Raw genomic sequence first — 509,016 nt, 5'->3', positions numbered from 1 at the left:
TATAATTGCCTGTGCTGTGTTAGCCTCCTCTTATGTTATAAGCATGATAAAGTATCTAAAAATATACAAAAATGGGAAATTTGTACTTGGTTTTCTAAAGCATGAGGCTTCATAACATAATCCAAGTACCATCTGGAAATGCCTTATCCAGTGACTGGAAAATTTTCTGTGGCTGACCTCAAAAATATGAAATTATAGCCATATTCAGCCAAAAGTCTTCATCCTCCTAATTATTTGGGATGGTCTCATTGCATGGTACAGTTACTCCAGTCAGTCCACTAATTTCTAGTCTTTCTGAAAAAGAATTCCTTACCACTTAATCAGTTGACGCTAGTATCCTACAGTACTGCACATCAGCACTTTGTTAATGAGCCAGTCCATAACCCAATCCAGCCTACTAATTGTTTAGGGAAAGGACTCATTCTTGATGGAAATATGTTGTAGTTTAGGAAACAGCAGGAAAGGAAAAAAATAAACAGTGGCTATATTACCTGCCACTCCCCCCAAAAGAATTTCAGTTTTCCTTAGGGGAGCAATACGGGACTCATTCTTAGGAATGAAGGTAGCCAGCATTGAACAGGTGACATTCCTGTTTGGCTTTGCATGCATTTCTGTATAAATAAATGCATTTGACATAACAAAGCATTGTTCAGTATATAAAGCAGTTGATTCTGCCTAGCCCACTAAGCAATCTGAGGAAAGTGAGTTTAGTTGGGTGTTTTTTCCTCTCCTTACTGAATCTGTTTGGATTAAGAAAAGCTGTTTAATCACTAAAATATGTGTTCCATAACAAAGTCTGGATTGTGCATAAATTGTTCATTTCACTGTGCAAGCCTGGAACTAACTCCTGGGGCTTTTGGAAATCCCCACAAGGTGCTGCGCGCTTATTGTTTCTTCTGCAGAATTATTTTTCTAATGAAATCTAACATTGAAGAGATGCCAAAAACTGGCTATCCCCGATCTGCTTTCACATATGGCAGTGTCTTTCCAGCCAGTTAACCACCTCTGGACTGGGAAAGAATTGTAACAGCATGAATTCTCTATTTTCTTTGTTCTTGGCTATATATGCTTTGGTCCAGATCCTCTGCCTTGGCTAAACTGTACACTGTACAAGCTAGATTGGAAGAGGCAGGCAAAGATGACCAACAGCTGCAGCTCAGGCTGCTGCCCCTGCACTGAGAGCTGCCTAACTTATGCTGTCTGCTAATGGCCCCAAGAGGCCAAAGCAGAGCTAGGAATCAGTGCAATGTAAGAATGCTCAGGCACACCCCCTTTCTTTTAGCCAAGTCCCCCTTCCTTTGCTGTGCCAGCAGCAGGAAATGATGCAAGCATCTATAGCCCCCCAAAGGCTCCTCATTACCTGGAATGATTTTCTTTGGGCAGGATACCTTGGCTTTAAGACTGTGCTTGGATGGAACCTGCCCCAGCGTGGGTAGAGTAGACCTGGGAAGATACCACCCCCGTCCTCTGTTTGGAGCTAAGCCAAGAAATCTGGGCAGGAGAGGGAAGTAGTGGTGTCTGGAGATTAAAGAAGAGGTTGAAAGGGTGAACAATAGGGAATGGGGCCGTCACCAGGCCATGTGGCAGCTGGCTCGTCTGGGCCTTGAACCAGGGCAGGCAAGGTTCAGGGACGGAGGAGAGAACCTGGCCCAGGGCTGGTGAAGCACAGGTGTGAGAGAAGAGTACCAGATCTCTCACACATACCTTGTGTATTACCTTTCAAGAAAGGCTCTACTCTCACAAGTGGTGATTGACAGCTCCTGCCACCATACCTGGAGATAGCTCCAAGGCTCTATGATGACCAGTTTCAGTTCATGGGTCCTGCTCTAATTTTTTATAGTCTCCTGGAGGCTTCTGCTATGATGATTCTTCCTCTCAGCTTCTGGACACTAGTGTAAGCATGGAAAGAGCCAGCAACACCAAATGGGTTTGCAGCAATCTATGGCCCACTTACAAAGTCTCCAGGGACTTTGTCGTCTGCTTCTGAAATACGATCATCTCTCAAAGGTGTTTAACAATATACAGCTCAGCTACACAAAAAAGGAGGAGGAAATGAAGAATACTGTATTCAATGGAGACTGCAAGGAAACACTTAGGCTAGGCACAAAGCAATTAGTTTAACTGGAATATTGCCAAGATGTCAGGGTTAACACACTTGCTTTCTGGAAAAGTGCCATGGTATCTTTAAAGCCTTTTGTGGTCAACCCCTTGATTTAGTGTCACATCAGCATAAAAACATAGTGAAATGTCTACCATTGTGTGGGATATTAACCAGGAAGAGCCCAATCCTACATTCTTTCTTCTCACTGAAAGCAATTCTCAGGCACAGAATTAATGGGAGTTTTTGACTGAGTTACATATGCAGGATTAAGTCTACCATTTTCATTCATTGAGCTAGCTCCAATCCAAAAAAGTAATCATGATCCACAACCAAAAACTGAACTTGTACAGAAATTTGAATAAGCAGCCTTAAACTAGCTTAAGGAAGACAGCAAACAGAACAGATTTGTGGGAGAACAAATTATCTTCTTTCTTTAATTGTTTTTTAAAAATAAATTAAGAGTTCATGTTATCAAGACAATGTACTGCAATGTTGCTCTCCAAATACAGTATAAGACTATTTGTCTGAAGTTCATTATTTGGGGTTGACCAACTCAATATGTAACTTTAGCAATCACAAAACTGAATCAGAGATATCCCAACTCATCCAACAAACTTGAGTGGTCGTGTGCGGTGAAATCTAAAGTCATACTGGTACACATGATATAAATGCTTCTTCACTTACTTAACAATATGTTCATCTTTGTGACTAGAACTGTAAGCTTGTTTTATTTAAAAATAAACTCCAACATAACTTTTTAATAAGGTGCAACACATAGACTGCTTTCTACAATTAAAAAACAAAGCAAAACAATACTCATTAGTATGTAGTCATTCCAACACAGAATTAAATGGGATCTTCTACAATGCTTGAATGGTCTTATTTTCTGCTTCACCAAAACAAAAAGATTAGCAGTTATTATTACAGTGACAGTCAAATAAGGGACTGGGGCATGTTAGCTTTGTCCTGTTCTTTAACAGGAGGCCTCCTGGTGCAGAACACTTCACATACATGTCAGAAGCTAAGCCTAACTCAACACAGTCCATGCATAACAAATGTGTAATACTGAACTTGCATCATTCATCATCAAAGGTTTTATTCACCCATTTGGTTTGACATCAGCCTCAGTCCAATAGCTTGAAAGCAAGTATTGAACTGTAGTTACATACATTGAGTTATATACTACAGTAGCTTCCTCACTCTTAAATTAACCAAGCTCTGTGAAACTTTTTAGGTTCTGCAGAATTAATTAAATAATTAAGGCTGGGGTCTACTTCAGGGTTTGTCCAGTAACTTCTGAGATCAATGTTGATAAATGCAAAGTAATGCACATTGGAAAACATAATCCCAACTATATCTATAAAATGATGGGGTCTAAATTAGCTGTTACCATTCAAGAAAGAGATCTCGGAGTCATTGTGGAAAGTTCTCTGAAAACATCCACTCAATGTGCAGTCACAGTCAAAAAAGCAAACAGAATATTGGGCATCATTAAGAAAGGGATAGATAATAAGACAGAAAATATCATATTGCCTCTATATAAATCCAGGGTTTGCCCACATCTTGAATACTGTGTGCAGATGTGGTCGCCCCATCTCAAAAAAGATATATTGAAATTGGAAAAGATTCAGAAAAGGGCAACAAAAATGATTAGGGGTATGGAACGGCTTCCGTATGAGGAGAGATTAATGAGACTGAGACTTTTCAGCTTGGAAAAGCGACGACTGATGGGGGATATGACTGAGGGCTATAAAATCATGAGTGGTGTGGAGAAAGTAAATAAGGAAGTGTTGTTTACTCCTTCTCATAACACAAGAACTAGGGGTCACCAAATGAAATTAATAGGCAGAAGGTTTAAAATAAACAAAAGGAAGTATTTTTTCCACACAGCGCACAGTCAGTCTGTGGAACTCCTTGGTAGAGGATGTTGGGAAGGCCCAGACTATAACAGCATTCAAAAAAGAACCAGATAAGTTCATGGAGGATAGGTCCATTGATGGATATTAGCCAGGATGAGCAGGAATGGTATCGCTAGCCTCTGTTTGCCAGAAGCTGGGAACGGGTGACAGGGAATGGATCACTTGACGATTACCTGTTCTGTTCATTCCTTCAGGGGCACCTGGAATTGGCCATAGTTGCAAGACAGGATACTGGGCTAGATGGACCTTTTGGTCTGTCCAGGTATGGCCATTCTTATGCCTTTTGGGAATACTGTATGGACATAAAACATGATACCATAAAGGGCTTGTGCTATGGGCATTACGTAAGACATATTTTATAGCTGTGATAATCACACTGGGTGCCTGATGTTATCGGTGACAGTCTTCAAAGGCAGTCCTTGCCATGGACTCTGAAATTCTAATAAGACTCTAAAAATAGCCTCCTCTCTTTCAGAGATAGAGGGTGTAACTGATGACAGCATTTGGCCTTCTGCATTCAGACTATTACTGTCTACTAAAACAAAAAATACCTACATTCTGCATCCCACAGAGCACCAAAATAGGAAGGCTTTAGGACCAGGTTGACATCGTTACCCCAACATACTTGGCGTTGTTTCCTTTTAAACTTCACATTCTGGGGACATAAGTGACACAAGGTAACAACAACAATTGCTTTCTTGCACCCTTGTCCAAGCTTCGTGCTATGGAGGGTAGCAGCATGAATCCTGTACATGGTACAAGCAGCTTAAAGAGTGAGAAGCTCTGCTAGAAAATAAATATTTCAGCCATGCTATTGTAACCCACACACCTCCTGGGTGTGGTGTTGTGTCTCATTTAATGGCACCGAGACCACTTAGAGATTAATGAGTCTGTCACAGCCTTAGCTAATAGCCATGTGGCTTTTAGCTCATGCACTAGAGGCTCATGCATTTAGCTCCAGAGGTCCCAGGTTCAATCCTGCCTGCTGGAGACCAGGGTCTGTCAGTGTTACAAGTGACGGATCATCCAGGATTTCAACTGGAAAGTCTCTGAAGCTCAGAATGTGCTTCCTCAGCTAGGGGAAGTATGTAACCCAGACACCCCCTGGGTGTGCTGCTCTTTCCCATCTAATGGCACCAAGACCACTTACAAAGAGATTTGTGAGTCTGCTCTATAGCCTTAGCTAAAGGCCATGTGACTTTTGGCTCAGGCATTAAGTTCCAGAGGTCCAAGGTTCAATCCTGCCTGCTGCTGACTGGGGTCTGTCAGTATTACACTATATTAATTTAAGTGATTTCTTAGAAAGTGCAAACCATTGCCAGTGGAGGAATAAGGAATAAAGTGGAGCAGGGAAGAAATCACTGCAGAGCTTCATTTGTCTGTTTTTCTATTTACATGGCGGGAGATTGATTTTCAGTGAGAGTTGGGCACCTAATTGTCCTTTGTGCCTTTGAAAATCTTCCCTGTGAGCTTTTTACACTCTTTCCATAGTTATAGCAAACTACATCATAGTAAATATTACAGTACCAATTTGCCAATTTTTGCATAGAGAAATAATGAATCCATACAAATCAGTCTCTTCTTTTTAAAAATAACAGAAAAGAGCTGATTGACAAAACTGCTAAACTGAGTAAAACTGAATGGCTTAAAGCAGGAAACAAAGGACAGGATGTTTAAAGTGAACAAAAGTGTATTCTACAGCTTTAGTTCCACTACAGTCTCAATTAACTTTTACAAAAATAAATGAAGATGACAAACTTCTCAGTAAATAGGACGATTTTTTCCATGAAAATATTTTAGTATAATTCAATAGCAAATAAATAACCATGACATCAGTAACAAGTAAATCAACGTGAATCATACATGCTCGGTTATCTAGTTTGGAACACAAAGGTTTACAGCTGGTACTAACTTATTTATAAATATCTGCTAGTCTTCGCACCTGTCTAATAAGTTAGTGTGAATGTTGGTGTGTTCTCCAGTACTCCTGGCTTCTTGTCTTCAAACCATATCATTTAAACCTGTATCACTTCAAACCATATCACATATACCAGCAGAGCTGTTAGGAAACTCACTGAAGAAAGATAGCTTGATGTTTGCAGCTACAGAGAGTGTCTAACCTGGTTACCTGATTAAATAAGTCTCATCCTGCATTCAATCCTCTCTGATGTAGTTTCGTTTTGGGCCACTCCTCATACACTGTATTTTTCTCTTTAAACAAAACAAAATACCGTATGCAGCCTTTGTGTTAATCTAGGAGAGATTCCTTCAAGGTTATTTCTTCCCATCTTCTGTTACCAGTCTAGTTAAACATGATAGATTCAGGGTCCTGATTTGCCATTTGAGCCATATGTCTTAACACATCCTTTTTAGTTATGATGCCCAGCAGCCTTCTAGAAGAGAAGAAAGGAAGGAAAGGTGAATCATCTTATCTCTCATCTATATTTCCTGCTCTGATTCAGGGTCCTGTTTTGAAAGCTTCCATATGCAGCTGTAGATCTCCAGTTTGTTTTTAATCATCATTTTGGAAACTAAGCAAAACAAAAAACTATTCCCACCTAATGATGACCACCAAGACAATAAAAATCATGTCCATTATAAAAATGAAGTGCTTTGGTTCTCTTTATCTCCTTTTGTGGGGAATCTATTCCACACTGTGTTCAAGTGAGAACTGTAATTAATACAACACCATTTTGTTTGAGAAAATAATTAAATTCTATCAGAATAAAATTCACTCCCGAGCAGAGGGCCACCAGCATAAGATCCAGGCAACACAAAACCATTTAAACCATCTAATCAGGGGCTAAGTGGGGCCTATGACTTGTCCTGGCATTCTGCACAGGGCTGAATTTCAGGGTGTGTTCTTTTTAAAAATTCTGATGCCCTTATTCATCACGGCATAGCGCCTTACTCCCATTGACTTTAATGGAACTAAACAAGAAGTTACCATCCAATGGGAGTGAGGGTTTTGGAATCTGGCCCTTATTAAGCTATAACTAGCAATGCAAGTGCAGGTTTTGAGACATTTTTAATATTCAATATCTCACAACTCCTCAGGGGCCAGAATACCTCCCTTTCCAACTCTTGAAAATAGTTAGATACTGGACTTTGGAACCCCATCATTCTTAGAACCATTTGCCTTTCAATTCAATTGTAAAATGATATTTGTGGCTGATGCTTCAAGAACTGCTAGAGGTAGAAACCAAAACCAAAAGGTTCCAAGCCAGAGTGACTAATAGTAGGCACCTAAATCCATATTCCAAATCAGAGGCCTTATTTTCACAGATGTTGAGCACCCAGAACTGAAATTGACTGTGGATACTCAGCATCTGTGAAAAAGCAAGCAAGTTTTATTTAGGTGCCAAAACTTTAGGCAACCAGATTTATCAGGAATTGGGCCACTATATTATTCTGTTTATTCTGGTCACTAAAGCCCAGGCTAGACTGTGTCTCCAAAAGGTTTCAAAACCAGTTTGAGCTGATAGGAAAATTTCCCCAGTGCAGACAAAACTGTTGTTTCACACTTTTGATTCATTTTCTGTTCCTGATCATTTTTTGTCATCTGTCTCTCAGAGTTTTAACTCACTTTCCCTTGCTTTCAGACAAAACTGAGCAGATTTATTTTCCTCAGTTGTCATCCATATCATGCTTTTCATGAGCACTTCAGTCTGGCTAGAAGCCTAGGGACAAGCAAACCCTTTACAAAGAGTGATATTTTGCCAACTCTGCATTTGCGCTTGCTTAAAAACAAAATATATTGGGACATCAGACTGATAGTATCTGTATTTTATTGTCCCCTATCTTGGAAATGGCACCTAAATTATAATACACTACAGAGAAGGGAACATGGTCTGAGCATGAACTCAATGGCAGCCAACACATCTTTGCTTCTAATTCTAGCTCTGTCACTGATTTTTTCTGTTGCCTTGGGCAGCCACTTTACCTGTCTATCTTAGTTTTAGAGAAAATAATAATACGTACCCAGCTGACTTCATAGGCTGTTGAGATTTAGTTACTGTTTATAAATTCGTTTGAATACCAAAAGTGCTATATTTATTATAGCCACAGCAAAGCTGGTGTGGCACTTTCCTTCCCTTTAAGTACGTAATCTCGTTGGTTCATCTATATATATATATATATACCTACCCACTGCGTGTGACAAGACATTGTCTGAGTCCAAGTTTCCGAAAGATGTCTACCACCGTCTCCATTGGCGTGTGGTCAGTTACTGTGAAAGGGCTCAAATTGAGAATGCGCCGTAGCTTCAGTGGGTGAGGGCTGTTGGCTGGGAGCTCTGGTGGATCTTCAGTGAAATACATGATAGAATTGCTCACCACCCCATCCTGACGCTGTCTTGCGTTCTCTGGAGGACAAGGAGATCAGGCAAATGGCAGACCAAACTCATGTACATCCTCACTTGGAAATGAACAGTTACATTTGCTTTTAATATGCCAAGATATCAGAACATGGGATTACAGATCAAATCATTCTCATTTCACAGGGCCACCACAGTCATTCAAAGAATCCTATCCCAAATCAAATATAAAGACAGTCCCCGTCCCTTTTATTTTGCTTAGCATATCTTTACGAATATGCTATTTCTTCTCTTGGGATGTTCATTGTCGTCATTCTCCTTAAATTCAAATTTTTTACACTATTGGTTTTAGCAGGTAACACAATGCAGTCTCTGTATGAAATTCACCCAGGGCATCGAGGTATGGAAGATCTCCAAGATGATGGAAATGTGGAATTTCTGCTGTACATGTGCACCTGGATTTGGACATTGTGACTTCTACACCACCATAGAGGGGCAATCTGTGGGCATGGTTACTCGGTCTGTGCACTGATCCAGTGACAAACTCCCATTCAGGGTTTGTGTAGGAGACAGCCATTATTTCAGGATTGCTGAGCCACTACATGCCCTGCCCAGAGGTTGAGGGGCAGATTCTGTCTCCTGAGCCTCTGGATACTTCCTTACATAAAGATTGTTTACCTAGGCTTCATGGAAGGAGGTATGGTTCTGTCTTTAAGGAAAAGGAACAATAGCAGGGGGAAAGTGCTGAGCTAAATTAATTTGATCACCTCAGTTTTCTCAACTGTGCATATTTGCCCATGTTCCAAATCAAAACCTCTCACTGGCACCTTGATCAAGCTGTGAAGTGAAGTTTACTCCTGGCTTTTATGACTATTATTACAAGCCTGTTACTTAACATGTACCCCAGCCATCTGCTTTACAGTTATTGTTAAAGTGGAAATGGCTGGTTTCCTTTGCACTTTTCTCTTCACTGGCTGTTCTGCAGTGTATGGTGCTAACAACAGATGAGGTGAAATCTCAAGAATGATGATAGACACCTCCCTTCTCCCTAGTACAAACACATCTTAGGTTTTTTTTTTTTTTTTTTTTTTTTTTAAAGAAATCATAGCTAATTCTAGCCATTTTCCTTTTTGATTGATTCAGGTTGCTTCTGTTCTTGAGAGGCACAGGAAATTGGAGACAGTCAGTGCAAATATATATATTCTTGGAGCTCATTTCCATCAATCAAAGCGCAGAAACCTGCTCTGTGACTTGTAATGTGCATACAGTAATGATTTCCAACACATTCCCGCCACATTACTTTTCTCTTAAAGATCATTTTGTTGTAATATCACTGAAATCAGAACACTCCAGTTCACACCTAATATTACTGTGTCATGTGACTTTCAACCATCTGACCCCATATATTACACATCCTCCTGCAATTTACAGGAATTATGCTAATCTTGTCTTTTCTTGTCTTGATTTATACATCTGACTTTCAAAAGTGAATGTGCATGCACAGGTCTTTGATATATTATGTTCTGGGTTTACATCATCTAGCTGAAGGTGGTTCATTTAGTCTGACCTAGGTCAAGAAATGTTCCTCACATAACTAGCTGATTTATTCATGGTTCTTTATTTTCCCTCCTTTGCCTGTTGCTTCCTGTGTAGATAATGACATTTTGATTACTATTTTTCCAAAAGTACTACTCACCCCAAAATGACAATGACACTGGACAAAACTGATAAGCCCATGCTATTATTTTACTCCTGGATGTAAAATTTGTGTCTCTAGAGGCAGTACTTTTGCAAATGATACATTAACATTGATCTAAATTCAGTAGTAATAAATAGGGTAAAATTTATATATAGGGTATAATTGGGTTGGGAAGTTCGAGAGGCGATAAAATATAGTAATTGCACAGATATATTTCAGTCAGTGAGTGTACAAAACTTAATTCAAGGAGCAAAGCAGCCCCAAAGGAAGGGTGACTATATTTGCTGACTCCACTGAACCAGAGTAATCCACAGAAGATGACTCCTGTCAGATTTAAAGGTGAATTAGTCCCTCCAGATATGGAAATGGCCTCTCAGATCCAAGTTACACACATGAGCTTCAAATCCCAGCTTGTCTAACCTAGGTGGCACTTAAATCCCATACTGAGGATTTCCCTGTAGTGGAAAAGTGCACTGAGTTAGCCAACCTGTTAGTTATCTTGTTTGAACTAAAATGGTGTTCAACATTGTTTGCCCTGGTCCACAAGAATGGTTTAAAAACTTGTTAGCTAGTCACAGCTAGCCTTAGGTAATGCAAAATCAATGTGATTATACCATTTTTTTTATTAAAAGTGTGCATTTGTCTCCTTAGCTAGACAGACTTCCATTTGCCTCTCCTTCATCTTTCGCTACCAGAAGAGTAGCATTATTTCTTCAGGGTATAGCTACACTGGAGAAATGTGTCCCACGGTAAAATAAGTTAACTGTTTTAACTAACATGATGTGAAAAACAACTGTTGCCTTAGGTGTGGACAAGGTCAGTCGTATTTAAACGTGTATTAGGAGGTGGCCATTGATGCGGATAATGAGATATTGCCTGAGGGAAGTCCAGGGGACTGCACTAACATGGCTTTAGTCCTTTCTGCAGGAACTCTCTCAAAGTGCAGTGATAAGCACCAACACCCTCTGCCACCAGCATCCTCACTTGGAGGCTCAGTTCTCTTGCCAGCCTTATTCACATGCAGCCTAGCAGAATTAGTAAGACATCACATGCTCAAATGTCAACAGTATGCAGATGACATACAGCTCTATCTATCCTTTGTACTGTCATTAAGTTAGCTCAGTACTTGGCTGAGATCAGTTCATGGACAAAGAACATCTGGTTGAAGTTAAATCTGAAGATGATGGAGGTTATGTTGGTTGGCAGAGGAGTTTACAGCCACAGTGAAGTCTCCTGTGGTTGACAAAACACACCCACAAGGGTAAGCTCTTGGAGTTTAGGAGTGCTCTTGGATTCCTTACTGACATTAAGCTGTCACATAGTAGTGTTCACAATTGTGTTCTACAGCTGGCTAGAAGACTCCATCCAATCCTGCTGGCTGAAGACCTGGCCTCAGTAATATCTACTTTTGTTACTTCCAAATGGATTTCAGCCGTGCAATATTCCTGGCATACAACCCTAAGTCCTCAGTATAGAACACAGCAACACATCCCTTCAGTATTATGGGCCACCATGAACTCATCCAACCAGTCCTCTGCTCACTACACTAAATTCCCATTGAATACTGATTTATGTTCACGATCTCTAGTCTTACCCTCAACGTGCTCATGGGCCCAGTTTACGTAAAAAAAAACAAAACAAAAAACCCCAATCTGTCTGTAGCTCCAGAATGTGAACCACCGCAAACCTCATCACCTTCCCTTCCAAGTGCAAGCCTTGCCATCACTAATAGGCAGACATGGCACAGTGTATATGCATATAAACATAAAAATATGGAAAAATAAAATTAATAAAAAATGCCAGAAAACATGCAATTTTTTCCCTGTGGGAGGAAGAGATAAAGAAGGAGAAAACATGATGATTGTTATAGCACTTCATGCCCTCTGGAAGACTCTCCTATATCATGGTGCAGGGCATGAATAGAATAGAATCCTATTGAGCTATAAAATTTAAATCAGGATTTTGATTTATAAAAGACACACATTAAATCATATAGAATCACCATGTACCATGAAAATTAACAAGAGAGACAGTTTATTGCAAAACTGGTGAAATATGAGATCAGAATCAGTCATATGCTTTCGAAATAGTTGCCATTACTCCCCATTGCAGCCCACTCTCAGCAGAAATGGGGGGAAGCAGTCCTATATAGCCAAGAAGTCCTGACTGATTTTTAATCCTTGACTCACCCCAGGCCTACGAGAAGAGATTTTAATTAGAGCTCCCCGGAAACCACACATTTTTTCCTGTGGAAAATTTGGATTTCACAGAAACCATTTTCTGAGAGGAAAATATTTCAGTTGAAAAACGTGGACCAGCTTTAATTCTTAATTAACTCTGCACTAATAATAAAAAGCTTAGAGACAGGACCACACATCCATGTGCCTCCTTGCGAACAAACCAGCCTTGTTGCTGTTTAGCATCATCATCAAAAAGTATAATTCTCAGCTTTTTATACCCATTTCAGATGGTGTCTGATCTCTCTACTTTTAAATTAATGGGCCTGATCCTTTCCTGTTTGCAGCTTTGCTGGTCACTGATATTGGGGTCACATTAGTGCAACAGGCCTGAAATCCAGCATTGTAACTCACTGTACCCTCACTGCATGACAACATAAGGTACAAGACAGACAAGGGTCTGGCCCCGTGTATCTAATTTGTATTTTCAAGTTCTCACAAGGGAATTTAGGGAGTTGGGGATGGGCGGCACCTTAAAAATAGTTAGAAAGAAAATTATATAAACTGCAAATTTCGTACATTTTATAAAAAGTACCAACTCTTGGCCTTTATATCTTTTGCCAACTCTCTAACACTGGTGTATTTTGCCCTTCTGACCCTACCATATGGTGCATCTTTTGTATCTGCCAAAGGAAGTGACAGGCCAGAGGTAAAACAAAGATTTAAAGGGACACTGTCACAATTGTTGGCTTAATTATCCTGTAAATGACTTAACAATTGTCTCATATTGAAGTTATTACTTTGAGGATTCCTTCCTCATGATTTTTTAGGGGGTAGGGAAGAGAAGGGGTGGTGGTGGGGCTATTGAGTGATGCTATCCAAAAAAGAACATTCCCTTGAACTACTTGATTGTCTTTTACAGTTAGATGAGCCAGGTGCCTTATCGTTTGAGGTGTGTGCACTTGCCTATTTTTGATCATTGCAAAACTAGTCTGAATTCACAAATAGGGTTCCCAGGCATCTGGTTTTCGACAGGAACACACAGTCGAAAAGAGACCCTGGTGGCTCTGGTCGGCGGCACAGCGGGAGCCCGGAACTTTAAGGCAGGCTCCCTGCCTGTCCTAGCTCTGTGCAGCTCCCAGAAGTGGCCGCTAGATCCTTGCAACACCTAGATGCATGGGTGGCTAGGGAGGCTCCGCGTGCTGCCCCCACTGCCAGTGCCAACTTCACAGCTCCCATTGGCCAGGAGCTGTGACCAATGGGAGCTGAGGGGGTGGTGCCTGTGGGCACGAGCCAGTGCAGAGCCATCCTGGCCACCCATGCGCCTACGGGCTGCAGGGACCAGGTAGCCACTTCCTGGGAGCCATTGTAAGTGCCACCAGGACCCCGCACCTCCACACCCCAACCCCCTGCCCCAGCCCAGAGTCTCCTCCCACACCCAAACTCCCTCCTGGAGCCCGCACACACACCCCAACACCATGCCCCAGCCCAGAATCCCATCCTGCACCCAGACCCCTCATCCCCAGCCCCACCCTAGAGCCTGCACCGCTAGCTAGAGTCTGAACCCTCTCCAGCACTCCGAACCCCTTGGCCCCAGCTGGGAGCCCCCTCCCAAACCTTTCATTTCTGGCCCCGCCTGGAGCCTGCACCCCCATCCCAGAGTCTATCCCTCCCCCTGCACTCCAGCCCACTGCCCCAGCCCAGAGCCCCCTCCCGCATCCCAAACCCCTCATCTCCAGCCCCACCCCAGAGCCCACACCCTCAGCCATAGTCCTCACCCATCTCCCACACCCCAGCTCCCTGCCCCAGCCTGGTGAAAGTGAGTGGGGCAGAGAGCGAGCGACGGAGGGAGGGGGAATGGAGCGAGTGGCGGTGGGCCCTCAGAGAAGAGGCGGGGCCTTGGGGAAGGAGCGGGGCAGGGGTGTTCGGTTTTGTGTGATTAGAAAGTTGGCAATCCTATTCACAAATCATTTAAACCACCCACCTCTCAGTCATGCAGTTAAAAACAAACATAGTTGTAACTAAAGGGAAGGCTGCAATATGCATTATAGCTAAAAAACCGGGCTCTAGAATTATTCTCTCATCTGCTCCTTAACACCCACTCCCTATGCAGAATATGAATCCAATAATTTTTGAGTCTATGGCACTCTGTTAAACCTACAATGATGAAGTGGATTCCAAAGTAGGCACAAAGTTTTTCCATCCCTTCTGCTTAACATATATAATATGAAGCCATCTATCAGTTTTGGAGGAGGGGAGATGGGAAATCAAATTATAGACTGACACCTGATGGGAACAAGTAATTTAATTTTAGGTCTAATTTTACTTAGGGATAGATCCACAAAAGGACAAATTGAGAGACAAAGCTCTGAGAAATTAGGTATTACAAAGTTCAGTATTGCAACACTTACTTCCCTTTGTAAATCTAGGCTTTAGGTAGTATCCTTTTAAAAAGAGCAGCTTAAAATATAAAGAGTACATGGTTTACAGAGCAATTTTTGCTTCGTGAAAAAGTCCCTGTAAGCAGGAAAGGCTGTCACCAAAATAACTGTTATTTTTTATTTATAGATTTTATTTTCCAAAGAACTCAGGAGCTTCCCCTCCTCCACTCATCTGAAAAATCATACCACTGATCTTTCAGGTCACCAAGGTCTGCAAGATGTAAATGCTTACAAATTAGAATAACTATGATGTGATAACAGAAACTAACACAGTGTGGCACCAGCACTTTGCACATTGTTATGTAGTGGCTGGGGTTCACAGATATCTCTGGACTTTTACTGCTCAGAGTGACAAGAGATTTGGTTGGAGACTAGAGATGCTACTGACCATGGTCTGATTTGACTTTCACCAATTTGAAACTGGTTTAACTCCAACAGCTTTAACAGAGTTACTTCAGATTTACCTCAGCATAACTGAGTGAGGAATTAAACCCCAGAGGTTGGCCGAAGGTATGTTGTAGTGGGGAGGTTGCTTGGCATGGTTCTTATAAAGAAGGGTAGAAACAGCCTTCCACATCCTTTGGAGTAAACATTCAGTTTTGTTCTTATTTACTTATTCGTACATGCTTCACAGTATCATTAATACCCTTTACGTTCACATTAAAATCTATATTGTACTCTTTACTCACTTATTGCAAGAATCAGTTCCCGTCTCTGTGCAAAACCAATGAGACGCTCCGAGTCTTTGGAAACCACTACCGGAAAGCCATTGTAATCGGTCTCTTTGATTAATGTCTCCACATCTTCCACTGTCATACTATCCTGTGTCAGAACTGAGAGTGGAGGCTCACCACGCCTAGGCCTCATGACATCTGTTGCTAGTGTTCGGTGTGTGAACTCGTCCTTAGCATCCAGAAATGGGTAACCATTCAAATGGATGTGTGCCTCGTAGATCCCTTCTTTCCCAAAGGCATCTGCTACCCACTTGCTGGTCACAGCTGCAGCCATTAGAGGTACAATATACTCCAAGCCTCCAGTTAACTCAAACATAATAACCACCAGGGAGACAGTCATTCTGGTAACTCCACCTGCCAAGAAAAAGATCATTCAGGTTCCCCCCTAAAAAAAAAACAACAACAAAAATCTATAAATGTATCAACTCTTCGGGCTTTCTAGTATCTTATATGCATAAAACATGAAATTATTCAAACCCCTCACTGTGTGTCGTTCACTGAAAGTACAGGTTTCCATTTCATCTGCTGTAATTTTGAACAGAAAAGGTTACAGTGACATGCTCAACCCAAGTTTATTAGCATGTGAAAAGCAGATAATTACGGACTCTGGTACCTGCATGCTTGGCGATTACCTTAATTAAATAATCTGGCACAACAGTAAAGCACACACACGTCTGAACTATATTTGATACCTGACATACCAAAACTGGACTGGGGTCAATCTAAATGACTCGGCCAGTATTTCTGGGAAAAATCAGTGCTAAAGTGTAGGCATAACTACTGTAGACATGTTTAATTTCATTATTGACTTCTTCATTTATATAAAATTGATCATATTGAAGGTTTAATTTGAAAACATACTTGATTAAGGATTACACTCTTAAAAAAAAAAGCATTAAGGGAACTGTATTAAATGTAGCCCGCTCCTTGATCAACCTCTGTAAATTGCTTGTCATAATGTAAGCAGCTTCCATGAAATGTGTTCTTGTAGCTTTATTGTGATGCCTTCTGTATTTATAAATCAGTTCTAGCATCAACATTCTCCATTGTAGTTTCTTTGTGCCATTTTATAATCAGTTTACTGCTGCAGTTTACATTACAGGATATAAAGAATCATATAATCACAATATAACGATTATGTGTGTTTCTCCAGGTAATATGTCAGAAAAATAATTGTGATAATTTGATATTCTTAGATGTCCAAATACAGTGCCATTGTTTAGATTAGAGAAATAAGAAAATAGGTTATTAAAAGTTGGTTTTTATATAATGGCATGGGTAATGCTATGCAGTTACAATTATTACATAGCTAATTGTGGCTGTAAAAACAGAATATGATTGCCTGCTAATGGATGCACAGTAAAGAACTTTTCTTTAATATAAAGGCAAAATGTCTGCACTGATAAATTCTGTTTTGGAATGCTAAAGAAAAGCATAAAAAAGGACAAATGAGGCTGGTTTACTATTTCTGACATTAGGTTCCTACCATGACTGGTCTCACAAATAATCTTACTTATCAGCCAGTGCTCCTCTGGATGCAGCTTTCATTGGAAGCCTAGTCAATTACACTAAGGCCTGGTCTACACTTAAAATTTGCGGGCATAGCTATGAACATAGGGGTGTGAGAAATCATACCCAAACTAACATATCCATGCCAGCAAAAGCCGGAGTGCTAGACGCAGTTATACTGACACAGGAGTCTTTTTGTCAGAATAGCTTATTTTGTTTGGAGCGCTGGTATAAGCTATATCAGCAAAAGCATTCTTTTGCTTGTACAAGATACAGCTACATGAGAAGGTTTTGTTGTAGACAAGGCCTAATTCTGTGATATACGTCCATTACTGCATCGTCCAAATATCAAGCAGCAGTGGAAATTATGTAAGATACAGGTCAAATTAAAAATGAAAGAAGAAATAACATGCTTGGAGTTGATGTTTTCACATTTCCTTTCCATTTACAACTTGGCATTTGATGTACGAGATTTAGTTTATATCAATGGCCTTGCTTTAACAACTAGCATTTAGGACTGAATGGCAGTCCAATTGAAGTCAATAGCAAAATTCACATTGAATTCAAAGGAACTGGGCTTTGACCTATAATCAGGGATGAAAGACTGAATATAGCCTGTGTGACTGGTAATGGGATACAGACCTTTCACTTCCAGATCAATGATTTCAATTTGGGCAAAATTGGTAGTGACCAAAGATTGTTTTCCTTGGCTTAATAGTAGAATATTTTAAATCAGTGGGTAATTCCAGTTCAATTACAGTGGAAATCACAGCCATCACAAATGAGCAAGCCTCTTGGGAGGGATACCGTTTTCCTGCTCTTTATAAAAAAAAACTCATTTTCTTTTTATAACTCTCTCTCCACCCACCCCCATATTGTTTGCAACTGACATCCTTTTTGGCAGATTCAACAGAGAGGACTAAGTGTAACTGGGGGACAACTAGCTACCCCCTCTCCTCTAGACCATGTTTAAGGTACACTGGTGAAGCAATGTAAGGAAGAGTTCAGTGCTACTGCCTGTGCTGTGCCCTGTCGAATAATTTGTTTCCAGGATTGTCAGAGTGGCAAGCTTGCATGCTTCCATGAGCATGAAATTCTCTTAACAATTAAAAAAACCCACCGTACATCTGAAAAACATCTTGTAGCACATATACACATAAAAAATAAAGACCACCACTTACTGTACCTAGACATGCTGCAGCTCCCACCATAGCATAAAGCCCTGGGGTGACACAGTCTGCTCCTGGTCTACACCAGTTCCTGAAGATGATCCAGTCATGATGATGGTAGGCCAACTGCTCTACTCCAATTCCAACCATTCTACCAGCCATGGCTCCCACAGCCATGCTGGGAATAAAGAGGCCTGAAGGGATCTTAAATGAAAACAGACAAGTGACAGTTTTGACCAAAAGGTCTCAGCTATGCATGTAAGAAATATGGTACCAGAGTACCAACATCCCTTATCGGAGCCAGTGCCAGACCCCACAACTCTCTGGAAGTCTCAGTGGATCATCTCCTTGGTCTGAGATGGTCCTCTGCAAATACTGGAATTATACAGAAACTTAAAATGTAATATATAATTTAAATACTTGCTTATCTATTTTACCTAATCCTAGTTCCTGAATTCACACCAATTTTATTTCTCAATATTGGTATGAGCAATCTTCTTTTTTAAATTCAAAATTTGCACATTGCATAGTTTTAATTTCTCCTTTTCTGAAGGCGTAGCTTTTGTGTGCGTCATAAGTGGGGCTTTGGAGCTGTGCTCCGGCTCCGCTCCAGCTCCAGGCAAAAACCTGCAGCTCCACTGCCCTGGAGCTGCTCCGCGCTGCAGCTCCGGGCTCCGCTCCAAAGCTCGATCCTCAGTTCAAGCTTATTTTGCAAGATAGACTTTAATGGTTTTAGCTGAGCATATGGCACTAATACCATATTAAAGTCGGTGGCTCAGCAGAACTTGATTCATTTTGCTATGGACAGGTCCTAAATTAAACACTGAGAAAATAGCAGTTGGTTAGGTTAGCAAAATAATCAAACTTTTGGGTTTATTTCAATAGTTTCACCTTTTGGAAAAAAAACATGAATTTATTTATGTGAATGCGAGCTACTAGTTTGAACAGACAAATATATGTTTACAAATGGACCCCACCAACAACCATATAGCTACAACTTGCCTCTGCCCACTTTGTGCAGTTTGGGCTTGGATAAAATGGAATCTGGACCACAAACCCCGGTTTGTTTGGGGCGGAGGGGTGTTAAACCAAACCTTTGATTGATGTAGGTTCATCTTCAAACAGCACCTTTTTTCTTTTAGCCATTTGCTCTGATGTACTGAACTCTATTTCCCCTTTCTTTCTAAAAAGCAAAACTTGACAAACATAATGAGGGGAAAAAATAAAACAAACGAATAAAACCTGCACGGATGGAATATTACAGCTGAGCTTTTATTTAAAACGTTGCACATTTGCATAATCTCGTGAGCTTTTAAATGTAATAAATAGTCAGTAAATTCAAACTTATGGTTCCCACAATCAGTGCAACTTGGCTACACTGCACTGTATTAAGACAAGAATATACAGCAATATAAAATACTCCATATTTCGAGGGGGATGAATTTCAGTTGAAGTGGGAATCATGCTTTATTGACTTACTGGCAATAGTGAATTTAAATGCTCAGCAACAATACTGTATCTTTTTTTTAAACAAAGAAAAATCAAAGAAACCTAGCAGATACAACAAAGGTGCTCAATCCAATACGGTCTTCTTTGTATTCAATGCAAGTTGATGAGAAGCAGGGGACATGAGACATACAAAAACAGATAGCATGATACAGCTAAATTGAGTTACTCTGTATATTACAACGAAATAAAAACGCTGAATGAAAGACCATGAGATGGTTCTGTGATAGCATCTTACAATTCACCCCGACACCAGGAGTGTCTGTGGAACTCTTGCTAATTTCTGAATCTTTAGATGAATCTGTTGCCATCAAAGCAGAATCCTAATTAAGCCTTAATTTTCTATTGCCTTGTGCTTCAGAATTTGCACATTCTCATACACATCCCTGGTATTATGCCAGATGTATGTAACCTGAACACGACACTCTAAGCTCTAATATTAACCTGGTCTTGTCATGCAAAAGTCTAGCTTCAACACACAATATGGATTGCAGCAATGAACTTTACATACCCTCCAACTTACCTTCATGCCAAAAGTAAATATCGTGATGATAATTTTAAAAATCAGAGCCAGGGCCAGCTGCCACATTGCAGTGTAGACTCCAAAGCCAGCAGGTCTGTCAGGGATGTCATCTACAGGCCTGGTCATGTTTGGGTCATTAATATAGTCACAGAGTTGTGAGGACTCCAGAGCGCCACAGTCATTGAAAAGCTCAGAGATCAGCTCACTGGTGCTCCTCCGGGTATATGGATTAGGATAGGCGATGATGGCAGTGATAGCAGTTACCACAATTACCTCTAGGACCGGATACTTCCCAAGCCTGGTTGTTTTGCGCCTTCGGCACCATGCAATGTTGCAACGGATAAAGAGCGTCCCCCACAGACCTCCAAAGACCCCAAGCAGAATGAATGGGAAAAGTTCAGCCATATACCAGGGGGTGTGGTACTCCACATAAAAAAGAACCAGTCGGCTGTTTCCAAATGGATTGATGGACCTTAGAGTAAAGGCAGCCACAAGAGCAGCAAAAAATGACCTCCATAGAGTTTTCAGGGGAAAATAATAACTAACCTAAAACAAACAGAAACAGTGAATGCTTAACTGAGTGGGAGGTAAGGTGTTTGATTTAGTTACTCTCTTTTTTGTTGCACCACAGGCCCTACTGCAGAGGTGGGCAAACTACTGCCCACGGGCCACATCTGGCCTGCAGGACTATCCTGCCTGGCCCTTGAGCTCCCAGACTGGGAGGCTAGCCCCCCAGCCCCTCTCTTGTTATCCCCCTTCCCCTGCAGCCTCAGCTTGCCATGCTGCGAGCTCCTGCCGGGCAGCATGGCGGTGTGGCTGGCTCTGGCCATGCAGTGCAGCTGCCAGTCTTGCTGCTCGGAGTGGCATGGTAAGGGGACGGGGAGTGGGCGGTTGGATAGGGAGCTCGGGGTCCCGGGGGGCAATCAGGGGACAAGAAGCAGGGGGCAGTTGGATGAGGTGGAGGTTTGGGGGGGCAGTCAAGGGATAGGGAACAGGGCGTTGGATAGGGGGCGGGGTCCCGGGGGGCAGTTAACGGTGGGGGTCCTGGGAGGGGGTGGTCAGGGGACAAGGAGTGGGGATTTGGATGGGTCAGGGGTTCTGAGGGGGGCAGTCAGGGTGCAGGAAGTGGGAGGGGGCGGATAGGGGGCGAGGGCCAGGCTGTTTGGGGAGGCACAACCTTCCCTACCTGGCCCTCCATACAGTTTCGGAACCCCGCTGTGGCCCTCAGGCCAAAAAGTTTGCCCACCCCTGCCCTACTGCATTCCCTCTGTTGGTTAGTGTGACTTTACATACATGGGTGTGTCTGCGACCAGAACATGATCACACATCTGTAAGGAAAGGCATTTTCAGACTTGAGGAGGAAATTGCGAACAATGGAAAATGAACATCAAATGAATCATAAAGCAAGCTGTTGAACCATGATGTTTTAAACGGACACACTGGAGTTATGATCTCTAGACATGCTGTAGCAAGTTTCTGTAATCTTTTGTTAGAATGCTCAAGGCATACACCTTTTCTGTATGGAGTCAAATGCTGAACACACGCACAGCACAATCACACCTTTGGTTTTCTCCAGGAGACTATTACTCCTCTTCTGCCAACATTATGCTAATCTACAGGGTAACTTCTTATTGGTAACAATTACAGATTATTATATCCTTGTATATGGCAAAACAATATTGGGAAAATAAAAAGGATTCTTAAGGAAGGAATCAAGGGAAAGTATTTTTACTGATGCAAATGAATTCTGCAAACACATATCATGAAAATGAAACATAGCTGATTCACTGGTAGCTCTTACCTCTTCCAGGCTAAAAAGTACACCACCAATTGGAGCACCAAAAGCAACAGAGACTCCTGCAGCAGCTGCAGCTGAAAGCACCTGCAACACAAAGATTTGCATACAAGGCATGAGCCCTTTGAGTTGTTGTCATTTTGTTCCCCTTAAATATAGTCAATCTGAATCCAAAGCTCACCTCTCTCCTCTTTCCTTCATTCTTGCTGTACTTTGAGAAGAGGCTGCTGAAGAAGTTACCACAGCAACAAGCCACATGCACTAAAGGACCTTCTTTGCCGAGGCTGAGGCCCGAAGACACCACAAGAACCAAGGTGACTGTTTTGATTAAGAGTGTCCACTTCCCCAGGTAGCCCCTAATAATGAAACCACTCAGGATGGTTTTTATCTGGAAGGCAGGAAGAATAGGTTGAAGAACTAAAACTTCTGCAACTTCAATTTTGCAAAAATGACTTAACAACTATAGTAGACAAATCACTGCTTGAAAGAAGCCACTGATGCACTGAGCAAATGATTAAGACAACTTTTCTACAGTGATATCGTACTAGTGGTTAACATGAGTAGTGGGTAGACATGGCAACAATTTTACAAGCTAGTTAATGTGGGTGGACCCCGCCTCTGTGAAGTGAACAGGACGCTGCCCATGTGGATTGGCTGGCAGGATCAGGGCTTAAATGAGATGCAAATGAGCGTCACCAAAAAAACAAAATAATTATAGTGTGGGGCAGATTCCATAAATATTATATTTTTTGTTATTTCCAAAAATCCCATCACAGAAAAATATTACAGTGCCATGAAACTGAACCTTGCAGAGGTCTTGGTTTTAATAAGTTTCTCTTATTTTTTTTTAAATATGGATCAAATCTTGCCATATTTAAACAGACAAAGTCAACAGGCAGAAATCTGATTTGGAATTTACCTCTAAAACATGTCTAAACTGAAGGTAACTCTAGCATACACACATTACTTGTCACCATTCTTAGCAGTGATTTTTATTTTTCTATATCCTGTTCCAGCAATCCAGTCCAGTGGGACTAGACATGGGGCTGGCTTGGCATCTGAAGTGGCACAGTTTCTGATGGGAATTCCTTTAGTGACTTCAGTGTAAAAGGAATTGACTGAGCGTGTGCAAGCAACAGCAGTTTTAATGTGTCTTGTAGCCTTTTGAGAGGGAAGGAACTATGATTTACTATACGTTTGTACAGTGCCTACATTGCTAGAACACGACCTGGTTAGCTTATAGGCATTAAAGCAATATACATGTAAAATAATAATAAAAAATCCTTTACAAGATTATAGCATGAGTTGAGACCATCATGATTTTAAAAGTGAGAACCAACTAAGCTGTGTCAGTATAAGTACACACCATGCCAAGCTCCAGTTTACACGGATTGATATTCCCCCGCTTCCTTTTTTCCCTTTGTATTCTTCCCCAAAGATATAAAGCAATAAATCAATCTCTAAGCAAGTTTTCAAAAAGTATACTCAAATCAGTCTTGATATAAGGTTTTTGGCTTTGGTGTTTGTTGATTTTTAAACTTTTCAAAATTTTGCAAATAAAAAGTTTTTCATCAAAAAGTGGCCTTTTTTGACTTCTGACTTCATTATCAGAATTTTTATCCAAAATGTTATCAAAACCAGTAGACATTTTCATTTATTAAAATCCAGGTTTTCTGTAAGTGAAAATGTTTGATAATATTTTTATTTAAAAAATTAAAAAGTTATAACAAAAATTGGAAAAAAAAGAGCTTCATATTGACACCTGAGCAACAGAAACAATGTCAATATTTCAGGAGGGTTTTGCAATTATTTTTTCCAACCAGTTCCAGATTTTTGATTAATCAGTTTTAGATTTCTTGGGTTGCTCTCCTAGAGGTGAGGAAAGGGGCAAACAGATCTGTACATTGAATTAAATCTGAAGAATAAGGATAAGACTTTCAAAGACTGAAGCTTAAATTTAGACTCCAAAATCCATATGGAGGCTCTTAATAACCCAGCTGTTATTTAGCCCCCCCCCTTTTTAAGTGTCTGACATGTTTTATTAAAGTATTGAGTAACCTGTAGCTCTCCTTGATTTCAAGGACACTCATTTAAGAACCCAAATATGGATTTAGGGCCAAATTTTCAAAAGTGACTGGTGACTTTGGTTGCCTGAATTTTGGGCACCCAGCTTGACACACCTGATTTTCAGAAAATCAGATCCTTTAAAGGAATTCCAAATGGTTGGCCCCCCAAAATTGAGGAGCTCAAACTCACTAGTTACTTTGGAAAGCTTGGTCTTGAATCTTCCTCCCTTCCTTTTTTTTGCACCCCCCCCACCCCCTTAAATCTTGGCCTAAACTTTTATCTTCTCCCTTATAATTGGAACATGTAATTGCATCTGGTGGACTTCCAGGCAAATATTCATGTGTAACCCACTGATGAGTATGCACTATGACTCCCCCTCTGTGTCCAATCCACAGAGGATATGAATTATTACAGCCCAGTTAGGGAGCCTTGGATCTTTAGCTCAGGTTCTAGCAGTTCATGCTTTTAGCTCTGGGAGTATCCAGTTCAGTCCTTGGGTTGTTGACCAAAACAGCAGCCATTGCATATGCTTTTGAGTGGAGTCTAAGATGAAGAATTTAGACAGGAAACATGAACACAGCTTAGGCAAAAGGCATAATATAAAGACATGTCAGGTGGAAAAAAAATATTAAAATGCCTTGCTTTTGCTTGTTCATATGCCAAAGGCATAGCTATATGATGGCACAGGTCTAGAACATGAAATGATTTTTCAGGTTTTAAATATGCATCCATCTGGAAGAAACTCACCTCTGGAATCCCAGAACCACAGGCGTAAGGAGCAAACACCCTGACCAGGGAGACTGCCAGGAAAGCAAAAGATAGAGCCCACATAATGTACAGAAAATAGTTTAGAATGTAAGCACTTGCACCCTGGAAAAAAAACAGCAAAAACACTGTTAGACAAATGCAATGAAATAATCTTATGTTCCTATTAGGATTTGGAGTGGGGTGGAGCAGGTTCTGTTCAATTACTGCAACACTAGTGGTATGACTGAAGCTGCTTCTGCCTCAGTAAGTGTGAACGCTTGCACATTTTTGTGCTCCGCAAAGATACATAGATGCAGCATCTTAGTTTATTTAAACCAATCTACATGGTGTCTTTTGTGAGCTTCTCATGCACTGTACAAAATACCAAACTAAACACTTAAACAGTTGAATGAAAAGCTGAGCACATATACACAGTCCAAATAACATCAAGCAAACCTAGCACCGGGGCAAACCCAGTTACAGCAAGAAAAAAATACCCCAAAGGAGGGATTTGCAATGTACTTTAAAGTCAGCCAACGAGACACAGCGGTGGGCCTCTCTGACGATGCTGGCTGAGATTTTCAAAGCCGGGGATTTAGCAACACTTCTCCATTAATTTTAATAGAAGGGGCAAGACCAGAATCACCCTGGCTAATTGTAGGATGCAAAGTGATCAATCCAGTTCTGAGGGTTTAGATTATGAAGAGGCTCTCCATACTAACTCTGATTCCTTAAATTATATTCTTTGGTATATTAACAGCCAGTGCACTTCACAGAAGATGGGTATAACTGAATTCCTCATTCCTATCTGAAGGTATAAGGTAAAGGACACATTCTGCAGTGGTTGCGGCCTCCAAAGCAATTTGAAAGGATGCCCAATTATGAATGTATTACAGTCGTTTACCGTGGATGTGACAAAAGCATAAGCAATCATGCTGAGGCCTGTACTCAAGATAAAGAGATGGGCTTTCCCGACAGGATGGAGATGGTAATGGTAATAGCCACTCTAAATCACTGTTGTAACTACGGAGTGAGCAGCCAGTGGTTACCTCCAAGTTCCACACCCATCTCTAATGATGCCATTCTCCCTGGAATGGACATACAAAAACTGCCCAATGACAGGTTTCAGAGTAGCAGCCGTGTTAGTCTGTATTCGCAAAAAGAAAAGGAGTACTTGTGGCACCTTAGAGACTAACAAATTTATTAGAGCATAAGCTTTCGTGAGCTACAGCTCACTTCATCGGATGCATTTGGTGGAAAAAACAAACAGAGGAGAGATTTATATACACACACACAGAGAACATGAACCACACACCACACAACAGAACCACTAACCCAGGAACCTATCCTTGCAACAAAGCCCATTGCCAACTCTGTCCACATATCTATTCAGGGGATACCATCATAGGGCCTAATCACATCAGCCACACTATCAGAGGCTCGTTCACCTGCTCATCTACCAATGTGATATATGCCATCATGTGCCAGCAATGCCCCTCTGCCATGTACATTGGCCAAACTGGACAGTCTCTACGTAAAAGAATGAATGGACACAAATCAGACGTCAAGAATTATAACATTCAAAAACCAGTTGGAGAACACTTCAATCTCTCTGGTCACTCGATCACAGACCTAAGAGTGGCTATCCTTCAACAAAAAAGCTTCAAAAACAGACTCCAACGAGAGACTGCTGAATTGGAATTAATTTGCAAACTGGATACAATTAACTTAGGCTTGAATAGAGACTGGGAGTGGATGAGTCATTACACAAAGTAAAACTATTTCCCTATGGTATTTCTCCCCCCCACCCCACCCCCCACTGTTCCTCTGATATTCTTGTTAGCTGCTGGAATTAGCCTACCTTGCTTGTCACCATGAAAGGTTTTCCTCCTTTCCCCCCCCTGCTGCTGGTGATGGCTTATCTTAAGTGATCACTCTCCTTATAGTGTGTATGATAAACCCATTGTTTCATGTTCTCTGTGTGTGTATATAAATCTCTCCTCTGTTTTTTCCACCAAATGCATCCGATGAAGTGAGCTGTAGCTCACGAAAGCTTATGCTCTAATAAATTTGTTAGTCTCTAAGGTGCCACAAGTACTCCTTTTCTTTTTGAAAAACTCCCCAAGTTTTCCTCAAGATACTTTTCCCTACCCACAAGCATGATCTTGACCTTTTCTGGATTGAGTTTCCATTGGATGTGTCTCATCCAAATAGTAAAGCCATATAGACAGTCCAATAGCCAAAAAAGAGCCCATAATGGACTGATCCAATAGGAGGCATGGAGCTGTGATTTATCAGTCTAAAGATGACAATATGATGCACCTTTAAAGGTTCTCCCTCCACTGCCTGATGGTCCAGAACAGAGACAAGTGAAGTCTCTGTGAAGACTAGTAGTGTCCATAAGCTGTATTTCAAGTACTGAGAGTGCTTTTTCAGATTGCAGAGGATTAGGATGATACCATGCTGCATGTATGACCATCAAGGAAGTCTGTGTTAACTACTCCTATTCTGTTCCAGATCTCAATGCTAGAAAACCTATTTTCCAATCTTATGAATGACAAAGTAGGCAAGGTCAATGTGATGTTCCCCGTTTGCCAAACATGCCATAACAATAACTAACTCTAGCATATCCCTAGATATTTCTATCCAAATACGATATCAATGAGTTGCCTTGCTGATGACAGCAGAAGAGCAGAGTGTTATCAACCCCCATGACCCAAGACTTAAGTAATAAATTCCATACTTATCAAGGACACCCATCCATAGTCACAGTGGATTTTTAATTATTCCAACTGAAGAATGTTTATTTCATTTCCCCATGAATGTCTTCTCCCTAGTGCTTTCAACTAGAGACTCAATGGTAATATTCACTATTCCCTTAGAGCAGTGGTTCTCAACCAGCCATCCGGGACCCCCAAGGTGGCTGCAAACAGGTTTCAGGGGGTCTGCCAAGTAGGGCTGGCATTAGATTTGCTGGGGCCCAGGGCAGAAAGCTGAAGCCCTACTACATGGAGTTGAAGCCTAGAGGCACAAGCCCCTCCACCCTGAGCTGAAGCTGAAGCCTGAGCAACTTAGCTTTATGAGGCCCCCTGTGGCGTGGGGCTCTGGGGAGTTGCCCTGCTTGCTACCCCCTAATGCTTGTCCTTGCTTTTATATGCAGAAAAACAGTTGTTGTGACACAAGGGGGCCATGGAGATTTTTAATAGGACGGTGGAGGGCCTCAGAAAGAAAAATATTAACCCCTGCCTTAGAGGACAGTCTGAGTTTGCAGTCCCAGGGTTAGATTCTCATCTCAGCTACACTAGTGTGAATCTGCAGCAGCTCCAGCTCATCTGGTAAGAATTTGGCTCTAAAACATTGGGCTAAAGCAACTATTTTGCTTCTTAATTCAATTAAGCTGCACCATATTTGGTATAAAGACTCCAGATCTGATTTAGGTATTTGCTACAGACACACATACACATACTACATTATACTGGGTCAGACTACTGGGATCCCACTTTTTTTGCACAACTACATCTCTAGGGATAACATTCATCCTCACATTCTCCAAACATTTGACATATGAACATAAGAACGGCCATACTGGGTCAGGCCAAAGGTCCATCTAGCCTAGTATCCTGTCTGCCGACAGTAGCCAATGCCTGGTACCCCAGAGGGAATGAACAGAACAGGTAATAATCAAGTGATCCATTCCCTGTCGCCCATTCCCAGCTTCTGGCAAACAGAGGCTAGGGACACCATCCCTGTCCGTCCTGACTAATAGCCATTGATGGACCTATCCTCCATAAATTAGACACGTGATCACAGGCAAGATTGAGTTGTTTTTGGAACATTTACAGTCAAACTTTTGGAACTTTAAATAACAGTTTCTAAAGATTAATAAAGTCTTTCAGAAGGGAAGTACTAGTCATCCAGCCACTCCTTTAGCCACTATCACCAAGACCCTGATTCAGGAAGGCACTTACTCACATGCTGACATTTAAGCCTATGGGTCTACTGTTGGAGTCAACACTGTAGGCCAAAACAGATGGCTCCAGTGTATTACCAGAGGCAAGTTTAGTCTCCACAAGGAGGATGGTGCGTATCCTACTTTTACAGCGTCCTCTGCTGGCTGTTTAAAGGAATGGCACTGGAATAGGATAGTGGTTCTCAACCTGGGGTATGTGTATCCCTGGGGTATGCAGAGGTCTTCCAGGGGGTACATCAACTAATCTAAATATTTGCCTAGTTTTACAACAGGCTACATAGAAAACACTAGCAAAGTCAGTACAAACTAAAATTTCATACAGTGACTTGTTTATACTGCTCTATTTACTGTGCACTGAAATGTATGTATAATATTTATATTCCAATTGATTTATAATAATATGGTAAAAATAAGGAAGTAAGCAATCTTTCAGTAATAGTGCGCTATGACACTTTTGTATTTTTATGTCTGATTTTGTAAGCAAGCAGTTTTTAAGTGAACTTGGGGGTATGCAAGACAAATCAGACTCCTGAAAGGGGTACAGTAATCTGGATAGGTTGAAAGCTACTGGAATAGAAGAAGGAAAGAGCACAGGGTTGAATGGATGGCCAACACAGGTAACCTGTATAATAAAGAGTCGGGAAGAAAACATGGTCTGATGCATAGACTGATTTATTTTCATGTCTTCTCTAAATCAAATCTGCTTTTTGGGGGGAGGTTTCATAGAAATACTATAATTAAAACAATACTGACAGATCCCATAGGATGTGTCAGAATTCATAGTGGCAACATATTTAAGGGGCTGAAAGGAGCCATGATGCCCAAAACCACAGGGAAGAAATGATTTTGCAAACAATATCTATGTACATCTAGGGCTCCAAAATGTCAAATTCAGTTAGATATGATAAGCAGAGCCACAGCTGTGCATAAAATAGAAGAGTCTGAACACATTACATCTGGGAAAAATCCTCCAAGAACTTTTTATGTAAAATGTTCTGTGAATTGTTCCCTCTGTACACTCAAGGCAACCAGTTCTTTTCACTGTGCTTCTGTCTGTTGTCTGTCTTCTGCCAGGTGTAGTAATTTATGAATGGGAACAAAAATCTCTCCATGTACTGACTGTAATTAAATCAATCTTATTGTTCTTAGAAATTCTACAAGGCTTTGAGAAGCCTGCAGAGTTTGTATAGAGGTAGGACTGACTTTCTGATGTGTGTGTGTCCATTTCCTGTGGGGCCCTGGTGCCTGATTGGGATCTCTAGATGCTACCATAATATAACAACAACAATATTAATACAATTAGATCTACTGACTACAGTGAGATAGGGGAAGACTGCAGATCTTAGAAGCTCCGTTGTTCTGGGGGAGTCACCAGAATCAAGTCAAACTAATAGTTATTTTCACTGTAATCCGTAAGGATCAGAAACCTAGCTTGAATATGGTGAAAATATTAACTACGTGTTAACTAAAACACCCATCCAGCTGTTATGCTTAATGCAATGAACAACATACAGTACACCCGATTGTTGAGTTTCTGGTGCATATGGGGAAAACGAATATCCTTGAGGATGTTCTCTATTTACGTTCGCCAAGATATCAAGTGGTCTGCTGTGGATTTCCTCAAGACAGGGCCCATATAAATTATATGTTCCCCCCACTCCTCCATCCAGGGATTTTCTAATAATCTACAACTTCACTCCAGTTCAGCAATTTAGCCTGGGACAATGTTTATTTAATGTTACTAAGAAACAACTATCAGTCTATAAATACTGACTAAGACAGTTAAAATGCCATGCAAATTGCATTGCGTTGCATTGTGTATCACCCACTGTACAGGAGAGATTCTTGCTTGGTGTCAAACAGCGCGGCATGTACACACAAGTGCCAGTGATGTCAGTGAGACAACCCCTCTGGAAAATTAGGCCATGCATGTCCACAGACAGTGCAGTCCAGCTAAAACTAAAACAACAGCTTTGGGGTTACTGTTAAGAATGACCAACCTGTTGTTGTACAGCGATGACAGGGTTCTTAGAGAATGTATGGAATTCCAGGTTAAAATTCCACTGCTAAATTAAAGTGAAGGTTGTGGCATTCTCCCTCGTGTAGTCAAACCTTCTGTTTATTCCGCTAAATCCCTTAAGCCAAAGATGACTTATCCAGAAGCCCATAACAGTACATCCAAAACACTTTTTTCCTGAATGGATGAGATTGCAGCAAGCATCAGGTATTTTTTTAAAAATTGCTGGTGGAGGATACTCCCATACTCTGTTCTCCACACAGAGAGAGAGAGAAAGAGAGAGATTGGAGAAAGTCTTTTGAGCCGAAACTAATCAGGTCAAATTTTTTTCAGGTTGACCACAACCACATTTTTTAGCAAATAAATGACTTGTCTGAAAATTTTCACCCAGATCTAGTTATGAGGTAATTCTTTTATTCTAGTAAGGATGCAAATAAGAGATTTCCCCATTCTCACAGACTTTGTCTCTGCAACACACACACGAGACCTGGGGCTTATAACAGGCCAAGCAGAAAATTTTTGTGGGAACCCCTGGTAACAATATTGGCAGTTCATAACTCTACCTCGGGGGTTGGGGGACGGACTGTTTGAAGAGAATATCACAGAGTAGTGGGAGGGGGGAAGAATAATCTGGGAATGGTTAGTATTTCCCAGTCTACAGCCTAACCAGGTCTTGCATACCTCAGACTGGTTTACCAGAAGCTCGGACCATTTCTGCCACAGGGGACATTTGTCCCGGTCATCAAATGTGGTTTCATTAGATGTCCAGCAGCACTGCTCATGACTGTACCAGAATGCAGATAAGCAGACACCCTCTTTCAGATCTGTCATCCAGTCTACAGCTAAATCTATAACTCCAGCTAACGTGCCTTAAAAAAAGATCAGGAAATAAAAAATAAAATTAAGTGGAACACATATTAATCTAATTATATTGAAACAAAACACATGATCTGAAGGACCAGTTACAATATGAGCATAAAAATGGGCCAAATAATTAGACTGAACAGCTGCGAGTTAGTAGGGAGGAACTGAGCTTCTCCAAAAATGTCCTCTCTTCTTCTACATTTTACTGTGCAATGCTTCTTTTTAACAGCATAATTCTCATCTTGCCTCTGCCCCTGATAAAATGGGGCATCATATTCCAAATACAAACACAGGCCGCAATCCTGCAAGCTGATCCATGTCAGCATGCCATTTGACTGCTGGCATACCAGTGAAGTTAATGGGACTTCACACATGCAGAGAAATCAATGTATACATATCAGACTGCAGGATCAGGGAAATTGTTCCACATGTTAGATGAGAGGAGGGACGTGTGCGTTCGCATACATACACACACACGCATTTCTATTGGTCCCAGTACACAGATCTTTAAAATGAGCAATTTAAGTAATACAAATAATATAAGGCCCAATCCTGATTTACTGAATTTTATGATAGTTTAGTCATTAAGATCAATGGGATTATGATTTAGGCTTTGATGTAGATACCTTATAGTAATTTAAGCCCAAGAATAAAATGTCCTTAAAATACTTTCTTTATGAACTTCATCCTTCATTCCTGGAGCCAGCTTTTTCAAATAATTATACAGAGCAACAGTGACATCCAGTGGCCAAACGATGCTTGAGTATATGCCCTATGCTGTGGATTCCCAGAGAAGATCTTGACCTTCCTGTATAATTCCTACTCAAACATCATAATCTGCCATAGCTCTAGTATTGTGAAAACAGAGACGTCACCTTAGCACCAGTGCATTTGACTGTGCATAAGACTGTGAAAGCCTGACCACTGGTGTACAGTAGAACCTCAAAGTTACGAACACCAGAGTTACGAACTGCCTGGTCAACCACATACCTCATTTGGAACTGAAAGGATTCAATCAAGTAGCAGCAGAGACGGAGGTGTGGGGGGGAAGCAAATACAGTACAGTACTATGTTAAACATACAAAAAAATAAAGGGAAAGTTTAAAAAAGATTTGACAAGGTAAGGAAACTCTTTCCATGCTTGTTTCATTTAAATTAAGATGGTTCAAAGCAGCATCTTTCTTCTGCATAGTAAAGTTCAAAGCTGTATTACGTCAATGTTCAGTTGTAAACTTTTTGAGAGAAGAACCATAATGTTTTGTTCAGAGTTATGAATATTTCAGAGTTATGAACAGCCTCCATTCCCGAGCTGTTCGTATCTCTGACGGTCTACTGTGATTATTTTGGACTTATTCTACACTGATGTTTCCAGGTGCTGCTATTGAAAAACTATTAAAATTGTATTCAAAAGTTAAATTAGAAACAAACTCTTTAAAGACTACTGAAAGGTTCTGCAATAACTTCATAAGTACATAATTATTGTCACATCAGCAAGAGGGATAATACTTGTCACCACTATAAGGCCATATGACAACAATGAAGGATTTTATGTGATATGGGAAGAAACTCTCTCCAAACTGAAGGAGAACACAGATATGCCAATGAGAGGTACGTGAGATCATTAGAGAAGCAAAGGGGAAAGCTGGTGTAGCAATCCAAGTATCTGTTTTTGTAAAGAGTTAGTTTTTTGTTTTTGTTTGTTTGTTTTGGTTTGTTTTTTTGTGGCTTGTCATTTCTGGTTGCTCAAGTTTCTACAGAAACAGTGGGCCATATCCTGAGTTGGTGTAAATCACCATAACGCTACTGACCTCAATGTACCTAGCTAAGTGAGTTTTGCTGTAAGCTCTATGATTTTCTGAAAAATCTCCTACGGATCAGAATCTCTAACTGGTTCAAGCAAACACAAGACCTAGGATTGGCACAAGAAAATCTCTGCCTTGTCCAAAACGTGCAGAGTTCAGTCCCTACCTCATCCTCTGATGGACCTCCATATTTATTGACACTTCCCAAGCTTCGCGTAAGGTACATCTACCCTGCACCCTGCTTTTGGCAGCATGTCGAGTACATACACTATGCACACACCCCAGCATGAGTATAAATAGTAGTGTAGACTAAGGCACCGCTGCCTGCCCCCCACTCCCCAGAGCCTTTCACTGATACATGTAGCTACACATCTCAGTCTGGGTGCAGCCTGCTTTTTCACTGAGGCATGTAGCTACACATACCCTACATGCTGCTGCCCGTGGTGTGCAGTATAGACAGATCCTTAGTGAAGCCTTCCACCATGCCCAGTCAGGTAAATCAATATTCATGTCATTTCAAGGGTGGAGTAAATAAGGACTATATCAGGGGGTGGCCAAACTTACTGTCCCTCCAAGCCACATACGACAATCTTCAGAAATTCAAGAGCCAGGCCACACCTGCCTCAAGAGGTGCCTGATGAGGCTTGGGGCTTCAGCATGACCCCCTGTAGGTGCATCCTGCAGGGCTGAAGCCCCAAGACTCTTCTCCCTGCTGGGCAAAAGCCCCTACTCCACCACCCTGCTGCAAGGCAGAGGCCCCGAGCTCCCCCGCCCCAGTCTGATAGGTGAAGAATGGGAGGAAGAGGTCTCTGCCAGCCTCACTTTAATGGTAAAAGAGCTGCGTATGGTTTGTGAGCCTCACTTTGGCCACCCCCGGACTATAAGATTGTTTTTAACCTTATAAAGTGACTTGCCCAAGATCAAGAATGTTTGTGGCACAGCTGGGGACACATGTCCAGACCTCTGATGTGGTAGGCTCACATTTCATCCATTACACTATGGTGCCTCTGAGAAAACTGCATAGTTATGCTAGCTGTAAAATGAGGCTGCTGGGGTCAAGTGCTTTGAGATCTGCTAATAGATGAAAGTGCTACACATGTAGCATTATTTTTCAGACAAAAAAACAGACATGGAAAGACTGAATGACCTGCCTGGGCAGTACTATGGGCTAATAGGTTAGGTAGAGCCCTGTGAGCCAGAAAACCTTGTGCCTGGTTTCCATAAGTGCTGAAAACTCACCGCTCCAAGAAAGTCAATGGAGATGCAGCTGCTCGGAAATCTCAGAAAGTCAAGCTAGTTTAATTGACTTTCAGTGAGACTTAGGCTCCTAAGTGCCTAAATCGCTTTTGAAAATGGGACTTAGCATCTAGATCCCTTAGGCCTTGCAATGCTGAGTGAAACAACACCTAAACACCTTTAAAAATCAGGGCTTTCCCAAGGTCACACAGGAAATCTGTGGCAGAGCCTCTCAGGCTCCAGGCTAGTTCCCTAACCACTGGTCTTTTCTTTCTACTACATCAGGCCACCACCGTGATGAAGACGTGTGCAGAAGACAATCTTGACGGGTAGTCTGATGTGTTTGGACAGCATTGTTTGATAAAGGGGATACTGGAAGGCACATTTCCCTAGAAGGGCAGAATTAAATGTGTTGTGTGTTGTCTGTGGTGTACAGTAGTCAAAGAAGTGGTAAGGTGTATTTCTGTGAGTAGTTCATATCTATTAACTAAGCCCAACCTAACCACAACCTTTTCCCTAGCATAGGTGCACGATAACATATTTTATTTCGATGTAGCCAGTTGAGATAAAAGGTGTTAACCTTCATCCACATTAGGGAAAAGGGTAGAGTCAGTTAACATGTTAACTATCTCCAACCTAACCTCAACGTACCCATACGACATACCTGAAAGCCAACAATTCCATTTGGCATCATCTTTTGAGGTTTCAAAATGTTTTGGTTCCACATTGGAATGAGAGAGCGAACGAGCATATGTTTTCACTGTATAGCTGGGTAATTGGGGTACTGGCTTGGAATGTGGGGGAGACAGGTTCAAGTCCCTGATTCAGAGCAGAGCTTTTCATCCCAACTCAGGCAGAGCACTGACTTGAACATTTCCAAGGCTGGTACTCTAATCCCCAGGGGTGAGGGGTGTGGGTGTCTCATATCTCATATCTTCCCAACAAAAGTTTTATGTAAATTTATACATCTCCATGAAACAGCATATTTTGCCAAAATTTCACTTCAGCAAAAATGCTCCAGATAGCTTTAGCCATAATGTTCCAGAACAGCTTCCACTCACAGTTCTAAACACTGATATTAAATGTACTAACTTTACATTTGTTAAACCTGGAGATTCACACTAGTTTTGGTGAGAACATGGTGTGCAAAATTTGGCATCATGCTGTTTCCTAGCAGTCATCATCACATTGACATAACCGAGACAGCATAAAAATTATTCAAGGCTGCTGTTTTAATGGTTTAATGGTTTTAAAGGATGCTGTTTAATGTTTAACGGTAACATGAGAACAGTTTTCCAAACTGGAAGACAAGCTAAACTGAGCAGAAGACAGGAGCAACTCAGGAAATTAATGAATTTCCCATCTGAGTTTGTTGTTAAATATGTAATGTCTGTCTGGCTTATGAGCAGATCTGGAAGTCAGTCTGAAATTGGTTGTGTGAAATTGATTGTGTTTCCCCACTCCCCTTTTTAGGCATGTATAAAGAGATAAACTGGTCTACAATGTATCTAGTGCATTAGAGAACTATATTTTCATTGTACTCTAACTGTACTCTCCTCCTGCATCAAAATATCTATCCCTGGAATTAATTTCACAAGATCAAGAAAGGAACATGTGAATCAGAGGCAGAGATAGTCAAAACAGTTCATCAAGGGTAAGGCACTTCCACTCAGAGGCATGTTTTCAAAAGCAATACAAAAATCACATTACTTGTTAATAGCAATTTTTCTAGGTCAGCACTCAGTGTGAGACTTTCCAAGTGAAGCATTAAAACTGTGTGGGTGCATAACTGTCTCTTTATCTCATCCATCTCGAAAAGTTGGGGACCAGACAAAGTAAGTAAAACATAAGCAGATGGCTCTGCAGGAAGACAGAGAGAGAGTTCCAGACACAGCACTGCTGCTATTATGCACATACCTGCCAGAAGTCCTATGAGAAGCATTACAACCCATCCTGACCAGGCATCCAACAAACTCTTGATGAACTCCCATATGGATTCCTTACTTTTGCTTGTAATCTGAAAAAATACATACACTGATTCATAAGAGTCGGTTTTGTTGTGTCACATCTACAAGGCAAGACTCTTATTTGAACACAGATGGACTGAACACTAAAAAGACTGATTGTTTTTACAGAGCTCGGGATCAAGTTGTTTAAAGTGAATTTGTCCAACCTTAACAATTTTACTTATTATTTCAGCTCTAATCCACCAGATTCAATACGGTTTTTCTTTTTTTTTTTCATATTGACAGATGAAATCACGAGCAATGATAGGCAAATTATGACCATCTTTTTGTAGGTCCTGCTCAAGAACCCCTGGGTGCACAATAAGCTGAGATACAACAGTTTTGAAAACACTTTCCTGTTTTACGGATGGCTATAACTTGGGCTTTTGTTGATGAGTGCATTTGTGTTTGAGTTTGCATCTCTTACATAAAGTCATACCATTTTAGGCCTGAAGGCACCGTTAGATCATCTAGTCTGACCTTCTGTATATTACAGGATACCAACACCACCCACATGCTAAACCCAACAACTGAAATTAAACCAAAGGATGACAGCCCACTGGAGACTAGACTCTTGTGTGCCACCATGAAAGAACAGGAGGGAGTGAGATGGACCAATGCCCGAGGCCTCTGCAATGGCAGGAAATGGATTAAGTGAGATATTTCCAGGTAATTCTGGCAATTGACTTGTACCCCCGTGCTGCAGAGGAAGGTGAAAAAAACCCAATAGGCACTGCCAATCTAGCCTGCGGGAAAACTCTTTTCTAATATCACATATGGCAATCAATTAGACATGGAGCATGTGAGCAAGAACCAGCCAGCTAAGTACATGAGAGAGAACATTTTTGGTACCATTTCAGAGCCCTGGCCTATCCCCAGACAGGCCACCTCCTGATGCTTCAGAGGATGGAGATTAAAAAAAAATGCTTCCAAAATACATTTTGGGAGGGCAGAATCTCTTCCTGACCCTTGCCAGTGGCTTGCTGAAACCCTGATGCATGGGTAGAACATACACCAGAAGTGAGCCTCAGGGCTACTGAGCCCTATCCCCTTCCATCACTCATAAATTTGTCCATCTCTCTCAAGACTAGTTCAGTTGTTTGCTCCCCACAACTCCTACTGGGAGGCTGTTCCAAAGCCTCACCCCACCAGTGATTAGAAACCTTCTAATTTCCAGCCTGAAGTTGTTCCAGGACAGTTTATATCCATTTGTACTTCTATCAACATTGTCCTTTAACTTAAATAGCTCTTCACCTTGCCTGGTATTTATCCCCCTAATGAATGTATAGAGATCAATTATATCCCCTCCTAGCCTTCGTTTTACTAAACAATCCAAGCTCTTCCAGTCTCCTCTCACGAGATAGCACTTTGTACTATTGAATTTCATCCCATTTCTATCACTCCAGTCTTCAAGGTCATGCAGATCTTTTTATGTAATATTCCGATCCTCCTCTGTATTGACAATGCCTCCCAACTTTGTATCATCAGCAAATTTCATTAGCACACTCCTATTTCTTGTGCCAAGGTCATTAATAAAAATATTGAATAAGATTGGACCAAGGCTGATCCTCCAGGAACTCCACTAGTAACCTCCTTTCAGGCCGATAATTCATCTTTTAGCACCACCCATTGCCTGCTCTCCTTTAGTCAATTCTTATCCACCTTACAATGCTTGTATAGAGCCCTAATTTAAGAAATAATTTCCCATGTGGCCCAGTGTCAAATGCTTTACTGAAGTCCAAGTACCGGTATATTAGATCTACTGCATTTCCCATAGCTAAAAAATCAGTTATTTTGTCAAAGGAGGAAATCAGGTTAGTCTGGCCTGATCTACCTTTGGTAAAACCCTGTTACACTGCAACCCCTTTACCTCTATGACTTTAATTATTCTTTCCTTCATAATTTGTTCTGAAATCTTGTATACTACTGAGGTCAGACTAACATATCTATAATTGTCCAGATCACTGAAAAGATAAATTTATTACAAATCCTTGCAACTGGGCTAGCAATCTCACATGCTGGTTCTTTCAGTATTCTGAGGTGGGAATTGTCTGGCATGCCTGGATTTGAGCGCATTAAGTTCTTTCTGTTTTTCTTCCACCTCAGATGTGGTCGTTTCTATTTCTAGACACTCATTTCCATCAACCATACTGCATTCATACCCATGTTCCATATTATCATCATTATTGAAACCGAGACAAAATATTCATTTAATTTTGGGGCCATACCTTAATTATCTTTCAACTCCTTCCCATCCACACTGCATAGTGGCCCAACCTCAACCTTCCTTAGTCTACTTCTAGTTATAGAATTAAAAAACCTCATTATTTATTTTAATTTCCTTGGAAAGAACTCATTTAGCTTGACTTTTAGCAATTCTCTTTTTATTCTGGCATTTTTGAACCTCCGTAATGTTTTCTTTGTTGATTAACACCTTTTCCAGTTCCTTATAGGCTCTCTGCTTACTCCTAATACCCTTTCTGAGGGGATTATTTATCCAGGTGGGTCTACAACCTCTCTCCAAGTTTCTCCCCCTTACTTGGGATGCAAATTTCAGATAGTTTTTGTATAGTTGATTTGAAAAAATTCCAGCCCTCCTCCATATTTAAGCCCTTGAGCTCCTCAGTCCTGACATTTTTAAATAATTCCCTTAATTTCCCAAAGTTTGACCTTTTTAAATTAAAGATTATAGTTGACGACTTGGTTTTGATTTACCTTCCTATGTCTGTCGGTGTCACGTGATTTCTCTCTCAGCCAGTCAATGGTGTGGAAGTCCTCATATGTCCCAACATCAGGGAAAGGCTCATCCAGGAAATCCATCAGATTACCAGAACCATTCATGTCTCCTGCATTAACCATATTAGTACCTGTAGGAGGAAAAAACACAAATTTAGAAAATTCATGCACCATTTCCAGAACAAAATTATTCAGAAAACCCTCGACCCGCCACTACACACTCAATGCAAGATTGGTGGGAGCCTAAGACAACAGTTCTTGTTTAAAGGAGCTTAGTATGTATGAAAAGTAATGGTTTCTAAAGCCTGCATCAACAGAAAAAAATACATTCACCCTGAGCAAAATGTTTGCATAGAATTCCTAGTCCAGTAAACCAGGATGGTTTCAGAATTCAATTGAAATGGTGCACATCAGACCATGTCTGAAAAAGTAAGCATAGCCTTACAAACTAGCTGCTTGCAGGACACTTTATAGTCAAAGGGGCCACACTGGAAAATAAGTGGTGGTACTTACCTAGAATCCCAGCTCTATCTATCCATAATGGCAAAACAAAATGACACTCATAGCACATCATACAAATCTTCATAACATGATAATCACTCTGAAGATCTAGGGGATTTACTAGGATTGCCAGGTGTCTGGTTTTCAACTGGAATGCCTGGTTGAAAAGGGACCTTGGAGGCTCCGGTCAGCACCACTGAACAGGCCGTTAAAAGTCTGGTCGGTAGTGCAGTGGACCTAAGGCAGGGTCCCTGCCTGCTGTGGCTCTGCATGGCTCCCGGAAGCAGCGACATGCTCCTCTCCAGCTCCTAGGTGTAGAGGCAGCCAGGGGCTCTGCACGTGGCTCATGCCCCAAGCGCTGGCTCTGCAGCTCCCAATGGGAGCTGCAGGGGCGGTTCCTGCGGACAGGCAGTGCACAGAGCTGCTTGGCCATGCTTCTGCATAGGAGCTGGAGGGGGGACATGCCACTGCTTCCAGGAGCTGCTTGAGGTAAGTGCTGCAAGGAGCCTGCACCCCTGATCTCCTCCCGCACCACAACCCTCTGCCCCAGATCTGATCCCCCTCCCACCCTCAGAATCTCTCGGTTGCAGCCTTGAGCACCCTCCTACACCCCAAACCCCTCATCTCCAGCCCCACCCCAGAGTCTACACCCCCAGATAGAGATCTCACCCCCCTGCGCCCAATCCCCTACCCCAGCCCAGAGCCCTCTCCCACACCCTGAACCCCTCATTTCTAGCCCCATCCCTGAACCGCATGCCCAGCCCAGAACCCATACCCCCCAACCTCCTGCCTCAGCCCAGAGCTCTCCCCCACCATACTCCAACCCTCTTGACTCCACCTTCCAGCCTGGAGCCCCTTCCTGCACCCCAAACCCTCATCCCTGGCCCCACCCCAGAGCCCACACCCCCAACCAGAGCCCTCACTCCTTCCTGCATCCCAACCCACTGCCTCATCCCAGGCCCCTTCCTGCACCCTGAACTCCTCATTTCTGGCCTCACCCCAGAGCCTGTGCCACCAGGCAGAGCCCTCAACCTCTCCCAAACCCCAACCCCTAGCCATCCCGGTGAAAATGAGTGAGTGAGTGAGGGTGGGTGGGGAGAGCAAGCAACAAAGGGAGGGGGGATGGAGTGAGCGGAGGACGGGATCTCAGAGAAGGAATAGGACATGTGGTAGGGCAAGGGTGTTCGGTTTTGTGTGAGTAGAAAGTTGGCAGCCCTAGGAATTACAGAGAGGCCACCTGACTCCCGGATATAAGCGACAGGACTCACACAGCCCCCAGAAAACATTTAATGGTAAATACAGGGCTTGGGAGGAGGCTGCAGGGTAGAGGCTGCCCTGGAGGACTGTAAGCAGAGTGGATGGCTTCTTCAGCCCAGCTCTACAGAACTTTCACAGTTCTGGGCTGATGGTCTCAGTTTCCTTCAAAAGGCAGGGTTTTGCCATACTCATTATTACCAAGCCCTGAAAACCATATTTGGTTCATGTAAACCACACAAGCCAAGCATAAGGTGGTTCACACAGCACTACTCTCCCCAAGTACATATAAGATGCAAACTCTGTTGGAAATCCAGGTTCCTACGTGGCCACTCAGGTGATAGATCAAAAAAAGACTGCCCTTGCTCCTGATGAGGTCTGACAAGTGGTGGGGGTGGTACCAATTAAATAAACTGCTGTAGACACCAATTACAATTTACAAGGAAAAATTGGAGGTAAATATAGACTTTAAAGATCCTTAGGTAATCTGACCAGAGCAGTTCTGCAGCACTTAGAATTCCTTAGAAGAAAGAATGTCCTTTAGCTATAGATAGATATGGTTAATAAAATCCTAAACACCTTGAATCATACTATGCCATCAGACATCAACACACAAATCCCACATGTGTGTCAATGAGAGCTACACATGTGCAGGTAAAGACAGAATCTGGCCTCCATGAATTTCTTAGGAAATTTACTGATTCCTATAATTAAAACAGGCAAAAATGTGGCAGACCGGTCCCTGGTGCTGTGCTCAGCTCCTCCCAGTCCACTTGCTTATATTTTAAACTGTATTATTTTAATCCCTCTTTTTCTATCCCTTTAATTTTTTGTGGTAGGAACATACAGGACATAAGTACCAGAGCTCAGTTTTCTGAGTTTCTGTTCCTTTGAGCACTGCCAGTTAGGGACTTTTATACTAGATTGACAATCTGCTCTGACCAGACAACTGAAAAAAAAAAAAAAAGCATAATCTTACAGGGAGTGCAGCAGGTCACCATGACAAATTTATAGAAGGTCTTTTAAGTGCAGTAATTGCATAACCTTCCAAGCACCATGGCATATTTATCTGAAAATGAATCAACCTAGGGAGTCCAAAGCTTAGGAAGGACATGAAACCCAGACCAGGTGTCCAACATAGCAGTGCAATGCATGAATAATTTGCTGCTGGACTGGCTTTTTTAGTAAAAGTAGCAGTTAAAGAGTGACACTGAGAATAATGGCAGATAATCCAGCAGATGGCAAAGACTCTCCTGCACATACTTAACTCTTATCATCTTAATCTCTCTCAGGTACTTATATGCCCCCATCATCATAGTATCTGAGCACCTCACATTTTTTTAATGGATTTAGCCTCACTACACCCATTAGGTAATACCACTCTATTATCCCCATTTTACAGCTGGCAACCTGAGGCACAAAGAGTAAGCGACTTGCACAAGGTCACACATGACCTTGTGGCAGAGCTGGGAACTGAATCCAGTTCTTTAATGTCCCAGGCTAATGCCCTAATCACTGGACCATCCTTCCCGTCCTCATCCGACACTGATCACTTCATAACCAAAGACCATGTGTTTTGTGACTTGGTGATGACAGAGTACAATTTTGGATGTACATGACCTGCCACAGTTGTAAGGATGATAAACTGGATGAGACTCCAGTTGTAGATTTAAATGTGTTTTTGTTTTGTGATCACATTGTTGGCCAGGGTCAAATAGTTCCACGCCATTATTTACTGTTACCTGTAAATGTGTCTGGCTGCCAGAGATTCTCAGTGCTGTATGTCGATATCACACTCTCACAATGAACACACAGCTGTAAGTATTTAAAAAAAATGTTTTGCCCATTGTTTCAGCTAGTTCACCACATATAATCTAGTCATAGACAATCAGCACTCCATCTAACCTGCATGTCTATTTGCATTGCCTGAGTGCTGGCGAGTGTCATGGTTTCAGGTCCAGCTGCACCTCTGTCTCTTCCCAGTCTCTGTGAATGCATCCCCTCAGGAAGCAGGCTTTGTGCTTTTACTTTATCTGAGGGCAGAAGTCCACGGTTCTCTCCCTCTTAGACTGCACCCTGAGCTACAATGTGTATCAATTGTGCTTGCCCAGCCGGTCTGACTGGAGTTAGTGCCTGTGATTTTTCCCTTCAGGAGTCTGTGTACACAGTGACCCAATTACCTCCTTAAACCAAAGTATTGTTTATTTTGACAGTAGGAACAAAGCATAGACAAAAAGGATTTTAAAACAATAGTCTACATGCACGTAACTTATCTAAAGCCTGTGACGGTGACCGAGGTAGGCCTCGTTTCTTCAGATACCCTAGCTGGGTCCATATAGTACCTCCAAACAACTGCTCCTCTTGAGAGTGTGTTCCTTTTTAAATTATTATACTCTTTCTGATTTTCTGGTTTCCAGGCCTTTTCTTATCCAGGCATTATCTCTTAACAACCCTTCAGTGTTTGCTTAGGGGTGGCTTATCTTATTCTTTTCCCTCCCTGCTTGTTTTTCCTTACAGCTCTTATTAAACTAAACCAATATATTTATACACTGAACATCTCAATAACCACATCAACATACTGTAGTAATAAATTATTACAGCATAGAATCACAGAATATCAGGGTTGGAAGGGACCTCAGGAGGTCATCTAGTCCAACCCCTGTTCAAAGCAGGACCAATCCCCCATTTTTGCCCCAGATGAACCCCTCAAAGATTGAACTCTCAATCCTGCGTTTAGCAGGCCAATGCTCAAACCACTGAGCTATCCCTCCCTCCCAGCTCCACTTCCATCACAGCGAGACCATCAGACTCCAACAAAATGCTCTTAGATGTTTAGAGAAGAATGGTGGTCAGCCCATTCTCAGCATCACATCTTTCCTAAAGCGCGGCACCCAGAATTGAACACAATACTCCAGCGGAGGCCTCACCAGTGCCGAGTTGAGCGGGAAAATTATCTCTTGTCTCTTATGTATAACACTCCTGTTAACACACCCCAGAATTATATTAACCTGTTTCACAACTGTATCACATTGTTGACTCGGATTCAATTTGTGACCCACTATAACAGCTCGTTTTCAGCAGTACTACCACCGCACCACTCTCTCTCCATTTTGTAGTTGTGCATTTGTTTTTTTTCTTCCTAAGTACTTTGCACTTATTTTTATTGAATTTCATTTTACTGATTTCAGACCAATTCTCCTATTTGTAAAGGTCATTTTGTACTCTAATCCTGTCCTCCAAAGTATTTGCAAACCCTCGCAGCTTGGTATCATTTGCAAATTTTCTAAGCATACTCTTCACTCCATTATCCAAGTCATTAATGAAAATATTTATTGCACCAGACCCAGAACTGAACCCATGGGACCCAACTAGATACATCCTCCCAGTTTGACAGCGAACCATTGATAACTACTCTTTCAGTACAATCTTTCAACCACTTTTGAAGTCACCTTACAGAATTTCATGTAGATCACTTGTTGCATTCAGCTCTAAAAACAATCCATGAAGGAAATCTGCATGCTCCGATGAACTTCTAATCTCAATAAGTGCCTACTGTGAATTTGACTGGCAGCATTTCCCTGGGGATGTTCTGATAAACCAGACTATTTTTAATAATTAAAACAAATTTAAAAGTCAGAAGGCCCCATTATGTAAAGCTGACAAAGAAGAGGTCAGTGCCTACAAACAAGCAGACAGAATTCAAGACACCTGCATAGCAATGTTAAAAAGAGCATTCTGGGGGTTGATATGCAAATGAGCACATCAAATTCTGTATGTATTGTACTCATCATTTGTAAAATTTTGTTTTATAAAACCACATGGAATTTTTGAGTTTTAAGATGCTTTTCTGCACTCTTAAGTGGGTGAATTCATCTTTCTGTACTTCAGAAAAAGCCAATTGTATACTAAATTGCCATTTGGCTGGAGCAAAGTTTTACAGATGGGTGATAAAATTATGTTTAGAGTGGAAAATACTGACAAACTCTTAGCTTTGTAGCATTGTTACAATATGTGCTAATATAGAAACCACACACAGCTAGAAGGGACGTATCAGTGAAATGGTGTTCTAGATAGGATGGTGACTGATTTGATGCAAAGTATATTTGCTGTAGCAAGGACAGACTAGTGTCTTGCCGCCCAAAGCAAACTGAAAATCATATGGACTGGAAACAACTAGTTGAAAAGCCATCAAAGGAAAATGCTTGGCTGTAGCTTATTGCAACTAGATATGTTAGTTCCATGGTACATTCTCTTCATCCTGTTTTCTGTTTTAATTGGCCAAATCAGAGAGAAGCAGACAGTAGTTTTATTAATGAAATTCCAACAAGTTTCAAGTTACTTTCAACATATCACAATAACTCTATTCCTTATCTACCTACAATATTATTATCAACTACAGAAAAGTTACCTTTATGCTTTATTGCTTCAATTGTTATCTTATTCGTCTTAAAGATAATAATCTGGTTTTGCTGTATGGAATTTGTGCCCCTTGCAGATTTTGAGTCATCATTATCTTCAGTTAATTTTTGTGCTTTAACAAAAGAAAGAAATGAGACTGAGGGGAGAAGGGACCTGGCTGGTGAAGACTGAGGTGGCATTGTAAACTCCTGCTGTTTATATTTGTATGGATCTTCTTTTTTAAAACATCCAGAACCCTATCTTTGCCCTATGCCAAATGTGGCACTGTACTAATTGGCTATCATGCAGAGTTTGCCTTGGGATTTCTCCACGGTATGGTATGTTGTATTATCGAAGTAGATATTATTTGAAGTGAGATGGCTCGGCCCTTGGAATGGCCACTACAGCCAGAAATAATTGAGGAGACAGCCTCAATTATTTGGGTCTGTTGACACAAGATTCTGGAAACATCCAGTGTATGCAACTTCTTTTCTCCCAGCGTAGTGTAGGGCTCCAGGAAGAAAACAGATAGGATAATGGATTGATTTAGATAGAATTCTGAGACCACACTGGGGATGAACTTGGGGTGAAGTTTCAGCTCTACTTCATTCCGTGAAAGGTCATGTTGGGAGGGTCAGCATTTAAGTGCTTAAAGCTCATTCAGTCTCCTTGCTGAAGTGATATTCAGTAGAAAGAGAGTGTTCAGCCTGAGATGAAGTAAGGAGCATTCTGAAAGGGATTTGAATGGAGGCCTATGAGTCTCAAGAGGATGATGCTGAGGTCCCAGGAGCATGGTTCTCTAACCTGTGGGTATGTACATAACAGACTCTTGACGAACTTTGATACCGCCAGCGAGTGAAGATGGAGCATGACTGTATTGGTGGATGGCATCCTAAGATCATTGCAAACTTGATGGAGCAGAATGATTTGCCAGAGTGCTACAGATGCAGCAAGTAGTCGAAGATCCATAGTATCAAAGCATACGTGGCTATGCTAGGCCAGCCAAATTTAGAACCTCATCCATTTTGATAAATAAATCCCTCTGGTGGATGTCTTCCTGCTCTATAGCAGGATCTCTAGGACTTGCCTAGAGCAGTTCCTGTCCAAGGTACTTAATGAGCCAACACCCAGGCTGTCAGGTGCAGAGACTTTGGGTCTGTATAGCGTATCTGACAATAGTGCTGTGAGATCAAGCCTGTGCAGCGTGAGAACTAGATCAGCTGCGGAACAGACATATGCATCAGTTCCGTCAGCCAAAACTGTCTTACCTAGGATGGAGCTAAACGAAAAATTTCTTTTGATGTTGGAAATCATCCTGGGGATCAGGGGAATCACAGTGACAAGGCATAAAGGAGGTGTGGGCTCCACTGCAGAACGAAGGTGTTGGGCACTAAGCCTGGGCTCATGCCTCCTTTAGAGCAATAATTCTGGCACTTGGCATTAACCTCAGAGATAAACAGTCTGTCCTGGGAACCCCCAGCTATGGGATATTGGTTCTATGATGGATCTCTGTAGGGACAAGTTGTGACCAGTCACCGGTTGTCTGGACAGGAGGTCTGCCAGGTAGCTGCTAACTCCTGGGAGGGAAAGAGCATCTCTGCTATCCTGTGTGGTGACACGATATCCAGAGCTTGATGGCTTCCAGAGAGAGGGGAGATGAATGTACATTTCCATGCTTGTTTATGTAGTGCATTGCAGTCATGTTGTCTGTCAGGATCTGCACTATGGAGTTTTAGAAAACAGGCATACTAGCCTGATGGCTCTGAATTCCAGGACACTGATATGTACCAGACATCTTCAGGTCCCTTGCTGGGCTCAGATGTGTCTGTGATTAAAGACATTGAATAGAAAAAAAAGCAGGAAATGGCACACCTTCCACACACATTTTTGGGTTCCTTCCACCATTTCAGTTCTGCAATGATGTAAGGTGTAACCAAAATCTTCTTGCTCATTTGGTGTTTCACAGAGGTGTAGAATTGGGGCAGTCTCAGGTGAAGTCTGGCAAATGCAGTCATGTATGAGCATGATAACATTTGACCTACCAGCCCCAGACATGTCCATGCTATCATAATCAGGTTTGATTGTAGTCCAAGTAATAGTGACTGCATCAACAGGAACCAGTCTTTGGGAGATACGCTCCTGCCACAATGGAGTCAAACAAGGCTCCTATGAACTATCGTCTGTGATAGCATTAGAGACCATTTTTCATAGTTCACCAGGAGCTCTGAGAGAACAGGGAGAGGGTATATTCTAGGCTTGTTGCCATCTCCTGCAGGGATCTCCCTTGATCAGCCAATTGTCCAGGTAAGGATAGATGGGAGTGTCTTTCTTCCTGAGTTGTGCTGCTACTTCATGAAGACTTTCTGTGTCATGGAGTGTCTGGATGGCTGTATCTGGTACTGGGAATGATTTGTGTCCCACAATGAGTCTTAGGTGCTTCCTGTGAGTCAGGTGGATAGCTTTATGGAAATATGCATCCTCCAAATCAAAAGCCATTAACCAGTCAGCTGTAATGGCCAGTCAGGCCTGGTGGAAAGGAACAAGGTGATTCCCAAATGGGGGTGCAGGTTCCAGATTGACTCCAGTATGACTTGACACTCCAGTCAAATCTGCTGCCTCAGAAGGAGCTGGGTTAGACGAAGAGGCAGAAAACTGGCACTCCCTAGAGTACCTGGGCTTCTTTCTTTGTGGGTACTGTGACTATCGGCTTCAGGAGTAGGACAGTGTCCTCTGGTAATTCTGTGGTTTCCTATGGAGGGCGAATGGGTAAATCCCTGAGGACCGTAGTGTGGCCCTTGAGTCCTTGAGGGAGTAGAGTGCTGTTTGTTTTCTGTCTGAAGAGCTCCATATCCTGAAGGGTGGTCCTTTGTAATAGTCTGTATATCACCTGGTATGCCAGATACCTGGTGCCATGAGACCAGTTTCATAGTGACAGCTGTAGCCATCAACCTTGAGAACACATCAGATGCATCAATGGCTGCCTGTAGAGATGTTCTCATGACCAACTAACCCTCCTTCATGATCTCCTTTAACTTATCCCTGTTCCCTTGTAGGATATAAAATAGGAAGTGAGTGATCCTCTCCAAGTGAGGAAACTGTATTTGTTAAACAGAACCTGGTAGTTCACCTACCCAAAGCTACAGTGAGTACGACAAAATGTGCCTTATATCCAAAAAGATCAAATGTTTTGGGATTTCTGTCTGTACATGTTTCTTGTGTGGGTACTGATTTTTCCTCAGCTGCCAAAACAATCAGGGAACTTGGGTTTTGGAGTTCTGAAGTGCCCCTTTGGGGGTGCCTGATCTCTCTCTTCTGTTCCTTTAAAAGTGGGAGGAAGAATAGGGTTTTACATGCTCCTTTGCCCAGTTCCAGGATACACTGTTAATAGAGAGGGCAATTCTGGCTGATGTTATGTAGCACTCAAAATGTCAAAGAGTTGGTGAGACTTCTCTCATATAAATGTAGTCTCAATATCCAGGGTCTCCACAATATGGGACAGGAAGTCATGAAAAGCTTTCGAGTTGTCCATCCCAGTGTCAGGGATGGTGTCATTGCCTCATCTGGCAGTGAGGACCACTCCTTGGGTGGAGACAATGATGATGCAATTCTTCAGTCGCTTCTTGCTCCTGGGAGGTCCACATCTGATTTTGGCACAAACAGTCCAGTTAATGATGCCACTGGGGAATGGGATCTCCTCCTCTTTCTGGAAATGTGAGAGGGGGGATCTGCTCCTGGATTCATGAGATGTGGCCAAGATGGCATACCATGTGGGCACTGGCTTGGTTGTGGCTGGCCAACCCAATGCCACTCACATCCCATTTGGGGTGGAGCTGTAAATAACTGCTCCCTGGTGCTTTCTTTGAGGACAGAGAAGACAGATTTGTGCTTGACACCAGTGAGAGCGAGTACACTGGTGACAGTGAGGAAGGGTATATCTTCTCTTCAAAACAGTGGTGCCATAGGGTGATAAAATATCAAAGGCCATCTTCAGCACCAGTCGTCTCTTTGGCATAGGAAACATCTCTGGACATGATCCAGTGTCCTCCAGGTGTACTGAGGTCGGTGCCTGGTCTCTTGTTCTCTGTGGCATTCCTGCTCTGATCAAGAACTCAGATGCTCTGTACTTTGAGAAGTGATCTTGTGGGTCCTCCTTCGGGGACTTTCCTTCACATTAGATGCTATACTGAGCTCTGTCCAGATCTGTGAAAGAATGTCAACTTTACGTCTGAGCACAGATGCTGGCTTTACTCTCTGGGATGTCGGTGCCAAGTTCGTCCATACTGAGGTTTCCAGTGCTGAAGATTTCATTGATGTTGAGGTGACTGGTGTCCAAGTCACCAGCACTGGTTCTGCCAGTGCTTTCTTTGCCTTGTTTCCAGTGTCCAATCCTAGAGAATAATGTGTACTCAAAAGAGCACTGGCTGATGCTGATTTATCTCACCTTGATTGGGAAGTGATGGTCACCTCTGGGTCTGAAGCAATCCAAATGGACTGCACCTGCAGGCGTAGCTTGAGCCAAGCTTCCCCGGATTTGTGGATCCTGGAACAAAAGAACTTCACACAAAGCATATCTGACTGGGCAGAAAAGCCACTGTGCTCATCTTTGATAGGAATCAGTTCATAATAGGACAGGCAGGGTTTGGAGTCCACCATGGGGCATGGTGGCTGGCTTGAAGTGGCTGGACCCCTTTACAGCGGAGTTGCTGATAATGCCCTAATGAAGAGTGAAGGAAGATTTCTTCACAAAATTGGTGAAAAAAATATTTTAAAGACTAAGAGTAGTAGCAGGTTGAACACTTTTCAAGTTCTGTCTTGTTGCCATGGAGGAAGGGGGAGGGATTGTGGTGACTCTGTCCTTTATAACCTCACACTGGTGTACAAGGAGGCAGAGGGTGTATGTGCAGCCCTGACAGACACAGCTAGTCAAAAAAACAGATCTTGCATTCATGTGGCGCATACACACCTACACTGGAGTACATACTGACATATACTTGACAAAGAAAATGTCATTTCTGTATTTAATTTCTAATATTTTATGAACACCTTTAATACTTGCAGGTAAAGATACTTACTTTACTCTAACCTTCAAGTTATCATGATGATGAATTGGCCCACAACCCTGACACAAGAAATATGCCTTTCCCCTTTTAAAAAAATCTTTCCATAAACAACAACAAATATACAGACAGGAAAATGATGTTATAACAGCTACATGATGCTGCATCATTGTCAGTGCACTTGAAGGTAATTAAAAGGTTATGGAACATTCTTCTAAATATTAAAGAAAAGATAGTGAGTGATGATTTACAGGTTATGTTTAGCGTAGGCATGACTGAACCACTGGCATGTTAAACTGCATTTTAATCGTGTTTAAAAATACCCACAGGCAATTTAAAGCTGTTGGTTTTCAAAGTCATAAATGACCATATTGATTGATCTATTGACCTTCTGTATAAACTTAAAAAAATTAAAAGGTCATTTAATTAGAACAGTGCGCCCCCCAGGAAAACAGTACAAGCCTGTTTGGAAGCATGATATAGCATAAGAAAGTAGAGTCCAGTTAGATTGGAACAACCCAGGTTAAAAATAGGAGATTAAAACTAACAGTATTTTTATTATTATGCGTCTGGGACTATCAGATAGACCTCTTTCCTAAGGAGAAAACATACTGCTATATTCTACAGCAGTCACCTAAAACAGCAGCATCTCTACAGAGGGATGAAGCGGTTTGAAACATTACTTTAAAATATGGTGGTACGTTTGTATATGGGCTGGTTACCACATATAAAGGAGTCTCCTGCTATGATGCTGTGGGCCAGCTAAATGCAGTATATCTTTGATGTTTATTTTTACCCTGAATAATCTCCATGGAAAAAAACGTGAAGCTGAAGCAGTAATGAAAAAACACAGGGCATAGCATCATATGGGAGACATTCTGGAAGAAAGGAAAAACACATGGGATAATCACTGGGAACTTAAGGCACAAAGGGAAAGAACTGCTCCAGATTAAATCATGATCTCCAGCCATTAGCACTCAGGTATTCCACATATGGACAAAAGCATAGTGAGGGTAATAGAGCTGGTCTTAAGAACGAGCAAAGCAAGTGCCCACCTGGCACCTCGGAATCCATGGACACTCTGAAACTCACCCGCCAACACAATCTGCATCTTTGGCAGCATGAATGGATGGGGAGGCGGTCTCTCGCTGCCAGGCCTTCACTCTCCTTTGCCAATGGGAATGGAAGCAGCAAGAATTTATGGCCCGATTTCCTGCCTTCTAGCTATATAGTACTCCCCTTGCTAGGTGCCCTGTAAATCATAAGGCTGTCCCTGCTAATGCTAAAACACAGCCTCACCTGCGGTGGTAGCACCCACTATATTTAAGGTTGACTTCTAGCTTTTATCCTAAGCTTTCTCCCTGCATCTCCCCCATTTTCAGTTTAATTGTAAGTCATCTTTTTTCAAACAAATTCCTTTTGGTCTGAAATATGCTGTGTTTGGTCACATCTTGAGTTTTCTTGGAAAGTTTGAGCGAAATTGGTTCAGCTGTTGAATTATGTCAGAAGAAAAAAAAAAAAAAAAACCACTTTCCCCATATGTTCCAAGTGGAATTTTTGCATCCACATAACTCAAAATCAGCTCAAGCTAAAAATGCCAAAGTCAGTTTGTTTTGTTGTTCCTAGTGAGACTTAAAAGTCAGCCCAAGTCTGAAGAAAACTGGTTCTTTAGATCTCAACTTAATGTGCAAAGTCAGCAATTTCATACACAGATTTTAGTATTATTCTATTTGGGTTTTTCAGATTGTGTTATTCAAGCTTCTTAATAAAGAATGTCTCTCAGTTAACTTTTGTTCAATTCAGGGAAGAGAGCTCTGTGGTTTAGCATTAACTTCCTCCCTTTTGTCTTTTAAAGGAAACAGGGAAATTTAATTAAACAAAATCTGGAGATGATGCAATGTTGTGGTCGAGAAATGAACACTCAAAAGTCAGCTTTCAGAAGTCAATGGTGTGTTAGAAATCCTAACTCTTACATGATTCACATATATTATTTTCTAGTCTTGCTTTCTTCATTAAAATTGATTTTTATTCATTACTGTTTGGAAGAAACCATAAGTTTCAAAAGGTCTGCTTTTAAGCTCATTGATTTATATTGCTTTTAATTTAATACTCCAGTTGGCTCTCTCTGGAAAACTACCTCAGTTTGCATGGAATCCTCAACATCAGGATTCAGACACATGGGCTGAGCACAGTGGAGAAACTCACACTGCAAATCTCTGTACCATGAATAGAGAAACTCTGTTTCCAACATTGTTAGCCAGGAACCTTTAATTAAATTAACTTGATTCCTCCCTTTCCTATAGGATCTTTCTGAGTGTACTCTGTCTATTGCACATGAGTATTTTTTTATTCTTATGATAGATTTCCCGTGTCAACACCCACCAATCTGTAGCCAAAGAGTACAGATAGGAGTTGGTCAATGTCATTATTGAATCAGTTCTAAGCATTGTTTTTGAGCTATGTATGATGACTTCTGCCCTACTCAGACCACTGTCTCTCTCTCTGGACTGAGCTCACTGCTTCCATGAAGCTTCTATCCAAATGAGCCGTGGGTTGCAGTCCCCATTCTCACGAGTCACCTGCAAGAAAACTGCCTGCAATCCATGCAGTATACAGTAATCAAAATGGGGCTTGAAGAGGAAAGAGTTCCGGTTGACTCTCTTTATAGAAACAGATTTTGGTGTCATCCATCAACAGACTAGTGTGCTGAAGCCCAAGGATATTACTGATGAGAGGTAGAATGACCCCAGGACTTCTGCAGTCCAGAAACATAGGTGCTAGAACTAGGAGGGCTGGGGGTGCTGCCGCATCCCCTGACCTGAAGTGGTTTCAATTATACACAGGGTTTACAGTTTGGTTCAATGGCTCTCAGCAACCCCCCTAAAAAAAAATTGTTCCAGAGCCCGTCCAGAAATACCAAATTTGAAAATCATCCTTTTATATTTTAAACAAAAAAAAAAAATTGGTATCTGAACCTATGGCATGATTCATTTCGCTGAACAGCACTACACTTGTGGGTGCCCTACACAATAGCCAGGCTCATTTGAAAGCAAACAAGGATTTCAAGAATTATCATACTTAAGCCCTTCAAAATAAAGAGTACAACTGAACTTGGGCAGCAAATATTTTTTTTTATCAAAGAGAGGGGACTAATGGATACAGTCACAAAGGAAGTATTTCAAACTTAGCAGAGATGTGTTCTGGTGCAACCCAAGGTCCAGCGTGCTTCAGCAGCATCAGCCGGGGGAAATACAAGTTGTGGACTATAAACGTTGGCATGTTGGACAGCTTCCTGGTTCCTGGCAGGAAGTCCGCTCTGCCCTCCCAGCAGGAAGTTTCAGGACTGACTGAAACTGGGAGCACAAGGCAGACGAGCAGAGAAGAGGCTGCTGGACTGGAGTGCTGTTCTGTGTTTCTTTACAGAATAAAGACTTGTTCCTGGTGGTTTGTCTGAGTGGGCCTGGTCTGAGGAGAACACACACTGACACACAACGCAGCGCACACGGGGGAGCCTCAGGCCCAGTTTCCCAAAGTTGTGTAAAAAAGGGCACCAGGCCTTTTACTCTATCTTGAGCAACCTCCTAGTGAGCCAGTGAACAGGAGGGGGACTGCACTGGTCAAGAGACATGTCTCTGGGCAACATACTCGTCTTCATATTAATGTTAAAACAATTGCACCTTTGAGACTTTTTGAAAAGTAAATTTTTACCACCACCACCCCGGCCCCACATGGCTGTGGAGAAATGCTGTGGAGTCTGTGGCCCCTGAAGGCTTGCAAACCCAGAGGCACCCCCACACTATTTATTATTTTAAAAGCTTGTGATTTTCAAACAAATTCATGATTGTTGAATGCTGGGGCATAGCAACGGTAGGTCGGGGCTGTAGAACATATGGGCCACTGGCTACGTCTGGCCCCAAGGACCTTCTCTGCAGTTGGCAGCTCACCCTGCGCGCTGCTAGGGTCCCCAGCTTGCAGCTGCTTGCTTTTGCAGCTCGAGTGGCTGGAGCGAGTGGGCGGAACTGAGGAGGAAGGTCATGCCTGATTGGGCACAGGCAGCTGAGCTGCCGCCCCCTGCTGTTCAGCAGTGGCTCTTTGAGCAGCAGCCACTACTGCCACAGTGCTCCCAAGCCAGGGGTCCCAAGAAGAGGTGGTTTTCCAGCCTCCTCCTCAGGCCCTCTCCCACAGGGCTGTGCCTGGTCTCTCCTTAAATGCTTGCTGCTGCTTCTCCCTCCCCCATTTGGAATATGCCCAAAGTGAGTGGGGGAGGAAAGCGGCAGGGAAGTGCCCAAGGGAGGAGTAGGGGAAATTCTGCAAGTGTTGGGGAAAGAGAAAAAATTCACTATTAGGTTCGGGCGAGGGGTTACCTTATCAATGGACAGAGGAAAGGCGGTTTCATAAATGCATTCGCTTTTTAAAAATGCCCTCCTTTAAATGCAACATTTACCAGTCGGATGGCAAAGTTAGCCTCCCACTAGAGAACTTTTTACCCCCGGCCCAGGAGCTCTGAGTGAAAGGGCTCTTCAGCCCCCAGCACACAAGGAGTTTGACAGCCCTGCACTAGGTAGGCCACTGCTAGACTGTTCTGTTCTTTCACCTCTTCTAACAGAAACAGAGACAGGGAATGAACAGAGTGTTCAGCAAATCCTTTCTACTCAATCATGAGGAGACAACATGGGCCAGCGGCATGGCATTAGAGTGGGAGTCAGGGGCCTGGCTTCTATTGTTGCATCTCTCACTGACCTGCTGTATGACCTTAGGCAAGTCACTTCACCTCCTTTTTGGGTTCAGACTCATGATTTTTGAATGCTTAGGGATGACAACACTGAGCACTAGATCAGGGCTGTAAACATACGAGTCATTGGCCACACAGCCTCTGGGAGCTTACACTCCAGGTTTCTCTTCTTGCACCTGTTCCCTATCTGCAAGCAGAGGGAACCTTCCTTTGTGAAGCACTTTGAGGTCAAGAGGTGAGAACTGCTATACAAGAGCCGAGCATCATTCTATGGATTTTTTGCCAAGATCTGGAAGTTTTGCATTCGCCACGAGTCATTTCCCGGTCTGCAGTCCAGAAACATAGGTGCTGGAACTAGGAGGGCTAGGGGTGCTGCCGCATTCCCTGACTTTAAGTGATTTCCATTATACACAGGGTTTACAGTTTGGTTCAATGGCTCTCAGCACCCCCACTATAAAAATTGTTCCAGCGCCCCGTCCAGAAATACCAAATTTGAAAATTTTTAAAAAATGTTTTAACATAAAAAGTAATTGGTATCTGAACCTATGGCATGATTCATTTCTCTGAACAACAATACACTCGTGGGTGCCCTTCACAATAGCCAAACAATACGGCACAAGGAGAATCTAAGTGAATAGAAAGTGGAATTTAATGGCAATATTCTGCTTCTGTTATGCACACAAAACATCTGCATGGGTCACTGGGATAAAATGTACTTAGCTTGGTATCTTGTCATTTTGCTGGATGGAAAATGCTAACTCAGATCAGCCTTTACAGCTTTTGTTTCCACCAGATTTTGTTAATGAATTCAAGTGTTACCACTGGAAAAATAAATTAAAGTTCACCTTTAAAAGATCAGGGCTGAAGTCCTTGCACATTTTTCACACAGGCAAAACGCCACGCTAGTGGAAGCGAAGCACTATGGTCTATATTAAACAGGAACATATTAGTACAGTGTAAGTGTGAGAGAGAATTCACACAACTCTCTTGCTGAGATTTCAAGGAGTTTGGATGGATAAATTCAGTATTGGAAGCAACAGAATGCAGCCCTTAGTGCAATCTCGTTAATACGGCAATTGGAAATGTGTTTTCATTGCTTTTAGTGCCTACGTGTGGGAAAAATGAAAGATCTCTGGAGATGCTTTTTCTTTACCAGATTTGATTTTGTCTGAAATGTTTTTTTAAAAAAGGCTTATAGAGCTGAAGTCTCTAAGACACATCTGACCACATAGCTTTTAATGCTTTCTGGTATTTTAACCATTAGTGCTAGTGGTATATTAGTTCTTCCTTCACTAGGATGTACCATACATTTAAAAACATGACACAATCAGATTTCGCTCACATGGACGGACAGATGCAAATGCACACACACAAACATTTTTCATGGCATATCTTTTCTTTCATTTTCAATAGTGGGAAAAATATGTATGAAGGAAGGGAATTTCAAGCATCAAAAAACTTCCTGCATAATCTAATAATTAATTTGACCATCTCCCTGCTGCTGCTGCTGATTCATCACCTATTCTCTAGCAAAGAGACAATTATTCATCAAGGTTCTTACAAATGAGCGAAAGCAGGATAAATTCTCTTCTTTGACTGTCATGCTCGTAAGTGATTTTGATGTCGTCTCCTAAAACTCCCAGCGTTTGCCATTATTTTTAGTTTGCTACCAACAAAATACATTTTTAAAATCAACTAGAAAATAACAGAGTAGCAAACATCCCCCCCCACCCTGAATGATTTCTTTTCACGTATTTTCATTGTGTGCAATTACAGAAGAAAGGAAAAACACTGTGGAATTTAAAGTTTTGCTCTATCAGATGACAAAATCCTTGCAAACAAAAGCCATCTGACATCATGCAAATCAATTATGCAAGAAACTACTACACTAGGTCCTTAAAAATACTGTAGGCAAACAAATAAAAATCCTCTCCATTAAGATCTGCTAACCCCTAGCCCAATTTTCATTTTTTTTTTTTAACAGACTAGAGACATTTCATCTCTATACTAATTTGCTTTATGTGTGTGGGAAAACAGGGAACATAACCAAGACAATATTGCTATGCTTCTCTATATTGATCTAGGCTGATGGCTGCTACATAATTTGGCACTTACAAGAAGGGCCCATATTAGGATACAGGGCCCATTTCAGGACAATGGGCCTTCTTCAGCTTTAAAGCTCCATCTAGCAGCATTGCTGCTAGAGATGTCAGCCGGAAGAGCTGTAAAGTGCAAGGAAGCAGACAGACCCTGTACCTGCAAATCCTCTGCTTGCACAGAAACTGCTCTGCTCCATTTTCTAGTGCAAGATCTGCCTAACAGAGGTTGAGCTCTAGGATGACAACACAGAAAGAGACTGGCAAATTAGCTTTTGGAGAATTGTCTCTTACCTGCAAAGCAACATCATTTAGCCCAGTCCCACAGATTTTGATAGCATCCTTTCCTTACTGGTATGGCTGCAAAAGCAATGATGTCATGGGGAGGAAGCAGTTAGTCATGTGACTGCATCCTCCCACTCTAGGGTATCAGCTGGGGGGGGGGGGGGAGAGAGAGAGAGAGAGTCAGTTTGTAATCCTGCAGGAATCAGTTGAGGCAGTGAAAGCTCGATCACCCTTTTCTACACATATGTTGCGACTTACAAAGCTCTATTAATCAAAATGGATGACTAGCTATTTCATATCTAGGTTGCTTTTCTAAAAAGGGATTATGATTTTGTCATAGCAGTAATAAATTATTGTTAATGAAGAAAAGTTAACTATGAACTCACGTATCCATATGTTATGAGCACTATTTGTTTATTTCACAGCAATGCCCCCAAGGCCTCATTACATATTTCATAAAGGTGAAAAGTTACTAATCACTGTAGTTTGAAAATGGCACAAACCAGAAATTTCATAATCTCTCACTATCCTCTGACATGCTTCTCACCTTACTCCTTACCAAGTCTATCAAAAAATGCAGCTGCAAAAAACATCTTTTTCTCCCACCATTTCACACCTCATTATGTTGGATCATATTAAAGAAGTTCTGTATTAAAATCACAAATGAGTTTGATTCCCCATAATTTAAATTCCAGGGTATTACTAATTAAGAGGTCTCTTGATTTTTGGTACTGTTTCTCTCCCTCTATGTGTGAAACTTGCAAGCTGCTAATTGTGTTAGTACATCTTAAGACAGAGTCCGTTCTCAAAGCAATTCTTTGTAACAACTACTCGCACAGAGAGAGACTCAAAGTAATACTCTGTAACAACAGAAACAGCACACAGAGACTCCTCGCCCTTTTGTTGTATTCATCTCGCTTTGTTAACAATTGTGATTAAAATAGAGATAGAGGATGTATGTGGATGGATGCTTGGTGTGGATAATAACTGAATGATTAGGGAGGTGCCAGACTAAGAATCCAGTGTCCATCAGCTGAAAAAGGCGTCAAGTGGAAATAACCAGAGGATCCCCAGAGGGCAGACTGGAATCCACCCAACAGCCTAAAGGATGGGAGAACCAAAGAACAAGATAACATCTGGCAGCCCGGAGCCGTCAGGAATGTGCCATCTGCTGATTGATTCAGCAACAGCAAGATGAAGCAATTCCCATAGACTGGCATAGGAAGAAATTACTATAAAAATGGACTCTAGAAAGTGAGAACTTTGGGGTCTGATTCTGCAGACCAACTTCCAGGAGCATCAGATGTGCACCTGACAAGGCCCTGCTCCCTCCTCATGTCCAGGCCACCTGGCCAGTGGCTCGGCATGAGCAACTCTAAGGCTGGTAACTATGATAACAACCTTGAAGAATCTGTGTGTGTGTGTGAGAATAAATATGAAATTGAATGGAATGTTATAGCTATAACTGCTTACTACAATTCTTTCTGTATTCACAATAAATGTGGCATTTTGCCTTTTCCCTTTTAATAAGATCCTGCTGTTTTTTATTTTTTTGGTATAACAGTTGAACCCTTTAACTGACTCCCTTTATCTTTTGCATCATGTTCAAGCTTCCTATCCTTATCTCCAAAGTTCAATACCTCCCTCCAGCTATGTTCTGATCTCTTATTCTCCCATTTTCCTTGCCCATACCTAACCTCTCGTTTTTGTATTCTTCTCCTACTCATCTTTTTCCCCTCTCTTCCATGTTGCCCCTTGTACCTGAAATTGTTCTTTTTCTCTGTGCCACATGTTTACCCTCTTATTTGTCAAATTCCTGTTTAATTTTTTTCCATGGAATCTTTTACTGACAATTCACTTAAAATACATTAAATAGCTTAAAAAAACCCCAAAACAAAAAAACCCCAAAACCCACAATCTTCATTGCTCCAACTTTCAAATCATTGGTCATCCAGCAGATCATATTTAGAAACATTCTCTAAGGAAAAGTTTGGACTGAGTTTTACTCTAATTACAGTACTATTCTGAGCACACTGACAGTTCTCTAGTTCTAAACAAACTTTTTTGGTAAGAATTGTGTACGCTTCTAGATTTACCTTTCACAGTACATAGTTCCCAATGAAATTTTACAAAATATACTATATATACACATAATTGTGTAGAAGCACATTACCAATTTTTTTGTTTTATTATAGCATTACACTCACATTATTCATCCTCCCTTATTTGAATATAGCCTTAATGATCTTCAATGAAGACTTTCTCAATACCAAACAGGAGAGTAAACACAGCAACATTTAAGGTATTGTCTTAAGTATTGCACTTTTATTACAATATTCTCTTTGCATCCTCCACAAGTCTCTCACTCACTTGAAATATGCATTTTGAACTGGTCCTCAAGTCCACTAGTCGCCTCATGGTCAAAGCCTTCCTCAAAATCCACTTCTATTGTGATACCTATGAAAAATTAGCTACCTAACAATAGGTAGGCTAAAATAGTATGTTTGCTCTCAGGGAATCATTAGCAGGCTACAGAGGGGGCACACAGGGAGATTCACCCATACCTTTTTGGGTTGACAAAACAGTTCTGCAGCAGTTCTCTTTGCATTCATATAGAACATTTTGGGCAGGCCAAACAAATAGCCAGCAGGTCCATAACAATGTATACCCAACTGGGCCAAATCCTTAGGTAGGGACTGCATAGCAGGAGTTACTGTAAATAGCAAACTGGATTAGAGACTTCAGAATGGCTACACAGCTGCTCCAAATCTGGGCTCCAGGTTGAAAGAAGTGCCTGTCTCTCTGGTTTCTCATGCAGATCCTCTGACGTAAGCCCACTTACATGGACTTTGCATAAGAGTAGAGCTTGGCACTTAGTCTGCTGTGTGATGAAGTGAGCTGTATCTCACGAAAGCTTATGCTCTAATAAATTCGTTAGTCTCTAAGGTGCCACAAGTACTCCTTTTCTTTTTGCGAATACAGACTAACACGGCTGCTACTATGAAACCAGTCTGCTATGTGTGGGTTTTCTCAAACATTTTCATTGTATGGACCACATCTTAAGAGAGAGACTGGTTTATGATCCACCTCCCTGCACATGATCAGGCAGATCATCTCTCCCCCATCCTCATTTGTAATCATGAAAGAGTCCTGTGCCAATTAGAATCATAGAATCATAGAATATCAGGGTTGGAAGGGACCCCAGAAGGTCATCTAGTCCAACCCCCTGCTCAAAGCAGGACCAAGTCCCAGTTAAATCATCCTAGCCAGGGCTTTGTCAAGCCTGACTTTAAAAACCTCTAAGGAAGGAGATTCTACCACCTCCCTAGGTAACGCATTCCAGTGTTTCACCACCCTCTTAGTGAAAAAGTTTTTCCTAATATCCAATCTAAACCTCCCCCATTGCAACTTGAGACCATTACTCCTCGTTCTGTCATCTGCTACCATTGAGAACAGTCTAGAGCCATCCTCTTTGAAACCCCCTTTCAGGTAGTTGAAAGCAGCTATCAAATCCCCCCTCATTCTTCTCTTCTGCAGATTAAACAATCCCAGCTCCCTCAGCCTCTCCTCGTAAGTCATGTTACAATTACAACAATTGTGTCCATGGAAAAGTAGTAGTAGGAAAGTTTTTAGGGTAGGATGTTCAAAAGAGCTCAGTGCTATCCTGACTCTGATCTACCTGAAGGATTTAAGGGGCAAAATAACTAATTCACCATAAAAAATAAAATTCTACCAGCTAGATGCTTCTGTAGGTTACAAACACACATGCAGCTAAAATATCCTGTAAAAGCTTTAAACAATCTGCTCAATTTATAGTCTCATATTGAATGGTGAAAAAGCAGTAGTACTGTATACATAATGGTTTTTCCTTTTGGGGGTGGGGTGGGGGATAGTTTTGTTTTCCCTAGTACAAAAGTTCTTGAGTATTTTAAACCTTCTCCCTGTAAATGGAATCTTTTAAAATCTCTCCAGTCTTCTAATTGTGGGGTTCCTCTACACTTAAAAAGTATACTGGATTCGTAATGAACATAGTCTTCTTCCCTGGGATAAAATTTGGAATTTTGTTATCCTCAACAGGACCTATAGTTAACAACATACATAATCATCTAAGCCTTAGAAGAACCTTGTCATCGTTATTTAACACTTACCTTGAACTATCATCTTGCAATATATTTACCACTGTTTGGGTAAAAGAGATACATAAAACTTTGTTCTCATACCATGTTGCAATTCCAACATATCCCCTTTAATTTTGTTGTTGATCTTGATGGCAGCAATGAGTAAAGGCTAAAACTTCCTCACCCAGTAGAGAGGTTAAAAATAGTCTAGCTCTATTATACCCATAATGCCTTGTAAACAGTGAACTGAGAACAGCATACGTTCGGTGCTATAAATCTTCTCTGTGCTTATGCTGCCCATGGTTACACAGATACAATCAGGTCCCCACGCTTCTGCAGCATAGTGATCCACTGTCTTCCACATGTATTGTATATTCATTTTAAAATTGAATGCATATTCTTCTGAAGAAAATGTCCTAGTATGGCTTAGTAATAGGTCTGTCAAGCTAGGAATGGAACTCAAAAATTAACTTATACTGTAAATCTTGCTTTGTTTGAAGGGATTTCCATCTTGGAACTATGATGCTCAATAAGTTGTTAAAGAAGTAAAAGTAGTAGTAGTATGATGAAACTGTCTGCAGAGTACAAATTAAACCTTAGTAAGGAAATTTTGAACAGCCTTTTCTCTTCAGAGAAATTGCTCATCATAATACAAAAGTAGCAAATAAGCCCAGAAAAGATCTTAACCGTGAGCCTCTGATGCAGATGAGAAATTGTTTTCAAGGGGAGGTATTAGTGCTAAGGCTTCAGGACATTATTCCCATACATGGCACTCTGGATCCATTTCAAGCCTTCAGGGTAACCTTTCTGGACTGATTAGTTTACTATTAGATGAAAGTTTATTATAGTGATGTCATCTAAATAATGCTATACAGCCCACAAAATTGCTTTGTAAAGGTAATATTATAATGACCTATATGTAATTATTTCAAAAACATCTTGTATTGTGGCACATAACAAAGCTCTATTTGTATTTATAGTAAATTATTTTATTCTGTAAAAGAAATACTTTCCAAATAATACAAATGACACAATTGTACAAAACTGTGACAAAAACAAGAGAGATGAATACTGAATATTATAACTGATTACCACATCAAAAGAGTACTTGTTACAGCAGTCAATCTTGGACACTCAAAACATTCTGGTGATACTGTACCATTAAAAAAAAAACACAACAGGAACATTCGCCATTAGATACCGCACTGTTATTTCCTAGTCTAGGTATAGGACAAGTCTGTGACATCTCAGATATCACGGTGCGTACCTGTTGGTAAATATTGCCTTTTTAATGGCAATCACTGTAAAGGAGACAGATCTATTCCCTCTCACGCACTGGGACATTCAGGTAATGAGCACTGAAAGAGTTGGTGTTCTCAGACTTTCATCTCAACACAGACAATTCTTTCAATTGGTTTTTAGTTATTTATTTTAATAAGTATTTATTTTTGTTGGCTTATATTCTGTTCATTTTTTGAATCTCTCTTATTCAGGCTTGAGACCCTTATCTACAGCTATCAATACCACTGTGAAGAAAAGAGGCTTGAAGGCAGTTAGTATGATAAAGCCAAATATTCTTTTTTCATGCCAAACTGGATGAATAGGAAGCTTACAAACACTACGTCAGGTAAAAAGGAAAACAATTTAAAAACACAGTGTTTTTAAAAACAGTCTGTGTTACTAATAATGTTCAATTACTAATCTGTTTGGGTTTTTAATATAACATACTTTTGCTATTTATATTCTGCTTACTTTCTTCCACAGCTTGGACAATGAAAATAGACCCAGTCAGTTTAACTTTTAGGTTCTCATGCTCTTACATAATGCTACAGTACATGAAACTTAACACTGCAGGGAATGTTTACTTGTTTATAAAAATATAAATGAAAATCTACTGGTCAGAGATTTTGCAATTTTGTTAGCTTTTTACAAAACCTAAATTTGGGGCCAAATCTGTCCTGACGATGTCCCTTTAACCAAGAGAGACCCTGATTTTCACACTGGATGTTCCAACATTAGGTTAAATAAGTCTTGTGTGGGGTGCCCTTCGCTTTAGGTAATGCACATTAGAAAATATTAGAAACTGCCTATAGTAGCTCAGTAAGAAGCATTTTTACATACTTGCAAGATGCAAGGACACAAAACTGGCATTATCGGGAATTTAGGGTGACAGTCCCATGTTAAAGCAAATGGTAACAAATAAAATCATTCCTGGCCAAGTTGTAGCTGGCCCAGCTGCCAACCAAGTGAGCTATTTCTTCCAGAGGTATAAGCCCTGTTTCTGAAAAGCATCAGGAAAGCACTTACACATGTGCCTAACTCAAAGCACATGCTTAAAAAGCTATGCATGTGTTTAACCCACCCCCCCTTCTGAATAGAGATGCTTTCCAGAATATAGGAGTTAAGTACTTTCCTGAATGGGGCCACAACCTTTAAAACTACTCAGATGCTATATTCTTTTACTGGTTTTATTAATATGGGAAGCCCTCCTCCCCCCTTATTTCCATCTTTATTAAATCATAGCAAAACAAAGACCTGCCACCCTTTTCCTTCCCCCCGTTTAAATTGAGAATCTAATTAAAAATATAGATACATTAAACACAACTGAAATGAGAACAATCTATTAGTGCACAGTAAGAACATGCAAATTAGTTCTGCAATGTTGAATGGCATTTTTAATTAGTATTAAAAACATTGCAGGTGATAATATTTTGCTATAACACAGACAGTGCTAAAGAATACAATTTACATTATAGGATACAGATGGTAAAGCTGATAAAAGTGACAAATTTAGAACATAGTATTTTCATTTCAGGTATCAGAAACAAAACCAGCTCAATGGTTCCATTCTACTGTATGACAAATACTGAAGAACAAAATTTCAGTCTTAAAATACATTTTAAAGTAGGTATTTTCCTTCAAGGAAAAATGTGCTATAAATAAATTACAATACAGTGAATTTGCCTGAACTCACTTTGTTTCTGTCTTCCAGCCTTTAAATCAAATAAAACAGCATAAAAACTGTACACACTCTTAACAGGATAGCTGATCTTTTATAAAATAAGTTGTCTTCAGAGATGTCAATTTCACAACAAGGAAAAACCAAGCCTTGTTGCAGTCACTATTATAAAATATATATATATGTGTATGTGTGTGTGTGTGTGTATATATATATATATATATATATATATATATTTATTTATATATTTTTTCACTTTTACTTTTTTTACGTTTTTATTTTTTACAAAAGGTGTATATTAATAGTATTTTGCACAAACTTTTTAAAAGAAATTTAGCTAGTCTAATAATTTCATTAAAATAAAAACAGACAGATAAATACTTCATGTTTATAATGCAACCTGTTACACATCATCAGCTGGCAGAGGAGGTATGTTAATCCTTGGTCTTGTAAAAAATGCTATCTTCTCTCTGTCATTGAAAAAATAGAGATAAAATGTAGTCAAACAAATGCATATATATAGACTTCAAGAGACTGAATTTGTTTCAATCTTTATTTAGCTCATTAAATTCTTCAGGTCAAATATTTATTGAGGTGTTTATAAACATAGCAAACCAGACTCATTGTATAGGTATAATAAATTAATAATACTAAATACCACCTAGCCCTTTATATAGCACTTTTCATCAGTAGCTCTCAGTGCTTTGCAAAGGATATCAGCATCATAGACTCAGTCTTTTGGAAGAAACAAAAAACTAGTATCCAGCTATACTAGTTAAACACGATTGAACTAAATGGGGAATACAGACAAATTCCTCGACAATATAAAACACAGACACTATTACTTTTTGGATGAAAGCTGCTCCATAGTACACAGAACCACACAAGGCTCTACACATCAGCTAAGCCTTGCATAGTTCCTCTTCACTGGACAAAACTGCACTGTTTCAGATTTTACTGACAACACATACAGAAAGTAACAGACTATTTCTGGATACATTCATATCTAAAATAAGGAAATTCTTATTCTTTTCACTTTTTTATTCAGCAAACACCACAGACAGCAGATTAAATGTGATTAGAAACCATCCATGGTTTCATCTCTGCATACCGGCCCGTATATTTGATTTATTTCCTCCCTGCCTTGTGTTCCCCAATATGCAGGATTTAAGTTGGCTTCATTATTGCAGGAATTAGAGAGCTATCAAAAAACAACCCTGAAATTTCTGCTCTCCTGAGGTCCTGCCTGTCAGCCTAGGAGAAAGGGATTTTTGATAGCATCTCCTAAATGAAAAACTAAATTAAAGACCTGATTCATTTATTTTTCATTTAAGCCTTCCTGTTACCATTATAGCACAATTTTTCAATAATTACAATCAATAAAAAGTGATTCTAACCATCAAAGTGTTCTGTGAGCGTCTGCCTAATATGAAACACTAGCTGTGTTTTCCTACACAGTCATTGCATTGCAAGCATTTACTCTTAAACACTTTATGTCATGGAGTATACATATGAATATACAAAAACTGTTATTTTAATACTAACAGTCAGAAAAATCATCACCTGAAATGCATGTCAATATTTACCAAAGTCACTGGTAAGAAAGTTTAAAACTGTATATTTGACATCAGAACTATAAGCAGCAGCAATTGTAGAGGAGGAAGGGATGAGGAAGGATACAAAGCACAGAGATTTTTGGAAAGAGCAGTTGGGAAACAGGACTTCGGTTTGAATAGTAAGAACAAACAGTTCTGGGTACAATGCTATTTACTAGAGTACATATAGAACATTAACTAATTGACTGTGCATATAGGGATGCAACTGGTTCCTTGGAAAACTTAAACTATGTTAGCTTGGAGCCCAAAGAATATGGTGGTGTTAGTAGCTGCCCTAATTAGAATTATAGCCTAAAAATATGCGTACATAAATTTGGACATTCTCTTTCTGTACTACAGCATTTTTTTATTTGTACATTGGGTGATGGCGCTTCTTCACTTCCATTTTTAGTCTTCGTACCATGAATTGCTCAAAAGAAAAGCACTCTAATGAAGACAGGCCCACATCAATATATAAGTAAAGGTTAGATACATAGGACACTGCACAGTGAAGCTAGGTGGTTTGGAGCTACTATAGAAATACATTAGTACATTACAACCAACAGAGACCGGTAAAGATTAAACATGCAGCTATTTTCAATACAGATGTTATTGTTTACCTAAAAGTCTGCACCTGAATAGGCTCTTTCTGGTTTTGTCCACGCAGTAGGTATACTTCTTTGGATGCTTTCTTTAGCATTTTTTCAGCTACTTGTTCTTGGTGATGTTCAAATTTGGTCTGTCTTGTCTGAAAAAGTATTAAAACCAAACTAAAAATGAATAGCTGGAAACATATGGAAATGAAGACATCTGTTTAAATAATTTGCTTTCCCACTTCATCTCAATGAAACCAGCCAACACAAGGTCTGAAATAGCTAGACTCCCCAGAGCCACAGGACTGTTTCAGTCCTTATTGCTCCTGAGAAAGATGTGTTAAATTCCACGTAGTTTACTGTATTTCAAATGAGAAGTAAACTAGAGATTACGTCTGCTCTATGTGGGCACTGAAAATGCAATGGCAATTTTTTGTAGTTTGCCCCAGCATGCTTTGGTACACTTTCCTTTCCCATCAATGGGAATTACGGTATGCATGCACAGTAAGAAGAAATTATGCAGAACACTCATTTATGATAAAATATCAAATCAGTGGATATTCATCCAGAGGCCACGTGGGGAAAAATGCATTGTGATTCCCCTACTAAATATCTATAACTTACAGAAATATCAGAAAATGTTTTTAAAAATACCAGAAAAAATCAAACTTTTGATGGAGAGTTTTAATGTCTCAGACACATTAAACAGTTCCATCCTCTAGTAGTTTTCACCAATGTGGTATTCAATCCAATGAAATGATGTTTTCATGAGGGTAACAACAAGGGCATCCGGGGTGAAACTGTTTATTTGAAATCATGTAACATTATAAAGGTCCATTCATTTAACTTCAGCACTTCCAAGGTACACTTACAATCAAGCAGGCTTTAATCAAGGGTTCTGAGTATGCCCAACATTCAGCCCAAGAAACCATACCTGTCTCTCTGCTTCCTTCAACAAATTTCGGAATCGTTCGTCCCGAAGGACCCAGTGGGGAAGATCAGTTTGCCCTCTGAGTTGGGCATCTTCCAGACGTTGCTTCAACTCTCTCAAAACACATATCTCCTCATTCAGTTGTCTCTGTCTAGTTCGGGATGCCTGGAGATCCAGCTCCAGGTCTAGGGATGTCCTTGCCATAAGCTCAGCCAAAGAAGATCTACAGGACTGCTGGATTATTATAATTCAAATAAAACACACAACAGAGATGTTATTCAGAACATGTTCTATTGATATATTCTTAGCTGATTAAGGCAGACATTTCATGTATGTCTTTAGCTCTTCTGGCACAGGAAGTTTTGGAAATAACGTACCAATTTCACTCTGACAAGACTAAACATAGTTTGTATATCAGGTATAGTATTTCAATTCGTGTTTGATGATAGATCCAAATTTTGGTCTCAAAAAACTAACCACCTTTTCCTAGTAAGATGTCTTAGTCCATAAATATGTATAGGGTTGTGAACCAAGCGTTCTTGTTTACATACCTTCTCCTGCCATCATGAAATTCTTACTGTTAAATGATGACTACAGGAATAGCTTTCAGCAAAGGGTGATGTACAAACTACACCACTCAGGAGTAAACCCAAAATGCATTGTGACTCAGGAGACATATCCCAAGTAAAAATTCCTTCCAAGCTTCCTCCTTGCTCTGATGGTGGTAGCAATTTGCTACTCATCTCTTCCAGCAGTAAGTTACACCTTCCTCACTGGCTCAGCTGCACTGGCCAGAAAGTATGAGGGATGAAAACAAGGCTCCGTGCACTCCCTGCCCCCCTACTCTGGTAAGAGACTAAAGGGGCACTTAACCTTGCTTACTTCTGAATACCTAGGACCAAGGTCTAGGTGGACCACATAGGATTGTGAACGGGATTTCTAATTGGTCTCACTGCACTTTGTGGGTATGCAGCCAAGCACAGTCTTACCGATAGAGTTTTAACACACTGGATAATTAAACCAATCCATAATCAGAATTGATTTAAATTGGTCATTAGGTGACAAGCAAGTTTTTGCAGTTTTTCATAGATACTAAGGTCAGAAGGGACCATTCTGATCACCTAGTCCGACCTCCTGCACAACGCAGGACACAGAATCTCACCCACCAACTCCTACGAAAAACCTCACCTACGTCTGAGCTACTGAAGTCCTCAAATCGTGGTTTAAAGACTTCAAGGAGCAGAGAATCCTCCAGCAAGTGACCCGTGCCCCATGCTACAGAGGAAGGCGAAAAACCTCCAGGGCCTCTTCCAATCTGCCCTGGAGGAAAATTCCTTCCCAACCCCAAATATGGCGATCAGCTAAACCCTGAGCATATGGGCAAGATTCACCAGCCAGATACTACAGAATATTCTTTCCTGGGTAACTCAGATCCCATCCATCTAATATCCCATCTCAGGGGATTAGGCCTATTTACCATGAATATTTAAAGATCAATTAATTACCAAAATCACATTATCCCATCATACCATCTCCTCCATAAACTTATTGAGTAGAATCTTAAAGCCAGATAGATCTTTTGCCCCCACTGCTTCCCTTGGAAGGCTATTCCAAAACTTCACTCCTCTGATGGTTAGAAACCTTCGTCTAATTTCAAGTCTAAAAACTTCCTGGTGGCCAGTTTATACCCATTTGTTCTTGTGTCCACATTGGTGCTGAGCTGAAATAATTCCTCTCCCTCTCCTGTATTTATCCCTCTGATATATTTATAGAGAGCAATCATATCTCCCCTCAACCTTCTTTTAGTTAGGCTAAACAAGCCAAGCTCCTTAAGTCTCCTTTATAAGACAAGTTTTCCATTCCTCGGATCATCCTTCTCTGTACCTGCTCCAGTTTGAATTCATCCTTTTTAAACATGGGAGACCAGAACTGCACACAGTACTCCAGGTGAGGTCTCACCAGTGCCTTGTATAATGGTACTAAAACCTCCTTATCCCTACTGGAAATACCTCTCCTGATACATCCCAAAACCGCATTAGCTTTTTTCACAGCCATATCACATTGGCAGCTCATAGTCATCCTATGATCAACCAATACTCCAAGGTCCTTCTCCTCTTCCGTTACTTCTAATTGATGCGTCCCCAGCTTATAACTAAAATTCTTGTTATTAATCCCTAAATGCATAACCTTACACGTCTCACTATTAAATTTCATCCTATTACTATTACTCCAGTTTACAAGGTCATCCAGATCTTCCTGTATAATATCCCGATCCTTCTCTGAATTGGCAATACCTCCCAGCTTTGTATCATCTGCAAACTTTAGTAGCACACTCCCACTTTTTGTGCCAAGGTCAGTAATAAAAAGATTAAATAAGATTGGTCCCAAAACTGATCCCTGAGGAACTCCACTGGTAACCTCCCTCCAGCCTGACAGTTCACCTTTCAGTAGGACCCGTTGCAGTCTCCCCTTTAACCAATTCCTTATCCACCTTTTGATGTTCATATTTTTTTTGTCCCATCTTTTCCAATTTAACTAATAATTCCCCATGTGGCACGGTATCAAACGCCTTACTGAAATCCAGGTAAATTAGATCCACTGCGTTTCCTTTATCTAAAAAATCTGTTACTTTCTCAAACAAGGAGATCAGGTTGGTTTGGCATGATCTACCTTTTGTAAAACCATGTTGTATTTTGTCCCATTTACCATTGACTTCAATGTCCTTAACTAATTTCTCCTTCAAAATTTTTTCCAGGACCTTGCATACTACAGATGTCAAACTAACTGGCCTGTAGTTACCCGGATCACTTTTTTTTTCCCTTTCTTAAAAACAGGAACTATATTAGCAATTCTCCAATCATTCGGTACAACTCCTGAGTTTACAGATTCATTAAAAATTCTTGCTAATGGGCTTGCAATTTCAGGTGCCAATTCCTTTAATATTCTTGGATGAAGATTATCTGGGCCCCCCAATTTAGTCCCATTAAGCTGTTTGAGTTTCGCTTCTACCTCAGATATGGTAATATCTACCTCCATATCCTCATTAGCATTTGTCATGCTACCATTATCGCCAAGATCCTCTTTAGCCTTATTAAAGACTAAGGCAAAGTATTAGTTTAGATATTGGGCCATGCCTAGATTATCTTTAACCTCCACTCCATCCTCAGTGTTTAGCGGCCCCACTTCTTCTTTCTTAGTTTTCTTATTTATATTGCTATAGAACCTTTTACTATTGGTTTTAATTCCCTTTGCAAGGTCCAACTCTACTCGACTTTTAGCCTGTCTCACTTTATCCCTACATGTTCTGACCTCAATAAGGTAGCTTTCCTTGCTGATCCCTCCCATCTTCCACTCCCTGTATGCTTTCTGCTTCTTCTTAATCACCTCTCAAAGATGCTTGCTCATTCAGCTTGGTCTACAATTCCTGCCTATGAATTTTTTCCCCTTTCTTGGGATACAGGCTTCCGATAGCTTCTGCAGCTTTGATTTAAAGTAATCCCAGGCCTCCTCTACCTTTAGATCCATAAATTCTTCAGTCCAATCCACTTCCCTAACTAATTTCCTTAATTTTTGAAAGTCAGCCGTTTTGAAATCAAAAACTCTAGTTGCAGATTTATTTTTGTTAATCCTTCCGTTCAGTTTGAACTGAATTAGCTCATGATCACTTGAGCCACGATTATCCCCTACAACCATTTCTTCTATGAGGTCCTCGCTACTCACCAAAATTAAATCTAAAATGGCATCCCTTCTAGTCGGTTCAGCAACTACTTGATGAAGGAATCCATCAGCTATCGCATCTAGGAAAATCTGAGCCCTATTATTATTACTAGCACTGGTCCTCCAGTCTATATCTGGGAAGTTAAAGTCTCCCATGATCACGCAGTTTCCATTAGTATTTACTTTATTAAAAACATTAAAAAGGGCTCTATCCATATCCAAATTAGATGCCGGAGGTCTATAGCACACCCCAAGTACTATCGTAGGAGCTTTACTAGTTATCTTCCCCAATGTAATTTTTGCCCAGACGGACTCTGTCTTATCCATTGCATCGCTTCTTATTTCTTTACATTCTACCTCATCATTGATATACAATGCTACTCCACCACCTTTACCTTTGTTTCTGTCTTTCCTAAACAGCAAATACCCTTCAATACCTGTAGTCCAGTCATGACTACTATTCCACCATGTTTCTGTTATCCCTATAATATCTGGTTTCACTTCCTGCACCAGTAGCTCTAGTTCCTCCATTTTGTTACCTAGGCTCCTCGCATTGCTGTACAAACATCTTAATTTTTGCTGTTTGGCCTCGTTCACATTTTGTAACCTATTAGGCACAGTCATTCTACAGCCAGTATAACCTATTAGACTGGTATCCACACTGCCCTCGCTCCTTATATACATTCTCCTACCCACGGCTGTATACTTTCTTACTTCATCTTCTTCCCTCTCAATGCTAAAATCTGGCGTGGAGATTACCTGGACATCTCCCAACCATCTCCCCCAAATTCCTAGTTTAAAGGAATTTGGGGGAGATGGTTGGGAGATGTCCAGGTAATCTTCATGCCAGATTTTAGCATCGAGAGGGAAGAAAGTTGTTTATGACTGTATCTCAAATATCTGTTTTCTCCTAAAAAAAACCCCCAATTAATTTATTACATTACAGTATCAGATGCTTCATAAAAATTGTCTTAACATACACCTTTGAAATCCACATCAAAGTACTGCTGCTTCAGTTTGTAAAAAAGGTCTCAGCAGAGAAAAATCCACATGCTCATATACTGTAGTATACCTGCTTATAGCGCAAAGTACGCCTTTCCAATGTATTGCGGATGAAGGGTGATTTCCTTGGCAAGGTTGAACTGTCACTGTCACTACGATACAGCTGATTAGAAAAGATATTAAACATAAATGGACATTTATTCATGGTTGCTTTGGAATTACAAATGTTACAAGCTTTTTATTGGAAACAATGCTAGACAACAGAATACTTTTCTAGGACACTTGGGATTTACTTACATTAATGGACAAAAGTTTTCAGACTGCACCCTAAATTCATACTTGCCTTCACTTTAAAAAAATTCTGTTGTGCAGTTTCTGAACAATGTTTATTTGTTAAAAGACAGTGCACATGCTTCACTATGTTTCTTTTTAAATTGCCAACAGATTGTTGTGGTTAGCAAGAGTGATCTACCATCAAAAGTGGTTTATTATTGTGTATAACAAGCCAATCTTCTTAGCGTATTTGCAAGAACGTAGCATGTGACCAGGATTCATCACTGAATTTGGTCCGCTGGTTAGATCATTAGCTTTCCCAGCCAAAGGTGGGTACTGACAGGGAGCGCGACATGAACAGTGATCCATGCCAATGTAAGAGGCTGTTGGCCCCTTACTGAAAGTTAGTGGGGGGTTTTTTGCCCTCTCCCAGTATCAAAAGAAAGGGCCATTGAGAAATCAAGACCCTGAGACAGAAAATCCCCAGGGCCAATGCTCCAGGTCAGCCTGATTGACAAGGCAGGCCAGCCAATGAGGGAGTCGGGAGCCCGCGGTCCCGTCCCTCGGCGTGATCTTCCAGGAGCAGAGTGGGTCGAAGGTAAGGAGAGAGCAGCAGCCAGAGCCAGAGAGATCCAGAGAAGCAGCCCAGAGAGCAGAGCTGGAGGCAGAATAGCAGTCATGCTGAGGCAGAGTGGAGCTGCAAGTGGAGCAGTCCGGAGCCAGGTGCAGTGAGCAGCTGGAGAGAGTGAGGGGGGACCCTGGGCAGGGGGCACAGTGCAGGGAGACACCCGTGGCCAAGAGGCCTTGCAGGCTGGAATTGGGAGGGGATTGTAACCCCGACGGGGGCGATGCTGGGAAGAAGGGTCCTGCCACCTAGAGCCTGAGGGTGCGTGGCCACTCCGGAACAAGTGCATCACCACAGCACAGCCACGCCTAGGAAGGCAACCTTGGACATGTGAGGAACAGACTGAACTTCCCTGACATTCCAGAGATGGCTATTTGTGTTCCCCCGTACTCACAGGGTAGGATTATATGTTTTCCTTTAACCTTTCCCATATTTTTCCTAATTTTTTTTTTAAATTAGTTGCTATTTAATAAATTGTATTTGCTTTGAACTATTTGCAATGACCAGTGGGTCAGGGAAGCACCCAGTGCAGAGAGAGCATCCCGGTGTGGGACACTCTATCCCCGGTCCTAAGTGAGCACAACACGGTTGGGGGTCGAGCCCCCCAGGAAACCTGGGCCCAGCCTTGTTGGGGTTATGGGACTCTGCCGCACAGGAGAGTGGAAAGGGAGATAAGGCAGGCCTCTGTATAAAGGGAGTGGGAACGAGGACTCAGATCTTTTGCTTGCCAATTCCATCCCGGTGGTGTATGAGCCAGGAAAGTTCCCCACAATAGTGCGACTATTCCCCCACTTACACCAATATCACTAAATTACTAGTTTTTCAGATTCAGTGAGGTGCCTGCTATAAACAATATATATTAAAATAGCACCTAGCATTACATAGTGCTTCACTTTGGATAGAAATGTGCAGCAATTTTATCTGAGCCTCTTGCAGAATGAGATAACAATGCATTTTCAAGGCATGTCAAGTGGCTGCTATGCGAGTTATTTGTATTATAGTAGCAAGAAGGAATTCTGAACAAGGATCAGAACTCCACTATGTTAGACACCAAATAGACAAAAAACAAAGAGGAGTTATGTTATGGAAGTCAGCAGTATCTAGCATATGACCCTAAAAGACTATTCTATCATTTAATTCTTAGTATTTTATAGAGAAATAGGTTCCTATCCAATGATAATTTAATGCAATGCAGAATTTTTGGTTGAACTTTAAAAAAAATATAAATACTAATTCTTGTAAATATGATGTAAGTATTGAAAAAGCACACTTTAATACACTTTCTGCTTCTGAACGTAAAACCACAAAAAATTTCTACTCACTCTGCAAACATACTGACTTCGTGCTCCAGGTGAGAAGGTTTGTGATCGAACAATAGTGCTACTACGAACAAAAGCAGAACCACGGGGCCTTCGACAGGTTCTCTCTTTTGGAAGAATAGTGACTTCTTCTGGGAAGAGATCTTCTGTGTTAGTTTCTTTATCCACCTAGAATCACAGCCAAAAACAGTACTTTTACTCCAATGACCTCTTCTACAACAAAAGCAGAAAAACTTGTAAGTCATGATCTAGTTGTAATGAATATGTCCAGTGCATGAATCATCTCTCATTTAAAAAACCGTAATTCTAAAACCACACAATTCAAGATAGTGTGACTGATTTGCAAGTGCTAACAGCCTTTCTGCTGGGCCTTAAACCATCAGGAGATTAACATGTAGCATTCTATAGCCACATCACCAAATCTGCTGGACTGGACAGCTGCCTAAGTTCTTACCTCAATGAACGGAGAGAACTAAATCACTTTTCAGAAAATTGTGCCGATTCTCGGGAAGGGAGCAGCCCCACAACTAAGTCATTACAAAGGTAGGGAGAGGAGTCAAACACAAGGAACCCGGAGACTTTTTTTTGAGGATATCACAGAAAAACCTCAAAGCATTTGGAGATCCTGAGCATATATAAGCTTTGAACCCAGCCTCCAAACTTTTAGATGGCTCACTTAACTGTTCTGTATGACCCAACCACAATGTGACACTGAATGGTATACCACACTCTGACAGGGCAAGTTTCTCAGTACGTGTAAATAGATGCAGTTCCATTGACTTTCTGTGAGCTTCCAGAAGCTGATTTAAATGACGTACAGTCTTCACCACAACAAATTTGGTCTGAAAACCAGCTACGTTTATATTAACACAGTGAAAGCAAGGTAACAAACTTAACCTTTCAGTTTTTACATTTTAAAAATCTTCCACGAATGCTACATTGGTACGAGTATTTGCATTTGGGAATGGCCTTATCCAAAACACTTCTAGTACACACAGTTACTGAGTGTAGGTTTATACTCATTCATTATGCAGGAGCAAAAATATTTTACCTTACGAGTTGACAAAGTGATTCTGTTCAACAAGAAACTAGACAAGTATTCAATTATAGGAAGTAAAATTGAGAGACATGCAGTTTTCCCCCAAAAGTAACTAAAAGAATAAGTTTAACAACTCAATATAGATTATGATTTTCAGCATTGCAGACAACAATAGGTCAGGGTTCTTAATGCAGCTCTCATTTTATTTTCTGACCAAATGATACAAGTTCAGCTAGTGACAGTAATGCACAGTGCGCTAGGCATTTGCCAATCTTCAAGAGTACAGTGTTTTCTCTTCTTACCTTTAGGGGTGGAGGCTGCACTTTACCAGAACTGTATTGACCTGCCTGAACTGCAAACATATGTCGACGTAACGAATCGCCACAACATGCCTCTGGATAAGGTGGGCTTGTCTGAGTGCAATTACTACATCCACTGTCAACAGATTCTGCTTGCCAACTCCTAAGGACAGAACATTTCAAGGAACTTTTAAGAAATGTGATGGAACTGTGCAAAAATATGTGCTGTGTTAATGAATTTCAACATCCAAATTTTCAAGGATAATTTGCCTTTTAAAAAATTTTCTTCCTGCAGTTCTGATTCATTCCACTTGAATGAGGTGATTATCCTATTTGGACCTCTAAGGTACACAGACAAGCAATTAATTTCAGATCTTTCATGAAAGAACCAGTTTTTCTAGTCCTCCCAGAAAGTCACTTCCCAGCCTTGAAAAGAGCATTAAAATAAATAAAAGGATAAAATGCCTCTCAAACAACAAACTAACAACATGAAAAACAGTGATGTATAAAATAAAAGACTGCAAAGGTTGGATTATTTAGTTTGTAAAAGAGAAGAGCAATAGGAGCACTAACTGAAGGTATTCAAAATTATGAATACCATAAAGAAAGTGGCCAGTTCCTCTTTTTAAAATATCTCTTATAACATGAAAAGAAAGGAACTTTGTGTAATTAAAAGCAAGAAGAATACAGAACTCCTTGTTTATGAGGGCATTTTGTGATGTGATATTCAATTTCAAGACTCTGTATAAAGTGGCCAGCGGGAGGGTGGTATCAAATCTCGCTGTTTGTTTTCACACCACATGGCTAGTTTTGGAGGAACACTTTTTTTAAAAAATGGTTCAGGTCCATCTTTCTGGGACCTGCCCCTTTTCTTAAATAGATATAGCTATACCAGATCAGGCTGCTGGTACAGTTAATCTGATATAATGCCTCCAGCAGCAGATCCTTAGCCAGTTGGAGGTTGGACAATTCCTGGCGCTTGCAATGTACACCCGATAGTATGAGATTTGGTTGCCCATATCATTATCTTACCTTAAATAACTGCAAGTATTGTTACTAGATCTACAACTATGCAGTCACTTTTTAAAGTCCAGCCACAATGTTTTTTGCTGAGAATTTCTGCATCAATAAATACAGGTTGATCATACACTGTGTAATGAAATAGCCTCCCTCATGCAACTTTTATCTAAGACAATACAACCCTAACCTAAAAATATCTTTTTAATACAAGCCAAAGAAAAAAGAAAAATGAATAAGCAATATTTAAGGGCCTAAACTATCCTTGGCATCAGCAAAAGCTGTTTCTTTTTTTAAAAGTGGGTCATTCCAGGAGGTGAGACTGAAAAAGTACTTGCTATATGAAAGGAGATCCTAGTTTCGAAAATAAAGTTAAAAAGACTAACCTTTATGGTTAATCTGTTGGTAGGAAAGGTGAAAAATTTGTTTCTATAAGACAAAGCTAGTAATCTGCACAAGTTTTTGATGGGAAAACAGTAATACTAAAATAAGTTGTTCACTTACTGACTCTTGAGAAGTAAGATTCAGCTTTAAAGCAGCTTCACTGATCTAACTGGGATTCTCAGCCCATGTGTCCCTAAAGAAACTAAAAGGGCAAAGGTCGTACGGACCACTGACATATTGCCTGCTCCCAAGAGGAATTTCAACGTTGTCACGATGTGTTTCAAAACTGGACAACACTGGAACTCATACCACCTATCAGCTATGTTCTACACTCATATATAAAAGACAAACATCAAAGCATGTCAACATATTTAAGGTACTAACTTCTGAAATGCCCTTCTTTTAAAAGCCAGGGAAAAAATAGCAAAAATCTTCATTGTTGCATACAGCAAAGAAAGTCTGAATGCAGCAGCTAAAGACATCTTATCAGTATAGAGAAATCGACTGTGTCTTTCACTTGTAGAACATCTAGGGAACGTGCCACAAGGGATTAAAACTTTTATGTAGAATTTGTCCATGGGTATGATTCCCCATTCTGCACACCTGCTGCAGAATGTTGAGACCCATAAATCTGAATGGGAAGCAAATACTGTACCAAGTACTAACAACAGAAAAAGCTGTGTGAGCTTGTGAAACAGAAGCACGATCTCACGAGTTTGCCATCTGAAGTGCATGCCCAGATAAGTCATTCAAAACATACCAGACTGCACGTTGCACTTTAATTCTATTAAATTGCTTACCTTCATTTAGCAATGATTTGGGTTATCCAAAAGCTAGCTCTCTATTTTGAGGACAATTAAATGCAGTTTAACTTTACTCCATAACAATCTTCTTGGTATTCCCCTGTTCCCCAAACAGTATAGTAAATTTTGCCCTCTACTGCAAACAAAATCTTACCCCAATTTTTGAGTTGTGAGAAGTCCTCAGAACCAGATCTGGATGGATTACCTATTTCTAAAATGGGTTCTCTGGAAATTTCTAGGCTCCACCTCCTGTGTGTACTGATTTAGCAAAGTTGTGGGTGGTAGGGGGTGAAAGGATCCTGCTATACTAATATATGCCTGGAAAGAGAGTCATGGTTTAGCACTTTCTAGCTGCTGGTATCTCATCAGGACCACAAAAGAATTGAACAGATTAGTCTGCAATGATGTAAAAGCAGAATGGAGCTGAAAAATAAAAGAACTAGCAGGTTAAATAGCAATTCTGGTATGAAGGTCCTTAAATCTGAATGGCTGTCTAAGAAACAGAGGATTAAAGTTGGAACAAGCCTGCAGTCAAGAAAAGTGGTAACAATTCAAGAAAAAAAGTACTCCTTTTGTTAGAATACAGAATCTCAGAGAAGTAGGACTCCATAGCAGCTAGGAGAGAGGGTGGGTCATGGAATCCACATGGACAACACATCTCAAAGAACCACAGTTATCGTAGGGTAAGTAACCATTATTTGTTCTTCGAATGATTGTCCATATAGATTCTATTCTTGGTGATTAACAAGTATCTGTTTGTTTGGAGACCTACTTAACAGTGACTGTGAGACAGCCCTTCCAAAAACATGCATCTGATTTGGAGGCTTCTACCAAATAGTGTCTTGTAGAGGCATGGACCAAACTCCATATAGTGCCCTACAAATTTCATGTACAGGGACATTGTTCAAACAGGCAGCAGAACGTGCCTGAGCACTAGTGGAATAAACTCTAATATGATCAGGCGGATCTAACCTAGCTAACTCCTAGCATGTCCTTATGCAGTTGGAGATCCACTTAGATAACCTCTGTAAGGATATAGGATATCCTTTAGCTCTACTTGCAAAGATGACAGATAGTCTAAGTATGTTCCTGAATGATTTTGTCCTGTCAATATAAAGAGACAGTGCTCTTACTACATCTAGTATGTAAAGGCTGGCTTCCTCTGGGGCTAAGTGAGACATGGGAGGTGAATGGATTGGTTTATATGAAACACTGAGACAACTTTGGGCAGTAACTTGGAATGAGGCCTGGCAGTGACCCTGTCCTTATGAAACACACTGTACAAGGAGAACATGAGGGCCTGAGTCCACCTTATCCTTTGAGCTGAGATAAAGCCTATTAATAAGGCATTTTTAATTGATAGGTGATACAGGATAGGATTGATAGGAACAGGTGGGCGGTGCTCCTTTCTGCCTATCAGAGGATGCCAAGATAGTGACAGACTCATGAAAACTCTGAGAAGATGTGGCCTGAGAGCTCAGGATGGAATCTTGGCTCTCCAGGCACTAACAGAGAGAGACTGACCGGATGGCTGAGGCCTTACAGTAGTCTTCCACTCAGTGTCTGAAGAGGCTCACATTGATCTCTTGAGGAGCGCGCTTGGAGAAAGATTGGCAAATGGAACATTGCCGCAGGATGTGTCCTTCTCCTCTGCACAGTCGACACTGGGAGTGCCCATCAATAGACATCAAAATATTGTACAAGGGATAGGTCTTGAATCCTAGAGAGTTCGCTTCTGCCACATTTCTATTACATATCGCTAGCCTAACTGAAGTTTTCTAGCATATGTGAATCTTATCTAAGAAGTCATTAACTTTTAATAGCATATATATTGCCAACAGGCAATTAACTAAGATAAGTAACACTAGTTCAGTGTGCAGAGAAAAAAGGTGGACACTGCAGGGGTTCCATCTCACTGCCACAGGTGATAAGAAAGAACTAAGGGATAGTTGGGCCCACTCTGCCCTTTATATCCTCAGATGGAGGGTGTGAGGACATCTAGAGTTGATACAGCCTAAATGGACACTGCTGGCAAAAATAATCCAATCTCATGTACACGGGGTATAAGCGTACCAACGGTGGAATCCATGTGGACAACATATCTTCAGTAAGAACTTAATCCCTCAAGTCACTCAGGCACTTCTGAAATGTTACCCTACATATGAATAAATTCAGGATTAGTTGAGTATTTCAAAAAGGAATCACCATAAGAAGAAAACTCTCAAAAGCATGATGACTCTCTGCTGAGAATTGTAATCCAGCCATGCTGCATTTTACAAGATAGTCATGGGGTTTTATAAAATTCAGTAAAATGCTCCGTTGAATCAGTGTTGTGAATGTCCTTAATTTTTGCACATTTCCCACCCTGTCCAGTTGATAGCACTGTATTGTCTCTAGTGTCCAAACTGGATCTTTTTGCTCTTATTGTAAGTGAGAGTAGTTAGGAAAATAGAATACTGTGGTATTGTTAATGTATAACAAAATCAATCCCTCCCTCTCCCTTCCACCAGAAAATGCATCCTTTTATAGTGTAATCAACTCATTTCTAATTTTTGTACAAGGTCATATATAAACAATTCAAAGGTATAAATGTGTATGGCCCAATCCTGAACACACATGTATAGGTGTTTGCAAGGTCAGGACATGAACTATCTACATTTCAATTTTGTTTCCTCTTTAACATGCAGTTTTATTTCAACTTCCCTTCATGAATACAACAGAATTTTAATTAAAGTGCAAATTACATTCTAGAAAGTGACTGCAACAATGGCACTGCAGGATTCCCTGCTTTCTGTTTCGCAGTATCTCCATGTAAAAGGTACTCAGTTTGTAACAAAAAGTCATTTTCCACCCCCTTCCTAGCTTCCATCCCTGCACATTCAACCTGGGATCTGAGAGGTAAGCTGGGTTCCCTTCTGCTTGCACGTGATGATAGGCTATAATGATTTGATACATTGAATACAGGCAGGGAGCAGAATTCAGAGTAATATCTGTTGTTTTTACAGTCATATTTGAGGACAGAACCACAGTGTAAACTTCAGCCAAGATCTTACAAATTCTTTTTGATCAGGGTTTAACCTAGTATTTTTACCTCTCTGATACAGCTTCTGCCTGATCTTCCTTTCTTTCAATCTCTAGGATTTCCTCCTCTGTGTACTCCAATTTCACTCTCTCTTCTGCCAGCTCTCTCTCCACTGCTTCCAGCTGAGCTGTGGTCCTAGCTAATAGGGCTGTCACTGCATCCTGAAAGAGAAAACGGGTTTCAAATGAAACAGCTTAAACAGGATTTAGCTTTTATGGAGTATTCAGAATAAAAGAAATGTGTCCTGAATCATGACTTTATACTCACCAGGTAACCAAAACATAAATGCTGTTCAGTCACTGGAACTCCCCAAAGAGGTGGCAGCCTTTCATTCGGAAAGGGTGAATGTTTTACATTTATTTTAAATAGCAATAATAGGATTAGGGTTGAGCACTAGCATAAGTGCTTGCAGGATCTGAGCCTTTATTTTAGCAAAGTGTGGAAAACTGGATAAGATTTGTGATTTCTTTTAAAGATATTGCAAAATGTAAGATATTTTCAGATTCTTGAGGAGTATCAGTGCATACAATTAGAACAAAATACAGCCTAATATTAATTGTACTTCACAGAAAAAGGAATTAACCAGTTACAATGCAGTGTTCCTTACACTAAAACGTAAGTTTGATACTTCTATTTTATAAAATACTTTAAAAATACTGGTTTTTAAATCATCATCAAATACTGCAATTAACAGAACACAAAGCACTCTCCCATATTAGAAAGCTATATTTTCTACTAAAATTCAGTGGTTCTGAAACTTTGTATGACCACTCATTTTCTGCAGCCTAAATGCTGCAGATTAGTTGAACAATTAAGCGCGGGGGGGAGGGGGAAATCAGACCTCTTTTCAAGAAACACATTTCTTCTGCTTTGATTATTTGTGCACATATGATGAGCATTCTATTATAATAGAAGAAACATTCATTTTTTTCTTTCGATGGTAACCACTCCAACAAAAACAAAGTTAAAATTTCACCTGCGTGTGCAGATAGTATACAAATTCCACACAGGAACACAAAAACTTGTAGAGGATGAGAATCCACTTTAAGTTAATAAACTGCTCCTTCCTGGCCATACCGATTTCACTGTAGCTGTATTTCCAGAACTCTGTGGAGTGCTTTCTTCACACTGGTTTTTCTCCTTCACCCTTTGTGGGTCTGAACCAGTGAATATCTGGACAGGATACCAGTGAAGCTGCATCTCAGTGGAACTCTCATGATCAACCAGGCTAATCTGAGCAATGCCCTGTAAAAACGATAGGCCAAAATGAGCAAAGAAAAGAATATACTTCCCATTCAGAGAACTCTCTCATTTAATAGACATACTGCATCAAAATAGTACACCTTATGGGTGACTGGCAATGGAAAAAAGTATAAAGTCTCCCTTGTTTTTCTTATTTATGATATATACCAACCAACCAACCAAAAAACACCTTTCTTCCCACACCCCAACCCCATAAAAGAGTTTTTTTTTTTAAATTAAGAATCTAATTGTTAAGTTTTGATGTTCCTGAGGTTTACTGCATACTGTGTTAGAAAGCTCAGCTCTTTATCTTTTACAAAGACAACTTTTCGCTCAAGTGTTAATTCATATATTTGAGTTAAAGTATCATTAATGAAAAAAATTAATCTGAATAAAAATCACTACTGTTCTCAGTGAATCGAGTCTTCCAGGGGGCAAAAACAAAAAAAAGATAGATAAGACCAGAATTGCTATATAAAAAACAAGTAGTAAAAACTTTCAAGCTTTCCTTATACATCATAAAGAAGTCAAATAGGGAATAAACCAAATTTGTTTCCTTTGTAAGTCACCTTTAGAAGCCCCAAAATTCAAGGAGGCAACAAAGAATGAGGGATGATGTGACCCTAATTAAATGTTAGCCTAATTCACCCATCTGCAACTTGTGGCTTTATCTAGCTCGTAATGGGACTTTACATTTCTATGCTATGAACCTACCAGCAGGGGTCTCTTTCATTGAAATGGGTTATGTAAAAAGTATGGCTTAGATCTCTCACAATACAGGTTGGCTGAAGAAGTGTATCTAACAGTACAGTAAGTTAGTAAATGTGTTCAGAAATTGTAATTTAACTTTAAGCAGATTTTTTTTAAAAAAGTTAATTAGAAAATGTGTAAAGTATTTATTTTATTTGTTTCCATGCCAAAAGTTCCCTGGGGCTCTGTTTAAACAGGTGGACAGAGGACAAGGGACAAATGACTGCAATGAACAAAATGAAATAATATATTGGGAAATAAATTATGGAGACTATAACAATTTTATGTCAATATTGCATACCACAAAGACAGACATGATTCATTTGGCATATTTGTTGCATCATCCAAAAAAAAAAAAAAAAAAAAAAAAAAAAAGGACTGCCTTGTTCCACAGCTGATATTTATTTTAGCTCAATACTAGAGAAAGAAACATCTTTTGCAGATACTGACACTAAACATCAAAAGGTGGAGGGTTCTATTAGAGAGGTTTGTATTTGTTTTTTTAAAGACACAAACATTCATCCAGAGTAAGCTCTGATAGTCAGAGACAGATTAATTAAGTCAAAAAAGGACTGCAAGATGGAAACTATACAATAACTTTCATATCTTTACTCTTTCCTATATCCGTGAAATCTAGGGCTACTTGGGAGAACATTTCTTAGATTCTCTCTCATACTTAATCAAGGCTAAACTGAGCTTTGAATTTTTTCTGTCGGAAAATCACTAACTGGGGTGGTACAGGTGAAGAGAAGGCAGCTATCAATGGTGGTAAAGAAAGATGAATATGATACATGGATCAAAGGCATGGAGAAGGCTGTAATCTTGGAACAGTTTTCGGAATGATAACACAGGAGGTCACCACTATGAGTATGAAGGAACAGTTCACAACCATTTTCAGGCCACTAAGAAAGGATGACTTGTATGCAACACTTTGAACTGTTCTTTTGTCAAACTCTGGTGGCAGCAGCAACTATAATTCTTTTACTTTTTCCAACACTATAACTTTCTAAGTAATAATATATTATTAGTATTCTTAATCTACCAAGTCTCACAGGAATCTGTGGACCAGCATTCTATTCATTTTAATAAGGCTCTGCATTGAAACAGTAAAAAGAAAAGGTTTCAGAGTAGCAGCCGTGTTAGTCTGTATTCGCAAAAAGAAAAGGAGTACCGGTGGCACCTTAGAGACTAACAAATTTATTAGAGCATAAGCTTTCGTGAGCTACAGCTCACTTCATCGGATGCATTTGGTGGAAAAAACAGAGGAGAGATTTATATACACACACACACAGAGAACATGAAACAATGGGTTTATCATACACACTGTAAGGAGAGTGATCACTTAAGATAAGCCATCACCAGCAGCAGGGGGGGGAAGGAGGAAAACCTTTCATGGTGACAAGCAAGGTAGGCTAATTCCAGCAGTTAACAAGAATATCAGAGGAACAGTGGGGGGTAGGGTGGGGGGGAGAAATACCATGGGGAAATAGTTTTACTTTGTGTAATGACTCATCCATTCCCAGTCTCTATTCAAGCCTAAGTTAATTGTGTCCAGTTTGCAAATTAATTCCAATTCAGCAGTCTCTCGTTGGAGTCTGTTTTTGAAGCTTTTTTGTTGAAGTATAGCCACTCTTAGGTCTGTGATCGAGTGACCAGAGAGATTGAAGTGTTCTCCAACTGGTTTTTGAATATTATAATTCTTGACGTCTGATTTGTGTCCATTCATTCTTTTACGTAGAGACTGTCCAGTTTGGCCAATGTACATGGCAGAGGGGCATTGCTGGCACATGATGGCATATATCACATTGGTAGATGCGCAGGTGAACGAGCCTCTGATAGTGTGGCTGATGTGATTAGGCCCTATGATGGTATCCCCTGAATAGATATGTGGACAGAGTTGGCAACGGGCTTTGTTGCAAGGATAGGTTCCTGGGTTAGTGGTTCTGTTGTGTGGTGTGTGGTTGCTGGTGAGTATTTGCTTCAGGTTGGGGGGCTGTCTGTAAGCAACGACTGGCCTGTCTCACAAGATCTGTGAGAGTGATGGCTCGTCCTTCAGGATAGGTTGTAGATCCTTGATGATGCGTTGGAGAGGTTTTAGTTGGGGGCTGAAGGTGATGGCTAGTGGCGTTCTGTTGTTTTCTTTGTTGGGCCTGTCCTGTAGTAGGTGACTTCGGGGTACTCTTCTGGCTCTGTCAATCTGTTTCTTCACTTCAGCAGGTGGGTATTGTAGTTGTAGGAATGCATGATAGAGATCTTGTAGGTGTTTGTCTCTGTCTGAGGGGTTGGAGCAAATGCGGTTATATCGTAGAGCTTGGCTGTAGACAATGGATCGAGTGGTATGATCTGGATGAAAGCTAGAGGCATGTAGGTAGGAATAGCGGTCAGTAGGTTTCCGATATAGGGTGGTGTTTATGTGACCATCGCTTATTAGCACCACAGTGTCCAGGAAGTGGATCTCTTGTGTGGACTGGTCCAGGCTGAGGTTGATGGTGGGATGGAAATTGTTGAAATCATGGTGGAATTCCTCAAGAGCTTCTTTTCCATGGGTCCAGATGATGAAGATGTCATCAATGTAGCGCAAGTAGAGTAGGGGCATTAGGGGACGAGAGCTGAGGAAGCGTTGTTCTAAGTCAGCCATAAAAATGTTGGCATACTGTGGGGCCATGCGGGTACCCATCGCAGTGCCGCTGATTTGAAGGTATACATTGTCACCAAATGTGAAATAGTTATGGGTCAGAACAAAGTCACAAAGTTCATGAAACAATGGGTTTTATCATATACACTGTAAGGAGAGTGATCCTTACAGTGTGTATGATAAAACCCATTGTTTCATGTTCTCTGTGTGTGTATATAAATCTCCCCACTGTATTTTCCACCAAATGCATCCGATGAAGTGAGCTGTAGCTCACGAAAGCTTATGCTCAAATAAATTTGTTAGTCTCTAAGGTGCCACTAGTACTCCTTTTCTTTTTGTGAATACAGACTAACACGGCTGCTACTCTGAAACCATTGAAACAGTGATGAAATACAGTCAGTCCTCGGTCTTATGACACAATTGGTTCCTGAACATTGCATCGTAAGTCAAAACATCGTAACTCGGAACCGCAATCCACTCAATTGCGGGACCAAGTGTTGTAAAGTATTGTTGTAAGTCAAATCAGGGTGTCAATTCAGAAGTATCGTAAGTGCCGTTCGTTGTAAGTCGAATGCTGTGAAGTCAAGGACTGCCTGTACCACCACAAATATACAGCAAGTAATATTAAAATTTTGGCACTCTCCGAGACAGGGGTGGGCAAACTATGGCCCGTGGTCCAGATCTGGCCCTTCAGGGCTTTAGATCCAGCCCTTGGGATTGCCAGCCCCATAGCGTCGCGAGCCCCACACTGCTCCCGGAAGCGGCTGGCACCACGTCCCTGCGGCCCCTGGGGGAGGAGGAGCAGAGCGCTCCGCACGCTGCCCTTGCTTGCAGGCACCACGCGCCGCAGCTCCCATTGGCCAAGAATAGGAAACCGTGGCCAATAGAAGCTTTGGGGGAGGTACCCACAGGTGAGGGCAGCATGTGGAGCCCTCTGCTACTCCCTCCCCCAGGGGCCATAGGGACATGGTGCCAGCGGTTTCTGGGAGCAGAGCAGTGCGGGGCCAGGGCAGGCAGGGAGCCACCCCGAAGCTGCTCCAGGTAACCGGCGCTGGGTTGGAGCTGCATCCCGAACCCCTGCTGCAGCCAGCATCCCAACACCCTTCCCTGAGCCCCCTGCCACACCCCTCCTGCACCCCAACTGCCTGCCTTGAGCTCCCTGCTGCAGCCCGCATCCCTGCTGCACCGAACCCCCTGCTGCACTCCTCCCTGCACCCCTGCCCTGAGCCCCCTCCGCACTCCACACCCCCTCCTGCACTCCAACCCCTTGCCCTGAGCCCCTTCCTGCACACCACATCCCAACCCCACATTCATGACCCTGAATGCAATTTCTACACACAGCTGTGGCCCTCAGGCCAAAAAGCTTGCCCTACTCCTAGACCTGTAACACTCTATTTTTAGCTAATTTCTTTTGAACATTTAGAGAGGGATTTTCAAAAATTCCTAAGTGAACGAGAAGCATGAGCTCATTGACATTGAAAATGGCTTTTGAAAATCCCATCCTTAAATTATATCTAATTACAGGCAGTCCTCAACTTTACAACGTTCAGCTTATGACGAATGGCACTTATGATATTTCTGAATTGACACCCTGATTCGACTCATGACAACTGGTTTTGACTTTACAACGCTTGGCCCTGCAATGAAGTGGATTGTGGTTCCAAGTTATGATGTTTCAACTTATAACGCAATTTTCAGGAACCAATTGTGTCACAAGTCCGAGGACTGTCTGCATTTCTTGTTAGTTAGACAGACCTCAGACAGACAATTATATCAGTTATTCTTGTTATCTACAAGGAAAAATACCCCGATGATGACTAGTCCAAAGAGATGCTCTGTATCAACACACTCCCTTCAGAGTCCAGCTATACTTCTCTCATGCTTAAGAAAAAAATTAGTCCTTTTGGTGTCCTTCGATATGGAAGTTACTTTTATTAAGGAACTCAGAGCACACAATACCATTTTTTTTTTTCAGGAAAAATGGACCATTTACCAAGAGTTCTTCTTGCTGCTGGTGGTCAACTGAACAAATATACAGCTGCAGCGATTTTAATTTCAATGCACTTGAATGCACTGGGATTCGGAAAACGTCATTAAATATTAACGGAGTTTGGAATTCCAAAGCTCTAGAGCAGTAAGTGGTAGGTGTGCCTGACTCCAGTGGAGGTAAGTAAACTCGAACATGTCTGGGAACAGAAAAACAAGCCAAAAACAGCACAACTGAAATAAAGAAAGCTAGGTTCAAATTATTTTTTAAGTTTCTAAAAATTAAACTGAACAGTAAAAATAAATGTAATTTCTACATTACCGACACACGCTTGCAACTCTTCATTAAGGGAGTTTCGTCTTGCATTCGTTAAGTGAAAGAAACACAAAGTTGAGCAGTTCTTCCACTTTCCAACACTACTGATTAACCCGGAGACATTACAATATAGCTATTGTTATTGTGTCCTGTCGAACCCACCCCCTTGGAGTTTTGCCGGAGAAGTTAGGCAGGAGAGGAAGAAAAGAAAGGTCACGGAGGGTGCCTTACAATTGACAATCCCTTACCTGCTTCTTTCACCAATGAAACTCCAAGCCTAAATTAGTAGTCACTACCTTTTGGGATGACTGTCACTATACGTGGCTCTCTTCAGAGACTATAAAAATCTCCCTTATTACATAGGTGCATGCGTTGAACAATACAAGATTATCACCTTCTCCTTACCATCCCCTTCTATTCCCAAGAAAACCAAACCTTTGTATTCTATGTATGGCAGCAGACTAAACTTAGGACAGTGACCCAGCTTATTTTGAAATTATTTTTAGCTGTAGCTTGGGGGAGAGGGGAAAGAGGGGAAGGAAAAAGCTTTATGATCAAGAGGCCTTATGTTAATTTAAGAATCCCATTGGAATGATTTACTTTACAACGCTCATAACAGTTCTACAGTACATCAACTTTCCAAAGTTTTCAGGCAAGTTCATTGGGCAGAAATAAAAGCAGACACCTAATTTTCATAGTCCCAATTGTTTGTCATTAATTTAGAGATATATTGTCAGCTAAGTTTCATCTGATGTTTAAATACAGAAATACAATTTCTGTAACTTTGGGTAAGAAATATTGTAAATACACCTAATTAGAAATGTAGGTATATGTTCTATATATTGTGGCAAAGAAACGGAAAGGATGAATTGTCATACTATTAGACCTGATGTAGAGAGACTATAATTCCTCCTTCTGAGACTCTGTCAGATAATTTCTTTGTTAAAATTAATCTATCTTTATGGATTCTATCCCAAATGGTCTTTATAGCTGCAAAACCTACCGAAGTACACAATGCTCATGGGCTTTACAGCTGGATTATTACAATTGGCTAAGGGTCATAAATCATTACTTATGCGAGTAAAGGTTGCCATGACTGGGCCTCTAAGACAACTATTTCCTTAACGTCACTTGTTAATGTCCCTGAATATTAACACAACGCAACCTCCCCTGCCCCACCCCCCAACTAGATGGCTATAAAATTACCAAATGTTCATACTTCCCCAAATATTGTACCATTTTATACAAACAGCATGTAGCCAGATTTATTGCACATTTGTGGTTGGGGCACAAAATAAGCAGCAATCTGTAATAATCAGACCTTGGGTGATATTTGAGCTTACATTTTGCAGCCTTCTTTCACAAAAAGACCAGTAAAGTTCTTCAGCTGTAACACATGGACTAGGAGACATTCACATCCACCATCATGCCTGGAAAAATAAATTGCCTGAGTAAGTTAGCAGAACTCAGTGTTTAGCTTGCCAAATTTGGATGGAAGAATAAAAATGTTACAAGGAAGAAAAACAGCGATGTTTAGAGTAAGATAAATCTTTTATGTATATGCGGTTGAATGAAGCTAGTTAAAACTCTGTTGACATCCAGTGTGATTCTGGGTATCACATTCTGGTAAGAGAAACACAATATTATTATAATACTACACTAAAGAACCTATTAAAACCAACAGTATAAGAATCAAGTACTATTAAATTTAAAAAAAAAAATCTCATCCATACCACCACCCCTCAGCTACAACTGGGGCTTACCTATCCACAAATATTGTATTGCTTTCATTATACGGCTATAGTTAGAGCAGTACAACCACCTTAATGTAGATGAGGTTGTATCAGCATGAAGGTGCGTTATGCCACTAGAGCTATTTTCATATGGGAAGGGGAATAAGCTAATACAGGTGTAAGGCACCTTTATACTGATTTAACTGCATCCACACTAGGAGTTGTACCAGTGTAACTAGATTGATAAAAACATCTGAACATCAGTTGCGGTTTGCCATGGTCTACATTCTTTCGCTAATTCATGCTCTGTATAAATAAGAGTTAACTTTTTCATGTCAACATTAATTTGGAAACTGAACAAACAAGTTAAACCTAGTAGCTGAGATTCTGTGATGCACCTCTTAGAGAGACAGAGCAGAACTCACAGCCTAGGTGGAGGACTGCTCTGTGGGTGACAGGCCCCTGGCATAACACAGACTTGGTGGTCTGTCTAGGTGCCTGTGACTGTCATACAGGTGGCAGTGCTACCTGAAATCCCTTCAGCACAGTGTGTTGTGACCAGCCCTCCCCCCCAGTACCAGGGCTTGCAAGGGGATACTTGGGAGGCAGCCTTAAACCTGTCTTCCACTGTGCCTTACGTGACACTAAGGGACAGAGAAAGGGTGATGATCTCATGTACTGAGACAAATCCTCATCTTCTTACTCACACAAGAATTCCAAACAATGAAAAGAATACTGTGGAAACAGCTGGAAGGATGGAAAAGTGTGGCAAACCAGGTGCTCCTTTGCCAACCAAGGTAGAGGGAACTGAATGGAATGCCTGATGGTAGTATTTATATACTGCAGTGGTTGGTACATGATATCCAGTAAGGGCCTGGTTCATGCCCACACCCAGCTACCACTGCCCTCAGTGTTCAAAGCTTAATAGATAAGACCCAAGAAGGAGATTCCTGGAGGGCAGTATCTACTGAAGAACACAAAAAGAAAAGGAGTACGTGTGGCACCTTAGAGACTAACAAATTTATTAGAGCATAAGCTTTCGTGAGCTACAGCTCACTTCATCGGATGCATTACGATGCATCCGATGAAGTGAGCTGTAGCTCACGAAAGCTTATGCTCTAATAAATTTGTTAGTCTCTAAGGTGCCACACGTACTCCTTTTCTTTTTGCGAATACAGACTAACACGGCTGCTACTCTGAAACCTGTGAAGAACACAAGTATCATTACTTACAGGAATCCAACATGTATTTGTGGTTCTTCGCTACTAGCGACAACATCACTGTAAATAGGGTCTTCAACATCCTCATTCCTACATGGAAAAAAAAAGCCAACTGTAAACTACATGCTGATTTGGAGGGGTTTATTTTATGATTAAAATGGATATATCCATTTAAAATGCAAAAAATGGATACAAGCTTTGTGACTTGTTTTGTGACCCGAAACACTGCAAATCAGAAAACATGGGAAAAGTTCATTAGGTAATTTGGGTATATCTACACCTCAATCAAACACCCACAGCTGGCCCACATCGGCTGACTCAGGCTTCCAGGTTTCAGGCTGCAGGACTATAAAACTGTAGTGTGTATGTTTGAGCTTGAGCTCCAACCCAGGCCCTGGGACCCTGTGAGTGGGAAAGGTTCCAAAGCCCGGGATCCAGCCCGAACCCAAACTTATACACTGCAGTTTTATAGCTCTGTAGCCCAAGCCCAAGTCAGCTGGCACAGGCAGCCACAGGTGTATTATTGAGATGTAGACATACCCATAGTTAGGCTCCTGCCACTACAGGACATTGAGCTATGTGTTCTACAGTGGTTACACTAAACCAGCGTTAAATGATTCAAGGAATGGGCCTTCTACAGCTTCTCTGGAAAAATTATTTCACAGTCCAAGAGATGTCACTTTTAGAATGATTTTTTTCCAGATATTCTTTCCTTGATTGCTGTTTTTCAGTGTTTACACACTTGTATATTGTTATACATCCTCCCCTTAACCATCATTTGTCCAAGCTATATGTTTTAGTTTTACAATTTTCCACATAAATCAATTATTCCTTCCCTTTAATCATTTTTGTTACCCTTCTGTTTCCGGAACTGTAAATAGTATTTTGTAGAATATTGTTTTCATGTTGATAAAATACAAATAAAATACATGATGACAGATGCTGAAATCAGAAAAGTGTTAGGATATGATGAGACAGCCAAAATAATTCAGAGAAAAAAGCAGCATTTTATAAGTAAAAGGGAAAAAAATCTTATAGATTGTTAGGAGAGGTACAAGGTGGAAGTGACATACTAACACCTGTAAAGATGACAGTGGAATGGCACATAGTCAGCCTCCATTCTTTCTAAAGTGTTTTAACCTAATATTCTTACATTATTAAATATTAGGCATTATCATGTATCCGGTAAGAAAAAATTATACCTATTTTAGAAATTTACAAACTATTTTTGCAGACTTTATGTGGTAGAAAAAGGACATTTCCAATTTATTGTGCATTTATACACCTGACCTTTTGCTTAAAGCTTCAAACACGCCACTGTCACTAGCCAGTGAATAATCGGATAGACATGCTGAGACTCGCCTGGCTCGCCTCGCCGACCTTCTTGCACTGTCTTCACGTAGAGTTACGGCTAAAATGGAAGGAAAAATATTAAAGAAAGTGTCAGGTTGCGATAATCCCTCACAATGCATCATATAAAAAGCAAATTTAATCTCTCTTAAACTGCCCAAACATACATACAGTTGATGTAAATATAATTACACATGCTGGAACATTATTGCAACTTAGAAAAATATATATAAAATGGACTGGAGTTACTTTGCTGGAGAATTTAGGAAGGATGTTGATGGCTAATTTCTCCATGACAAGATAAAACAAACTGATCTCATCACTATGCAATGTATTCCTGAGAGATCCACCACCACCAATGGGGTAAGCCTTAAACTGCCTCAACCCCAGCATATATACACACACTATAGCCTAATATTAGGATTTACCTATTAATCATCCTTTTATAAATTTGTGACACATTGGAAATATCCATAATGCCTATTTCTTTTAATCTAGCTAAAAAGATTTAGGAAGGAATTTGCTGTTGGCAGTATGGGGTTTTTATTTGTTTTTAAACATTAATTCCTCAATCACAAATCAAACTGGCTTAGTCAGACCATAGTAGCAGCTTCAACTTGCAGTAAGAGGCACACTGTCAAAATGGACCTGAACCTGACGAGTAGAGGTGGATGACCTTTTTTTAAAATTAAAAAAAAAAAAAATTAAAAAAATTTTTTTTTTTTTTAAATTGACATTCCCCTTCTCCTCACCCCTTACAAGCTAACTCAAACAAAAATAGTATGGACAATCACTTTCATATCATAAGGTACATAACAGAATGTATGCAAAATAGTTTTGCATATACAAGTGAGTATTGCAGTGTAGAACCTCAAATGGGCATGCACAAGCGACAGTGCTCAACAACTGAGTGCAGAGTTATGCACATTCAAAAGGCCCGATATGTTTTGAAATTCCATCTCTTGAGTCTCAGAGATTTACTTAAGTGTTTCCTCATTGCTCAGGTATAGCACATGATCTTTCCAAATTTAATTTCCTTTCCCTCAAAGGCAGAATTATAACAGAAAACAGGAAAGCAACTAAAAACATTTTAAGGAAGGTGAGTAGTGAGATGTGGCATTCACAAGTGGGGTAAAACAGAAACCTATAATTCCCCTATCTATCCATGCTGTGATATTTCAAGGGGTGGTTTTGAGGTGCATCAAACTGTAACAAGCAACCCCTTCAGACAACCGTTTTTTTGCACGTGCATGGATGGTAATGGACAGCACATTGGAAAAAAATGACTAAAGCATACAGCCTATTACTATGGAGAAAGTATACAATGTATATCCTACGACAAACAGAAAGCACAATTAATTAATAAGCGCATCCTAAAGATTAATTATTTTAATGAATGGCAGTAAAACATTAATATTCATGAGGGATGAAAAGCACCCCACAGTGCAAAGGGCCAACACACTGCTGGGCATACATGATGCACAAGCCTTGGACAAACTCTCTGCACTAAGGTGAATCTCAGCCCCTTTTGAGGGCAATATGAAGAGGACCACGGAATTACTTATGTCATGCTCATGAAAGTCTTTAAATTACTGCATGTGTGCAGCTGCTGGTTTTCAAATATCAGTATCTGCTGTCACCAGAAAACTTTGGTCAGGATTAAATTTATCATGTGTTTCAACCTTCTACTGGACAACTTCACAATGGAGGTTAGCTGTCATCTAGATCAATGGGTCTCAACCAATGGTACATGTACCACTGCGGGTAGGCAGAGGTCTTCTGGGGGTACATCAATTCATTAAGATATTTGCCTACTTTTACAACAGGCTATGTAACAAGCACTAGTGAAGTGAGTACAAACTAAAATTTCATATTGCAAATGACTTGTTTATACTGCTCAATATATTGTACACTGAAATACAAGTACAATATTTATATTTCAATTGATTTATTTTATAATTATATGGTAAAATGAGAAAGTAAGCAATTTTTCAGTAATAGTGTGCTGTGAAACTTTTGTATTTTTATGTCTGGTTTCATAAGCAAGTAGTTTTTAAGTGAGATGAAACTTGGTACAAAAGACAAATCAGACTCCAGAAAAGGGTACAGTAATCTGGAAAGGTTGAGAGCCACTGAGCTAGATGACTTACCTCATTGGAAGCCTGATATACATTACAAACTCAAATGTTAAGAAAACAATGTATTTTGAGACTTGCAAAAGGTGAAAAGACCTGTGCAGAACCCAGAATTCAAACAACTAGATGCAAGAGTATCCAAGTGTTTGCCTTTGTGGACTGATAACAAGCCATGTTTACCCTCCTCCAAATCTAATGTTTCTAGCTATCTATATCTACTTAGGAAATTTAGACCTTCAATCAGGAGTGTCCCAATCTCTTTCTAAATCAGTAGAAGTATCTTTGGGCTTGAAGAAAGAATTAAGTTCTCCTGGATAATTGCTTCCCATCTTAATCGTCCAGTAAAGATCAACAAGCAACAGAATGCATCTCAACCTTACCAAAAATACAAGCAAACTTCTCAGCTCCAGTTAATTATAGGAAGCAAAAGACTGAAGAAACAATATTCAAACTATGATGATGTTTGCATAACACCCCAATATGAGGCCTTCAAGATGGTGTGTGACAGTGAGTTTTTTTTTTATGCTACTCATTTCATTTTTTCGCTTGTCTATGTGAAAAAATAGCATCAACATAATTTAAGGTGTGAAATTAAAGTAGTACATTTTAACCGGTACAAAAGGCTGGATGGGCACTCTTATTTTAGTATAAGAGCAGCTTACTTTGGATTAGTTTAAGTCAATTAGGAACAGTTTCAGGTAGATTGATATAAGCCACTTTTATATCACAATAAGCGTCCAAAGAGCCTTTTGCACCAGTGTAACTGTATTAGTTTAAACACCAACTCAAGTTACATTGGTGCAATTTTTCACTACATGGATGGCTTGTATGAATATAGGAGACGAAAGTAAACCCTGTAACCATAATAGGCACTTTGTAAGCTCTCTGTTTTGGGCTGTCATCTTTTGGAATCTGTATGATACGAAAAATTGATCTCAAAATGCAACAGGGTGAAGTCATGAATAAGTGATGTTACAACAATGTTGCAACTTACTAATGTTTTGCTTGCTACCTGGAGACCACGGAAACACCTGATAATATCAGGAAAATCCCACAGAATTTGGGATAAGTGGCAAATATCAGAACATGCCTTTGATTAGAAAATCAACGTGAAAAACAGCTTGACAACCAGAAAGCAAAACCTCTCATTTTCGCAAAAAGAAAAGGAGTACTTCTAGTACCTTAGAGAGACTAAAATTTATTTGAGCATAAGCTTTCGTGAGCTACAGCTCACTTCATCGGATGTAGCTCATGAAAGCTTATGCTCAAATAAATTTGTTAGTCTCTAAGGTGCCACAAGTACTCCTTTTCTTTTTGCGAATATAGACTAACACGGCTGCTACTCTGAAACCTCTGGTTTTGGATCTCATGTAATGGGATTTACCACAAGTTTTAGTCAAAGTTGGAAACTGGAAAGTTTTATTTAAAATAAAATTGGTATTTCTACTGTAGAGGCAGCAGCTCATCTTTTACTATCTAACTCCATATCTTAGAAATTTGGATACAAAATACTCACCTACATTTTCAGAAATGACTCGTGATTTTGGGTCAGCTGATACGGGCCTGGTTTAAAAAAGTTCTGAGAATCCACTATCTGAAAAAGTGGACTTTTTAAGCTAACAACTGAGGCATCGAAATCACCAGCTAGTTTGGAGAATGTAATCCATTTTAACAGCAGAGTTAAACAGTCTCCAGAAAATAAACTTATAATGGAGACACAAACAGACCCTTATCTGCAATGGTACTGTCGGGTATTAGCAAGATATAATAAAGCTGAAGCTTACAGAAAAGTTTTTCTGAGAAGTCATCCACAGCCATGAATATAATGTTTAGTGGATATAGCAAAAACATAAGTATCCCATAATGATTAAACATATACAAAGTTATACCAACTAAAACCAAATGTAGCACAGCCACCCTTTTCTCCACATGCAAATCATACAGAACATACACACTACACACAAAAAAACACGCTAAGCATTACAGGCAAAGCCAGCACAATAAGTAATTCCAGGTTCACTTACAGTGAATTTTTCTGCTGTGTCGCATGAGAAACAAGATACAAAATGAAAAGCACACGGTGATAAATCAATTTTTTATACAAAAGATTAGACATTAATGGAAACTTTATACCTAAATAATTGTATCTGGATCTGAATTTTCCCCAAGTTTGGCAATGTTTGGATCAAGGATTTTAACTTGGCCCACTGTAGAGATAAGGGCTGGCTGTGAAGTTTGGATCGAAATCTAAACTTGTAATGCATCCGATGAAGTGAGCTGTAGCTCACGAAAGCTTATGCTCTAATAAATTTGTTAGTCTATAAGGTGCCACAAGTACTCCTTTTCTTTTTGCGAATACAGACTAACATGGCTGCTACTCTGAAACCAAAGTTCAGGGTTGTAGATATGGATTGTCTCGCTACAAGAAAGCAAAATATTCCTCTATATTTAAATGAATATATAATTTAAACTAAAAAAAATCGTATTAATTAGGGAAGTTCTTTAAATTAAAATTCACAGAAGAGAAGACAGGAAAAATGTAAAAGTTTAAAAACAATGTTCTATTCAGATGTGATTTTGCAAGCATCTTCCTGCAAGTGAGAATTCCATAGCTCAGTCAGGTTCTTTTTGTACACATCATAAAATCACCATATATTTTAGCACAATTCTTAGTATACTCTCAGGAGAGATGCCAGACTGGAGGAGCAGCAGAGGTGCCGGTCAACACTGAGGTGCATAAACAAGACATTTTGTGAAGAAATCCTGCACACTGGCTGCATGCAGTAAACAAGGGACTGTTTGCTGGGACTGTTAGTTCCTCCCCCACTTCCATGAGTAATAAAGTTCATCAAAATTACTACACACTATTTTATCTGAATATTTAAGAAAGTTGTTTGAAGTATTGTCAGAATTACGATTTGTTCCCTTTGCATTATGCTACAACACCAGTAGGTGGCAGCAACCAAACGCTGTGAACAAGAACTTAAAACCAACAAGCTACCTCTAAGCCCCAGAGTTCCAATCTGTGGTATATGTACCCTGTTGGTACGTGAGCATCATGTTCCATCAGTTCACTTCATAACAATTCTTCAGGTGGTATGTGAACCGATAAAGTTTGAGAAATGCTGCTTGAAAACAGCTGCTACGAAACAGAATACAAACTATCCAAGCCAATCAATTTACAGAGTGCAAAAGAGTCAAGAGCCTTGGCAAGAAATGTAAAGGGGAACCATTTTCCTCTAAATAATCATTTTAAAATTCACACATTAAAAACAGCTCAAAAGAATACCACCAGAATAATTCTTTGGCCTTGTACTGTTTTTCTGTTTCCACTGTAAACGTTGCATGCTATACACAGAGAAGAAATAGGTGACCACAATGGAACAGAAAGTGCTCTAGTGACAAAAGCAGAAGACAATGTTTAAATGAAAGAAAAGAGAAAAGACAGGAAAGAAAAGTTCATACAGGGTGGGGAGAAGAGTTTAACTGAAGCAGCATCCCAGCCCCACTACAGCCTTCCTTATCTCAGCACTCAAATCAGGTATTAATTTCTAGGAACTAAGTTTAAGTAGGGCCCTACCAAATTCACAGCTGTGAAAAACACGTCACGGACCTTGAAATCTGGTCTTCCCCGCAAAATCTGGTATTTTGTGTATTTTTACCCTATACTATGCCATATACTTTTACCCTATGCCTTCAGGGCTGGGCGCTGAGAGCACGGCGGCGGATGGCTGGTCACCCAGCTCTGAAGCCAGCATCTCCGCCAGCAGCAGTGCAGAAGTAAGGGTGGCACAGTATGAACACATCTGCAAAATTTGCCATTTATGCTGTGACCAACCCACAAAAAAATGTGATTTCTCCAAGATTTAATATATCCCTACATATTAAATTTGTGATCCACAGTAGCCTGCAGCTCCTTTTCATCAACTCTACCACATGGCCAGTTATTCCCCATTTTGTAGTTGTGCATTTGATTTTTCCTTCCTACGTGTAGTACTTTGCGCTTGTCTCTACTGAATTTCATCGTGTTGATTTCAGACCAATTCTCTAATTTGTCAAGGATGTTTTGAATTCTAATTCTGTTCTCCAACGTGCTTGCAACAACTCCCAGCTTGGTTTCATCTTCAAATTTTATAAGCACTCCATTATCCAAGTCAGAAATGAAAATATGGAATGGTACCAGACCCAGGACTGACCCATGCAGGACCTCACTAAATATGTCCTCCCAGTTTGATAGCAACCATTGATGATTACTCTTTGAATATGGTCTTTTAACAAGTTCTATACCCACCTTATACCAATTTAATCTATACCATATTTCCCTAGTTTACTTACAAGAATATCATGTAGGACTATGTCAAAAGCCTTATTAAAATCAAGGTAGATCATATCTACAGTTCTCCCCCTGCCCACTCTTCCCCCTCCCCTCAATTTACTAAGCCAGTAACTCTGTCAAAGAAAGAAAGTAGGTTGGTTTGGTCTAACTTGTTCTTGACAAATCCATGATGACTATTCCAGCCTTCAGGCCCTTTAGGTATTTACAAATTGATTAATAAATTTGTTCCAGTATCTTTCCAGGTCTTGAAGTTAGGCTGACTGGTCTATAATTCCCCAGGTTCTCTTTGTTCCCCATATTAAAGGTAGGTATTATGCATGCCCTTCTCCAGTTCTCTGGGACCTCACGCATTCTCCATGAGTTCCCAAAGATAACTGGTAATGGTTTACATATGGGGAGCACCCATAATGAATGACCTATTGTGATCATTTGCAATACAAGTGGAATAGTAGCTATTTCAGGACAAATGGTATATATTTTTGAAAGTGTGTTGTGGTAACCACAGATTTTAGAGTAGAGTTATTGTAAGAGTATAATTGCCCTTCCCTTCCTACACTTCAAGATCTGGAGATCCCTAATAGTCTCAACCAGCTCACTTGTTCGTTTTCCCCCTAAACTCCTGTATGCATGTCAGTTCACATAAACAGAATAAGTGCTGGGTGGCACCCATCCACCCCAATTCTGGCCCAAATAACACTCACACATAGACATTACATACTTTGCCCACATAAATCAAGAAATACAGTAACATCATAGACTTACAAGCCAGTTGCGTTTGCCTGCCTCATACAATTGTAAAACAAAAGGGTCTGATCGGCATGAACCAAGTAGATTTCAAAGGGGTAGTTACTGCTGTTACTTGTGTTCTCTCATTGTTGGTTCCTAGTTCAGCCAGTTCAGGTTGTATCCCCATCTCCCTCCATCAAACTTACTGCTGTTACTGAGTGTGCTAGGCACACAAAGAGAAGTGATATCAGCTGGGGCACAGTCTAAGACTGTTCAGGTTCTCTCATTTGGGAATTTTCCTAAGAAGTAAACACACAGGCCTGGTTTTTTTAATCAACAAAATTGGCATATTTTCAGAAAAGTACTGAAGTTTCCATTATCAATTTATTTTAAAGTCTAAAAAATTACTACACACAAACATTCTCTGCACTTCACCTTTGAACAAAAAAAATTTTTAGTTAACATCAATTGTAGAATTGTTTTTTTTTTAAATTAAATTAAAAAATAAATCAAACTGATAGCAGATGTGTATCCTCTATTATAATGTCATGCGTACATATTTTTGTGTTTTTCATTATCCCTTGAAGATTAAAAGAGACAAGATGGTAATGAAGAAAACAAACTCACCTCCACCAGTTTGGATATTTGCCAGGTGTGGTCCCATTTCTTGCAGTCCTTCATCATCCACAGGGTAAGCAGAAGTCTGTGATGAAGTTGTTCCTCGGGCATCATCGTCACCCAAAACCGAGGCCTGAACTCTGCGCATTTCTAGGGCTCCTACGCCCGCTATCTCCTCAAATCCTTCTGACATCTGGGCAAGTGGAGAATCCCGAGAAGCAGAAAGGAAGGGGGTTTCCAGAGGGGAACTTGGAGGGGAGAGCGATGACAAAGAGGACCGTGATGACAGGGATGCCAGGGATTGAGGAGTATCCAAGGACCTCCTTTGTTTATTGAAGTTACAATGCCCAGTGGGATCAGAGTACTGCACATCTTTACTGAGAGAATCAAATGGAATCAGGTCAAAGCGTAGATGTTGTGCATAGTCAGTAACACTGTCTGATTTGTCATACTGTGGGAGGCCATATATGTCCGTGAAGCTGACAGAGCTTAGAGACCCTCTGCTGGATGCCAGTGATCCTCGGCTGGATGCCAGTGATCCCCTACTGCTGCCAGAAGACATTGTGAGGGTGCTAGCAGACAAACTAAAACAGAGAAAGATCCATTAATATATTAATTATATAGCTAGGAACACAGCCTAGATAGAAAAAATAATAACCCATGTTAAGGTAGAGGATTTTACATGCATTCAGCATTTGTAATACTTAGGTTAAGGGCCATCTTTCTTCTCCTCCCTTGTCTTTAGGCATAAAGGTGATGAAAGTAGTATAAATGAGAACCAACTTAGGTCAGCATCCCTAAAAAGGAGAAGTGGAGCAAGAAGGATCATCACATCCCTTTTCTCAAATCTGCAGATGGCTCTCTGTGGGTTTTGGTGGAAAGGTAGCCAGAGAGAGGACTGGTGAGGGAAAGTCATAGATTCATGGAGTTTAAAGCCAGAAGGGACCATTAGTTCTAGTCTGAACTCCTGTATATCACAAGCCATTATATTTCAATCAGTTGCTTCTGAATTGAGTCCAATAACTTGGTTCAAGAGGAGTGGGACATCAGCAGAACCAGGAAAGTGTCATTTTTTACAGCGGGGATCAGCAACCTTTGGCTTGCGTCCTGCCAGGGTAAGCCCCTGGAGAGCTGGGACAGTTATTTTACCTGTTGCGTCCACAGGTTCACTGCAGGGCTGTGGGAAGTGGCGGCCAGGACATCCCTTGGCCCGCATCACTTCCCACAGCCTGCATTGGCCTGGAGCAGTGAACCATGGCCAGTGGGAGCTGCGATCAGCCAAACCTGCAGATGCGGCAGGTAAATAAACTGACCCGGCCTGACAGGGGGCTTACCCTGGTGGGCCGCATGCCAAAGGTTGCCGATCCCCGCTATACATCTTTATATCCAAGCAAACTTACAGAATTCCCATTTGAAAACCTTGTGGGAGCTTTCAAGTTGCAATTTCAGCCTAACCCCATTCCTCTGTCACTCTACAAATGTGGAGATAAGAGTATAGCAGTGGTTAAAGTGTGAACCAACAGGAGCTAGGCTCCTGCATGTGGTGTGCTGGTGAGATAAGGGGGTCCCTCAAGAGGCTGATCCTTCACAGAGATACTCTCAAACCTGTAGGATTTCCCTGTAGACTTCAGAACATCTTCATGTTTACAGGGTGACATCCTCTGTCCCCGCCATAGCATGCAAACTCCTACTCTGGGTGACTATTGTCTTGGAATGTCAGAGTAGTGAATCTCTCAGAATGTTCCAAGCACATTTTATCCTCTTGCATTTTATCTCTTTCTCCCTTCTGGCTACTCTGTTTACCCTTTCATATCAGAAATGAACCCTGAGCTCATTTCTCTCTTCAACACTTCAGAGTTTGTGTGTGAGAGGGGAGGTTGGTTGGACTGTGGGTAGTGGTAGTAGTGGTTGTTTTGCTGCTACTGCTGCTGCCACTGTATTCATGCTTTTCCTCCATCTGAAAATTATAAGATTTGCATAAAACAGGCAGACTGGAAAGAGCCAGTTCTGATTGTGGATGCTGGGAAGACACAACAACGTCTTCTGTTTCTTCTTAGCCCAAACTCCAGTGCATCAAGTGCCTATTGTTTCTTCTTTCACATCCCTCATCAAAATTAACTTCTCCCACAAAACATAGCCCATGTCAGTAAAATGCTGCCTCCCTGATTATATGTTGACTCCCCGTTTACCTTCCTCTTGTTACCTAGGAGTTTTGTGTCTGATCCGTACTGTCTATTTAGCCTGTCTTCTGTGTTGTTTTCTGGCACAGCACCGGAGATCATCAATGCTTAAGGAACAAGAAATCACTAATATGGGCTTAAGAATGAAACCCTGAATGTAACTGAATTTTCTGTCTTTTGTCATGTGTAGTTTAAAGGCTTAATCTTGTTTGTGTGTAATTTTTTATTTATAAACAAAAACAATAATAAAATGGGTTCATCTGTATTTCTCCTTTCCACATATTATACACAGATACTAAGGTCAGAAGGGACCATTCTGATCACCTAGTCCGACCTCCTGCACAATGCAGGACACAGAATCTCACCCACCCACTCCTGTGAAATACCTCACCTATGTCTGAGCTACTGAAGTCCTCAAATCGTGGTTTAAAGCCTTCAAGGAGCAGAGAATCCTCCAGCAAGTGACCCGTGCCCCATGCTACAGAGGGAGGTGAAAAGCCTCAGGGCCTCTTCCAATCTGCCCTGGAGGAAAATTCCTTCCTGATCCCAAATATGGCGATCAGCTAAACCCTGAGCATATGGGCAAGATTCACCAGCCAGATACTACAGAAAATTCTTTCCTGGGTAACTCAGATCCCATTCATCTAATATTCCTTCACAGGCCATTAGGCCTATTTACCACGAATATTTAAAGATCAATTAATTACCAAAATCACATTATCCCATCATATCATCTCCTCCATAAACTTAACGAGTTTAATCTTAAAGCCAGATAGATCTTTTGCCCCCACAGCTTCCCTTGGAAAGCTATTCCAAAACTTCACTCCTCTGATGGAGACAGATCTCACTAACTTTCAAACCAGGCAGTCCAGATAGCTATTATTAAAAGTGAAAAGTACTTTTCTCCTTTTTAATAACACTCTATCCAAACCACTCAATTTACGACATCAAATACTTTGCTAAACTGCAAGCTGTGAATTCTTTAAGTACAGTTTGGGCACTGAAAGGCAAACAGATCAACAAAGTAGAAACCAATGCCCATCCTTTACTTATATTACAAACACACAAAAGAAGTACGAAAAAGTAAAATGGTCTCTTCTGTTTATACTTTTTCCTTTTTCTGTGCAATTCAAAATTTTTTTTTTTAAAATACTATTTTTCTAAAGAACTCACCTTTTTAACTGGGAGTGTAAATAGGAGGCTAAACGAGTAGCTTCTTCCAGCTGCAAAAGCAAACAATTTCTCTTCTCCTGTAACAGTATCCTATAATTAAAAATTGCAATTATTTTTCTTTTTGTTTATATTGCAGTAGTGTTCAAAATGTGCTAAGAGCTTTCCAAACACAGAAGAAGAGACCATTCTTGTTGTATTAGGAGTATTCAGTGAATCCTTTTTTAACAAACAGAATTGGTTCGCTTAGGGCAATACACAGTGTTTAATCCATGACGGAATTCCCATTGAGAGCACTTACAGAATTGCAGTAACTGAGGAATAAGGAACCAAAAGAAAAACACAAGAGCTCTGGTGGTGAAGGTATATAACAGAAATTTCCAAGGCCTACCGTAAGGTGACATGGAAGAGGCAGGAGCAGCTGATTAAAAACAGTAAGACTTCTTTTCTTCCTGGTGTCAATATCATAGCTCAAGTAATACAGAGAAAACTATGTCACTTAACTGTACGTTGCAGGAAAAAGTACATGGAAGTACCTCAATTACCATACAGATCGAAAGTCAAACATCAAAAGGAAAAGACTTTGTTTTTGGATAACTTCTGTTCTGTTAAGCAGTTTATCACCAAACTCTGTGATCCTGGCTTTCATTCAGATATACTGTGGCAGGAGAGGAGTGAGGAAGCACTGGGAAAACAGATAAGTATCAATTTGACCTTTAAGTAATGCCCCAAGAGTGAATTTACTGTAGTAAACTGTAATTATAATTTTTTAAATGTTTGTTAATGTATTTCTTGTATTGTTCTCCTTCAAACAGAAGTTAGAGAATTCAAAACACTAAACTACAATAAAAACTTTTCTGCGTGAGGAAAAAAAGTGAGCATTATTGTTTCTTTATTGAGGCAAAAGCAGATTACTGAGCATTACTGCCCTGACAAAACCAGAGTCATCATAACTTTGCCTGTATTATATGCTTGTAAGGTACTTTGATTACATTTTGAAATTATTAAACTTTATTTTAAAAAGATGCAGCATTTGTTCCAACCCTCCCCCAAATTTATTCTCTACCGAAAACAGAGTTCTCTATGTTTTTTCTGGAGTTTTAGTCTTTTAACTTCAAATTAAATCCTTTCTCTCCACCGATTAAAATCAAGGGGGGTAATTTGTTTTGCTTCTTGGCATAATATGTCTTCATGCTGCAGCCCAGATCTGATACTTCCTCAGTCCTCAACGTTCCCAAGCTGGCTGATATTTGGAATGCAGGGGAACAAAGGGGTGGGTGTCCAGAGCTCTCTGGCTTAGGGCAGTGTTAACTGGCTCCACAGAAAGTCCCATCAAACCCTCCTTGATTGGAAAAACAGTTAAGATGCAGGGGGTTTGACAGAGAGGGTAGTAAAGGGGAATCTTTCGGATGCGTGAAATTAAAAATTAAATGTCAGCCTTAACCACTCATATTATAGCTATTTAAGAAAAAGAAAAAGCTACCTTCTCTACACAGCATAATCTTGAAGCCCAGTGTAGTTTACTGTATGAGTTTTAAGTTATTCCAGCTCTCTGTGTGCTTATTATATTTTAAAATCAGTAACAACAGAACTCTTATTAAACGTGCTTAAACATCAACCCCTTTTTGCAAGCTGGGGGAAGAAGAGGGGATGTGGAGAAAGATCCTCCAGTGATAAATGGTTTTTGTCTCAGACTGAATAATTAGTCTAGTATCTGGTGTTGATCTCTCTCTTTTATTATAAAAAATACAGCATCCTTAAATATTGTGCTAACTTTTGCTCAATTTCTTGCTAGAATCTGAAATATCAAATATCACCCTGGAATGTTGGTTTCCACAGCACAGACTACAACATGGAAAAAGAGCTTGCTCTTTTTGCCAGCAGAAGTATGTGCTACCTAACATGAGATCCCAAAAACAACAAATAAAATTTACTACACTGCAGTGTAAAGTGAACTCCCTTTTCTGTCATTTTCTAGGCTGGAGTGCCAATATTGCAAAAATCACAAATAATGTCATACAAAACATCAACTGTGAATTCAGCTGTGAATTCTCAATCACCATTTGGATATACTGCCTGAAGTAAGCCTTTTCAAATCAAAAAGTTCTACAAACTCTGATATGGGGCCATTTTCAATTAATTATAAAGATCAACTTAATCACATAAGTGTTAATGTTTAGACAAGATTGTATTAACATTGCCGAGTGTAGTGTCCTCAAGTGTCAAAGTTGGCTTTTTTCCATTAATTCATGCCTCAACCTGTGACAAAAACCAAAAGAATGCACAGAAAATCTGGGAAAACCTCTCACAGATGCTAGCTGCTTGCACAGAAGAACTAAGTGGGCAGAAATATTTCCTCTAATGTAAGAAAAAGTTCACCATAAAGCTTGGCAACATTATTAGAGTATTAGGAGAAATGAGTTTTAGACAGAAGCTCTGTCCCTCTAATTGGAGGCATTTTATAATATGCACCGTTTATTGACATACTTGGCTGGAATTATACGCCATTCCTTAAATTCGGATGACAATTTATGGCATCTTGAAATGAACAATATGTCCCCCAAGTGAAGAATGTTTTCATTTCTAACAGAGAGCTTCGTATTGGTTTTAAATACAGAAAAATTATATACAGAATCTCAACAAAATCTTAGGGCCACATTTGGGTTCAACCAAATTGTACATTCCACAGGTCAATGGGAAAGATGCGTGTACAACGTAAAGGTCATCTTTAAACTTCCTGGGTTCTGGGGCTACTGCTGTGTGCAGGGCTGATCTCTGTTCTGTTGTCTTTGGGGACGTGAATCTAACTTATTCTAATCACTCTAACTTAATCCCAGGTGCCTACCAACTACCCCATCATCTCAGGTCACCATTGTTTGGGTCCCCATTCATCCTGAGTAGCTCAATGGCATATCTCTGCAGCTCAGAGCTTTTCCAAAGATAAGTGAAAAACTGACATGATTCTTATCAGTTCTGCTGCACCCCTGGAGTCTGAATAGGAAAAGGGAAAGTGACTAGTCTTGTCGATTTCACTCTAATATCACTTAGAGGAAAGCTTTCAGAAGATTGGATCTAAACAGTGGCATGGTCAGGAAGTGCCAACTGGGACCCCAGTCCCTTTTGTATGCAAAGTGCACAAATAACCACTGTACTGCTTTGATCTCGTATAAAGCTGGTAAACTGCACCAGCTCTTCACTTGGAATCTATGCAGCTGCATCCTATGGTAGATAAGAAAATAATTTGTTAAGTCCCCAAACCTTTCAGTGGCCCCCTGAGCAGAACTGGCCCGAGCCTGCTGAATTTCATCCTCCAAGCGCCTTTTTTCTTCCTCCAAACGTGCAATGTATTCTGGGGATCGTCTCTGCTGACTGATGAGTTGCAGTTCCTGAAGGAGAGCCTCTTTCTCCTTGATGAGCTGAAGACGGTCCCTGTCCGCCTCAGCCATTCCTGGCCAAGATTCATTATCTAGCAAGGCCAGCTGCTGCTGTACATTGGAAACTCTTGGGGGGAAAAATGAGAGCGCGCATAAGAAATAGATAAGTAACGGGGGAAAAACACTGTGGCATAACTGTTGAGGAAAATCACTCCCAGACCACTAGCACTTAGCTACTTTTATTCTTAAAACTATTTGTATATGTGAAATAAACCACAAAAACTTGCAAGCATACATTTATGGTCTCACATAAGTGAATATGTTCAGATCTATAGCTTAACATCTTTAACTTACACATATACCCCGTTATGTTGGGCATTTAAAAAGATACTTAAGGACTTCTTCCACACTGTACCATATATGTTGCAGACAGATTCAAAAGATGATGTAAGGATACAATTGGGGAGTTTACTCTCCGCTTCCTCTCTTTGTTGGCTTTAAATTAGACCCTAATTTACATCTAAATTTTTTTAAATAGCAAATGAATTAACAAAACTAATCATCACAACTATCATAATTAATTAGAGTGGACAATGTCTGCCATGATATTTTAGCAGTTTTGAGCTGCTATAATTCATATTATAAAGATGTGAATAAAATGACTATTTTTAAGATGACTAGATGCAGTTAAAAAGAAACTCGCTGGCTGCTGTTCTATGGAAGCAGTCTGAGTGCTGTTTGTATAGCTTAAGAAGCTGCCTTCTATTCTGAAGGAAATAGTCCCCTTTATTTCTTATTCTTCCCAGTCAGGATTTTGGGAATGCTTTGAGCCATCAACAAGTTCCACAATGTCTCAAGCCAAGCTATTCTCCAAGTGACTGTATATCATTCAGCTGGGAAAAAATCTTTAAGGGACAGAAAATATTTGGCACTCCATGGCTGACAACTCAAGGACAGGAATAAATAAGCCAGGAGTCCAAAAAGCAGAACAGTTGCCGCCAGGAGAAGCCATTATACAAGTACTACTGGGAAGAAGCCAAGCCTTCCCAGACCCACCAGTCCAACAACTTATTTCTTTTGTTTGAAAACAAAACACAAGCAATAACAGCCCACCCACAAACCAAGAATTATTCAAGAGACTACTGCAGCCTTAGGGTGGTACAGTGATGGGCAGAGAAGTAGAAATGAACACTAATCTTGAATATTAAGAGGTGAGGAATGCAGAAGTCATGGAGTTTATTTGCATAAACACTACTCCCCTCTAGAGTAGAGTTCTTTTGAGTTTCCTAACAAATCAAATCAAGTTTTTTGAAATTTAAATTCACTTTTTGCCTCTTTTTCATTCCGACATGCCTCTGAACTTCCTCATCCTACCCAAGCCTGCAAGACCCAAATTCCCATGATCTCAAAGGCCTAAGGGACAAAATCTTCCAACCACACTAAGTTTGTCGACAAAACTGTCAGTGTAAGCTATGCTGGCCAACCTCCAGTGTAGATGCAGCTATGTCAACAGAAGAATGCTTCTGTTAACATAGTTAACCTGGTTTGGGAAGGTGGCATTCCTATACTACCCCTTCTGTCAGTGTAAGCTGCATCTACGTTCAAGGGTTGTGCCGACATAGCTATGCCAACATAGCTATGCCGGTATAATCTCTGCAGTGTAGGCACAGCCTAAGGGTGGCAAAATCTGGTCCTAATTTTGTAAAGCCAAACAATTCTGATAGGCAACTAAACAGAAGTAAATATCCTGATGCTGAAGTTTGTCCATCACTTTGGAAAACAGGTCAGTTTTAAGTTTATGTATATGTAACAGGAGACAGCAGGAGTACAGAATCAGGGTTAGTGCACCTCAGTGGGACTATTTACCTAAGTAGAGTTTCTATGATATGACCCTAAAGGTTAAAATCTAAAAAGCCTAGCCCGTATTATTAAAATAACTTAAATTAAGAAACACAAAAACCCAAGAGACCTTTTTATTTTAGAGTGTGAACAAAAATTCTTCAAAGCTACATGATATTATTTGTTTTATGCACTCAAATTAAAAAAATGTCCAGAAGTTTGTTTCTGTGTGTGTTCCCTAGTGAAAATCTGGAATGCCATGTCTGCAGGAGATCTGATGTAAACAACCACATTCTTGTCGATCAATTACCAACACTCTGACAGCTCTTTCAGTAAAAGTGGACATATGCAAGAGGAAGAAAGTTCTGTAGGTGCAATATAAAATTTGCCATAATTTTTCCTCAGTTCTTAGGAATCTTGGCAATTAATCAACAATACTGCCATGCTGAATAACTTAAAAATGTTCAGTGGTTTTATTTTATTAAAAAAATATTAACTAAAAATGCTTTTAAGTCATATGCATGAAACAGATTCAAAACTGATAAAGCCAAAGAGGAACATATTCATTTTAATCAGTGTTAAAAAAAAAAATCATTCTATGTTCATCCTGATAAAATAAAACAAATTACATGCAATTTTACAAATACAGCAATTAATTATATCAACTCTGCTCCTGAAATCCAGATAACTTCAATGGTACTCTACGCAGGCCCAGAAGTCCATCAGTGAAGATCCAATTGCAATACCGGGGTCTACCAAAGGATTTTAAATTCTGTCAGGTGAGTCTGATGAAAGGCTATTGACAGACAGCTGAAGAGTAGTAGTGCCTGGGACAGTGATAAGATCTGAAGCAAGATTTTTTTTAAAATGTAAACTTACAATAAACTATTATTTAAAAAAAAATTCATGAATGAAGTGCGGCAAAAAAAAATGGTATGGAAACCTGTAACTAATTATTGCATATTTCAAGTCTAATATGCACGCAACTACATTCCACATGTACTTTCAAACATTGTACCGAGTGTCAAGAGGTGTATTCATTGCAATAAAATTAGGACCAGCACATTAGGGGCAAGGCCCATCTATTAAATAGAAGAATCACTTCTTATCACAAACTACTGTTATACCAGTCCCAGGAAAAGTTTTTCAGTAGGTAGTAATAGCACTACTTATCCATCTCAGTTACTCTTTGAAAGGATTCCATTCATCCAGTTCTATAGGAGATATATATATATATATATTATTAAATGCAAGTGAAATCAAGGTTCCCTAGAGCTGGATGTTTCTCTTCATGGGGCTAGCTAAAATGTTTCCTCCTTTTTTGTGCTGGTTTCTGTAGGTCACATTTCAAAAAACGTGAAGTTCCTACTTCAGATTTTTGACAACCATTGTTTTGATAACCCTAAGGCAGGAGATTTAAGCTACTGTTTAAACCAGTGGTCTCCTTCTTGTGTTACTCAATGTTGACAATCGTGTCTTGTCTTGAAAAGGACCTCTAACTACTTAAAGAATGTTTATTTGAGAGTCTAAAACTTTCTTGTGAAGCATTTAGGGTTGTTACACCCAATATACCTGACATTCATGAAAACAAACGAAAAATTAGGACATTTAACTTCTACTCCTCCACACAGCAGAACATACCTTTCCATTACTAGACACTTCAGTCCACACAGAACAACCTTAACTCTGTTGATTACAATTTGGTAAAGAAGTCTTCAGAGAAGTATCCTTAGGAAAGCAGAGTTAAAGTTATAATGCATGGCTTATATTGGGTATGGTAGCTGTAGTAATGGTTAGGTATGGCCTGTGGATAAAGGAGAAGTTACTGTTAAGTTACTTAACTCTTCATTTCTTTGGCTTTGTGAGTTTTGTGAGTTGTCTCAAGTATGTTATGAGTAGAAACTCTAACAACTTCACACTGAAGTTTGGGTATTAATTTCCTAGGTTTCTGGGTTATTTTAAATTCTTAAGCAGGGCAAGCGTGGGACAGAGGAGAGGCAGAAGTATTGCTGCAGCTGGAGAAAATTTTATCTGTCAGCAGCTGTGCATGAACCTTTGCATGTCAGCAGCTATGTATGAAACTTTCTCTGTTGTAGGATAAAATCTAACAGAATGTGTAGCTCCTGACAGAAGAATGTGTGCAATCAATCAGGTTTTCCTGGCCCCGCTCAATTAGATTTAGTCACACAGCACATAAACTAGCAGCATGATTATAGGCTAAAAATGACCCCTCCCCACCCCCCCTTTTTTTAAAATAATGAAAACTACTTGTTGCATCACATCTACTGAGGACACACCTTTCTATCAAGTTTGGGGTATCCAGAATTTTTTCTTTTTTTTTTTTTAGAAAGATACCAGTCAAAAAAGACAAGTAAAACTTCCCTGGAAAAAGAGCCAAATTTAAATCAGAGCCTAAATTCAAGACTACCCATTAAAAATATATTAGGAGAAACCAAACACACACTGTACAGAAAATTCAAGGGGCATAAAAAACTAATCTAGTATGGCATTTCACGCTAATTGGCCACATACTTGGAAGTGCTGGAATTTATGCCCCTCTTCAAGCCCATTTCAAAACATAACCCTAACTATGGAGTCGGTATCAGGCTCCTCCTGATCATTTTTTCAACATTTTTAGTGCTTGACCTTACAACATAAATAATGTTTTTTGTAAGTGATAGTACATTAAAGACAAAAAACACACTTAGTGGTGAGATGAGAGATTTTCGTCTCATTCTCATTAGGGCTGTCGATTAATTGCAGTTAACTCATGCAATTAACAAAAAAATAATTGCAATTAATCAGAGTTTTAATTGCACTGTTAAGCAATAGAATACCAATTGAAATGTATTAAATATTTTTGGATGTGTTTCTACATTTTCAAATATATTGATTTCAACACAGAATATAAAGTGTACAGTGCTCACTTTATATTATTTTTATTACAAATATTTCCACTGTAAAAATGATAAAATAGTATTTTTCAATTCACCTCATAGAAGTACTGTAGTGCAATCTCTTTATTGTGAAAGTGCAACTTATAAATGTAGATTTTTGTTACATAACTGCATTCAAAAAACAAAACAATATATAACTTTAGCGCTTACAAGTACACCCAGTCTTGCTTCTTGTTCAGCCAATCGCTAAGAAGAACAAGACTGTTTACATTTATGGGAAATAATGCTACCCACTTTTTATTTACAATGTCACCTGAAAGCGAGAACAGGCGTTCCCATGGAACTTTTGTAGCCGACACTGCAAAGTATTTACGCTCGACATATGCTGAATATTTGTATGCCTCTTCGTGCTTCAGTCACCGTTCCAGAGGACATGCTTCCATGCTGATGACACTCATTAAAAAAATGTGTGTTAATTAAATTTGTGACTGTACTGCTTGGGGGAGAGTTGTATGTCTCTTGCTTTGTGTTTTACCTGCATTCTGCCATTTATTTCATGTTATAGCAGTCTTGGATGATGAACCAGCACATGTTGTTCGTTTTAAGAACAATTTCACTGGAGATTTGGCAAAATGCAAAGAAGGAAATCTCACATTGGTACTAAAGATAGCTACAGCACTCGGCCCAAGGTTTAAGAATCTAAAGTGCCTTCCAAAATCTGAGAGGGACGAGGTGTGAAGCATGCTTTCAGAAGTCTTAAAAGAGCAACACTCCGATGCAGAAACTACAGAACCCAACCACCAAAAAAGAAAATCAACCTTCTGCTGGTGGCATTTGACTCGGACGATGAAAACATGTGTCGGTCTGTTCTGCTTTGGATTGTTACCGAGCAGAACTCGTAATCAGTATGGATGCATGTCCTCTGGAATGGTGGTTGAAGCACGAAGGTACATATGAATCTTTAGCGCATCTGGCATGTAAATATCTTGCAATGCCAACCACAACAGTGCTGTGCAAATGCCTGTTCTCACTTTCAGGTGACATTGTAAACAAGAAGCAGTCAGCATTTCTCCTGCACATGTAAATAAACTTGTTTGTCTGAGCGATTGGCTGAACAAGAAGTAGGACTGGGTGGACTTGTAGGCTCTAAAGTTTGACATTGTTTTATTTTTGAATGCAGTTATTTTTTGTGCATAATTATACATTTCTAAGTTCAACTTTCATGATAAAGAGATTGCACTACAGTACTTCTCTTAAGTGAATTGAAAAATACTATTTCTTTTTTGTTTTTACAGTGCAAACATTCAAAATATATAAAGTGAGCACTGTGAACTTTGTATTCTGTGTTGAAACTGAAATCAATATATTTGAAAATGTGGAAAACACCCAAAAATATTTAAATAAATGGTATTCTATTATTGTTTAACAGTGTGATTAATCACAATTAATTTTTTTAATTGCTTGACAGCCCTAATTTTCATTACTATTTGAATGTACAGATACTCTTCTTTCTCAATTGAACGTTTCTTGACTCAGTGGCAGCATTCCATCCAGTGCTGTTTCAATCTCCACTGTTGGAAAATGGGTGTCCTATCTGCATCAGGCTCAAGGTACCTTTCCCATGCACTTGCAATTATTCGCGAAGATTTCTTGTTGGAGGCTTTATGTAGGAATAAAATGATCTCATATCTGGTATATACTCGAGGTTTTTTGTACTGATGTAGCTACACCAGTGCATGGTCAGTTACTGGTGCCCCATTTTACACCAATGTAGTAAGTCTATACTATGTGGGATTGCACCAGTGTATTTATACCTCATTACCAAGGTTACTTAGATGCAAATTTCCCTACTCAAGAAAAGCCTAAAATTGTATTTAAATCCACCTTTGATATTTTCCCCGTGAAATGCCTTTTTGCTTTACTGAATGTGACAAACATTCTGAGACGTACAGTAAATTCAAATAACGGTCGTAACAGAGCAGTATACTTACATTATGTAAAGAAGTAACACAGCAGTAGTTCTATACGTAACAGTGAACAGCAGTTATTTTATTGGAAGGTGTATGCTGCCTTCTTAAATCTGTGTTCACATATGAACTACAGTGAAAGTTTTGTTATCTCCTCTGTGAACCTCCCTCCTCTGTACTTTACAGGAGCACTTACATTTTTTCAGAGTACATTTTGATATTCAAATAAGCAGCAGTCAGCCTGTTGACCCAGAAAGCAATAATTTGATAACACCTACTGGAGTATTGAATGCAAGCCTATCGGTACTTGTTATTCATGGATGGTAATGGGCAAAATGCCTAGAACACTGTTGGCTGTTTCAGAAATTTAGTTTTTTTTTCAGAAAAATGTCAAATTACTACATCAATAGAGACTTCTGTTTTTGGTATACAGCCTAATGAAAGTATTACTTTTTAAGTTTAGTCACCGAAAAAAACCCATACATCTTCAAAAGCTTGTAGCAGGAAGAAAAAAAATATTTCTGAAAAACTGAAGTTTTACACAAAAGACTTTAAATGTGCAGTTTGTAAGTTACATCTCTGTCAATACATTCATTAATTGTAAGAAGTTTGGGAAACCTCTTGTAAGAGGTGGTTAGGGAAAGCAAATGTATTCTCTGACCCTGAAAAACAAAACAAAACATACCCACTCTTTTTGGAACAGGCCAAAAGTAAAAAATGGCTGAAGTTTAGAGGCTGAAAATTAGCAAATGCACATTCAATGGGGAACATATGCTTAGCAACAGGAGGTTTGAGAAGTGTGGGATGAGAGAGAAATACTACTAAAAACACTTCTGAGCATGCTCAGTACACTGAGCATAAGGGTCAGCTTTGAGAGAGCTGAATGTACTGCCCAGCTTCACATGCAGAAGCGCAGCTGCTCTCAGTTTTGCTTGAGGGAAAATGCAAATATGCCGATGAAATACAAACAAAAATGCTCCAAAAACCCTACAGGGACCAGAGAAAATGTAAACTACTGAACATGTGATTTTTAGAGTCTCATCACAGTATGCAATATTATGCAATTTCTAAGTTTTCCTTTTTTAAAAGAAGTGTAGTTCTCATTATCAAAGCTATATTTTAATTAATGTAATTTTTGTTATCATAAAAGGTCTCATTTGAGGATTAAAGGCTTTTTACAAAAAAATGTTATTCTTTGTCTTCCAGCCTTTTCCTTTACTCTGTAGTGGAAGGCAGACCAATGGTTGCTGCTCTGAGATCACGAATAGGGCCCTGAAAACAGTAACAGGGAGAAACAAGGCAGGTTTAGCAAATGGTAGTTATTTACCTGTAACGGGAGGTTCTTCGAGATGTGTGATCCCCATCTATATTCCACATGTGGGATACACATGCGTACCACATGACTCAGTCCAGAGTTTCTTGCAAGTAGTGTCTGCTGACCCACACATGCACAGTACCTCTCCTTGTGCTCCCAACCAAGGCATAAAGGCTGGGGTGGGCCGACATCTCCAGTTTCCCACTCTTACTGCAGTATAACCAATCCACTGCACAGAGGACAGAGGGTGGGTAACGGAATACAGATAAGGACTGGTTTCAGAGTAGCAGCCGTGTTAGTCTGTATTCGCAAAAAGAAAAGGAGTACTTGTGGCACCTTAGAGACTAAAAAATTTATTAGAGCATAAGCTTTCGTGAGCTACAGCTCACTTCATCGGATGCATTTGGTGGAAAAAACAGACTGGAAAAAGGACTATGCATCTTAAAGAACCTCCAGTTTCGGGTAAGTATCCTCCATTTCTTCTTCAAGTGATGATCCCTATGTCTTTTCCACATGTGAAAGATTAACAATCAATCAGTCAAACAGGTGATTGTAGTATTGCTGTCCCCAAAGCCATAGCCACAGCTAACAACTGTACCAGGCCGTAATGGCTTGGGAAGTGTGCACAGCTCCAAGTAGCTACCCTCCGTAACTGTAGTATGGGCATGTCTCAGAGATGCAGCTGAAGTGGCTTGCCCCTTGGTGGAATGAGCCTTTACCCCTTCCTGGGACAGAAAGGTATACCAAATAGCTGGTAAGAAAAAGGTAATACAACCAGAGATCCATTTTGAAAGTCTCTGCACTGATACAGGTTGATGACCTGATACCTCTGCTATGGAAACAAATAGTTTAAGGTGTCTTTCTTATGTCTTTTGCTCATTGCAGATAAAAGCCCAAAGCCCTGTGTCCAGAGAATGCAGTTCTCTCTCCTTGTCTGCGACATGTGGTTTAGGACAATATATAGATGACCTGACTCATAGTAAACGGAGAAACTACCCTGGCAAAGCAAGATCTTTTCTTTATAGAAGATAGTATATGGTGGGCCCACCATAAGCGCTCCCAGTTCACTAACTCTTCTGGCTGACTTTGTAGCTATCAAAAATGCCACTTTCATGGACAGATGGGACATAGATCATGCAGCCAGCAACTCAAAGGGAGTCTTAGTGAGATGTGATAGAATAAAATTGAGGCCCTACTGAGGTGTGAACTTCACCACTGGTAGAAAGGATCTGAGCATCCTCTTCAAAAATCTAGTTGCGACAAGGTGTATGAAGATTATACGGTTAGCCACTGGAGGATGGAAAGAGTTGACTGCTCCTAAATGCACCCCCAGGGAACTGAACGCAAGACCTGAAAGACTTAAGGGTAAGTAGATACTCTAAAACATCAAGGATTCCGGCGGACTCTGGAAACAAATTGCGTTGATGAGCCCAAGCAGATAAACGTTTCCATTTAGCTGAGTAACAGCTTTGTGTAGAAATCTTTTTAACTTTGGATTACATCCTCCTGGAACATGAACATTCACTCTCCGATGACCATCCAAATATACACAGCTTTGAGTTGCAGCGGCTCCGAATTGCGGTGCGTGACCTTGCCCATGTTGTGTTCCAGCAACAAGGGGATGCTCCACAGGTAGTTGCACTAAGAGTTCCAACAGATTCTGTGGAACCAGAACTGTCTCGGTTCTGAGGAGTTGAGCATGAGGAGCATGACTCAAGCTCTGTCTCAGCTGATCTTCCATAGAACTTGTGTGATCAAAGGAACTGGAGGGAAGACATACCCCAAGTGATCCCTCTGTGACATCAGGGGGCAATGAGCGTTTTCCAAGACCTGCTCTAAAACAGTATAGAGGAAGCTTCCTGTTTACCTGTGACACAAAAAGGTCACAAGCTAGCATTCCCCATTAAGCAAAGACATCATTGAAAATGGAATCATCTCCCATTCGTGATTCACAGAAAAGTGTCTGCTCAAGCAGTCCAGTACGGAATTTTGAACCCCTGGTAAGTAAGCTCTGATAAGGCTATGTGATGTTTGATTCACCAATTTCAGAGTGTGACTGTCTCTATGCACAAAGAAAGGGCTCTTGTTCCCCTTTGCTTGCTTATATAACATATTATATTGTCCAACATTAACTGAACATATTTGGATTGGATGAGTAGGAGAAAGGAATTGCAGGCCTGGTGGACTGCCCTGGATTCTACGAAGTTCATGTGCATTGTGGACTCCCAGGGTATCCAGCTGCCCTGTGTCACGTGATTGCCCATGTGCAAACTACAACCCATTCCTCCTCCTCCTCCTCTAAGCATGCAGCATCCATGCTGTGAGATGCGGGGAGCTGAATGCTGGTTGCAAAACCTGACTGTGATACTGAGTCAGAAAATCAGGATGCAGAGGAAGGGGTATGGGAGGCTGAACCGATAACACGAGGAGGTCAGAGAACAAGCATTGTTTTGGCCACACTAGAGCAATGAGCTTTGCACAATCCAATTTAAGCTTAAGAATGACTTGTGGGATGCAGGGAAGTAAAAACCTTCAATCCTTGCGTGGCAATGAAGCACTGTTTCTCTGAGCATTTCACTGTAGGGGGCAACAAAGCTGGGGTATTCTAGAGGGCCTTTGCAGGTGCCAGGAAAGACTCATTTATCAGGACAGCTACTCTCCCCTGGAGCTGATGGTTGGAGAATATCCAGCATCTTATGGATATTCTCCTGCAGGAATATTCTGCCTGGATACCAAAGGTAGCAGCCATAAACCTCAGGAGGCCCTGATGCAACTTAAAATCCTTGGATACTGAGGGAGAGGAAGATTCCAGCACAGTACAGTCATCCAGGGAGGACAAAGAGGCAGTTAGCTGCTCCAACAATGGATCCTGTTCTTGTACCACAGGATCCAGCTGGAAGAGCCCTGTAGGTCCCGGGGAATGGACTAAGTAGTTGCTTGCAGTTGAGAGGTACAGCAGTGGAAGCTACTATTGGGACTGATGACCTCACTCTGAAGTGGGTCAAAGAACAGGACCTCAGGAGCATTCCAGTGATTCCAAGGAGGCCACTGGGCAGAAGAAGGCTTTGGTGGCCAGTAGGCACTGGTCCAAGAGCCCCTGTCCTAACTTTGGGACAGATGCTGATCTTAGTATTGATAATGGTCTGAGTGCAATCTTTGGCGCCTATCCGGGAGGACAACCCAGAGGTTCTGTAATGACAACAGGAGAGCCAACCCTGATGGGGGCAAACAACTGATCAGACTCATATAAAGCCAAATAAGGAGGCAGCATTGGTGCTGAAGAGAAGTGGAGTGTCGGCACTGGTGGCATCAAATGGGACACACTTGCACCCACTACCAGGAAAGGTGTCGGCACCAAGGCCAGTACCAAATTCCAGGATGGGATCTGCCGCCACGATGCCACCACCGCCAAAGGATGCAGCAGTCTCAAAAGGGTCTTCAGGGCTGGACCTGGCCTCGACTCCCTAGTCTACACTCAGCTGGTTCGAGCTGCGGTGCCAATGAACCCGGCAGCTCTGTGACATGACCAGATATTGTCCAGGGCACTCTGGAGGACGAGCCGGTGGAAGCCATAGCATCAGAGAATTCCTGAACTAGCTGAGAGTCTGGGACTGAGAGGCAAAGTAAGTCTGATGCTGCCTAGTATGCCATCAGCTTAGAGACAGTTGGCACTGCTGCGAGCATCATCAGTACTGGACTCAATGGACACCCCAGGGCTGGAATCTGAGTTGATAGTACAGGCCCTTGCTGCTCACAGCACGATACCGGGAGCAGTTGGATGGACCTACTCCATCCCATGTGACTCAGGGAATGAAGTGCCAGTCAGCACTCCCCTTCAAAGAGGAGTCTCCCCGAGCCCTTGAATAGTCACAACACATTTAATGGGCCACCATCTGCAGTGCACCAGAGGAAGTTGAATGACCCCTTTTCCTTTTGGGGGAAACGCCAGAGCTTGAGTGTGCAGTAGCATCACCTGCCAGATCCAAGGTGACAACTGATCAGATGAGGGTCTCAGTGCCGAATCGGGCTTAATGGCCTGTTCCAGAAGGTGCTGCTTCAACCACAAGTCTCTCACCACCCGAGTCCTCTTTGTGAACGACTCGCAGATGGAACATCTCTCTTTAATATGTATACTGCTAAGACACAACAATCACCTTGTGTGGGGGTCGCTGTTGGGGATGGCCCTCCTACACAACAGACAATCCTTGAACCCTGGTGAGAACACCACACAGGGCAACCAGCTACTCTAACACTAAATTAACACAAACTAAATCTATGGTACAACAACCACCATATACAAAAAATTCTCAGAAAACAGAGCAAAAGCTTGAGGTGAGGACACCACGAACAGCTCCAAATCTAGCCTAGTCTGTGACAAGGAAGGTCGGGCGGCAGGTAAGGGGGCCACAGGTAAAAGCGTCACCTATATGGATACTGCTAAAGTTCTCTAGCTCTGGTGCGTGGGGCACCTCCATACCACATGCAATACAAGGCTTCATCTACTCAAAGAAGTTAGTTAAGGTTGCACAACAATATTAACTCTGCCATGGTGCACATACAGTATTATTCCTAATTTTTTTTTATGTGTAGTTTAATATATTATCTGTTTCTGCTGTTAAATGTGCCCATAAACTAACGAAACTGGAAACCAATATGAGTCAACTATTGATCTGTGTTTTGAAACCATAACTGTAGCATTTCTTTATTTTTAGGGGTCTTCTCAAACACAGCTACATCAGTGGTGGAATCAGACAGCTTTCTCTCACAGCAACTCAGAAACCCCAAACCTCTCATGTAACGTACAACCTCTTATTAGGAGCTGAGATGCAAAACAATGCGAGATTGTAAACCACCCATGTGTGCTAACTATGTAAAGTGCTTAGATACCACAGTGATAGATACAAGATCCTGAATGCAACTGTTCATCATAGGGTTGCCAACTTTCTACTCGCACAAAACCGAACACCTTTGGCCCACCCCTCCTCTAAGGCTTCGCTCCTTCTTCCCGGTCAATGGGAGCTGTGGAGCTGGTGCTCTGGGTAGGGGCAGCATGTGGAGCCTGCTGGCTGCCCCTTTGCCTAGGAGCTGGAGGGGGGACATGCTGCTGCTTCTGGGAGCCTGCCTTAGCCCTGTCAACTGGACTTTTAACGGCCTGGTCAGCAGTGCAGAGTGGAGCTGCCACAGTCCCTTTTCGACTGGGCATTCCAGTTGAAAACCAGACACCTGGCAACCCTAGTTCATCAGCTAACAGCACTCCTGTAGAACAATTGTGGGCAGGCAGTGAATAATAGCTAGTTTGAAACTTTAGGAGAATTTAGGTAGTCAAAATATAAATACCCAAACTGAAATTTGGCCATGACACTGTGATACATGGTCTTATATGAGCAGAACTCTGTTCACGTTAAAACTAAAAAAAGGGGCTTGTCTACACTAGACATTTTTGGTTATACAATTAGAGTTATGCCAGTGCAACTCCCCTCTTCCAAAGCACTATAAGCTACCACTGAAAAACCCATTCTTATACTAGAATAAGACTGTTCACAGGGGAGTTACACTACAGCCATTTAAATATAACTACACTATACAGCCATTTAAATTCACACCCTACATTATAGCAGTATTACCTCTGTGCATCGACAAATCCTAAAAGATTATGGGCCTGTTTCTAAGAGCTGCTAAGCCCCTGAAATTCCTATATAGCTTCATTTGGCATTTCTGGTGCTTGAAAATTGAGCTGCATGTGTCATGGGAAATGTTTGCTGAGCTTTTTCAGTGCGGAACCACATACCAATGGATGTCAGGGAGTGGATAAACACGAATTTTGCTGATTGTTCCTGGTTCTGAGATTCCACTTAATGGTCTAGATGTTCTTCAGGAAACCACAGCTGTAATACATGCACAATAGCTGAAGCACAAAGTACCGTATATACTCATTCAAAAGCCAAATTTTTTTTAGTAACAAAAAGGGAAGCATCAGAGAAGGGGGTCGGCTTATGAACAGATATAGAGCAGGAGAGGTGGTACACAGCCCCAACAGAGGGAACAAGGAGAGGCAGCACAGCCAGCAGAGCCAGAAGGGAAGAGGCGGGGCCACAGTCTCTCCGCTTCTGGCCACGCTGCTCTTCCCGCAGCCTCCAAAGCAGCTGCTGCTCTGGGGCTGGCAGGCTGCAGCTGCGCCGCTCGGCCCCGTCCACCAGAGCAGGCTGCAGCCGCGCCCACCAGAAAAGCTCCGGCCAGGCTAGAGACATCCTCCCTTGGCCCTCCCCAGATAAGGTGGGAAGGGATGGATGGGGACAGTGTGGGGGTCCCAGGTTAGGGGTGGGGTCATGTGGGGGGTGGTCACAGGGGTTGCTCCCCTGACCCCCAGCTTCTCCCCACCCAAAAATTTCCACAGCAGTTGCTGTCCTGGCCCATCAGGGTAAGCAGCTGGTGTGCTAGGACACTTTGTTTACTTAGGTTTACCTCCATGCCTGTGGACGCTCGAGGTAAACAAACCATCTCAGTCCACCAGCGGCTTATCCTGATGGCCCAGGAGCCAAAGTTTGCTGACCCCTGAATTATAGGGTCGGCTTATGAATGGGTCATAATTTTCCATTTTTACTTATCCATCTTGGGGGGGGGTCAGTTTATAAATGAAACTGTTTATGATCGAGTATATATGGTATTTAAACTATACAATACCAATTCACAAGTGTGCTTTCATTTATATTGCATTCACATTAAAAGGAGGAAATACTATTGACTGGCTCAGTAAAATATCATATTTCATTTGTGCATGGATTATTTTAGTATGAAACTTATTACCTGCATTAAAATGAAAGCTACAAAAACTAATAATTTTCCATTACTAAAAGCTCTGAAATGTTATTGTTTAAAAAAGGTAAATGCAATGCTATCATACCATTGGTATATGGCTTGTAATATGGCTTACACTGATACTTGATTTTATTTTTTCCCCACCTGACATTTCAGATGACCAAATTCTTTCCAGATGGCAGTATGAAATAAACTTTACATTGGGTATTGTTTCTGTTGGGAGAAGTCCTTCCTGGCCATACTTAGTACTGTTTTTTCTCAGGAAGCTGAGAAATGTTATAATATAGTGATTAACACTGGCTGTGGAGCTGCTGTTTCCTTGCCAATAAAGGGCAGAGTCTTTAAAAAACACTCCATTCATTTTTAGCCTCCCTTATGTTCCTTTTTAGGTTCCGTTCCCCAGTCCTGATCTACGTTATGAAAAGACTGTTGTTTAAAGAGACATTTAATTGCAATGTGCAATGAAAGTATATGCTGGTTTGATAGACTGCTTTGAAAATGCTGCGATTTTTAGAAACAGAAATATCTTTATTAATGCATTTTGAACACTAACATACCAAATGAAAAACTTGGTGAAGATAAAGCTAAGGCTACAAATACAGATTTATTAATTGCATCACTCATTACTTTAGTTATAACAAAAGAACAGATGTTTGAATGTCAGGAAACTAGAAGGTTATAGTTCAAAACAGACAAATGTCAGAAAATCTCAAGTGCCTAGACCAAGTCCTTTTTGGAGATGGCAAGAATACCTGAGAGGGCTTCACTAAAAATGAAATATTCTCTCTCAATGCACATGTCTCAAACAACTCTTTTTTATATACCCAGACTTTGCCAAAATAACTCTTTTGGCAGAAAGAAACACATTTGTGAAATGTCAAGCTATAGGATCTTTACTGTGGAATTTAGGAGAGCTCAACATTGCCCTATAATGGAAAGTTTCTTACAACCTCAACTGTGGAGTCACTGTTGTGCCACCGTAATACTGCTGCTCTGAGTGTTTCAAGACACTGAGCCTTTACAAAATACCAGGTTTGCTCTATTAATTGCCTGACTGAGGCAATGGCAATGGAACAATCTGAACCCACCTGCAGGATGCAACCAATGTCCTTTGCATAAATACAATCTCCAAGTCCTGAATTGTCTGTTGACAACTAATCTAAGATTTTGGAGTTTGGTCTAATGTTTCCTGTCGTACTTGGAAAGGACTCAAAAAAATGATGCTGTCTAACCTCAGACTATAGAAGAAAGGTAAAAGTTATCGCTTGTGCCCTCATATGAGAGCCCTCCAGGCAAGGAAGCCTTGATTTGTTAATTAAGACTGAGTTCAAAAATCAGCTGGTATAAGAATAGGTTAAAATCACTGGGTAAAATTATTTTCCATTTTATTTAAGGTAACAGATTACACATCTAATGACTTATGGGCATCTATCTACAGTAAATTAATGGCATCTTGATCACAGGCAATAGTGCAGAAGTGCACACACACAAATACTTAGCAGTAGTAAAAACAGATTTTTCAGATGCACGTTTTTATTTGCATTAATTTAGTTAATTTATTAATTAATTTGCTTTCACAGAGCAGGATTTCAAATTTAAAGCTCCTCGGCATTACCCATGTTACTATTTTAAATCTCACTATTTCTTTTTGTGGAAAATGAATACTTTCTTTCTCTACAGCTCTTGGATTTGTTTTTTCATTCTGGCACACATACAACAGTTAAATCATTTTTGCACCTTTTGACCTTAAAGCTAGCCACATGATCAAGTATTTCACGGAAACTCTTTCACTAATACTATGATCAGTTCAGCTGTAGATTCATGCCAATCTCATTACAGTTAAACTGTGTTACTATTCAAATTGTATTTGACAAACAGCAAAGGATAAGAAAATGGAGCATTCTTATTCATGTTTTAAAGTTTAAATTGCTTTTTCCTATTCTCTCTGCCAAAAAAACAAACTTGTCCAGGTTATGGTACTACAAACGAGCACTGCACTGAGAGATCATTTTCTTTTAATGTGTACTTGGGTCTATGACTTTTTAGATTATTAGCTGAAAAAAGGCAAAATGCATTATTTCTAATTTGCATCTTGGAAAGATACTGTGCACTTTCTTCAGTGAAGAAACAGCTAGCAAACAGGAGAGTTTTGCGAAGGAGTTCTCCAGGTGAAGGAGGAGCGATTAAGTGACCCTTGGGGTAAGTTTGTCTGTAATGCATGTGTTTGTGTTGTGCTTGCTGCTCGACTGAAATATACCATGTGGTGTGTTTGTTTGGGGACTGTGTGCAGAGCCTAGCAGCCTGCTAAGCAAGGCTGAGAGCTTCTTAACAAGGCTTTGATCCCTAAGCCCTTTAGCACCCATCAACCCTTAACCAGGGGTGGGACTACTCAGGAAGACCAGGGCTTTCAAAAGCCCTTCCTAATGAACTAGAGAACCTAGCAAACAGGAGAGGCTAATGGGGGAGTTTTACAATGGAGTTCTCCAGGTGAAGGAGGAGAGATTACATAACCCTTAGGGTAAGTTTGTTGTCTGTAGTGTGTGTTTGTGTTGTGCTTGCTGCTTGACTGAAATATACCATGTGGTCTGTTTGTTGGGGGACCGTGTGCTGAGCCAGAGGAGCTAGTGAACAGGAGTTTTGCAAGGGCATTTAGAGAGGGAATGTGTGGAGGGTGGGCTAGATACACTTACCATTCTTTAAGCTTAAAGCTAAAAACATACCCTTGTAAAAACAAAACATCAACAAAGGACCGAGCTGCAGGAGTAAAAAGAGAATTCAGGCAGAAGTCCAACAACACAGTGGGGGCTACCCAGTTTATTGCACCCAGTGCAGCATGTATGATAACCTGCCCTATGGGCAGGTGGCATAGGTGTACATTCGGTGCAAGAAGTTCCTGGCCCGCAGAGACCATGTATGGGCTTTGGAGACTACGGTGGCTAAACTGGAGGAGCTAAGGGAGACAGAGAGGTACATAGATGAGACTTTCTGGGACACAGTTGAACGGTTCCACCCCCACTCTGACAGCCTCTGTGCAGTTGAGGGGATGAAAGTCTCAGGGAAGAACAACATCTAACTGGAGCAGAGAGAAACAATCCCATAGTTGGGTCCCTCCTTCCAGATGATGTTGTGGTATTCTCTCGCACTAAGAATACCTGTCTGCTTGAGGGAACTCCAGTTATTAGGAAGAGACAGGTAATAGTTATGGGGGATTTGATCATTAGAAACATAGATAGCTGGGTTTGCAATGACTGGAAGAACTGCATGGTGACTTGCCTGCCTGGTGCGAAGGTCTTGAGACATCTAGATAAACTTATGTGTAGTGCTAGGGAGGAGCTGGTGGTCATGGTACATGTAGGTACCAACGACATAGGGAAGGACAGAAGAGAGGTCCTGGAGGTCAAATATAGACTGCTAGGTAAAAGATTGAAGTCCAGGACCTCTATGGTAGCATTCTCTGAAATTCTTCCAGTTCCATGCACAGGCACCAATGCAGAACTGCAAGGTCTCAATGCGTGGATGAGACAATGGTGTAGGGAGGAGGGGTTTAGATTTATTAGGAACTGGGGAAACTTTTGGGAAAGGGGGAGCCTATACAGGAAGGATGGGCTCCACCTAAACCAAAATGGAACCAGATTGCTGGCACTTAAAATTAAAAAGTTCATAGAGCAGTTTTTAAACTAAGGACTGGGAGAAAGCCAACAGATGTGGAGGAGCACCTGGTTCGGAGAGACACATCCCTTAGGGGAGGATCTATTAATGGAGTTTCTCTATGTCCTAGTAAGGAGGAGAGGACGGAAGATGATAAAATACAGGTAGGATCTAATGAGAAACAGTCAAATTAAAGAGAGTCCCATTCAATTACATCATGTAATGGCAGACAGCTAAAAAGTGACAAGTTTTTAAAGTGCTTATATACAAATGCTAGAAGTCTAAATAATAAGATGGGCGAATTAAAGTGCCTCACATTAAATGAGGATATTGATATAATAGGCATCACAGAAACTTGGTGGAATGAAGATAATCAATGGGACACATTTCAGAGTAGCAGCCGTGTTAGTCTGTATTCGCAAAAAGAACAGTACTTCTGGCACCTTAGAGACTAACAAATTTATTTGAGCATAAGCTTTCATGGGCTACAGCCCACTTCATCGGATGCATGCAGTCGGTCACTCGATTACAGACCTAAAAGTCACAATATTACACAAAAAAACTTTGACAACAGACTCCAACAAGAGACTGCTGAACTGGAATTAATTTGGAAACTGGACACCATTAAATTAGGCTTGAATAAAGACTGGGAGTGGATGTGTCATTACACAAAGTAAAACTATTTCCCCATGTTTATTTCTCCTCCCTACTGTTCCTCACACATTCTTGTCAACTGTTGGAAATAGCCCATCTTGATTATCACTACAAAAGGTTTTTTTTTCCCTCTCCTGCTGGTAATAGCTCACCTTAACTGATCACTCTCATTACAGTGTGTAAGATAACACCCATTGTTTCATGTTCTCTGTGTATATAAAATCGTCCTACTGTATTTTCCACTGCATGCATCCGATGAAGTGGACTGTAGCCCATGAAAGCTTACGCTCAAATAAATTTGTTAGTCTCTAAGGTACCACAAGTACTCCTGTTCTTTCAATGGGACACAGTAATACCAAGATACAAAATGTATCGGAAGGACAGGTCGTGCTGGTGGGGGAGTGGCACTATATGTGAAAGAAAGCATAGAATCAAATGACTTAAAAATCTTCCATGAACCAAACTGTACCACAGAATCTCAATGCCTAGTAATTCCATACTCTAATAATAAGAATATAGCAGTAGGGATCTATTACTGACCACCTGACCAGGATGGTGATAGTGACTCTTAAATGCTCAGGAAGATTAGAGAGGCTATTAAAATAAAAAAAATAATAATAATGGGGGATTTCAACTATCCCCATATTGATTGGGTACACATCATCTCAAGACAGGATGCAGAGACGAAGTTTCTTGACACATTAAATGACTGCTTCTTGGAGCAGCAAGTCCTGGAACCCACAAAAGGAGAGGCAATTCTTGATTTAGTCCTAAGTGGAGCATAGGATCAGGTTCAACAGGTGAATATAGCTGGACCGCTTGGTAATAGTGACCATAAACATAATTAAATTTAACATGGGAAAAACACCATAGCAGCCCAACAATGTCGCATTAAATTTCAGAAAGGGGAACTACACAAAAATGAGGAAGTTAGTAAAAGAGAAATTAAAAGGTACAGTGCCAAAAGTGAAATCATAGATTCATAGATACTAAGGTCAGAAGGGACCACTCTGATCATCTAGTCCGACCTCCTGCACAGCGCAGGCCACAGAATGTCACCCACCCACTCCTATGAAAAACCTCACCCATGTCTGAGCTATTGAAGTCCTCAAATCATGGTTCAAAACTTCAAGGAGCAGAGAAGCCTCCCTCCAGTCAACCATGCCCCATGCTACAGAGGAAGGCAAAACAAAAAAAAAACAAAAAACAAAAAAAAAAAAACAAAAACCTCCAGGGCCTCTCCAATCTGCCCTGGAGGAAAACTCCCTCCCGACCCCAAACATGGCAATCAGCCAAACCCTGAGCACATGGGCAAGATTCACCAGCCAGATACCCAAGCTGCATGGAAACTTTTTAAAGACACCATAATAGAGGCTCAACTTAAATGTATACCCCAAATTAAAAAACATAGTAAGAAAATCAAAAAAAAGTGCAACCATGGCTAACCAACAAATTAAAAGAAGCAGTGAGAGACAAAAAGACATCCTTTAAAAAGTGGAAGTTAAATCCTAGTGAGAAAAATAGAAAGGAGCATAAACACTGGCAAATGAAGTGCAAAAATATAATTAGAAGGCCAAGAAAGAATTTGAAGAATAGCTAGCCAAAGACTCAAAAAGTAATAGCAAAAAAAATTTTAAGTACATCAGAAGCAGGAAGCCTGCTAAACAACCAGTGGGGACACTAGACAATTGAGATGCTAAAGGAGCACTCGATGATAAGGCCGTTGTGGAAAAACTAAATGAATTCTTTGCATCAGTCTTCATGGCTGAAGATGTGAAGGAGATTCCCAAACCTGAGTCATTCTGTTTAGATGACAAATCTGAGGCACTGTTGCAGATTGAGGTGTCATTAGAGGAGGTTTTGGAACAAATTGATAAACTAAACCGTAATAATTCATCAGGACCAGATGGTATTCACGCAAGAGTTCTGAAGGAATTCAAATGTGAAATTGCAAAACTACTAGCTGCAGTTTGTAACCTATCGTTTAAATCAACTTCTGTACCAAATGACTGGAGGACAGCTAATGTGACACCAATTTTTAAGAAAAGCTCCAGAGGTGATCCCAGAAATTACAGGGCGCTAAGGCTGACTTCAGTACCAGACAAACTGGTTGAAACTATAGTATAGAACAAAATTGTCAGACATATAGATGAACATAATTTGTTTGGGTGGGGGGGGAGTCAACATAGGTTTTGTAAAGGGAAATCAAACCTCAAGCTACTAGATAGAATTCTCTGAGGGGGTCAACAAGCATGTGGACAAGGGGGATACTGGGATAAGGGGGATATAGTATACTTAAATTTTCAGAAAGCCTTTGACAAGGTCCCTCACCAAACACTCTTAAGCAAAGAAAGCTGTCATGGATAAGAAGGAAGGTCTTCTCATGAATTAGTAACTGATTAAAAGATAGGAAACAAAGGGTAGGAATAAGTGATCAATTTTTCAGAATGGAGAGAGATAAATAGTGGTGTCCCCCAGAAGTCTGTACTGGATCCAGTCCTATTCAACATATTCATAAATTATCTGGAAAGAGGGGTAAACAGTTGTATGACAAAATTTGCAGATGATACAAAACTACTCAAGATAGTTAAGTTCCAGGCAGACTGCAAAGAGCTACAAAGGGAGCACACAAAACCGGGTGACTGGGCAACAAAAATGACGGATGAAATTCAATGTTGATAAATGCTAAGTAATGCACATTGGAAAACATAATCCCCACTATATACATAAAATGATGGGGTCTAAATTAGCTGTTACCACTCAAGAAAGATCTTGGAGTCATTGTGGATAGTTCTCTGAAAACATCCACTCAATGTACAGTAGCAGTCAAAAAAGGCTTACAGAATGTTGGGAATAATTAAGAAAGGGATAGATAATAAGACAGAAAATATCATATTGCGTCTATATAAATCTATGGTATGCCCACACACTGCGTGCAGGTGTGGCCACCCCATCTCAAAAAAGATATACTGGAATTGGAAAAGGTATAGAAAAGGGCAACAAAAATAATTAGGGGTATGGAATGGCTTCCATATGAGGAGAGATTAAGAAGACTGGGACTTTTGATCTTGGGGGGAGAGGGGGAGAGAGAGAATATGACAGAGGTCTATAAAGTCATGACTGGTGGAGAAAGTAAATAAGGAAGTGTTATTTACTCCTTCTCCTAACACACAAACTAGGAGTCACCAAATGAAATTAATAGGTAGCAGGTTTAAAACAAACAAAAGGAAGTATATTTTCTTAAAAGAAAAGGAGTACTTGTGGCACCTTAGAGACTAACAAATTTATTTGAGCATAAGCTTTTGTGAGCTACAGCTCACTTCATCGGATGCATTCAGTGGAAAATACAGTGGGGAGATTTATATACATAGAGAACATGAAACAATGGGTGTTACCATACACACTGAAGGGAGGGTTTGAAGGTATACATTGTCCCCAAAAGTGAAATAGTTATGGGTGAGGACAAAGTCACAAAGTTCAGCCACCAGGTTTGCCATGACATTATCGGGGATACTGTTCCTGACGGCTTGTAGTCCATCTTTGTGTGGAATGTTGGTGTAGAGGGCTTCTACATCCATAGTGGCCAGGATGGTGTTTTCAGGAAGATCACCAATGGATTGTAGTCCTGTCGGAAGACAGGATACTGGACTAGATGGACCTTTGGTCTGACTCAGTATGGCCGTTCTCATGTTCAGAGGCATACTCATATACTTCATGAGAGATGTGGCATAATTACTAGAATATTTCAGAATGGTTTTGCCGATGGAAGCTCATATTAGGCATTAAACTATTAGCATCATTCAGAGTTTTGAAAGAAGCAATTTTGCTTTTGATTTCTCTTGTTATGCAACAATTCCGTCAGAGCAGTGGTCTATGGTGGCCTTTCCAGCTTCCACTAACTACTTTCTGAAGAGGTAGGTTCTCACTGATATAGCAACTGAAGCCAATACCAGTGCTCCAAGAAGGTGCTTGGTCACTGCGCCAAGTGAGATTGTATTAATGTGACCACACCTCCTCCTTCCAGTTCTGTATGGCGAGACTGCCGGGCTCACAGATAAACAGTAAATCCCATGGCGTAGCATTCAGCTGATATTTTTTAAAAGGTGGGGAGGTCAGAGTAAGGTGTGGAAGGAAATAGATGTAGCTTCCCAGGGAGCTGGACTGAACAGTAACACACGTGAATTATGAGCTTCATGAATCCAGAGCAATGGATTCAATGTGGGAAAAAGGATGTTTTCTCCAGAACTTAAAGGCAGTCAGAATCCCCAACTCCATCCTGCAGAAGCTGCTCACAAGAGGAGGCGAATTATCCAATATGGGAAACTGTAGAAAATCTCTGTGCATGTCTTAATTTATGTAAATGTCAATTACTCAGGATAGTACAGGATGAGAATTTTTGAAAGAGGGATTTCAACTCAGATCACCTTCAATGGGAAGGGAGGGAGTAGAATTAGCCAAGGGAAATTTTTCTACTGCTACTGGGTCTTTTTCCCCCCTAGGGAGCTCAATCTGAAATCTCACACTTGCACTTCTGTGCCAAGAGGCTACGCACACAACATGTAAATCAAACAGAAAATCGTATTTTTTTTTCTTTACACATGGCAAAGCCAAAAGGTTACTGCTATCTGAAGCTGCTCTATCTTCCTGACCCTGTAGGAGTACAGGTAGTATATGGCATGCCATATATTACCACTTATTTTTTTTCCATTTTTTTTTTTAGAAAGAGAAAAGGGAGGTGATTTCCACCCTACACTGTGAGTCTATTTTAAATTTTCTGTTAACTTTTTTTTCCCTCCAAATAAACAGAAGAACTTGTATAGTGTACTGATTCACTGTGTGCTACCAGCATAATAGATTGATTCCATGTTACATTTAAGAAGCAAAGAGTCATGTTAAAATGCCTTACAATTATTATATACTGCAGCATTTTAATTTTCTAGTTTGTAGATTTTAATCCAACATAGCACATTCCTGCACCCCCGCTGTGCAGTTACAATAGATGTTTCATCAGCCAAGCGAGGCTGAAGACAAAAATATTTAGTGGAGACAAAAGCTCTACAGAAATGCCAGCAAGCTAAAGGGAAGGAATGCATGATAAATGAAGAATGTGACCAGAGATAACTGGTAGGGGCATACTGAGCTTTGTGCAGTTCCACTCAAAACTTAAAATGCCAATTACTACTGTACATTATACTGGGCAAAATAAAGACTTTTTAAAAGCAACTAACACACTTCTGTTGAACAACAGTTCATTGTCAAAGCTGTTATCCCTGGATAGCAAAATTGTATCCTTGTGGCAATTTTAGAAAAATATTTTTAAAACAGAAGGCCTTTTTTATTCGATTAAAAAAAAGTCTAAATTTAGTTCATAGAGAAAGGTTTTAACCAGGTCTCTTATTGATGTTCAGATAACACAAGTACGTCACACTTAGTGAAACGCTCAGCATTTCCCTTCTATTTATTCTTGTGCTACATGCCACAACACAAAGAAACAACCAATATGTTTTTACTGGCATCAAACAAAAAAATTTCTGGGAAGGACATGTAGAATATCTGATTGTACCTCAGAAAATCTAATTAACACCCCATCCCACATGATTTATGCAGTAAGATACAAATAACCCCTATTATATTATATTGGACAAACCACACTTCTCTCCTTCATCCTTGATCAATGTCTCCTCTCTCCTAGACTGTAAATATGGGGCAAGGCCTTTGACTAATTTCTCTGTACCATGTCACATGGCACTATATATATGAGTGCATTTACAGAAGTTATGCAGTGCAGGCAGTGTATGATGCCAAGTGAAGATGGGCAGGTCATGTAATCCACAGGCAAAACAATAGATGGACAACCTGCATCAGTGACTGGATCCCCAGAGACCACAAGCGACTGCTGGGCAGACCCCAGCAGGCTGATCCCATGACTAAACTCTGGCCAGAAATGGAAAGAACGTGCTCACAACAAAATGAAATGGTGTGGCGTTGACTTGCATTCGTGGAGGGACGAGGACAAGCCGGACAAAGGTGATTTGAAGAAGTTGACTGTTTTAGCATGGTCTTTCACTGCTGCCCAAACCAAGATCCTTTCTAATTCCTATGGACTTCCCTCTAGGTTTATGACCGCAGTTAGCTGCACTATCCAGAGTGCCAATAGGCCAATGTTTTTAGCAGGTTTGTAACCAATGTGTTAAAAAACTGTACATTATAAATGTTTATCTTTTGAATCATTCCTCAGTCATGTTTTCCCAATTATATAAAAAGTAATAATCCAGTGAAATATTTTAGTTTTTTTCTTCCCTCCAAACTCACAATCACAGTTGGACAATTAAGTGACATATGTGTTGGCCCTAACAAACAAAACAGGATTCCTTAACTCTTTGAAGTAGATGAAAAGGAGCAACAACTTGAAAAACTTTTAACCAGATCAAAGAGTTAAATTTCTAGCCCCTACCCCCTCGAAATTTCAGATTAAATTAGGTCTTATAAAAACAACAAGGAGTCCTTGTGGCACCTTAGAGATGAAGTAAAATACAGTGGGTTTTTTTTTTTTTAATTAAATAGAAGTTCTTCCAACTACCAGCCCTGAAACAAGTGATTTGACTAGCATCACACAGGACTTCTGTGACAGAGGCAGGGATAGAATCCTGTTCTCCAGGGCAGCATTTAACTAATTTAACAATGACACCCTCCATTCTCTTCCTGCAATCCACTGCCCAATTCACTACACACTTCCCAACTTCTGGTACACATGAAACAGGTCCTGGAGACTATAGCCTCCCTTTCACTACAGGATCCTGATTCATTTCCAGATCAGGTCCATACCATGCACTGAAAGAGGGAGAGGATCTGTGGAAAAAAGGTGTATGTTTATGTTATTAAAGATTGTATCACATTGCTTGCATGCACAAAGGGTGCACAGACAGCCTTAATTCTGGCATTTCCTAACTTCTAAATGCTTGACTTTGCAACTGTAATAATGTTCTTTTAACACAGGTTGTGTGTAAATTCCTTGCTTTTAAAAAAAACAACAAAAATTCTATCAAATAGCATCATATTGACACCTATGTGGATGATTAGTAGCGTTGGAACCTTTAGATCTCCCACACAGACTTCTGCCATTTGAACTAAGGGGTCCCCAAACTGTGGGGTGTGCCCCCATAGGGAGACCTGAGGAATGTTCAGGAAGTCCAGTGGGGACAGGGCCAGCCTCCAAAAGGGAGAGGGGTGGGTAGGGAGCACCACCCAGCCCAACTCCACCCCCTGCCCAGCTCTGGCCACAGCCCCAGCTCCACTCCACCCCCTGCTCGTCATCTAGCCCAGTTCTGCCCTCGCTCCCTCTCTGCCCCCAGGTCAACTCCGCCTCAGCCCCAATTCCTCTCCCATCCCCAGTTCTGCCCCCAGTCCCACCACTACCCCAAACTCCTCCATTGCTGGCATGGAGTGCGACAGGGCACCACCACTCTGTGCAGCCCGGCATAGAGGGGGATTAAACACGCCCTCTGACAGCGGGTTTCAGTGATATTTGATGGCAGCAGAGGAAGCTCAGGAATCTTAAGGTCACTCCAGCCTTTGGAGGGAGTGTACCAGGGGGACACAGACTCTCCCATCCATTCCATCCAAGACTTCTCCTGCTCCGTGCCTTGCAACATGCCTGCCTGTTTCCCACCCCTGGCTCTTTGTCCCAGTGCCATTCTCCCCACCTAGCCTGTCCCAGCTCCACTCCTCAGGCTTCTAACCCTACTCACAGTCTCACTGCCCAGCAAGTCCTTGTCTCACCCCCAGGACTCCTCCTCTCATACTCCTTGCTCAGCTATTCCCAGTTCCTCCTCACCCACCCAGTCCCAGTTCCCCCACTCTCACAACCTTGTCTAATCAGTTTTCCCCCTTTTCCCCCATCCTCCATTACCCATGTTCTCCATCCTCACTGGCTCTCAATCCCAGTCTCTCCCCCTAGGTTCCTTGCAATCTGTCTTCCAGTCCCAGTCTCCTTGTCCAGCCAACTCCAGTAACTCCTGCTCAATTCTTTGCCCCAATGTACTTCCTCCCTCTCCCTTCCTCCCACATCCAGCTCTTCTGCCCTCTGCATTCACATCAGACCGCTTCCCGCTGCTTGCTTCCTGGGTCCAGCAGCAGTGAACTGAGAACAGATGAGTCCGTCTCCCTGCTTTCAGTCCTGGTGCTTAGCTGTGGCCCACAGCAGCAATTATAGGGCAAGTCCCGCTCAGCCTGGGCTGGAGTTATACTCAGTATGGATAGAAGCTTCAGAGAATTCAGATGTGAAGTTCTATCAAGTCACCATCAAGCACGTGTGAAATGCAATTATTCAAACTTGGCCAAGATTATTCTGATTTTCACAGGAATGGAAAAAAAGCAAATCCCTGACACAGTGTTACCCTCACCCCCTGCCAAATGTCAAGACTCTTCTCCAAAGCATGGGGGTGCTATAGCTACCAAAAGAAAAGGTCACCAGAATTTATCATCATGAGCAAAAGATCTATTTTTTCTAGCCTCATTCTGAGAAATGCCTGAACCACTTTGCTTGAAATGTTGAAAAATTTAAGCTAAGGCAGACAGCTGGCTTGGAAAACGTCAGACCCAAAGGTTAAGTTTTGGCTAAGTTATATGCTACTGAACACATGGTTGTGGGAGGTGTCGGGCAATCTTAACGGTGCTACCAACCCAACCTATAAAAAGCACAGTTACAGCGATGCAATCTCATTGTCCTCAAATTACCATTTATACTAGTGCTACCCTATCACCTTCAATTGCACAGGTGTAACTGAGCACATAATTTGAGGAGAATAGAGCTGCTAAGTAACACAGCAAACAGAAATTAGTTAACAATTTTCTTGATGCATAAACCAGAAGAGTGTCCAATTTACTTTTATAGTGTTATATTCTGCAGCATTGATACACTAACGCAAAAAAAAAAAAAAGGCAAATCACTAGGTAGCAGGTATGACCGAAGGAATTAGTGAAGGATGAACCAATTTTCAAACATTTTGTTTTTAAAAATAAAAACCACCCTTTGTTAATTAAAGATCTTAAAAGTTTAAAAGCACTGCTGTTCAGTTAAGAAAGTTTTGTTTTCACTAGCTCGCTTTGAGTTTTAAGCCTTATCTACACTGATTTAGTTAAAATAGTGCAAACCTTTATGCAGTCATACTTATATTGACTTAAAACTGGTTATATTGGTTTAACTTGCCCTGTAAGTTTACCAAAGAGCTAAACAGATATAAATTGGATTTAAATTAATTTAAGAGTGTCCACACAGGGTTTTGCGATGGTTTAACAAAGTCACTTTAAAACCACAATTTTAAACTGTGTAAGTGTATATGGGGCTTCTGATATGTCTGACACTTGGATTTTCCCCTCAAAACAAATATTGTAATCTTACTGATAATGTTATGTTACAGCAAACCTCAATTCCCTCTGGACTAAGCACTAGCAAATTCAGTTAATTAATCTTTCTAAAATTGATTCAGGAGGTACACTGAAAGTGATATCGTTGCTTTGCTTCAAATATATTTCCAAAGCTTCAGTCACAAAGAACAGACAACAGGCTTAAGTTCACTTACCTCTTTTTGGCCTCTTCATATTGCCAGCTCAGTCTTACTTTGTCCACAAGTCTTGTTTTATTATCAAAGCAAAACTTTTTTTTTTTTTTTTTTTTTTTTTTTTTGAAGTTGAGGATCAGGAAGAGAAGGAAAGGTGGAGAAAGACAACACACATTAGTAACAAACATTGTAAAAAGACTAAAAATAAAATGTAGTCTCCCCACCCAAGCTTACCAAAAACCTGTCAATGTTTCCAATAAAAATGTGTCTGCAAGAGATAGTTTGGATTCTTAATTTATTAATAACCCAATTTCATATCTTATCTAAAGGTGCAGTAAGTGTAAAGTTAGGCTGTTTTTACTGAGAGGGCTTTCTGGAAATTAAACGAGTTAGTAACACTTAATTATGCATTGTCAAGACCTTCCTAAGTCAGAGTTCAAAATGTAAAGTACAGGATGTATCAAACGAGTACAATATTTAATTGCTTATCACAGTAGTATTCTTATTTTATGGGAAAATTCAGTGCAAAGTCATTGGGGTTTTGCTTCCAAAGCAAAAAAGAAAGATGTTCCCTATATGTTGAAGCATTACTCAGTATTTTAGTCCCTGGAATCCATGTCTCTTTGCCTTAAATTTATCAAGAAATAAACAGATTAAACAGTTTTATTCCAATGTGCTACAACTGCTTCTTGAATCAAAAGGTTTCGGCATTGTCACCATGCTGCAATTCTTACTGTAGCAAAGCTAGCTCTCTTCTGCAAATCCTCCTCAGGCAATATGCTCCATCATGTGCAGCTTCAGTTCCTCTCCCAGCCAGCCACATATAGCTTAATAGCTATAACTTCTCTAGATCCCCATACATACCAGATCACTGAGCTTCCAGTCCCTTGTCAGTTGCCTATCCTACTCTATGCACCTTCAGGCACAGGTAACACAATCCACCAATTTCCCACACTCAACCAGCAACTGATACTAATTCCCCCACTCCAGAATATTTTTTCAAATTCAGGAGTGCAAGGGTTATCCCTATGCAGTTATACATTTATATTTTCTAACCAAACGTATACTATACAAACATAGTCTTCAAAAGATACCGTGGTTGGTTTGTCTTGGATGGTACTCAGTATGCATTCTGAAGCAGAGAATATGGCTATTATCCTTTTGGTAAACTAGGAGCCTGCAGTCTGACCCACCACCAATTTCAACAAATGACTTTCCAATTGTACCACATGACTCTCACTTTGAACCATGTGAGAAAAAGTTAGTGCCAGATCAATTCCCTCAAACGTTTCACAGACCACAATCACAAGTCGTATTTATAAAAAATTCCCTTTCTACTCACCCATTGTGGTAAAGAAACATGACAGCTCAGAGGGTAACCAGTCCTTGAAGCAAATGTCAAACTGGGCACTTACAACCCTTTCTTTTTTCCCCTCCAGCATGGCTGTAATACTGGTAAAAGTTTGATGCTTGGTGCGAACAGCTGGCAACAATTGCACTATAAAAAGGCAAAACCATACACTGGGAGGCTTGTGAACGCTCCGGTGGGGAACTATTATTCAAAATCTACTTTGCCATCTGCCGATTAGTCATGGCGATGGTAAGAAAGTGATCACTTCAGCCCAGACTGATGGAACTGAGGAGCAGATTCCTTTGTAAACACATTTCACAAAGGTCTTTTGCATGTTTGAGGATTAGAATCACAAAGCACATAACATTATTTGCATACTATTAAACTAAAATGGGTTCTTTTAAAAAATGGAGAAAAAAACAAACAGTATTTTCTTCCAAGCATCCATTCCACTGCAGCCAAAATATCTTTGAATTAAAATGGAAAACGAACCATAATCATGTGACTAACACAAAAGCAGCTTATTTTCCACAGCAAACATCTCGCATTGGAACACATACCTCTCCAGTGATGTCAGTTTGAGAACAAGCATCACAGTGTTGTTGAGGTAAACAGGAGTCACTGAGTGAACTAGAATTGTGCTGGAGACCTTGCAGAGAGTCTGTAATACAACAGCTATTCCTGAATCCATCCGTTAGCTTCGCCAGGCTCTAAAAAAGAACATTAAAAAAGTGATCTAATAGAATCTAATTTTGGTTGTCCATTTTTTTTTTTAAAATAGTAGAATTATTCCACCCACTACTTTTTCTACTATTGGGATATAATTGGATGTTTATTAAAAAAGCTACCTGCAAGAAAGTCAAATTTATCATTTCATTCTGTGAAATGGGAACTTTGTTTTGAAAGCTCCATTTCCAAAAACCCCCAATGATTGTATATTGTATGTAAGTGTATATTAAAACTAATGTAGTTTAAATCCAAAACCAACAAATAATTAAGAAATATCTGTCAAATTTTTCAGTTTTCAGAGGTGTGATTAGCTCTGACTTTATACACAGCAGCTGCCATCTTCCAGGACAGACAGCAGAGCCATGTCTTACCTGCCCCTGCGTCAAACACATGACACTCCTCAGTGACTGATTTCTCACCCATCCTGAAAAAATATCACCTATTGCTTCAATTTTAAATCACAGTTAATTCCACCCCTGGATTCTACAATCGCAAGGTCCATGCAGCCAGAGAGGTTTTTCACTTGGATTGCGGGAAGGATAGCATTGTGAAATCTGTGGATCTGAGCAGACTGTGTCGGTAAGGGTGTAGAACAGCACAGAGGGAGAACGGCAGGTAAGACATAATCATGCAAAATGGCAACTGTCAGTAGGAAGGCAAGTTTTCACTTTGTTAAAATTACATGTTAATTAAAAGAAGAAAGCAAATATCATTTTATACAAGCTTAGACAACATGATTTGGGGTTTTTTAAAGTTCCCATTAAGCAGAGTTTCTCTTCAAGATAAATAGCCAATTTTTAATTTCATGATTTGACTATTTGATTATTCACCCACTCCTGCAACCTTTCAAAAGATTTTTTCTTTTGGCACAATTAAAACAAAAAACATACAGTCTGGCATGCATGAGAGAGACCACTGGCATCCTCCACTGTGAAAAAATTAAACATAAAATATTTAAATAAACTTCTCCCACACATTCCCAAAAAGAGACAAGCCACACTAACAAATCCCATCAAAAAATTAAGTTAACCTACTATGACCATACTGACCAGCATCAGGTAGAAGACTGTTACCTTACAAAGAACTAATCTGATTCTACTATAGAGGCTCAGTGCCAGTGAAAACACAGTTTGCTGATTTTAGGTTCCTATGGGGATTGCTAATTTGCAACAACCTTTAGTTATTAGGCACACCCAATTTATTAAGAAAAAAAGGACACAATATAGCTCAGTGGTTCTCAAACCGTAGTTCATAAAGAGCTGCAGACAACATGGTACTACTGGCATCTCCCCCTGGCTTACAGTTGGACAACTACAGAAGCAAGAAAAAAGCCCTTCCTGAAAGCTAATAGAGGAAAGGGGCCTCGTGCCCTCCGATTCCCACACATGCTCTACCACATGGTGTGGTCCCACTGTCATCTATACTGCCCTGCTCAAAGTCATTCATCTCCAAAGATATGGGAAAAATGTAGCTGTGTTGGGTGTAGGGTAAGGGGTCTTCTGTAGGGGGTTTTCTGCCTGAAACTTCTCCCACTTCATCGTTCTATCCTGGGGACACTATACCAAATACACACACACGATCAGATACTATTTTGGGGCAAGAGACCTGTACTTCATGTTAGATAGAAACAACTCTTCAACTTCAATATTTCCTACTCAATCCCCCAACCCAGTAAAAAAAAAAAAGAAAATCTCCCCAGGGCTGTCAATGGATGTTAAAATTAAAAAAGAAAAACACACACTGGAGCAGACAAAATCAATATAAATCTACACTTTGAAGGCACGGGGGAAGAGTAGCTCTCAGAAGTCTAACCACGCACACAAACTTTTATAAACATTCCCCCATCTTTTTGGAGCAATGACACCACATATATGGCATTATTTCTGACCACAGCACCCAGTTTAAATCTGTCCACCTCTTCCTTCCTTGCCTCAGACTTCTCTCCCACGTATCCTCATCCAATTATCATATTTCTACAACAGCCACAGTTTTCTGAGCACCTACAGAAGACTGAGTCACCTCTGCTATGTTTAGGTCCACTGCCTACACCTTACAGATTTAGATTAAGAGGTAGTTATGAAGTTTTCTCTTTCCTCTTTCTGGATTAATTTACGAAGTGTTTACACATAAAACTCCCAATTCCTCCATAACCACTGCTTTTTCCAAAATGTGTTTATTGTGAGTGAGATTTTTTTTCCCTTCTCCTGCTAAGCAATGATTTTAAAATGCAAGAGTAATACGGAAAATTTTAAACAGACTTCATTCTGGTTCTACATGACTGATATATTTTGAAATTTAAATATTTTTATTTTGTTAAATCTTAAAATTGGGTCAGGATTGTAAAGTATGCCGAAATTGAATAAAATATGTAACTACTAATTTTGAAACAAATGAATACTGAAAACTATTGGACCATAAAATGCACTGGAAGAAATGTACAATTGTGACAACTTCAATTCTCATCAGTAAAACAGATCTAAAACCAACAACCAATATCATCCTAAATGTCTCATTTGTTCTGTATGACTTCTATTCCAGGCTTGCCAGAGGACCCATTTCAGTCCATGATATTTAACTTGATCCTAGATTTGTAATTACTTAATAGTACTTTTTAGGCCACTGCTATCACTCTTAAAGTTTGTTTTAAATGTCCAATTCTCAAGACTTCTCAGTCTTTCAGGTGGACACTGTGTTGCTGGGTTAAGACACAAGAATAAAAAAAATTAGTCTAGTGGGAGAGTTAAAACAAGGCCAGTAGTTGAGCTGATCCAAGATTTCTCACACACAAGTCTTTAAACTGCCAGTTACTTTCCCCAAATGTGCATTATGGAATCCAGGAAGAATTGCTTTTCTAATTATTCTCACTAGCCATGGCATGTGGAAGGCTGAAAACCATTTTAAAAGTTGGTCAATACAAAATAGCAAATATACTGGAAGTTGCCAAGGCTGAAATTTTTAATAGTGACTTCACTGTTCTGCCTACTTAGACAATGTTTCAGAGACTGAATAATTTTTAAACTATGGAAACATAATATAAGAAGATTACAAGATACCCAGATACTTAATCAAACACAAGGTAACAGAACATGATGAAACTATTGCAGAGAGAGATGAAAGATACATTTGAAAGGCTATGTTAAATTTACTAGGCTCCTAAAAGTTAGCAGCCAAGCTATTGCCTTGCACATACAGCAGAGCTGATTTAACAGAACTATCCTTGTTATCTTTCCAAGCCCACAGTCTCTCTGGGTTTTTTTTAATAAGGTGCATAATGCTAACATATGGTATGTAGTTGAGACTTAAAAAAAACAAAGGGGAGAGCTTAATGCCTAATGATAGTTGAGATAGGGATGAAGAGGCTTCATACAATCATATGTGATTACATTCTAGTTATCTGGACGAGTACATCATAGTACTAGTATTCCTCCACTGGAAGCTGAAGCCAAAAAGGTGGATCAGTGAATTTTTAAAAACCATAGGACAAGCTGTAATGGTTAAGAGGGGCAAAAATGTTATTAGAGGCCTGGACAGATTCTAAATGAGGATAAATTAATAAAATAGTTTAAAGAAGATAGGAGGAAACCTGGTATAGAGATACATAAAATAATAAGTGGGTGAGCACATTCCCTTCTTTTCCCTGTTTCATTATACAAACAACAAGAGAACACAAAATGAAATTAAAGACAAGTAATGTAAAACTGATCAAAGAACATATTTTCTTATGTAACATAATTACTCTGTGGAACTCAAGGTATCCGTGAAGTCAAGAGTTTACATGGATTAAAATAAAGATGAGACATTTATATGAATAATAAGATTTAGTTATACAATCTAGTGTATAAATGATTCAGGGATATAAACTCTCAGGGTCAGGACAAAGGCCAACCACTAATGGATAGGGATGAGTAAGAAACTTTCCAGATAAGCATGTTACTGCATAATCTGTCCATGATGTGGGTTTTGCACCTCTCCTCTACTTCTGATCAATGTCCGACAGAATATCAGACTAGATCAGACCACTATCTGATTCAGTTTAGCAATTCCTATGCACCTACAAACAAGGGAAAACAGCAGAGACCAGGAGAAGCTACATTTTTGCAGCTATTCATCCAGTAGAAAGTTTCTTACCTGCATAAGGTCCTGCCTTTCTTTCTCACCCATACAAATAGCTTTCTTTATGGTTCGGAGCTCATTCATTATGGCCTGGGCTTCATCCAGTTTATAATTTGTATGAGCATTTGACATTTTACGATCAATCCTGTTGGCAAAAATTCAGAGAAATTTAAAAGTTAACTATTTATGCAAAAGTTCCGAAAGTATTGGTTGCTAATATGCAACTTCATTTCTAAGAATAAAATGTTATATTTACCTTGAATTAACAAACACCAAGTATTTATAAACATTCTGAAGTTATCTGACCATAAACCAGGAAACTGAAATGGCAATGCAGTTGGCCCAACTCAGCTTCCCCAGAACTGACAAGTTTCCTGTTTTTAACCTCCGGAATCAGAGTTCACAGTTCATGCAACATAAACATACACTCTAAAGGCAGTTTTATGTAATAAAAATAAAATTAACTTACAAAGTAGAATCACAGATGGTTATGTTGAAATAGACCCCTTAATGTAAGATGCTCCAATACCCTGCCAATGCAGCATTGATTCATAGATTCCAAGGCCAGAAGTGATCATCTAGTCTGACCTCCTGTATAACACGATCAATAGAACTTCCCCAAAATAATTCCTTTTGATCTAGAGTATATCTTTTAAAGAAACATCTTATCTTGATTTAAAAATAGTCAGGAATAGAGAATCCGCCACAACCATTGATTGGTAACTGGTTCCAATAGTTCATTATCCTCACTGTTAAAAATTTACACCTTATTTCCAGTATGAATTTGTCTAACTTTCAGTCACTGGATCTTGTTATACCTTTGTCTGTTAGACTGAAGAGCCCATTATCAAATATCTGTTGCCCATGTTGGTAATTCTAGACTGAGATCAAGTCACCCCTTAACCTTTTCGTTAAGTAGATAGAGCTTCTTGAGTCTACCACTATAAAGCATATTTTCTAATACTGTACTATAATCATTCTTGTGGCTCTTCTCTGAACCCTCTCCAATTAATCACCATCCCTGCTCTTTACAGCATATTTCCTAGGACTTTGTTCAGACTTGTTTTAAAAGTTTCTAGTGATGGGACTCTCACAATTTTCCTTGGGAGACATTTGTAAAGTCTCAGGTTTTATTGTCAAGAAGTTCTGATTGATATCCAGCCTAAACTAGGAATAATCAATACTTATTCTTTCTGCTGGATTTCAGTGTTCACATCAAAATGGGATCTCATGGCTAGCTTAAAAATCATAGGATTGTCCCACAAAATTTCCAACTCAATTCATAGCAGGACACACGCTGGATCTTATCTTTGGTCTATGAGTTGGGGGTCTGAAGGTAACATCTTTATCATAGCCAGACCACTTCTTGCTCCAGGTTAAGGTCAGCTTCTTTCAGGGGGAAGATCCGTTAGGGAGCTGACCTAGTGCAGGTCCAGATATGTCTGATGGGTTCTGCTGCTCAACCATTAAATCACTCTGTCAACAGTTTAGCTGATTATGGTAACTTGTTATCAATAATCATTGACAGACCAATACCTAAAAACTCTCTCCCATTATCTCATCCTCACAACTCAACTAAAGATACCAATTAAAAATAAGACCAGAGTCCCTACAAATCTTTCTAGAATAAACACTCTGAGATTTCAAAGCTGACGGGGGGGAGGGGGGATTTAGCCAGCAACTCACTAAAGTTAATGTTAACCTCAACTTCTATGCCTACAGTAGTGTAAAAGAAAGCGTGTATAGGGTGAGAAAGCACACGTAGGGGGAGAGCTAGTAAGAATACTGTTATGGGCTATATGCCACAGCTAATAAAGGAAATCTGTCAGCAGATCTCTCATAATTCAACACAAACATTGAGTAATACAAAGTGAGAATGTTCACAAACTGTATTTACTTGACAATACTATGGATACTAAGAGCTCAAAAATATTCTTTCTGGTAAGCTGACAAGAGTATTGTCAAAGCCACAAGAGTATTATAAATTTAAAAAAAAGAAGGTCAAGGATTTGTGGCTTAGATAGAATGATATTTTTGTCATAATTTTCGAAGTGTGAACAAGTATTTATGATAGGGAACAAGCATACCACAGGAAATTATCTTTCATATTCTAGCAGAATGATACAAGATAAACAGAGAGAGAAGATTTATAGCCACCGTGAGGCTGGCAGACCAGGTGCCAGCTTATGACAAAGCCCCAGGCCTCACTGAACACTTACAAGTGCATAGTTAGAAACCAGTCTTGCTTATCTGTGTGTTAGCATTATCAAAATAAATAGCATATGTTAAGATTATAAGAATGTGGTTAGTGTTTTATAAAATGTTTATAGGATGCTGCATACATTGTTCTCACTCAGCTGTACCCCAAGTCAGAACATAACAGCAAACATCTGCATTGTATATAGCCTTATAACTAAGTAACCCATCAAACAAGAAAGAATGCAAATGATGGTTTCTTACAAGACGTTAAATCCTGTTCATTAAACAAAAATGAGCCATTGTGCGAGATCAAGGATCAAAGACTTTGTAAAGTGCATACCTCCCCACCCTCCGGAAGAAGGGGCCTGTGTGGGAACTGTTGCTGTCAGCTTGGTTTGTGTGACAAGAAGCTATAAATATGGATACAAGGAAGAATTCTTCATCTCTGGACTGTTTGGATTCTAACTGAAAGAGAAGACTAAGGTCCCCAGATTTCAGAGTAGCAGCCGTGTTAGTCTGTATTCGCAAAAAGAAAAGGAGTACTTGTGGCACCTTAGAGACTAACAAATTTATTAGAGCATAAGCTTTCATGAGCTACAGCTCTCGATGCATCCGATGAAGTGAGCTGTAGCTCACGAAAGCTTATGCTCTAATAAATTTGTTAGTCTCTAAGGTGCCACAAGTACTCCTTTTCTTTTTAAGGTCCCCAGAGTTACTCTACGTAGCCCTAAAAAAATTTTGTGAACTGGCAGATTACTACATCTTTGCTACCTTTCAAAGTTATAGACTGTGACTCATCCGTACATATATTTTCATCTGCTTTAACCTCTGAACAACTCCTTTTTTCTCTCAACTAATACACCTTGGCTGCCAGCATTGTATTTAATGTGAGATCTGGGGTGCAAATTGACCTGCTCTCTTTGGACTGGGTGCAACCGGAATATTTTGTGATTTTTTTTTTGTTAATCACATAGTCCAGTTTGCCTGGGTGGAAAAATAGACTGGAGTCTAGACTGGAGAGGCCTGGCTGTGACTCCATATAAGACTATTACAGTACTTTGGGAGTTCACATTTGTTAATATGCTGGTGAAAACGAATTATAGAACATACTGCCAGTTTGCGATGTCTGCCCTAAGGTAGGCACTCACGGTCATGAGCCACTCCAGACAGCATGACAGCCACCACAAAAGGAGGACAACTAGGTGCATGGAGTCAATTAACAAAGATTTACTTTTGATGTCCTATCTAGCAAGATGTCATTAAGCTACTCCAAGCGAGCAGAACCCTGACACAATCTTGAGCTACTCAGTGCTGACTAGCAGAAACTCAAACTTTACCAAAGGAGAGAGGCTATTGAATTGCAATATGGAAGGAGGAAAATGATAATAAAAATGATAATTTGTCAAATACACTGAAAATACTAAAAGATGACACTGAATACGCTACTGTATCAGAATAACTTTATATATAGCCTGAAGAGATAAGTCTCTTGCCCCGTCATACAGCATGTGCCTACCACCACCCACTTTCCATAAACTAATCTGATGAAACTCCATTTTCAATGGAGTCTTATCATAAATAAAAAATAAATTGAAAAAAAAAAAGGAAAGGAAACCTATTACCTGGTAAATAAGCCATCAGTGAGTTTAGCAATTATGCTAATTCTGGTGTTTCTATTGAGAGTCTTGTGATATTTTGCTCTACTGAAAGATCCACCTCCTGAAGTCATGTCACTAACCTCCTGGTTGCAAAGAAAAGGTGGGAAACATGAACCCTGAAATTTCAAACACCAGAGAGGAGGAAAAGGTGTTACTTTTAACAATCTCATGATTCTTTTGGGCCTGACTCGTGATTTTTGACTGCTATGAGCTGGCAGCACAGGTAAGATTCTGACAAGATTAGACCAAATAACAGTAGGAAAAGTGACCTTAACTCACTAAGAATTTCATGAGATACAGAAAGTATTTGGCTTTAACCCAAGGTCATGTCAATATCAAGAACTTGGATTCAATCCAAGTATTAGGCCAAAAGGCCCCCTTCTACCCTCCTGTTGCTTGACATCTATAAGAATACATCTAGAAAAAAGAAAGATATTTAACTTCAAGTGGAATATTCTACAGGTAAGTATCACTAATTCACGTTCTTGGGGAGGGTTGGAGGCTGACTAGTGAGTTTTTATTTTCTCAGACAAAGGGTCATAGCCGATTATACTGTAAAACAGTATGATTGACAGCCATACAGTCAATCCAAGCTGACCTAATATTCTAAGGCTGTGGGTCCCAAACTTTTTACTAAGGTGACCCACCAGGGATCCTCCAATCGTCCATCCCCCCACCCCCGACTCCCGGTGTGTGTGTGTGGAGTCGGGAGGGGGAACGGATGATTGGTAGATCCCTGGTGGGTTGTGTGTGTGTGTAAAAAAAAATAAAAATACTATTTTTTTTTTAAATCATGCAACTGTGCAACAGACATTTTTATTTTGTTTTCAGCTACTCAGCTCCTCTGCTTCCCCTACACTCAGTCCTACAGCCCCCTGCTCCTCCCTCCCCAGTCCATCCTAGCCCCCAAGCCAACACTTGGCTCTCCCCAGCCCCCTTGCCCTTGGTCTCCCAGTCCTGCTCTCCCCCGGGCCCTCCAGCTAGCCCCTCTTCCCCCATGGCTGGGCTGCGACCACTAACAGGCTGCTAACTGTCCATTCACTAGCTCCGGCCACTTCCTCCACGCAGCTGCTGCAGCTGCCCAGATCTTGCTCCCCACATCGCTGCCTCCTGCCCCAGCCCAGCAGAAGAGAGAAGCCAGGGTTAGTGCTTCGGGGCACACATGGAGGCGGGATCTGATTGGAAGGGTGACAGGTGACACACCTAGACCCTTCCTGGAAGACATCAGTGGCTTAGTACCAATCATTTGGGAAACATTGTTCAAAAGAATACACAAAGTTACTATTAATTAATATTCTTCCAAGTCATATTCCCATTCATAAATTGATTGTTTTGAAGACATCAACACTAAGAAGATATATCCATATATTAAAAAAAAAGTAGCAGCATTCCTGCCTGCAGGATTGCCCCCCATGGTGCCACAGGCCCCACGCCAGCATCACATCCCTGGGGCTCCGGGGGGGGAGGGGGAGAGGGCAGAGGGCTTCATGCGCTGCCCTTGCCTCCAGGCACCACCCCTGCAGCTCCCATTGGCCAGGAACAGGGAATCACAGCCAATGGGAGCTTCAGAGGAGGTACCTGGAGGCCTGGCAAGGGCAGCGTGTGGTACCCTGTGGGCCCCCTCCCCCCAGGGGCCGCACAGGGATGTGATTCCGGCCGCTCCCCAGAGCGGTGCAGCATGTGGTCAGGACAAGCATGCAGGGAGCCTGCCCTGGCCTCGCTGCGCGCCGCCACCACCCCGGAACCGCTTTAGGTAAGTGGCACCGGGCCGAAGCCCGAACATCTCCTGCACCCCAACTCCCTGCCCTGAGCCCCCTGCACCCTTGTGTACTTCAACTCCCTGCACCCCTCCTGCACCCAACCCCCTGCCTTGAACTCCCTCCCGCAGTCTGCACCTCTCCTGCACCCCTGCCTTGAGCCCCCTCCTGCACTCCGCATCCCTCCTGCACCCCTGCCTTGAGCCCCTTCCTACACTCCGCATCCCTCCTACACCCCAACCCCCTTCTCTGAGCCCCCTCATTCACTCCCACCCCTCCTCTGCCTCAATCCCTTGCCCTGAGCCCTTCCTGCACACCACACCCCCTTCCATGCCCTGCTCTCCAACCCCCTGCCCCGGCCCTGCATACAATTTCTCCACCCAGATGTGGCCCTTGGCCCAGAAAGTTTGCCCACCCCTGCCTTAGATACAATAAAAAATGGGTAAGGCACAAACTGTTTGTCATCAAGGCATAATCAAACCACTAAACAGGAGACAGAAATATACTTCCCCTTTGAGTACATTATTGTCATTATGGAGATTGTTCAGTCTTTCTTTGAAATATCTGGTATTGACCACTGTCAGAGACAAGATTTTGGACTAGATGGACCATAATTCTTATCCTTCTTAGCAATTTCTATGATCCTAACTTAATTCTTCTTCATATTTTTTCAAATACTTGAAAGACATTTGTCCCCATTGAGCATTAGGCCCATAGCATATTTTAAGTTTTAAAATTAACTATTTAATTACGTGAGCATAAAAAATATTTTGCCATTCTTTGCTTGGCATTTTTCCTCCCTCCCAAAGATACATTTTTCATGAGGCCCTCAATCAACAATACTCATTAGTTTTGATAAAACAAAAATCCCTCAATAAATAAATAAAAAGGCACACTGCGGTGAGCCCAAGTAAGAGTTTTTTGCCCACCAGACCCATTTTTGAGAAACCTACAGGAGAGTGAAAATACGGTTTGAAAACAGAATTACTTTTTTAAAGTTATTTTACTGTGATTGTGAATTCATTCCTTTTAGCAAAGAAATCAGGAAGTCTACATCCTGGATTCTTTACGGGAGTGGGATAGTATAGATTGTCTGTGTTTCTTAAGGTACATCTACACTGGCAGAATTACATCACCGCTCAGAGAGCACTGAAGGGAAACCGCTGTTGTGTATTCACATTGACAGTTGCCTGCGCAATAGCGTGCTCACACTTGCCGTGGTATTCGGAATGGTGCACTCTGGGCAGCTCTCTCACAGAGCACCTCTTCCTCTTCTGCCACTAAGAGTTGTGGGAAGATGGAGGCGGTCGCGGGGCATCCTGGATCCCGTCCCAATGCCCTGTGATGCATTGCTTCGCATCCCAGCAATCCCTGTGCTTCCGTCCGCATTTGGCCCCATCTTTCAACGGTTTGTGTACTGCGCCCTCTGCCTCTTCGGTTTACAGGAATGGATCCCACACTGTTGACTAATATGCTACTCACTCCACTAACACGTCACAAGTGGCAGTGGAGTTATTCCTTAAACTACAAAGGCAAGAGGAGCTTGACATTGATCTTGCCGCGCGTAGTAGCTACGACACAAGATTGATTGTGGCATTCATGGAGGTGTTGACCTCAGTTGAACGCTGCTGTTGAGCTCAGGAAACAAGCATTGAGTGGTGGGATCACATTGTGATGCACATCTGGGATGACGAGCAGTGGCTGCAAAACTTTTGGATGAGGAAAGCCATATTCATGGAACTGTGTGATGAGTTCACTCCAGCCCTGTGGCACAAGGACACAAGAATGAGAGCTGCCCCTTTTGTTGTTGAAGCGTGTGGCGATTGCACTGTGGAAGCCAGCCGCTAACCAGTTTGGAGTGGGAAAGTCGACCGTTGGACGCATGTTGACAGAAGTGTGCAGGGCCATTAATCACATCCTGTTCCCAAAGACCGAGACTCTGGGCAATGTGCATGACATTGTGGATGATTTTGTACAAATGGGCTTCCCTGACTGTGGAGGGGTGATTGATGGCACGCACATTCCAATTCTGGCACCAGACCACCTAGCACATAAATCACAAGGGGTACTTCTCAGCAGTTCTCCAGGCGCTTGTGGATCACCATGGGGATTCACAGACATTAACACAGGCTGGTCCGGAAAGGAGCATGTTGCACGCATTTTTTGGAACACTGGCCTGTTCGTGAAACTGCAAGCAGGGACTTTCTCCCCTGACCAGAAGATAACCATATGGGAAGTTGAAATGCCCATTGTGATCCTGGGAGACTCTGCCTACCTTTTAATGCTGTGGCTTATGAAGCCATACATGGGGAACCTTGACAGAAGCAAAGAGCAGTTCAACAACAGGCTGAGCAAGTGCAGAATGACTATTGAATGTGCTTTTGGCCGTTTAAGGACCCGCTGGCACTGCCTATGTGGGAGGCTGGATCTGGCCGATGACAATATTCCTATGGTTATAGCCACGTGCTGTATGCTTCATAATATTTGTGAAAGGAAGGGTGAAAGCTCAGGGCTGGACCACTGAGGATCAGGGCCTGGAGGCTGAATTTGAACAGCCAGAGACCAGAGCTATTAGAAGGCCACTGCGCGGGGCCATAAGGATCAGGGATGCCTCTAGGTAGCAATTTGAAGCTGAAAGCCACTAATATTTGTTGCCATGCTCAGGAGTGCAGTGCTTGTAATTCTATGCGGTGATTGTGATTAGTGCAGATGATGCAATATGAAGGTTTAAGAAAATTGCCTGTTGCTTTGCAGGGCTCTGTTTGCTTTCAATTAATGGAATAAAGATTGCTTTCAAACCAAAATAATTCTTTTATTAAAAAACAACCACCAGAGGAGAGAGACAAACAATAAAACACATCAGCACTGTGGGGGATGGGGGAAGGGAGGATCCCTGGAGGAGGTTAAAGATTTGTATATGTCCAGGTATCATATGAAACCTCTTTGGAGTACAGTGCAGCGAATACTGTACTTCAGCAGGGCTAAACTGCAGAGGGATAGATGTTGAGTGCAGTCGGTACTGGTAGTCCGCAGGGCTGGACTGTGATGGGGCAGGAGTGGAATGCAGCGGGTACAGACTGGAGCCAGAAGGTTGATAAGGGTGTGTTGGCGGTGTCTGGGGGGCACATGGGAGAGAGTTTTGCAACAGTGGCTATAGGGGAAGGTGGGCGCGGAGCTACTTGGTTTGCAGTGCTAGTAGCGCCTGGAGCATGTCCGCTTGGTGCTCCATAATATTTAAGAGCCGCTCCGTGGCTTTGTTCTGGCGTGCCACATTCTCCTTTTGTTCCCTCTTCTTGCTGTCCAACCACTCCTTCAATTCTTGTTTTTTGCCGCAGAGTGCATCATGACATCATGCAGAAAGTCCTCTTTAGTTCTTTGTGGCCGCTTTCTAATTCTGTGCAGAGGTTCAGTTGGCGATAAAGAGGGAGGCTGGGCTCCAAGGTCATTTTGTGAAACCAAAATGCAACATTTTACAGCAGCAGTATTGTTTGCAACACACAGACCACGGATGCAGTGATTTAAAGCACAGCCACTATTCACATATCTGTCACTAACTGGCTGACCCCAGGCAAGCAAACGAGCCACAAGACCCCCAAAATGGTGAGTAACAGCAGGGAATGAGGAAAGCTGTGTTCCAGGACCGTACTGTGCACTGGGCTCTTGTGGAGAGCCAGCACTGTAGGGGGGGCCTTATAATCATTACTGTCCTCACATTTTCCACAGGCTGTGTTCATTATGGAAGATATCTCGCTGCTGAGGGTAAGCAGGGAATCAAGGGAGGGTCTTCTTCAAGACTGCTGCTTCCACCCTGGCCCTTATGCAGCTTGCCTGTGTCCCCTTCTTCCCCCAGTGATGGCAGAGTGGCGCAGGAAAGTTACCCTTAATGGGGCAAGAGACAAAGCAGCTCTGCCAAAGAACCTGCGGCAGTGGATTGCCCAGTATCTCCATGAGAGTTTTGTGGAGATCTCTGAGGCAGAATCCTGTGAAGTGAGGGAGTCAATCAACACCCTGTTCCACCGCTCAGACTAGGTATGTGGTGATACGCACATCATACAGACATAAGCCTACTTTCTGCAACCCTCCTGCCCCTAACAACTTGCTTCAGCGATTCTCAAAATCAAAGCAACTCACCAGGGGTCTTCTCTTCTCCTGTTTGTGCTTCGCCAAGCTCCGACAATTGTGACTGGCTAGCCTCCTCCAGGGTAGAGGAGAGCTCCTGGCTGCATGCATCTCTGACCTCCAAGTCATCCTCTGCCTCTAGGTCCCCCTCCCGCTCCATAGCCTCGTCCAAGATTTTCTCCTCCTGGCTCGATTGGCTCTTGACTGGCACTGTATCCACAGTGGCCTTCACAGTGGAGGTGGGTTCCCCAGAGTATCGTATCCACATTTTTGTAAAACCAGCAGCTCGTGGGCACAGCACCAGAGCAGCGGTTTGCCTCCTGCACCTTGTGGTAGGCGTTCCACAGCTCATTCACTTTGACCCTGCACTGCAGTGTGTCCCGGTCATGGCCCCTTTCTGTCACGTATCATGAAATCTGTCCATAGGTATCATAATTCCTATGGCTAGAGTGCAGCTGGGACTGGACAGTCTCCTCTCTGCAAATGCTGATGAGGTCCAGCAGCTTGACACTACTCCAAGCTGGGTATCGCCTGGTGCATGGAGCAGGCATGGCCACCTGGAAAGATGCGCCGAGACATTGAACGCATCACCAAGCAAACAGGAAGAGGATTTTCCAAATTCCCAAGGAATTTAAGGCGTAGTCACCTGAGGGCAGGGCAGCAGAGTTCACACCGATGACCAGAGAAGCGAGAACAGGCATGGTGGGGCACTCCCCGGAGGCCAATGGCAGGTGCTGTAATCGCCAGGGTGTCTACACTGGCACTGTGGCACAGTAGCCCTAGCACAGAAAGCTCTACGCCTCTCGTTGGGGTGAGTTTTTTTTTTTTTTTTTAACAATGCTGCAACTGTGCAGTTTCTGCGCACTGAGTGGCTGGGCAGTGTGTACACCTTGGGAGTAACACCACAGAAAGCTACTTTACTGTGCAGAAACTTGCCAGTGTAGACAAGGCCTTACACTACAATGCTAACTGCATCTTTAAATAAAAACTTTGTCCCTTCTTTTGGGCCAAGGAGCTACAGAGTTCTCCAGGTTGGGCAGGTGGGGAATCATTTGTCCTTAAGAGAATTCAATTGTATGAGCCCTCATTTGGGAATTAAGGGTGGGATTTTTAAAAGCGCTTATCACTTCCATAATTCTGCTCCCATTTAAACCAATGGGATTGACTTCAACAGCAGCAGAGTTAGACCAATGCTGAGCACTTTTGAAAATCCCACCCTAACTTCCTTTTCTCTGCAGCAAGACATTTCATTTTGACTTTTGATGCATAGCACAGAGAATTATACTAGTGACTGACTTAAAGGGACAGGTTTCTGCCTGGAAGCCATCTTCATCTGTAACTTGAGCTGTACTTGGACACGGACACGCACACGGACACTCCCCTCCCTCCTTGTTCTTACTTCTACATCTCATATATTAATTATCCATTCTTTATTATGTACCATTTATAATTTAGTAACACCTAAAGGCCACAACAAGATCAGGTCCTTTTGTGTTAAACTCTGCAAAAAAAATTCTCATTCACTTTCCCCTCTTGTTTCTGTCTGTTCTTATTCCGTCCTCAAGTTTTTCTTTTTATGCATTTTGGTGATTTTTTTTTCCCCACTAGCTTTCTCAGAGTGCTGTCCTATTTTCCTCTGCCTCTTTCTTCCAGTCTCTGCCCCTCTGTGAAGCCCCCTCTCTTAGCCTCACAGTGTTCTCTCCCACATTTTCATTCTTTAGCAGTTTATCTCCCTTTCTCTTTGCTTTTCCCCTTGCATTTTCCCTCCCAGATCCTTCACATTCAGTCTTTCCCATTTCCTTCCCCACTGCTTTTCTCCTTCCTTCCCTCTCTTCTCCACATTCCCCCACAACCCCCACTGTGGCCATACTTTTTTCTCTTCTCTCCCCTACTCTCCTGGAGTTAGCAACAATTCTCCAAACCAGCAGGAGCCCAGGAGCTGCCAGACCCCCAACTGGAGGACATATTTGTGTAACCTCTGAGCAGGTTATTTTCTTCATACAACATGAGAAAAAAAGGAAAGAGAAATCCTCTCATATTCACAAAAGTGCACATGGAACACTCCAGTAGTTCCCAGACCGCTAGCTGATTTAAAATATACCCTGATAACAACACTGCTCTGATTTCTTTCCTCTTGTCCATAACCTCCCCTTATAACTTGAGACATCTATCCCCTGCTGACTATTTTTGCTCCCCCAAACGTGTGCAGGCTTCTTTCCCTGTTGCTCAGTGGACTACTACCTACTGCATGTCTCTCTCTTCAGTGCAAAAACCTAGCTTCCAGCTCCTTGTTCAGCTGGGAACAGTTCTACAGGCAGCTCTGTAGGAAGCCAGAGCTAGGCTGTAGCTGTCTGCACCTAAGAGAAGCAAGCTGGCGAGGAAAAAGGTATGGGCTTTTGAGTAGCTGCTTGCCAGAGTCCGGGATTGCAGTTTCCCAGAAGAAGTTTTCAAAACCTGGGAATGTTCCAACCAAATCAGGACTATTGACAGGCATACACTAGTGGCTTTCCTTCTCTGTCCTTTGCTCTCACTTACCAGAGGAATAATGGTAGGATCCTTTGAGGCATGTGTTCTCCTATGGGAGCACAGAACAGAATGGACATCTGCTCTAAACAATGAAACTTAAAAGGAGCCAGCCACCACTCTTCTGCTCTTTGGCTTCAATTTTCAAGCTAGGGAGCAGGTCTGCAGTGCACGCAAAAATCTGGGAGCTTCCCAGCTACCACAGCTCCTCAACTCCAATATCATTTCACCTGCTACATACTTCCATCTCCACAGTTAAACAGGCCCATCGAAGTTGGGTAGGAACAGAGACAGACATTACAGTTAACAGTTGCCATGTTTATTTTTTTGTTCTACTACCTGTACTGCAGGCTGAGTGGCCTCAGTGACCACATATACCTGAAAGAGCTGTATCCTTCTAGAGATGTCACATACGTGAGGAGCTGCCTCACAGGTTAAAGAACCATTGGCTGTAAATGGTGACATTACACCATTGTTAGCGGTAGCAAAAGGGCTTATCAAATTCAACTCTTGAGTAAACTATTGCTGCAAATTTATCTTGTATGATATTTCTGAGGTAAAAGAGAAAGAAAATGTGTGATCTTTATTAAAAATAATAAACTTATGAATTTTTTTTCCAAAATTAAATTGGCCCCTATAAATATGTTTTGCTTTCAACTTGATTTTTAAGTTGTCAAGAGTCAACAATTAATAGGATAAAATTGAATGTGCAGTAATACAATTTACTGTCTATAATACTCCTTTTTACTTTACATACCCTGAAAAAACCACTGCCCAACCCTACCAGCTGATTTCCCATATCACACAGTAGATTACATCCTAAAAGGATGGAAAGTTGTGTTACATCATCTGCATTTTACATCACTGATCCTGGCAGCAGGCCTTCAGTTAACCACAGAAAGTTTTCTGCAAGTCTTCGGTTAACAGCAGGTAAAGAAACCAGGTTTTCTGCAGAAACCATCCCATTACCAGAAACAATACCTTTTTTATTTTTATATCTTTTTTTTCTGTTATTAGAGTGCTAGTCATATCTGGTGTTTTCTCACGGACCACTTTTGCTGTGATTTTATATCTATATAATACAAGAAAACTACATTAAAAGAACATGATTGACATTGCAAGGTCAAACACTCAAACGCTGAAAAGTGCTAGAATTACGTTTACCTGTGCAACCTTAATTTGGCCACCTCGTGCCTACAGATTACAATGCAGCCTTTCATTACATGATCAGACTCTATTTTGTCAACAGGACCTTCCTTACTGAGCAGGTTGGATGATGCTCACTTACTTTGTTTTCTCCTCATTGTTCAATGCTTTATTTACCGCATACTATTCAAACCCTCTTCTTAAAATTGAATTATTAAATTTCCTCATGGGCCTTTCTCCAGCATTCATCACTATAAGATTTGCGTACTTCACAAACATTTATTAATTTACCTTCACAACACTGCTCTGAGGTGACATGGTGGTATTATCTTCATTTAATAGTTGGGGAACTGAGTCACAGAAAGATGAAGCTTAAGTTTCCACTAAGCTTGAATGCTCAATTTTAAACACTTTGAATCTAATTTTTCAGAGTCCTTAGCTCTTTATAACTTCAAAGCACAACTCTCATTGACTTCAGTTGCAGCTTTGAGAGCTCAGCACTTCTGTAAATCAGACCCCAAGGTCTCAAGTCAGGCAACCAGAAAATCAACAACTACCTGTGAAAAGTTTAGTTGACGTGACTTGCCTAGCATGCTAAAGAAACCCTGTATCAAAAGGCAGGGATAATATCCAATTCTACAGGACAGCATTCAACTGCCTTAACCACGAGATCCTTCTTTGTCTTCTCACAATCTCCTACCTCATTCACTACACACCACCTGACTTGTGCAAAAAAATCAGGAAGTGGTCCTACATGCAACAGTCTCCTTTTCTACAAATCCTTGAGTAGGATCCCTGGAGTAGGTTCATCCTGTGCATGGAATGAGGCAAAATATTATGTAATCACCCTCCCAGGTGAAGGGGGAGTAGCTGCCCTTCGTGGAAGAGTTTAAGTATCTAAGGGTCTTGCGCATGAGTGATGGCAAGCAGGAGCGGGAGATTGATTGGCAGATTGGTGAGGTGGCGACAGTGATGCGGGCTCTGTGCTGATCTGTGGTGGTGAAGTGGGAGCAGAGTTCTTGGATGAATCCCTTGGTTTACGGGTCACTCTACATCACCATCCTCACCTATGGTCATGAACTTTGGGTAGTGACCGAAAAGACGAAATCACAGGTACAAGTGGTGGAAATAAGGTTTCTCCACAGGGTGGCTGGGCTTACTCTCCAAGACAGAGTGAGGAGCTCGGTTATATGGGAGGGCCTGGGAGAAGAGCCACCATTCCTCCAGATAGAGATGGTTCAGGCATGTTATAAGGATGCCCCCTGGGAGGTTTCCGTTGGAACTCTACTGAGCACGTCCCACTGGGCAGAGGCCCCGAGGCTGACCCAGGACACGCTGGAAGGATTCTGTCTCCTGGCTGGCCTGGGAACGCTGGGGAATCCCCCAGGAGGAGCCGGAATCTGCTGTGAAGGAAAACGGGGTCTGGTCCTCCCTACTCTCCATGCTGCCGCCGCGACCCTCACAAGGAAAAGCAGCATAAAGGAAAAGTAGCAGTAGTAATAATTCAAGACTGCATCATATGCATAAGGGGGGGGTGAATTATGGTTACACAGGCAACCTTAATACTGGCATTTCTTAACTTTTGAGTGCTTATATTTACAACCTTAGCAATATTCTTTTAACATAGTTTGTGTGAATGTAACTTCACAGATTTGGAAAAAAAAAAAAAAAGTATAGTGAAAAGACAGAAATTGACAACATATTGACACCCCGAAGATTCATCAGCAGAGTTGGAACCTTTAGATCTACCACACAGACCTCTCCACTTGAGCCAACGGAGTAAATAATAGCAAGCATAGGATGTCATCCTCTATGCAAACCAGGACTAGAGAAGGATGAAATACACACACACACACACACACTTTGCAAGTGGGCCAATTCCCTCCAAGACTGACCCCCTTTGGTCAGTCACCTCCAACCCGCCTCTTTCCTGTATCTTTCCCGCCCCTGGTTCCTTGCCCTATTCTCCCACTCTCCACTCCTCAGGCTTCACATATCAATCCCAGTCTCAGGCCCCACACCCTATTCCAGTCTTTTTTTTTCCCCCCCTAGGCAGCCCCACTTCCCCACTCTTGGCTCTTCCTCCTATCTGTCCCTCCCCTCATCCACCACTGGCTCCCCTGAGGTTCTCATATAGTCAGTGTCCATCCTCACCCCCTTCCTAGCACCAAAGCTCAGTTTCTCCCCTTCTTGGCTCCTGGTCCTAATCTCTTTGCCCCACCAGTCCCAATTCTCCTCCCACACCACTCAGCTCCTTGTTAGACCCGTTTCCCTTCCCTCTGCCCTTTCTACCTTAATTCCTAGTCTCAGCCTCCTTGTCCAGCCATTATCAGTCTCCCTGCTCCCCCAGATCCTTGTTCTATCTCAGTGTTCCCTCCAACCAACTGATCTGGCTGGCTTTTGTCCCCTCTGCATTCAAATCAGATGGCTTACTCCTCCACACTGCATAGGTGCCAGAAGGGGTCACTGAGCACACAGGAGAGACAACCTCACTGCCCTCGGGTCCATTATCTGGTCCCAGCCTTATCTGGAGCAGCTGGGAGCAGCCATTAAAGGGAAAGTCAAGCTTTGTCACTGTAGCCCTGGGCTGCAGTGTGATCAGTCACTCTGTGGACATGGGCCATGCGCAATCTGGGCAGCACAAGGAGCGGTGATGGACCAAAACATGGAATCTACAGAGAAGTTACCGGCTAAAATCAAAATCTCTACTGAACATTCAAAAAGTGTGTTTTTTCAAAGGCTTATAACTTGGCCAGGTTTTCAAAGGGATGGCAAAATGCATATCCCTCATACAAATAATCCCCGCTGATTCGTCCTGCTCCCACCCAGCCAAATTTCAAGTCCCTGCTCTGAAGGACGGGGTCAGTGGAGCTATTTAAAGAAAAGGTCAACAGAATTTTTTTTAATATAGGCAAAATAACGTATTGTCCCCCTAGCCTCATTATCCAAAACATCTGAACCATTTGGCTGAAACCAACAAATAAATAAATATATAGCTCAGCCTGAGACAGACATCTAGCACGGAAAATTTCAGCCCAAGTAGTGTAAGTTTGGCAAAGTTATAATAAATTGAAAACAGGGTCTTATAATGGGAAGTGTCAGGCAATCTTAACAACAGGCAGCACTACCTGCCCCACCTATAATAAAATCTGCCTGATCTCCTAGGTCTCAGTCCAGGACCATTGAAGTCAACAGGAGTTTTAACACTGACTTCAGTAGTATTAGATTCAGGCCCCTAACTGCTCATAATATTTTGCTGTTTGGAAGCTGTGCAAGGGTTTTAAAGACCTAACATTCACCCAGATGCAAAGCTCAAAACACGATTCCTAACATTGCTTAAAATCAGACTTAAAAATGAAAGGAAACACATGACTGCAAACCAAACAATTAAGACTTCACTCCTGCTATTTTATACTTGGTAATTACTTGAAAATGTAATTAATAAAATAGTTTTGACATAGCCTAGCGAGAAGGCAGAAAGCAGTGGTGAAGACTGAAGTTTTTAAAGAAATTTTACAGCAGAAGAGGAATTAACAAGGTGACTGAGCTTAAAGCACCTGCAAAAAAACTTAAGTTTTCCATTTAAAAAGAATGGGGGAGAAGATTTACTTGGCTGTCTATTTTGTGACAATGCACTCTCTCTGTATGGACTGATAAAACAAAATGTCAGGTTTCAGAGTAGCAGCCGTGTCAGTCTGTATTCGCAAAAAAGAAAAGGAGTACTTGTGGCACCTTAGAGACTAACCAATTTATTTGAGCCTAAGCTTTCATGAGCTACAGCTCACTTCATCGGATGCATTCTATGAAGTGAGCTGTAGCTCATGAAAGCTTAGGCTCAAATAAATTGGTTAGTCTCTAAGGTGCCACAAGTACTCCTTTTCTTTTTTAACAAAATGTCAGATTCACACGATTCAAAACATATATCCAAAAATCAAGCCTTCCCAGAGCAGCCTTTTTTAAAAAAACAACAAAAACCCACAAATCTCCTGGCTCATACGTCAAGAAGTCACTGTGGAGAACATACAGAGATCAGCAAAGCAAGAGCGCTCTAGAGAAATTCCTGAAGAAAATTCCATCACAGCTTCAGATAATACACTAACAGACATATGGCTGCCTTCAATAAACAATAATGGATGAGAAATGAGACAAAGCAGGAGCAATATCATGGCTTCAGTGTCAGTGATAAACAAGCATTAAAGCACTGAAGCACAGAACAGTTATGTCTGAACTTTTAAATCCAATGAAGTGAGCTGTAGCTCATGAAAGCTTATGCTCAAATAAATTTGTTAGTCTCTAAGGTGCCACAAGTACTCCTCTTTCTTTTTGCGAATACAGACCAACACGGCTGCTACTCTGAAACCTATCTCATCAGAGTTACCTAAAGAACTATTAGTTGACAAAATCCTACTTTAAAGTAATTATTGTTTTTTTCTCCCCAACCTAAGCAATTTAACTTAGACTAAAATCTTAGACATTAATATTTAGGTTCACAACTACTTCTCAGGTTGTTTCCCCACTCCCACAAAACCATACAAGAGAAAGGTTTGAAATTGCCTTCAAATCACTTTCTTTGTTCTTGGATCTTCCTAGAGAGGTGTCTAATCCTTCAGAGAAACATCAGAACAGAGTGTTAAATCAGAACCCTATCATCTTCATTTTAAATTTACCTCATGTTGCATGGACAGAAGGGAAAGTTTTAACACTAGATAAACATAATATTGATAAAGACATTATTAAGTCACTGTGTAAGGCATAAATGCGTGTATGTGTGTATGTGCTACCTGTCATGTGAATACAGTATTCTGAATTATTGCTTGTCTTGAAACAACCAAGGTCTTTTCACTATATTAAACGGTTTCTTTATGTGTTACTATATATTTTCCATTACTTTAGTATATTCATAATTGGTCTTCTATTTTATACCTCTGACTGTTTTTAGGCATCGCAGTTACTTGATGTAGTCAATTTAAAAGACATTTGTGCATGAGGATGACTAGTTAATATTTGCCAATGAAGTACTTTGGCCTGACGAGAGTTTTCTTCTCTTAAACTAAAGTATGAACTGCATCTTTTATGTGTATTTGTTGTTGCTTACTAAGTACCATGTTTAGCAAATGGAAATTAAAATGGAAAAGAAAGCAGATGCCTGTTTTTAGATTGCTGCCTGAAATTCAGAAATTAAGGACAACACTCGGTTGTAATAGTAAGCAAACACTACTTCTACAGTAAGCTTGAAAGGGAATTACTATAGTCTAAAATACAAAAATTGATAAATTTTTGCATATTTTGCCAATTTTTCATAAATTTGCTGGCACATTAATCAACAGAATCGTCATCCAAAATAATTCCAGCCAATCTTGCTTACATCAGTTTGCCTTATTATCAATGAGAGCACATTGTTAGCATCATCTGCGGTTGTCTAAGTAGGGACAGTAGGAAAAAACAAAACAAAAACAAAGGACAATTCCTATGCAAAAATAAAAACTTGCAGCAGGAGTCTGTGCATTAAATAAAGCTTTGCAACACTTCCAGTTAGGTAACAAGAAAATACGCCAACAGGAAGAAAAAGAAAAATTCCCCCCTCCCACAACTTCCCAACTCACTCTTGTAGTGTTTCCACTCCTTTTTCTTTATACTGCAGTTCTTCCTTCATATGTGCCAACTCTCGTTTTAGTCTAGAAAGCTTAAAACAAAATATTTTTTAAGCAAAAATACATTATGGCAGCAAATCACTGAGTAACTTATTATTCTTTCAAATAATTCTTCTTCAAATTGTGATTTCAAGAATTTAAAATTACTGTGCATTGTTCAAAGACTAGTATTTTCAAAGTGAAAAGTGATAATCTGTTTGGTTTTTTAATCTACAGAAAAACAAAATTAACATGCTTTATAGAAATATTAATAAAAACCTACCCAACAATGCTCACAAAGGAACAACATTGCCAAATGTAAAAGGCAGCTTCTTCTTTGTATAATCTTCTACTATGCTATCAGTTGTTCTGATAGCCAACAAGTCTCTGTCTACATGTCATTTCCCATCTTCCCCAGAACAGTGATTTCCCATCTAACTCTGTAGTAGACAGCCACCCAAAAACCTGCCCAACTATACTGAAAACTACACGTCAGGCAGCCGGAAAGGGGAAGAGGTTCAGCACTATGGCTTTTACCATGGGAAGAATGTTCCATTTAAAGTCACTACAGACTGTGATGATTCATCTGCCCATTTTTATTTCTGTATTCTAAAACAGAAGGTACAAAGTGATCCTTTAGCAGCAGTAAATAGTGAAATCATTTACTGGTGGATCATTTACGTAATGTAATAATAAGCAGCTGTTCATTATAATCTCCCCAAAATTTGGTGTGCGTCTACAGTGACATTTACTACCAGGTTTCACGATTTTAATAAAGGTGCTCCTTAACTGATGCTTATTGTAACAGATACGAAACCAGACATAATTCTGTATATGGCTGTGTTATATTTTTGGTTAAAAAGGCACATATATGTTTTGGGACAGGCACTCCTTTGTTTATATATACACATTTCAATACATGATGCCGTCAACCTAGTGCCACAGGAAAAAAGGAAAATGTGAGTTTCATAAACAGAAAAACTGAGTCGCCCAGAGATTTAGCAGATTTTCTACAATGTATCCGAAACACTGATAAGACATATATAAATCAGTAAGTGACAAAATGATTAACACAACGTCTTCCTCATGCCCCGCAAAAACAGAAATCACATCATCGTCATATCAAAACAGGCAGTATATAGTGACTTCTTGGATTATCTAGTCCAACCCTACAAAATAAACTCAGCTAAAATAAGAAAATATATCACTAATATCTTCCATGTTTACATATTCAGTGGTGTATAGTATATTATACTCTTTATTTTAATTCAATCTACAGGAGCGTGCATAACACAGAAGTTTACCCTATGCAGGGAAGTAAAAAGGTGTATTTCATTGTCACTTTATTATTGGACTACAGGGGGGGTCAGAGACTGGTAATCCATATGCAAATAGAAAAGTCACTTATTTTCTTTAAACCTTGTTTAGACAAATTGAGTGACATTTTAACTTGCTATATTTTCTTGTTTGGTTGGCTGCATTTTCTAAACATTAGGTCTATCACATACAGTATGTTGTAAATGCATGCTGACAGAATATATGCCTTTTCCAGAGCCACTTTTGTGAAAAGTGGACACTAAATCATGAAGTCATAAATAGGACCACCATACTTCAAGGATATGTATTATATTTATTTCATGAATTGAGCATCTTGCATGTCTAAGTCTCATTTTATCCATTAATAAAAGGAATATGCAATTTAAATGTCTGGTGGGCCTTAAGTTCTAAGCTGTTTTATTAATTGTGGACCTCTAACTAGCTTCCATTAAATGTGTAGAATTTTACTGTTAGTTAGGAACACTGACAGATTTGGAAAGAAAAGTATAACTTGCCCCTCTACTACTGTAACTACTTCAGACAAGACAATATTCAAAGTATGGTTCTAACCTAAAAATGGTTAAGTAAAAATGGTACTTTCTTATACAACAGATGTGGTCCGTATATGTTCAGAGTAATATATGCTTACCATACTATGTGATGGAGTGGTGGGCGGGGGGGAGGGAGTATATTTGTCACTTTTTATTCTTTTATAGATGCAGCCCTGGGAAAATGATCTATTCTGGTTTGTGCATCAACTGAACTGATCACTGAGTTCTCAACACAGAGCCACATCCTGACCTCAGTTACATCTATAGAACCCTATGGAACACAATAGCAAAATCTAAAGACAATTGTTTTTGACAAGTGTTGCTGGGGACAGAATTTGGCTTGCAGAATATTTGCTACTAGCGGTAATGCTCGAAACAGAAAGGAAATTATTTTTAAAATACAAGTTGAGTTTGTGTGTCTGTCATTCAGAAAAAAAATTCTTTACACTTATAAACAGAAAAAAAAACTTTGGAATCACTGAGACATAGTAAATATGGAACCACACTGCTATTTTTATTAAATAATTGTTCAAGAGTAGAAGGGCACTCTAAACATGTGCCGTTTTAAAAAATATGCATACACAACTTCTAAGTCTAATAGTGTATGCGTGAGTGTGTGTGTACAGCATTGTTTTAATCACATAACATCAAAAAAGATTACTCACTCTGTCTCGACGGCTTGCTATTTCTGCTTTAATCTGATATGGGTCATACTTGGTATTAGTTGAAAATCCAGAGAATGCTAAACAGATGGAAAACAATGGTATTTTATAATAAATTTTTCACGTTTTCAATGTGTTAAATGATAGTGTGTGGGGGTTGTATACCATGTAAATCGTACCAATAGGCTAGCCAGTCCAGGTCTCTAAAACTTCAAAGCCCCAACTGAGCAAATCACTTAAGCACGTGCTTAACTGTTTTGCGGGATCAGGGCCAAAAAAAGTACATACTTTGTCAAAGTGTGGCTACACGTCACTCAGGGTTCCCAAAGTTGAGTCATTCTATTTCAAAGATTGAACAAGCTTATTTGTCTACAACTTCCAGACGTCTTTGTAGGATATGATAATCAGTTGTGGCAAGACTTGCTCAGTGTAATTATTTTTGAGTATAATACAGAAATGTTTGTAGCCAAAATGATTTCTTCTAAACAGTAGCTGACAGTACGTTTAATGGATTTTTCCATTTATTTTTCTTGCAGTTTAGGAACTTTAATAAAAATTTAACAAATTTAATGTTCCTATGGTAACAGTTTTTATTTACAACCTCTTCAACATGATTACAGATAGAAGTCATTTTTGGCTGTTAGTTAAGTGTATGGTATTTATATGCAATAAATATAAGAATTTATTTAGCTGGACAAAATTTGGACTGAACCATCTAATAAAACGTGAATCAATCTGGTACCAAATACATATAAAGGAAGTAAAATCACATCATCACAAATTTCAATTTAATAAAGCCCTTGTAAGAACAGAAAACTAGGATAAATTATTCCACATCAGTATCAGTTTCCAGCTCAACCAATTTCATCAGTTTCCAGACTGATGAAATTCTGTCTGCTTGTAACTAAGTGCATTCAGTAACCACATCAAATTTACAGTTCAAAAATGTCCTCAGAGTTACAACCCCTCAATAGTGAGTGTTTTAATTATCTCATCACAACTTCTCTTAAGACAGAGTTTCAATTTAAAGTCACCTTTGTTTTTTTCTCTTTTGGTAGACTGAGGTTTTCCAAGATGCAACATCATTTCGTATACCAACATATTCTTTCTTTTATAACGGTACAAGATTTCAAAAGTCAATCTGGGCTGAATTCTAACCGGGAAGTTATCTTGTGTGTATCTAAAGTTATTCACTATCTATCCTGAATTGCTATTTAACAGCACTGTCTGTTGATTAAAAGCTGCTACCTTCCATTCCAATGTAACCGTCAGGATCATCTCCAGAGCCTTTTTTAAAAATTGTCAATGCATTAACTACCTTCCAGTTATTTGGCACACAGGCTTGTTTCAGTATTTATTATTGTTCAATGTATCAATTTGTTCCAAAACCTCCCTTAGTGACACCTCAATCTGGGACAGTTCCTCAGATTTGTTGCCCAAAACGGATTGCTCTGATGTGGGTCTCTCCCCCACATCCTCTCCAGTGAAGACAGATGCAAAGAATTAATTTAGTTTCTTTGCAATAGCCTTGTCTTTCTTGACTGCTCCTTTAACACCTTGGTGGACTATTGGCCTCCATCCCTGTTTGGCAGGCTTCTGATAAGACTTAAATTCTTACGGTTAGTTTTTGCATCTTTAGCAAGTTGCTTCCCAAATTCTTTCATGGCCTGCCTTATTATATTTTCACACTTAACCTTCCAGAGATCATGCACCTTCTTATTTCCTTATTAGGATTTGACTTCCAAATTTTAAAGACGCCTTTTTGCCTGTTACAGCCTCCATTACTCTGCTGTTTAGCCATAGTGGCATTCTTTTGGTCATCTTCTTGTCTTTTCTGATTTGGGGCACACATTTAATCTGAACCTCTATTATGCTGCTTGCAGGCATTTAATCCTTCCGACAGCTCCTTTTAATTTCCATCTAACAAGCGTCCTCATTCTTGTGTAGTTCCCCTTTTTAAAGTTAAATGTTACTGCAGTGGGATTTTTTGGTATTATCCCCACACAAGGATGTGACACAGAATATCTCTTCATACTCTAGGAAAAAGAGAACTTAATGTGTGCAGTTTAATGCAATACTGAAGGGAAACATAATGTCAAGTAACTGTTTAAAAAAAATTGAGAGTTGGAAAAATTATTTTCCATCACCATCCCAGGCATAAATGAGTAATAATGGCCTTAAATTATAACAATGTTTAAACAAATGTTTAAATTTTAATGCCCCCTCATTCATTCTGTGATGTGGATCTGACCAGAATGCCTGTTTTGAGATTAGAAAAGATTTTTTTTCCTTTGGGGCCAAATTAGCAAGGTGTTCGGGGAGGGAGGTCTGGGTTTTGCCATGGAAGTCCCGTTGGCTGAAAGGAATAATTAATGTTAAGTAATACAGGAATAGCTAATTTGTAGCAATTAGCAGCCAGTGTCTAATGTGGATAAAAAGGCTAAAAGGGCCAGCTCCCAGAAGTAAATGTGGTTAAGAGTCCCAGAAAATGGCTGGTGGACCTGTTAGAGCGTACAGAAAAGGGGAGACCTGAAGCCCTTGCGGACTGAGGTAGTAAAAGGATTCTGAAGTGGGCTAAGTCCAAGAGGTTAGGTTGGAGATTGCAAAATCTAATTTGCTGGTTTTATTGCGTGAAGTCATTTAGCCCAGCACTGGGCCCAATAAAATGCCTGGTATTTCAGGAGAGTAGGATGAGGGGAGAGTCCCTCTCTACCCATTGTTAATGAAGTTGTGGCCTGACACTTTATAAGCCAGCTCAGCATTTCATTTTGCTGTGTGTCTTGATCAATTGTGGAAGAACTTTATAATACCGAATAAACCATGCAGTATCTTGCCAAAAGACATTGTGCAATTGCTATCAATACATGAACTGAAATTCTCTAATCCAGAATTTCATAAACTTTTTCATAGTGCTGATCACAATTTAAGAGTGAAAGAGTTTCATGGACACCTCCACTTCCACCTGCAAACATACAGATCTCACCTTTCCCTGCTCATGAACATATAGCCCTGATGAATTTACAGCATATGCATACATAGAAAGGTCGATGTACTTTTAAACTGTCTTTTAATTTGATTTGACAGATGGAAACAATAAGGATTATACGATCATCGTTCGACAAACCAGCTCTCCACAGATCCAGAACTGCTCTAACTGGTCAGAGACCAATATTTAGAAATGTTTATTGATACTGAAAACATTTTTACTGGTCTAAAATGTTTCTAGATCTTAAAGCACAAGTGAAACAGTTTATTATAAATATTTTTCCAGTATTTTGCTAGGCTTCTGATTCTGGGGAATGCCAGCAATACATCTCCATAGTTCCAGAAACTTAAAAATTAGTTAGCATTTGTACCTTTCCTATAGATACTCTCCCAGCAAAGTCTGAGTAATTGTTTGTGTCCAATTCTGGGTCCAATTTTCTGGGTAGAAGAAGAACTACAACAGTCCAATCAAATAAAACAGTAAAATAATTTAAAAAAAAAATCAGACCTTATTTCCCCAATATTTTCTCCACTTATATAAAAACTGCCCTGTGCAAAATGATAGGCAATAAGTTATCAAAATTAGTGGAACTAAAGTCTTGTAGAACTACTGAAAGTCTTGAAAAATAAAGAAAAATATTTATAAATTGGATGACTTTCCTATTTTAAAATTACATCAAATTATATTAATTTGCTTTTTTTCCCCATTCCAATTATGACATTATTTTAGCAGCTAATCTTGCATGCCAAAAGAGCTGAGATATAAATGTTTCATAAAGCACCAGTTTCAGCCTGTTACAGTTTTTGCAATAGCAGCAACTAAAACAATGTTAGACTATAAGTGGGAAGAAAGCAAGATGACAATCTAAGAGGTATGACTTTGGTATCAAGTACCTCAGAAACCAAAAGGGCAAAAAACAAAAGCTATTTCTCAGCTTTCCAACAGTACGTACCACTAGTGGTTTGATAGATATTGGACTTTGCCACTGATCCCTTGGACCAACAAAGTTTTTTGGCCATTGTTACAGGAGTACATATATTAGATCAGGGTAATTTTTAGAGAGTTGGATTCACACCAAGAATAGATAAGAAATTAATAAGGATGTTATTGAAATCTATTATTATTATTCTGGGACAACAGGGAGGGAAGGACAAAGACTCAAGAAGTTCTTTACAACTCCAATATCTAAAGGAACTTAGTTTTATTTATCAGCTCACTGATTATTTCAGCAACAACAAATTCTCAAGTAGTGGTTGCAGAAAACAGCAGAGAAAAATGCAAGATAATTTTTGCACAACTCTGAAAAAACATCTTTGATTTTTAAACAAACATTAGCACTATAGTAATAGATTTTTTTAAAATATTCTGAAACCAGAGGGCATATCATGTAAAAATTATTCACAAATTATAGATGTTAGGAGGGAACTAAAATAGTGAACCTGGAAAGGAGGACAGCCAAATATAGCTTTTACTTTAGAGGAAAAGAGACATATGCACTTGAGAAAACAGTCAAACATGAATTCATTTATTTTGCATTGTCATAACTGCTACTGCCATGATAATTATTAAAGATTGAAGATAATTATTAAAGATAAATACTTTTTAAACAGGGTCTTCTGTTTCCAGTCTATTTTCACTACTTGATCCTCCACTTAAATTTATAATGCTGCTATTGTTAATATTATGTTTATTACCATGTTAACATGTGACTATGATGTCACAAAATGTTACAATTAAAATTTAAGAAAAAGAAGATCATAGAATATCATGGTTGGAAGGGACCTCAGGAGGTCATCTAGTCCAAACCCCTGCTCAAAGCAGGACCAATCCCCAACTAAATCATCCCAGCCAGGGCTTTGTCAAGCATGACCTTAAAAACTTCTAAGGAAGGAGATTCCACCACCTCTCTAGGTAACACATTCCAGTGTTTCACCACCCTCCTAGTGAAAAAGTTTTTCCTAATATCCAACCTAACCTCCCCCTACTGCACCTGAGACCATTACTCCTCTTTCTGTCATCTGCTACCACTGAGAACAGTCTAGATCCATCCTCTTTGGAACCCCCTTTCAGGTAGTTGAAAGCAGCTATCAAATCCCCCCTCATTCTTCTCTTCCGCAGATTAAACAATCCCAGTTCCCTCAGCCTCTCCCCATAAAAGTCATGTGTTCCAGTCCCCTAATCATTTTTGTTGCCCTCTGCTGGACGTTTTTCAACTTTTTCACATCCTTCTTTTAGTGTGGGGCCCAAAACCGGGCACAGTACTCCAGATGAGGCCTCACCAATGTCGAATAGAGGGAAACAATCACGTCCCTCCATCTGCTGGCAATGCCCCTACTTATACATCCCAAAATGCTATTGGCGTTCTTGGCAACAATGGCACACTGTTGACTCATATCCAGCTTCTCGTCCACTGTAACCCCTAGGTCCTTTTCTGCAGAACTGCTGCCTAGCCATTCAGTCCCTAATCTGTAGCGGTTCATGGGATTCTTCCGTCCTAAGTGCAGGACTCTGCACTTGTCCTTGTTGAACCTCAGATTTCTTTTGGCCCAATCCTCTAATTTGTCTAGGTCCCTCAGGATCCTATCCCTACCCTCCAGCGTATCTACCCCTCCTTGAATTAATGAAAATATTGAACAAAACCGGCCCCAGGTCCGACCCTTGGGGCACTCCACTTGATACCGACTGCCAATTAGACATGGAGCCATTGATCACTGCCCGTTGAGCCCAACAATCTAGCCAGCTTTCTATCTACCTTATCGTCCATTCATCTACTTCAATTTGCTGGCAAGAATACTGTGGGAGACCATGTCAAAAGCTTTGCTAAAGTCAAGGAACACCACCTCCACTGCTTTCCCCTCATCCATAAAGTCAGTTATCTCGTCGTAGAAGGCAATTAGATTAGTCAGGCATGACTTGCCCTTGGTGAATCCATGCTGACTGTTCCTGATCACTTTCCTCTCCTCTAAGAGCTTCAAAATTGATTCCTTGAGAACCTGCTCCATGATTTTTCCAGGGACTGGGGTGAAGCTGACTAGCCTGTAGTTTCCTGGATCCTCCTTCTTCCCTTTTTTAAAGATGGGCACTACACTAGCCTTTTTCCAGTCGTCCGGGACCTCTCCCCATCACCATGAGTTTTCAAAGACAATGGCAATGGCTCTGCAATCACATCCACCAACTCCTTCAGCACTCTCGGATGCAGCGCATCCGGCCCCATGGACTTGTGCTCATCCAGCTTTTCTAAATAGTCCCGAACCACTTCTTTCTCCATACAGGGCTGTGGTCACCTCCTCCCCATGCTGTGCTGCCCAGTGCAGCAGTTTGGGAGCTCACCTTGTTTGTGAAAACAGAGGAAAAAAAAAAAGAATTGAGTACATTAGCTTTTTCCACATCCTCTGTCACTAGGTTGCCTCCCTCATTCAGTAAGGGGCCCACACTTTCCTTGGCTTTCTTCTTGTTGCTAACATACCTAAAGAAACCCTTCTTGTTACTCTTAACATCTCTTGCTAGCTGCAACTCCAAGTGTGATTTGGCCTTCCTGATTTCACTCCTGCATGCCCAAGCAATATTTTTATACTTTTATACTCCTGGTCATTTGTCCAATCTTCCACTTCGTGTAAGCTTTTTTTTTTGTGTTTAAGATCAGCAAGGATTTCACTGTTAAGCCAAGCTGGTCGCCTGCCATATTTACTATTCTTTCTACACATCGGGATGGTTTGTCCCTGTAATCTCAATATGGATTCTTTAAAATGCAGCCAGCTCTCCTGGACTCCTTTCCCCCTCATGTTATTCTCCCAGGGGATCCTGCCCATCAGTTCCCTGAGGGAGTCAAAGTCTGCTTTTCTGAAGTCCAGGGTCCGTATGCTGCTGCTCCTCCTTTCTTCCTTGTGTCAGGATCCTATATCCAGGGATCCTTATGTCGACCATCTCATGGTCACTGCCTCCCAGGTTCCCATCCACTTTTGCTTCCCCTACTAATTTTTCCCGGTTTGTGAGCAGCAGGTCAAGAAGGGCTCTGCCTCTAGTTGGTTCCTCCAGCACTTGCACCAGGAAATTGTCCCCTATACTTTCCAAAAACTTCCTGGATTGTCTGAGCACCGCTGTATTGCTCTCCCAGCAGATATCAGGGTGATTGAAGTCTCCCATAAGAACCAGGGCCTGCGATCTAGTAACTTCAGTTAGTTGCCGGAAGAAAGCCTCGTCCACCTCATCCCCCTGGTCTGGTGGTCTATAGCAGACTCCCACCACGACATCACCCTGGTTGCTCACGCTTCTAAACTTAATCCAGAGACACTCAGGTTTTTCTGCAGTTTCATACCGGAGCTCTGAGCAGTCATACTGCTCTATTACATACAATGTCAACTCCCCCACCTTTTCTGGCCTGCCTGTCCTTCCTGAACAGTTTATATCCATCCATGACAGTACTCCAATCATGCGAGTTATCCCACCAAGTCTCTGTTATTCCAATCACATCATAATTCCTTGACTGTGCCAGGACTTCCAGTTGTCCCTGCTGGTTTCCCAGGCTTCTTGCATTTGTGTATAGGCACTTGAGATAACTCGCTATTTGTCCTGCTTTCTTAGCATGAGGCAGGAGCCCTCCCCTCTTGTGCTCTCCTGCTCGTGCTTCCTCCCGGTATCCCATGTCCCCACTTACCTCAGGGCTTTGGTCTCCTTCCCCCGGTGAACCTAGTTTAAAACCCTCCTCACTAGGCTAGCCAGCCTGCTTGCGAAGATGCTCTTCCCTCTCTTCGTTAAGTGGAGCCCATCTCTGCCTAGCACTCCTCCACCTTGGAACACCATCCCATGGTGAAAGAATCCAAAGCCTTCTCTCTGACACCACCTGTGTAGCCATTCGTTGACTTCCATGATACGACGGTCTCTATCCAGGCCTTTTCCTTCCATGGGGAGGCTGGACGAGAACACCACTTGCACCTCAAATTCCTTTATCCTTCTTCTCAGAGCCATGCAGTCTGCAGTGATCCGCTTATGGTCATTCTTGGCAGTATCATTGATGCCCACGTGGAGAAGCAGGAAGGAGTAGCGATCTGAGGGCTTAACGAGTCTCGGCAGTCTCTCCGTCACATCGTGAATCCTAGCTCCTGGCAAGCAGCAGACTTCTCGGTTTTTCCAGTCAGGGCGGCAGATAGATGACTCAGTCCCCCTGAGAAGAGTCCCCGACCACCACAACCCGCCTCCTCCTCTTAGGAGCAGTGGTCGTGGAACCCCCATCCCTGTATGGAAATGTGTAGGAGAATTCTGTCTTAAATAATTGTTATTTAAATAAATCACTTGCCACATAATATAGCTGAAAGAAAGAAATTTTAACGGAACAACTATTTACCTTACAGTAAATACAATTCAAGATGCTGTAGTCACTGTGGACTCTTGTGTGCGCATGTCACACACACACACACACACACACAAACACACACACCATCAGTTTGTTTGTTTTGTAAACAGCAGAGACCGTCAGAGCCACACACATGCCCTCTGCTTCCTCATGCTCCCATGTGAGGGCATAAAGGGAAGAGTGCCATGACTCTCCCTTAGTTCCCCCGTAACTAAAAGCTTGGGTAGCTGAAAAACCAAAAAGCAGGGCTAGAGGGCGGGTTGGGGGATCCACACGGACATCATCTCAAAAGAGCCACAATCATTTGTAGGGTAAGGAAGAAGGACCAGGGAGAGCATGTGTCAGTGTGGTCCCCACTTTAGGTGGCTGGCAAGCAATAACCATTCAGGATGGTAGGAATAAGGAGTTCCAATTGCATGAATTGAATAGGGATTGTAGTATTGCTCCCAAAGTTGGTATTTGGCCTAGCAGATAAGTTCAAGGAATAGTGCTTGACAAATGTCAGAGGGTTATTTCAAGTCACTGCCTTATCAATCTCTGATATTGGCAAAATCCTGTAGCAGGCAGAGGATATTGTTTGCACTCTGGAAGAGTTTGAGACTCGATGTTTGGTGGGAGAAGCTGACAAGCAAGTGAGGTACTTTGTGTTATCCATTTTTACATCCTTGGAGAAGAGGAGGATGGACCTTTCAAATGATCAGGCTACAGTCTGAATAGTTTGGTCCTGTCAGTATGATAAAGCAAAGTCTTGGAAATGTCAATTATCTGTATTTTCTTTCCTCCTTGAACAGTGTGTGATTTCAGGAAAAGGGCAAGTATGATGAACAGATGGTTTAGATGAAAATCAGAGACCACTTTCAAAATAAACTTTAGGTATTGTCTCATTTTGTCACTATGGAAGGTCATAAGGGGACACAGCCATAAGTGCTTGAAATAGCCATGAGGGACACCATCTTCCGAGTGAGTTAGTCCAGGAAACATTCCGATAGAGGTTCACACAGAGGTTTCATAAGTTTCAGGAGGACCATATTAAGGTCCCAAGCAGGAGCAGGTTTTCTGACCAGTGTGTACGAGTCTCTTGAGAAACTTTGATACTATGGGATGATAAAAGATCAAGCACTGCAGTACAGGCAGATGGCAAGCTAAAATCACTATGAAGTAGACCTTTATAGAGCTAAATGGAAGCCTGCTGCTTCAATGGTAACCACATAGTAAAAGATCTTCAGTACTTAAGTCTGGGTCATGTCCAGACCATGATGGGCTGCCTATATTGAGAACCTCTACCATTTAGATGAGTAGGTCCATCTGACAGATATTTCTTACTTTGAACCAGAATTTCCTGGATCGTATCCACGGTACTTAACCCAGTCAACAGCCATGCTGTTACGTGTGGCAACTCTGGGTCTGGATGGAGTATCTGAGCATGGTGTTCTGAGATCAGGTCTGGATGGTCCAGGATTTGGATCAAAGATTGAATGGACATTAGAAAGAGACCAGTCAGCCAAAACCATCTCACTCAATCCAGGAGCAATGAGAATGACCATGGTCTTGTCGCTTCCAGTCTTGGAGTTCATCAGGGTAATCTGTGGGACAGCCTATTGAAGACCACAGTTCCACTATAGAAAGAATGCATCCAGTAATGATTCTGGGCTCAGTCCACCTCTGGAGCAAAAGTAGTGACATGTGGTATTATCCTTGGTGTGAGACAAGTTTACGGGGGATCTTTGAACATGGAACAGCTCTTCTGCAACGAATCTATGCAAGGATCATCTGTGGTTAGTCACAGATTGTCTGCTTAGGAAGTCTGCCAGGTTGTTGCTGACTTCTAGGAAGTGAAGAGTCATCAGAATCACCCCATTCTGAGAGCATCAAGTCCAGAATCTGATGGTTTCCAGGAAGATGGACAAGGAGCAGGTGTCCACTTGTTTGTTTATGCAGTGCATAGCTGTTGTGATAGACCCAGGCCAGTTGGGTACAGCAGAGTAGTAGAAGGCAGATATGCTGGCCACTGGATAAGTAGTTTTCTGTTCCCTGACTGACCTGAGCTAGAGCTGGAGGAATGTGATTGCCTTGCCTTACCCAGATGGGCAGCCACCATTGCTAGAGTATTCACAAAAAGCCTACATGCCCTAGAGAGTCCAAATGGAGTACCTTGTACTGGTAGTGATTAAGTTCCACTGTGAAACTCAAGTACTTCCTGAGGGCTGAGTGAATATCTATATGAAAGTACACATCTCCCAAGTCGAGAGCCACAAACTAACCTTAAGTCTGAAGAGATGGAATGATGGATGCACATGTTACCATCCTGAATCTGGGGCAGTGTATGTATTTGTTCAGCCTCCAGTCAAATCTGCTAGCTGGATGGCAGGGTGGGATGAATGCCAGAGGATCCAGAAGAGTGGCATCTTTGAGTATCATGATCATTTTCAGAATGGTACTCCGGCTGTCTGCCTTGGCAGTATGGATGAGCCTACAGTTTTCATTGGGGCTAGTACTTAGAGTGCTTCCTATAGGTGGTCGGTGTGTAGATCCCCAGTAGGGTTACATGGGACATCTCCAATTTAAACACAAAATTGCCTGTCCTGTACTAAATCAGTATGAGATGCATTTTATCCCATATTTCAACTTGGCACATGGGGTCTCAATGCCACTCAGTCATGCCAGAGGCTCCGACTGTTCCAGCACCTGCATGGAACCTTAACAGTTGCCACAGTGGCAGCACCCAGAACTAGAGAAAGAACCCCTGGGAAGAATGGGAGATGAGAAGGGACTTTCCCCCAGAGATGCAAATGAAAACTAGGCACATCTGAGGTTTGTCCCATATTTTTGAAATTTAAAGTTGGCAAGCCTAGTCACAAGTGATTTCAGGGTGGCCCCAGTGTCCTTTAAGGAATTATTTTGCCAGTTCTCTTTTTGAAGAGCTCCATGCTGCAAACAGCAGATCTTGTTTGGTATCCTGGACTTCTCTAGGTAGCTCTTCTGATGCCAGAGCCAAGAGGCCCATCTCATGTTCATGGTCACGGCAATCTACCTTCTGGTTGTGCCACAGGCACCCATGTCAGCTTGTGAGGCTGTCCTGGCCACTGTCTGGTCTTCTCTGATGACCTCCTTTAATTCCTCCCAAACATCCTGTAGCACGTTTGTCAGAAAGAGTCACTCTTTCCCATATTAGGAAATTATATTTGGCTAACAGTGATTCATAGTGTGCCACATGGAGTTGCAGTGAGGCAAATGAGTAGGCTTTGCACCCAAACAGGTTCACACAGGCACCCAAAAAGATTTTCAGGGTCTTTGTCCTTGGATGTGCCTTTTGTCAATTTTGATTTTTCCTGAACTGCTGCAACTACCAATTAATCTAGAGAAGAGGGGAGGGGGGAAGAGAAGTGCTCAATGGTTTTTGGAGGCACCTGATAATGCTTCTCCACCAGTGTGCATGTGGGGTAGATGGTTGCTGGGGTATGCCGAGCCCCCTTCCTGGTTCCAATATGCCTGCAGTTACAAGAAACACAATTCTGGATGGAGCCAGTGTGATCAAGAAATTAAAGAGTTTGCGTGATCTCTCTTGGATTACCATCATTTCACTGTCCAGGGTCTTCACTATGTGAGCTGGAAGATCCTAGAGTACTTTAAAGTCCTGGGTCACCAGGGCTAGAGATGGTATGACTACCTAGTCAGGAAACAATGAAGATGCTTTGGATGGAGGCCAAGGTGCCACTGTTTCTCCCGTGTCCCTACTTCTTGGAAATCCATGTGTGGCTCTGGTGTCAGTGGTCCAGGTCACGATACCACTGGGGAGCCTGATCTCTTCATCTTCCTCTACCTACAGGAGGGGGATCTGCTATGGGATACCAGAGATTATTGGTCCCCAGTATGGCCAGAATAGCCTGGTATATGGATACTAGCCCAGGAGCAACTGGTTGACTCAGTGCCACTCCTGTTGTCTTTGTGGCTGCACTGCAACAGGGGTCTCCCCCGGGCCATCTTCAGGGCCACTCACAGATGGTAACAAGGAGGCATCCCTGCTTGATCCTGGGGAGGAGGCATAGCTCAACAATGATAAGAAAAAGTAGTCCTCGAATGGTGGACGATTGGCTCCAGGGCTCAGTGCCACTTCAGTACTAACAATGACCCTGGAAGGAATCCTGGCAGTTCCACAAGGGTATACATCAGTCCTGTGGTATGGTTGATGCCTTCACTGGTGTCAACTCAGTCAGTGCCACTCTCCATGGTAGAAGATTTGGGCTTTTTATCCTTTGAGAAGTGATGCCTCTTCTCCTTTCTATAGGGGATGCCTCCCTACACTTGGGGCCATGTCTGGTCTCAGTTTGTCCCTTCCCATCCTTATGTTGGGTGCTGGCTCCAAACATGATGTTGCGTATGCCAGAAGAGCTAGTCCAGAGGTCAGCTGGTATTCATGCTGATTTTGTACGCGATTTCAGTCCTGAGGTAGCTACGGTTGGTGTAGATGATCCCAGTACCAGGGTACTCAATGTGCATGCAATGGTGCAGTTTTCTTCACTTCCTTCCTTTCATTACCAAATCCTGGGTTGTGGTGCTTGCTGGCAGTGTTTGGTCAGGGGTCGGAGGGAAGGAAATGGAGAGGCAGCAATTAAGTGCAGTTTCAGACATACATTCCTTGACTTGCTCATCCTCATTGAGAAGGATGTATACACCAAGCAGTTATCAGGCAAGTGGCTGCGCCTCCAACAGAAAAGTCATCAGCTCCACCTCTCAAATTGGGGGATGAGTCCATTACAGACTGGGGGGGCTGAAACCCTAGGGCTCGAAAGAAAAGCTCTAAACTTCCGACAAGTAGATTTCATCAAAAATTGAAAGGATGGAAATATAAATCTAATCTAATATGGAAAGCCTTTGAAGGAAAGTACCGCAGATTTTTGTAGTATCCTGTTTTATTTATACTTTGATGCAACAGACCAAATATATAATACATTGAATGTACGTTTAACATTTGTGTTAGCAAATCTGTCACCTTACTGTGATTAATACGAACAAAAGTATTGTTAAACTAAAAATGAGCAAAGGTATTATCAGTGTTAGGCCTCAAACCTCCGGAAGCTTCAAAAAGCAAGATTGGCAAAATTAAATTGAAACTTGAGGTCAGGATGCGCTGCAACCAGCTAACACTTTAGGCTGGCTCATATGTATGAAGATAAACTATGCAACCGAGCATAGCTTATAATATTAAAACAATCACATTTGAGATAATTTGCTACATGAAGATAAACTACGGACCTGCTCATAGTTTATAATATCAAAGTAACAACGCTAAGAATTTGGCCCACCCTGATTGGTTGGTCTGTTTTAAACAAGGCAGACAGATAAGATAAAAAGTACAAAGGCGCAGGACTAAGGTGTGTGTGTTTGATCGTAAGGGGACCCCTCTTTGATCGTGAAACCCGACTTATACCCCCTGAACCAAAGGGACGTGCACTTCTCGACTGTCGTACCTGGCCAGTGTGGAAAATGGCCGACTGAAGGGTAACGTATTTTCGAACGAATGCAGGGTAAGATTATGGAGTAAAGAAGCCTGGTTGCTCGAGATGAATTGATCTCAAGTTTGTATCGATACTATAGTGTTAGGAATAGTAGTAGGTAGTTGATGAGTAACTTTACATGTAGTTGTGCTTGTCTTCAGTATAACTTGCCATTTATATTAATCCTTATTCAGTGCTGGACTTTAATCTTTCTTTTCTTGTTTTGTCTGTGTTGCTTTTATAGCCGGAAATCATTAAAAACTTTTGAGAAATAAATTAGTAATTTTAATTTCTCAATTAAATATGGGCACTACCCAACCTCATTACATCTGTGTTGGGTGGTGGGAAGTAGCAATCACCCAGGGCACAATTAAGGCCCTGATGCATGTCCCCTTCTTCCTTCATCTCTGCACTTAGGTAAAATTCTGTCCTATAATTGCAACTTAAAGTTATCAAAAGAAGTTCAGCCATGAAGAAAAACCACAGTGATTTGGACAGAAGATCTTCATTCTGAAATAACTAAAGCGTTTATGGCTAATACTCAGCACCCTTGGCAATATTTTTTGCCCACCAAGGGGGTGGGGCAGGGATGGAAAATCACTGAGAATGGGGGGCAGAAGAATCATAGGGGGAGTGATTCTGATACTGAGGGGTGAGAGGGTGCAGCCACCAACAGATGGAGAAGGAAAGTTCTTGGTGTTCCTTCCTACCTGCTCCCATTGCTGCCCTGCTAGGTCTTGCTCCCTGCTCAATCCCGAGTGCCACAGCAGCCACTCTCCCCGCCATGGCCACCAGGCATGCACTAGTTTTCAAGGCAGCAGAGTTCCCCACTCCCAATATTTCCATTGCAGGGCTGTAGCTACCTCTCCCTTAATATCTTAAAAGATAATTTTAAAATTACCTGGTTTTTTGGTTTTAATTTTGAAAACCATATAAAAAGAATCAATGAGGATTATGAAGTCGAGGGATCTCTAAGGTAATAAGACATTGAGTTTTATGATATTATGCATGAAACAAGAACAACATCTAAGAACTAGCTAAACAAAGTAGCCTTTTAGTAAAGGCACATACAATTATTAAAGGGAATTTCTTACATAAATTATCTAGTTGTGTACTATATAAATATATTAGCTGTTCGGACATTCTGGCTCCGAGCCCTTCAAAATGCCAAAGTCATGCATCAAACATCTCTGTTCCTGGCTCTGAATATCAAAGTAAATGTTACATTTAAAAGCAGGCACTAATAAAAGAGAATAAATTGTACTGGGATTGGACAGTAAGTTGGACTGTGAAGGCAGTCATCTGTAGAAACCTTTTATGTCTATTCCACCACAGTCACCAACCAGTGGTTGGTCATATGAAAGGAAGCTTTCTCTGGTACTCGCATTATAAAGTCATCTCTCATAAAAAGTCCAGCTTGGCTCCTAAAGCCACTTCAAAACCTACTCTCAACTAGTGATGTATGAACCTCAGTGGGTTCAGTTAATCATCCACTGTGATCCAAACTTTTTTGGACTTTCACTCATTTCATCCTTTACTAATAGCCACCTCGCCCTTTCCCCTTTTGGTAGCCCCCATTCCTCCACAACCCAAACTAAATACCATTTTTTTCCCTTGCAACATGCTCCTGTTTCCATGTACAACATACAATGAACTGCCACCTACTCCTCCATTTTCCCTCACTCTCCTTTAGATATTTGTTGCGGGGATTCAATTGTCTCTGTGCTGGACCCCAGGAACTTGTACTTTTAACTATCACAAGGTCTGGCAAATCTTGGTGTGACTTATCCCAAACTGAACTATGCAAGACACAATGTAAGAGATTTTAAAGTTGAGGCAGCTAGGTTCTTCAACAGACCTTAAACAGTATTAAATAACATAGTGGAGAGATCTGAGGGGGGGTGGGAAGTTAGAGTCTGTGGGAGACTCTAGAGTTAGGGAGGATAAATATCTGTGGGACAGTAAAGGAGCAACAGAGGAAGACTGAATTATAGTGTAGGGAGAAGTGAGTGAACCACTTCTTATTAGGTGATACTATTTTTTCAAGTAGCACTGACCAAATAAATCCTTAGCTGAACCTTTGTTCAATCTTATAAAATAATATTTAAACTAGGATCAGATAAAAGGTTGAAGTTCAAACTAGTTATCTTAGAAGACTTTGTTTGCTATTCCTATCCTAAACACTGCCTTTATAAAAATCCAGTAAGGTAACACATTTATTAAGCAAAAAGAAAAGGAGTACCCGTGGCACCTTAGAGACTAAGAAATTTATTAGAGCATAAGCTTTCGTGAGCTACAGCTCACTTCATCGGATTATGCTCTAATAAATTTGTTAGTCTCTAAGGTGCCACGGGTACTCCTTTTCTTTTTGCGAATACAGACTAACACGGCTGCTACTCTGAAACCTGACATTTATTAAGAACTGTGTACGGAGTTAAGGAAACTTTTCAATTTTTTAAGTTAGCTTAAGGCAAGTAAATTTGTCACCTGCTGGTACAGAGTGTTGCAAATTAACACAATAGATTGCCATTGTGCAAAAGACAGTGCCTTCTGGACTGACAATCCATTAACACAATGAATTGCCAGTGCAGAAGGCACTGTCTTCTCTAGAGCAAACAGTAACTTTAGAAAAAGACAGTTACCTTTTCCGTAACTGGTGTTCTTTGAGATGATGCTCATGTCTATTCCACAATAGGTGTGCGTGCTCACCACGTGCAGCGGTGCCAGAAGTTTTTCCCCCAAGCAATACCCATGGGGGGGAGCCCCCCACCGCAACCCCTGGAGTGGCGCCTGCCTGGCACGGTATAAGGGGGGCTGCACTCCCCCCATCCTCAGTTTCTTCTTGCCAGACAACTCCGACAGAGGGGAAGGAGGGTGGAATGTGGAATAGACATGAGTAACACATCTCAAAGAACACCGGTTATGGAAAAAGTAACGGTCTTTTCTTCTTCGAGTGATTGCTCATGTGTATTCCACAATACGCGATTCCAAGCTATATCTGTTGGAGCTGGAGCTGTAGGAGTTCACAAGTTCTCAGGACGGTGTATCGCCCTGCCGAACCCAGCATCATCCCTGGCCTGAGAGACGATCGCATAGTGCAAGGTGAACGTGTGAACCGAAGACCACGTGGCAGCCCTACAAATGTCCTGGATAGGGATGTGGGCCATGAAGGCAGCAGACGAGGTCTGTGCCCAAGTCTAGTGTGCCCACACAATGGGTGACGGGGGAACCCCCGCCAGCTCATAACAGGAACGGATGCATGAAGTGATCCACTTAGAAAGCCACTGAGTGACAATCGGCTGACCCTTCATGCGCTCAGCCGAGGCGACAAACAGTTACGAAGATTTTCTGAACGGTTTGGTCCACTCGAGGTAGAAAGTCAGAGCTTGCCTCACATTGAGCGTGTGGAGACAGCATTCTCACTAGTCACATGAGGCTTGGGGCAGAGGACTGGCAGAAAAATGTCCTAACCCATGTGGTAAGTGGAGACCACCTTTGGGAGGAACACGGGGTGTGGGCGGAGCTGGACCTTGTCCTTATGAAAAACCATATACGGTGGTTCACAGGTTAGGGCCCTGAGCTCCCGAGACCCGCCTGGCCGACATGACAGCTACCAGGAAGGCCACCTTTCACGAGAAGTGAGACCAGAAACACGTGGCCAGTGGTTCAAATGGGGCCCCCATGAGACGAGCCAGCACCAGATTTAGGTCCCACTGTGGAACCAGGGGTTTGGAATATGGTAGAGATAGTCCAAATCCTTAAGGAACCGGCCAGTCATAGCATGGGAAAACACCGAGTGCCCTTGCACGGGGGATGAAAGGCCGATATGGCCGCCAAGCGTACCCTGACTGATGAGGGAGCCAGTCCCTAGGCCCTCAGGTGAAGGAAGTAATCAGGGATAAGCTAGATCGGGGAGGCCATCGGGGAAACACCCTGGCCTGCTGCCCACCTTGAAAACTGAGACCACTTCGCCACATAGGAGCGGCAAGTGGAGGGCTGTTTACTTTCGAGGAGGACTTGTTGAACCTGTTGCGAGCATGTCCTTTCCTCGCCACCTAGCCACTGAGCAGCCACACTGTGAGGTGAAGCGTTGCTCGGTTGGGATGGAGGAGGTGGCCCTGGTCCTGAGAGAGCAGGTCTTGGCGGAGTGGCAACTGCCATGGCGGAGCTACCACCAGCCCCAAGAGGGTCCCGTACTACTGCTGCCTGGGCCACACCAGGGCAACAAGGAGAACCCTGGCTTTGTCCGTCTTTATTTTCTCCAGGGCCTTGCTGATCAGAGGAAACAGGGGAACGGCCTGACCAGGAAAGGGTAAAGGCATTGGAGATAGCGCCCCTCCCTAGGCCCCCCTGTAGTAGAACTAGGGCGTCGTCGGTTCTGTCTGGTCGCAAATAGGTCCACCTGGGGAGTGCCCCACCTTCGGAAAAGCTGATGAGCCAGTTCCAGGTATAGAGACCACTCGTGCTGAGAGGAAGAATTTCTGCTCAAGCGATCCGCCCTGACACTCCGAGCGCCCAGCAGTTGGAAGGCTTTTAGGTAGATACCATGGGTTATACAAAAGTCCCACAGACTGAGCGCTTCGTGGCAGAGGGCAGAGGATCAGGCCCCGCCTTGCCTGTTGATATAGAAAATCGAGGCCATGTTGTCCGTGACGACCCTGACTACTTTGCCCTCCAGCTGCAAGCGGAAGGCCATACACGCCAGTTGCACCGCCCTGAGTTCCTTGACATTTATATAAAGGGGTAGGTCTTGTAGAGACGACAGGCCTTGGGTCTGAAAGTTCCCCACATGGGCCCCCCAACCCACGTCCGACGCGTCGGACACCAGCTCTGACAACGGGGCCCTGCCCCTGAATGAGACCCCTTGGAGCATGTTGTTTGGGGCGGACCCCCACCGCAGGCAGGTGATCACCGAGTTCGGCACAGTGAGGACTTTGTCCATTCTGTCCCTGGCCTGGGAGAACTGCGAGGCCAGCCAGAACTGGAGGGACCTCATTCTGAGTCTGTTGTGACAGACCACATATGTGCACGCAGACATGTGACCCAGCAGTTGCAGGCAAGCCTAGCTGTTGTCCCCGGGAACCTTGTGACTGAGTCAATGAGCCCTTTCAGGGTCTTGAACCAGTCTGGTGGGAGAGAGACCCTTGCCAACATTGCATCCAGAAGCGCCCCGATAAACTCTATGTGTTGGACTGGGACTAATGTGGACTTGGCAATGTTTATCAACAGGCCCAGGGCAGTACATGTGGACAGGAGGAGCACCACATGTTCCCTCACCTGCGACCGGGAAGTGCCTTTGACTAACCAGTTGTCCAGATATGGGAATATTTGGACCCCCGGCGTCTGAGGTAGGCTGCTACCACTACCATACACTTTGTAAAGAACCTGCGGACAGTGGACAGACCAAACGGTAGGACTGTGAATTGGTAGCGACTCTGTCCCACCATGAAATGGTGGAAGAATCTGTGCCCCTCGAATATGTGGATGTGGAAGTACACATATTCGAAGGGCAAGGGATCCAGAGAAGGGATGATGGCGGCCAGGGAACCCATACAGAACCAGAGTTTCACAATGTAGTGGTTCAGCCTCGCAGGTCCATGATGGGCCTGAGCCCCCCTTTGGCCTTAGGGATAAGGAAATACCCGGAGTAATACCGCTTGCCCAGGAACTCCTTGGGCACCATCTCTATAGCCCCTAGGTTCAGGAGCCGCCCCATCTCCTGCTCAAGCAGAGCCTCGTGAGAGGGGTCCCCCAGGAGGGACGGGGGCGGAGGGCAGTTGGGCGGGGAGAAGGTAAACTGAAGGGTGTAACCTTGGGAGACGGTGTTGAGGATCCATCGGTCTGAGGTGAGCTGCAACCATTCCAGCAGGAAAGCACACAACTGATTGGAGAAAAGGAGCTTTATTGGGGGTAGGTTCCTGCTGAGAACTGGGGGAGTATCCCCGAGCGTCCCGTCAAAAATGCCTTTTGCCTGCCTGCCTGCCCTTAGAAGACCCAGGCTGGGGGGCAGGCCAGGATTGCCATTGCGAGCGCTTTCCACAGTCCCGCTGCTTTTTGTGGGCGGCCTCGTACTTCAGGAACATAGCCTGGGCGGGAGCCTGCTGCGGCTTGAACTTGGGTTTTGCCGGAGGAGGGACATAGAGGCCCAAAGTCTGGAAGGTCGTGCAGGAGTCTTTCATGCCATGCGGCCTTGTGTCTGTTTCCTCAGCAAACAGAGACTTCCCGTTGAAAGGGAGATCCTGCATTGACGACTGCGCTTCGCTGAAGAGCCCAGAGAGCAGAAGCCATGATGCCCGTCTCATGGAAACCGCTGAGGCCAGGGACCGTGCGGCAGTGTCCGCTGTATCCCAACAAGCCTGCAGGGATGCCCTTGCAGCCGCCGCCCCTTCCTCCACCAACGCCTTAAACTCCTTATCACGCTCCCGAAGGAGTCCTCAAACTTGGGAAGGGATTCCCAGAAGTTAAACTCACAGCGACCCAAGAGAGCCTGATGGTTTTCTACTCGTAGTTGAAAGCTTGACGACAAATAAACTTTTTCCCTGAAAGTATCCAGCCTCCGAGAGCCTTTGTTCTTGGGGGTCGGGGCTGGTTGCCCCTGCCGCTCCCTGTGGTTGACTGACTCGACCACCAAGGAGTTGGGCGCCGGTTGGGTATACAGATACTCGTGTCCCTTCGTGGGTACAAAGTACTTGCACGCCGCCTTTTTAGAGATGGGAGCCAACGAGGCTGGTGTTTGCCACAGGGCATTTGAAATTCTTGCCACCCCTTCATGGAGTGGCAAGGCCACCCTGCCCAGTGCTGAAGGGGACAGCATATTGAACAGGGAGTCTGAGGGCTTTTCCATCTCCTCAGCCTGGAGGTGGAGGCTCGCTGCCACCCTATGTAGGAGGTCTTGGTGGGCCCAGTAATCCTCCTGCGGGATGGGCGGGGGGGGCAGGTCCGCAATCAGCTCCTTCTGACAGGGCAAGGCCAGTGCGGTGCTTTGGGTGTCATCCGGCACTGGAGGATCCACCACCTGATTAGACTCCGGGCATGATACCGAGGACACAGGTCCCACCGACCATTTTTCTGGCTGTCTAAAGATGGACACCGACGGCGCTTCCGAGGCCCTGGCCACCGAGCGAGCCTCCACTGGGGGCTGCACCGGAGGCTACAGTGCCCACTGGTACCACTGGGCCGGCCACGACGCTTAGTGCCATTGTGCTTGCTGAGCACCGGCGGGGCCGGCTATTCGGGCTGGCTAGCTTGCCCTGTAGATGGGCAGCTGTGAGGGGAGACCGGGCTGGCATATGATCCACTGCTGCCTCTGGACCGGGAGTATCAGTGGTGCCAGGATCTACATTGGCCACGGGACCGTGATCTCGACACAGAGGAGCGGCAGCAATGGTAGTAGCTGCCCTGTGAACGGCCTCGACGGGCAGACCCATGTCGGCCACACGCCAGCAATTCACACTCTGGGCTACAGTGCCTTGGCGGAGACTTGGAACGGGAGCCCGAGCGGGAACGGCGTCGACGATCATGCCACGACCGACTTAGGTATCTCCTGCAAGACAAAGATCATTGGTGACATCCGCCATGGTCCCATCGGTATTTGCTTCGCGAAGACGAGCGGTGCCAGGAGTCCCAGTCAGACAGCACCCGTCCAGATAGTCTGGCTGGCGTCGAGGGCGATCCACATGGACTGAGCCCTGAACGGTCGCTGGACGGTGAGCGGTGTTGGGAAAGTTCCCCTGACCGAGACCGGTACCGGGCCGGTGGCAACTGCGGTGATCCCAGCAGCGGCTTGCCTCTGGAGTGTGGGGCCGACATCGGCGGACCTCCGGGCACTGGCATGGACATGACGTCCCTAGCTGACTGGAGGGCTTCGGGCGTAGATGGCATCCGGACATCCGGAGAGGCCTGCTCCGAAGGGGCCAGGCTACACCACTAAATGTGAGTCGGAGGCCTAGGGCCTGATGGGAGTCGAGGACTACCCAACATGGGCCTAGCCTCTGTCCCAGACTTCTCTCGGTGCCGTTGCGAAGAGGGAGTCTTTCCAGTTCTCTTGGTGTGCCCCATGGACGGGGAGCGGTGCTGACTGGACGATGATACCGGAGGGTCTCCATGTACCAATGCTGCGGTGCCGGGTACTGGTTCGGAGCGGTGTGCTGGGGTCGGGGCCAATGCCGATTCCATCAGGATAGCCTGGAACCTAATGTCCCTTTATTTTTTGGTCCGGGGCTTAAAAGACTCGCAGATCTTGCCCCTTTTGTTGATATGGATTTCTCCCAAGCAGCACAGACAATCCGCGTGTGGGTCACTCCTTGGCATAGAGCGCCTACAAGAGCTGCATGACTTAAAACCTGTGGTGCGAGGTATGCCCCGGCTGGGGCTCAATGACTAACTAAACTAACTGAATTAGCTAACTGACTTCAGGTTACTACTGAACAAATGAAGAGTTCTGGGGACGAGCTGCAGCAAAGCTGGAGCTGAGCAGTTCCAACGCACCTTCACTGGCGGCAAGAAGGAACGGAGGGTGGGGAGAGCGCACAGCTCCCCTTATACCACGCCAGGCAGGCGCCGCTCCAAGGGTGGCAGGGGGGCATTCCCCCTATGGGTACTGCTAGGGGAAAAATTTCCAGCACCAGTGCACGTGGCAAGCACGCACACCTATTGTAGAATACACATGAGCAATCACTCGAAGAATAACTGGAGTGCATGCATGTAACCAGAATCCAAACATACTTTAAAATATTCCAGTGAAGTAGGTGTTTTTCATTAATGTAACACATGACTTTCACATTCATAGAGCCTGAGAAGGAGAAACTAGGGTTGCCCTATTTCTACTCTCATTGCTACAATAATGCTTTCAATATTCTGCAGATGGATAAAAAGATTAGCCTTCAGTTCTAAGTAAAGATAGAACTTACTTTTCAAAACTACAAGTTCATTAAAATGAAACTGCTACTTATATTGCAGGAAACTGTCTTTGGAGAGGGTTATTTTCTTTTAAGATTGCAATTTCTTCCACGAATCACAGCAATTTCATGAGTAGTTTAAACTTTTACATCACTAAAAAGAGAGTGATGGGAGCAAGCTCTCAGATTGTGTGTAAAAACTTAATAGTGGAAAAAACTTATTAGCAAGAGAATGAAAGTAAACTTACCACTTGCATAGGAACGGCTGTCATCCTCACACAATTTGTGCAGCTGCTGGTATTCTTCTTGGGCTAGCTCAAAACGCTGCTGTTTAATTTGGTAAATCTCTTTCTTGGCATTAAGTGCCTCCTGGGCAACAATTAAATATTCCTTTAGCATGCGTTCCTGTTCTCTTCGCCACTGCTCTCTTGGGTCCTCAATTTGTGTGAGCTCTGAGGAGAAAAACTTAAGTCCTGTTACTCCACTAATTAAAAGTACTTTCTCAATGTCAGATCCTACACTGATAGTTCATGACCACAGGAAATGTGCTCAAAGAATCCAGGTGAAGTCTGTCTCTAAACCATCTAGTATACTCAATTCAACACAAAGTTCAATATCACTCCAGCAAAGAGAGAAAAAAGTGACTGCACTGTCACTTATATTTGAGTCTTTTATTCCTGGAGATGAAGTTAAAAAGAAAACTAATTTTTCAACCCTAAATGATCTTACTCAGTCAACTTGTTTTAAGATGACAAGTTATACCATTCTGATGGCCTAACCATAATACAGCCCACAGCCAAGTAAAAGAGCCAAATCAATATCCCAAGCCTTAACTCAATGGGTGGTAGGAACAGTTCAGAGATTTCACATTTAGCCTCCAGAAAGGTGCAAGAGAAACCCAACATCCTGAAAGGCTATTTATGTTATCTTTATGCCTGCACAGTCAAACAGTGAACAATCAAGTTAGCTACCAAGATTAGTGTTTTGGGCCCAGATTCAGGAAATCACTTTAACACATGCTTAATTTTAACTTTCTTCTATCCTAACAGTCATAAGAAGATCCGTGATGTTCTCATCACTACCCTTTAAACGTTTGAGAAAAGCTAATGTGTGCAATCACAGACTGAAAGTAAAGCTTGTTTCTAGTATCAAGAAACTCTTTCAAATATATGTTTATAGTATAAAAAAGTTTTCAATATGTTATGTTCCTGCAAACACTTCAGTGGCCCACAGATTAAAAAAAAATATAACAAAAAAACCCTGAAAATACAGGTTTTTCTGGGGTGTCCCGGGGGGGGCGGCAGGAAGAGAAGTTTTACATCATCCTGCTCATGCAGAGTCCGCTGTGTATGCGAATGCCAGCCTCCTATGGCTGTATTTACAAAAATTAGATGCATAAATCACCATTACTGCAGCTCCACTGTTGGTAGTAATTGTGCAACCTGTAATACAGCCAGGGGGCATGCATCTTACCATCATACTTCAGAACAGGGTTAGTCAGTATGGTAGTAAAAATACTTATATCTTATCTGCATCGCTGTTCCATTGCCACCACATAAATCAATCTTTATGGTTCAAGTTATATCATTACCTTAATGTGCACAAGTGCAGTAAATAGTTGTCAAAATCATTTAGTCCTTTTTTAAAAAACTTTAGCCACACTAGGGTATTTCACAGGTTAACTATACCATAGGAAGTATTTCTGTTATAGGTTCCAAATGTACTAATAAAGTGATTTTTGAAACATCATACCACAGGCTGTCTTGAGGAATGTAGAATAAGCCATAAGACAGATACTCAATACAAGCAAAGAAGATATTTTCAGTTAATTTTCCCCCCTAAAAAACTCTGATTTTGCTGTTGCTGTGATAGGAAAGGGGAAAGACAACTCTTTTGTTGGTACTAACAATAGGACTTAAAGCTATTTAAATATTTCTGTTTGTGCTGTGAAATCAGAGATTGTAGTGATTGAGCCCCCAAAAATAAAAACTGCATACAAGCAGCTCTGTTTGCAGAGCATTTGAAAAGTAATCGCCTAAACAAACAAGATTTTCAGGAATTAAAAAAGTGAAAATATTTAAAGTGGTTTAGAACTATGATTTGCCAATAAATGGCTCTTCACAATGTTCCAATTCTAATCCCAGGTAACAGGAAAGGTTAAAATGCAACACACACAGCCCTTGAGAAGAGGAGTCTGTACATTTTGAGGCACTGTAAAACCTGTCAAGTGACCAAAAATCTTCATCATCATCTTGTATTCTATGCAGAAAGACAGGTTTCAGAGTAGCAGCCGTGTTAGTCTGTATTCGCAAAAAGGAAAGGAGTACTTGTGGCACCTTAGAGACTAACAAATTTATTTGAGCATAAGCTTTCGTGAGCATCCGATGAAGTGAGCTGTAGCTCACGAAAGCTTATGCTCTAATAAATTTGTTAGTCTCTAAGGTGCCACAAGTACTCCATGCAGAAAGAACACTTCCTATTAAGTACAACACTGACAGTCTTCTGTGGAACACTGCACTGTACTCTGGCCTGAAATAAGTGTATGGAGCACAGACTGTACCAGTTACCATAGAGAAACTGAAACTGAAGGTGTTTTAGATTTGGATAGCTACTAATTTAGTTTCTTTAGAGCTGACTGAAATTTCTATAGTCATTCAAGCACAGCCCTGGTTGGCCAAGAACATGGAATATGTTATTCCCAAAACTGGGAAATGTGCAACTGGTTAAAGGAGACTTCAAAGGCTCTCAAAACTCAGAGGAGAAGGGGAAAGGAATTCTGTGGTTGGCAGCTACTGAAGCTTCTTAAGAAATGGTTGGATAGGCTCCAACACTAGCTCACCGAGGGTGTCAACCAAATCCAGAATTAACAGGACGAGATGGAGATCAGGGCTGGCTCTGAAGGTAGCTCTGTGATTTACAGAGGATTGCTTTGCCTCTTGGGTTTCCTAATGTAAATGGAAAATCATTGACCAGAATCCTTTACATCACAGCCCAGCTTGTGTTCTTCTTTCTTGGGTAAAGCTATCAAGACAGGCGTCTTACAAGAGTGACATGGACTGCTGCTTTATTTTGAAGAGTGGAAGGAAAGAAAAGATTTGGGTGTACATAGCTTGGGAGGTTTCTACAATGCGTAGACTTTAAAAAGCACTGATTTGAAACCTGTCTTGCATTTTCTCCCAACATTTCTGTAACTATTACATTAATTTCTGCCACGGTTTCTACTGATACACAAAGCTCTAGGTGCTGGAGAGGGCATATAACTGGGCCATCAGGAAAGAAGAATGGAAAAAAAAGTCTAATCAAGAAGTGATCCTGTTCTCCTACTGGATACTGTTACCTGATAGCTACTGTGGCAAATATTTTAGGTAGATGTCAGAACCCCCAGAGTAAGAGATTCTTTCCACCAGAATCTCTCCTTGATTCTTATACCATCAATGCATTCACCTGTCATTGCATCCCAATGGTTACTGAATAATGCCCCCATAAATTCTACCCCTGCATTAGGATCAAGCTTAAAAAATTGAAACAAAAAAATAACAGATCTTTGTACCATAGCATGGAGAATCTAGTTCCTAACAAAGGAATCCTATTAATTGGATGCTTTATTAGCCCTTTTAGCCACAGCATCCCAATGGGATGTTGTGTTTAGTTCATTATCTACCATACCTTTAAGTCCTTTATAAAGTAAAGAAACCTGTGACAAAATTCAGAATTATTGACACTGTGCTTATATGTAGTGTGTGTGTTTCTAAGGTGTTCTATTACAGGCTGAGATAAAGCTCTATCTTCTATAAAAGTTGTCCTGACAGCTCAAATAAAAATTATATGAGCAATATTCTTAACAGTAAGTACCTTAAGAATTACACAAGCACCTGCGCTATGATTTTTCAATGGATCTTGAAATACTCACTAGGTTATTTATTCTTCTAGTGACTGCATTAAAATCTCTTCAAAGATTTTTGTTCTTAGAGGGAAGAAATGTCTGTGTGTGGGTCTCTCACACACCAAAATCAGGTGAAAAAATGTTTTTATGAAAACCACAAAAATATGCAGAGCGGTTCAGAAGCTGGTATAACACCTGAAACTATTAGTTTAAATTAACTAGATTCCAAAGAGATGGTTGAAATTGATTTTGCAGAGAGTGCTATTTACCATTGACGTTACTGCTGCTACTGTATCTTGCTTCTTTTCTTACCAGCTAGTTGCCAGTTCGCACAATTCTGAAAGCATCCGCTCATTAGTGATAAGCAGCTTAATGATGGCAGCACAATAGTACCAGTGGCAATAATATACAGCTATAAAGATAAGATATATACTTTAAAAAGTATAATTGGCAAATGTGCCAGACAGTGGTGATATGAAGCTCAGCAACAGCCCAACAGCAACAGTGCATAATGTACATATCCAGTCTAAGCCCACTGATTTACTATGTGGAAGCATAAAATATGCAACGCGTAGGACAGGATGAGATTGCTCATTTAAATAAGAAGATATGATAAATATATCAATCAATAATCTTAAAATTAAGCTAAATAGCTGCTACAATGAAAAACACCACACATTTACTCTCAGCCTGTTTTGGGCGTTGTGGGTTCTTTAGGAAGGGAGCAAACTATGGACTACCGGAAAGGTAAACAACACACACAAAATGCAGTCTGAAAATGCTGACACTTCACCAGCATTAGCATTTGTATCACTTTTTGACATGCTCCTTCAATTTCTCGTTTTGACAAAAGAGTATCGAAGTACTGATTAGGAATACATCTACCCTGGAAATTCTTTCTGAATATAAATATTGAAATGAAATTCAAACTTGACTTATTTCAACAAGGGCTATTTAGATAACCCTTTACATTACATCACAACAGTAATAGTGATTTTACATACAACCATTTTTCATCCATAGATCTTAAAGCACCTTACAAAAGGAGGGCATTATTGCCATTTGACATATGAAACACTGCAAGAAGTAACTTGCCCAGGACTTCTCACAGTAGCTGGAAATTGAATAAATGTCATCTTAATCACTCTTGGTTCAACTATAGATATCAGCTTGTGAATGTTCATAAAACCAATTCCACTTCTACTCACGATTTATATGGTCCATGTAATAAATTCCAATCTGTTGATCATAAACAGTTTCCCATCCTAAAGGAAGTTCATCGCCAACACAGTCAGCAAATGTTAATGGCTTTGTAATCCTGTAAAAATATAAATAATGAAAATAAACTCAAAAGATGCATAGTTTACTATGCAATTAATGCTATTTAGTATGTGCTTTGACTATATCAAAGCTCTGATTTGACCAAGATTAAATAGTTATAACACTTGGGTATGCAATAGTAATTTTAAGTAAATGAAAACTAAAATGTACAAAGAAAATGAACATTTAATTTAGAAAGTATGCTGACAACTACTCCCAAAACAGGTGAGTCAGCTTCTCCCTTGAAGTTCTGTGTTTAACTATTTAATTATGATGGCATGCAGTCCTGCCAGTTCCCCCCCCACACACATACTACAGTAACAATGTGAGAACAGGTTTCAGAGTAGCAGCCCTGTTAGTCTGTATTCGCAAAAAGAAAAAGGAGTACTTGTGGCACCTTAGAGACTAACAAATTTATTTGAGCATAAGCTTTCGTGAGCTACAGCTCACTTCACCGGATGCAATCCGATGAAGTGAGCTGTAGCTTACGAAAGCTTATGCTCAAATAAATGTGAGAACAGAGCTGAAATTCATTACTGTTCACGTTTATTGGAAACTTTATAGCATCCAAGTTTTTAGAATGTCAAAGCTGTACAATTTGCTAACCATAGCAGCTCAAATGTAAAAGAAAAAGTATCTTTCAACTGCCAATGCATAACTGTTCACGAAATTCTATTATCTTAGGCCAACATAAATTACCCTGCTCTGCCCGAAAATAGGCAATCACTATAGGTTTGTGAAGCATTTTGATATTCCTAGAATGAAGGATACACACAAGTATCAGCAACAAAATTACTAACTGAATATCACACTACTTCTGCAGCAACTGCTCGACAAACTAATAGTAATAAAATACGCAAGTGATAACATTCAATAGAGTACCGGTAAATAGTCATTCTTCCTACTATTCACTGCACCAGAGCTTCTCGACCTTTTTCTTTCTAACATCCCCATCCACCAAACTTGCTATAAAACTCCACAGCCCAGTTGTGCCACAACCGTTTTTCTACATATAAAAGCCAGGGTGGCATTAAGGGGCAGCAAGCAGGGCAATTGCCCGGGACCCCACGCCAAAGGGGACACCATGAAGCTAAGTTGCTCCGGCTTCAGCCCTGGGTAGTGGGGCTTGGGGCTGTAGTCCTGTGCGACAGGGATCTGGCTTTCTGCCCTGTACCCTAGCAATTCTAATGCCAGCCATGCTTGGTGGACCCCCTGAAACCTTTTTGTGGCCCTTGGTTGAGTACCACTGCATTATGGATTCAACATTTGTATGGCTCTGGAACATCAAAACTACCAATAATTTAAGAAAACCAATACAAAGGCAAAAGTAACCCAGACAGAACCAAGGGTGTAGATTTTTATCCAGTTTACTTCCCACAGCATCATTCCAGCAGTTGTTGAAACCCTCACACAATGTATTCCCCAATAGTTTCTAAATGGCTCAAATAAAAAAATATATCTAGCTATGTAATCAACTCAGACACAAAAGTAAAGTTAATTTTATAAAGATAAACATTAAATATTCACAATACAAACATCAGTTAAATATAAACAATTCCAATATAATAAGTGATCCATAGAATCATAGACTATCAGGCTTGGAAGGGACCTTAGGAGATCATCTAGTCCAACCCCCTGCTCAAAGCAGGACCAATCCCCAATTTTTTGCCCCAGATCCCTAAATGGCCCCCTCAAGGATTGAACTCACAACCCTGGGTTTAGCAGGCCAATGCTCAAACCACTGAGCTATCCCTCCCCTGATAGCCATATCACCACACAGCCTAAAATCAGCTTCCAAATTTGTGCACAAATGTGCAATATCTGAATACAGTCTCCTATAAAAGATCAGAATTTGGACAACATTTATAAATGCATACATTTTATGGTCAGCAGGAATCCTAATGGTCATCAGTCTGACCTTCCATATAACACAGATCATTGAACTTTCTCCAGTAGTTCCTGCAAAAACTCTTATCTTAAAAAAAAAAAAAGACAACTTTCTCAGTTTAAAGACTTCAGGTGATGGATTATTACTACATCCATTGGTGAGTTGTTCCAATGGCTCATTACCTCAATGATAAAAAAATGTAAGCCCTATTTATCGTTTCAATTTAATTAGCTTCAACTTTGAAAAGTTCAACACTGAATCTTTTAAAGCCTTTGTACGTTGGATTTAAAAGCCCTGAAGTATCAGATATATTCTCTCAGTGTTAATACAAACTTACCAACTTGTCTCTTAACCTTCGCTTCATGAAACAATCTACTTAGTTTATTAAGTCTCTCATTGGAAGGTGTATTCTTTTTTGTACCCTCTTCAAATTTTTCAGGACCATCTTTGAAGTACTGACACCAAAATTGGCCAGAGATTCCAGTCGTGGTTTCACCAATGCCATATATAAAAGTAATATCAACTCAGTATTCCTACTCAATGTTCCTTTGAGCATCCAAAGTGATCTTAATCCCTTTTAGCCATCACATCCACTCGCAGCTCATGTTTGTTTTGTTATCTACCATGACTACCTACGTTCTTTTCAGAATAAAGAAACTAGACTTATTGCTAACTGTCCCCAAGGCGGCCTGCAAGACACTGCTGATCTTTTTACATAAAAACAGTGAAATCTTTCATAATTTCCAAAACCTTTAAGCCCGATGTCAACTTTACAAATACAAATGGGAAAATATAATGACTCTATATTTGTGTCTGGGTCTCACTCTCCCCAAACCCTCTCTCAACTTAAAAAAAAAAAAAAAAAAGTATTTTTCACACTTTTATAGCAGCACTCTGCATTATACGATACTTCTATGTGAAAGTGTTCCACTCATTTTCAAAATACAGGGAATATAATACATTATCATGTTTGTAAACATGATGAGAAAACCTAATTTGGGTAATATTCAAAACAATATTAACAAAATCCTAGTTTGTTCTCCTACTTACCATATACTTGTGGTCTAGATGTTTCCCAGACACACTGATTATTTCTTCTACACAACAGGTAGAAGATATGCACACACCAAAAAACCCCAAAAGTTTTGTTTTAGTACCAAACGAGGTTTTGGTTTGAAGGAAATAGGAAAATTATGACTGATCCAATTAAAAAGCCACTGCATATTTAAATTTATTGAACACAAAATAAAGTAGCAAAGAAAGATTTCAGAAGAGGATTCATTTTCTAACCAAGAAGGGGTGCGCAGCAAGCACATGTAGAATGTTCTTAAATTACACCCAACATCACTACAAATGCAAGAGAAACACCTTCTGTTGCTCAAACTTGTTTATCGATGTCACATGCAGAAGGCATGGAAAGTGTGCCACTCAAACTATCTACATACTTATAAGACTCTCATTATAGCATCTGAAAGTTAAAAGGTCGTGTCTATACTAACACTTTTCTCACCTTTGGTCTTGAACCAGTGCATCTGTGTTGTCAGTGATAACCTTATTGGAAGTGCTAGCAAAGAGAGCATGAAAAGCCTCTGCCATTTCTATGCTAGCACTTTCACCATCACTACCACAGGTCGTGCAGCACCAGTGGTGAAACAACACTGGGATAGATCACAAAAATTCCATACATAGGCACATGCACGCAAACTGAACAATGATATTTACTTATGTCCCATGATTATTTTAAGCATTTTTAAATGCATATAGAGTGCTTTAAAACTGTGAATTACTTTGGAAGTGCAAGACAGTAATTCATAGTCACAATCGCATACAATCATGCGGTTTTGAATGTGCCTAGTACAAGAGTTAGTGAACCGTATGATCAGTGCAATCATGTCCTTTTGTTTTTAAAGATAAAAATGTTAAATTAGGTTTGATAAAATTTTGCAGATTAAAGAATAATTTTCAACAGTCTGCTAAAATGAATGTTATGATAGCACTACAAGATATTGTACACAATACTTACCCAACAGGAAACCCAAACAATTGGGAATAAAAATAGGAAGTTTTATGAACTTTAGTAGCTACAGAAATATATTTAGACTAAGTGATTAGAGTTTATTAATGCTACATGATTTGAGATTTGAAATCTAGTAAAATAAGGGAGGAATTTTACAGATTAGAGCTATTGTTACAGTTACACTAACAATTAGAGTACTGTTATGGTAAAATTTTCTCTAGCACTACATAATCAGTACACCTACCTTAAAATTTTCCATTACTGACAACTTGTATGATACTTCATGTATGACATGTACTTCATGTATGACAACTTGTAGGATACTCCATTTGAACCAAAATCTGCAGTCACTGAGAAGAAGCTTTATTATAGAACAGCATAAGTGTTCTTCCAGGACTTTGTCTAGTAGTTATGCAGTCAGGCACTGCCACATTAGTTCTAATTTCTCTGGACTTCTGTAATACTGCCACATTAGTTCTAATACTGCCACATTAGTTCAAATTTCTCTGGACTTCTGTTACAATATTAAAAATACAAGAGAAGGCATAGCAATTGATTTACCTCTGAGGATTCTGTTCTAGACACCACCGTGTTTACAATTACTCAAGATAGTCTAGACATTGGTTCCTACCTAAACTGCCACATTATCAACAAGATTTTCTTTGGAATGGATAATGAGGCATGCTTGCCCATCACACTTACACATCCCTTATTCATAAGCAAAACCTACATATGCAGTATTCTGCCTTCGCATGCCATAAGAACCTTAATCCAGCATCCTTAATGATCCCACCTCTCTCACTAAAACTTCTAGAACATAAACAGTATTAACTTTCTGGGAACAGACAGAGCAAGAGTGAACAGTAAAGGAAGGGAATTAAGTAGATGCAACAGGTTTTATACCATTTTCCAAAAACCTGTTTAAACTGTGGAATGATAGTTTTTGTATCCAAAGGAAACCTTAGATCTGTTAAGAATTCATGCTAGCATTCTAAAAAGAAAAAATGGAAATAGAAACAATGATCCCACAGTCAACAACTCAGTTATTTAAGTACAGTTTTTACTAAGGAATTGTCTCTATTCAAAGTTGTACAAATTTAATTTTAATTCAGTTTAAAACTGATTTCCTTAAGCCAGTACACAACAGAGTGGGTGTTCATTTGATTTAAATCAAATGTATATTAAATGTATCTTATTGATTCCTTATTTAATTAAGCTAAATCAAAATAAGCAAGGTTTAAATCAGATTAAGGTGTTTACACTGTGTTTGCACAGGTCTAACTAATCAGGTTTAAAGTTACACCTTTAGCTAAACTGGTACAACTCTGAATATAGACAAAGTCTAGAAAAATGTTTTTTCTGCTAGGCAAACTACAAGCTCCCATAATAATAAAATGTAAAATTGTAGAACAGTAACATACAAACAGATACTGCTTCAGCAGGTCAGCCAAAAAATATATCACGAGACTACTGAAATTAAACGTCCTCTGAAAGTACCACACTCCTCTCTCCGATTAATTCAACCGCTACAAAAAAATAGTAGAGGTCTCCTTTCCTGTTTCTATATAAGGAATTGTACATGGAATGTGTATATCTGTAAAAACACTTTGAGATCATCAAAATTAGGAGCTAGGCAGCAACAGAACAAGAGCACTCACTTTTTTTTTTTTTTTTTTTTTTTTTTTTTTTTAAGGTAAAAAGGAATTCAATAGGTTTTTGTCTGAAGTCACAAGTGAAAACGACCTTTGGTGGTCTTATTCTATTCCCTCATCTGTTCACAGTATAAAACCAAAACATAATATAGCACAATTCACTCTCTCTGCATATGAAAACACTAGTACTTGAAGAACAGGGGTAACTGAAATACTGAGATATGCTGAAAGAACTATTGGATGAAACTTTCATAGATTCAGAGAGTTTAAGGCCAGAAGGGACCATTAGATCATTTATTCCTGTTTATCACAGGCCATTACATTTCACCCATTTCCTTTGTATTGAGCCAAATAATTTGTTTGGCTACAGCATATCTTCCAGAAAGGCATCTAAATAGTGATTAGAAATGGAGAATCCACCACTTCCCTTGGTAGTTTTTTGGCAATGATTAATCACCCTCACTGTTAAAAATGTGTGGCTTGTTTCTAATTTGAATTTGTCTGCCTTCAACTTCCAGCCACTGGTTCTTGTTATCCCTTTTTTCCACTAGTTTAAAAGAACTTGTACAGTGCCTGACTGCTCTACTTGGATCAAACCAATGGTATTCATCCTTCACATTGATGAAAACAAAATTCATTCCAGTTGCAAGGAAAAGCCAACTAAATAATGCGTGTTGTGCACAATCTGAGACCTGTTCAGTGCTCACTAAAAGACACAGACTTCATTGTGGCCCCTTGACTCAAGTCCTCTAACATTCTGCAATGAGCACATGAAAAAGTATTTGGTAGCTTGTAAACTTTTATTATGTAAACTTTTATTAAAGACCGCCAGATTAAGTTTCAAACCAGTGATACGGTGAGATCATTCCACACTGGCTTTTTCCATCTCTCTTATCTGTGGTGTACAAGCTAAAAGGGTAAATTTTAAAATGGTATATTTTTATATAAAAAGGTTTTGGTCTCTCAGCTAGAAACCATACTTCACAGTAGTCAACGAACTGCCACAAGAGTAGTCTACCAGTATTTTTGCCATTATTCATACCATGATTCAAATCAAGATTAAGCTGTTTCCTCAGCTCTTTGATTTAACTTTAGTTTTTCCAAAAGTAATACCAATCTTCTGACATCACAGCCATTTTTGGCTATGTAACCCTTCAAAAGCTTAAATTTTGAAACACATTAGAAAGTTTCTGGAATCTGAATCCCCTGGGTTTAGAAAGAAATCTTTAAGAACCATGGGTTTCAGAGTAAGAGCCATGTTAGTCTGTATTCGCAAAAAGAAGAAGAGGAGTACTTGTGGCACCTTAGATACTAACAAATTTGTTTGAGCATAAGCTTTCGTGAGCTACAGCTCACTTCATCGTGAAGTGAGCTGTAGCTCACGAAAGCTTATGACCAAACAAATTTGTTAGTCTCTAGGGTGCCACAAGGACTCCTTTTTTAAGAACCATGATATTTTGTTTTGGGGGATTTTTTCCCCACCTAAATTGTTTTGAGTAAATTTTTTTTTTAAAGACAGTCTTGTATGCATGTGCAATAAAGCAGATAAAAATATTCCCATAATGCCTGGCTTTACTAAATATTTATTCTGCCAATTTAAAAGCCAAATTATAAGAACAGTCCAATTACAAGATTCGAGGCTTGACATGAACATTAGACAATGCTGCCACCTGATTGGATTCTGATTGAATCAGAATGGATTGCTTCCCATCCTCAATTTGTTTATTTTACATTATCATCTGTTGTAGATGCATAAGAGGCACTCCTCTGGATAATGTAAATGCTTCCAAATATAGTCCAACATCTTTGCAAAAGTAGTTCCCCAAAAAGTATTAGCGGGGGGGGGGGGATCACACTATTTTAGGTGAATACGCAACATTTTAGCCCAAACTATAACATCTTTTATAATAGAATCCTGGTTTTTTTGTTTTAAAAAGGTGGAAATCCCCTCTTGGGATAAAAACAACAGAACACAAAAACTCAAAGGACCTTTGTATAATAAGAAAACCTATATGGGTGCATAACAAGTGACAACTATATGCCCCTCCTGCCCCTTCTCCTTCAAAGAGGGCTGAAAGCAGTTTGGTTGTTAGTGCAGACACCCGGTACAACCAGTGATGAGCTGCCAAAAGCTGAAGAACCAGTTCCTTCAGTCGCTCCGTGTCTTTGGCAGCAATGAAGGACCCACCGCCGAAGAAGTGCCGCTGAAGACCCGAGCACCGCCAGGTGAGTAAAAATTAAAAAGGATTCTCAGGGGAGCCTCCCCAGCAGAGAGCTCAGGCAGGCCGGACAGGACGGTCCCATGGGCCGGATGTGGCTCGCAGGCCGGAGTTTGCCCATTCCTTTAACAACCAGTTCTAAAGCAGCTTCAAAATTTAACCACCGGTTTGTGCGAACCAGCTCCAGCTCACCACTGGATACAACCAATTTTAGTTACTTCCAACACCCTGTTCAGAAATTGAGCTAGACTAGGGGTGGCCAACCTGAGCCTAGGAAGGAGCCGGAATTTACCAATGTACATTGTCAAAGAGCCACAATACGTTAGCAGCCCCCCATCAGCTCCCCAATGTTCCCAGCGCCTCCTGCCCACCGGCCGCCCGGCCGATCAGCACCTCCCCATCCCTCCCTGCACCTCCTCATCAGCTGTTTCGTGGAGTGCAGGAGGGGAGGAGAGGAAGGGGAGGAGCGAGGACATAGCAGGCTCAGGGGAAGGGGTGGAGTGGGGGCAAAGCCAGGGGTTGAGCAGTGAGCACCCCCCAGAACACTGGAAAGTTGGCGCCAATAGCTCCAGCCTCCGAGTTGGTGCCTCTACAAGGAGCCGCATATTAACTTCTGAAGAGCCGCATGTGGCTCCGGAGCCACAGGTTGACCACCCCTGAGTTAGACCACTGGGAGAACAAGAGGCTGGAACATGTTGGGTGAGATTTTCATACCTGCTATGGCCCCTTTACAGCCAGTAGCTATGTCTTGTCAACATAGTGCTTTCTACATAGGGGATTACGTCAGAATAACTATATCAATCAGGGGGTGTAGATTTTTCACAAGGTCACAGGATGTTGAACGAGAGTGCGCAATTTGACACAAGAAAACGCTATTCATTATCTTATCCTTATTCATTCTGATAGGGCTAATGCTGGTCCACTCGCAAAGTGAAGGCACTGTTTTAAACACCATACTGGCAGTTGCTAGGGAGAAAAGGGATGAGAAGTGGAGAGGGTGAAATGAGGAGGAAAGTACATAGCTAAACTGTTTTTGTCAGATGTCCGACTTTTCTCCTAATGTTTGTTTGCCTTTCATACTATATGCAATTTCTAGCCACTTTAATAAGTTTACGCTTGCAAATTAGCCTGGTATTTTAGCAACTCTTTTTCACAGAAAATATACAGTTAGGAAAGGGAAACGTTGAAGAGAGCTTTTTTTGTTGTTTCACAAAGCCATTCACAGGAAAAAGCTGTTTACAGCTTTTTTTAGTCACATTCCAATCTTGAAGAAGCTATAATGACTTCCTTCACCTTTGTAGCTACAGGCTGGCTAGGAGTACATTCCAAAGCCTGCAGGAACTTCTTTGAAGAAAGCCAGTCTGTGACCACTGAACTATTCAGCTATATCCCTCCTGCAGCCCTAACCCTCACAGCTCCTCCAAACAGACTAATCCAAAGAGATCAAACACAGTCTTAGAAGGACAGTACAGTATTGAACAAATAATGAATGCACTACCCTGGCCGTGAAGGAATGTGCTTTTTCAGCAATATTTCTTGTCAAAAATATATAGTCTTTTTTTTAAAAAGCTAGGACACCTTTAGCAATGTGGCAGCAAACAAGATGACACTCATTTCTGTATGTAAAAATCTGTAACAAATTACATCATAAGCAATGAACCCTATATTATGGTACTTTTGGATATCATCTCATTGTCCAGCTTACATAAAGCATCCCATTCTACTAACAAAATTCAGAACATGTCAAATATTCTACTCCTGGGGGAATTCTGTGCCACTGCGCAAGCACAGAATTAATGTCCCCCACAGATTTCCCCCCCCGTACAATAATTGATTCTGACGGAAAGGCAAAGGGAAGCTACAATTACACCTTTCACCCACAAGGGGCTGATATGGCACTGGAAGAGAGGGCAGGTGGCTTATGGGATGGAGCAGCCATTCACAAAGAGGAAGGGGGCAGAGGCTGCCTTCCTCACAGCGCCCTGCCCACGGGACTAGGTGAGGAGGCACTGGATATGTGGGGACGGACAGACAGGGCACACGGGGCTCCTGGGAGGTGTCACAGAGACACGAGTTCAGAAGGGCTAGTGGTAGTGGACAGACTGGGGTTGGGGCACTAGTGGGGTGGAGCTACTGGGATGACAACACTGAGCCAGGGGCTGAATGGGAGTGGGAGTGCAGGGCCACATGAGGACAGGGAGGGGGGATGCAGGGACAGAGAGGGGCAGCTATGACTGGCTGAATGGAGAGTGGGGGCTCAAGGATACATGGAGACAGAGGCAGCTACACCTGGCTGAGTGACGGTGAAGGGGCACAAGGAGGAATGGAGGTGTGGGGCACACAGGGACAGCGGCAGACGTAAGCGCTGACTCCATGGTTGCTCTGGGGTTGGAGCACCCAGAGGAAAAAATGGTGGGTGCTCAGCAGCCCCCCAATCAGCAGCTCCTCCTCCCCCAGGACCTCCTTCCCGCCGACAGGCCCTGTCGATCAGCGCCTCCCCCTCCCTCCATGCACCTCCTCCCGCCCACTGCAAACAGCTGTTTCATAGCATGCTAGGCTGGCGGCAACGGGGAAGGAGCAAAGACGCAGCAGGCTTGATACAGGGGAGGCGGAAGAGGTGGGGCAGGGTGGAGAAGGGGCAGGATGGGGCGGGGCAGCGTGGGGCATTGAGGAAAGGGGCGGAGTGGGGGCAGGGCCTGGGGCAGAACCTGTGGGGGCAAATGTGAAGTCGGCACCTGTGGGGGCAAATGTGCTTGACTGAATGAGAGAGGCTGGGGGCAGCCAGGGTCTGCATGCAGGAGGCTCCCCAATTCCCTCCCACACCCACAAAAAACCTGTTTATACTTTTCCCACCACACCCAGCAACCCTCTAAGATTCTCTCCCAGGCACCTTCCCAGCAATTCTTCCTTATCCCTCACCTCTTCTGTTACCCTTGATTCCCCCAAGCCTTTGCACTGCTTTTGAGGGATACAGGAAATATGTTTCAGTATTGCTGTTTAAATGAATTATTCCTCAAAGTTCTGTATTAATATACCTAGTAAGGAATCTATTGGTCAAAAAAAACATTTCCTGAATCTTTTTTGTCTGTATTTTTACAGATATACTTGCTGACAGGTATTTTTAAATGAATTACCAAAATAATGGAAACTGGCATGATTATATTGTGTTATTTTCACAAATAAAATATGCAGAATTTTAAAATATTGCGTGCAGAATTTTTAATTTGTTGGTGCAGTTTCCCTAAAAGTAATGTTCAAATCATAGAAGATGGTTAGCATTTTAATATTCCAACCTTTTTTTAAAGCCCACATTCACTACTTAGAAATATGGGTAGCTCAGAGTAATATAGGCTATAAATACACATTTAAAAAAAAAAAAAAGAAGATAAAACTTTAAAGCAAAGTCTTCCCTCAAATAAAAGTGCACATTTGTGTACAAGTGCCTGACTGGCTAACTGGATTTCAGCCTTGGAGAATGGCAGCTCAAATATAACCTTAATTTCTGAAATAAAATAATTTGGTACACATCAGCTCAGGCCCTCGTGGACATAAATCCACAACATAAATGACCACACAGAAATTGGCACAAATAAATCTCAGTGCTCAGAAGGACAGTGTTAGCACAGAAACTTTCAGAATGCAATATATCCTAGCTTGAGGTCACTGGGAGGAAAACACAGAAAGACTCATACTACAAGAACCTGCACTGTGCTCAGCAACTACATAACATTCAATGCCAGTTGCCTTAGTTCTTTTATTTATATATAAACTATATATCAATCATCATATTTTGAATTATTGCATATTTTAAATTACAACTTGCATTCAAAGCAGCCTCTCACAATGGATTTTATCCCCCCTCAGAAATAAAACTACTTCAGAATGAGAAAAAAAAAAGAGTATCAATTCAAAGGTCAGTTATTTTTATGGTCCTCTAGAGTGCTTCCTGCACTTTCCCAAAAGTAAAAAAAAATTAACATAAGCAGGTTACATTGTAGCATTATTCCAATGGTATTACAGTGGCATAAAACAGAAATAGCACAGTGATGAATCAGGCTCATTGTGCTTAAAAACAATGGAAGAGAACTGCTTTCCACTGTCTATCAGGTCAATAATTTTTTTAGCCGAAGTCTCTTATTGGTCTCTAACAGCATGAACTGTAAGTTGTCCTGTATTTGTAAACCCTTGCCCCTGCCTAGGATACAATTATAGGATTAATGCAAAGTTCAGACTGCAGGACTGGGAATTTAGTGCCTAGTATTCTCAGGATGAGCAAATCATTTCATATTATTTAATTTGGCAACTGTTACAAAATACATAAAAAGTAGAAAATCATTTGATAAACATCACTCATAATGGTATACAAATGAAGAAAAACATTCCCATTTTTCTTGAAATGGTCATTATATTAAATTAATAGGTCAGGAATATTCTGTTCTGACTTCTGAAAATTCACTAGAATGATTTTGATTCACACAGTTTAATAGGATCTTGAGCCTTGTGTTATACGGCATACTGCATCAATTCAGAGATCATGGAGACAAGACGACTTCAATTTTTCAGGCCGTACAACCCCTTTACATTTTCTTAAGTGTCAGTGATAATCAGCCAGACGGGAAAGAACCTCACCCGTGCACTGGAATCTGAGAGATGCATTAAACATGTTCAGTGTATCCTCTGATATCTCACATAAGCAAAATGCTTAGGAAGGAGATGAATGCATCCGATGAAGTGAGCTGTAGTTCACAAAAGCTTAAGCTCAAATAAATTTGTTAGTCTCTAAGGTGCCACAAATACTCCTTTTCTTTTCATGAAATACTGAAATCTCTAGTATGCAGCTCCTTCCATGTCACAAATAACCAATCTGAATAGGATAGCCCCAATGTCCGCATACACCGAGAGGGTAGAATCTCTTCAGGACAGCAGCTGTATGATGAATTTGGGCTGGACTGAACTGTAAAACCCATAACAAAAACAATCCTGTACATTAGCAAAATGAGAACAAACAACAGTAGTTCATAGTCTCAATCTTAAGAACCTGTATACCTAAAATTATGGTTGAACAAACAAACAAAATTGGAAGATTCCATCCTCTGACTTTTTCTTTACTATCATCAAGTAAACCTATGAGCAATGATAGTTAAATACTATATTTTCTTATTTTTCTTCACAATCAAAGTCAGGAAAGGCAGCAAGGCTTGGAAAAAGTTGTTTTATTCCATTACACCTTAAAAACTGTAATAGTCTCTAATGGAAATTACAGTAAGTAAAAAATAATGTAAAAAGTGATATATAATTTGTTTTAGAACTCAATAGTCATCTAGATATTTAAAAACAAAAGAAAAAATTCAACATTTTCTGCAGCGTGGGTACATTTCCTTTTCCAGATCACCAGAGTCTTTCCCCTAACCTCAAAGTTAGAGGGGCATGTAACTGTACAATTTGTGTTTATCCCTTTATGGCATGTCAATTTTTACTTCAATTAGTTGATATTACTTGCAAATTATGTTTTATTTTATGTTTTTAAAATCTCCAGGTACACTACAAAATACATACAAAATATTATTATAAAGCTTCATAAAATAGGTCTCCCAAATGTGGGCTAACCCTGCAAACCTTAAAAGATACAAGGACCTCTCCCAAACCCGAAGGAGCTTTCCCCATCGTATCAGTCAGAGTTCTCTTCCACGCATTCGCCTAGTTCTCAGAAAATGTAGCGCTTGTTTTTCAGTTCTTCAGTACCTCCCAATAAATGTGTGTAGTCCCTATGCACATATGCCTATAAAGCTCCTGCATGCTTATATGCATGTTTGGTATATAGGAGCATGCTGAATTTACAAAGATTATTACTTTAGGTTTAGTCATCAAGCTTAATATTAATCATATTTTTCAGAGGTAACAATAATGGTACCAAACCTTATAATCTTAAATGTGGCCAGTAGTTTCACAATACTTTATGTTTAAATCTAAAGAAAGCTAGTGCAATTTAGTGCTTTAGAGAAAGTAATAAAACAGTTGCTCATAACTTCACTCTCACTCTTATGTGGCGTACAGTCATAGAATTAACAATGTTCTGTGAAATGTTCCATTCAGGAATGCTGACCAAACCAGGCATTTTTAATGAACAAAGACCAGTGGGAAAATAGGAACTTGCTTTAGGTAACAGAAACACTTAAGTGGAACCTGCATAAATATGGTATATTAAAGAAATAGATCTATTAGAAAAAAAATTGCATTTTCTGGGTACCAAACTAAATACAAATAGTGATACAGTGATGAAGCCCTTTAACATGAATAAAACAGTACTAACAGAAGTTATAAAATTTGTTGAGTATAAAATTCCAGCGCACTCAAAAAGCAAAAGAAAAACCATCAGCTAAAACAACAGAGCTGTTTAACATTTGCTTTGCACCGCAGCCAACTCTATCTGATAAAATAGCAGAGTGCTCTTAAAATAATTGTGAAAGGATTAGACCCATAAAAATAAAGTAATTTTGCAAAAATAATCATTTAATAAGTTTCCACAAAAAGCAGTGCAAATTTTAAATATAGTAAATTATTGGAGCAACAAGACATACAACAGTGGTGACAAAGTTCCTCCTCTACCTGGGTGGGTCTTGCACTTATTGGCGGATTTGCTCACCTTGGAGCTTCTCGGCAGCCCTCAGCTTAGCCATTTTTCTGAACCCGCAGTCCAGGTCGACTCTTCCTGTGTCTGACCAGGAGTTGGGAGGTTTGGGGGGAACCCGGGCCCGCCCTCTACTCTGGGTTCCAGCCCAGGGCCTTGTGAAATGCAGCTGTCTAGAGTGCCTCCTGGAACAGCTGTGTGACAGCTACAACTCCCTGGGCTACTTCGCCATGGCCTCCTCCCAACACCTTCTTTATCCTCACTCTAGGACCTTCCTCCTGGTGTCTGATAATGCTTGTACACCTCAGTCCTCCAACAGTCCGCGTTCTCACTCTCAGCTCCTAGTGCCTCTTGCTCCCAGCTCCTCACACGCACACCACAAACTGAAGTGAGCTCCTTTTTAAACCCAGGTGCCCTGATTAGCCTGCCTTAATTGATTCTAACAGCTTCTTGATTGGCTGCAGGTGTTCTAATCAGCCTGTCTGTCTTAATTGTCTCCAGAAGGCTCCTGATTGTTCTGAAGCCTTCCCTGTTACTTTACCCAGGGAAAAAGGACCTACTTAACCTGGGGCTAATATATCTGCCTTCTATTACTCTCCTGTAGATTTAGAGGGCGGGGTGATAGAGTGGCTCCGGAAATGGACAGGACTACTCCGGTGCCTCTCCCTTCGAGGGAGAGAGCTGGTGCTTAATCAACTAGTCCTCTCCATGCTTTGGTACCCGCTCAACACCCTGGTCCCAGCCCCGGATTTCCTGGCCAACCTCCGGACATCGATTCCGGAGTTCTTTTGGGCAGGACTGCACTGGGTCCCTGCAGGGGTTCTCCATCTACTCCTGGAGGAGGGAGGGCAGGGCCTGAAGTGTCTTCTCACTCAGGTCCATGTCTTCTGCCTCCAATCCCTGCAAAGGCTCCTTTATGGTGCAGGTAGTCTAGCGTGGAGCATCCTGGCGCATGCCTTCCTGCACCGCTTCCGAGGGCTCCGATACGACCGGCAGCTTCTTTATCTCCATACGAGAGGCCTTCCGCGAGACCTCTCCGGGCTGCCGGTCTTCTACCAGGACCTCCTCCGGAACTGGAAACTCTTTTCAACGACCAGGTCTGTGGCGGCCACCGAGGGGGCAGATCTCCTTGCGGAGCCCCTGCTACACAACCCCCAGCTCCGTGTGCAGGTGGCGGAGTCCCTCTTGGTGCACCAGAGGTTGGTCCTGGCAGAAGTCACAAGAGTCGGAGACCTCCTGGACTACGACCAGGGAGACTGGCTAGATCCCCTGATGCTCGCTCAGCACATGGGGCTCTCCAGACTTTGTACTCCCCGGCGCATACTTCAGGAGGTGAAGGCCGCTTTGCCACCCGCTACTCGGGTTTATCTTGACCGGGTTCTGCACAAGGGTGCGCCCCACCCACCCTTTACCCCTGGCCGCCAGACCTCTTAATTGGGCCCCTGCTCCATGGACCCAACCGACCCCTTCAGCCCTTCACTGTGAGCCGGCTGCACGAGATGCAGCCGGTCTGTTTCCAAACCGCGCCAAGCAAACATCTATACACGCTCGTGCTCTACACCCTTCACACCCTCCCCCTCTTGTCCTGCCCCGATCCAAAATGGTGGGACCTCCTGCCACCTTTGGAGGGTGAGAAGCCCTGGTGGGCCAGCCTATATTCTAACTTGGTCCCGAGGCCCGCCGGGGATATCAGTCGGCGTCTCCTTCACAGAGCCGTGAGCACGGGCATGTTCTTGGCGCAGTTCACCTCTATCACAAATACCTGCCCCTTTTGCAGCGTGAGGGCAACCCTGGCACACATATCTGGAGTGTGCCAGGCTGCAGCCCCTATTCCGGCTCCTCACAAATATTTTATTACGTTTTTGGTTGCACTTTTCCCCTCACCTTCTTATTTATGCACTCCCTATCCGTGGCCTCACAAAGTCACGGGATCTCCTGGTCAACCTCCTCCTGGCCCTAGCTAAAACAGCCATCTATAAAACCAGAGTGAGGAGGTTGGCTGACAGATTCTCCTGTGACTATGGGGCCTATTTCCGATCCTTGGTCCGTCATGGATCCGGGCAGAGTTCCTCTGGGCAGCATCCACTGACTCCCTTGATGCCTTTGAGGAGCAGTGGACGCTGTCCGGGGTTCTCTGCTCGGTGTCTCTGTCTGGTTCCCTTCGTTTGACCCTTTGACCACACTCTTGTCCCTGTTATTTCATTAGTTGTCCCCCGGATTTATTTGGTATCCAGATCCTGTGGATCCCCCTCTTAGGCTGGGGGGGACCCTTTAGCAGTGGACAGGCCTTTCCCGCCCACTTCCCGGATCCCAATAGGATTACTCTCCTGTAGTCATCTGGCCCGACCCTGTCACATGGTCTACAGTATAAACAGCAGTGAAGACACACACTGTGAGCTTGACTACAAATTTACATGCCACTGCACATCTACAAGTACCGAACACCAGCACCTGGCAGCTAGAGAACAGAAGGCAACTTGCTGCTGGTGAAAAAACTAGTTCACCACAGGACAAGAGACAAATCCTGCCACTTCTATCAATGTACACAGGTAACATACTCAACTTCTTCAACACTAGATAAGGGTGTTCCTCCTCCTCCTTCCCTCAAAAAACAAATACGATTAAGAAAGTTAAAAATAGATATTTCCGTTTCCTAAGATTATTTCCCTTTAATTCCAGTGTTCTGAGAAAGTTTATCTGGTTTATCAACTTCCCATGTTTGTGTTTGAAAAGGAAGAGTGTTATAGCCATACTTCCATCTATAACAGTTCTAGAAACTGATTTTATATGCTTTGTATTACTGTATTATTAATTATTTTTATTACTATTACTACTAAATGGCATCTTATTTGCATTTTTCTACAAGTTCTGCAGCTCTCTTAGAAGGTCTGGCATAGGGGCAATTTTAATTATGAAATCACCTCTTCACTCTCACCCCCCAAAAATCTGTTAGGTGTTCTTCAACACGGGCTTATTTTTCTACATTTAAACATTCCTTTGTGGTCAGGGGAAGCATATGTGAAGGTCATTTCCACTACTGATACACAGACTTTGATTCCCTGTGATGTCTAAGCAGCACTCGGAGCAGAATGGGGCGCTGCAGAGAGCCAACCATTCTCAACCACGCAGTCCCAGAGTAAGTTAGAGCCAAGGGGTTGGGGAAGGGGAATGGTATATCAGCACAAAAAAGGAGGAGTGGCAGGAGATAGATAAGAGCAAAGGGAGGACACAGGGTGAGGACAGGACAGAGGGGGACAGAAAGCCTTAGGGAAGAGGGACAGGAGAGAGGGACAGGCACTAGAGAACACTGCCCTACAAAACCTGGAACTGAACCAGAGTCCTTAGTCTCCACATTCCTCAGCTCTCAGCAGATAATTCTGAAACCCACTGAAAACGTATGTCTCTCTTCCCCCTTTCAAGTGACTGATACACAGAGAATAACAGTTTACTACTGCCATTAGTTATTCCACTAACGCAAGTAGTAGAGGTCTGTATTCTAGGTGTAAAGATCCAGATCCTGCTGTGGCATGGGTTCTGTGGAAAAAGTGTATGTGATCATGTAATTAAAGACTACATCTCCCACTTCACCCCTTATTCGGGACAAGATCTACATTTTAATATAGCATAAGAAATAAGAATATTATAGTCAAAGATATCAGGCCCATATTTAGGGGTGGTTGTTTTTGTTTGGTTAACTTTCTTACGCCCGCTTAAAAAAAAATGGTAGTCATCAATCTAGCATATGTCAGTAGTATTATAAAGCCCAGTTAGTTTGTAGGCTTAATAGGGAAAGCAGGGGGAGGAAGGAAACAGATTTCTGTTTCTAAGGAGGCTGGTACTTACAAACAAAACAGCCAAGCACATAGATTGGACAGATTAATTCTGAAAGGCACAGTGGCTAAGTGCAAGAGACTGGGGACTGCCATATTAGAGATCTCAGTTCAATTCCCAGCTCTGCTAGAACTGACCTGATGTTTTTTTCAGTTGTACAATGAAGATAATATGATTGCCTGACTCATAGGAAGGGACACAAAGCCTTGCTCAATAACTAGTCTGTGCACTTCACAACCCTTAATAGTCAATAGAGGAGTCAAGAATTGAACTCATCTCCTTGCTCCCAGCTCAATGAACCTTCTACTAGGCTACAAAATATTTTCTGTGGGTCTCTCCCTCTGGGCTCGTCTACACTACCGGCCAGATCGACAGGCAGCAATCGATCCAATGGAGGTCGATTTATCGTGTCTACTATAGACACGATAAATTGACCGCTGATCGCTCTAGCGTCAACTCCAGTACTCCACCGCAACGAGAAGCACAAGGGGAATCGATGGGAGAATGTCTCCCAATTACACACTGCAATGAAGACACCGAGGTAAGTAGATCTAAGTAAGTCGACTTCAGCTACTTTATTCACGTAGCTGAAGTTCCGTAACTTAGATCGATCCATCCCCACCCCCCAATGTAGACAAGCCCTCTCTCTCTCTTTCTGTCTCTCACTGGAATTTTGACCATCTTAGAGCTAAGCAAGATAGGTGAGCCAGTCTTCAGGGACTGTCCAGCAAAATTTGAGACAAGACGCAGTGATAGGGCAACAGTTCCTGATTACTTAAAATTCAGTTAAGTCAAACTCCCAGCAGTTCATGAGAAGAAATCTGCGGGCTTAAAAGCTCTGTAATGCAGAGCAGTGCGTTGTTCTCTCAGATGAACACAGAGTAAACTGGAATCAATGTGCAATGTTGCAGCAGTCCAGCAAAGGGAGTCTGAACTCAAAGGAGAAATGAAGGTGGGGGGGGGGGAAGAGTAATCTTCCTCCACTGTGGTGGAATTAGCGGGGGGGAAGAGTGTAAAGGGCATACCAGAAAGATCCAAGTGTAATGGGGTTATGATTCTTGCCTACCTACTGTCCCTATACACTGCCTGAGTTCTGTTATTTTTATAAACATTGATACCTATTAAATAAATTTTGAAGCCTTCCACACAGTCTAGTTGAAAGGGTAGCTCTCACTTCCCCCTGTGCTCATGCCACAACCTAGTGATTGTCTGAGGGGCAGAGGGTTTCTCGGTTATGCTGACCCCTTCCCATCGCCTTGCTGCTGCCAAATAGATGGCTCTCCTCTACTATCCCCTTCCCCGCCTCCTTTTTCAGTTCCTGTTTTCCCATAAACACAAATTGCCCACATATGCTGCTGCTTATAGCTTTTCCAGGTACCTGCAGATTTAGATCCACAGGATTCTTGTTCACAGGGTTTTAAATAGAATAATAAAACTCACCAGGATTTTATTAATTTCCCTCTAGCACTGCTTGAGATAGCTGAAGTAGTAACACAGGCACTGGAGTAGTGTCTGCAGACTCAAGAAGACAGCAATGCATTGGTATGTGTGTGTGTACCAGCTCATGATGGTATTTGAAAGTCTGATCCTGCATCATTAGTGTCCATGAGAGTTCTGCAAAAGACTGCCACTGAGTTCAATGAGAGCTGAAAAGGGTCACTGAAAAAACAAATCATCATATTGTAATCCTGTGTGTGATTTAGTTTCTTCCCTCCTTCCCCAAGACGATTGTTCCCTGCCCTTCCCTGCCCCCCATTCAAGGTTATCTTTGGAGCCATAAGGATTAGAAACTGGGTAACTAACAATCCTTAAAAACAGGTTTCAGAGTAGCAGCCGTGTTAGTCTGTAGCCACAAAAAGAACAGGAGTACTGGTGGCACCTTAGAGACTAACAAATTTATTAGAGTATAAGCTTTCATGGGCTAAAGCCCACTTCATCGGATGCACAGATAAACCTGGAAATCCTAGCCACCCCATCATCTCAGCATTGGCACCCTGACAGCAGGATTGTCTGGCTATGTAAACTCCCTCCTCAGGCCCTACGCTACCAGCACTCCTACCTATCTTTGAGATGCCACTGACTTCCTGAGGAAACTACAATCCATCGGTGATATTCTTGAAAACACCATCCTAACTACGATGGATGTAGAAGCCCTCTACACCAACATTCCACACAAAGATGGACTACAAGCCATCGGGAACAGTATCCCCAATAATGTCACAGCAAACCTAGTGGCTGGACTTTGTCCTCACCCATAACTATTTCACATTTGGGGACAATGTATACCTTCAAATCAGCAGCACAACTATAGGTATCCGCATGGCCCCACAGTATGCCAACATTTTTATGGCTGACTTAGAACAACGCTTCCTCAGCTCTCGTCCCCTAATGCCCCTACTCTACTCGCGCTACATTGATGACATCTTCATCAGCTGGACCCATGGAAAAGAAGCCCTTGAGGAATTCCACCATGATTTCAACAATTTCCATCCCACCATCAACCTCAGCCTGAACCAGTCCACACAAGAGATCCACTTCCTGGACTCTATGGTGCTAATAAGCGACTGTCACATAAACACCACCCTATACCGGAAACCTACTGACCGCTATTCTTACCTACATGCCTCCAGCTTTCATCCAGACCACACCACATGATCCATTGTCTACAGCCAAGCTCTATGATACAACCGCATTTGCTTCAACCCCTCAGAGACGAACACCTACAAGATTTCTATCAAGCATTCTTACAACTACAATACCCACCTGCTGAAGTGAAGAAACAGAATGACAGAGCCACAAGAGTACCCAGAAGTTACTTACTACAGGACAGGCCCAACAAAGAAAATAACTGAACACCACTAGCCATCACCTACAGCCCCCAACTAAAACCGCTCCAGCGCACCATCAAGGATCTACAACCTATCCAGAAGAATGACCCATCACTCTCAAAGATCTTGGGAAAACAGGCCAGTCCTTGCTTACAGACAGCCCCCCAACCTGAAGCAAATATTCACCAGCAACCACACACCACACAACAAAAACACTAACCCAGGAACCTATCCTTGCAACAAAGCCTGTTGCCAACTGTGTCCACATATCTATTCAGGGGACATCATAGGACCTAATCACATCAGCCACACGATCAGAGGCTCGTTCACCTGCACATCTACCAATGTGATATATGCCATCATGTGCCAGCAATGCCCCCTGCCATGTACATTGGCCAAACTGGACGGTCTCTACTTAAAAGAATAAATAGACACAAATCAGACATCAGGAATTATAACATTCAAAAACCAGTCGGAGAACACTTCAATCTCTTTGATCACTCGATTCACACCTAAAAATTGCAATTCTTCAACAAAAAAACTTCAAAAACCGACTCCAATGAGAGAATGCTGAATTGGAATTAATTTGCAAACTGGACACCATTAAATTAGGTTTGAATAAAGACTAGGAATGGATGTGTCATTACACAAAGTAAAACTACTTCCCCATGTTTATTCCCTCCCCCCCCCACCCACACACACACACGGTTCCTCACACGTTCTTGTCAACTGCTGGAAATGGCCCATTTGATTATCACTTCAAAAGGTTTTTTTTCCCCACTCCTGCTGATAATAGCTCACCTTAACTGATCACTCTCCTTATAGTGTGTATAACACCTATTGTTTCATGTGTGTATATAGATATAGATATATCTATCTCTCTTCCTACTGTATTTTCCACTGCATGCATCTGATGAAGTGAGTTTTAGCCCACAAAAGCTTATGCTCAAATATATTTGTTAGTCTCTAAAGTGCTACAAGTACTCCTGTTCTTTTTCAAGATACAGACTAACATGGCTGCTACTCTGATAACTCACAATCCTTAATCACCATTCAATAAAACTGAATTTCACTGCATCCAATCCTCCTCCATACGTTGTCTGTACAGATTATAAACCCCTTGAGTCAAGGAGATTGACTTCACACCTTTCTGTATACACCAGTGGTCTCCAACCTTTTTATGCACAAGATCACTTTTGAATTTAAGATCAACCCAGGATCTAACCATTCTCTGAGGCCCCACCCCTGCTCACTCCATCCCCCCTCCATCGCTCACTCTCTCCCACCCTCACTCACTTTCACTGGGCTGGGGCAGGGAGTTGGGGTACAGGAGGGGCTGCAGGCTCTGGGCTGGAGCCGAAGGGTTCGGAGTGTAGGAGGCGGCTCCGGGCTGGGGCAGGAGGTTGGTGTGAGGGGTGCAAGCTCTGGGAGAGAGTTTGGATGCAAACTCAGGGCAGGGGGTTGGGCTGCAGGAGGAGGTGCAGGGCCTGGGAGGAAGTTTGGGTGCAGGAGGGGGCTCTGGGCTGGGGCAGGGGGTTGGAGTGCAGGAGGGGGTGAGGGCTGCAAGTTCTAAGAGGGAGTTTGGGTGCGGAGTGTGGGCTCTGGGCAGGGAGTTGTGGTGCGGGAGGGTTGTGGGGACTGGTAGGGAGTTTGTGTGCAGGAGGGGGCTCTGGGCTGGGGTGGGGGGGTGAGGTGTAGGCTCCAGCCGGGAGGTGCTTACTACAGGTGGCTGCTGGTCAGTGGCGCAGCGGGGCTAAGGTAGGCTTCCTGCCTGCCCTAGCCCCACATCATTCCTAGAAGCAGCTGGCTTGTCTCTTAGGCCCCCAGGAGTTGGGGGAGGCAGGCGGCTCCGCACACTGCCGCTGCCCCCGCCCCAGCGCCAACTCCACAGCTCCCATTGGCCGGGAACTATGGCCAATGGGAGCTGCAGGACGGTGCTTGCAGGTATGGGCAGCACGCGGAGACCTGCTGCCCGCCGTCAGCCGCAAGAGCTGCCCCCACAGCTCCCATTGGCCACAGTTCCCGGCCAATGGGAGCCGCGGAGTCGTCGCTGGGGGGGTGGAGGCAGTGGCAGCACGCAGAGCTGCCTTCCACCACCTGTCCTCCCTCAGGAGCCGCAAAGACATGCCAGCCACTTCCGGGAGCAGCACGGGGCCAAGGCAGGCAGGGAGTCTGCCTTAGACCAGCTGTGCTGCTGAACTTTAAGCAGCCGGAGATCACATCGACTGGCAGAGGCTCCAGGATCAACCAGTCAATCATGATCTACCAGTTGGTGACCACTGGTATACATTGTCAGTGTTATAGAAAAAGTAACCAACTTTTTAATGGAAAATGAAATTTGAAGAAATCGTTGGTTTAGCCCCTCCTCTCCATCCCCACTCATCAGACAAAGCCTCTTACTCACCAGTGCGGTGCAGATGTCTCAAATTGTATTAATGCAGATGTATTAAATTATTTTTATGAAGGCTATTAAATGTTTTCTCCCATGTAAGGAGCAATTATATTACACTGATTTTATAGCTATCAGTCAACACACTCCTGTGTAATACCGATCTTCACTCCTTTTTGGCACGTATACAGCCAAGAAATACAAAGAAATACATTTGAATATAGACTAATGTGCAAGCCATTGTGTCACCATCGGTCTGCACAACATGTCACTTCTGAGGTGGCAACAGTGATGCCACGCAGTCTTGAAATGTAAAGAATCATGAAACAGGCCAAGTTCCCATTAACTAAGTTGTCTGCATGTCTCAAAACTCTGCCAACTCAGAAAAGAAGTACTATTCAACATTTACTGTGGCTCTGAAAATTAAAGGAATGCCAATAACTGAATTAGGAGCTAGGAAGAGTTCACAGTGAAAAATCTGCCAAGCAGGGTTAATTTAGAACTCTTAAAAAGGATAAAATACAATTTGTGGTTCGCTGTGCCAAAACAATTTTATGCAAAATCAGGAGAAATAGTATACATTTTTAAGTATATGAAATATTTTAAAAAGCTATTGCCCATGTTAAATTAATTTTAGAAGGAGACAATTGTTACACAAATGCCATTCTTATGCAGAAATTGCTTCCATGTTTATCAGGTCCCCGAGTATTAAAAAGGATAGTAAACTGGAATAAGATTATCTAGCAGAATTTAGCATCCAACAGAATCTTATTCTGAAGAAAAAATAAAATAATTCCAGGCATTCTCTCTATTTTGTTTTTTGAGGGGCAGGGCCTCCTCAAAGTGCACAACAATGAAAACTCATTCACTCTATCTTTAGTAAACTGTACGGCATGTTGCACTTTCTACTTAAGCTCACGATATTCTTCCCTTGTCTTGAACATATACTGTTTTAATTTCCGCTAACCTCAATGTCCAAAACAAAAAGATCATAAAAAATATTCCCAAACACATACACTTTCACCTTCAAGGTCATTTATACCCTTGCATCTTTTCACATTAATGACAAATGCAACTACATTCCTTTGCTCTTTTTATTCATATGATTTCATATTGACACAAATTTTGATTGTGTAGTAGAAACAAACCATTTTTTTTTTAAACTGTCAGGATACCATTTTACCAATGCAGTCTTCTGTCTCTTTTTTGTTTATCAATCAGAAAAATGACTCCATCTTTCCAAACTCTTTGAAACCCACTATTAGGTTGGGGTGATCAGTTCCGTCAACTCACATGCTTACAATATTCAAAGCTCCTGGCTTTAAAGTTAGTTCAGAAGTGCTTTAATGACTGTTTTCCACTATATGGTGAATTAATTTGCATTGTAATGGTGTTTATTCATGAATGTGTGTTAGAGATTGTTGATACGTCCACTTAACCAGTGCTGGTAGAAACTGAATGTGTACAAATACACACACACGATAAAGTACCATATCTCTTACCTTTTAAAAAGTTAAAATAAAAAAGTAGGGCTGTCAACTAATAATAGTTAACTCAAGCCATTTACTCAAAACAAATTAACTTGATTTAAAAAATGAATCGCGATTAATCCCAGTTTTAATCGCACTGGTAAACAACAACAGAATACCAACTGAAATTTATTATAAATATTTTTGGATGTTTGTCTACATTTTCAAGTACATAGATTTCAATTACAACACACAATACAAAGTGAACAGTGCTCACTTTATTATTTTTATTACAAATATTTGCACTATAAAAAAGATAAACAAAAGAAATAGTATTTTTCAGTTCACCTCATACAAGTATTGTAGTGTAATCTCTGTAGTGAAAGAGCAACTCACAAATGTAGAATTTTGTTTACATAACTGCATTCAAAACAAAACTATGTAAAACATTAGAGCCTACAAGTCCACTCAGTCCCACTTCTTGTTCAGTCAATCGCTAAGACAAACAAGTTTGTTTACACTGCTCTGCAATACCAGAACTCCAATAAAAAGCAAGAGAGAAGTTGTGCAATTTAAATAGAAGGCTAATTTATTTTACATAGAACTACCAATATATAAAAACATTACATAAATTAAATTCAAATCAAGATAGTGCAGTCAAGAAGCTTATATAGAAAGTCAAATGTTTCCTTTCAGTTCTGGAGACAATATTTGTAAGTGCAATGCTTAGAGTAAAGTCTCCACCATAAAGTTCTAAATCGGAAGCATAATTTGAAGAGTCGCTAATACTGCCAATTTTTTAATGATTGCAGTTTTAGGCAAGGAAGTGGTTAAGATTTTAATCATGTGTACTAAGAATAAATTTGCATTTAGTGGACTGAGTACTAGTTTTAGGTCAGGCAAAAGGCAAAAAAAGTGTATAGAACACAGACATACATGTGAAAAACAGTAACGTTTTCTGCGTAACTCCTGCCACATGATTCTTTCAGAATTCTCTGAATAGAACCAAACGTCAAACCCAGTACTCTGCAATGCACCTCCCACCCTGTCCTAGACATTCACATGTAAGTTACCCAAATATTTTATCTTCCAAAGCTATTTTCTTTAAAAATACATTAAATATTTCCTTTATAAATCCACAACAAGTCCTTTTTATGTGAACAGAGCTAGATGCTGAGCTAGAAATACCGTAACAGCTGAGTATTTTAACTGGTAACACTCTTGTAGTGACATACCTGTGTGTCATATCAGCGATGGAATCCATATCTTTAAACATTTGAAATATCATGGCTTGAAAATTTAATTCACTTAGAGTGCATGCGGTTTTGTTACATACATATTTACACACACACAAAAATACATGATTATGTGTTAGAAAGTTTATGCCACCATGAGTTTGCAATAGTCACATTATTCATGTGGCAAAGCTATGAGCAAGTTAGGTAGGTCAGTCCAAAAAAGTGCAGATACACTTCATGATACACCATCATTTATTCTGTATATGCCATATGTGGTATAGAAAAACTACTTTAGGATTTTTTTAGATTTTAAAACAAGCTGAAACTGTATTCGTTACCTCCCCATGTAATACCAAGTGCCTATAGGCCTAAGTTACCTGAAAATAAATTTATCACATAACTTTTCACATATCTTGGGACCAGAACACATGTACATATATTAGTAATAACAACAGGTTTCAGAGTCGCAGCCGTGTTAGTCTGTATTCGCAAAAAAGAAAAGGAGTACTTGAAGTGAGCTGTAGCTCATGAAAGCTTATGCTCAAATAAATTTGTTAGTCTCTAAGGTGCCACAAGTACTCCTTTTCTTTTTTGCATATATTAGTAATGTTACAATAAGGAAATCTGTTTAAGCATTCCAGAATTACACACATTAAAAGATGCTACACTTATTTATACAGCTAAGATAGATTTTTTTTCTTTGTTATTTTAAAACAAATATAGGTTGACACAATTAAAGACCATCCTAATGTTTATTCAAGGCAATCACCAAGGGTGCAGGAGAGCAAAGCATCTTCTATCCACAGTTTTGGTATTTCCTGACATCTGAATGCTTAAGTTTACAACTTTAATACAAAGTTAAAGTCACTGTATTGCATTTAACATAGTTACAAGGGAAGGCAAGAAAACAATTGCTGGTAACACTGAATTTCATGCCCCAATAGGCAGGTAAAGTACTTTTAAAAAATAGCTGTCCTGATTAAAAACGGCCTACCATGGAGAATCAAAGAAATATTTGATTGGGGAGGGATAGCTCAGGGGTTTGAGCATTGGCCTGCTAAACCCAGGGTTGAGAGTTCAATCCTTGAGGGGGCCATTTAGGGATCTGGGGCAAAAATTGGGGATTGGTCCTGCTTTGAGCAGGGGGTTGGACTAGATGACCTCCTGTGGTCCCTTCCAACCCTGATATTCTATGATCATATAAATTTGGGGACCTGACCATTCATACAATAATTGTGTTTATTTGTTTGCATAAATATTTAAGGAACAACTTATGGTATTTGATATTACTGAGTCCATTGTAGTAAAATGCCTCTCTTCACAACATAAGCAAATACAATCAATTCTCCTTATTTGTTATACTTCTCTTCAATATTCAAGGCTAATCTAGTTTTAGGTCAGGAAAAAGACTGTGGTCTATCATTTTAAACAAACCATTGTAGTAAAATGTGAACAGGAAATTCCAAACTATGCTACTCAAAAAACAATGATTTAAAAAAACCCTAACTTACAAAGCATAAAGAACCCATACATGTATCACATTAAATGGGAACAAAAGAAAAATGTGTAATTACCTCTGTCATTTTTCTTTTTTTTTTTTTTCTCCCAATGGGGTAAGGGCTTTTTATGGGTTCGCTGAGAGAGAAACATTCATATCTGGAGGGAGAGAGAGAGAGAGCGCGCACGCAACATATACAGCTCTGTCTGATACCTTGGAAATAACCAGCCTGTGGGAGTTAGAGAAGGCATGCCATTCATTCTTCACCACATAAATGCTTTCTTAGAATCTCATCAGAGCAGCAGTTTCACTTGGATCTTAAGGCACAGCTTTGACTTGTTTTTCAAATAAGAGCTAATTTTTATACTGAAATATATTTTTTAAAACATGCTTGCTAACATACAGACATTTATATAGAGCCTAACCAAAACATGTGGTCAAGGATCTGAGCAAAATCTTCCCAGTTAGAATCACACATCTATGAGGTACTCAATTTTTTTCAAGAACTTGGTCTTACAAAAATGATGCGTGCCATATTTACTACTTTCAGATTACACAAAAAAGGTATATTCTTAACTTGAGCTAGCTAACCAGAGGTACAATCAAAGGGGGGCGGGGATGCACATGTTCATGCAGACACACACCTTTATCCTAGTGAAGACACAGCCTACTATAGAAATTGAGATATTACCATTGCTACTGAGTTTTCCGACTACAATACCAAAACAGGTACCACAGATCAAATACAAGGCTAACAAGAGAAATTATTTTTCCAGATATAAAACATGATCATCTTACCATCCGCTGAATACATGACTTACAAATTTACAAACGCACATTCTGAAGGACTCCATCTACAGAAAGGAGGGGGAGGGGAGAAGAGACCTTTTCATGACAAGGACATATTTTCCATGGTTCTTTTACAAGGCATCAGAGATCTGGATATTTTTTTAAATAAAATAAAATGTTTCTTAAGTTCCATAACTTCTTTCCCTTAAACAGAGGCACAGGATTCCCTTTTCATACATCTAAAAGGTGGTTAGACAGACAGACAGATAGTCAGACACACACGCTCACTGTACTTCCCTACGATTTACCAGTTGACTTCAGAAAGTATAAATCAAGTATCTGAACAAAGTATTTGTTCTAAAGAAATACGGGAAATGGTTAAATGTGGAAAACCTAAAAAAATACAGACATTTTTGTGTATTAGACATGATACATGTAGAAAAAATGTCAGTGATTTATTATAGCAAAGTTGTAATGACAGAATGGTTCAGAGATTTTATAAAAGCAGAATACAGACTGCTGAAACTTCTTAGCCAAAATTTTAAATCAAGCCACATTAGAAAAAAACCACACATAGCATTCTCCGTTAGTTTATAATGACAAGCTAATCAAGTATCTAATGGGGGGAAGCAATACATAACAGAGAGCTTTGGCAAATGAGATTAAAACTTAGGTCACTGGTCTAAAACCAGACCAGGTCAGAGGTAACCAAAAGTTGTTACAATCTAACAGTTATTTGATAGCCAACGTTAAAGAAAATGGAAGCCTGAGCTAGTATGCAAAGGACAGAGGCCAATGAAACAAATTCCCAGTATAATCGCTTCTACATGTCATCAGAGAGAGAAAGTAGAGATAGTTTGGTGTTTGTGGAGACTGGTTATTTAGCTAGAAGAACTCAAATACATAAGAAGAAATCAGGGCAACATTTCGTAGGAGAATATTTCCAGATTTCTCCTGCAAGTTGGTAAATATCCTTCTAAATTAATGACACTGAAGATTCAATTGTCCAATGAGGAGTTATTGTACAAAATACAGAGAGTAAATTCAGGTTTCAGAGTAGCAGCCATGTTAGTCTGTATCCGCAAAAAGAAAAGGAAAAAAAAAAAAAAGAGTAAATTCAAACACTTAAATGTAAAACAGAAGAATTTTAATGCTGTTTAAGCACCAATCTCAAGGCAACCTCAACCCTGGAGGCACTACTTGCACTTCTGCAGTAAACACGCAATAAGCCTTTCAAACTTCTTCTTACATAAATTATGCCCTGACGGCAAAATTGAGGAGTGCAATTCAAAATGATTGTCAACATGCCTGTTTCACAAAAAAGAATACATAACTTTTAAAACTGGCAACACTTAAGTTTAGCCTTTCACCCTAGGTTGCTTGAGAACGACAGCTTGATTTAAGGATATTTACTCTGCATATTTTGCATGTGATGTTGACAATGTGTTTAACAGTGACAAACCTTTAACTTTTTGAATCTCAACATCTATGTCAACATTCAATGTCATTAAATAATTATTATCTGACACTCCCTCAAATATTTTCCACAACTGTGAAAATTTAAATTGATAAAAAAGGAAAAAAATGCTTAAAAACAGACTGATATTATCCACTGAAATTATTTTAAAAATGAAAATTAAATTCTGCCAAGCCTACTTCTGAATATGCTTAACTTTACTCAAGTTAAGCACATGTGTAAGTAGTATCAGGGCTTTACGTTTGGCTGGAAATTAGACAAATTATCTTCTGGTAAAACCCTTATATTCATTCTGAGTAATATTTATCATAGCTTCAGGGTAACTATAACTGTATTCCCTGACCCACATGGTCCACTCAACTTGAAACCCAGTCAGGTTTCAGGTCTGCTGCCATCATCTTTCTCCCACTCCCTTCTGACCAGCGGGTTTTAAGCCTGCACATCTCCCTCCCATACACTGTGACAGGCAGACAGACTTGCTGGTGCTAACAGCCAGCACCTGTGAATTGTTTTGTCTCCAAGAGCTACGAACAGCGTATTACTAGCAGTTCCCAGTTACTACACAATTCTTTCTAAGCAAGCACATTTATTCTTAAGGTAAAAGCATTACAGAAAAAAACATATAAAACAATAAAAATTCTATTTGCACGCTTAAAGCTTACCAGAGGTCTTATGGGGCATAGGCCAAAATCTTGCAGTGCCCTAGTAAGATGAAGTCTTCCAACCATTCCACAAGGACTAGGGCCACCCATGGATAGAAGATTCTGTCCATTTGCTGAATCAGAAAGAAGGTCTGGGTCTTTTAAACTCATCTTTTTTACGTCAAAAGCCCTTTCTTTGTTTGAGTCTCTGGAAAACCCTGCCTAAACCAGCACATGCAAGCCATTCCAAAGGGTGGTACCTTTCTAGGGTTGCCAACTTGGTAATATTTAAAAAACAGACATTCCAGCAGGAGTGTCAGAACCTCCCCTGCCCTGCCTCTTCCCCTGAGGCTCCACCCCTGCCCCTACCCCACCTCTTCCCCCGAGCTCCCACCCCTGACCCGCCTCTTCCCCTGAGGCCCCACCACCTATCCACTCCTCTTCTCCCCCCCTTCCCAATCACTCTCTGCTTTTCCCCTCAAACCTTCCAGGCCAGGAGGGAGCTGCCTGAGGGGCTGGGCTGGGAACAGCTGCCCAACAAAAGTAGGAGGCAGCCCCAGCTGACTAGGGGTTGTAGTAGGTGATAACCAAGTGCATCCCTGCCTCCCCCACTTGTAGTAACCAAACTTGGGGTGTCCGATCAGTAGAGCTGACTGGACACTGTCAGGTCCACTTTTCGACCAGACTTTCCAGTCAAAAACTGGGCACCTGTCTACCCTATACCTCTTTAAAGTTGTTTAGTCTCGGTAATTAACTTTAATCACACCTACACACATGGTTTTAGTTCCTGGATGAGCTGTAGTAATCCTCCCCCATGTAACAGAACACAACCAGACAAAAATTATTCATAAATTTACTACAATGGCTCTCCAAGATAATTCATGGGATTACAAATATTCTATAACAATATTATTAACAGTGAATTGTCAATGTCAGCTCTCTCCAGCAGGTGATGGAAGCCTGTTGAACTACTAAATGTTTCTTTTGTATTTTAAAATCCGAGTACCCTACAACATTAAATACCCAGAATTATTGCATTCTGAATATATTTTAAATTGCTACGTTGCTTTTAATAGTATGTTTAAAACCGACTAATTTTAATAGAAGTAATATTATTTCATTATTTTTAAACCACATATAACATCCACAATAACAGATCTTGACATTTATATGACTTCACCTTCAGTCAGGGAGGCATAATTCCTTCAGTTACTGGGAAACAAAAGCTGAGTAACTGGAGATTATTGATTAAACAAACGCCTACATTGTTTTCTCAACATCAACTAAATGACTTATCTCTACACAATCTTCCTTTTTCATATAAAACTTTTAGTTCATTTTTTATTTTAAAGCTTTTTTTAAAAAATACAATCTAAACAATCTTTCGTGTAAGCATCTTAAATTTCAAAATTGAATTCCAATTCAAAACACTGCTGCCATAATCCCTTTTCTATAAAGTGCCACATACATTGTCAGCGCAATATAAATAAATAACTATGAGATATTGCACTAGTCTTTGCTACATGCACAAGCCACTCTTTTATTGTAGGTTTAAAAAACCACACCTAAATATACTATCTCAATGGTGACATGAAGTGTACATTTTTACCATTAAGAAGCATAATCTGATTTCTTTGTGAACAGGCTCAAACTAAGTATAATATTAATCAAAAAAGAGTCCCAACAAGACTCACCATAGATACTTCATCCTGAAATAAATCTCTCAAAAAGCTCTGAAAGTTAGTCTTTGATTCTCAGTTTCTGGTTCAAGGATGTTGATATCTCTGTACTTCTTCATTATTATTTTTTGTTTGCCAACAAAGTGTACTAAAATAGAAAAGTCATCTTTATTATTTTAAAGTAACAGCAACTTCTGTCATTCATTTTCATTAATTCAAACTTGATGGCCAAACAGCTTTTTTACCCAGCAAAATCAAAGCCACAGTACAGAACAGCATCCCTTCCACCCTGCAAGCTACAGGACCTGTACCCAACTAGCTATTACATATTTAGGGACCATTCCAGCGTTCCTCACACAATCAAAACGCCTATCATATAGACTAAAAAAACTTCTTTATAGAACACAAACAAGTACACCAACTCTTATTCAGCCACTTCAACATACATGCGGTGCTAGCCTCACTAGACAGGGGGCACAGGATGGATGACAGAAATGACCCAATGGACTATTAAAAGTGATATGTACTACAACTTGTTGGTAGAACCGATTACAATTATTTACCTAGAAAGGGTGAGGACACAACAAAAATCAGGTCAGAAAACTATTCAGAATCTCCAGACATAGCCAACCAAGATCTAGTTTGATGTTCAAGTTTCCTCACTGATCCATGGCCCATTGTTCCAGAATCAGAAGTACTTTCCTTGGCATGAAATACACCTATTACTAGCAATGAAGCAAACAAAGACATCCAGCCCTTTTCTCTATCCAGTGCATCAAAGCTTTCAGCTATCATCTCGTGCCTCAATTACTGTAATTGCATCCTCTCTGACCTTGAGTATTCCACCCTTGCTCCATACAAGCCCACAACAAAAATCACACCGAAAAATTTTGAAAAATTTCAAACATCTAATTCAAATCACTACTGCCAGAATAATCACCTTAGCCTACCACTTTGATCACAGTACCTCCCTCTCCTCACATGAACTTTAATTATTTCCATTGGCTCTCCCTTACAAACTTTTGGTCCCTACCATCAAGGCCCTTCTTCTATCTCACTGTATCACACACACCCTTCACTCTGCCAAGGATGTCCACCTCCATCCTTTACTTGTCCACTTCTACCACACACACCTTCATGCCTCCTTCCTTGCTAACCCCAGTGACTGGAATGCCCTCCCCAAAATGATTCACACAGCCCGCACCCTGCCCTTCAAACCCCTTCCAAAGAGCCACCTTTACCATGATACACCTATCTAATGATAATTACTAAGCATGTGACCTATTTAGTAATTCATTATTATCCCTCATATACCCATCTTATTTTTATTCAAAAAACTTAAGCCTCTATATTATACGTAATATAAGACTTGTCTTTTTTTTTTTTTTTTTTTTTAAGATCAGTTTAGTTAGACTGGTATCCACACAGGAATTTATACTCTTAAATTAAGATAAATTGATGAGTCAATTTAAAATGAAGTCAATTCCTTACCAACTTAAGCTCAATCAATATAAGCCATTTTAAAATGGATTTACACCAGGTTTTTAAGTCACTTTTAAAAACACATCTTTAGTTAAACCAATGCAAGTCCATGTGTAAAAAAGACCTTAAATAAGATATCTAGTGTTCCTAGTATTTCAACCTCTTCCCCTGCCCCTTTACTTCATTTTGTTTCCATACACCTCTGTGGCATCTTGTCCACATTTAGACTGTAAGCGCACTCTGACGGGAAACGTCTTTGATGTTTGCACTGCACCTAGCAAAATAGGCCCCCAGTTTTGTTTGGGGCCCCTAGGTGCTACTGCAAACAAAACAAACAAGAATCCTACTGCAGAAACATGAGAAACATTATTCCCTGTAGGCTAGCCCTAATCCAGCCTTTTTGCAATTTTTGTTTCTCTTTTTATCTTGCTTTGACTAGTACAGATGCTACCCTAGTCTATATTCGATTGGGAAGAAGACTGAGAGATGAGAAAACACCTACATTTCTATTTTCATTGGTCAATGCTGCAGTCAAACTAAAGACCCAATGTTAAGAATCTGAGGCACTTGCTTGCTCTGCTGAAGAATGCAAGTTGTCACATCTTAGCAGACATGATATTCAGGAAGTTCTATTTTTAAACTGTAGGCAAAAATAGTAGTTTTATTTTGTTTTGCCAAAAAAGCAATTAAATGTATTTCTGTAGAGACCCATACATACCTTTATAAAAGTACTCCCCCATACACTCCCATCACAATATTAGAAGCCCCTTGAATCAAGCACTATATTTAATAGTTTATGAAGGACAGGGTAAATATAGTGGGGTTTTATCCACTATAGACAAATTCCTACACTTTTTTTCTTCCCTGTAAAGGATTTGTTCTTGTGTTTGTACACTGTTGTTATACTTCATACTCTAAACAAACTAAATTTTTGCCTCTAACACAAACTAAATTGATATCAATGGTCTCTAAATCTATACTGAAGTTTGCTCAAGATGACAGAAACCTAAATCCACATTTTATACTCAGGACTGAAATCTCAAGTCACTCATTCTTAAATCAGCTAATCATAGAATCTGAGAAGCAGATTAAAACGTTCTTTTATAGGACATATGCATTCTAGCTACCGTTTTTTAAAAAGCTAATATTTAAGTTCCTGTTCTGTAACACCTACATGCATGTTATTTCTAAGTGCTTCTGGAGCACATTATATTTTACATGCAATTAAAGAGACTTAGGGCTTGTCTACACTGGCAATTAACAGCACTGCAACTTTCTCACTCAGGGGTGTGAAAAAACACACCCCTGAGAGCAGCAAGTTGCAGAGCTCTAAAGCGCCAGTGTAAACAGTGCCCCTGTGCTGGGAGCTAAGCCCCTCATTGAGGTGGGATTTTTTTTTTTTTTTTTTTTTTTTAAAAGAGCTGCTGTGACCACACAAGGCACGTTAAAGTGCTGCCGAGGCAGTGCTTCAGCATTGCCAGTGTAGGCAAGCCCAAAGTCTCTACCCCTTGCAGCTTTCACTTTTAACACCATCTGAAGTCCAATCATCTGAGGACATGTTTAACATTTCTCTGTATTTGCCTTACCTTAAAACTCTTACACACATTTGCTACTAAAGAAAGCATCCTCATTTTGTCCAAGATTAAACTGCATTACCTTTCGTCCATCAGTACAGAGACATGGATATGTCTCAAATTCTCAAGAACAAATATTTTCCAAAAATTCCTTCTGTTCAAAACTTGGCTGCTCAGGGCTAGATATTGCAAGCTGCCAAATGCCCTCAAGTCCAACTCGAGGCTGCTCACCACCTCCCCACACACCCAGCCAGGACCTTCTAAGAGTAAGTGCTTATCATACTTTCCTATATATTCCTCTATCATTGCCGTAACACTGCAAAGCCCTGAACTCTACAAACATTTTTCCTGATAAATATAATTTGAGTAGCAGATCATCTGGAAGTGCAAAACTGCATGGGTTTATCGAGCGCACAAAATAAAATCTCATTTCTGTGAACTCTGACAAAACATTTAGCAGCCTATCATCTTTCTTCTTGTTAAGGTTTCACAGCACTAATTTTTTTCTTTCCTTCTTATGCTACTGCAAAAATTGGCTAACCTGACCACAAAGTTTAGTGTCACTCAATCTAAACTTAAAAATCTAATGTTCTTTTTAATACACAAATCTATCATTTGTACTGTACTGTAGGGAACAAATCCTTCATTTTTTGGAGAGAAATGGTCTGCATAATCTAGAGAGAGAAACTTCCATCTCTACCTTCTACGATTCCACAGTACTACTCTCAACACATTTTAGGCCAGTAGTATTCAGAGTCCTCTGCTACAAGAGGTACAGCATCAGTGTTCAACAAGGCTGGATAAACCATAGGATTTCAAAGCCATTAATTAGGAAACATGTGGATATGGAATTAACACAGATAACTACTTTTCCCCAAAACAGGCATATAATTTGGGCAAAAATAATACTGTAATCATCTCACTTGTTTCAAAGTATCTAAATGACAATGCACTGAGGGTCAAAAAGATCATGTTGAAATTATTAACCATGAATTAGATTTCAGTTATCAAATAAGAGTAACAAAGAAGCTGCAATTTTTAAGTAAACATCAAGTTTAAAAAAGTACCCAACATTGACTAGCCTGACATCTCTGGCCCCAATCCTTCAAACACTTAAGTCATTCACAAGTATCAAGTTAAGCATGCATATGTTGGGAGAATCAGGGCCCAGGCCAACTTGTTGGAGTAAAAAAATATTTGCACCTATACATCTCCAGCAATTTAAAGAAATAGATTAATATATTTTAAAAGCTAGATGGGACAGTTGTGATTATCTAGACTGACCACTTGCATAACACAGGCCATAAAAAGTATAATTCCTGCATTCAGAGCAAAAACGAGGAGGGGGGAAGGGGTAAACCGGCCAAACTGTCGGCCAACCTGAGCATGGAAGACCAACTGCAGGATTTTCCAAGTGGATCCCAGGATTGCTTTATAGAGCCTCCACACACACACACACACACACACACACACACACACACAAAAGCTGTGATTGTCCTGCAGTGCTGTCAGTCACTACATCTCGGGGGGGGGGCGTGTCCCACCACACCTACAGCAGGGAGTGCCAACCTAAGTAAGCAGGGGGTGGGGGGAAGAGTGCGGAACAGAGAACTCCCTGGGGGAATTCCCTCCACGTCCCCCCATCCCCTCTGCTCTCTCTGCAGAAAGAGAGCCATGGATGTCCGATGGGGGGGAGGGAGCTGTCCGGTGAGGGCACTGCCAGGTCATTTGAAACTGGGGAATTGCTGGGAAACAGGTGATTTGAGGGCAGTACAGTGGGGGGAGGGGTCCTACCCATGGAGGAGTTGGGGTAGTATGGGGATGGATGTTGCCTGATGATTTGGAGGGCGTATGGGTTAGAGGGGTACTGCCAAGTGATTTGGGGGCAACATGGGGCACAGGGGCATTGCTGGGAGGAATATAAAATAATCACAACAAATGGATTTTTTGAAGGTTAAAATATAAAAGTCAGTCTAAGAGCTTCCAGGGGCCTTAGTGGAAATCTCAAATGGCACCTCTATATGCTGTCATGACTTGTGGGGTGGGGGGACCCTCCAAGTTTAAAAAAAAAAAAAAAATCCAGAAAGGATTGAGAAACCCTGAACTATAGCATATCTTACAGAAAGATGTCCAATCTTGATTTAGAGACTTCAAGGCCTGCCACTTGATTAATTGTTCTAACTATTAATTTATCTTGATATTATAATTGTGTATTATATTTCCACTTTTAACTATTTCTAGCTTCAGCTTCCATAGTTTCTTGTTATTACTTTGCTAATTTAAAGAGCCCTGAATTCTCAGGTAACTTCTCCCTATGTAGGTCATTGTCCGTTAGTCAGTCACCTCTTAACTTTCCCTTCAATAAACTAAATACATTGAACTCTTTATGCCTGTCATTGGAAGGCATATTTTCCCAAATTTCAAATAATTAGCTCTTTTTGAACCCTCTCCAATTTTTCAACATCCTTTTTAAGGAACTGACACAATATTCCAGGAACGTGCTCTCCTATGCTATATATGAAGAAAATATTACCTCTCTGTTCCAATATCCCCATTTATACACCGAAGGTATATGTTAAACCTTTTCCCAAGCATCTCACTGGGAAATCTTGTTCAATCTCGTTATCTTCTACATCAGGGTTTTCAGATTTTTGTACTAGTGACCCCTTTCACACAGCAAGCCTCTGAGTGCGATCCCCCCCCCCATACATTAAAAACACTTTTTTATATATTTAACACCATTATAAATTCTGGAGGCAAAGCAGGGTTTAGGGTGGAGGCTGGCAGCTCGTGACCCCCCCGCATGTAATAACCCTGTGACCCCCGGAGGGGTCCCAACCCCCAGTTCTACATCCTCTAAAGCAGCCGTTCTGAAACTTCAGGTTGGAACTGCAAAGTGGGTCATAATCCCATTTTAATGGAATCACCAGGGCCAGCATTAACTTGCTGGGGCCCGGGCTCCAGCCCCCTCACTCCCCACCCAGGGACAGTGGGGCTCCGGCTCAGACCACCCTCTCCCCAGGGATCATGTAGTAGTCGGAAGGGGGTCGTGGTGCAATGAAGTTTGAGAACCCCTGCTCTAAAGACTGTTCAGAGTCAATACTTTCCAGGATACAGTTCCCCTGCCTGTAGGTATGGCCTGCATTCTTTATACCTCACCTTGAACTGTATTATAGCATACTCTTTGACTGCATCAAACTTACCATCTGATTCAGATTGCTCTGGATCAGTGACCAATGATCATAATTTACCATTCTACCAATCTGAAAACTCTATCAGCAATTATTTTATGTTTTCTTCCACATCACTGATAAAAATTATTAAACAGCTTTAGACCAAAAACCAATCCCTCTGGGATGGCACAAAGCACACACCCTGTTTAGTTAGGGACAGGAACTACAACAAAAAGGAAATGGTGAGAAAAAGTCTGAAAATAACTTGGAATATTCAAAAGGCAAACTTAAATCAGGGCCTGGTCTTGCGTACAGTAAGTTAGATCAACAGACCGGAAATAAATCTCCTTGAGGAAGATGAAAAGGTTCTCAATAATTCAAACTAGTTCTTGAATGTTATAAAATGTTTGGCCCTTTCAGTATTGTAACAAGTTATGACTTTTCTATGGACAATTTTCTTTAATTTTTTTCTACGAGAATTGATTAGATTGACATTCACTAATCCTGTGTGAGAAAAGGTGACTTGAGTGCACAGAGAACAATCTCTCCTGTTGGGTGACAGAGTAGGGTAACGAATTGCTTCCCTCCTTTAAATTTGCAACTACACAAATCAAAGGGTAAAATAAATCCTTAATGATTTAAGATGAACAGAAGTCTAATGGCTGTCCTGCCACTATCTTCCAAGTTCTCCTGTCACATGGATATAAATACCATGCAAGTCAATGAGAGCAACATCTGTGTAACTGCAAGCAAAATTTAGCCTATGGCATGGTAGTTAAGTGTCAATCTAACTTGTACATTAAAATATTTTTTAGGTCTCAAACCCCAAGACTTATGCCCAAGCTTATCTTTGACTTCAAGGGGACTATTCACAGTGCATCAGGTTCTGTATGTACAACTTAAATCCTTGATCCTGAAAAGAGTTGTGTAAGACATTCGGGGCAGAGACTGTCATTTTCTATATGTTTGTACAATGTCTAGCAAGATGAGGCCCTGACTTGGTTGAATGGACTCTGTTCACTTAATCAAAGCTAGTCAATCTTTTGTATTTTTCCTGTTCTGACTTTTTAGAATACTTGCATGATATAGCACTCTAGAATGTTCGAAAAACAACTCTCACTGACTTCAGTTGCAGCTGTGAGTACTCAGCACTTCTGCAAATCAAACTCCAGAATCTCAAGTCAGGCAGCCAAAAAATGAGGAATACACAATCAGTGATCACCTGTGAAAAGCCTGGTTTAAGCAACAGAACCTGGGGCAGAGGGAAAATAAAATCCAATTCTCCAGAGCAACATTCAACCACCTAACCATGAGAACCTCCTTTCTCTTCCTTCAATCCCCAGGCTCTGCAAACCTTCCAACCTCCAAACCACTTCCAGAGAACATCTGTACATGCTCGTACTTCACACCATACACTTCCTAGTCCTCGCATCCCACCCCTACACCAAGTGGTGGGATCTGCTGCCACCTGAGGAGCATAGGTGCTGGAACTAGAGGTTCAGGTGGTGCTGCCACATCCCTTGGCTTGAAGTGGTTTCCATTATACACAGGGTTTACAGTTTGGCTCAGTGGCTCTCAGCACCCCCACTATAAAAATAGTTCTAGCACTCCTGCTGAGGAGGGGGAGGAACCTCAGTGGGCCAGTCTGTACTACACTTTGGTTCAGTGGCCGAGAGTCTGGTGGAAAGCGTGTCTGGTGCCCATCCATCCAAGTGTGATCCCATTCTTTTCTGCTCTATCCCTCCCAACATGTCCGGGTCCTGTCTCTTCCCAGTCCCATTCTCCTTATTTAGCCAGTCTCTACACCTCAGGCTTTTCATCCCAGGATCACCAAGCCCTAGTCTCACCCCATCAAACTGCTCATCCCAGTCTCACTCTGCTACTCCTTCCCTGTCTCTTGGCCCAATCTCTCCACTCGTTACCCAATCTCTCTCCCCCCCCCACCCTGACTCCACTCACTGCTCCCCTATCCATGTTCCCTGTCAATGGCTCACAGTCTCCCTCCACATAGGCTCCTAATCCAATCTTAGTGTCCCTTCTTCCCCATCCCAGCTCCTTATCCAACCAGTCCCATTTCTCCCTCACACCCTAGCTCTTCTGCAGATGCCTCCCCACCCCCTCATTTCTTTCCCCCTCCCCTCTGGTTCCCAGTCCCAGTCTCCTTCACCTCCACCTCTTCCCCCTCCCAACCCCCCTTTACCCAGTTTCCGTTCTCAGTTTTGGGGTTCACTCCCCATTTCCTCCAGACTATTCCCCCTCCAAATACATCTTTTGTCCCCTCTCCATTCAAATCAGGTAACTTTCTCCTCCATGCTGCCTGAATGGGTGCCAACAGGAGATCACTAAGAGCACAGGGAAGGTAGACCTCCATCTCTCAGTTTAACTTTTTAGGTGCCCATGCCCAACACAGCCTGCAGCAGCCCAGATCTGCAACTACAAAGCATGTCCAGCTCAGCTCCAAGTCGCAGCACACTCAGTGCAGACAGAATCTTCAGATAATTTAGCTTCTAAAATCAAAATCTCTACTGAGCACATGAAAACTGCAATTTTTCAAAGGCTTTTTCAAATTTCAACAGTTTTCACAGGGATAGAAAAAGGCACATCCCTGACACAAACTCAGAAAAAACGGTCACTAGAAACGTTTGTATTACCACAGTATCTAAGCGCCTAGCCACTGATCAAGACCTCCAGTGAAGAGTTTACAATCTATGGCCATGGTCTACACCACAAAGGTATGTCAGAAGAGCTGGCTAGGAACGTGGAACAAAAAAAATCATACCCTCTGAAGATAATTAGGCTGACAAAACCACCAGCACAGACGCTTCTGTCATCTCAACTAATGTCGTTCGGGGAGATGGTATTACTATGCTGACAGAAGAACTTCTGTCAAGATCCACTGCATCTACCTTTGGCTAACATAGCCCATGTCTACGCTACAGAGCCCAGGTATAATAGATACAGAGGGAGACAGACCAAACAGATGGGGGAGTTCAGACTTGCTGATGATTATCCATTAACAATTTTTGAGAGCTAATCGTTTATAATCCATTTAATACATAGCACATTGATTTTATATAGTGCCAAGAAGTCTAAATACATCAACATAATTATCTTTGTCAACCAAGGCAGTGATCCATCTCAAAGATAAAATACTCTCAAACTGCTAGGCTGACTGTGTTGGGGTGTGCTCTCCACAGCAGCCCTGAAAGAGTTGATTAGGCTAGGTGGGCCCCATCAACCAATTAAGCTGCAAATGGGGGAGATTTAGGCTGTGTGGAGGGCCTAATTATAGGGAAGCTCACCTATGAGGGCGCAGGCAGGGCTTCTATGAAGTTAGGACGCTGGCAGTTGCAACAGGGTGGAAGGTAACAGGGATGAAGCCTTCTGCCTCTCTCCCTGCAGTAAGGGAGCAGGAATTGGAGATAGGACTACCCCTGAGGAAGGGTTTACTTAATGGGGCTAAGAGAAAGGGGTCTGACTAAGAAGGCTGATGAAAAAGAAGAGGGCAATAAAGTTGGTGAAATCCCAGACTAACTGCTTGCCACAGAGCCCTGAACAGGAACCCAGAGTAGAAGGTATGCCTTGGTTTCGAAATCATCCACTGCAGAGTGGTTTTGTTAAGGGTAGTTGATATGAAGACTGCTAGAGACACTGCAGGAGTGCAATAGTCAGGGCAGTCGGTATGAGGACTGTCTGATGCTGCGGATGCAGAAGGACTTTGAAAGACTCCCCATGAAGAGGAAATTATAGTGTGATCTTGCTGGAGGGCCGTGTCATGTAGTAGACGTTCTGTGACTTGGTGAGCAGGAGAAGAACTGTATGGGGGAAGACCAGAAAGGGGTTGCTAATCTGGGAAGAACTAATCACCATGAGGCGCCACCCAGTGGTGAGCAGAACACCCTGTGACATTGACCTTGCTTACTTCATCTCTCATATCATTCCTTGTTTTCCTTCCTAACTGTACTCTTCTTCCTTTTCTATAGTAGATCTTAATGTATTTTTTCCTGAGTCGTATTCAGTTTCCAGTTCTCTTTTTTCCTCTTCTCTCTTTTCACTGTGTTCTCCTCCTTCTCTCTCTTGCATTTCGTCCTCACCTCTGCCTCCAAAAAAATCTGTATACATACTGCTTTCCTAACTTATCCCATTAACCTTTGCCCCCTCCCTCCTGCCCACCCTGACATAGGGATCAATTTGTTAACCAAACAATTGGTGATAGGTTTAAGTTTGTACTCAAACAAAAGATTGACACACACACCCCACGCCACACTGTCTGGAGGTAATGCCCAAAAGAAGAGCCATGCCCCAAGCTGCTGGGAACGGGGAGCATGCTGAAATGCCTAACAGAGTGCTGATATGTGCTTGGGAATTGGGCTCCATCTTTCTTATCATTCGCTAGTTAGTAGACGGCTGATAATTTGAGGTGCCTGTGGGCCAAGCTTCAAATTTTTCCTAATACCTTTTGGCTGCTAGATAGTAAAAACATACTGGGTTTGTCCTCCTCCACCCCCTTCCCCTCCCAAAAAAAAAAACAACCACCCACCACCACCTTTTGGCTGCTTCGCGAATGGGGAGTAATTTCTGCTACTTTACTCCTCCCCCAGTCTCCTGGTTGATGTGATCGGGGGTGGGGGGAAAGATGTACTATTGCTACCCTATCCCTCCCTCAACATGGTGTTAAGTCCTTTTCCCCAAAAAATGAATAGCTACAGTACATATGTCTCCTAGCTGCTTAGGGCTTTCCCAAGCATTGGCAAAATTGAGTTCTTATTTCTTCCACTGTCACAAGATGCCTTTGAATAGCAGCAATGAAAACTGACAAGCCTGGTCAGTTTTCACTCAGTAGTATTTCCAAAGAAACATCTAATCAGCAACATACTCTGAAGATGTCTGTCTGTAAAATAACATACCAGCAGTTTATCCTGAGTTTGCATCTGAAAGGTTATCTTTGCAACCACAGGGCTAGAATGAAAGCTTAAATTCTGCAGAAGTTGATGGCACTGGCCTGATATAAATCACCTTTGTATTTGCTTCAAGTTAAATGTGTCAATCTCCACTGAACAAACTGTACCACATATTCATGCATTCTTGGTGAACCAAGGGAAGATTAAGCATTAATCTAAATTAGTATTTGGACAAAGCTATACACGTATCAGACAACATCCAAATGATTGATTTTAAAGAATTAAGGCATATGATAATTTGAAGCATAGTGAAGTAAATTTAGTCATAAATTCAATGGTGTTATGCTAAGACTTTTTTAATTCTTTCCTCTGCACTTTATATATTTGCTCCATATATTCCAAAGAACCATATTGAAAGGCTTCCTCCTTCCATTACATTCCAGGTGAAAGCAAAGAGAGAGACGGACTACTGAGACAAACATACTTGCCTTCGAACACCCCAAAGGTAGCATATTCAAAACCAAAAATTGGGCCATTAAACCTCACCCACCTTGTCTCTCTAATATCTTAAAACCTAGATGGCTGTAATGCCACTGCATATTCAAAAAAAATGAACAGCAGCATTAGAGTATACAATCAATGCAGAAAATTATATGCCAACTGAATACACAAAACTGCAGTACATGAACACAAAGGAAACACATATACACAGTCAACAGAATACGGAAAAAGCCAAACTTTTGTTTTCAAATAAAACAGCTATCTGTATAAATATTAACCTCCAAAAACAGCAGATTACCATTGTGCAAGAAAACAGGAATTGAACAAATTATTATTACAGTCTTTAAACCAGACTCCATTTAAATGTTTCTGTGGCCTGCTTAACATTCCATGCATATTTCTGGCAAGGTAGTTCTGGCTGAAGTTCAAACTGTCCTTTTCTAACTTTCAATTACTATAAAAAATTGTTTAATATAGAAAAGTGTACAGCAAATGTTCTTATTTTACCAACACCTAAAATACTGACACTTGTGTTCAGTAACTCTACATGGAAACTTTTAGAGCAACTCTTCAAAGTGAGATGGTGTGGTCTGGTAAACGCAATCTATAAATGTTACAGTTTAAAGATTATGGAAGTATGTAATAAATTCTTCATTTAGCTGATGCAAGATTATAAAAAAATAATACTAAAAACCTCTTTTTTAAAATTAATCTTTTCTCACTGAGTTCATTTAATCTTATTTATTACATGCCACCAAGCCCAAGAGATGTGAAGTCATTCTGTGACAATGTAGTCCAAAGAAATTTGTAGTAGCCCACATAGTCCTCAAATTGATTAGAAAAACACTAATTTACCAAATTTCTCCCTAAATGTTATCTTCTGATAAGGTAATCTATCATATTATATAATTATGTCTCAAGTGGCTGTGTTTCCAATTTGTTCAAACCGGCTAATAAATCAGCATGGTCATGCTGCAAAGTTATAGTGGATTCTATACTAGCATTTGAAAAATGAAAACACACTCCAGGCTTCTAGTTCTACACCACTCACAAAACTATGTATGGGCACTAACCACAGACAGTGCTGCTTTGTGTCCGAAAATAAGCTTTTACCGCTCAAATAATATTTACAAAGTGGAAGTAAAAAGATACTTTAATACTAGACAGAAATGACTGGGGACCAGATCCTGCAAACACACACACCTAACGTAAGTGAGTTGGCCCACTTCAGAAGGCAGTGTGATTATTCATGCAAGTAAAGTTAAGCATGTGCAAGTGTTTACAGGGACTGAGTGCTGTATCAGAATACAGCTATGCAGCTCAGTTAGTCTACCCACTGTAAGAGATTTTATGCTCCATTTCTTTTCAAAACACAGCTACGTCTAAAATAGTGCAGTTTGACGGGTGTGGGAGTTGTTGGGGTTTCTAGAGCAGAGAAGCAAAGATTCCACACGCGGCCCGTTTAAGAATATCTAAATCGGAGGAGGCCTAAATATTTTCCTGTTCTTCTGAGAAGGAACGTGTTAGATTTCAACAGGGGGTAACTCCGTACTTCTAAACTACACCAAATGACATCTCCACTTTCACACTTCAGAGCAGAAGTGATATTTCGCCTTACTACAAATACTTCAAAAGGCTTATGCTGAAATACCAACAATAGTTGGCAGAAGTTTCGACGAGGGCGAGAAGAGATCCTTTGACTTCATATTGGGAATCGAGCTAAAAATGACTGAAGCAACCCGGGACCTACAGAAACCCGATCAACCCTTTAAGTATGTTGCGGGAAGGGGCCTTTCTGGATGCCCTTGGCTTGTAAACTTACACCCTGGAACAGACCAAGCCCCCCCCCCCCCACCATCGCCAGATCAATAAGGTCGAGGGCCGCCGACCGGCTGCTCTTTCAGGTGGCTTCAGCCGCTTTGCAACTTGGAAGGTCTCTTTCTGGTCGGGCCGTGCGGGCTGAACCCGGCTCCGGCAGAGCGAGCAGCCCGGCGAAGGCGTGACGGCCCCAGCCAGCGCGCACCCGCCTCCCGACCGCTCGGCGGCGTGAGCCGGGGCTGGGTTGGAAACCCGGGCCCGCTAGCGTCCAAAAGCAAAGGCCGGCGGCTGAGGCGAGGCAGCCCATCCAGCCTAGCCCGGGCCGCCGCCCGCCCCCAGGGAGGGAGCGCGAAGGGGCCGTGGAGACCCCCCCCAAGAGGAGGTGGGGACAAGGGGGCATCGGCCAGGCTCCAAGCCCATGTGCTCGCCCCGGCCCCCTGCGGGCGGCTTGGGTGCCCGCCGGCCCCTTACCTGTCCCGGGGGTCGATCCACGAGGTCTGCCGGGTGTTGTGGTCGATGTAGAAGACGCGCCCGTCGAAGTCTCTCGCCTCCTCCCAGCCCGCGGGCAGCGGCAGCTCCGAGCTCTCCCGGCCCCGCGGGCCGCCCCCCGCCGCCGGCCCGGCTCCCTGCTGCGGCTGCCGCCGCCGCCGCCCGCTCACCCACGGCATGGCCCCGCCGCCGCTCCCCGGCCGCCGCCGCCGCCCGGCCCCGGCCGCCGCCGCCCGCTCCCCGTCCGGCCCCGCTGCCGGGCCCCGGCCGCCCGCCGCCGTCGCCGCCTCCAGCGCTACCAAGCGGCCCCGCGGGGAGCGGGACTCGGGCGGCTCCGGCAGCGCCGCGCCGGGCTCATCCTCCCCCGCTCCGAGCCGGGACCAGCCCCGCCGCTAACCCCGCCCGGCAGCGGCCCCGAGAGCCCGCGTCTCCCAGCGCCCGCCCCGCTCACAGCCCCGCCGGCTCCCCCCGCTCCCGCCCGGCGCCTGCCCCGGCCATCTTCCCTCCCTCCCCGCCTGCGCCAGGGCCGGCCCCTCCCGGCGATTCCCACGCTGGGGCGGGGAGCGGCGCTTCCCCTCCGCCTCCAGCCCCGGCGGCGCAGCCACACCCCGCCGGCCAGGGGAGGGGGCCCGGGAGCGGGGGCGCGGCGCGGCACAAGTTAGCTCCTGGTCCCGGTGGCACGCAAACAAAGCCGGGCGCAAGGAAAAGGGAGGGGATCCGGAGCGGCGGGTCCACGCGGGGCTTGCCCCTGAATTCGGAGCCGGGTTCGGCTTCCAGCCACCCGCCCCCATCCAGGGCAGTGGCTCGGCCTGGGGCGAGAGAGCCGCCCCTGTGTGAAACCGCTCCAAGTTGGGGGCTGTGTCGTTCCCCCTTCTAGATCGTGCGAATTTCACCCCTAGCCTGCCTTCACACAGGCACTTGGGAGACTGCGGCGCAGTTATAAAGGGACTGGAGCGGCCAGACGTCATGCCTGGATCCCAAAGCCCAGATCCTCACGGTACTTCGGCTCCTAACTTTAATGCATTTCAATGGAAGCTTGGAGCCTTTGGAAAATCTGGGACCGCGTGTCCGTCAAAATCTGTAGCTGTCACTAAGAGGGTAGGTTATATGTATGTGTGTGTATGGGGAATGTTTGACCCTTAGAGCCTCCAAAAAATAAGATTTAAAGGCGTGCAGAAGAGACCAGCTACACAACATCAAGGCAGCCTTAACACTGACTGCCTCCCGTGAGCTGGCAATAGCCACTGGGAATTATTCACATGCACTCTAGCTGCATATACTGTGTTAGGTGTAGCTGTACTCAGTGATAGACAGAGGTGTTGGAGAAGCTGATAATTGTGATATGAGATGTGCAGGGGTTTGAGCCTCTCTTCCTTCCCCCATGTGTCCTCGTTTCTCGTGGTACACAGGCATCTGTGTCCTTTGATCAGCATCCCTCATTTCAGTGCTGAATTGTGGTGTATTAGTAGCAACGCACAAGATCTCCTTGCCATAGGTGAGATGGGATATGAGAGTGGGCATCACTCAAAGCTAAGGTTGTGTTGGTATGTACTTGAACTTTTTCCGACTTCCGGAACTTTCTTTGCTTTACCTTAACTCTTTATTTCCTGGTTTTCAAGGATCTGAGTTTAGCTGAACTTGTTGTTTCAGAAGGGCACAAGGCATCCCCAGGCAACTTTAATTCTAGGGAAAAGTTTTGAGGTATTTAATTTTTATTTTTTTAAAAGTAATTTATTAGCACTTCCATGTATCGTACCCAGCTCTCCCTTCCACAGCCTTGGGCTCCTTCACAGTGATTAGTCCTAGTGCAGAATGCTCTGGCTGCATGTTAGGCCCTTCCCTGCCTCTGCATCGTCTCCATGTCTCTGCCAATCTAGAACAGCCTGGCTCTGCCTCCTCAACCGTCCGCTCCATGCAGAGGCAGGCAGCAGCATGGAACCTGCAGGTGGAGGGTTCAGGGTCAGGGACAAAGAGTCAGTGGGGACATGTTTTGAAGAGGAAACAGACATTGTGGATGCCCAGAGAGGAAGGATGGTCCAGGGGTTAGGACCTGAAACTTGGGTCCAATTTGCTGCTCTGTGACAGACCATTTGTGACCTTGACCAAGTCAGTCTCTCTGTGACTAAGCTCCCCATCTGTAAAAATGGGAATAATAGCACTTCCCTGCAGAAATGGAGCCCTTCGGTCTACCTGCCTTAGGCCCACAAGCCGGTGGTTTCAGGGGCCGCATTTCCGTGGAAGGGGCAACAGAGTGAATCAGTGCCCAGAAGTCTCCCAGAGAAGCCAAAGGAGGAAACAGCTCTGCAGCCTTCTGAGACGGCCTGCTTAAAATATCTAGGTATCCAGAGATTTGGATTCCCCTCACAGCTGTTTATTGAGTGGCCATGAGGGAGCACATGAATGGAGCTGGTGTAACCCACACACCTCCTGGGTGTGGTGCTCTGTCCCATCTAGTGGCACTGAGACCACTTAGAGATTAATGAGTCTGCTCTACAGCCGTAGCTAAGAGCCATATGGCTTTTAGCTTATGCAGCAGAAGCACATTCACTAAGCTCTAGAGGTCCTAGGTTCAGTCCTGTCTGCTAATGACCAGGGTCTGTTGGTGTTACAAGTGGGGACTCATCCAGGATTTCAACTGGGAAATCTCTGAAGCTTGGGATGCACTTCCTTAGCTAGGGAAAGTATATAACCCCCACACCTCTTGGGTGTGATGCTCTGACCCATCTAGTAGCACCGAGACCACTTAGAGAATAATGAGTCTGCTTTACAACTTTAGCTAAGAGCCACATGGCTTTTAGCTTATGCTAAAGCTTATGCTAGAGGCTCATGCATTAGCGCTAGAGGTCCCAAGTTTGATCCCGCCTGCTGACGACCGGGGTCTGTTGGCGTTACGCTGGCACACATGGCATCTGTGAAAAGACCCTGGCTTGGAGGCTATCTTGAGAACCAGACAATCCCCACCTGAGAGAAAAGTGGGACGTCTAGGAAGGGTTTCTCAATTGCCTGTCATTTACCCACAAGAGCAAGGACTCCCTCAGTCCTTAACACACACATGCATAAGATGTCAGGACAGGGACTTTCTCAAGAAACCTGGACAGAGAACCACTCAGCTTCTGAACAGGAACCCCACCCCAATCTGCCTGAGAGGCCAGGCCAGGTACCCCCAATCTTTTAATTACTCCATCCTCCTGCCAGTTCCAGGGACAGGAGAGAACTGAGCACCTTGGAAACAATGGTTGTTTCTAAGGAGGATAGAGAAATCAGGCAGCACCACTAAAATTTTAATAGGAGGGGAGAAGCGTACTAGGCTCTGTGCCACTGCCCATTCTTTGCCATTCTCCTGTCTTTCCTTCTGTGGTATGTCTATTCTGCAAGTGAAGCTGCGATTGTAGCAAAGGTAGACAAACCTGCCAGGGACCCTGGGTATGTTCCCTGGTTGGTAGCCCATACTGAAGTCTGTGGCACTATGCCTACACTACTGTTATTACCACTGCAAGTATTTCTTCACACAGTTCACAGTCAGCTTGTGGAACTCTTTGCCAAAGGATGTTGTGAAGGCCAAGACTATAACAGGGTTCAAAAAAGAACTAGCTAAGTTCATGGGGGATAGGTCCATAGAGTCCCTAACCTCTGTTTGCCAGAATTTGGGGATGGGCTACAGAAGATGGATCACTTAATGATTACCTATTCTGTTCACGCCCTCTGAAGCACCTGGCATTGACCACTGTCAGAATACAGGATACTGGGCTAAATGGACCTTTGGTCTGACCCAGTATGGCTGTTCTGATGTTCACTGCTAGTTATACTGAAGCTAGCATGATATGCCTACCTGTACTACAGTCACACTTTCACTTGCAGTACATTTATGAAAAATGTAGTATCTCAGGCTGCTTGACAGCTCCCTCCTCCCCTCTTCAAAAAATACCACTGGCTCCTCTCAGCCAGCTCTACTTCTTGGAGGCCTCTCTTGTCTAACAGGAGTAAGGTACCCAGTATAATGCAAAATTTCTCTACATTAGGTAGAACAAGAGAAACAACCTGCAGCCAAACCAGAATGCTGTATATGATATATAGCACTTAAGTTTATCCTGAGTTGGTTTTGCAAGAAAGACAACACAATTTGTACAGTACATGCATACTGCCAACATCTGCAAACAAAGAAAATAATTATTAAATTATTATAATTGCAATTATAATTATAAAATGAATACATTTACACACATTTTCGTCAACTCATTGTCTCACACCCACTGCATGCATTCACTACCTCTCAGCTCTCACTTATTTCACATATTTTCACTCCACACCCACTTTCACTCCACTCCAAGTCGTTCCACCCACAAACACACACACTCACTCACTCCTGAGGCACATCTTGCTTCATACCTACCCAAATTCATTCTGCATTTACCCACCCACTTGTTCTGCATGCACACACACCTTTCTTGTCTTTTTGAACATATATATATCACTAATTCTGCACAGCCATCTGCTTACCCTACATCTGCCCATTCCATATGCATATATACCCACTCCCATGAATGCCAACCCAGTCCCTATCAACTACATAGTTTCTGGCCTTTCTACTAGTCTACAGGGAAAATCCTTTATCTGTGGGGAAATCTTTACCTGATTAACTGGCTCATCTTCATTCCTTACTTGTTTGGAAATGGCAGCTGATCAGAACTGGTAGCAGGGAGAGCTCCTGTTTCTCCTGCTTCCAGTTGTGAGCAGCTATTCTAAGTTTATCCCTCATATCCTGCTGTCCCCAACCCATCTGAATCCTCCACACACATTCTTCTGACAGAGGAGCACTGATGAATTCTCCCCTCCTCCCATCTCATTGTCTTCAGAGGTGGCCCGCTGACCCCCTCATCTTCCAGTCTTCAGGGAGCCACTGTGCTCTAATCCAGCAGAGAGTAGGAAAATTAAGGGAAAAGGAAATGGCCTCTTCTTATTCCCCCCCCATCCCTAATCCCTCAGCAGGGTCTGGTTCCACAGGCCAGCTGTGCTCTGCCAGCATCATCCCCTGGGGGAAGAATAGCTTAATCCTGCTGATGGAGAAACTCTATTATGACTGAAAACCCCCTCCCAGCTGGAGTTTCCCTTGGGCTGCCTGCTCACTGTTAGATTAGAGATCAGTGGTCCCCTTTGGTGACCGCCCTAAAACACAAGAACAGGAGAGTTAGCTGATCAACCTTTGAAACCAATGGGTTGGTAAGAGAAGGCCATTGAAGCTCCCCCAGAAAATATCAGTGATAAGTGGGGAGCCAGAACCTGGGGTTAGGTGTGTGGGTCAAAAGGGGCAGAGGGATATTTGGGTGGCATGGGTAAATGAGGGGATGGAGTGACAGAACAAGGTGACTGCACATGGGGACAAATTTCATGTGATGCTCCTATTATATGTTATTAACATAACAAATGTCATCAAAAGGCTACCAGACATGGATTTGTCGTTGTCTCACTATGATTAGCAATGTGAAGTTTGTTAAGGGTCCCTGTCTGGGAGAGCACAGAAAAATCATAGGACCAGCTGTGTGTGTGTACCAGCTCAATGTGACTATCTTTCAAGAGTCCTCAAGGTGATTAACATTAACATTGTTGCTCTGCAAGAAACTCATGTGGCAGACAATGAGCAAACTGCAAGATACAAGTGCATGGCTGTGAACTGATTGCCATCATGAATGATGCAAAGTATGGCCTTGCCATGTGCATCAGGCATGGTCTTAAAGATGTCTTAGTCCTGGAGGAATCCAAGACCATGGGAATCTATTGCTCCAATAAGAATCAGACAACTGACCATAATGGATATCCACAAACCTCCAAACCTTGAATGGTCAAATCTTGCTTTACCATCATTTCTCCACCTAGCTGTGTACCTTGGTGATTTTTAACAGCCACCATTCACAATGAGGCTATTGCAGAAATGATGCTGCTGGTGAGCAACACACAGATTGGGCCTTATTCACAGATGTCCTCCTTCTTTTCAACCCCAGGGGCTTTTCACTTGGCCAAATGGAATACTGAACACAACCGAGACCTCTGCTTTCTGATGAAAGACAATAGCAGTGTACCCCTGTAAGCTTCATGAACAGTGCTTTGAAATGTTCTTCACAGTGAACACTACCCCACTATTCTGCTTGTTGCCTTTGGATTACCATTGATTGAATCAATGCCAAAATGGTGCTGGAATTTCCGCAAAGTGAACTGGATTGCATATACTGCAGAAGTTGAAGTTGGGATATACTGTATCATATACTATATCTTTGAGACCATCCCAGAAAACAATGACCACTCTGTTTACTTTCTTATCAAATCTGCTGCAAAACACATTCTCCACTGTTATTGCAAGGCCTATGTTCTTTGCTGGCAGCTGGCAACGGGAACACTCTTCAAAGAGTATGAGAAGAGTGGTGATCCAGACACAACAAAAGCTCTACAATCATTGAATTCTGCCCATCTGAAGAGATGGAACAAGACAGTGGAGGATCTTGACTTCGTGCTTTCCAGTCACAAATCCTGGGCACTCCTCCATAAGTTTGGAGTTGCTGACCCAGTAAAACACCATCAACTGAAAGTGATGGCCAGTGCTGTCTCTTCACACCTTGAAGACCAAAATTGACAAGCCAGTTAGACAGAAGGGTCAGAAAGAGCTCTTTTAAACATATGACAAAGCTCACCACTATCACTCCCCCTTCACTATAGAAGAAATAAACAAGGCTTTTATGGCCACTAAAAGCAAAAAAGCTGTTGGCAAGGTTGGCATTGATCCTGAATTCCTTAAGAATTTTGGGCCAAAGAGACGAGCATGATTGTCAGACCCATTCATTGCCATACATTTGACTGGGAAGATCCTAGAAAGCTGGCAAGAGGTGAAAATCATTGCCTTCCCCAAACATGGGAACCATTAAATGATGCTGCCAGCTATCGCCCAGCATCACTCCTCTCTACAATTCCCAGAGATGGGAATCTAATGGAGAGGGTCTTTCTGGCCCATTTCATCCCTATCTTTGAGACCATCCTGCCAAAAAACAGGCTGATTTCAGACAAGGAAGAAGTTGCCATGACCAGGTTCTCACCATCACTAGTCACGTTAAGGCTGGCTTCCAGCAGAATATAAGAACCGGAACAGCAATATCTCACAAGCCTTTTTCAGATCGGGCTAAAGCTCTCAAAAAGCACTTTCGTCCAATCCAGAGGCATATTGGAAATAGTTCTGGGATAATACTAATGTCCGAAATAAACCCCTGATTGCTGGCCATGCAGAAGAACTCTCAGGCTTCAACATACCCCAAAAAAATGTTCGTCTCTGAATTATTTCAGAATATCACATGACAGATGCTGTCATCTCTTACACCTCTGAAAGATAAGAGATAATGCACAATGTGACTGTGGACACTAGTCACACACAATGGACCACATCGTAAATCAGTGCCTGCTTTGATCATTTGCCAGTGGCATTTCAGACGTACACCAACCCGCTGCCATAGTTATTCACGAGCTTGTTAATCTGGACTGGGCTATTTGAATGTTGCTAATCACCTCTATTACCAAATAAAATAAGGGTAGGGGCAGAGGGCTGCCTTTGCGGGGAATCAGGAGCAGCATCCAATGGGTGGAAGTGGTGGCTGCACATAGAAGCTAGGCATATGGTGGGAAGCCTGAGCAGAAGCTGAGGACCATGGAACCTCATTGCTGACCTGGGGCTCATTGGCCAAGAGGAGAGCTATGGTGATGGAGAGATTGGGGGGTTGTTCAGTGACAGCATCTTCACTCTCTGGCCTGGGACTGGGGGAGCACAGGGATCTGAAGAGCTGTCTGAAAGATCAAAAGGCTCAGTGCTGCATCTGGGAGGCAGGCCAGAAGTCAGACTCTGACCACCTCTGTGCTGAGCAGCCAGGCTATCCTCTCAGCACATGGAGCAGCTTTGATTAGCTGCTTTTCTCCAGAAAGTGGGGGAATGGGGAGAAGCAGCTGGCTAGTGGGGGGAGGGGTTATCCATAGCCTATGGGATTTCCCTGTAGAAGGCTCTGAAAGCTCCTGGTCTGTGGGAAAAATTTCTATACTTGGCAGGTCTGAATCTGAGGTGACATGAAAGCTTTCATTGGAGAAGATTGTATTATTAAGGAGGAATTTGAGTGAAGAGAAATCTAGCCAGTCTTCATCAGCAACTCAGAGAGAGGAAGGGACACAGTGGTGCGAAGAGTTCATAAGGTAGAGATCTATTGTTGTTGTAGTGGGGGATTTGAAGCTGACCAGTGCAACCAAGGTCAGTCTCAGGACTAGTGAAATGAGCTTTGGATTCCAGATTTGAAGCCAGAGGTCAGAGCCAGTACTGGGGTCAAAAGACAAGCTATGGATCAAGCCAGAGTCAGGACTTAAGCCAAGAGCCAGAGTCAGGCCTGAGGGTCACTATCAGGAGTTCAGGAACAGAGAAGCAGGGCACGTGGAACAGCTAGCTAGGGATACCCACTGTTGCCTGGACACTTCCTGCTAAGCTCCATGGGTTTATGAAGGGCCAAGGAACCAACAGGGATCACTAAAATCACTATCAGGTCACTCAGTGTGGAACTTCCAATGACCTGAAACCTCTGCAGATTGTGGATCACAGAGTGCGCCTGAGTTACAGCTGCTGGTGGGTGGCAGTATGGGGATGTTGGCTGTCAAGCAGGCCCAGGTTCAAGTCCTGCTGAACCTATAGCCAGGAGGATAAAGGGAAAGGATCTATTGTTTTTCTGCTATTTGTATTTTATTTCCTCTTTTCTCTCATGCAAATATTACTTTCAATGGGACATGGAGCCTTTTACCTCTATGGCATTGGTTCAAATCCAGTTCAGGAAAAGACAGCAAGCTGTCGCCCAACTACTGTTTAGTGGGCTACTCCTTAGTAACGAAATATCAACATTTAGAAAATCATCAATGTTACTCAATTGACATCTTCAGCAGAGGGTAGGAATGAATGATTTTTGCGACTGAATTACCCTCACTTTTGAGATGGTTCTTTCAGAACAGGATTGAGACAATTTACCATTAAAACATTATCCACCTTGAGAGCTGCACCACCTCAGGGAGGTGCAGTTCCTCCCGCAAGCTCCTGGATGTGCATGCAGGAGTGTGCATGGATGATGCAGCCTGCTGTACAAGACAGTGTCGCTGGGGCACCCAGAAAAAGCAGTCCCTGCACTGTAATGAGTACAGGGATTGAAACTGCAGTTAGCCTTTATGTGAGTGCAAATCTGGTATTTAAATGTTCAAGTGTAAGAAAATGTGTCCACAATTATTTGTTCTCACAAAATTGCACATACACTTATTTGAGAATCCAGAATCTGAGACCACCTCTGTAAATTACAGCCTTAGGGTAGATCTATACAGCCTGGGTCAATAGACTTGGGCTAGTGGGGCTCATGCTAGCATTCTAAAACTAGGAGTGTAGACAGTGCTTTCACTTGAGGCTCAGGCTCTGAAGCCTAGGGAGGGGTGTAGACTTTTACGATGACCCTTTTGGTAATGAACACCTGAAAGGTAATACTATGAAATACAGTGTAGGCAGAAAGCTCTTAATGTATAGTATTTATTAGATGGTAATTTAAAAGGGAAAATAATTCAACAAAATATTGTAAAGAAACCAAATTAGGCAGAAACAACAATACATGATCTCTCTCTAGACTCATCTGCTTACTAACATGGATATAACTGCAAATAGGAAAGTTGTGAAATTTACAGGAGTTAGTAAAGTTCATCCTTAAATAATCAGAGCAGACTTTTTGTGTAGATGAGTTACCATGAGCAGACAGCCATACTTGGGAGTTGCCTCTGTGTTTTTGAATCCTCTGTTCCTCTGTATAACCCTTAGGTCTCATTCACTCTTCTCTGGGAGGACAGGGATAAAGGCAATCTTAATTCCTGTCTTGCAGTCCTTGTTGGCTGTTTTCATACTATCTACAAATAAAGTATTGTTCAAGTTAATGTAAAACTGCTCACTAAAGAAACCATACAGCTCAATTTTACTAGGACAGGCCCAGTTTTTCATTTAACATCTTGGAGTTTCAAGAGCCTGAATTGCCCGTTTTTTTTCATTTATCAATCAAAACATTTTAGAATTTTATAACTATGAAATATTTTCTCCCAATGTATTCCTATCAGAGGTTTCTTACTCTCCTGTTTCACTCCCGTGACACAGTGAGAATATGTTTCCTACCAGCCATTTTTCAAGGCCTAAGCTTGTCATAACTTGTCAGGCAACAACGTTGCAATCTTAATTCATTTATTCAAATTTCTGCAGTGTAGCTATATGGGATGAACAAGTTTAGTCAGTGCATAAGTCCTGCTCTGGCCCCAAAGGGTCCAGAAGGTCAAGAGGTGGGCACCTAGCAACCTGCGGTTACTTGTTTTCCCTCCTTCTTTGGTTATCAGTGGAAGAGGTAGACCTGAGCCTTTCTTTGGTCTGCTTTGTTATTCCAAGTGGAGCTTTCCTGATCCAGGCAGAGCAGATCAGAGACGAGAAGCAGAATACAGTCTAGTACTTTGTGACACTAAAAAATGTTGCCACAAAACCAGTTTTTGATTTTGAAAATTGGCTCTCACAGCACTGAACCTCCCACCCATTCACACACCCACCCATCCAGGATAACTGCTCTTCCACCTTTGTCCTTATGAGGAATGTTGGTCCCCATCTCACCAACTGTCCTATTTGCAAACTTAAGGGCCATTTCACATAACTGCTTTCCCAGCCAGCTACTAAAAGGCTTGGGTAAGAATCTTTCCTTCTGAGAAATGTATACATGACAGAAGTTTTCATCCTTTCTTGATTCTACAGAAGAAACCCCAGTGAGAGTCCAGCGAACTTTAAAGATTGCAAAAACAGAAACTTACTGTGTAACTGCAGAGAACCATGTTACGGTCCAAAGAGGATATCACTTGTTTCTTCTTCGATCCTTGAATTCTGCACAGTAACAGCACCACCCAGTGGTCAGGAGACGCCATTATTGCCACTTCTCTGCTCTTCCTCGTTCAGTACACAGGTGGATCACATTAAGCTTGCATGTAAAGGTTCACAGACTGGTTTGTTTCTAGAAGTTATTTGTAAAATGAATACATTGATTTTTCTTTCTCTTTAGGGATTATTTTAAAAAATATATAAACAGGGACCTTCCTAAGTGAAGGGCCTCATGGAGATTCTGTGCAGGGTCTCTAGCACAATTCCAGTTCACGCCACAATTCCTGTTTACCTCACCAACCCTCTGCTGCTTGTTCTCGAACTGACATTACTGGAGAGAGATGTGTTCCAATGTGAGATGTTTGCTGTGGAAAGCAAGCTGCTTTTGTGTTACAATCACATGATTATGGTTCACATTCCCTTTTAATTCAAAGATGTTTTGTCTGCAGTAGAATGAATGCTCAGAAGAAAATATTTTTTCCTGTTTAAAGAAATGCATTTTTGGTTTAATAGTGTGAAAATAATGCTCACTAGTTATGTGTTTTGTGATTCTAATCCTCAAACATGTTATAAAGCACCTGGGAATGTGTTTACAGATCAGTGGAGGGAGAAATCTGCTCCTCAGTTCCATCAGTCTGGCTGAAGTGATCACTTTCCTATCATGACCAATGTGCAGATAGCATAGATTCCTCGGTAACAATTGCACACAGGTATGTGCACAAGCTTTTCCAGGCTATGCTTATTGCCTTTTTATAGTGTCATCATCAACAGCTGTTTGCAACAAAATTTTAACGGTATTTACAGCTATGCTGGAGGGAAGAAAATAAAGGTCTGTAAGTGTCCAGTTTTAAATCTCTCTCTAGGATCCTGTTACCCTCTGAGCTGTCACATTGCAGATGATACAAAGCTGGAAGGTATTGCCAATTTAGAGAAGCACCAGGATATCATACAGGAAGATCTGGATGATCTTGTAAACTAGAGTAATAGAAATAGGATATAATTTTAATAGTGTGAAGTGTAAGGTTATGCATTTAGGGATTAATAACAAGAATTTTAGTTATAAGCTGGGGACACATCAGTTAGAAGTAACGGAGGAGGAGAAGCACCTTGGAATATTTGTTGATCATAGGGTGACTATGAGCCGCCAATGTGATATGGCCGTGAAAAAAACTAATGCGGTCTTGGGGTGCATCAGGTGAGGTATTTCCAGTAGAGATAAGGAGGTTTTAGTACCATTATACAAGGCACTGGTGAGACCTCACCTGGAATAGTGTGTGCAGTTCTGGTCTCCCATGTTTAAGAAGGATGAATTCAAACTGGAGCAGGTACAGAGAAGGGCTACTAGGATGTTCAGAGGAATGAAAAACCTGTCTTGTGAAAGGAGACTCAAGGAGCTTGGCTTGTTTAGCCTAACTAAAAGAAGGTTATGGGGAGATATGATTGCTCCCTATAAATATATCAGAGGAATAAATACCGGAGAGGAAGAGGAATTATTTAAGCTCAGTACCAATGTGGACACAAGAACAAATGGATATAAACTGGTCATAGGGAAGTTTAGACTTGAAATTAGACGAAGGTTTCTAACCACCAGAGGAGTGAGGTTTTGGAATAGCTTTCCAAGGGAAGCAGTGGGGGCAAAAGACCTTTAAGATTAAACTCGATAAGTTTATGGAGGAGATGGTATGATGGGATAACATGGTTTTGGTTATTAATTGATCTTTAAATATTCATGGTAAATAGGCCCAATGGCCTGTGATGGGATGTTAGATGGGGTGGGATCTGAGATACTACAGACAGTTCTTTTCTGGGTATCTGGCTGGTGAATCTTGCCCATATGCTCAGGGTTTAGCTGATCGCCATATTTGGGGTCGGGAAGGAATTTTCCTCCAGGGCAGATTGGAAGAGGCCCTGGAGATTTTTCGCCTTCCTCTGTAGCATGGGGCACAGGTCACTTGCTGGAGGATTCTCTGTTCCTTGAAGTCTTTAAACCATGATTTGAGGACTTCAATAGCTCAGACATAGGTGAGAGGTTTTTTGCAGGAGTGGGTGGGTGAGATTCTGTGACCTGCATTGTGCAGGAGGTCGGACTAGATGATCATAATGGTCCCTTCTGACCTTAGTATCTATGAATCTATTTCTTTACCACACTGGGTTCCTCCTTGCACATAGATCAAAACATTCAAGATCCAAGTTGATTTCTATCCCCTTCCTCCAAGACAGAGAAAGAAATTTACAATCTAAGCCTCAATTGTGCTTTTTAATCACAGATCCATTGCGGGGGTGATGTGGAGCGGCACTATCCCAGGAAGCACTCAGTGAGAAAAAGGAATGAGGAGTACTTGTGGCACCTTAGAGACTAACAAATTTATTTGGGCATAAGATTTCGTGGGCTAAAGCCCACTTCATCAGATGCATGCAGTGGAAGTTCACCTCATGGAGGGAGAATTCCTCCCCAAACTCCCCAGTATTCATGGTTAAGAACAATCACAACTTCTGTTTTTATAGAAGCATTACGTTCCATTATATCCAATATACAGAATGGATTTTCTTACTTAACATTGCTTGGTATTTTGTTCTGTTTTTTATGCGGACAGCTCTGTCTCACCAGCTGGGAGGACACTGTTCTTTTAAGTAAACAAAAGCCTCAGAAACCAAGTCAGTCCTTGGTACCAGTGACTGTGGCTCTTTGCCAGAAGCAGGATGCATGCAAGGAATTTCTAATACTCAGTGATAATAGGTTAAGGATGTTTGTGCTGTGTTGCTTCTGAGCATCAGTTCCCTTAGCAAATACTTGCCCCACAGAAACTATGTAAAAAGAAAAGAAGGACTTGTGGCACCTTAGAGACTAACAAATTTATTAGAGCATAAGCTTTCATGAGCTATAGCTCACTTCATCGGATGCATTCAGTGGATTCATCAGTTTTTTCCACTGAATGCATCCGATGAAGTGAGCTGTAGCTCACAAAACTTTTGCTCAAATAAATTTGTTAGTCTCTAAGGTGCCACAAGTCCTCCTTTTCTTTTTGCGAATACAGACTAACACGGCTGCTACTCTGAAACCAGAAACTATATAGACAACTTATGGGCTGGCAATAACACCAGAATTAAAACAAAACAAAAACACACCTTTTGTGTGTTTTTATGTCAGACATTTCATATAAACCTTAAAATTTCAACTGGTCTCCAATGAGCCTAATCAAGGTTTAGGTTTATACTATCAAGAAATCAGTTATGCTTTTACAAACCTCAAAAGTGAATTTCAATTGCCCAGCAATTTTTCAATTATTTAAAAATCAGGAACTGATCTTTTAAATTAATTCCGAGACCCCACAGCACTGTAAAATAATGTCTCTGAAATCATCCTGCTGTTCCATCCTTAATATAGGAAATTTGCTCCAAGCAAGTTTCTGTAATACATTTAGACTGGTAAAGTCCATGATAATCATATCCTCATATGGCCCTGGTGCAGAATAAATGGAAGAATACATAGGAAACTCCCCACATCTAAATCAGATCAGCATCTAATAGTCAGTCTTTATACATCCAGCTAAGTAGAGCAATATGGAATTCAGTAAAAGTATAATGAGACTGGTGTCCTTAAATTTATGATGCTTTTTTCAGGCAGAATTTGGTGCAGTATCTCATTTTCACAGAGGAAATCCTGTATCACTAGCCTAAGATCACGTGGACCTTCTTGCTCTCATTACCAAGCACGGACTAGTTCCTAGACCTGGCCATCATCCCAATTTTTTCCAACTACAGTGGAACACAAGAGAGCCCTTCAGATAGATTTAATCAATGGGCCAAATCTCAGCAGGTGCAAATTAGTCTTGTGTCACTGAAGTTGAAGATACGTCAGTTTATAACAATTGAGGAGCTGGCCCATTGCCAACTTGAGACAGCTTCTTTACTAGACTTCATCCAGACAAATGAAGGTGCCTACCCTACATAGTCCCTTTTGGAATGTTGTTACTGTCATTGCCAGTCCTTGTGTGGTCTGTTAGGGTTTAACCTTTTCTTATGATAGTTTCTTATTTATTCATCAATAATTCATTTATCATGCATTTTATTGCCACTTTTGCCACATGTATATTATAAAAATCTATATTAAAAAGAAACGTAAAGTTGCAAAGTCGAACACTCAAAAGTTTGGAATGCCAGAATTAAAGATGGATGGTGTTCACAGCATGGGTAATTGTTCAATATTTCTTTTTTCCTCATCCCTCATTGCGTGGCTTCATGCATTATTCATTGCATGGCATCCAAACACTGAAAACAGAATTATTAATTTCCTGGAGGGCTTTTCTGTCATACCCTCATGATAATTATCTGGGTGCTTCACAAGCATTAATTTATCTTCACAAAACCCCTGTGAAGTAAGGTGGTGCTTTTATGTCTGTTTTACAGATGAGGGATTAAAGCCCAGAGATATTAAGACCAAAATTGTTAGAAGTATCCACTAATTTTGGGTGCCCCAATTTACGATAGCTATAGCCTAAGATTTCACAGTCCAAAGCACAGTTCCCGTTGACTTCAGGTTACTCCTGCGGGCACTTTGTGCCAAAAAAATTAAAATTCTGCGCACATTTTAAAATTCTGCAAAATTCTGCAGGTTTTATTTGTAAATAAATAAATGCGGAGCTCCAGCATGGCAGTGGGAGCACAGGCCATTGGCTGCATAAAGGTGGGAGATCACCCCCCACCCTGGGACATGGACTCAGTGGTGAGGCTGTACCCAACCCTGACACAGCACAAGGGCTGGGCCTGCCCCAGAAATACCCTAGGGCCCTGCTCCTCTGTGCCAGGTGCACAGCAGGCAGGCTCAACCAGGCAGGATCCAAGTGTGGAGGGGCTCAGTGTGGGGGGACCCAGGTGTGGAGTGAGAAGGTTCTGTGTGGGACAATCTGGGTGCAGGCAGAGGCTCATTGGGGTGGTTCCAAGTGCAGGGGCAATGGGAAGGGGCTTCCAGGTGAAAGTGGTTGGGGCTCATCAAGGGGTCTGGGTGTGGAGGGCTCAGGGTGGTGCAGGAGGGTGGGCCTCATAAGTAGAGGGTGGTCTAGGTGCAGAGGTGGGGGTCTGGAGGCAGGGGCTTTGGTTGCAGGGAGGCTCCATATGGGGTTGAGGTTCAGTGGGGTGAGGTCTGGGAATACAGGATGAGGTTTGGCCGGGAGGTCCAGGTATGGGAGGTCTGGATGCTTGGGGGTTGGGCAGATGGGGGAAGCAGCTCCTCCTACGGTGACCCCTCCCCCCAGTGACTAAGGAGTGATGGGAGCAGGAAGCAGGGGAGGATGCTGAGCTTCCTGCAGCCAGGGGGGAGGTTTCTGGGGGTGGGTCTGACAAAGTCACATCTACTCCTTGCAGGGGAAGAGGAAGCTCCATCCCCTGCCTCCAGCTCATCTGGGACTAGCAGCTGATCCCGGCACAGGGTAGGAACCACTGGCTGTGATTTACCTCTCTGCTGACTACTCCAAGTGCCTGAAATGATGTACCTGCGGTGCTAGGGAAGGGTGCATGACTCTTCTTGCAGCTTCCCTTTACTTCCCCGTCAAAGTCATTTTTCTACGGGGAAGCAAAGAAATCTGCAGGGGACATGAATTCTGTGCATGTGCAGTGGCACAGAATTCCCCCAGGAATATTCAGCTGTGAGTGTTCAGCACTTCTGTAAATCATGCCTTATGTGTCTTAATTAGGCACCCAGAAAATGAGGAATACACAATTAATGGCCCCCTGTCAAAATTTTGCTTTAAATGACTTGCCAAGCATCACACAGGAGTTCTGTGCCAGAGGCAGGGATAGAAACCAGTTCTCTAGGGCAGGATTCAACTGCTTTAACCATGAGACTTTTCTTTTTCCTGCTGTTCCTTACTTTATTCACAATACACATTCCAGCTTCCACAGCACATGAGACAGGGTTGCTATGCCCAACCGTCTCCTTCACTACATAACCCTGATTAATCTCCAGAGCAGGTCCATCGTATGTGCTGAATGAGGCAGGTGTCCTGTGGAAAAAATAGTATGTGATCATGTAATTAAAGACTATCATAATGCATATGCATAGGCAATTTTAACTGGAATTTCCTAACTTTATAGTTCTTGACTTTGCAATCTTAACATTTTTAACAAAGTGGTGTGTGCGTGTGTTTATGTAATCTCCTAAAATTTTAAAAAGCAAAATGAAAAAATAGAAATTCCATCATATTGGACCACAGAGCATATATACCTACTCTTAGTTCTGGTGCCTGGGTACACAGCAGCCCTATGCCACTGCAAGGAGCAACTGAAAGGGAAGTTTTGCTCGCCCCCTACAGCCTGGAGCATGGTCAGTCACAGCATGGGAATCACAGGCGCCATGTTAGCTGATTTAAAAAACAATTCAACCATTCACACTGCATGGAAAGTTTTGGTTAAAGCTTGGCAATGTTATAAACAACTGAAAACAGGGTTTTATAATGGAAGGTATTGGGAAATCTAAATTATAGGCATAGCTACCAGCTTCACTGATAATATGTATCCATCAGTATGTGGAACTGTGTACAGAGATACCTGAATTTTAATAAACCTATAAAAGCCATCCCCATAAAGTAAAGATTTGGGATCCTTCATAGATACCATTTTTTCTTGGAGCTGAGAATTTAAGAGGATAATAGAAACAAGGATGGTACCTCATGCTGTTTCTGTTTTATCTTCTCTGCACAGAAATCGGGGCCAAAGCTGACCTGTGAATCTTCTCATAACTAATGGGTACCTCAGATCCAGAGAACTTGGCTGCTGACGGTTTTGTAGAAGTAGAGCCTGCAGTCTGTTCTCTCTCTCTTTCCTTACTATCAGAGCAATAGCAGTGCAAATAGAGCACATGGAGGAGGAGTGTCTCTCTCTCTAAGGCAGGCAAGGCATTGTGTTTTTGCATATGACAGTAGTAAGATGTAAGGACAAGTAGCACAGCACTTAAATTTTTGTGTAAAGGGGTTCACCCACTGCAGGATTGGCACGGCGTAGCTGCTGTCTCCCCATCTAGTGCCCCCCTGCTGACAGTCACTCCATCACTGTGGTGGTTTCTTTTCCCACAGTTTGGCCCTCTGGCTAGGTCACATTTTAGTCCACCCCTTCTAGGGTAACAGTCTAATGACCTTACAGTAGATCATCCATCTATCTCTGGACTCCACAGTGCTTACATCCCTTTACCCCTTCATTTCCTTGGTAGCTCATAAGGGAACCCACACCCACCCTCTAGGTTCCAGCCTAGGGATTCTGTACCTGGCAGCCAAAAGCTATTTCCTCAGACTTCTTGCTGCCTCCCTGGACCACTTCCTACCTCTTCCATCCACCAAAGAGTGACTACAGACTCTCCTCCTACAGCCATTTTCTGCTGCAAACTTTCTGGCTTTATAATCACCACCCTGCCCCTCCTCAGCTGGACTTCATCATCAATTAAGCTTGGCTGTCTGGCTCTTGCTCTCTCAAAGGTGCTGCCATCAGGGCCTGTGTGGGGTACACGGCCTGTCACACCAGGCTTCCTAATCTTTCAATCTGCCATCAGGGTTTCTTCAAAAACACAACCCATGCTCCAACATAACTACACTGCCTAACATTCTAATAAACTACTCTAATTTAAATGCTATTGATAACTAATGCCACAAATTTTCTAAATATTTACTAAAAAGTAGCGGAGGCCTGAAGAAGGAAGCATCCAGTTCTTAATCCATTGCGGCTGGCAACTGGAAGGAACTGACCAAAGCAACGTGTCCCCCTTTTGTAGCCTCACCCATAGAATGTCCAGGAGCATTGAAGGGCCAGGTGGGAGGGGGCAGAAAAGCACTCCAGCAGGCACAGCTACCTGGGGTTCCAGGGTCTGAAAACCCAGTCAGCACATCTCAAGAGTGGAAATATGCAGAGGGCACTCAATAGGGAAAAAGTTCTTCCACCATATATTTCTCAGCTACAGGCGAAATGCTAAAATCAACAAATATAGAACTAACTGCTGCTAAAGAGCCAAACAAAGGAAACGGAAGGAGGAAGGTCAACATGCCAAGACCCACATTGAGTATATGGCTGACAAAAACTTTATAAAAGCTCATTCTATGTGACTAATAGGGAGGGATTGGTTTTAAGATTTTAGGAGTCCAAACAGATTAATAATAGATTCCCAATCCTTTTATTCTCTCCTTCACTTTTTCTTCTCTCTCTTTTTCTCTCCTGCAATCAATATGTATAGAGTGCAGCACACCTAATAATCCTACATTAAATTTGGGATTGTTCTAGAAAGAGCCTCTCTTACTAATCTAAGACTTTCCTTGGCCAAAAGTTTCATGGGTCCCAAAAGCCAGCTCTGTAAATCAATCGCATGACTTAAAAATAAATTTGTGGTTCAACATATATTTCTGGAAATTGTTAACATCAAAAAACATAATGGACTGCATTGTGTAAAAAGTTTAGGGCATACTTTTAGCCAGTACCTGATTTAGAGATTATGGATTAGGCCAGATTTGATTACAGTGGGTTTCACAGAACAATATGGAGCCATTAAGCAAAAACAACTGCAGTGATTTAATTAGCAGCTGCATTTTGATATGAGATTTGATGGAGTGAACTCAAAAGTAAGGACAAACTGAAACTAATTTCTCTGTATTCTTTTGGATTTATGTCCAACAAGACTGCTGTGTCATGATTCATTGATGCAGTTTATTTCCAGCCAGAGTGAGTCAAGACAGAAGCAAAATGGATAATGACTTGGCTTTGCTGAACTTTCCGGGCTCTTCCTTGTCCCTGTTGGCTATATTTGCTCTCTGGTGACTATACTGTTGCCTCAATCGTTTACATTGTCATCAGGCTTGCTTGCAAATGAAAATTATCTGCTGCATTTATGGGAAACATATGTAGTTCAGGATTTGGGGAGCAATATATGCAAAAACTATGACAGTCTATTGCACCTTCCTGCTGAAATCCAAAAGGCTGGGATTCATATATGTCTTTCTGTAACCACTAGCTCACTTGGATATTTGACCACTACACTTGGTCAGACCTGTAGGAAGTTCTGTGGGAGCAATGGAAAGCTTGTAAAAAGAAATACGACCATTTTGGGTGGAGTTCTCTTTTCTCTTGCAGGTTCATGGTTTTGGCTCTTTTGTTTTTCATGGATCACATCTTAGTGGCAAAGTCTTGGGATCCTAATGTATCAAACAACATGTCCCTTTGGGAGTATGGTGATACTATGTTCTGTGGCTAGACTGGTAGATTTTTGCTTTTGGCAGGGAGCTTTCATCTGATCAAATCACAGTTCTATTTCAACAGAGCTCATGAGCTAAACAGACATTTTCCTACCACACACACTGTTTCAAGACATTTTTCTTTCTACAAGACAGACTATGTATGAACTAGATTAATACCAGCTAAATTTCCTAAAACCATTAGCCTTTGGGAGTATCATTTTACTTAACATCTAATACATTGACATATTCTTTTTTCCCCTTCTCTATTATTATTCTATGAGTAGATTTCATAGCTTGGTTTTATTAACAAAAGATCTGATTGAATGTTTGGTAGTAATTCTTTTGATGAGAAGACAGAAAACCTTCGAATCAAAATCATGTTTCTCAAATACACTTGTTCCACACTAAAGAGTGTCTTTCTAAAAATGGGTAGAATTGCGGTGAAAAAATTCTACATGCACACGGGAAAAACATCTGATGAATTGGTGGGTTATAAGACTACGAAAACTTATGGCAGAAAGGAAACTATGTGCTGCACGTAGAGAAATATATTGACTTATTGTGACAGGTAGCTGATCCACTTGACAGATAATATGATACTGACTTGTTACAGAATAATAACATTTGCTAACAGACATCTAGTCCTGTAGTTTTTTCTAAAAAAAATTTAAGTCATTAAAAAAGATCTGGTTGTGCGTTAGCACATTTTGATGAAAATTAGACTTCGCCGTTGTGCATTTCTTTGTATGGTATTACGGTTTGTTCATTCTCAATTCTAACATGTTCTTCATATCTGTGAGAGAATTACAAATGCCTTAATTCATAGCCATATTGTGTTTTTTCAAAGGTTACATAAATCATTGTCATCTCATTGAATTTACTGTGACATAAGACAGTCTGGTGATAAGGCTTCATTATATTGTGTTACCCATCGTCATGTCTCATTTTAAAAACTTGGACAATTAATTCACAGTGATGCTGGAAACTATGTCCTAAGTAGCAACAGCTGATATGCTTAATTTCAGATTTACCCATCTGCTGTACATTTGTAGGTGGGTCTGGAAGATTTTCTGTTCATTCTCAATTTACTGACAACTTTGTAAATCCCCCTTTGACCTAACAGTTAGCCAAATAAGGGTGCTAATGGCTGGTCCCAGTAGGAGTGAGACTGACAATAGAGTCAGATATTACAACATAAGAACAGCCATACTGGGTCAGAGCAATGGTCCCTCTAGCCCAGTATCCTGTCTGTCAACAGTAGCCAGTGCCAGATGCTTCAGAGGGAATGAAGAGAACAGGGCAATTATTGGGTGATCCATCCCCTGTGTCTGGTCCCAGCTTCTGGCTTTCAGAGGTTTAGCAACTCCCAGAGCATGGGGTTGCATCCCTGACCATCTTGGTTAATAGCCATTGATGGACCTATTCTACATGAACTTATCTAATTTTTTGCACCCAGTTATACTTTTGGCGTTTAAACATCCTCTGGCAATGAGTTCCACAGGATGACTATGCGTTGTGTGAAGAAATACTTCCTTATGTGTGTTTAAAGCCTCCTTCTGTAGCCTCTCTATTGTGGGTTCATGAGTGGCTGGCCAGAGCATTCATGAACGCAGCTGGGTGTGGTCCCTGCCTGTTGAGGTTGGTGTGAGTGCAAACTTGAAGGGCTTTGCAGCTTGTTAGAATGTCACAGTGCAAGAGAGAACCCAGATTGGTGAGACAGAGTGCTCAGCTGCACCCCATCATATACTGCATTTCCTTTGTCTAAAAAATCAGTTATCTTCTCAAAGGAGATCAGGTTGATCTGGCACAAAAAGTGGGTGTATGCTAATAAAATTTATGGCTGACACACAGTTGGGAAGTATTGCCAATACAGAGGAGGAACAGAATATTATACAAGAAGATCTGGATTACCTTGTAAACTTGAGTCTTTAAACCACGATTTGAGGACTTCAATAAAACAGGCAGAGGTTAGGGGTCTATTACAGGAGTGGGTTGGTGAGGTTCTGTGGCCTGCAATGTGCAGGAGGTCAGACTAGATGATCATGATGGTCCCTTGTGACCTTTAAATCTACGAGTCTATAAACATATAGTTTGAACCTCTACTGTCATGTTTTTATAAAGTTTCCATGCAGCTTGCAGGCATTTCACTCTGGTGACAGTTTCATTGGCAAAGAGTGAAGCTAAATGAAGGTTAAATTGAATAGGTGGAACTTTACTGAACCCTATATACTGGTCTATCCATGTGGCTGAATTCCTTCCAACCCAGCCCCTCACATTCCCTGTTTTCCTGGTATCCACTTAATAACAGTCCCTCCAAGGAACATGGGTCCTCTGATTCCAGTTCCACTGATCATGACATATGTTCCCTATTTTACAAACATTTAAAACAAATAATTGATACCCAGGCCTCCCAGCCCATGTCCCTTGAGTTTGCCACATTGCCAATTTGGAGTCTCATCTTTACCACAGACTCAGCAGGTTACATACTCTTTGAGATAGTTTGGTCTCCTTAACAGGTGACCACACCGGGAGTGACCTCTGTTTTCCTGTCACCTGTCTCTGAATCTAACAAACTATGTATCTGTGGATTCTTCTCCATCCCTGTGAAGTTGGTCTCTAGTCTGTGATGATCTCTGTAGGTTCTCTCTTGGTGCTGTGTCTGCTGGTTCATAAGGGCCTCCTGTTCCTTTGGATCACTTGTCCCTCTTACTTCATCACCTTGTTTGACCAGGGTGCACTGCACCTCTCTAGTCCACTCTTTCTGGTGTCTCTCTAATAACTGAATCCTCACAGGAGTGCCTATCTCCAGGGCCGGTAGATCCTTGGTTAACCTGTCATAGTCTAGTGTCTGCTTTCTCTGATTATTAGTCATCTCTTCTCAATAGTATCTCCATCCTTCTGGCTGCAACAGGTCTCCCCTTATTAGTAGTAGGGTTTTGGTCCTTTGCCTCAATAGCACCTGCAATGTACTGTTTTGGCACCCCCGTGATGGGGCTTTCATGTGTGCCAAAAATGCTAACAAGTGGCCTGAACCAAAAGAAACAGCCTAATGTAATAGACTCTTAGTTGTTTTCACAGCTGATACCACCTTCCTATTACTCTGTGGGTATGTTGGGAAGAAGGAAGTGGGATGGTCAAACTTCCATGTGCGTGCAATTTCCTTGAATTCTTCCCAGGTAAATTGCGGTCTGTTTTCAGTGAATATGGTGTCTGGAATGCCATACCTCACAAAGTGGGCCTTCTGTTAGCCAATCACTGATTTTCTTCTTGAGTCATACAGGGCATCAACCTCCAAAAAACTGAATAGTAGTTAACTGTAATCAAGCACTGCTTTTCATTTAAAGTAAATAAATCCACTCCCACTTTTTCCCATATTTGTGTGGGCAGTTAATGGAATAACAGTGGTTATTTTTATTTTATTTTTACTAGTGGTTATCACAAGACTGACAAGTGTCACACCCTTCAATCAAGGAGCAGAGTTTTGTATTCATTCCCAACCAGTAAACCTACTCTTGATCCTATCTGAGGCAGCTGTCAATGCCAAGGTTTGAGGCATGTATTTTTTGCATGCCATCCCTATATAATGAGGTGGGAACTACATTTCTCTGTTCTCAAAACATGATTTCATCCTACACACTCAGCTCATCTTTAAGTTGAAAATATAATTCTGCCCCTATTGGTACTTGGCTTTTGTTTTCTTGCCACTGTGCGAGGATAATTCTGTTGACTGCCTGTAGTTGGATGTCCCTATCCAATCTGGGTTCTCTCTTGCACTGTGACATTCTGACAAGCTGCAAAGCCCTTCAAGTTTGCACTCACACCAACCTCAACAGGCAGGGACCACACCTAGCTGTGTTCATGAATGCTCTGGCCAGCCACTCATGAACCCACAATAGAGAGGCTACAGAAAGAGAGGCTTTAAACACACATAAGGAAGTATTTCTTCACACAACGCATAGTCATCCTGTGGAACTCATTGCCAGAGGATGTTTAAACGCCAAAAGTATAACTGGGTGCAAAAAAATTAGATAAGTTCATGTAGAATAGGTCCATCAATGGCTATTAACCAAGATGGTCAGGGATACAACCCCATGCTCTGGGAGTTGCTAAACCTCTGAAAGCCAGAAGCTGGGACCAGACATAGGGATGGATCACTCAATAATTGCCCTGTTTTGTTCATTCCCTCTGAAGCATCTGGCACTGGCCACAGTTGGCAGACAGGATACTGGGCTAGAGGGACCATTGGTCTGACCCAGTATGGCTGTTCTTATGTTGTAATATCTGACTCTATTGTCAGTCTCATCTCGTCTAGGACCATATCCATTATCTTTGGATATATCTACCCTACAATTAAAAAACGATGGCCAGCTAACTCAGGCTTGTGGGGCTCAGGCTAAGGGGCTGTTTAATTGCAGTGTAGAAGTTCAGACTTGGGCTGGAGTCTAGGCTTTAGGACCCTGTGAAATGGGAGGGTCCCAGAGCTCAGGCTGCAGCCCAAGCCAGAATGTCTACACTGCAATGAAACAGCTCCTTAGCCTGAGTCCCGGGAGCCTGAGTCAGGTGGCACGGGCCAGCCAAGGATGTCTAATTGCAGTGTAGACATATCCTTTGATTTCCATCAGCTTTGCTGCTGAAACTGGGAGATAGTGCAGCATGCTAATGCATTCAGTGTCATGATCCCTCAACTCACTGATGGTGAGTATATATGCCGTGCCAACGTGTCAGCTAACACCAGTAATTGTCCTGGATGATATCAGATCTCAATTTGGCAGCACTGGAGAGCATCAACATGGTCTGCAGTCTCTTTGGAGCACTAAGAAGGGGTTTTGTCCTGATTGTCTCTAGGGATTTGTGGTCTAGGGCACAGGTTCTCAAACTTTTTCTTGCTGAGGCCCCCCTTAACATGCTATAAAAATTCCAGCGGAGGCAGTGGGAGGGACTCAGGGCTCCAGGCCTGGAGTGTGGAGCCCATGGGCATAAGCAGTTGACTTCTATTTTTGGGGGGGGGGCAAGGGCTGGCAGGGCTTAGGCCAGCTCTGCACAGCAGGGCTTGGGAAGGGAGCACCACCCCCTGACTCACCTCAGCAGGCCACCCAGCTTGTCTGGGTTGCAGTAGGCACAACCAAAAATATAACTCAAAGCGGGACTCAGCTCAAAAAGTTTGAAAACCACTCAGGGTGTAGGCAGGGGGTACCTAGGGAACGCGCGAGTAGAGAGGTAGCTCAGGGTGCAGGCAGGGAGTAGCTAGGGGCTTTGTGCGGACGGTGGGTAGCTCAGGTTGCAGAGAGAAGCATGGCTAGGATCTGTGTACCAGGAGGGCTCCCCCTGCAATGGCTGCTCCCCGAGGGCTCTGCTGGCCCCCAAGCCGGGTCCCCACACCTGAACGGCTTGTACCGGCTGCTCAACCCCGAGCACTAGCAGCAAACAGGGAATACCATGGCTGCCTGCTCCATTGCACCAGCAGCCAGAGGAGCAGCTGCCCAGCACTGCCTGGCTCTGGCTTCCCACCTACAACCTGGCCAGAGGGCTGGACCTGAGAGGGGCTGGGGGAAGAGGAGGAGGTGGGTGGGTGGAGCTGCCCCTGGACTGCCCCACTTTGGGTAAGGCACTGCAGTTTGGTGGGACAACACCTGTGGGCCCCCCCCCAACTCTGCCCATGGATCTTGGGGCATGGCTCCCAGCTTCAGCACTGGGCGGGTCTGGGGCTCCCAGCTTGGAGAGACCACCGGTTTCATTCCTGCGCCTCTCCTAGCTTGGGGTCGGGGGTTGCCGGCTTCAGCCCCATGCCATTCGTGGCTTCACACCGGGGGACTGGGGGACGCAGGAGGGGGAGGCCGACAGCTTCAGCCCCACACCCACTCCCAGCTTCAGCCCTGCAGTGTGCACTAGGGCTTGGGGCACCAAGTTTCAGCCATGGGGCCCTGAGGCCTTCCTGAAAGGGCTCGCAGACTGCCAGGGGGCCGTGGACCCCCAGTTGAGAACCACTGGTCTAGGGATTTGCACTGTTACTGAGTGGCCATAGCTGTACTGATGGAATCACTCCACTCCAAATACTACAGCAAGAAGCTCTTTTTCTATGTGGGTTTACCCCCATTCAGTCTGACAGGGTTCTATGACAGGTCTGTCATAAGACACCAGTCGCTTCTGAAAAAGAGCTATACCCAATCCATTCTCTGATATATCATTGTGGAGTGTCAGTGACTCCCTTGGCTGGTAGTACTTCAAGACAGGGGCATCCATTTTCCTTTGTTTCAGCATGGTAAATGGTTGCGGTGGGGAACCTGCCCAGTCCCACTCAAAATGCTGCTTTGTGGTGTATGGATTCCACTACTACAGCCAGGTGTAGACAGAACTTGGACAGAAAATGTATCATTCCTATGAAGCACGGTGCCCCGTTCACATCCACTGGTCTGTCATGTCTCTGACTGGCATGATCTTGTTGGGGTTTGCATTTAGACCCTCTGTTGCAAGCAGATGTCCACTGTATGTCACCCTATGCTGTTTGAGTCAATTTTTTTCAAGTTTTATGTTGTCCCTGCATTGTTGTAGAAAAGCTTGTAGTTTTCTGTCATGGTCTTGTTCAGCTTCTGTATCATTGTTCCTTTCACCTGCAGTGAGGCTATCATCTGCAGTTATTTTCACCCCAAGCAGTCCTTCCAGTGCTTGGGTGAGTCTCCTCTGAAACACCCCTACACAGCATTCCCACGGGTATGTGCAGGCATCTGTAATGACCAAATGGTGCTGCAAAGGTTGTCGGTATTTTGGATTCTTTATCCAGACTTATCTGCCAAAGCCCATTCCTCACATCACAGACCATAATAATTCTGGCTTTGGAAAGTTCTGGCAAAATGTCATCAATTCTGGGAAGTGGATAGTATCATCTTTTCAATACCAGGTTCAGAGGCTTTGGGTCTATGCAGATGCATAATTTGCTTGATGGCTTCTTTACCACCATCATGGTGCTTACTGGGCTCTACAGATGCTATGATATGGTCTCGGACTCAATGAGAGAGTCATGATGTCATCACCACTGTCTGATGTGCCATTCCCCTCTTGTGCAGGTCTGACTGAATCTCTCTGAGAGCTTCTGCTCTTGCCCACATGGCTAAAATGATTCAATTTTCTTTAAAAAAAAATGCTGTCCTCGTGCTTCTCCTTTACCCGCTCATGCTATCTCCCACAGTAAATGCATCTCACTATGGGTATGGAACCCTGGCTCTCCTTTGTTGTTGTCTCACTGCATGTACTTCTGGGGGTGTTGTGCCTCCTAGAGCTTCCATCTTCTCTCTTGAAGCTTCTGCTGCATGCTTCATGTCTAACATCTGTATAATGTGAGACTCTCTTCCCAGAGCAGCCGCTCCCACAGGTGATAATTCCATATGCCGCAGACTATCCTGTCCTGTCAAGTCCCCAAAATTCCATGTAGCAGCCAGTGAGCAGAAGGCAGTAACATAGGGGTCTATCCCTTCCCCTCTGGACTGGTCTCTAGTGAAAAACTTGTGTTGTTCCACAGTTTTGTTCTGCTTTGGGAAGCAATAGTTCCCAGGGCTCCTAGGACTGCTGTGAGGCTTGAGGCAGTGGTGAGCTTCAGAGTGCTACAGACCTCTTTTTACCAACAAGCAGTGCTTAATTTGTGCCAGGGCTGAGCCCCGACACCTCTAGGCTTGGCAGTTCAGAGCCCCGGCACCTCCGGACTTGCCACATCAGTTATGAAAGTAAAAAATTTGCTTGAACCCCGGCACCTAATTGCTTGAGCCCTGGCACCTCTTTCATTACAAATTAAGCACTACAGTTAATTAAGCATAACAGTTTTACTTTCCTGCTGTTGTTGGCCTCCTTCATGGACAGGTCTGTGTATATACCTGGAACTCCTCTTTCCACCAGGTTCCCTCACTAACACGGCTACCCCTCTGATATATAAAAGCCTGTTTCCCTGAACACAGGAGGAACCAAACAACAGGACATAGTTTCTTTGCTTACAGCCCCAAACCTCTTTAACTAGCACCAGATTGATAAGGCCCTTCTAGGCTTCTCTCAGGGTCCCACATGGTGCTTGTCCAGGTTGAGACTCTCCCCCTGTGTATTGTGGATTGCCAGGAAATGTCAACAAAACAAGCATGATTAGTCTAAAAAAGCCACCCAAAACCACAGGGGACAGGGTTAGAGAGCAGCAAGGGGCAGGGTTTGTGTTGTCATGCGGGTTGTGGAGGAGTAGGTTGTATCTTTAGGTCACTAAGCTAGGTGTTTGTGTGGGGGATTGTGTTTTTATGTCATCACATGGGGCATGGAGGTGTGGTTTGTGTCATCATGCTGGAGGGTGCGGTTTGTGTCTTTAATCATCATGCTGTGAGTGGAGATAGGGTTTGCAGCATTATGCTGGCCCTGGGGGAGGGGTTTGAGGCAGCACACTGGGCATAAGGACAGCATTTGCATCTTTGTGGCATCATGGTGGGTGGAGGCACGGGGTTTTCATCATCATGCTGCGCATTGAGGAGAGGTTTCCATCTCAGTCATCGTGCTGGGCATGGTGGCAGTGTATGTATCATCACACTGGTTGTGGGGGACACGGCATGGTCCAAGAAAAAAAAAAAAGCCTAGAGAAAGCAGAAAAACTCACTGGCCATAACTCGGGGGGGGGGGACCATGCAATCTTTAAAAGAGAAACCCAAAAGTTGCTTCAAGTAAGCTACTCTGGGTCCTGTTTCTCTTACAGACACATGAAGCTACATGGTTTTATTTTTGTAAGAACTAACCCTCAATTTTATTTATCAACTTTATTATTTACTTTGTCTGATTCAAATCCAAAGAGTTTCTGGAAAACACTTTCTGGACTGTTTTGTGTCTTTTTAAGCTGATAGTTAAGATCTTGGGTTCATAGGGTTTACCCTAATCGATGTCACAGGAGATCTGATACAGAGAGAAAAGAGCCCACTTATGAGCAACATGAGGCCAGATGAGATCCCCATAGGAATAGCAATCCCAATTATCTGTGCTACTGGGCCAGAGGGCAGGTGGAAAGAAGGAGGAAAGGGGATGCTGCTATTGTTTGCTACTGAATAGAAATTCCAGCTTACTGGGACTAAGACACAAAGACCTGCAATTATATATAAGATCCCTCCAGCTAGAAACAAGCAAATAGCCTGAGTTTTGCACATTGTTCCCATATAAAAGTGCCATGGTGATAAGAAAGTGAAAAATATTCCTAATCCTCCGAAGAAAGTAGCAATAAGCAGGAGGATCTGAGCAAGAAACATTTCCACAGGGAAAAAGTTTTCATTGAAATTGAATTCGTGACAGCACACTATATCATAATCACTGGAGATTTTTAAGTTTGGGGGAAAGCAGATTTTCCAGATTCCCACACGGGCAATACCAGAGGAGAAGATGGTGGTATTATTCACAAGCCACAGCCTCCACTCTGCATGCCTTGTTGTAATACAGGATAAAATCCAGCCGAGAGAGCCCAAAGAAACGCCAACTAGTTGGAGGGTAACTCTTTTAAATAGAGAGGACGTTGCCTCAAGATCTTCATCAGTCCTCATGCAAGCAAATTAGCCAAGAAGATAATCACAGGAGCACTGAAAAGAAACCCAATATATTTATTATTAATTATATTATTATTATTAATTATTATTGTACTGTTAATGTTCAAAGAAACCCAATATATAATTATTAATTATGATTACATTACATTTTCTTATAGTGAGGAAAAATCTCACACTGATGAGTTTTACATACACATGTCCATTACTTTATTCATTTATACCAATGGAGCTGTTCATATATGCAACCCTATGCTTATTCATTTGCAGGATAAGGCCTGTATTTGAACTTCATGAACAAAGAATAGAAGTTTCATCTCTTTCCTCAGGATGTTATCCTCATTGCTTCTTGAACTCAGTATTTCATATGACATAATTTATTCTCATTGTGACCCAAGAATATGTTAATGTCAACTGACAAAGCAGAGAGTCTATGGGAATCTCCTGATTCTGGTATGTATGTTCTGGTTCACCAAAGAATATCATGTGACATTTCAAATAAAAGCTGGTGTCACCCTGGTCATTGATATCCCTGTGAAATGTGTGTACAAATACTAAGTAAGGAGTTACGTATGTGTACTGAAATATGTTCTTCAAGTCTGTAAGGTAGTGCTCACCTGCAAAGATGAAAAATAGGTTTTCTGCCAGACAAGAGATGTTTATTCCCCTCTCTGTTGACATGTATATCAAGTATTATCTCATTTACAACAGGCTATCAACATTCCAAGCTGAATTTTACAAGCTGGTGTGTTCTGTTCTTTTGGGAATAGCAGGCCTGATAATTCTGGATGTCTTCAGTGTAAGAGGGGCTGGACACTGTAGGGCACGCTCTGCGGATTGGGGGTTTGGTGTGTGCCTATGACTGCCTATGCAGAGAGAATGACGTCTGCAGAGGCCTGAAAGGTAGTACTTGTGCTGCCAGAGGCTGGTGGATTCAGGAAGCTGATCTGCAGCATGCCCAGACAAGGCAGATGATGGTGAGGGGCCTTCCCATCCCTGGGTAGCTCTGGAGAGCTTCACAGTCATCTTTCATATATGCTATATTCCTACAAGCAGTTGCGAAAAATATATATATTTTTCCTCTCAAAAACTGATTTTCTTCCAATATCCTCCTTCCCACCCTCCAAGAAATCATTTTGGAGCTTATATCAAGCCTTGAAACAAGGAATATATTTTCAGAAAGTTATGAACGAGTGAAACAGAGGCTTCCTAATGTGAGTAAGGTTTCCACTCCAGCAACCCCCATAGTATAGGCATTCTCTGATTAAGCAACAATTTTCAGCTGCAAAATTACATTCCGTATCAGAAAGTTCCATATGTTCTGTGTTCTGTTGTTCTTAATTTTTTTTTTTGAAATAATTGAGTGTCTCAGGCCTGGTCTACGCTGGAGAGGGCGGGGAAATTGAGTGTCTCAGGCCTGGTCTACACTGGAGAGGGCGGGGAAATTGAGTGTCTCAGGCCTGGTCTACACTGGAGAGGGCGGGGATCGTGACGTAGCTGAAGTTGACAAACTTGGATCTACTTACCGCGGTGTCTTCACTGTGGTAAGTCGACGGCTGACGCTCCCCCGTCGACTCCGCTTCCACTTCTCGCTCCGGTGGAGTACCGGAGTCGATGGGAGAGCGCTTGGCGGTCGATTTATTACGTCTTTATTAAACGCGATAAATCGACCCCCGCTGGATCAATCGCTGCCCGTCAATCCAGCGGGTAATGTAGACAAGCCCTTAGAAAGGTGCCAGATTGGCAGTCCTGTTGACTAAAGTCATGTTTGTTCATAGAAGGTACCAGCATTTCAGTAATACTACACACTACCTCATCATTGTACTTTGGTCCTGAGCTAAATGATCCGCACAAAGGAATGAGAAATCTCAATATCTATATACTTTGAATGCTTGGCCTCTCTTCTCAGAATGCCAGCAAGGGTCCAATTAATACCCACTGAAATGGTGGGTTTTATAATAGGGACATCAAGGAATAGAACATAGACCACTATTTCAAGATCACCAGACAGCCCAGACTAACGTTTAATTACTGCTGACTTGGGTTGAATCTGAACATGTGTCCTTGAAATGAAAAACACAGTAGCTTACTATCAATCCACTGTGCAATCCTATTTCTTACCTCCTCAGTGTTTTTAAGGATTTTAAGCCCTTAATTGAGGTATGTGGCTATGATCATGCTGTCTCTCTGACCCTCATCCTGGAAAGTATCTTTGCCCTGACACCATCTGTCATTTAAGGGTTCCATTATCACAGCTTATATTCATTGTTAACCAGAACTATTACTGTGGTGACCCCTAGGTGTAGAAATTGCCTCACCTCCCGCAGGCTTACCCACGTCAGCTCATCAACTTTTAAAATATGCCTAAAAGCTCTACTTCTCAGAGCTTTTTCTGTATGATGAGAATTGGCCCTTGTTGTTTTGGTCTTTCCCCATTTTAATGAATGTATTTGATTTTCACACAATATATTATGTAATAAATATACTGATTTTTATCTGTTTGAGCAGCAGCTCTCTGGGGCTGGGCTGCTTTATAAGTTTTTGATTAGTGATTCACATTTAAATGATAAATTACACAGCAGATTCACAAAAGGGGTATGTTTGGATTTTTAAACTTCAGTAAATATTTCCTAGTGATCAGTATCTAATTGCTATTCCCTAATCTACTTGATATGTGAAAATAGTTTTAGATCTTTTTTAAATCTTTCCACAATCTACCAGTCCGTGTTCTATTTGCACAGTAACATAGCGTATGTCTCAGCAAACACATTTCTTCCTTACATGTTTTTTACCTATTCTCTACAGAAAAGTAAATTCCTGTAACAAAACGGTAGCCACTTGTGAACTTCATAGCCTCTATGCCACGTACCAGAAGCACTAATAACTTCCTGTTGTAAGGTTCCACTAGATACTTAACTGAACACTCCTGTTGAGATGTGAAGTGCCCTCAATATTCTGCAGGACTGAGCATAAGTCCTACTACATGAACTAAAGGAGAAAAAATGGTTACCTACCTGTAACTGTTATTCTTTGAGATGTGATGCAGCCCTGTATTCTACTTAGGTGTGTGCACACCCAGCACACCAGAGCCAGAGTACTTTGACTAGCAGTGCCCATATGGGGGCACTTCGGCCCTGAAGCCCTAGCCTCTCCCCTTGCCATATACGGGTAGTGTCACCCCAACCCCTTCAGTTCCTTCACATGAACGTCAGAACACATACACCAATGCAGAGGGGATGGAGGGTGGGTCCCCTACATCACATGTCGAAGAACAAACAGTTACAGACATGGCTGCATCTTTGAAAAGATGCAGCCATGTATTCTACTTATGTGACTCACAAGCACTATTCATAGGAGGTGGGGCTTTGAATTGACTGCAGGGTTGCCTTCCCAAAGTTTGCATCTGATCTGGATACAGCAGTAATGAAATACTGGATTGTAAAAGTATGCACAGATGGCCAAGTGGCAAATATCCAATATAGGAATGTCACTTAGAAATGCTGTTGACATTACCTGGGCTCTCATGGCCTGCTAGGCAAGCCTGAGAGCTGAAAGCTTCTGAATGAGGCTTTGATCCCTAAGCCCTTTAGCACTCATCAACCCTTAACCAGGGGGTGGGGCTACTCAGGAAGGTCAGGGCTTTAAAAAGCCTGCTCCTGAGGGACCAGAGGAGCTAGAGAACAGGCGAGTTTTGCATGGGAGTTTACAGGGCGAGTCGGGGGGAGGGTAGAGGGGGGGCTACATACATTTAACATTCCTTAATCTTCTTTAAACTTAAGCCAAAAAACACCCCATGATAAAAACAAAACAAGAACAAAGGAACGAGCTGCAGAAGTAAAAAGAGAATGCAGGCAGACATCCAGCAACAGATGGGGGCTACCCAGCTTATTGTACCCAATGCAGCATGTATGATTACTGGTCCTATAGGCAGGTGGTGTAGGTGTGCATTCTGTCCAAGGAGCTCCTGGTCCTCAGAGACCGTGTACAGGCTTTGGAGACCAGGGTGGCTGAGCTGGAGGAACTAAGGGAGACAGAGAGGTACATAGATGAGACTTTCCGGGACACAGTCAAACGGTCCCACCCCCGATCTGACAGTGTCTGTGCTGTTGAGGAGGATGAAAGCCTCAGGGAAGGAGAATATCCAACTGGAATAGAGGGAAACGATCCCATAGTTAGGTCCCTCCTTCCAGATGATGTTGTGGTATCCTCTCACACTGAGGATAACTCTCTGGGGGAGGGAACACCTGTTGTTAGGAAGAGACAGGTATTAGTAATGGGCGATTCAATCATTAGAAATATAGATAGCTGGGTTTGCAGTGACTGGAAGAACTGCATGGTGACTTGCCTGCCTGGTGCGAAGGTCTCGAGACATCTAGATAAACTTATGTGTAGTGCTAGGGAGGAGCTGATGGTCATGGTACATGTAGATACCAACGACATCGGGAAGGATAGAAGAGAGGTCCTGGAGGCCAAATATAGACTGCTAGGTAAAAGATTGAAGTCCAGGACCTCTATGATAGCATTCTCTGAAATTCCTCCAGTTCCATGCACAGGGCCAGTTAGACAGGCAGAACTGCAGGGTCTCAATGTGTGGATGAGACAATAGTGTAGGGAGGAGGGATTTTGATTTATTAGGAACTGGGGAAACTTTTGGGAAAGGGGGAGCCTATACTGGAAGGATGGGCTCCACCTAAACCAAAATGGAACCAGATTGCTGGCACTTAAATTTTAAAAGGTCGTAGAGCAGTTTTTAAACTAAGGGCTGGGAGAAGGCCAACAGGTGCGGAGGAGCATGTGGTTCGGACAGAAACATCCCTTAGGGAGATTCTCTATGTCCTAGTAAGGAGGAGAGGATGGAAGATGATAAAATACAGGTAGGATGTGATGAGAGACAGGCAAATGAAAAAAAGTCTCATTCAATTACATTATGTAATGGCAGACAGCTAAAATGTGACAAGTTTTTAAAGTGCTTATATACCAATGCTAGAAGTCTAAATAATAAGATGGGTGAACTAGAATGCCTCATATTAAATGAGGATATTGATATAATAGGCATCACAGAAACTTGGTGGGATGAGGATAATCAATGGGACACAGTAATATTAGAGTACAAAATATATCGGAAGGACAGAACAGGTTGTGCTGGTGGGGGAGTGGCATTATATGTGAAAGAAAGCATAGAATCAAATGAAGTAAAAATCTTAAATGAACCAAATTGTACCATAGAATCTCTATGGAAAGTAATTCCATGCTCTAATAATAAGAATATAGCAGTAGGGATATATTACTGACCACGTGACCAGGATGATGATAGTGACTGTTAAATGCTTAGGGAGATTAGAGAGTCTATAAAAATAAAAGAAAAGGAGTACTTGTGGCACCTTAGAGACTAACAAATTTATTTGAGCATAAGCTTTCGTGAGCTACAGCTCACTTCATCGGATGCTGTAGCTCACGAAAGCTTATGCTCAAATAAATTTATTAGTCTTTAAGGTGCCACAAGTACTCCTTTTCTTTTTGCGAATACAGACTAACATGGCTGCTACTCTGAAACCTATAAAAATAAAAAAACTCAATAATAATGGGGGATATCAACTATCCCCACATTGACTGGGTACATGTTATCTCAGGACGGGATGCAGAGATAAAGTTTCTTGACACCTTAAATGACTGCTTTTGGAGCATTAGTCCTGGAACCCACAAGAGGAGACACAATACTTGATTTAGTCCTAAGTGGAGCACAGGATCTGGTCCAAGAGGTGAATATAGCTGGACTGCTTGGTAATAGTGACCATAATATAATTAAATTTAACATCCCTGTGGCGGGGAAAACACTACAGTGGCCCAACACTAACATTTAATTTCAGAAAAGAGAACTACACAAAAATGAGGAGGTTAGTTAAACAGAAATTAAAAGGTATAGCACCAAAAGTAAAATCCCTGCAAGATGCATGGAAACTTTTAAAGACACCATAATAGAGGCTCAACTTAAATGTATACCCCAAATTAAAAAACATAGTAAGAGAACCAAAAAAGAGTAAGAAAAAGATCAGGATGAAGAGAAAGGTATATAGGAGGCTGCAATAATAATGCAAGGAGTTTGGAGAACCAACGTTATCTCAGCTATGTTAGAGCAATGAGAATGATCTTAGCGCTGTCCAATTTCAGCTTGAGAATGATTTGCGGAATGATCAGAATTGGAGGAAAAGCATACAGGAGTGACGATTCCCAGCTCAGGTGAAAAGCATCAGTCAAGGAGCCTGGGCTTGGGAGAAAAAGAGTCAGTATTTCTTGTTGTCCTCCTAGAAAACAGGTCAATCGTTTGAGTATCCCAACCTGCAAAAATGAACCACAGGATACTGGCTTCAGGGACTATTTATGATGCAGAGATAAATTACTGCTGAGGGGATCTGCCAAGTGATTCTGGATCCCTGGTAAGTGCTTGGCCACTGGGGTGATGTTCTTCCTGATGCAAAACTACCAGAGCCTGATTGCCTCCTGACACAGCACATTGGAGCGTGCTTCCCCGTCTGTTCACATAATACACCATGGAGAGTCTGGGACTGAAAGACATCATCAGTGCCTGGCCACCGCTTCCCGCAGCTACCCATTGGCCGGAAACAGCAAACCGCAGCCACTGGGAGCTTCAGGGGGCCGTGCCTGTGGACAGTCAACGTAAACAAAATGTCTCACGGCCCTCCAGCGGATTACTCTGATGGGCTTCGGGCCGAAGGTTGCCGACCCCTGTTCTAGGCAAAGTTCTGCAGTGCCAATGTACTGGATGTGCACATACCTAAGTAGAATGCATAGCTGCCTCTGCTCAAAGAAGAATATCCACTAGCTGTTAGCAGTAAAAGGCCTATAACACATACTGGAGAGTAGTGCTGATTCTAACTAATAGAGAGCAATAATATTTGTAGACACTGGCCAGTTTGTTACAGTACTCACCAAAGAAAGCACTGGGGAAAAGATGGTGTCAAAATTATTTTCAGATCTCACCCAGATTTAGAATATTCTGCAGTATGATCTTTACAGATCCTAGCTCTGGTTCTTCATATAAATTCTAACTTGACGGGAAACCCTTTACCTGTAGGAAGACCATTAATACTAATAATGTGTATTTAATCAACTATTTCTTAGACAAATTAACTCTGATAAATTTCCCTGTATTACCAGTACATGCTAATCCCTTCATAATATAATAAAAGCTATTTCATCTATGTTATTCAAAAAGACATTAAAGAAAAATCAGTAATTAACAGCTGTTAATAACACACTGATATTACATCCTAATTGGGAATAAAGACTGGTATATCCTGTTAGATATTCTTATTTATTTATCTATACCTATATAAATATATACTTGTTTAGTAAGAATTTTTGTGTGTGGCCCAAACAATTATTTTTCATATAGGACCAATCTGTCAATTTATGTATATCAATAAATAGAAAGGAAGACAAATTTAATACATAAAAAAGTGCCATAAAATGTCAATATCAAAGACATTTGGGAAATTCTCTCCCCTTGTCCTCTCCCAACTCCTATGCAGTAGAGAAGGCAGGGATAGGTAGATAGGGAGCATGGCCAAAGCATGCTCATCCCCAGCTGGCAGAGTTTCTTGGGAATTGTTCCCGACTGGCATAAATTAGAGTAGCACTCTGGCTGCTCTACTCTGTATTGGATTAGGATGGAGCCAGGCAGAATATCAGAGAGTCATAATAGGTTCCTTGACAAGACGGCTCTCTCAGCTGCACTGTGCATAATCTGAGCGCAGAATCTGGCCGATAGTTCTCATCTTGCTATGAGAATTTACGTATAGTGTCTTGCACACTACCATGAGATTATTCAGTTAAATTATTTTTCTTCACAACCTGTATTTCTTTTACACTAATGAGAACATCAATAACGCTTTCACTTGTACTATATATCATTATTATATTTTTTGAACCAGTAGGAAAAAAGTCCTACTTTTTTGTATTAAATACAATATAGCACACTGTGAAATTGGCAAAACAAACGATTAAAAAAGTCCACTTTCAAATGAGTCTATTGCTATAAATTTTGTTATTATTTACTAGTCTGTAGTTTTGAAAGTGAATTTTTAAATAAATTTGTAAATATAGATCTTCTTTAGAAAGCGGATTTATGAGCAATACTATTTATGGAACTCAGGTAACTCCAGTGTAGCATATCTGACTTTTCAGTTTCAGTCTTACTTGGTTAGGGAAAGCTTTTGTCTTCTGCCACTCTAATTATGTGTCTTGAGTCTTGCATTACACCAGCATTATGACCTTTTGTGACATGCCCCCTTTAGTAGCCCCTTTGATCATCGCAGCCCAAACAATTGTGCAGCCACCATGTACCATGCAGAGCCACCCTGCTCTCCCAACTCGCTCAAATCTACTTTAAGTTACATAGGTTTATGTATCACATAAATAGATGGTAGAAACCAGAATGATTTATTATCTGACTGTGATATTTTTATGGTCCCTATCTCATTAGTATTTAAGGACTGGTCTTACATCTAAAACTTAGGTCAACCTAGCTTCATGGCTCAGGGGTGTGAAAAATTCACACCTAAACCCCAGGGTAGACAGTGCTAGGTCTATGGAAGAATTCTTCTGTCAACCTAGATACCACCTCTGGGAAAGGTGGATTTACACAATGATGGAAGAACCCCTTCTGTCACTGTAGTATGTGTTCACACTACAGCACTGTAGCTATGCTACTGTAGCATTTCTAGCACAGACATATTCTACGCTCTGTGACTCCATTCATGTATTGACCAGCTACTACAGGTTTAAATGTACTTAACACCTATTACTAGTAAGCAATATGCTAAAATAATAAGGTATTTACAGATTAAAGAAAAGTAGTAACATTTAAAAGTCTAACAGTTCCCACCTGATCAGGGTTCTTCCTGACAGTATGTGTGGCTGAACCAGAAGTCATTCCTAAAGAATAAGCATTATTAAGAAGAAATTTCTCTCAGAAATTCTCCACCTGCAGTGTGCTCCTGCGTTTTCAGAACAATGGAAAAGACTCCCCCAAACTGTTGGCTTTAAAACTGAAACTAAACATTCTCATCACCATCCCAGAAATGTTGTGTTTCCACGGTCACTGTTCCTGATTGGCTGCTTTGACTATTCTATAACACACACAACTCAGAAAGTTCTTAGAACATTGTCACGTGATGCAGGACATCTTTCTTTGTAACATCTGCTTACCTGAGCCATCAGAATGTAGGAACCATGGACTAAGAGAGCCAGAACAATGCTGAAGCATTAGGAAAATTAAAGGAAGGTAGCAGGGAGGGAAAATTGTCCTACCACAGAAAACCAAGAAAACTAGAGGACAAAGAACTACTTTTTGTCATTAAAATTGACAAAGAAAAATTTATTCAATAGAGTTAAACCATCTTCACCACAATATTACAGTCTAGGAATATGAAAATAACACAGTAAGATAAACATCTCCCTTGTAATGGCATCACTGAAATGAACTGAGTTTGATTTTCTCAGCTCAGGACACAGTAGACAGAGTACTTTATTATGGCACCATAATTTACTGGAGCAGTGCTATGTTCAGGAAGGACCCAAGACCAAGCTAATGAGCAAAGAGGGTGCAGGGCCATGGCCCTGCACTGCTCTTCTCATCAGTCAATACTTTCATGGGACATTCTTGACTTAAGATTCCAAAGTGAAATATGCAAAAGTCTGAAGTTGGCAAGTGAATATGTAACCTTAACTCCGCCCACTTGGGCATGTACATTATGATACACTCTTTAGTTACATGATCACATACATACTTTTTTTCAAATAACAATATAATACTTTTCTACAACTTTTGATACACTCATATAGCATCCCATATTAAAGGACAGAGCAGGAATTCTAGAAGGGCTAAAAGTGTATTAGATGGACAAAATTATACAATTGAACAATCTTTAAGGTTTCAATCCTGTACAATTGAGGCCTGTGGAGGGTTTATAATTGATTTATTTGTAAATGCTGGCTGTACATATACTTGGAATTTTTTGTTTACTTTAAGAATAATAAAGTAGGACAGATGGAGGAGTAGGTAAAAAATTGAAAGAGTTTTTGTCCCAGATCTTGTAAATCCTGATGGTGAGCCTGTTTGCTTGAGAAGCACTTTTTGAACTACCTGAATAATAAATTATTCTTCTGCAGTATGTCTGTGTCCAAAGAAAACAATATTGCTCGTGTGAGAAAATAAATAATTTTTTAGAAAAAAAAGTTATCATATGAAACATCAAAGTCACGAGAACAGGGGTGGGCAAACTTTTTGACCTGAGGGCCGCATCGGGTTTCCGAAATTGTATGGAGAGCCAGTTAGGGAAGGCTGGCTGTTTGGGGAGGCACAGGTGTGGCACATCCCCCAGCCCCTATCCAACCCCCCCTGCTTCTCGCCCCCTGATGGCCCCCCAGGGAGGGACTCCTGCCCCATCCAACCCTCCCTGTTCCCTGATGGCCCCCCCGGAAGGGACTCCTGCCCCATCCACACACGCTCCCCTCTCGGTCCCCTGACCGCCCCAGACCCCCCATCCCTAACTGCCCCCCGCCACCCCATCCAACCCCTCTCATTCCTCACTGCCCCCAGAACCCCCACCCCAACTGCTCCCCACTGCCCCATCCAATCCCTCCCCTTCCTGACTGCCCCCCTGGAACCCCTGCCCCATTCAACCACCCCTTCTCCCTGTCCCCTGACTGCCCTCTGGAACCCCTACCCCTAACTGCCCCCTGCTGCCCCATCCAACCCCTCCTCTCATTCCTGACTGCCCCCCCAGGCCCCCTGCTCCCATTCAACCCCCCCATTTCCCACCCTCTGACCGTCCAAACCCCATCCACACCCCTGGCCCCTGACCACCCCTCGAACTCCCCTGCCCTCTATCCAACCCTCCACCCCCACCCTCCCTGTCCCCTTACGTGCTGCCTGGAGCACCAGTGGCTGGCGGTGTGGCTGCACCAGGACAGGCAGCCGCGCCGTCTGGCTGGAGCCAGCCACGCACCGCGGAGCACAGAACTCCTGGTCAGGTCGGACTCTGAAGCCCCGCCACCCAGAGCATTGCACCGGCAGCACAGTGAGCTGAGGCTGCAGGGGAGAGTGAACAGCAGGGGTGGGGCCAGGGCTAGCCTCCCAGGCCAGGAGCTCAGGGGCCAGGCAAGAGGGTCCCCCGGGCTGGATGTGGCCCGCAGGCTGTAGTTTGCACACCTCTGCACTAGAATCTACTGTGCATTATATTATATTATTAGTATCTTTTCTATGTACATTAAATTCATCACCGTGCTCACGCACATTTTGCAAGGGCAATGAGGGGATGATGTGTGTGTCCCCCTGCCCCCTCCTCCGGTCAGCTTCCTCCATCCGCGCGACTTCACAGTTTTCCCCCATGTGGACCATGCTCTACAAGGTCTAGAGAATGAGGGGGGATTGTGCCATGGAGGCACTTCTTTGATCTCAGCAGCACCTGGTGGGAGCACAGCACTGTTGAAAATCAAACTCTTTATTTACATACCTAAATATGGATTTAGAAGACTGAGTTCAGGCTCCTAGTTTTGAAAGAGCTTTGCCCCCTGTCTTTATAGCATGTGGAAGGTATGGATGGGGTCATCTTGGCCATATTTTGAATAGGATTTAGCAGAGGATTGCCATCTGGTAATGGAGTTGGCGTGGGTAGACATATCAAATATTCTTCAGCCACATATTACTGTGTGGCATTAATATTCCTATTATTCAGCAAATGTAATAATGTTTAGTTCTTCCTTTCTCTAACATTTACATCTACCAGTAGTTTGTTGTTTACCTTTCACTCCCTCTTCTGGTTCTTCAGTAGCATAACACAAAACTGGTAGATCCCACATCAGCAGTGCATTTTGTGTGTTCATTCTTAATTTCTTGGTGTCAGTGAATATTTGTAAAAACTTAGATTTTAAGTATGACCTCTCTTATTTTGTCTAGCTTCACAACCACAGAAGTCTCCCTGACTCACCTTATGGATGACCTCCTTTATTTCAGATTCTGTCAGTCCTGAACTGAAATGATCTTTCTTAGTGAGACAAGGTGGGTGGGGTAATATCTTTTATTAGACCAACTTCTATTGGTGAGAGAGACAAATTTCTGAGCTTACACAGAGCTCTTCTTCAGTTCTGTGCAAGCTCGAAAGCTTGTCTCTCTCAAAGATGTTACCTCCCCCAGCTTGTGTCTCTAATATCCTAGGACCAACATAGCTACAGCAACACTGCATACAACAATGGATGGTCTTTCTTTGCTTTCTCTCTCATAGCAGACTCTATCTATTCTGTTAGGAAACATAATATATATTTGTTTGTGTTCAGTATTCCATCTCTAGACACTAGTCAGTTTTACCATGCATTCGTGATCTCTCCAGTACCCTGCTGTAATTGTTCTGAAAACTTTGATGTTCAGTCTCAGTTTTGTGAATTTCACACACAAACACATGAAAAAAAGCCACTTATTCCCTGCATAGAGGACTATATGGTGGGATTTTAACCCAAGATCACAGTGGGGATAAGGAATAGGGCCAGGAGCTCTACAGCAGCAGCATTTCTGAAGGGATTATGATGATCCATCAGAATCCTTCCAGTGGCTCTGAGGAAGCGCATGCTGGAGTGGGAGAATTTCCCTCTTCTAAGGGAAGCATGCACTGCATCCTGATGTCAGTTCAATGATGATGTTGGTATCTTTCTCAGCTTTCCTGCTACAGAGCTGGACTGCAAGTCCTTGTGCTCAAGGGGGACAGAGTTTGGGATTGTGGCTGAACCCTGAGCTTGAGTGCAAAGAAAGTAAGTAAGGGTATGTATCTAGGTATCTACAGTAAGCTCCTCTCATTATTTTGTAAGGTTCCTTGCATTCTCTCACCTAGTCCCTTTTCAGATCCATGCAGGGCCATCACAACCTAGCCCACTGTGTGGCACAGTGAGTCTTTTACAATTTGAATGACATATAAGCACTGACAGAGTTTAAGCATGGATCTGCTGCCAAAAGGAAAGATGAAAAAATTCTCTTCTAGGACACACACAGGCTGACAGATGGAAATAAACATGTAAGGATTTAGCCCTCTAAGAAGCTTTGGCCTCACAGATAGTGAGACCATGCCAGGTTAATAATAAAAGGAAAGTCACAGGAACTGATCCTTATTAAAGAAAGATACACACTCCTATTTTTAAAATTTTAATAAAAGAATACAGTTGACACAGAAGGTAACAGACGATAGTAATCAGCAGTTATAGAGTGAAACAACTATTTGCCTCAGTGATAAACCTTTCCAAATGTTTGCCAATTAATAGGAATAATCATTTTATATTCAAAGACACAATATTATAAAATGCTAAACACCTCCTGAGAGGTGCTGAATGCCTCCAACTCCATTAATTTCAAGGGAGCTGAGGGCATACAGCACCTCAGAGGACTATACCCCTTTATGTGTTTTATTAGTATTCAATGAGTTCAAGTTACCATAATATATTAATATATTTGATTGATATATTTGGTTAATATAATTGTAAGTGGCAATAGGATCCAAGAGCTCACCAAGGACACAAAAGGCTAAATTCTACTCCCAGTTACACAGGAGCTTTACCTGTGTAAGTGGAAACAGAACTTGGCCTACCCCTAAAGATAAAATCCTGCTGTCAGATTTGCACTTATCTGCAGTGCAGATCTCTCTTGGGAGTTATTCACCATATGGGGCCCCAACAGACATCAATGAGAGCTTTTAGGGGGAACATTGAACAGGTTTGGACCTAGGTTTTTGTATGATGTAACTTATGGGTCCCCAACCAAGTCCCTGTCAAGTGGGAGGGACCCCTCACGTCTGATACCTGTTGTCCTGATACTCAACCTTTCCTTGCCTCTGTAAGAATTGGAATTGGAGGAAGTTAATCAAACTAAAAATAAGGAAGCTCTTCACCAATTACTAAAATATTAGAGTCAGGCGTTACGCATTTGGATGGTCGGTATGGAAAAGGTCCAACTGGGATTTGAAAGGAGGTTGTCAGTTCTTCTCCAGGTACCTGATTCTTCATTAGTGTGGGGTCTCTATGTGAATGGGCCCCCGAGCAGGTGTCCGTGCCAAAAGGTCTCTGTGGGCCCCACAGGTCAATTTCCAAGGAAGATCCACAGTGTGGATAAGTTTGGTTTGATCTGGCAGAAGGATGTTTGGACTGGCATGTTTGCCTCTGGCTTTGTGCTACCTGATCTGTTTTTTTCTTTTTAGGATGCACCTTGCAGATTAGTTTAGGAGACCTGTCACAGAGCAGTAAGAACCCACTCAACAGCAGCAGGAGGACAGATATAAGCCCCACAGGAATAGCAGCTCCAACTTTCTGAGACTTTGGAGTGGAAGGCAAGTGGTAAGAAGGAGGGAAGGCAATACTATGATTTTTCATTATGGAATGTAAATTCCAGCTTACTGGAATTAAGATAAAAACACTTGACGTGATGTTCAAGAGCCCCGCAGTTAGAACAAAGACTAAGATATATTGTTTCTTAAGCTCTTTCTTATAAACATTCCACAAAGTAAAGAGGGTGGAACCTATAGCTACTGTTTCCATGATAATCGCTAACATCAGAAGGTCTTGGGCAATAAAAATTTCTGAGGGGATAAAGGTGTTCTGAGTAGTGAATCTTTGACAGAGCATTAAGGAAGAGCCATTGGCAATTTCAGGGTTAAGAGTAAAGCAAACATCCCAGATTCCGATCCAGATGATGCCAGAGGAAATGATGGTGGTGTTGTCCACATGCCACACTCTCCATTGTATAAGTCCTATTGAAATAACACACAGAATCCAGCCTAAAACACTCAAAACAAAGCCAAGTAGTTGAATGTGAGAAGTGATGACCAGGGATTTCACAACCTGGAGATTTTCAACTTCTGTCACAGCTCTGTCAGGTGCACTATCAGCCATGCAGACAATTGCAGGTTCGCTGAAAAACACCAACATATATACACAAGCATATATGGATTGGAGTGCATGTAGTACATACACAGCCATCAGTCTAGATTTATATACCATTATCATTACTGTAATAGCTGAGCTTCTAACCAGAGACATCCCCAATCATTTAGAATTAGTTCAACATTAAAACTTAATTTCCTCATGGTGTCATGCTGATTCGTAAAAGTTGTAGTTCAGGATTTGAATGCCACCATTCTCCCCTATGGATTAGGCTCCCAGAGCCAGTTACATTTCCTACAATGCACCTGCAGTCATGTGGCTCCTAGGATGCACCACACAGCTTGGTCAGAAGGGAGATGATGTCCTCCAGGGAGCTCAGCCAATAGGAGAAAAAGGGGAGCCTGAATTACAGCTTCCATAAGGCAATGTGAAACGATAAGAAAATGTAATTTAATATTGAAATGATTCAGAATTAAGATCAGTTCACACAGGTCAGTTCAAAAAAAACCCAAATATTCCAATTTGCATGGAATCAACCTGAAACAAAATGTTTTGTTTAGGTTTTCCTGATAGAAAAATCAAAAAAATTCAGAAAAATTTAAATTTTCCTGTGGAAAACTGCATTTTCAGTTGAAAAATCATTTTGATGGAAAATTCCCTACCTGGTGTATTCAAATGTTTAAAAATTCCAAAGCTAAGATTGCTTGTGTAATCTTGACTTATGATATACAGTGTTATTGAAGTGGCGTTGGTCCCAGGATATGAGAGAGACAAGATAATATCTTTTATTCGCCCAATTTTTGTTGGTGAAAGAGATAATCTTTCAAGCTACACAGAGTTTTTCTTCAGGTTATGATGGCAGTCATTATGATATTCATCTCATTTTACCTCATCATTCTATAGATGAATATCTAGTTACTTCTTCCTACATTAATATTCTTTTCATGTATAAACAGTAGAAAAAGCAATTTTAGAACTCTTAAGTATCACAATCCACTGGTTATCACAATCCCTGATCTATTTGCAAAGTGATTTTTGAAGGCAAAATAACCTAAGGTATTCACTTCCTCACATACAGTAGTATGTGTGTTATGTACAAGAAATTAAACTACTTACAGTACCCCAATATTGAAGGAAGTGCTTACAAAAAAGGGTTGACTGAAACATTTTAAAATATCAGGTAGACACAGCATACTCTGGAATGTGATTTCTTGAGTTCCTCACTCCACTTCATCATTTTCAGATGTAACCTGATAGACTCATTTCCTGTGGGAAGAAGATGAAATATGCATTGGTACTAGTAGAGTTTATCATTTATTTCTTGGGAAAAATTGTTCAAAATATTCTTGGGGCATTTTCATTTTCTGAAAACTAAGGGAAACTAGGGACTGTTAAACTTGTATTATATTTAAATGCCCATGGCTGAGAAATCAGTCATTTGAAGTTGCTAATGACCACACTAGTATTAAGTTCCCATGGGGAATCAACACTGGGTTAGTTTGTTAAGTTTTCTGAATTTTATATTTGTAAATTGCAGATATGCTTGTGAAATGGGAATGTAATGTGTGACCCTTTTCTCCTTTATGAGACTATGTAACCAGTCTATTAATCAATTGACTGAGAGCAGAGCTATAAACAAACCAAAGTTAAAGAGCATCTTGGCACCTTGGCTCACAATTCTGAAGTCACCATTCCATTAAAGTGGCTAGTTTTCCTTATTGTCATTTCTGCCTTGATTGCCTGATTATTTTGTGTTTCATGACTTTGGATAATTCAGGTTGGTATGGGGTTTCCTTCACTCCTGTCACCAACCAGCCCACGATAAGGTGGATAGGCAATACCACCCTATGCATTGGAGGGGACAGCAAAAGACTCCATTATCTCTGTCTTAGTGGTCTCTGTATTAAACAAGACAGCCTAAACTATTTTTAATAGACAGGAAGAAGGTTGATATCAAAACTGTAAACTGGGGAGGGGGCAGAATCACAGGGTTTCTCCTTCATTTCCCACTGAGGCACTGAACATTGAAAAAGTACACTTGTCTTTCTTGTATCCATATAGAAGCCTTCACCGTCCCCATAAGTCTGGATCAGAGCAATAATTTGACACAAATGGTAGACATACTAGCTGTGCCAGAGTAGACATCCAATCCACTTGTCTTAGAGTGCCTTGAAACATTAATGAGTACATCAAGACTGGATATACAGACACAGATTTTCAGAAAGTCTTTGACAAGGTCCCTCACCAAAGGCTCTTAAGCAAAGAAAGAAGTTGTGAGATAAGAGGGAAGGCCATCGCATGCATCAGTAAACTAGTTAAAACATAGGAAACAAAGGGAAGAATAAATGGTTAGTTTTCAGAATGGAGAGAGGTAAATAGTGGTATCCCCAGAGAGCTGTACTGGGACCAGTGCTGGTCAACATATTCAGAAAAGAACTGGAAAGAGGATGGCAAAAATTGCACATGATACAAAATTACTCAAGATAGTTAAGTCCAAAGTAGACTGTGAAGAGTTACAAAGGGATCTCACAAAACAGGGTGACTAGGCAACAAAGTGGCAGATGAAATTCAGTGTTGATAAATGCAAAGTAATACACATTGGAAAACATAATCCCAACTATATATACAAAATGATGGGATCTAAATTAGCTGTTATCACTTAGGAAAGAGATCTTGGAGTCATTGTGTATAGTTCTCTGAAAACATCCGTTCAATAAACAGCATCAGTGAAAAAAGCCAACAGAATGTTAAGAACCATTAGGAAAGGGATAGATAATAAGACAGAAAATATCATAATGCCACTATATAAATCCATGGTACTCCCACCCTTGAATATTGCATGCAATTCTCGTTGTCCCATCTCAAAAAAGGTATTTTAGCATTGGAAAAGGTAAAGAGAAGAGCAACAGAAAATGATTAAGGGTATGGAACAGTATCAATACGAGGAGAGAGTAAAGATATTCAGACTTTTCAGCTTGGAAAAGAGACTCGGGCAATATGATAGAGGTCTATAAAATCATGAATAGAGTGGAGAAAGTGAATAAGGAAGTATTATTTACTTCTTAACATAACAAAAGAACCAAGGGTCACCCGATAAAATTAATAGGCAGGAGGTTTAAAGCAAATAAAAGGAAATACTTCTTCACACAATGCACAGTCCACCTGCGGAAGTAATTTCCAAGGGATGTTGTGAAGGCCAATACTATAAGGCCACAGTCGGAAGACAGGATACTGGGCTAGATGGATCATTGGTCTGATGTTCTGATGTTCACTGGTGCTGAAGAACACGTGCTGTCAATTGCACTGAGTTTAGTACCAGAACTGTGATTTGATCAGTGAGTTGCTGTGTATGTATAGTAAGTGTTGTGAAAGTGAAGTGATGAAACAAGTTCAAGCTGTACAATAAGTACTGCTGTGTCCTGAAACCTACAGGCATGGTCCATTGGTGCTGATGCTATTGGGACAGGACTCACTAAAGGACAGAATCAAATGAGTCCACAAGTTGATACTATATGTGGCATAAAGCTGCATCTTATCCTCTGAACCTGACTCAAGCACTGCTCTCTTGGTCCATAGGCACCGACTCCATGGATGCTCTGGGGCTTAAGCACCTATCCAAACAAACAAACAAAAAAAAAAGTAGGTGCTCAGCACCTATGAGTCATAGGTGGCACGTGACTCTTGCATTTGGGGAGGCTGGGCAGAAATGCTGGAAGCTCCCTAGAAGTGTGGGGGGCCCACCGGTGCCTGGATTGTGGCCCTGCCCCCACTCAACCTCCTTCCCCCAAGGCCCTGCCCCTACTGCGCCTCTTCCCTCGAGGCTGCATCTCTGTTCCGCCTCTTCCCCCAAGGTACCCTCTGCTGAGGCACCCTCCACCTGCTCCTCTCCGCCCCCTTTCCCAAGGACCCCCTTGCCTGCTGCTCACTCCTCTCTGCCCCCTCCCTTGAGGCCCCTCCAACTAAGATACCAATGATAGGCACATATTCAATAACTAGAATAGAAAAGAAGTGTATAGATATGCTGAAAATAGCCTCCTCTCAAAACTGGCAGAGACCCTCCCATAAACACATATACTCCTCTTCAAAAGCACCCACCAGCAAAAACAAAAGTCAGCACCTGTATCTTGGGCCATCAATATTCTAAATGTTACCTGGGTGTCACCTTTGATTCAGACCTATCTCTAGGTCTTCATATCCAGGCAGTATTGCAGATATAACCTTCTCTATCCATCCACACAGCTAAAACTCCTGACCAGGCTTTCATCATCCCACATCTCATAAGAACAGCCATACTGGGTCAGACCAAAGGTCCATCTAGTTCAGTATCCTGTCTTTCAACAGTGGCCAATGCCAGGTGCCCCAGAGGGAAGGAACAGAACCGGTAATCATCAAGTGATCCATCCCCTGTCTCCCATTCCCAGCTTCTGGCAAACTGAATTACTGCAAACATCCTTTTCTCTGACATTGACCAACAAATCTTGCCTGGCTGCTATCCATTCAGAATGCTGTTGCAAAGATAATTTTCATAGCCCATTGTTTTGACCACATAAACCCCAATTTGCATCCCTTCACTGGCTTCCTTTTCTCTATTGTATCAAATATAAGCTACTTTTCTTCACATTCAAGGCTCTTCACAACCTAATCCCACCCTACTGATCATCTCTCAGTATTGAAAAGTCAATTCCTGCCTCTGATCGGCCCATGATGCCAGCCTCCATCACCCACTTTAATTGTCTAACAAGCATCTTAGTGCTTTCTCCCATGCTGCCCCTCATATGTGTTCCCCATATGCATCTGCAAAACTAACTCATTATCCTCCTTCAACATCCAGGTTAAAATTCTATTTTGCTGTGAGGCCTACACAAAAGATTGACAATGATTAGGCTGCTGATATAGTGAACCAAAAGCCTATCATGCTGACCAATATTGCCTCCTTGTTTTTCCTGTACTCCCGTCTGTATCCATCTGTTATCTCTTGTCTTAGATTATAGGCTCCTTGGGGCAGGGACTGTCTTTTTGTTCTGTGTTTGTACAGTCCCTAGCACAATGAGGTTCTGGTCCTGACTGGGATTCCTAGGTGCTATGATAATATAAATAAATAAAGTTGCTAAAGCTTCACAGTCACCTGTAGTTATCACTTTGCCCTTATTAAACCCAGCTCTCTCATTGGAGCTTCACTGACCATCTGAGACATCTTAATCTGGTATATTCCAAGCTTCCCCTTTTAGCCCTTGGAAGCAATATTTGTGCTGGATTAAGAAAGTGGTGTTTTCAGACATCCATCCTGTGACCTAATGGCTTGTAGTGATTTCTGGAAACAGATTCTGCAGCCCAACCAGGCATAGTGCAGGACATACCAATCAACGGACAGATTTATCCACTATAGACAGAAATTACAGGAAGGGGATCTAGAAACAGAACATAGCTAAGAGAGAGATATGATTCCCTCTTCCTCCCTGGCTAAGGGAGACATTTTAGTACTACATTCAGAGCACTTTTTGAGGCTCACACACAGGGTAAGTGGAAGGAGCAAGGGAAGAAGAATACGGCAGCAATATAAGGCAAGATCACTAAGGATGAAGCAAGTGCTATAAGGAACTGAATATCAGTGCTCCCATAGTGCACAAACCAGTTGGTGGGGGGGGAGGGTGGAACCACACTCCCATAAAAAATATAGGAGAAGAGATTTTTCTGAGGAAAACATTAAATGAAACCTGAAGTTAAATGACTAAAGATATAAAGACTTTGAAGTTTAAAGACATCTGTGTGATGCAGCAAACCAAAGCAGTACAGCAAACAAAATATAGCTCCTTCACTGTCAACAATAGATCTGTAATTGTACCATAGAATCTCTATGGATAGAAAATTCATGCTTGAATAATAAGAATATAGCAGTAGGGATATACTATCGACCACCTGACCAGGATAGTGATGGTGACTGAAATGCTCAGGGAGATTAGAGAGGCTATAAAAATAAAAAACTCAATAATAGGAGTGGCATTCAACTATCCCCTTATTGACTGGGTACATGTCACCTCAGGATGGGATGCCGAGATAAAGTTTCTTGATACCATAAATGATTGTTTCTTGGAGCAGCTAGTCCTGGAACCCACAACAGGAAAGGCAATTCTTGATTTAGTCCTAAGAGGAGCTCAGGATCTGGTCCAAGCTGAACTGCTGGGTAATAGTGACGATAATATAATTAAATTCAACATCCCTGTGGTAGAGGGGAACACCAAAGAAGCTCACCACAGTAGCATTTAATTTCAGAAAAGGGGACTACACAAAAATGAGGAAGTTAGTTAAACAGAAATTAAAAGGTGCAGTCCCAAAAATGAAATGCCTGCATGCTGCATGGACACTTTAAAAAATGCCATAATAGAGGCTCAGCTTAAATGTATACCCCAAATTAAAAAACATAGTAAGAGGGCCAAAAAAGTGCCACCATGGCTAAACAACAAAGTAAAAGAAGCAGTTAGAGGCAAACAGGCATCCTTTAAAAATTGGAAGTCAAATGCTATTGAGGAAAATAGAAAGCATAAACTTTGGCAAGTCAAGTATAATTAGGAAGCCCAAAAAAGAATTTGAAGAGCAACTAGCCAAAGACTTAAAAAAATAACAGCAATATATTTAAGTACATCAGAAGCAGGAAACCTGCTAAACAATCAGTGGGGCAACTGGACAATCAAGGTGCTAAAGAAGCAGAGAAGATAAGACCATTGCAAAGAAACTAAATTAATTTTTTGCATTAGTCTTCACTGAAGAGGATGTGAGGGAGATTCCCACATCTGAGCCATTCTTTTTAGGTGATAAATCTGAAGAACTGTCCCAGATTGAGGTGTCATTAGAGGAGGTTTTGGAACAAATTGAGAAGTTAAACAGTAATAAGTTACCAGGACCAGATGGGAGTCATCCAAGAATTCTGAAGGAACTCAAATATGAAAGAACAGAACTACTAACTGTGGTATGTAACCTATCTTTTAAATCAGCTTCTGTACAAGATGACTGGATAATAGCTAATGTGACATCAATTTTTAAAGAAGGCTCCAGAGGCAAACCCGGCAATTACAGGCCTGTAAGTCTAACTTCATTATCAGGAAAATTGGCTGAAAATATATTAAAAAACAGAATTATCAGACACATATATGAACAAGATTGGTTGGGGCAGTCAACACAGCTTTTGTAAAGGAAAATCATGCCTCACCAATCTATTAGAATTATTTGAAGACAGTCAACAAACATGTGGACAAGGGGAATCCAGGGGATATAGTATACTTAGACTTTCAGAAAGCCTTTGACAAGGTTTCTCTCCAAAGGCTCTTTGGCAAAGTAAGCAGTCCTACGATAAGATGGAAGATTCTCTCATGGTTAAAAGTTAGAAAACTAAGAGTGGAAATTAATAGTCATTTTTCAGAATTGAGAGAAGTAAATAGTGGTGTCCACTATGGGTCTGTACTGGGACCAATACTGTTCAACATATGCATAAATGATCTGGAAAAAAAGGGTAAGCAGTGAGATTGAAAAATTTGCAGACAATACAAATTACTCAAGATAGTTAAGTTCAAAGCAGACTGGGAAGACTTACAAAGGGATCTCACAAAACTGGATGACTGGGCAACAAAATGGCAGATGAAATTCAATGTGTATAAATGCAGAATGCACATTGGAAGACATAATTCCAACTATATATTCAAAGTGACGGGATCTAAATTAGTTATTATCACTCAGGATAGAGATCTTAAAGTCATTGTGTATAGTTTTCTGAAAACATCCCCTCAGTGTGCAGCATCAGTGAAAAAAGCCAACAGAATGTTAAGAACCATTAGGAAAGGGATAGATAATAAGACAGAAAATATCATAATGCCACTATATATATCCAAGGTATGCCCACCCTTGAATATTGCATCCAATTCTGGTTGTCCCATCTCAAAAAAGGTATTTTAGAATTGGAAAAGGTACAGAGAAGGGCAACAAAATGATTAGGGGTATGGAACAGTTTCTGTATGAAGACAGATTAAAAAGACTGGGACTTTTCAGCCTGGAAAAGAGACAACTAAGGGGGAATATGACAGAGGTTTATAAAATCATGAACAGTATGGAGAAAGTGAATAAGGAAATGTTATTTACTCCTTTATATAACACAAGAACTAACCATCATCCAAGGAAATTAATAGGCAGCAGGTTTAAACAAATAAAAAGTATTTATTCACAAAATGCACAGTCTACCTGTGGAACTCTTTGCCAGGGGATGTTGTGAAGGCCAAAAGTATAACAGGGTTCAAAAAAGAACTAGATAACTTCATGGAGATTAGGTCCATCAATGGCTACTAGCCAGGATGGGCAGAGCTACAAGCCCATGCTCTGAGTGTCCCTAGCCTCCGTTTGCCAGAAGCTGGGAGTGGACAACGCGGGATGGATCACTTGATGATTACCTGTTCTGTTCATCCCCTCTGAAGCGCCTATCTCTGGCCACTGTTGGAAGACAGGATACTGGGCTAGTTGGACCATGGACATTCTTATGTTAATAAGAAAGGAAATGATGATGTACTTGGGGTCCTCAGCTGTGGTGGCAAATGCTGCCTTCTGATTAAGGGAAGTAATCAAAATTATATGCTAGGAACTAGGGCCCAGATCCTCAAAGGTATTTAGATACCTAATTCCCATTGTACTCAATAGAAGTTAAGTGTCTAAACACCTTTGAGGATCTGAACCTAGAAGTATTCATTATTAATTAAGTATGGTTAACTATTTAGCTTGTAGGAATATGGACTAATGGATAGCACATTGCATTGGGAATCAGAAGACCTAGGGTTTATTCCTGGCTCTGCCAATAGTTTTCTGGGTGATACTGGGCAAGTCATTTTCCCCTCTGTGCTTCAGTTTCCCCATTTGTAAAGGGGGGATAATGATACTGACCTCCTTTGTAAAGTGTGTTGAAGATCGATTGATAAAAAGCACTGTATACGAGCTAGGGATTATTATTAACTCTCAAAATGTGCTGGTTGCCTTCCACTTACAAAGACAGATGCAGTCTCTATCCCAAAGAGCAAGCAACCTTTTCTTAATTCAATTTTGAGGGCTGAAACAATTGCATTCCTACAATTACAGTACTATGTTTACATTCATTACATTAAAATTTGGCAGACCAAACACAATTACTGTACTTAGCACTATCTCTAAACTACACAGTAAAATAGTAGGCTATTCATACACTTAAGAGAGTATGCAGATTTTCCAGCTGGTCAAGACTCCTCTTTGACTATCTCGGTAGCAGAACAAACAAATATTGCTGAACAAGAACTCTCCTAAACTGTTAAGTCTAGAATTTAAAGCTAAACATTTTCATACCATAAATCTTGTTTCCCTGGTTATTGTTTGTAACGAGCTCATTTGATAATTCTATAACGTACACACTTCAGAATGCTCTAGAACCTTGCCACATGAGGTGGGGCAGCCTTCATTGTGACATCTGCTCACCTGAACTCTTTAAACGGTAGTAACCATTGGCGGAGAGGTGGTGAGAGACTGAATAAATGTTAGACAGAATAACAGTTATAGTCCATTCTTCCTTATCTCCGCTAAAAGCTCTTTGTGTACAGAAAACAAAATTGTACATTATCTCAGTTATGGATCTGGAAAGTATAAGTTATATGCAGCTTGACACAACACAATTATTTGGCTGGCTCTTCAGAAATCCCTTAGGTCACATACATGTTCATGCATTTGACCTCAGTCAGCCTATAATGAATCTTTCCTGTCTCTTAAATGATAACAACATGAGTTTGAATCCAAGATCTTCTGCACTACAACACAGACCACTATCAACTGAGCTAACCATGTAACTCCATTAGTTTACTGCAGCAATAGTATACTGTTATCATTCTGCCAGCATGTTACAGTTACAAAACAATAAAGATAGTCTTCATCAAGACTTTAACCCAGACAATAAATAGAAAATGAAAAATGGCTCTCTTCCTACTGGCAGAGTTGTTACAGCAGTCTAAAACCCATTGCCAAATTACTTTTCCAGGAATCTTCCTTGTTTAACGATTTCACTCTGATTAGAAGCAAAACTCTCAGTCACAACTTACCTAATTATAGAAAATTCCTTACTCAAAACATCCTTCAGGACAAATGCCTTTTTGTTGCCACACTTTTATTCTGCTGGAATCCCAGTGAAAATATAAAGTATTTCCCTTAATAATAATCTTCCTACCCTATCTCTTTTTATTATAGAACTAAAATCTAGAGGAGAAGATTTTCCCAGCCAAAAGTCTGTCCCATTACACAAATAAATAAAATAAAAAAGCAGATGGGGAAAATAACCCTTCTCATATTTAGAAACACATTACTCATTAAGAGATCAGCAAACGTTCATAGATCGTAAGGTCAGAAGGGACCATCATGATCCCATTTAAAACAGGCCATAGGAGTTCCCTGAATAAATTCCTGTTTGAAATGAATCTGATCTAGTTGATTTAGCCTCTTGGTAATCAGCCCAAAGTCTCAAACTTCAGAGAATTTCTTTAGGGCCCTGTTGCACATTTGAAAGGCATTAAAGGTTAAATTCAGACTATATGTAAGCAGGCACAAACTGAAATATTTTGAATATAGTTGTGTATGCCAGGGGATTGATCATCAGCTGATGTAAATTAGCGTAGCTTCATTGATTTCAGATGAGAATCTGGACACAGGTATTTATTTGACTCAAACCAGCCTGTTCTAGAAGCAAACTGTAGCTCTGAAACGGTAATATCTTTGTTTTCCGTGTATAGCATTTTTGAATTTCTGAGATCTCTGCCTGTGTAGACACTGCATTCATTCTGCACTCAGAGTGGATGCAACCTGTTACCCAGTGCAGACCCTCATGGAGATGTTCTGGGCTGGATTCACAAAGGGACTTATAAACCTAACTGCCATTTTAGGCACCTAACACCAATATTTAAGTGCCACTAGCATTCACAACCCCGTGGTCAGCTGCCACTTTACTCTAGAGGTGCCTAAGTGTACACAGCACCTAAATTTCAGCAGGTGAGTCAGTGTGCAGGTGAATAGGTGCACAGTTAAGCTGGAACACCACTCAGCAGCTGGGTATCTAATTTATCTCTAAATCCCAGCAGGATTCACAAAATAGGCATTCCCCCACTTATCTTTTCTTTGGGGCCTGACTCAGTAGGCATGCTATGAGCATGCATATACCCCTACAAAATGGCCTGCGAAGGGACTAGGCTGTAGGAGACCCCAATTCAATTTCCTCCTCTATCTGATGTGGAAAAGGGATCTGAATTGGGTCTTGGGAGAGAACCAAACCTCTTGGGAGAGAACCAAACCACTTGGCTAGAGGCTATAAGTGGGATACCACCACCTGCTCCTTCAGCATTTCTTGCAAAAAAAAAAAAAACAACACCTAACTTCAGGGGAGAGTAGATGGCTGTGAACTCCAGCTGGAGATAAGTGACTCCCTCTAATCCAGTGTTAGGCACTTAACTCCCTTTGAGGGCCCCACTCCTGTCCTCAGCATTTCCTACTGGTTAGCTTAGGCAGCTCCCCACTCAATGTACCAGCTTCTGTGATTCCCATTCTTAGGCACCTAACTCTCCTTATGCATAGCACAGGGAGTCTGGGTACCTACATCATGGCTGTGAATTCCACTAAGCGGCCGGGTGCCTAAAAGTTAGGTGCTGCAACACTCAGCACTGCAGTGACCAAGTCCCTTTGTGAATCTAGCCCTATGTTTTATTTCTTTTTGTTGTTTTCTTTAATAAAAAATAAGTTCATTTTAAACTAAATGGATGCTCTTTGAATATGGAAAAACAATGTGATGTGTGCTCTTAAGATAAAAGGCAGCACTACAGCTCTGCGGCAGATGCTCTTTCCAATATCTCTTTTAATAACTGCAGCCAGTTAAATGAGCAGGGTTTGCCTTAATCTACTCCAATAACTAACAGTGATACTATTAGAACCCTTTGATTGCCACATCCTCTCAGGAATGCTGAATCACTTTGTAGTGTGCACATTCACCCTTGTCACACCAGTCCAGTGGCGACAACTTTTTTTTAAACATTATAGGTTTTAAAATACTACTTAGAATACATACAGCGCTTTCCATTTTACAAGCACTTTACAAACATTAATGAACCCTCACAACATTCCTATGATCTAGAGCAAGTCTACACTACAGTGCTACATCAGCATAGCTGCACCAATGCAGCTGAGCCACTGTAGTGCATCTGGTTAAGAAGACGCGCTATGCCAACGGGAGAGTGCTCACCAGTCAGCGGAAGCAACGTTGGCAGGATAGTGTCTTATGCTGACACAGTGCGGTTGTGGACAGTGTAAAACTTGCATCACTCATGGGGTGGCTTTTTCACATCCCTGAGCAATGTATGTTAAGTCGACTTAAGCGGTAGTGTAGACCTGCCTTTAGGTAAGTGTTATTACCAAAAAGAGAGGCAGAGACCGGTTAGGTGACTCACCGTAGGACACACAGAAGACTAGTATCAGAGCTGGCATAAGAGCAGAGTTGTTCCTAAGCCTGAGTTCAGTCACTTAAATCAATCAGCCAGACTGGACTGACCTAAAATCCTCATTGTTTGTAAAGCCTTTTTAAAAGCATGAAAGAAATATGTTTTCTCTGTCAACATTGTCCTTTTTCATTCAGCCACAGTAGTTTCATTTGTTGCTGGTTTTAACAACACTGTAATGAATGTTTCCCCCCCACCCCAGAACTTGTGGCTCTCTTTTTTGTTCAACATCATCGTCATCACTGAAGTCAGCAATTAATCTCTCAAGAAACAGGATTTGTTAACTCATGCTCCCTCTGCTGGCTCTTAAGTATCAGAGCATAAAATGTGATGGATACTGCATTAATAACAGATTAAGCTTGTTAATCATCTCATTATACTCAAAAAATGTGTGTCAGGATGCAAGGTGGATGGAAAAACAGGGCATTCATAAATTTGAAGGCCATAAGGGACCACTATGATCATCTAGTCTGACCATCTGCATAACAGAGGCCATAACTTCTGGTTAAACTAGCTGCATAGATATCATTTAGAAAGACAGCCAATCTTGATTTAAAGACTTTAGTGTCAGGTGTTGATTACAGTAGGAAAAATTCAGTTAAATGAACAGTCAACAATGAAAAGTTAAATACCTATTTTGAAAGAAAATAAAAACATATAAATTTCATGTATATAGAAGGCAAACGATAGCAGTCAGCAACTGTAGAGTGAATCAACAGTTCACTTAACGTTGAGTCCGTACCAATGTCTCGTAATTATTAGGAATAACTGTTTAAGTGAAAATCATTAATCACATACTTTGTTGGTGTGCCCCTGTGTTCCAGTACCAACATATTAATGTCACTGCAAATCCATTAATCACATACTTTGTTGGTGTGCCCCTGTGTTCCAGTACCAACATATTAATGTCACTGCAAATCCAGAGAGCTCCTTGAACACACAAAGTCACTGGGCTACTATGTTTATCTTGTAGCTATGCTCCAGCTTTCTCTCAGGCAGCTCAAGTCTGTTATCAGAAAGCACCCGTAACATCTGGCATCACAGGATGTTTGTAAGAAAGGGAAAAGGTCCCACTCATCATCAGCAGGATGACAGACACGATCCCGACAGGAATAGCAGCACCAACTTCCTGTGCCTCTGGGCTGGAGGGCATGTAGAAAGAAGGAGGAAATGGGATAGCGCAATTGTATGCTACAGAATAACAATTCCAGGTCACTGGAATTAAGACACAGACACCCGTAAATATTTTCAAGAATCCCCCAGCTAGGAAAAAGCTGACAGTCTGAGTTTTGAGAAGAATTCCCACATAAATATTCCTCAGAGCAAAGACAGTGAAAGCTTTTCCTAGTGCCCCCAGGACTGTAGCAGCCAATAAAAGGACCTGGGCAACAGAAATTTCCTGGGGAATGAAGGCACCATTGAAACGGAATTTGTGACAGAACATTATTCGAAGGTCTCTGGAGACTTTGCCGTGACTGTTAAAACAAACTTTCCAGATGCCTATTCAAGCGATGCCAGAGGAGATGATGGTGGTGTTACTTGTATGCCACACTCTCCACTGCACTTGTCCCATTGAGATGATGCACAGGGTCCAGCCTAACATACCCAGAGCAAGGCCAACTATCTGGAGGTGAATACTAGTGACCAGGGAGGTCATGGTCCGGAGATCTTCAAGAAGTGCCCTGTCATGGGCAAATGCAGACAAGTGCAGGTCCACTGAAATGAAGCAGAATATAAATAAAATAATATATTATATTTTTATACGCACACACATTAACACATATGGGGCCAGATTCGGCACATGCCTAAAAGCCAAATTCATGGAGAGGCCCACGTGCTAGGTCACAATGCCACTCACTCAAATTTGGCCTGGCCGCTCCTCTGTCATGACAAAAGGAAAGCTGGGCCAAACCAGCACTGTGCCCCCTTGCCACTGCTGTTGAGCCAGGTCCTGCACCAAGGCTCCCCGCTACATCTGTGTAGCGGGAGCTGGAGGTGCTTAATAGCTCACCAGTGTAGCTGCGCTGGGCTGGACTGGGTTAGTATGAAAGCATCCAGGTCACTAGAGCATCTAATTTAGCTGGCCAGGAGAGGGGCCCAGAAGTTTGTTTGCCAAGGGCCCGGTGATGAGTTAATCCAGCCCTGTGCACATACGTACATGCAACGGCCCAGGACTTGGCAGAGCTGCCAAGGGCCTCTACAGGCCTTTCCGAGGGAAATCCGGCTCCCTCTTCCCTGGGTGCCATGGCAACTAGTGGGCAGGGTTCTGAGCCAGCTGGGAAGCAGACAAACCCAAGCGCAGGGAGCCTGGTTCTGCTTCAGCTCCACCCACGTCAGAGCCTGTTGGCTTTAAGAGGACGGGCTTCCTCCCTGGACACTGGAAAGCAAGTAGCCAGGTACTCCACAGGCCTGCTCCTGCTCCCATTGAAATCAGTGAGAATGTTACCAGAAGAACCGGATCAGGCCCTTGTATTTTTCTTTTCAGGTCTCTCTCCGTAGCGTTTTCTCTCATTTCCCTCTGCTCTTTCTTCAGTATATTTTCTACCCTCTTTGAAAAGCCTCCTCTTTCTCATTTTTTTCCGCTCTTTCATATTCGCCCCAGCTATTGTCGTCCACCCCACTGCCATGCTGTTTTTATTGACTATATGTATTATCATAGTGCCCAGGAGCCCGTGCCTCTTGGCTTCCCTTCTTCTCTTCTCTGTATCCCCTTGCTTCCCATAAAATTCCATTTTCTATCCACAATCCTTTCTTGTCTCTGCGTCTGACCCTCATTCCCAGGGACCCTAGAAATCTGTTTACCGCGGAAAAACGTGGAATTTGCTTTTTTACAGAGAATCTTAAGCCTTAAGAGAATCTATGGATCTATCTTAAGCACATAGCTGGCTTCCATTACTATAGTATCAGTGCACCTCACAATCTTTACTGTCTTTATCCTCATCACACCTCCCTAAGGTAGGGAAGTACTGTTATCCCATTTTACAGATGTGGAGCTGAGACACAGATTTTTAAAGGTGTTTAGGCACCTAACGATGCATCTAGTAGCCTAGTTATAGTTACGAAAGCTTCTATATGCATAACTCCCATTCAAATACAACTAGGAACCTATCTGCATGTTTAGGCATCTAAATACATTTTAAAATGTAGACATAAGTGACTAACATCATTCAGGTTTCAGAGTAGCAGCCGTGTTAGTCTGTATTCGCAAAAAGAAAAGGAGTACCCGTGGCACCTTAGAGACTAACAAATTTATTAGAGCATAAGCTTTCGTGAGCTACAGCTCACTTCATCGGATGCATTTGTGAGCTGTAGCTCACGAAAGCTTATGCTTTAACATCATTCAGGAAGTGTGTGGAGGACAGGGAACTGAACCCAGCTCTACCCAGCTAGCACTCTAACTATCAGACCATCCCTCCTCTCTTCAGTAAGGAGATGGGACTAAACTGATTCAGTAGGGGATGGGAATGGGAATATTTTTGGTTGAGAGAAAGATGGCTTTATGAACTGATGCTGTGTCTGGCAATGTTGATGGGGACATTCATAAAAGGAATCACAGTTCAGTTTTCCTTAGTGGATATCTGAATGGACTTGGAGCCTATAATTTTCATGTCCATTAGTGTGCTATTTTAAGAGAACAATTTGCCACAAGTGCATTCATTATTCTAGTACAGAATTCCAGATATATTCTATACAAGGTAAACTTGAACATTTATTTTTAGCAAAAAAAATCTTTGTTTTGAAGTATTTTAATCTCCTAAAGTTCAGGAAATTACAAGTGGCATTTCAAATTTTTCCAGGTAAGACCAGAGTGGGTTAAGCTCTAAAATAGCCTTGTAACTTTAAAAAAAAAATTGAGAGAGAGCTTTTTTAGGAGTTTATGCCATCAAAGAGCAGGAAGGGAAAGTGAAGAATTGATCAAGGCACTAAGAGAGAGAAGACCTGGGATAGTTATTATAGGCTTTTGGGGCAAGGTTTGGCACACTTACTAAGGTTTCAATGGGGTTAATCATATAAATATATCCTGCTCAATACAGTTGAAGAATTAAGTCCTTAATTTCTAAAACCATATTCCTTATTTCATATTCCTAAAGCAATGTATCCTTTAATAACTCCCCTGTTTATTTCAGGATTCAGTTTAAGGTCGTCCTCTTTTTACAAACTTCCCAAGATTTGCTCCAGTCTGCCTCACAGGCCAGTATATCTGACCTTGCGTCTCTGTTTTTTCTCTGGTCCTTTCATACAATCTGGTGAGAGAGCTTTCTGTTAAGAAACCCTTGCCATCTGAATCAGCCATCTTGTGTCTCTGCATCACACCTATACTCCACGTCTTTTCAAATCTCATTGAAGTCATCTCTTTTTTCCCTTTCCTACATCTTTTAATTTTTATTCCCTCTGCTTTTTTTCCATATTAACTTTGCCACTGTAATTTAATTCTGCAAAGGGTTTTATGTTGCAGTTTTTAAGTAAGACACTATACAAAATTACATTGTATTGTGTACTGAAGATGAATCTATGTGTAAATGGCTGGAAAATGATTTTGGAATGTTAGGAAGGAAATCCACCAGTCATTCTCTGATCTCTCTCCAAGTAGCATCCCATAACACATATAAGAACAAAAACATTTCTTCCTCACATTGGTATGTGCTTAAGAAATTGAAGTACCCAAAATCAGCTGTGAAGTTATAACCCTTGTGAAAAATTGTTGGATCAAAAATGTATTGCTTTCCTGTCAGAAACAGCATGTTCTGCAATTGAGCCTCTCCTGTTCTCATTTGTTTCAACTGTTCTTTTTAGTTTGGTCCATTATTTAAATAACGACTGCTGGGAATTGAATAATAAACGTCTGTCAATAACCAATGGAGTATAAAAAGTGGCATGTTAAGTTCTTTTTAATTTTACATTGGCAAACTACAGCTACTTTTCTTGAAAAATGTTTTTTGTGTGACCCAAACAATTTTCACAGAGACACTTCCAATGTATTACAGTCTGCTAGGGCACAATCTGTTCTCGGTGGTGGCAGATGGCAGAACAAGGAGCAATGGTCTCAAGTTGCAGTAGGGGAGGTTTAGGTTAGGTTAGGTATCAGGAAAAATATTTCACTAGGAGGGTGGTGAAACACTGAAATGGGTTACCTAGGGAGGTGGTGGAATCTCCATCCTTAGAGGTTTTTAAGGCCTGGCTTGACAAAGCCCTGGTTGGGATGATTTAGTTGGGGTTGGTCCTGGTTGGCTTTGAGCAGGGGGTTAGACTAGATGACCTCCTGAGGTCTCTTCCAACCCTAATCTTCTATGATTCTATGATTCTAATCCTATTCCCAATGAGGTCAATTGCTTTATCAATTGATATCAGAGCAACAAATAGGCAAGTGAGGCAGATGTTACAAACAAATCAGTATCCTAAAATGTCAAAAAGGTGTATTCTCCTTCCTTATGCCTATGGATTGACTGATATAATTCATTAGTCAATTAAAAGAAAATCCCCAAATAATTCTTTTCCCCCTAAAAAGACATTTGTTACACCAGTGAAAGGTTCAGACAGATAATCCAAAACATCAAACCACGATCAGAAAAATAAAACAGGACTGGGTGTATTTGTAGACTGAGCTAGTATGGAGACTAGCATTCCCAGACAGGGTGGAATCCAAAGGGCAGTTTCAAGGTCACTAGTAAGGTAGCATGGAGAAGTTTGCACTACAGCTCATGGACTGTACCACATTTGTGGATAAAAAAACCAACAGCTTCAATTTTCCTGGATGCCAGAATCTTAACCTTCATAAGCAAAACATTCAGTAAATTTAGGTTGAAATCCTGGTTCCACTGAAGTTAATGGTAGTTTTGCCATTGATATCAATGAGGCCAAAATTTCATTTCTGTTTTGGGAGACGTCCAGGGTGTTAAAACTCTATGGTATATGACTACAGACCTATGTTTTAATGTACATAAACACACACTAAGGATAGTGTTGCTATTGCTGTTGGATATTAAGTTTGAACTGCACAGAGGGACAGGTTAATAAATAATATATGCATTTATATGCTGTAGAAATTTATAAAGAAATAAATACTGTTTCAGGAATACACACAGGCAAACAGTACAACCCCAATTATCCAAAGATAATGGGAGCCACCCAAAGCTTTCAGATAATCAAAGGAGCTAGACCAACAATCTTTGAAATCTGTGCTCTAACCCCTAACACAGATTTCTGTTAGGTTGGCTGTCTCTCTCATCTTATCATAGTCCTGGTTACTTTACAGTTCAGAGCTTTAGAGCTCAGAAGTTCCATACAAACAATGCTTCAAAGTCACACCTCAGGACACAGTGAACAAACAGACATCAGCACTGAGTGGAACAATACCACCATATAACCACATTTCTATATGTTTTTGGTTTTAGCTAAGAAGAATGAAAAAAATCCCAAGGCAATGGGTCAGTGAATGTGGTCGAGGAAAACAGTTGGAATTACACACATTTTATGTCCAAATAAACTGATCAACATCTGTGTTGCTGCTGCTTTTTATTAAATTTCAAACTTTAAAAATGTTTTGCCAGAAAATGTTCGTAGTTTATTACTTTACTGAAACACACACACACACACATGTGTACCCCTACCTTGTTCTGGTACAAAGACAAGAAAGTAAAATGGAAACTTTATGATGTATAATATATCAGGAGAACTGATAGAAGCTTGTTTATTTGGAACATTTAAAACTATACTGGATGAAGCATTACAAAATGTATCATGAAAATCCAACTTTCACTAGCAGCAGGCTGGAATAAATTAGCTAACGGGTCTGTTCCACCTCTAATTCTTTTGGTTTCATAAACATTATTCCAAAGTCTTTTATACCATTACAAACAGTTATGGTATTAAATAATAAATAATTGCAGAAGGTGAAAGAAATTTCAAGTTAGACACAAGAGAGATAAGCTACTATTTCAGAGAAGATTTAAAAAGTAGGGGGAAAAGTTGATGAGCTTTGGAGATACTCTACTGAAAGTGGTGTAAGCTGCAGAGGAAAAGGCTGTCTAGCCCCAGTGGTGAGACCGTAAATTAGCACCAGTGAGAAAGCTGGTTCTAGCAGCAGAGGAAACAGAGAGGTAGGAGAGGGAGACGAGGTTCACAGGATCATAGAATCATAGAATCATAGAATTCGTCATAGAATAGTCTAGGGAAAGTCATAGTGTGTCAATGAAGAAACAAATTCCCTTGACACATACCCATGCAAGCCTAATAATTTCCATGGGGTTTGCATGGGTGAAACTGAGGCAGAATTGGCCAAATCAGGCAATTTTGAACAGGATCCTGAAAGGAATGGGGGAAGAAGTAGAGTTGATTGGCAGGGGGAGAAGATGGATATGGTTGCATGTCTCCCCAGAAGTGGAAAATTGGAAGAATTGCAAGAATTTGGCTTTGCTTTCATCATTTTCATTTTTTTAACCTCAGAAATTAAGAATGAAAAGCAACAGCAGAAATAATTACCAAAAATAACTGCCAGTCAGAAGAACTAGTTTGTTGGCATTCTACATCTTCTGCTGTTAATGTTTACATGAATATATTCTAAAACGCATTGTAATTAAAGCAATGAATCTTCATGTATGTATGTTCATTTATATTCCTATGACTCTTGTAACAGAGATTTGAAAATTCAGGGCCTCTCATGGGACTTTACTCAATAAAAGGTCTCTTTCCACTACTGCTCAGTCGTTCCCCGAAACCCTGATTTTTGTGGGCTTCTCTGGTTTGCTGTGCTTTGGATATTTTAAAAAATCCAATTAACATATAAAAGAGTTGCTGCCACCAAAAGTTTCATGCATGTATTTCTGATGATAGAAAGAACAGATTTTTGACACAAGAAATATTTTAGTAACGACACTGGTGAAAGATGTTTCCCCCTTTCACATTCCTTTTTGAATTAGTGCAGTCTCTGATCAAGAAGCATATGTTTGCAGACTTTGTGGATCTTTTGTTTAAATGAGGAACAGATAATTCACGATATCTTCAGGTGAAGATTTGCAGCAAGCATTGGTAAAGACATACCAATAAATATAGGATCAAATACAATCAACTTTAGAGGGCACTCTACAGATAGAAGAGAAACTAGTAAGACCTCTTTAGTACAATACATGGAGACTCATATAATACAATTGCAACAATATTCAAGTTGAGTTTGACTATGGTATGTACTAGATTTCTTGATATGTCACTGAAAGTCTTCTATGCAGGACAAAAATATCTTGGGAGCAAAAAAAGACAAGTTCACGTTTAGAAAATGTAGCTGCACGAGGTACATAATAGTGGAAGGACCTAATTCAGTGGAACAACATCAATTCCTTGAACATATTAAACAGCTTAATGTTTCTAAACTTTAATACGTGAATAAAATCCATATATGCAGATGATAACAAATGCTCAAAGTCAGCAGCTGTGGCACAAATCAACCATTCATCTCGTTTGTGAGTCCTTAATAATGTGTGGCACTTAATAGGATTAATTGTTTATGTGCAAATGCACTAACCATGGCCTTTACTGGTATTCAACTGGTTTGAGTACCCAAATATTAATGCCACTGTAAGTTAGAATAAAATCCAGATAAGGCCTTAACATGCAGTTCCTGGGTCATTATATTTATATTTTAACTATCCTCCACCTGTTTGGTACAAAGTTCAAGTCTCTGTTATCAGGATTATACCCCAGCATTTGGCATGACAGGAAATCTGTAAGAAAAAGAGAAAGTCGCACTCATCAACAGCAGGATGGCAGAGATGATCCCAAGAGGAATAGCAGCACCAACTTCCTGGGCCACTGGGCTGGAGGGCATGTAGAAAGAAGGGGGAAAGGAGATTGTTTGGTTGTGCACTACAGAATAGAAATTCCAGCTCACTGGAATTAAGACACAAAGACCTGCAGCTAGGTACAAGAATCCAGCCACTAGAAAAAAACGGATGATCTGAGTTTTGTAAAGTATTCCCATATAAATACTCCTCAGAGCAAATATAGTGGAAGCCATTCCCAGTGCACCAACAACCATGGCAATCAGCAGGAGGCCCTGAGCAACAAAAATTGCATTGGGGATGGAGGTCTCATAGTCATTCATTTTATGACAGATCTGTTCTTTAAGGTCAGAGGAGACGTAAAGATAACTGATGAAGCAAACTTTCCATATTCCCACCCATGCAATGCCAGAGGAGATGATGGTGGTGTTGTCCACATGCCATACTCTCCATTCCACAAGTCCCATTGAAATAGTGCATAAGATCCAGCCTATTGTACCAAAAGCAAAAGCAGCTAGTTGGAGGTGAGAAGTGCTGACTAGGGAGGTCATGGTCTGGAGATCTTCAACAAATGTCACAATTCTGTTGTGGGCATATTAGCCATACAGACAATTGCAGAGGCACTGAAAAAAAACACAATATATCATTATGAACATGATCATATTAGTTAGTTTGTTTGTGTATGTATGTATGTACACATGAGAGAGTACACATACAGAGGAAGTATGGTAGTCTCCTTTCTTTAACCGTGGTGAATTTTTGAAGGTTAGTGTTTATAGCTGAATGACATCAAGGTTTTCTTTCAATTCACTTTGTTGTACTGGGGGTGGGGAGGAACGTCCCCCAGTGGCAAGTATTATAGGATTTATTTTACATTCGTAAACCGAAAGGCAAGCTTCATGTATTTCCCAAAGTTATTTTCTCCATTGGTGCACATTGTTATGAATGGTTTTAGTATATTTTACAGTCTTGGAGTCTGAAATCCTCTGTTTACCCACAGAATGCAGGCAGTGGCCCTGCAAGCTTCTTCATTCTGCCATTGTAGCTTTGAGCTGAAGGGATCAACGTTAGACTGACTGAAAACAAGAGATCTGTAAGCATCAACTTCCCCATTCATCCCCATAGTGGAATAACATTGTGTTAGATTCACAAATCGTGACTCGTTATAACCTCCCCAGCTTCCTCAGTTCCGGTCACCATGGCATAGTAGTGGAATATTTCAGTCCTTGGCTCATATGCTGAGTTTACCAACAGCATGCAAATTAATCATGCTGATTGGCTTTGTCATGCAGAAATTTTTTTAACTAAGAACTGGGCTGAGACCCCAACTGTTTCACATAGGCTTTCAAATAACTATAGCAATGATTCATTGCCACTAATGATAATTGGATTTGAATTTAATTTATTACACAGACCTGACAGGCGCTATACATCTTTAAATTCCATGAGCTATCCATTCTCCGATCTCTTCCATCTTTTAATAATAGTCCAGATACATTTAGTTTATGACTATGACTGGGGGCTTGATTCAAGAAAGACAATATATTAGGCCAAATTTTTCCTCTCAAAACAATAGGTAGATCTAGAGTGAGGGGTTTTGAATGTTAACACATATACCTTTTCTATATATTTAACTATTTAGAATTTCACAAATATATCCAAGCCATATCTAGCAAGCTGAGAGTATAAAATGTTCCTTACAAAAAATCTAGCTGAGAGTGTAAAATGTCAAAGATCGCTTTGGAATTCTTGGGTAGAAAAATCCAACAGTTAGTCTTTTTATCCAATAATATATAGTAGGTCCGGACAAAGACATTCCTTCTTGATATACTGGTATGTTTTATACTTACTTCAGCACTGAAGATAATTCCAGAGAAAACAGGATAGCTCAGACAGTTTTGGGCACTAGCTAGATACAGCATATTCTTCAGTTTGATCATATCAGCTTCCACTGCACTTCTGCATTTCAGACAGAATCCAGAATGTCCATTTCCTGTGGGAAGAAGATAATCTCCATATTGCAAATGTATATTTAATCAATTGTTTTTTGGGGGGGCGGGGGAGGAGGTCTGGCAAACCGACCTCTATTTTTATCTGCTCAAAATGCATTACATTAATAAAGGCTCTTCAATCTGGTACATTATTTAATCATCTCTTTTATAGAAATCAGTAATTAATAGCTGCTAATAACCACATCGGTATTACATCCCGATGGGGAATTATAGATAGCATGTTTTCTGTCTTAGTTTCACATCTACGAAGCGCAGCTATTATATTTGTCTCGCACTGGGAGCACTGCATATAAAATTTCCATTGTTGAATTACCTCCGCTCTTAGTAAAGTGAGTTGATGCCAGTAGGAACAAAGATAGGCCAAAGCTGAACACTTTTGAAACTCCCAGCCTTTGTGCATAGCTCAAAACTCTATATTTATAAATCACTGGTAAATAACTACTCTGATCATCAACTGACTGCTAGCAGATAGAGCCTGTGAATTTCACAAACAAGTCAGTATTGGATGACTTATGGGACTGTTTCAGTCTCTGATTTCTGTGATTCTATGAATATCTGGAATTAATAAATTTAGTGTAGTAAAACTATCCAAATGTAGTATGATAATACAACATAAATAACTATGAAATTCCCTGTTAAAACCAAGACAAAAGCTCCTCTGCGTATAGAGCCAGATTAATGCATACCCACTATAGAACTGTGCCTAAGTTACCAACTCCTGGGGTCATATGATTACAACAAAATCACAGCTTATGTATTTTTTTAAAAAGTATTTTTAATACAAAAAAAAAATACTGCAACATTCACCTGAGTCTGCAATAGAAACAATAGCTCAGAGAGGGATGAGCTGTTCAGTGACTCTATAGGAAGTTTTAACTCCAGAACACACAGCTCTCTGGGGCCCCACCAACACCATACTGGAAGAGGCAGAAGAAGAGTGCACCAGTTGTTCACATACAGATTTGACCCAGCTGCTAAGGGAATTACTGTGGGCCCTCTCTGCTACTGAACCCTGCCTTGCTGAGGGACAAAGTGGGCCTTCCTGTCGCTACTTCTAGAATGACCAGTTCCAACTTAACTATGGAGTCACTACCAGGCACCTCCAGAATTATATGAAATGCTAGTGGCTACCAGTGTATGATGTCATGGTTTCTGTGAGGATTAGGATTAGAGAAGGAGTCTTTAGGATAAGGGAGAATCTGAGAAGGGAATGTGCTGAAAAGAGGTATCAAGTTTATGTAGGCCAGCAGCTGCTACTCATTTGATAGTTCCTTACTGTTGTTTTGACCTCCACTCTGAATGCACACACCTCAGATATGAGGCCTTGTTCCTGTGATTCCCTGGGGTGGAATTGCATAATTCTTCCACTCTAAAACCAGGTCCTATACTACTGCCCCTTGTGGATCTACTGTGCTTACCCTGGACTGGGTTTGGTTACCTATGGTTCTTCCCTTACAGAGCTTGTGGCCAGTCGTGAATACAGTGACCCCAAACAGCCTTCTTAAAACAAGATGTGGTTTAATCTTAACAGAAGGAACAAGACAAAGCGTAGCCGAGGTTTATTTGAATAATAAAGTGTCTATTGTCGTGGCCATTGTACCTAAAGACATACCCCAGACCCCTGCTCTCTGGAAGGTCTTGGTCTCAGTAGGTTTCCCAACAGACTCTTCTTTTGAGGGACTGCCTTTTTAATCCAGCCAAAATTCTCTGTTCCAGTTCTTCTGGCTTGGATACTCCCTTGACTGCCAGCAGAGACCCTCTCCTTTGACATACTGTCCAGTGAGCTTAGCAGGGTGTCAGAGGTGGCACTTCACTAAGAATAGCTTAGACACTGTCCCTCCAGTGTATGTAAATGGGTTTCTCTGAAGCCATCGTTCTCTTTCCTGCTTGAATTAACCTATTCTATTCATACAGCAGTCCCACTTACAACAGCCAGACAAACAGAACATATAATAGTCACAAATTGTGACAGAGCGGCTTCACATCCATCACACCAATGCTCCACCCTGCCCCTGGGATTATGCCGTGATGAGACATTGTCACTTCTCTGCCTGTTACTGCTTTTCTTTCTGGTTAACCATTAAAAACATTCTGCAGTCAGTGTGGCCAGAGCACCTGCTTCAGGAGTTGGGGGGGTGAGAAAGTTCCTTATGAAAATATTTCTTAACCTGAGAAAAAAATTTAGGTTGGTTATAGGATGAGCAAAAACTCAGGATTTCCATAAACACTGATTTGTTGATTCCTTAATTTACATTCATGGGGTTGAGAAGACTGGTTTCTTTTCTTCTCTCTAAATGCCTCTGTTTTAGGATGGGTTATTTTGTTTGGGGTTTTTTTGTGTTTGAGTGAGAAAATGTTGTGGCCAGGAACAATGTGGCATGGTTAGTACTGCCTTGACCCAAGAGTAGAAAAGGCAGGTGCAGTTGAGAATTTTCACACCCGGCTCTGCCAGTGTATCTTATGTAACCTCCCTGCTTTTTTGGAGCCTCTCTGAAGCAGCTCCCACAGACAACAGCCCAGATGCGGCAGCTGGGGGAAAAAATGAGACAGCAAAATGGTTGCTTGGCAACACTGAGTAGGTATTCTTTCAGGAGCTTCCAGGACCCCAAAGGCCAGGCCCCAAAGGCCTATCTAGGACCCCAAAGGCCTATCTAATGTGGGCAACACAGGAAGAGGCCAGGAGTCGGACAGTTATGCTAAGGCAGTCAAATGCAGGTCCTAGATAATCTGCACATGGCTGGGACTGTGCAGAAGTAATCCACACACCTCCTGGGTGTGATGTTCTGTCCCATCTAGTGGCACCGAGACCCCTTAGAGAGAGAAATTAATGAGGCTGCTCTACAGCCTTAGCTAAGATCCATATGGCTTTTAGTGGCTGCAGTAGACACTCATGCATTAAACTTCAAAGGTCTCAGGTTTGATCCCACCTGCAGATGACTGGGGGCTGTTGGTGTTACACAGATGTGCACTGAACCCAGACAGCCACAATATTTGGGGGGAAAGAAGTTGGCTGAAAGAGATCAGCTTCCAGTTGCTGGAGGGAATGCAGTCCCACAGTTGCTCTCTGAAGGAAGGAGCACAAAATACCTAGTGCCCATTGGGCTGAGAATAGTCCACAGAGCCACTCAGGGGAAGGAATGAGAGACCTCCATCATTCTTGGGACTCGGGGTGCTCAAAGACTGGGCTGCACGTAATTTTAGTTTTAGCTCTGGGCTTCCCCGCAGCAATAGTCAATCTAGTTTTGACCATAAGTTTCTGCAACTACAAAAGCTGCTTCTTTTCCTGCATAAACCTGAAGTCAGACTTATATGGTTTCAGGCCTTTCCCAGAAAGGCACTAAAGACCCCACCCCACCCAATTATCATCTATGGCAAGGAGGAAATCAGACATGGACACACACACTCCTGCTGTTCAGCTGCCATTCCAGGTCCCTTATTCCTCAGGTTAGGCAGATTCAAGGCACAATTGTACCTTGCATTGTTTTTCAGCAAAACGGAGCCCTTACGAGGAGACTCCAAATCACACCCAAGGCCTTAAATTATGTGGCAGCAAGGACACTGGAAGTTTTGGTAGCCGGGCAGGGGATCATTCAGACTTTTGGCACCCATTAAAGTGCAGAAGATGGTTTGGATTTTTGGCAATCTGGAAGCAGTTAGTATATTGGGGGTGTTACTTTTCCCCACCCATCCTTCTTAGATAGGGGTGAGATGACTTGAAATTTGGGAGAGGGATTTTGAATTCTTTATCCTCCACTCCAGCAAACTTCAACAGCAAGCGCCTCCCTCACTGCCCCCATCCTCCCACCCCTCGTGACTTTCAATAACAACAGAGAACAATTCTTTCAATCTTTGTGCTAAAGATAATGAAGCAGTGCCGCCGTGGGAAACAGGGGTGTGGTGTGGCGGCCCTGCGCCCTTGCTCAACACCTGCTCCAGGGACACAGACTCAGAGAATTTCCCTCTGGCTCTCAGGACAATCACAGGGTGGGTGGGAGGACTACATCCTCAAAAGGATGATCAGGTGGGAACTCTTGCCTTCATGCAAGTGATAAACATGACTCAATATAAATGAAATTCTACAAATGAGGAATAATAAACCAGTAAAGTGTATTATGATTTTCCGTATTATAGAATCATAGAAGATTAGGGTTGGAAGAGATTCCAGGAGGTCTATTAATAGACTCCCTCCTAGATAAAGGTTTTTGCTATTGGAAATCTAGTGTAATTTTTAAACACTTTGAAGAGAAAATCCATTATAAACTCATCCCTATAAAATCAACACAATACATTGATATGGGTTTTGACATTGCCAATGAGTTTTCCCTTTCCCCATTAACATAAGAACTCATTTTACCAGCTTCATTTCATTTCATTGTTAGCAAACATTTTCATTTGTTGATATTTTTAGCATTTGCTTGTGTTTTGCAATTAACATTCAAATCCTATCTTAGTGTAGTTTTATTGCCTACATGCAGTTTTATTGTAGCATTCAGGACATAGCTTACTAACCAAATCCTTTGCTTGATTCAAATCTTCCAACAAAAAGTAAGTTTCAAAAACGGCAAGATAGTAATTAGATAATTCTTAGCAATATCCCTATGATTTAATGGCTGAAAACTTAGTTCTTCAGTTCCCAATTGGGAAAGTAATCTTTTAGGAAGCAAAAAAATACTCATATCTCCCTCCAGCTGTTCTCTATCAGATCTTCATAAAATAAGTAGTACAAAAAAAGAGAATCTTACTTTTGTGGGTTTGTGAGCAGCCTGAACCACTGAAGAAGAATCAGTTGCATGAAACAGAGTTCTAGACACAGAGTGCAGAGAGCTGGAAAAAACGCACCTATGTGGAACGGTCTGATTTTTTTGAACTATGGAATAGGAACCTCACAGTTCTTTTCAGACTCCCATTAAGTCAACAGAGATATAATGAGGCAGTTAATCATTAACACGCTATAACATATGATGTATGTTTTACCATATCATTTTAGTTGCACTAAAACTTTTGCCAAAATATTTAAACACACATTTAAAATTCAGTATTCTGTAAAGTAATACTTCACAGACATTGTCACAGTGATCAGATGAGTTTAAGGCCGGGAGGAACCATTATGACCCCATAGTGTGAGGTCCTGAAGAACACAGCTCATAGAATTTGAAAACGTAGAGAGAAAAGGAGTACTTGTGGCACCTTAGAGACTAACAAATTTATTTGAGCATAAGCTTTCGTGAGCTACAGCTCACTTCATCAGATGCATCCGATGAAGTGAGCTGTAGCTCACGAAAGCTTATTCTCAAATAAATTTGTTAGTCTCTAAGGTGCCACAAGTACTCCTTTTCTTTTTGCGAATACAGACTAACACGGCTGCTACTCTAAAACGTAGAGAGATGGTGTTATAACTCTTTTCTCCTGTTAAGGTCTTGCTATCACATTTCTTGTGAACCTAAAATTCACATTTATGTCTTGGTAGTGAGGGGAATGGAGAAATGGGTCCCAAACCAAGATGTGAAATATACTATTTGCTTTACCCTTTGGAGAAACAATTCTGAGCTGTTCCGTTCTCTTCTTGCCTGGAATTGTTTTGACTCCATATCTGAGTAAGATGACTAACACATTAACATTTCAATAAGGAGAAATGTTCCGAACTTGCTATCTTGAAATCAATTTTTCTTTCTTCTTGGTTATTAATTTCTTCCTGGTTTTTCCATGAGGGAAAAAAATGGCTCTTATTTCCTGGTAGGTGTCCTCACCTTCCTTGCATTTCCTCCTGGTTGGAGCCCACAGTTATGTTCTGCAGATTCTTACTGATGGTGCACATTTGCAGGGCTGGGACTTGGATGCTACAGCCTGTGGGGGGGGGGTCACCCTTACAAGGAACAATTTCGATCCCCTGCAATAAGTGCTGTGATTGGCGATTACTTGTAGTAAAGGGCTCTGCTAGGAAAAAGGAAATCTACTGGCGCCAACTTTCCAATGTGCCGGGGGGTGCTCACTGCTCAACCCCTGGCTCTGCCAGAGGCCCTGCCCCCACTCCACCCCGTCCCCTGAGCCTGCCATGCCCTCGCTCCTCCCCTTCCCCACAGCCTCCATGTATAAAGCACTCTCACAGTCAGAACACAGGACAATATTAAAGTGCCTTCCTAGTAAGAAACCTGTGTGATCTCTGGTTATGGCAGTTGGTCACTAGCAGATCAGTTTGACATCGACAGATCACAATATTGCAACTGATCTCTATCCTGTATAAATCTGTTCAATAGGAAATATTTTTTCTATGGAGAAACTTAAAATATTATACAGATTAAATGTAAATATAAATGGATTATGCAGAATCTGCAATCCAAAAATTATTCTCATGAACTATAAAACCATAGAAATAATTCTAAATCATAATATAATGGAAGAGAAATGCCGGCAATTCTCTAGCCCTACATATGCTAAAATGCAAGATACACACAATTTAGAAAGACCATCAAGGTTGATTCAGTGGTTGGAAGGTAACACTGTAGATCCTGGGAAGGTGAGATTGGTTTTGTTTTATCCTACAGCGGTACTTGCTGGATGTCTAAGCATGGCATTAATGGAACATCTGAAGGAGTCAGAGTTGCAAAAAGTATTTTTGCAGCAACAGGTAAGAGAAACATAATTAAACATAGCAGCTAGCATCAGGCTTTCATGGAAAGAAAATTGCATACAAATCCTGGATTACAGTTATGTAAATTGAGAGACTTAACCCTAGTCTACACTATGAGTTTAAGTCGAATTTAGCAGCATCAGATCGATTTAACCCTGCACCCGTCCACAAGACGAAGCCATTTTTGTCAATTTAATGGGCTCTTAAAATCAATTTCTGTACTCCTCCCTCCGAGGGGATTAGTGCTGAAATCGACATTTCTGGGTCGAATTTGTGTTAGTGTGGATGCAATTTGACAGTATTGGCCTCCGGGAGCTATCCCAGAGTGCTCAATTGTGACCGCTCTGGACAGCACTCTCAACTCAGATGCACTAGCCAGGTAAACAGGAAAAGCCCTGGGGACTTTTGAATTTCATTTCCTGTTTGGCCAGTGTGGCACAGGTGACCATCAGCAGAGCTGACCATGGAGTCCCAGAATCGCAAAAGAGCTCCAGCATGGACTAAACGGGAGATACTGGATCTGATCACTGTATGGGGAGAGGAATCTGTGCTATCAGAACTCCGTTCCAAAAGACAAAATGCCAAAATATTTGAAAAAATCTCCAAGGGCATGAATGACAGAAGCTATAACAGGGACCCACAGCAGTGCCGCGAGAAACTTAAGGAGCTCAGGCAAACCTACCAAAAAACCAAAGAGGCAAATGGCCACTCCAGGTCAGACATGCCACTTCTATGGTGGAAATCCTCCAGGGACATCTCCATGAAGCTCTCCTGGAGGTACTCCCAAAGCCTTTGCAAAAGGCTTCTGGGGAGGGCAGCCTTATTCTGTCCTCCATGGTAGGACACTTTACCATGCCAGGCCAGTAGCACATAGTCTGGAATCATTGCATAAGAAAGCATGGCAGTGTGTGGTCCTGGTGTTTGCTGGCATTCAAGTAACATCCGTTCTTTATCTCTCTGTGTTATCCTCAGGAGAGTGATATCATTCATGGTCACCTGGTTGAAATAGGGTAATTTTATTCAGGGGACATTCAGAGATGGCCGTTCCTGCTGGGCTGTTTGCCTGTGGCTGAAAAGAAATCATCCCCGCTGTTAGCCACGCGGTGCGGGGAGGGATGAAGGTGATCATCCCAGAGAATTGGGGGTGTGTGGGGGGAGTTTAGTTGGGTTTGTGCTGCACGTTAACCTGAAAACAGCAGCCCCTCCTTTTAAATGGCCAACCCAATGGGAGCTTGGTATGGGAAATGAGGGCGCTGCTGTTAGAAATTATTCTCACATGTTATAAAGGTTAAAGAAGCCAAAAGATTGTGGCTCACCACGGCTGCCTGCAAGCCGAATTCTGTTGCCCGGCCCTGCGTGTGTGATCTCTCACACCAAACCAGCAGGCCCTCAATATAAGAGGTAAAATGCGACCTTGTACCGAAAGCACATGTACTATGTAATGTTAACAGCTTGGTTCACCGTGAAAGAGTCTACCCATTGTTCTCTAAAATGTGGTTTTTTTAAACACTACTGTCCCTTTTTTTCCCTCCCACAGCTGCAAATGTTTCAACACTCCCCCTATCATCCCCATCCCAGAGGCTAGTGCAGATAAGAAGGTGAAAAAAAACGCACTTGAGATGAAATATTCTCTGAGCTCATGCAGTCCTCCCACATTGAAAGAGTTCAGCAAAATGTGTGGAGGCAAGCAATGTCAGAGTCCAGGAAAGCACAAAATGAATGTGAGGACAGGAGGGACACGTGAGAGGAAAGGTGTCAGGAGCAAGAGGAGAGGTGACAGCAGCATGATGAGAGGAAGCAGGATGCAATGCTGAGGCTACTGGAGGATCAACCTAATTTGCTCCGGCGTATGGTTGAGCTGCAGGAAAGACAGCAGGAGCACAGACCACCGCTGCAGCCCCTGTGTAACCGCCTGTCCTCCTCCCCAAGTTCCATAGCCTCCTCACCCAGATGCCCAAGAACGCGGGAGGAGGGTCCCCTCCAGGCACCCAATCACTCCACCCCAGAGGACTGCCCAAGCAACAGAAGGCTGGCATTCAACAAGTTTTGAAGTGCAGTGTGGCCTTGTCCTTCCCTCCTCCACCACCCCACCTGATGCTTCCCTCTTCCCCCACCCCTCTCGGGCTACCTTGGCAGTTATCCCCCTATTTGTGTGATGAATTAATAAAGAATGCATGAATTTGAAACAACAATGACTTTATTGCCTCTGCAAGTGGTGATCGAATGGGGGAGGTCGGTTGGCTTATAGGAAAGTAGAGTGAACCAAGGGGGTGGGTTTTCATCAAGGAGAAACAAACAGAACTGTCACACTATAGCCTGGCCAATCATGAAATTGGTTTTCAAAGCTTCTCTGATGCGCACCACACCCTGCTGTGCTCCTCTAATCGCCCCGGTGTGTGGGTGCATGTAACCAGTGACCAGGTGATTTGCCTCAACCTCCCACCTGCCATAAACATTTCCCCCTTACTCTCACAGATATAGTGGAGCACACAGCAAGCAGTAATAACAATGGGAATGTTGATTTTGCTGAGATCTAACCGAGTTGGTAAACTGCACCAGCACGCTTTTAAATGTCCAAATGCACATTCTACCACCATTCTGCACTTGCTCAGCCTAGTTAAACAGCTCCTGACTACTGTCCAGGGTGCCTGTGTATAGCTTCATGAGCCATGGCATTAAGGGGTAGGTTGGGTCGTCAAGGATAACTATAGGCATTTCAGCATTCCCAAAAGTTATTTTCTGTTCTGGAAAGTAAGTCCCTTGCTGCAGCTGTTCAGAGAGACCAGAGTTCCTGAAGATGCGAGCATCATGTACCTTTCCCAGCCATCCCACTCTGATATTGGTGAAACGTCCCTTGTGATCCAGTGCTTGCAGAATCATTGAAAAGTACCCCTTTTGGTTTATGTACTGCCAAGGTGGTCCAGTCCCAAGATAGGGATATGAGTTCCATCTATCGCCTGACCACAGTTAGGGAATTCCATTGCAGCAAAGCCATCTATGACCTGCACATTTCCCAGGGGTCACTACCCTTGATATCAGCAGATCTTTGATTGCGTTGGCTACTTGCATCACAGCAGCCCCCACAGTAGATTTGCCCACTCCAAATTGATTCCCGACTGACCGGTAGCTGTCTGGTGTTGCAAGCTTCTACAGGGCTATCGCCACTCGCTTGTGAACTGTGAGGGCTGCTCTCATCTTGGTTTTCTTGCGGCTTCAGGGCAGGAGAAAGAAGTCACAAAGTTCCCTGAAAGTGCCCTTATGCATGCGAAAGTTTCGCAGCCACTAGAAATCATCCCAGACCTGCAACACTCTGTGGTCCCACCACTCCGTGCTTGTTTCTCGGGCTCAGAATCAGCGTTCCACGGCATGAGTCTACCCCATTGCCACCAGGATGTCCAAATTGCCGGGGCTTTGTACTTTGAGAGAAGTCTATGTCCATGTCCTCATCACTCTTGTCACTGTGCTGCCGTTGCCTCCTCACCTGCCTTTGCAGGTTCTGGTTCTGAACATACTGCAGGATAACGCGTGTGGTGTTTACACTGCTCATAACTGCCGCGGTGATCTGAGCAGGCTCCATGCTTGCCATGGTATGGCGTCTGCAAGAGAGCAGAGTTGCAGTGGAAGCAGTGGCTGACGATGGATGCCATGAGAATAGATATTTATAGAGAATGATGAGAGGGCCTGCGAGGTGGATTCATGAGAGCAGGAGAGCAGAGTTGCAGCGGAAGCAGGAACACATGACAGCCAACATGGAGAAATTAGCTATCAAGACAAGAACAGGAGAGCAGAGTTGCAGCGGAAGCAGTGGTTGGATGATCAGTTTTGCAGACCTACTGCACTGTCTGCTGCCAGCAGCACCAGGACACAGCACGCACAGTGTCGGTGAGCTGATCTGAGTGGGCTGCATGCTTGCCATGGTATGGTGAGACAAGAGCAGAGTTGCAGCGGAAGCGGTGGATGACGATGGTCATATAGAGGGCCTTAAAGGTGGATTCGTGGCACCAGGAGAACAGGAGAGCAGAGTTGCAGCGGAAGCGGTGGTTCGATGATGACAGTTAGCAGTCTTACTGCACCATCTGCTGAAAGCAGTATGGCGTCCGCACGGAAAAAAGGCGCGAAACGATTGTCTGCCATTGCTTTCATGGAGGGAGGGATGACTGATGATATGTACCTAAAACCACCCACAACAATGTTTTTGCCCCATCAGGCATTGGGAGCTTAACCCAGAATTCCAATGGGTGGCAGAGACTGCGGGAACCGTGGGATAGCTACTCACAGTGCAACGCTCCGAAAGTTGACTCTAGCCACGGTACTGTGGACACACTCCACCAACTTAATGTGCTTAGTGGGGACACACACACAATCCGACTGTATAAAATCGCTTCCTAAAAAATCGACTTCTATAAATTTGACCTAATTCCGTAGTGTAGATATTCCCTTAGGTTGTGTCTTCATAAAGATGTGCCAGTGTTATTTCCCATAGTCTTGTCTTACCTGTTGTGCTACACAAGTCCCTTTCCTTCTAGCACTCCATTTATGACAGGAGCAGGAGGTAAAATTAGAAAACAGTTGCCAATGGTAAATATTTACCAAAGAGGTCACACAATTGCACCTTGTTATGTGACTGTGAAGTGAGTCATAATTGAGTCAAAATGGCCATAGAAACGTGAACTGTGAATTTCCTGGCTGCAGTCCTGTGGACTGAAAGGGCAGCCTAAATGGTGGACAGATGTATTTTGCATAGTAGATATAGAGAGATTGATAGAATAAGGCCAGAAGAAACCATTATATTCAGGAGATCAAACTAAATATCACAGACCATTTGACCCAGTTACTGAGCCAAATAACCTGTTTGTGTGTTTGGCTAAGCAATGATGAAATCCAGTCTTGAAGGCACCAAGAGATGGAGAATCCATCACTTCCCTTGGCAATTTGTTTCAATGGTTAATCACCCTCACTATTAAAAAATGTGTTCCTAATTTCAAATGTGAATGTCTGGCTTCAAGCTTCCAGCCATTCTTGTTATACCTTCTCTGCTAAAGAACCCTTTAGTAACCAGCATTTTATCTCCATGAAGGTACCTATACTCTGTAATGAAGTCACCTCACATTTTTAATAAGCGAAACAGACTGAGCTTATTAAGTCTTTCACTGTAGGGCTTTTTCTGCAGCCCTCAGATCATTTTTTGTGGCTCTTTTCTGCACTCTCTCCAATTTTCAACATCTTTTTAAAACTATGGACACCAGAACTGGATGCAGTATTCCAGTATCGGTCTCACCAACACTGCATACAGAGACAAAATCACCTCCCTACTCATTGCTTCTCTGTTTACATCCAATGACTGCATTAGCCCTGTGACAGTGCCCCCCATGAGGCTTTATGGAAATATGCTTATGAATATATATATATATATGACACAACTGGAATATGTTTTATGCTACATATGTCCTGTAACATATCTATGTAAAAGTTATGATCTACTGAATCTATTAATCCCATTTGTATGCATGTATCATTTTTGTATTCGAAGTCATGATACTGGTTTGATTTCTAAGCAGTCTTAGTAGAGCATTTGGTCAGCTTCTTGAGAAAGGAATGTGCAAATTAGGTGCCCAATCAAGAAACACTTAAAGGACAATGAATCTTGTAAGGCTCCAATCCACATAAGAAGTCTACCTGAGGACATTCAAGAAAGCATGTGAACCATGGCTACCATGGACAGGTGACTTGCCCATGTGACTCCAAAACTCCATCTTGGAGCTGGATTTTGCACAGGAGAGAGGAGGGGGTCTCCACCCACAAGAGAAAATCTATTTAAGTCCATGGGCGACCCCTCCATTTGGTCTTCAGCAGGCTAAGGAGATAGCCTCTCCACCCCCAAGGATACCTGAAAGAAACTGGAACAAAGGACAGTAACTACAGGGGCTGTGAGTGCTTGCTGGACCCAGACTAGAAGAAGTCTAGTCTGTAAAAGGAAGCTTACTGGAATTCCTATAAGGGTGAGGTTTTTAATCTGTATTCAGAGTTCTTACTGTATTGAACATAGACTTGTGTGTTCTATTTTATTTTGCTTGGTAATTCACTTTTTCTGCCTGTTACTACTTGGAACCACTTAAACCCTACTTTCTGTATTTAATAAAATCACTTTTTACTTATTAATTAACGCAGAATATGTATTAATAACTGGCCGGGGGGGGGGGAGGAGGGAGGAAACAGCTGTGCATATCTCTCTATCAGTGTTATAGAGGGTGAACAATTTATGAGTTTACCCTGTATAAGCTTTATACCAGGTAAAATGGATTTATTTGGTGTTTGGACCCCATTGGGTGTTGGGCATCTGAGTGACAAAGACAGGAACACTTAAGCTGCTTTCAGTTAAGTCTGCAGCTTTGGGGCATGTGGTTCAGACCCTGGGTCTGTATTGGAGCAGACTGGCGGCGTCTGGCTCAGCAAGACAGGGTGCCAAGTTGGCAGGGAAAGCTGGGGCAGAAGTAGTCTTGACATATCAGTTGGTAACCCCAAGGGGGTTTCTGTGATCCAACCCATCACAAGCCCTTTTTGCTACAGCATTTCCCTGCTGAGTTTCTTGTCCCCTCTCTACCCTAAATCATTTTATGACTTCCTTACCCATATATCTCAAATGATAACTAACAATACACCCACACCTGTTTGGTTATCAACACACCCTTACATGTATGCTCATAGCTTCTGAATGCAACTGTGTTTGTAACTCCAGCTTTGCAAAGTTATGAAAATATACCATTCCATAAAGAAAAATCTACTTACCTTTTTATCCTGACAACAATTATAATGAGAAAATTGGTTGTATTTTACTTCCCTCTCTATCTCCCCCTCCCCCCCCCCCAAAAAACAACCCACCCCATCCCGGGAAAGTAATTGAGCAGAATTTTGCGAGGCTGCCTTACTCAAAGTACAATGAAGTATCATGATTTTCCAAAGGAAAAGTTAAATATGAGGTACTGTAGTTTCTTCATTTATTGTGCACATATGGAGATGGAGAGATAGAGCTGAGAATCACAAGGGAGATGTTCAATTATTTTCTCTCCACTAGGTCTATAAAGCATCCCTTCATGGGATCTTGAGGATCCTCTCTGTTTTCCCCATGCCTAAGGTCCCATATCACTGCTCTGCTGGCCCAGGAAGACTAAGGACTATGAATTTGACCTTTGGTGCTTGCATGGCACCATTTAGCCCCTCTCAGCATATTTGATTTTCCTTTGTATCTCTGTGGAACGTGTTCTGAATGCCAGGGTTCCTGTCACAGTAGCTTTGGGAGTGATTATGAACCACCTTCTTTGAATTGTCTGTACATCCAAACTAAATAATGCTATTGTCTTGGACTTTTTCCTGTAATCTACAGCAGTTTGTTTCATCTGCACTACTGTAATGCTAAGTGTTACTACAACAAGAAAAAAGCCCTGCTAAACGTAATGCATAAGCCAGAGAGGAAGGCTTTAAAGTGAAGGCAGCTATAGAGCGCAAAGCAATGTCTTGTGTAATGCAGATTTTGTTGATTACCATCAGGATTTGTTGGCTCTCAACTCCTTCTGTGCAGGAAAGTTACAATATATTTGTAAAGCTCTCTCAGTGTACATAAGGTCCTTTGTCCTGCAATACTCCAGGTGATACGAGGCAATCACGGAAGTGCTGGTGTCTAGTAATATACAGGATACCTGTTTTTCTGGCTAATTTGCTGTGAACAGCTTGTGGCTCACTAAGACAAAACTCCTTCAGTGTTCATGAATGAGAGCATCTCCATGAAAATATAGGAACATACATTTAAATAGAACCATAGGAGCCTTCCTGAATCTGGCTCATATCAAAGCCCCTTAGTTCAGGTCTCATGACAGCAGATAATATTACTCATGTGCCTCTTTTGGTGTGCTATATAAACATGAGGATTCAGATCTACTTCCTTTGAGTTTGGAGTTTGACCTTTCCAAGGATGAATGTGCAAAACTTCCACCAGTTTCATAAATGCATTAACTTAATCAATCATTCCTCACAGCAATCTTGCAACTAGTGAACATAAACACAAGATAGTTATAGTAGGTAACCTGGTTGAGGCCTAAAGGTACGACTGAACTATAGGTGTTTAATAAAATAGGAAGGGAACATCTCTTACATATTCAGTGAACAGAAGGAATTCCTCCAACTCTTGATCCCCACTGGTTCTCAGTTCCACTCTCCCATCCTCCTCATCCAATCCTCCTGACTCCTACTGCCCATCCAGTCCCATTCTCCTCTAGAGTCAGACTAGATGATCCTCTTAATGATCCCTTTCAACCTTCAAATCCATGACTTTTTTAGTCCTAGTCTTCTTCTTCTACCATTCCCAGTCCCACTTTCCTTTCCCTCACAACATCCAGACCTAGTCATGTGTGTCCCCCACAGGTTCCTTGTCTCAATTAACTCCTTGTCCCTCTTGGTCCAGTTCTTGTCTCTTCATTCAAATCAGGCAGCTTCCTCCTCCAGGCTACCTGGGCGAGAGCAGGTTGAGCATGGAAAGCACTGGAGAGACCGCATCCTTGTTCTGGTTCTGTGTGCCCAGCACTGGCAGCAGCTCAGCACCGCAATTGCAGGAAAAGTCCTACTCAGCTGCAGGCTGGAACATGTCCAGCGAAGACAGAATAGTTGGAGATTTTAGCTGTGAAGCTCTAGTCAGCCTCTTCTGAGGATGTGAGAACTGAGATTTTTCTAAGCCTTACAATTCAGCCAAATTTGGGCAGATTTTTACAAGAATGTCAAAAAGACACATACCTGACCAAAAGCCTCCTCTTCCCCCATTTTATGTCCCTGCTCCAAAGCATGGGGGCGCTAGAACTTCTCAAGGAAAGATCTCAAGAATGTTTTTAACATGGACGAAAAGTATTTTTCATAGCCTTGTTCTCGGAAATAGCAGAACTGGTTTGGTTGAAAATTTCCAAAATAAAAAATCATCCGGAGTCAAAAATCTGGCATGGAAAATTTCAGTCAAATGGTTAAAGTTTGACAAAAAGTGATAAGCAACTGAAAACAGGGTCTTATAGTGGAAAGAGTTAGGCAACCTCAACAACAGGCGATGTTACCAACTCAGCCTATAATTAATTTAATTGAGGTCTGGAAAAATAGTAGTTAGGTGGTATTCACATTAAACTGGACTCATTGCTTCACACTATGTTTTCACACTTATAATTAAGATCACGTACTTCAACTAGGATATACTTTACTGTTAGGAATTTTGTCAAGGCTTAGTGGGGATGGCCTAACATAAAAAACAGTAGAGAGGGCGAATAGGTCTCTGTACCCTTAGGGTATCTTAAACCTATTTCATGTTTCAAGGAGCACTGTGCTTGGTTAAATAATAGATTGTGACTTAGAAGGATGAATAGGGATGGCTAATGTGACCATGATGCCAATTTTATCATCAGCATAGTACAATACTTTCAGCTACAGGTTATTATTTTTACCATAATAGTGTGTGATAGGCACTTCCAATGATATGACGTGGGACACAATTTATGCCCTAAAGAGCTCACAGTCTGAGACTCCCTCCGTTATTTCAGTTCCAAGCACTTCTTCAGTAATAAATCGGGCCCCTGTGAAATCTGGTCTAGTGTGTGCTTTTACCCTATACTATACAGATTTCACAGGAGAGACCAGGATTTGGTATTTGGTAGGGTCCTTGTAATAAGAGACTGAGCTCTGCAAAACAACAGGCAGTAGTTTACTGAACCAGATTATGAGGCCTTGCCAGCTATGAATTGCCATTCATGCCACATTGGTAATCAGAAGCACAGAGGCAGGTATAAAACTGGAAACAAAGACAGAAGTATGTAAGAAATAGTCAATAGCTACCGATTAGTCAGAAGGCGACACAGTAGTTTCTCTGAACTCTGGTGTGCTCAGCTACCTAATACAGGAAGTCAAAGGTAGAACAAGATCCTAGGCAATTTCATTGGGCAGCAGAAATTTCAAGGAAAGCACGTTTCTGCAGGAACAACTCTTCTGTAGCTGCCAACCTGAGCCTTACAAAAAGGAGGAAAAAAAAAGAGCAAGGGACCAGTGCTAAGAGAAAAAAGAAGGACGTATAGTAAGACAGCAGTGTTCAGCAGGGGAAAAAACTTCCAACAAAAAAACCCAACTTCCCTCCACTTAATTTTAATATCCTGCATACATTTTCCCATTGAGGATTACATGGGCAATCAGAGCTCACGAAAGGGTTACCAATACCTGCTTTTTGTGGTCTACTAACTACAAATCAAGTGAATTTATTCACCCCTTTGACATTTGTATATGATACAATATCTTAAAGGTGAACCCATTCAACTCAATTGCCCATGTTGATTAAAGAGAAAAATCTTGTATCTTCCTCTCTGCACTTCCTTCATAATATTTATTATTAATTATTAATTATTATTATTATTATTATTTGTACGGTGTAGAAAAAAGATAAAGGAAAGTGGAAACCTAAAAAAAGCACATGCAACAAGGATCAGTCAGAGAAGGGATGAAAATCATTCAGACCCACTTCTTCCTAATCTTGCTATTGATCTATATCCTTACATGGAATGCCACAACTATGTACTCCTTCTGTTCGAGACGTGGACTTGAGACTGATCAGTTAATCTAAATTTAAAATAATTTGTTTAACAAAAAAAATTGATTCTGATTTTAGACCAGCAGGTAATTAGTCTGCTACCCTATGTGCTTTATCTTATATGAGAGATAGCAAAGTGGACATGAGTATCCAATGAAAGAGTAGGTGTCTTGATATTTTGACTGCATAAAATTAATGATAGACTCAGTACACTGAAATATACAGTTTATTTCCTCAAAGTCAAGCAGTACGATTTGTCAGTAGGTAAATGTTAAGTATCAAGCAAGAAAACTGTACACATTTTCACTCTGGGCTGCAAAATCCAAACAACGGGGAAAACCTGACAGAAATCTTTCACTATACAAAGAGATCTAAAATTGAGAGATGACATAAGGTGAAGTAGCAGCCATCACCTAATGATGCCAAAGGCAAAATATTAGCACCACCATTTTTTTTAAAGCAACAATATATCTATTTACAGATTTACATATAACACTGGGAGACAGCCATCTTCTGGTCCCAACAAACAGAGCTTTTGAGCACAATTTAAAAAGAAGAAAGTGGGACATGGTGACTATATATACTGCTTTGTGAAAACAACAATATATATAGCACTTTCAGTATTGCTATTTTTATAAGAAAGATTTAAATCAAAGTACTGTACACACAATGGAATTATATTATTATTCACAGTCACATTTCACATACACGTCAGAGTAACCACAATCTGTAAAAAATGTTAAAAAGTCACAGGTAAAACAATGCACACTACTTGACTAAAGCTAAACATAATTTATTTGGGAATTATTTAGCTTAGGGTTTCTTATGGTTAAGGAATGGGTCCAAAGAGAAAACTCACTGGTCCTAGTATCAATTAACATAGCAGCAAATATTTGTGGGATTTTGTTAGAAGTCTAAGTTTGGTAAACTGTAAGAAGAAATTAAGGCCATAACATTAGGTAGACTAAATCAGCAGCCTCATTTGACTTTGATGGAATTGATTTACACCAATTGAAGATCTGGCCCAGGATACATGAATTAGGATCATATAATAGGCAAAACTGTCCTTTTAACATTTATAGCTGTCTGCGAAGGGCTTGGTTTTAGAGAAGTTTTTGTGCCAAGTCCCTGCAATGCAAGCAGTTCACTGATCAGGAAAAAGGGACCAAGAGAAGCACTGAAAAAGGAGGATTTTGATAATAGACAAAGAACCTTTTGTCAATATTAAAACTGCAGGAACAGTTGTAAAGAGTTGATTTTCTCTCATTCTGTTTTATCTTTAATCACTTGTACTGCTCAAAGAGTTTGCTACAGACTGGCATCCACACCAGCCTTAAAAGTAGCTCCTTGTTGCAGAATCTGTTTGTTATTGAAATACAGAGATAAAGGGCTTCCTTTATATAATTTAAATAGTCTATACATGAAGCTAAGATTTCCCTTTGCCCTTAAAAGCTATATCTTAACATAGAGATAATACATGTGTACACAGAGCAATTCTGTAGTATTTGTAGGAGATCAAATCAGTTAATTCCATCATTGTGTTAAGAGATGGGTTAGCATGATGCAAATTATCAGAGTTTTACTGGATGGCAGTGTTACTATATCACCTCCAGTAGTCTTGAACTGACAGAATAGTGTCCTATCATTAAAGTGTATATGTCAACATCTGAAGTGAAAAAAAAAATACAGATGTTCACAGTTACAAACCAGAGTTATTCTGAATACTGCACTGAACTCACGTGGCTTAGGAGTACTTACGTGGCCTAGGTGTTTATAGTGCATTTGGTGGTGAGGGAAGGAAGAAAAATAGCATTACATGGGTCAGCTTGAGAATAATTTAATCATTTATATAAAAACAGGTGAACTGTTGAACAAACAGAAGGAAAATAAAAGCAGTACAGTTTGTCCTGTTAACTTAATGACTCTTTCCTACAAGGTAGCTGTGCTGGGGGGAAACCCAAAGCAGCAAATAGATTTTCCAAATAGTTTAGTTGATAAATGAATTGACTCAAACTAACAAGGCAACCTCTGTCCCATTTTGAAATCAAACAACTTGGTAAGAAAAATGCTACAATATCAATGGGCCCACAACTGTTTCTGTGCCATGCCAAAAAAATAAAATAAATAAAACTGGGAAAAAAAGGACATTTCTCTAAATCATGTGTTCTTAACATCCGTAACATACATCTTAAATGATTTTCAAGTTGGTTTAGCCAGTAGCCAGCTGAGACTGGCTTTGAAATTATTTTCTGAAAGGAGAAAGTGACAACTTTTCTTATGTGATACGTTACAAAGAAAAAGCATCTGATGTACCAGGATCAAAGTGCTGGCAACCTGAACATAATATTAAACACATGACACATACTTCTCCTATTCAATGTGACCAAAAAAAAAAAAAAGCTCTAAAATTAGATCTTCTTCATTCATTTACTTTTGGGCTTCCCAGCAGTTTGTACAGCCTCTGAAGACCATAGAGACTATCAAAAGTCTTATTTTGAAAACCATTATTGTTTGCATGCACTATTGCAACAGACTTCACAATATACTGAATTCAAAGCTTAGAATCTCTCCTCTGCCACCTGCAGAACTTTCTATAGGATAGATTGAGAGACAAAGAACTGCTGTAGAGTTGGGGATTAAAAAGAGGGTTTAAAACATTAAATATATCATCCAAACAACGAGAAAGATCATTATTGCTAGAGTAGCTATTTTTCTCTTGTCTAACTCCGCCTACTAGACACAGATACAAGTCAGGGTTTTCACTTGCATACTTGGAAACTGTGCCCAACCACCAGTTTTCAAGTCTTTGGTCAGGCCTTGACCTCTTATTTGAGCCTTTCAGGTTGGAGGCTGTCGGTCAGACACTTGAGTTGCTCCTCTCCCAGCTTGATCTTGTCCTCTAGCTCTCTCTGCTCAATGATAAGGGCGGACTTCATCTTTACAAAGTGCTCATAATCTGCTAGGCTCTCTTCGCTTAAATAGTTAGCCAAAATGTCAAAGACAATACGCTCTCGTCGGTCCAGGTTTTCCTTCAGTTCTTTCGCATCTTCATGCTGCTGAGTCAGCAGCTTCTGCTTCTCTACCAATGTCCGCTTAAGAGAAAGAGAAACATATTACAGATACCAGTTCAAGACAAACAGTTTTCTGGTCAACCTTGAAATCAGTTTTATCTGCAGGGGCAAGGATGAAGAGGTGTGTGTATGGCGGACTGGGACTAAGGATTTGTCTATGTGAACAATTAGTTCGTGGCAAGCTAGGGAGCGCATGTACACCGCACTAGCCTGCCACGGACTAACTGTCCATGTGGCTCCTGCTGACACACACTAACAATTTGTTAATGTGCTTTGATCTAGTCCCATTGCAAAGATGACTAGATCAAAGTGCATTAACAAACTGTTATGATGAGTCAGCAGGGTCCACACAGACAGTTAGTCCATGGTAGGGGGACATTCACACCCAGATTTCCCGTGAACCCAATGTTCTTGTAGATAAGTCGTAAAACTGCTGCTTAAAGGTTAACTTGATCTCCCAACTGCCACTGAGTTCTGATAAAATGAATTAATAGAAGAGAATTAAACCTGCAGAGACAGTAAAGCACTTAGGAATATGTTTTATAAACACTGGTAAGTAAGGTCCTTTACTTAGTGCTTAATGGTTTACAGGAAGAATTATAACAAATACAGCTGCCTGCATGAAGTAACATGGATGCCATCCTGATTTCTACTTGCATGTGTAACCAGCAATGAATTAAACCCAGATGAGTTCTCTGAAATGACTGCCAGAGCATCAAACTGTGAAAACAAATGGCTTGGGGTTGAAAAGAGTTGACAGAGAGCTTTTCATTATGCTTAGAGCCCTACTAAATTTGCAGCCATGAAAACGCGTCACAGACCGTGAAATCTGACCTCCCCCATGAAATCTGGCTATTGTAGGGGAGATCAGATTTCAAGAGTTGGGTGGCTGGAGAGTGGCGGCTGCTGGCTGAGAGCCAGCTCTGAAGGCAGCAGCACCACCAGCAGCACTGCAGAAGGGAGGTGGCATGGTATGGGGGGGGGGTGTCAGTCATCACTTTTGGGGAAGGGAAAGGGCTGGCCTTATGAGTGGGCAAGTGGGTGACCACTTGGGGTGCTGTGGTCACCCCCCCACCACCACACACACACACAGAGCCAGCCCAAGGCCACTTTCACTTCCAAGCGCTGAGTTACAGCTGCTAGTCCTGGAGGGGCTAAGGAGGGCCAGGACTTCTTCCTCTGCACAGGCTTCTCCCGAGGCTGGGTTAGACCGATCTCCGGGAACCTCCCCTAGCTGCAGGAAGCTCCACGGCTGCTGGCTGGGAGTCCAGCTCTGAAGGCATCGCAGCCTCCAGCAGCAGCACAGACGTGAGGATGGCATAACATGGGTATGGTATTGCTACCCTTATTTTTGCGCTGCTGGTGGTAGTGGCGCTCCCTCAGAGCTGCGTGCCCAGCCAGCATCTGCTCTCTGACTGCCCACCTCTGAAGGCAGCAACACAGAAGTAAGGGTGGCAATACTGCAACCCCCCTACAATAGCCCCATCCCCACGACCCTATTTTGGGTTGAGACCTCCACACTTACAATACCATGAAATTTCAGATTTAAATATCTGAAACTGTGAAATTTACGATTTTTAAAACCCCATGACTGTGAAATTGACCAGAATGGACCATGAATTTGGTAGGACCCTAATTATGCTGCATTCTAACCCAATATGAATATGATAGAGTTTTCTTCTTTATTGTAATGTGCACTTTTCTAATTAGAAGTAAAAGAATATGATCATAGGGAATGGGTGTGGATAAGAGTAGGGGCAGAGAAGCAAAAACAAAAGTACAGCCCATTCAAAAGATCAGCCTCTTCTCACTAGTCCATGCGTCTGTCCTGCTGGTACCCTGATGCATCACTTATCCAGCTCTGTGGAAATCTTGCCTGACTTTCTATTCTGAGACATACTGAATCTACACAGCATCCCCTGCATTGTGATGAACTGCTATGCCTAAGCAAAGCCACTTCTCTGTGGTGACCTGGAGCATCAGCAGGAGGACAAAACAACAGGCAGAAGAGAGCTATGCAGGTGGAAGAAGAGACAAGGATGGAGATTCTGTTTACACACATGGATCTAGGCAAAAAATGTGTAATCACGTGTCATGATTTTCAGCTTTGTTCCCTAAGTAAATTCTCCTTTGAGTCTCTGCACCATCAAGTGACTGATTCTTATTCTACTAACAAGTTCAAAGCCAGTCCTTCTCTTGACAGTATCTGTCTGTACTTGGTATTAGAAAACAATTCACATTACAATAAGGCTAAAAAAATACAACTACATGTTAATGTGCAGGGGTCCCAGGAACACTAAAGGAAATGACACACATCAACACAAGAATTTGCATACAGAAAAAAATCCATGAAGCTGGAATTAAAGTTCAGACTAATTTGATGCTGAGAATAACTTGACAGTAAAAATTCTTATAAAATGTGCTCAGGATAGCATGCAACCAAAAGACACTTCAGAATTAAAGGTTTCAGAGTAGCAGCCGTGTTAGTCTGTATTCGCAAAAAGAAAAGGAGTACTTGTGGCACCTTAGAGACTAACAAATTTATTAGAGCATAAGCTTTCGTGAGCTGTAGCTCACGAAAGCTTATGCTCTAATAAATTTGTTAGTCTCTAAGGTGCCACAAGTACTCCTTTTCTTTTTTCAGAATTAAAGTTCAACTTCAAGAAACAAATGCTTGAAAAATGCTGTTAAAATAGGCATGAAATCCTAACTCTGCTCCTGTGACAGCAGCATCATATCGGCTCCTCTTCACCCCTCTTTGCACACCTAATTTCATAAGCCATTTTTGTAACACGGTATTTTTCACAAGGGCATGGAGGTGGGAGAAGATTATTTTCTTCTCCCACAAAGTACTAGTATGTGTGTATATGTGGGGAACATGCACTCAAATCCCAGATTCTTCCTAGAACTCAGAAATGCTGTTTGGAGCAGAATCAATGGCAAACCTCCCTAGAAACTGGTTTACAATTTGAAGACCGACAGAGGGCCAGTGACTTTTTTTTTTAAATGAAAGCCTAGCCATATCATGCCCTTTTAAAGTCCACCATTGCCCAATGGACCATTCATATCGTCTTAAATTGTCAGTGAACACCTTTGCAAACATGCCTTTCCTGTGTCAAAAACTGGTCCTCAGCTCTAGATCTTTTCAGGAAAGATTTTTCACAACATGATAAAAACCTTAGATCCAGGTCTTTAAAAAGTGTGTCCAAGTTGGGCAAAAGATTGCACTGGGGCCACAGGCCAGCAATGCAAAATCTGACACAGAGAGGTGCTTTTTTCAGCTTTTTTTTTAAAAATGTAATAAACAAGGAATCTAAAGTCAGACTTGCAAAGGAAGCAGGTCTCGGTTTTAACTAGGGAGAGACTGTGGCTACCAGATAATACTATATAGCAATAAGTTTCCATTTCTCTGCTGCTACAGAAAGATTAGTAATGAATACCTGGGTCCTTAAAATCCTTCCTACAAACCTACTTCTGCTGAGATTCCTATAAATCACTACCATCTGACATTGATCAGGTAAATAGGAAGCCATGACTTCCATTTTTCTGTCAAACTTTTTTTTTTCTTTTTAAACACTGTGTTCCCATCTAGCCCCACCCCATTTTTCTACTTTTTGACCACTACTGCATCCTGTCAGTTCTCTAAAGCAGGAACCATTGTCTTTGTTACATGTCTGTAAAGTATCTAATGTAATGGGTCCCAATCACTGACTAGGCTTGGTTCTGCCATAATACAAATTAATAATAGGTCTCAGAGTGGTAGCCATGTTAATCTGTATCAGCAAAAACAATGAGGAGTCCTTGTGGCACCTTAGAGACTAACAAATTTATTTGGGCATAAGCTTTCATGGGTTTTAGCCCACAAAACTTATGCCCAAATAAATTTGTTAGTCTCTAAGGTGCCACAAGGACTCCACGTTGGTTTGTTAAAATTAATAATAGTACACTGTCAATAGCGTGTATGGACTGGAACTCAAATACAATCTGTTCATTTTTAAGCATCCCAAATTGCTGAGTCAGACAATTACTTTTAGTTTGTTCTCCCCCACTTATTTTTCTTTTGTTTGTTAAAGAAACAGGAGGCTACTCTACTCATCATCTTTCGTCAAGGCACTTGTCTTTTAGTGTTTTAGAAAGAAAGGCATGTCAGTGCTTTTAAACAACCTGCTCTCCTAAACCTGGGCACAAAGTGTCATGCATTCTTCAGGGCCAACCCACTTGTAGTGGGTGTATTCTGAGTGAAGGCAAGGCAAGGTTAAGAGTATTAACGAGATTTAATGAAAGCATCCTGATGTGAATTATCAGCAAAGCAGTTTTCTCCCCTCCACTTTCTTGCCCACCTGGTTTTCAAATAAAAAAAGCCTACCACGCTGGCTCCTTAAATACCAAAATAATACCATTGCCCTTTAGCAACCTGCCTTACCCGTTCCTCAGGAGAGGCATTTTCATCCAAGTTATTCAGGGCATTTTCCACCCTGGCCAGTCGACCTGACAGTGACAGCAGCAGGTTGACCACTTTGTCCAGGTCCCCGATGAACATCCTGAACTTGTCAAACTCATTAGGTTTGCAGACCTCTTTCACAATAGCCTCCACCTCATCTCCTAGTGCATTGTTTGCTTGGATGTCTTCCAGGAGTGTCTCCCGAGCTTCACGCAGCACCTGCAGCTTCCTACTGATGCTGTCAATGAGTTTTTGCTGTGGACAACAAAAGGGGAGCAAGAATTTATTAGACACACTTGACCCAGCGGAGATGGAAACAGAGATTTCCCTCCCTGCATTATGTTCCAATAGCTCAGGGAAAAAAAGTCACACATGGCTTTCTGCTGAAAAGTGTCAGTAGCAATGGTAAACTACCCCAAACTTCAGCATCAGACTCCCCTCCCAGAATATATCAGTTTACAAAGCCCAAAACAAAACAGGATCCCTCTACTGTAGATTCTTAGGCCTCAATCTTCCTCTCATTGAAGTTATCAGCAACATTCTCACTGACTATAAAGCTGGATCATGTCCTTAATCTGCTTTGTTACATGGCAGATCCCCAAAGAAACACCAGCCATTGATTCTGAGTAGCAGTAGTCTGTGTGTTTATAACTGCAAGGGAAACTGTGATTATGGCTGTGATTGTTGTCCAACTAGAGAATTCAAGTCTACAGATAAAGTTTTTCGCAAGCACATTACCTTACATTTCATTGCTAAAAAAGGCTTTCAAGCTCCAGAATTACTTCACATGGCAAGAAATCAAAGTTACTCTATCTTGTTTTTTCTCCACCAGGGAAAGGGGGAGAAGAAATGACTCTGTTCTCTGTCACTCACTGGGCTCCCAGGATTCTCTCCATTTAAACTCCCCAATCCTGTTATCACACTCTTTTGTGATAGATTAAGGGCAAATCTGCGACTCTGCCCACTGTGGAGCTGAGAAGCCAATCAAATGTCAGTCCTTGGAGTAGAACACTTCACTTAAGACATATGGTCAGCTGGCCAGAAAGCAAGGAGGTACAGGTGTTCACAGCTGATTCCTGGCCCCAATTCTTTTGTCCTCATCATCATGCTACGCATTACAAGAATTCTTCATGTCTCACATGTTGAGGGTGTCACTCATTTAAGTCCCAAAGTTATCTGCATCCCACAGAAATCTAGTCTCCCCTCACTTTTACGTAGAAAGTTGTTTACACAAGAAACAATGAATCACAAAATTATTATTCAGGAATAAATACCAGCATCACTGCATGAATTTGTGTGTGTCCCTGTCACACAATGCAACCCACATCTGGGGCGTGGCAGGTTGAGAGGTATGTACATTACAGACATATGATGTTTATCTAGGCCTTGGTAGTGTTATGGATTAAAAAAAAATCAGGACACAAACTTTTGATAGATAGACCTAGGTCTACGTTATGAGAGCTCACCCTTTGGTAATTCACTACCATGGCAGAAGACAAGATGTCCTTTGGAGCTCACTACTGCTATCCCTTAGATCAGCTTCAAATTTTCAAAAGCCGATTACTGAATAACAAAAGTACTCTCTCCTCCTCAAAGACTATCCCCACAGCACTCTCAAGCATAACCATTCTTGGGGTGGAGGCTAATGGTGCTAAGCAAAATATGGGCATAAAAATCTAGGTCTTCCACATGGTAGGCTAATACTAACACATGGCCTACTACGCTGTTGGGATCTTTTACTTCCTGCCAGGCTGGGCCCAGCTCCCTGCTCCAGGCATTGTGACCTAGCGCATAGAGTTGCAGCGCTGCTCAAGTTTGGCCCAGCTGCCACCCTGTCATCATGTGGGGTGGTGCTGCAATTCCATGTGCCAGGTAGCAATGCCCGGAGCGGGAAGCCGGGCACCAACCCTGTGGAACAACGGCTGCAGGAGCCACTGCTGTTGGGTGAGTTTTTCATTTTATGTTATTTTTTATGTTCCCCCCCTTTATTTCATGCTATTTTGTATTTGTGAAAAACACAGGGCTCAAATAATTAGTACTTCTACAGCACCTTCCATCAAAAGGTCTCAGAGTACCCCCTAAACAAGGCCCCTAACATCCCAGTGCGGTAAGTATTATTTCCATTTGATAGAGAGGGAAACAGACTTGCCCCGGGGCATGCAGTGAGCCACTGTCAGAGCACAACCAGAGCCCCAGTCTCCCGACTGTGTTCTCTGCTGTTACCATGATGCCTCCCTAAAATAATTCATCCTTTGGGTCAGGGTCTTATATGCCTGTAAAGGACAACAGTATGCCTTATCTTTCTGTAAATATTAATAATTTTTCACCTGTTAGTGTCGATTTCTAATGCAGGTTACATTGTCTGAGATGGTAATTATTTTGCAATACCACTTTACATGTTTGTTTTTCTTTTAAGATTTCGTGGCACACTCATTGGGAACTCTGATTTCAACCAACCAATTGAATACGTACAATTAAACAGAAACCCATCCCTGTTTCCCAGGAATATGTTACTGACCCTTACACTGTACATAGGAAGGTATAGCCATCCACAGAGTTACACAGAGTAAGCATTGACAGTTTGTTTTGGGAACCACCCGTAACTCAGCCACCCTAACAGAGGCCAACTGTAGCTTAAAACCTAACAAAGAGTACTTCTGAAATCAAACATAAGGATTATCAGGGCTGGCTCTATCTTGTTTTGATTTAATATTCTCAGGCCAGGTTAATCTGTATTGGGGTTATCTGTTTGTCTGGGTGTCCAAAAGATTAAGGTAGTAAGCAGTTTTACAGATGTATGCTCTACTAACGGATTAATCAGAAGGATTTGATTTTTTTGTTCCCTCCTAAATGCAAATGAAGTTTGATTTGGATTAACTGGGTCAGTCTGCTGTAGACCTATTTCCTAGGATGCCATGCAATTTAATAATCCTACTATTTTATTACAAGATGCATGATTAAATATAGGCATGCTCTGTGCTATATTGCCCTTCTAATATGTCTAAAACTAGTCATGGAAGGACCCCCTTAAATGAGGGGGAGATAGATCAGTATACATGCACATAGCCTTTCTTCTAAGACTATCAGTAGACACATCAATTTTGATGTGGACACATATTCATTGGGAACTGAATTGAGATGATTAACTCTTTCCACACAGACCACCAGAGGAAGATGAATTTGAACTCACTACTGACCTTTGCTAAATATGAATATGGGACCTACAAAACCGATTAAAAACTACATATCCCATTAGTAATCCACCGAGCCATAACATCTTCCTGACATCAATTACAGTTTTGAAATGGGATGGGGGTGAACTGTAGCTACCAAGTTTATTAGTGTAGTCCAGACCACCTGGACCTGATTTTCCAGAATCCTTGTTACTTTGAATAGTTGCAGAGAAACGGACTGGACCCTTGTTAATTTCACTCAGCAGCAGCTTACCATAGCAAAGCTGTTAGCAGCCGCAGAGGCAATTGTACTCTCTCTCTCTGCAGGCTTGGGAAGACAGCACTGCACTGATTTTACACTGGTGGGTTTACACTCAGTTCTCTGCCTCATTTCACACTAGATTCATGTCGGAAAAGACTATAAAACCTCCGACTTGCTGCAAGTAGGTTTTTCAAACCCAATATAACTTCAAGGTCCCTTTTATTGCCTTCCTACATCAGTTCAAATCCATTTATATTATATTTGTGCTAAGCATATTGTTTCTCAATAAATATATTGCTTTATATGACCACAACATTTCACTTATTAGGGAGATTGTCTCTAATTATTTGCAACAAACATGCGCAATTTCTCTGCATAAAATCCCCACACCCATCCTGAGTGTTCATCAACATTTTATTATTTTAAAATAAATAAGAGAACAGCAAGTATATGCAAAACAGAGAATGGCAGGTGTAAACTGGTCCTGGAAAACCCACTGTGAAACCCAGATTGGACTAAAACCACGATTTCTCGTAATAGAACTGGTGAGTTTCAATGAATTAAGAAACAGGTTCAAAGCACGCAGTGTCTCTTTTAGTAGACTGACAAATAAATGATAATCAAGCTTTCAGGCCCCAAAGGTCCTTTTTTCAGCAGCTGGCAGTTATGTGAAATAGGACCATGTTATAGATCTTGGCAGTTTTATAAGGACAGCTTGACCCATTTACTGTGATTTGCATACACTGGCATGACAGATCCAAGATGAAAGTCTGCTGGATTCAGAGCTCACATTCCACTGCATGCAAAGGAGCAGATGGGTGAGTAAACAGGAATGTGTATATCACAGACATGAGAGAGAGAGGTTGTCTAGTACCACTATACATGGACATACTTCTCAGCTTGTATAATCTGTGTTCAGTGGTGTGGGGGAAGTGATGAAGAGAAATATGTTTTTCATGTAAACAGACACCACCACAGATAAAGAACATTTTGACTTAGACGCTTGTGAATTGTCGTTCTCAATTTCTAACTTGTGCACTTTTTTTTTGTCAGTCAACATGACCAAACAATTTTTCTGTCTGAATCAATGAAAACAAAAACAAACAATTATTGGCATTACAAGGACCAGATAAAACGAAGCAAGAATAATTCATGCTCTTCTCTAGTAAATTGCTTCAAACTGCAATGGAATCCTTAGCATATATGATCAGTTTTTAAAAAAAATTTCCCTTTTATTCAATTAAAGGTCATTCCTACCGGTTTTGATTACTAAATGAATACTGGAGGTTGATTGTGACAGTTTAAGTTCACTAAAGAAGATATCCCGGAACTGAAGGCAGCTTCTTCTCCGGTATTGCTGTTTTAAGTAAATATAGTTAAAACTAAACCACTTAACACAGAAACAGATGGCTGAATAGCACAACAGATGATTTCCCCCACTTTCTCATGACTGGGAAGCAAGGCTAAAATCTATTTGTGCCAAATCACACATGAATAGAATCTGGTGCTTTCAATCTAACTAAGACGACACACACTATACAACCATCACAAAATCACTACTTCACACAGATTCTCAGGACTGGAATACTATGCAGGTCAAGACTAAGGGTATGTCTACACTGGAAACTTCAAAGCGCTGCCACAGGAATGCTCCCACAGCAGCGCTTTGAAGTGAGAGAGTGGTTGCACGTGACCGCTGGGAGAGAGCTCTCCCAGCATTCCTGGTAATCCACCTCCACAAGGGGATAAGCTCCGAGTGCTGGGAGAGCGGCTCCCAGTGCTCGGAGCCTGTCTACACTAGCGCTTTAAAGTGCTCTGACTTGCTGTGCTCAGGGGGATGATTTTTCACACCCCTGAGCCAGCAAGTTAGAGTGCTATCAAATGTAAGTGTAGACAAGCCCTAAGGTGCCACAGGGATGTGTGTGTGTGTGTGTAGGGGATTGTGGTTAATGGTGTGAGCTGAGCACCCACCAAACTGCCTATCTAGCTCCAGTCAATGTGAGCAGGCTCTTGAGTTCATGAGCAATAAAAAAAAATTGACAGAAGACAGATGGCCTAATTTTCAAAAGCCTAGAGAAATCCAAGGGCCCACTGATTCCAGTGGGATTTGTGAGTGCTCAGCAACTCTTTCTCAAAGCACACTTCTCCTACACACAGATACTCTCAGGTGGAAAGGTTCTACAGAAAAAGACAAAAACACACAAAGATTTTAAAAATATGCCTGTTTGTCTAAAGCTAGGTTCCTAAGTCCATAGCTAGACACAAAAATAAGTGACTTGATCTTCCAAAACTGCTGAGCATCAAGGAAATCCCACTGGCTTAAAACCGGGCCTCTTATTTAGATGCTTAACTGTGAATTTAGCAGCTTAATTTTAGGCATCCAGGTTTGAAAATCCTATTAAATATTTCAAAGGGCAAAACTTTGTTACCTTCTTTTCTGACAAGTCATGATCAAGCTCATCTTCAGAATCCTCTTCGCTCTGCTGCTGCTGTTGTTGCTGCTCCTGCATGTCCTTCATTTTAATCAGCAATTCTGCTTTTGGTGCAGATGTGCTGTAGTAAGTGGAATTGGTTGTCAAGGAGATGGCAGGAGGCATGCCCTGCTCCTCTTTCCTGGTCAAAAAAAAGTCATAACTTTAATTAACTGCCTGACATCCTGAGCACTGAAAAGAGAGAACAGTCTTTCAAGCCCATCATTTTGCCAAGTAAATGAACTGTTTAATGGAAAGATGATAACTATGGCAACAAGGCAGGGTCAAATGTCGGAGGAAAAATTGCCACATTGTAAGTCACAAAACCTAGTTATCAACTTAGGCAATTAAAAAGAACTAGCAAAATCTCCAGCTGGAAGCATTTATTTTCAGTCTGTCTTTTAATTGCACTTTGTAACAGTGATTAAATCATCATTTACTATTCTTGATTAAACAGGCATTGGTATGAAGGCAGTGGTTTTGTCTACATCTGTGCTCTCACTGGTTAGTGATTCCATAATCCTCAAAACACATCTTCTGATGAAGATGCAGCAGATCACATTTCATTTTTCCCATTATGAACTTTAAAGAGCCTATTACTTTATGCAACACTCTTGATTAGTTGAAAAGTGGTCTTTATGGGGATTTTAAGAGACTCAGGAAGCAGAGTAATAAAAACGGAAATATTAGCAATGATCAGCAATACCAAAAATACAGCAGCTGATGAAGTACTGAATTTTCAAAATGCATTTAGTAAACATTTTTAAAATGAAATTATTAGGACACTGTTAATGACATGATTACAATTCATAACAGGTCAAGGCAGTGCTTTAAGAAACATAAATTTAAAATCCTTTTCTTCTCTATTTTCTGTCTGGACTTCCCTGTCTCTTGACTGGCACACTGTTATGCAAGCATGACTATCTCCAGCTCCAAATTAATTCAATGGAATTATCAGGATTCACAAAAGGATCAGACATTTACATAAGTAAGACAATACCCAGTATTATAATAGTAAAACAAAACCAAGACATTTAGAAGGGATATAAACTTTCATGCTTCTGGGCATAGAGTGGCCTCTAACTATTGGAGGTCAGGCAAAAACTTTCTCCGAGGGCAGATTATCCCGCATTTATTTATTACAGACTTTTTTGCATCTTCCTCTATAGTGCTTGGTGCTGGTCACTGTTGAAGGTAGACTATTGGATTAGATCAGTGGTTTTCAACCCGCGGGCTGCTTGCGGCCCAATCAGGACACAGATCCTGCCCATGTGACATCCTCAAGGCCATACAGGTAGTATTGTGTGGATGTGGCACACAACACAGAGAACTGCATCTGTGGCTGACAATGGTAAATAGGTTGAGAACCACTGCTTTGATCCAGTATGGCATTGCCTGTGTTCCTGAGTGTGCATGATTGTTGACAGTTCTAGAAAAAGACTGCTTCCCTAGATCTAGAGACCAGCTATAACAAGGACAGTGACAATGCAAGCTTCTCCATAACCCCATCCAGTATTGAGTCTTCAACTTGGAGGGCCCTGCTTCTGAGATTAGGAATGTGTCTCTGCTGCTATTGCTCACAGGATTCCAGTAAATATCAATTGTGATGAAAAATTTTGTGATGTCAGCATCTGTCCACTAGCAAACAAAAAACATCTTGTTATAGAGAAGCCTTTACCATTATTGTGAGAGAAGCCTAAACGAAGTTTGTCTCACACAGGCAGAAATTTTGATGCAACAGCCTTCAAGCCTTTAATAAGCACTACAATAACCTCAGTGCCATTACCTGTGAGAACATCGAGAAACTGTTTTAAAAGTTCCCATAGTGTATTGATTATAAGCACGCTTCAGGCTACCAAATTCAGGGCATTACACAATATAAGGTTTCTCATCGAACTTCAGGACAAAGTTGTATCTGAAATTGCACCAACACTCAGAGATCAAAGATCTGTATGATTCAACTGCTTTTTTTGTTATATTTTACTATTCTGTTCCCATTCTCAACTAGGTAATAACAGGTTGCTTTGACCCAGGTTATATTAGCTATGTTCATTTTAAGTTTTCTTTGTAAGCCTTCTTGATATTATAAATTCTAAAATATTGCTCCTTTCCCTGTCTGGACCTCATCACACTGGACGGTCTTAGTGAAATTTCTAAAGTCTTTGAGAAATGTCTCATGATAGAATTCTAATTGTTACTTCCCAAACTCTCTTATGTGTTTGTTTAGCTTTTCCCAGTTTGGTTGTGGTGTAATGTAATAAATATTTTACACCATAACTAACTCGTACAGAGCTTAACATATATATGTTCTTTGCAATAGGACTCTAATTTTTGCTCCTGTGATTATTGATCTGGTCAATAAATAACACTGCCAAAAACGCCATTTTAATGGGAAAACTTAAAAATGAACAGTATGAAGAAGGATCCTTAAATGTTTAGGGAAAAATACAAAGTTGGACAGCAACAGGGGAAAGGTCACTGGATTGTGGAAACACTTTACTCACTTTTCCTCTGCAATTTTTGGAGAAGGAACTTTTGGTAGGAGCTTTCTGCGTTGTTGAGCTTCTTCTAAGAGGTGTTCGTCTTTAGGGAAGATTCCCACCATCAGATCCATCGTAGTTTTTATTTTCACATTAGGATCCAAAATATCTGCTAGAGATTTATCTTTTCCCACAATCTCTCTGGCTAGTTCCTCAGACTTCCAGTCTTCAAAGGTCTTCTCTTTGGCCTTCATGTAGCTGATTACAGGGATGGAGGCATCACTGTCCTTCAAGTTGTTCCCAAGTGCTTCGGTTGATTGTGAGTCAGGGAGTCTGGTTTTGCTCTCAGGCTCTGGTTCTACACCCCGCCTTGTGTAAGCACAGAAACGTGAGTAGGATTGCTCAGAAGTACTGAGTGTTTTAATCTGGTCCTTCTCCAAACCACTAGGTAAGGCAGGAGGCTCCATGGTGCTCACGAGGTTCTGGCGACTTTCCTTCTCTGCATTGCTCTCAGAATGAACTATCTTGATGGGAACCATTTTTACTGTAGTGTTGTTATCTATCACTCTTTCAATTCTGGAAAAAAAGAAAGGGAAATTAACTGTTGTAAATTCAACATCTTTTTATGCTGATTCTTATCCATAAAAAGGGAAAAGGTCTGTCTGTATGCTAACAAAGATCCATTTATTAATACAAGGAAACCTCTTCTCATATCACATCTCAAACCCTCAACTTAGGCATCTACCTTTTCTCAGACATTTTAAAAGTAAATTATTATTTCACTTACACAGATCTCCAGCATTAGCCTCACACTACACAAAACATGACTTTTCTACAGGCTACAGGACTGACAAAGTATGATACTTACAACCGTCTTGAAACAGTTCAAAACATGAGTTTATAAAAAATGCATTTTTTAAAAAAACTTTGCACATAAAATATGAAAGTTTCATAATCAGAACCTAGTTTATCTTTGCATAAATAGAAAAAAAAGAAAAAATATTTAAGAAAGAGGGAAAGAAGAAGAAAAACAGCTACTCAAAAAAGAATAATTATATTTAAGCTTAAGTTTTTGTCACGGATATTTTTAGTAAAGATCATGGACAGGTCATGGGCAATAATGAAAAATTCATGGAAGCCTGTGACCTGTCCTTGACTGTTACTAAGAATACCCATGACAAAATGAGTAGCCTGGGCAACCGGGGGGAAGCAGGAAGAGGTTGGGAGCTCCGGGCTCCCCTTCTGCTGGCAGTTCCCCCCGCCTCCTGCAGCGGCTGGGCGCTCTGTGGCTCTGGGCGCACAGTGGCCGGGAGCGGCGGGGGTCCCTCTTGCCAGCGGGGGTCTCCCCTGCTGCCTGCAGTGGATGAGAGCATCGGGGATCCCCCTTGCTGCTGGGTACCCCATGCCGCCCATGGTGGCTGGGAGTGGTGGAGGTTCCTCTGCCACCCTCAGCGGCCGGGAGCAGTGGAGATTCCCCCTGACGTTCGCTGGGAAGGTGGGGCATGGGGGAGTGGCAGGGGTCTCCCTTGCTGACCGTGGTGACCAGGAGCTGCGGGGTACCTGCAGGCAGCAGGGGACCTGTAGCTCCCAGCCAGCACAGGCTGAAATCATGGAGGTCTTTGGAAGTCATGGATTCCGTGACTTCCATGATTAAATCAGAGCCTTAATTATATTCAATTCTGCATTGTTTTGTCAGTGACAGCCTATTGCAGGGATCCTCTAATATATACTGCTGAGCTATCTTGTGCTTAAGACAAGACATTCAATCAAGAACATGTCTTTTTTAATGGTAATTTAGATTTTAAATTACAAAATAACATGTTAGATAAACAGCAGCTCTGTTTACACTACTGGAGTGTGTGTGCTGTATGTACAATATAAAACCAAAACACAGATGGGGTGGTTTCAAGTTTGAAGAAAGTTTAAAATTATTGCTATAATGTTGTGGGTTTGGAAGGTTTAGCCCAAGCAAAGGAACACTGGTAAAATATCTGGTTTCTGCTAGCTGGCTTTCTTTTAGATTAGTGATTGAGAGACATACACATATAGCTGCTTGGCTATATGTGTGGGTGTGTCCCAGAATTAAAAATAAAGCTATACTTTACTGTACTTTCATGGAGAACAGAAAATAAGTCAATATTGTACTCCTCTGCAACAGTAATCTATATATTTATATTTGTGTCTGTATGAATATACAGACTATATTACACACATTCACTCACCCTATATGAAATGACATATGTAGGTGATATTTTGATTATACTGCATATGCAATATTCTGATAGATCTAAAAAAATAATTCTTCTTAAAATAAGGGGGAAAAACCACACCTCAAATCCTTCTCCAGTAAGGATCTTTTCAGACTGTCAGTCATATTGGAAAGTTCACACTCAACTCTGTCTTTCACTCCAAGCTCTCTCAGCTCATGATTCAGCAAATCACTTAAGCATGTGTTTAAGAACCAGTGACTTCAATTGGACTTATGCACAAAGGACATGTTTAAGAGCTTTGCTGAAAAAGGACCTTATTTCTTTTTTCTTAAAAAAAAATCATAAGGAAGAAAAAAACCCACCTTAAAAATGAAAGACAAGAATTCTACACTAAAATAGCAAGCATCAGTTGAGCGATAGTGTTATCACACTGTCCAGTATCAAATATATATGGTGAGATTTTCTAGAGTGGTAAGCATTACCATAACTCCGATCTATCTGAAGTCAGTGGTAAAATTCCTCTTGACTTCAGTGGGAACAGAGGGAGACCAACAGTGGGTGCTTTTGAAAATCTCCTCTGAAGCACATTCAAACTGATGCATGCACATACACACCCATAAAACCCATTACATATTTCCTAATCTATTGTATGAAATTCCAAATCCTCATATAAACTACACTTATGGCTATCACTAAATTGAGCCCACAAAACGGCATAATTGTTTCCATAGCATAAATTATTGAAGAGTGGCTGTTGCTGCTCTGTAGTAAATTTTGAAACCAGAGTCCCATCATACTCCCAGTTTTTATTATCTCCTAATGACCCCAAACAAGAAAGTGATCCCACGAAATCTGGCATCCAGCCTCTTGTACTTGAGAATAGAGATTTTCCCAGAAATTTAGTAAAATTCAGAAAAGGAATTTGGAAAATAAAGGTGTTTTAAAATGTTTTGCCCAACTATGAGTGGTTTCTAATCCACTATATACAGGGAGCTAAAACAATTATTGTGCAAGAAAATTGAATTCATTTTGGTGGCACCTATTCCAGAAGCTTACATGTGAGGTACAATTATCATTATCTGCAAATTATGAATTTTGAGGGTTTTTTGTTTGTTTTTTTTCCAAATAAAAGTTTTGAATGCAGCTTGGCTATGGAAACTTCCCCACAGTTCACTTAGTCAGAAGTGCCCTAAATGTGTGTGTGTGTGTGTGTGTGTGTGTGTGTGTGTAAAGGGAATATGGAGATTGTGGGGGATAGGGGACTGGGGAGAAATGAGGAGGAGAAAGAATCAGATATAGAGCGGGGGACAAAGGACCAGAAGAGACATGGATTGGGTGGGGATCACACAGTAGGACTGCAGGTAGGTATCTTCTCTGCTTTTTGAATGACCATGTACTAGGCAGGAGGGGGGCACAAAGTTGTACTTCTGGGAGAATTCTGTGCCACTGCGCAATGCAGAATTTTGCAGAAAATGGTGTACCTGCAGAATTTCCTTCCCCCCCATCCCCCTCAATGAGCTGCAGAGATGTTGGCCACCACTAGGGGACGCTGGACGTGGCAGAGTGCAGCTTGCAAATAGAAGACAAGGCTAGGGGGAAGTGGGAGGGAACTGGAGGGTTCCCAGCACGTCCTGAAGAAAGGACTTGGCACGCAGGAAACTCTGTGTAAGCCTGGGACCCAATATCAGGCTGTTTCTCCCTCTGGATACTTGGGCTCTGGGGGGTAGAGGGTGTGAGTGTCTGGACTGGGGGGGCGCGTTGGGCTCTGTGGGGTACAGGGTGTAAGTGTCTGGGCCGGGGGGGGGCGTGGGTACACAGCTAGGCTCTGGTGGGGAAGGAGGTGAGAATGTCTTTGCTGAGGGGGCAGGGCTGGACTCGAGGGGGCAGGGCTGGGCTCTGGGGAGAATGGGGTGTGAGTGTCTGGTCCCCCGGCTGGGCCCCGGAGGGGGAGGGAGCAGAGAAACAGGAACTGGGTTGTTATAGGGTTTTCTTTAACTCTCTACTCCTGGGGAACTGTTGTGTGTGTGTCTGTATTGTTACAGATATACTTGCTGACAGGTATTTTGAAATAAATTACCAAAATAATTGAAACTGGCGTGATTATATAGTATTATTTTGACAAATACAATTTGCAGAATTTTAAAATATTGTGTGCAGAATTTAATTAATTTTTTTGGTGCAGAATTTTTAATTTTGGGGCACAGAATTCCCTCAGGAGTAAAAGTAGGGGGAAACGGATTGGCTGAATATGGAGGAGATGACTGAAGGGGAGTAGGGCAGGGGAAAAAGGCATGGAATGAGGTTGGACGTGACAGGGGATGCACAAAGAATGTGTGCGCAAGGGAATGCACCAATACAGGTGCAGAGACCTTGAGGAGGTATCGATCGGAGTGCAAAGAACCTGGGGAGGAGCATGGGGAGTGGAAGGGAGATACTATAGCACTCTAAGAGGCAGAGGACATAGAGGTGGGGGCAGAGGACAGCAGACTTTGGAGAGATGGAGTTACAGAAGGTGGGTGCAGGGGATTGGGGAAGGCATACATCCATGGATGGATGGAAAGGTGGAGACTTGAACCAGTTAAAAGAAAAGGAGTACTTGAGGCACCTTAGAAACTAACGAATTTATTTGAGCATAAGCTTTCGTGAGCTACAGCTCACTTCATCGGATGCATTCAGTGGAAAATACAGTGAGGAGATTTATATACACACACAGAGAACATGAAACAATGGGTTTTATTATACTCACTGTAAGGAGAGTGATCACTTAAGATGAGCTATTACCAGCGGGGGCGGGGGGAGGAGGAAAACCTTTTGTGGTGATAATCAAGGTGGGCCATTTCCAGCAATTAACAAGAACATCTGAGGAACAGTGGGGGGTGGGGTGGGGGGGGAGAAATAACATGGGGAAACATGAAACAATGGGTTTATCATACACACTGTAAGGAGAGTGATCACTTAAGATAAGCCATCACCAACAGCAGGGGGGGGGAAGGAGGAAAACCTTTCATGGTGACAAGCAGGTAGGCTAATTCCAGCAGTTAACAAGAATATCAGAGGAACAGTGGGGGGTGGGGTGGGAGGGAGAAATACCATGGGGAAATAGTTTTACTTTGTGTAATGACCATCCACTCCCAGTCTCTATTCAAGCCTAAGTTAATTGTATCCAGTTTGCAAATTAATTCCAATTCAGCAGTCTCTCGTTGGAGTCTGTTTTTGAAGTTTTTTTGTTGAAAGATAGCCACCCTCAGGTCTGTAAATCGAGTGACCGTAGAGATTGTTCATTCAGGGGACACCATCATAGGGCCTAATCACATCAGCCACAGTATCAGAGGCTCATTCACCTGCGCATCTACCAATGTGATATATGCCATCATGTGCCAGCAATGCCCCTCTGCCATGTACCTTGGTCAAACTGGACAGTCTCTACTTAAAAGAATAAATGGACACAAATCAGATGTCAAGAATTATAACATTCAAAAACCAGTCGGAGAACACTTCAATCTCTCCGGTCAAATAATGGTCAAATAAATTTGTTAGTCTCTAAGGTGCCACAAGTACTCCTTTTCTTTTTGTGAATACAGACTAACACGGCTGCTACTCTGAAACCTGTAATTAAACAAGTTAAATATCTAGAATATGTTAAATGCCTAGAGCTGCTCATATGATGAAAGCTTCCCCACTGCACATGAAGTGTGGCAAATTTTACATAGTACCCAGGCACTGTATAACAAATGATTAAAAGCACTCCGAAACCTGGCCAAAGGCATCCCACTAATCCTAAAGTAACCAGAGTAGAAGCAAATCAGTGTTGAACCAAAAGCCTAATTGAACCAAGGGTCGTGGTGAGTCTCTATCGCTGATAAATTTAAATCAAGCTTGGATGTTTTTCCAAAAGCTATGCTCTAGGAATTCTTTTCAGGGGGAAGTTCTATGGCCTGTGTTATACAGGAGGTCAGACTAGGTGATCATAATGGTCCCTTCTGGCCTTGAAATTTATGAATCTATGAACTTGCTGAAATCTGCAGAAGAGGAGCCAGGTTTGAGTGGGGGATCTCTTAAGAGACCCTGTCTGTTGGAGCATGGCTTTCCTCACCTCCTCTCCCTATGTCCTAATCCAATTTACATTTTTGGTGCCCATTAAGAAAACAGAGAAAATCACAAACAAACAACAAAAATGTAGTTGAAGAGATCAGGTTGAAAGAGTGCTTGAATGGAGTCCAGCCAAGGCTCCCTCCTACCCCAAACTGCGCAAAAATTACAAAAAAATTAAAAAAAATACAAAAATTGTATACTTGTTAAAAGACCTACAAGATGTACAGGTAAGGGAACCAGCCTGCTCCTTACTGCCCCATGCAAACTTAACTTTGCCCCCCTGGTTTTGTCCTACAACGAAATATGCTGTTGAGAACACACTGCTGATTTTACATATTAAGACAGATTGTCCACACTCCCTAAAGGATTGGACACCCAAATCTCATTAAGATTAGTTGAGCATCCAAATCCCCATGACATCTTGTGAGCAGTCAGTCTAAATATGTAGTCAAGATTTCCAAAGAGACATAATCCCAGGGCATACAAGTTATTGGATTCAGTGCTGGGGTAGGTAACTGGGTGAAATTCTATGGCCTGTGATATACAAGGGGTCAGAGTAGTTTGTCCCTTCTGCCTTAAAAATCCATGAAGCCACATGAACACTGAAGAAGGTTTTCTCACAGTATGATGTGTTGGTGGACTAGAAGAATGTCCATAGGAATAAAAAGAGTGGAATGACTGATAAGGTGTTTTGTGTGTGATAAGCTGGTTTTGCATCTTGTATGGTTATATAAGTACATGGAAAGGGTAGAGAGTTTTGAGACTGAGGTTAAAGGGGCCTGCAAAGGTATGGAGAGGTATGCAAAAAAAGGACTGCTTACAGGTTTGGATATTTAATCATATTAACTATATTGTTTAGAAATTAATACACACAAGATTATTTTTGGTAGCAAGCTATTCAATAGCTTACTGGAAATGTCTCTCTTAAATATAAATGGGACTATGTAATATTCCTGCCCTTTATTTTGTAATTGGCAGTTTTTGTGTGTGCAAATTTCAGAATTCAAAGTTAAAGTTGGATGGTTAAGTCAGGTGGGGCAATGGTAAATGAAGGAGAATTATATTGAAGTGGAGAACTATTAAATTCCAAATTTACTAATGATTGTGGCATTTTTGAAGAGTATTTGGTTAAAAAAGTATAATTTTACTGGAAATACTTTGAAATGCACTCTCAACCTTAACCTCAACCTTAACTCTTTTAAGAAAGTTTTCAATTATAACTATATTTTACACACCATAAGTACAGTGTATTTCTCTATGCAATAAAATAATTCTAGCTGAGATGTTGCAGAAATTGCCATGCCTATCCAATTTACATTATCAGCAAGACATCTTCCCTATAGAAAGTCAGATATGTATTAACAGTATCAGACACTAGAAGCCTACAGTACACACACTAACATTCCTGAAAATTGGCATGCAAGGAATCAGAAATTGTTAAATATCATTTGTTAAATTGTATATTTATGCTAAACTACTCAATGTAGTCCACTTATGAAATAAATACAATAGAGAACAGAGCTATGACACACATTTTCCCACTTGTTACAGTAACTGTTTCATTAGGTGAGTAATTTGAGGACAATAAATTGTACTCATACTCAAGGACAGTGGTGGACATTTTTAAAGTGTTAATGAAAGATGTATGGCTAAATCCCCATACACTGCTTTCAAAATGTCAACCAATATATGTGCATATAATCAGGCACATTGACATTAAAGTTGTTTAAAAAGGCAATGCCAAATAAACTTAATTTACCATGTATTTTTCAATATCCATTCACAATGCAGTACGGTAAGGAACTCATTACTGTAATTAACCACTGTACCTAGGGATTGGAGATCATATGCTATATTTCACTTATTGTAATAAGAATAGTCATGCTGGGTCAGGCCAATGATCCATCCTGTCTTTTGACAGTGGCTAGTGTCAAATGCTTCAGAGAGAATGAACAGAACAGTCTATTATCAAATAATCCATCCCCTGTTGTCCAGTCCTGGTAGGATTGCCAGCCCTCCAGGATAGTCCTGGAGGCTCCAGGAATTAAAGTTTAATTTTTAATTGAAGATTATGTAATTTGATGAAAACTTCAGGAATATGTCCAACCAAAATTGGCAACCCTAGCTTCTGTCAGTCAGAGGTTTAGGGACACCCAGAGCATGGGGTTGCATCCCTGACCATCTTGGTTAATAGCCATGGATGGACCTATCCTCCATGAAGTTATCTAATTCTTTTTTTTTAACCCAGTTATATTTTTTTGCTTTCACAACATCTCCCGGCAATGAGTTCCACAGGTTGACTGTGCATTGTGTGAAGACGTTCTTTCTTATGTTTGTTTTAAATGGGCTGTCTATTAATTTCACTGGATGACCCGTGGTCCTTATATTATGTGAAGGGGTAAATAACACTTCCTTATTCACTTTCTCTACATCATTCATGATTTTATAGACCTCGATCATCTCCTCCCTTAGTCATCTCTTCTCTAAACTGAATAGTCCCAGTCTTTTTAATCTCTCCTCACATGGAAGCTGTTCCATGCTCCTAATAATTTCTGTAGTCCTTCCCTGTACCTTTTCCAATGCCAATATATCTTTTTTGAGATAGGGCAACCAGAACTGCATGCTATACTCAAGGTGTGGGTGTACATGGATTTATAAAGGTATTATGATATTTTCTGTCTTATCATCTATCCTTTCCCTAATGGTTTCTATCATTGTTCGCTTTTTTCATTGCCACTGCATTGAGTAGATGCAGAGAACGATCCATGATGACTCCTAGATTTCTTTCTTTAGTGGTTACAACTAATTTAGACCCCATCATTTTTTATGTATACTTGGGATTATGTTTTCCAATATGGATTATTTGGCATTTATCAGTATTGAATTTCAGCTGCCATTTTGTTGCCCAGTCAACCAGGTTAGTAAGATCTCTTTGCAGTCAGCTTTGGCCTTAACTATCTTAAATAATTTTGTATCATCTGCAAATGTTGCCTTATGTTCACCCGCTTTTCCAGATCATTTATAAATACATTGAATATGTTTCCTTATTTTTCTTTCTAATGTAACCATCAAGGAATTGAGATGTAGTTTTCAGTATCTGAATTTCCTTTTATTGAACAAAGAAAATACTAGGTCTTTAAAGAAACAAAATTATAGCAATTTATAATTAATGGATTACAATGCAAGTATTTCACCAAATTCATGAGCTTAAAAAATACGCCCCTCCCAAAAAACCCTCAAAACAAAACACCCCACACACAAACAAAACTTTAACCTTCTGGAGTCCTCAAGTTCTTTACTAAGGTAAAACAAATGATTACTGAAGGATACTGTCTTCTAGAGAGGCTTCATTAAAAACAACAGACCTTCTTCCACAAAAAGTGTTCAGAAAAGGAAAAGGTAATTTGCTAGCTGTGAAATCACATTTTATGAAAATCATAAGGTGCAAAAAATCTAGAAAACATGCAACAGCAACATTAATCTGTCAAAAATTCTTTCATTTTACAAATGCCATTTTTGATCCTGAAAAACTGAAAATAGCCTGGATAAATCTATATCACTACTGTGGAAAATAACCAGACATTCATACAGAGAACACACCGGGAACATATCGAAAGAAAATATATAATTGCTGACCTTTAAAGAAAAATATGCCTCTTTCACTCAGCATAGCAACCTCAATACTCATTTAGTGAGTATTGTTTGTCTGCACTTTTCAACCACGAATTATAATGTCATATTAAGTGTTTAATGAAAACTTGTATTCCTGAGCCTCCTGGAAGGGTTTATTATATAGCAGGAAAATGACTGTATGACATTACTGTATGCAATGTTGTTGCAGGTCCCATGTCGGTCCCAGGATATTAGAGAGACAAGGTGGGTGAGGATTGGACCAACTTCTGTTGGTGAGAAAGATAAGCTTACACAGAGCTTTTCTTCAGCTCTGGGAAATGTAATCAGAATGTCACAGGTAAAAACAAGGTTGTGTTTACTTTGTATTTAACTGTGACACACTGAGTACATTTCCCAGATCTGAAGAGCAGCTCTGTGCAAGCTTGAAACAGAAGTTGGTCCAATAAGATATTACCTCACCCATTTTGCCTCTGTTTATGACATTGGCAGCATGGGATGCCATACAGCAGATTATGAACCAGCTTATATTTGCTTCAACATCAGACACAACGTGTATTAAAATGGGAGAGGAGGAGTGGTAGGGGGAGGGAGAAGACTGGTTTACATTCTCCGACATTGGCTTCCAAGTCAGGTGATATAAAAAGAGATGCCACTTGTTAGCAACCATCATCAGCAGGCTGCTCAGGAATGCCAAGCTGCATTAAAAACTTCTATTTGGAAAAAAAACAAACCAAAAAAACCCTCAAAATTCATAACTTGCAGATAATGATAAGTGTACCTCACATGTAAGCTTCTGGAATAGGTGCCACCAAAATGAATGCAATTTTCATGCACAATAATTGTTTTAGCTCCCTGTATGTAGTGTCTTAGAAACCATGCATAATTGGGCAAAACATTTCATCCCATCTAGATAGTTTCCACAATGGAAATTCCAGTTAAAATTTTAGAACAGAGGAGCATTTCTATTGATCTACTGTCCTTCAGCAAAAATCAAGACAGACCAGTTGAATGATTCCAATGGAATTAACTGGAATTTCAAATATGGTTTAGATATTTATTGCAGCAATTGCTATTGCCCTACAGAAGTGTGTCACTTGCAAGACATGCTGGAAAGGTTAATACTGAATAGACCCAAAGGAGGTTTCTTCACACTTCTTCACTAAAAGCAACAGCCAATTATTAACAAAACCTAACATGGGGAAGGGGCTTCTAAAAGGCACATAATTGTAAAGGCACAATACCTTGCTGGGTTCTCATCCTGGACAGATACAGGAGGCTTGTCAGTCAGCTTCTGTGGAGCAAACTGAGGTGAAGGGGATCTTGATGTCTCCATTCCAGGTTTCTGAAGGTAGTAATACTTTGAAGACAATACAGATTCAGATTTTAGATGTGCTTTCTCTTCTAAGTGCTGACACACATTCTCTGTGGATGCTGTTTGCCGGAGCCCCTGAGTATGAGCGTTCTTTAGTTTTCCATTGAATGCTGAAGGACTCTGAGTGTAACCTGTAATTACCTCACCAGAGCTGGTGGAAATGGACTGAATGGGCTTGCTGGGTACTGCCAGCAGTGATTCTGAAGAGGTGCTGAGTGAGCTGGAATTGTCCTGACCCCTGTACTTATTATCTCGTTTGGGTGGGGGAGGCCTCTGAGGGGCAGGTCCACGTCTCTTGTTCAGCAACGTCAGCTCTGTCCACTGACTTTCCTCTCCTCTGCCTTGTGGCGGGCAGGAGTGGCTCTCCTGCAATATCTGTGGCTCAGAATAAGTGAGAAGGGGCAAGCTGCAATCCTTGCTTTTCTCATTCACGTTTTCCTGGGAGTATCTGTAATCACTGGGCAATGTCCCGGACCTTCCCCGGCTCTCCTGAGACAAGACAATAGGTTCTCTTGTGTGAAATGGTCTAACAGATGCCTTCCATTTGTATCCTAAATTTTGGTCCGGCTGAGCCCTTTGTTCTCCTAGTTTATCTTCTGGGAATCCTGTATTAGCTTGCCTAGAAACAGAAGAAAAATCATTAGTCAGTTACTGTGCTATTATTTCCTCCTGTGTATTGCTACAGAAGTACTGGGAAGCTTGGAGACAGATTATGTCTGCCATATAATATTGACTAACAGCTACAACCTACTTTAAAATATATATAATATTGTATTTCTAATGTAATGTGATGAGTCAAAGCACAATGTCGGTCTAAATTAGGTTATTTTGTATCATGCAATGTGACATAGCTTTGAGTTACCTGAGGCACTACAATGCATGTGGTATATCTGAACATGCAAGACAATTTTCTTCTAATTTTTGTGTAAATTAAAAGAATGGTTTTCTTGTATGGCCTTCAACACTCAATTAACATTTCTTTCAATTTCCAAGTAAGTAACGAATGCAGTGTCTAACTAAATGCAGATTACCAAACAAGATTGCTCTCTATTATTATTTTAAAATGGCATAGTAGACAACATAATTCACAGCCCTCATTAATATGGTAAAATTAACATAATCTTGGGGTTTAAATTTGCAGATATAAATTACTGATGCAAAATGAGTGCACACTGACAAAAGCGTCAAATACACTGGTACTGATAGGGTGAGGGAAGAGAGGGGAAGGGATATCTTTTAGAAACAGAAAATAAAGGCACAATATTTTGGATCAAAGTCTATATTAGACTTAACGAATAAATCAGATGGAGTCTTTGTCCCTACAGCATGAAGTATTGCTGTGGCCAACAAGTCCTGTCTCATCTTATACAGATATTTTTGTTTTACTCCAAGTCTGTATTTCTTTTTGCTTTGTAGTCACCATGTTGAAGCAACTCAAGGTTGGTGCCAAGCACAAGAAGTATAGTTGAGTTGTGCTCACAAGAGAAAGACACATCAGAAAAGAGAGCAAGTAAAAGTACCTCGGAGACCCAGAAAGAAGGCAGGTTTGTTCTCTGCTTAGGGGAGGCTGGAGAGATACTGTGAGCTGAGAAAAGAAGCTGTAACAGAAAAGTAAAAGGTTTCACAGTCCATTATTTCATTTGTGCCACTGGAGCTTTTGTTATCTGTATTTGGAAATGAGACTGGGCAAGTGTAAGAGGGACTACAAGTTTTTCTTTTAAAAAAAAACGAATGTTTGAGCAATGAAACACAACAAAAGGAAATCTGACATCAACGGTTACATTGCCACTTTATCAATCTATTGATCTCAACACGATTCTACAGTGAAAACCTTCCTTTACTTATTGCAGGTGTTATTTCCACAGGCATTAAAAAATTAGTGTGTACTCATATTTGATTTCATTTTTAAAAGGTAGCTCAAAATATGGTTATTTCTATTTTAACTTCAAAATGTCACAGTTTTCCACCCCCTTTCTTCCAAAGTACCTTACTTTAAAACAGAGAGTTGAAAAACCTAGTTCAGGTAATATAAAGATCACTCATTATTAAATTTTTTTGAATAAGGCACCAAACCTCCATTTTTCCATATAGCACACTGAGCTTAGTCCCTTGCATCAACTACATCATATTTGAAATTACACTGAAATTATGTTGTGTCACAACATGAAAACTTGATAAGTGAATCAAGTCATCACTAGTTCCTCAGTGTGCTGTCTGGAGACAAAGTAGAAAAATTCAAGCTGCGTGGGTGCCATTGCACATTTTGTTCAACAGCTGAAGATGCTGTATTCCCAAGCAGGTCATGGTGGGAGGTAAAACAATGACTCAGATACCTAAGGTTTGCAGTGCTGATAAATGTAGTACTATAATTTTGTTTCTGTATTTTAAAAAAACCTCGTGTTTCTTTCCTTCTAAGGCTGATAAACAGGACAGTGTCTGAAATAAACAAAACGCCTGATTTCAAGCAAAAAGGTCACACCAAGTGTGAAAAAGTGGGAATTTTTTGTAATATTTGTATGAAACCTATTGTGCCTCAGTTTCCCTATATGCTGCATTGTTACCTAGGGGTCTCAGACAGGCTAAGACACAGGTACCAAGGGTGCCTAGCTGTCTGGGTCTTAAGTCTCATATCAGTGGAGTTCCTGAGAGTACAATGGCAGATCCAGTTGCCCAGTCATTGACACCTGCAAACATCACCATAGATTGGCCCACCTCTCTGCAGGAAGCCAAGCAGCATTTCCCCAGTGGGAGAACAAAGGTCCGGAGGGGGGGTTAAGCATGGACTGCGGGAAGAAGGCAAGCACACCTGGGAGTCTGATGGATGGGGCTCACTATGGTTGGGCTCTGAGCTAACCAGAATGGACTATGCTTTAATCGCATTCCTCTATGACAATTTAAGAACTTTCTCTGCTGTGTTCCAGATGACTAATAAACCCTACTGTTTTGACAACGCTGTGTGAGAGTCACTGCAAATGCTTGGAGAGGTGCACTGATCCCTAAAAAGAGTACAATTCTCCATCAATAGTTGGTTGCATTTAGACTAGCTGAACAGAGCTCACGACATGAAGCAGGAGTGCTGCAGGCCTAGTCTAAGGAGGTGGTGAGATTGTGTGGCTTATCTTGGAGAAAAAGAGAGACCCCTAAGGAAGTCTGCCATACGGGAGAGATTCTTCCTACAGACTGCTCCAAGGCTGGGGGCCATAACACCCATCCTGTGGATCTAGGACACCAGGTAATCCTGCGGCTTGTCTACACTGTGCTGGCAAAGGGCACTAGAGGGGTGTACGGTCTATAGGATGGTTTGGATTAAGACATAAGTAGAAGTTAGGTTTTGGGCTACACTGAAGCGATGAAATTGACAAGAAAGCTGGCTCCCAGCTCCCCAACCAGGCTGCTGCCAGGTCTCTGCTCCAAGCTGGGCTGCCAACTAGGCTCCCCGGGTTGGGCTGCCACCTGGGCTCCCCACTCCCCGCTGGGAGCCCTGCAGCTCCCCATGGTCTTGGCTCCCCGCTTCCTCCCAGGAGCAAGGTAGCCAATCGGACTCTGGGAGCAGATCTCCTCGCCGGAGGCGAGAAGCCCCCAGCAGCTGCCTCCAACTCCCAGCTGGGAGCGTGGAGCAAGAAGCACTGGGAGACTTTCCCCCCGCTCCAGGCTGGGAAGGGAAGCCCTGAGGGGCAGCAGGGTTCCCAGTGGAGAGCTGCGCAGAGCTGAGAGCCCTGGCTCTCAGTCCCCCGTACTGCTCCTCTTCAGTCCTTGGAAATGCTCCTGTTGAGGACACTCACCACCGACAGAAGGAGGGAAGTGTGGACATCAGCCACCACAGTAATTACTGTTAGTTAAAGTGTAAAAAAAAATCAGAGATAAGCTGGAGACAGAGTGTCATGGGAAAGTAAGAGTTAGCAAGGACATAAACCAAGGTTGGTACCATTATGTTTTTTGTTATAATTGGTTTGAGCAAGATTTGTTAATGAGTGTTTTTGAAAACTGTGAATGTTTTATTAAAATGCTATCTATTTTGATAGCATGAGAAGAACTTTGGTGCAGATGTTAATTTAAATAATGGATAACGTAAAGAGCCATTAAGAAGGTGGTGGAAATATAATTATGGTAAAGGGTAGTTTAATGCTAATTAGAACTATAATGGAGTATAAAAGAAGTAAATGTTGCTAAATTGCAAGGGATTTCCTAATAACCTTAAAAGGGTACTTACTGCTAGGTTTCAGGATTATAAGGCTCTCCTTCATGCCATTGTCAGTAGGCTGATCTTCCATTGCTAGACCATTTCATCTTTGAGTGTGAGTAAAATAGTAGTATTTAAATAATTGGTAGTTGCTTGCCTATTTGTTAACTAATCATTTTTCTTTTTAATACAGTTTGGTTGCATCATTCAAAGCGTCGCCTAGTGGTCCTCTACTCAATACATTTTCTGTAACCGATCTAGAAAACTAAGTGGGGTTTTATTGCACCCTTTTCTTTAACAGCTTAATATTAATTGGGAACATTTCAACATAAAGATTACAAAAGGTTACAGATGTGATGGGTTGTGCTCTAACTGCCCCATGTAGACCCTGCTGCTGCGCTCTAACAGGTTCCTATTACCTTAATGTGAATTAGGTGCCTTTTAGGCTGCACCAGCAGGCTCTACATGGGGCAGTCAAGGCGTAACATGTTAGAGCATTTTACAACTCACACCCTTCTGGTGCACTTTGCTATGCCACATAGACAAGCTCCTGGCATTTTTTCACTTGTCATATGTAAATTTGACCATAGGAATGGCCATTTTTGTTACTCTTTTCATGTACCATATATTTTAGTCTTGAACTCACCCTTATTGCAGATCTTTAAATAGAAATGCATGCAAATTTTGGCCAGATCCTCATATAGTGCAAGTCAGTAGTTCCACTGAAGTCAATGAAACTATACCAATTATCACTAACTGAGAATCTGGATCATGCAGTTTTATCGCTGAAATGGGCACCGTCACGGTTGCTGTATTGACCTATTTGGACAAATGTCTGATCTGGAAGGTCTTGCCTTTCAATATGAAAAGCACATTAAAAGGACCTTAAAAGTAAGTCCTTCCCAAATGTTTCAGATTACTCTAAAATTTGTGCCAACCAGCACTACCAAAGAAAAAACAGTTTTTAGGCCTTGACAGTATCTCGTGAAGTGTTTAATCGCACAAATAAAAGGACTCTTAAATAAAGAGCCTATAAAACAATATAGTTCATGAAAATTCTTTGCCAGTACAAAACAATAAAATGAGCAGTTCCTTATGCAGCTCAATATTGTTCTGGTGCTGTCCACTCAACTATTGTTAAGGTTTTGAGAACACTTCCACTATAACCCCAGCTTTTCAGTCATATGTAAACACTATTCTGAGCACAAACTTGATAAACAAAATCCATTTTTGTTTTTGTGCAATTAAAAATTAAGGTAATGTTTTAAACTTAAATATTGCACAAAGAAAAGATGATGAGGCATGGATGCCATTTTCACACTCATTACTCAAAAATGACATTTCAGAAGGTTTTTGCCAATATTATGGGTCTGTAATGCATCTAGCATAAAATTACTTCTGGAAATTGTTTGTAAAGATAGGTGAAGTGCCTTTTTTAAAATGATTTTTAATTTCTATACTTTAAATTGATATTTACATGGCAACAGTCCATAATAGTTGTGAAGGAGACATTTTAGCTTATCTGTACAATGGTAACTCTCTTACAAACAAATGAGAAATCTCTCTCGGTCTTGGTTTCTTTAAGTATTTAGGATGTAAGCATCCCATTTTACCAGAAGATGCTTAAAACTGACAAAACACCAAAACACCATGATTCTCATTTATCTTAAGGCCACTTCATGCCACTCTAGGCAGGGTAGAGAACATAAGAATGGTCATACTGGTTCAGACCAATGGTCCGTCTAGTCCAGTATCCTGTCTCTGACAGTGGCCAGTGCCAGGTGCTTCAGAGGGAATGAACAGAACAGGTCAATTTTGAGGTGCCATGAAGTGAGAGTGAATTATATTTAAAAACAAATTTATTTATTTACTTTACATTACTTTAAGGACCCTTTTCACTACTAGAGTGGCATGGCCTTGGTATAAATAAGAATCACGTCCTTGGATTTAAGGGCCTGATCCAATAATCCTTACTCACATTTGATTGGATCTCACAATGCAGACTTAGACAATCAGAGTTTCCCTGTTGAGTTCAATGTGAGCGGGGCTAGGTTTTTAAATAGTCCAATTTGACTTTTTGGGAAATACTCACATGAGTAAGGGCTGCAGGATTAGGCCCTAAAAACTGAATACCGCTGTCTGTCAAAAGTAACAACAATTATTCCTCATCTAGGTAACTGATGTACAGCTTGATTTTTTTTCTGCTCACTCATGATGCCAAAAAGTCCTTTAAGCTCTCTGATTTATTTTTATTAACATAGGTCATAACATACTACATAATGGCAATGGTTGGGTACACAGAAAATCAAGATCACAGCATAAGAGGGTCCAAAGATGTGAATTGCATGCACTGCTGCAGACAGTCTGCAAAGTTATATTAAACTTGACATGCAAATCAGAACTGTGTTTGCAGGCGAAAGTGAACAGGACAGAGTGCACTATTAAGTTGACATGTTCACACATCCAAAAAAAATTTGTGTTTTAGAATTTCTGATGAGATGTTCTTAACAATCCTTTGGTGTGTACCACAATGAAAGCTTTGATAAATAGTATTGTCATCCGCCAAAATAAAATGAAATGAAATAAAAAAAATATTTAAAATGTCACACAGCGTAGATGACTTAAGGGATGCGGTGTTTCTAATTGGTGGGGTAAAGTTTAGTGGGATTGCATATGTGCCTTCATACAGAGTTTCTGCGAAAGTAAACACACATTTTACAGTGGCACACAGAATAGTTATAGGAAAAAGGTAACTGCATTCAGCATGGGGGATAATTTACATTCAGGGTGGGTGGGTTCTCATGCAAAACATGCTAATCACGTTACCCTGAAGAGATTTGATCTTACGGTTCAGAAAGGAGGAAAAGAAAGAAAGCTTCAAGCACCAGAAGAACCCTGTGGAAAGAACCTGCAAAGCGTTACATTAGTGTAAGTACCAAGAAATCCACTAAAAAGAGGCTAATTTTAAACTTTAATTGCTCTGTAGAAAGAAACACACAAAATATGGAGCTGCAGAGATCAAGTCCACAGAAACTTGCAAAGGAAATTATAAACACCACTGGAAAATTCATCTTTTGTACATAGAAAACAACTTTATCATAAAATGAGGTTAAAATAAATATTCCAGCTACCATGTGACACAATGGGAGAGATTTTTAATCCTTCGATAACATGATTGTAAAGGCATTGCTGATTTACTGCTTAGTGCAGAACAAAATCTATTTAATCATTGTACATTTTGATGGCTTTGGCAAAAATAAAATCCCAAACATTTCAGCTATGTAAATTTTCAAAGAGAAAAGAACTGACACAGTTCTAATATTACCAGCTTAAATAGATTTTATACGTACAAGTAACATCCATAAATTTCCCTCCATTTAGGCCAATGATCCATGGTCACCTTATTTATTTATCACCAATCACCATCATCAAAAGCTTCATATACCAGATCATCTTCATACCCGAAGATTCTTAATCTTAAGCCAACAATGAACTTGGAGATGCCAATCCACATCTGAGCTTTCCCAGGAATCTGGCTTGGCTGGTAAGGAACTCAGTCATGCATGGACATGTGTCTTGCCCAGGTGACCCCAAAACTCCATTTTGTAGCTGGACTTTGCATAGAGAGAGGATGGGGTCTCCACCCACAATAAAAAGTCTATTTAAACCCCTGGAACACCCCTCCATTTTGTCTTCAGCTGGCTAAAGAGAGAGCCCCTACACCCCCCAAGGATACCTGAAAGAAACTGTAACAAATGACAATTTAGGGGGTGTAAGTGATTGCTGGACCCAGACTAGAAGGAGACTAACCTGTAAAAGGAAGCTTACTGGAATTCCTCTAAGGGTGAGGTTTTACATGCATTCAGTTTGATTAGACATAGACTTGTGTGTTTTATTTTATTTTGCTTGGTAATTCACTTTGTTCTGTCTGTCACTACTTGGAACCACTTAAATCCTACTTTCTGTATTTAATAAAATCACCTTTTACTTATTAATTAACCCAGAGTATGTATTGATACCGGGTGGAAGGGGGAAACAGCTGTGCATATCTCTCTATCAGTATTATAAAGGGCAAACAATTTATAAATAAACAGATTTATTTGGGGTTTGGACCCCATTGGAGTTGGGCATCTGAGTGTTAAAGACAGGCATACTTCTTAAATTGCTTTCAGTTAAGTCTGCAGCTTTGGGGCCTGTGGTTCAGACCCTGGGTCTGTGTTGGAGCAGACTGGTGTGTCTGACTCAACAAAACAGGGTGCTGGAGCCTCAAGCTGACAGCTGTTAGGGAACATGGTTCAGACCTGGGTCTGGGTTTGCAGCAGGCTAGTGGGTCTGGCTCAAACCAGGCAGGACACTGAAGTCCTAAGCTGACAGAGCAGGAAAGCAGGAGCAGAAGTAGTCTTGGCACAACAGGTGGCAGTCCCAAGGGGTTTCTGTGATCCAACCTGTCACACTGGGTATGGGTGCTTTCTACTTATTCTAAATTGAAAGAAAATAAATCAAATAAAATATTGCAGCAATAACCTCCTGGTCTAGAAAGGAACTGGACTCCTCTGGAAACAATCCTCTCCAGGTGTAACTGGCCATGTCTAAATCTTTACATGGTATTGGACTCTGTTATTTAATACAACAACTCCTTTTCCATATCCCGTCTTAACAGATAACGTCTGTGGAGTCATCTCAGCACTCATGGACTCAGTGGACTCATGGACTCAGTGGTCACTGGCAGAATGTTCTTACAGTACCTCTGGATCTTTTCTTGATTGTCCCTCGAAGCCTGAGCAAGCATTTTGTTCATAGATTCATAAATTTCAAGGCCAGAAGGGACCATTATGATCATCTAGTCTGACCTCCTGTATAACACAGGCCATAGAACTTCCCCCTGAAAAGAATTCCTAGAGCATAGCTTTTGGAAAAACATCCAAGCTTGATTTAAAATTTATCAGCAATAGAGACTCCACCACGACCCTTGGTTCAATTAGGCTTTTGGTTCAACACTGATTTGCTTCTACTCTGGTTACTTTAGGATTAGTGGGATGCCTTTGGCCAGGTTTCGGAGTGCTTTTAATCATTTGTTATACAGTGCCTGGGTACTATGTAAAATTTGCCACACTGGAGATGGAGATGTATCTTGAGAATGATACGAGTTGAACTCTGGGCACATTTTGCACATTTTTATTGCAATTTAAAAGTTGATTAATTCCAATGGTGTAAAAATAGATATTCCTGATCAGAACAACAGACAGAAACAGGAGACCTGTGTGCACTCAGAGCAGTTAGCAGTGGTCTAATTTATCACTGTTAAGAGGTTCAAGGTGTGTAAAATGCATGGTTGGGCCTAAATCATTTTTTTATATGTTTCCTACTGAAGTCCATAAGCAATTACCATGTAGCATCTCTGAGGTATATGACAAAACCCATACCCCTTAATTTCCCTCAGTATCCACCGGCTTTCTCTTGTTTTACATTTAAACCTTATCTAGGCTAGGGCTGACAAGTGAGATGTTCAGTTGAGTTAACTAGCTGAGTCAGTGATAGTAATCAATTAACATGTTCGAAACTACAATTTCTTTGTTTTGACTTGAGTTGTAGGGGTGTTTATTAGATCAAGCTAGATAACTTGATATAACACTGCACCTGTAAGCCCTAGTCTAGATATGGCTTGAGTTACAATGTGTTAGCTAACATTTTAAAAATACACCATTTATCCTAGGTTTGTCTATATAGGGATATTTTACCAGTTATACAGGAATAATTATATAGGTTTTAACCCATCCCACTGTAGACAATCTCATTTCAGTATCAGAGTGACTTTCCTTGGTTTAGCTTAAACCTCCTTCCTAAGCAACATAAGATAAACTGAAAAAAGGCACTCTGATATCCAAATAAGAGTATCCACAAGGTGGAGTTATACTGGTATAATTACAGCAATTTAAATTCCAACTTTAGGTTATACTGAAAAAAAATCTTCCCCATATAGGCAAAGCCCTAATCTAGACAGTCTTAGGCTTGGTCCACACATAAAACTTAGGCTGACCTAGCTACATTGATCAGGACTATGAAAAATGTTATGCAGTAAAGCAGATCTAACCCCCACTGTAGGCACGCCTATGTCAATGGAAGGATTTTTCCATTGACCTAGCTACTGGCTCTTGGAATGGTGGATTACCTACATCAATGGAAAAACCCTTTCCATTGATTTAGGAACCATCTACACCAGTGGTTCTCAAACTGGGGTCCATGGATCCCTGGGGGTCCATGAGGGTACTCCAGGGGGTCTGCGAGTCATGTCCGGGGCCACTGGCCCCGCTGATCAACTCATCCCCATCCCTCCCAGTGCCTCTTGCAGCTGTTCAGCGTGCAGGAGGTGGGGACACGGGGAGGAGCGGGGATGGGGCGCACTCGGGGGAGGGGGCAGAAAGAGGCAGGGAAGAGAAGGGACCGGGGTGGGGCAGGACATTGGGGGAAAGGGGTGGAGAGGGAGGCCTGGGGCTAAGCAGGGGTTGAGCACCCCTGGGGAAAATTAGAAGCTGGCTTGGGGGTCCGCAAAAATTTTAAAATCAAAATGGGGGTCTTCAGGTTCTAAAGTTTGAGAACCACTGGTCTACACTACAGATCTACAACATAGTGTAGGTATACTCTTAGATTGTAAGCTCTTAGGGCAGGAACCATCTTTTTGTTGTATGCTTGCACAGTGCCTATCATAATGGGACCCACAGTTGCTACTGCAATACAAATAACTAAAAAAAATAAAAAACCAGCACCTTCCCTTGTTCCCACCAGTGAAGTTCTGATTATGATTAGCTTTACAATTGCTGACTCTAAAGTATATTCTAAAGAGTCAAATGACGAAATACCCGCACAGGATACAACCTTATCCTATGGTTACTTCAACAGGAGCTTTGCCCCTGAACAAGAGCAGCCTAAGATACTTGGCGTTTTTCAAATGCTGGAGGGTATTTTGCAGATAAAGGAAAACTTGAGATATTTGTATAAAAGAGACTGAAAAATTAGGAGCAAGCAATTGTTTTACAACTTCCAAAGCATTGTTGCTTAGGGTAGAGCTGTCAATCTATTTGTTCTGTCCAAGAAACCAGGCAGAAAATACAGTTCAAACAAGCTCACCAGAGGAGGACCCAAACCGACAGCAGAGCAGACATCCAAATGCTCTGCTTTCTTTGGTGGATCACTACCAATAGGCTTTGGAGAAGAGGCGTATTTTAAAGAAGGGATCAAATGAACTGGGAAGTCTTTTGGAGCTCAAGTTGGGGGAAGGAAATCCAAGCGTAAGGGGAGCACTGAAGAATACATGTAGCTGGAGAAGGATAGAAAGGCAGCACTTAGGAAGGTGGTTCTGGAGAGTTAAAAGGAAGTGAGAGGCCTGAAGGTGAAGATGAGAAATGCAGTTACATGTGGAAGGTGAGAGGGAGGCCATGAAGAGAAGTGCAGAGGAGAGTGATATGGTCAGAGTGATGAGAGAGGAAGAGAAGTTTTTGCATGTGGTAGATGAAATGGGTGCAGATTAAATTACTGGGAGGCTAAAAAGACAGACGTTGCAGTAATTAGGGCCAGAATTTCATCATCCTTATCCCTCCTATAAAAGACCTGTTTCAATAATAAATGTTTAGTGATAAATCCATTAATCCTCCTGAAGCTCACTTGGCCCCATATTTGTGTTGTAGTAAATCTTATATTAAAAGGTTTTGCTGCTACAGATTTCTCTAACATTATGGAGATAACTGCTCTCTCCATGCCTCAGACCTTGACTGGATGCCACCTGGTGGAAGATGGAAAAGAGGAGGACAACAGATGACAATAAAATTACTAAGAAAGATGCTGCTGTCATGGGAACAGACTATGATGGAGCAAGAAATACAACATTAGACAGGCAGAAGTGGAAACACTGGATTGCCTCATGTGTCCCAAGGCACAAGAACATTTATGCTGATCATCAGTCCCCCGCCCCCTCCCACCACCACCTGCCCTCAACAAACCTCCTTACAACACACAATTTGACTCATGCCTTAAAAAAAGGACAGATTCCAAGATTTCGTTTTGTTCTGCCAGAGCTGGCAGGTGATTTTCTGTTAAACATTAACATTCTGTAGCAGTTAAATATGACATCTGATCCTATAGAACAGTAGTCAGTATAGTAATCTAAAGAAGGTCAGGAAGAATTTGAGATTTGACAAAAAAAAATCACTAAAAATACAGATGGCACAGTGCTTTCCCTCATAAATATCTTCTTCCCCCCCCATCCCTCTCTCGGTAAATTTTAACAAGTGAAATGAAGTGAAATTAGGGGGTTTGTTTTTACCAACTCAGCCACTGGATTCTCCTACACCTACTGTTTCGTTTTATAATTATTCCATACATCATTAAATACCCCAAGCTCAAAATATTAACAGCAACAGCTATATTCATTCTCAAAATAACTGATGTATTTCATTCCATGCCAGAATACCAGGACTTGCACATTTTAGTCAAAGATCCATTATACAGCTACTCATCAGGGCCCTGATTCAGCAAAGTAGTTAATCAAGTGCCCCCAAGCGTGGGAATAATCCCCTTGAATTCACTGGGATTGCTCGTGTGTCTAAGGTTAGTTATGTACATCGCTGAACTGGGGTGCAAAATAACTTAGTCAATGCCTCACTAATCAAAGAGTCTGCCTAGGCTGGAACCGGAGCTTTGATTTCCATCTTGAGTAGAGCTCCAGCGAGTGCATGGGCAGCGGGAGGGACTAGCCACCATGGGTATGTAGCTAGGGTTTCAGACAGGATCATACTCAGGGAGACTAGCCCATCCAACCACCCATGCAGCCACAGCTACACGGCTACCTTTAGCACGCTAGCTTGATCAAGAGCTACTAGCATGGGTACGTAGGAAATTACACCTTCAGCCCTTGGGCAGCCACCCAAAATGGAGTGGAATATCGAGTTATAAAATCAAACTTCGTTATTCTTCATGTTAACCACGTTTTAAAAATGTTCTTCTAGGCTATTCCCTCCTGAGCTGGAAATTATACTTCAGTGCTTGGGCAGCCACCCAAAATGGAGTGGAATACCGAGTTATAAAATCAAACTTCGTTATTCTTCATGCTAACCATGTTTTAAAAATGTTCTTCTAGGCTATTCCCTCCATTTATCCTTAATCCCCTTCCGAGCTCAGTGCCTCACTCCCACAAGTCATGGTGTCCAAATAGCTTTTTCCAGAAGATAAAACACCAGTGAATCCTGAAAGTGACAGCCCCATAGAGCAGCAGAGTTAGCGGCCCAAGTGCTATTATCTAACTACACATTTCTCTGTGTATTAATTCAAAGACTTTAATATACATTTGGAACTATTACAGTTATTATGTAAATCGCTTCTGTGGATTTTTTAACTGCTTCCTTCTCCAGGGTTCCAGAGCTTCTAAATGCTCCTTTGGTGCCTAAAAGTGATACCCCCTGCTCAGCCCTCTTATAAAAAAGGAAATAATGATCAAAACAAATCAACACAGCATTAGATGTGGTGTAGCTGCCTTTTAAAATCTCAAAATGTCAGCTATAAAAAATTGAACTGGATCATATATGGGCTAATCATTACGATATAACCACACTTCAGTTTGAGAGGTTTGCAGCGCAATGAATGTAAAGTAGCAGCTTTTAACTCACCACTGCAGCATCCTATACATATTCAGAGTCATATTTGCTCTTTGCAGAGTCATAACAGCTATGGGAGAGTCAGCTATTCTGTCACTTTTGCATGTATTGAAGTAGTGCCCAGAGACCTCAACCAAAGATCAGGGCCTCACTGTTCTAGGCATTGTACACACAATGAAAGAGATAGCTTCTGATCCAAAGGGCTTGCAATATAAGATTAAGACAAGCATCAGTCAGACAGTTACAGTTAATGTAATAAGCAGTGGACCAGCAGCCTAACTTAGAGAATTGTAAATTAAGTACTAATAGCAGAGCTACCCGAAGAACCAAATCCTCCTACTCTCTATTCTACACTGTGCATTAAATGCGTCTCTCTGTTATACCAGTGACACTCCCATAGCTGTTGGGATCACTGGGGTGACTTGCTTAACTGAGACCAGAATATGGTCCAATGAGGTTGCCCATGTGTAACTGAAAGAAGTGGATGCAGCAGAGCCAGAAGAGCTGGGAACTGAAAGTAAAGCAGAGTTCTAAGTTTGCAGGACTGGCAATTAAAAATACCACGTTATTACTTATAAACTGAACATGTGTTGAAGAAATCACTGAGATAAAATCAATACAGAATTCCATAATACTGGCTTTGCAGTTGCTTTCAGACTAGAACTGCTTTTGAAGCCTGTTTTTAAGTTACTCAAATGCAAACGACCAACTGTATTCACATACCAGCCCCTTCCCCAACAGAAAGCCTTCCACATCTCTGGAGCAGTTCTGTGTCCCGCTTTTCCATCCCTGTGCCAGCCACTCTGCACTGCAATTTCTATCCTTCACAATCAATAACTGTACACCATAGCCAGAAGGGTTCCCAAGGCAACAAAGGGCATCCCCTCTGTCCCTGCATGAGCATATTGCTTTCAAAATACACCCACTACAGAAGAGCAAGACAGAACTATTTTATCGTAAGACAAACCATTTAAAATACTCAAATAAATGTGTTTGATCATTGTGTCACCAAAAGCCAACAAATAAACACCAAAGGAGATCAGTTTTCTCAAGGAGGAAAAATTTTATAGCAGAGCTGTCATTTTTGAAAATAGGGGATTTTAATGGGAAGGTTGCATAACTTTCACCATTTAACAGAGGGCCAAAGACATGACTGAACTCCTGTTGAAGTCAATGAGAGTCTTTCCATCAACTCATTCAAACAGGTCCCAAATGAATTGTGAAATCTCACACAATCAGGCCTTGTCTACACTACACAATTAAGTCGACCTATGTAAGGTCGCTGTATAGTCACTGCAGTAATTAGTGCGGTTTTTCATGTCCACACTACCCTATTCGCCAGTGGTGCATGTCCTCAACAGGAGTGCTTACACTCCACTTAGGGGCCACAAGGACCTGGTGGTTGCTTCTTGGGAGCCACAGTTAGTGTGCCGGGACCCTACACCCCAACCGCCTGCACCAGCCCAGAGTCCCCTCCCGCACCCAAACTCCCTCCTGGAGCCCATACCCCTCACCACCCACATCCCAACCCCCTGCCCCAGCAGAGCCACTTCCTGCACTCCAAACTTCTCATCACTGGCTCTCCCCCCGAGTCTGTACCCCCAGTTGGAGCCCTCATTCACCCCTGCACCTCTACCCCCGTACCAGCCTAGAATCCCCTTCTGCACCCAAATTCCCTCCCAGAGCCCGCACCTCTCACCCGCCCCCACCAACCCCCTGCCCCAGCCTGGAGCCCTCTCCCGCACCTTGAACCCTTCATTTCTGGCTCCACCTGCAGCCTACACTCCCAGCCGGAGCCCTCAATCCCCTCCCGCACCCCAACCCCGTGCCCAACCTCAGAGCCCCCTCCTTCACCCCAAACTACTCATCCCCAGCCCCACCCCCAGCCGGAGCCCACACCCCCCTCCCGCACTCCAGCCTCCTGCCCCAGCCTGGTGAAAGTGAGTGATGGTGAAGGAGAGCGAGCGACTGAGGGAGGTGGGATGGAGTGAGTGCGAAGTGGGACTTTGGAGAAGGGGTGAGGCCTCAGGAAAGGGCAGGAGTGTTTCTAATCGCACAAAATGGAAGTTGGCAACCCTAATGCTGGGCAGTGCGGTGCTGATAGGCCATGTAAGTAATGCAGTGTCTACGCAGACACTGTGCTGCCCTCACTAGATCATCCTAAGTGCTACACCAGGGGTCTCAAACTCAGATGATCACAAGGGCCACATGAGGACTAGTACAGTGGCCCGAGGGCAGCATCACTGACCCCGCCTCGCTGTCCCGGCCTCACTCCATGCCTTCCATGAGGCCCCACCCCGCCCCGCCCCACCTCTTCCCACCCCTTCCCTGCCCCCATTCCAACCCCTTCCCTGTGCTCCCCCTGCCTCCCTCCCCCCCCCCCAGGTCCCTGCTGTTTCCCGAAGTGTTTGAGACCCCTGTGCTATACCTCTCATGGACATGGAGTTATTAGGTTGGTGTAATGGGGGATTTACATCAGCAGGAGTAATGCTGTAGTGTAGACACTTACAGAGTTAGGATGACATAAACTAAGCTACACTACACTACACTAACTCTGTAGTGTAGACCAGGCCTCAGTTGTGACTCATCTGAAAAGAATTAGGGAGAAAGAAAAGGTGGATTATAAGTAAGTGAACGCACATGTGCGTCTTGGAAATCAGAAAAAGGTATTAGATATTGTTCATGTCAGGTTTTTTTTATACTGATATGTGTATACACACACACACAGATATTACAGACAGAGCTGGTAGAATTGACTGACGCTTCCCATTATAACACTGTATTTTCAATTCTTTGCAACTCTGGCAAACTTTAACCATTTGGGATGAAATTTTCCATGCTGGGTGTCTGCCTCACGTTGACAATTTTTTGGAAAACTTCTGCCAAAATAGTTCTGCCATTTCTCACAAGAAAGCCAATGAAAAATATGCTGTTTTGCTCATGTTATAAAAATTCTGGCAACTCTTAATTTGAGAAGATCTAATATCCCCCATGCTTTGGGGCAGGGACTTGAATTTGTCTGGGCAGGACAGATGCTGTGTGTCAGGAATGTGCCTTTTGCTGCCCCTGTGAAAATCCACCCAAATTATAAGCCTTTGAAAAAAACTGCAATTCTTACCTACTGAGCTTGCTGGAGTTTGGCATATAAATTCTTCTAAGATTCTGTCTGCACTGAGCATGCTAAACCGCCAATTGTAACTCTGGAGTGCTGTGGGCCATGCCAGACCAGGCACTGAAACTGACAGCAGGGAGGCTGTCTCTCCTGAGCTCTTAATGAGATCCCTGCAAGTGCCCAGAAAGTGGGGAGGAGTAAGCCACACAATTCAAATGCAGAGGGAACAGAATTTAGAAGTGTGTGCAGGCATGGCTTAGGGGGTGTGAGGGAAAACACATGACGGCAGACTGGACACTGTTGTTGGGAGGAAGTGAAACTGAGACCATGAATTGCAATGGGGGAGACACTGGGACTGAGAGCCAAGGGTAGGGGAAACCGGGAGATAAGAGAGGAGGATCCATAGATTTTAAGGTCAGACTATTCTGTGTGGGTGCCTGCCTCAAGATGGCTTTATTTAAAATTAATGTTTCAGCAAAAACAGTTCAGCTGTTTACAAGAATGAAATTAGAGAAAAGTATGTTGTTGTGCCTAGGTTAAAAATTTCTTACAGCTGTGTGTCTGAGAAACTCTAGGGCCTCCACACTTTAGAGGAACATGAAATTTGGCAGGGATGTTGTTCTGGTGTCAGGCTGTGTTTTTTACTGACCCTATGAAAATTCACCCAGGTTTGGCAGAGTTATTAGCCTCTGAATATCTCAGTTCATACAAGTTCAGCAGAGACTTGTTAGTATTTGGTAGCTAAATTCTCTAGAGATTCTGTCTGCACTGAGCATGCTCTATCTCAGGGAATCAAGGGCAGAGCAGGACTTACTACTTTTTCCACAGGACCAGCCAGCTTCTGTGTGCTTCAGAGACATTAACTATTTTATTTATCTTCACAACATCCTTGTGAGCTAAGGTAAAATTATGATTCCCAATTTTACAGATGGCAAACTAAGGCACAGACACATCAACATCCAAGAGTACACTAATTTTAGGTGCCCAAGTCTAAGATGCTTATGGCCTGATTTTCTGAAAACGTAGCATCTTATATCCCTATTGTTCAGAATAGCTCCCACGACTCAGTGAGGGCTCAGCACTTCTGCAAATTAGACCCAGGAGTGTCAAATTGAGTACCCAGAAAATGAGAAAGACACAGCCACCTTTGAAAGATGGGTTTAAGTGACCTGCCCAACATCACATAGGAACGCTGTGGCAGAGACAGAGATTGGAATCCAATTCTTCAGGGTGCACTCAATTGCCAAAATCTCAATTCTCCTACAATCCCTGCACACTCCTTTTAATGTCTGAAACAAATGAGGTAGGGTCCTACACAATAGTCTCCTTTACTACACAACCCTGATTCATCCCCAGAACACATCCCTGCTGTGTATAAAACAAGACAGGGATCCTGAGGGGAAAAAATAGTACTCAACTAGGTAATTCAAGACTGTATCATAATTAGGTTTGTCAGAATTAAATTATTATGTACTTTGACAGACAATATCAATGATTATTTTTAAACTTTTTTTTTGGTTTTTATCAATTTAAATTTTCATGGTTGCAGGAAGTTACGGGGGAGTTAGATAATTATTTAATAACAAGGATCAGCGGGTAGCCGTATTAGTCTGTATCCACAAAAACAAGGACGACTCCGGTGGCACCTTAAAGACTAACAGATTTATTTGGGCATGAGCTTTCGGATACATCCGATGAAGTGGGTTCTAGCCCACGAAAGCTCATGCCCAAATAAATCTGTTAGTCTTTAAGGTGCCACCGTAGTCCTTCTTGTTTTTATTTAATAACAGTAGATGTTGAGATTCAAAAAGTTAACACTTTGTAACCCTTAAAACATAAATTGTCAACATCCCACGGCAAAATAGACTACGTAAACATTCTTAAATCAACAGTAGTTCTCAAGCATTTTTCTTACAATTCACAGATAAGCGAAGTATTTTCATCAATAGAAATATATTTTTGTTGGTTTGTGCATACATGGTGAAGTTAACATTTATTGACATTTGCCAATAAAAACAAACTCCTTCCAAGCCTACTCATACTGCAGACATACACATAGGGTGTGTGTGTGTGGGAGAATGGGAGAACCTTAATTCTGGCATTTCCCAACTTCTGGGTGCTTGACTTTGTAACCTTAACATTCTGTTAACGTAATTATTTAATCACCATGATGATGATTGCCTCATGATGATTATTTGAGGAGGCAGGTCTTGGTACAAAGCACATTTAATTGCTGTAGAAGCAGCAGAGCTGTTCATTGCCTTAGTAATGCTGGCCTGAAGTCACGGATGGCAACGTCCAACACAGGCTACTGAAACAAGTGGTCTTAAAGACTCACTTAAGCTACTGACAAACCGAATGTTAAAAAGGAAGAGCACAAGAAGAACTATTATTTTGAAGAGAAAAAACCCTGTCCTCAATAAGCCACAGAATAGGGGGACACACAAAATAACCAGGATACTACCAGAAATACAAGAGCAGCATGTTGTTTTTCACTATAACCCGTATGCCATCTAAGGTATCTTGTGTTTTCCATAGCCAAGCCAAATGTTCATTAATTAGTGTATTACTAAAGAGCCAATAAGATAATGATAATGTTATCTGTGCAGTCAATCAAAATGGATCCCACAGCAATTCTGTATTTCATGCGACAGAAAAATGTCACTCCAGCTTCACAACCCTTACATAATCATGACTGTTTATCAGTATGATATATGGGAATGATTATTTCTAGTCAGCCTGCTTCATTAGAATCTCTAATCTGTGCCCCACTTACATACCAAAGTGAATGAAAATTGTTTCTGACCCCATATATTTTTATTTTAACAAATGTCACCTCTCTGCACACAAAAATAAGAGCATAGATTTCTTTCCAACAGATCCAATCTCATTCTGCAAGAAGCAATTGAACATATGTTGGCAGATAAGAATATAGGCCAGTCAATCATGGTCAACGGTAAACAGAACAAAGCATATTTTTAAAGTAAAATCAAATTTGATTATAATTACATTTCTAGTAATACCGAGGGAGTGGGAGAGACACTAGTCTCCTTTCCTTTATTAGGAAAAAAAAATCCTTCCCTCCTTCCTACTATTATGCACATTAAATCAATAATAAAATAAATGTTTATGGCCAATCTTTTGCTTGCTTTTTCAATTTCACATCTTTCTTCATATGCAGTCAGCAGCATGCATGGATTCAAAATGACTACCTCCCACAGGAGTAAGCTAGTTAATATGTACTGTACTGAATCACTGAACTGAATTTCAGCAGAAAATCCTAACAATGTAAAAACACCCATTGTGTTATATAAATGGCAACCATTGCAGGAACAAGAAACATTACTTAACACTGCCAGCAAGGAAATCTCATTCACGGAAAAAAGGCTGGATACAAAATCACTTGGAATCTGTCCTTTTTAATAAAAGTTACCTGGAATTTTTTTTCCAGATCTAAAAATCAAGGCATAGTAAGTTGAAATGTGCCCATTTTTTAAATATTAGCAGCTAGGCAGCACTCAGTATCAGAATAGATTAGACAGAAAAAGGCAACATAGTTAATTATAATTAGTTCACCTGAGCTTCTCTAACAAGGACTGAAGTGAACCTCTTGGAGCTCATCTCTAAAGGATTCACAGATACCTGTTTTCATCAATTAGCATACACACCCATGTTTCATTATCATATTTTCACTCAGAGCTGGCTGTTCACTCACCGCTTTCTTCCAGTAGTCAACATCCAATTCCAAGTTCCAAGCTCATACCTGCTGATTTGGAAAGGGTCTTCATCTGAACCTGTGCTCACATTAACAATTTCGCCAAGAAACCAGAAATATAAAAACCTATCTTACAAAATACAGCAGTGAAGAACACTGAGGCTGGAAGTCACCTAGTGAGGATAACAGCACTCCAGACTTCAGCCCAGAAAATAAACATTTTTGAAAGGCACTGCCTTCTAATTCAAGTGTGCATTATGCCAATTGTGAAAACAAAAGCTGCTAAAAACAGCCCATGCACAAGCACACACACACACACACACACACACACACACACACACACACACACAGAGCATCTAGCTGGAATTTTCCCCCCTAAACCTCAGGGACTAGAACAAACATACACACTTAAAAAAAAAAGACAAAAAAAAAGACAATTCTATATCATGCACTGCCTCACTCGTAATTTGTAGCTGTAGCTACTGCAGACAGGGATGGGCAAACACAGCTTGTGGTTAAAGACTTGGAGAACAAAAGAAATACTGTATGAATGACTACTTCAAAGATCAGTTAAGAACCAACAGACGATAACTGAAGTTCATGCACACATTTATTATTCTAGCACTTTAAAACTAAATACAGGGAAACCTTACCAGGATTTATAGACGTTTGCCTCTATTCACTGCATTCATGAGCTTTTGCATCCTTGCAAATACCCCAGCCTGTTTCAAAGACATATAGAACTGATTCTGTCTCAACCTCTGTATCTAATTTACTGTAATACAGAGCATATTCAAAGCCATGCCTCACAACAGCTGGCTTGTTTTTGCCTGCTTCTATATGACTGACAAGTTCATACAAGCTCTGTCAACTTTAACCTTGATGACTGAAGGCTTGGTTTGTATTATATGTTACATCACCAAAAATGTCTGACTTCAAGGAGAAAAGTTCACAGCCTTCAAAGCTTAATTGTGTTTTGCTTTTGGTAAAAAGGCTTTTAATGTCTCATTTTGTATTTCAATCAAGAAAATTATGTCCTGATTTTAGCAACAATGATAAGTTTTAAATAGTTAGATATAAACTAATTAATTAAATCAATCACATGGCTTATCTTCTCAATCACATTTAAATGACTACATAAATTAATTAGGCATATAATAATAAGTATCTTCATTAAAAGTATCTTCAGCCTGGAAAAAAGTGTGTATACACACATACTTATAGAGATGATTGTGCATAGAAAGAACTAAATGACACACACACACACACACACACACCCCACACACACACATGATCTAAACCTCCTTCACCCCCCAAACTCCTATGACCTGATGATATCATGGCTATCACAAAAGTGAAGCGTGAGTTGCCTATAGTGTGGCTAAAAGAATGCATTATATCCTTCCACACAGTTTCTCTGGGTTATGTTTTATATATGTAAAGACTATCACAATATTTTTAAAAGGAAAATGCTCTTAATAAAATCACATTCCAAATATCCCTGCACTAGCCATTTGATACCCTTACCCGAGCATTCTGATACCTCAGTGATGGGCAATTTAGAAATAGCAGACAGATTAAATAAGAGAGCTATTTTGCATGTTTATTTATATAAGATTCTGTTTCTTAAAGAAACAGGAAAAAAATCTGAATTTATTGTTGACTTTTATAGCTCAAAACTTTCAGTTTCAATTCAAGTACACAATGCCCATCATTAGGAGATTTTGACATCAGGCTCAACTCACTCAATCCTTACTTAGTTTGCATAATGCAGTTTAATTGGTTAATAGGCTATAAGAGGTCTGGTTGTCTCACAGTCAACATCTGAGATAGATGACCGTTTAAGAGTTTCTTATAACTCAAATTTACTGGCATATAGTAATCTCTTCCTTCCTCCCCATCACACTGCAGGCAGATATAAACCACAATACATGTTGCTAAGGGCCCACATAATGAAAGTCCGAAATATTCTGTGGCAGGGGTGGCCCCCCTGCGGAGGGGCGGCCCTCCGAGCTGCATACAACAATCTTCAGAAGTTTGAGAGCCGGGGCACACCTGCCGGGGGTCAGAGCTCAGGGCTTCAGCCCTACGGGAGGCGCCTGATGGGGCTCCAGGCTTCAACCCTGTTCCTGCTGAAGCTCTGAGAACCCCTCTCCCGACTGGGCTGAAGCCCCTACTGCACCAGTCTGTTGCAAGGCAGAGGTCCTGAGCCCCCTCCCTGCCCCAGTCCGGTAGCTGGAAAATGGGGGAGGACTTGGGGGGGGCTCCGTGAGTTGCACTTTAATGGTACAAGAGCCACAATTTGGCGAGCCCTGTTCTATGGGATAGCTCACAGCATGGTAGCATAGTAAGAGTGGATAGCTGAATCTCCTCTTTATTTAGTGTATTTGGAACACATGAACTGCCATACCAGAACAAACAAATAGACCAGCTAGTTTGGTATCCCCTCTTCAATGGTGGCTTATACCAGATAATTCAGAAGAGAGAACAAACCCCTACAATGTCCATATACTTTAACTGGAGCTGGGTCAGGCCTAAAGTGCCGATACTATATTAACACCTCTCAAATGTCAAAAAGCAACCAACAACAAAAAGCTGTAACCTTGATCTAACACTGCCTCAAGTTTTGTAATATGTATTTTTTTGTAGACAATGTAATAACAAATTGAGGGGCAGATACATGCAAAATGTTCTCAGAATTTAAACAAAAATCTAGGACCATGGCCCTCTCACTGGTAGGTGGTAGAATTGTATCAATTAGAGAATAAACTATTACATGTATGCTTTTCTTTTGATGCAGGCTGACTTGTGCTGAGGGCACACACACACACACACACGAACACACTCACTCTCTCTAGGTCCAATTTTTAAAAGACAACCTTTTTATGTCAGGACTCCTTAGGTACAAGTAACACCCCTTGAATATCAAGGGCTAGGCCTGTTTAAAACGTACAATAACCTCTAAGGGGATGTTAAAAGTGTAGCAAGTATTTGCTCACATCAGACTGCGAACAAAGAAGAGGGAGGCCAGTTCTGAAAAAAATAAGACTGTACATTAGGTACACAGACAGCTATGAAACACACACATTACCATTATCTATTGCTTGCTGAATTTGGTAAGTCATTTCAATGATAATTTTATATAGGAAACCAATATCCTTAAATAAATATGCACACATTGCATTATCTTTGCTTTGCATGTCAATAGTATCTAGAGTTGCAACCCGTGAAAGTTTTACCTGGACAGTTGGTTTTATACTGCAAAGTCCAGTCAAAAAAGAGGACCTTGCAACCCTAAATGGCACCCAAACCAGAATTCCAGTTACTGTGGGAAGATGCTGGATCATTAATCCATACCGGACCCTGCTCAGCTGGGGCTGTCTCCTACCTACTTGAGACGATCCAAGTAACGGGGGGAAGAGGGAAGAGAAGCAAGATGGGGGCGGGGCCTTGGGGGGGAAGAGGCAGAGTGGGGGGTCGGTCGGGCCTTGAGGGAAAAGGCAAAGTGTGGGCGGGACTTTAGGGGGAAGGCAGAGGGTAGGGCCTTGAGGTTCGGTTACCAACTATTAGAAAGTGGCAACCCTACTAGTTTCATTTCAAATATGTTTCAGTCCTAGAAGTTCAGAACTGGTTTTGGAATTCTGACAATTCTTGGAATTGTACCCAATGTGTGTGGGAGTGGGAGTTTGAATGTTTGCAATTCATAGCAGTAGTTCTACTTAAATGAGCAGTTGTAACTATATCTAGAAGTGCTCCATTGCTCGCTGTTCCATAAACATAAAACTGAGCACCAAATACTAGAATTCAGACACTTTCTAGTTTTTCCAGAGATGGTACTAAGCAACTTAACTAAGTACATCAATTCATTATAGTCCAAATAAAAAATGAAGCCAAATCTATAAAGTGGTTGAAAATTTCTTGGTGAATTATAAACATCTTCATGCAAACAGCATTCTGAGCTTAAAATGCACAATACATAATAAAGCGGACAAAGGAAAAACAAGCAAACTGACTGACTTAGTCAGCTATCCAAGCCCTGTAATTTCACTTTAAAGATTATGGGAGGAAAATGTATAATCTGTTATTATAATACTTCATTACTTTTCATATAAGATTCACTACAAGAGATTAGATTCACAAATAATTCAAGATTCATGACAATATACACAGTATCTGTAATAAGCACAAAATATACACACATTTATTTTAAACAGCAAATCACTTATTACTCACTAAATAATCAAGGGAGTCTCAAATAGCTGGCTATAATTTTTCTGTTACAAAATATCTGCAACCTACAGAATATTTCAGCCCCATACATTGATCTCATGAAATTACTTTTTGGCAAAAAACTCAGGTCATCACAGGTTTAAGTCATTTAAAGATTTAGGGTTTGATTCTGCAGCTATGAAGCCAATGGCAAAGATCCCCATTTGGTGTGGATGATGCAGGATCAGGCTCATAAGTAGTGTAATTTTATATAAGTAGCAAAAAAATGATTAAACACGCCAGCACGCAAATATTTTCTCCATGGGCTACTTGGTTAATGTTCTAAAACTAAGTACAGATTAGCCAGATTAAACAAATTATTATTTACAAATTGCTAGTTTTGGAAAAAGTATTAAATCAAATTTCTTTAGAGCAACTCCACAGACCATAGGTTTAATTGAGATCACGACAAATGAGACAAGTTCCCTTATCACTTAGGCCTTTCACTATAGTAGTGAAATTTTCATTTTTTTTTATAGTTTTCGCATAATAACCATTCATTATCATTCATGGCATGAAAATTAAACAGTCTACAAAAGACATATATGCCCTCTACATAGTTTAAATGGCCTTGACATCAGACAAAGAGCTGAGGGAAAGACCATGAAAGAGACCACTTTCTTAAACCTTTTCCTACAATGTGGTGCAATGGTAAAATAATAGAGTTGCAACAGCATGCGAAAACAGTGTACTGCTTTAAAACAAAGAAGTTATTACAGCTGGTGCCCAGTCATGTGATTTACATGGATTCTATGTTATAAAACGAGGATAGTGTTACACGGACACTGTTAAAATGCTGGCGTAGGTGTATTATTCAGATAATAATTATTCAAATAATTTTGTTACTAGAGTTCCACAATGCTAGATGGAAAACATCTTAGTTATACAGAGATGCTATCTGCCTACACAGTCATCTCTAATCCAGGCTCATGCTCTCTCTCTCTCTCTCTCTCTCTCTCTCTCACACACACACACACACACACACACACACGCTCCATTTTAAAAGCTACTGCATAGTAAATACAAAGAACTACACAGAATCAAAACACAGCAGATCACTTAAACCAGTAGAACCATCAATCTTCATAATATAAAGTTTATAAGGTGGAAAATAATGAACACATATACATAGTACAAATCAGTTGCTGATCATATGGGAGATGCATAGCTATACTCATATTGTATATGCATTTCCTATATTAAGAAATTATCTCTCATTGAGACATTCTACCACTTAAAGATTTTAAGTACTTACAATGAGGAAAATCAGTAGAGATTTTTTTTTTTTAAAAAAAACCTCCTATATATGCTTTTGTTCTTAATTTACAGTTAAAAAACAGGATACAAAAGCTGTTGTTGACTAAATTATTTTAGACACAGTATGTTCTTGTCTGAAATTTGGTTGCTAAGTGCAATTTAGCAGCTGTAGTTTCAATTATTTATCACAATAGCACCCAGAGGCCCCAAATCAGGATCAGGTCCCAACTGTGCTAGGCATTCAAAGGTTTTAATTACACTGTGTCAAAACAGATTATTTAAGATAGATGGAAAGCAGCTTGGAAGAACCGTACCGTTTTTCTCCTATTAATTCACTTAACAATTAAAAGTGGTGAGTGGCAAATCACATTCGAGAGCCCTTTATCGGTTTTCCATTCAGTCATTTTATCTTTACAGAAAACTGACTTACTATATTACTATATTTCAGCAATCTACAGTAGTTGCCAGGTGTATCCCTGACACACTCCTTTAGGAAAATCAAACACTTCCTTTTCTTTAAAAGCATTTAATTGATCAATATTATGATTGGATCTCTTTCTACATCCTCATAAGAAGACTCTACTGGGACTGAAGAAAATACAATAAATTGGACAGTACGTAATTTCTTTAAAAGGTCTATTCCACAGTTAGAAATCTTAGCTCCAAGAACATATCATACATGGGGGGGGGGGGGGAAAGACATAGTACAATGTTCAACATGAGTTTACCTCAACTTCTATTTTGGGTAGCAAAAGACCAGCTCATTCGCATATCATAGTCCTCATTTAAAACTTTCAGCCTTAGAGACAGAAAAAAAGCATACCCACCTTAGAGTGCAATTTTGCTCATCAGCATTAGTTTTGGAGGAAATACTTTCCCTATCTTCCCCTGAATCCTCGGTTTGCCTCCTTACTTCAACTGTGACTTCCTGCAAAGGGTTTATAACATAGTAAGACACCAAGTCATCAAGTTTCAGTCTCCTGAAAATATATTATTATGGAACCTCTTATTTGTGGGTTCGCTCTGCTTGAACATACATAAAGTCAATAATGTAACATGTCTTATGGTGGTTTGGCTTCAAGAGTTGTATGGTATGCCACGTGACATCTTCTGTGGCACTACGAACCTCGCTGTGCTCATGTTACTAATTTATCTCACTGGTCTAGAAGGAAACACTTAAATATAATATTTATAAACCTTAGCAACTCCTATTTGCAAAACAAAAGTATTGTAAAAAAAACTTAGCATAGCCTTGTTAGCATTTTAATACAGGCAAGCATTTGAGGACTTCCAAACTTCTTTCTGTGTGTTTCTGTTTCTCAACAAAACACTTAACATTGACCTTCCAGAATTTTATTACCTCAGCATCTTCAAACAACTGCACCCAAAGTCTAACACTGTATTAGAAACTCTGAACTCATGGGAAATACAGTTGCACTGGGTACTCAAACCAACTAAATTATACATGTGAAGTATGTAAAATACCTTTATTTTTTTAAAAATCTTATAGATTTTGTTATATACATCTACAATGCACCCAGCACTGTATTGTCCAAGTGATTAAACAGTGGGTTTTGAGGTTTTTTTTTTTGTTGGTGGGGCTGGGGGTGGGGCATTAGGTTTATTTTGTTTTGTGCCATTCCAAGTAGCCTCTACTGAACTTGATACTAACAAAATCAATGCATGTATGGTATATATTACAGGATGATTTTTATTGCTGGATGGGCAATAAAAGAGGAATAATTCAGCAATTCCTGCCTCTTCAGAATAAAATTTCTGCTTTTGAGAAACAAACAAACAGTCACTTGTAAGAGACAGCCCAGAAGATTATTTATACAAGTAACTCCTCCCCCTGTCACTCCAAAAGTCCTAGTGAAGACTTTTGTTTAAATTAAAACCAAACTATAGATCAGGTGAGTTTTTTCCTAAGGGATCTCTTATCTTGTATGAAACTACTGTTTAAATTTTGACTCCTGGATTTTTTTTAAAATGGGACAAAGGGAGTTGAAGCGCAGGAAATGAGAGAGGAAGGGAAAAGGGGGAGGAATGTTATAAATATGTGATACCCTGTTTTGTTTTTAACTCGAGCCCAATATTTTGTATTTGCAGAGGAGGCAGTTCAGCTCATATTGACAGTACCCTCCCCCTGACTAGGATCCCTTACACATGAGGTAATCTTATGGCAACTTTAATATGCCATTAAAACAACAATATTACAAGGGTCACTCTAAGAATTTCTCTCACATGCCAACTTTCTCCTCACTCACACTGCAAAGTTAAAAATTAACTTGCTCTTTGCTTGTGAGCTGAGCAGACTTTTGGCATCTCTCTGAGGATCAGATTTCTTTTAATCACTCATGCAAAACAGAAGGGCCACCTATTTTTTCTTTAAGTCGTATTTATTATTAACGTTTATTACATCCTTGGATTTTCAAACAAAACCATTAAGGTGAGACAGCGAGTGCTTCAGTATCTGGTTATATTGGACCAAGAGAGTTTAAAAGAAAGAGGAGAACTAGTAGCGCACCAATGAAGTCACTTTCCTAAGGGGTGATTGCATACTGTTCCTCCTTGCAGTGCTTTTTCCATCTTAAAGTTCTAAGGGGCCAGAAGACATCTGAACTGGGGAAGGGGGCTAGGGAAGCAGAGCAACTGTGTCATGTTGGGTGAGGGTTTATTGCCATCATCCTCCCCTCATCCCATTGTAAAGTATGAGATATAGTTAGGCTTGGCAGAATTCAATTCTTTAAATACTTTTGATAGATAATATTGATGTTTATTTTTAATCTTTTTTTTCTATTTTTATCTATTTAAATTTTAATAGTTGAAGGAAATTATGGGGGTGTCAAGCAATAATCGGGATCAAATAATAATTATTTAATGATACTAGATGTTGAGATTCAAAAAGCGAAAGGTTTTTAAACCATTAAAACACAAATTGTCATCAAATGTCAAAATATACAAAACAAATAACTTTAAATCAAAGTTCTCAAGCAGCATTTTTCTTACTTTGCCTATTAAATTTCCACAGTCATTGATGGAAATATCCTTTTTGTTGGTTTGCATGTATCTGGTGAAATTGACATTTACATATATTTACTGATAAAAATCGAATCCGTCCCGCCTATATATTCTAACATCACAATCAAACTAACCAATTTATTTTCTCTTCAATCATGCCAGTGACAATACAAAAGTGACTGAACTGTTTAGCTCAATGTACTTTGTTCCATGCTGAACTACTAATGCTACACTCACGTAAAGCCTTGTGTGAGCTACCTGTAATAATACAATGACAATACTTTGCTTGTGTTCTTTGACCATACTTGAACACTTACACACACCATTTCTTTTTCTTTCCCCTCTGTCACATTCTAAGGTAAGAGGAGATTACGAAAGCCCCATACCTGTTTGTAGAAATCAGTAGAAGGAGACGATCTGGATCTCTCATGCGTGTATTGGGGTTTCTCATGCTGCTCATGGCTTGCATCAAGGATGTTATCAGCTGAATGGTACTTTCCTGAACTCCTTGGCTCTAGAGGTGTCCTCTGCTCTTTCCAGGATGCTTGATATTCTGCAAACGTTCCCAGCCTCTGAGGCTGTTCAGTTTTCACCACTTTGTCTGCAGATTTGTGAGCAAGGTAATAGACATTATCTTTTTCAGGTTGTGTATTTTCAATTCCAAAAGAGGCTGCCCGAGCCCTTCTATCATACCACGACTCCTCACCCTCGTGTCCATGAGCTTTTTTATCAGGCCTTTCAGGCAGACTGTAAGGAGTTTGTTTCTGTGAAGATTTACGATATGTGGGCTTACTCGTTTCTTCAAAGAACTTCCACTTATCTGCAAAAGAGCCCAGGGCTTCTTCAGATGTATTTGGACGGCGGTGGGAATGGCAGTCATCTTTTGACACCCCTACTTCATTCATCTTCTCTGGTTCAGAGTAAGACTTCAGTTTTTGTTCTGCTGTGAACCTCTTCCTAGCTCCAATGCGGGAAATATGATGAGTGCCACTCTCTGATGAGTTTGGTTTAGCCTGCATAGCCTCAAGAAAACCTGACACATCTTCAGAAACCCAAGCCAACAAGGAAGAGTTGCAATTATTTGTCTTCCGTTCTGGTGACCTGGGGAGATAATCAGCAGGGCTAGGTTCCAAGTCCCGCCGTTTGAAGGAAGTAGCCCGCAGAACCCTGGCCTGGGCCTCCTTCAAGTGATCCGTGTAGGAGCTGTTAAAAGAGCTCTCTGAAGATGTGTTTAAGTTCTCCACTGAATCTGGTTTCCAGTTTTCAGTGTCCTCTTCTGTTTCGCTTGACCCCATTAAGGTAGCAATGCTTTTGCTTTTCTGCAGCTTTGCTCGCCTCATTTGGATCTCGTTTCTCAGGGTTGTTGCAAAGCGATCACTTCTGCGTGCCTGCTTAGTCATATGAGTATCAAACTGGAGCTGTCTATCCATTCCAGTTTCCAGGCAGTTGTCAGACTGTTTTTTCCCTTCCTGAGCTAAAGAGTGCAAAATTGGGGTCTTCTGAGCAGAAATCTTACTACTCTCTTCTGGTCGCCACCTGATATCTTTCTGGGCAGCTCTGTGTTCAGTGATAGGGACACAGCTCTTTGTACACTCCTGCTGATTGTAGCTATTGTCATTTTCCTCGAAACTGCCATCAAAGTTTTTCTTTTGGCCAGGTTTTTCAGTGAAACTTGTTTTTTTAGGATCTTCCACTACAGTAGACTTAACTTCCCCTCCACTGTCCATTACATAGTGACCACTCTTCTCGCGCTCTTCTAGGAAAGGCTCGACAGGTTGTTGCGGTAAATAGTATTTTGGTTTTTGGACCATCGTGACTGCGGCAGGATTTTCATGTGGTCCAGGGGAAACATCAGCTCCTATTCCAGGTTTCCAACATTCATCCTTGAGCTGTAGTGGCCGTGAGCTTCCCTGGGCAGGCTGTTTTGCTGTGACACAATAATAACGACTCTGTACAGTGTTGTCTACTTTCTGTTCAGCAGCACTGTTATTAGCAGAAGCTTTGAGCATTCTGGCTTGGTTTGGACTATAGCAATGAAAGTGGTTGGCTGGTAGCTCTTTATTGCCACTGTAAGAGGAAATATGTCGCAGCTCTTTAGGCGAAGTCGAAGCTCTTGCATGGTGAAAGAAAGTGCTTTCATCACTGTACTGGCGCTGGTGGTGGTAACCGTAAGCAGGCTGTGCAAACCGAACGTCAGTGCTGGACAAAGAGGACTGCAGTCTGTTAGCATTTCCTGAATTATTATTGAACCCATCACCAGCAGAGGACAAATTGTAGTCCAGACTAATATCAGATTTATAATTGGAATTATTGATCCTCTTTCCATCTGTGCTCCTGTCATTAGCCCTAACAGGTCTTCTTGGTTGTTCTGCAGTTTCTGAGCTCCAGTCCCTCCTATGCTGAGTTTGATTCAGAACTGTAAAGTGCTGGGTGCTGGCACCCTCTGAGTACACTGAACCATGGGCCTTCTCGTGGCCTTTGGTAATAGCAAAGCTGTCACTTCGGAGAGGTGGAGGTGGTGGTGGTGGGGAGGATGATTTTTTATCAGGAACGTGCCAGATAGGTCCAAAACTTGATCTTCCAGAGCCAGAGAGCTTGGAATCAGGCTGTTCCTCCAATCTAGGACTCTTGCTAGTCTCATATTGAATGGGAAGTGGCAAGTATCCAGGTTTGTCCTCCAGTCCACTGTTATCATTCACTAACTGGCCAGTCTTGCTGTTTCCGTGCTTTGCAGCGTCCCAGTGGCCTACTTTATACAGCATGTTCTCCGTTGAAGCAGCATCCACATTGGACAGAGTGTGATCAGGGGTACTCGAACTAGTGGAGAAAGAGCCATAGGCAGAATCCCGCTTGCTTTGATTCCCTACATGATCAATGCTATTGTTGGACTTTGCAGAGGAAAGCTTTCCATACTGGGATGTTTGGAGAGTGTGGTCCCAGCTGTCCATACTTCCCAGGGAACTGAATCGCTCAGACGTGTGATGCAGATTTGACTGATCCCATGAGTTTGACAGGTCATGAGAGGAGGAGCTATAACAGAAGAACATACAATATTATCAGCAGTAAGTCAATATAACTACAACGATGAAGCTAATTTTAAATGTGGGTCTGGTACTATCCATCCACACAGCAATTATCAGAGAGAGACATGAGCACACCTCTTCTAGTGGTTTGAGCAGGCGGAATCAAGGCTTCATCCTTCCTCCACCATTAACATAGTGCCTGAACTTCAGCAGCTGCATCTCAAGTTTATCTTTCTGCACAACAGGAATAATGAAGTGACTCCTGGAATCACCCCTTCTCCTTGTGTAAGATCATATTGACATTCAAAGAAAAGTCTGATCTCCCTCCCTTCATCCCCATCTCCTGATACCAAATCCCAAAGTTTCCAATTTACTTTCTATCTCCAATACTACCACCAATCCTATTCTCTCCCTACTAAACCCTTGCCCTCTCCTTCTCCCTCTTTCTTACCCTTGCCCGTTTCCTTTACAAAACCACACCCTTAATCCCACCTGCTTCTCCAAACACTGCCCCACCTTTCACTTCTAAACCACAATGTGCTGCTTGCAACCACTGCCACAAATCCCTCTATTACGGCTCTCACCCTGTGTGTGCTCTCTCCCTTTCACCATTAAAGTTTCAGCAGGTGATGGTAGCTAATAACTTACAAATCTAACACATCACTTCACTCCCTCCATCCCATCCTGCAAGTCAGCACAGCTCTCCAACATCTCGTCCCAGGAGCTCTGGTATCAACTTCTGCTTAACATGGCCAACACTCAACTCCTGGCCTTTCCTTCCTCAGAAATTCTCCCCACTCCCTGTCACTAGTAACACAACCATCATCCTCCCAGTCACTCAGGCCTTCAGCATTGCCCCCTCTCTCTTGCTCATTTAGACTGCCCCCAAATTTTGCTGCTTCTTCCTTTATAACATTGCTTTTTGCCCATAGCTAGCCTGGCTACTGTTATCGCCTCTTCTCTGGCTCCCCGACACCCACCTCTGGTCCATACAAAACACACCTATTAAGGCCATCATCCTTGTCCACTGCTCTAACCATATCACTCCCTCTTTGACCCCTGATATTAGCTCTCCCTGCTTCCCCACACTAAATTCAAGCTTTTTCCCTGGCATTCAAGGCCCTTTACAACTTTGCCCATCCCTACCTTTCCCATTCACCATTTATCACACTGCTTCCCACGCCTCTACCACTCAGCCAAAGAGGCTGGCATCATCAACACAGTTGGGCCAATCTTTGTGCATTCTTCCACATGGGTCACCCCTTCTGAATTAATCAGTAAGGCCATTACCCTGTCCTCTTTTAAACTGCATCCCAACACAACCTTCTGCCACAATGTTGAGAAGAAATAAGCCAATCTAGGATGGCTGTTTTGAGAATCAGGTAAGGATAACTGACAGTTAAGCTATGCTAACTTTTTAAATAGCAATTTTTAAATTATATAAACAAACTGTATATATTTGATTGTATCCATCTCTCCCACACTTGATCACTTTTTTTGAGATTGTAAGGAACTACATATATGTATGTATAAGACCCAGCACAGTGGAGCCCCAATCCTGGTTGGATGCTATTGTAATAAAATATTAAATAATAGCAACTGTGGTAGAAAATTGGTCTGAAATCAACAAGATGAAATTCAATAAAGACAAGCACAAAGTATTATTCTTAGGAAGGAAAAACCAAATGTAAAGCTAAAAACAGGGAATAACTGGCTAGGCAGTAAAACTGTTCAAAAGGATCTGGGGGTTACAACAGATCATAAACTGAATATGAGTCAACAATGTGATTCAGGTACGAAAAAAGCTAATATCACTCTGGGGTGTATTAACAGAAATGTCATATGTCTGAGACAGGAGGTAGCTGTCCTGCTTGACTCAGCACTGGTGAGGTGTCAGCTGAAGTACTGTGTTAAATTCTCGGTGCCACACTTTAGGAAAGATGTGAACAAATTGGAGAGATTCCAGAGGAGAGCAACAGAAATGACAAAAATTTTAGAAAACCAGACCTATAAGGAAAGGATTAAAAAACTGGGCATGTTTAGTTGTGAGGAAAGAAGATTGAGGGGGAACCTGATAACAGTCTTCATATATGTTAAGGGCTGTTGTAAAGAGGACAGTGATCAATTGTTCTCCATGTCCACTGAAGTTAGGATAAGAAGTAATGGGTAAGGGAGATTTAGCTTAGGTATTGGGAAAAGCCTTCCCAACTATAAGGATAGTTAAACTCTGTAATAAGCTTCTAAGCAAGGTTGTGGAATCCCCATCATTGGAGGTTTTTAAGAACAGGTTGCACAACACCGGTCAAGGATGACCTAGGGCTGGACTTGATGACCTTTCAAGGTCCCTTCAAGCATTACATTTCTATGATTCTATGTATTATGAAGCTTATCAAGCACGTTGAGATTCTTGGATGAAAGGCACTACAGCAGTTCAGAGGGGAGAGCAATTATACCCTCACACCTATATAGCAGAGTGAAATTAACCAGACTCCAGCCAAATTCAGCAGTGCTCCTCAGAATCCCATGAGCAGCAGAGAAACTGTCAAAAACCATGCCAAATTTGTAGAAATGCTTAGGAAAGCTAAGAGCAGCAGCAAAGGCAGGCACTTAAGTTATATACAGAGTAGGATGACCTAAGAAATGGAGAACAGGATAAAGTAGCAGAGACCACTGTCTTCCCTGCCTCTCCTCACAAAGCGGGAGAGCAGAGGAGGTATTCAGTAGTGGAGATCCACCCTACTTTTCAACAACAATAAAGCTGTGGATGAGGAGCAGAAGACCACCCCAGCTCTTGAAGAAGCTGAGCAGCATGAGGGAAGGGGAGAGAAAGAAGGCTTCTTTTTCCTTCCAATAGCTAGAGAGGCAGAGCATCAAACTTATCAGATGATGCTAGTCAAAGACTGATACAGCACTGCACACTGGTAGAAATTCCAGCATTGTTCCACTTCTCTATAACTACTATATAAAGTAACACACACACACACACACACACACAGTGGAAGCTAATAATGAAATTATATATCAGCTTAATGGTCATTCTTGTATAGTTTAGATATGACAGAATTCCTTTCTCTGTCAAGAATGTGAAATGAAAATGAACACCCCTTTCTAGCACTGCGGTCTACACAGCAGTTGCTACAATGGCAAAAGAAAAATTGCCTTTGAACTTTTTTAATTTCACTCAATATGGTCAGAGGCATAAAATTAAGACACAGTGTTTAATTATACAACCAGGATGACTGAGGACGCAAACAGCTTACGTAAAACACACAAATATATAAACTATATTGCTTTTTTCTTTGCAAAAAGTATTTGTAATAATAGGGCACACCAACATATGGCTTTATATGGTGACTTTCATATTCTAAGTGTTCAAAACATTTAACGAATTAAATTAGAGAGATCTTGATAGTAGTACATTAGGCAAATACAATGTTTCACACAGAAAGTGCCTTGGACATTAGAACTTTTTTAATTGTTAAGGAATGTATGGCAGGACATTGGGTTTTTATTTGTTCAGTGATAACAGCATACTTGGCTTAATCAAAATGAAGAAGAGACACTATCCCGCTTAATCCTAATTTACAATTCACGGTCTAATCTGAATCCATTGCCTTCAGTTGTGAACTATAGGTACTCAGCATCCCTCCAGATCAGGCTGTAAAGAATTATTCTCTGCTCTGACAAATGGAACTTTAAGTTTCATCTAGGTAGCCAACAGAGATGAGCAGACAGCGTATCAACGTAACATCTCTGTCAAAATATGTAGTAATGACTTCTAGTCTAAAGTGCTATATAGCTAACATCATAATTCAGAAGTAAAGCTGTAAGAATGTCTGGATTTTTGTCTGGCTGCATGTGGTCTACTGTGCTCTTCAGCAACGTAAGTGGAATACTGTCCATGTGCTATTTAAATACACAGTATAATACCAGGTAAGCTGAGAGGAAGTATTGTCAAAAGGTAGAAAAATAGAACGTATAAAAGCCCCTCTCGCAATAAAATGTTACAATGTGAAGATGTGGGGGGAGGATCAAAATGTGCGGGATTTTCTTTAAATAAAAATTAGTATTTGTATTATTCTTTAAGGGCTGAATGCAAACTATTTTTAAAAAATAGCAGGGAACTTTTTAAAAGATCTAATTAGTTACAGCTTCATAAAATGAAATCCTAAAGTAGGGGGTGGGGGTGGGGGAAGCTATGATGGAGAATCTACAGCAATAAAATACAGAATCCCAAGACAGATTTGTACTTGTATCCCAGAGTGATTTCCTCTAATTCCTAGAATAACTATGCTCCAAATTGGAGTTAAATTGAGAGGTAAACAACATTTTCATGAGGTTTGTTGCTAATTTATTATAAGGAAGAAACTAATAAGGGCCTGTAATCAGATCCTGTAATCAGATCCTATCATGCTCTACTAAAAAAATGAAAAGTTTCAAGATCAAAACAAGGATGCCAGGATTTCCATTACAGGGTTGAATGAGACCTAACAAATGTAAGTATTTTAACTATAGAAGGAGACAGTCATTGACCTCTCTCTTGCTATAAACAAACACTCAACATGTACCGTAGTGGAGATCAGATTATGGGAAGTAATTTCACTAATGAAACAGCCAATATCTTAATGTCTGAAACAAAAATGCTCTGTCTCCCCTAAGAGAGAGTTTATATTATTTTTCAAAGAATCCTGCTTTCTAACAATACCTCTGGTATTTTTCCATTGTACTGAAGATATTAATGCATTTAATATACCCTTTGACCTGCCCTTACAAAGATTTATGATACTAAAAAGTGGATGTTGAAAAGAAATGCACAGAAGAAAAATACCTTTCAGCTGCCTTTTATTTACATACATACATACATACATACATACATAATTAAATATATTTCTGAACTAAATTAATACTAGCAGCTCTTCACCCACTTGTTGATACATTGGGCTGTCTCAATATTATCTTCACATTTTTAAAACAGATTACGATATAAATGAAATCGAAAGATTCCATCTTCACGGTTTAAAATTATGAACAATATGAGGCACATTATTGTTCTCTTACAGTCAGAGCTTGATATGTGCAGCTTAAACAGAAACTCACCTTGCATGATACCGGGAGTGCCAGGAAGTGCAGACATTGCTTGAGGAGAGCTGTGACGTGGCTGCCTCAGGCTGATTCTCTGTGAATTTGGTTGCATGCCAGGAGTGGGGCCTGCAGGCTAGATCATTTCTTCTGAAATGAAAGAGTTAGAGCACATACTTTTAATACAGATCTCCTAATAAGGTGACATGCAGTGAAAAACATTGGGCATCAAATCTAATTAACTTGAGACAGACAAAACAGATGCAAAATAAGTTTAAATTACAATGTGCTATGTAATGCTCTACAAGCCAGTTTTGAAAAGATGCCAGCTTGCCTTCAAAACACTTGATACGCAGACAATGAAACATTAATTCTATGCAAGATTTGTGGCTGTATTTTTAAGACAGGTAAATAAGTACCTAGAATTTATTCTGACCTTGCACTATTCAAAGGACCAGTGAACTTTATGTCTCATTTTATAACATGGCAACTCTTGAATAAGACTTTGTAAAGTTTGTTGTGTAGCTGTGTATGTGGGAAGGGCTGGGGAGGAGAGAGATTAGGAGCTTGAGGAAGGACAAAGCCATACATATTTTTATTCGATCCCAGGTTGTAAGGGTGACAGAGGCCTGACTTCTAACACAACCCAGTTCTGCTCTAGCATTCAAATGGTTCAGAGCATCCAAAATAAATTAAAGGTTACAGCTGTGTATCTAAAATTAGCACCTAAGTAAAATCACCTACCTTTCAAATATGCTGAAGACCAGCAGTTCCCATAGAAATCAATGGGAACTGTGGGTGTTCTGCCCCTCTGAAAGTCAGATAATTCATGCAGGTGCCTAAATATTGGTTCAGATGCATAACTTTAGTCCAAAACTTTTCACCTAAATAATTCCAGAGACCCCCTATTTACCAATCCAAATAGTAAGTCTCAATGTTAGTGCTTTCACCCCACTATAGCTTGACAATTATTTAATAATAAATAATAATAATAACAACACTATGATTAGTAATAATAATAATGTAAAAAAGTAATGATTAATAATAATGATAATAGTAGTAGTAAAGTCCTTGAATGGAAGTGCAAATTATTATTAAGTCTTAAGTAGGTAAAAATTATTGGATACAATTTTCAAAAGTACTTTAGGTATCTCAGAAGCCGACATACGTTTTTCAAAAATGGCTTAGGAACTTTGAAGCCTAAGCCTCATTGAAAGTCAATGGGACTTTGGAAAATGTTCCCTAGCAAGCATAAGTAACCTATCCAGGGTCACAAAGCTGCATCCAGAACCAAGAACTCCTGAGTCCAATCCTTTAACAGACAGACATCTTTTCCTTCCCTTATTCACCCTCTTTCTTTTAACTGGATTATAAAATAGTCACTAGATTTTAAAACAAACTAAGCTAAATATTTAACCCGGCCGCTCTCCCCCAGCACAGAAAAATCCCTTTTTTGAGACTATTTGTAGCAACAGGCAACGCGGAAAGTTGTGCCAGGTTCTGGTTAACTGCCTTCCCATATTCTCCACGTACAGTACATAAAGTATTTCCACAAGGCAGCTGTAGTTTTACTGAGAGGTCCTGGGCCCACAGAGTGCAACAGGGGCTCCTCTAAGATTATGAGAAATCCTAGGCACTTCACTAGGCTTTTGTGTATGTTTTTGGTGCATTTTATTTGCTGCAATGAACAGAAGCAAATTCATTCTAGTCTATTCTTTTTCCATGATGCACTGCACTTTGTCTCAGAAGCAACATGAAGAAAGTAAGTTAAGTGGAGCTATCACACTGTCATTGCACACAGGCTCCAGGAGTGGGACTCAAGTTCTTCAGCACAGGAGCAGAACCTCAGTCCTGTGCAGCACACCTCAGGACAGATCAGGCATTTTCCTAGAGCAGCAGTTCTCAAACTTTAGCAACCCTAGGACCTCCATTTTGATTTAAAATTTTTCAGGGACCCCCAAGCCTCCTTCTCAGTCTCAGGACCCGGCCCCACTCCACCCCTTTCCCCAAGACCCCACCCCACCTTTTCTTGCTCCTGCTCTACCCCATCCCTCTTCTTTCCACCCCCTCCCCTGAGTACACTCCATCCCTGCTCCTCCCTCCTCCTCCCAGTGCCTCCTGCACGCCACTGAACAGCTGTTCCCCAGCATGCAGGACGCGCTGGGAGGAGTTGAGGGAGGGAGGAGGAGTTTTTTATTTAGCAGCAGCCAGGAGTTTTTTATTTCCTCAGTTTATTCCAGTGCTGTTGATATTGGAGAAGTAAACTTCAGTCGTCTTTTAGGTAAATTCATGACACCATACCTTTAGTGCTTCAGTTCTGCCATCAATGCAACAAAGAAGTTAAAGTCTCCATATTATGAGAAAATGACGTTTTTAAACACACATGACAAGTGAAACACAAGACTAGAAAACTACCACATCACAGGTAACATTTGGTGTATGAGGAAATGGAAGTGGGAGGAGAAGACTTTCACACTGGTTTTCTCTAGGTTTGGCAAAAGGAATGAGAGATTCTGCCAAGGAGAAGGAATGGGAATGATGCACTTTGTAATACCAATACCGTACCTCATGGAACTTCTCAAGATCTTCGTTAGATAGCTCCTCGCCACATGAACGTCATTTTCAGATGGCATTTTCTGTGCTACAATATCCATCATCACTTTCATCTTCCTGAGCAGCCAAGCAAGGAGAGGAACAGACTGGACTGAGTTGGGATATGAGGCAAACTGAGTGGAGGAGAACTTTAGGCTTTTGTTTTGCATCTTTTATTGGTGTGCATACATGTGTTTCGCAAAAGTTTTTTTTAGCCATGGACTTCTAATTAAGTGAATCACCATATGAATAAAACAGACTAAGTGCATTATAATGGGTTATTTTGAGGGGTAGAATCTTATTGTATACTTTCACAAAAAGCATGACTAGGAATCAATATATTACAAGTAGCCAAACACCAACACTTCTTCATTATTATACCTTTCATTGTTAAGTTGTCTTATATTTACCACTTCCCATTCCAAAAAAGTTATCTATAAATAAGACAACGTAATATGGAATTAATTCTAAAACTCTCAGTGCAAATAGGTAAGATAACTGGAAAGAAAAAGGAAGACATTAAAAATCACATTAAAAAGATGGAAAATTTTGCAGGCAACTAAAGCTGTTGGAAACACACCAGCTAGTACAATACGGCTGTATTAACTCTGAGTGACAGAATGAGAGCACCTAAACCGACAATCCAGGAAACCTCTCCAAAGTTAATGGAAACATTAATAAAAGCATTTCACTGAGTCTCTTACTAGCAGCATTTTAAAAAGAAAGCTGTTGCTTTCTATAAGGACTACTGGAAGAGAAAAATCATGTTACATTGGGGGAGGGGGTAGTCTTTTCTCCATGAACTATGAACATTTTTACTTCATTAGAAGGAAGTCTCAAATTACATATGGGTAAAACAGAATTGCACTTAAATAAACTCTTCCACTCTACTTTCAGAGTAGAATCTGCCTTTTCAATACCACGGTAATTGTAATATGGTCATAGACATTAGAATGGCGACATCTTGAACCTCAAAATCTCTTTGAGTTTAGAAATTCAGAACTAGTGTTCAGATAGTTGCCAAGAAAACACTACTGCTGAAAATCTGATACCAGTAGAAACAGATATTCCCTAGACCAAGAACCAAAATTATTAGCTAAATTGGGCCAGCGGGTTTATTTGTAAACATCACCAGTAAAAATCTGCACAATATCTGGCTACTGAATTCAAACTGTAATTTCAGATTAGTCTGAATTCAGGCTAAACTTCCCAATTTAGAGTTTAGATGATTTAAATTTGTTCTTGTTTAGATTTACATGTTGTATTAGTGTGTCCATTAAAATTGAGAGGGTTGAGTCAGATCTGACCAGAACTAATCAAGAGAAATGCAAAAAAACAATGGCATTACACCACTGTAAAGTACTATTATCAATAAGATCCAAAGTAGTGCCCTACAGTTTGGATATATTCTAAATAAAGTCAGGTGACATTCAATTAAAAGGGGAATAGGGAAAACAAAACAAAAAAACTTTTTGAAAAAAGAAAAGGAGTACTTGTGGCACCTTAGAGACTAACAAATTTATCTGAGCATAAGCTAAATCTGTTACTCTAAGGTGCCACAAGTACTCCTTTTCTTTTTGCGAATACAGACTAACATGGCTGCTACTCTGAAACCTGTCATTTTTGAAAAAAGTTATTCCAAACTAAGTTCTGTCCCTTTGCTCACTTCCACAGAATACCAAGTTGTAAATTCAGCAAGACACCTTTTCACATTTAGAGTCCCAAACAAAGTAAAAATTTAGTACTAGCTGGCACAACTTCAGGGCAACTGCATCTTTGTGGTCCACCAAAGGCACCCACTTTAGGCTTCCAGCTTCCACCCATCACCACTCTCTCATTGCCTCCTGACTGGGGATTTTAAGCGTGCACTGCTCTCTGCCTTACACTGTGGTATGCCCAGCAAACCAGACTGCCTAGAAAGGCCAGAACATGTGCTTTGCTTTCTCTCAGTGTATTGTCCACAATTATAAATAGGCTTGGCAGAATTTGATTGATTTTGTCAACTGATAATATCAATGCTTCTTTTTAAGCATTTTTTTCCAATTTTTTATTATTTTAGTTTTCACACATGTGCAAAATTATGGGCGTGGGGGGGTCAGACAACAGGTTGGATTAGACAATAATTATTATTGACAGTAGATGTTGAGAGTCAAAAAATTAAAGCTTTATAACCATTAAAAGACAGCTTGTCAACCTCACATGGCAAAATATACAAAATAAATATCCTTAAATCAAACTCTAATATGTTCTCAAGCAGCATTTTTCTTACTTTGCCTCTCTCTACATTTCTATTATTATTGATGGAAATATCTTTTCTTCAGTTTGTGTTTGTATGGTTACATCAACATACACCAATAAAAATCTAATCCTTCCAAACTTAGTTATAAATTACCATACAACTCCTTTTAAGCAAGCACATTTATTCTCAGGGTAAAGGTATTACAGAAAAAACATATTTAAACAATAAAAGAAGCTACATACATACTAAAAAGCTTACCATAAGTCACCCCAACTCCAATCTAGGGTTCTATTAGGTTTTAGTCCTTCAAAATCCACAAATGGGTTTTCCCCACACTTCATCTGTTTTAGATCCAGAAACAAGACTGGGCAGATCAGCAGTTTTTTATAGTGCTTGGGGCTTTGATCTTTGTGATCTGTAACAGGTAATCAGCAAGCAATGACCATCTCCTCAGGGCTAAGCTTCAAAAGGCTAGGTTTTTGCATAACCAGAGTTGAAGAATGTGCATTAAACACTTCCTAGGGATTTTCCAAGAAGTCCACTTATTGTCCCAAAAGTCCATACTTGTCTGGCATGTTTTCAACACAGTTTTTTGAATTTCCAGATCTGAAATCTGTCATATCGCCTCACTATAGAAGTTACATACAATCCCAGCCCGCAATAACACACAAATGTAATACAATAAGGTATTTTAAGGATACTGTAAGAAATTCCTGTATGTATCACACTATTTAATTATGCCAAACTAAAAGGCCACTACCAGGATTTATTTTTCTGTTAATACCTTATTCTACTTCTTGTGAGAACCAACAAAGGAACTAATGTCTGTCTGCTGACTCATGCTTACTAGGCTTAATATTCAAGTGAAGCTGCAAATCCGTCAGTTTAAAAAAAGAATCAATTATATAAAACAGACTATGCAGTGTTTCTAAAAATGTCAGTCACGCAATGAAAGACGAGTTTTTCAAGTTAATCATTTGGTTACTGTTCAGATCTCCAGTCAAACTGTTTCCTTTCTCCAGTGCTGGCGCTGATATACTCACATTGGCTATACTAAGTCAGCACAGCTTTGACCTAGCACAGGAATAAGTTTATGAACTGGAAGTCTGATAGAGTACTCAGTTACTATGCGGTTTTAACTTAAAAATCCTACCACTCAAAAGGAGATTTCACATAGAAGTAGTGAAGTGGATGGAGTAGGGAAGGAAAGTTGGGAACATCTTGTATTCTCTGCCAAGTTACACTCTAGTTTTTAATTTATGTATTTATTTTTATTTTAGAAAGAGATGGAATTCCCGTATAATTGTAACAGGTTTCAGAGTAGCAGCTGTGTTAGTCTGTATTCGCAGAAAGAAAAGGAGGACTTGTGGCACCTTAGAGACTAAAAAAATTATTTGAGCATAAGCTTTCGTGAGCTACAGCTCACTTCATCAGATGCATTTGGTGGAAAATACAGTGGGGAGATTTATATACACACAGAGAGAACATGAAACAATGGGTTTTATCATATACACTGTAAGGAGAGTGATCACTTAAGATGAGCCTTCACCAGCAGCGGGGGGGGGGGAGGAGGAGGAAAACCTTTCATGGTGACAAGCAAGGTAGGCCATTTCCAGCAGTTAAAAAGAACATCTGAGGAACAGTGGGGGGTGAGGTGGGGGGGGAGAAATACCATGGGGAAATAGTTTTACTTTGTGTAATAATTCATCCATTCCCAGTCTCTATTCAAGCCTAAGTTAATTATATCCAGTTTGCAAATTAATTCCAATTCAGCAGTTTCTCATTGGAGTCTGTTTTTGAAATTTTTTTGTTGAAGGATAGCCACTCTCAGGTCTGTAATCAAGTGACCGGAGAGACTGAAGTGTTCTCCAACTGGTTTTTGAATGTTATAATTCTTGACGTCTGATTTGTGTCCATTTATTCTTTTACGTAGAGACTGTCCAGTTTGACCAATGTACATGGCAGAAGGGCATTGCTGGCACATATCACATTGGTAGATGCACAGGTGAACGAGCTTCTAATAGTGTGGCTGATGTGATTAGGCCCTATGATGGTGTCCCCTGAATAGATATGTGGACACAGTTGGCAATGGGCTTTGTTGCAAGGATAGGTTCCTGGGTTAGTGGTTCTGTTGTGTGGTTGCTGGTGATTATTTGCTTTAGGTTGGGGGGGCTGTCTATAAGCAAGGACTGGCCTGTCTCCCAAGATCTGTGAGAGTAATGGGTCATCCTTCAGGATAAGCTGTAGATCCTTGATGATGCGTTGGAGAGGTTTTAGTTGGGGGTTGAAGGTGATGGCTAGTGGCGTTCTGTTATTTTCTTTGTTGGGCCCGTCCTGTAGTAGGTGACTTCTGGGTACTCTTCTGGCTCTGTCAATCTGTTTCTTCACTTCAGCAGGTGGGTATTGTAGTTGTAAGAATGCATGATAGAGATCTTGTAGGTGTTTGTCTCTGTCTCAGGGATTGGAGCAAATGCGGTTATATCGTAGAGCTTAGCTGTAGACAATGGATCGTGTGGTATGATCTGGATGAAAGCAAGAGGCATGTAGGTAAGAATAGCGGTCAGTAGGTTTCCGATATAGGGTGGTGTTTATGTGACCATCGCGTATTAGCACCGTAGTGTCCAGGAAGTGGATCTCTTGTGTGGACTGGTCCAGGCTGAGGTTGATGGTGGGATGGAAATTGTTGAAATCCTGGTGGAATTCCTCAAGGGCTTCTTTTCCATGGGTCCAGATGATGAAGATGTCATCAATGTAGCGCAAGTAGAGTAGGGGCATTAGGGGACAAGAGCTGAGGAAGCGTTGTTCTAAGTCAGCCATAAAAATGTTGGCATACTGTGGGGCCATGCGGGTACCCATCGCAGTGCCGCTGAATTGAAGGTATACATTGTCCCCAAATGTGAAATAGTTAAGGGTGAGGACAAAGTCACAAAGTTCAGCCACCAGGTTCGCCGTGACATTATCGGGGATACTGTTCCCGATGGCTTGTAGTCCATCTTTGTCTGGAATATTGGTGTAGAGGGCTTCTACATCCATAGTGGCTAGGATGGTGACTACCCTCTGGTCCCACTGAGAGTTACCAAAAGAAACTACAGCATTTGCTCAAGAAATTCCCTGAAAAAGCACAAGAACAAATCCGCACAGACACACCCCTAGAACCCCGACCTGGGGTATTCTATCTGCTACCCAAGATCCATAAACCTGGAAATCCTGGATGCCCCATCATCTCAGGTATTGGCACCCTGACAGCAGGATTGTCTGGCTATGTAGACTCCCTCCTCAGGCCCTACGTTACCAGCACTCCCAGCTATCTTCAAGACACCACTGACTTCCTGAGGAAACTACAAGCCATTGGTGATCTTCCTAAAAACACCATCCTATCCTATGAAGGTGGCTATCCTTCAACAAAAAAATTTCAAAAACAGACTCCAACGAGAGACTGCTGAATTGGAATTAATTTGCAAACTGGATACAATTAACTTAGGCTTGAATAGAGACTGGGAATGGATGAGTCATTACACAAAGTAAAACTATTTCCCCATGTTATTTCTCCCCCCCCCCATCCCACCCCCCACTGTTCCTCAGATGTTCTTTTTAACTGCTGGAAATGGCCTACCTTGCTTGTCACCATGAAAGGTTTTCCTCCTTTCCCCCCCTGCTGCTGGTGATGGCTCATCTTAAGTGATCACTCTCCTTACAGTGTGTATGATAAACCCATTGTTTCATGTTCTCTGTGTGTGTATATAAGTCTCCCCACTGTATTTTCCACCAAATGCATCCGATGAAGTGAGCTGTAGCTCACGAAAACTTATGTATAATTGTGCATAATGATATCTTTAGCTAAGGCTGCACAAGCATTTGCATTCTAAAAGGTCTTCTTCCGCTGCTTATAATGTTCCCAAACTTTAATTATTTTGGCTGAAATTTGTCAGGTTTGTTGTCAGTCCATAAAGTGATTTATTTTTGTGTTTGTTTGTTAAGAAAAGTCTATGGAAAAATGGTTCAGACATTTTCAAGAACTCATGGAGTGTGTGTGTGGGGGAACCGCACAGTATTATAAAAGAAAATTTGAAATTAAAAACAAAAACAAAACAAACCCCCACCCCAAAACCCAAGAGAACCAGTTTAATCACCTCAGAAAAAGGAATGAGAAACTTGACATAGGAGAAGTTTAAAGTACTAAATACACACAGACTACAGAAAAGCTGTCATTGTAACCATCTACAAGTACATACAAGGAAATAATTAGAGGACATTAATACTATTATATAACTTTTCATGATTCTTAATTTCTTTATTATTATTATTATCACTTTTCATAATTCTTAATAATCCCTCTTTTCAATTTTTTTTTTTTACAAGGCAGAGATCTCCAGCAGCTTTTGAAGTGAAATTCCTCCCTCTACTGGCTTTTAGACACCAGTAACATATTCTAAAGTGTGTGCTCTCAAAGGGTCACATTATTTGCCATTCTAGCAGTGTGACAGTTCCAGTAAAGCCAGCACAATGGAATTACATCATGAACAATCAAAGAGAGAAAACACAATTCTTATACAGGAAGAATTTGACTGATTGCTATTATCCATCTGCAAAATATAACCAATAGTGATATTCTTTACCTTTCCAAACTAGGAATGTAAATATCGATTAAAAAGTTAACGGTTTAAACTATTAAAATTATATTGTTTAACCGGTTAACTGATTAAAGGGAGAGGGGTAAGGGCTGGGGCTGCTCCGGCCGGGTGGCAAGGCTAGGACTTCTCCAGTCGGCCTGGGGCTGTCCAGCTGGCCTGAGGCTGGTGATTAATGGTTCGGGTGGGTTAATGGTAAGACTAATGCTTACCGGCTAACTGTTTAATATTGTACAGCCCTATTCCAAACTGCCCCTGCTCAATGTGTATTTCTAATGCAGACTTTTAACCTTTTTCCTCCCATTCATGCCATCAATACCAGGTCACTCATTCTATCTGCCACCCTAAACAGATCTCCTTTTCCCTCACATGACCACATCTCGGAATTCTATATGCCCCATTTCACCACACTTCCCTCATGAAAATCCATAATAAATAACAATTTATTGTTTAAATAAAAGTTCATTATGCCATATATGGCCAGCACAGGTGTTGGCATTCACTACATATGAATGTTAATATAATATATAATATAGATGTCTATGGTCAGATAGATATATTAGTAAGCATCATGTACACATTGCTATTTAAAATTATCAGGCCTGATCCAGTGCCATTTTAAGTACATGAAAAAAAGACTTCAACTGGATTCAATCAGCACTGGTTTCAGGCCATAAAGAACTGCACATTCTTCAATGTTATATATCGGGGTGGGCAACCTGCGGCCCATCAGGGTAATCTGATTGCTGGCGATGAGACATTTTGCAGACGTTGACCATCTGCAGGCACGGCCTCACGCATCTCCCAGTGGCCGCAGTTGCCCACCACCGTTATATATTCAGTAAGTTTCTGAATTAAAATAGCTGTAGTAATTAGATTTATCTTTGCAAGGAGAATGGCTAGAAACATATTTAAATAAGCTTAGGTTCTGCAGAAAATTTTGAACCTCAAATTTGAAAACCACTGAGTTTAGAGTGTCAGGAACTATTCAAGAATTCTGGAAGTTGTGTGTGTCAATTCCTTTCACATATAACAGGAGAGCTGCTATATTTGAAGTGTCAGAAACTACTGAAGTTAGTTAAATCAGAGTGTGGGCTCCTAGTGTCCATCCAGTACTGTCTTGCTGAGGCCCTCTGCATCATTCTGTCCCTGTGCTACTTCAATTTTAAAATGAGATTCACAGATTCCAAGGCCAAAAGGGGACTATTGTGATAATCTAATCTGACCTACTGTAATAACACAGCCCATCGAACTTCCCCAAAATAATTCCTATAGCATATCTTTTGGAAAAGCATCCATTCTTTATTTAAAAATTGCTAGTGATGGAGAATCCAGCACCACCCTTGGCAAACTGTTGCAAAAATGTATGCCTTATTTCCAGACTGAATTTGTCTAGCTCCAACTTCCAGTTTATGCTTTTTCTCTATCTGATTGAAGAGCCTATTATTAAATATTTGTTCCTCAAATAGGTATTTACAGACTCTAATCAAATCACCCATTAACCTTCTATTTCTTAACTAAATAGATTAAGCTACTTGAGTCTATCACTGTGAGACATGTTTTCTAATCATTTGATCATTCTTGTGGCTCTTCTCTGAACTCTCTCCAATTTATCAACATCCTTCTTAAACAATGTACATCAGAACTGGACAAAGTATTCCAGCAATGGTCACACCAGTACCAAATCCTGAGGTAAAATAACCTTTCTACTCTTACTCGAGATTCCCCGGTTTATGCATCCAAGGATTGCACTAGCCTTTTTCGCCACAGCATTGCACTGGGAGCTCATGTTCTGCTAATTATCCACTCCCGCACTCCCAAATCTTTTTCAAAGTCATTGCTTCCCAGGATAGAGTTCTCCATCCTGTAAATAAGTAAGGCCTACAGTCTTTGTTCCTAGATGTATAAAATTACATTTAGCCATATTAAAATGCATATTGTTTGCTTAAACCCAGTTTACCAAGTTATCCAGATTGTTCTGTATTAGTGACCTATTTTCTTCATTATTTACTACTCCCCCAACTTCTGTGTCATCTACAAACTTTAACAGCGATGATTTTATGTTTTCGTACAGGTCACTGATAAAAATGTGAAATAGTCTTAGGCCAAGAACTAATCCCTGCAGGACCCCACTAGAAACACACCTGCTCCATCATGATTCCACATTTACAATTACTGTTTGAGACCTATCAGTTACCCAACTTTTAATCCACTTAATGTGTGCTGTGTTAATTTATATCTTTCTAGTTTTTTTAATCAAAATGTTGTGTGGTACCAAGTTAACACCTTACAGAAGTCTAAGTATATTACACCAACATTATTACCTTTATCAACCAATCTTGTAATCTCATAAAAAAGACATCAAGTTAGTTTGGCAGTATCTATTTTCCATAAATCCAATTTGATTGGCATTAATTATCCTCCTGTTAAGCTTTATTAATTGAATCCCACATCAGCTGCTCCACTATCTTGCCTAAGATCAATATCAGACTAACAGGCCTATAATTACCCAGGTCATCCTGTTTACTGTTTTTAAATATTGGCACAACATTAACTTTCTTCCAGTCTTCTGGAACTTCTCTGATGTTATTGAAAATCAACATCAATAGTCCAGCAAGCTCCTCAACCAGCTCTTTTAAAATTCTTGTCACAGCTCGGAATTTGTTGCAGTTCTGCAGAAGGTCCTTCCTATGCATGATGGACTATCTTAAACCTTATATATGTCATAGAATCTCAGGGTTGGAAGGGACCCTTAGGAGGTCCAACCCCCTGCTCAAAGCAGGACCAATTCCCAATTTTTGCCACACATCCCTAAGTGGCCCCCTCAGGGATTGAACTCACAATCCTGGGTTTAGCAGGCCAATGCTCAAACCACTGAGCTATCTCTTGTCTGCATCATGATTGCATCCTTGATTTCAACAACTGATGGCCAGCCACCGGTTGTAACTGCACTAGTGGGTGCACTAAGGGTACACAAGGAAAGCTACAAATTGTAAAGTGGAGTATAGCCCTATTTTAAGTACTGAAGTCAATTGGAATTAAGTATATGCTTAAAGAGGTTTAAGTGTTGTCCCAAACAGAGACAGACTTAATCATGTGTTTATGTGCTTTCCTGAATTAGGGCCACTATACATGTTGAGAGTACCTAAATATAACCAACTATTTTAATTTCATGAAGCAGACATAAGATTTCATAAATTTAGGATGATAGAAAAAAGAACACTGCATTTCCTATCCCTTTGTAAATTCCAACAAATAATTTCATACAGACAGATGGGTTCTCTCTCCTCTCAAAATATACTTATTTGTCAAAAATTACCATCCTGGCAAACACGTTCTCTGCTGGAATGTTTTATAAGCCTGTTTATGGCCCCCTGCCCCCAAAATAGTATCCTTACAAACATTTGCAGTTCATCAACCTCTGAACCCATATAATACAATTACAAGTGCACGAATAAAGCTATAGTAAATAATTACAACTCACTTATTCCCGCACTCGACCTCAGAGAGGGGACTTTTAGCTTTGGTTTTCCTGGGAAGAAGAGATGTATTTATTGACAAGGAACATAGCCTTGGAGAACAGAGCTGTCCTCCAACTTTCCTCCAAAACTGCTCTTTCCCCACTCTTCATTTGCTTAAACAGCCTCACCCTCATCCCTGTCCCAGAGGCAAACAACTAGAACTGGTTAATTTTTTTTTCATAAAACACAAAAAGCTTTTGACTAAAGATGGCTTTTTAACCAAATCCAACATTTTTGTGTAAAATATTTAATGTGATCAAAAATTGAAAAATGGTGAAACAAAGCTTTTGTTTTATTTTTGTTTTGACAATCTAAAAAATATATATTTTTTTTATTTTCAGTGTTTTGTTAGCCCTCTCCTACTCCTGCCTCCTGTGGAAAAAAAGAGTAAAAGAAGTATTAAAAGAAAAAGAAAGTACATGTGTGGCGGAAGATAAAAATTCTCTCCCTTTTTTACTTCTCCTCGCCCTTTTCTAATGAAAAAATAGTAAAAGAGGGAAGGGTTTGAAACAAAGACATTAAAAAAAACCCCACACCTCCTAAAACTACAGTGAACGTTTTCATTGTGAAAGAGGGCTTTTTAGTTTCATTTTGAATTTTCTCATCAACAATTTTCACAATACATTTTGAAGGGAACAAACATTTCTCTTCCTTCATAACATTTCACTGAAATTAATAGGGATGTTTCAACCAGTCCTACTCATAACTCCACCCATCACATATGTTGCTGCTTTCTCCTCCCCAATATATCCCAAATATGCGCCCTGCTCTCCATTCCCACCATAAAAACCTTTTTCTAGTTTTGTACCTCAGCTACTGCAACCACCTGTGTCTGGTCTTCCCATCATTACTGTGCCTCTCCTACAATTGGCTCAGCACAGTTTTGAAAACCATCTCTCACCATACAATCTCTTCACTGTTTCTTCAGCATCACAAATAAAATGTAAGCTCTCTGTTCTCCCTTTCAAGTCTCTACAGTGTAACCCATACAACCTGTTCTTGTCTCCTTCTGAAGAGAGCGTCCCTAACTGCTCTCTTCACTCAGCCCACACTGTATGCAAAAGTACAAATACCAGAGTGGACGGCGAAGCACCACTTAGGCGAATAGAGACATGCCGGAGCCCTAGGATATATATCCTACATGGCTCTCTACCTGCCCAAGCACTGCCTCCTACATTTACACTGCTATTTCTGCAATGTAGTACCTTGGTGTCTCAGCCCTGACAGATCCTTTCACTGCCACATGAAGCTACATACCCCACGGAGGACACAGCCTACCTTTCCCTGCTGCACGTAGCTCCACATAACTCACTTGCCACCGCAAGTGTAGACAAGGCCTGAGAGTCCTTTTTTCATGCCAACCTATATGACTTTTTTCAGGGTGGCTATCTAGGTCTACCTCTCCCTTCTTGATCCTATCTATTATGCCTCCACTCACATGTCCTTTAAATCCTTCTTCGAAAAGGAATTTTGTAAATTATTATTTTTAATACAGACATTAAACTTATGCCTTTTCTTGTCATTGGCTCTGTGTGGGTGTGAACCCTCCTGGACTTTAAAGGGACTCTGTGCAAGCACGGGGGAGTGTCTGGGGCTTTAGATTTTAAATTCGTTGGTGTGGGGACTGCACCTTCACTTTTTGACGGGGTGGAATTGGGCAGTGGTTCAGTGAACTGGCACTTCTTTTTGGAAGCTTCCATCTTCTGCTCCAGACTGTAAGGCCTTGGCTCCAGAAGAAAACTACTTTCAGACTCAGACTGCTGAGCCTTGCTGTCTACACCCACTTGTCTAGTCACAGATAGATTAACCAAAGGCAAAAAACCAGAGCTCCAAGGAGCATGTGTGCGTACATACACACCAGAGACAAAACAGAAGCTAACTGTAGCAGCTGGAAAGAGACAGCTGGGAGTTTCAGGAGAAAGCAACAGCAAGGAAAACCAAAACTCCCCTATAAAAGCCTTCTATTATAATTAAACAAAAAAAATTAGTTTTAGTGCACTGGTAAGGGGGAGATAAAAGACTCAAAAGTTAGTAAATTCCTGAAGTTAAGGCTAACTGATATTAACCTGATAATATTGTGCAGTCTGTACATTTTATGGCATACACATGAATAGGAAAAAAATAATTTGTTCATATTTAACAAGGCAAAGTAGAGCAAAGAACAGAAATAATGTTGTCAGAACAACTCTAATTTCTGGGATTCTCCTGAGTTCTGAGAGTTTGATCTCATAACTGTAATATTGTACTAACACTTGGTTGATAAAAACTTACCTTTTAAAATTGAAAAGTTACTTTTTTCAACCTCACCAAATTTAAGAACAGAGGAAAGGGATTTCCTCTCTGTTTTACATTTTTCCATAGTACTCACCATGAGAATATCTAATCCTCTTACTTTCACCACCCCCAAAATATCCAAATACCACCACAAGCCTTCAGCAGAGACCAAGCAGAGACAATTTCATCTCAAAAGACAAAAGGTTTGGGAAAGTTATGACCGTCTGAAGAAAGAGAATAAATTAAATGGTTTTCGCAAAAAGAAATTTATTTGAGCATAAGCTGCATCCGATGAAGTGAGCTGTAGCTCATGAAAGCTTATGCTCAAATAAATTTGGTAGTTTCTAAGGTGCCACAAGTCCTCCTTTTCTTTTTGCAAATACAGACTAACACAGCTGCTACTCTGAAACCTGAAATAGTTTTGTAACCTAATTATAGCAGACCCTATTCAAGCATCTATAATAACAAAATCTGGGGGTGGGATTCCAATGAGAATCATCTTTCCAGAGGCAATATTACTCTTACTAGAATTCATCAAAACATTTCAAATTTCAATTTTTTATTATTTATGGTAAAAATATAGAGCAATTTTTTGCAAATATGTTTCTGAAAATCTTTACCTTTTTTCAGACAGCTATGCTACTTACCTACAACACAGGAGTATTTTTATGCTAAATTAACTAATTGTAAACTATTCTGAAACACTCAGATGGAAGGTATTTTAGACATTCAATTTATTATTATGGAGCTGCTCGTTAGCATCTTCACAACTAAGGTTGGGTTTCAGTTTTTCACTCAAAACAGGGACTGAATGTCTATTTTGTATGAACAATACTTGAACATATTAAAGTAAATTTGCTAGGCATTTTATGAGATCAAATACATTTTAAATGGCCCTTTTAAAGGATTAAGAAAACACATTTTGAGTCTTTCATTTTTGTGAGTAACTCTAGCTAACACTAGTGGCTTGCTACTGACCTTTCAAACTTCCCAAATAATTAAAAGTCATTGCAAACATTTGGAATAATTTATATTTGAGGAAATTAGATGCTAAGCAAAGTTGTTAATTCTTGTCTATAATTTTATAGTTTTAGACAGAGCCTGTTCAATAGTTCAGGTCTTTGTGACAGCGACACCAACCAATCACCATGCTTCTTCTGCAGTTAATGCTGCAATTCTATTGGTTAAAATGAGTCAGTTGTGTGAGGAGGGACTCTGTGCATGTGTCAAAGTGGTCTCTACTATAGAAGTGGAACAAACAACATTAGATTGGCTCCCTGGGTCTGAGGAACTAGGCCTCCTTCTCCAGCCTGGTCTTGATGGGGTCCCAACATCAGTTGCAGAGTACAGATGCTATTGCACTTCTCCGGTGGCAGAGTCTCCAACCTCCCACCTGCACAAAACGGATGCTGGTGGCATCGCATCTGTTGCTCTGAAAAGGCAATGGGAGGTACGACCTTTGCTATACCCTATGATTACCCACCCTGTCAGCTGGCAACAACCCAGAGATGTGTTGCTCTCGGCCTTGCAGCAACAGTGCTCTGATACCTGAAGCCCTTATCTCCTCCCGCCGTACAGCTTCCACCTCTGCTCCCAACATTCATACCTTTCTGTCTTCAAGAGGCTCCCAGCTCCATCTTTTTCTAACCCCAGTTCATCCTTGTCAGCAGCCCTCCATTCATCTCCACCTCTTTCTCGGCCTGAGAAGTCCACAGCATCTCTCCCCTGCCTCTGGCACCTCCCTTAGCCTAACCACAGGAGCCTTCCTCTCTCCAGCCACACTTCCAAACAGCTCCTCCCTTCCTCAGCAGCCAAAGACAAGGAACCTAAAGAGCTCTCCTTTACACCAATCCTCCATTTAGCCCTTCATCTCCCCTCCCCCACCAACACACGCACTTTCTGCCCCCTTTCTAAGAGCTCTCCAGCTCCTTCCCTCTCCTCTCCCCAAGTCACTGGCTTCAGAACCTTCTCCCAAGCTCTGTTTTTTCCTTCTTCCTCCTTAGCCAGCACCTGGGCTCTTCCACAATGATTCTGCTCTTCATGGAAGGAACTACTGCTGTGTCAGGCCCTTTATATATTCAAATTTGCAATATCTGCTCTCCTGGGAGGGAGATGTAGTTTGGACAGGGGGAAGCTGAAGGTCAAACTAGGTCATCATGATGGGAGATAAGGCGCATGAGAGGTCAGATTGGAGGATCATAATGGTCCCTCTGGCTTCTAAATCTATGCATTTAGTATGTCTGGCATCCCCATGGGGCAAAGTGAAGTGTGTGATGTGTGTGCTATGCTCTATGGGGTGGGTGGGATATCAGTCCGTATATGCTGGAGGAGAAGTAGAGGATTTTTAGATTGCTAACTTTTCATATCCTGGCTTTTGTGATTGTGTGTTTGTGATTTGGTATATGTTGTGTGCACACTAGCTTACCTGACACGCAATATAGTATGTTTGAGTATGAACAACACATTATTTGTATTAGAGTAGTGCCTAGGAACTCTGGTCATAGACCAGGACTCCATTGTCCTAAGCTCCTACATGCTTTCGCCATGGTGCATATACTTTGCCGTTTCCTGTCTATTTGAAAACTCAGCAAAAATCATCTAGGTCAGAGGTTCTCAAACTGTACTCCGCGGATAGTTCCTCTAAGGTGCATGCCTGGTGGCCGCACATGACAGAATGAAGAGCCATCTACCTAAGTAGTGGAGCCGTGCAGGTGTGGCTGCACTAATGAAGTGCCTGGACCCTGGAGAAGATGCACATGTAAGGGAAGGTGGTGGCCTTGGGGGGAATTGGGGGTAGGTGGCATGAGAAGGGGGGCGGAATTTGGGACGTGCAGGGCTGCGGTGGCAAGAGAAGAGGCGACTTTCCCCAATTCCAGGGCTGCGGCTGCCGGGGAGAGACCCCCCCGCTTCTTCCCAGCCCCAGCTCGGGGGCTGCTGCGGTGGGGGAGACAGGGCACATACATCGCATTAGAAAGGTAAGACAATGGATATTAAAATATGAGTTGTTGTGCTTTTATTTGTAGAACAAAAAAAATTATTATTAAGTTGGGTTTTTTATATAGCACTTTTATCCAAAGCGCTTTACAATAGTTAACCAACAGCACAAACAACATTTGGAAAGATCATTAAGTGGTCCGCCGAGACCCTCCGCAATTTTCAAGTGGTCAGTGAAAAAAAGAGTTTGAGAACCACTGATCTAGGTTCAGTGAAATGGCTATTCTGATGCTATTTCCAGTCATAAAAAACAGTGCCTCTATGAAGAATATGCATTTCTCAGACTAAATCGGCTTTTTTTCTTTAAAGTAAAGCAATTGCCCTCTCACAAAGTCAAGGCTGTAATTCTGCTGTGAAGGGGATTTCAGTGCAGCCCATTGGTAAGTAGGTGTGTGCTAAGATAACATCATGGATATACGAGGTGTATTGATTGAGCTGCATCAGTGAAGAATATTTGAGATCTACAGTCATCATCTCCTTAAAGTCATGCACAATGAGAGAATGGTACTTACAGTCAAAGGACTTCATCTTCTAGCAACTGTTCATTTGACTGTATTAGTTATTAGCTATTTCACCCACAGTACTTAGATGCTTTGGAGTTTCTCTCGTCATCCTGCAGTAGTCTCCCATGTGCCTTCAATACCAACACAGCGATGGCCTCATCAGGATAGATTTATTTTGTAACAAGACACCTCAGCAGGTGGGCAGCTTAGTGATTTGTCAGTTTTGTTCTTCATGTCACACAGCAAACCGATTTGAGTCACATGTTGTATGTTGTGGGAGGGGAGAGGTGTTATGCGGGCCCACAGAGGACTGAGAATGATTTTACAAGCTTTCAGCCAGAATGAGAATGCTTTGAAAGTAAGAGATTTATTGGTTTCAAAATGCAAATGCTACAAATAAATAAATACAACTCGCAACTCTTTCCAACAGTGTTTCCTTGCTTCTTTTTGCTAAGTTCACAGTCTCTCATCAATAGAGTAATGTCTGAAAAAACAAAGGAAAAAAAGAAGCCCTTCACTGGGAATAAACTGATTTAAACAATTTCAGCTGTACATTATGATCCTTCCTGCTCAAAGTCCCAGTTTTTCTGCCCACCTGTCCAGTCCAGCTTTCTGTTAGGCTCAACTCTTGCAGCAACCACCTGTTCACTGTTTTCTCCAGATTGTTTTCTGTGTTTCTGTAGTAGGAAGAGAGCCTGAGACAGAAGCCCTTGTATTAGAGGTCTGATCTGAGGCCTGGGCTAAAGTAGTAGTCAAAGTTTTACTGATATAAAGCAAAGACATACTGTGAGCAAGAGGCAGGACCTGCTCACAGAATTTGGCAAGAACAGGACTGATATTGCACAAATACACATTCCTAAGAAGTGCTAGGCACAGAGTACTCACACAAACACATCCCAATATTAAGTGGTACCAGAACATCCCAATATCAAGGACTGTACAAAAACATTCCCCAAGGATAACAGGAACACACTGACTCCCTCCTAAAAGATATGGTCAGGATGACAGTACGTAATAAAGATGTTTTGATTGAACCAATATGTACAAGGTGATAGGTGATAACTAGCCACATCAAGGGGTGGTAACTAACTATGTGAGCCCTGGGCTACACTACGAGTTTAGGTTGAATTTAGCTGCGTTAGATCGATTTAACCCTGCACCCATCCACACAATGAAGCCATTTTTGTTGACTTAATGGGCTCTTAAAATCGATTTCTGTACTTCTCCCCGACGAGGGGATTAGCGCTAAAATCAACATCGCTGGGTTGAATTTGGGTTAGTGTGGACGCAATTCGACAGTATTCGCCTCTGGGAGCAATCCCACAGTACTCCATTGTGACCGCTCTGGACAGCACTCTAGACTCGGATGCACTGGCCAGGTAGACAGAAAAAGCCTCGCGAACTTTTGAATTTCATTTCCTGTTTGGCCAGTGTAGCACAGGTGACTGTGCAGTCCCAGAATCGCAAAAGAGCTCCAGCATGGACTGAACGGGAGGTACTGGATCTGATGGCTGTATGGGGAGACAAATCCGTGCTATGAGAACTCCATTCTAAAAGACGAAATGCCAAAATATTTGAAAAAAAATCTCCAAGGGCATGAAGGACAGGGACCCACAACAGTGCCACATGAAACTTAAGGAGCTTAGGCAAGCCTACCAAAAAACCCAAGAGGCAAATGCCCACTTGGGGTCAGAGTCCCAGACCTGCATGCAATTCTAAGGGGTGCCCCTACCGCTGCCCCACCCCTGTACGTGGACTCCTGCAATAGGGGAATCTCACGCAACAGGGATGAGGATTTTGGGGACGAGGAAGATGAGGAGGAGCGGGAGGTTGAGGATCGCACACACCAGGCAAGCAGAGAAACCGTTCTCCCCGACAATCAGAAACTGTTTATCACCATGGATCCAATACCCTCCCAACCTGGGTTCCCGGACCTTGAAGGTGGAGAAGGCAGCTCTGGTGAGTGTACCTTTGTAAATATAATACACGGTTTAAAAGCAAGTGTGGTTAATGATTACTTTGCCCTGAAGACTTGGGATGCATTCGCGGCCACTGGAAAAGCTACTGGAAAAGTCTGTTAATGTGTCTGGGGATGGGACAGAAATCTTTCAGGGACATCTCAATGAAGCTGTCCTGGAGGTACTCCCACAGCCTTTGCAAAAGGTTTCTGGGGAGGGAAGCCTTATTGCGTCCTCCATGGTAGGACACTTTACCACGCCAGGCCAGTAGCAATCATTGCATAAGAAAGCATGGTAGTGTGTGGTCCTGGAGTAGATCCTTGATGATGCATTGGGGAGGTTTTAGTTGGGGGCTGAAGGTGATGGCTAGTGTGTTCTGTTATTTTCTTTGTTGGGCCTGTCCTGTCCTGTAGTAGGTGACTTCTGCTCCAACCCCTCAGACAAAGACAAACACCTACAAGATCTCTATCAAACATTCTTACAACTACAATACCCACCTGCTGAAGTGAAGAAACAGACTGATAGAGCCAGAAGAGTACCCAGAAGTCACCTACTACAGGACAGGCCCAACAAAGAAAATAACAGAACGCCACTAGCCATCACCTTCAGCCCCCAACTAAAACCTCTCCAACGCATCATCAAGGATCTACAACCTCCCCTGAAGGACGACCCATTACTCTCACAGATCTTGGGAGACAGGCCAGTCCTTGCTTACAGACAACCCCCCAACCTGAAGCAAATACTCACCAGCAATCACACAACAGAACCACTAACCCAGGAACCTATCCTTGCAACAAAGCCCGTTGCCAACTGTGTCTACATATCTATTCAGGGGACACCATCATAGGGCCTAATCACATCAGCCACACTATCAGAGGCTCGTTCACCTACACATCTACCAATATGATATATGCCATCATGTGCCAGCAATGCCCTTCTGCCATGTACATTGGTCAAACTGGACAGTCTCTACGTAAAAGAATAAATAAATAAAGAATTATAACATTCAAAAACCAGTTGGAGAACACTTCAATCACTCTGATCACTCAATTACAGACCTAAAAGTGGCAATACTTCAACAAAAAAACTTCAAAAAACAGACTCCAACGAGAGACTGCTGAATTGGAATTAATTTGCAAACTGGATACAATTAACTTAGGCTTGAATAAAGACTGGGAGTGGATGTGTCATTACACAAAGTAAAACTATTTCCCCATGTCCCCCCCCCCCGCCCCACTGTTCCTCAGATGTTCTTGTCAACTGCTGGAAATGGCCCACCTTGATTATCACTACAAAAGGTTCCCCCCCACCGCTCTCCTACTGGTAATAGCTCACCTTAAATGATCACACTGGTTACAGTGTGTATGGTAACACCCATTGTTTCATGTTCTCTATGTATATAAATCTCCCCACTGTATTTTCCACTGAATGCATCCAATGAAGTGAGCTGTAGCTCACAAAAGTTTATACTCAAATAAATTTGTTAGTCTTTAAGGTGCACAAGTACTCCTTTTCTTTTTGTAAAAGTCATAGTTTTCAACCATGAAAGATAAATGGTGGTACCTTTATAAACATAGTCCAAATCAGTTTCAATAATTATTTCAGTTTGTTCGTTTTTCATTCTCTCCAATGCTTCTACAATTGCTGACACTTCTGCGGACTGTGTTCCTTCCTTCTCTAGCTTGTATGGAAAGGATTTAAGTATTTGCCTCCAGTTAGGCACATGCCTGCAAATCCTGTAACTCGCTTTCCTTCTTTATAATATGAACTACCATCTACAAACCACAGGTTTCAGAGTAGCAGCCGTGTTAGTCTGTATTCGCAAAAAGAAAAGGAGTACTTGTGGCACCTTAGAGACTAACACATTTATTTGAGCATAAGCTTTCGTGAGCTACAGCTCACTTCATCGGATGCATTGAACCAAACTGTTTTCCCAATTACTTGTTCGATTGTAGTTGCCTTAAAGACAGAGTGCACTTTAGATTCCTCGTGGGGCTTACAAATATGTTTCTGATCATTTACGGTCAGGCCCCGTACAGATATTTCAGGTTCTTTCAGGGTGACCAATTTAATAGTCTCTGTCATGAGAGCAAAGATCAACTGTATAGCCTTATTCACTCTCACATGCCCTTTTGATAAATTTGTCTCATTCCGTACATTTCCCAGAGCATGATGGCTTTTAACAATTACTTTATTTGCTCCAATAATTGCCTGGGCTTTCTGTAGTGTCCAGTAAACAGCAAGAGCAGTTTGCACACAAATTTCCAGTTTACTTTCTGGAGCTGTTAACACCCTGATATAGTACACAACAGGTCTTTCCCCAGCACCAGTATCCTGAGTGATCAGATTAACAATACAGAAATTTTTAACACTAGAATACAACACGAAGGGGAACTCGTTGGGGCGGCTAAAGTAGGAACTTCCATTAACCCCATTTTCAAGCTTTCTCAGGCACTAGCTGCTTCTTCTGTCCAGGTCCACTGCAGTCTTTTAAGCACCTCACACATGGGACCTGCCTTTTCTGCATATCCCACCATAAATTCTTGGCAAAAGTTAATCAGTCAGTTTCTGAAAATTGGGCCTGTGAAAGACTGGAAGCAATGGTCAGATTAAGCAAATTTTTTTTTTAAAGCTTCAGTTTTTGCCATTGCTTTACATATCCCAGTCCATGTTTCCATCTTCTTTTTTAAATTCATATGGGGCATCCTTGCTGGCAATCCAGAGGGTTCAAATTTCCTGAAACTCTGGGGATTTGCAGGGAGGGGATAAGGGAGTTCCCTAGCTCGTGACTTTCTGTCATGTTAGACTGCGATTCCTACAGAGGACAGATTGCTTACTTACCAGATCAGTGGTTGAGGGTCACCAATGTGGTTAGATGTTCGCCTGCGTAGCTGTGTTCTTTCTGTGTGCTGCCCCATCTGCTGTGCAGACAGCTGGCACAGCAGACCTCGAGCGAACCGCCCAATGACCACAAGATCCATCAAGTATGAGGGCACCAGGTCAGGTTTAATGCAACAAAGGACAGTACTAGAATCCCACAAACTTTACCGGTCCACAAATACACGTATGCCCATAACAATGGGCCAGTTCAGTGAATGGGGGGACTTTTGGTTCCTTCCTAAGCTAGACAGAGAAACTCCATCTGAAATACATCTTTTTACCCCAATGCAAACAAGTTACGTACTACCCCCTAATATAGTTAGTTATGACCCCTGACATGGCTAGTTATCATCCATCACCTTGTACATGTTGGTTCCATCAAAACATCTTTATTATGTACTGTCATCCTGACCTTATCTTTTAGGAGAGGGTCCGTATGTTCCTGTTATCCTTGGGGAATGTTTTTGTACAGTCCTTGATACTGGGGGGTTCTGGTACCACTTAATATTGGGGTGTGTTTGAGAGAGTACTCTGTGCTTAGCACTTCTTAGGAATGTGTATTTGTGCAATGTCAGCCCTGTTCTTGCCAAATTCTGTGAGCAGGTCCTGCCTCTTGCTCACAGCTTGTCTTTGCTTTATATCAGTAAAGCTTTAACTACTACTTTAGCCCAGGCCTCAGGTCTCATACCAGGCCTCTAATACAAGGGCCTATGTCTCCGACTATCTTGCTACTACAACTTCTATGCCATAGAAGTGCGATTATGTAATTAGGGAAGCAGGATACCAGTGATATGAGGAGAAATGAGCTTTTGAGGAGTATAAAGTATACACTCCTTTTCTAACTGCTTTTAAAAGGGCAGATTTCTTCTTCCCTGCCTGATTTATTATTAAGATGAATAACAGAGAAAATGATGAATAACAAAAAAATTATGTGTGTGTGAGACTAAATGGAAGGTAAGTCATTTGGGGATTGCTAAATGGTGAAAAACAAAATGCTTGGGTTTTTTATGGTCCATATATACACATATAGCAGTATTTATAGCAGAGCCCTGGTCCCTGTTGAAGGATGGCTTCAGGGCCATTATCTATGAAACTGCATATGTAGGCAGGGAAGCTATTCTCTTCAGAGGAAAAAAAACATAATGGATCTGTGTTACTATAGTATCCAGGGCCGGCTCTAGGCACCAGCAAAACAAGCAGGTGCTTGGGCGCCACATTTCTGGGGGCGCTATTCCGGCGCCGGCCATGCCGCCCCTAGAAATGTACCCCCGCCTGTTCCCCTGAGCGTGCCGCTGCCACTCCGCTTCTCCCCGCTCCCTCCCAGGCTTGCCACGCGTGAAACAGCTGTTTCGCATGACAAGCCTGGGAGGGAGGGAGAAGCCGAGCGGCAGCGTGCTCGGGGGAGGCAGGGGTTGTAGAGCGGAGGTAGGCTGGGGCGGGGAGCGGTTCCTTTACCCCCCCAGTTACTTCCTGCGCTCTCCCCCATCCTCGCTCACCTCTGCTCCGCCTGCTCCCCTGAACACGCTGCCTCTCCCTCGCCTGAGAGGGAAGGGGGAGAAGCGGAGTGGCGGCGTATTCAGTGGAGTAGGGGGAACGGAGGTGAGCTAGGGTGGGGGGGATTGTGGGGAGGGGAGCTGCAGGAAGCGGGGGGGAATGCAGCACGCCTGGGGAAGGAGGCAGGGCTGGGGATTTGGGGAAGGGATTGGGAAGGGGCGGAGTTGGGGCGGAGCCAGGGGGCACGAAAAAAAAGCAGGGGTGGCCAAACATTTTTTTGCTTGGGGCGGCAAAAATCTTAGAGCCGGCCCTGGTAGTATCCACATCATCTTAAAACACTGACATTGAATCCAAAGCCTTGGGCACACTACAGAACTGGCATAAAACTTTGGCAAGGAACTTCAAGCAGTTGAAAGCTAAAGCCATAAGAAAGTAAAGTTTGACTGCGTAACTTCCATGGTACCTGCAATTCCCCTAAATTTTAGCTTGCAAGTTTCAGTTAGATAGGCACAGCTACTGTGTGTGTGCATGCAGGCATGCGCGTGTATGCACGCCTACCCAACCAATCAGCTTCTGAGGACTGCACAGTATAATTTATTTTCTACTTATGCATCTGTTTGACTCATTTCTGAAAGCAGACCTGTGGTGTAAGACCTGGAGGGCCTTAGGTTCGATTCCTACCAATGACATAATGTCTGTCTATGTATGCAGCTGTGTTTCATTCATATACACATTGCAAAACCACCATCTCACTAAAGAAACAAGAAGTATTGGATGAAAGGATTTAAATTAGGAGGAAAAATGGTAAAGTTCAGTAAAGTTTCACCCACAATTCCAAACTTCTTATAGTCCCAGAACAACAAGATATCTTTTCTGAAATGTTCAATAATGAAATAATGTCCCTATTTAACTAACATTAGGATACAGACTCACTATTTCATGAACGTTAATGGGATTAGTTCACAGGTCTCATGTTTGGAACCTTACTAATTCGGCAGACAGACAACTACAATACAAAGACAACTGAGTCAGCAGTGTCCACTAGCCTGTCTAGAGAATATAGTTAAGATCCCATCCACGTTACTAATTGCAATCATATTGCATACAAGTTTGAGACAACTGTACTCTAACCGGTTCCCTTGAATTGGTTGCACTGACAGCATTCCTGGATCTTAAGATAGCCACAACCCTATTCGAATTAAAACATCCACAACACCATAGTGGCTGGAAACTTAAAAACAAAACAAAAGAAAAACAACATAAATTCTGCAGAAATTAATGACATGAGAGAGGTGCTGGTATTATTTTCTGGCCAGTATTTGCTTAATCTGACCATTGCTTCCAGCCTTTTACAGGCCCAATTTTCAGAAACCGAGTAATTAAAGATAGACTTCCAAATATGGGAATTCCTAATTAGGGAATTTAATCAAGCACTTTGAAAATTGGGTTCATTGACGTTTCAGTGCAAAATACATCTGAACCTTCCAAATAAGAATGAAGACAAATTTATTTAAATAACACCGTGTAGTCTCCCAAATACAATACACTCTCTCTGGCATCTGTGTTGTAGCTGTCCCAGTTCACCAGTCACAATCAGTCTTACGATTCTTTCAATCCGGCAAAATAAATCTAATGAACTGAAGTTGAAATATTTGTGAAAATGACATCAGGTAATTTCTGATTTCTCTCTCACTTCAAATTTCTCCAAGTCATTTTCCAGTGCTAGGTTGGCCAAAGTGACCGACGGAATAAGGAAATCAGTTCTGACTAGTATGGTTTGATAAATAACATGCTCAGAAGGAGTGGCTTTTAAAAAGAGCAATAGTGTTTAACAGCATTCTCCAAGTGAGTGACTAGTTTAACTGTTTTTTATTCTAAGCACTCCATCTTACTGACAAATGTTATGAATCACCAAGAAAAGCATTTGCAAGTAGTCTTATACAATAAAAGTCACTAGGTACGTAGATTCCTTAAGATCTACAGGTAACGTCTATGGGTTACAAACAGAAGTGTCCATTTATATAAGCAATATGCAAAATAAAAGATAATAGAATGCAACTAAACCACTACTTTTCTACCTGGAAAATTTAATACAGTTGACCTCCTCTCAATTTATTTCAGCTGTTTGCACTGTATACTGTACTATCTTATTACACAGGTAGTAATTTCAGGCTTCAGATATACTTTAAGTATGGTACAGACCATGGCATTAGCCAGCTTCCCACTTAGGCAGTCTATAAGCCATACAGACAATTATGAGCTTAGCCCAGTAAGGGATGCACCATTTATTAGACTACCAAAATAAAGACATGGGATTTAAATGTACAGGAATTGCAGTCCTGAATGCTGGGGCAGTAAAAACACCACAACTTCACCTAAACAGAAAGCTGTGGATTAATCAGACTATAAGGACACAGATAATCTTTTATGGCCCGCCAACTGGAGTCAGTGGAAAGATTCAATGTGCTTTGGATCAGGCCCTTATTCTGCATATTGCTTATATAAATAATAGTAACTCATAGGAATTGACTAAGTCACATGTATATGTAAGAAGCAATTTCCAACTGAGACAAACTCATCTCAGCTCCTATCAGATGTAAGCACCACTAACCCTACTAGATTAAGGATTCTGCTAATAGGCTGTCTGCTTTCTCTGGTCACCAGTCAGCAGATACAAAAACAGATTCCTATCCGGAATCACTGTTTGCCATCCCACCCCAGCACATGTTCTAGGAAAGGAGGAGGAGATGATGATGAAGGTGGTTAGAAGAGACACAATACTGTCAAACATAAGACCTCTGCCCCCCAAAAAATTGCATTTAAAATAGATATTAAAAAGGATATCCACATGTTTTTTTCAAGTCCATCCTCCACAGCATATAATGTTATTTTTAAAGGCACCAATCCTCTTTTTTAGTTTTGTCCTTTAAAAAACCCCTTTTTAAAAAAAATTCATTTCTGGTTGAAACTAGTTTGGCAGCACTACAATCAGCAGCAACATGCTAGTTCCCTGTGGTACATGTCGGTGAATAATTAACAGCAAAGAAACCTCTTCCTTTTTGACGCTGGATCGAGAAAATCTGGAGAGTGAATCATTTCCAGGATTTAACACTTTAAATTTTACAAACATACTAACTCTCCTACACAATTTGCCCCGAGGACTGGTTAGAATATTCGCATTTGCACATTGGACTGAGAGACTAGCTGAGATCCTGGAAAGCTAACAGCAGAGTTCTTCACAAATTATCAACTGCAAACCAACCCAACACACTCCCTTACCAAACAGCAAGTGTTGTATCAGTAGCACATAAACTAAGGTCAGATCAGAGTGACAGATGGGAAGCATATTGGCAAGCTGTGAGAAAACAGCCTCCCTCAGTTTCTGAATCCTACATTTTTCCTTCACCTGTTGATTTCATTTGGCTAATTGTATTATCAAACATAACAATATTTGAACCAAAAAGCCCTGGTCACTAACGAAAGCCCTACATCACTTTTCTTTTATAGACACATTAATAACATACAGTAAGACCACAAAATGCATCCTTGAGAACAGTCACACATATAATTTATAACAACCACGTGTCACTGCACTAAAAGGTTCTACAATTAATCCAGCATCCCTGCTTCTTAATCTCTTACGAACTGGCAGAAGAGCCTCTCTGCAGGCACAGGTTTCACAAGTACAGGTACATACCCTCTATCAGAACCAAGCTATCATGTCTCCCAGTCTACAGGAGCGTAGGTGAAAACATATGCCTTTGATTAAAGATCTAACATGGCCTCCAGTAACATCTGTGCTAATCAATGCCCTTGGCTTTGGGACTACCTTGTCAATGGACTATTCCAAAGAGCTAGTTCTGGAGGGGTGCAGTGTTATATTTAAGCTTGGTGCTTAATTTTTGAACAATCTATTTAAAAATCCACAGACTGTCAAAATACATGAGTTGACAACTTACTTCCGTGGATTATGATGTGACCATATTATGGTGATGCAAAACTTAATTTTGTCCTCTGGCAACGATGTGCCACACTCTAGCCTAAGAGAATAAAACCCCTGCAGCCTTCTAAAGAAAGACTACCCTCCTCCTGTGGTAATCTGTGCCTCTGTGCAAGCTTGGTGGATATAATTAGATTCAGAAGGAAGTCTTATTACTGCACTACACTAAGAGGCAAGCAGGGATTTTGATTAGTCAGACCCACGATTCTGCTGAATAATTCCTCATGAACAGGGCTTGCTGCACTTGACAGAGGAGTCTGAAGAGTGGCTGGAGGGCTGTTCTGGAGAAGAATTATTAGATCACCAATTTAAACTGCGACTTTTGAAGCTATTCTGTGAAAGCCTATCTCGAACGTGCACATTTGCAATGAGTTTTCACCATATTGTTAAAAAATTTAAGTGCCACATTCCTTCCTCTTACTGTTTTCTAAATGAACAGGTTAAACTGGGCCAGTGACCTAGAAATAATACTCTATCGTGCCATCAGAAAGCCTGGACTCCTTATGTTGGTAGTTCTGTGAAGGATGTGTGCTCACGTCCTTGTTTCACTGAAGAATATGTCCTCTGGCTAATTATGCAGCAATGCCGACTGGCTCCAAAAGCCCCTGGGACTATCCAGGATTTCTCTTTGGAAAGCTTATGCTCAAATAAATTTGTTAGTCTCTAAGGTGCCACAAGTACTCCTTTTCTTTTTTGCGAATACAGACTAACATGGCTGCTACTCTGAAACTTTGGTTTGAGAATCACAAGAACCCTATATTTTCCCACACACCTTCTTCCACATTTAAAATATTCTCCTGGAGCCAGTGTCCCAGTAAAGGAGGTGGCTTGTGGTGATGGTGACCCTGCACATATTACCACCTCAGCAGTGCCAGTGAGATCAGAAGCAATGTGTACGAAGCTACAAAGAAATGACCTTAAGCTATAAAGGAATAAGGTGGGATGAGGAGACATAAAAGGCAATTTCAGAGTAGCAGCCGTGTTAGTTTGTATTCGCAAAAAGAAAAGGAGTACTTGTGGCACCTTAGAGACTACAGCTGTAGCTCACAAAAGCTTATGCTCTAATAAATTTGTTAGTCTCTAAGGCGCCACAAGTACTCCTTTTCTTTTTGCATAAAAGGCAATGAGATTGATTTTGAAAATCTCCCCCATGGCTTATAATAGGAGGTTTCTTTCAGCCTTATCTTTGGAGAGACTAGCATATTTCCATAATGATACCTACAATAAATAAAAAAATTAACACAACCAAGCTCTTCAGGGATCTTGTCTACAGGTGTGGTATGGTCACTACTCCTGATGTTAAGAATCTGGTTACTGTACTTGTCAAAGTTCCTTTTGGGGGGGTCTAGAAACAGACGGTGCTACTTACTGTGCCCTCAAAGAATAGCCTTGTGCTGGTTCAGTGTCATGGTTTTTAGGGAGCACATGAGAAGTTTCAGTATCCACTCCCTCTGTGCCCAGCCAGCACTGCTGACAGGGGTGGAGGAAGGCTTTTGGGCCATGGCCTTGCCCCCTTTGGAGAGGCCTGCAGTGGCAACAGCGCTAGCCTCACATTAGTTCCAATAGTTCTTGCATTCCTCTGAACACAATATGGCACATGGCCTTTTAACTGACAGCAAAAGCAGGAGGAGGCCTGGAAGCAGGGCCGTCGTTACCCATATGCAAAGCACGCAGCTGCGTAGGGCACCAGGAAATTTGGGGCACCACATTTCCTGGTGCCCTGGCACAGCTGCATGCTGCTCCAGCCCCTGCTCCGGCTCTTCCCCAGGCCCCTGCCCCTGCTCCGCCCCAGCCCTGCTCCCACTCCCCTGAAGACTGCAGCCAGGCCCGACCCTGCACTCACGGCGTAGTAAGTGGAGCGACTCAGCCCCAGCCTGCTCTGCTCCCCTGGCTCCCAGCCATGCTGCCGGTGAGTGCTGAGGGGCGGTTCCTCCCTGCCCCCAAGCCTGGGAGCCACAGGAGCAGAGCAGCCTGGGGCCACAGGCCTCTGCAGGGGGGCTGTGTGGGGCTCCAGGCCTCCGCGAGGGGAAGTGGGAGGGCCTGGTCCCAGGCCACCATGGGGGACGGGGCCTGGCCCCTTCCTGCGGGAAGTGGAGTGACCCGGCCCCAGCCTGCTCTGCTCCCCTGGCTCCCAGGCTTGGAGGGAAAGGGGAACCGCGCCCCAGCACTCGCTGGCAGTGCGGCTGGGAGCCAGGGGAGCAGAGCAGGCTGGGGCCGGGTCACTCCACTTCCCGCAGGAAGGGGCCAGGCCCCGTCCCCCATGGAGGCCCCCCTGCTTCTCCCCTGGATGCCTGGGGGGCTGCGTAGGGCACCAAAATAGCTAGGGACAGCCCTGCCTGGAAGAATTTTGCATTAAGTTTCCAGTTCCTCGGCCCGAGCCACTTCCAGCAGCTCCCATTGGCCTGAAGCAGCGAACTGCGGCCACTGGGAAACGCGATCAGCCGAACCTGCGGATGCGGCAGGTAAACAAACCAGCGCAGCCCGCCAGGGGTTTTCCCTGCACAAGAGATGGAACAAGTTTGGGAACCACTGCAGTAGGACCTTAATTTTATGAACATGAGTCTTATGAACAGCCAGTTATACATGAACCATTTTTCCCTCGGTGGTGGAAAAAACTGTATAATGAAAGTGATGTTGGTGAAGAACAAGCCGACACCCTTTCACATTTCGATGCCTTCAATGCACTGGAAATAGTTTTGCAGTGGTTTGAAGAACTAGAAGAATATGATGCAAGGCACCATACTGCAACTTTCGCACTGTATCTACTGTAATTTTGAGACATTCAATTTTACAAACTCCTCCTCAATCCCCAATTAGCTCACAAAACAGGTGATCTACTGTACTTACAGTTTATTTTTTGGCAATATTATAAGACAAAGAAGCCGGCACTGTAAGTGCAATTTCTGATAAAAAGGGGGAGGACAGAGGGGTGGAGGAGTTACTGTGCTCCTCATTTGTGCAACTGCTGTCCTGTAGTCGTTTCATAGGCAAAGCCCAATGCATGTTAGTGGGAGTTACACGTGCATAAGGAAGAAACGATCAGTGTCAATAATACAACTAAAATATGTTCATGTTTTTCAGCAATATTCTACATTTTTACATGACCACGTTTACATTTTCCAGGACCTTCTTAATTGCTAATCCAGATATAAAATTAATATGTAAAATGTGTATCTATATATTTATTAAATAAAGAAGCTGGATCAGTTATGAGGGAGGAAAATGTTACTGGAAGGTCAGCTGTATGAAGGACATGCACTGCTATAAGGCAGAATTCCAAATGTGTGTTTGCTGTAAACATATCATATTAGTTACTGGGGAAAATGTGGACTCCAGAATGTTCTTTGGATTTTTCTATGCACGTTTATTATATTTTACAATGTTCTTGCATTGTACTTTTTAAAACTGGACAAACACACATTATATAATAAACAGAATACTATGCAAACAAAGTGCCTGTAAAGCTGTATCCTTGGTGACACAAACATTTTTTAGACAGAGTGGGATGACATTCTAAAGCCTAGTGTTGAACTTTGCCCCCTTCAGACAGGGCCCGGGAGATTACTATTTCATCTTAGATGTCGACAAGACTCCTAGCAGTATGTTATCCAAGAAGAGAATAAAGAATGGCAATCCAGGGTTGCACTGGATTCTGGTAATTTCAGGACAAAGTAAGCAACGCTACAACGCTTGCGAAATAGAATCAACTTGGCACCAGTAGTGAGGGCAGGGTTTAAGCTTAATGTAGACAATATGTGACTTTAAATCAAAAGATTAAAAAACATTAAAATAACCCCAAATATACCTGGAAATAGTTATAATCTTACTCTTTTAAATGAATGACCCAATTAACCAAAAGTGATTTATAATTCATGATTCACCTGAATGCAAGTAAGACAATAACACAACCGGGCACATATTCTTCTGATGCTTGTTCTTTGAATTTGCTCTGCCAGTGAACTCCTAAACAGGGTATAGCTGGTAGCTATGTTTTGAAGCCCAATTACTACCTACTGTGATATACCTGTGTACACTCCAGACTAATGAGTAGCTGCATCACCCCTGCCCTGTAACCTGGGGTGTCTTTCATAGTGCTTTGCTGCTGTAGTCTACAACCTGGATTGCTCACAAACAGCCTCCAGCATGTAAGTCACTCCCAACTTTGTCTGTGTGAGCTGAAGCTGGCCAGCCAGCCACATCTTGCTCTTACCAGCCTTAAAATTTACCACAGGATGACCCCAACACACTCCCAGTTCCAGATTTCCTCCCACCCAAAAAATGTATGTTCTGTATTGCCCAGCCCTCTCCTGGACAGTACAAATATGTTAAGTCTGTTATTTAAGGGAATAATATGCACACAACTTGTTACCCCAAATGGAGTTACCCTGACACTTGAACTTGAACACAATGGATTAGATAAAACAGTAAAACAAGTTTAACCACAAAGAGAGAGATTTTAGGTGAGTACGAGTAATGAGGCATAAAAGTCAGAAATGGTTACAAGAAAAATAAAGATGAAATGCTTACTGGTGCCTAACAAACTATATTCGATTCAAAGCAAAGATTTTTCACCACACACTTTCAGTAATCTTATCAGCCAAACTCTTTAGATCAGGTCCTCTCCCCCAGAGCCCAACTCCTGCTTCTTTTGTCTCTTCAAGTTCAGTGAATGCAAGGGGGAAGGAGAGAGAGAGGGTTCTCTTCGGGAGTTTGTCTCTTATTTTTACAGTTTCACTCCCCCTCTTGAAAAAATTTTCCAGCTGAGACCCAAGAGACAAAAAGTCTGTGTGGAAGGATGTTCCTGATGGGTTTTTCTACCTGTTTGAACTTCCTTTGCTTTCCTTCCCTGCTTGATGACCCTGTTTACTGCTTAAATGAAAATTAAGGCAAGCACCCATTCCTTCCCTTGTTTAGGACAGACCTGCCTGGGCAGGGCTGAAGGGTTGGGAATATTTATTAATAACATCATAGGGGAAACTTATAATTGTACAGTGTTGCCATACATATTTTTACTAGGACAATACTGACCAGCAAATTATGATGCCTTGCATGGCACACTTTGTAAAAAGATTATTACAATAGTGTGTAGGGTGTGAATACAGGGAAGTATTCCATCACACCAAATTATAAGGCAGAAGTGGGAGGAGGGAATGTTTCATCCCATAGCCTAGAACATTCTTAGACTGAGACCAGACTATCTCTAGGTTCATTGACAAACTACACCAGCACATGAAGAAAATAACCTACTGGTTTTGTGTTATAATATAGCAGAACATGATAACCACATGAGGTTTACAGTTGACTCGCAGAGGTCTCCTCACTACCAAACTGGCCCACATCCTCTGTGCACTGAATAAACATCTTTCCATGGGACAAGAGAGTCTACATACATCATCACCACATCAGAATTACTAAGAGCACTGTACAATTACACACAGTCTCCAAACTTCAGGGGATAGAAGAAAGGAAGTAGGAAAAGGAGGCCAGGGACAGAAGGTGACTGTAAACCCTCTTCATACACATTAATACAGTTCATGTATATTTCATACATCTATAAATTTATGAAGAGAGACTTGCTAAGAGGTATTTAAGATTTTGCATTGTCAATAGAATTTCTGTTTAACCAATATGTTTGGTTATAACAGATCGATATGGGAAGCAAAGAAGCTAGAAAGTTCTAATGTGCGAACTTGCTAGAAGATAAATGATACGAGTTTGAAGCTTCGCCATCTGATCAGATTGCAATTATGTTTCATCCAAGCCATTCTTTATACTAGTTTTAAAACACCTGAGACCATAATTCAACTAAGTAGTTTAAACAGTTGTTATCACAAGTAACTGGAATAATGATAACTTAGCATGATTCCTTGGCTGCTGACCAACACTACTCAGGACAAATGGATTCTACCTTATTACACATAGCAGAGAAATACAGAGACTTATGTTGCCCGATAAATCATTTTCCTAGTATGAATTTTAAAAGATTCAAGAAACATAACTACTCAGTGTATTTATCAGTATACTATTACCAACTAAATAGGATACTATTACCAACTAAAATCTAATTAGCCAAATTAAACTTCCAAGAAAATTTACATTTGGTTTAAACAAGTGAAATTCTTTATTTTTCTCTGAGTCCATCTCCCTAAAATAAGGATATTGCTGAAAGTTCATTAGTATGACAGTAAAAGATTCCTAGCCTATTTGTTTATTTTTAAGGCAACTAATCTAAGAAGAATCAATCTCAAATTTGGTTAGCCAAAAGGAAATATTTGTTTTGTAGCCAAATAAATGATGATTTTAAAAAAAATTACATTGTATTATTTGACCACCCCTTCTTTAAGGATTAGTTATTACTGTGATCTAACCTGTATTTAAAAATCCTGGATAAGATAACCTCTGACTAGACCAGAGACTTAAAATGGAAACCAGGCTCCTATCTTAATTTGCTTATAAAATAAAACAGCTGTACCAGACACTGCACTTCTGCTGAAAAATAGTAAATAATTAGTCATATACACTGAATAGTTCTATGACACCCCATTCACCATACTATCTGAGAACCTCTCGAAGATTAATGCATTTAAACATCTGACACCCCTGTGAGGTAGGAAAGTATTATAGGCAGAGAGAGTAGGTGAGTAGCTCAAGATCACACTGTGGCACTGCTGGAAATGGAACTCAAATTTCAGGCCAATGCTTTAACCACCAGACTTTCTCACCAATATCCCCAAAGTAAAGTGTGTGCGCGCACTACAACTGAGGGAATAGATGAGGTCATTCTTCTGCAGTTGTTCTGTTGTGCCTACAAGGAAACTGAGGCAGGAGGCTAGTTCACATATTTGGTCTTGGGTCAGACAATGTACCCAGGATTTTTAAATCCAGGTCTGCGCTGCATCTAGCAGGCAATAATTAAAATTTCAAATCATAATATTTAATATGAATGCCAGAAATCCCAGTACACAGTTCTTCCCTCCAGTTCAGAGAGAACAACGCATGCCAAGACCTGTAGTCCCTGAAGGCTACACTGTCTTATAAAACAGAAGGCTGGTCAAGGACTGTTTGACCTGTGAGCCAATCTTAGATCCCCTATAGCTGGGCTATCATTCCTCCATCATCAATAGAAGGTTATTCCTATATTTCATAGAATCATAGAAGATTAGGGTTGGAAGAGACCTCAGGAAGTCATCTAGTCCAACCTCTTCCTCAAAGCAGCACCAACCCAAACTAAATCATCCCAGCCACGGCTTTGTCAAGCTGGGCCTTAAAAACCTCTAAGAATGGAGATTCCACCACCACCCTACATAACCCATTCCAGTGTTTCATCACCCTCCTAGTGAAATAGTTTTTCCTAATAGCCAACCTAAACCTCCCCCACTGCAACTTGAGACCATTTCCCTTTGTTCTGTCATCTGCCACCACTGAGAACAGTTGAGCTCCATCCCCTTTGGAACCCCTCTTCAGGTAGTTGAAAGTTGCTATTAAATCCCCACTCACTCTTCTCTTCTGCAGACTCCTCATAAGTCATGTGCCCCAGACCCTCAATCATTTTTGTTGCCCTCCATTGGACTCACTCCAATTTGTGCACATCCTTTCTGTAGTGGGCTGTTTATCTAAACCAGATGCATGCACATCTGTGGATGTTTGATACACAAATCTCTTTCTGTCTATAAGTAGAAATACATTATGCTTCCACTTTTAAAAGACATTTTCACTTGGTCAATGAAAATAATGCCCACCAGAGAGCGCTAGCAGCAAAGGACTACTAGTATCATTCAGAAAATAGGACTTGCATAAGTCCATAGGACTCTGAATAAAATGCACCTATTATCAAGCTCCTTTGTTTACTTAAAAGAAGCTCTCGGACATTTAGTTCGACCAAAATTTTCAAAAGTGACTAGTGACTGAGTGCCCCAATTTTTGAGCACCCAACCTGAGACCCCTGAAAAGGTCTTCAATTTTTATAGCATGAATGCTCAGCACTTTTTGACTATCAGGGCCCTTTAAGAGATTTCAAAAACTGAGGCATCTAAAAAAAATCACATTGTCATTTCTGAAAATCTTGGCCTAATGTCCTTATACCAAAATTTCTAGCATACTCCACTAAAAGCCAATGCTACACACAATTGCTCCAACTCTTCAAAAAGGCAGTTGCGGAATTTTTTGTTTTTGTCTCAGCTCCCAGGGGACTGAATACCTAGCTACCTTCCCACCCAATTAATTATTCAAATAAAAGTGTTGCTAGTTTCTTAGAATAAGCCAGTTAAAGAAGTTACTGTGTATCATTCCAGAAGCAGCAAATGGAATAGCAAGTATTTTCCAAGCAACCTAATCTAAGAGTTCCTGTTTTTCTGTATTCCAGCTTCAAATGTCTTATCGAAAAGGAAGTGACATCTGAAAACTTTTCTAAAAAAAGAACCAACTTGCTATTTGAAAAGGAAAAAAAAAATCCTGGACATGTGTTTAATTCCCCCCCACTCCCATCAAAGTCCCTAAATGGAAAGGAGGGGGAAAAAAGAAAAGGGGGAAAAAACCTAAAATATTTTTCTACATACCTGTTACTACTGTAACTGAAAAAGCCAATCGCAACATATCAATACTTGTAGCAAGACAGAGGTCTTAAAACAGCTACACTGAAACAGTGACTTGGTCTTTACTAAGCTGCTGATAGAATTTTAGTTATTAGATATGTGCACAGCACCTCAAAATTCTGGTAGAGGAGCAAACACACACACACACACACACACACACACACACACACACACACACACACACACAGAGTATCTATTATTGTGGGCAGTGCAGTTGTAGCTGTATTGTCCCCAGGATATTTATTGTTAATTAATTAATTCAGGATAGCTAAAAATTGTTTGGGTGCCTTCCATTTTGTGATCAATTCTATATAGACAAAGCATTATCGAGCAACTAAAGATGAAATCCTAACCCCATCCAAGTCAATGCAAGTTTTGCCATTGACTTCAGTGAGGCAGGATTTCACCCTAAATGTTTTCTTATAAGGGAAGCAAAGATTCACATTTCCCTACATCTCAGCCCAGCTGGGCAGGCTAGAAGGGGGGAAAAAAGTAACTTAATTTGTAAAGAGATTATGTATTTTATGCAAGGAGGCATTCAGACATCAATCCTCCCGTCTGCCAAACTCACAATCTATGGTCAAACTTTCATATTCCATCCGAGATCTACCTCAGCGAGACAGATGGATACATCTGAATGACTCACACTGATTCTGGAATCTGCACTTTTTTTAAAACAAAATATATAAATACATTTTCTCCATTTTTGAGTAACTATAAGTCACTATAAACAGTGATGTGATGGGATACACCAGGCCCTTCATGGGCCCCTACTGAAGGCCTCATGGTCTTACCACACCCCACCCCAGGAAGGAGCTGTGAAAGTGGGTCATCCAGGCCTGCCTACAGAAGCCTCATGGAAGCAGGCAATCAGAGCCCAGCAGGCTCAGACAGAAGGAGCTGCAAGGCCTCCATAGGTGAGTTCCTGGCTGGGACCAGAGGGGCAAAGGAGACTCCTCACTGGCCATAGATCGACTGGCTTCATTTACTGGACCTGGGAGAGAGAGGATCTGAGAACTCTAACTCTAATGGAATGGGACCAAGTGGGAAGTGGCCCACGGAACGAAATAGCAGCAATCAATCAAAGGAAGTCATACATGGTTGCTGTTTATAGGATCGGAACCTGGAGTAGCGGGTGGGCCTGGGTTCCCCCACTGAGAAAAGGACAAGGCTCCTTTAAAAGCCCAAGGAAAGGGCTGGATTTAACAGGCCCAGAAACAGGGCTGAAGACTTTGGAGAGGGTAGACAATTTTGTTGGACTTTTTTGCCACCCTGGAAGGGGTAGATATTGACTTGGCCAGAGGGTTGAGCCACCGTAGACCTGCCTAGTGAGGCTGTAAGCTACAGAGGGCACCAGGAGTGGGAAATAGTGCAGTACCTCACCCATCTGCTGGGAGGCATTCAGGAGGTGAGTGCCCCCATTCACAAGCTCTATAGTATAAGATGCTGCATGCCATTCTTTTCACACAGTGAAAAAAGCATGGGTATCACATTATGTATTTAAGGATAACTACTACTTATTTGTTTATAGTGCTTTTCCTCCTGAAGTATCCCAAGAGTAAACCAAGTAATCCTTTCTTACACAACCATTCCCTGAAAAGGTACTGGGAGCATTCACATGAGTAAGGTGCGGTACAATCTAGCCCTTAATATAGATACTAAAACTGCTTCACTCAGCACTAAAATGCATCTATGCCTGAGGTGGAACATGGCATCTGTTTAATAGCACACACATCACCATTGTACAGTAGCAGGAAGTGCAACACATCCAGCTGAAACTTCAGGTTCGATTCAGCACCAGCACAGAAGGTGTTACCCAGGTGTAAAGTGGGCAAAGCTGGCCTTGACACACCCTTTGCCCTCAGGATTCTGGGTTGCTATACGGGCCAAAATGGCACCCAGCATAGCTCAGCATCCCTGAAATATGCTGAGTTACAGAAGCCTCCCCAATGCTACCTATGGCTTACATCACAAGCTAGAATGGCTACAGTGGCTCATGTTATGGGCCCAAAACCGCTTGTCCGCATCTCCATTGCCACCTACAACAGGCTTCCAGGAGAGCCAGCACACAGCTGCCTATGCCTTCCCACCCCAGTGCCTTCAGCAAGGGGGATACTTGCCTGGTTCCTTGCACCGTATAGGGGACCAGAATGCCTCCTTTCATGTGGATTTTAGGTAAGCAGAATGCAATATCTAAACTGGAACTTAACCAGGACATCAGGATAAATACTTCCCTTACAAAATGGGTTACAGGATCTTTAATGGCAGGGCCTCTGTTTTACAGCTTATATGAAAGGTCAAAGCTCCAATTAAATGATCATGTAAATCACAGTGTTTTATATGCAATGGTAAGTCAGTGCAAATTTGTCAGGGGTATCTTGAAGCCTCCTGGCGGTTGTTTATTTATTTATTTATTTTGTTATGATACATGCCAAGCAAGCAGGAGGGCAGGGTTGTAAAACTGTATTCACTCACATGCTCAGTATTTGTATACATTACAAAAATCAGTAGAAGTTAAGCTGAGGTTAGTTAACACATATCCATGCAGGCTTTGTTGTGTTTAACATAATGTTAGTTAAAACATATTGGTTAATACATTTTCTGACACGATGTATTTTTCCAGAGTAGATAAGTCCTCACTGACATGGGGAAACTAAGAAGTGACAATGTCATAATAAAAATAGTATTCTGACCTCAGAGAAGAGTCCCCACCAACTGAATTAGTAGCACCATTTCCAGCAATACCCTAGGTCAGAGTCAAGTATCAGAGGGGTAGCCGTGTCAGTTTGTATCCACAAAACAACGAGGAGTCTGGTGGCACCTTAAAGAGGAACAGATTTATTTGGGCATAAGCTTTTCGTGGGCATGCATCTGAAGAAGTGGGTTTTTCTGGATTGGAGTGTGACATCTAAGGAGTAACCTGGCCTCGCCCTGAATAGTTTAAGAGATCATTGCCAGAGATGATATGGCTTCAACATTTATAGACCTTGTGAAAACAAAGATCACAAACATTCCCCAGACAGTGGGAAACACAAAGGTTTTATCTTCAAAACAAGAAGTTCAGTAATGCAAATTTAAACAAATACTCTTGAGACAACATCATCAGCGAGTACTATTTTAAAATAGTATTGTAAATGAATAGCTGCTGTGTTTTGTTTTGTTCCCCTCCCACAAACTCACAATGCTACTCTCTTCTGGAGTCAACAATGACTTTTCATATTAGATAGAAAATATTGGTGGGATTAAAATAACCTCCATTTGCAACAGCACAGCATGTGGGGAACTGGAATTATTTCCCATTAATCTATTAGAAAGGAATAGTTTCATTTTTCTATGCTGTGAAAGTATTACTTTTAACTGAGTGTTTAGAAACCGTCATAGTATATGAATGAAATATTTATTTTTAATCTCAGTGCAGATAAACTGGCTCTGATGTTTTGTAAGACTTCAGCACTCATCTACAGTGGGAAATTGTCCCAACTCCAGCAACAAAGATGGCTAGCCACTCACATAGCTGTATTAGTAAATACAACAAAAGTGAGCAAGGAAAGTTTTGAACTGTGCTAGCATACAATAGTGCAAATCTCTGCTTTCTGTACAGATATATCTTTACATAAACTGCTACAGTATTTCTGGGAGTCACAATATAAGTTGCAAATAAAAGTTACAGTTACCTAGTCTGGGATGATTTTAGGAGATCACACAAAATTTGTGTTTCATTTGTTTTAACTTCACTATTAGAGCTAGTAAAAAAAATTGGTTTGAGATTTTTAAAAAAAATTAAGGGTCTATTTCAAAAATGAACATATTGGGGGGATTGAAAGTTTCCAATTTTTTTTTCCAAAAGTGAAAAAATTGTTTTTCATGTCTTGGTTTTGGTTTTCCTGCCTCTTTTCCTTTTTCGCTCTCTTTTCAGTGGCTAAATGAATAAAGGAAAAAGGAGGGGGGACAGAAGAGGGAGCAGCAAAGCCTTCAAAATTTGCACTTTCCATTTCTTCTCCATGTCTCTCAAAACCTATTTACCCCCTTTACTCCAGCTCTAGTCACAAGTAATTTTGCTTGTATCGAAAAAAAAGTTTGCAAATGTTACATTACAAGTCCAAAGAATGTAGTGATACAGTATAATGAGGAGAGAGAAAAAAGGGTATGTCTACATTGCAAAGAAAAACCCGCAGCATCAAGTCTCAGAGCCCTGGTCAACTGGGCTTGTGGTGCTTGGGCTGCAGAACTAAAAACAGCAGTGTAGATGTTGGGTTGGTGCCTGGGCTCTGAGACCCTAATCCCTCACCACGTTTCAGAGCCCTGGTTCCAGCCCGAGCAGGAACATCTATACTCCCCAATTGACCCGAGCTCCAAATTTTGGCACCAGGGGATTTTCTGGGCAGGATAGATATACTCAGACTTCACTAAACTTTTTGGGGGAAATAAAGAACAAATAATGCTCTTTTTATTATTTTTGCGTGTGTCAAAATAGAGCTAGACAATTAAGAGAACGTATGTGAATCATCATCGTATTAGTACAAACTCTGCTGTGCAGCATTCTTAGAAAACTAAATATTAACCCTAAAATACTGAGGCATGTAACAAGACAAAAAAAGTAAACCACATAATTGCATCTGGTATTTCAAAGTATTGCTATTTATTTTCTGTATTAGGGTAGTGCCTAGAGATACCAACAAGTATCAGGACCCTGCTGTACTAGGCACAGGACAGACACATACCCTGTTCTAAGGAGTTTCCACTCTAAATAGACAAAGGATGGGAGAGAAAACAGAGGCAGAGAGATGAAGTGACTTCCCCAAAGACTCACAGCAGGTCTGTGTCTTAGTGACTGAGCCAGGAACAGAATTCAGGCCTCTCAAATCCCAGTATTCTGCTTTTGACAGCAGTCAATATCAAACATTCAGAGGAAGGGCACAAGAAACCATGATGTGGGCAGTTACGTAATAATTTGCCTTGAGTGAAAATTTCTTCCTAACCGCCGTGTCTAAAGATTATATCCTGAAACATCCAGTCTGAAAACAACCAAAGTAAAATGGTGGTTATTCTAACATTTTTCCTGAGTTTTTTTTAAGATTATAATCTTTAAAAAATGGGGGAGGGGGAGAGAATTTGTCAAACAATTGAAAATCAATTAAAAAAATATATGAAATGACTAGATTTTTAAGATGTCTGCAAAAGAAGATTCCTTTCATTAGTTGAAAAAGCCAGCATGGAAGCATTTAACTGATACAGTTCTGACATTGTTTTTAGGCCTTTACCAAAAGCTATGTATCTAGCCACGTAGACAGCTCTCCTGATCAAAATATTAGAGAACCTCCCAAGTATTTCAAAACAAAATCTCCCTCGCTTTCGTACCTCCCAGCCTGTCAGATGAATAACTTGATTAGTTTGTCTGCTTGTTTATAATTGCACGAGAGAGACGGTGGGTGTGTTGGGTGTCTGGAGAGGCTGGCACAACGGGTTTGTTGGTTTATAGCTGCCCCAAATGAACTGTATTTCATTATCATCAACTGCATTCCAAATTCTGGCTGTCTCCATGCAGATGTAAAGCATTTCCAAACCAGCTTGAGCAATGGCCTACGGACAGCATGACACAGGTAAGCCAGTGAAGGAAGAGTGCTTCAGTTTCAGTATTCAGGTATTTGCCATTTAGGAGCTAACTGAGGTGTAATGTATCTGTAGGGAACCAGAACTGCAGGGTACTTATCGCAACTCTGTCACTGAGTCATTCTTTAGCTTTCTGTGCCTAATTTCACCCACCTTGAAAATGGATATGGAATTTGTCTAGCTTAGAGGGTGTTGAAAAGCTCAGTAGTTGCAAAGCACTTCGAATTAGAAGTGCAATACCTAAGCTCCAAATTGTTACTATTAATATCACCTCCCTTATTATGAAGTTTCTGCCATCCACATGGCGGTCTGCTTTCCCAGGGAAATATTTGAAAGATTCATGTTTCAGCATACTCTGTCATTTAATCTTCAGAATAACAGCTCACATAAATTGTCCTTCACTATAATGTGTTTTTAAGATGAAAGAAATGTATTGGTTCACGTACAATGCATGTACACATGCCAACAAGTTCCAGATTAGTGTATATAATGAACATACAAGTGCATGGAAGCTATTCCAATCAATTAACAGTGGAAAAACCGAATATGCCCAAAAGCATTCACTCCAGATGTACAGAAAATCTTACACCTGAAAAGAAAGCTACTTACTCTCTCGTTAGTGGATTCGTTTTCCCATTTCTATCAAGTCCGGTATGTCACTTCCTCCAGTTTTATGAAGAAATGTTTTACATAAAGGTTTCAAAATCAGTGATTTTACTTGAGAAAAATAAGGAAAGAGGCATATTTACAATAGGAAGAACTTTTGGGCTGACTTAAATGACTGATGTACTCATTACTAGGCCCAGCACCGCAACTAGAAGTTACTCAGAAAGGAATGCTGCCTGAAGAAAGGTTATTCTGTGTTCTTTGCTCAGTGTAAAAACATTGTCAGTTTCAAATCCTTCTGTTCATATTACCATTAGAAGTGACTTCATAAACTGCAAAAACAAGTATATCTTAATCCACTCAAAATGGCTTGAAATTTCACAAAATCCAACTGAAGGTCCCAAACTTAGGCTCCTAGATCCATCTTTAGGCAACAAAATCAGTGGCCTGAAGAAAGAAACTGAACATCTGAAGTCCGTGGGAGCTTTTAGGACTCAAAATCTTTGAAAAATCAAGTCAATGTATTTCATTGCTATACATGAACTAGAGCTAGTAAAAAAATAATAATCATTTAAAACATGGCCTTTAAGAAAATGGAAAACTTCCAAGAAAAAATTTTCAGCCAAAGCTATTCCAAAAAAATGTTGGGGAGTTGTTTTTTCATTTCCTCCCCATTCACACACTTAATGCCAAAATGGAAAAAGAAAAGAGGGCTGATGGGAGGAAAAAGGAAGGCAGGGAAACAGAAAAAAATACCACCCAATATTTTATATAGAACTTGAATTAATTTAAAAATTGTTCCTCTCCCCACAGATTCAATTTTAAAAAGTTACCATATTTTGACCAGTCCTAATATGGACCTTAGAGCAGTGGTTCTCAAAGCTGGTCGCCGCTTGTTCAGGGAAAGCCCCTGGCGGGCCGGGCCGGTGTGTTTATCTGCTTCCTCCATAGGTTCGGCCAATCACAGCTCCCACTCGCCGATCCAGGCCAATGGGGGCTGTGGGAAGCGGCGCGTGCCAAGGGACGTGCTGGCCGCCCTTCCCGCAGCCCCCATTGGCCTGGAGCGGTGAACCGCGATCGGCCGAACCTGCGGATGTGGCAGGTAAACAAACCGGTCCGGCAGCCAGGGCTTTCCCTGAACAAGCGGCGGACTTGCTTTGAGAACCACTGCCTTAGAGGACACAACTGGTCAAGAGACTAAGGCCAAAATTTTTCAAAGGGTTAGTTGCATCCATTTGTGAAAAATTTTGGCCTTAGTCTCTTGATCTATTTGCCTCCCTTTTCTAAGGAGCCATATTCAATATCAACAGTATAACAGAATATTTGGGATACTTTTAGCCTTTTGCTTGTGAACACACACACACACACACACACACACACACACACACACACACGTATACAATCATTAGGTAAACTGACATGGCTTTGCAGCTAAATTACAAAGAAAGAATCTAAATTCACTGGGATGTTGGTAGGGGGAAGTTTAAAGATGACTCACCAATGAGCATATAGAGTCGCACTGTCTGGTGCTGTGATCTCATTATCTGTCAAAAGTTACACAATGTCAGACAAGGATATAATTTAGATGGAAGATCTCCATGGAATATTACTTTTTAAAGTATTATTGGTAATTCTGTAGACAGATGAGGACATGGCTGCTTCAGATGCTTCCTCCTCCCCTCTTATTTGTCATTTATATTCATTAAAGTTTTTTGAGGAGAGCGGAGGGAGGAGGTAGAAAGGATGTCAACCTGGTCTGACCTAGGTAATTATATTTTGCCTTCATAGAATCCCCCTGCAGTTTTGTCAAACAATTTCTTTGCTGCTCCCTGTTGAACAGCTGATCAATACCAACTCAGGAGTGATGTGTATCAATCTACCACAGATGAGAATCAAATGCTTATTCTGATTTAACAGAATTTTGGTTTTTGATTAGAGAGCCCTCTGAAAAGACCTGGGGAAACTTATTTGCTCTCAAATAGGAGGAAACAAACATCTTTTTTTTAAAAAAGTTCTAATTATCTAACTTGGCCACTTTTGCCTGGCCCACTCCTCAGTACTAGACAGGGTTTCAAGGTCCTCAGATAGGAACTCTTTGTTTTGGCCAGACTGAACCCACTTAATTCGTTTTAGCAGAGAGCAAGACAAATGTATGAGTGTGACTGCATGACAGCGTTGCTTATGATGGTAGGAGACGGGGCTCAACATTCCTGGGGCTCAATTCTGGTTTATGTTTTACGTTCTTAAAAGCTCATGCTTCAGGGTTTCAGCTAGGCACCTGCAAGGGTCAGGAAAGGATCCCCCCCTGCCCCTCCCGTCACAATGTCTTCTGGTTGGTTGTTTTTTTAAATCACCTTCCTGTGAAGCTTTAGGGATGGCCATGACTCGAGATGCAATGGGGAGGGGCAGGGTTCTGAGGTGCCACCGAGCAGTCTCTCTCTCAGGTGCTTGGCTGGCTGGTGCTGGCTCACATGTTCAGGCTCTATCTGATTGGTATATGTGGGGTCAGGGAGGAATTTTTCCCCAGGTCAGATTGGCAGCGACCATGTAGACTTTTTGTCTTCCTTCGCAGAATGGGATTGCGGGTCATTTGCCAGGATTATCTGGGTGTATTTTCAATCATTTCCCTGCCATTGTGGGGGCCTTGAGAATGGTGCACGTTGGTTCACTCCTATTTTCTGCTTGTGGCACATAACAGTCTAGTCTCCCATGGGCTGTACTACTTTGGGTCTAATTTAGGTTGTTGGGTTTAATGTGCAGGTGCTGGGTGGCGTTGGTGTGCTGTGATCTACAGGCACTCTGACTAGATGATCTGGTGGCCCCTTTTGGCCTTAAACTCTAAGACTTTGCTGTGTTTTGGTTTAATCAACGCGCTGCAAAATACCAGCTGGACAAGAAGGAAAAGAATAATTTCACAGCTCCCACGCTACCTATTAAATTAATTGCTGAGACAATCTTTTCCACAAGACTCCGGTTGAGTAGGAGTATACGATTCTGATCTCAGGCCTTTCCCAGAGAGCAGTTTCTGTGCATTGCCCAAAGCACCCCACAAAACACCACAATGGAGTTCACCTGCTGAAATGCTATGGCCTGTGTTATACACGTCAGACCGGATGATCATAACGGTCGCTTTTGACCTTTAAAAGCTAGGAAGCTGGAATCAAAAAGCCACCACTTTTTAACTACGGTAGCTAGAACATCAATGACGTATGAGAGGGTTTCCACAATCAAACCATGTTTTTAAACAAAAAGCACCCAACAACTTCAAAGTACCAAATCATTATCCCTTCTCGGAAACTAGGTATAATAATAATAATAATAATAACAATAATAATAATAATAATAATAATTCAAGGTCTATTCATGGAAGTAGTGCTAGCCAGTCACCCTGCAGACTTTATTCATGTATCACTGAAAACAAAGGCCCAAAGCTGAGCAGATTCCTGGAACGGAACCAGGGGGCAGCTGTGGTGACCTATCACGGAACATCAATGGTCACACCACAATCAGAACAAACTTGTGAGGGGCCAACAACAATGCAGAGAAAGTAAAAACAGAAAGCACCTTTAAAAAAATACAGCTGAACAAAAAAAAAAACCAGACAGTCGAGGTGGGAAAATAGTGCTAAGTGTCTCAACAGAATCCTTCACATTCAGGGAGACTACTGAAATGCCACCACTCTGTTCTTCAGAAAATAAAATGATCAGTCCAATGGTCAGGCAGATGGGGGAACAATCCTCACTAGAAACACATTGTGGGGAGGCCCATTACATGTGCATTGTTTGAACATACATGTGTAACCACAAGGAAGTTATTTTTCTTCTAATGCCTCTTTTTCCCACCAATTAATTAACATGAACTTCTGTGATTTAAAAATGGACATTGTTAGCCTTGACAATCTCCTTTCAAATACATTAGACACAGGTTATAAGTCTCCCCTTAATGATTCCAACACTTCTCTTCCTGACTTCTCAAAAGTCAGTCTACATATGCTAGAATTATAATAAAGAAAACACACTTGCTCTAGATGTTAATTTGTAAACAAAACCAGTGCCTCTACGTAATGTTATAGGACATAGCAGTGTAATAGGATTAAGTGGGACCAGGAACCAACAGCAACCAAGCAAATGAAAAGAAAGGACAGCAGTCCCAGTGCCCTGTCTACATCAGAGAGATCCAGTGGACACACCCTAACATGGCTGTGAAATACATTCACACCTGGAAACACCTTTGTTTTAAATCAATAATTCTCTAGTTATCAATCAATGCAAGCTACCTTGACTCCAAGTTGGGGTAAAACCTCCATGAACACTAGCCCCATCAGTTGAATGGTGATGTCGGCATACCCAGCCCTAGAACTGCTTGCTATACACCAAGGACTGGCCCAGTCCCTGGGAAAGTATAAGTGGCTTCACCCTTTGCCCAACCATTCCCACTAACCTTTCAAACATAGCTCAGGCAGTCTGAAGGATCTGAGCCTAGAACTGTTTACCTGTATTATGCGCTTCTTGTAGCCACCCCCTTATAAGAGGAAATATTCACACTCCAAGATAATACATAAACATCCTACCCTAACCACTTTTTCACAAATTAATATGGGTGGTTGGGGTGCCAGAGAGTGCCTGCTTACCTATTAAAGTAAGGACTGCTGCATGCAAGCCTATGCACAGCTGTGAAGTGAAAACAATGGGATTGGGAAGAAGGGAGAGTGGAAGGAGAAAATGGGATGGTAGATAATAAACTCTGGTTTTTAAGCTACTCCAGAAACTTGGCTGAAAATTCCAAGAATAAGTATAACTTTTCTTTGTCAGTCCACGCTACAGATGTGTTCCAGTACAGGGGAATAAATGCTTACAGGCAACAAGGGGGAGAGTAACTGTTATAATTTATTTTTGCCTGTCGTATGAATGAGCCAAGTGTCAAGAAAACATGGGTTTAATTTAATGCCAATATGACCTTATATCTTGCTTCTACAGATATTTACCTCTCTGTGAATAAAGCTGGTTTATAGGACAATACAATACCACGGAGTAACTGTTTGGATGATACCGGCTTAAAATATCATAGCTATGCATATTCTCTACTCCTTTTGTTCCTTCAGTCCTCAGGCAAAATATTTTAGAGTGTGTAAAAAACAGTTATTAGGTGCTTATTTCTATACAAAACCCTCCCCCACCATTGAATGCAGTCCTAGATTGAATTTCCATTTTCTAGTTGAAAGAGGGATGCGGGCAAAGAACCCTTCAGAATGACAGCACTTTTAATACCAACCAGAAAACTGAGCTCAACTCTGAAAGCACCTCCAACTGTTCAAAGGGCTATGGAAGGGCCAGTGATTTCAGGTGATATTTAATTCCACACACAATATGGAAGGGTTACCACTGGTTTCAAGCACATTTCCTATCAGCAAATGAAAAATAAATAGCACCCCTACTAGAGTTGGTGAATGTAACAGAAAAGATTCTTCTGGTTTTTATTTAGTGCCTCATCTTAAAATGTTAGGTGATGCAGACCGTACAGCATATTGTGAAATGTGGGAGATCCTCTGGACATACACTGTCATGCTCCGTCACTGCTATGCTACAATTAAAGGATGGCTCTGTAAACAAAGTAACATACAAATAAATAAGACTCTAAATTTCCTCATGAGTATTTACAATTCAGATAATATGTAATTTTGTTCTTTTCAGACTCTAGTCTCTTGCCTCATTAGGATTTTGTTTTAGATGTATCTTAACAGTCAGGGTGCATGTATGATTTAGAAAAATAAGCTTGATCAACGTTTTGAGCATATTTTGCGTTTTTACAATTTAAAGAGTCAAACACAAACAATATTTTCAAGGGAAAAAATGTCACCTTCATACATTCCAGCACTACTAGGGTTTTGAAGCCAGTCTCAGTTATCTGCAGTTCTGGCCAAAGTCTGGGCAGCTGGATGAATTAAACAGCAGTCCCAGCCTCCTGTCACCAGAAGTCACCGCAGGGCAGGGATGCCTGTGTCAGCTTTTGCTTCCTTTTCCCCAGCTTCAGATATTCTGCCCTCCATTGATAGCTCCAAGAGCCAATCAGAGATCAGCAGGGAAAGTGGTCACAGGAACAGGGAAAAGTTTCTCACCCATCCTTACCCCCATTAACCTGAGTGACAGTATGTGGGAACTGTGTGTAAAGAGAGCCAAGGAGGGGATGTCCTTTCTGCTCCTCCCCCTGGATCTAGCTCATGGTCAGGAGAGGAAGGGGATGCAAGTTCCTAGGGAACTGAGAGAGGTGGGAAAGGATGGAATGGATACCCAGGTATACACAATGTATATGTTTGTGTGCATGGGGACGTGGGATAGAGGATGGATACTGAAGGACATAAGACATACACGGTGTAGTTGCACTAAAGTAAGTTTCTAGGCATTTTTTAGAGGTCACACTATTGTTCCCCTCCCCTACCATGGATAAAGAACACCAGAGTCCAACTGGGAGAATATGATTTACAAACTATAGTGATTTGACAGTTTATTGTTATTATAATAATAATCTCACCACTTTATAATGAAAACAACTATTCAGAGCATTAAAAAACCCACTTCTCTGACACATACTGAATGACAGCCTGTGTCATAAACCCATAACCAGAATGGAATTTAGGGAAATAACATTTAAACATTGCACACACATATTTTATTATATATATATACACACACACACACTCCCTTATTTAGTACCAATAGTACTGAGCTATTTTAATCATGTGTGTATACACAAACTACTGTGTACGAAGAGAAATCAAATAGCTCCTGTAAGAAATATGTGCTTTATTTTCTTCTCTAGTTCTCCAAAAAAGGCACCAACACAAGAAGTGATTCACAATAACACTGAATAACTAGCACATAATTAACATTTTTTGTTTCAACAAACCCACTTGATTAAGCAACATGTATCCTCCAGGGTACTTATTCAATCGAGACCAAAAGAACACTGCACTTGTTCAATCATCAATGTTTGTAAACTACTTTCAAACATTACTGTACTATGGAACTGGCTCGACAGTGTCAAATATTTGTAGCTGATTTATCTATTTCTAGCTCGCAACCCTGCTGCATTTCCAAAAGAGAAATCAACAAACAAGGGTAGCATGTTGATGGCCTGCAGATTAGTGCCAGAATTCTGTATCAAAACAGAGTTTTGTTTAGATACCAACAACTTTCTTTTTTATAAGCCATTCAGACATTTGATTATTTAAAGACCAGTGGCAGAACAGATCATTCTAGATAGCTAATTGACACTACTAACCCACAGTAACAAAATGAGAACTACACCATGACCTGAGGACAACTAAAGTTATTTATCAGGATTGTGAATGAAGGCTGTTGAACATCATGGCAAAACTTTTCCACTTGAACCTTGGCTCCATCTAAGTCTCAGCCAAGATTTGGACTTTTAAAATGCACAGTAAAAGTCCTACTGCTTGCTAGGTCCCAAAGTACTTAGACATTAGATATGCTGGGAATTACTGCATAAGGAAAAGAAGTGAAGAATGAAAGCATAAGACTTGGATGGAATAGTTTCAGATGTGTGAACTGCTCACAAATGCCAAAGAGACCAAATGCTTTGTGGCCTGATCCCACTTTCATCAATAGAACTTATTTTATATTTCAGAAGAATATAATTTTAGAAAAAGGTTTTTCTATATGAAATTTTTTTTAAAAGCTATTTTCTGCCTTGATTCACTCTAATCCTTGTAGAAAGAGTTACCCTTTGACACCACACAACAAACAAGCAAAGGAAAAAATCTGATGTAAATCCATATTTTAGCCTTCCAGTTTCTCTCCCATAGATATTAGGAACAATATAATTAGTAAAAGAGAAAAATGTGAGCCAACACTGCACTTGGTTGCTGAATTGAAAGGCCTCCCATCTTGCGTTCACAGAACATTAGTTGTTTGCTTAAAATAAATAGTCATTTTGACACAAATAGAAAATAGAGTCTGAGAAACTGACACTCTAGGAAAAGGATACATAGTAAGCAAACACAAAAAAAACAGTCAACAATACAAAGATGCTCTTGGTGGGTCAGTGTCTACTAAACTAAAGAAGTGAAATATAATTTGCAGGTAAAGAAAGTATTTTTTTTTCAGTGATCAAGTCCAGGGATTATGTAGCCATCCCTCCAAAAAAAGAGATGAGGATAGGATAAGAGAAAGCAGAACTTGTCTGAAAACTTTGCCTTAGTTTAAAATAAAAAACATCATACCCTGACTATTTTGAACCCTTTGATAGAAAGCATGCAATGAGGATTTATAGATATGTGAATAATTTCAACTTTAATTTAAAAAAAAATAGTGTTTCTAGCTCTATGGCTGTGAATGCCCTTCATATCCCCAACTTTACCCATGGGCTCAGAGCTTCTGCCCTAGAGGGAGCACCAGGGCTCAGGGCTCTAGGATTCAGCCCTGCACCTCCTGGCTTCAGCCCCGCAGGCAGTGGCGGATTAAAGATTTTGCCGCCCCAGGCCCTGAAATAATTGCCGCCCCTCCCCAGCTCACCTCCGCCCTGACTCTGCCTCCGAGCACACTGCCGGGTCCTGCTTCTCCTCGCTCCCTGCCAGTGCTTGTGCGCGAAACAGCTTCACGAAGGAGGGGGGGAAGAGGGGAGAACGTGGTGCACCTAGGAGAGGAGGTGGGGCCGTGGCGGAGATTTGGGGAAGGGGACCAACAGGGCAGGGAGGGGGAAGGGAAATGGGGCGGGGTCAGGGGCGGAGGGTGGGAACCGGTGCCGGGAGAAGCAGCCTCTGGCTGCTATTATAAATTTGCAGCCTCTGCAAATTTGTCAGCCGAGGCGTTAATACGCCACTGCCCGCAGGGGGTAACAGCGATTGGGGCTTGGACGCAATGTCCCGCAGACCCCTTGAAAGGGCTCGCGGACCCCCAGGGGCTACAACCCCCCAGTTGAAAACTGCTGATCTAGAGCACAGATGGCTGATGCAATACACTGTAATGCAGGGGTTCTCAAACTTCATTGCATCACAACCCCCTTCTGGCAAGAAAAATTATGACAAGAGCCCAATGGGGGACTGAAGCCTGAGCCTTCCCGAGCCTAACCGCCTCACATGGAGGCCAAAACCAAAACCCCACTGCCCAGGGTGGGGGCCAAAGCAGAAGCCTAAGGGTTTCAGCCTGAGACGGGGGGCCCGTAACCTGAGCCCTTGGGATTCAGCCCTGAGCGGTGGGGCTCAGACTTTGGCTCCAGCTCCAGACTCCAACAAGTCTAATGCCAGCCCTAGCATCCCCATTAAAGTAGGGTTGCAACCCACTTTGGGGTCCCAACCCATAGTTTGAGAACCACTGCTCTAATGAGAAATCTTTTCCAGCAGAGTAGCCAGAGCAGGATCAAGTTGATGGAGACCAATATGATTTATCGCATAGTCCAGACATTTTTTTATTTTTATTTATTAGGCCTGATGCTGTACAAATTTTGATAGAACTCCCTGAACCTGTTATTCATAGAATTGTAAATTATTGCACAATCTGTTTGGGTGATAGATTCAACAGCTCTGCTAATTTCTTCCATCCCCACAAGAAAGCCCCTTTTTAATCTTAAAAGTAAAGGCTGTTCATGTTCATTTCCTATCAAAGCTATCTCCACAAATGAAGGATCACCATTTAAGGCAACATTAACATTCAAGCCAATCTAAATTGATGTGTTGTATCACCCAATCACCACAATACTTTCTTTGGCACTACACCAATGCACTTTTCACTTCTAAAACACAACCAACCGCAATGCACACAACTAAAGAGCTTGTCATGTATTTTTGACAAGGTTTTTTTTTTTCCATCAGAAAAGGTTGATTCATCAAATCTGAAACTGTTTGCAGGAAAGAATCAATTCTGATAGATTTCCCATTTTGAAACTTGTTTCAATATTTTTCTGAAATTGTCAAAACATCTTTGTCCCTTTTAAGGGTCAACATAAAAAGCTGTTTCAAAATGTAAGCTATTGTATATTACATATGTAAAGGGCTAACACTAAAACATTTCCATTGAACTGAGTCAATTTTTTTTTTTCCAGATTTTTGATTCATGAAATTTTTTCAGCTTTTGACTTTTCATCCCGATTCAGAATGAAAATATTTTTTTTAATCTCAAAAATTCTTGTGGGATGAAAAAACTGTTTCCTTCCCAGCCCCTCACAAAACCAATTTCTCCCAATCACATTCACATGTGCAACTATTGCACCCAACAGAGTCATTATTGCAACATATAATGTCTGACACCTTTAAAAGACTCCTGCAGAAAATAAAGTAAAACAGCAAATCATTGCTGCTTCTCTTTAACAGGTTTAATCTGCCTCTTTCCTTTGGAAAGCAGAGTCAGGCAGCATCCAGCACTCTGGTTGTCCATCAGGAGCTTACCTTTTCACTATAAGCTTTAGAGTTTTGTGTGATCCTTTCACCAGACAGATCGCCTCTTGTCTGAACCCAGAGAGGCTCACGTCATTGATGCTGACAATTTCGTCTCCAGCCAGTAACTTGTCAACAGCTGCAGCTTTGCTCCCTTCTTCAATCTGAAGAAAAAGCAATTCAAAAAGGCAGAAGAATTGAGAACAAATAACTACTTCATTTTTTTAAAAAGATAAAGAAAAAAAACATTCATTGTGTTTTTTGGAACTACATAACAACTGGGTAATTAGTAATACATTGAGGTGGTTAAAATGCACACAAATTATTTGCTTGTTAAAAAATATTCAGAGCTAAAGTAATGCCATAGAAATAAGCATTATGATGAGGGAGAGGGAGGACATGTCTACACTACGGGTGCTACAGCAGCTATGCAGTGGCAGTGGTATAGCACAGATACCTCCTACAGCAGTGGAAGGGTTTTTAATCATCAAGGTAAGTAATCCACCTCCGCATGCAGTGGTAGTGACCTAGGTAAGTTGATTTAATTTTGAAGCATAGACTAGGCTGGAGAAAAGAGGGGAAGAAAGGGCTACCTGGAGCAAAAGGCTGCAACACTAAAATCTAGGGCCTGAAAAGTTTATTTCACATAGCTATGACACTCAGGGGCCTGAAAATGTCTCACCTCTGAGCGCTGGAGTTACACTGATCTATCCCCAGTGTAGGTGCATCTAGGTTGAAAGAATTCTTCCATTGACCTAGCTATTGCTGCTTAGGGAGGTGGCTTGCCTACATCAATGGAAAAACCCCTTCCATCGCCGTAGGAAGCGTCTACACTATGGCATTACCAATGCATAGCTGTAGCCATGCCACTGTAGTACAGATGTGTTCCTTGGTGTGAAAGTCAAGGGTACCTGTGATTTGAGTTTGACAGCCTCACCTCTGTTCAATGCTTGGCCAATATAGTTAACCATGCTTGCACAAAAAAGCCTTGGACAAACACTTTAAAATCTAGATTTCCAGATGAGCTAGCTGATATCACCACCACAACCACCATTACATTCCACCCAAAAGATGTTTGACATGCTGTAGTAACCAAAATATTGTGAAACTAGTTGTGTCTGGGAAATATGAACTAATTTAATTAATCAGGTGTCTAACTTAACTAATTTCTAGGATTATAAGAAGGTATTTCCTTTAAGAAAACAAGCATTTTACAATGCTTGATAGAATTACCCAGCAGTTGTGGCCGGGAAGAGAGAGGGAGGTGTGAGAACCAGTAAGGAAAGACTGAATATATCACATGCCCAGGTAAGGTGGCCATTCACAACGTATGTCAATGGAAGGTATGTACTGCATGCACCCTTCCTGGACTACAGAAAATGTTACTGGTCAAATTTTACTCAAACTATTCATAATATTCAGATTGATAGGCGATAAAGTAAGAGGAGTTAGTATTTGACAATTTCCGTCAAAACATAAGAGATAAACCTAGTAATAATTATAGATATTGTTAATCTTAAAAAACAAAACAAGAGTTTGATTTGCTGAGTACTGGCAGCTCCCATTAACTTCAATGGTAGTTGTAGGTGCTCAGCTTTTCTGCAAATTAGGCCCTTGGCTTCCTTAATTTCTTCCTTTCTCTTTTATGTACACACACCACCATCCCCCTGGTCACTCACATCCACAATCTAGGGATAATTTTTTACTCTTCCCTCTCATCTGCTCACATACCGTATCCAAATCTTGTCACTTCTTCCTCAACTCCTAGATCTGCCATTTTCTTTCCATTCTCAAAGCTAAATCTTTCATTCAGGTCCTCTTTATATCCCAACTCAAAATACCACATCATCTCTGGCCTCCCCTTCAGTCCATATAAAATGCAATCACTAAAGTCCTAGTTCTTGCATGATCATGTCATTCCCCCTTTGAATCTATCCCTCCTTTAGTTCATAATCCACTATTACAGCAGATTTGTCATCACCTTCAAAGCTCTCTATAAAATCCTCCCCCTCCCTGCTTATCCATCTTTGTCATGCTTAGTGTCATGCCTCCCCAACCCAAAGAGCTTCTGCTCTTCCAGTGTTCCCCAGCCTCCTTCTTGCACAATCATCCCCAAGCCTTCCTTCATACTGTCCCCTATGCATGGTACGACTGTCCTGAGTCCATCCGCAAGGCCCCTAACCTGGCCACACTCAAGGCCCTCTTGAAAACCTACTTCTGCTGTGCTGCCTAAAGAGAATCTAATTGACTTGTATAAAAATTCCATACTAGCTGTTCCTCATTCCATAATTTGTCTACCAGTTCTTAGATACTGAGCTCCTCTGCACAGGGCCTGTACTCTCTTGAAATCTCTGGAAAATCCTAGCACATCACAGGTATTACCATAAAAAAAACAACGTTTTACATTCTACTATATGCAAAAGCAGGCTAAGTCATTTATTACATAATTAGTAAAAAAAATCCGACATATTCACAACTTATCTTCCACAATACAATCAACAAAGAGGGCATATGGATCCAATACAGTTCAGGAGTGGATATTCGAGACTTTGTTTATAAAGTGAAGTTTTTTTTAAAAAAAGCAATGCTTCAACAATACAGTTGTAAGTAAAATGTTAAAATAAAGCAATACTTCTTGGAATGATGAGAGTTAACATGAGGATTGTCATGTTGAATGGTCCCTTAGGAGATGTGTTAACTACTTATGCTAAACAATCTGTTTCACCTTGTATTTAGCTGTGACACTGAGTACTTTTTCCAGACCTGAAGAAGAGCTCTGTGTAGCTCAAAAGGTTGTCTCTTTCACCAACAGAAGTTGGTCCAATAAAATACCTCACCCCACCTTGTCTCTTCAAAAATGTTTAAGTAAAAAATGATGCACTGAATATTTAGTATTTGTAGATCTTTCTAAAACAGTGGTTATTTTTAAAATTACTTAACAATAGTAAAGTAGATTTCAAATAATATCTTTTTAAAAATATAAATAATTAAAATTCAGGTAGGTTTCCACATCCAGATACAATTAATGCACAATCCACGACCCACAACTGCCAGGGTATTATCCAAATCTCATGGGTTCACTAAAAATTTAAAATCCACTTCAGTTGTATGGTGGAGTGGAGAGCAAGCGAGTAGAGACGGATATCACACTTCCATGCAAGCGAACAGGTTAGGAGATCAAGGAGCCAGGGATGGAAATACATAGTTGCTTATAGGCAACCACAGAAGAGAGTCACAAGTCAATCAAAGCTAAGAGAGGGGATGAGCACCTGGGGTTTTATGAATCTTGACCCTTCCAAAAAGTAGTCTCAAGTCCTTTAAGTGCTTCACTGCATTTCTGGATTACCTTAAATGATATGGATTTTGAAGCCTGAAGCATGGTGAAGCATAGAGCATGGGGAAATGTTAATGAAAAGCAGTGGTGAATCACCAGACCATGGAGCTGAGGATGGAGGTCAACCCGGGATGAATAAAAATTAAGAGGTATAATCTACTGTGGTTTGAAGAGTTTTAAGCAACATATTTACATGTAAACTACTCGTGGCCCTTAAACTCCTGGCAAGGTACTGGTTCAGCCCTGAGGGCTGGAAAGACTTTGTGCCACTGGGTTATAAGCAATTTGAAAGTCTGAGCCTTAAGACCTTGACAGTGTCACTTTTTAAGTCCCGTCTCCTAGGGTTTCAAGGAATTTTCATTGTTCTCAGCAAAGCTATTTGTTTTTTCTTCGAGCTGGAAATACACTGACTGACGAGAGTATTCAGTTACCCCCTCTGAGTTTTCATTTCAGCAGGGGAACTGCACATTCCACATAGTGTAAGCCTTCCAAAGAGACTTATGGGCACGTCCAAAATAACATTAATCACAACTGAAAAATGAGACTGAGCTGAAGCACCCCTGACAAATACTGGAAGTGGGTCTCTTCACATGTTGTTTCTAAATTAGTTGCAGATAAAAAGAATAAAACATATACATTCTTATACAGTAACAATCCTTCTGAGCTAAAAGGATTAGTGCATACATTTTCCCTGATGGTTTGAACACAAATCAGTGAATGTGAGTATAAACAACATAATTCCATTCAATTATGTATTTGTTGGTCCAAGCATGAGTATTTCCTAGGGGGAAAAATACAATCCATTTTAATTAACTAAAAAACTGGTTTTTTTAACCAACCAAGTCTCTACGGTAAAGCTCCTAAGATAAAGGCTCTACCAGCAACTGAATGCAAGTAAAATAACTATCTAAAAAAAACCCATTATACCTCTTTTCTCCTACTATTGCCATTCTAATTTCCTTGTCTTTGTGATTTTTGATTTTATTACTTTCATCATATTATCTATATACCAGATGTACTCTCAGCTATATCAGCCTGTTTTTGGATCTACCCTACCCGCCCAACAGACACATTTAGAACTCTCTCAGCACTGCCAAATGCCCTTGTGAAAACTATTATGTAATTTATTCTCATACTGCAAATACACACACACATGCAAAAAATGTATTCACACAAAAAATGTTTCTCCATACACATCCTGATAAATACGAGGAACATCAGGACAAAAGGGGGCTGGAACCATTTCTGATTTACACACAGTTCTGAACATGATGTTTCCTTTTGTTTTGCATTCTTTTTTTTTTATTTTGTTTGTCAGACTCGGAAGAAGATTTTCTCAAAAAGGAACAGGGCAAGTGGGGTAAGCAAACCTAGCAGAAAGTTTAGAAATGATGAAATGCTATGTATTTAGATCCAAATTTTAAACCCTATGTGCCTCACCCCACATAAAATGTTATTTATCCTAGAAATTGAGCTTGATATTCGTATTTGAATTTCAAACAATGTAAATATTGGACAAGAAAGCCTTAAAAAAAAAGTCAGTGGGAGGCTATACAATTGGATCTGGCAAGAAGAGCTAACAAAAACATGGCAATATTTAATGCCATATTGGACTACAATCAGCCAACAGCCACGACGCAGTGTGAAACAAGATGAGAACAGGTAGAGATGCAGACACCTATTATAAAAACCCCTTTCTCAACCCTCAACCATACACAGGAATTTAATATTCCTCCAAATATTGTGCACTTGCAAGTTTTTCAGTGAGACAGAGAAGAGGGCCAGGTAAGGCAACTGGTATCTGTACTTTGCTATAAATTAAAAAAACACTTAAAACATCAAACCCTCTTAATTTGGATGCAGTTATATCAGTAAAAGGTGCTTTATAGTGGTTTAGCTATTCCTATACTGGTAGGTGCTTTATACTTGTATAATTGTATCTACCCTATGGGCTGTATTGGTATACTTGTATAGAGAAAAAAACAAAAAAAAAAAAAGAGTCACACCCTAACTGAAACAGTAATACCAATACAAACTGTGTGTGCAGTCCAGGCCTAAGAGACAAATGGAAATAGTCAAGAGCAAATTGTCCTGGCAATAGACTTAAAAAAAAAATCTTCCAAAAATGCATCTTCCCCAATGTCACCCAAAAAACTTTAGAGAATGGAGTATGAGTGGAGGGTATGAAAACTCTCTCAAAGTTCTCTCATTAAAAATATTGTCCGAACTCTGATATACTGTCTGTTCCCATGGAAAGAGATGCTGCAATTAATTTCAGGAAGCATAAGGTAAAGGAACAAACTAAGCATGGGCACCGTGTGTATGTTACAGGATGGTAAGTTCTTTGTATTTCTCCTTCTTTGGAGACCTTCATCCCACTCCACACACAGGAATATTCACAGTAAGATGTACCACATATTCAAAGGATACTCTCAAACCTATATCCCAAGTTAGTAACACATAAGGGAAAAGGAAAAAGTTGATTATGTAGACATTTAAATTGATGAAGCTTGACAGAGATGCAAGAGTCCTAGAATGTGACTTTTAACTACTGTTTTCATCAGCTTTCATTGATTAACTTTAAATACCCACATTCTCGTAGAAACACCTGTATAAACAAGCAGGAGGCAGGATGGGGAAGTGCAGCATCACACACTATCTAGTTTCGTTTAGAACAACATTGTATCAGCGACTTGTCCTTGGAGAGTCCTTTCTTTGGGGGAGGGGAGAGTGAAACAGAAAAACACAGGGAAAATAGCCCCATTTATCAGGACTCTGTTATCAGCAGTGACCCCATGAATAAAAATATGCTTTATCACCCAAACAAAAAATAGTTTTGTGTTGGCTGGTATGTTGATTATCTGTAAAAATCCATTAGATGCTCATAGTACAGTGACTCTAAAAAAGTCAGCTAATCAAAGAAAAAAACACCAAACGAAATCTCTGGAGATAGATAAGTAAAATGAAGCAGTGACACACTGATTAACTCAATGCAATGCAGAATGAGGAGAAAAAATCCTTTATAATTAAAGCTTAGTATGCGTTTATTAGGCCTGGAACTATACCATAACAATTCCACATCCTGTTACTGCACACTGATATGCACTGAATATGCAGTGTGGGTTACATCCAGATTTGTAGTAAGTAGGTACATCTACCAGTGAAGTCTACAAGTCAAATGCAGGAGAGACTAGTGGTGGTGTAAATTACAGTAAGTGAGTCAGAAGACGATGTGTTTGTGGTAAATTAGTGTCACTGTTCAAATTCTATTTATGTACCTATATGGCACTGACTTAGTATCCAACTGTCTCAGTCTTCAATATCGTCACAACACCCTGTAAGGTAGAGAAATACTGTTATCCCCATTTTACAGATAGAGATCTCAGGAAGAGAGACTGAGTGCCCAAGGTCACACAGGAAGTGCGGCAGAGCAGGGAATCAAAGACAGGTCTCTGAAGTACCAGGCTAGCGCCCTAACCACTGGACCATCCTTCCTCTCCAGTTCCTCAGACTGGATATTCATTCCATTGCAATAGGATGGAAAGAGGATTATTTAGTGGAGAGAGGAGAGAAGTGTGTGTAAGACAGGCCTGTGGTTTGAGTACATAAATGGTGCAAGTTGGCCTCACCAGTGTTATCAGCCAGTTGATCACCCAGTGCTGCTCGCAGTCCTTGTGGCAATAGTCACAGGCTATTTTGACTGGTAAAGAGCAGCTGTAGGCAATAGCACAGCAATTCTCACATACTACATTTACTGAGAGAGCTACCATGATTATGAAAATCAGACGTCCACAACCAACGTGTAGAGAAAAGGGGGGTAAAACAAACAAAACAATCTTCGTTTACATATCAGTAACTGTAGAACATTTCTGCACTGTGGCTCAGAATTTCGTGCCCATATAACAGCATTTACCCACAAATTGGAGAAAAAATCATATACTGTGTGTAGACTGTTTTTTAATGTATACATCTACCATTAATGTGAGTGATAAAAGGGTAATTCCTTAATCTGTTTCTTTTCCAGCCCAAGTATACAACATGCAAAAAGGGAACCACATGCAGAGAGCCTTCATGCTATAAGCTCATGTTCAGCTAGGTTAAACACACTGTACTACATCTACTACAAAGAAATCATTGTTAGTCACCTTCTAAAAAGCTAAAAATATTTCTGGAGACGTTCACAAGCAAGACCACCTTTGTATAGTTACACGTCACCAAGAGGCAGCACTTAACAGTCTGTATTCAATGACATAAATATACCCTCTCAAAAGTTGCTTTTTACAAATGTTTGAATATTTCATTAAAAATGAACCACTAAGTCTGCTTTAGTATTTGAGTCAATGGCCACTAAGGAACCGATCGTTGGAAGTTCAAATACTTCCAACAAACAGGAAATTCTAAAAATGCGCAGCTTGCCCATTGATAGATGCTTAAAAATCTTACACCTTCCATGCATAAAATCTAAACTGGGTATATAATATTCCCAAATAAATTGTTGAATTAATGGTTTTGAAGTCGTATCTATGAACCCCAGTAACAGCTGGGCTCCTCTGGAGTGACCCAGATCACAAAACCCAGGCTGAAGCATGAGAGCTGGGGACAAAGTAACTTCTGTAAAGGGGATCCAGCTATGGAGCAATCTCCCAGAAGGGGCAATCAATTCGAAGTCTACCATCTTAAGTGTTGCAAAGTCTTCCTCTTTGAGAAAACCTTTTACCAGGTTAAGGGGTGACAATCACCATCCGTAAGGATCTATGCACGGAAATTTGATAATGGAGGACTCTTCAGTCTAGCAAACAAAGATATAAAAGGTTGAATGGCTGGAAGCTGAAGTTAGACAAATTTCAGATGGGAGGAGGGATTTAACCATCTGGTTATTTAACCATTGGAAGAATCTACCAAGGGTGGTGGTAGATTCTCCATCACTGAACATTTTAAAATCAAGATTGGATGTTTTTCTAAAGGATTTACTCTAGTGCATAGAAGAGTTAAATCAGAGAAGTCCTAGGGCAGGTGTGGCCAAACTGTGGCTCGTGAGCTGCATGTGGCTCTTTTACAGTTAAACTGCGGCTTGCAGAGCCCTCCACGTACCCTGCCCCATTCTCCACCTAGCAGACTGGGCGGGGGGAGCTTGAGGCTTCTGCCCTGCAGCAAGGTGGTGGTCCTAGGGCCTTCTGAGGTGGGGAGGAGGAGTTCCTAAGGGCTTTAGCCCTGCAGGGCTGTGTTGGAGCAGAAGCCCCATGCCCCAGCAGGCACCACCCCGCAGGGCAGGTTGTGCATCTTGTGGCTCTCAAACTTCTGAAGATTACTGTATGCAGCTTGAAGGGTGTGATGCTCTGTATCTCGGGGGAACACCCTACACCCCCATGTTCATCTTTGTAAAATGATTGTGTGGTATCCAGTGCAAAGTTTGTCATGTTGGGTGTTTTTGGCAGGCTCATGATGCATTGAGCATCTTGTTATAGTGATGTTATAGATTATCATTTCATGTAGTTATAGTTATGAGGCTGAAAATGTATCCTCGTGGTTTAAAATAAAAACTCTCCAAGAGCACACCTCATCAGGACAAGTAAGGGACAAACCCAGCCCAGCCTCACAGGAAGAAAGGACGCTGGCCTAGGCAGCAACAAAAAAAATCTGTTAGACTATCGAGAGAGTCACCTCCTCTTCCTTTGGTCAGTTTGGAACTCTGATAAGTTAATGCTCACCTGACTCTGAAGCTGGGGAAGGAGGGGGCAAAGCCAAGAGGGAAGAAAGGACATGATAAAAGGGGGAGACATTTGCCATGCTTTCTCTCTCTCTTCCACCTCCATCTACAGACACCACACCAAGTGACTGAAGCACTGATCAAAGGGGAGAGCCTGGCTGAAGAGCAACTAGCCAGCCTGTGGTGAGAAGCATCTAAGTTTGTAAGGGGACTGAAAGTGTTAAGCTCAGCTTAGAAAGCGTTTTGCTTTTATTTCATTTGACCAAATCTGACTTGTTATGCTTTGATTTATAATCACTTAAAATCTGTTTCTTTATTCTACCTCAAGGAGTGCGTTTGGTTTGAAGCATGTCAGACACTCTCCTTGGGATAACAAGCCTGGTACATATCAATTTCTTTGTTAAAGTGACAATCTCATATAAGCTTGCAGCGTCCAGCGGACATAACTGGATACTGCAAGACGGAGGTTTCTAGGGTTGTGTCTAGGACCGGAGGTATTGGCTAGTGTCATTGGCTTGCAAGTAGCTGGGAGCAGCTTACATGCCAAAGGCTGTGCATGAACAGCCCAGGAGTGGGGATTCTCACAGCAGAGCAGGGTAAGGCTGGCTCCCAGAGTCAAGGATTGGAGTGGCCTAGCAGATCACTGGTCCAGATAACACCAGAGGGGAACGTCACAGAGGATCAGTAAGTTTGGCCACTCCTGTCCCAGGGCCTGTATTATACATTGGTAAGGTGATTACAATGGTGCCTTCTGGCCTTGTTTCTATGAATAAGCAAAACCCACAATTCAAACACCCTTTACATTCATGCTTCCTCTCCCCTGCCAAAAAATAACCTACCCGAAGCAGAGTTCTGATCCCATAAAGGAAGAAATGCCAGCGACTTCATGAAGTCTGTTAGACAGGGGCCATCTTTTTGTTCTGTGACTACAGCACCTAGCACAATGAGGTCCTGCTGCATGACTGGGGCTTCTAGGTGCTATCTCAAAACAAATAACAATATTAAAGACCTTGTTATTGCTTTTACACAAAAGGCAGTCAGATACAACACTCATGGCTGACAGTATAAAACACTCCAAGAGAGATAGGTATACAGTTAATAACTTGGATACTCTGCCAAACAAATCACTGAAAAAATATGTTGCAGCTTGGTGCTGGGCCTTCCTGCAATGCTGTTGTTTAAACTATGTGATTTAGAATACAGACTTCTGTGAGCAAAGGCAGTATGTCCCTTTGTGTTCTGTACAATGCAGAGACACTAACTGAGCTGAACAAATAACATAGTTCCCTAAAAAACGAACTTTGCAGGACAACACATTTAATTTTGAAAGGGGGAAGACTTTTCACACAACGATATATCATAATCCCTCATCTGACTTTAAAATACATATTGGCTAATATTGAAGAAGAGGAGACCTCTGAAAATATGGCACACAGAGCAAGGAAACTGACTGCTGAGTATCTAATGTAAGATGCTGTTGATTCCAAGATGATCAGATGTTTTTCAGAACAACAGGTTCATATGCTTCCAACTATAAAAGCCAACAGTGGATTAACACTGGTTTAACAGGGTTTAAAAGAGCACTAGATAAATTAATGGAGGTTAAGTCCATTAATGGCTATTAGCCAGGATGGGTAAGGAATGGTGTCCCCAGCCTCTGTGTGTCAGAGGGTGGAGATGGATGGCAGGAGAGAGATCACTTGATCATTGCCTGTTAGGTTCGCTCCCTCTGGGACACCTGGCATTGGCCGCTATCGGCAGACAGGATACTGGGCTGGATGGACCTTTGGTCTGACCCAGTATGGCCATTCTTATGTTCTTATGAAGCCATCATGGACAATAATATACAACAACAAACACCTGTATAGTACGTTTAATGTTTGTAAAGGGCTGTGAACATGATCTTACCAATTCTCACAACAGCATTATGAAATAGATAAATGACTTGCCCAAGTTACCTACCTCATATGGGCATTGCTGGGGTTAAATGGTTGTATAGATCTCTGATGAAGGGAGCAAAAAGTGTGTCATATAAATGCCAAATATTGCTATACAACACAGAATGATGTGAAAGTCATGATGTGTGTTTAAAAAAAATAAAGAAGAGGAAGAAGATAGAGATGATCACTTTCAAAGACGAGGCAATTTTACAAGTTAACATTCCAGAATGAAGAAAGACTGCAAATCATCAAGGTCTGTTCAGGCACAGTCAATCTGAACAGCAGTTTGTGCCAAGCAAAATATAAGGAGTTATGTTAAGTACAAAATTCAGGTTTTTAGTTAGAACCTAAATAGATCGTGACAAGGTTTGTAAGTCACAAAATATCATCTGACTTATAGTATTAAACTTTAAATTTAATAAAGAAATAAATTAACCAGTGCCATAATGGCATCAAGAAAAGAATACACTACCTGGCATTTGAACTATATATTAAAACCTGCTTCAAGTTGTGCTGCATTACGGGCATGTTTACTGTTAGTAGTTTTTGTTTGTTGTCTAGTTATTAAAGTTCTCCCTAGATTCAGTACAGTTCAGGTTCTGAATTTTAGTGAGAGTCTTCATAAACTAGTTGATGAAAGAGGGTCAAAATCTGGTCAAAAGTGGTGGCTAAGCTTCTTGCTCTTCCAACAGAAAATACCTTGTACATCCCAAGTAAGCTGTTTTATTGATGGAGGCTGAACAGCTTCCCATAATAAGGCATTTTTACGTGTTGTAAGGTAAGAGCATTATGATACCTGGTGAAACATTTTTGCTGCATACTGGAAACACCAAGACCAATAGTTGTAATACCTAGGGATGATGAAGGTTTGCATTCCTCTCAACATAATTTTTGTAATGCAAGTCTAATAGCTTTTTTTTGGCTTCATACACACACACAGACTGTGCAGCACAAGTCTTTCTGAATTTTGGATTTCTGACAATTAGGACTCAGGCTCAACTGGTATGCAGATAACTGTATAGGCTGATCTACATTCCTTTTAGAATACTGGAAAAAGATATGGTATCTTACGTTTATTAGGCAGTTCCACCACAAATTGGTCTCATACTATTTGTTTCCCAGACAATACCAAGATCTATAGCTCTGGCCCGCTTCAGCCTAACTATTCTTTATGTGGTCCTTCCAGCACAGTATTTCTATTATAGAGAGCTTTTTCTGCAGCTACCAGTGTATCAGTAAATCAAATACCTTTTCAAAATTCTGACTCAGATTCTCTTTTATTCCCTGAGTTACTAGAATGGAATGTCTCATGGATTTATACATACAGGTAATTCCCATTAAGCTGAGTCTTGTATGCACTCTATGAAAATTTTGAATTTGTAATTTTGAAAGAACTGAATAGGTTTTATTCTGATTTTTAATATCTTCAGACCTGTGGCCCAAACTGTCTGATATTGCTGGGTGTAGCCAGACTTGGAGACCTAGGGAGAGACTTGTGTTTATGTTTTCCAGTAGCGGGGCTCTTTTCCAAGGTCTCTTGCTGTATCTAGAACCATGTATGCATTTGCTTTTAAATTAGGTGGGGTTATGCTGTAAAAGTAATCTCAGTTTATTAAACCCTTCTCAAATTAATTAGCTGGTCTTTTCAAGCGGTCAGTGCTCAGGTACAGAGGTTAGAGAAGGGAGGATAAGCCACAATAGTAAAAGTTGGACAGATCAAGTTTCCTTTCTTCTGCTGACAGGATTAGTGTATTATAATCAATTCTTGGGTCTCTAATGATCCAGAGGAAGGATGACAATAACCAGTTGAAGCCATTTAAAGAAAACACGGGTAGCAAAATAAGGTAGAGAAGTAATCTTTGGTAGGATTAATATTGTATTGGGCTTCCCCTCCCGCACTACCTAGGTGGGTGTGGATTGAGAAAGAGAGAGAGAGAGAGAGAGAGAGAGAGAGATTGGGGCAATGAGAACTGAAACTGTTCTTTTTGTGGATGGTGCTTCCTGCCACCAACTCTAGCAAAAGCAGCTGCTGTTGTGTAGCCTGTGTTAGGAATCTGGCTGCTTTAATGTTTGTTGAATTTTTAGACAATGTAGTCTCACCTCATTCCTCCAGGCACCCCTGATGCTACAGTATTTTTATAATGTTAACTCTCCCAAGCAGAGTTGTTGGAAGAGGTGGCCATTTAGCCAAAAACTAATAGATGTTTTCTAGTGCTCACCAATTAATTATTTTATATAGTACAGCTCTAGCACTAGTTATGTTTTTTTGTTTTTGTTTTTTTAAAAAGCATAGAGGGAAATTCTTTACTGGGGCAAGTGTCATGTATAGCAAACCATTTCTGTTTTGTCCAACTTTGTTTTTAACCCTGATCATTAAGCTAAAAATTTGATAGTGTGCAAATAAAGCCAGTTTAGAGGTTTAGAAAAAAATCTCCCCTGCAACTTCCAAAGGCACATACTGGAGTTGGGCTCCGAACTCCATCTGAGTGTGAAAAACATCTCAACATATGGGGTGAAATCCTGGCCCCAGTGAAGTGTTGCCATTGCCTTTGATAAGACAAGGATTTTCACCTATGTGATTTTATTGTACTTCTCTTCCCTTATAGAAGACTATGATTGGGGGAGGGAGGGAAGGCAGGGAGGGATTTCTAGATTTGCAATACTCTGTGTTCTTTTGGTCTGCTTTGCTACTTTTTGCTGGTTGGATATTCTAGTTTTCACAAGATTTGTGAGTCAGGTATACAGCAGGTTAACTGTATAAAAATTTTGGGCTTTTTTTTTTTTAATGTGAAGAAGAAAGGTTGTTTGACCAAGTTCAACTGATTACTATTGCTATATCATTTCTCCTTTGTTGGGGGCCTAGAACATATTCTAGAGTCCCAAAACTACACAGAGCTTCATGCAGCATCAAGGCCTTAAGCAATGTGAAGAAGTAGATTTTCCCTACTACAAATCCTGATTGGAGGCTAGGAAAAAATAATGGTACAATTGCAAAAATGTTAGATAACAGATCTAAAACACTGCAGAGTTATCTCAAGTTATCTACACTCAAGTTAACCCATTTTAAGTGAGAGCAGCCAAACTGAAATAAACACACGAGCTGCTCTGTTCACACTAACACTCACCTCATTTGTTTGGCACTAAGACTTCTGGGGGCATATCCCATGATTCTTTGCACTGTAGTAAACTAAGCCACTCTATCAATTCTTTCCTAGTGAACTGGGGGAGAACTTGTCTGTTCTTTCTTCATACATGGGGAGAATTATGAGAAGGCAACCAGGACTAAGGGCACTCGAGTGAAGCTAGTATCATCCACACTACAGAATGGCCATGTTAGCAGCTGACGAGTTGTGAACGGAACTTGGTATTAGGGGTAACACTCAAGTTACAAAGCAAGTTAACTCTCCTGTGAAGACCTAAGATTTCCATTTCAATGAAGATTTCCATTTCAAGTTACAGGTCTATAAGGAACATTTTCATAGACTCATAGGACTGGAAGTGACCTTGAGAGCTCATCTAGTCCAGTCCCCTGCACTCATGGAAAGACTAAGGGTATGTATACACTACCTGCCGGATTGGTGGGCAGTCTAGATGCGATAAAACAACCCCCGAGAGCTCTCCCATCGACTCCTGTACTCCACCGCCGTGAGAGGTGCAGGCGGAGTCAACGGGGGAGCAGCAGCAGTCGACTCACCGTAGTGAAGACACCGCAGTGAATAAGTGCATTGTTCACTTAGCTGAAGTTGCGTAACTTACATCTATCTCCCCCACAGAGTAGACCAGGGCTAAGTATTATCTAGACCAGGGGTGGGCAAACTTTTTGGCCTGAGGGCCGCATCAGGTTTCTGAAATTGTATGAAGGACCAGTTAGGGGAGGCTGTGCCTCCTCAAACAGCCAGGTATGGCCCAGCCCCTGCCCCCTATCTGACCCCACCCAGTTCTCACCCCCTGACAGCCCCCCCCCAGGACTCCTGCCCCATCCAACTTCCCCTGTTCCCTGATGGCTCCCTGGAGACCCCTGCCCCATCTACAACCCCCCTGCTATTGGTCCCCTGACTACACCCAAACCTCCCACCCCAACTGCCCCCACCACCCCATCCAACCCCCCCGTTCCTGACTGCCCCCCTGGGACCCCCTCCCCATCCAACCACCCCTTCTCCCTGACCGCCCCCAGGCCCCTCACCCCTAACTGCCCCCTGCCCCTAACTGCTCCCCACCACCCCATCCAACCCTTCCTCTCCTTCCTGACTGCAGGGACCCCTGCCCCCATTCAACCCCCGTTCCCCGCCCTCTGACTGCCCCGACCCCTATCCATGCCCCTGACCACCCTCCGAACTCCCCTGCCCTCTATCCAACCCCCCCCCCACGCTCCCTGCCCCCTTATCGCGCTGCCTGGAGGACCAGTGGCTGACGGCATGGCTGCACCAGGACAGGCAGCCGCGCAGTACAGAGCACCAGGTCAGGCAGGGCTCTACAGCCCCGCCGCCCAGAGCATAGCACTGCGTGGAGGCATGGCTACAGAGGAAGGAGGACAGTGGGGGAGGGGCCGGGGGACAGCCTCCAGGGCCAGGAGCTCAGGGGCCAGGCAGGAGGGTCGGCCCGCGGGCCGTAGTTTGCCCACTTCTGATCTCGACCATTTCTGACAGGTGTTTGTCTAACCTGCTCTTAAAAATCTCCAATGATGGAGATTCCACAGCCTCCCTAGGAGTCCTGCTGGGTTTACATATTGATATCACCCAAATCTTTATAGGAGTACATGTTACATACACAATAATATACACACATTTTTTCTTGTTGTTTTTAAAATTATAGGACCAGATCTGCTAGTGGGATAGCACAGCAATATTCATTGACATCAACTGAATTCAACAGACCTGTACCCCATCTACCTCAGCTATGGAACTAGCCCACAACATTTAAAATGATCTTTGCCAGCAAGACAGCACTTGTGAATAACACTTTCCCTGTGTTTGAGAGTACATTGGGAAAAGAAAGAAAAGGTGCCAAAGCAACAGATTTCAGTATCAGATTTCCAAGGGCTTAATATAAAATTATTAGAAAGCAGATTACTTTTAAGAGTTATGGATAGTACCCTGAAACCAAACTAGGTTAATACTGACTTTAAAAAAAACACACAAATCTATAATTCCCATAACATAAAAAAATAAACCATATGTGGAACTAAGTCTGAATCTCTTTGAATGAGGAAAAAGGTCCTAAGGAAAATATTTATTATTTTAAAAAGTCTACTTACAGAAAAAAGTTTTCAGCAAACGTGTCTGGGGGGAAAAATTTTAATTTTAAGAACTGGGTGACTTTAAAGAACTGTGTTATGTTCCTGAGCACAAGGCAAGCTTCCTTCTACTATTAAGAGTATTAATTGGTAATACTATTCCTATGTGTAGGTATTATCTTACACTCAAGCCTTTCATTCCTCTTCTAGTGGAAAAAGAAAACTACTTCTTCTTCAGGATGATTAACTAGATTAGAAACTGATGGATGAAGCTTTTCAATTATATATCTAGTAAAGAGCACTACACTACCTCAGTTTATTAGGAGGGTTCAGACTATAAGCAACACTGAGCCAGAAAAGATAGTGATCTAGCAAATAATATGTGCCCTCCATGGCAAGGATACAAGTAAAGAGGTTCATTAACTGATAGAACTACGGTAACATTTCTTCATCTGCCCATACCCACACTATTTTTAAAAAGCACCTAGATGTCATGTGCTTACATTTAAGATATTGGTTTATTTTTACCTCATAATTTTTCTTACACAATAAAAGTTTTTATATATATTTTTAAACCCATCTCGTTTTCAAAACCCCACAGAAGTTCCTAGCATTGTGAATAAACAAAATGACTACAATCTCCAATTCAAGCAATCTGCATTCTTTCACAAAAATAATCAAAATCATCTTTAATCTGCAAACCTAGATTAATTTTCCCACAAGTCAGCAGCTAGTCAGTTAGATTCCAACATGGAGAAAACAATCTTTCAGATGTGAAGAAATAATTGGGTAAAAAAATCCAAAAAACCAAAAACAACCCTCTTATTCTTATATGTCAATTTATTGATGAAGGCACCAAACATTGTACCATGGTATCTAGGCACCTGTTAAAAAAACTCTAAGGGTTTAAGAAGAAGCCTAAAAGCCCCCTATTAGCTCTAACCTTCAGCCCCATTTGCTTCCAAGAGAAAGTCCACCAGCACAGGTCACTCTTATCCTTGTTGCTGTCCTGAACCACAACACATTTCTCTCTATCTCATTGCCTCTCACTCTGGCCTTTTAAGGTTGGCAGTGTGATGGCAGGCTCTGAAATACAGTGAACTTGTGGATTTATGTTCCCGAAAATCAACATGCTGGCAAACTATCAAGTTACATGGCTCATGTAATGTGGCATAATCACATTGTTCAGGGGGCCATGACCATAGTCTTACAGATAATTGGTCAGTCTTATGTCAGACACCATTGGTCAGTCTTTCAACATCCTCAGGGATAACATTACACATACAACTATTACATATTCAAACACACAGTGCAGAGGATGTTGAAAGAGTGTATAGTAGGAAGTGTGGGTCACAGTTTCTTTGTAAAATGCATAAAAGGAATTTTCATATATTATTATTATTATTATCATTGGTATTAGCATGTACAAATTGCAAGAGCAATGGGATGTAAGTTACCTTAACTGATTATTTCCATTTTTTTTTCAAACCTAGGGATTTTTGAAGTGATATGATCCTTTCCTGTAGTTTGTATAAAGTTATATTAATCACAGGAGCAACCTAATCTATAAGTTACTAAATTGTGTTGAAATATTTATAAATCTACAAACATGCAGTTTGTTCCACAAATGGGTCATAAAATAGTACCATGTAAGGTCCTTGGTACAGAGATTGTCTTACTGTATATTATTCAGTACCTGGCACAGTGGAACCCAAATCTTGATGTTGGAGTCCTTAGGTGTTACCATAATATAAGTATTTTAATAGTAATTCTATCCCCAAGACTCTGAAAATTGCCAGATTTCAATGACTCAATGAAGAATTCCCCACCCCAAAAACATTACAAAAAAATCTCTGGCCTCAAGTCTGGTTCAACAGAATGGAAATAAAAAAGACCAGTTTGTATATTATCCTACATATGGTTTAAAATGGAAATATTTCAATTTTCTTGTATACACATTAAAACATTTGGGAGTGCACTCTAATTGCTCTGACGTAGGTTTATTTGACATTCTCACTGTGCTAAGGAGAGAAGAAGATGCCCCAATAAAGTAATTGGGGAGAAGGAAGTATGGCAGACTATCTAATCAGATATGGTATATCTTTCAGTGCTTGTAGGGATAGTTCTGTAGTTGAAAAGGCAAACTGTCTATTTGCTTTTCAAATATTAAAATGTCCAATTAATATTTTAAATCTTTAGGGACTAAACATGTGGAAATTATTTCAAAGTTATTTGGGTTAAATTAGTGTAACAAAAAAACCCCAACCTCTGGAATACAAAAAACCCTCCATTTTGTTTAAACTTCACAGGAGTATATAAGACAAAAGATACAAACAAACAAACACTCCTACTATGGAAATTTCATACCATAGCGCAAAGCCTAATATAACACAAGTATTTGTTTTGGTATCATACCTGGAGTGCATTACATTAGGGTTTTTACGTTGGCTTGCAACAACAGCTACAAAAATCATTTCCGCTATATTTAAAGTGAGAGCACATTTCTATTAAAAAAAGCTGGCAGTTCACTTACACCTAGAGCCTCTATGTATAAGAATGATTTGCCAGAGTTCAGGCTCGATCTGTGCAAATAACTAATTTTTTAATCAGCAATTCCAAAACAAAAATAAAAAAAAATTTTTTAGATCAAACCATAATGAAAATGTTTTAAAATTTTTGGCAAATCAAAAAGTAAAAAATATTTCCTTTTGGGTCTAACAAAATGTTTCATGTTGATACTTTCAAAACAAAAAGTTTTGATTACAACCACTTTAAAGGGTTTTTGCTTAATTTTATTTAAAAAAATAAAAAACTTTTTTAAATGGTCAAAATAAATTTTTGTTTTCCCAACTGAAACAGTTTAGCAAAATACACATGAAGTTGCTATTCCAGTGTTGCTCAATCTGCATTCTCATCTGCAAAAAGAGTTTGGCCAAAAAAAATTCGCTCAGTTCTTGTCCACATATAGTCCAGCTCCAGTGCACCGGCTTACTTAACAGGAATGGCTTTTAGTGTATACCTTGCAGAATGACTAAGGAAAGCAAGAAATATATAACTCATAGGAGATGATAGTGACATTGAGACTTACAAACATCGTGATGTTGTCTAGTTTCCAAACTGCATCCCTCTCTTACCACTCAAGAAAGATCTCGGAGTCATTGTGGATAGTTCTCTGAAAACATCCACTTAATGTGCAGCAGCAGTCAAAAAAGTGAACAGAATGTTGGGAATCATTAAGAAAGGGATAGATAATAAGACAGAAAATATCATATTGCCTCTATATAAATCCATGGTACGCCCACATCTTGAATACTGCATGCAGATGTGGTTGCCCCATCTCAAAAAAAAAAAAAAAAAGATATATTGGAATTGGAAAGGGTTCAGAAAAGGGCAACAAAAATGATTAGGGGTATGGAAGAGCTGCAATATGAAGAGAGATTAATAAGACTGGGAGTTTTCAGCTTGGAAAAGAGATATCGGGGGGGAATATGATAGAGGTTTATAAAATCATGACTAGTGTGGAGAAAGTAAATAAGGAAATGTTATCTACTCCTTCTCATAACACAAGGACTAGGGGTCACCAAATGAAATTAATAGGCATTGGGTTTAAAACATCAAAAGGAAGTATTTTTTCACAAAATGCACAGTCAACCTGTGTAACTCCTTGCCAGAGGATGTTGGGAAGGCCAAGACTATAACAGGGTTCAAAAAAGAACTAGATAAGTTTATGGAAGATAGCCATTGATGGACCTATTAGCCAGGATGGGCAGGGATGGTGTCCCTAGCCTGTTTGCCAGAAGCTGGGAATGGGCAACAGGGGATGGATCACTTGGTGATTACCTGCTCTGTTCATTCCCTCTGGGGCACCTGGCATTGGTCACTGTGAGAAGACAAGATACTGAGATAGATGGACCTTTGGTCTGACCCAGTATGGCTGTTCTTATGTTTTATATTCATCTGACTTATGTCCAGATAATAATGTTTATCATGTATCCATATCTATTTGGTTGAAAAAAATATCTGAAGTGGCTCTGATACTGTATTGTAAGATCAATATATAAACCAAATAAATAAGAGGTGAAATAAAATAACCTAGAATCTATCAAGCAGTCCACTTTTAACTCCCGATTTACAACTGACCCCACAGGGAGCTATTTGAACACATGCCAAATCTATGCAATAAGTTAACGTACTTCGTGCTGTACAAGGGCTACTTTCACATAATTCATTCCCTTTGTTTCAAATCAAAAGCACTGCAAAGAGTACAGAGAATTTGATTACAGATTGCTTTTACTGATACATTCCAAAGGAGATTAAGGAGAAAGCAAGGTCAAACCCTGCCTTTACTTAAAATTCATATTTGTCTCTCTCTCTCACACTCACACACACACACACAGAGCACCAATGATTAACTCTTGTTCTCTCATTTGAGCAATATAACTCAAGTGACCTGCTTTAGCTCAGAGCCCCAGTAGGGCTAGACCCATATTTCATCTGTTTGGATGTTGTCAGTCTAGAACCTTTTCTGTATTGTTGACTGCCTTGCAGATACCAAGAACTGAGATGCCTTCTGTCCATGTTGTTATTTATTTCTATCACAGTACAGCCTAGGTATCAGGCTCCACTGTCCTCAGCACTGTACGCAAAGTACTTGCAATCTATACATATAATGGCAAACAACATGTGGAGAAAAGAGACAGATGGAAGGAATGACAAAAGAAACACGGCTGATTAACTGAATAAGTTGAAGTGCCAGCACACTGACTACCTAGACAATTTAAATTTCCTGGTGCCTTTTTCAGCTTCAAGCTCTTGTGCTTTTAAACACACTGATTTTTTAAAAAATTATCCCTTCCTGCACTATAGGCATCGACACCTGTCACTGAGGTAGTAAAGCAATGAAGCCAGTCATTAACATCCTGTCATCACCACGGCACTGTATCAGGATGCCCCTGCACATCCCAGCCAGAAGTAGTGAGACAGAGGTGGTCAGAGGTTTTCTTGTTTTTAGTAATAGGGCGTTTATTATCTCAGAAAACAGGTACCACAGAGACCAGTTCCTCAAAGTGCTCTGCGAAATAAGACACCAGTTTCTTCAATATAACAGTAAAGTCACCCAAAAATGTTCCTGCACTCCCTTACAGGAGCTCTGTACAGGCTTTACTCCACAGCGATCTTCTCATTCCAACAGGCACCACTCTCCTCTCTCAGGGCTGCCCTATCTGGCAGTGTCTGGGAAGACCCTACCAAAAAACAAAAAAAAAGGACACAGACTCCTCCCCTTGCCTAGTATGCCATACACTGCCAAGAAAATGACAACCACCCACATACAGCATTCCCAGCATCTGTTCCCTCACCATGTCCAACACCAGAAACTAGATTACCCAGACTCAGGAAAGGGGAGCCCTGTACCACCCTTCTCTCAGGTCTACAACTTCGGCCTAACACAGGGGAAGAACAAGTCTAGCTTGTACTAAATATTGTCCTTTCTTCCCAGAGATCTTTTCCTTCTTGACAGGTTGCTTTGTCACACACCCATGACACCAGCTGACAAGTCTACACTGAAATTCTTGTTCTAGATCTACAGTGGCACACCTATGCTTGATCTGGCTTTTCACTTGAAATAGAGATTCACTTGAAGTTTGCTTTTTGTAGGATATCCATTGCCTTAAAATCCATGTACTGTCCACCATTTAAACACTCAGCAACTACCAAAATGTAGTTACTAGAGCTGGATGAAAATTTTCTTTTGAAAATATTTCAATAGAAAAAGGCCTTATTTTAAAAATGAAGGATTTTTGCAGAAAAAAATCTATTTTTCAATGAAAAAATCAAAATAATTTTTTTATCCTCCTCTCTTTTCCTATTTTGCCACTGGAAAAGGGGTGGGTGGAGAAAAGGAAAAGGAAGAAAATGAAAATTTTGGTTTCTTGTTTTCCAAAACCAAAAAGTTTTGATATTCAATTTCAGGGTAAAGTTTCCTGTGTAAAACAATTAGCATTGTTTCAGTGACTTCTAACAATTACATAGTGTAGCACTCAAATGAATTCTTTCACAGAAAAAAAAAAAGGTCATTAGCAAGAAATTGGGAAACTGTTTATAAAGGGTATCTATATTTCTCTGGACAGACATTCTCAACTCCAGTTATAGAGACACACTTTGTGGCATATGGATAAAATGTATTACTCTAATAAACGCACCACTGATCCTAGAAGAGTGGGGGAGTAGGGAAGGGAGGTACAACAGGGGAAAGGACTGCTTGTTTTTGAGTCAAACTTCAAGTTTCTTGAGGTCCTACATAAACATTCTTTGGCATATTTGGACAGAGTATGCTGCTTTAGAAATATCTATTTCAAATCAACATTAGAAATGTAGCTGTTCTTAGGAAGATGTCAGGATGAGTGTAACTATTTCCACTATGTTTATACTTTTCTAATTATTATATTGTGTGTATGTGTATTTGTGTTTTACACACACACACACACACACACACACACACACACACACAAATCTGTGCTAAAAGAACATTAAGGTTGCAAATCAAGCACTCAGAAGATAGCAAATTCTAGAATTAAAATTGTCTTTGCAACCTTACTTTGCCCCCCCATCCCGGTGCATATGCACAAACTCCCCAATTTCCCTCTCCCCCCACCTCAGACTCCTATTCCCCTACAATCTACTCTCCCTCCACTCCACCGTGCAGGTCCAGATCTTGTCCCCTCTGCATTCACATCAAGCGGCTTCCTCCTCCAAGTTGTTTGGGCCCAGCAGAGGGGGCCCTGAGAGCCCAGGAAAAACAATCTCCATGCTCGCAGATTAAGCACTTGGACCCAAGGCAGCCCACAGCACCCCAGCATTGCAGTTGCAAGGAAAGTCCAGCTCAGCTCTGGGCTGGAGCATGACCAATGCCAACAGACTTCTTAGAAATCTAAGAAGTCTTTACTGAGCATGTGGAAACTGCTGTTTTTCAAGGCTAGAGCCCCAGGTTTTTCACAAATGCAAAATGACACAAAATTAAACAAAAAACAATGTTTTAAATGAAAAAAAATCCCTGGCATGCTGAGTCATAGCAACTCTCATAATGTCATGACGACACAGGGGTGACCAGGCCAAACCTGAATGGTGCTGCAACCCTGTGCACCAGATCACAATGTGCGGAATGGGAGCTGGGCCCAGCCCCGCAGGACAGGACCTGCCAATGAAGGGTGAGTGCAGGGCATGCTTGTTCTGCAGCACATCTCCCGCAGGGGCCTGCCTGCCTCACCAAACTGGGACAGGCTCATCTTCCAGCCCTCCACTTGGACTCCCCATGGGGGATAAATGAAATAAAATGAAATTCCCCCAAAATAACATGAAAAACACTAAAAATATAAGAGGAATTAATGGGGCTTGGCCAGACTTGGGTGGATTTTCATTGGGAAGGCAAAAAGACCCTGCCAAATTTCAAGAGCCATCTCTAAAGCATGGGAACACTAGAGATGTTCAAAGTAAAGGTGGTCAGAAAAGATGTCAGACTTTGGCAAAATGTCTATTGTTCCCCTAGCCTGGTTCTTGGAAATGGCTGAAATGTTTTGGCTGAGATTTTCTCAAAAATTTCAGCCTTGGGCAGACACCCAATATGGAAAGTTTCAGCCCAGACGGTTGAAGTTTGGCAAAGTTATCAGCAACTGAGATCAGGTCTTATAAGGGGAAGCATCAGACAGCCTCTACAGGCAGTACTACCATATAATACACATATATACATAACGTCATTAGCACAGTACTAATACTGATTAATCCCTGAAATGCATAAAGGGATGTTTTCAAGGTTTTTTCCATTCTCACTAGGAAAAAGCATTAGAAGTACACCTCGAGGCATCTGTTCTATACAGAGAAAACCTAGTTTCACTCATCAGTGTCTTATCTGAGTGCATCTGTAAAAGCAGGAAATTTAAGCACCTGGGAGACTGCAGCTCCAATTACAAGTTAAGCACCACAGGAAAGCTATACAATTCACCAAACATTAAGTGAAATGAAAACCAGAAACAGGCCGCAGGAAGCACTATCCTCTATTGAAAATGTGCACACTTTTAGAAAAGTGAATTTCCTGGGACAGACAGACCACACAGACTCAGCTGGCAAAAAGAAGAGTGGTGTACTGGATGCTTCATAACTACACCATGCAAGCATTCAGAGACAGTGAATTCTCAGAGTAGATGAACAGTAGTGTCACAGAGCCACTTCTACTAAGCCACCTGTAAAAAGAAGACAAAGGTGTGGGTGGGTGGGTGGGTGTCTGAGTGCGTGTACACTCCAGAAACATCACGCAGCTAAACATACTAGACCAGATCATCAGCTGATATAATTCAACATAGCTACATCGAAACCAATGGACCTATGACAATTTACATCAGCTATGTCCTTTTCAAAACCTATGGGTACCCACACTATCAACTCATTTAACAATGAAACAATTTCTATGTGGACATTGGTGGTATACAAAGGAAATACACTCCCTGAACACTGGGAATGTCCAGGTTTCAGAGCATGTCCCAGTGTCAGTTACAACATACTCACTCAGATACCCACCCCAATATCCCAATGTTTTACTCCAGTTTTTGTAAGCCCCAGCAGGAAAGGGCACATAAAATTGCCCCGGCCAACTGTGCTGGTGAAGTTGACAGTGTGGCAGGCAATGGTGCAAGTTCAATGGTACAGTCCGGTATGCCGTACCAGTAAGATATTTATAGATGGTACGGCATACCAGAAAGACATGGGGGAGCCCACCTCCAGTCCTTCCACACAGCTGCATCTCCTGAGTCCTCCTGCCTGGGACCTGTACAGCAGAGGTACCTCCCCCCAGGTAATGTGGATCATGGGAAGAGAACGGGGAGATCACAGGGGCCCCAGGCCGGGGCGGAGCAGGGAGGAGTCACGTGGTGAGGTCACGTGCCCCCCCCCTTTGCGTCCCTCCCATGAGTGCAGCGTACCGACAAGAAATTATTTCTACTTGTACCACTGGTGCCAGGTGCCTCAAGGACCACCCCCTGGAACCTGTCACATAGGATACCACATACTCGAGCTGACTATACCTCCCAGGGAGCTTCCTCCATGCTCATATCCTCCAACCAACCATCTTCTGTTCGCAGGATCAAGTACCACACTGTGGCAGGGAAGGAGGCAGCAGCATCTGACTGGCTGAGGAGAGGGTAGCTTTCTCCTTCTCTATCAGGCATAACCCCCTGTGCACACCTCTTTGACCCCACTAAAACTGTGTGCCTGCCTGCCACTTTGAAAGTCTGATGGCCTTCACAGGGAGTTACACAGATATAACGCCTATCCATAGGCAGTAGCTTAGTGTGGGATAGCACTGTGCCCAGGATGCATTCTAGGGGCTCATAGTGACATGTGTGCCCATTTAGGAGAGGAGGCATAGGCACTCAATGCTGAAGAGATAATGATCTAGAACAGATACGTGGATGAAAACTCCAGGGACTCTCATAGGACAACTTGGATTCCAGAATCAAGCCCACATTTTGCTCACTTCCCTATTTGGGGTGGGGGGAAGTGTGTCCATTTTTATGTCTGAAGGACCCACCATCCACAAAAATAGAAGATGAACCAAAATAAATGAGTAAAATACTGAATAAATGCTCATGAAATGCTGGAAGCATGGTTTTCAGAGTACTATACACAATACAATAACAATGTGCTAAACTGCATAGGTGCATATGCCCCAAAGCCACTGAACTATTCAAGGGAAATAATCTGATACACAGAGCAAAATGCTTAAACATACGCATGCCAGAGAAAGACAAAAATCACAGCTTCCTACCATGAAGAATGTGGAAGGCATGAACAAGTACATTAAATATGGAAAAATATTCCAGAGAGTGCCAACTTCTGGACAGACACAAACCTCACACCCTTTTAGGATTATACCTAGGAATGGACAATCTGCACTTCCAACCCCATCATTCCCAATTGCCACAGCTGCTGGTTCAAGTAAACTAGAGCTATATGATTTAGGCTTTAGCTAGTAGAAGGAAGACCTTGTTTGGTTACCTCAATCAGTTCCCAATGGACAAGTGTCTCTATCACAAAAAACTCCATCACAAGTGACACTAATTGCGACCCTGGCTGGCAGTCTGAACACAGAAGGCAAGAATCCAATAGGCACAGAAGCTGAGCTATTGTACTCTCTCACTCCAGAAGGGGGTCCCTCCAGGTCACAGCTGAGGCACACAGGCAGGGTAGCATGGGGAAGCTTGCAATGCTTTTCTTCATGTCACTCCTGTTCAGAGAGAGGACCAGTAACCCGTGCTAAATTCACAAAAAATGAAGGGGACAAGAAAGTGAGATTCAAAGCTCACCTACTGAACAGAGCTCATTTACTGCAGCCTGCATAACACGGACACCATAAATTCTTCCGAGTGAAGGCTCTTCAGAGGAAGAAAAAACACAAGTCATTTGACAAGTGAAATATCAAATTTTAATCTGAGTGTGCATCTCAGCTGTTAAAAAATGGGAAGGGAGGAATCTGGACACTGTACTGACAGATCAGTTATCCCTGGTCTACACTAAGCGTTGAGGTTGAATTTAGCAGTGTTAAATTGATTTAACCCTGCACCCGTCCACATGACAAAGCCCTTTTTTTTTATTTAAAGGGCTCTTAAAATCGATTTCCTTACTCCACCCCCAACAAGGGGATTAGCGCTGAAATCGGTTTTGCTGGGTCGAATTTGGGGTACTGTAGACGCAATTAGATGGTATTGGCCTCTGGGAGCTATCCCAGAGTGCTCCATTGTGACCGCTCTAGACAGCACTCTCAACTCAGATGCACTGACCAGGTAGACAGGAAAAGGCCCGCGAACTTTTGAATTTCAATTTCCTGTTTGGCCAGTGTGGCAAGCTGCAGGTGACCATGCAGAGCTCATCAGCAGAGGTGACCATGATGGAGTCCCAAAATCGCAAAAGAACTCCAGCACAGACCGAACGGGAGGTACGGGATCTGATCACTGTATGGGGAGAGGAATCCGTGCTATCAGAACTACATTCCAGTTTTCGAAATGCCAAAAATTTGTGAAAATCTCCCAGGGCATGAAGGACAGAGGCCATAACAGGGACCTGAAGCAGTGCCGCGTGAAACTTAAGGAGCTGAGGCAAGCCTACCAGAAAACCAGAGAGGCCAAGGATAATTATAGGCATTTCAACATCCCCAACGGTTATTTTCTGGTCTAGGAAGAAAGTCCCTTCCTGCAGCTTTTGAAACAGACCAGAATTCCTGAAGATGCGAGCGTCATGTACCTTTCCCGACCATCCCACATTGATGTTGGTGAAACGTCCCTTGTGATCCACCAGTGCTTGCAGCACTATTGAAAAGTACCCCTTGTGGTTTATGTACTCACTGGCTTGGTGCTCCGGTGCCAAGACAGGGATATGGGTTCCGTCTATGGCCCCACCACAGTTAGGGAATCCCATTGCAGCAAAGCCATCCACTATGACCTGCACATTTCCCAGGGTCACTACCCTTGATATCAGCAGATCTTTGATTGCGTTGGCTACTTGCATCACAGCAGCCCCCACAGTAGATTTGCCCACTCCAAATTGATTCCCGACTGACTGGTAGCTGTCTGGCATTGCAAGCTTCCACAGGGCTATTGCCACTCGCTTCTCAACTGTGAGGGCTGCTCTCATCTTGGTATTCTTGTGCCTCAGGGCAGGGGAAAGCAAGTCACCAAGTTCCATGAAAGTGCCCTTATGCATGCGAAAGTTTCGCAGCCACTGGGAATCATCCCAGACCTGCAACACTCTGCGGTCCCACCAGTCTGTGCTTGTTTCCTGGGCCCAGAATCAACGTTCCACCACATGAGCCTGCCCCATTAGCACCATGATGCCCACATTGGCAGGGCCTGTGCTTTGAGAGAAGTCTGTGTCCATGTCCTCATCACTCTTGTAACCACGCTGACGTCACCTACTTGCCCGGTTTCGCTTTGCCAGATTCTGGTGCTGCATATACTGCTGGATAATGCGTGTGGTGTTTAATGTGCTCCTAATTGCCAAAGTGATCTGAGCGGGCTCATGCTTGCCATGGTATGGCGTCTGCACAGAAAAAAGGTGCGGAACGATTGTCTGCTGTTGCCCTAATGGAGGGAGGGGCGACTGACAACATAGCTTACAGGATTGGCTTACAGGGAATTAAAATCAACAAAGGGGGTGGCTTTGCGAGAAACTGAATGGCCGCCTCAAGGATATAACTCAAAACTGGGTTTAGCAGGCCGTTGATTTCACAGAGGGAGGGAGGAGAAAATGAATACAAAACAAATCTGGTTTATTTCTTGTTTTGAGCCACTTCATCTATCTTTATACATCTTGCTGGCAGCAGACTGTGCAGTACGACCGCTAGCCATCGTCACCTCCTGAGTGGTCGGCAGAAGACGATGCAGTATGACTGCTGGCCATCATCTTTTGCTGGCTGCAGATTAAAAGACAGTGCACTGCTGGTAGGACTCAATCGCCATGAGACAAAACAAGGAAAATGACCTGGCTGAGTCACTCCCATGTTTGCCCAGGCACCCAGTTAAAAGACCACCCAGGACTAAGTCAACGACGGCTACCAGTCATACTGCACTGTCTGCTGCCAAAAGGCAATAAACGGCTGCTGTGTAGCAATGCAGTACCATGTCTGCCAGCACTAAGGAGACATACGGTGACGGTTAGTTGAGCAGGCTTGCAGTGGTATGGCGTCTGCACAGGTAACTCAAGAAAAAAGGCGCAAAACGATTGTCTGCCCTTGCTTTCACGGAGGGAATGGGGGCCTGACGATATGTACCCAGAATCGCCCGTGACAATATTTTAGCCCAATCAGGCACTGATTTCAAAGAATTCAAATGGGTGGTGGAAACTGCGGGAACTGTGGGATAGCTACCCACAGTGCAAAGCTCCGGAAGTCGACGGTTGACTTGGTACCGTGGACACACTGAAGACAAAAATAATCCGTAAACACATTTTGAATTTACTATTTAGGAATTTGTAGAGATATTTGTCAGCATCTTTCATTTGTGCAGGGGAGTCAGCATAAGCCTCATAATGCAAGATGAAGCAATAAATGAGAGAATTAAAGAACAGACTCATGCCACTCTGACTGCATTGCCCATAAAAAACCCCGTTCCTATATTTGCTCTTTTTCGTACTAAGAGGACTCTAGCTAGTAGCAAAGCAAGCATTTTCCCCCACTGATAGCTGAAATCTTATTTGATACAAAATCTCTGAGTAGGCCAATCAAACTCTTCCAAAACAGAAGCCTGCCTTTTTCCTGGATAAATAAACTGACTGGAATTAAAACTCCTTGCTACTTAAAAAAAAGCAAAACACACAACAAAACAAAACTGCAGTTAAAAAAAAACCTAATATCTAGAACAGAAGAATATTAAATTCAACTTCCAGGAGCCAAGTCAGCAACTCTAAAAGAACATTTAAAAGGAAACACTCAAATGTATCAGCAAACTACACTGACCATATCAAAAGGGAACCAAACAAAATAAATTAGGTGACTATATTGCAGCTTCTCAAACAATAACCAAACTCCAGTTCTTTATAAATGTCAAGACGGCTGAATTGCAGTTGAACTGTTAAAAACGGCTGCATGCATTTAATTAAATCAAAATCTAAGCCAGATGACACACACTGCTTTTCCAATAGACTGAACGCAATCACAAGAGGCACTGCTTCAACATTCCTTGATGATTCCTGGCACCACTGGATGCAAAATTCCAGATCTCTTTCCGCTCCATCCCCCTCCCTTTTTCCATCACCAAAGACATTTAAAAAGGAAGAGAGAAAAATCCATCCCAGAGCCCTTGCGATAAATTGACTCGGCCTGTGGAATGTAAGGTGAACATTCCTGTGCAAATTCAGAGATTTGATTTACTTTCTGTGGAAAAATCCAGCTGCAAGACCAACCCCAACTGTTGGTCTTTGCCTCAGACCCCCTCAGGTCCATCATTTGTCTTCTGTAGAGATACAAAAATAGATGAGGATTCCTAGATACTACAGTAGTAAAAAATAGCCATAAATGCAAGTATCTCTGTTATGTTTTGCGAAGGCCTCAAAACGTTTGGAAACATATGTTAAGAGAACAAGTGACTGAATCACCACTAGTAGACAGAATAAGTCTTAGCAGTGATTCAATCACTTTTTCTTCACATTTATTTATGATCCCCCAAACTAGAACATCTTCTTCCAAGGCATAATCACCCAACTCCACCCCAGCATCAGCTAGATCCAAAATATGGTCAGTTGCAATCAACAGTACTGATCCTAATTAACCAAACATTTGCCAGTCAGGCCTGATCTAGGTAGTAGTAGGTTGATTCTGATAGATTATTACATCTGAACGGATCAACTTAATTAAACCGAAGAGGTACTTCAGTCACACTGAGGCCAGCTTCATACTTCTCAGCTGGGATGCAGAATCAAGGGAAAACAAAAGCCAGGAAATATGCTTTAGAAGCCCCCCAAAACCTGTAAGCTATAAATTAGCACGTGGAAAGCATGCTATGAATACAACATACCAATTTTATTTTGCTTACCTCCCTTTGTAAAGCACTTTGTGATTTACTGATGAAAAGTGCTACATAAAGGTTATATACTATTATTAGACAATTATATATACCATGATCTTATAAATACAGATACACCTATAACCCGATATAACGCTGTCCTCGGGAGCCAAAAAATCTTACGTTATAGGTGAAACCGCGTTATGTAGAACTTGCTTTGATCCACCGGAACGCGCAGCCCCCCCCCCCCCGGAGTGCTGCTTTACCGCGTTATATCCGAATTCATGTTATATCGGGTCGCGTTATATAGGGGTAGAGGTGTATATAAAATTATGATATAAACTCATTGTGAAAGATTGACATTTTTATATGTTATACATAAAAAATTCAAACAATTGCCATGTTTCAGCCTGCAGAACCTTTAAGAAGTTTAGCACCAAGACACCGGGCATGGACCACTAGTGATCTCTGGAACCCACGCAAGTATGCCATATTGAGATGACTGGTCACATGGTGCTGGCTCATTCCATTTTCAACAACTTCTACACTTGCCCAGCATGCCTCACTGCAAAAAGCAGCCAATGGAGGAGCCTGCTAAGTGTCTCCACTGGCAGGAGAGAAGGGAAACGAAAGGAGGCAATTGAGTAATATGTTTAAGGGAACAAAGGACCAAACGGTTTGCCAGCATGTCCAGGGAAGCAGAGGAGGAGGGAACTAAGCATATGTCTACACTGCAACTGGGTGAGGTGACTGTAGCACGTGACATATCCGAGCTTGCTTTGATCTAGCTAGATCGAAGGTAGTTCGAACAGCAGCAGCAGTGAAGCCACAAAGCATGGGCGGCGGCTGCTCTGCTATGTACCCAGAGTCCTGAACAGGTGAGGCTAGCCTGTGCAGCTACCCCGGCTGCTGCAACTTCACTGCAGTTGTTACTCAGGCTAGCATTAATCTAGCTAAGTCAAAATTAGCTCATGTATGTCTACACGTGCTGCAATTACACTTGCGGACTCCTGTGTAGGCTATCCTAAGAGACAGAGAAGCATGTGCAAGGGAGCAGCAAAGAAAGAGAGGAATAGAACATAGCTGCCTCCTCCCATATGAAAATAAGAGCAATAAAAGTGCAGCTAAACTTCCCCCAGCCCCTGGACCAAACAAACAAACATATGCTCTCAATCCACAGCTTGTTTTCTAGTATGTCCTCCATCACTGTCGCCATCCACACTACCTTCCCACTGGATGGAATGAGAAGTGGCTCTGGGACACTCAGCCCCCAGCTCCACCCCCACACTCCTTCACTGAAGAGAACTAGCAGCTCAGGTCCACCTTCCCTTCCTGAGAAGCAAAGTTCTACTGCCTGGACAAATTTGCTCCCTGTCTTCCACATGCCCCTCATAAGAAAGGACAAGCAAAATTTGGGCTGTGCTATTCAATACTTTCCTCTTTCCTTCAAGGAATGAGTCAGCAGCTCCCCATTCTACCACTCAGCTCACTCACCTGGCCAGAATTTCTATTTTCCCTGGACAATCTGATTTATCCAAAACCTGTGAACATTCATGTCACAGCTGTGGTTCTTGGAGCAGAGATAGCAGCTGCAGCCATGCCACCACCAGAGGTGACTATAGAACATTTAAAACTGGTTGAGGAATGAGCTTCTCTCCTTCTACCCTCACATATTTCTGCTGAAAATTACAACTCTGCTGAACAAAATGACCTTTGACAGGACTAGAAAAAAAAAGAAAAAAAAATCTGGGCTACCCAGGAGTGTCAGGGCAAAGTCAGACAAGTTTCTGGGGCACTGACTTTGTTCGAAGTGGCTGAAGATTATCAACACTCAGGTAAAAGTTTTTCTTCACTCACCTACCAGATGCCAAGTTAAACTGTGCTGCAAGTTTCTACCATCATTATGACTAATGCTGTCTACATATATACTAAATTCACTACAAGCATTTTATTCCCTCACATTAGTGAGAAGGGGGAGAGGTCCAATTTTTATTTTCAAGTGTACAGTAAGAGCTATGTGATGTTCACAACCTCAGAAGAAATGTAAGACACTGAGTTTTTAACTCTGTCTGTGTTGTGTTTCAGGTATTGTAATCAGGAGTATTTCACTGAAAACATTTTAAAGAGGCAGTGCGGTTGAGCAAATAGGGTACTGAACTGGGAGTAAGGAGACTGATTCTTTTTCCATCTCTACCTTCGACATTCTGCAACACAAAATTGGAGCACTGCATACAGACTTTTTTACTTTTATTGTTGGAAGAGGGGACTAAGTGGAGTGATTTGATAAGGCATGTGGGAAATTAGGCACCAACATAAAGGACATCCCTTAAAAGTAAGCGAGAGCTCTGGGATTCATCCTTGACAAACTGGAGAAGCCAAAGGTAGAGATAGCTATGTCCATGGGGAGGAGTGGCTGGATGAGTTCTGGTCAAGTTCCAGCTGAGCATCTGATTATTTGGAGCCTGGGGATCCGAAGTCTAGTTCTCTGCCTGAATGATTTACAAGACAAAAAACAAAACATACACAGTTCAAATCACTTCTCCACTCTCTACCTGGAGGGACTCAACAGTCATGTCCTCACCGTCTGCCCTTAAATCCTTGGATACCAACATGCCCTAGAACAGGCACAGTTTGTGCATAACTAACCAACCAAATCCACAGTGCTTATAAGGCTTCAAAACATTAACATCAGCTTCATTATGGATAGACTCAAATAAGAGGGCTCAACTGGCCTTCTTGGTATAATTTTGCCACATCTATCATATCTTCTCTCTCAACCAAATAATTTCCATCTTGCCAATATCTCCTTGTATAGAGTCACACAACACCCTCCATCTGCTTCTATGTGCTTAAATTGTCATGATCTCTGCCTTTATTTCTGCCTTCTTCTATCTTCCTTCCCTCCACTCATATACACGAACAGAACACATTATTCAAGGTGAGAATGTGTTATCAATCTTGTGGAATGGCATAATGTTTAAATATTGTTCTTAAATCATTTTGATTGCTGCTCTGCTTTGAATACACAAAAATTTAAATTGCTGTAAATGTATAGGATTTCTATGGAATATATTACTGCCACCAATTCATCTAAAATACTAAAAACTGATTTCCATCTCTAAAGAACCAAGAAAAACTCATCAGCTAAAAAGTGTGTATGTGTTTAACAATCTCAGCAGAACAATCTGCCTATCCTGGTTAGTTTAAACACCATTAGTCTTACTGCAATCCCACAAAACAAAACAGTTTCCTTTAACAGCCAGATTCTTGACCTTGAGCTGTTCCGGTGTCAGAGTGGGGGGCTGGGGTGGAAAAGATGTTGACCAATCACAACCAAGAACTGCAGAATAAAAACATACAAAATAGCCAACAGAAAAAAAATCCTCTCCATGAAACACTACCATTTTCCCCTGCTACCATGGAAACTGGGACAGTTCACACTCATTACGTTTCACCCTCTCAAAACATTTAGTAGCTTACTTGCACAGAAAGTTAAAAAAAAAAAAGTCAGTAGCAGTGGAGACTATCAAGACTATGCCAAGACTATATAAAGGTTAATTGCCTCTAGCTCAGCAGTGATCCAGGACACCTACGCATTATAATATTAATAAAAATAAACACAGAACAGACAGATAAGAAGTGTAATCTATTAAATCTGAACAAAAAGTTAAGATACAGATGGGGTTTTTTTGCCCAGATTGTAAGTGTCTCATACTAAAAAATGGTTAATTTTTTTGCTCTATCACTGTCCCCGTGAAAACTTGAATATAAATCCTTTTTCCTTACTAAATGCTTCCACCACACAAGTACATTTGGTTACAGTAGGATGGATTGTGGCCATTACATTTTAAAACATGTTTGGTAATTTAGAAGATTTACAAGACTTGTGCATAGAGATATGAGAAATGAGTCAAATTTCAAGGGACATTGACAGATTTTCTTTTTACAGTATTCTTACTTGCATTTGTTATTATTTAAAAGACCGACAATGTGCTCAGCAGAATGCAAGATACAAAACAATGTCAGTGCCTCGCTATCTAAATGACAGCGAGATGGGACAAGCACTAGCAAGGCCAAACAAAAGAGTGAACTGGAGAACTGTTTGAAGGTAACCATGCCTTACGTTGTACTAAAACAAACATTTCTGATGCCATTTACATAACATGTAAACTGAATTTTAACTTTTTGGTGCTTGTTATTTAATGTTTGCACTGTTCTAAGACTGAATGAAAATGGAGTGACAAATTTTACTACATTTCTAGTTCTCATGCACTAGCATAATGCTGTAATAGCTGGTTTGCAAACACTGCGAGGGAAAATGAAGTTTTCATTCAAAATATACCATTAGTAATACTGAACTTTTAAACAAAGCAAAGTTTTGCCCCTACACTATTGGAGAGTTTCCCTTTAAGTTCTGAGCCTACAGACACCAAAGATGTTTCTTCCTCTAATATTAAACCAGACCAAGGAAAACAACTTATTTTGCTTCCTCGGTTTCTGGCAAACATCGAAAGTTCCTTGTTCATTGATATTATGTTTTCTTTTGTTCCTTTTTCCTCTATCCCGCAGAGTTTCACTCAAATTTATGTAAACACTGTCATTTGCACTATTTACATAAACCAAACTCATTTTCATTGTTCGGGGTGGTTATTTTTTATTGCCGGGAGAGCTCTCCCCCCGGCGATAAAGCGTTTCTACATTGCCCACGTCACAGCACTGCCGCAGCCACACCATAACATAGGCACTGTAGACATACCCTTGCACACAGGGAATTAAGCTGAATATCAGACATTAAGGACTTGCCTACTCTTACAGTGAAGACACTATCTACACCAATGGGAGAGCTTCTCCCATTGGCGAAAACTACCACCTCTCGGGGAGGTGGAATGCCATGTCAACGGGAGAAGCCCTCCCATTAACATAGAGCTGTCTATACCAGGAGTTAGGTCAGCATAACTATGTCACTCTGGTGTGTGGATTTTCCATACCCCTGAGCAACACAGATGTATCAATGTAAATTGGTAGTGTAGACCAGCGGTTCTCAAACTGTGGGTCAGGACCCCAAAGTGGGTTGCGACCACATTTTAATGGGTCACCAGGGCTGGTTTAGACTTGCTGGGGCCCAAGCCAAAACCCAAGCCCCAACACCCGGGGCTGAAGCTGAAGCCTGAGGGATTCAGGCCTGGGTATTGGGGCTCAGATTACAGGCCCTGTCAAGGCTGATTCCCCACTCTGGCACTTTGAGTGCAGAAGGTGGGGGCCCACAAGGATTCTAAAAATTAATACTGTCCACTCCAGGCTTATATTAGACTCCCAAGGTTACAGCTTTTCTCTGACCTTGGACTGGTAGATGTTGCCACCACCCAAGTGCAAAAACCCCTTTGAGAACACAGGAAGGCGCACTTGGGAACTCCTTCCTGTGGAGTACCCTTCAAGCCCTTTCACCCCTCCCCCCCAGGGAAGAGCTAAGAAAGAAAACAAAGGAAATCAGCTGTTGCCACCAACTAATTAAACAACATACGCACAAACCTCTTAGGACACAAAAATCCAATCCTATTCTTAAAAAAGGTAAACTTTATTAAAACCAAAAAGAAAGAAAATACATTTGAAAACTTAGAATATTGCTAGATTTTAAAAAGAACCATTTATAAGGATTAAGCATCAAAATAACTTTCTAGAGGTCCAGCTTAAAGGTTACAAGCAAAACAAAAGCATTTGGGGTTAGCATAGAGAAATCCAAAAGCCATAAAGAAATAAAAAGAAATAAACCTAACCGTGTCTTCCTAGACATTTCCTGATCTACTTACATATTTTGGGTCTCAAATGAGTAGTTTTAGGTATGATTTGATGATTTTTCATACCTGGCCCAAGCTTTTATAGCATAGCTGCAGCCCTGTCGCTGTTTCTCACTGAGAACAATAGACAGATAGACAAAGGGGAAGTTTTTTTCCAATTTTAAAAAGTTCCAGCCTTCCCATTGGCTCTTTTGGTCAGATGCCCACTCCATTCTTTTTACCTATGCAGGGAGACTTTTTAACCTTTTACAGGTAAATCAAGTAGAGAATAACTACTAAGGGGATTTTATAGCTAACTGGCTGTCTGGGTGTCCATAAAAGGGAGCTACCTCCCCCTCTTCACTTATCACAGGCCCCCTGGCTGGGTGAAGCCCTTGGGCTTAGTCTTTGGTCCACCCCACATGGGGTGGGGGGGGCTTGGGTTTTGGCCCCCTCACCCTCGGCAGCGGGGCTTGGGCAACGGTCCTCTCTCTTGGGATCATGTAGTAATTTTTGTTGCCAGAAGGGGGTTGCGGTGCAATGAAGTTTGAGAACCCCTGGTGTAGACCAAGACTAAGTCTTTCATGCAGATTTAGAAGGAGAATTTGCCCAATATATAGTTGTTGCTGAATACCCACATCAAGCTATTCAAGATTGCCAAAGACAATACTCAAATCCCATATAGAAGTGATCACCATTTTCATGCAAGTTATTTCTAGTGAAATTAAAGCATGGAGAATTTATTATTCTGGAGAATTTGCCCATTAGTCAGTATTCACTGTATACACTGAAAGAAAAGGAGTACTTGTGGCACCTTAGAGACTAACAAATTTATTTGAGTATAAGCTTTCATGAGCTACAGCTCACTTCATCGGATGCATTCAGTGGAAAATACAGTGGGGAGATTTATATACATAGAGAACATGAAACAATGGGTGTTACCATACACACTGTAACCAGAGTGATCACTTAAGGCGAGCTATCACCAGCAGGAGAGCTGGGGGGGGGGAGGGGGAACCTTTTGTAGTGATAATCAAGGTGGGCCATTTCCAGCAGTTGACAAGAACATCTGAGGAACGGTGGAGGGGGGGAATAAACATGGGGAAATAGTTTTACTTTGTGTAATGACCCATCCATTCCCAGTCTCTATTCAAGCCTAAGTTAATCGTATACAGTTTGCAAATTAATTCCAATTCAGCAGTCTCTCGTTGGAGTCTGTTTTTGAAGTTTTTCTGTTGAAGAATTGCAACTTTTAGGTCTGTAATCGAGTGACCAAAGAGATTGAAGTGTTCTCCAACTGGTTTTTGAATGTTATAATTCTTGACGTCTGATTTGTGTCCATTTATTCTTTTACGTGTAGACTGTCCAGTTTGACCAATGTACATGGCAGAGGGGCATTGCTGGCACATGATGGCATATATCACATTGGTAGATGTGCAGGTGAACGAGCCTCTGATAGTGCGGCTGATGTGATTAGGCCCTATGACGGTGGCCTCTGAATAGTGTCCCACTGAGGGTTACCAAAAGAAACTACACATTTTGCACAAGAAACTCCCTTTAAAAGCACAAGAACAAATCCGCACAGACACACCCCGGAACCCCGACCTGGGGTATTCTATCTGCTACCCAAGATCCATAAACCTGGAAATCCTGGACGCCCCATTATCTCAGGCATTGGCACCCTGCTCATTGCCATTGTGAGAATGCTTGCTACCCAAAACCTAGCACTGTGTGGCACTTCAGATCAGCTGAATGTGCCAAACAATGGTAACTTGTTTATTCCCCCCCTCAAAACCCTTCCCCACACTGTTCCTCACACGTTCTTGTCAACTGCTGGAAATGGCCTACCTTGATTATCACTACAAAAGGTTTTTTTTCTCTCCTGCTGGTAATAGCTCACCTTACCTGATCACTCTCGTTACAGTGTGTATGGTAACACCAACTGTTTTATGTTCTCTGTGTATATAAATCTCCCCACTGTATTTTCCACTGAATGCATCCGATGAAGTGAGCTGTAGCTCACGAAAGTTTATGCTCAAATAAATTTGTTAGTCTCTAAGGTGCCACAAGTACTCCTTTTCTTTTTGCGAATACAGACTAACACAGCTGCTACTCTGAAACCTGTATACACTGAATTAGCTTTACATGCTTAGCTTCACAACCAAAAATTACTTCAATATATAAGAAGTGACATTGTTGATTACCTTAAGTCATAATGCTGTGCAACTACCTACTCAATATTCGTTAAGCTGAGACCATCATAGCAGTTCAGCCCTGAAGAACTTTGTGTCAGACAACTCCATCTCTAGGAAATCTCAACACTACTTCATCTTGTCACTTTTATAGAAGGCTTTTTAAAGTTAACTTGTAATAACCTTTTTCTTTAAGATGGAGAAGATGCCTAGTATACTCAATTAACAGTAAAGATTTTTACTTATGTTCAAGAGCCTCCCTGCCTCTTCCTCAACATGAAAGGCAGAGCCCTTATAACATAACAATATAAGCATAGCAAATGAAGAGGTGACCTAGCCTTAGAAATGACTGATCACTTTTACCAAAGGACTTTGATTTGTGTTAATATTTTACACTTATTTTCCCAATATGCACATGTATTTAAAAAAAACAAACACAAACACAACACAACACAAAAGATCACAGGAAAACTAGACATTTGCAAATACTATTATTTGGGGGAACCTTGCTGTGATCATGCAGGAATGTTGTTTCAATTGGCTGCTATCATGTTCTCCTGTGTTTGGCTGCATCTGCTATGTATGAACAAACAATAGTTGTATATTTTAAAAGAGCTTTTTGTTGTTTTTTTGTTGGGAAGTTTAGTGCTTATGTAAAATGGCAGACTGAAAACCCCAGAGACCAAAGTCTCCAGTTATTTTCAGAACAGATGAGTAGCAGAAGTATATGCTTTAGCTTCCCCCACAACGCATCTCAGTTCTGTTCAGAAAAGAGTACCTGGATAGGGGAGAAGATGCTCTGCATGCCCATTAATCCTTGACTTATCTGAGAAGACTGGCAACCAGTTATAGAAGGCAAAGGCTTTATAACACAGAATGGATCCTCTTGTCCATCCAATCTCCCCTTAAAAATATTTTCATATGTATTTACTGGTCACCATTTGCCAAAAATTACCACACAGCAATACTGAGATACTACAGTTATCTCCTATTTTAAATAAAGGGAAAACTGTAGTATCCCAAATGTCACTGTGTGGTAAATGTTGGCAAACATTGACTTTTACTGGTTTCCACCGTATTAGGATTCAGTAGAGCCCGTGTTACTAGCCAGTCAATGTATAAAAATATATTTACTACCATGGCTTTTTTCTTTTTCTAATCCATTGATAAGCATTTCTAGTTAGGCACAAACCAGAGTCTTTGTGATCGTTTAGTGGAAAAGTAGTATACCCAATTTGAAACTTTACTTGACTTGTAAAAGAATTGGCAGCATCCAACAGAAGATATGCAATCCAAAAGCACTAACTCTTCTTTTGTCTGTTTTTTCTACATTTTATTTCAAGTTTTTGATGTTATTATATCACTATATTTATAGTAAGCACTCTGATGGGAAAAGTCCCATCTGTAAGCAATTTCCATCATAAACATGATGCAACGTGCTTTGCACAATACGCTCACAAAAACAATACAACATTTTAAAGTCAATCAGGGCCATTTAGGCATAACATCAGCTGATCGAGCCCAGAGCTCAAAGAATTAGCTGGTCTGTGGTATTTTTCTATCAATCAGTCCACACTGTTTTGAGGGTGGTGATATTTTTCTAGGTAAAACATACCCATGAGTTCATATACATTAAAAGGGGGGGAAATGACTACAATAAGAGTGTGGCTTAAAGTAACAAAGCAAGAAAGTTTCAGATGAAATTTCTGATCCAGGACCAAGAGCTTTCTGACTTAAATGAGGGTATGTCTACACCAGAAAGGTAAGTCGACCTATATTAGGTTGACTTACAGCCACCGCAGTAATGCATGTCCACACTAACCAACTTGGGCTGGTGGTGCGCATCCTCACTCGGGGCTTCTCGTCTCCTGGGAAGTAGGTGGAAAGGCAGCCAGGGTTTCTTGCCCCCCCGGGGAGTGGGGTCCAGCTGTCCTGGCTTCTCTCTCAAACACCCACCCCACAGGGAGTCAGGCAGCCTTAACCATTTCTCAGCTCAAGGAGCTGTGAAATTGACAAGGCTGCCCGACTCCTGGTGGACAGCGGGTGCGGTCCAGCCACGGCTCCCAGCAGGGGACAGGATCCAACCGCCCAGCTCTCCAGAGGAACAGGAGCAACTGGGTTCTAGCTGCCCAGCTTTCTTGTCAAGACAGCCAAGAGCCGATGTAAGTCACATAGTGTCTACACAGAAACTGTGTCACCTAACTACAGCAACACCTCCACCTCTTGTGGAGGTGGAGTTATTATGTTGGTGTCATAGGTGGCACTTACATCGGTGGGAGGAAGGCTGTAGCATGTACACTGACAAATTAAGTTGACATAAGTTGCCAATTAGTCTGTATGAGCAGATCATGAAGCCGGACCAGGGCTTTTGGCTACAACCCAATTCTCTATGTACTCTGATGTGTCTGAATTTTGCAAGGTTCTTGGAGTATAGTAGTCTTGCACGTGGAGCATGTGCAAGAGGACTCAGTTCTGGAACAAGCAACAAGGGAAAAGACAAGGCTAAGTAAAGCCTCACCATTTTCAGGGATACCCACAGATGTCTTTGTCAGAGCTTTCCCACCGTAAGAGAAGAAATAAAACATAAAATACAAGTTAAACAGGTAAGAAGGACCAAACCAAAAACAAATGCTAACCCCACCAAGTGCTAAACTAGCTTCCTAAAATCTGTACAAACAGAAATTACTATGAAGTGCATGGTGGGTAATGCTTAGTCAATCTGAATTTTTGTCCAACACTTAGAATATTACATTGGTAGGAATCAGGGGGGTGGGAGGGAGACAGATAGTATTACACCTAAGCATAATGGCATGACACAAGAATATGGTGATGCTTTTACATCAATATTTTTATTTTACCTGTAAACAGCTTTAAGCATACACTCCCTCATTTAAATGTCAAAGCTTGAAGAAGAATCTCTAGACAAAGATTAAGAATCTAGTACTGTATTACAAGAAGGGCTTCAGAAAACCTTTCAAAGTTCAGCTTGAAGGTCACACTGTTCCAAAAGATGTGATTAAACCCTTCCCCCATCTAGAACTAGAGCTGCTCCTAAATAAAGGAGTTGCTTTAATAGTTAAAACATCAGTCATTCTTAATTACTGTTTTCCCTTATAATCTTACTTTACAAATTACTACAGGAAATCTCTCATTTTGTAAGCTTGCGTGGAAATTAAAGCAAAGTCTATCTGTTAGTGCTCAGTGAAGAAGACCCACCAGACTCAAAATCTTGCTCTTGTACTATAATGACAAAAAGTAAGTTTGGGTATTATGAAACAAGAAATACAATGGTTAACAAATACAATTATGCTGGCATCAGCGTAGTCAAGTGCATCAGTCATATAGACAAATAAAATTTATTTCAGTGTACTGCAAGTCTCTAAAGAGAAATAGCACGGTATAACTTTATTTTGTATAGGGCTTTTCCTACAAACTTCAAACCAAAATGCTTTGAGCGTGATAGCTGCCATCTTATCAAAGGTCAGGGGATTGAACCAAGGACTTCAAAGATCAAAGCATAAGTTTCTATAGTTTGATCTAAAGAGCCAATATCTGTAGCTTGAGAGCTGTAACAGACTCCCATCCCTCTGTGGATGGGCAAAGAGAGAGAGATGCAACACACTGAGCAACAGGTTACATTAGAGATAGACAATTTCTCTTTAACTGTACTGTTTCAATTCTAGACAGTTTTAAAAAGATCAAAAAGTAAATTTCAGATTTAAAAATTTGATTAAAGCTAATGTTAAAAAAATTATATAATACAAAGGTTGATAAAAGAGTGTCTGTACATCTGGGTATAGTGCTTAGATTATCCAGAAATACAAAGTTTGTTTTTAAAAGTCATATGATACATAGAGTACATAATCAGCAATAACCCACATTTAGGTGAATAGATTTAATAATACAGTTTAGATATTCGAATCGGAATACTCGGGTGCATCACTCATGAAAAGTTGTACAGAAATTTGGTTGTAGAAAGCAAAATATATCAATGAGTGGAGATTGTCCCTTAGTAATTGAGAATGAGGTAGGTTGTCCACTTAGAAAATACAATCCATGAGGAAAGTATTTCAGTTACTTACACCTAACCCTCTCCCCACCCCATCAATTTGTGTTTTACAATTACATTTTCCTGTTTAAAAATGATTCTCTCCCCCACGTATCTGTGCAAAAAAGTAAACAGAAAGAGAAACTGACATGATACAAATTGTTGTAAAATGAATAAAGAAAAAAATAGAGAATAAATGTCCCCACCTCAGTCTTTCTAGAAGATGATATGCGTACCTCTTTGCTTTACCTATAATTTGAACAATTTTTAAATTGAATGTGTCATTTTAAGTAATAAATAATAGTAGAGGGAGAAAAAAATTAAGTATTTGCAGAAGAGTATCTCCTTTTAACTCAGTTGAAAAGCTGTAAAGTGTCAATGAAGCAGACAAGCACAGTAAGGCTGACCCAGGTGGCAGGAGCTACAAAGCACATGGCTCTCAGACCCAAAGTAGGTAGATTGCATGGAGGGAGACAGAGGCAGAGAAAGTGCAGCTATAAAAGCCCTATAAATTAAGGGTACTTAAGGGAAGTAGTTTATGATAGCATTTCACATGAATCAGGAAGTATAGCAGTAGTTAAACGTTGAAGTAAAACAGAGGTTTCTGACACAAGCAAAAGCTGTTTATTACAACTGTACTCAATGAATATTATTCACCATGAAAATCACGCACAATAAAAACATTTTTCCTTCCCCTTGAAGATTTGAAAGTACTCTGCTGCTGGTGTCCTAGGGCTTGTCTACACTGCAATGTTGTCGCCAAAACTTTTGGCTTTCACAGGTAATTAAAAAAGCCCCCCCCCCCCCCCCCCCCCGCGAAAGACAAAAGTTTTGCCAACGCAAGCAGCAGTGTGAACGTGGCTTTGTTGGCAGGAGTGCTGTCCTGCCGACAAAGCTTATGCCGCTCGCAGGGCTGGAAGTATTTTGTCGGCAAAAGTAATAGGATGAAATTTAATAGTGAAAAGTGCAAGGTCATGCATTTAGGGATTAACAACAAGAATTTTTGTTATAAACTGGGGACGCATCACTTGGGGGTAACAAAGGAGGAGAACGACCTCGGAGTATTGGTTGATCAAAGGATGACTATGAGCCGCCAATGTGATATGGCCATGAAAAAAAAGCTAATGCGATCTTGGGATGCATCAGGCGAGGTATTTCTAGTAGAGATAAGGAGGTGTTAGTACCATTATACAAGGCACTGGTGAGACCTCATCTGGAATATTGTGTGCAGTTCTGGTCTCCCATGTTTAAGAAGGATGAATTCAAACTGGAACAGGTACAGAGAAAGGCTACTAGGATGATCTGCGGAATGGAAACCTGTTTTATGAAAGGAGACTCAAAGAGCATGGCTTGTTTAGCCTAATCAAAAGAAGGCTGAAAGGAGATATGATTCCTGTCTATAAATATGTCAGAGGGATAAAATACCATGGAGGGAGAAGAATTATTTAAGCTCAGTACCACTGTGGACACAAGAACAAATGGATATAAATTGGCCATCAGGAAGCTTAGACTTGAAATTAGATAAAGGTTCAGAGAACTGACGTTCTGGAACAGTCTTCCAAGGGAAGCAGTGGGGGCAAAAGACATCTGGCTTCAAGACTAAGCTTGATAAGTTTATGGAAGGGATGATATGATGGGATAGCCTAATTTTGGCAATTAATTGATCTTCAACTATTAGCGGTAGATATGTCCAATGGCCTGTGATGGGATGTTAGATGGGGTGGGATCTGAGTTACTTCAGAGAATTCTTTCCTGGGTGTCTGGCTGGTGAGTCTTGCCCACATGCTCAGGGTTTAGCTGATCGCCACATTTGGGGTCGGGAAGGAATTTTCCTCCAGGGCAGATTGGCAGAGACCCTGGGGGGTTTTCGCCTTTCTCTGCAGCGTGGGGTATGGGTCTCTGCCCCTTGAATTCTCTGCACCTTGAAGTCTTTAAACCACGATTTGAGGACTTCAACAGCTAAGACATAGGTTAGAGGTTTGTACAGGAGTGGGTGGGTAAGATTCTGTGGCCTACATTGGGCAGGAGGTCAGACTAGACGATCATAATGGTCCGTTCTGACCTTAAAGTTCATGATTCTTAAAATACCGATAGAGAGCATTCACACACGCTGACTTTTAGTGATTGTCGACACAGCCTTGTCGCTGAAAGCTGCATAGTGTAGACAAGCCCTTTAAGCCATTAAAATAACAGTAGTGGTGGAGCTTTGGTGAGTAACTGTTTGAAAGCATGGCCTAAATGGATAAAGACAGACATCACTGACAACTTCACTGATGAAGTCAGTATCATTTATGAGGGGATAAAATTCAGGCTAAGATTTTCAAAGCTGCACTGGGGAATTTGGACAACCAATTCCCATTAATTGTAATGGATAGGCATCTTTGAAAGTCTCAGTGTTTGAGTAGTGATTGGCTGCAATTCTTTCAATCATATCGGTGGTCTAATAAGTAAAACTATTCTCACACTTTTCTTTTATTATTTTTCCACTGTCATGATCTTGCCTACACTGGCTTCACAATTGCTCATTTAAACCAAAGGAAGAGGAATCACTTAGCTCTCCCTAGAAGATATACTGGGTTTGAATCTAGATTACTCAAAAGCTTTTCAGGGGAAGAGAACAACTCACAAAGTTATCCCACATAATGGTTATGACCAACTGTAAATTTTCATTGTGAACTGGAATAACTAGCAGTTCTCCAGAGTGGAAATGTTGGTTCCCACTAAACAAGGTTTCTCATTAACTTTTTTTTTTTATGTGACTGTGGGGAAAACAAACAATATACTGATATGGTAACAATATGGTGAAATATCCCTATAAGGAATAATTGTAGAAACATTGCATGAATCTAGGAGAATAAATTAACATCATTAATGCCTAGACATTATTTGAATTTTGACAGGACTGCTTTGAGTTTAGACTGTCAATGGGAGTGTCCAGTTAAATACAATGCATCAGAACTGATGCTAGCCTGAAGATTGAAAGCCCATTTATTGTAAGGCCCTAATCCTGCAATCAGATTGACCCATATTGACTCCAGGGGATGGATCACTTGAAGATTACCTGTTTGGTTCATTCCCTCTGAAGCACATGGCATTGGCCACTGTTGGAAGACAGGATACTGGGCTAGATGGATCTCTAGTCTGACCCAGTGTGGCCATTCTTATGTTCTTATACAGTGACTATAAGCAGGTGGAATTCATTAGAGGCCTGTTATTTGTACAGGTAATGCAATTCCAAATTGAACAGTATTACAGAATGGTACCAGTACAGACATTGATAGCATCTTCTCACATCAGAATCCCTATGAACTAAGTTCAGCTGATGAGCACCCCAATTTCTCCCCCACCTCGGTTACAGGGTGCCAGAGCAAAGATTCTTCTGAGCTGGGAACACAACAAAACATTTTCATCACTACCATAACAACGCTACATTACAAATGGGCCCCAGAGGCCTGACTGCACCAATTAATGATCTCACTTCAGCTGATTCAAAAAAATTTTAATATTTGCACAGCCCTAGGAGCTATAAAAATTGCTCTAACTGTCCATCAATATTAAAAAGAAAAGAGAACCCTAAAGACATTTTCCTCTTAGCAGAGATATTATGGGCAAAAAAAAAATTACATTAGTGTAATGTTATGATTGAGATTTTAAGCACACAGAAGTCAGGCAGCCAAATTAAATTTACCATAGCAGCCTTAATTCCAGTGTGGATTCTTCAAAGTGGTCTTTGTTTAGCCTGGTGTTGAGTGAGATATTCTATAGTCTTCACTTGCTGCTATAAATCTACTTGCAGTACACTTTTGTATACTGTCACTATTTTCACTGTTTCCTAAGTATAACTTTTTTGTGAATATGTTAGGAACTCAACTTAAAAAAAGGAGGGTGAGATTCTCTCCAGTTTGAGAGACCAGAATTGTTCCTCCCCCACATTCATTCTTCCTTGTATTTCTTAAAAGACTTTGATTTCAGTGTTAAAGTACTTCCACTCTCCCATAAGCAGGAGCAGAAAAAACAGGATTCCTACAGACAGATCAGTAATAGTATCATAGTAATGATCCTGATTCCGGGGGAGATTTTTCAAAGGCACAAAGACAAAGTTGGGTACCCAATTCCCATGGAAAGTCAAGTCAATCAGAGCTGGATGCATAACTCCACTTTATGCCTCTGAAAATCTTTCCCCTTTTAACTATCTTCAGATGCTAGAGTGTTAGCTACCCTACAGCCAGGGGGAAGAAATGTCTTCTGGATATTAGAAAATGTATCATATACCATTAACAGACTTCTATAACTGTGCCAGATTCTATTGATGTGAAGAACACTTTGGAGTGGTAACAGGCTTACTATGCATCAGAATTAAGGATACATCTCCTCTGCAATCAGGAAGCATGACTGCAGCATGTGTAGACATATCTGAGCTAGCTTTGATCTAGCTACATCAAAGCTAGCTCAAGTAACAAAAGCAGTGAAGCTGAGGCAGAATGGGCAGCAGCAACATGAGTATGTACCCTGGTCAGACAGCACTAGCTTGTGCAGCCGCCTCTGCTTCCATATCTTCACTGCTGTCGTTACTTGAATTAGCTTTGACTTGTATGTTTAAAAATGCTACAGCTGCACCTCCTGATTGCAGTGTAGACACACCCTAAGAGCCATATCCTGTCCCCACGGGAGTCCATTGCATAACTCCTACAGATTTCAGTGGGAGCAGAATGTAGCCTTAGATACTTAAACATAATTAGAGGCATGATGCCCAACTTTAACATGAAGCATGGATGCTGATAAACTGGAGAGGGTTCAGAGAAGAGACAAGTACAATCAAATGATTAGACAAGGTGCCTTATAGTGACTCAATGAGCTCAATCTATTTAGCTTCACAAAGAGACAGTTAAGGGGTGACTTGATTACAGGCTGTAAGTATCTACGTGGGAACAAATATTTAATAATGGACCCTTCAATCTAGCAGAGAAAGGTATAACAGGATCGAATGGATGGAAGTTGAAGCTAGACAAATTCAGACTGGAAATAAGGCATAGTTTTTAAAAGTGAGAGGAATTAACCATTGGAACAATTTATCTCAGGTCGTGGTGGATTCTCCATCATTCACAATTTTTATATTAAGATTCGATATTTTTTCTAAAAGTTATGCTCTAGGAATTATTTTGGGGGAAGTTCTATGGCCTGTGTTATATGTAGGGCTCTACCAAATTCACAGCCATGAAAAACACATCATGGACAGTAAAATCTGGTCTTCCCCCCGTGAAATCTGGTCTTTTGTGTGCTTTTACCCTATATTATATAGATTTCACAAGGGAGACCAGTGTTTCTCAAATTGGGGGTCCTGACCCAAATTAGGAGCCTTTTGGGGGGGATCACAAGGTTATTTTGGGGGGGGGTCACAGAATCCCCACCCTTGCTTCTGCACTGCCTTCAGAGCTGGGTGGCCAGAAAGCAGCGGCTGTTGGCTGAGTACCCAGCTCTGAAGACAGAGTCCCACCAGCAGCAGCACAGAAGTAAGCATGGCAATACCATCCCATGCCATCTTTACTTCTGTGCTGCTGCTGGCAGCGGCTCTGCTTCAGAGCTGGGCTCCCGGCCAGCGGCCGCTGCTCTCTCCAGCTGTCCAACTCTGAAGGCAGCGCCACTGCCAGCAGCAGCACAGAAGTAAGGGTAGCAGTACCACAACCCCCCTCTACAACAACCTTGTGATGCCCCCATAACTCCTTTTTGGGTCAGGACCCCTACAATTACACCACCATGAAATTTCAAATTGAAATAGCTGAAATCATGGAATTTACAATTTTTTAAATCCTATGACCATGAAATTAACCAAAATGGAGTGTGAATTTGGTAAGTTATACAGGAGGTCAGACTAGATTATCACAGTATTCCCTTCTGGTATTGGAATCTATGAAACCAGTGCCATCAATTCCTGCTTGTTATAAGTAATAAGAAAACTTAGTTGAGTTTATCTAATTTAGATTTCTGAAATAAACACATTTCTGTTTTTCATACCAAACTATATTTAAGAAGGCTTTGTTTTAATACAGCAACAGACTCATGAAATAAGTGTGTTTAAAAAATTTCTACTGCATCAGAGGGAGACTTATACAAGACTTTAGCTCTGAGATGTAAGGAAATTATCAATTAAAAGTTAAGAACCATTGGGAATATGAAAAACAACTAGATGGCACTATTTGAGACATGTAGAGTTAACTAAAATTGTCTAGGATTTTGTCCGCTTTTATAATTGTAAAGGCCAAAATGTAATCAGCTGCAAAAAACAAAAAAAAGTCATAACCTCTCCCATTCTAACTCAAGTTATGCAAAGCATGTCTCTTTGATGAAAATATTGTACAATTGAGATCTGTTTATATAAAATATGAAATCAAGCAGCTTATGAGCATGGAAACATTTGAATTTCAAAGCTGTGTTTAACCAACAACAAAAGAGTCACATTTTTTTCCTTGAAATATTTCCCCAAACAAGATGCAGTGGAAAAACATCTAACCAGTTACTCCTGCATTTCATCCCCAAGGTGACACAGATGAGAAATTTCTATATTGTTTTCTCTCTCTCCTAACCAGTTTAAACAAAAACAAAAAAACCCACAACAGATTACATACTAGTAGCTACATTTCACATAGCAAACAGTTTTTATAACGTGTTATAACAGTTTTTACAAATCTTCTGCTACTGAAGATTTTTCAGTTAGCATTCCATCAATAATCTACATTTAGATGCTTCCCATCACCACTTGTATAACAATTTCATTTAAGAATCCTAGCGTTCGCCATAATATTACAAGCTAATTACCTACAATCCTAAGATAAATGCTTTCCGCAAAAGCAAACAAAAAAACAAGCACAAATAACCCCTAGAGCTTTCTTCTTCACCCCTCCTTCCTTGTTCTGTCTTCTACCATTTCAGTCCTCTCCCTCTACATGATCTGAAGATTCTCCTCCTGTATTGTGCCATTTTATTGTCCGTGTAATTCAGAAGATGACCCCACAAGGGAGGGACGTGGTCTTATTTTTCTGTCTGCAAGGTGCCATGCATATCTATGGAACTATATAAATAATATTCTTCTTTCCAATTTTAGATTATATTCTCTAAAAAATAATCCCCATTTCTTTTAGAAAGAGTATGGACAATAGTGGTGATAGCGACAGAAGCGATGGACATCTGCAGTGTCTTCTGTTGTGCTGTGTAACTTCACTTCTTGCTGTCTCTCTCATTGCTCCCCACAATGGTTTAAACATTTTCCAATGAAAACAAAACCATTAACAAAAATCAGACCATTTTTAGCTTCCACATAACTTTAAAATAGCCCACAGAACTAGTCTTCCCATCATCTCTTCTCTACCCACTTGTATCTGAAATCCTCCATAGTAGTATAAAGAAAAGGAGTACTTGTGGCACCTTAGAGACTAGAATCCCTTCCAGCCCTACTTTTCTATGATTCTATACACACCCTCAAATCTGCTTCCTTCTTCAGTCAATAGCTCCCTCTAGCTACAAAATAAAAGAAAATTTAATAAGCGCTAAAGAATAGCTGAGAATTTTTTTTAACAAAACAGCATTTCCCTCAGTAATAGATATTTCTTTATACGGATTGTTTTCTATACATCCTTCATCCTTGTGTCTTCATTTCCCTATACTTTCTTCTCTCTTTTTAAACAGTAAAGTATTACTTGATTACAAGAAACCAAGGCTTCCCAAAGGATAACCCAAGGGGGAAAATGAGCCATGAGTGTCCCAAGATGCAGCTGACCATGCAAGTTAGGTGCAACCTTCAAAGCTCCTGGTAAATTGCTCTTTTTGTCATAATTTTGCACATCTGTTTTCTAAATATAGGAGGGAAGAGGGGCAAAATGGGAAAATATCCCTTACTGAAGGAAATGCATTAGTATATCACATATATGAATAAAACCATGTGACCCATAAAACCATGTAGTAATGACTAAGTCAAATCCTAGTTTCTCCACTACACTGTTTTGAGAACACATCAATGATAGTTGAACCACACCAACTTCCACATGAAAGAGTACTCCAGTAGCATTAGGAAGCTGGGAAGAATGGATCGTTACTGTAACACATGGTCATCTGCCAGGAAAGTGACAACTAACCAGGTAAACTTAAGATAGTCCATTCTTTTCCACGGAATCAGGAGATCCTCTTATCCTCTATTCCTTGTTCTCCTGGTCAGTATGGTCCTGTTCCTCTTCCTCCTGCTAGCTGTCATTTCATGTGTAAACTAACATGTTAAAAGACTATCTATTTTCCTAGTGTAGAGATGCCCACATGGAAAACACATCACATGAGGTTTCTTCCTCATCAAACTTGACCAGCAAGTGCTTTTCGCTTCTAATTCCAGGACATTTTAGATACAGACATTACATAAATCCTCTGAAGTACTCCTACGTATGAACATATATACTGCATAACAGAGTCATATCATAAAGATTGCATGCAGGGTGTTTGTAGCCATGTTGGTCCCAGGAGACAAGAGACACAAGGTGGGTGAGGTGATATATTTTATTGGACCAACTTCTGTTGGTGAGAGAGATAAGTTTGAGCTTACACGGAGCTCTTCATCAGGTACTTAAGAAACTTGTCTCTTTCACCAACAGAAGTTGGCCCAATAAAAGATATTACCTCACCCACATTATCTCTCCAATATCATAAAGATAGCTAAAGTGAAATATTTTAGAAGACAATGAATCCATAATCTTTCTTAGAATCCAAAATCAAAGATTTAGGGTAGACACCATATGGCAATGCAGTTTCACTTCAGGAGATCTGGCTTCACATCTGAATATGATGGGAAACCCAGACTTGTACATCAGGGGTGTTACTCACTTCATCTCATGACTGATACAACTCTAAGAAACTCTTAGAGTTTCTTATGTTTACTTCCTCTCTAAAGTTAGTAGGGCATGACACTGCAAGATGGTAAGGACTTCCTGAAAGGTGCCTGGCATCCTCAATTCCTATTTAAGTCAACAGGAGTTCAGTGCGATTTGCTTTTTGCAGGGTCAAGCCACTTGTCCCCCATGTACCTTCAGGCCCACAAACAACAAAAGACACCCTACAACATCCAGTTATTTTATCAGCAGAAGTTTGGGTCCAGATTTTAAAAGTGCTTTCTCAGCACCCAAAACTGGGGCCAGATTTTCAGAAGAGCCCAACTCTCATTTAGGCTGAAGTGGGCAAAGAAATTTGTACATGACCCCATAGAGTTTCCCATTCTCAGATCCAAACACTCACCATGACCTGATGTACAGGTTTCAAAAGATACTGCTGGATTGGACACATCCACAAAAAAATTTTTTTTGCATGATATTTGTATAAGATCATGAGTAAAATGGTACATTTGCAAGAAGTGCTGCTGTTTCCTTTACTACAAAACCATGTTTCAGAAAAACCACCCTGAAGCACTATAATACATCACTTCGGAAGAGTTATGAGTAACTCTAAACTGCTAATAAAAAAATGTGGTCATAAAATTAGCATGAGTAACATGTTAAGCATTTTTAAGCATTAGTTGCACCAGCACTAGTAGTATCATTAGTGTACTTCAGGAGGAACATTGCAACATTATGTGTATATCTAGCTAGTAGTAAAAGAAAAATATGCGAGGGTTCTTCATCATTTTCCAAGTCAAAACCAGCCAAATCATATTTACATCTAACAAAGTATTTGATATGAGAAATAAAACAGCATCTACACAAAAGACAGAACATTCAAAACCATCTGTGGCCTTCAAAATCCCTTTACAAGGGATTAAGACAATTTGGTTTTCCTCATGTGTGGAAGAGAACAGTGTCACAGTTGCAGTTTTTAGAATAGCAGTGGGTACTACACTTTCATTTACAAACAACCCAATCCTTCTCTGCCATTCCCCATTCAAAGAATACTTTCTTACTTGGCTCATCCAGAGTTCAGTATCACAAGCAATCCACCACTGACTGAATGCACTACAGGCTGCAAAACAGAAGGTTTAGAACCAGGATCTGGAATGAGTCAGAACCTGCCTTTCCAAAAAGAAAGAAGCAGAGAATTTAAAAACCATGTACATTTTAGGAAGGCTAAAATTTTATTTTATAAATTATCACTGAGGCTTGGATATTTATACACAACTTCAAGACGTTAATTTAGAATTAAGGTTGCAGCAGTGCACTTTCAATCCAATGCAGAATTAGGGCAATATCCATGGAACCAGAATTTTCATTTAATAATAATTAGATCTCTAGCCCTTATGGTTGCACAGCTAACCTCTTGCAACCATGAGCCAAACGGAACTGATGTAGTGATTTCTGCCTTAATCTGCAGGCAGCTCTATTGCCTCTGCTGCTAAATCAGAGTTTTGATAATGTGTAGGTAACTGATAATTGCAGCTGTTCGGAATCTTGTGGAAGCTGTTACAAGAATCAGGTAAATTTCTATGATGCTGCTGGAGGAGCAATGAGCTGCAGCAGGGGCCGTAAATGGAGAGTCTGACAACGATAACTATTTGTATTACCATAGCACCTGCAGCCAACATTGTTGATCAGGACATTATTATGCTAGGTGCTTTACAATCACAGAACACTGAGATGGTCCTGGTTCCTGGCCCTAGGATTCAAAATTGAGGCCGAGAGGGAGTAAAGAAAACAAACCCAAACGCTACCAAAAAAAAAACAAAACCTAAAACACACAATCATAACATTCAGCTAGTTAACAACATATTTTAGAGACTAACAAATTTAACGAAAGCTTATGCTCAAATAAATTTGTTAGTGTCTAAGGTGCCACAAGTCCTCCTTTTCTTTTTGCGGATACAGACTAACACGGCTGCTACACTGAAACATATTTTAGCAACCCTGTGATAATTTATTACTGCTACCAGAAGGTTGTTGCTGTTTCTTTTTTAATTTTTTCTGTCTGTAATTGGTACCATTACTGTAACAGGATATACTTGAGAATCATGTTAGAATAGTGGCAACAGACACAAGGCAAAACTATTTTTATTACATTGATAGAGAACTTAAATAATAAATTGATATGTTCAAAGCTGCCTAGGGCATTTAGCCACACAATTTCTATAAGTGGGAACTGTGTGGCTAATTCCTCTGGCTGGCTTTGTGTTTTTATTTGATTGTTTATTTTAGAGAACCAATGGATGATCAGGCCAGGTACCTATACATAACTGAGTGTGTTGAGGGTAGAGGGAGGAGGAAAGCAAGACAACAGTAACAAGTGTATCCAAAAGTGTTCCTTTTTGCTAGTGACAAACAGGATTCTTTCACACAACCTGAGTTTTACTGTATCATTTTAAAACAATGACAGGTGCTAAGGACAAAAAAATATTACATATTGTTTCAGTATTACACACACCGTTTATAAAACTATATTGCACATCAGTCAAAGGCTACATAAGCCAAAGCAGAACCCTGTGACTTCTAAGAAGAGGGAATGTTTAACCTCTCTTCTGAGCCAAGCTTAAAGATGGATTCCTGTGAGTCACAAGCCATTTCATTCATTCTCTCTTATCTCAGTCCTCCTGTTGGCAAATGTGAAGAACTAGAATACATTTCTAGTTATGTTTTCGCCATCAGTTTAATACATTACAAAATACTGTCTTGTGGAAAAGTTTCTAATGTTGCCATGACTGTTGGAGAAATTTAGGTAAGAAAACCTTCGCTATGTAAATCAAGGCAGAGCTGTTTAAATGACACCATGGATACACAAACCAAAATAACACTCATTTTATTTAACATAAGACATTCTGCACTCTTCTGTGTAGAAGCTCTCGCAGAAAAGAGAATTCCAATATGGCATTAAGCTCCTTCCTTACCTGAAGTACCAATGGGGACCTCATAGAAGGACAGGGGAACCAACTCAGCTTTTCCAGATTATTTGAGCCCAAGCCACAGGGGGGCAGAGAGCAAAAAAGTAAGCCCCAAACCATATTCACTTGCATTGCTTTCCTCTTCACGCTGTGGAATCCCCTGTACTACACTATTATACCATCTAGGAGCCCATTGTGCTAGGCACTGTACAAACACAGATCAAAGACAGTCCCTGCCCAAACAGCTTACAGTGTAAGTGTAAGACAAGAAACAGATCGATATAGACAGATGGGGGAGTACAAGGAAATGGTGAGATAATATTGGTCAGCATGATAGGCAGGTCAGCACACCAGCAGCCTAACCATTGTCAAGCCTTTTATAAAAAGAAAAGGAGTACTTGTGGCACCTTAGAGACTAACAAATTTATTTGAGCATAAGCTTTCATGAGCTATTTATATATAAATACATATGTACATAAATACGTATGTATATAAATCTCCCCACTGTATTTTCCACCGAATGCATCCGATGAAGTGAGCTGTAGCTCACGAAAGCTTATGCTCAAATAAATTTGTTAGTCTCTAAGGTGCCACAAGTACTCCTTTTCTTTTTGCGAATACAGACTAACACGGCTGCTACTCTGAAAGCTTTTTATAGGCATTGCGTCAAAGGAGAGTTTTAAAGAGGGATCTGAAGAACAACAAAGGGGTAGATTCTAGGGCAAGCTACTCAGCCAGGCTTAAGAGAAACGGCACAGTAAATAAGAGCTATGTGTAGCTCGAAATCTTGTCTCTTTTACCAACAGAGATTGGTCCAATAAAGGATATTACCTCATCCACCTTGTCTCTCTCTAAACCTCTAAGATGGTATGAGGGGGAAAGGAGCCCAGGAAAGCTGGCTGTATTTTAAAGAATCCTTATTGAGGTTACAGGGACAAACCATCCCGATGTGTAGAAAGAATAGTAAATATGGCAGGCAACCAGCTTGGCTTAATAGTGAAATCCTTGCTGATCTTAAACACAAAAAAGAAGCTTACAAGAAGTGGAAGATTGGACAAATGACCAGGGAAGAGTATAAAAATATTGCTCAGGCATGCAGGAGTGAAATCGGGAAGGCCAAATCACACTTGGAGTTGCAGCTAGCAAGAGATGTTAAGAGAAACAAGAAGGGTTTCTTCAGGTATGTTAGCAACAAGAAGAAAGTCAAGGAAAGTGTGGGACCCTTACTGAATGAGGGAGACAACTAGTGACAGAGGATGTAGAAAAAGCTAATGTACTCAGTGCTTTTTTTGCCTCTGTCTTTATGAACAAGGTCAGCTCCCAGACAACTGCACTGGGCATCACAGCATGGGGAGGAGGTGACCAGCCCTCTCTGGAGAAAGAAGTGGTTCAGGACTATTTAGAAAAGCTGGACGAGCACAAATCCATGGGGCCGAATGTGCTGCATCCGAGACTGCTAAAGGAGTTGGCGGCTGTGATTGCAGAGCCACTGGCCATTATCTTTGAAAATTCATGGCGAGCGGGGGAGGTCCCGGAGACTGGAAAAAGGCTAATGTAGTACTCATCTTTAAAAAAGGGAAGGAGGAGGATCCAGGGAACTACAGGCCAGTCAGCCTCACCTCAGTCCCTGGAAAAATCATGGAGCAAGTCCTCAAGGAATCAATTCTGAAGCACTTAGAGGAGAGGAAAGTGATCAGGAACAGTCAGCACGGATTCACCAAGGGCAAGTCATGCCTGATTAATCTAATTGCCTTCTATGATGAGATAACTGGCTCTGTGGATGAGGGGAAAGCAGTGGCGGTGTTGTTCCTGGACTTTAGCAAAGCTTTTGACATGGTCTCCCACAGTATTCTTGCCAGCAAGTTAAAGAAGTATGGGCTGGATGAATGGACTATAAGGTGGATAGAAAGCTGGCTAGATTGTTGGGCTCAATGGGTAGTGATCAATGGCTCCATGTCTAGTTGGCAGCCAGTATCAAGTGGAGTACTCCAAGGGACAGTCCTGTGGCCGGTTTTGTTCAATATCTTCATTAATGATCTGGAAGATGGCGTGGATTGCACCCTCAGCAAGTTTTCAGATGACACTAAACTGAGAGGAGTGGTAGATATGCTGGAGGATAGGGATAGGATACAGAGGGACCTAGACAAATTAGAGGATTGGGCCAAAAGAAATCTCGTGAGGTTCAACAAGGACAAGTGCAGTGTCCTGCACTTAGGACGGAAGAATCCTATGTGCTGCTACAGACTAGGGACTAAGCAGCTAGGCAGCAGTTCTGCAGAAAAGGACCTCGGGGTTACAGTGGACGAGGAGCTGGATACGAGTCAACTGTGTGCCCTTCTTGCCAAGAAGGCCAATGGCATTTTGGGATGTATAAGTAGGGGCACTGCCAGCAGGTCGAGGGACGTGATCGTTCCCCTCTTTTCGACATTGGTGAGGCCTCATCTGGAGTACTGTGTCCAGTTTTGGGCCCCACACTACAAAAAGGATGTGAAAAAATTGGAAAACGTCCAGCGGAGGGCAACAAAAATTATTAGGGGACTGGAACACATACCTTATGAGGAGAGGATGCAGCACATACCTTATGAGGGAACTGGGATTGTTTAGTCTGCGGAAAAGAAGAATGAGGGGGGATTTGATAGCTGCTTTCAACTACCTGAAAGGGGGTTCCAAAGAGGATGGATCTAGACTGTTCTCAGTGGTAGCAGATGACAGAACGAGGACTAATGGTCTCAAGTTGCAAGTGGGGGAGGTTTAGGTTGGATATTAGGAAAAACTTTTTCACTAGGAGGGTGGTGAAGCACTGGAATGGTGGTGGAATCTCCTTCCTTAGAGGTTTTTTAGATCAGGCTTGACAAATGAATGAAATTGGCTGGAATGATTTAGTTGGGGTTGGTCCTGCTTTGAGCAGGGGGTTGGACTAGATGACCTCCTGAGGTCCCTTCCAACCCTGATATTCTATGATTCTATGGCAAACTTCTGCCTACTGAGAAAAACAGCTAGAAAAATAACCCCCACCTCCCACCAACAAGATACTACTTTGTTCATGTTCAGAAATACATTATAACATGTAAATAATCCCAAAAAATGCTGTAAAGCTGGAGAGTGGTACACACAAATATAGCATTTTAGGGAAGGTTTGATTTAGGTACTATCCCAAATAGTAGCCCCACTCTAAGGACTAAATCAAGGGTTTAAAGAGAATTATGAGGCATGAAGTATTTCTGGTGTGATTCTATGGATTCAACTACTAGTTTTTATAGTTTACTGCTTTTTCCTAGAGATGAGGTTATGTAAATGGACAAATATAGCTGACTATCGTTAGGAGGAAGTGTCTGAAGCCAATACAGGCTCTGCTCCTCTGTGCATTTCCATCAACAAAGAATGAAAAGTTCACTAGCTAGAGATCATATTGAACTCTGTGCTAGAGCACAATATTAAAAACCTGTGAATCAGCTATTTACCTTAATGGTCCTTTTTCTGCACAAATATAGCATTTTACCCACTAATATAAAGTTAGATTTATAGTTACTAGCAAATCTGCACTTTATTTTGGAAAAGTATTACTGGTAAGTGTTTGTTTCAATAAAAAGCCTTAATTATAATAGACAACAGAGTCTTGTTTCAGAGTAGCAGCCATGTTAGTCTGTATTCGCAAAAAGAAAAGGAGTACTTGTGGCACCTTAGAGACTAACAAATTTATTAGAGCATAAGCTTTTGTGAGCTACAGCTCACTTCACACCAAATGCATCTGATGAAGTGAGCTGTAGCTCACGAAAGCTTATGCTCTAATAAATTTGTTAGTCTCTAAGGTGCCACGAGTACTCCTTTTCTTTTAACAGAGTCTTGATCTCTCTTTTCCAAAGGACACATACATGCTAAAACTCACAAAAACAAGATTTCAGTATCCTGTGTGTTAGGGGACAGGATTCATTTTTTAAAAAATTTCTATACATACATACAAAAACCCAAGATCAACCAAGCCAAATCCTTGGCACATATATTCTTGATCTTTTCACTTAGCTGTAGTGTCAATCAATGAGCCATTTAGCCAGCCTGTCAAATGACTAATTTGCACAAAATGATGAAATGATTGGTTTATACTTGAGGAAACAGAAAAGTCTCTCTACAGATTTCTGTACAAATGGATAGCCATTAGTCTGAAAAAGAACTCTCATACACTTGAACCATTAAACAAAAAGTAATTATTTACATTTATATCGTGTCTTTAAAGCTACAGAATTCAAAAATTCTTTATAAAAAAACAGCAGTCACTTCTCCCACTGCTGAAATGCAGCTACTTTTGAAATGAAATAGCTCTACATAACCATTTGAGCTAGAAAATATGGAAGAATTCTGTTGTCTAGTTAGAACAGAGGATTTTTATATCAAATGTAGATATTCAAATTACAGTTTGCCCGTTACACTTATTCTTTGTATTTTCATAGCACTTAGGAGCCCCAGTCATGAACCAGGACCCATTGTACTAGGCACTGTATAAACACAGAACAAATCAAAACACCAGGCACGCATCCCCATTAGAAAAGTATTGTGTAATTTTTAGTGGAAAAAAGTAGTCAGGACTCTGAGTCTGCTCCTGATCTGAAAGGTGACATCTCCAGCTGGAGCTTTGCTTCACCACTGATTCAGAGGGAAGAGTTTCACCTACTGAATCAGCAACACTTCTTGCAACAACCCAGGTTTCACTTGGATGTCTCTTATCCAAATATGAACCAGGCCCAACCTTGATTAGTTTGCAGTGAGATCATGGCTGCAGGCACTTGTTAAAGCAATCTTTTAAGTAGTATCAGCATTACAATGCATCAAACTCTAAGCATACACTGCAAATGTTTCACATATATTATCAGTAAAGTTATCTTGATCATGTTAATTCCAGCATGATTTGTTAATCTTTACATGTTGTTAGTATTGCAAATGAACTGAATTCCAAATTGGTATTTTCTACCCATCCCCCACATCCAAACCTGGGAATGATAGGTACATTTTCTGCATATTATCAAAAAGACATTTTAAAAGAGAAAGTTAACTATATTTAAAGCTAGCTAGCAGTCAAAGAGATTATTTTCAAAGGTTCACCCATGACAAAATTGCGGTTTTCATTATTAAATTCAGTGTTTGCTTGCTTCATTTAAAAAAGAAAATGAGATAGTTAAAAGTCACACCAATACAGTGAGCAATGGTTCAGGTCAAGCAGAGATTCTGCAAGTTTCTATAAACAGTCAATCCCTTTCCTCAAGGTCCAAAGTTACTATAATAGGCAAAAATAAATTGCCTTTGGGGCAAATTTTTGGAATGCTCTAGAAGACATGCACAGAGCTCTGGAAGAAATACAAAGCATAATGCTATTACTTTTTAATGTACAGATTTGCAAAACCAAATTAAAAATCCCTACTTTTCTTTCAAGAGTAAGATTTTATTGTCAAACGAGGATAGTAAAACCAAAAGACACTGAAAAAAATACATTTAAGTATTAGTCAACAATGCAGTTGCATATGGGCGGGGTGAGTTTCAGAAGACCGACTATGTTCAAGACCTGAACAAGCTGTATCATGTACCATTTTTCTTCATGATCATTGCATAAAAAAAAAATCACCCCACACACACATTATGTGGTGGGTGAACTCATATGTGTGCTCCTGAAGTAGGTAGTTAGAACCTTAAGTTTTCTGTTTCAGTTGCAGGGTAAGAAGAAATATTGAAATGAGCCAGCTTAATCACCCAATTAAGTGGGATACTCTATTAGTACTGTTATTTGGTATTAGGAAGATGACTCTAGTTTGACCTTTCTTTGCATGTTGGATGAGTAAAACACTTCCTGCACCCAACATTCCAATGCTTATGGCACACATACTTATCTCCCTACTGAGATTTAAACATATATTTTCTTCAGTTTACCATGCCTTTCCCTCAGTGCATTCTGGTAGCTTGGTAGATTGTTAAATTGAAATTTAGTCAATTTAATAAGAAAATCAGGAGTAGTTTTAGAAACTACCTTTGCCCGAGAGTCTCCCTACTCTTATTAATGGGGTTTTTGGAAAAAAAATATTTCTGTTTTTAATCTTATTCAGTTATAGTAATCTTAGGTGCTATTTTTCTGACAGAGATGTGATTTTTAAGCCAGCTGTGTCCCTTAATGGAGTAGTTGTCCTGTGTATGGTACGGAAAAATAGGGAAGCAGACATTTAGGCCACAAAATTTTTCCATGCGATACATGGGTACAACTGCCATGGACGTCTTGGTCATCTTTGGTTCTCAAACACCCAAGGCTTGGAACACACATGCAAAGACTCCAAACGCTTAAGCAGATGTGTATCTTTGCTTATGAGAACTGTCCTATTACATGAGCAACGTTATGGATGTGCATCTTTGCAGAATCATGCCCTTGTCTTCAGAATAGGAACCACTTCAGCTTCCAGGAGTGAGACTCAAACATAGTAACAACAAGTCCTCTTCTTTGGGATCCTGAAATGTCTGAGTTCTTGGGCCCTACAACTAAAGGTACATGGTTGGAGGCAAGGTACATAGTTGGAGGCAAGGTACATAGTTGACAGACACTCACTTTTTTGTTTAGATAAGCCCTAATTTGGGAAGTCCAGAATACGTAGACTTGTAAACCCATACAGAGAGAGAAAAAAACCTACTTAGTATGACAATAACAATAGAAAAGTTCTTGCTCTGGGATGTTCAAGGATTTGCTGACCTCTCACATTCTTTATGTACTTGGAAAATAGGGACAGGCAAAATGTCCCTGGAGCTGGTAGATCAAGAGTTGTATTTCTCCCATACCAAAGTTTCAGAAAAATTTATTTTGACTTTTTTGTGGGGGGGGAAGTAATGCACAAAGACTAAGGGTCTGTTTTTGTTTTTTGCTTGCATAATAACACAACTGTCTTCATGGTTTTTAAACCATCAGTTAGATCCTGATGTAGTTGTTTGTTTAAGAAAACACAAGGGAATTCTTGGGTCAAAACATATATCACAATTGTCAATTTCTTAGAAAACACATAATAATGCATCCTTGTCAAGTAAGTAATGTGTGCATAATAAACTGAAATATACACGATTTAGAATAGGAAACTCAGCATATACATACATAAACACACTTTTTACCCAAGAGCCTTTTCTTTCTCTCATACCACATGTTTAATCACGTTCCGTGGGAACTTTTGTTTTAAACCAAATTTAAAATACTATGCTAAATAAATATTTTGTAAAATTAACAAAATCCCCATGGAAAACTCAGCATCAGGGCAATGATCAGCCTTTACTTCGAATTTTCCTGGCTTGTGTCAGAACTTTAATACAATACAATAATATAAAAGCCTGAAGTAATTTCCACTATGGATGGTGGGGGAAAATGTTCCTTCATTCCACTCATTTTCTCAACATTTCAGTGGTCATTCAGAATGATTTGAAAGGTTTCTAATGGGGAGAAAAAGAAAAGAAAAAGCAACAAACCCTTTTCTAGAAGTTTAAACCAGCAACATTTTTAAAGTTGTAAAACTGAGGTGCTGTAGCCAAAAAAAAAAAAAAACAACAGCTATTAGGTACAGCCTTGTAAATGGGTTTAACAAAAAGAACCGTTTCTCCGAACATACATAACTGTGTAATGAAATGTCAAACAAAACCCTGCCAAACATATATATGGCAGGATTGATGTATCTAGTTGAAGAGTATTGTAGTGTTCAGATACAATTACATGCTTCACTATAAAAAAAATAAGTAGTGAATAAACTAAAGCTATAGAAGTATAGCTAAAGCACGTGTGCCCCTAGGTTTACCTTTCCAACAAGCAATAGAACACAACAGCCTAATAGTTAAGGGAGTTTATTGCTTTGTTTATTTACATTCTGACCCTCCCCCTCCCCCACTCCCCAACGTTGTTCTTCTATTACAGGTGCAGGCCAGTGCTAAAGAGGAGAAATGAGACAAGAAAACAGCAGTACACTACTGGGGAGAGGGGAACTGTACCGTTTGGCCAAGGCTCTATTAGCAGGTTAAGGAAATTATGAACCCGTGATGTGATCAAGCAGGAACTACCAGCAACAGGCAAATGTCTTCCACTGAAGCAACAAACTAGAAAACTCCAGCCGAGAAGGATCCCCCCTTCACGGGCACACTGCAATTCACATTAAGACCAAGAGCAACAAAAAATGGCAAGCGACATATTTTTTATCGTGCACTTTTCTCAAAATCGTTGAGCAACTTTCAAGCTTCCAAGTCTGAGCACGATACGAGAAGCTTGTTAAAGTCACTGCTACCGTTTTCAGCAAGAGTCGATCCAAGCATAGTGTTCCCATTCATTATGCCAGCCTATTGTTTGGATCGTGTAACGGCTAGAGAGATATGGTCAACCTGAGAGACGGGGGAAAGGAGAGATTACATACAACGAAAGATAAGGCAAACGGGAGGGGGGTGCGGACGTGTCAGGTAACAGCCCTCGCTCTCCTGCACCGGTTTCTTACCTTGGTGATGATGAGAGGTTCCCCATGCTCTCTTCCTCCTTTTAAGGTGAAGCCCCAAGGAGCCCCTCCAGTCAGCAACACTTCCACCAATTTGCCCCCCTCCCCGCCCCTCTGCTCCACCATCATCATCATCATCGTCGTCGGCCCCTGATCCACAAACACTGCATTCAGCCGGGGATCTTTGTCTGGAAATCTCTCCGGTCCGCCTCTGAACTCCACGTTGTCCATGGCGCTGCCGAGCTGCGGCTGCGGCAGCTACTCTAAAGGCAGGCTCCTGCCCAACTGTCCCAGCTTCTTCCTAGCCGGATCCAGCGTGCTGCGGCTGACCTAGGAACCACATACCTAACAAGAGTTTCGAGCGTGGTCCCACGGGGGTGGGGAGTGATCCACCCCTGCACGCCTCCTCCTCTTGATCCCGCTTGAAGGTTGCAAGCGGGGAGGCCACAAGCGGAGGGGAAGACCTGGGGGGGGGGGGGCGGCTTTGCGAAACTGCTCTGTGCCCAAACTTGTGGGCACTTGGCAGGCAGGCAGAGTTCACCCAGGCACTGCAATGGGCTTGTCCGCAGCTGGAGGAGGAAGAAGCGGCTGCGATCTCCCTCCTTCGGCTCCCCCCCCCCCGGGAGAAGGGGGGGGGCAAATCCTGCAGAACAGGGAGCAAAGTCACCGTGGGATTCGCAACTCCCCCCTACGGCGGGGGTGAGCCGGGCGCTCACACAAGCGGGGAAGGGGGGGACGGGTGGCGGGGCTGAAAGACGCGCGGCGAGGTGGGGCCAGACAAAGGCGGAGGCCGGGCAGCAGCGAGCGGAGAGCGCAGCGGCTCGCCCGGGCCACCAGTGGCCCCTGGCGCCCTCTCCGCGGCCACACAGGGGGCTGCTCCCCACCCCGGGCTGGGGTCTCATCCCCCGCCGGGCAGCCAGCCGGGACCGTGAGCAACGCCCCCCTCCCCCGCGGCTGCCCCCGCCGCCGCCGCCGCCTTTCCCAGCCCTAGCGCAGCAGAGCCGGGAGGAGGGGGCGGCAGCTGCTCAGGCCCGCAGCCAGCGCGCCTCTTCCCCTCCCTGCTCGGGCCGGGGCCCTGCGGCGGGGCGGGAAGGGTTAACTGCTTTGTGCGCGCGCTCGGGTCCGCAAGCCCCGGCCCCCTGGCGGGGTGGTCTCGCTCCTTCCACCCTGATTCGTTGCCCTCCCTGGAGCGCATCCCCTACCTGGCAGGCGGGAGGAGCCTCGGCCCGGCTCCTGCGCCCCTCACGGGGGCCCCCTAGTGGCCGCCAGCGAGACAAGCCGGCCAGGGGCTCGGTCCGGCTCCCGGGGTAGCCACGGCCCAAAATTCCCTTGGGCATCTCCCGGTGGAAGCAGGCGCTGGCCCCCCACTTCGCAGCTAGCCAGAGGGGTAGCCCTGTTAGTCTGTGCCCTCAAAAGCAACGAGGAGGCACTTGAAAGACGAACAGATTTATCTGGGCAAAAAAAAAAAAAAAACCAAAAAACCCCCACGCCACTTGCACCCGAAGAAGTGGGCTGTTTTACCCACGAAAGCTTATGCCCAGATAAATCTGTTAGTCTTTAAGGTGCCGCCGGACTCCTCGCTTTGCAAGGTGGCTGAATGCCCATAGACCTGCTGCACCGGCTGGCCCTTCCCTACAGGCTTTAGCTACTTGCTTCAGGGGCCCCCAGGTCCTCTAGTTATGTGTATTGGGGCAGCAGCTAGGCCACCTAATCATGGAAGTGGGGAGGGGAACTGTCCATAAATTACATAATACATTTTTTGGTGATTTTTCAAGACCCCCACCCCCTTGTAACACTCAAGGAAACACTCTGTCATGGAGCCCACCCATTCCCCCTTATGCACTACATAATGTACGGACAGCCCCTAGGCATTGGCCAAACACAGCACAAAAAGACAGCACTTGCCCCAAAGATCTTACAATCTAAGTAGAAGAGGAGGCAATGTCTGGTTACAGATGGATGGGGCAGGACAGGAAAACAATGAGAAAATATTGGTCAATGCGCTAAGCAGGGGTCTCAGTTTTCTATAGCATCACAGCAAAGGCGATTTGAGGGAGGGAAATAATGCAGCAGAACGCAACATTCTTTACAAAGGCGGACAAATATTTTATGGGTAGGCAAGGCACTCCGTTTTCATTTTTTATTTTGTTAAATAGTTCCCTGGAATGTATTGGTGTTTGTTCAAAACAATTAAAGTTGTGTGAAAATTGGTGCATAAAATTAAGTTAATAGTTTTCTGGGTAAATAGTGGGAGAAAGGAGCACAGGGAAAAAAGCAACAAAGAGAAAGGTAAGGGTACATCTACACAGCCAAAAAAAAAAAAATATTCCCATGACAGTGAGTCTGAGAACCTGGATCAACTGAGCTCTGAGGCGATGGGCAAGGGTCTCAGAGTTTGGACTCCAGTCTGAACCCAAAAGTCCAAATAGCTATTTTTAGCCCTGTAATGTGAGCCCTGCCGGTCCAAGTCAATTGACCTAAGCTCTGAGGTTTCCTGCTGTGGGATTATTTTTTTAGCTGGGTAGTGTTACCTAAGATTATTGAAAGTAAAAGCAGGTAAATGCCATAGTTTATTTGCACATGTCTGTTTGTCTGTGCGTATATAGTAGCTTCTGTTACATTGCCTTACTTTAATAGACAGCCTGGCATTTACACTTAGATTAATTTATTATTAACATAAACACAATTTCCTAATGTAATGTACTGATTTTCTTCATATGATCAATATTTTCATGTACTTAAGTGGTCGAAAATTAAGGTGAAAATCGGTGGAAAACTAATAGCTTTTGTAAAATCTCAGAAATTTTCTTCAAAAATAGGTAACCAAAAACAAGAGCCTTGTTAGGAAACAGAAGCAGAATTTGGGACTTGCCCAGTGTCACAAGTGAGTTCAGACTAGATCCACAAGGGGACTTAGGTATTGGAACGCTGAGCATGCAAACCGAATCAGGCCCACATTCAAGATAGGTGGAGGAATGCCTATTTTCCCCTTGCTTTATGGATTGCTCTGGGGCTTTGGCATGAAATCGGAATCCAGATGCATAGAGTGAGACAGCAGTGCACATGCCCAGAGGTAGCAATTTAGGCTCTGAGATAAGTGTTTGCAGCAAAAGTTAGGTGGTGAGTGAGCTTTGACACCAACAGTGTTAGGCAGCAGCCAAACAAGGATATAGGGTTCTCAGTGGTGCCTAAAACTGAGATTTGGGTGCCTAAATCACCTAAATTGCTGTAGGTGTTTATGATAGTACTATAGTAATCCATCTGATTATATATTTATTTAATCATTCTCACTGTTTTTATGATAAAGGCAGAGGTGGATTTACTGTGAAACAAATCTCATCTGACAACCTGCTCCCGAGTCGCAGCCGGCGGTGCAGTAGGGCTCAGGCAGGCAGGCTGCCTGCATTCCGTGGCCAGTGGCCCCACGTCATTCCTGGAAACGGCTGGCTGCTCGCTTGTCTCTGCATGCCCCAGGTAGCGCACGGAGACCCGCTGCCCTCTCCCCCCAAGGGGCACGCAGCGACGTGCCAGCAGCAGCACAGCAGAGCTAAAATGACTCCCTGCCCACACTGCCTCCCTCCCTCTGTGCCATGCCGCTCCCAGAAGCTGCTGGCATGTCCCTGCAACCCCTGGGGGTGTCTCCATGTGTTGCTCCTACCCCAAATGCCGACTCTGCAGCGCCCATTGGCTGGGAACTGCAGCCAATGGGAGCTGTGGTGGCAGCGCCTGTGGGCAGCGGCTCACAGAGACCCCCTGGCCCACCAGCCTAGGAGCCATGCTGCCCAAGGTAAACGCCGCCCCCTGACTTCTCCTGCACCCCAACCCCCTGCCCCAGCCCAGAGCCCGAACCCCACATGTAAACCTCCTCCCAGAGCCTGCACCCCTCACCCCCTCCCACACTCCAACTCCTTGCCCCAGCACAGAGCCTGCACCTAGCACCCTCTCCTGCACCCTAACCTCCTGCCCCAATCAAGGTATCTCACTTAATTTTCATTTACTTCCTATTACTTATAATATAGGAGGAGGATGAAGGAAAAAAAGAATGAAAAATGGGGAGAAGATAAGAGAGAATGTTCTTTTTCTTGGCTGGGTCCCCAGTAGGGGGGCCAAAAATGAAGCTGCACACAGGGCCCCACTAACTGTAAATCCACCACTGGATAAAGGACATTTACTAACAAAAGTAGAATGTTGTCACCACTATGAAAGAGTTTAAGAACCTCTGTTTTGTGCACTGTGCATACAGAAACTGTA

At 41.4% G+C, this 509,016-nt stretch overlaps 7 protein-coding genes and 2 long non-coding RNA genes across 22 annotated transcripts; all 9 read right to left on the bottom strand.

Moving 5' to 3' along the window:
* Positions 1 to 2,507: 2,507 nt before the first annotated feature.
* Positions 2,508 to 57,773, bottom strand: CLCN4 (chloride voltage-gated channel 4). Of its 2 annotated transcripts, none has more exons than XM_038388001.2 (12): positions 57,666 to 57,773; positions 39,313 to 39,464; positions 36,509 to 36,608; positions 31,371 to 31,558; positions 24,703 to 24,825; positions 22,070 to 22,276; positions 21,895 to 21,975; positions 20,094 to 20,639; positions 18,082 to 18,268; positions 15,342 to 15,740; positions 8,167 to 8,383; positions 2,508 to 6,413 (listed from the first exon to the last, which is right to left on the bottom strand). In XM_038388001.2, exons 2-12 carry the CDS (start codon positions 39,454 to 39,456, stop codon positions 6,323 to 6,325), a joined length of 2,283 nt encoding a protein of 760 aa, XP_038243929.1. In that variant the 5' UTR covers positions 39,457 to 39,464; positions 57,666 to 57,773; the 3' UTR covers positions 2,508 to 6,322. The 2 variants fall into 2 exon arrangements, with proteins under 2 accessions (XP_038243929.1, XP_043357424.1); XM_043501489.1 differs by having other exon boundaries at positions 2,515 to 6,410.
* Positions 57,774 to 62,741: 4,968 nt separating this feature from the next.
* On the bottom strand, positions 62,742 to 238,175 carry WWC3 (WWC family member 3). 4 transcript variants are annotated; one of them, XM_038370900.2, is made up of 23 exons: positions 237,729 to 238,175; positions 191,454 to 191,563; positions 186,611 to 186,814; positions 163,638 to 163,714; positions 161,078 to 161,157; positions 142,088 to 142,217; positions 137,791 to 137,940; positions 135,901 to 135,974; positions 107,068 to 107,310; positions 103,813 to 103,902; positions 100,469 to 101,043; positions 92,585 to 92,705; positions 91,307 to 91,384; positions 89,685 to 89,771; positions 88,033 to 88,225; positions 82,490 to 82,657; positions 81,422 to 81,573; positions 76,130 to 76,289; positions 74,792 to 74,956; positions 72,642 to 72,734; positions 67,856 to 68,083; positions 66,949 to 67,076; positions 62,742 to 65,203 (listed from the first exon to the last, which is right to left on the bottom strand). In XM_038370900.2, exons 1-23 carry the CDS (start codon positions 237,923 to 237,925, stop codon positions 65,137 to 65,139), a joined length of 3,570 nt encoding a protein of 1,189 aa, XP_038226828.2. In that variant the 5' UTR covers positions 237,926 to 238,175; the 3' UTR covers positions 62,742 to 65,136. The 4 variants fall into 4 exon arrangements, with proteins under 4 accessions (XP_038226828.2, XP_038226818.2, XP_038226799.2 ...); XM_038370890.2 differs by having other exon boundaries at positions 67,856 to 68,086; positions 237,729 to 238,173; XM_038370871.2 differs by having other exon boundaries at positions 67,856 to 68,086; positions 92,657 to 92,705; positions 237,729 to 238,173.
* LOC122457288 lies at positions 213,501 to 216,593 on the bottom strand. The gene is made up of 3 exons (XR_006276767.1): positions 216,201 to 216,593; positions 215,290 to 215,291; positions 213,501 to 213,513 (listed from the first exon to the last, which is right to left on the bottom strand). It is a non-coding gene; the product is annotated as an uncharacterized LOC122457288 (long non-coding RNA).
* On the bottom strand, positions 220,446 to 224,002 carry LOC122457281. Its single transcript, XR_006276756.1, has 3 exons — positions 223,824 to 224,002; positions 222,151 to 222,263; positions 220,446 to 221,084 (listed from the first exon to the last, which is right to left on the bottom strand). It is a non-coding gene; the product is annotated as an uncharacterized LOC122457281 (long non-coding RNA).
* Positions 238,176 to 266,746: 28,571 nt separating the features above from the next.
* Positions 266,747 to 267,430, bottom strand: LOC119852156 (claudin-34-like). The gene has a single exon (XM_038393197.1). The coding sequence runs from the start codon at positions 267,428 to 267,430 to the stop codon at positions 266,747 to 266,749; it is 684 nt and encodes a 227-aa protein (XP_038249125.1).
* A 13,929-nt stretch (positions 267,431 to 281,359) lies between these two features.
* On the bottom strand, positions 281,360 to 282,379 carry LOC122458158 (claudin-34-like). The gene has a single exon (XM_043505450.1). It carries the CDS (start codon positions 282,377 to 282,379, stop codon positions 281,360 to 281,362), a length of 1,020 nt encoding a protein of 339 aa, XP_043361385.1.
* A 13,527-nt stretch (positions 282,380 to 295,906) lies between these two features.
* LOC119852102 (claudin-34-like) lies at positions 295,907 to 296,560 on the bottom strand. The gene is given in 1 exon segment (XM_038393077.2): positions 295,907 to 296,560. A coding segment is annotated over 1 exon segment (645 nt). The 5' UTR covers positions 296,552 to 296,560.
* A 7,017-nt stretch (positions 296,561 to 303,577) lies between these two features.
* Positions 303,578 to 304,237, bottom strand: LOC119850502 (claudin-34-like). Its single transcript, XM_038388621.2, has one exon. It carries the CDS (start codon positions 304,214 to 304,216, stop codon positions 303,578 to 303,580), a length of 639 nt encoding a protein of 212 aa, XP_038244549.1. The 5' UTR covers positions 304,217 to 304,237.
* Positions 304,238 to 323,113: 18,876 nt separating this feature from the next.
* Positions 323,114 to 505,782, bottom strand: SHROOM2 (shroom family member 2). 10 transcript variants are annotated; one of them, XM_038386783.2, is made up of 12 exons: positions 504,769 to 505,782; positions 441,700 to 441,851; positions 389,976 to 390,080; positions 387,429 to 387,560; positions 379,695 to 382,338; positions 377,115 to 377,215; positions 351,631 to 351,708; positions 349,980 to 350,729; positions 338,828 to 339,379; positions 336,282 to 336,465; positions 330,400 to 330,672; positions 323,114 to 325,997 (listed from the first exon to the last, which is right to left on the bottom strand). In XM_038386783.2, the coding sequence occupies exons 1-12, from the start codon at positions 504,994 to 504,996 to the stop codon at positions 325,731 to 325,733; spliced, it is 5,466 nt and encodes a 1,821-aa protein (XP_038242711.1). In that variant the 5' UTR covers positions 504,997 to 505,782; the 3' UTR covers positions 323,114 to 325,730. The 10 variants fall into 10 exon arrangements, with proteins under 10 accessions (XP_038242711.1, XP_043356758.1, XP_038242712.1 ...); XM_043500823.1 differs by lacking the exon at positions 351,631 to 351,708 and having other exon boundaries at positions 504,769 to 505,781; XM_038386784.2 differs by lacking the exon at positions 389,976 to 390,080 and having other exon boundaries at positions 504,769 to 505,780.
* Between the last annotated feature and the right edge of the window lie 3,234 nt (positions 505,783 to 509,016).

This window comes from Dermochelys coriacea, chromosome 1 (genome assembly GCF_009764565.3).
Source record: "Dermochelys coriacea isolate rDerCor1 chromosome 1, rDerCor1.pri.v4, whole genome shotgun sequence".
Lineage (NCBI taxonomy): Eukaryota > Metazoa > Chordata > Testudines > Dermochelyidae > Dermochelys > Dermochelys coriacea.
This window is presented reverse-complemented; position numbering and strand designations above follow the sequence as displayed.

Bases quoted from the DNA above. Each gene is read 5' to 3' on its own strand.
- CLCN4 (XM_038388001.2), bottom strand. From the start codon at position 39,456: ATGGTTAATGCAGGAGACATGAATGGTTCTGGTAATCTGATGGATTTC. The intron at 36,609-39,312 runs GTAAATCAAAAC...GTATTTTTTCAG, and splicing joins ACACCGACAGACATAGGAAG to ATTACAAGCAAAAGTAAGGA. The intron at 21,976-22,069 runs GTGAGCTTTGGA...TTTGTGTTGCAG, and splicing joins ATGAAGGAAAGAGGAGAGAG to GTGCTTTCAGCTGCAGCTGC.
- WWC3 (XM_038370890.2), bottom strand. From the start codon at position 237,925: ATGCCGTGGGTGAGCGGGCGGCGGCGGCGGCAGCCGCAGCAGGGAGCC. The intron at 191,564-237,728 runs GTAAGGGGCCGG...ATATTTTTACAG, and splicing joins TGGATCGACCCCCGGGACAG to GATTACAAAGCCATTAACAT. The intron at 68,087-72,641 runs GTATACTACAGT...ATAATAATCCAG, and splicing joins GTACTTTGCGCTATAAGCAG to CAGTCCTGTAGATCTTCTTT.
- LOC119852156 (XM_038393197.1), bottom strand. From the start codon at position 267,430: ATGAGGACTGATGAAGATCTTGAGGCAACGTCCTCTCTATTTAAAAGA.
- LOC122458158 (XM_043505450.1), bottom strand. From the start codon at position 282,379: ATGGCTGATAGTGCACCTGACAGAGCTGTGACAGAAGTTGAAAATCTC.
- LOC119850502 (XM_038388621.2), bottom strand. From the start codon at position 304,216: ATGACCTCCCTAGTCAGCACTTCTCACCTCCAACTAGCTGCTTTTGCT.
- SHROOM2 (XM_038386783.2), bottom strand. From the start codon at position 504,996: ATGGACAACGTGGAGTTCAGAGGCGGACCGGAGAGATTTCCAGACAAA. The intron at 382,339-387,428 runs GTGAGTTTCTGT...CTTCTGTTATAG, and splicing joins CACTCCCGGTATCATGCAAG to CTCCTCCTCTCATGACCTGT. The intron at 351,709-377,114 runs GTGGGTATGCTT...TTTCTGTTACAG, and splicing joins GAGCAAAATTGCACTCTAAG to CTTCTTTTCTCAGCTCACAG.